General features: G+C 39.2%; 5 protein-coding genes and 1 long non-coding RNA gene across 25 annotated transcripts; 3 read left to right on the forward strand and 3 right to left on the reverse strand.

Moving 5' to 3' along the window:
* Positions 1-43,761: 43,761 nt before the first annotated feature.
* Positions 43,762-274,864, reverse strand: FARS2 (phenylalanyl-tRNA synthetase 2, mitochondrial). Of its 15 annotated transcripts, XM_053969947.1 has the most exons (10): positions 274,528-274,864; positions 271,633-271,671; positions 266,607-266,684; positions 258,638-258,695; positions 218,885-219,519; positions 209,325-209,484; positions 201,823-201,954; positions 138,404-138,564; positions 119,952-120,103; positions 43,762-44,116 (listed from the first exon to the last, which is right to left on the reverse strand). In XM_053969947.1, the coding sequence occupies exons 5-10, from the start codon at positions 219,500-219,502 to the stop codon at positions 43,978-43,980; spliced, it is 1,362 nt and encodes a 453-aa protein (XP_053825922.1). In that variant the 5' UTR covers positions 219,503-219,519; positions 258,638-258,695; positions 266,607-266,684; positions 271,633-271,671; positions 274,528-274,864; the 3' UTR covers positions 43,762-43,977. The 15 variants fall into 15 exon arrangements, with proteins under 15 accessions (XP_053825922.1, XP_053825885.1, XP_053825903.1 ...); XM_053969910.1 differs by lacking the exon at positions 271,633-271,671; XM_053969928.1 differs by lacking the exon at positions 271,633-271,671 and having other exon boundaries at positions 274,423-274,864.
* Positions 273,048-360,536, forward strand: LYRM4 (LYR motif containing 4). 4 transcript variants are annotated; one of them, XM_053970052.1, is made up of 5 exons: positions 274,963-275,281; positions 283,260-283,344; positions 283,561-283,591; positions 294,825-294,945; positions 360,172-360,536. In XM_053970052.1, exons 2-5 carry the CDS (start codon positions 283,299-283,301, stop codon positions 360,232-360,234), a joined length of 261 nt encoding a protein of 86 aa, XP_053826027.1. In that variant the 5' UTR covers positions 274,963-275,281; positions 283,260-283,298; the 3' UTR covers positions 360,235-360,536. The 4 variants fall into 4 exon arrangements, with proteins under 4 accessions (XP_053826010.1, XP_053826001.1, XP_053826017.1 ...); XM_053970042.1 differs by lacking the exon at positions 283,260-283,344 and having other exon boundaries at positions 274,962-275,281; XM_053970035.1 differs by lacking the exons at positions 274,963-275,281; positions 283,260-283,344; positions 283,561-283,591; positions 360,172-360,536 and adding exons at positions 273,048-273,245; positions 313,451-313,533.
* An 870-nt stretch (positions 360,537-361,406) lies between these two features.
* On the reverse strand, positions 361,407-369,712 carry PPP1R3G (protein phosphatase 1 regulatory subunit 3G). Of its 2 annotated transcripts, none has more exons than XM_053970074.1 (4): positions 368,684-369,712; positions 367,268-367,470; positions 363,682-363,710; positions 361,407-361,492 (listed from the first exon to the last, which is right to left on the reverse strand). In XM_053970074.1, exon 1 carries the CDS (start codon positions 369,710-369,712, stop codon positions 368,870-368,872), a length of 843 nt encoding a protein of 280 aa, XP_053826049.1. In that variant the 3' UTR covers positions 361,407-361,492; positions 363,682-363,710; positions 367,268-367,470; positions 368,684-368,869. The 2 variants fall into 2 exon arrangements, with proteins under 2 accessions (XP_053826049.1, XP_053826040.1); XM_053970065.1 differs by having other exon boundaries at positions 367,560-369,712.
* A 14,676-nt stretch (positions 369,713-384,388) lies between these two features.
* On the forward strand, positions 384,389-396,444 carry RPP40 (ribonuclease P/MRP subunit p40). Of its 2 annotated transcripts, none has more exons than XM_053994192.1 (8): positions 384,389-384,516; positions 386,467-386,611; positions 387,483-387,551; positions 389,555-389,650; positions 390,797-390,922; positions 394,157-394,355; positions 395,268-395,402; positions 396,154-396,444. In XM_053994192.1, exons 1-8 carry the CDS (start codon positions 384,397-384,399, stop codon positions 396,350-396,352), a joined length of 1,089 nt encoding a protein of 362 aa, XP_053850167.1. In that variant the 5' UTR covers positions 384,389-384,396; the 3' UTR covers positions 396,353-396,444. The 2 variants fall into 2 exon arrangements, with proteins under 2 accessions (XP_053850167.1, XP_053850176.1); XM_053994201.1 differs by lacking the exon at positions 384,389-384,516 and adding an exon at positions 384,875-386,139.
* A 15,678-nt stretch (positions 396,445-412,122) lies between these two features.
* LOC128807200 (uncharacterized) lies at positions 412,123-422,310 on the forward strand. The gene is made up of 3 exons (XR_008437080.1): positions 412,123-412,706; positions 412,919-413,007; positions 421,928-422,310. It is a non-coding gene; the product is annotated as an uncharacterized LOC128807200 (long non-coding RNA).
* CDYL (chromodomain Y like) lies at positions 416,697-520,988 on the reverse strand. Its single transcript, XM_053977375.1, has 7 exons — positions 520,789-520,988; positions 473,736-474,402; positions 427,073-427,329; positions 426,319-426,491; positions 423,102-423,312; positions 418,909-419,052; positions 416,697-417,884 (listed from the first exon to the last, which is right to left on the reverse strand). The coding sequence occupies exons 1-7, from the start codon at positions 520,810-520,812 to the stop codon at positions 417,726-417,728; spliced, it is 1,635 nt and encodes a 544-aa protein (XP_053833350.1). The 5' UTR covers positions 520,813-520,988; the 3' UTR covers positions 416,697-417,725.
* Between the last annotated feature and the right edge of the window lie 55,728 nt (positions 520,989-576,716).

Below are 576,716 nucleotides of genomic sequence, written 5' to 3' on the forward strand. Positions count from 1 at the left end.
AGGGGTGCTTTAGACCTGTGTTTGTTTTGTACAATTTTCCAGTAAAATATGGATGAAATCAGATCAAGAAAGTGGTACCAAGAAAAAGCCTAATTAACTCTTGCAAGTAAGCTCTCCACCTCTGTGTTGCTGCAGCAGGGATGGAAAACATTTCAGTGCTGCCATCTGTGCAGGATGCCTGCTAACCTGTGGTAGAAGCCTGGGTGTGGAGGATGGGCAAGATGTGCTCATGCATATTTTATCCAAAAGGCCTTGACAAACCCACCAAAAAGTGAATCACAGTCCAGAAGGATAATTGTTATCACTGGGAGATTGTCACATCATCTAACCTGAGACACGAAGTAGGTAATTAAGGCAGTAGCTGCCTAATGTGTCTGCACCGGCAAATCAGGTCACTCCTTTTTTTACCCAGCTCCAGTGATTACACATCCTGTATTCATGTTAGCTCCCTCTGGGAGTGAACATTCAAGAGGAAACTCAGGCACCTCGAGGGAACAGCATCTCCCCAGTCTGCAAAGAGAGGGCACTTGGAAAGAAAAAATGTTTTGCTGCTTCCAAAAGAGATGCTCCTTCAACTCTAACTCAGCAGATTTTGCTCTCTGAACCTTTCTTTTTAGGGACAAGGTGTGGCATACCTTTTCTTTTTCTTTTACAAAAAGAGCTCAGACCACTTCTCTGAAGGCTGGAAAAAAAGGCTGTGTCAGTAATATATGCATTTTGAACAGAGAAAACACCATGTATATGTACATATGTATGCATATATGTGTATGCACACCATGTATATGTATATATGTATGCACATTGCAGCTGCTATGAAGGGATTCTGGGGTCAATCTAGAGCTTGATAGGTTTGAGTGATAAGGAATTACCTGCTTGCCCCAGGATCTCTCCCTGGTGCCATCCACAAAGAGCATACCTAGCAACAGCTTTAAGAAGCCAATTAACTGTGGAGAGCATCAGAACCCACAGCTTTAGGAAGGAGAATAATGTTTGTGGGTGTCACATTCTCTTTCACTGAGGTCATTAGCTCTTGAGGTACAAGGAAGACAGAGGTGGGATTTGTGTTTATGATAAATATATATTCTAATGTTCAACTTCCTTCAGAATTCTACAGAGCACCTAAAAGCAGGCAGAGAGATTGTATCAGCGACCAATTCCTTATTTTCATTTTTATTGTGGTACTCTTGCCATTTGGGATTGGAATCAGGATGAGGTCAGTGACACTTTCGAAGGGCCAGTTGAATTCTAGAGGACACAAAATCCCAGGAAAAGAACTGGCGGTGCTGTGATCAAGGCCATAGGTTGTCTTTTCCCATAGGGAATGATACTTAGGCTATTGGCAGGCATAGAGGATGGGGTGGGCTCAGATCCTGTAGTTTATTTTAATGAGGCATTCATCATTGTAGAGCTTTCAATAATGTAAGGACAGCTGGTGTTAGCAGAGGTAAAATTACATGCTCCTTTAGGGGGGGAGGTTACCTCCTCTATGTGAATAGCATTAGCGTTTGTGTTGGGATTATAGTTACAGTTCGGAGAGTATAAAATACCAGGCACAACTCCTTCTTGCAATATGCAAAGCCTAAAGACATAGTGAGAAGATTTGTGTTGAGAAGAGAAAATTCTCTTCGAGCTCTTTTCCAACACAGATTGGTTCCCCGACATACAGCTGTGATCAGGGTTTGAAGGTCTGGGAAATCTTCGTGAGCCCAGCATTCTGCTGAATGCTACAGCAGTTATACAACTACAGAGAAGACAAAGGCTGGCAAGGGCCCTTATTCATTTACATGCTCTTTTACTGCAAGGATTAGTGCCCCAGTATCAGGGATAGGGTGTGCAAATGACAGCCCCCATGCCCCATATTACCCCATCCCCCACAGTCCAGAGGCAGAATACAGCAGATTCCTGCAATGATCCATACCCTTTCAGAGTAGAAAAAAGTGTAAGGCCTAAAGAATCAATAGACAAGCCTGTTCCACCTGTGGTGAGATGAGGGAAATAAACGCTGGCATTGGCATGACTGGACAGGGCCCTTAGGCTTGACTCTCTCCTTCTGCAGGGACCCATCACTTGGGGTAGCAATCAGAGGAGACAATTTATATTTTAAGAGCTGTCTGTGTGTCCAGAGTCAGAGCAAGTGTAGAGACCAATGCTCTGTTTTATTATGGGGATTGCTGCCCAGGATACAATTAAAGTAAAGATTTGAGCTGGGATTATCTTTACTCTCCCCTCAGCTTGTTTCCCTTGCTTTCTGCAGTGTCTGTGTGGTAGTTCATTCCTTCTGGAGTAAATCAATCATCTCCCTCCCAGAGGAAATCTGAGCACGAGTGATGGGGGAACAGCACAGACAGACTTTGTGGCCACAGATGTCATCATATTCAGCTCTTCTCTCCCAGGACAAGCCAAGCAGTGTCCTTAGCAGGCACTGAAGCCTCCTGCCTTGTCCTGGGGGACCAATCTCATGCCCATCACACAGACACCACTGAGGTGTACGTGACACAACCACCTCTGGCACTTAAAGCACTTTGGATTAACCCTCACCCCCACACATAACAGTGATCTTTATGTCTCTGAGTCACTGGGGCTGCCTAATGAGAAGACTGGCCTAGAAGTGTCCTGGCCACTCCATGACAGGGGCGCAGCCCTGAGCACTGCAGGCACGTGTTGTCCCAAGCAGTGACACATCAGTCCTGTGCACCTTGCAGAGACAACAGTGAGAAAGGAATTTGAACTGCTTGGAAAAGAAGCTCCAGAGATCTTCCTCCTTGCATCGATGACTGAGGTGACATTTGATGCTCAGTCAGGTGTTATAGATCTCTTTCTTCCCACAACATTTCCTTCCTTCACACACTTCTGATTTTACTTTCTGGTCCATGGTTGGTTTTGCTACACAGTGACACAAAACCATAGGGCAGTCTATATAACAGCAGGATAACTTGGTTCAGAAAAGAGGGTAATCATATTACTATCCCAAACAAAAAGAAGGAAAAGAAAGTGATTAAAATTGTGACTACATAATTGTAATTGATTTCAAATTAAAACAAAGCATTTCTGTGCACTGAAAAAGAAAATCTCAATTTTTGTGGTAATTTTCTGCCTCAAGTCTTCTGCAGGCTTAACACATATGAGCAAATATCAACTCTTAACAGCACTTCATCTCTAACACTGCATGACTACTACTACTACAGTCAAGCATTTTTATGCTTTTCCTCAGGTGAGCACCGTCTTCTAATTCTTTAGAAACAATCACTTGTGAGCAGAAAAGTAAAGATGGCTTGGGGTAAAATTCCAGCCATGGGTCAGTATCTCCTGCTAACTGTAGCTGCTTCAGAATTTCACCACATACCACAGATATAAAACCATGATGCAATAAGCAATTCTGAGTCCAGCAGGTACAGAGGAGTTTAGGGTCTGTTTAGACAAAGAAATAAGGTTACTTACCAAAGCTGACAAAGGAAGTTTGTGGCTCAGCTGGTGATGCACCTCTGGCACTTGTGTTTTGTGCTTCTAGTCCCCAGGCTGTATTTCCTTTTGCTTCTAAATAGCTGTCTTCATCCACATGGAAAAAGAATGTATGAGGTAAGATTTATTCTGGTTGTAAGCCAGTTCAGTCATTTGTGGTATTGGTGACACTGGTGAAGAGAAGTCGTCTTTGAACACTAAGGTAGCTTTGTGCATACAAATGTTCATGATAGTGAGCATCAGTTGAAGAAGAGAAAAAGCTTACATTCCTGACTAAAAGAGCTATCTTTCCACCCTACAAAATAAATCAACATTCCTGCTAAACCAGCTATCTTTCCATCCTGCAACATAAAGCAACATTCAGGAGAAGACAGAACATTTGCTGAGTTTTTCATTCAACCAGCCTTTGTGATATGGGTAGGTCCAGTCTTTTGGACTATGCAGAGCTTTCTTGAATACTGTTGGGCAGGAGGGCTTGGTGTAAAAATCCAGCAATGGTATGGCTGAAGCAAGAACCTTTTATCTCTTCCTCTTCAGGGGCAAGTGTTGGTTGGATATGCAGTTATGTATCTCTCACATTCAGCTGCATTCAAAGCCCTTTAAAAAGAGCAGTGGTAAATAAGGCTGGACTCACTCTGGAGGAAGCTTTCTGATCACAAATTCAAGGAGCACAGATATATTTTTATTTATCTTTTAAACACTGATTACCAGGAAGCACAAGCATTTTTAAACACTTTAGTTCCAGTGTCCTGAGGTTTTTAATGAAAAGGGTAAATTATGAAGGTCATGTATTAATATTTCATGAGTGAAGACTGGTTGGCTGGCAAATGTTTTATGCCTTCCCACCTGTACAGAATTGCCATTGTCCTCCATTAAGGAGCTGATTCCCATTAGCTTCTTGCGACGGATGGGGGGAAGGGGAACATGTTGTGTGCAGTACTGGAATAGGGAATGAGATTTTTTGCAACCTTTCATTTAAAAAAGAAATCCTTGGGGGTCTGTGAATGGCAGGCCGTACTAGAGATCTCTCAGAGGCGTTCAGACCTAATGGCACGATGACACCAGAGCTAACCTTTCTTCACCAACCTCCTTTGTGTCAAGGGCTGACATGGCTGATTTCAGAAAGCAATGATTGCTTCTCCCCTTGCTTTAGTCTGTTGTGGAAAAGGCTGGTTGGAAATCACTGTTTGCTGTTTTGATTGAATGCATCAGGACTCAGGGTATTTCTTCTTTCTTTAAAGGCATACATTAGTATGCTGTTTATCTGGAGCTCACTATGGAAAATATTCTAGTTGGGGTAGACTGCCTGCCAGGAAAGACTGATGGTTTTGGTTCAGTAAAGAAAATTAAACTAAAATAAGATCTGAATCTGAAGCTCTGGTCCCAGCCTGAGCTGAGATGTATTTCTATTTCTAAAGGAGTCCTAAAAAAATTTAATTCTAAAACAAAAAAAAAACCATTTTGTATTTGAGCTTATTTTTTTTCTGATGCTGGCTGAGGTCAAAACAAGCATTATCCACAGAATAACAGTCAAAGATTTTTGCCTTAAAGAAAACTTGGGAAAAAAATCCTATCTCTTTTTGAAACAATTGTTCTTATGAGGCTGTTTGGCTAATTTTGCAGAAATGAGAACTGCAACTAATCACACTAAAATCAGACTGCCTGATGCTACCTCAGACACATATTGAGTCCTTGAAACCATAAGGGCTCTTATCCAGCCAGCAATGTTCTTAAGAAGAGTCAAGCAGCCATATGAAAATCACATGTTTTTCTGGATCTCAGCTGCTGAAGTTTGCCCAAGGTTTGTTCCACTCAACCTTTTCACAGCACTCTCTGGGTACTGTCCCCTCTCCTTGCAGTCTTGCTTGTGTTCTTGCAACCTTTCAGTATTTTCCAGGAGTTCATCATTTTGCTGTGACTCCACTTCTTCTGTCCAGCTTGTCCATATGGACTACTTAGCAGCTTTTCCTCCTGTGAACACCCCAGGCAGAGATCAGCATGCATGGAAATCCTGCTTTCTGCAACAATAACTTGTAGGGATCATCTGCACCGTAAAGGGTTGGATGATGGCAAATGACAGATAGGAAGCTGCCTTTACATGGCTCCTGAGGAGGCTGGGACAGAGAGAAAAGATGTGCTACAGAGAGATACATTTTCCTAAAGATGTGCCCAAAGTCACCACATACTGTGTTACGAATCTTCACAACTGGATGTCCCTGCCACCTCCACGTTGTAAACAAACAGGATTTGAAGTGAGTGCAGGCAGAGGATATTTTGCCTTTACATTGTCCCACAGGTTTTCTAGAACAGGGGTTTGGAAAAGAAACAGAAAACATCTTTCACTTGAAAGGCAAGAACATACACAGATAAAAATGGAGGTCAGAAAAGGATGTGTATTTACTCCAGAATGCATTAACATCAGAACTGATTGTATTATTAATTAAAAAAATAGACTAATAATTGGGTAGAAGAGAGAAAAAAATGACAGCTTCTCAAACGTCTTTTACAGTAGAAAATGAGGAAGGTAGCAAGGGATACATCCATCTAACTGTTACAAAAAGAGGAATGGTGAAAAAAAAATCTATAAAAGCTTCCCCTTTATTGTTTTTCTAACTTCATTTTCAGTAGTTTTCCCATTACCTGCTCTGTTCAGGGAATCGTTCTGCTTTTCTTTAAGGTGTTTTTCCTCATGTTATTTTGCATCATATATTTTTATTAAAACAATTGCCATGAAATTTACATCATACAGCTTAATTAAAGAGAAATTATTTTGCTGAGGAGCCTGATGGTGGAAGAATGGAATCAAGCAACTTCACTATAATACTAGCTTCTTCATGAAGCCATTAATTTCCAAGTTTAGTCTTTGGGAAACAATAAATGGAATGCTATTATACTGCCTAGAAAATATGACACTTTGGCACATCTTAAATATTTATGACAAGTCCACCACACTATGCTGACATGATTTTTTTTTTTATAACTCTGGTTAAAAAAAAAAAAAGGCGCCTATTTTAACAAGGGCTGGGATGCTAATAGGGCAATTAATTGTCCACAGATGATTAGGGGAAAAATGAAGCAGAAGAAAAATTTTCCAGGCCATCACTTCTGCTGAGAACATCAGGATTCCAAACACTAGTAAGAGTTTAAAAAGTGTACTGGTGAAATAAAAAGATATTTTACTCATTTGCCTCCATTAAGATGTCAACTCTGCTATATTTACTGCATACAGCAGTCATGCTGGAAAACTGATAATTGTACTTCCACCACTTCTCATAATTTTATGGATACTGGGTATAATTAGTTTCTGTGGCACCATGCCATGCTAGACCCTGGTATATAAATGCATTGAATGCTGCAGACCCTTTGTGCTTGTTTTCTGCATTCTGGGGATATCCTGATGACAATTGCTTCCGGAAGATGTATCATGCCTAATACTGCTAACTTTCAAAGTGATGAAATAGCAACTCTAAACCTGTTTTGGACAGGAAGCTCCAAAAACCTTTTCATATTCCTCCCTCGCTTCTTCCAAAATTCCTACGTTCTCCTCTCTCCCCCTTTCTACCATGTACCCTATAACAAAATCCTCAACAAGACCATTCCTTCTTACATTTAAAGACACAGAGAATAAAAAGGATGTTTCTCTATTACCTTCTTCCAGCCTCTACTCTGAAAGCTTAAGAGAGAAAACAGTTTTGATATCTACTTTGGCTCTACCACGTCCCTGTGTATGAATTTTCTTGGTGCTGCTGGAAATGAAATTCATGATAAAACAGCACAATACCATGGCCCTCTGTTTTTCTTGAGGCAAAGGAGAGTGACACCACACATGGCTAAAGGAAGCTGCGTGCCATCTTTGGTGTGGGCAGGTGTCCAGGTCAGTGCATGGGTGTTGGGCCTGGGACACTGACTCAGGAACAGCCTTTCTCACCATCCCTCATGCCCCTCTTTTCTGTTAGTGGTTTCACTTTCCCTGAAAAACCTTTCCTATAGGTTGCTTTCTTTCTTAGTTTTTTTTTTTTTTTCTTTCTTCCTTTTCTTCTTCTTTTGCACCCTCTCTCACCTTCAAGGCATTTATATGCTGGGCTAGTGAGAGAATTTGCTTAATGTCATAGAAAACAAGATTATTTTTTTGCCTGTTGACAAACAGGAATTGGTCTTCTTTATGCAGGCAATAAAAAGAAAGAAAGGGAAAGTGAGTGAAGCTGCAGTAGCTGCTAATATCTCATAACCATTTTTTTATTGTGATGAATTAGCTTCAACAGACACTTAAACAGCCTGAAATCTGATTTTTTTAACTTTGGCCTGGTATTTTGAGAAAGCACTGACAGCAGAACAATGTACAGGCTACACTGAAACCAGGCACACCTGAATTAATCTCAGCTGTGTATTGACAGAAACAGTACATTATAAGTAATGTGGAGTTTGGTTTTACTTCCAGTTTGCTTGATAACATTAACTCTCTAGGGCTTTATTTCTGAAAAGGAGACATTCCTGATTTTCTATCAGGAATGTTTTGTGTTTCAGTTGTCTTTTTTTTTTTTTTTTTTTTTTTTTTTTTTTTTTTTTTTTTTGCAAAAGCAAAATGGGAATAGACAGAATTTTCCTTGCCTTAACTAAACACCTCAATTTCAGCACCTTGATCAGTTCTGGACACATCTTTTAATTTTTATTAATCATAAATAACTATTCTATTCTCATGGAATAAGGTTCACCTGTGGATCTCATTGCCTTTAGTGCCGGCAGGATGAGTGGATTGAGATAAGGACTAGACAAAGTCACATGAAAACACATGAAGCAGGGTCACTCCATTGTGAGAGAGACATAGAATACAGAAAGAGTTGGGCAGATGGTGTAAATGCTATGTTAGCTCTGAGTTTCTGGGTTTCCCAGCTTAGAGGGATTGGATTGAGCTGACCTGTGCCTGTAGATGACACTTTCTCTAGCCAGTGCTTCAGCTGGGAAGTGCAGTCACTTCCCCAGCTGACCTGTCAGGTGCTGCCTGACAAGATATATAGGGTGGTGAAATGTTCTCTTTTAAACCCTTATAATGATCCTGCAGCAATGCCAGATTCCACATTTTTGATGAGTGTTCTCTGCCTGGTGATGGATGAATTCAGAGGGAAAGCAAAGGCTTTCCCCTCTGGGGAAATATCTAAGTGAGCTGTTGGAACACACCACGATACCAGAGCAAGTCTGCCCAAATCTAACACTGCACTGAGCCAGGGGCAGCAGCACCTCCCTGCTCCCACAGTAAGGATGTCTCTTTTTAATGTCTCCTTTTCTTTCCAACAGGTGTTTAGGCAGGGAAGAGGAAGAAAAAGAAAGGGGAGAAAAGGAAGAAAAACTCCCAATGCTGAGCAACTCAGAATGCACTAGTGTAAAACAAATAAAATAGCAGTGAGGGTGTCATGTTTCTGGCAGGTAGAAAAATTTGAGGAAACATCTATCCAGTCAAAATGGGCAAATATTGAGGAGATTTTAATGTGCTTATGGGTGAGAGAAGAGGAGGTGAAGGCAGGAAGGGCTTTTGTATCACAATGAAAAGGGCAGTAGAAACGGAGTTATTTGGGACTTTCCCAGCTTTTACCTCCAGGCATGTAAATTCCTTCCCCTTGCCATTACCGTTCCAGGGCTTTTCTAAAGGGCCTGAGTTCCCAAATTCCTTTAAACTGGACAGGATAGGCAAGGCATAAATTTGGACACCTGTCCTAATCCTGAAAATCTATATCAAGAAAATTTCGGGTCAGCTACAATTATTTCCTACTGTCAATAGGTGCTGGGAAGCTGTGTGTTGGTGTGCCAGCAGTTGTTTAGATGTTGGTCCCATGAAACTGCTGCTCAAAGCAGAGTAGGCTTTGCAAAGGCTAAATCTGCTTCTAAAGACATAACACCTTCTTCTCATCAAGGTAATCAGATTAGGCTCCAAATTTACAAAGGCTGAGGTTCACAGTAGCAGAATTGGACAGTAACTCAGGTAGAAAGGGATCTCTGGTTGTCCTCTGGCCCAACCTCCCTGCTCACAGCTCAGACAGCTTTAAAGTCAGGTCAGGCTACTCAGAGCTTCAGTAAGCTGAATTTTTAACATCTTTGAGGATGGAGAGCCTGCTGGATCCCTGGGCACCTGTTCCAGTGTTTGACCAACTTTGTTGTGAAGTTTGTTCCCTTAAGATCCATCTGGAGTTTTCCGAGTCCCAGATGGCATCTTGTGGCCTCTTGTCCTATCACTTTGTGCCTCTGGGAAGAGCCTGGCTCCATCTTCTCTACACCCTCTCATCAGATAGCTGCAAACAGCAATGAAGTTCTCCTGCCTCTTCTGAATAAGGCTGAATAAATCCCATCCCCTCAGAGCAACAGCTGGAAGAGGCTGAAAAGGATCTGCCAAAGGCAAGGCAGAAGTTCCAGTTAACAGTAGGGGGGCTGCATTAGGAGGAGTGCTTCCATCGGGTCAAGGAACATGACCCTTCTTTGCTTAGCACTGGTGAGGCCACACCTGGAATGCTGTTTCCAGGAATGCAGGGATGCTCCCTAAAGGACAGGAGAAGTGAAAGCCCAGAGCTATGGTTAGATGGGGGCTGGGAGGAGCACACTAAAAGAGAATGCAAGCTGCAAAAAGCAACTTCTGCTGGGGAATGCTTAGTCTGTGGGAGGGCTGGATGCTCTTAGGGGTCAAACTAGGATGAGGGCTGATGTAAAGGAAAAGCTGAAACCTCCAGCCCACTGGACATGTGGCAGTGGGGCTGAAAGAAACTGCCCAAGGAAACTGAAAGCTAATAGCAGAATCCATCTCTGAGGAATACTCAGTATCTGTGCAGTGGGGATGCTGTCTCAGGAGTAAGTCACTGGCCAAGATTGAGAAGTCAATGGTTAGGGTTGAGGGAGAGAAGGAAAAAGCTCAGAGCTAGCTTTGGTGTGGGGATGGACAAGGACTGCCACAGCATCCTGAGGGTGGCAAAAATAGTCATGCATAGAGAGCCTTTTATTGTTGAGAGGGTGAGTTGTTTACTTGGAGGTCCAGAATAGGGTTAGCGTAATTGTTGAGGGGTTGAGGAAAGGGAAAAATTTACTCTGAGTGGGGCTGGAAAATTATTCCCCGAGTAAAGCATGGGGCTGGTGCCTGTTTTCATTGAGACTTACCACTGATGTTTTTGCTGTATGCCTCAGACCCTTGTCAGTGCAGCCTTGCTTGAGACTTCTTGCTGAAAATACAGAATACTCATGCTTTTCTCCACACAAAATTCACCTTCTCAGCCACCTGCTGCTGCAGGGAGAGTTGTGTCATGGTGATGCTGGGACCATTCCATCTTCCCCGCATCTGCATTAGGCTCTCAGCTGCTCAGTTTGACATACAGAATGAAAAGAAACAACATAAAGGAATCAAAACACTCTGAAATATCCCCTTAGGGCAGAGGTAGAGCATTTATGCAATAATGTCTTAAGTCAGAACAAAAACATTAAATTGTATATTAGAGGTGGGAACTGGAGGCTCAAACCAAGTTTTTTTCCTACCACTTGCAGTGGCTGCTGCTGTCGCCAAGTGTGTGCCTGGATGAACACAGGTCCCTGACACCCCAAAACAGGCGGGCCTCAGCATCAAGGGACTGAAGCATCAGTGCCCTGCAGGTGAATGATAATTTTGAAGAGGCCAAAATTTTGTAATATTGATCCCTCTGTCCAGCACCTGAATTCAAACTGGGTGCTAGATCCTGCAAATTCTCTGCACACAAATGTAGCTTTGGGTTCACCAAACTCAGCAGGAAGGCCCTGAAGGATCTGGCACCAGATAACTCACAGAATAGAGTTGGAAGAGACTCACAAGGATCATCAAGTGCAGCTGTTTAGTGAGTGGCCTGTACAGGGATCAAACACACAACCAGCATCATGCTCCAATTAACTGACCTAACCCCAGGCTCTGGGCTCAGGGATGTGGTGTCATGAGATGTGAGTGGCCCATGGATGCTTGACAGCACTCCAAGGACTCTGCTGCTGTGCAACAGTGTCTGTGGCATTGCAGGGTTTTAGGTTTTTGTGTTTTCTTGTCATGCAGGTCATTCAGTGGCTGGGTTTCCAGCCTGGCTGGAGAGAAGTGCTGGGGCACTGGGAACTGCAGGACAGGTGCCAGCAGGAAGGAATTTCCTGAACTGTTTTTCCCTAAGGGAAAACCTATCCTGTCACTGCCACCTGAGCTCTCACCTCTTCCACTGGAGGATGTTTTTCCTTATCTTACCTTCTTCTGCCTCTTGTTTAAGCTCTTTGGATGCCATCCAGTGACAAGGGACATTCCAATGACTTCTTTTGGAATTTAATTACTCCTAACCCACCCAGATGGGTCAAATCCACACGTAGTATTAATATTTAGTACACAATAGCTCTATGTCACACTGACTGAGCAATACTGTACTGTCAGTAGATGTACCTTACTAACTAGCCTGTGGTCCTTGGGATGGAAACAGGAGTGATGCCTAGGCAGAGAACAGCATTTCTGTGGGAGATCCTAGAGCTATAAGTGCTCCCCCCTCTACTGCAGAGGGGTTGCATTGGTCTATCCCTGCTCCCAGCCACAACAGTGAGGAGAAGCTCCTAGCTCAGCTAAAAAAACCTCTGCTGGGAAGCTCCTTCCTATCTGAGATGACCTTGGGGAAATTTGGCTCCAGATGAGGACTTTCCTAAGTGCATAAATCAGAGGAGAGCAAATGTCCAACTAGTGTTCAATAGGACCAGCAGCCCTGTGTGGGCTGGTTTAGAGTCCCACTCTCTCCCTTGTGTTTCTTCCATCTCCTTGCATTGGACCCAGAGACCGTGCAATTGCATAGGGATAACACCACTGGAAAATTAATTTTTCCAGGGGCATGGGGGTGTGTTTGCAATCACTCCATCTCATTAGAGGTTGCATCATGGATCAATCAATGTGAGGGAGCTGGCAGAAAAGCAGCATTGGGCCCAAGGGGAAGGACCAGGATACAACTGTCCTTTCCACAGCAGTGAGACATGTGGCCAGATTAGGAATGCCAGCAAACAGGAGAACCTAATTCTGCTGGGAGTTTCTGCTATGCCTTCACAGTCATTGAAGTTTCATGCAGCTGGTCTTCAAAGGAAAAGGCACTGTGGTAGAAGGAAAGCCAGGGCTGGGGAGACTTCTTGGTCTCCTAGATGTGAAGGAACAATGTCTGGCTGAGATTTCATGTGACAGGTCAGGGGTTGAGTGCACTGGGCTGAGATCTGGGGTTCCGGCAGGGCTAAGCCTCGAGCTGCTGGTTAAGCTGCACTGGCGAAGAGGGATAGGGAGCACAGGGACCAAATGGGCTTCCCCAGAATTGCCCCAGGGGTACAGCATAGCCCTGGGCCACCCACCTTCCCAAGGACATCTAGTACAATTTATCTGGGGCCAAGTACCAGGACTGGAATACAGGTAAAGTGGATTATCTGAACTGGTAAAGTCATGCCATGCAGACTATCCCTTCAGAAGTGGCATCAGGAGAATAAAAGGTAGTTTCATTTTTCACTGCACTACAGAGTATTAAGCTCTAAGTTTGCCAAATACATCTGAGCTAACAAAACAGGAAATTTCTTGAGAGACAGAACTTCCTCAGAGCTCCAAAGACAGAACCAAAATGACTGACATTTTCTCATACTCTCTGTCATGTGTTTGACAAAAGCAGCATAACGTAACCCCCTTCACCTGCTATCAGGAGAGAGGAATGGCCTGTATAATGAGAAGATTAAAAAAAATTGAAGGACTTGTAAAGGACATTGGTGAATCCTGAAAGCCAGGAGGTGTTTGTTATCAGTTATCAGTGCATCGAGACACTCTTGAGATGCTCATCTTTGGAGGAGGCCTGTTATGAATGCTGTTGGGAACTATGAAATTCAGAGCTCTAACTCGCTCTGATTTAAAAATACTTTGCAAGGGTTTGAGAAGGTTGTGTCTTTTATTTTGTCTTTATTTGCAAGAAGAGACCAATGAAGTTATGAATCAAAAGTCGCAAGGCTTACCTTGATGAAGTGATATTGAGTAGTTGTGTGTTCTGATATACTCAGCTGATGCTTTCAGCTCTCTCAGCTGTGACAGCTCCAGTCCCAGAAAATTCACATCTCTACAGGACTGTGTGAATTTGTCTGAAGGAACATGGCAATGACTGCATAAGTCTCTTTCAGCTATGAACAAATAAAGATGCTATGTGCTGTCTGTGCCTTTGTGGATGGAACATGGTAGCTAAAGATACCTCTTGCAAACTAATTTTGCCATCCAGGATTTTTGTCCATTGTATGACACTGCCTGAATGAAATAGTGAAAACCCCTCTTTCAATGTGAGTTAGCCACCTGCTTGCTTTCCAAGGAAAATTCCAGCATGCCTTAAAACTAACCATTTCATACTGTCAAAAATTAAATTAAATAAAAATAAAATAATTCATCCAGGCTGAACACTGGTACAGATAAATATATACCAGATTAGGAAAAATACAGATTAGGAAATTTTACCTACAGGAACAAAGTTATTTTTATTTGATAACTGAGGAAATCCTACTGGACCCACTTCCTGAACCAGTCCTGGCTGAGGTCAGTGGGGATTTTTCTGTGTCATTTAAAAAGCCTTTAATTACTCTTCCTTTGCATAGGACTTCCCTGTAAGCATAAGGGGAAGCATAATTATTTCCTGAGTAGTATCTGCTTCTTCTTATTATTAATTATTTAGCAATTAATTTTGAGGCATTGCCTCTCAGGGATGTGTGTGAGCTATAATAGACAGACTCTGCTCTGAGGAGTTTCCAATCTCTTCTTTTTGTTGTATGACCAACGAGATGTAGCTTCATTTATGCAATAACTCGATCAAAACAAATGGAAAGGACACCCATCTCTCTAAGGCTGAGGGAGCAGAGGTTTATGGGATGGGTAACACACCCATGCACCTTGTACATCTGTGTGCCATGTTCGCATGCCAAAGACCAGGATTAACTACAAATGCTCAACCTCTGATGGCTATTCTGTGAGAAATACACACCTGGCCCTTGTTCACAAAATCTGCATCCCCAGGTGGCTGCCCTTAAGGGAATGCCCAGACAGCACAAGTGGGATTGAACACAGGGCTCAGAAACCAGCCCTGTCCAGACTGAGACCACAAGATGCTAGCGGGGAAAATTGCTGTCCATCCTACATCCCTGCTCCAGCTCTGGATGTGAGCTCTGACTGCTGAAAAGCTGTTAAACACACACCCCGCTCAGAGGAGATATACCAGAAATAGCATCCAGCTATTCCTCAGCTCCTGCCAGACTGTGCCGCAGTCACACGGGGAGCTTCCAAGGAGGAGCCCTGCTCCACTGCCCACAGACGCCTCTCCTCTGCCCACACCCTGAGAAATGCAGAGGGTGGGCAGTGTTCCCACTGCCAGGCCACGCCCTGAATTACAGAGAAGAGGCATCCCAAGGGCTGCTCTTCTGCCTCTGGAGCTGGTAGCGAGGGGAGTTCAGATGCATCAGAGCAAGACAGTGTGCAGCAGGCTGTCAGACTTGACACCAGCTAGGGATTTCACTGTTTAAATCCTGACTTCAGATTCAATCTGTGCAGCAACAGGCAGAGAAGGAAGCAGCAGGCAGTTTTTTCCAGTACTTCCAAAGTCCAGGTACCCAGCTGTTACACCCACTTGCTGGTCCTTGCTATTTTTTTATTCAGACAAGCAATTGAAAACAGTTTCACAGCTTAGCAGTTTCTGTGTAAAAACAAATCTGCTCTTCTACACAATTAGGAATTCACTAAATCAAAGTCACACCATCATGAGTCTGGTGCCCTTTTGGAGGGTCTAGTGATGCTGCTCTGTGGTTCAGTGCTTCTGTGAACCAGAGACTTTTCCTTGGCATCCCGAGGTATGGAAAGCAGCAAGCAGCCTCCTGTGCAAATGAGGCTACCCTAGTTTCTGTAAATGACTGCCCCTCAACCATCCTCACCAGACAGTCTGATTATATTTCTCATATTGCAACACAGATGTTCATAACTTGTCATCTGCACCAGGAACACCAGCCAAGTATTCCAGCTGTATAATAGCTTTTTATTGCTGATTGAAGAGTCTCAGTATAAATTATTTCCCCTCATATCCCTGGAAATCACACAAACATCACACAAGGCAGAGAGTGTTGCATTTAGAACCACCTCTGCAAAGTGCCACAGCAATGTTTTAAGGGGGATTGTCTTAGTCCAAGCGCTGAGTAACTCCAATTTGCAGAGCTCCTTCTGCTGAGAAGATATGAGAGAAGTGTCATTGCTGGGCACACTTGCATTTGGAGGATCCTGCTCTGCTGTTTGGGAATCCATGATAAAAGGCAAGTTATCTTGTGATGACTTGTTGCCTTTAATTTTAAAATCAGCAATGCTGGAGATTGGTAGGAAAACAGAAAAACCTGGAAGACCAACAAGGGAACAAACAAATGCCTTTGTAAGAAGTAGGGGTTGATTAGTTCCTCACAGGATAAGAAGCAAAGGATATAAAGCAAAGCTTGCCAGTTCAAAACAACCACATGGAAATAGCTTTTACCACATGCCTAAGGAGGCTGTCGATGTTAGTTTTTACATGGCTCAAAAAGGACTGGATGGCTAAAATCCATTGAGGGGTGTTAAATATACACATCTGACAACACATCTGAGCTAGGAAATATCTGACCTGCAATTTTTTTGTTGCACCCCTGTACATTTTCCGTGTTCATCCACTATTTTCACATTATCCTCTGTAGGCCCTCTCAGGAATGGGATATCAGACTAGATGTACCTTTTTTTTTAATCCTAGAAGGCAATAGTTTTTGTTCTTAATGTGGATACATCTGATGAACATTAAAAAAAAAAGCACTCTCAGTTCATCCAAGTCTGTGGTGCTTACCATGATAAGATGATCCAAAGAACCATTTCTTCTTGCAAAGTACACCACAAAGAATAAAGTCCAGTAGCTGGGGCTGGCGCTGATGCTCCTGGCAGATCACACTACCAGCAATGTGATTATGTACATCACCAGGGACTCAAGAGTTTGCTTTGCAATTCTGTGCTGTGAAAATGATTCCTGTGGAAATACAGGAGCTTGCCCAGAAATATCTGCAATGCAGGTGGTCACAATTTTTCACCAAAACCTCTTTGGGATTGGAACACTTCCTAGGAATATGCCAGATAGCCTCTTGGGCACAGGCATTTAAAATATTTTGTTTGACATAGTTCACAAAGATTCTGCAAAATGTATTGCTGTCCCATTTTTTTCTGTTTTTTTTTTTTTTTTTTTTTTTTTTTTGTGTTTTTTTTTGTGTGTGTGTGTGTGTTTGGTTTTGTTTTTGTTTTTGTTTATTGTCAGACCAAGGTGGGATGGAGGAAACCAATATTTGTTCCACTTTGCTCTTCTTCAGTAGCTTTACCACCAGGAAAAGCTGCAGGTTTATTTCTCAAGCCAGGATGAGACAGGAGTATAAACTGTTACCCGGTGCACTAATAATTAGCATCTTGTGTGTCCTGCTACCTACCCTATTTGAGCAAGCCAAAAAGCACACTTTTACTGCAAATTTTTACTTACTTCCTGAGGAAACTAGGTTCACTACTAAGTTTTCTGATAGTATGTCTGTGTTTCTGCCACAACCAGTCACTTCAACAATCCCACTTGAGGCTAATGTCCAGTTATAAGGGTGGGAAAGATTTGGGAAATCTGAAGTTCCTGTATAATTAACAGATAAAAGTCACTGAGTAATGAAAACAAGCATTATTGATCACCTCACTGTGGGGACAACAGCAGTGCCAATACAGTCTTTACTAAACAGCAGAGTTCAATCTCTAGACAGGTCCTTAGGAAACCACATCTCATTGCATCTGCTGCTTATGGCCATATTTTAGAAGACTTAAAGACAGTGCATTTTCACCAACTGCAATCCAAATGATTACATGTTTTGACAAATATTCCCCACTGGTTGTATGATGAAATGAGAAAGTGGCAGCAAGGCTAGATCAGGAAATAAGCATGGAGAGCAGTTTTCACTGCTGTACAGAAGGCAGAAAAGGATTTTGCCCTAAAAAGCAGAAAAACATCTTGAGTGAAACACTGGAGGGGCATCTCACAAGAAAGAAGTCTGACAAAGTGGGACTGATTGAAAAAGTCCTTTTTGCTGGGGAAGAGGAGAACAACTGGGGTAAGATAAGACTTAAAATACATCCTGGTTTATCTGCAGTTAAAAAAAAAAAAAAAAAAAAAAAAAAAGGTAGTTCAAGTAATAGGTTTAGGTGCTACCCACTTCACTCCTGAGAGACTAAGAATTTTTTCTCCAATAAAATTTCTTCTTCCTCAGGCTGCTACTACTGGGATAAGGACTCAACAAAACTATTCCACAATCTCCCACCCACCAGCTATAATATGCTCTCCACTTGAAATGTACAGTTTTAAGTTGCTTTAACTTCTTCATGGATATAAAAAATAAACTTTGTCATGATGAAAGTAGGAACATATGGCTGCATCATAGTTAGTTTTACAGGAATGACCAGATTCTAATTATATTGCTGGAAGACCAACCTGAGAACACCCTGAGATGGAAGTGATCCACAAAGATCATCAAGTCTAACTCCTTGCCATGCACAGCACCATCCCCAAGACTCACACCATGTGCCTGAGAGCACTGTCCAAATGCTTCTTGAACTCTGTCAGGCTTGGTGTTGTGACCACTTCCCTGGGGAGCCTGTTCCAGTGTCCTCTGGGGGAAGAAAGTTCTAATACTCAACCTAATCCTCCCCTGACACAGCTTCATGCTATGAACCGAAGTCTTTTCCCTTGCATACTTCAATGCAGAAAATATGAACACCTCTAACTTCCTCATTTATGCAGTAAGGTGCAGTCCAGAGATTCCTTTACCCATGTCAACCCCAAGCCTCAGCTGGTAAGACTTGCCTCTCAGATGAACTACTTTGGTCTTAGCTGCCACAAACACAAAATTTTCAATTGTTGGGGTGTCTTGAGGGTTTTTTCTCCCGACTCTGTTGACTCGGGATTTTATTGGCTGTGTAAGGAGTCCCTGACAATTCTATGGACACCATGTATTCATGGCTGGATGTTTCAATGATTAAGTCATCCAGGTGTGAGAGAGGAAAATGAAGCTGAAACTTGAAAGAATTCCTGGGCAGACAAAACAGATGGATGGGAGGAGAAAAAGGGTACATCCAGGGCCATTTACCCCAGGGAACAGAATTGATGATCAGGGCTGAAATAATGGAAAAAAATATTTGGAAGTCAGCCAATTGAGTCTTTTGAAAAGGTGCTTCTGTCAGAGGAAAACAGAGGACTTCAGGTGCAGGTGAACTTATTTGCACAGAATCCATGAGTCTGAAGCTCAGTCAAGCTTTAGAAGGGGTGTCATGAAGACATCAGGGAGTCTCCTCAAACAATAATCCATCTCTCTGCTTTCCCTCTCTCCATGTGCTTTGGGCACACATTTATTACCTTTCACTGACAAGTATTTTCTCTTAATCTCCTGTCACATTTGTACTTGCAATCCTGTCCTGAATTCAGTATTTAGTCCACATCCCCTATCTGCTTCATGAAAAACTTAATTTCATGGTCCCTGGCAGTACCTCTTTTATGATCAAATCAGATCCTTTGCACAGAAGATGGTGTGTGGCTACCTCTGTGCATTTGTAGTCCCAAGCTTTGACTGGTTGGCATAAAGTCATCTGTTAAAGGACAATAACAAGCATGATGAATTCTAATGCTCTGTGTGTCATGGTACTTAAGTATCTCACAGAAAACTACATCACCATTATTTCACATTGCTGCAGCAACTCAACTCTCTTAAAAAAAAACCTCACAAAACCAACACTTTATCATAATATTCGTAGACAGGTACCAAAAGAAATCAATGGCTAAGGATCTACATCTATCACAGCTTGCAGAAAACCCTTTGCTAATATTCGGTCAAGGGAAACTGCTCTAATTTTCTGGTTTCCTGTGTCAGCTCATATTCACCTGACACCACTCACTGGCATTAAAATAGATTTTCAGCCCCCTGCTTCATGCATCATATACAGCAGAGAAAATAAATCAGCTCTTTCAGAGATAGTGTTCATGACAATGAAGCTGGTGCCACAGAGAGGTTCCCTCATTAGTTGTATCTCTTGCCCCCATTGCATTTCAAGTCTTTCAAGGATCACTGAAATCCCTTAAGGACTGAGGCACTCTAGGGGTTGGGCGGGACTTGGAAACACATCCTGGTATCACTGACACCTGGATATTCACTCATTCATTCCCATCCAGCCCAGGAAGGTAGTGTGTCCTACAAGGTTTTGAGGTATTAAACTGTGCTGTAACTTTGTTGATGGATGTCAGTCAACCTCAGCAACCTCAGGAAAGTCACTGAGCATTACAGAAAACCAAGACTTAAACAAGAAATTCTATAAACATTGTTATAACTAAAGCTTAATAGCAATATAGTCATAGAACAAATCCTCTGCTAAGGCACATGGAGGACAGGGAGGTGATTCAGGATCGCCAGCATGGCCTCACCAAGGACAAGTTCTGCCTGACCAACCTCTTGGACTCCTCTGATGAGGTAACTACATCAGTGGACAAGGGAAGAGATACAGATGCCATTTATCTTGACTTCTGTAAAGCCTGTGACACAGTCCCCCACAACATCCTTCTCTCTGAATTGGGGAGAAATGGATTCAATGGATGGACTGTTAGGAGGATAAGGAAGTAATTAGATGGTTTCTTCCACAGGGGAGTGATCAGCAGCTCAGAGTCCTGATGGACATCAATGACAAGTTGTGTCACTCAGGGGTCTGTAGTGGGCCTGGTGTTATACCTTCATTAATGACATAGATGAAGGGATTGAGTGCCCCTCAGCAAGTTTGCAGATATATGCAGTTTGCATACCAAGCTGAGTGGTATGGTTGACACACCTGAAGGATGGGATGCCATGCAGAGAAAGCTGGAAGGGAGCTGGACAAGCTTGAAAAGCAGGACCATGGGAACTCCGTGTGGTTTAACAAGACCAGGTGCAAGGTGCTGCACCTGGGTCGGGGCAACCCCTGGTATCAACACAGGCTGGAGGATGAACAGATTGGGTGCGCCTTGCTGAGGATTTGGGGGTGCTGGGGGAGGAGAGGCTGGACATGACCCAGCTATGGGCAGTCACAGTCCAGAAAGCCAAATGTGTACTGGGCTGGATCCAGTGTGGGCTACAGGCTGAGGGAGGGGATTCTGCCCCTCTGCTCTGGTGAGACCCCCACCTGGAGTTGTGCATCCAGCTCTGGGTTCCCAGCATAGAGGACATCAATCTGTTGGAGTCGGTCCAGAGAAGTAGTTTGCAGTCCACTTGCAGCTCAGGGACTGCTGGCACCCAAGGCAAAGCCTTTGTATGCAATAACCATTGATGGATTTATCTTCTCTGAACATGCTTCTTGATCCCTTGATCCCACAGAAACTTTCAGCACTTCTACATTCCTGTGGCAAGGATTTCCTACAGCCTGATTCTGTGTGGGCTAGAAGCCTGCTTAATGTTGGCTCATGGTGTACTGTCTGTAGTAGAAAGGAACGAGCGGGGAACTGTCTGAAGTGGTTGCAACTTTTTCCTCCATTCAGGCTCCAACAAACCTCCATCTCCTCCCAGGCTGAGGACCACCAATCTATTTATTTGCTGATATTGAGAGAGCTGGTTCATATCTCTGATCATCCTTGTCATTTGTTTTCAGTGTCTGAAGTGAGGACATGTCCTCTGGAAAGGAAAATGGAGAGGAAAATGAGCTAGGACGCACTCTGATAAAGCACTGGTGCACTGTCAGAGACAAGCTCACACTGAAGGCAAAAACATAACAAAGACCATGGCAAATACAGCCTTCATCCTCTGGGATGGACATAGGGGGAAAATCCATAACTGAATTTGAAAGAATGTGCAGGAGACTGATGGAGGAGAATTAAAAAGTGCATTAGGACTCTCAAATGTGTCACCACAAGTGCTCCATTGACAAGTGCTGTCACACTCTGCTCAAACAATGCTTCAGGGAAGCCAGGACACAGTTCTGAGGGAGGGCATGAGAGCCCTACAGAGATCCCTCTTTTTAATGCATTATAATGAACAGTTAATGACAGGGCGTTTGCAATAAATGGCAATATCCACGCCATTGTGAAGCATCCCACAGAGCAGAGGGAATCCATTGTCTGCCCAGCAATCTCACCTGGCTCCCTGCTTTGTTCCTCCTGTGGAGAGAGACACCTGATGCTGCAGAAGGTGCTGCTGGAAGATGCACTCATTTCATAGTCACAGAAAGGAAATTTCTCATTAAACATCTCGTTTGCCTATTGAAGAGCAGCAAGGCTCCAGTCTCAGGTGGTTCCAATTCTTCAACCTGAAAGCTAATTTTAACCAAAAAAATGTTTTTATTTTTCCTCTCAGAAAATCTAGGCACTTGCTTCTGTCTCGAGGCTCTCTGCACTTAATAAATAGCTCTTTGAAGAAAATGCTTAACATCTCAGCACATACTCTGGGTAAAGACTGTTTTAGCAGTGGATTGAAGGGATGATGTACTAGCAGCACCAAACTCTGCTGCCTCCCCAATGTAGTTGGTCTGGCTAATCTTTCCCTAAAAGATATGGCATTAAGCATGAGTGACTTCTACTAGGGCATAGAAAAGGGAGAAAGGATTGAAATTCCAGAACTTTCTAACTGATAATGTGTCCATAAATAAACATGTGCAAAGCTAATGGTATTTGATAGTTCAATAAAATCCCTACCATTTTTTTAACCCTCCAGGTGCTGCAGCTCACTTACAACTCTGCTGTTGGTGAATCACAGGATAATTTCTGGCCCACTTTTGTGTCACACCTTTCAGGTTTTTTAAATCACCATCAGACACATCTCATAAGATTGCTGGTACATTAAGAGTGCTCACAGTCTGCTACTGGACTGGAGCTGCTGGTTTAAGGTCTAGCTGGGTACACACAGCCACTGGTATGGGGTGCTACAGCTCTCAACCACAGTCACTGGTACACTCATGTCTGCAGAGAAGTAGCCCAAAGGTCTAGGCTTTTCCAGCTGACTTGCCAGTAATTACAGGAGTCTTATCAGATCTTCCTCTAACTACTGGACACTGAATAGGCCACCCTCACTCATTTTACCTCACCTGCATCTGACAGTCAAGAGCAGCAGGTAGGCAAGGCTTTGGCAGACCCTTACACCAGGAAAAACTGGTAGCAACAGTAGAAAACTGTGAGTAGCTTTAGAGGCAAAGCCATCAAACATAGGGTTCTTTTTCTTCCCTCTCTTCTTTGATGCTCAGTGTTGATTACTCTTCTGTCACCATGAATTTTCCTAGGCAGGAAAACTGCTCTGCAGCTCCTCTTTGTCTTGTAGCAGTAAGTGTGTTAAATAGAAGTGCAAAGAGCTGAGCCAAGCCCTTGTTCAGCCAGGCCCTGAGTTAGAGAGTTGCCTAGAGTTGCCTGGAGTCAGTCCTGAAGTTGCTGCAGTGAAACTTTGAAGGATGGCACCACAGGGCTTTGTAAGTGTCCCTGAGTTATGTGATGCTCCTTGCACATGAATCAGAGGATCATAAAGGACATTGCTCCAAAGTACTCAGATGATGACTTGTAGCCTCTCTCACTTAGCAGGCTATGCTCCAGGTACCAGCAGCTCCCATCACTCATCCAAGCAGACTTTTCACAGCACATGTGAATTGGCTCAGCCTGGATGCTGGGTCTTAAATTAAGCTCATGCTCTTTAAGAAAAGTCTGATATCACTCATCCAAATGTTTGCTTAGCAATGCAGAGTCCTCTTGGCTTAGCAAGTGCTTCTCTCTCTCTAATGTTCATCCACAAGCACACACTCCATTGGCAGCTGCAGGGAGCAGCAAAAGTGCAAGAGGGCCAAGGATGAGCCAAGGGAAAAACAAACTGGCTTTCCTTCCTTCCTTAATGGTCAAAGACACCTTAGGCACTGTAGCTTTACAGTATTTTTTGACAGAGGGGTACAGTACTCTCTGACATATTGCCCCTGATTGTCACTTGTAGAACTACACCAAAACCCATGCCTTAGCTCCATCTTCACTTCATATTCAGACGTCGGGTCTTACCTGCTTCTGGAAGAAGGAAAAAATGAACTTTCAGAGGCAGAACTGCAGCCTTAGCTTTATACCTCCTCCCACTGGAGTTGATATAAAATTATTCCAGGTTTGTTGAAAGCAGGGCACAGCATGCCTGGTTGGCTTGGGGCTGTGGAGGGAGGGTGTCACAGCTGCTTTGCTCATTTGGAAGCAGGGGAAATGCCGGTACTACCAGCACCTCTGCCCTCTTCTCACCCACAGCCACTGAGTGGGAAGGATTTATCAGAAAGGATTTGCAATGAAGTGGATGTAAACCGTTAGTGTAAATCCCCCTGCAGCCTGGTGAGAATAAATCCTTCCCTCCTCCCCTCCTCTTTCACAGCCAGGAATGATATTAAGACTGTGGGACTGAGGATTTCCAGATTTCAAACATTAAAGTATTTTAATTGCACTTCAGGGTAATTCAGAATGGAGCAAATGAAACATTGCAGACAGAAAAAAATAGCTGCTCTGGAAAATGCCTATAATTTTCAGGGATTCCTTTTCTTGTTGACTGCATCCAAATATTTCTGCCCTTGACTAAACGCTCTCTGTTCCCCTGTGTCTCTTAGCAGTCCCTGCAGTGACCATACAGAATAGCACTAGAAAGAATAAACAGCCAAAGCCGGAACATAAAACCCTTCTCCTATGGCTGGCTTAGTACAGACCGGGCTCCTGCTGCAGGCTCGGGCAGGGCTGGGCCCCTGCGTGTGCTGAATTGCAACAGGGACCTGGTGCTTGGGGGAGAGAGGCCACCAAGGCAACTTAGGGCATCCTGCTCCAGAATTCCTCCCTAATGGCTTTCACCCTCTGAGAGAAGCCCCTGCTCCGTCTGACTGCTGATAATCATTATTTATGGAGTGATGCAAACATGTCTAATGCAAGGATTATTTTTTTTTTCTCCCTAGCACCTTAGGGGCTGTCAGAAGCAGAAGCAACCAGAAACTAATCCCCCTTCTGGTTTCCCTCCCTCCTCCTACACACTGGGCAGGCACAGGCACAGTTCCTTCACTTGCTGAGGCTCATATCCTGCTTTTCCTAGTGCTGTTCAGAGGTTGCTTTCCCAAGCTTGGTGACAGGGCTCTCACTTCAACAGGATAAAATGTCCGTAAACACTCGTCTGTGCTCTTTCTAAATGTTTGTGTTATAGACACTTGACATTTATTTTAGCCTGACCCCAAGGTTTAGTGCAAATCTTTGTAGCATGGTAGCTTTCAACTCTGTCCTCCTTGAGACAACAAGGATGACTTTTGACACAGATTGGCTCATGGGTTAATCCTTGTGTAGATGGGGTAATTTATACTGTAGCTGGCAGCAGCTGGATAAACCAAACCCAGAGGGTCAGACAAGGTTTACCTCAGATGGCTGATCCATCTTAGGGACAGAGTTTGTCTTTTCCACACAGAGGTGTACAAATCTGATAATGATACCTTCTATCCCAGAGAAGACAGAGTTTATGTGGCCACCAGATTATTCCTGCAAAAACACTCTGGTGACCTGATGACCTGAGTCACATGTGACAATTAATGAACTAAAGTCTACACACACACGCAAGCACACACACATGCATGTGCACACTCTCAAGATTGACAACCCATAACCATTTAGAAGAGAAAAAGGGAACATCTCAGCTCAGCCTTTTCCCATTGTGGGCCCACACACATCATCAAATGCACAAAGGTGGAGGTAGTGCCCTCTAGGTTGCAGTGGAAATTATTTGTGGCGTTATTTTCTCTACACTAAAATTAGTCCTGAGACTAATGATTTTCCTGCAGCACACAAGGCCTTCCCCATCCTCTGTCCCAAAAGACATGGCTCTGAATGCTGGCACTGGGTGTCTCTGAAGCCCATCCATGTCCCTTTCCAGCAGTCATCCTTTTGCAATGCTTCTAAACACAGAGCTCATGATATGGGGGAGAGCTAAGGGGAATGCCCAGCCATTCCTGTGTTCTGGGGCAGGATTAATACATCAGACCTGTCTCTGGCAGATATTGTATTTGAGGAATATTATTACATTTCCCATGCCCACAGCTACTTGTTGCCTTTTCCACACTAAGCAAAGAGTAACCAGAACCTTTTCTTATCTGTCAAATTTCTGAAACTGTTAAACCAATACGACCTGCTTTCCTTTCCCACACCTAACAGGCTTGTCCTTCCCCACATTGTTTGTAAGTAAGTGAGTTGTAGTCTGAGCTATTTATTGGATTCCTCTAGCCTTGGAGCCAAGGAGAGGAAAGCTCACATCCATATTGGTCCTTTGGGGCAGTTCTCATCACAGTGAAAACGGAGCCCTTGCTGTCCCTGCTGGCTTCCCGAAGCTGTTCATTGCCTGGATTACGTTACTCCATTGTTTATGGCTCACAGTGTGCACATCATTCTCATGGTGCTGTGTTTTGGTTTGTGGGTTTGTTTTTTTTTTTTTAAAAAAAAGGGAATACAGGCTACTAAAGGGCATGGAGTATTCCCAGCTCATGTCTTCAGCCATGTCAAGGCAGGTGATTTCTGCAAGCAGAAATCAGGATGGCAGTAAAGCACCCAAACAAAGAGGAGCTGAGGGCTCTAAACTGCAAGGAGGGGATGATGGTGTTTTTTGCAGTAATAAACAAATAAAAAATGGATTCCTCCTCCATATTCATATAACAAGCATGAACAAAATCAGGCAAAATCCTTCCTCTCTGAGCTAATATTTCACACAGTGTACAGTCCATTGCATTCTGTTTGTATAAAACCTATGTTTATGGATGCATGAGTGTATGCACACATATGTGCATACACCCACACATTAGAAATTACAACCTCCATGGCACTTCCTATATTAAGTAGTGATACAGAAATCCTCTTGCTGCAACCATGTTTGACTTGCTGTTCATCCAGTCACATTTGCACCTGATCAGGTGCATAGGGCTAAGATGCCTGCCTCCAACTTGTTTCATCGTGTAAGATTAGGAAATGTGCACCAGGAAATGTGCACCAAGAAATACTGCACCCAGCTACTTGCAAGAGAGCACTCACGCTGCAAGATTCCAACCATTTCCCTTCCCGCCTTTGCAATGCTTTCCCTCCTAGAAGAGCTGAATATCAGGAGTTTCTTCTATGCTGTGGAAGGTCCTGAAGCTGAATAAGAGATTTGGCTTGGTGTTCTTCCCTCTGCTACTGGTAACCTGAATCACTTTGGGCCAGGCATTTAATAGATCTGAAGAACCCTTTGCCCCCTGGAAGGGAGCTACACTAAGATCATCTGTAGAGCCCTTAGATAACATTGATGAAATGCACTGCAAAGCCTAAAATGAGAAGATGGAAATGTAAGCAATGTCTGACTGACCCGGAGCAATGCTCCGTGCAGGAGTGCTCTGCCTCCTACAGCCACAGTAGCAAGTGCTGCCTAGCGAGAGCCAGCCAGCCTGGGTGGGCCACAATCCATGGCCCATTATCCCCAACCATTCCCAGCACCCACAGTCGTCAGAGCAGAGGTGTTGGAGGGCACTCCTCTGCCTATTCCATTTAGTAACTCTTTATAGATACATTGCTCACAAATGTGCTGCTTTGATGGGGCATGTTGACAGGGTCCTCAGGAGTGTTTCACCCAATGTCCTGCTTCCTCATCACAGTCTATACCTTGCTTTCCTCCTACCTGGCAGAGGCAGGGGCAGAAAAACCCTTGTCTGTGCTGAGGATAAGTGGAAATCTCAAAGACAGTCATGGGTTTAAGAAATCAAATAAGTAGTAATTAAAAATAAGTGGGCAGAGGTTGTACATTCCCTTGCCCCATCTGGAAATGCAGTGGTGGATTTAGTATGCCAATATTGACACTTTAATTAATCACTGCTTCTAAAATGCTCTGTGAGTGGAAGCCTAACACAGTCAAAATTATGATTAATAATCATACTTCTAGTATCATTTATCTTTTTATTATTACATTATCATGCATTAATATTATATAAGAATATTAATAATTCTGATAGTATGTCCCTTAATATGGAAAGAGTAAAAAGATCAGTACCACTTATTAAAGACTTTCCCTGTATTTTAGCCAATAGTCACGTTATAATTTTATCATTGAAATTAACTGCACAGTCACAGGCTGGACTAGTCCTAATTAACAACAACAACAGAAAAAGAAATACAATGCACTTCAGTAAATAGAAGCAGCCCTCTCTTTCTCCCACCTCTCCCCCCTCAGCCTGCCCAATAGTGCAAAATACATTGGGGACCCTGTTGTCATAGTAACTGGCATTACAGCTTGCTTTCGATAATTAATGGAGGGCTTTGCTATTACAGTATTCTTGAAATTTCACTTTCCCCTGTGCTGCACTGCAGAATGCAGTATCATTTCCCCATTCATAAATATTTCATTACCACAGTCTGCTGTGTTTCATCATCACTGATAACACTCAGACTAATCCACCCATTGCTGAATTCATGTCGCCCTGTCGGTAGAGCAACTTTCATTTCCTCCTTCCACTTCTGCAGTCTTCATTTTTCTTGTTCAGTGTTCTCCTGCTGCAAAACTGTCATCATAGGCTAAGTACAGAGACCTTCATTTTTCTTACTCTGAAAAATAAGCGAGCAGTGAAAGTTCTGCCTGAGCAAATCCCATACAGACACATGCAGGTGCAGTGTTTGCATCACAGATGTAATTTGTATGTTTCAGAAAAGGGAGATATTTAGGTCAGCAAGGGAAAGGAGAATTGTAAAATGTTGCTGTAGCAGGAAACTTGGAGTCTGATTCAGCAAATTCCAGGGGTACCTTCAGACGCATGCACTGTCCCTTCGATGACAGCTGTGAGGAACAGAAGTGATATTCCCATCCAGAGGACCTGTTGGAGCACAATGTGTTTGGTAACTAACATACTAGTAGAGAACATTGGGGCAAACAGCTTGGAAATACACATAGCAAGAAGGAAGTAATAAAGAAATGGTTTCATTTTTTTCCCTTAGTATCAAAAGCCTCAAACAATTTAATTCTGATGTGCTTATGTACATAGCTGTTACTGATATCCATGCAGAAGGAACTGGATTTTCCTTGTTGAGGCTGCCTTGACTTATTTGTCTTCTCTTTTTAAATGCTTTTCTCTTTTATGTTGCTATCCCTTTGAAACAAGCTGGTGGTGAAAGACTGCAAGACCTGAAAGAGTCAATTGCAAGGTGTCCTCCTGTAACTCTGTGATAGACTTGCCTTAGCTTGCCTTTCCAGAGGAGACTAGGGAGGCTAAAGGGAAGGAAAATGCCGTTTGTAACCTGTTTGTCAGAATGCTGCACAGAATCTGGCTTGTTTTGTAATAGGTATCACAGATGGGATGTAGTTTTCCTCTGGGAGGGGTTAAATCCCGGATAAGGAATCATGGCGCAAATAAGCATTAGTGGAGACCACGGCATGAAACTCTTGACAGGCAATATATAAATGTACAAATGTATATATAAATGTGCAAGGAAAATTTGTTTCATCTATTCTGCATGTGGCAGAAATAGCTAGGTAAAAAATTGCACAGCCCATGCAATAAATAGCAGTTATTTTCCTATGCCATGCAATCTGCAAGACCTGCTAGGATGTCATTTATGTTGACACATTTAAAGAGAGAAGCTCTGCAAATCCATTTTCTTCCAAGCATCATAAAAAAGCCCTACATTTTTTTTGCATATTTCCAATTCAGATTTGGCAGTTTCATGTAGTAAGAAGAGAACACTGGAGGTGGATTGAGGGATTTTTGGGTATTATTATTTACCTTTCGCAAAATAAAATCAAATAAAACAATACAGTTTTTTAAAAAACCTTTAAAATTATTTTAAAAATTAAATCTGCTTTTACAAATTCTATTCCTTGCCAAGAGCCATAATAATCTTCTCTTCCATAGTATCATTTCCCAACCATCAACCATGAATGAATATATAGAATAGAGGAATCCACATCAGCCCAGGGAATTTTTTCCTCTCTGCATGGGACATGACTCTGATGAACAAACTTAATTTCTAAATGAGCTGGTGGAGTCTTTCAGCACACTCAGAGTGTGCTGGGATGGAGAGTCTCATGGAGTCAGACAAACACCAGTCAAAGCCAAGAGGGCGTATGCCAGAAGGGAAGTTTACAGCACTCAGAAGGGAAGTTTACAGTGTCAGTTAAATACAGGACAAAGATCCAAACTGCTTTCTGTCCTCTGAGTGAATCTCCAAGTGTCTCCTCTGTCTGAATCCCTGTTGAAAGATCATCCCTGGAAAGGGAGAGTCTGAGCACACTTAGGGTGGGCTCAAGCTTTTGTTCCTGTAATTCAGGCAGGTGATGACGACCTTGTGTGAGCACATGATGGTCCAATCTCCCCAGAGACATCCAGAGCTCTAGCCCTTCTGAGGCCTAGAGGCATGAGTTTAAACCCAGCTGGCAGCCACCCATCTTCATCCTGCTGCGTAAAACCACTGTGCAGCCTGTGCAACCAAAAGGCTTCATCTTGAGGGCATCCTACTCCCAAGCAGGAGCAGCCAGCCAGCTGGTGGTTTTTCAGCAAAGCTGGACATGACATGTGGGAAACCCCCAGTTTGCCAAGCATTTTGAGAGTGAAAGCTCAGAGGAGCTGCAGCTATATTCCCTGACATCCCCAAATGCAAAGCCATTCCTGTCAGGAAAAGTGAGCCCTGGTTCCCCATGCAATCACCTGGCTGCCTCCCATGGTACTACTGGCACACAAATACTTGTGTTTGGCCTTCAGCCATCCAAGAGCTGTCAACATGTAGCTCTTCAACTCCACAGCTCACAGGGGCTTTCTTCCTTGTTTTTTTTTCAGGTTTAGAAAGGGAGAAAAAGCAGGCAGATGAGTTTTGTGAAGTATCTATCTCCTTGCTCTGAGAATTTGTTGTTAGCGACATGTGAAGAGAAATTACTCCTGACAATAAAGTCTACGATATCTTTTCCCTACTATTTCGGACAGAAAGATGTGCTTGAGTGCGTGGGTGTAAGAGAGAAAGCAAGAGAGTAAGTGCCTGCGTGGGCTTATATGCAATTGCCATTTTATCTTGTTTTTCTTTCAAGTTTCCCGATGCTTTCCCTAGCTTTTAAAGACATTTCCTAGGCCCCTGTCTGCTTCCTCTCATCTTCAGAAACTCAGTCAAATTTTCACCAGTAAGTGTGGCTCACAAGGTACTTTCCATGATTTCCTTTGTAAAATCTATGATCCCTACACTACAGCCATGTCCATTTGTATGTTGCTTAATCAGCAAGAAAGTTCTTACCAGTTTTTCCTCCTAACTCTCAAATACTGCCAGCAGAGAGCAAGGAAGTTCATGTCACTTTACATGTCACCCTCTAACCCCTTGGTCCTTTCCCCATTTCCAAAATGACCTTTCTGACACCTTCCAATTTCTCTTGAAGCAATTTTTAGCATCTGCCTCCCACCAGCTCTCACGCTGCCAGCAGACCATTCAGTACTCTCAAGATCCCAGTCACACAACCTGAATGATGAGGGTATCCTTCCCTGCTCCTGCTCTAGGCTCTGAGGGGGACTGGTGCCTCTGGGGCTGGCTGGAGGAAAAGTCCTTGTGCTAGGAACATCGCTGACCCAGGGACTAAGGGAGTACCTGGCAGCAGCACATATGAAAAGATGAGTACAAAGCAAGCCAGCACATGCTATTCATCAGCTTTCAACACCAAGTCCTTGCAGAAGGGCTTCAGAGATGCAGATTCCTCTCCCACCCACCCCATCAACAAAAGACCAAGGAAAAGCTATCCTGAAGCTCTCATTGTGGTTCTCCACATTTTGGCCCATATTGTTCATTGTAGGTGAGCTGGAGAAGAGGAAATCCCGGAGCTCAGCAATGTCTCCTGCAAGCCCAGACCCAGAAAACCAGAGCTATTTCCAAGTGCAGCCGTGATGCTATAAGTTATCCTTAACAGAATTTATCACTCTCCCCTTGCCTTGCTGCACTAAGCGGTTCTGCCACCATGGCAACCAGCTGAAGTTCAGGGATGGTTTCGGAGTAGCCCATCTCACCATACCACATCAGGTACTGTGGATGGTGCCTGCATGCCTGGGATGTCCCCTGATGTCAGCACAAACATTGTCTTGTTAAATATCCACACCAATGAGGTGGACTATGCAGTGTTACCTCTGGAAGTCTCAAAACACATGGCAAAGGAAAGCTGGCATTATCATTCCCACTTTACAGGCTGGAGAACTGAGGGGACGTGAATTCTTCATGGTCTCTCTGGTCAGTGGCCCTGCAGGAAATAAAAAGGAGATTCCCAACTCCCTTTTCAGTCAATGACACAATTTATTACGGTACTTATACTTTCCTGACCAGTCAACATCTGTCCTCTGTTCTGCACCTGGATTTTGGAATTAGATCCCTTCTGTATCTAATAGGAATTTAGCATTTAAGTAGGAAGCAATGTTCTCTGATTCATTCATGCCATGGCTTTTCTGTGAGATCCCTTGCATCCCTTTCCATCCTTTTCCAGCCTCCTCATACCAGCAGCCAACAAGCAAACAGAGGGATGGGACTGACAGCCTCTTGCCAGAAGCCATCCCTTTCCTAGAGCAAGACAGTGTACCCAGACTGAGGGTTGCATCAGGTAACTGCAGCTGAACCACCCACAGTTTAAGAGATTTTCTGTGGCATCACTAAGACAGGTAGGATTTCTAAAGTGCCTAAATGGAAAAGGAATAGAAGTCATTCTTTCATAAAATGAAGAAGTCGAGAAACAAACGTCCTACTGAGAATCAAATACTAATCTACAGTCTAAGACCTAGGACTAGTTGAAAGGTTTTAGAGAGAAAAAATTTGCATAAGAAGGTTCAGGAAAAAAAAAAAAAAGAGCCACTTCAGAGGAATGTTGCAATTTTGAATTTTGGCAGCTCAAATGGTGGAAGCTGCTGGTGTTATAATTTTTTCAGCTGCCATAACACTAAGAACCTACAAGCCCTGGGAAACCCAGATCATGAAGGTTTACAGTAGCTGTAAGCTGAAGACTGTCACATCAGTTGTTTATAAATAAATATTTTTTTTGGCTGTGTTATTTTGGAAGCAGGAGAGTAGCAGGATTTTATCTCAGGCCAGAAGTTATGGGTTTTTTTGATGAAACACTAAAATTTCTGATGGATAAAGTGAGAACTGTAGCTCCAAAGAACCCCTATGAATAATATAAACATTAAAAGGAAAATTTTTACTGATTTTTGCATGACTTGCTAATAGACAAAAGAGCTAAATCTGTAGTGACTGTTGAAAAAAACCCCTTAAATATTGGTAAATCTATCTAAAATACAGAGGTAGTCAAACTGTACAGTACCTGAGCTACTCAGTAGCCAATGGCATTTTATACAGGAATGTTTTCCCCCTTCATTAACAAATGGGTAGCATTTGACTAATTGTGCAGCTAACACATATTACATTAAATACAGTCTTGCAGATCATGGAAATGAGAACAAACAATTTTTAATGCCATGTGAGTCAGTTCCATGGTAAGCATGTGGCTCCAGAGGGATGACATATTCAACATTCAAGTTCTTGTCTGGCTCATTTCCTTCCCCTTTCAACTGACTCCTCATGGCTGTTGTCTCAGAAAGTCTAATTTCATGAACGATAAACAATGCAGAACATCTGTATTTTGGCCACTTTCTTTCAGATTTGTGACTGCTTATTAAAAAAAAAAAAAAAAAGGAAAAATAGTTGTTCCCTATGTGAATGACAACCAACACATTTCAGTTTAAAATGACAATATCAAAAGCAGTTAATAATATATATTCAGCTTTTCCAATCTGCCTGTTCTGGTTCCATACAAAAACCATACTATTTCACATTTGCATATTTTTCCAAAAGGGCTTCCTTCTTGTCTTTGCTAAAAGAAACTAGATTGCCCTTATTCTCCAGGAATTCAGAGGCTGAAGTCAGGACTCTCAAGAGGGAGATAAAAACTACACAAGGAGGCCAGTCCAAAGGGTCTCAGCTCAGGGTCATGCTAGTTTGGCACACTTCTCCCTGCCCACCCAAAAGGAACCAGGGAACCCTGGTCAGTATTGCCAGATCCTGCTGCTTTAAAAGCAAAGACATGGGGAAAGGCAGTGGCAAAAGAAACTCCTGCCTAGACAATTCATCAGTTAATGAAATTCTGCCAAACCAAGACAATTCTTCTACAGTTTCAGTTACAGAAGTTATACTTTATACCCCATCTTAAACTGCTGCCATTAAAACAGGTTGTTTCAGTGCTGTGATTGCTGCATTTCAATGTCAGCTACAGCAATTTCCCATTACATGAATCACATGTGCACACCCCCAAATTTGAGATGTGCTCTTGGATACTTGGGACTACCAGGACTCTTTAAAAATATGTCATTACCATAATCATTACCTATGTAACAATTTTCACTTTCCCATTGGCAAAGCTATTTTTTAATAAGTGCCATTAACCTAAGGAACTCTCAATCTGGCACTTTCTGTGACTATTAGACAAACTCTACAGTTTGGTTTTTTTTAGTTCTAATTGTTAATATTTTTGATCAGTTTTATCTCCATGTTACCCCCTAAGCTCAAAACCAGTCAAAAATTTATTACAGAGAGCATTATATCCTAGGAGCTAGAAATGGAAAGGATCTCTTAGATCACCACTCCATCCTCCAGCCAATTTACACTTGCTCCCTAAATTACCTTTCCTAATGCTTTGTCCAGTTTGGCTTTAAAAAAGACAAAGCAGTTGGGCTCCTGCCCTTTCCCCTGGGAGGCTTTTTCACAGTAGAATACATCTCACTGTCAGGAAATTTTACCTTACTTTCAGTCTGACTGTCACACTATTAGCCCTTGCTATATCCCTGCATGTCACACCAAGAATTCTACTCTTATGCTCAGGAGAGTGGGAGGGTGTTCGTGCTCATCAGAGCGCTACATGTCTCACAAACCACACATTTGTTAGTCATTCCTGAGCTGGGCTCTGCATCAGTTTATATTTGAACTCATCTACCTGTGCTTCCACCTCTCTTGATCAACTCTGTCACTCTCCTCCAAAAACTACCCAGATTTGTCAGTACCTCTCTGGTTACCAGGGGCCTGGTTTTGACTGTGCTGGATATTTTGGGATGTGGGACAGCAGGCAAAGCTAGATGACAGGTTCAAACCGACCCAAAGCATACGTTCTTTTTAACACAGCTTAGCTAAACTCAGCTTCTTCCCACAGGACATGAATGACAGAAATTCACATGGGCACAAGGGGAAACAGATTAAGTTAATGCAAGAAAAATAATGAATTGAGAGCTCCTGCATCTATAATCTTGTATGTAAGAGCCTGGATTGCCAAGCTATGCTCATGTGGAGACAAGAACAAAATGTTATTTGATAACTTGATGAAATGCTTTCACATACACTTGCCAGACTTTCACAAGAGGAAATGTGTTTCAGACACCACCATGTGAATCTCAACTCTTGTGGCACCTCAATGTGAGCACTGGGGGTGTGCACTGGCCTTGGTGTAGGCAAGGACCAGAGGAAGCAGGAGCACTGCTGTTCTCTGCCCTCTCATGTCCAGAGAGATGCCCTGCAGGGCTAAGCCTTACCACTAAGCATTTCATCCCCTTCCTTACAGCAGATCCAAGGTGCCCAAGAGTTCTTGATAGGGGAAATGAAATCTTCTGGCAGACCAGGCATGCTAAATCCCCAGGCAGAAACTGTGTAGCTCCTGACACAATTTCAGTACACACACCAGACTGAGATCCTTGTAGAAGACACATACACAGAGGACCATGCTGCTGTGAATGTGCTGCCAATTGCTTCCTCAGCCTCACTCAACCTGTGCTTTGAAAAGAAAAGAGTGGAAGTATTGGGAAAATTAGACGCCTGGTGACCCTCGTTGCATCACAGTTTCCTTCTTTCATCCTTTGTCTTTCAGTCACTGTAACACTTCCGGTTGGATTTTGGTGGAGAAAGCTTCCAGTGTAATGCATTAAATGCCACTGCAATGCAAAGAAGCAGAGAAGTGGGGCCTAATTCTAATTCAGTGCTGTAAGGATCAGGTAAAGCACCAAGGTCCTTCTCCCTTCCCTCACTCCTGAGGGCACATGCCACCTACAGAATGGGACTCAGGTACTGCATCAGGAACCTGTGAGACAAGGCTAACCCCTTCAGTCTCTCCAGCCTTCAGTTCATGTGTCTGATAAAGGTGTATCACTTGATCTCCATTGGAAAAATGTTTCAAGAACCGTTAGATCTTGTAGGAAAAGCCAGGGTTACAGTCACTATTAAGAAAACGTCCTCCATTTATGGAGAGATTTGTCCCACCTTTTTAGGTTTGCCGCTGAGTGGGAGGGTTTAATAACAAGGCTACTCTACCCAATTTACAGGGTGTGCTTTTCCAGAGAGTTTTCTGGACAGTCCCATACATGATACTCTGGTTTTACGTACAAAGTAACTCAATGGCCATGTAGGAAAGCTGCTAGGATCACCATGGCCTACCATGGTGATCCCAGTGTTTAGCTCAGCATTTGGACTGTACAGGTGGAGATGGCCATGTATGATGCCACCTGCATTCTACACTGAAAAAAATGACCTTTTCCCTGGCAGCATGGAACAGTTGCTGTCTGAATGCAAGTCCAATTCTCCCACATGGATCATCTCACATCTACTTTCCTCTGGGAAATGTCACTACTTTTCTTCCTGTTAACCATGTCTCCACTGGAACATCAGTGCTAGGGGAAGCAGTCTTCCAGCTGACTTCCCTCAAAGCCCAGAAAAAGTGATAACAATCAACAGACCCTGTAAGTTAAGAGCCACTTTCCTCTCTTTGCCCCATCCTATGAAGAGCCAGAGCACCAGGCATAGAAGTTGTTAGGGAACAAGCAGAGAAGGCACAGCCAATGACCTCAGATGTGTGTCCAAACAGAAAGGAAGACATAAAACTACCAAGCAATTTCCAAACAAGAATGAAAGAGCCTTCAGTGGAAAAGCTGTCCTCTGTTGGAGCCTCACAAGCTGCACTGATGTGGAAATGCTACCACTGCACAAACCTGCTCTCTAGTAAAGACCAAAACTGACTTCTGTGCATAATTTTTAAGAGGCTAGATTTTTTTTTTTTTTGTCATTATGGCAGGACATTTAAGTAATTCAAATGTCTTTTATAAAGTTGGCCTTTCTGTTAAGTCACCTTTCTTCCCTGGAGGCAGAAAAAGACCTGCATTGTCACCAGCAGCAGGTGTTTCACAGGAGCCTAAAACAGATGCCAGGAAGTCTTTCAGGCTGAAAAAAAAGTCTCAAGTGGGAAAGGGAGTTCTCTGCCCAAAATTTGATTGATCTTTGAAGGGAGAGTGCTCAGAAGAGTGTTGGCTCTCTGACAGCATGAGGCACCAGAAAGTATTGAATTTTTCTAGGAAAACGGTGATTTTGGTGTATTGGGGCAAAGCAGCAGAGAGAAAAATCTCTAACCAGACAGAATATAGGGAACAACAACCCTGCTTGTGTGTCCACAGCACAGAAATGAGACTCACATAACCCACTCTGATATCAGATGTGTGTGACATACAAATAACATAATATGGTAAGGTACTGAAAATCTTCTTAGCAAAGCTGGGATGACCTCCTTGTTCAAACACATAAGAAGTAATGCTGCAAGACCAGGAATATCAGGAAATAATTTAATTCTTAATCAAATTCAAATTTTTCTGTTTCTAACAAGCGGAAAGGAAAATTACGCAGGCTATAACAGCAGCTTATAAACACAAAGAAGGCTGCTTTTATTATTTATCAGAGTATATTTGTAATAATTTTCTGGAAGTACATGCAAGGGACCATGCTGGGCATCATGTTCTTACTAATGCACCTGAACTTTCAGTCAGGATACACTTAATTATGCCTTCCTTGCAGGCTTGCTATTTCTCTGTCTCCTTGCTTAAGGAAACAAGGCTGTGTGCAAATGGACACAAATCTTGTGTTTGGGCTTCCACTGCCAGTGACCTACACTGACTGTTGAATCCAAAAACATCCATGCTGGACTTCAAGTGAGGGTGTCTGAGGCATGATGTTCTGGCAGACTTTGGGAAAAACAGCAGCTGAGAGGAGGCACACAAGCATTAATACACACACTCAAGGAGCATCTATCTGTTTTTCTTGGCCCCAGCGTGAAAACCTTCTGAGCAAGCTTCTGGCGAGCCAGCAGGCATTGACTGGGGCATTGTGGTAGAAAGGGGAGAAGAGCTGAGGTCTGGAGTCATGGGAAGGAGATTAACTAGAATTTAGGAGATTGCCAAAGGGCAGGGCCCAGGGAGGTAACTCATGTGTACTGTGAGCATAGGACAGGAGTTTTAAGGCAATCAGGCTCCAACCATGTTGCTCTGCAAGGCACAATGTGTGCTCAGAGTCTCCAATGTCCAGGCAAGAGCTTCCTGTAGACATTGAGCAGACATCTCTGGAGAGCTGTTTGGTGATCCCAGATGGCCTTGTTCCTCCTGTAAACACCACCAAGTATCTGAACACCCAATAAGACGGGCTTTGGTGTGGGTACAAGTTAGACTTTTGACTTGAGTTTATCAATCACTCCCCTCATGATCTGGAAGACACAAACAAACCTAGAGACCTATACTTCCATTCTCACATGTTTTATTCACTTCCTATACTGAGATCTGTCAGTAATGACCCTGTGAATGATTATTAGTTTCTCTACCACCAATGAGTAAAGATTTGGCATGAGAATCAATAATTCCTTGAATTAATCATCAGTTTCAGCAATAACTGATGACCAAAAAGCCTGGCTGTGCATGTTAATTACTTACTGTGTGCCTATGCAAAGGCAGGCAGACAAAGTCACATCCATGCCTCCCTGGAGCATGGTGGTAGGGAATATAGTTCAGCCCTTTGAGCCCAGGACATGAGTGCCTTGCTTCTCAGTTACCCTGTGATCACTCCCTAAACCGGCTCCCCTCCCCCAGAATGACACCGGTGTCACCACGGCCACTGGGTGCTGGGTTACAAAATCTTCCAAGTGACTAAACATTTGGACAGATGACTCAAGTCTGGACTTTCCATCTTGTGCAGACATTGTTGAAATCCCACAAGAAGTTAATCATACCTCTTGGGGTCTAGTAAGTTTTCAGTCCTGACCCCTGGCCTTGATGTGCCTCCCATCTGTGGATGGAGATGGGAACAAGCATTTACATGCACGCAGGGATTCTGCTGAAAATTGGCTGCACAGGCAGCACATTGTGAGATGCAGCTAATTGATGCTTTGCTGCAGCAAACACCAACACAGCACGTCTGGCTGTGGCACACAGTGAAGCTGCAGGCACTAAAATAAAAAGAGAACAATCTACTGCCCATTTAAGTGGCAGCTGCTCCAGATGACTGCAGTGCTGCCCAGCAAATTACTGAGCAGGCAGAGGCGCAATTCCCTGGACCATGTGGTAATCACCTGCATCCAGAGGGTGAGAACGGAGAGACCCTACAGTAATGTGGTGCAGGAGCATAGGCTTTAGGCTGTGGCATAATAAATCTCCCTGCCTGCAGCCTGGCACTGTTTCTTCACCAAAGTTGTACCAAATTTCAACAGCAAGAACTATATGAGAAAGTAAGCAAAGCTGAACTGAGAAAGCATGGTCGTGTCAGAAGTCCAAGTAAAAAAGGAAGAATAAACCAGACTCTACTTAGTTAACAGCGGGCATAAATAGAATAACAGAGACCATCTGACAAAAGCACAAAAGCACAAAAACTGCCAAACATTTGCATGCATCAGATGTTAATGATGATCAAACCTTATACAACACATTCTGGAGAAGTCAGTGCCTTCACCCAGCATATGTCCATGCTCTGTGTTGAACTGCAATTGTCTCCTCTGAGATACTCAGCTTAAAATTCTGATGTGGTTGTACCAACATTTAAAAGCAGGTAGCAAGCACCTATCACTGGTTTCTTGTGTCCCCTACAAATTTGTTCAAGGTCATCACAAGACTGCTTTAGTTTTGGTGGCCCTTCAGAGACAATGCGTGCATATCTTAAAATTTGATCAGGATGTGTGCAATTAGTCAATATGGTCTGTTCTACACAGAAAGCAAATCTGTTTTACAGAAACAGTCATCTCTGAGAAAAGACACACAGTAGACATTAGCTGAAGAGAGCTCTGAGCTTTAAAAAGATGGCTACTTATTTCAGAGCTGAAGTACAAAGCCATTTTCTCTCCCAGATAAGAAGTCAGATGGAGATAGTTCACCAACTAGCAAGCCTGAAATACCCAGCACAATCATTCTATCCACTCACACTGAATCGGACAGAATGTCCTTGTGCATAAAACTGCTTCTGTGTGTGTTTGGGGTGGCGGTGGCAACACAGAGTGCTTTCTGACCCTGGCTTAACTAATGAGCACCCAGTAAAATTAATGTCAACTGATGAGCATTCAGTCAACACACAATGAAGACAAGGTTCTTTAGTTTTGCCCAAATACGAACTCAATGAGATGGACATAATTCTGTTTTTCAGGGCAAGACTCCCTGTGTTTACTTCAATGAACCACCAAAGAGTCCTGTCTTGAATGTGAGTTTTGCTGAGACAATTGAAATGCACCAATCACTGCAGATAAAAATTACCAAACACATAAAAAGCCCGCAACTTTTTTTTTGCTTCCATTAAAAAAAAAAAAAAGTTAATCCCTACATAAAATTATTCAAGGGCTGAGACCAATATTTCAGTAGTTGAGAAACTCAATACAGGTGCAGAGTAAGAAGTAAGAAGTCAGTAAATTCAATGCTGCAGTGCAGCCACCAGCTGCAGAAGGGACAGCAGTAACACTTTCAGTGGAAGGGCAATAATGACCACCAGTGGTTTACTAAATATAATTTGGATTCCCAGTAGAAAACTGATTTCAGAGTTGTGCAACTGTTTGATCAAATCTGGCAATACCGTGGCAGAGGTGACTGCAGTCTCAAGGGTAAAAATACAGAGCCATTTTCTGCCTATGTAGATCACACCACCTTTCCATTGCAGCACCTTTAAAAAGAACATCAGAACCAGGCAAGACTTAGTGCATCGTAAATCTGCTGCCTTTTACTGGGAAGATCCCAAACTGGGTGTTAAAACTAAATCTTTGGTCTTTCAGGAATCACAGTTAGCTTGAAAACCAATGGCAACTAGGAAGAAAACCAGCACCCAGAACATTCAAACAGTACATACTGTTCAGTCACACAGATGCCCAGCCAGTACTCCTGTAGCTTCTTTTGCTACAATTGACTTTCCCCTCTTTTATTAAAGGATGCTGATATAAAACCCAGAGGCACACAAAAACATACACAAGGAGCTGTTAAAAACAAGAAGCAATATACTGAGCCCCTCACTCAGTCAGTCAGCATGCCCATTAATTACTTAAATGCTGCTTCCCTTAATATTTCCACATGTCATGGTATCACTTTGGTATTTGGGAACTCATCCCCACTCATCCCCCTTCACTAGACTTGGAGCTCATCCAAGGCTGGGAGATATTAATGAGAAAGATTATAGGGTAGCAGAGACCAGCAAGAGATCTTACCTTGGCAGCAATGTTACTCTTGGTCTTCAACCAGTTCACCTACATTTGTGCTAAGTATGTCTTGCAAAAAGCCAAGTGACAGCAAAGGGCAGCCCTTTCTTTACAGAGTTGGTTAGTGACTGTCCCAAGGACCTTCCTCAGTCATATTCCCAACAGGATCAGTCCAGTCTCTGAGGTCCTGTAGGCATTCTGTGTCTCTGACCAGCAGTAAAATAAATCATGGCTTTTACAACCTTGGGATTATGGGCACTCTGTCAGCACCCACAAGGGATCACATGGTTTGAGAGTTTACTACTATCCATACCAAATTTCCCAGTAAAATTAAGGTCAAGCTTTGAAGGGAAGATCATATTTTCCAGAGGACAGGAGCATAAAAGTGCGACACTGATGCCTTTTGATCTGAGGTCTGCTTTGCTACTTGTGGTGAATCCTTGCCAGAACAATAGGTCTTCAGAGTAGATTAGTCCTAGAACATCTATGGCAAAGGCTTATCTAAGCTAAACATACCCAAGTATTTATATTATGCTCACAGCCAGCCCATATGATTTTACAGGTCTTCATATGATTGAATCACGCTTGCTCCTGAAGCGGCTGTTTGATTTTTTAATGTTAATGGTTCATGTTTTTGCCCGAAAGTTGCTCCTATGAAAACATGTACTCCAGAAGATTATCCCATGGTGTCAGGTCACCTTCTGGGAAAGTTTTCAATTTCCCCCTTATCCTATTAGCTTGTGAGATTAACTTTTCAGGTTTCAAAGGATAACACTACTCCACCAAAACGTGGCTGTTGCAGGAAGCCTGTGCTCACTGGAGTGCAATCCAGACACAGAGAATCACAGAATTGTTTAGCTTGGAAAAGAGCTCTAACATCATTGAGTCAAACACAGCTAATGTTAGTGACTGGATATGGGCCGATCCTAGAACACCCAAACTGCTTTGCAAAGCCAGCCATGAAGTCCTGTGGCTGCAGTGAAAAAGGTTCAATGTCCAATTTTCTCCTTCTTGTTTTCCCCGGATTTCTACGCCCTCAAGACTGACTAATTAGAATCAAAGAAAAACTGAAAGATTTGGGGAGTAGAAAAGGGATACCTCACTAATCAATAAATTAAAAGGGAAATCTTGTGACCTACTTCACCACAGATATTCTCCTATTTTCCCAAGAGACTTAGTTCTTTCATACAACCCACAGGTTATGGTACTCTCTCCACTGACAATTTCATCAATTAAAATCCACATTTTCTGCTGCCCTGTGTGACAGCATCAATCAGGCCCTGTCTTGGAACAAGTACTGCTCAGTGCAGTTCAGGGAAGTCCTCCTTCTCTCCTCCTCCTCATGTCATCACTGAGAATTCTGAAAAGGTAGAGGACTAAGGAGACTGAGAAATATCAAATGAGCTAGGCTGTATTTATGGATCTTAGTAGATGATGGTTTAAAAATAACCACATAGGTTTTTCTGATGCCTAAATGGCACCCATTCCTTTTGCCTTGTAGAAAGTCTAGCATACTGTTTTCATAATCAAGTTATTTGGATAACACAACAGCGATTTAGATTAGGATTTGTTTACACAGCTAAATATGTTGAGTAATGTAATTAAAATGAGCTCTCTGACTCTGTCACATCTGCAATAGTAACTGGCTTCGTATGGTTGAGTACAAGCCTGCTGCACAGATGTTTCTTGATAAGGTATAAATCAGTGTTAGATGCTGTTTATTGCAGCATTTTTACGACCTTCTTCCCTGAAAGAGGGAATGTTGTCTGCACAGCAACCAGATGTGACCTGCAAGACTGTATGAAATGCTACCACAAGCCAAAACAGGTCCCACATTCCATATCAGCATCTGCAATGGCTCATCAAGTATTTATCAGGTCATTAGAACATTTCTACAGGCCCTAGCACCATACCACCACCAGAATTTACTTACTATAACCTGCAATGAAAAAGGCAAGCATCCTATAAAGCAACTGGAGCTCAAACAGCAGAAGATCCTGTTTTAGTTTGTTTCCTGCCTTTAAGGTCAAATTTCTGAGCAGACACTGCTGCTAGATAGCAAGATACTGTGAGAGATCAAGGCAGCTGCTTTTCAGGGCATTGTAGGGAAGAGTTTCTATTTACTGCCATCCTGCCATAGGTGATATCAACACTTCGATGGTGACAGGGGAGGAAACTTATCTTGCACTGGTGTCTATGCAAAGAGAAGTGAGACAAGAGAGCTTCTCCCCTGGTGAAGGTGGCACAGCTTGGAGCACCTCACTAAGCTCTGCTCAGCCCTGTAGGAGCAAGAGGATCTAACAGGGAAAACTTACCTATGACCCAGCATTTGTAGACAGCCAAGCCTGGCCCAAGCCACACTGGCTCCTTCTTTGTAGCTGATGAAAGCAACACCCATGGGCTCTGAAGGTAAGAGAGTCTAACTTCACAAGATGTAGTTCTTGGAAGGTTTCTTGAAGCAAAATCTGACACCTCTTATTAAAAAAAAAAAAAAAAAAAAAAAAAAAAAGCTGGGATTGGGGGTGGGGTGGGGCAGGATGGGTTTTTCTTCCCTGAACTAATCTGTGTCTCTGATTTGCTTCACTTGTTACATGGACAGAAGATCCTGTCAACACAGAAATAATGCCAAGTATTTACAGTTTAATGGAACCCAGGGACCAATTAACAACACAGAAAACCACCAGGCAGTGTATTTCTCATCGTAACAGGAGGGAAATCTTACATTACTGCTGTTTCCCTATTCCTTAAAATAAAGCACCAGCGTTTCATCAATGATTTCTCAGTAGTAATGTTTATTACCTGCCAGTTTTACCATTGGACATTCATCAATTGCTTTCTGTGTTCAGTCACAAAACCCATCTCTCTACTTGTGACCAAAAACTACCCCCAAGAAAAGAAGAAAGAAGAAAAAAAAAGAAAGAAAAAAAAGGGAAAAAAAAAAAAAGAAAGGAAAAAAGTAACTGTCCTTGGGGCTCCAGAGCAACATTGCTAGAACCTGCCCTCCACCCCAAGCTCCCGAACTGCTGACTCCTCAATAGCCTGATGGATGTGATGCACCTCGTCCTGCGTTAGCGTCCTCTCCGGGTGCCGGTAAATGATACGGTAGCAGTGGCTGACCTTCTTCGTCCTACAAAACACAAACCAAAAGAGGACTCATAAATACGTCTGCCTGCAAATGCAAATACATGAGGCCAAACACTTACCCTCTGGATCATTTTTATTTGCGGTCTAATTTTGCCCTTGTTGCTTGAAAATCACCTTAATGCTAAGATACACAGTTCGGAGAGGCGGGACTGAGCTGAATTTTAATTTTGGCAGAGGACTTTGCTGAAGTCCACCTCATACCTCAACTTGTATTGTGGTGTGGTAGCTTCTTACCAGAGCAAACACCCCCTGGAGAAGGGATTCTTACCCTGTGCTATGGAAAGTAGGAGACAAAGGAGAACAGGGAACTGGAACAGAGAAAAGGGAGTGATGGGGGAAAGAAAAGTATTTAAGAGTTGCTGGCTAGGCAAAGACAAGTTAATGAAAAATCAGGACAAACCATTAAGTTGAGTAAGAGTGAAAAAAATCTCCTTGCTCTCTATCAAAAGCAGGCAAGAGCACCTAGTTTTGCAAGGGCATCTCTGTAATTGCAGTGATTGTGTTACTGAATTTAAATGGCAGTTTTGGCACCCTTTTTTTGTCTCAAATGGAGCCCACACAGCTGCTTCTTTCAAAGGTGAACACTCACTTCAATGAAAGAGAGAAAATCTGAGGAGAAAAATTATGGGAAACCAGACAGTACCAGGCAGAAAAAGCTTCCAGACTGGCAGAACTCTGCATTTAATGGCACACAAATGCAGTCAGCAAGCTTTGGATCATCTCTCTCCTGAAAATTGCTTCATGTTAGAACCACATTTATGCTTAAGATGATTTGATTAAATCTACAGTTAAATGTGTTCATCCACCGAGACAACTCTCAAGATATTCATTTCAACCTCAAATCCTACTAGGAACAGGCACAGGTAATTTTTACTTCAGAATTGTTGTTTGATACCAATTTTGTCCCACCCAACAAATGTGGGAAGTTTGCCCTGGTCCCACTGGCAGTTTACAACCAAAAAACTACTTCTAATTAAAGCATTCCCCTTTTTTTGTGTGCTCTGAAGATAAAGCAAGTTAAATATGGCTAGCAGCTGAAAGGGCAAACTGCATTTCATAAAGTGTTGAGCTGACTGCAGTTAACTGCTAAAAGCCAACCAAGAGCATTCCCTGGGTGCAGGTTAAATGCTGCAGAAAAGTAATCTTTGAGGAAAGAGGGGGAGGTGTAACTGTGGGGAAGGTGTTGCTCTGCTCTGCTCCACCTCTTCAAAGCAGCCAAGAGGACAAACCTCAGGGAAGCAAGTAAATGGAATAACAAGGATTTGGTCAGATGCTACACTGCCAGTGAAAAATTTGAGTAAGAGAGAGGGATAATGCATTGGAGCTCAACAGAAATGATTTTCAAAATCAGGCTAGCAAATATCCTTAGAGCTGGTAGTATTTCAATTTTTAAAGGTGCTACAGGAATACACCTGATCAAAAACATTTGCAAATTGCTTTGGCTGAAAATCGATGTAGAAGATGTACAGCACAGGCTTAGTCCTGAAGTTTTGCAAATATTGGGAATATATCCCATGACTGAAAATTCATTATCATTATTTAATGATAATGTGACGTAAACACAAATTTGCTTAATGTAGATGTAAGCTGTGGTAGGTGTAGCTACAGCAATGGCCTTGGTCAAATGGAAGTGACAATTACTCCTGACTCAGGTGTTTCTGTGTCCCCCTCCCTCCATGCTAGAGAGCAGTTCATTCCATAACAAATAATATATGGCAGACTAGGACACAATAGTTTCTTGTGGGTGTTATGGAAAAAGAGTAGCTTTAGGATGTATTTAAATCAGGAAAGGGTAGAGGTTGTAGAGAACAGCACTGGACTAGAGTTCTGCTAGCTGCAGCTGAAGTTAAGCATTGGTGTGAAAGAACTAAAACGGGGATTGCATTAAATGTAATTAATCTAGATTTAATTATGGGCAAAAAAATGAAATTGTAACTACTAATGCACATAACTCCACATAACATGGATGCTACATCGTATGCTACATTTTCCTCCCACCTTTTAGCTAGGTTTATTTGCATCTCTGTTACTAATTAGAAAGAAGGAGTATAAGGGTTCAAAGACACACTGCAAAATTCAAAACCTTAAGCATTGTTTCCAGAGTACTATTTACTAACTTTTCAAGGGAGATTTGGAAGAGCACTTCTCAGCTCTTCCCTCCCTTAATATTTCCCCTGCTCCCAAATAAAGAATTAAGACACTGTGATTAATCCCTGCCATCAGCTGCAACTGGAAACAATTATTGTCAGCAAATAATACCTTTGCTCATTCTGTTTCTCACTTCCCTTTAGTGCCACAGAGCCACAGAATGTTTGCCTACCTTAGCGATGGCTCTGCTTATGCATAATGAAGTCTCTGCTGCATGTCATGCTGCAGCCTGACGATACAGAAGCAGTGGCTCTCTATCCTGAGAAACAAAATTTTGAGGCCAAAATCTGCAGCAGCAGCTTCATGGGATAAAAAATAAAGAAGAAAAAAAAAGAGGAAAAAAAGGTAGAAGCTTAACAGTGAGCACACTGGGCTTCATTTACCTAAAGTGCACCGCCAGACAAGTCCGTGCGGTCGCAGTCACGCGGACTCCTCTCCCATTAGGCTTCAGCTGATCTCAGTGTCACAAGTCTCTGCACCAGCCTGCGGCTTTCAGGTAATGAAGCGCAGTGAACACAGTGAAACACTGCTCAAAAGGAGAAGGAAGACAGGGGTTTATTCTGATGCCACAGGAGGAAACAGGATACAGACTGTGGACAAACACTGGAGCGAAATAATGCCTAATGCTCTTTCATATGATTTTTGGAGGAAAGAGCTTTGCCTCATGATTTTCAGGAATTGGCACTCAGCTGCCTTCATGTGCTAGGGAGCTGGTCCCTGCCAGGTCAGAGTCACTGTGTGGGGTCCATCTGAAGGTCAGTGTATATGTATGGATATTTCAGCCTGATACCTAAGCAGAACAAGAAATTAAGGGGTCTTAGTCTGCTCCTAGTTTAATAAAATCAATATGAAAGCAACCTCACCCTGGTACCTGGGCTAGAATAAAAGGGCGTGGTAGGCAACAAAAATTAATACATGTGTGTTAGCTTTCCCTGCATGGAGGATCACTGAAGGATGCTTTAAATGCAACTTGGCTGGAAAGCTGATCCCAGAGGCTACCAACAGCAAAATACTTCAGTGTTCCAGGGAATCCGTCTCAGGCATTACATAAGACTAAGCACAGGGTCATTTGGTAACCAAAATGTTGCATAAAGAATAAATGCCTGGCGTTGGCACTTATCTCTTCTACATGCAATACCATAACAAGAATGAAAATCTCTCCATCCTGTACTGGAAGAGGGAGATAAAAGGGGCAGCACTGAGTAGGAAACCCCTTACCTTTTAACTGTGTTCTACTTTCCATCTGCCTTAAATAAAGCACAGAAGCATAGAGAGTTCTGTATGGAGGTTACCCCTTTTCTTAAGTGCTGAGGACAACACAAAACCAGGTATTTTTCTAGAGAGCTGGGTTTACTCTGAGGAACAGAAAACTAGAGTGACAATTGGCCACAGCATGAAAGAGCAAAAAAGAGTACCATCCCTTTTGTATCCCGAGCAGTTCACTAAGCAGTACTACTCACCATGATATCTATACTGCACCTTTGCCTACAGAATACTTTTTAAAACGTAAGATCTACAGACATGGTAGTGCAATCATTTAAATTTTTTTTCTCTCTGTTAAGTGATTCATGTTAATGAGGTTCCTTGAGGATATCCCTGCCACGGAAATGTGTATCCTATCTGCCTTCATAAGATTCATCATGTAATTCCCTTATATAAACCTTCACACAGTACTCAGTGGCTGCTACACCCTTCACAGAGATCACATGCATGGAATGACCTTAGGGAAGAGAAAGGCTTGTTTTGTTTGCCACAATGTCCCGAAAGCAGTGATGATGGGAAAAAAGGAATAAACTGTTTCATGTTACCAGCATCCTAATTGACAAAGCCATGCAGAGAGCACAGCTTTGGTTTTGCTTTGTGGCTCCAGCAGTTCCAGAATGGTTCATATTTTAAGTGGAAATGTGGAAGAATATTAAACTGCAAGAAGAAGATGTCATTACCTGTTCCTTTTTGTTTCATGCTTTCAAACCACATCCATCTCTATGACAGTAGGCGCAACTGCTAAATATCCTACCATAAATTTTAAAGTGACAAATAGCACTCTTTGCTAGAAACCACATCATGGAGAATGGCAAAAGGCTTGTGCTGTATATCTTCTCATCAGTGGCAAATATTTAAATTACCATGGTGATATGCACATAGAATATAGCAGTAATTCTCTGAACAAAGGTCTTTCCAAAATACGCATTCTCATCCATCCTTTCAAATGCTAATACTTTGCCTCTCTGGAAGAGCACAGCATATTCTTAAAAAGGGACATGTTTTTGTTTAAGGTGATTTTGATGCCAGCGAAAGGCATTAGATCACCTCCAGATGAAAGAATTGTTTTAAACCCACAAAAAGCAGGAAATGGTCATTTCTCTTGCATACCTTCTCCAGCTGACACCTGGCAAAAAGGTGGTTCAGCTTAAAAATAGTTCAGGCCAATATATGCATGTTGAGAGTGTCAGTTTTATTGGATTTTTTTTGGTGGTTACTTCAAAAGAGATGCATGTTCACTGAGTGATGATTGGACTGAAATATTGTTTTTCTGTTTCATAAAACTGAGACAGTAATGGACTTTTTGCTCTTTTCTAATTGGACTTAGTGAAATCTGTATCTGAATACCAAACCTGAAATCTGCTTGACCTTTTCATTCTTTCTTTAGTATTAATTCCATTTTAAGCTTCTCTCTTCATGTAGGGAAAAAAAAAAAGTCAAAATTCTGTTAATAGCCAGATTATTGAGAGATAAAGAGCACAGTAGAGCACAGTATGGGATACAATGGCAAAAGACATAAATAACACCTTCTAGTTTAGATAGTGAAAAGTGGACTAAAGATGAAAGCACTTTCAGCTTCTCAGTCACTGGACACTGTTAGATAGCCACAAGTACACTCTAAGACATTGTCCAGTATTCAAAAACATTGGATTAATTCAAAAGCTTTGATGATTACTTTCCTTTTCTACCTCAAGCTATCAACTAATTTCTTGCATGCAGGAACAGATACAAATAGATAAATATGAAAAAAAAAATCTTTCACAGGCTTCACTTGAAAGTTTCCTCGCTGTTAAGGTACTCACTAAATGTTTAATGGAACAGTTGAAGCAATTAGTTGTGCTTTGGCTGAGCACTTTGGCCCATAAAGATCTTTTCTTATTTCAACAGATCACCTTGGTTTGTTGACAGAGGCCAACAAAAGAACTACCATGAGCAGTGCAGGGCTCTCTTTTGCCAGCTCCCAAGCAGAGGGAACTCTTGTAAATAGTTATACAAGAAACTGAGAGAGTATTTCCCTTGTGCATCCTCTCAGTAACCAGCCAAGGATACAGATAACCCATTTCAGATCCAAGCACTTCCTATTAAAAAGCTCTTAAGTCTCACAGCATCAGAAGTAATGAAATCCATTACATGCAGGCAGCAATGAAATATCACTAGGGTGAAGAAGAAAAGTACCATTCTCCATTATACTAAAAAAAAAATCTAGAGTACCCACAGGATCATAAGGTAACTGAGACAGACTTCTGCTGCCACCAAAGGGAAGAAAAAACCTACAAAGCCTTGGGATTTGGGATTGTGTTTTTTCTTTTCATTTTAAAGACAGTAACTCATTGATTCCTTGGAGAAGGTGATGATCAATGGTTGTAACACAGGTATGAAACCATTTTTCAAGGGGATGGATTCCAGCATGGGTGATGACTGCTTGTCCTCCAACCTCAATCTCTTTTGGAAAATCATCTATCAAACTCAGGGGACAGAACTCCCATCATACTTGATCAATGCCAATACTGACGAATCAATTTCATGTGGATTTAAAGCTGGATGTGACTGAGCGTTGTCCCTCTTGCAAGGTGAACTTTGTGCATTCACTTCACACTGGGCCTCTTCTGTTTTTAGGGGCTCACCAGTCCATGGAGTGATTCAGTTCAAAATCCTGCTCTAAATCCAGGAAGATTCAAGAGTAGGCTAGAGGCTGAATATCTTCAAGACTTGCTTAACTTAGAGCAGAGTAACCTGAGAGCACTCACATGACACAAAAATTCAACACTATGCATGGAATGAGTCTCTCAACTTCCCAAGGCCGAGCCTTTGAGCAGTGGCAGAAAGCCGTGCACACAAAGATCAGAACATGAGCAAAAACCTCTGAGACTCAGAATAGGGTACAAACCCCTATTTTTTATTCAGAGTTATCACTGTGACAGGATACAAGGACTGCACAGGTGAAATAAAGATGGGAGAAAGAAAAATTTCTGATACATATATACAAAATCCAGTGAAATATCTTCTACCCATTGCGGTGGCAAATTAGAGAAGGTTGATTGGTAAAGTACTTGAGACTTATTTTTATGTACTAAACATAGAAAAATAATTGGATGCTGAAAGTAAGAGAGAAAAAACGATAGCCTCAGCATGAGACAGGACCGAATACCTGTTCTCTGAACAGCATGGAGTTTTATTTTGCTTCACTTTCCGTAGGTTTGACTGAAAAAGGTTTATGTCAAAGGCTTTTCAAAGTCTAATCTTGTTTTCACCAAAATAGAATGCAAGGAGTAATACTTTTCATTATTTGTTTAAAAACTGACCACTGGAGACTTAAACACTCTCTCTAACTGAGCAAACAAAAGGACAAAATAACTCCATTTGGATATTCTGTCTTGGGGGAATTGCCATCTAAGCTTCCTGACTCTTTCCTTCTCTGTTTAGTTCAGAAACCATGGCAGGACTGCATTTCCCATGAGAGGCCAAGGCAAAAAGTTCCTATGATGGATCACTCCCTCTCTCTGGAAAAGAAACTTGGCTGGCATAGCTGATATTGACATACTGAGGAGAACAGAAGCACACATTACCTAGAAGTCCTGGTACTGCTGGCAGCTGAAGCATTTTGGCGACCAACCAGGAAATTCTTAGAAAAAATTAACATTTTCAGTGAGCAAACCCATAATAAATCAACATATTTTCTGCCATTGCTGGCTCTCCTGCTTTCTCCACATTTTTCTTGATCTCCTAAATCCCTGGTAATTTAGCAGTGGAAGAAGATATCTCCGGCAGCAAGAGGCTCTGTGGTTCTGGCAGAACTTTGTGACTTGGGTACCTCATTCACAACCCTGTTGTGCCCTTCCAGGGCAACTGTCTGTACTGGAGAGGATGAGGGACACAACCTGTTTGCAAAGAGCAGCTCTGGAAGACACACTTTGTAGAGTTGTGCTTCTTGTGCAAAGACCTTATATTCTTCTCCCTCTGAGCCATCGCGTGCGAGTAAGAGGATGCAAGAAGCTTTGGTCCTCCTCCTATCAAAGTGTGATGTTAATAATTCCATTCCTGGTCCTTAGCCACAGCTGGATCACTCTAAACTTTCCAACCATTGGCAACTACCTGTACTTAAAGAGTGACAACCCATCCCAATATTCCGAATAAATCCAACATGAGAGGTGAATTTGGACCCTTTAAAATGCTTTCTAAAATATTTATAATAAAAATGTTAAGAGTGATACCTTTTCAGTTCTTCTGAGTGAAAGATCAAAGATGAGAAGTATAAATATTTAGCAGTTTTTTCTGCCAACTAGATGTTAATACTAAAGGCTACAAAAAGTATTACTAAAAATAACATTGCTGTCAAATTAAACCATATTTCATAATCAAGTAAAAAGAGAATTTATATGAGAAGTTAAAACAATTAATTCTCCTAAGAAAAGAAGATGGATGGTAGTGACAGCTGGTTTAGATATATCTCCACTGAGCACTAGCAGAAATCAGGGTCTAGATGATAGACAAGTGCATGGGAAGGCCTGAATGCTGTTTTAGACTCTTGTATAGATTTCTTCACTGAGATTACTAGTTTCATCCTCACCAGGCCCAGGAGGTAGGTGTTTAAGGTCCTTTTACAGCTCTTGTGAGTTAAAGTAAAGGTGGACACAGCTCTGGACTCAGACATGAACCTAAATGACTTGTCCAAGGTCCCACAGAAAACTGATGAGAGAGAGGGAGCTTGGACAAGTGCAGGCAGAGACCCTTTGAATTACCTTTCTTTCAAGTTACTCTTCCTATTCACCCACACTTCCAGTCAGCCTTCTTTACTGCAATATTGTACAGCAGTCCTGGAAACCAAAACAGGCTATGGCAGGAAAAAGCAACTCATCCAATACAGAGAGGACAAGGCAGGGGAGAGACAACATCAGGGTAACCAAATATGCTGTTTCCTAACTGATAAACTAAGCCCAAACCAGGAGAAAACAGGATGGGGACAAGAAGTTAGCAGGAACTGCTGAGTTAACCTGAGACTAGAAGACAAGAGGGGCTTTAAACTTTAAAACAGAAAGCAGAAGTTAAAAGAAATCACTTGCCCCCCCCCCCTTTTTTTTTTTGAGGAAAAGCAGTACATTAAAAGCACCTGCTCCACTGGTCAGCCTGTAGCACCTGAAGGCAACTTAAAACCCTCTGTGTGTGCAAATAGAGGGGGTTTCTCAATGGGGCTGCTCACAGGATCTGTCAAAGCTGGTGAAAACCCTGCAGCCACTTGCACAATTAAGTGTTGCTTCCTGTGTCCTTACAGTTCGTAAGTTATTTTTCCTCTCAGAATTGTCAGGTTTTACGAGCCTTAATCTGGCTAACTGAATTTGTTTTGGAGATGCAGAAATCCACCACTTTCCCTCCCTGAGGATAGAGTGGCTCCACACAGACAGCCACAAGAAACCTGTTCTCACCGTTTTTCTGACAGCTGCTGCCTTGGAAAGACAACTCAGAGAAAGTCCTCAGAGTAAGGAGCACTATTGGCCAGCAGATTAAAGTACTGTTAACACAGTGGAAAACCGTCAGGCTGTTAAACTTTTCTCTTGCCAGATCCCCTTTGAACAGGTAATACATTTGGACCATGATGAGAGACAAAGAGTCTGGATCTTGTAGGTGAGGTTTTCCTGGCTATTTTGAATGGAACAATGGGGAAAATATTGCAGCACTATTGAAACTAGCCAAAAGATGACAACATATGCCAATGAGGTGCACTGGCCAGAACTTTAACAGCTATCAAAATGAGCATTCATTTGGAAAACTCTAGCTGTTGTGTTTGGCATGTTGCCCCTTAATATTATGGTTGCTCTTTATGAAAATAAATGTGTTTATGCTAGGAAGTATGCACAGTGCACACCTCCTACAGTGAGAAAATATATGAGCATCATGCAATAAAACATCCTGTGGGCATGAAGATTAAAAAGTCAGGGCACAAAATGAAATGCATAATTCTGTGAGTAAAACAAAATTATTTGTCTGCCACTCAAGAAAGGAAAGCAAGCCACTGAGGCATTACACTAGGAAGATCAAAATACCATTTTTGCTATGACTTTACTAAAAAAGGCCAAGCAATCCTCCCACTAGCAGGAATTAGTATCAACAAAGAAGGAATAAGATCTCAGCCCAAAATAGGGAATTCACAGGGAGTGTCAGAGTAAACCAATGTTCTCAAATTGTCCAAGACATGAACTTTGCCCTAAAGCACTTCAGGAATGAGCAGAAGGAATTAAAAGGCTGTTATCAGTTGTCTTTGAGAGTTCATGGAGGACAAGTAAGGTACCGAATGTTTCAAAAAGGTCAGAGTGCTTATTTTTGGAAATAGAGAAAAAACCCCAAAGCTAGGAAGCCACAGAAACTATGAACCATTAGCTTTTACTTTAATTTCCCAGAAAAACTCTGATGTAGCTAATTAGCTCAGTTAGTTGAGGCATGGTGTTAATAATACCAAGGTTGTGGATTTGATCACTGTACAGGCCATTTACTTAAGAGTTGAGCTTAGTGCTCCTTGTGGGTCCCTTCCAACTCAGATTATTCTGTTAATTTGTGAAAAAGTTTGTAAGCACACAATGGAAATTTTTTTTAAAAGTAAAAAAAAATAGAAAACATGGATATACTGATTAAATCTAGTCAAAACAACCTGTATTTCTATCTATGAAGGCTAATAAATCAATAATCAATAAGTGAAATGATAAATTGCAGGAAGTAGTATGGAGAGTAGGTCCATGTGTAGGTACGTGCATCTTCACAGTGAGTTAAACCAGGTAAGAAAAAATGGTCTAAGATCAATATGTCACAAAATATGGTCCCAGTGGCAGCTGCAAGTAGTTTCAGACAAAGCCTCAAAATTTTAGGAAAAAAATTTAAGCATTATAATGAAAAGTGAAAAAAACAAGAAATACACTAAATCCAATTCATAAAATGAGGCATTAAAAATCTGTCTTCCTAAACATTTCACCATAGAGCAAACTGCACATAGGTGGATGAGCAAACTGGTGATCAGTACTGGTGATTACTACAAAAAGGTGATCTTGCAAGTAGCTGTAGTACTTGTCAAGAATTTGTTGTTTCCGGGACCTGTTATCCCCAGTTCAGCCAAATCTGAAGGATCAATCTTGTGGGGTTCTTCAACCTGACTCCTGGATGATGGAGTACTTTTGCTAATGGAAGAGGAGACGCAGCAGAAGTGTTTGTTAACTGGCATATTACATTAAGTTGGGTAAAATACTAAGTATAACTGAAGACAAGGTTAGAATAATCCTGACAAACTGAACAAGCTGGAGGATACAGTTCAACCAGAACAATGAATGCTGGGCAAAAAGCAGCACTGCACAAAGCATCTAAGGACCACACAGAGCCATGAGCTGCAGGTGAACCTGTGACGTTGCTGGACAACACAAGTTACAAGGCAAGACTGAGAGAATATAGGTGGCTCAGCCTAATCAGAAAGCATGAAAACATCCTTTAAATACCTAAAATGCTGCACAGAGTTAGGTACTAATCTTTTATCAACATTCACAAGCAGCTGGAGACAAAAGTAATGAGCTCATATTGCAGAAATGTTCAGCTTCAAAATTCACTTGGAAAGGCAGTTGGAGTCCCCTTTGCTGGAAGTCCTAAAGCACTGGTTATACAAGTGTCTGTCAGGAATGCTATAAGTAGAGCTGATCCTGTTTTGGAGTAGGAGGAGGAACTAGGTGGCAGTACTCTTCAATTCTTTAGCATAACGTAATGTAACAGTCTTTAAAATGCAAAAAGTTACTTGAGTAGCAAAGATAGCTCCCTATAGCTCCAACTTAACACACATCCTGTATTTTTTTATCCCCTGAAAGTGATGTAATCTCTATAGACCAGCACCCCTATCATTAGCCTTATAGGGCAATGTTGAAAGAGAGCACATAGGAAAGCAAAGTGCTGCTCAGTTACCTTTCACTGCCTAAGTCAACAAAACAAACAAACAAACAAACAAACAAGCAAAGACACAGAAAAGTCCACTCTATAAGACAGCAACCCAAAGGGAGAATGTCACTCAACTGCTTGTCCCATTTGCTTCAGAGACGAGAGATGCCTTAGGAAAGCTCTAAGGAACAGCCACAGAAGATGCTGCGTATCTTTTATAGGCTAAACTGCATTCTTTCTTTTAAACATTTCTAAGTTTATATCAAAAATTTGCTTTCAGCTTTCCACGTTCACATTAAACCATAAACAATCTTAAAATAAGGGCAAAGTCTTTCTTCTAACAAAGCAATGTTGCAAACAAGCCTGTTGAGATTCTTCACCCCAAAGCAATTTTGGAAGTCCAGGAACTCGGAGACATCTGAGACACCAATCCTTAAATCAAGATTGCCTGGTTGGCCCCACTCTGGGGACTGCGGCCTTCTGACATAGAAGCTGATCAACTTTATGCCCTGTTGCAGGTGGTGAGACTAAAAAAAATACAGAGGAAATTGTATGTCCTAGGATATACTGCAAATCAGCTAATCTCTTAATAGAAACACATAGAAATCTCAACTTGTGGAGCCCAAATACAGTGCTCTGAGTAAGCACCCATGTTTCCCTCATATTCCTACATGTTATCCTGGCCTCCCTGATCTCACTCACTCGCTGTTCTGTATTCACTCACTGAGTCTGTTCCTTATGTAGACAGATGCTGTGAGGAAGGAGCCACCTCTTATTTTACCTACCTATGCTGCCTTCCACAGCACAGAATGAGAAGCCACCATCTACTTGTATAAAAATATGTGTATGTAAGTGTGTATATCCAACTCAGAATATTTTGTGATTTTGTGATACATTCCTAGCCATTGCTGGAAAGGCTAAGTTTTTTATTAACCTTCACAAGTTTGCTTGGACTGATAAGACCACTAGTTTTTGGGAAACCTTGATGTTCACTAAATCATTTTCAGGGATTAAATGTTGATCTCATAAAAGTGCCCTTGTATATGTGTATTTCTGTTCTTACATGAAATATGAAGTTGCCAAGGAACAAATAAACTATTTATGACTTATCCTGTACAGTAACAAAGAATGGCTTAATGGGGGCACATACTACTTTTGAATGTACTGCAGTCTGTTCTTCCCTGAACTGGAGAGTCTCTTAACCGAGTTTAAGCTGTACATTTGCCTTTCGCCTCAAAAAGAGATCTCATTCTTGACACGACTGAATCACGGGATGCAACACAGCAGAAAGACCTACATGCCACAGGTTCCTGCACCACAGTCCCACAAACCTCCCTTACTTGTAGATGATTCAGTGTAGGTCACACACAGCCACCATCAACTCAGATTGCTAACTGAAAAGAACTCAAGTTATTTTTACATTACTGACTTTAGAGTTATAGAAGACATGACTGGTATTATACATTTGATGCAACAATTTGGTGGCATGACCTTAGAAACCATCATCTCTGCTTGTAGACCTTCTTAATTTGAACTACAGTAACATATAAGGAAGGATACATTCCTTCGAGATTATAGGGAGTTACACCTGAACAGCTGCCTTACCAAGTGTCCCTGGAGGTTCACTCCATTAAGATCAGCAGTCTGTTCTCTACTTTGCCTAATTTGACACGCCTAGCCAGGCTGGCTGGTGTTTTAACATTATGTTTGAAAACATACTCAGTACAAAAGAATATGAAAATTATTGGACATTCAATGCTGAGAGGGTTACAGAGCTATTCATGCTCCCTTCTGCATCCACTGTGTCTCTCCACTGCACTCACATGGACAAACTCCCCAGCCAGTGACACCTTCTCTCTGCAGAGACGGCTGAACTAACACAGGTGCCATGTGTGTTCACTCAGTGAGAGAATGTACTTCCCTAAAATGGAAGAGATGTCAGAAATTACGCTGTAGCCCTTATTGAGAAGAAGATGGAGACTAGAATAACCCTGTGACATTTTGCACTGTAGTCTCTACCAAAAGGTGAAGACACAGAGACAGTTTGGACAACTCAGTAAAATCAGAGCACTGAGCAGCATGAAGTAGAGAAAGAGAGAGAGGCATCTGCAGAACTTGTTCCTGAAACCCACAGAGTTTTCATCCACAGTATATCATGATACTTGACGTTATTGTAATTTTACTTTAGCATCCACTTGGGAAAAAGTTAAAAGGATCTTGCCCCTGACTGCAATAAACCCATCACAGAAGTTGAAGCACCTGTCTAAAGCACAGGTTGCAAGGGCTTGGACAGTCAAAACATTTATAAGCACTTCTAAGCTGGATGAAAGCTTTCTTATATTACTGGCACATCTGCACTGGCAGGGACAAACTTAGTCTCCTGTATCTCAACAGATCTCAGTTCTGATTCTGTATATCTCACAACACATTACAGAAACTCCACAGGGAAGCATGGAAAGAATCTGGATGAGGCTCAGCATCCACCTACACAGCCCATGGTTAGACCCATACTGTGTTGGATCAATGTTTCAAGTTTTGTTGTTGTTTTTATTTTTCAAGGTTGAGTCTGTATCTACTTTCTTTTCCACAAACTGGAAGCATTTCAGTAGCACCTGGCTGAGGCAATAAAACCAAGCAGCAGTGCTGTTTGCACAAATCCTTTTCCAATCCCATCTCCAGGTGCTTCTCAGATTTGCCCTACTGCACCTAAGCCAGCACATCTGCCTGAGTGGCCGCACACGTGATGAACCACAGTATCAAGCTGATGGGGTTGAAAAATGACCACATTCTCAATCTGAGTCACTGAATGGCCTCCCCAGACACTCTGCCAGCACGGTGCAGGGGTGAGAATAGCACAAAGCAAGACTTAGCCTGCCAGGAAAAACACATGTGGAAACAGGGGCTAAAATCACAAGCTGCTAATTCACTGAATCCATGTAAACAGTAATGCACATCCTCCTTTATTCCCCCAAGTTCATGTAAATCCGTGCTATACATCTAAATGAGATTCATTAGATTATAAGGGAGAGGAAAAACCCCGCCTGGCTGTCCCCAAAAGTTGCTGAGTCAAAGCTCTTGACCTATTCCCACTGAAGGCAATGGGATGACATCTCTTTCTGCCAACTGAGGATTCAGCTGATGTTTCACAAAACAAGAGGGACAGGTCCCTTGGTAGCAATGTTTTTAAAACTGATGAGCAGAAGCAGCCAGTCAGATCCTCGTCTTAAAAATGATGATACACCAGTTTAGTTAGGAAATGAATGAATGTGAACAGGACAGCAAGAGAAGAGGTAAGCAAAAACTGCTATGACAGCTGAACTTTGCAACACTGCAAAGTCTTTTGCCATCAGATAAGCCTGAGGTCAGTGGTCTGAGCCAATCTGAGGTATATAGGGTCCTTCACAGGGCCTCTGTTCTAGCACAGATTTCATTCTGTGCAAGTGAAATTGCCCCTTCTGACAAACATAATGCACATCCTCAGAAAGGAGGACTGTGTTTGTAAGCTCATTCTCAGTACTTCATCAAATATAGCCAAAATGCTTAAGAAGTTACTGCCATTAAAGACTAATCGGTTCAAAATCATTGCCTTTAACTATTCCCCTGTATGGTGGGACATCAGCCCAAGCTGACTGGTGGCTTTTGGACACTGAAAAGCAAGGCTGGAAAAAAGTAGGGTGTGGGGATCAAGACTTAGAAATATTGATGGTGAATCACTCATTTGCTGAGAGAAGGCATGACTGCCTTTAATGAACAGTTACGTGGAGGATGTGAGATAATCTAAGTGGGACTGTTACGAAATTTAACTATGAGATACTTTGAGTCATGATCTATAAAGCTGCTAACTGGGTTCAGTAAGTTGTTGAGTCACTACCATGTAAGACTGGGCTGCTCTGAAATCCATCTGGCTAAAGGCATTGAGTGGTTTGCTTTTCGTTAGAGAAGATGGAAATGAGCACACTTGGACATGAATTTTCAAGAATAAAAAATTATTAATAAAAAACATTAGCCACAATTACACACCATCCACACTAAAAATATTGTGTCATTTATATTTTAATTAAAGTCGTCCTGAGACTTAGAATTAGCAGGAATGAAATTAGCATGGATTTTAAATGTTCTGAGAGAAAAATACAGTACATTCTCTGACTTAAGTATCTCTTATGACATCAACTCAAAATAAAATGAGGACTGGGCAGAAGGATGCTGGATACTACATATAAATGACTGTTATTCCACATTTTAGAGTATTTTCACACTCAAACTGAGATGCTAAACCAACTTAGCACTTAACAGAAAGAAAAGAAAAATAAAATAATTTTAAAAACCACCACTATAGATCTAATTAATTCTGGAGAACTACTTCAGCAAAGACCCAGGGCTGAGCTAGTCAGACAACTCTATTATCTTTCGTCTGAAGAAAGTGTGATTAGTGGAGGAAATGTCACATTTACACTTAAAAATTGTTTCAAAGGCAACTTGTATCTTCTGGCACAACTCAGCCATTTAAAAAATACTGCAAGAGAAAGAGGCAGATATAGCAAAGAGCACTCCTTTTTATGATTTCTCACCCTTGTATTAAGCCACGGGTTCAGCCTGAATATTCAGTGTCTCAGCAGTTGGCATGTCCCAGGCAGAAGGGCAGAACTGCTCTCTGTTGGACCTCAGGGATGCAGTGCCAGGGCTCTCGGAGATGAAGGCTCCCCGCACAGAGCCTGTCCCATGGAGCACCAGCCTGTGATGCAGCACAGAGCAGCAGGACATGGAGCAAGGGGGAACTGCACTCTCTTCACTCCCTCTTCTGTGAAAGGGGAGAGCTGGTCTCTGCAGCTGCTCTACAGCAGTGGGAAGGGGACAAACATGGTCAAACTGGATGGAGGAAGAACATTTGCTAACAAACACAAATCTTCCGAGATTTCCCTCAAAGGTCACATTGACAGTGTTACATAATATAAATTGAGTTTCTTCTGAACATGTCTGTGCACACTCACCACCAAGAGATCCACAGTGTTAGTCCCAACTGCAGTTATGTCTTGAACAGTGCAACATTTATGACCATTACACACAAACACTCTACAGCCCTTATGGGTTTTGTGGTTGGGTTTAGTTTGGTTTTTGGACTTTTTTTCTTTAAATGGCAGCTACACTCAGACTTCTTTTTCTGGCTTTTCACTTTTTTTTCCCCTTCTATTTTCATTTTAGCTTGGCATTTGCTAGCATTTAGCTGTGAAGCCTGTATGGGGAGCCAACTAAAGTTTTGCGGGAAATTCAAAGGAAATGAGATCTAAATCTAACCAAGAAGTACTTTCAGCACAGAGGCACCAACTTCATGGTCATCCTCACTTGTAACCCCCTGGAAATATCACACAAACCAAGAAGTACAAGAGCTTGGAGAGGATTCACAACTCCATCTCTTTTGGCACCTCTCTTTCAGCTTTATGTTACTAGGACCTTTGACGTCCCTTTTTGGTTTTTTTTTTACTTTTCAACTCATTTAACGAGCTTTGATAAATTGAGGACCCTCCACCACTACATATTTCAAACAGAATACCACAAAAGATCAAGTTGATCTAGATAAATTTGAACCATCCATACTGAAATTCAGATAGTAAATGGCCACAGCAGCTAAATTTGGCTTATGGCATAAAGCCTCCTATGCCTTCCATTCACTGGGCTGCAGACATTCCAGCTGAGGCATTGTGTGGCTTCCAAAGGTTACCACTGTAAGAGTGAATGGATTGGGATGAAACTGTAGAGATTTGTTTCCATCAGGAAATTAACAAAACCCATACCTTCCTTAAAATTTACCCTCTCTTGTGTTACAGACATACCAATGCACACACAGTAACCATGATGTTCACTGGGTTTGCCATTCCATTCAGGACAAGCATACCTGCCTCCTCTCTGCCTTCTCAAGTGAGCAGAAACCAGGCATGCTTGGTTTCAAAAGCAGCACTGAAAGCAGGTTCAAGGAAGTGAAGGACCAATAGAAAAACCAGCTGGTCATTTGCTAGGAACCAAGAAGAGTATCTCGAGAGTTGCAGACAAAGCCAAAAAATGAAATTTAAGTGTATTCATATACTGTGATGCTTGAGCTACAGAGAATTATTGAGTTACCATTCATCAGCTGAACTGCTGAAAGCAACCATGTTCATGTTTCTACCCATTCCCCCAATACAATAAAATACATTAGCATTACATGGCTCCTGGAAAAATATTTAAGAATGTGAAAACGTCCAAGTTATGCAGATGAGCAGAGAGGTGGCAATTCAATCAGCTACAAAAATGGGATCAATTCCAATTACAAGTTCATACCTTATTTATAGCAGCATTGCCTGACTAAACTAACATATTCATCTCTGATAAACACCAGACATCTCTGACCATGGCAGGATATCAGAAGGGGAAGTGGAGCTGAATAGGACAGTGAGTGACAAGGACTTGCTGAATGTCATTCAATTAATCATTTAACCTCTTTGTAAGTGAAGAGAAATGCAGACACCTCACTCAGCCTTCCTAAGAAGCTCAATTCAATAGAAACTCCCATCCAAATAAAGGGCTCTGAAACCCCTGCAGAATGAAATAGAAGTATTTGCCATACCTGGATTCCATGTGCAGAACCATCTCTGTCAATACCTGTAGTCCTGCTGCAGGACTGCTCAACTCTTACATGTTAGACAACATGGCTTCTGAAAGGTAATCTGGCAGTGTGGCAACACAGGCTGAGACAAAACTCTCTATGAACCTCAGAAAATAAAGAGCGTAAAACTGTACATAAATGCTTTTCAATAAATTAATTGAAGTAATATATTGTGTGTTTAAATTTCCTCTTTGTCAGATATTTCGATACAGAATAAAAGCAGTCTATTGTGAAACAACAGGGCAGACTGGATGGGTGGTTTATCAGACCTGAGAGCAGTGACTAGCAGCTGATCTGTCACCCTCAAGCTTAACAGGCAAAAAAAGTCTGTCCCCCCTGATCCGTCATGGTGTAAAGAGTGATAGGTCTAAACACAGATATGATTAATCTAAACTGCAATCTCTGATATAGCAATGCCTGCAAAGGTTACCTGCAAAACTGAAAGGCAGCAGCCAACTGTTTTTGCATGAAAAGGGCAATCTCCAAGAGAAGATAAAGGGTATCTGTGTGACTTTCCTGCTAGACATCCTCCAAAGCCACAGACTATTCTTCTTCCCACAGCAAATACCACAGCCTTTTCATCTGGAAAGAACAGGTAGCAAGCTCTGCAAGAGCAGCAGCCCTGCCCTGCTCACTTCTGTGGCAGCACCAGGCCTGATTTTTGGCCACACAGCTGGTTGTGCAGGCAAATGATACCCCCTCAGCTGAAGCACAACCCTCCCACCCTACTGTGTTTTTTGGAGGACAGGTTCTCAGCTAAATCAGTCCCCTGATTTGGATGCCATAACACCGCGGATGGCATGAATGAAGGAGTGAAGACTGGTGATAGTTAATCAAAACACAAAACCACAAGTTTTTGGCATGGTCTAAGATCATGGTTCCAAGGCCAATCTCAGAGAATCTGTCAGCTCAGCTCCTACCTGCCTTGGGTGCTCCAAAGCAACTGCTAACACAAGATGTGATGTCTTTGGTGGGTACCACCTGGGGCCGATGCTTGAACATCTCAACCTCTCCTAAGTTTGACTGAAAACTTCCGTGTGAGTTACTGCAATGTGAATGATAGTGCTAGCCTGTGACCCGTAAGAGAACCAAGAGAACACTGAGCTGGATTCACCTTGCAGCACATTTATTTTGTAAGCAATTCTTCTTCGGTTCCTCATAGTTACAGAGACTCATGGGAGACCAAGTAGAAGTTTGTGGGATTTGGGATATTTGTCTGGCTGGAAGCATAACAGAATCTGATTCATTTGTGTTTTCTTTCCAAAATGCAACAGCCATCAAGCAATCACAAAATAGTGTCATGATTAAACAACTGATCACAGGCGAGCGTGGGGTTGCCTACACACAGTAATCTGCCCTGCTGCTTCCTGGGAAAGTTTGCAGCCTGTGCCAGGTTTCTGTACTGCTGTGTTAGACTGCTCCCTATTCTCAAACTAGCTCATGCACAGGCTTTCTAAAAGCAAGGCAAGCCCTTTATTTAGATCTTCCATTTGCATTTTCATTTTTAAAGAGACAATTGTAATTTTCCAAATAAATAACAGAGCCCAAAGAACACATACAAATATTGAAACTGAATTTGGTGGAAACAACTATGTATCTTGGTTTAACTTCCACATTGGAAGAATTCAGAAAGAAAAAAACCCAAGTACTTCCAATAGTTTTGTGTTTGGTGAAAATTGCCAATAATTTTTGTTGCAAAAACATTTTCCTTCCACTTTCAACATTCATCTGAGACAAGAGCAAAAATAGTTTAACTGTGAAAATGATCCATTTTACAGGCATCAAACTATTTTTAAATCCTACTCCTCAGTCTGCTCCTCTATGCCTAGATCATCAGTAATTTATTTATGAAATTCTCTGAGGAAGGGAGTGTGCAAAGGAAAGGTAGGTGGGAAGCAAAAAAAGCCCTACATATATATATATATATATATATATATATATATATATTCATTCCCTAGAGGAGAAGTTACTAGGTGCCAAATTCTGACCTCTGACACAACACAAGCATCACCTCACTAGTAGCATGTTTTTGTCGAAGTCAATGAGATGCCCAGTACCACCATGACAAGCAGAGCCCGACTCTAATGCTGAACATGCAGCATTATGGAGAAAGCAGCAGACCTAAGTGCCACATCCATCTATTCCATAACATAAATCATTGTCAGGTGACAGGAAAATCAGACAAGGGTTAAGTACACAAGGGAGGGCACACTCACTGACTGCACTCAAGAGGAAAAGGAGTAACACCACAAAGTTGGCAGGTGGAAGTAGGTAAACCGGTAAGGGAGATGTGTGATGGCATTGAGGACCACTTGAAGCACTCCCTGAAGCTGGTAACCATAACCAATATGCACTTAAGTCTTAAAATGGGAGCAAATCCAAGGGGAATATGATTGGAAGACTGGACTAGGCTTCTCCTCTGTTCAACAGAGGAAAATCAGGTGATACTGAGATTAGCTCACCACCAGGCCTTGGTCCTTCCATGAGCCTTTCTTTCTTTCTGGTACACTAAGAGAGTGGGCGGCTGTACGGCTTTCCTCCTGCTCCTTTGCAGGGACAGTGCTGCAGGAAGTATTCTTTGTGAGGGGGAATTACACAGGTACTCCTTCAAAAGACACAAAACTACTACAGGATCAGCAGCTTAAAGACAGTTAATAAATCTTTAACTTCAGTACTTTCCTTTAGTGGGAGCCTTGCGAAGCCATGATCCTATATCCAGGTTGAAAAGAAGCAAACTTCACTTCTGAACATCTGAATGACTCCAGGCACACTTGTCAAATGTGGGTGTTGCAGGACTTTTAAGAATTCTTGCCTGCATAAGGTATTTCCCGAAATCCAGAATGAAAATATTCTGTTAGTGGAATACAAGTCCAACCTCATGTTTAAAGCAAGAACTGTTGATCCCAAATCAACGAAGCAGAAGATTTTCATTACGTGGAGCACAGAAGGAAATGCTTGTCAGATATGTCTCTGGAAAATTTCCTTACAGGAACATGTCTGTGTGTCCATAGAGGAATGGCCTACTTTTGGGAAAAGAGCCTGAAGATTTCATACATTTGTTTTGATGAACTTCCCTGGAGATTTTCTGTATTGGTTTTTCCAGAGGAGGAGGTTGTACAAAGAACTGTTCTGAAAAGGGTGCTACCTCTACTAGAAAAAGATGAGCACTGAATTCATTTTAATGTCACACAGGACACAGTTTAGACTATGGCAGCAAGAAAGGCAGAGAGAGAGGCATTTCAGAGCCTGTGCACCCCTTTACAAAGGCAAAAACCAGACAAAAAGAATTGAATTTCCTGCAATGTGAATTTTGTCTCTACTCTCAGTTCTAACAGAAAAAGGCGTGAAAGCACAAAATCAAACCAAACAGACCTGTTGAGAAAAGACATGGTCACGTAGCCAGCTCTCCAACTCCAAAGAGAGGCATAAATCATCTTCCTTCCACCCGTGAAATTCTCAAAATCCCAATCCAGGGTTTAAAGTCTGGCCTTTGGGGAAGGCCAAGCCCAGAGTCCTGCACCCACATGGTATTTAGAGAACCCTAATCTCAAAATGTGAGAAAAACCAACCTCCAGTCATTCTCTCTTCACATGAAATTCACTCCACCCCCATTACAGTACTGGCAGTAAGAGCCCTTTCACAAGTGTTTGCTTCCTTCCTGCAAGTAGCTCTCTAACAGGCTCCTGACTTAAAATGCTCTCTTTGTCAAGACAGCAATTTTTTCTTTTAGAAGACCACCAGAAAGACTTTTCCACAGTTTATTGTGGAGACAGAGGGGAAATGGACACTTAATGTGGGAATATAATCTGCTGTTTGGATGAGTTTAGTGTGTGTGCATTGAGATAAAACATCTAAACACAAACTTGTGGAGGCTGCTTCCTGCACTTCAGCCCCCAGGTATAAGAATATATTTTACATGGATGTTCAACATGCTTTTCTTGCTGCTTCCCATCTATCCCAAAGCTGTTTTATTGGCTGTAATGACATAACCTTCCTACTCAGCTATGCAAGGAAGCACATGGCCTATGAAATTGACTTCTACTGCTGGTTTGGATTCTTCTGCTAATTCATATGGGTTTTAATTCCATGCCCTTTAGGCTTATAATAAATATCACCCTTGATAAGCCAGAGCAAGAATTAAGCTAATATTGAAAGAATCTGTCAGACCACTTATTTATTGTTTTAATTTTATGACTGTCTTGATGTAAATTGTAACAGACATTGGCTAGGTCCAAACAGAAATCACTAAATCACCCAACATACTAATTCAATGGGAAAGCAGAAAAAAGTAGCATATTAAGCACATTACAAATGAAGTTGTTAAATGATTCATTACTGGTTTTGAAATGTATTTTGTGGAGTTACAAATAAAACTAAAAACCTACCCAAAAAAGCAATATCTATTTTTCAGGACACTTACTATGTCATATGTTGGACTTACCTTCTGCACAATGGAGGCATTTCTTTATTAGCATTTAGATAAAGCTTATCTAACATATTTCATGCTGTTAAAAAGTGTCTTTGTTAAATACTTAGGTGAAGAAATATAACTGAATTCCTATTCATATTCAGGAAGAATTTACTTTGTGTGAATGTGGAATTTACTTTCATTGTGCACACTCTGCGTAAGAATCTGATCTGCAACTTGCCATCACCTTCCTCTCCCTCCCTCTAGGTTCACTAAGAGCTGAATGCATGTATCAGCTCACAGGATCAGACCCAGAGCTGGACATGAAAAACTCTTAATTAAGTGTTCATATTTTCTTTGTAAAACAAAAGTATCACTCACCCAGGGGAGAATTTTGTTTGCAGTGGTACCAATTCAAGTGGATTTGTTGAACTCAATTACAGATTACCTCTGATTAGCCAGTTTGCTTTTCTATGAACAAGGAACAAAGGGCTAAGGAAAGAAAATAGAACAGGATTCTGGTTGCATTTTAAATGCTCAGCTCAGGAACAATATCAATATTATTACTGATATTAAGAATGTCCTTTGAACAAGGTCAGCATTTATGAAAACTGTGTAGTCACATTTACACGCTAGTCAAAGCAAAAATGCATTGGTAACATCTATTCTCTAGAGGAAGAGTCTTTTCAACACTTCTATAACTGTGTAAAAAAACCCCAAACATGTTAATGGACAAAGGAAAGAAAGAGAAATTAAAACAAATAAATTAATTAATTAATTTAGAAGAAAAGAAAGAAACGAAAGAAAGAGCCTTCAAAATGCCAAGAGCTATTTTAATAAGTCTCTCTTTGTCACCAAAACCAGAAGAAATGGCCAAACCCTTTCCCTGTTAGGCTAAGGGAACTCCCCAACAGGAGACTTACTTTTCATCTTTAAAGAATAACCAAAAGAGAGAGAAAAAAGTCACCTAGAAACTTTATCTTTCCAATCAGATGAGGAAAACTATTCTGTGATCTCTTAATGTCTCTGTGCTCCTGAAGTGAGGATAAAAAGTTGTAGAAGATGTTTTAAAATTTCTCTTTTACTGTTGCACTGGGGATCACGTTCTCCAACTTCACTGTCAGTCTGTTCAGGGAAAAAAGGAAAGCTCATCCTATCATGCCCCTGATGGCATACTGTTCTCTAAGGAAAGGGACAACACAGGATTTTCTGTGCTAAAGTCTAAAAATACAGATCTAGATTTTCCACTTTAGACATAATACCTGGACACATGCCTTCATAAATGGACCTAATTGTGGAGAATCCTTTCACCGGGAAGCACCCTACAGTCAAAGTATTTTTTAGAACTCTGGGACACAACATGCCAGCGGTTAAAAGGCACAGACAATCTCTGCTGTATTAATGGCCTTCACAGAGCCCAGTGATGGCTGGAGCAAACAGCATTTCTCAGTGCAGCTGTCTCTGTTGGCCTCTCTAACCTCACAGCAATGCCAGAGGAGAGGAGGTAACACTGGAGAAGAGTCAGCTGCAGCAGTGGTGCTGAGAACTCCCCCTTTAAAACACTCTCGAGGCCATTCTGGTTTATGTCAGCTCTCTTCCTCTGCCTGATGAGTGGTTTGTTTGAGACCCCTGACCATCTCAGCAGCCTTTTGTGGAGTTTGCTTTGTTATTGTCTTCCTTGTACTGTTAAAATCAAAGCATTTGATTGAGTCAGCCTTTCTGTGAAAAGGTATTTTTGAGCTGGAAAGAAACTCCAAATTCTATTTGTTTCCATACAGCAGATGCTTCAGTCAGTATTTGAAAGGCCTATTTGCCCTTTCTGAGGGATTCCATTCTCTCCTGCAGCAGTGAGATGCCTTTAGGCTCTGACTCTAAATTCAGAATAATGTGGAAGCTGTAACCATGCTTCCTTCAGTTTGTATCCTTGCACTGTCCAGTATTTTCACATCACATTAATCTTTGGTTCCATATCACCTTAACTATGCAACAAAATGCCAACACTTTCATTTTGCTACTTCAGCAACTGCCATTCAACCAACAGATTTTAATTTATTGCAAATAGCTTTTTTCTGAATATCCTCAACCTAGCTAGTGACTCTAGTAATGGTATTGACTACTGAAAAGTTACCCTAAGATTAATCTAGCTCTCTGAGTTGAATTTCAAAAAAGAACTGCATATGTCTTTAATGATGAAGCTGTCACCTGCAGGTGAGTTTAAAATTTAGTGTTTTGCTAGGACAAAGAAAATAACCCTCAAATAGCAGCAGGTGAAATATGGGGACTTAGCTTTAAACAACTTATAGCAACAGGCAGCTGAGTGCTGTAAAATGGATCAAGAGCCTTCTGGTCCTTTCAAGCATCAAATATTGGTTTATTGAGAAAGCTGTTCCAAGCCCAATAAAGAATATTTCCCTGATAGCAAGCCAATGGTGGAAGATTTTTCCTATCCATTAATGACTGGGCTTATGTATCAAAGCAGAAAGATTTCATTCACACATTAGTCTAAACTGCTTACAAACCCACTGGAACTCTTTTGCTCAAGAGATTCTTGTGTCAGCATTATTTATGCACTTCTGTCATAAAAGATTTCATTTTAAATGTTTTGAATGTGGTGCCTTCTAATTGCATTGGATGCCTTATATGTGCAAATCAGTAAGTACAAGAATGCAACAAGCCTTCTCTGCACTATTCATTATTTTTACATTCTGCTATCATGTCACCTGTTGTCTGTTTTCTCCCTTACCTGAGCAGTTCTAAAACATTTCATTCATCCTCATGTCTCATGCATTTTCACATCTCTGACAACTGCTGCTGTCTGGATGTTTTTTCCTGATGTTCCCTAAGATGCAAGGACCAGCTATGAACACAGCTTCTCATAAGGGGGACAAGACCACTATTTATAAAATAGAACCATAATAGCTACAGGCACATGTAACCATGAAGGAAAAACCAAACAGATTGGAAATTAAATCAAAGTGCAGGACATGTGACTTCATCTTCAGCAGAGAAATAGTTCTCCTTAAGGACTGACAGTGAGTCGAAAAGACAACTCCTACACCAGCAGAACTACCTACACATACAAGCATTTACTGTGTTATGTAGCATCCTTTTTCATGTCAAAGTCATAAATTACAGCAATCCTACCTCCTAGGCCATCGACAACAATTTGTTCCTAAAGTATGTTTAAAATTCATTGACATCTACAAAATATTCCTTTTCTACCAGGCATTCATCCCTCTTAAGCCGTGTTCCTCAATAGATTTTATTGCTGTCATTGCTCTTCTTTCCCGCAATGAGTTTAGCTCGTTCTAAAATAAGGTTTAAGGGCTTGTAGGTTGCACAGGAGCTGAATTTCACAAGGGATTATATATTTTCGTTATCAGCACAGTCACTTTATTCAGTCTGAGATTCCTTCAAAAATCCTGGCATCTTGCTGCAATTTACAGGTTCGTATTGCTCCAACCTTCTTCTTTCTCCAATACATTTAAGCTTTATTATCCCTCCCAGAGCTGCTGTTTGCAGGTATCTGTCTGATAGATGGCACATCCACAGTACAGAGAGCAGAACACTGCAGAGGTGCCTAAGATTGCAATATTAGATCTAGGTATGGAGCAGAAGTAATTCCACTGCAACAGGCACAGGGCAATTCACACTACTTCTTCACAGGGAGGTGAATTAACAAATACACAGTCTTCTGTGGCCAGTGACAGGGTAACAAACCTGGCTGAGGTGCTCTAGGGACTCAGAAGCCAATTGAAACAGATCTCCCATGGGCAAATCAGTTAGGTGTTCTGAAATATCCCAGTCATCCTTAATGTCTCCCTGCTTTGATGGCTTACAGAATTTCAGTAGCATTTTGCATTTTCATCAGTCTTACTAACACTGCATGTACATATTCAGATGCTCGCCCTTCAAAGGCCCACGCTCTCTCTGCTGTCAGCAGACATCACAGGTGAAACGTCAATCTTGGCAAAGTCAAGAGTGAAATCCTGCTGACTTCTCTGGGGCCCACATTTCATCCCATAAGGTCAGGAAATGTTCATGCCTGAATCATATTCAGACTCATGATTGTACCAGCTCTCACAGCTCTTTCCCCAGAGACTAACTGGGGAAATGAAGACATAAAGTTGAACCAGGTTTGAAAATTAAGGCATCCAAGAGACCTCCAACTCCTTGTGACAGGCTGATATCAGAGGTGAAACTGGAAACAAACAGTGATGCTTCTGCAACACCGTGCCCTCAACAGCATGGCTGAAGTTCCAGCTGGGTTGTCTTGGAGGAACAAGCCAGCTCTACAGGCCCTTGCCCAGCATGCTCAGAGTCCATAACATGCAAGAGACGGTCGTGGGGCTGATGCTCATTAATGCAGAGGCCTTAGTTTCCATTGGCCCTACAGGAATTTTATCCAGGAAATTTTTATTGCTATTTGTGGTAGCCAGCTTGGCTCTGCCTATTCTATAAGAGCAAGACAGACGGTGCTTTTGAAGACAGCACATGCTGCCTCTTCTTAAGTGTCCTTTTCAGGTTAATTCTAAAAATAGACCAAGCTGGCACCTACAGGTCAAACTCTGCAGTTCCTTCAAAATCCAGAAAAACTAAAGCATGCCTCACACACAGCTACTGTAATTCCCCAGGCTGGCACTTAGTCATCAGTCAAAGCTACTCTCACAGCACAGAAGTAGATTTCTTTCCCCTCCATTGCTCTCTAATGTTATTGAAATAAAAAATAGGTGGAACTGTGATTTTTCCCGTCTTGTCTAAGCACCAAACTTTGTTTTCTTTCAGAAAATGTGTCTTCTATAAAAATACACTATATTTGTGGTGGGGCTTTCTTCATAATTCAAGCAAAAGTTAGCAGCTGTTACAGTCTGCTGCACACACACTGACCTACTTCATGCCACTTACCACAATGAGAGGTTCATTCACACTTCTTTTTTCCTTTATGCAATAGCCTCCAATTCTTTTGTCAACAGCAACACTAGATTTCAACAAGTCAGGCTTTCTTCCACAGTCAGATGTTTTATCTTGAGTGCCCACACTTCAAAACTAACAGTGCAGGGGAGAGACCAGTGAACACAGAGAGCTGCAACCTCTCTGATTCTTTTTACCATTACCTGTTCTGCAAGGCATCCAAGTTTCATTATATACAACATGGAACATGGCAAGTTTGATGGGAAATATGTATAATAGGGCTTGACTCTGGACTTACTGAAAATGGGTGCATTTTCAGAAGGCTCTTTGAGAGCATAGGAACATCAGTTCTGCTTCCTAGGAGTCTAAGGTCCAGATGCACAAGAATATACAAATGCATACATCCAGATGACTTCAGAAGCAGGAATACCATCGCTGAACTAAGCTGATGGTGAAGTCACTTTGGAAACTTCTACTCACTATATCAAACATAATTATTCCTTCACAACAACACCTGCTTCCAAGCAAACAAAATACACAATTCAGCTACTTGCAACCAAAATTGTTCAAAACAAACATATCAAACAGAAAAATCCCTTTGCTTAGATGCTATTACTAATGCAACAGCTTCATGTACTCTGCAGTGGGAAAAAAAAAGTTTTTGCAACTTTTTCATAAATTTAAATAACTTTATGAGGAAATGTGGTGTTATAATCATATGGGAATCATAAAAACAAAAAGATAAATAAAGCTTTGACTTATAAATAAATTACACTTAAATAAAAAAATAATATTTAGGGATCATAAATAAATAGATAAATAAATAAAACCCTAATGTTGAAGTTTCAGCTGAAATTTTCTCTAAACTTTTTCGGGTTTCTTTCTCTTTGCACAAGACCCAGGAGATATGGACCCATGCAAATGGGAATAAGCTTTACCTGACTCTCTATGATCCAAAAACACCAGAGTAATAACTTTTATTCAGAGTAATAAATACTGGTAATATTAATGTTTTGCCTATCAGACATATTTACAATACTACAAGGATTTTATGAAATCATATCACTTTTCCCTAACTGATGACACTTAACATTCTGTTTCAAAAATGCATTACTTTATATTCTTTGAGTTTCCCTCATAGCCAATAAGTTTTCCTCTTCATTGCTTCCAGTTCCATCTGTGAATTTAACTTGCAGTAGCTACTAAACCAACACGCTTCATTTAAATTTTACAGGTATGTGTAAAGAGTTATTGGTTGAAGGTAGTTTATTATACAAGCATATGAAAGAAAGCATTCAGTGGAAAGGTGTAGGCATTCAGGAGGAAAACACAGCCAAATACAGTGGCTTTTCCTCTGCATGACTTGAAGGATCACAATTCAGCCAGATCTCTGAGAAGGACATTTTGAAAGATTACATTGAAAATAGAGACACGATATTCTGACACAGCAGTTCCCGTAGTAAGATAAAGGAGCACCTCTGTATGTTGTAGAAAACCAAACCACTCCTGCCTTGTACACAGTTAATTTAGTTTCTTAATTTTAACATCTGCTGTCTGTTCCTTTTATCAGGGATGCACCAAGCTAGTCTGGCTTTGTCCTTGTGAGTATATTCACAAACTTCTCATTATTATGTTCCTGTTTCTCATACTGTAGGCTTTACACCTCAGTTTTTATCTGAACCATCTGCCTACAGCTGCAAAGCCGATTTCTGCATCAGGAGGCTGCCATGGCAGACACCTTTACAGGTGGTAACACTGGCTTGCCAAGTAAAATCTTACCCTCAGTTACTTCAAGTGCACCTCTTTGGCTCAACCTTTGCTCATTTGCTCATTAACAGGAGCATTTTAATTAACATGTGAGGAAAAAAATGGGCAAGACCAAAGCTATGTGCATTGAAAACACTAACTGCAGTTTCCAGGCTGGGAAATCTGGAAATTTCCAAGGCTTCTGATACCATATGTTGCTAATGTGAAAGAAACAAAGATCATTAATTATGCTGAGCTCCTGGCAGCCAGGTCCTTAATATGCCATGGGTCCAGAATTATCCAGTCTCCTATTTTTCTCTCACTGATAGGATTGCTGATGGTACAGCTCATTCTGGAGGCCATCTCAAGGTATGTGAAAGACAAGAGGGTGAGCAAGAGTAGTCAGCATCAATTTGCAAAAGGGAAATCATGCTAAAAACCTGATTGCCTTCTATGATGGGACAGCTGGCTGGAGGAGATGAGGAAAGAGCAAAGGATGTGTCTACCTGTATTTCAGCAAGGCTTTTGACACTGTCTCCCACAATGCCCTCACAGGTGAACCCAGGGAGTGCGGGCTGGATGAGCGGATGGTGAGATGGCTCTGAGAACTGGCTGAATGGCAGCTCTCAGAGGGTTGTGATCAGTGGCACAGGGCTAGCTGGAGGCCTGTAACTAGTGGTGTCCCTCCAAGGATCAATAATGGGCCCAGTATTGTTTAACTTATTAATCAATGACTTGGATGAAGGAAAGGAGTGCCTCCTCAGCAGGTTCGCTGCTGGTAAAAAACTGGGTCCCTTCCAACCTTAACACTTTGGTGATTTTGTGGTTCTGTGACTGAATTAAGTCCAGTATTAAGTCCAGTTTACCCTCTGTATATTATTACCTAAAACCAGAATTTCCTTTCATCTTCTTTACTCCTTTTTGTCCATGTGACCTCTGTCCAATTATTTGTACAATTTATCTCCCAATGAAGACCTGCTCTCCAACACCATCTGTAGAAGTTATACAACAATGTTTATCTACACAGCCTGGACAAGAGAAACAAAATCTCCCTCTGTGGAGAACTTGATGCAGGGAGGGATCACCCTTCTACTGAGCTGCCAACCTAAGACTGATCAAAGCCTTCCTCACAGAAGAGCAAACGCTCAGTAAAAGCTGGGCAGAATCAATATGTGACAGCGGATGGTGCGATATCAAGTCTTAGTCCACGTGGGGTTGATACACAGAGACTGGCGTTTTCCCACAGGAACACAGGGAGAACATTCAAATCCCTGAGAATGAGTAGCTCAACAAATGAGTTATTAAGAATTTAACTACACAGGTCCCAAGAGAAAACCATTGAAGCCTAATAAAATGAATTTGAAATTGCTTCTTTATATGGAAAATACACTCAGTGCCAATGTTGCAGGACCTCCCTGGATTAGGAGAATGTGTTTATGGGCCAAGGGGAAGTTTCTACTACAGGAATCCTGAGACACCACTACTGAAAGAATCCACTCTGCTTTGAGGGGAAAGTGCCAGACTTGGAGTAACACCCCTTGAAGTAATCCACTTGAGAAAAGTTCTTCTATGTTTAAACCGGGCTTACTAACATCAAAATCTGGTCCTTAATAAAGTTAAGCAGCTCAGGAGCCAGATCAACTTCTCTGATTTGGTAATAACTTCCCGCTTGGCCAGTTCAATACCCTTGTGGTTACTGCTGCATGTCAGCCCTGGGAGACACCAAACTTTTTGGGGCTGAACAAGTTGATAATGCCAAGTGCATCGTGTACTGTCTGGTCACCAGCACGCTGCTTGGCATGTAGGCAATGGCAGATGTACACAGAAGTCAAGCCCACGCCTTCAAAGACAGCTTTTCTGTAGGAATATAATGAAAACACCTACACTTACATGGTGCATTTCTCCAGCTACTGTTTTCAGGGAGAATTTGTTATTTACATCTAGACACTCTACTTCTTCAACCCCTCCTTTTCTGCTTGACAGTGGTCTGATTCTGCTTGAAAATGGTCTGATTACAGGAACACCTAATTTCATTCTGCCATTACAGTGAAGAACAAGATGAGCTCTCTGTGTAGTAGACTTCATGCTCTCTGTGTCACTGCTAATGCCCTTCTCTCTTGAACAACCTGCCTCTAGGATTCAAGGGTCACCTGGGGGTTTGCTTTGCCTTTCGAGTGGCTCAAGCTGTGATGGACTTCTTTATCTTGCAACGGCTTCTAGAACAAGACACATAGGTCCCCTGACAAAGTTCTTTGTACATTTTAAAGAATGCAATTTGAAGAGTGCAGAGTTCTGAAGCGTATTTTTCAGGAACACTGTGGAGACATTTCCAGCAAGTGCTTTTAATGGAAACTTCTTTGCCAAGTATTGCTTCCTTTCCTAGCTGTGGTTTTGAGAAAACACATTTGTTCACAACAAAAAAAGGCAGAGCAAAACCTTCAGTACTGTATAGTCAATCACTCTATCCCCTGGTAGATGAAGTAGCCAGGCCCTTAATTCTCTTTTTTTCCCATACAGTTTACACATGTAAGCATTTAGTACTGAGCTCATACCTATCAGGATGGTAAGATGCAGTGAAATTCAAATCAAAATCAATGAAAGTGATAGCATTAAACCCAGAAATTCAAAATCAAGGGTCAAAGAGATTTAAGCGCAGCAGAATCACTTTTAGGAAAGCACAGGAAAAATAAGACAGAGGAGCTAAAATAATGAGATGATCAGAATACAGAAAGCAGAAAAGAGGAAAGCTCCCAGCCATATTCCAGAGCACACTTTGAAATGGCTTGTGCTGCTAAACAAAAGACAGGCCATTTATTTATTTACCAAACTCATATTGATCTGGAAAACTAGCAAGAGTATTGCAAAATAAAAACCAGCATTAGAACAGCCTACATTTTGATTAGCTTGTGCTGCCATAATTTGCAGAAGCGCATTGACATTATGTGTGATGGGACTCAATAAACAAAATTAATATAACATGGCTACCACTCAACATTTCCATAACATTTTATGCCTTCACATCACTTTGCAATATAAACTTAATAAATTAATCTCCATAAGGTAGGCAAATCTGATTATCTTGATCTTACAGATGAGTTAACTGAAGCTTAGCCGAAGTGATGCCACCCAAAGTAGCACAGAGAGTTGAGGGGAAAGAGTAGCAATCAGCAGCCAGTTTGGGGCTGCAGAGATTCTGCCATTCCTTCTGGCCAATTATTATGCAGGACTCCCTCACTGCCACCACAGTGTAAAATTTAGAGATCTGTGCATTGGTCTGTTAGCATTTCCATGTTCCCTCAAAGCATTATTAATGAACACACACAGAGTCTGACTGAGGGATCTGTTTCTGCTACACAAACCCATGCCAGACCCTGTAGACCTCTAGCTTAGTTTGCAAAATTAACCCAGACAGAGGAAGAGGTTTCATGACCTCCTCCATCCAGTAGAAATCTGGGCAGTCACAAAGGCAAATAAAAAATAATTATTCCCAGGGAAGAAGCACCCCATCTCCTTCTCACCTTCCTCTCATCAGACATCACTGTGGGCCATCCTCAGCTTCACTGGAGGCACTTACACACGTTCCCCTCTCACTGCTTGGCTCTCCCACTGAAAACCCTGTTTGAAACAATGACAGCTGCCCTGCCAGTCTTCCACCCCAACCACTGTGGAGCCACCGCTTTCCAGATTCATGAAGGTGTTTCAGTTCCTGAAAGATTTATTTTGCCATTGGCATTTATTTTGACTGACTATCATGTCACATCAATTCAGTGGAAAGGAGAAGAGAGGATTCCTCTTAGCAATGGTATTTTCTATTATGGTAGAACAGCTGCCGAGGAGGAGCTACACCCAAAAGGAAAAAGGGGGTCTTTCTAACAGGCATTCAAAACACTTAAATCAGGGATGACAGAGAATGACTTACTCCCACCTAAATATACATTCCCAGATTTGCAACTTTTCCTACAGGTACTAAAATTCTCTGCAGGCCTTTAGGATATAAAAATGTCAACCACTATTATACTAGTTCAAAAATGTGACAGAAGTGCCACTCAGAAAGCAGAAGTAAAAAATCTGCAAAGAATAGGGTTTGTGAACAAGCACAACATAGACAAATATAACCTAAATATTTGCACTTCACAAAATGGTCTTGCCTGATGGCTGTACCATGTGTGGGTAATCAAGTAAGCACTGAACTACCCTTAGTACTGTTATTCAGAAGAGCAAAGAAGAAGTATTAATATGGTCCTTAATTTTGCTTTTCTTTCTATTTTCCACTCCTAAAATTTATTGCTTTGTGTTATAGCAACACTTCTCCCAATTGTTTTATTGGATACAGGGAAAGTGTTTGTTGTACACTAGAGCATCAAAGGTGACTTCTAAGAGCACAAGAACGCTAAAAAACTTGTTTTGCCTAGATTTTCCTCTACTCATATCCCAGGTCACCTGATTTTGTGACATTTTAATGGTAGTAACATCAGACTGGAGCTTTACCTATGCCCCAAAAATACCCCTGCTTTAGGTAGAGAAGATGATTTACTGGAGAGTTGAAAGAACTTGTGGAGAGAGGAATGGAGTTTTTACACAAGCAACAGGGATAAAATACCACTGTAAATAAAACCTAAGCTTACTTCTACCTGATCTCTCCTCTCTTTAGATTTGGCTACTGGCATTAATACAGAACAGTATTTATTTGACAAGGACCACGTATTTGGTCACAGAGTCTCACTGGAATGATTCTAAATGGAGAAAAACAAAGATGCCAGCGGAATGTTGCAACTGTTGATACACTTCATACATACACCCAGACATACATACATAAGCCTAGAGCAGACACCACTGTTACTTTCTGAGCATCTTAAAATCTAAAGTAGGAGCCTAGGTGTAGTCTGAAATCTTCATTTACTATATGTATTAAGAAATTCCCTTCTAGTATCTTTAATATGAAAAAGATGGAATGGAAAAGTTGTCTCATGCCTAGAGGGGAAGATGATCAGACTAGGCCATTTCCTGCACACTTGAAGCAAAGGTCACTGCAGAGACAATTTACTTCATCAGAGCCCAAAGTGAACAAATATAAATGGCTGGGACTAACCAAGAGATAGGAAAAAGAACAGATTGGATCAACTAGCCCCATGGGAAAAGATTACCTTAAAATATCTCATTTACTGGAAACTCTCTCATTTGGAAAATAATGCTCCACTCAAACCTAGGAGACCAGACCACCACTCACATGACTGAGTGCTGGAAAGAACTTATCCATTGACCTTAGGTCAATCATCTCAATAAAGAAACAAAGGCAGTCTCTCAGTGTACTGCTGGTATTCAGCTACATGAGTTACTGTCAGCAAAGTTTAGGGAGACGCTTTGCTTGCTCATTGTGGGTTTTTGTAATTTCATAAAGAGATTGAGCCAATTCAGAAGAGCATGAGCTGATTATTAAGTGTCAGGCCAGTGTTTTACCCTTCTGCAAATTCTGAAATCTGTACTCCCTTTTTTTTTTTTTTTTTTTTTCCCCAGAGTTTGGTTCATGTTAATCTTTAGGACAGATTCTATAGCCCCCATAACATTCAGGGCCCTACTTGCTTTGATTCTTCTCTGTCCCTGGAAGCCAACAGCAGCTCCCAGATAATCAGCTGAGAGGCATGACTGCCCCTCAAAATGCTGGGAGGAATAGTTGGGTTTTTCTACCAAATTACGGAACGCAAAAAAAAGTATAAAGGTTTGAAGTTTGCATGTTAAGATAATCTTTTCTTGAGGAGTTCTTGGCATTAAGGACACAGTCAAAGAGCATACTTAAAGAGCATTTCAAATGTCCATTCACAAACTTAATATGTATTAACATATTCTAAATAAATTTATGACTTAAAGCTATAGGAAACTAAAACGGCTTGAGTGAACTGAAAACATCTCAAAACAGCCTGCTCTTCCTTTCAGCCTGAAATAAACTTATCTTGTTAGACATTGGAAGATTTTAAAGGTGCTGCCAGACAACTTAAAAAGAAAACAAACTCAAACCAGTGCTTAGAGCTTTCTTGAATCATTTAATGCAGACCTTATGAGACATGAGATGTGCTTTATGTCTTCAAACTGGCAGTGCAAACTAAGTAATTAATCCTCACAAGACGGGGCAGGTCAGTAATATCATACTGAGACAGACAGGCTGACATTAAAACTCAGGACTACCTTAGGGCCTCAACTGGCATCCTGGGCCCTTCTGGCTATGTCTTAAAGGCTTCAAAATCAAATGCTCTCATTTTGCATGTAATACAATTATTTGGTATTTTGCTTCAAAAGCAGCTCTAAATATTTTTGAGTGGGCTTTCAAAGACAGAGGACTGTGTTCTTTTTGTACATTCATTTTCACGACATCTCTCCTGCTACTTTGTTTCACATTATGTTCTCAACACAGCTTGACCCACAAAACTTTTGGTACTTAGCAGTCTTGAACACTGGGCCACTTATGTCTGAAGGCTGTTTACAGTTTACTGGAAATAAGAAATTTGCACCAGGCAATTATGACCTGAACATTTCTCATTTAACTCATGACAGGCTTTTTTTCACTCGCTTCAGGCAAAGTGTTAAAGTGCTGCTCTGCTCCTGCCACCAACTCTGAAGTTACACGGCAGGATTCCAGTTTTGATTCCATCATTTATTAATTTGTCAGTCTTCAAAGAAAGACATTTTGCTAAATGTCAGTCTCCTCCTGGAGCCTCTTCAACATTTGTATTATTTTTTCAGGTATCTTTCTCAACAATCTTGCTACTAGAGGATGGTACCACTGACTGCACAACAGAGACTACAGCTCACCTTCCCACAGCTGTGCCAGCCCTGCAGCATTCATCACATTCAAACTAAATTCACTGCAACTGGCAGCTCAGAGGGGCAGCTGTGTCTGAGGGTGCATCAGGCACAGCACTGCAGCTGGGCAAGGGAGGGGATTGCCCTGCTCTGCTCCGCTCTGCACTGGGGCATCCTCACCTCCAGTGCTGGGGGCAGTTTTGGGTGCCACAATATAAAAATGTCATTAAGCTTTTAGAGACCATCCAAAAGAGGGCTACAAGGATGGTGAAGGGCATTGAGGGGAAGCTGTATGAGAAGCTGAGGACACTTTATCTGTTCAGACTGCAGATGAGGAGATTGAGGGGAGACCTCATCACAGCCTGCAATTTCCTTGTGAGGGGAAGAGGAGGGGCAGGCACTGTAGTGCTGTGGTGATCATTTCTCTGTGGTGACCAGTGACAGGACCCAAGGGAATGGCCTGAAGTTGTGTCAGGGAAGTTTTAGGTTGGCTATCAGGAAAAGATTTTTCACCTAGAGAGTGGCTGATCACTGGAATGGACTTCCCAGGGAAATGGTGACAACACCAGGCCTGACAGACTTCAAGAAGTGTTTGGACAATACCCTTGAGCACATGGTGTGACTCTTGGGATGTCCTGAGCAGGGTTGGGAGTTGGATTCAATCCGGACGGGTACCTTTGAACTCAGAATATTCTGTTTTATTATGATTCTAATTCTGGGCCAATCCACTGGCGAGGAAAGTGCTGCTGTTTTCAGACAGCTCAGTATCAAGCTGGGCCAGGGGAAAGAGTTGAAAAGTAGCTGAGTGAGTGCATACTGCACTGTAAGAGACAGTATAAAATCCTATAGCAGTAAATTCTGCAGAAAGCTAAGACTGATGTATGATATATCCAGATTCGCTGCAGGGAAAGGAGAATGGAGCCAAGGACCGGATCCAAGAGAAACTGCTGCAGAAGATGCTAAACCAAGGCCCTTGGGGAATTCAGAAGATTTCCTACAGTTCTGCCTGGACCATCTTTCCTTGAACTTGCTGCCTCCTGGCTCTTCACTCTGCTCACTTCACCTCAGCTTCCTTCTGCCTCAGAGTGTTTTAAATAATTTTAGAATTTGTCTACTTCTCAGTTGCCTGGTCTTTAGACTACTTTTTCAAGTGCACTTTCTTTTTTTCAGCAACTACTATCACAAATAGGGCCCTGCTGTTGGTTGCTCTTCAGGCAGCATTGTATTATGTGTAGTCAGTCACTCCTCAGCAAGGGTACTGGTAACATAATCCTTACAAATGGATTTTTAAGTGTTAAGAACAGAAGGAAAGGTATACACTAAAGGATGCTGGAACAAGCATCCTAGCATGTCAGCTAGGGCATTGTGCAAGACGTTCCTGGATTGCACCTTCTCTGGATATTGCTTGTGAAACCATACATTTCCTGAAACAAACAGGAGCATCATGGAATGAATCTCCTTGGAAAAACAGCGTTCAGTCACTGTCTGCCTGCCTGCTGGGAAGAACTGCCCAGCCATTTTGGGAGGCCTGCTCATCATGGGGGACAGCATCCTATTTGTTGCTTTAAGTTAATGACTGTTAGCTGGTGTTCCAGGCAACGGCTCACTCTACTGCAGAGTGAGGGAAAGGGTCATGCCAAATACCACAAATTCACTTTTTTAAAGCATTGATCATACAACAGAAATAGGAAAAGATATGTCAGTCAAGAGCTTGACAGTGGGACTATGACTTTTTTGGTTTGTCCGTGTACCGACCCAGTCTTCAGCAAGAGTGCTGAACCAGCTCGGTTACCCGTGGTTCCCTAGGCCAGCAGAACTGCTTCCAGGCTGAGTTCTGGATGGAGTTTGTGAGAAAGGGGGAAATTGGCATTTCTGAGGAAAGAGGAAATTTGTGCTGGCTGAGTTTAATATGGCATTTTGACTGCCTCCTAAACTGTCTTGCCTGAAGAGAGGCTGATTCCCAAGGAATCCTTCACATTCCACTATACTGACCCACTGACAGTGTGTCACAGAGCCTCTTTCATAGCTATTGCTACCTGTCTGTTTTGATGTGGTTCATCAAATCTTTGAGCCTATTGATTCAGACCTGCTGACGTGCACAGTTTACTTATTCTCTGTTCAGCCCATTTGTTGGCCTAAAAAGACATCTCTTTTGAAAAGTAATGCAAATTAGAATGTTCTTATTGATCTTTTGCATTAAAAAGCCTAAATTTCCAGCTAAATTGCAGGTGGTCATTTTATTTCAGCAGGAATTTTTCACATGATACAAAACAGAGCTGAATGGTTCAATGTAGACAGTGATTATTAAAAAATAGCAACCACATTAATTCCTATATAGAATAATAGAAAATAATAGAATTGTTTAGGTTGGAAAAGATCTCTAAGATCATTTAGTTCAACCCCTAAGCTACTTCTGTCAAGTCCACCACTAACCATACCCCATGGCTACGGCTAAGTGCCATATCTACATGGCTTTGGAACACTTCCAGGGATGGTGTGACTCCAGCACTTTCCTGGGCAGTCTGTTCCAATGCTTTACAAACCTGCCTATGAAGAATTTTTCCTAATATCCAATCTAAAGCGTGGTGCAATTTGAGGTTATTTCCTGTCATGCTGTCACTTATTACCTGGGAGAAGAGCCTGACATGCAACTCACTATAACCTCCTTTCAGCTAACTGTAGGAAGCAAGGCGTCCCCTCAGGCTCCTTTTCTCCAGACTAAACACCCCCAGCTCCCTCAGCTGCTCCTCACAGGATTTGTGGTCCAGACCCTTCACCAGCTCTGCTGCCTTTCTCTGAACACACTCTGGCACCTCAATGTCCTTCTTGCAGTGAGGGGCCCAAAACTGGACACAGCACTCAAGGTGTGGCCTCATCAGTGCCAACCACAGGGGGACAATCCCTGCCCTGGAACTGCTGGCCACACAATTGCTGATAGAGACCAGGATGTCACTGGCCTTCTTGGCCACCTGGGCACATGCTGGCTTCTATTCAGCTGGCTGTCAATGAATACCCTCAGGTCCTTTTCCATTGGGCAGTCTTCCAGCCACTCTGCCCCAAGCCTCTGGGCTTGTATGGAGTTGTTGTGACCCAAGTGCAGGACCCTGCACTCAGCCTTGTTGAACTTCATACTGTTGGCCTTGGCCCATCAATCCAGCCTGCCCAGGTCCCTCTGTAGAGTCTTCTTACCCTCCAGAAGATCAATGCTCCTGCCCAACTTGGTGTCATAAAAACAACCAGCAAGACTTATGTGGATCCACATTTGTAGATGAATGTGCATTATCCTCTTTGGCTTCTGTCCTCTCACATGCCCTATTTACTGAATCTCTGCTTTCCATATCTTGGTGAAAGCAGAACTGATAAAACTCTCAATGAAGCTATTCCCAAGGTAACATTCACCATTTTCACACTACAGCTGTGCAGTGATTTACATTAACTGATTAGACAAACATGTTCATTTCCTTAGTGCTTGTCATTGCCATTTAAGTATCTGTTCTTAGGACACATTACCTTACAAACAATGCTACCACCTCATCCTGTAGATTAATTCAAGTCTATTTTAAATTCCTGTTACAGGAATACATTTCTGCAAACTGGTACAGATAGCCACTCAACAGTTGTTACATAATCAGTCTCCTCAAACCACTACCCTCTCTGACACTATCAGTAATACACCAGGCAATGTAAACTCCTAATGAGAATGAAGAAACAGGTCAGAAAAAAGTAATGATACTGACAACCCTCTGTGGGGATCCTTGTACATATGGGTACAGCACTACATTGGAAATATTAGTGCCATATTAGTTGTTTTATATATTAATGCTAAAAAATAAAAAGTGGGGTTGAAAAAACACAGAAAATCAGAGAATTAATTCTGAATGTGAATAATTTTATGCTCCACAGAAATCTGAAGTTATAAACTCTATACATAGACTGAAACTGTGGCTTCAAAGAATTGCTACATATTCTGCTTCTGATAGCACACTTGGTTTCCAAATCTGGGTAATGCCAGCGTGTGGTTCATTCTTCAACAGATAATGAAAAGAGTGGGTTTCTATCAGCAAAAGCTGCATCATCCTACAGTGCTGGAGCTAGACACATGCTGCTAACTCAAGACAGGGTATTGACAGGAAACTGCTGTGACAGATTTGTTTCCCCAAGCAAATGTGACAACAAGGTGATGATCCCAAACACTGCCTGATGCAGGGGAGTAAGGAAAACAGAAGAAGGAAAAAAGCCACCAACCCAAGAACAAGTCCAAAGAATTGGGAACTGTTCATAGGCTCCACTACCTTTTCTATTTTTGGCATGATTGTGTTTGTTTTGGGGTTTTTTTAGTCACATCTAAGATTGCTTTACTCAGAACTCATTAAATTACATCTTTTTCATCCGTTGATGAAAAACTCTGCAGCAAATGTATTGAAGGATTTAACTCTAATGCAGCTTCTCCCATTACTGCTTCAAACTGTTCTGAAATGCTGGCTTGTCGTTTTTTCTGCTGATCATCTCAACTATTGATCAGAGGAATTGTCCCTACCACTTTCCAGTTTCTGATGCTGGATTTTCCCCTTCCACTCAGTCAGGATCTTTCTCCTCATCCTTACCCTACTTAAAAAGTTTCAGATTGAGGTCTGAGGGCCTAGAGATAGGATACTGCTGTTCTGCCACAGAAAATAAAGACCATCTCTACTAAATGTGCCAAATAAGTCAGAACCAAAAGGCACAAACAAATACAGGACATTTGTGCATTAAACAAGATCATGACCCATGAGATCAACTAATCTGGGCTGCAGAGATGTCCAAACTGGGCTACAGAAGCAAATACAGTCATTATCAGTTTGCTCAGTCCCAAAACTGAGGAGGCAGATGGTACAGTTGAAATCAAGGGATCCCAGGAAGAGTGGGGCCATAAGAAACTGTGCCACAGATGGAGAGACATCAGAGCTGGCCTCATGTCAGCTTTTCAGGCCCAGATGGATTTATTCACTCAGAAACAACACTGCTGAATGCAACTTCCCTGCTTCCAGGGCCAACTCGTCTGTCCCAGGTGGTGCTGGGTGTTAACAAGCCCTTGGAGACCTGAGCTGTCACTGCTTTGCACAGCAGTCCCTGGCAAGTGCTGGCATTAGCCCCAGCCACCCACAGGGTGGTCAGAAATTGTCCTCTGTTTGAAGTGCTTCTGTCTCCAGTGCCACAAGTCACAGAGAGGTGGTTGTATACTCAGTTCATTGCATTGCTCCCACTCCTAAACAGCTTGACTGGGGAACAGAAATGCTGCTGACCACAGGGAAGGTTACTGTTCCTCTAATAACCTTCTTCAAGGTTCTTTCAGTATTTTTAAAACACCATTTAAAAATTAAAAGTCTACAAAGCAATATAACTTTAACAAACAGTCAAGACATGATGACAAGCACATTCACTCATTGCTTTGAAAGCACCAGTATGATAAACACACTTGCACCGTGTCTTCAGCAAACGAGCAACTGGGAGAAGTGCACTTATTCAACAGCAGAGCCCAAACCCTACAGGTCTTAATGCTTTTTGAAGGCCTCCTGTAGAACAGGTCCAAGGGTGAAATCAGCCTAGCTGAAAAGCCATCTGTGCCATAAAGCTGAGCCTTTTGTGCCTGGGGCTAATAAGTTGAGTAGTAAGCAATGGTTCTGCAAGGCAGGAGAGATTCCTGACTAGAAATTTTGGGCTTATTATACATGGAACCTGCCTTCTCTCATTGTCCACATGGTTTACAATGCACCTTGGAGAAGGGAGGTCTTCTTCCTTCCTGAGAAACAACTACACCTTCCTACACCTTTGAAAGACTCACATTAATCAGGCAGCATAGGATTTTCTGATGGTAACCTGAAACTTAATTACATGTTCACACACCAGGTGAAAATAAAAGGAATTAATGGGCATTATTTGCCCCTTGGGCTGTGTATTTACTTTCACATCTCTGCCCAAACAAAACACGCAATCTCTCAGCTTCATGCATGTGAAAGCTAAGCAACTTCATAAACTTCATAAGTTTTTCATAAACACAAAAAGGTGCCATTACTGTAATGTAGAAAATATTGAACATACACCAATTACCCATTTACTCTAATTTAACCATTTAGGGTTTTTACTGACCTGACTTCCAAGTTCAACTTCACTATGGTTTAACCACAAAGATTTCAAGTGCAGAAGCACTTACAGGCCTTATACTGGAAACGCTTGGGTTAACTGAAAACAAAGCTTGCCATCCTCTGGAGAAAATAAATCACTCCTTTCTGTGTCTTCAGACCTAGAGACCTAGATTAAAGCCTATCTTTCCTTGCTCAAACTACTAGAATACATGTTAGTAAACTGAAAGAAAAACATTTTGAAAATGAAAGTAAATGAAAACTACCGAGGGACAGATCTATTTTACACTGGCAATTTTCCTGAGGTTTTACTTTTAATGTTTATTGTTTAACTTCATAAAATTGAGTAACTAGCATAATACCACCTCAAATGCCTGAGAGAAACAGCCCATTAAAATATGAAGCATCTTGTTAATAAAATACACTCATCAGAACACACCACAATTCCCCATAAGCTCGTGCAGTTTTAAGGCTAGTAAACATTTCTAGTGATCATCAGCAACCCAAGTTTTCTTCAATGGTTTGTTATATCACTTCTTTCAAAAGAGGGCTTGACAACAAATATAGTCAAGCTGTTTCCTAATCTTCCAGGGATATGTAGAGTACAGATGCAAGAAAATCTTGGCTGTAACAATAGTTTTCCTCCACTCACTAGTTTCTGATATGCCTGCCTGGAAAGGAGAAGAGAAAGGAGAAAAGAGGGAAGGAGAAAGAGGAAGAGAGAAAGAGAAAGAGAGAGAGAGAGAGAAAGAGAAAGAGAAAGAGAAAGAGAAAGAGAAAGAGAAAGAGAAAGAGAAAAAGAGGAGAAGAGCTTCACCAAGTCCAAAGCAGAATGGGAGAAATGCAGAGTTTAAAAGGGAAAACAAGCATCTCAGTTTTAGGTAATGTTGTGCTCCAGATACCAGTAAACATTTTGAGGAAAAAAGGGAACGAATAGACCAAAAAGCACTTTTACTCTGCAGATCTAATGTGCAGCATTAATGAGATGAGAAAAGTTCTTACCTGTACCAAATCTGTGAAGAATCAAAAAGACCTGGATAGATGCTGTTAGTTTCTTTTCCCCAGGTTGTCATCACAGATTGATCCAGCAAACTGAAAGCATTGTCTCCAATGAAAACACTCTACCAAACATTTTATTTTTGTTGGTGTACAGCAAATGTCTGTTAAAGCTCAGGAATTGACCACATTTCCCATTTTCAGGACACCACATCTTCACAGTCTTTTCCTTCTCACAGGTTTTTTCCAAGGAACAATGTTGCACAGGGCACTCAAAGAACAGAAAAATGAATCACATATGCTCAAAGGGAGTTTAAGATACTAGACCCAGAGAAGGGGAAATGTATTCTCTTCAGTTGACCAAAGGCATAGACTTAAATTTCTCTAACATCAAGGCCCAGAAGTGAAGGATTTCATCACAGGATTTTCCAGACTAAGTAATAGTTTTCCTGCATATCTTTGGTTTGGATGTTTGGATGTCAAAACTGACATTTTTTTTAAAGGTCTTAATTGTCAGAGGTCTGCTACCCTTCAGCCTTCTGGGGAAAAAAGAAATCAGTCTTTTTAGTGTCAGCAGCATTTAACAAGTTAGGTTATGGGCTGGTTCCCAAGGTCTTTAGAAAACATGAGTCCTGCTCATTATTGATCTCCCTGTAGAAAGTTATTTCTTTTTCTTCTTTCTGGTTTATTTTATATAGAGACTGCTACAATTGCTTTTACCATTCCCCCTGGAGTCATTTCAGGTTAACTCACTTTACTGGTTACACTTGCTTAAATACAGCTCACATTTGAAGGTTCTCTTTGAACAGGGGCTTGACAGAGAAATTCACGATGAAAAGAGCAAAGTTTTGGATTCAGAATAGGTTGTCTTAATGACAGGGTAATTGCTTTTCTGAAAAGGACAATCTTGAGTTGTGGAATCTATAGTTAATTGCAAGAGCAACCTCAACTAAGCCTCATTTGTTTTATGAATCACTCTATTTTTTTCTATAATATACTATTTCTCCATCTAAAAGTCACTTTTTAGTAAAATGACCTTGACTTGAAATCTGGTTTTCAAATTAAGAAAACTTCTATTTTAAAAAGTCACTCATAAAAGTGTAAACAGCCAGTAAATTTCCCCACAGAAAACTAAGTAACTTCTGAAGACTAATCTCTAACTCAGTATAGTTTTTCCATAACCCATTTGTGTAGGAATCTTTTTGTGATTCACAAGATTTGTTTAAGCATTGAGGATAATAGTTTTAGCTCCATTTCTGAACAAGTATTAAATGTGAAAATGAATTATGCATTCCAGAGACATATAATCTCCCTTGTAGAATTCACCCTAAAATTAGCCAGGAAGTTTATATTCGAAGGTTGCAAGTTGTTGTGGTTTAACCCCAGCCAGAAACTAAGCTCCACACAGCCACTCCCTCACTCCCCTGATGGAATGGGGGAAGGAATTGGAAAGGTAAAAATGAGAAAACTCACAGGTTGAGATAAAGACAGTTTAATAGGTAAAGCAAAAGCCACATGCACAAGCAGAGCAAACCGAGGAATTCAGTCACATGTTGCTAGCTGTGTTTCCTCACTAGAAAAGCTTCTTGGATTGGGTCAGGAGGCTAAAGAGCACTGTCCATCTTGCACACAGCTGCTCAGAAGGGTGTATTTCATGTCTTATACCCAAACCATCTTGTGATCCTTGTCTGATCTCCATCTACAGCCCAGACAACCATTTCACCTAGTGGGGACTTGTTTTGAAACCACTGACTTAACAGGCTATACCAAAACATCTTTCAGATAATACTCAAATTTGGGTAAGAGATATTTTCCCTCTGTAAAGCTATTTAAAAAATACATAGTTGCTCCTTTCCTTTTTCCTTGCCCAGTGGCTTGATATAGGATGCAGGAACTTCAGAGATTTGCCTCTGCCTGTAACAGCTTTTAAGAAATATGGGCCATATAAGATTTGTTTTTATTAAAAAAGAAGAAAACCTGTAGGCCTCTTTTGGATCGTTTTCTTACAGGGAGGTGTGCTACCCCAGTTCTTCACGGAGTCTGTGCAAGTAAGAGAAGCACACTTGAGCTGCAGGTTTTTTCCACCTCTGCTACATTTTCAGAAGTACATGCTGTTCAAGGAACCACCCAGAATCCTGAGTTGTACAGCCACATGTGCAAAGGGTGATTCTAGCATGTGTCCTCTGCTCACTAACTGATCACATAACAAGAGGCCATGAGAGCTCCCTGAGCTGTGGGGTTGAGTGTTCACACACAGCTACATCATGCATAATGCCAGAACATCATGTAATTTGTCCAATTCTTACAGGTACTGGAGCAGAATACTAAAAGGAAGTCAAGGAATCACCTGCTTTTGTTTGTTTGCAATTTACGCAGACACCTATGCACACACAATCAGGATATACAAGCCAACAGCCAATTACGTAAACACAACAGATAGCAATGCTAAGTGCAGAGCTAGCCATGTGAGTCAAATTATTGTAATTTAAAATGTTCCCATCCTCCAAAGGATCTGAAAAAAACAGAATGCAGCAAGACTTTACTATCGGGATACATTCCCTCACACAGGTGGCTTTTTTTTTTCATGCCCCAGGTTCTTTCCTTATTAGTGCTGTAGCATCCAAGCATTTGGTCAGCTGTATTATATTTTTTGGTTGCAAAGTGCAACATCACCAACTGCCAATAAGCTGCCTGACCAGATGTGCATTGTCAGTCCCTCTTTATTCCCCAGTTCCCTGCTCCAATTCTTCTGCAAAGGTTACCTAAGCAGCAGAAAACATATAAGCAGGGCACTGTCTGCAGTTCAAATAATCACTGTCTAGTTCCTGCAATGCCAAGACAGTAGAGTAACATAATACTCATTAGTAAATGAAAATTGCTCTATACTGCAATTATACAGCCCTTCTAGCACAGAATAATGGCAGTCTTGGTGCTTTTTCCAGCTGGACTGTGTGACACAAGCAGATCAAAACACTGGTCACCTAGAAGAGAATTTCAATGGGATAGGGCAGAACAAGCAAACAATTGCTGTTGAGAAGATTAATACAAAGTAACATGTCACCCATATTTATTCATCTCACTATCTACCCATAAAGGCATTCACAAACCTTACTGAAAATATAGCATGTGGAATTTACAATTCTGGTCTACTTTACAAGAAGCTTGTGAAAAAATATTTTTGAAGTATTTTTAAAACAGTTGATTATTTCAACTGCAGGATTTTGTACGGAACCTCAAGTATTTTTCTTTTTGACAAACTACTTTATTCTTCCACAGCAAATTACTTCAGCTGTATTTCAGTAGAGGCTGTTTCACAAATGCAAAGATTAAATGAATCTCAAAACCATTACAAAACTTCCGCTGTAAAAATGTAAATGGATTATCTCTCCATTAATATCTCACTAAAAAGCAACACTCTAGAAGCAATCATTCTTCTGTTGCTCACAACATAAAAGCCAAATTATATTTTCTACATAAATCATTTGGCTATTACAAGATTAGAGTAAAAAGGGGTGGTTCTAAGAAAATAATGTCTTTAGATTATCATGAAAGCAGGTTTACAAATGCTACACTGGTACTTCCATATCTTCTGTGGTGGAAGTAACACCCAGCACTTGTTCACATGACTGTTTTAGACAAGAGAAGACTTCTGCTCTAGATTTTAAGTGCTGTCATCTGCTTGTGTCTAGTCCATTTTCATATAACAGCAAATGAAAGTATAAAAAAGCTTCTTATATTACAGCTGTCCTGTAGCACATCTTTATGGAAGTGCTGGGACTACTGCTAGAGTGGGGCCAGTAGAAAGAGGATGAAGAATAACAGTGTTTTAAAACATCTTTGTGACTCTTTGAGGCCAGCACCAAGAGAAATTTCTTTATAGAAGCATCAGTTCCAGAAAGCAATAGGTTTCTTAAACACAAACATCCCACACTGGACAAGCAGATCCTTACTTCTAGGATGACACCAATTTACATTCCCCTCCAATGTTAAGGTTTTTCTACCCACAGTGAAATGAGAAGGGCACTCTCTTTTTCCAATAAAATTGATCCAGTTAATTTATGATCACCCACTTTCCACTTCTGTAGTATTTTTCCATACCTATATCCAAAATGAAGAGACATGTTTTGTGTTTACTTCCAATTGCATTAACCATCTGAATTGCACACACAATTCTCTTCTCCCGTTATTCTGCAGTAACGCATTGGTCTTCACATCCATGTTGTACTGACAGCCTCAAAATTAACCTCACTCATAACAAAGGCATAAAACTGTGACTGCATTAACCATCTGAATTGCACACACAATTCTCTTCTCCCGTTATTCTGCAGTAACGCATTGGTCTTCACATCCATGTTGTACTGACAGCCTCAAAATTAACCTCACTCATAACAAAGGCATAAAACTGTGACTGACATGACAGTGTTTAAGCACGCATCACTTCACTGGCATTTGTGTATGTACAAACACCCAACTAATACAGAGACACAAGCATGCAGAATCTTCTCTCCCCACTGGGAGCTGTCACCTTTCTTCTCTTTTCTAGATTTTCACAATCCTCAGCTCTACCTTCCCTTTCAGCAATTAAAAGAGGTGAAGTATTTCAGGATCTAGCTACTTGAAGCAAAGCCATAACGCTTATTAATTACATCAGTATCCAGTTGATGTGTCAGCGCACCCAGATTCACAGAAGTATCAACACAATCACCTCGATTTCAGTACCAAAGATACAGGTCCTCTGCTGTAATTACTGCAAAGCAACTCAGAGTCACTGTCAAGGGGTGAGGAATCAATGCTGGCCCTTGGCCACCTGTGCACCCATTCAGTAATGGCCTGATTGTGCCTGGATGCAGTCTCCCAATATATGTTGGAGTACCATGGATACTGCTCTGACTTGCACCAACAGGCAGGAATCAGCAGAACTAAGGAAACCTATGCTGTGCTCTCTCTGTCCTTAGTCACCCTATTAACAGAGGCCACAGAAAGAGGAATGTGTCCCAGATATGATGACAGAGCTATTGGGGAAGTTGCATAAAAGAAACTCAATGGAGCAACTTCCTAGGAGTTGGCAATGCTATAACATTTGTTATTTGATTCTTGCATATCCATAGCAGCACCTTTAAAATACCAAACACTTTAAGCTTCCCATCTCTCTTGTTTATAATTTCTTTATAGCCAGGAAATAAAGACTCTCAACTCAACTCTTTCTGTTGAGTTTTGCTCAACAGAAAGAGTACCTTGCTGTGTAATATCAAACTGCTGATCAAATATATTTGCTGTGTGAAGAAAGCTAAGTTACTCTGCTACAAATGCAGCAGTAATCAGCCATACAGAATTATAGCTGTGTTTTCACCCACTTTTATGTATCAGTCAAAAAACCTTTTGCAAAGTTCTGAGTTAAATATATTTGCTGGTAGTGATGGTCAAAAAGGAGAAGAAAGCACATATGTTCATTTTAGACCACAGGTGGTGCAGCACAGGGTGTTAGAAATTGTCTCTTCCTGTAACATATAAAGTGAGGTAATTTGGTATGCAAGTCATTAAGAGAGAATTTACCATGTCATTTTTACAGACATTTCTTGATTGACTTTAACTGGACAACTACAATTTTCTTTATATCATGTGATCTTTCTGATCAAGGTTGTGTATCTGGAACTCTCTTCTCCTCGGAAACTTACATTTTAGATTCTCAAAGCACTGCAACTTTTCCTCTTTTTGCTAATATTTCAGGACCATCTTCTCAAAGCCAAGCCCTTACAGAGATGCATTCTAATGCTCTTCCACATGTGGAATATTTCTTCACCCATCAGTGCTCTAGTGCATTCACTCAGTGGGGAAAGTTAAGGCATCAGTGTCTGACCTTCAGCTGCCCCTACGACTTCAACTGGCCACCACATATTTACATTACAAGGTCCATGTAATGAAGCAAGAGAGATTTTTATTTTGAGCACCAATTTTTAATGATGCAGCTTCAAAACAGATAAATGCTTTCAAAATTTGACTGCTTTCTAATGGATAAAGAAAATTGCACCTCCTCACCCTCCCAGAGCCCTCATCTAGCACTGGATCTGAACTGGTTATCTCAAAATGCATGTTTTTATGCAAGTTCACCAACTGATTGGTGTGTTCCCTGCAAGCCAGCTGGAATATGTAATTTTAAAAGGCATCTTTGGGTTAATAACAGTTTTCCAAACAGTTGTCACTGAAGACTACGTGCACAGACTAAATAAGATTAAACCTTAGAATAAGATCATAATCAGAAGTGAAATTCCAGCTAGAATATGTCTATATATTTTAAAATGTTTCCTGTAAAATTAGGGAGTAAATCATCAAATGGAAATAAGGCTTACAACAAACAGGTCATTCTGCCACACAGGCCTATGCTGGCAGCCTGATATTACCAGCTACCTACCCTTGAGCTGTCTGATTTATAGATTTCTGAAATTAGAGAAACCGAAGAATGTTGAACTATGCGAAACTACTCACGAATGCAGCCTGCACACACAATTTTTGGAGGACTGGACGGAAAGGTGATAACTGCGTATCAACTAACATGTGCAGAGGTCTGCAGGCTGGAGCCACTGCATGGATTTGCTACATGCTTTTGCATGTAGCAAGTTTGATATGAGCAGAGCTTGGCTTCATTCAGGCATCACTCCTCACCCCCCTGGGATTCAGAGTTGGCAGCTGGGAAGGAGGCTCTGCAGCCCCCGGCAAAGGCTTCACTGGAGCTCCCCTCAGAGTCCTTTAGAGACTGACTGCCAAGCAAGGGCTGCGGATATAAATCTCAGCTCGGCAGTAGGTGAGTCAAGTTCTGGTAAGATGGAAAATAACAGACGATGATACTGTCACATGTCGTGGTCTGGTTTATTTTTTTTTCCCCTCCAATCCTATGTAATCTAAAATTCTTAATTGGTGATTTGGTAAAGAAAACAGATTGAAATTATCCGATGAGGCATTTTCAAGTAAGAAGCAGATATAAAATGAAAAGCATATTATATAGTTTGTCAAAGGAAGGCACACATAATTCTTACTAGAATGTCTACTGCAAATTTTATTAAGAAACTCACCAAAGTAATTGGTATCATTTTAAATGGAAGTTTAAATTTGTCATAATGAAAGACAGGTGAAGTTTGAAATAAGAAAGGAGTGCATTTAACACTTGCTGAAGGAAGTTAAGCAGCTGTAGCATAATAAGCTCTCATTTAGCAGAATCGGTAAAGCATGTGGCAGTATTAACCAAATTTTGATTATGTCTTTATCATCAAAGATCCTCTCTTAAGTTCTGAAGAAAATACTTGCAGTCTAACACCTCAAGAAAAAAAAAAAAAAAGGCTGAACTAAGAGCCTTCATATTCAGTTATTTTTAAGGAACACAAGTCAGACAAACAGCAAGCCAAGATTCTAGAAAATTGAATCTGTACTTTCACACTTGGAATTTTAAAGTTGTCAAGACTCTCAAAAAACACATGCTAAGTTTGGAGGGCCGTGGTAAAAGAGTTCTGGGAAAAAAAAAAAAATCTGTTGATAAAACTGGCTGGCAAATCATACCACATAGGAAATCTCCTCTGAAAATGGAGATTAAACTTTCAGAGTAAAGACACAACCTTCTTTGAACATGCCTTGATTTAGTCTAATGCCTACCACTGTCTACAGAACAAAGGAAAGTGAAATTTCAAAGTCAGAATCTCATGAGTGCCTCATGGATGAGCAGCAGAAACAGAATCTTATTTTAGGACATATATGTACAAATAAAAAGAACAGAAAGGCAAGTAAAAGGTGAAGGAGCACCAAGACTTCTGCCTTTTGCCTACTTTTTTTTTAATTAGCTATAAATTAAATTTGCAACTGAGGCAGACCAAAATGGTTTTGAAAATCATACAGTATTATGGATTTAAACAGCTTGTCAGGACTGAATCTTGCTGCCTGAGTAACTATGATCTGTCTTAGGCCATGAACAGGGAAATACACGTCCAAAAAAAGATTCAAGAAACAGACATTGATGCCATCCACAGTACTGAAAAAAGTCCTAGAGGCACAAACCATGGCAGAAGACTATCAAGTGTATAAACCTTTTTTCCTTTTCTCCTGTAACAGGGAGATTCACTGCATAGGAAACATGGGGAATAAATCTACTGCTGCCTTGGCCATCTCCCCAGAAAAGGGAGGCTTTGCAGGTTGAGCACAGGACTAGCAATCCCATCCCTGGAAAGTCTGCAGTACAGACTATCCCCAGCAGTGCATGTTCTGCAGTAAAACAGTTTCCAAATTTGTGATCTGACTTGGACAGAGTGGATTAATATAAAAATGACTCATTGCATCATTATTCAACTATTAAAGGAGCCCAAGTGAGAAGAGAAGCATGTTTCTTAATAAAATTAAACACAGAACTAAAGTCTCACTCAAAGTAGTAATAGTAATCACAGAATCACACCTGAGAGTCTAATTGGCCCCGAATTAATAAATAAAATCATTATTTTTTCATTTAGCAGTAATCTTTATTAAATACCACCATTTACAATTAAAAGCACCATTGTAACTGAAGAAAACAAGAATTTTAAAATAAGATCTAGAGATGAAGTGTTATTCAAAGGCTGTGAGGGGGAAGAAGTCATAAGAGAGAATTTTTGATAGCTGAAGAGCCTCGGTAAACAAACCCACTTTTGCAGTGAGGAAGGGGGAGCCAAGAGGAGAAAGGACAGTGTGAGCTGGTAGTGGAGTAGGGGCATGCTGGGTCAGCAATACAGAGAGAAAAATGCATAAAGAATTTTTAAAATAATCTTATTTTTTCTATACAAGTTACGTGTACTTGCTAGAAATTGATTAAAATAAGGTAATATATAATGAAAAGAGTATATTTCAATAGCTTGATAGGTTGTTGAGTAGGCAGTATAGCCATTAATTATTTGAGCCCTTTAAATCAAAGCTTTTATGCATGAAATAGCATAGTTTACATGGTTCACAGAAACAAACATACCCAGGCAGATGCAGAATACAAAAAAGCACCAGAGAAACCTCAGCATTGTGAGTCACCAATTAACATTTCATAACTTTAAAGGTACTGTAAGCTTCTTCCTTCCCCATGCCACTAAAGGATTTTGCACAGTGCTTCTGCAGTAGTTCAGCTGAATTTCTTGCAAGATCGAGACCTTTGTCAATAAGGTGTATCTATAACAGTACTAAGTCAATAGCCATTCTTCTTACTAGAGCAGTAAATATATTTTCATCTTCTGCTTAACTAAACTGCCTACATAACCAAGCTACACTGCCTACATAACCAAACCCCCATTTGATCATGTGGATTGGTGCTAAATGAAATCAAGAACTTGACAAAAATGCAGTAGCTTTTCCTAAGTTTGAGATTCAAGTTCAGGAATATGGCTGGGTATGGTCAGAAGCCTGAAAGGAGAGAACAACCAAAATGCAAGCTGCAAGCCAGAAAACCTGTGGACAGCAAGTGCACAGTGGTTTCTGTCTCCCTTCATCACATGGGAAGACAGATGGACTCATACACATACATTTCTCTTATGCAGCCATCTACTGTATAACCATTTATGGGCCATCTGAAGTACATTTTGATCTCCTATCAAGATCATTCACTTTGATATGAGAAAGCATTTTTACATTGAGAACAACCATTTACTGGAATAATTTCCCCAGAGGCATGGTAAAGCCATCTCATCACTGTAGGTTTCCAAGACATGACTGGACAGGGTGCTAGACAACCTCATCTAGGCTTCCTTTTCCACAAAACATTGAACCCAACATGGGCCATTCTATAATTTTCAGCAAAATAGGAAATTTGCAAATTAGAATGATAAGAGGTGTTTTTGCAAAAGTAAAGTATAACAACTGGCTTGAGAAAGATGTATGGGATGATCAACAAAACCTGCTACAGGACTTTTAGTAGGAAACATGCTGGTGTTCCTCTTGTTGAGCTCTCCATTTGAAACAGTTTTTATTCTCATTTAATACACGATGAGAATTAGAATAATGTTGATAGTTATCTCTCTCACAGGATGTTGTGAAGACTGATATGCTTACATAGATTATTTTAAAAATGCAATACAGAAGAATAATTTTATGCATTATTAGCACTGGTAGAATAGTAATACAGCTTTATATTAACTCAGCATTCCACAAACAGCTAGTAAATTGCTCCTCAAAAGGTCTCTTCTCCTTCCAGCATTCCTCACAGATTTCTTCCAACTCCCAAGCTGGTTATTAAGCAACTTATAATGTCATTTTAAAAGACTAACAGGCTTCCCTTGAGGAAGAAAAATCTGAAGACAAAACATCACAAGCAAGTTCTCCCATTAAAACACTTACACGCAGAGATACTTAAAAAAAGCTGAAATAAAATGACAGTAGAGATAATGCTGCTGGTAGATTCTCAACTGTGCTTAAAATGACCAAGAAATCTGACCCTGGATAATATAAGAGCCCAGCTTTACAAGAGTGTCTCTTGATTCCATTTTAAAATAGATTGCTAGTGAAAATCGAAAAAATAGCAAAAGTTTTTTTTTTTTTCTCGCACATGTAACATATTTTTCAAGTAGAAAACACAATAAATCACGTGCCATTAAATTCATCACTTTGGTAAGGAATTACCTGAGCATCATAATCAATAGATTTCTCTGTGTTGTTAAAATAAATAAAAGACAAAATTAAACCTATCATCCTTCCATAATTTAGTGTTTCATGATTAAATTTATTGAGCCCTTTTTCACACTTGATTGATACACTTTGACTGCACGATTAAAGACAATTAAATTACTTGAAATGCTAAGCTATTCTCTCCAAAAGACTAAACTGGTATTGTCACTCTGTTTATTGTCACTCTGTTCAGGATGGTAGAGGATTTGTATTATGGATTGCCCGATCCAACTGCATCCGTCTAGTCCTTGAATAAAACTTCAGCCTTACTGAGAAATTAAACATGTGCCTTTGTCTCTCATACCCCTCATTTTTATACCATTTGGGCTCCTGTTTCATTTTCGTCACCATCACCTTCTCCACCTACAGTGAAACCAGGACACAGATGATCCCATGCCCAAACAAAACAAACTCTTCCAAAGAAAGGACACTCTGGTCAAGTATTTCATTTTCATCTCATTAAACTAACAGGCATTTCAATTTCCATTCAGCTCTTTCTAGGTTTAAGATGTGCACTGTAATGATGGACTGATCTAATTGATTAAAAATATTGACTGCAGAGAAAATTCCACAGATAACTGGACACAGAGATCAGCATGAAAGGCAAATAAATTAATATAGAAACAAACTGGATAGTGATGGAGAATGCAAGGAAGATGGAGACTGGATTAAATTAACTGAGGTTCAGGTCAGGTATCTGGAAAGACTTTTTCACCATGAGGACAGGCAAGGAGTAGAGCAGTTTGCCCAGAGAGGCTGTATGATCTCGATCCTCAGCGGTTTCTGAGAGCAGACAGGATAAAAACCTGAGAGATCAGGCCTGAAATCAGTGTCAACTCTGCTTTTAGAAGGTAGGACAACAGAGCCAAAATGAGAACAGGTCTGTAGCCTCTGGGCAGGGGAAAGGCTGGCAAATGAGTCAGGCAGGGACAGAAGTATATGCCTTCTGCAACAACAGGTTTTCTGGAAAGAGGGAATTTATCTAGGTTTGAAGAAGAGTGAAGAGAAGAAACTTGCATAAAGAGTTTGAATAGTTTAAACAACTTACTTTAATGGCAATACTGGGCAATACAATTCTAAGCACTAAGAAATAACATCAAATTCTTCAGAATTTTATTAGGTACAAAAATGATCAAGTTATAGAAAAGTATAAATGTTCAAAGATAATCACTTTAAAGAGTCCGCAATTTAATAAAAAATGTAATACAGAAGTTTACTGTAAAATGTAAATTCATGGTGTATAAATCTGGGGGTTTCTTTGCTGTGTACATTTTGCTCTGCCTGGAAAGATTATTTTGTCTAGACAATTTCATGGGAATGTTACAGAAAAAACTTATTCAGCCTTGTTTTCTCCCAGTTCCATGATTTTCACTCACACATAGTCTCTGTTTCAAAATCACACCTACCCAAGTTTCCAGGCATCAGAGGTGGCTCTGTAGTTTTCTATGCAATAGTGTTGCACAGGAAATTGTGAAAAAGCATCCTCACACCTGGACTGCACCTAAGGTGATGTCAGAAACAGATTTCCTTCAGATTGAGAGCACCAAGCAGTGGATCACTCATCTGTGAAGCAGTGGTTAAAATAGCAAGCCCAAAGTGAAGCACAAAGTGAAGTCAAGCTATAGACTATGGGCCTCCCTTTGGGTTGATTCTAGTGGGATGGAGGGCTTGCAGATCTTTGGATCTTGTATAAGAAATGTTATCAGAAAGCCAGCAGCTTTTGAAACCATAATGAATAAGGAGCTGAGCGACCACATGGACAACAGTCAGGGGAACAGAGGTCCCTGGGAGAGAGGTCCAGAAATCACAAGGAACAAAACTACCTCTGTATCCACCCCTACTGTGCTTCCAGACACTGAATTCTGCAGACCACTGCAGGGAAAAGCAGTCTGGCACAAATCCTGCGGCACCTTTCTAGGACAAACAATTCAGCAAGGTCCCCAAAGTACCCCTCTTTCAGATCAAAAAGAGGCAATATAGAAAGTGACCCAATTCTAAAAGGCTCATCTTATAAATTCTGAAAGCTGTGGGTTTATTCAATGTTTGAAGAAGCCAGTAAGCCTCTTCCTGGAGTTTTTTTTTTTTTTTCCAATGCCAGTACCAATATTCCCAGTTCCTCAGGAATGTTTGGATATGAATCACTAATACTTTAAAGGAGAAGAAGGAATTTCATCAGATAAAGCAGCAGGAAAAAACCTCACTGATTCAGTAATGTTATTATTTTCAAGAAATGCACAAGCCCATTTGGATGTTTAGAGAGAAACTGAAATGAAAAGTGATTCTTAGAAAAAACAACCAACTAAAACACAGCAAAAATCAAAAGGATTTCCAGTTATGTTTTAAATGCAATCTCTGCCATTTCATCTTTTTTCATAGTTACTACTGCATCACTGAGCAACAGGAGTGCAATGGGAAGCGAAGTGTTGGGGAGGAAAAAGGGACAGTGTAGGGATAACTACACACTGTTATAACAGCTGTTCATCCTGAGGACACAGCCATGACAGCTGTATAGTGTTTTTTGGGTGATGCAGTTCATCCATCATTTACTCCCCCATCTAATCTCAAACGCTGCCATCACCCCATTCCCATCAAGCTGTGCTAAATGGCTCCTTCCTCAGAAGCTTGCAAGGCATGACATGCTCCTCCTCTGCCACCACCACAGACAAGTCTCTGTTTGTAGCCTTGACAGCTTTCTACACCCATTTTTAGCATCCTTTCAAACCAAAGTCTTTCTGCCTCCTTTGACATTGCAGGACAGGCAGACAACAGGGAAGTGGGAAGATGCTGATTGCAAATGAGCTGTGCTGCAGGTCTTCCCCACCTCACATTTATCTCATCAGTACCTTCTCATCTCTTGCTTTTTCTGGCTTGCACTAGACTGTATTTGACTGAATTCACAAAAACACTTGGAACCATTGCTGGTGTGACAGACAAACAGCAACCATGTGCTTGGCTTGAAAAAACAATTTCAAGTCTCTGCGTTGTAGGCATTTCTCAATTAAAGAAGTACAAAGTGGATTTAAACACTGCTTTTACACACCATACTTTAATGCAACCAGGTTTCAGGAGATCTTATTTTTTTTTAATCAAAACCAAATATGAGGATACAGGGAAAAGATGGGCAGCAGCCTGCAGCAAAAATGCCCAGATTTCAAAGCCCTGGAAAAAAACAATTTCAAGTTACTGAATCACACCATACAAGAGGATATGAACAGCTTTTTTGGGCCAGACCAAAGTGTACATAGCCTTGCCCTGTCTGCAACGAAGAATATCAGCAGCCTGTCCTTGGAGGACTGCACCCCGTGGAAGAGGCGCCCATGCCACAGCAGTTTTGGGAGGGAATCGTGGGACAGATTCATATTGCAGTGAGGGAGTTTTGGGAGGACTGCTGCTCATGAGATGGAGCCACGTCAGAGAAGCTCACAGAGCACTGTCTCCTGTGGGAGGGACTCCACGGTGCAGCAGAGGAAGGACTCCTCTCCCTGAGCAGTGAGAGAAATCACAGGTGATGAACTGACCAAACTCCCACGCCCCTGTACCCCTGTGCTGCGGGTGGGAAGGAGGGAGGGGTTGGAGGGAAAAAAGGTGGGTTTTTTCAAGGGCATATTTTACTTCCCATTATCCTGCTCTGATTCTGTTAGCAATAAATTCACTTTATATCTCTAATTTGAGCCCTTGGAGTGTTTTCTCCTGGTCCTTATCTCAACTCATGAACCCTTTGTTAAATCTTCTCTCCTCTGTCCACCTGCAGCAGGGGAGGATGAGTGAGCAGCTTTAGTGGGTGGCTGGCATCTGGCCAGTGCCAAATCATGACACTCCATCAGACCATGCCCTTTTAAACAGTCTTGAGGACTGGATATCTGAAGCTAGAAATGGAACCAATGTCCATGTGTATTAGCACACGCCTCTCTGAGCTCCAAACCATTCTCAACACAATTTCTGAGATCCTTATGTGTGTCTTTCATGTGTCAATATATTCCTCTACATTAACTCAGTCTCCCACATGAGCCTTTGGCATCTCTATCACCCTCCTGCAAAGAGTTCCTCCTTGCTGTGGAGCTGGTTCCTAGCAGTTTCACTTGAAGCACGCTGCCTTCTGTACTAAAAGCCATGAAACCATCCTTCTCTACCCATGCTCTCTAACCAACCCACAATTTTCTAAATCTCTATTTACCTACCAAACTGTCTCTACCAGAAGTGGTTTTCTCAGTCATACCCTTGCTCTGACTATTCCTGTCAATTTTCTCTGAATTTCCTCCATATCCTTGTTGAAATGGAAATCCTAGACTGTGCAGAGTGATCAGCCTACACACAAGAGGGAACCATGAAAGCCCACAGCCTCATCTCCCTTCCTACATGCCATCCAAGGACTGGTAAAGCATCAGTAGCATGGTGGATCAACAGACTCCTATTTTTGCTTGAGTATTACCTTTCCAAATAAGAGAATGGAAACAACACGAGGCTTATGGCCACATTCATGTCAAGAGCAGCACTGAAGCAAACATTTCTTTTGACAGACCTCAAGATGGCCCAATGGGGATTTGGGGCTACCCTCCAGCACTAACTTGCCCCAAGGCATCAGAAGTGCCATGCATGCTTTGCAAATGCATCTCTCTTCCAGAGAGAGGGCTGTATGCACACATCCCTCTCTCACTGACTGCACATCCAGATCTGTCTATAGATCTGACATGATGTTTATTTACTTCAAATGAGAATTCCAATTATAGCACCAAACTATTCTGAGGGGGTAACAACAAAGATGCTGCTTTTGGTCCAACATGGATTTATTTCAAAGTGATTTCCAACATGCTGCTCAGCAGCAGAAGTTGTAGGATTGCACACCACAAGGCGGGCTGCCAAAACTGAGCTCTGCTGCAGCTGAGCAGGCAGAAGTTCAACATAAACAAAAATAATTGAAAATGAAAACTGGGGGGAGAGGAAGGGGAGGGGAATAGACAGACAAACAGGCAAAGGCTAATGCTGAGAAAGAAAACCTTAAAATACACAAAAACATTCTCAGTAAGGAGGGAGTACACCCTCATCTTAAAAAGCAGTGCAAAGAAGAATCCCAAAATGGGTTTATCTCAGCACTGCTAGGAATTGTGAGAGCCAGTAGAAGAGTTTAGATTCAGCTGCAACTCAGTTGAGCTTCTTCACATGCTCAGAAAGTGGCCACACATTTTCAAAACATAGGAGCTCAAACACCAGTGTACCTTAAACTAAAGCCCCCTGGAAAGCAGGAGCAGAATTTGTATAGTATTTTCTAACTCTTATTAAAAGAACAGCATTTAGCTCACCGAGCTAATTACTTAAAAATTAAAAGGAACTATTAAGCTGCCTTTGCAACTTTGGCTGCTCAGGTGTTTGTGCCACTCACTGGGAAAAGCCACAGAATGGTAATTTCAGAGAGACTTTGGAGCTATAGATAAAGTAAGACTAAAGTAACTTGTGTGGAACAGGTTGGGCTTTGCAGACAATTTACTGAGGTTATTTTATTTACTTTGACAACATCTGCTATGTTGATACTGTAGTCAAACCTAACAAAAAAGTGTTTGGTAGAGACTCCTCCTTGATGGGATCTGCAGCCACAGCCTGGTGAGCAGCATGGGAGGATCAGCTGCTAGAAACTCTGTAGCAAAATACGGAGAGACAGACTCCATACTGGGACAAAGGGATAATCTGAGGTGGTCAGAAAACTGAATTCTCTTAAATGTTTCTAGGCCAGAAGAAAAATTGCTTTGGTATGTTAAGCACTGTTTTTACTGAGCTCTTATCATTAGTTGCTATTTTGGGGCATTAAAACATTGCACCTCAGCAGAAATTCAGTGGAATTTCAGGGGAAAAAGCACCCGAATAGGCACTACTGCAACTGAGGAGCCAGTCTGAGCTCAGGAAGCACTGGGATAAAAGGTCTTAGGTTGTCTTAAAGAAGTACCAGGAATTTCTCTGAAAAAGTGTCAGGTTAATAAATTTTATTATTTGCTACCAGATTTAAATAGTGCTTCTCAGCCTGTTGCAAACACACCACTGAAATGATCAGAGAAAAAAAAATCCCATGTGATTACTTCTACATACACAGGAACAAAGTCTGAAAGAAAAATGACCTCACAACAGAGCACTCCAAGTATAGCACAATCATTTGTTGACAATAAATGAAAAACTCCCAAATACTTGAGGCAATGATACCTCTGTTACAGAACAGAGGCAATTACCCAAGATGAGTGGTGGCTTTTTCTTTACTCCTATCTCTTGATCCCAACATCTAGTCCAGCTTTTGACTTAGACTAGAAACACTGGTAAAAAAAACAGTGTTGTTGTGAGTTGATGCTGGCTGGATGCCAGGCACCCACAAGAGCTGCTCATTCACTCCCCTCTGCAGCAGGACAGAGGAGAGCAAATTTAACAAAGGGTTCGTGAGTTGAGATAAGGCCCAGGAGAGATCGCTCACTAAACACCACCATGGGCAAATCAGGCTCAGCTGGAGAAATAAAGTGAATTTATTACAATCAAAATCAGAGCAGGATTATGAGAAGTAAAAATATCCCTTAAACACCTTTCCTCCACCCCTCCCTCCCTCCCAGCTGTACCTCCTACCCAAGCAGCACAATGAGACAGGGAATGGGGGTTATGGTCAGTTCATCACCCAAGGCTTCTACCACTGCCCAGGGAGATGAGTCCTTCCCCTGCTGCACTGTGGGGTCTCTCCCACGGGAGACAGTTCTCTGTGAACTTCTCCTATGTGTCTCCATCTCATGAGCAACAGCTCCCTGCAAACTGCTGCAGTGTGAGTCCATCCCACAGGCAACAGCCCTCCCAGAATTGCTGCACTGTGGGTCTCTCTTTCCACACAGTGCAGTTCTCCAAGGACAGGTTTCTCCAGCCTGGAAGTAGGGCCCCCTCTCTCCACTGGGTCTCCTGCAGGATCACAGCCTCCTCCAGGCATTCACCTGCTCCAGCACGGATTCCTCCATGGGCTATGGATGGATCTCTACATCGCCTGTGGATCCTCACAGGCTGCAGGGGCACAGCTGCTTCACCGCGGTCTGCACCACAGGCTGCAGAGGGATCTCCGCTCTGGCACCTGAGCACCTCCTCCCCTCCTTCTGCACTGCCCTTGGTACCTGCATGTTGCTCCCCAACTTTGTTTTGATTTTCTTCTTAAATATGTATCTCTAATTGGCCCAGCCTTGGCCAGCAGTACGTTCATCTTTGGAGCCATCAGGAATGACTCTGCTGGACATGGTGGAAGCTTCTGGCAGGTTCTCACAGAAGCCACTTCTGTGCCCTCCCACTACCAAAAAACAGGCCATGCAAAACCAACACAAGTGTAAATTACCATATTACAAAACTTATTGTCAAAAAATAGATAGAAATAAAATCCAGCAACATAATAAGAGAGTTCAATGCAGGAAAGCCTGTCACACCATCTTCCAACAGATCAAGAATTTTGTTCAGCACAAATACAGTAAGCAAAAGTTGGAATCTTCCCAAAAAGAACAAGAAAAATGAAATACTTTAAATATTATAATATAAAAGCATAAAAGCCAGCATAAAAGTCAATACCATGGATACCAGCTCACTCTGACCTCCACATCTAAAAAATATATGGAGATAGTAAAGGGTCCTTGAGTCAGACACCAAAAGTTATTAGTCAAGAAGGATGACTGAATTAGGAAGGACTGACAAGATCAGGGCTGTTTATCTGAAAGAACAACAGGACTAAATAAATAGACACAGTATGATGAAAGTTAATTAAGAAGCATTTTTTTCCTTGCCCTCCTACTACAAAGTCAAACAGAACTAAATCACTTTTCAAATTGATACTTTAAAAAGAACAGGTAGATAACTTTTAGGACTTAATGCCAGTGATACTAATACTAGTGATGACAAGAACCAAGAGGATTAAACTGCAATTGGATTTGTATATGAGCAGTCCCTGCCATTCCACTATAAGCAATCACTAACAGATGGGGATTAGGGAGATGTTCTGTAACAGAGGTTACAGACATTCTGGATCATTCCCTAACAGTTTAGGGAAGGATTTCATACACCACCCTCTGTAGCAACCTAGCTGAGCTACTGCTGGCTACATGACACCCAGCTAGAGGGACACTCATCAGATCACTCTAGCACTCCATGTTCTGCTACCAGAACTGTCTGGTGGCAACAGGTGTGAGCTTCATGACACATCTTCCACCTGGAAAGCATGTGTGTATTCTTTAAGGCATGCCTGTTACCAAATAGCCTTGATTAGAGCATCAAACTTCTGCAGTGAAGGTAATTTTTTTGTAATCTCAGTTGCAGCGCTTAGTAATGCTTAGACAAACTGGCCTTCCCTTTTTTGTTTTTTTTTTTAGTAATCTGAGAGTTTATTTTCCATTCTGTCATCACATCTTTTAGTTTAATGTAAAAGTTATTCATCTTAGAATTTACTTTTCTTTTTTGAGACACAGGAAAAAACTACAGGTAAGAGCAAACCCAAGAACACCCTGATTGCATCTTTCTGACACTACTCAAGGAAACTCACAGATCCTCTTCCAAAGCAATTACGTTTCTTTTAAAGACAGGCTCCACACAATGTAATATGATTCTTTGTGAAGAGGGCATTCTTTATCCTTCAGTAACGGAAAAGCTGAGAGTCCTCCCAGCACCCCAAATGCCTGTCCATGGTGAACAGCAAACCAAACAACATGATGAAGGGATATTTCCTAGCCAGATAAACCAGGGTGTGCTTGCAATACAAAGTCAAAGTCCAACTTGGCAAAGGCAAGGTCAGCAGTGGCTGATTACATCCTCCATCCTTTCCTTCCTAGCCCCCTGCTTGCAAGTGTTGATGTTACCATATGTAAGGAATACCCCACATTCTTAGTTACAGCTTCAGCTGCTCTTTCATCTTCTATGCTTGACTGGCCTGATGTTGCAGTATGAGAATATTTCATAATAAATCCATATTTTCATTTGTCCTTAGTAAAGTTGGGGATGATTGATGTTTCAGTCAGAGTTGAGAGTTTTCACAATGCATAAAAATGTGGCTAGGCACAGTATAAGTGTATTCCTACAACATCTAGGTGCCTCCTGTAGTTCCAAAATACCAGAAAACTGGAAGGACTTCTGAATGCAACTGTAATGCAAATCTCATTATTAACTACCACTTTACTGAGCAAATATCAACATCTCCCTCCTGAATAACAAGAGCATTTCTAACAACAGTCATTGTATTTCTTAATGTAGAACCAAATTCACTGGCAATAAAGTCCAGGTTCCCGGAAGAAAAATTACTCTGTGCTCTCTGTAGACAGACTGGGTTTTAATGAGCAAGGAAACCACAAAGAGCCTGATCCTAACTCCACATAAGTCAATGGGATGGCTTCTACTGACTTCAGTGGGCTTTGGAAGGAGATCTGAGGTCCTGATTTTGCATCTGTCGCACTGTCAGCTTCACTGAAAGCCACAGGGAGTTTCAGTGTCATTCAAAGAAGAAAAGTTCTTCAAGAACTAATATTATCCCTTTCCTCAATATGGAAAATTCCCCATCATAAGCAGGAAAAAGAAAAATAAATTGTTGAGAATTTCAGATTGCATTTTCAAAAAAAATAATTATTTGGGATGACATTCAAGAGGCTCATCTTGTGCCAACCCTGATTGTGAAGGAAGTTAAGTGCTCTAAATGTATTATATAATCTTTGCCAATATCACTTACAGGTGGCTTGTGGACAGCGTAGTTTTCTTTCAAGTCTACTTTTTTTTAGTAAGCGGATTTTCCAGCACCAAAATGGCCTGTTTACGTGGAACTGGTGGAACTGTGTCAGAACAAACTAATACACTGGAATAGTAATTTACCATGGATGACAGGCTCTATGGGCCTTTTTCATTTACAATCTATAATACAGAGCTTAAAATATGTAATGTTTTCACCCTGTATGGTATTTTCCTTTCTGCTGTTGTACTCTGCAAGACTTTACTTCAGTGTACACCTTCTTTAATGACCTTAATAAATTACCTGTAAGCTTTGAGTTAAGGACACAGTTCTTCAATTAAAACTAATAGCCATAATTGCAGCATCTCTCTAGGGTGCTGCTGCTCTCTGTTGGCTGTACACTATGGGAACACAGCTGGGGTCACAAACAAGCACTCTTCAGGACCAAGCATAGCATTTCCTCCATTTTAGAGTCTGACCAGTCACAGATTTTAGTTCTTGCCCATCAAACTTGCAGCACCTTTGGCTACTTGGCTATCACAGAATGTGTGCACATACATTATTTCCCTGTGGATGCTTCTTTTTATTCCTAATTACAATGAAAATGAATTCCCACAGTACCCAGTGATTTCAGTGGGAGCTGCTAACACTTAAAAGCTCTGAAAATAAGGACTCGTTTTATAAAGCCAAACCCAAGAATATCTGCATTAGCAGACCCTAAGAAAAATGTCTGCCTACGTGACACAATTAAATGCTTGGCTTTGTGTAATTGAGCCTAGCCATTGACTTCAAGAATAACTTGTATCTGCTGCACCATCCTAGTTGAGCTCCACTTTCCCAATGCACATCCCATCTCCCCAACACAACTGAAAGCAATGTTCTGACCTAAACTGTTAAAATTCCATTGTGGCTTGTCAGATGCATCACTTAATATTTCAGTCTTTGTCACTGGCCCAGAAGATGAGGGTGGCAATATCTCAGTTGAGAACCATGAATCCTTCATATATCAAAGTAATTAAAAAAAACCCCACAAGAACTACATTAAATCAGTCTTAATCTATCTCCTTTCTGGTGTTCATTCACAAAGAATGAAGAGTAATTAATTTCCTTACTATTCGTCTGTCCCACATATGTACTAATAGGCATGAAAATACTAAACAGAAATCTTTTCTTCATCCTCAGAATGATTTTTAAAAGGCACCCTTCCCTTGCATTTCTGTGTGATGCTTGATAAATAATAGATCAGTTGCATGGTGTTCGTTTTAATATTAATGTTATCAGACAGCATTGGAGAGAACTGGGGCAGAAACTCGAATTCTGGAAGAATTTGGTATGGCAGCAGTCACCATCCAGAAGTATATTTTTCAGCTCAGGTCCACCTCTATAATATACAGACCTTATGGGATGTGCAGGACCATGAATTTCCCTTCAATTTACCCAGAGACAAGGATGTTGGCTGCAATTTTTTAAAATTAATTATTTAAAATTAACTGGTAGGTTAAAATAAAATATCCACCAAACACAAAAACAACGGGAAGATATTGTGATCTTCTTCAGAAATCCTGACATTTTTTCTGTTCTGAAATTAAAGAAAACTTTGTTTCCTCAGCCTAAATGTTGACATTTCCCAGTATGGAGATAAGCAACCTTTGAGCTACATAATGGTTTGATTCAGGTTAAGAAAATTCTTCCTAGCTGTAGGGCTTTATTTATCCCTACAAAAAATATGTTCTGGATCCATAAAATATAAAAACTAGGATTAATTATTTAGTGCTATATCCATCACTCTTCTGTGTAGTACTAGGAAGCATATAAGGACTTTTTCCTCCCATCTCCTATCCTGGCAGCTTTATAGTATGCATGTTTAGCTGAATCTAGTCCAAGAAATAGGGGCCAGACCACCTTGTTATCCCACTCTACAGTTCTGAGAAAGGCTTTGTGGTGACTGCAAATATGTGCAGGCATCACACACATGCAATTCCCAACACACAGAGGACAGCGATGTCCTTCATCATCCCAAGGAAAGTGTGCTGTGGCTGCTTTGGTACTGTGGCTACAAAGATAGTTGTAAGCCATGAGCAAACTGAGCCATCTCTACCTTCCCATGCAGATCTCTAGTCAAGAATTCAAGAGAATCTGAGAGAGCTCAGGATGTGCTACAGATGTGTTGTTTCTCCACACAGCTCGGACAGTGCAGAAAACAAATATGCCATATTTGCACACTAACATTCATTTAAAAGTTGATTTAGGAGGAGAGAGACAAAAGTTACATGAAGGATACATCTACAGTATTAAAGAAAAACTACTTTCAGGTACAGACATGATACCCAGCCAGAACACATTTCTGTCCCTCACCCACACTCCTTTACAGGGATTCTCAGCCTGAAGTGTTGTCATCCATCACCAGTGGCCTTGACAGGACTGCTCCACCTTGAGTTCCACCCTGACTGCTCCACCCTGACTGTATTGTTATTGTGGGAGAATGAATGATAGAGACCAAGACAAGAGGGGAAGGGTATGGAATCCCACCCTCAGACAGACAGCAGAGCAGAGCCATCCCAGGCAGCAGCAGACAGTCAAAGCACTAGCACAGGCAGAGAAAACAATTTTAGTGAGTAGAGAGAGATAATACTCACCATCTAACAAATGTGATTACAAAAGCTTTCCCTCTCCAACAACTCACATCTATCGCAATGCTTCTCAAACTCTAGCATGCTCGCAGACTAGGAAAAACAGTTCTGCACAGAAGTAGCCTCCACCTCTGTTCTACATGGTCAGCAATTCACTAGGATTTCTCTGAACTCAGAGGCACTCATGAGCCTATTGCTATCCCTTGTGCATCCTGTGGCAGCTGACTCCTTTAGCCATTTTTCACCGTCCTACTGCTTGTCAATAAATCACCGTGCTAATTCCTGTGACACCTGCTGTGAAGTGCTCTGGGAATTGTGGCAAAGATTTCTGGGCTGCATCTGAGAACTGGTGGTGAATGGCTGACTTCAGGTTGACATGATGAAGAAAAGTTAAGCTCTTCAGCTGAGCAGCCTCTTAGAAATGATTCATTGTGACTCCAGTGATCCCTTTTCTATACAGCAAGTCTACCCTCTGCATCTGCCTGAACACATAAGGGCTTTGACGCTTGTCTTCTGTGTTGCTCACGTACTTAAGTTCACCTCTCTTATTACCTGTGAAGGGTGATTACATTTCCTATGGAGTATCACCAGTGATGCATCACACTTCAAGGGCTGTGTTTCCCCCATCCTCTAATGGGAACCTGTGGCTACTTCATCCTTTTCCTTTCTTGAATACCAATCCTCCCACAAGCCTGTGCGTTAGCCACCAGCCTCCCACCAAAGAATAATGGGACTCCTACTGACACTCATTTGTAGTAAATTATTTTCAGTTAGTAAAGACAATTCTCTTGGTGAAGACTCTAGAGAGCCAGGGATGGCACAGCAGAACACTGTCTGCCCCACAATTGATTTGAATACAGTGGTTTGAAAGAAACTTCAGACTTCAATAAGAACCCATTAAGGACAGCGATTTGCATGGTGCCTGTCTCAACACTGAGGACAGCAAAGAAAGTAGAATCTGTCTATCATGGTCAACTGATTATTCCTTTTTTTTTTTTCTTCCACAATTAGATGGTGTTCAAATAAACACTGGCATCAGAGATCTGAACTAGCAGTCACAAGCTGTGTAAAATGACATAAGTCACAAAACTCACTAGATTTTTGTATAAAACAAGAAATTTTGGAGTGTTTTTTGTTGGTTTGGTTTGGTTTGGTTTTTTGTAGAACAGTTCCAAGTGCTTGCCTTATCTACAGGAAAGACTTTCCTGCTCCTCTTCTCATTCCTCTCATAGCTCTTCATGACACTTGGATTTGGATAGGTAACTGCTGTTTGGGGGACTCTTAAAGCAACCCAAAGGAATTAAGTATCTGAATCTACACTGGAATTCAAAAGCTGTAGGCTTTAAAAGCAGTTAAAAATCTTTGAAAAGGGTACTTAACAAAAGTATGCAGACAGATTCCAAGTCTACACATATATCGATAACAAATATAGCACTGCAAAGGTCTGCTTCCATATCAAACAATACTTTCTAGCTTGTGCTATAGAAGTGCATGCTCATTTTTGCTGTCTCTGACTTCACCCTATTTTTTCCTACAAAAAAGCTGGAACAAGGGTGTTTAAATTCAGAATTTCTAAAATATCTGAAAGTCTTTTCTAAACAAATATATGTGCATATTTACTCAATTGATTCTCTACATTCATTTCAATCAGGAATGTTTTTGCTGGGAAGGAAAAGGAAGAATTAAAAGCTTTTCAGTCCCATTTCCTCAAAAAAAAAACAAACAACCAAAAAAAAAAAAAAAAAAAAACAAAAAAAAAAAAACAAAAAAAAAAAAAAAAATCCAACAAACCCTAGCAGATGGGTACTCTGGGCTCCGTGAATGTCCTTGCCACTGTGCAGGATATCTGGGAAAGCTAAACTCCAACAGTTTCAGTCCTGGTGGGGAACAGCAGGGCATCATGACTGTTATAAAGCAGGGAGTGCAAGATCTGCTGAAGCCATGTATCAATCAGCATGGCAGGGTTACCTTGGAGTTACTGACATGGAGTGCAACTCCTGGCTCCTTTAAATTTCCTTTAGGCAGTCAGGATGAAAATCTTATCACCTGAGAGCTTATCTCAGCTGTGCTGGGACATGAACACAACCCATATGTCTTCATAAAGCATCTCTTTCTGGGCAGCCTAGTGTTTACTCTAAATTAATTTGGCCAGAAAGTCCCTGACCACCTCCAAGGAGGGGCTGCTGTGAGAATGGAGCCGCTATTGTTACACAGCTGCTGTTCTAAGGAGAAAAAGGCAATGAAGAGGAAGAGCCCGAAGAGCAGCTGGGGCCACTCTGACTGTGAATCAATCAAACAGCACTGGCTGGTGGGTTGGTCTGGGGCACAGGGAATGCCTGATACACACATTTACCAGGAGTGAAATGCACCCAAACTCCATTACACACACATCTCCTAAGCTGAAGCCCACAAGGCAAAAGAATCATAAAACTATCACTGAATGGTTTGGGTTGGAAGGAATTTTAATATTATCTAGTTCTCAACCACCTGCCATGGGCAGGGACACCTTCCACTAGACTAGACTATTCAAAGCCCCATACAACCTGGGCTTGAATATTTCCAGGAATGGTGTTAAGATGTGGTTGTTAAAATTATTAGAGACATGTTTCTGCCTGAATTAAGGAGCAAACAACACAATATGCTATAGTCAATAGTACAGATTTTTATTTAACAGTAACTGTGAGGGAGAGAGGGAGAGACAAATAAATAGGAAAGGGTGTGGGGAGAGGAGGGAGAAAGAGCTTAACAGTAAAAAAAAATCACCACTGTGGATGCTGATGGCATCCCATTGGTCCTCTTCTGATCTTCCCAGTGGGGATGGTCACCTCCACCAGAGGTGGGGAAGCTCACAAAACAGAGTCCAATGGCTTTATATTCACTCAGGTTCAGGTGAGAACACCCAGGTACCTCCCCTGGAGTAGGGAGTTTTACACTGGATCATGCAATACTTTGGATCAGAGGACACTTCAGGAGTGTCTGATGGTTTATGACACCTTCCAAGACATTATAGCAATTATGGCACATCAGCAGGGATGAATACCTTCAAGCTATTTGTGAATGTCCTGATACTACTCCAGAAGGGATTTTTCACAGCTGAGCCACTTGTAAGAACTTTGGCATGACAAACAGCATTTTCCCCGCTTCCAAGGATTTGCCTCTTACCAGCCTCTTCCTTTATCTTGTTCAACACCCAGCTGTAGCCTCCTGTGATGGGTATACACAGCCCCTCTGCACCTGGGGGAAACGGTTGATTGTTTGAGTTAACCATTAACAGTCCAGTCTCTCCGAATGGGGCATCCACAACTTCTCTGGACAACCTCTGTTCCAGTGCCTCACCATCCTCATAGCAAAGAATTTCCTTCTAATGTAAACCTAGCCTCTCTCAGTTTAAAGCCATTACCCCATGTTCTGTTACTACATGCCCTTGTATGAAGTCCCTCTCCAGCTCTCCTGCAGGCCCCCTTTAGGTACTGAAAGGTGCTCTAAGATCTCCCTGGAGTCTTCACTTCTCCAGGCTGAACAACCCCAACTCTCTTGGCCTGTCTTCATAGGAGAGGTGCTCCAGCCCTCTGAGCATCTTTGTGGCCCTGCTCTGGACTTGCTTCAGCAGGTCCACATCTTTCTTATGTTGGGACCCAGAGCTGGATGCAGCACTCCAGGTGGAGTCCCACAAGGGCAGAACAGAGGGGCAGAATCCCCTCCCTCCCTGCCAGCCATGCTGCTTTGGATGCAGCCCAGGATACAATTGGCTTTCTGGGCTGCAAGTGCACGGTGCTCTGTCATGTGGAGCTCATCAACCAACACCCAAAATCTTCTCATCAACCAACACCCTTTCTCTGCAGGGCTGCTCTCAAGCCATTCTCTGCCCAGCCTGTATTTGTGCTTGGCATTGCTCTGACACATGTAGACAGCCTTGCCATCAGCATGACTACAGCAGGAAGGACAGAAAAGGTTCTTATTCTCAAGAAAAACCAGGTGGCATTGATCCTGGTCAGGACAAGAGAGGGAAAAGAGAGAAGATGGACTGGGGGTACTACTGTAGTGTTTTAACCAGCCACTATGTGACTATGCTGTACTGTGACAGCTGAAGAAAGGCTCTGTCCTCTGACAGATCCTTTTCCATGAACAGTTAATCTGTTTCAAAAATGTTACAGTCTTACATTCATGTGACCAAATGCAGGGCCGGGAAAAAACCCAGAGCTGGAGAACATGTTTCATTAATTGAAAACCAATCTTCTGCTAGCTACTGTCAAAAGCAGCTTCTGGGTTGTTTTTCTCTGCAGAGAAGATGCTGCTGGGACTTTGCCAGTTCAGCAGTTAAAGGTAATCTCAAAGAATCCCTCAGCAAATTGTAAAGTGCTCAGGCTGAAGAACAAGGTGTTTGGGGACTGACTTGATTGTTTTAATTTGCGTAATACTAGCAGCGAGCAGCACTTAAGAATTATTCTGCTTAATTCACCTATTCCAGAAGCAAGACAAAACCAAGCCAGCTTTAATGAATAAACCAGACCTAAAAGTATTTGATTTTATCCCCATGTAGATAAGGAAAAGTGCAAAATCTGGCATCTGGAAAGTGATGTTCTTACACATTGTATTTTCTATATACTAACAAGGAGCTAGGGCATGCTTTGACACAACACAGCAATCAATAGGATCTGACTCTTTGCTGTCAGATCTCTTCCTTTTACTGTTTGGAAAAGAAGAGACACAGGTCATCTGAGTACTCCCAAAATCTCTAAAGATGGTGCCACAGTGCACCTACCTTCCTCCTTCACAGCAGCCAATACATTTCCTCTCACTTCATTCAACAGACTGTGACAAATGTGCAGATCTCACTCCAGAAGTGTGCAAGTAATTGACTCAAAGGGAAGAATAAATCCTTTCTTACCTATTCCCCACTTATATTTTTAACAGCATAGCCGTCAAAACACAGCAAATCAATTTTTCCCCCTTACTGTCTCCACTCTGCCTTTTCAGAATATTTTTAGTTGCTCTGATTAAAAATTTACCTCTTAAGTACACTGAGGACAGAGTGTATGTCTTGATTACAATTTTGTATAACTTTTTCAGTCTACCTATGTATCTTCCTTGCAAAGAAAGATGTGGAGCCATGTCTTTCCTTACTTCCCTTATCTTTCTAACAAAACAGAAATATTAGTAACTAACTTTGAAAGACCAGTAGAAAAATAACCTCACAGCAAAACGCAGATAATACATTTTCAGAATGAACATGTGAGGCTGCCACATGTGATGGGATCACACAAGATATTTTACACAAGAGAAACACGGCATGCTAAACTGAAAAACTTACAGGTCTTGCCCAAAGCAAAGATAGACAACCTCAGCATTTCTGTATTCTGTCTTTGGTGCTGCATTGTAGGGGACAAGCTCTCACCCTTGAACTCTTATCTCTCTCTGTCTTCATCAGGGACAATGTGGGTCACAAATGTCTTGTGCCACTTCTATCACATATCCTACCATGTGTGATTAACCAGTACTTCCTCTATTACTTTGCCCAGATATGCATTAATCCATCCCTGAAATTCTGCATGTGTGCAGCCACAGTACTTATCTGAATGTCACCAAAACGTAAAACTGTATGAATGAAGGAATATAAATCCCTCTTCCTGGGATTCTCTGCATTGATCTGCTTATTCATAGCAGGCAGAGATCTTTCCACCTTTTGACTGCCATTCAGCCACACTTTCTTTTTTCCTGTGAAATCTGTTTCCTATCCAAAACTGGAGAAGTCTTGACTACTGAAAGAGATTACTTTCTGATTTAATTTCTGAAGGTCATTCATATTGATTAGACAGCTAGACAAGTTGAGTAGTAGAAGGCCTAAACTTAAAGATATGAAGGATAAAAAAATGCAAAAAAAGTAAGGGAAACACCCCTTTCTTCCTTTCTTTTCTTCTTTTAGTATCAATATAGTCCAAAACATTACTTTTTTTTTTTTTTTTTTTTTTTTTTTTTTTTTTTTTTTGCAAATGTTTGTTCACTAAAATGTTCCAAGGGGGAAAATGTCAGCTACAAATCCTCACTCATTGTGTATTTGCACAGCAATGCTTAAAGGTCCTTAAAGATCTCCAAGGATTTGAAAGAAATAATTCAGTCAGGTAGCAAAAACAGTGCCATTGCCTTCCAGTGTCTGGTTACATGGCTCATGCGGCATCTGAGAATTCCAGGCAAGTCACAGTGAACTCACTTCACACATCATGCATGGAGAAATATATTCCACCATCCAAATGTACGAGAGTCTAACTGTTTTAAGCTAATGCATCAAGCAAAAATAGCCGCAATACACAGGATGGACTGGGGAAAACATTTTGCTCACTGCAAAGAGACGCTTCTTCTCTGCTTGTCTTACAGATGGCCTGCTCCTGTTCTTACAAAACCACCACAGTTTCACTCAGTTTCCTTGGCACTTAGAAAAGTCACAACTTTTCCCTCACATATGCTGGCTGATTCTTTATATACCTGACTAACAGGTGTGTTACAGCCGTGTTTTGCATTATTCATCTTAGATGAAGTTAAACCCTGACAGTGTGACACATCACACATTACTCAGTTTACCTCAATGCCATGTTTTGATTTTGCTCAGTTAAGTTTACCTAAGATGCGTTTAGGCTGGAACAGTTCTTAATTACCCCGGCACAGAAACTTGGCATTCTCCTAAATTTGTGCTTTTCAGCAATAAGACTCCTTTCTGCTGTATCTTTAAATTGCTTGCGCTTCCCTAGAAGTTCTCTCAATATTATTACCTTACAAAGCAGGTAATTGAGATTGACTTGGTTTCAGGCATCTCTTCCTTGCTTAAACAATTGCTTGCCCCATGCTTTTTCCTGCCCTTACTTTCCTTTTCCCTGTAGAGAAATACATTTTCACTGCTATTACACACCATAACTGCAATATACTGCAGAATGGGTATCAGCCCAAAGCCCAGTGAAATCTTGAAATGTTTCTGAACCACAGAAAAGGCAACTACACAGTATTACACAGGCAGCCTCTATAAGGGATCTTAATTTAAAGACCTCTTTTTGTGTTATAAATTAGTTTTATTTGTATAACATTTTCTATCTTCAGATCTTTATAGTCCAATAACTAAGAAAAGCAGTTTGAGAAGGAAAATAAGACTACTAATGTCCTAATTCCTCATGAAACTGGTATTTTAAAGTATTAAAAAAATCTGAATTTTAAATTCTAGAAGTGTTTAAATACAAGCATGAACTTAATAAGCTGCTTGTAAGTAATTAACATTGAAAACAGCAGCACTGCAGTTTTTCCAGTCCTAGACACTTTTCTCCCATCCTCCACAGCAGATTCACTAAAAATTCAAGATAATGATTACAAGTACCTAGATCTGTAACATACAGATCCATAGCAACGCTGAAGATCTCTTATGCTAATTTCCGTGCCCAGAGGCTTTTCTGCAACACTGAATTAAAGAAGCCACTGTATCATTCCCATAACAAGATGATTATCTAGGAGTTAAGACTAAGCAGAAAACTCTTTTCAAAATGTCAATCTTCCAAGGCCTTTAAAAATCAAACAAAATTACTTATGTGGCTTACATCATCAGTTATCAAAAGTTACATATCTGCACACATCCTGTTCTAAAAAGAAAGGTAAAGTAACCATTATGTTTTAGTCTTCATTTATTATTCCTTGTTAATGCAGTAGATAATCTCCTTGGAATTACTGATTTTTAATGGGACATTAGAAAATATTTCTTTTACTGTTGTTGCAGGTGAAAAAACCAAGAGGACTACAACATCACTTATCAACAATCCATTAGTGTCACCTCTCAAATTCTTCAGATGTAAAGGTGAGAAATTTTTCCTCCTTATAGTGTCAAAACATATTTGGATATCTGCTGAGTGAGGTTTAAATGGTTTAGAGAACAAAACTAGTAAAGGTACTAAATCTGTGTGACAATTCTCTGTGAGCAATCAACCTTCCCATCTACTTGCAGAAGTCACAGAGGGAACGAGAAGTGTATTCCTTGAGGAGGAACAACTGTCATCCCTGGAATATGTTCTGCATGCGTCGAAGTGTATCAAAGGAGAAAACACACAGAGTAGAAAACTAGAGTAGTGAATCCTGTCCCTACCTCACCACTCTACTAGTATGGAAGACAATATTCCCAGCAAAGAAGAGAAGCATAACCTGTGAGTTGAGCCATGACTGATGCAGTGTTGCTGGCAGGCTGTCACAGTGTGTGTGAATTTCCCCAGTAAGATGCCGAGAGTAATCACAGAATAATACTGCCACTGTTTGAAGAAGCAGGGAACAAGATTTCTCCAAACTTTCAGACTTGGAAGAGCTGCTTGCACTACACATAGGATTTTCCCCTAGGAGATGATGTAACAATGAAGATAATTGCTGGTTTGGTATCACTAAGGAGAATGTAGACAAAAAGTGGCAATGTGCACTGAGGTGTTACACATACAATAAATTTTTGGCATGAATGAATGAAAGGACCAGTTCGAGAAAGGGGTTCAACAACCCAGTTTTTACCAAAAAATGTTGATTGTGCTGTATCAGAACCATCATGATAGAAGACAGCAGGATCCGTGTGCAGAGCCTTCAATGTCTACCTACTTGTGCTGATACTGCAGTGCACTCCAAGTGACAATAAGAAGTTATCCATACCTGCAATAAACTTGTTTTGCAATTTTCCTGAAAGATATAGTCTGTTCTTTACAATGAAAAGTACTCATTATTTTACCCTAACCTGTATTCCTCTTCTGCACACACCATCTTGAGTAAAGGGTTAAGATCCTTTTGCATGGTTTGCATGTGAGAAAGACTCAAGAATTAATGACTCCAAGCTTTAAGATGCCCACACAAATTTCATTTCCATTTCTGTTTCTTCACACAACACAGTCTCATATAACACTACACAAAAAGGGTAAAAAGGAAAAAACCCTCAAAAAATAAAAATCCACTGAAATGCCATGAAAACTAGGCCACAGAAGAATCTATTCATCTGGCTTGCATCACATATCAAATTGAAAAGAACAACAGTGTTAAATACTTGGATGTAGAAAGCAGAAAATAAAAAATATATAGGTGTTGGAGAACAATATGAAGTATTTTCCTGTTATCTTCAAAAAAGGTTTATCTGCCTTCCTACAGTACTTTAAAAAGTCTCAAGACAAATTATTTTAAACCTCAGTTTTAGAAAGCTAGATAGCCAGCAGCTTTTCTACTTCTTGATTTGGAAATAGCAAATTGAAAAACAGTACATATGTAATAGCTGATACTTGTCTGGCTTCGAGGCAACTGTTATTACCAGTTGGACAAATACCCTGTGCACTCCCTGGTCATGTCAGTGCTGCTATACCCATATGGTGTTCTGAAACCTGAGAGATTGTTCAACAGCATAGAAATAAGTGTCAGAAAGAAATGAACAAGGTCTTTTTTTTTTTTTTTCCTCCCAGTTGAACACCAACAATAGCATTCTGCAACAAACCATTATTAGTACTGACATTATAGTAAAGGTCTACTAGTGTGTCAGGGCTAGAAGAAGAAAGGAAGAGAACAAGGAGGCAAACTTCATTCACTTAACAAAGAGCAGGACTTCAATGTCAGACACGCTACGGACAGGAGTGTCACGCACTGCCAGATGTACTGAGGAAGGCAGTTGTTCACTGTTGCTGTCAAAACCTGAGCACAAAGCATTGGGGTAGTCTGAATACCAGAAGCTCAGTACTAGTGGAAAACTGAAAAATAGGTAATATTTCTTTTAAGTAAAAAGTTGGGGTTTTTTTGCTGCAGGACAGTTTTGGAGCTAAAAAATAATATGTGCAAATATGGTAAGAATCAAGAACTTCTTGGTATACAAAACTAAAATAGCCACAAAATATTTATACTATGACCACAGGAAAAAGGTGTTAAAATTTTCACTTACTTTGGATGGGCAAATTCATCCAGTAGGACAACCTTTTCTATCAAGTCTCCACCAATGGTTCGAACCAAATCATAGAAATCATTCTGAGAGTATGTCTCAGAGGGCAGCCAGAAGGAAATGTCATTGATCAAAGGCGGATATCGGCTGAGTGGCTGAAATAAAATTAAAACCATACCTTTATACATGGTTGGACTTGATAACTATATCTACAACTGTTCTGAACTTACGTAACACAGAAAGTACACAATTTAGAGGCTTTTTGAAATGGTTTTTGAAGGGCAAACTGACCTCATAAACAACTGAGACAGAAGATTTTATACTAGGAAATGTCTTTTAAAGATCCCCTCATAACAACTTTGGTTTATTCATTCACAAGAAAAATCTTGGTTTTGTTTGCTAAAATCAGTGTTTATGACCCTGAACACACTTTTGCAACAGAGCTGCTCAGAAGGAAGAGATAATGTCAGGTGATTTTTCACTGGGTAGATAGAATTGCAATTTTGAAAGCATTTTCCAGACTTTTTGCAGATTCAAAACTTCTTGTCACATTCAGGTATAAAATTTATATGCATTTTATAGGATTCTTATATTACACAACATATTTATTATTTTTACTGTCGAATTTTTAATAAAGTCTTATAAATAGGCACCTTCCTATTAAAATGTTTTAATAAGAAACACACTTTGGCTTAAAAAGAGGGATCAGTTCACTTTCTGGTGGTTTTTGTAGACATCCAAACATCTACAACAACAACACAAAAGGTATGGCTGTTAATATAGTTATTAATTCCACAAGTACCATAACAGGCTTTTAAACACAAAGGGGAACCTTTGCTGCACACATAGAGTGGGCAGACAATGTAACTTGTTATTAGTAAAAACAGGAAGAGAAATGAAACCAGATAATTAACTTTTCAGTTTTGATGAAACTTCCCAGGACTCTGTGGGTTTCAGATCTCACCTTTGGTGAGAAGTTTCACCCTTTGACAAACAGAAAACAGTAACATTCTCCTTTCATGACCTCTAGGTTATACAGTATCTTACTTCTGCTTTGCATTAATTCCCTGCAGTTGAAAAAAGTACTTTTGCACAAGATTGTTGGAGTCTGCAGGAGAAAACATCTATTTTATTATTTTCTTTATATGTACAAGAGATTCCATGTGTACACCTTGTTCTATACAATATAATATCTCACTCAAAATGTATTCCATGGCTGGGAATGTTTTATGATGGAACAGTGGAAACTTAAGTGAGTACCTGCTAAAGCAATAAAGCCGTTAATAAGGCAAGTTTACAGCATTCTGATTTACTCAAATACTGTTCTGTAGAGTGAAACTAGTCAATAAATGTCTGATAAGGAATACAGTGCAAGTTTTAAATGAATAACACCCCCAGCAAATAATATTGTGAATCGCAAATGATTATTGAACTTGTTAAAGGAATAAACTTGTCAAATGAATTAATATCTTGTATATCAAATTAAAAAAAGGAAACTTGCACAACAAATCCATTGCAAAAGAGCTTTTGATAAAACACTAATGAATGAGATGCAAATGTCTCTGCTATACAAAAGTCGCAGCTGCAAATGCTGGAGATTCTCCTTGGACAACAACCTGATATATGTGTTAGTGTAAATAAAGTTATAATCCTGCAGTAGATCCCTATATTCTCACCTCATTCCTATCTACCACTTTATTTACCACTGCTATAGTAGTTCAGGAATCTACTGAACACCCTTCAGAGCTGGGACTAATACAAAACTCACTGAACTCGCAGTTCAAGACATTTAATCATTCAACCAAAAGATGTGGCTCATGAGCCTTAGCATGATGAAGGCACCTACTTTCATTCACACAGGTACAAGGACAATAAAGAAAACCAATTATATGTTCAGGTAACTCAGAAATGTCCTGTGCTGGTTTTGGCAAGAATTCATTGTCTTCACAGGGGCTAGCATGGGGCTGTGTTTTGGATTTGTGCTGAACACAGGGTTGGTAACATAGAGATACTTTTGTTATTGCTGGGTGGTATTTGCACAGAGCCAAAACCTTTTCTGTTTTCTGTACTGCCACACTGGCAAGAAAGATGGGGAATTTGGGAGGAGACACAGCTGGGACAAGTGACCCCAAGAGACCAAAGGGATACTCTAGACCATATGACATCCTGCTCAATATAAAAAGTGGGAAGAAGAAGAGTGAAGGGGGGAAATGTGGAGTGATGATGTTTGTTGTCCCAGGTAGCAATCACATGTGATGGGGCCCTGCTCCCTTGGAGATGGCCTGCCCATGGGAAGCAGGGAATTAATTTCTTGTGTGTGCAGCTTTTTCTCTCCAGTGTCACTAGCATGGATACAGAATTTTTGTAATTTTGTGTGTGTATGCTTGTGTGTGAAAGGACAAATGCGTAAAACATAACATAAGCATAACTTTTTATTATTAGCTACTAACCTTTTCTCAGAGCCTTGTAATACAGAAAAATCTTTTATGGTAAAAGGCAAGGCAATAATCCCATATTATATTGTCCCTTCACCACCTGGCTGCAGTCAATATCATTGCAGTAAGTCTTATATCAACACTAAAGTTATTATAAGGATAAAACTCCTAGTTCTCAAATGTATTGATCTGTTTGTTGTAGAGCTCCATGAGTCACATAATAGTTTATTAGCTACACCTAAAATGTGAACAGGCTACTAAAGAGTCTCCAATTGGCAAGCCAAAATGAAGTTCCTAAATTTGTATTCAGGCACTCTAGCAAAGACATACTGTAGTACAACAGATCACTTTGCCATTCTTTGATCCTTTCTAAACTCTCCTACTCTTTAACATCAGACAGGTCCAAAGTCCATTGGCTGATCCTTTTTCAGGGCAAATGCCAACCCTAAAGACCATTTCCTTATGAATTTACAGACATTTCAAAGGCTCCCCTTGAGAGAGTGTTCTTCCCATTAAATCCTCTAATCTGCCATTGCCTCCAGCCACCACTTCCAGCTACATTCTCTTCATGGCTCAGAAGTCCTCCAGCACCATGCTTGGAGAAGCTACCAGGACACATCTGGCTCTGCAGGCTGTTTGTTGGCTGAACCCAAATCTGGAAGCCCTGCCGTTCCTGCTTCCACACCCTGATCACCCCCTTAGGTTTTTGAGGAACTGAAAAGATGTTTAGGAAATGGCAGAACTGATCCTACCTGTGGAGTGCTGCTGCAGGGCACTGGCCAAGTGAGTCAGTAAGCACTGCTGATGCACAGCACCCCTCTTTTTGGCTCCATCAGAGCTTTGCCACCACAGTGCTACTTTAAATGTTCTGTTCACTTTCTGTTTCAAACACTTCAGTGTACTACCATTGACATTTTTCAATAGCCTCAGAAAACAAATGCTTTCCTAGAAATTACACTATCTATAGGACTCCACTGAACCCATCTTGCAGGAAATATTGGAATTAATGACATCACATTTTTCAGTCAGCCAAAGTGAAAGTATTTAGAAGTGCTGAATCACTATAATTTCTTTAAATAATAAAATAGAAGTTTATGGTGATCCACCCTCAGTGATATATGTTTACTAGTCATTAGTCAAAGTTCTTTCTCTGGTTAATAAATAAGCCAAGTATTTCCTAAAACTGCAAGCTTTTCCCTCATAGGAAAATTTTAGTATATAAATGTGTAGTTGGACACCAGTACTATAACCTGCTCTTCCAGCCTGCCTTGCCTATGCCTACATCTATCTGAGGAGTGCACCACTAAAAACACAGGGCTGTTAGTCTTTCATATGGGTTGGTGATAAGTTTAGGGCATTCCTCATCTCTACCTCTCTGCTCTGCCTTTCTGTCTGAGATTACTGCCCCTGCAGCAGCTGATAAAACAAACATGTGCCTGTTCTTTCACCACTGCAGCTCACAGCCTGCTGTAGCCAGCTGAAAATTTCCCTCTCACTGGTTTATGTTAATATGGACTGGATGAAAAACTGCAGCAACTCGAGTCATTGGGGGACAGCTGTCTTAAGCAGCAACAGGATCCACCAGAACTCATCTGTCAGCATAAAATAGCAAACACTTGGACTCTGTGTATGTTGTCACACCGGGGCACTACTCTGGATGATTTGGCAGCAGGAATCAAGTGGTTACCATAAGAGTGGTATCTGTTCATCCACACATGACAAAGGATCATAAGCTAGGCTGGATCCAGATACCTCACAGGTGTAACGGAGAGAAACCTTTCTGAGGGCAGAACCTCCTGAGCCGCAGTAAAAACTGCTGGTGATAATGCACAGCCAGTGCCAGTGAATAACCCACACAAGGCCATGAAGTGTCTTTAGCCTGGAGTCCCAAAAAACAGGATGAACACCAGAACTTTCCACAAATATTTGCCATTAGGAAAAAAGCCACTTTCCCCCAGATGCAGTAACCACGGGTGCAACGTGGCAAGGGGGCAGGAGAAGTTTTGTGCTGTGGCTGCTCACTCCATTCCTTCCCTGCTGCCAGCTGCAGATGGGACAAAGCAAACGAGTGACACAACACAGCAGAGGAAAAAGCTGTACTTGTATTTTGACAGTGGCGACACAAATGCAATGTTAACGACGACACGTACCAGAAACTGGGTTAGCAATTCCACAGCAGCCAAGCTATTAAAAAGTCAGCCATGCTTTACTGCCATCACCAGTCTAAGTCAGAAAAATATGAGACTTAGCAGCACCATGGCTGCTAAGCTTTAACAGTCCTGCCTTTCTCATGTTTTGGAGAAATATCTACATAAACTACACAGTTTTAATGCAACATCATATTCTCATCAAAATGAAAATTACAGTCCTGTAATAACTGAGCCTTTCTTAATATATTCCATGGTGAAAGTACATTAATTTAGTGTTATCATAGGAAATGCAAACACGTAACAGGCATGAAATTAAAAGTTGCAAATTTACAGCAGTAACTTAACCCCCATGCACATGATGAAGTTTCCTGTATTAGTGTGTATGCTTCTAGATTTACATTTCCGTATTTATGACCAGTGTAGACAAATTACAGTTCCTGCAGGGAACATATCTTTGAATTTCTTGGCTGCCATGGCTTAAAATTTAGTCACAATGTTCCCCATTATTAAAAGTTTTCTACCCTCCTAACCAAATTGATTTTTCCCTTAGATATATATAGAAAGTTCTATATATTCATACATGTACACACACACATACATATATACATTTTTATGTGTATGCACACACACACATCTTCAAAGGAGGAAATGTAAATTTCAACAGACAACTACCGATAAGCAAATATAAAATATGTTCTGGGATTAAGCTCTTAAAACCAAAGCAAATGGACTAGTTTGGGACTAGTCTGGGATCAATGCACTACTCTGTGCTCCTGCAGGGAGTGGCAGAAACATGTTATCCTCCACTGATGCTCTGAGGTTTTCGGTGAATGAACACAGAATTATGATCAGCCCTTTTTAGGCACCAATCTGCTCACCCCAACAGAGTTCTTAACTTTGAAAAGCTCACATACAGGTACAGGGAACACCATATGTTCATGGGAACATCAAGTGCTCCATGGATTTCAGGCACTCTACTTGTACATGGACCATCCTGAGTGGAGGAGGTTTTCTTTGTACATGGAGATATTCAAGAACAATCCGGATGCAATCCTGTCCCATGTGCTCTGGGACAACACTGTTTGAGCAGGGAGGTTGGACCAGACAATCAGGGTGCCTTCCAACCTGACTCATCCTGTGGTTCTGACATTCTACATCCAGGTTGAACAGGGAGGTGCCCCGGGGCTACAGATTTGTCTTCCTAGCTAAGTCTCAGCCTTCAACGTGAGATGACACAAATCTGTGGACCACGTCCCTCTCTGCTGTGCCGTGCATGTCACCATGACAGCTCTGTCCCCTTCCCACCTAAACTACACCCTATGGGGTCATGTTGGAGATAACAATCTCTTTCTTGAGCCCCATTCCAGGTTCCCTGAAGGTGCAAAGCAAAGAAGAGTTTAAATGCTTATATTCTGCCTAAGCAGTCACCAGGTAGCTCTCCATATCATCCCACTTAGTCACCTTTTTCAATGCTTGTCAAGCATCTTTCCTCAGGTAAACCCCCTTAGGACACAAAATAAATGCACACAGATGTGGACATGCACAGGAGCAAGTGCAACCCTTCTTGCACGCTAAAGTTACAGCTCGTATGGAGGAACCTGCCTGACAAGGGAAGGCCAATATCTAATATGACACTGAAAAAATTAAGATCTGTAACAGTCAGTGAAGAGATTAAACTTTGTTGATAAGCTCCACCTTTTCCAAGCAGCAGAAAAAATGCACAAGAGGACTGGTGCTGGGGCAGAATGAGTGAGTAGAATGCTTCCTTTATACATATTCACCCAAAAGTAATGCTGATTACTAAGCCTCTATGGCCCCACTGGAAAGGGACACTGTGTTCTTACAACATTTTATTAAAATTCAGTAACTTTAAAGTCAAGCTTGTTTAAATTTGTAATGAAAAATGTGTCAAGTTTAAAGTCACAATATACTTCTCTGAGTGCAATATGCATTTTAAACTGACCTGTGGTCAGAAAGGCAAGAAATAAGGTATGGCTTTTGAGAAGATTTCCAGACACAAAAGAGCACTTGTATTGCCACTGAGTTATGATTCTAAATTATTAGTAAGGAATTGAAGAAAAAGTTAGGAAAGACATAAAAAAGATGAAAGTATTGACCTAATCCTATTAAAAGCAAAGATGTTACAGTGTATACAGCAGAGATATTCCCAGATACCTGTTCTCTAGGGCATTTGGATATACCTTGTGTTTTGTGGTCTGATTATAAAAACCACCAAAGGATAAGTATAAATTATTCCTAAATACCAGTGATGGACTCCATGCTCTGTGTTTAATGAGGCAAAAACGACTTCTCATTTCCATAGAACAAAGTAGGACTCACAGGGAGAATCACCAAAAGGGATGGCTCTCTACTATTCACTCCCACATCACAGCTCCTTACAAACTCCTTTTGAAAGTATCAGGATGAAGAAGCAATTAGTCTGATGTTTTCCTGCAGCAGTTCTATGTCCACTGTGGAAAAAAATGCATTTTCCTCATGCTTCTTTTCCAGGCTCCTAGCTGATGGCCTACCAAGCTAGTTGGTTTCACAGCGCTCATCTTCCCCCATTTCAATCACAGATGTATCACTGCAAAACAACTAAAAACCAAGAAATGCTTTTTCTGTTATTGCTTTTCCATTTGAGCAGTTGCTACCACAGAACTCATGTGATACCAAGTGGAGCTGATGGGACAATCCTTACTCTGTTGTGATGTCTTTGATAGAAAACAAGCAAACTGCTATCCTGAGAAAGGAACCCAGTGATGTGGAATGACCAAAATGGTACAGTGGATTCTCACACCAAACCTAGTAATTAACACTGATGACTGCCTTTGGCACAGGCTGTCCATATTCTGCCTGTCTTTCCTACCCAAATATCCCATGCCACAGGCAAAATCACAGGAAGGATAAAAAGAAAACACACACCTCAGAAAACAAACTCTCAACGAATAAAAAAACATATGTGTCCTGCACTTCCCTAAAAGTACCTGCCATGCCTGCAAGGAACAGGTAACAAGCTGGTGTAAGTCAGCAGAAACTCAACTTCTCAGAAGATACTAGGAATTTTCTCTTCAGCAGTGCTGAGCACCTGCAATTCCTGCAGAAGGTTTTGGTTGCTGCAGGCATTTGGTGTTTGCCACACTCAGAAGTCAGGTTTCCTTCTTTCTGATGATTTGACTTGTATATTTTTTCTCATTATGCTTAATAATAATGCTGAGATAAATAGCTCAGTGGAATAAAATACTGTACCCATCAACAATTCATATGAAAGAATTGTTTAGATATAACAATATCTTTAGATATAACAAAGACTTATATCTAAATAAACAATGCAAGTATTTGGAAAGAGTCTGCAGCAATATGAAGATGTATTTCTCCCAAATACATAGCATAACAATGGAAACAAAGTGCACCCAGTATTTTATTTTGGCTTAGATGAAAAACCTCATATAAAACTCTGTTGATTGTATTTCCTTTTCTCTCATTAAATGCACCATTCCAGAGAGTTACTGTTTAAATTGCAGAATCTCCAGAACACTTGAATCTGACTTACACCAAAATAAGCTAGCATTGTGACTCTTACAGGCACATGCAACACCTGAAGAAGTCCTTCTTCCCACCAATCAACCTATACTTCTTTTTTCTCTCTCCTTCCTAAAAAACATAGAGATTTCCAATACATCAGCAATGACACTTCATATCTCTTGGCTATAACTTCACATAACGCCCTGGACATTGCTATGCTACAAAGGAATTATTTTTCCACACTTCCCAGAGCTAATCTGTACCATCTCATCATGTACAGAAATTTACTCAGGCAGGTTACTGGTGGTTTTGAAATATTCTTATGACTTCCAGTATCACTGATATAGCTGGGTTTCCTTCTTGTCTTGGGAAAACTGCCCAAGTGGCAGAGGAAGAGGCTGCCCAGGGAAGTGGTGAAATCACTGTCCCCAGAAGTGTTCAAAAGGTGAGTGCATGTGGCACCTGGTGACATGGCTTAGTAGTGAATATGGTGATGACAGCATAACAGTGGGCTTGGTGATTTAAGAGGTCTTTTCCAACCCTAAGGATTATTATATGATTCTATGACTCTTGGCAAAATCCAGTATTTTTAGTTTCCAGAGTAGCCAACTTCACTTCCTCCAACCACCCTCCCCCCCGCACCTCCCAACTTAAATTCTAAATTCATACAGATTACAACCTCTAAAGTTAAAAACCATAATAAAACACCAAGGTAGTGTAGCATGCTAAAACTTTAAAGTACAGTAAGTAAGCTAGAGAAAAACTGAAATAAATGGCTCTACTTACTTGTCCATTATCAGAAGAGGGACAAAAGCCTTTAGTTTTTTTTCTCTTTATTTTTTTTCTCTGAGTGTTCCTAAAGCTATACTCTTGTTAAAGAGTAACAACACTTAGAAAGAGAAAACTACAGAGAAGCCCTAAGCTGAGAACAGACCAAACAAAAAAAGGTACAAAAAGTACACTAAGTGTTTCAGTATGCAATGACAAAATGTAAAAAACATTTAAATCTCTACAAGCAGAATCTTGGTGCAGAACAGATATTGCTTTAATGCCTTTCCTTATTTTACAAGAATCAGAAAATGGGTTCACTCCTGCTGATTTAGGAGAACAGGTTACATGTGGGAATAATTATGCAAATTGGATTATTGGATTGCATATGCACTTCTGCACAGGCAGGAGGATGCAATCAATCCTCAAAAGAGGGGATTTCTTCCCATTATTAATTTTTCTAAAACCACATAGCCAAATCCTCTGCAGCACATGCACCCCAAAGCATTACTTACTTGTCACATTTTGTTTTAGGCTGTCACTGCAGTAGTTCATGTGTCTCCCACACTAGCAAGATGAAGGAAATTGAGGATTGGTATGATAAGAAAAATACAGTTCTTCCCAACTGTGCCTTCTGTTGTTTGGCTATTCTCTGTAGCCTAATTCATATTCTGATCAGAGAAGTGGTAGCTGAAAATCAGGGTTTTTTTATTAACACCATGTACTTCAAAAGGTGCTTCTGTTCATGCATACACACATACAGAGATTGTTCTTCCCAGCCCTCATTTCCTAGGGACACTCCACAGCTCAGCTGCAATGTCTAGTCATGCTACAGATGATGACTGTAGAGGCTTAGGCATGATTTTAAAGATCACTTAAAAGCTCTTTGCAAGGTGTATCTTTTACATGTAAAGCATTGGCACCAGTGTTAAAAGAACTATCAAATAAACTCAGGTATGACAACTCCCATCTTTTTAGCTAACTCTGGAAAAATTAATAAGAGCTTATTTCCTAATAGTTTTGAGATTTCTTCTTTTTTTTTTTTTTTCCCTTTATATTTCTGTGCTTGTGTGTGCACACCAGCACTTACCTGTATCTCTGAAGACACAAACACAGTGTGCTTGGACACATTTTAAAGGCAAGTTTATTCTTACATCAAATGCATAATGTATACTCACAAAGATGTATTTAACCCTGGTACAGGCATGCACATATTTAGATTGTGGTAATTACCTAGGACTGCCAGCCAGAAACCAGGGTCCCATTAGGTAGACAGAGCACAAAATGCTAATTCCTGTCCTGAAGAACTTTCCACCCTAAGGTAGTTTGGTGAAGAGATGCCGAGGCAGGAGGTACAAGATAACTACAATTGAAACAGCATGGAAAACAGAATTATTGAGTCACTTCTCGGGTCAGGGCGAAAGACAAGTCAAGACATTTTCTGTGCCATCCTCCTAACCAGAATTCTATTACTCACAATATTAAACCAATATTGGAAAACCATTGGAAATGTGTAAGGGTTACCCTCCTGACTAGCTACATACTTTTGTAGACAATAAACTGAAAGCTCTGAACATATGTGGACTCCTGTCAAAATCATTAGCAGCTGGTTCTCATAGCTTCACACAACCTACGCAAAATCTATTGTTCCTTCAGATTTCCAGGTTTACTCCTTCACCTAATATTAATTTAATGTGGGTTTCAGCATATATATCACTGATTGAAATTGCTCCATGGCTTATTTAAGCACTTTGTATAACCATTATACTTCATCATTTGGGACGCAATAAAGATCAGTTGATATATTCAGCAGTGGAATTACTCATTTGTGAGCTATTTGTTTCAAAGAGCCTCAGCCAGTCAAATTGCAAATATATGAGGTTTAGAGATCAGAGCAAACTACTGTAACATATGCTTTTTGAAGCTTATTGCAGTTTTTGCTAAGCAATAATTTAGATAGTATCAGGTGTACTTTCACTAGGGTGCATTGGCTTCTGCCTAGGAAAAAAAGACAGCAGTAAAATGGTTCTAATGACAGTGCAGCAGCATTCATAACTGCAAAATCATTTTTTATCTACATCACATAGAAGTGGTGCAGACAAAATGCAATCAAGGATACAGTAGCTTTTTTTCTGTTTAAAAACAAATTGGAAAGAAGTCCCTGGTGGTCTGTTCTCAGTTGCTGGGAATGTCTTTCACTAGTACTGAGGACACACCTGCTGGGTATGTTCACCCCTCACCTTCTCTACTGCCTCCAAAAACAAAAGTGCTGTCTCATCAGTTGCGCTGATGGCATGAAGCAACACTGAGAAATGGATCGGGAACTGATACAGCTTTAAGGAACTGCAGAGGAAAAAGCTCCTTGATTCATCTCACAGCATAGCCACAAAAGAAGCTTCTGCAGTACATGTGGAGCAGCAAAGCAGAACAGCACATGGGAACATGAGTACTCGGGAAACAAACAAAAAAAAGAAAACCAACTGTGCTTCTCATCCTAACACTGAGAAACAAGGCTCTAGGGAGGAGTGGTAAAGAACAGCCCAAACCCACCAAAACCCTTCAAATGAAGAAAAGTCTCAACTGCTGTCTCTGGACCTGCAGTCAAAAGAGGGGACATCTGTCAGGTGGATACATTGGTTTCTCACATAGCTAGACTCCAAAATCCCCTGTGGCACTTGCTAGGTTTATTAGGAAAGCCCTGGACCTCTCACATAACTGAAAATCTATAGGAAACACTAAATTACATACAGGTTTTGGAATTACCTGCCATGACATTAAAAATTTACTGGCAATTAAAGTGTGTGTTAGCACAGACAACTGAAAGTAAGAATGAAATATTTTTGCTCTCTAAACATATATATACGTATACACACATACTCCACCCACTCAAAACAAATTCCAGCTGTGACAGTTGTGTACAAAACAGAAAACATTAAAAAAAGAACAGTTCAAATCAGCTATTTTGCTTCAAGTCACAACCAGCTAAATCTAAACTAAATGTGCTATTGGGATGAGACAAGTTAACAGAGGTGAACAGTAGTTTTCAACTATTCTAGGACTGTGAAAATAACATAGAAATACTTAAAGTATTTTCAAGGAACATAAGTGAAAGAGAGTGGTGTTTTTGCTAATGAATATCATAGGCTTGTCTGTACATCCAGCTGTTACGAAGATGGCTGCTAAATGGATTAAATGGATTTACTTTGCCCTTTGGTACTTCAGCAGACAACACAGTACGTAAGATAAATACCACTAACTAATCTAGGCAGAAAGGGCTATTGACGTTTTTTATTTATTCATTTTATTTACTTAGAAAAGTACAAGCAGAGAGGAATTAAACTATTGCTGATTTGTTCAGGTTCAATGGGAGGCTATCAGTGAGACTAGATTGCAGTGGGTGGGTGGAGGGATGGAAATTGGGTATGTGAGAAAATCTGCATCATGGGTATTAGTTCAGAGGGCAGCAGCTAGATTGTTGGGAATCACATCCCTTGTCAGCGCTTATTTTTACCAAGAGTTTCAGTAATGTGCTCTCAGGCACATGGTGTAATTCTTGGGTGGCCATGTGGAGGGCCAGGAGCTGCACTGTGATGATCTTGTGGGTCCCTTCTGGCTCTCTGATTCTGTGTATATCATCTCAGTACAGCCTTTGTCATGGGCTGAGGTTCTGACACACTAAGAGTTTCACAAATCTAGAAGCAGAATTGGAAGTCCCCCACACTCATCTCAAAACTGATGATAGCACTTTAAAGACTTGCTTTGATGGCTAGTGGTCGTAATTTTTGTGGTCCCTCATACTTCTAGATCTTTCAAAAGGAGATCAGAAGTACATGTGTACAGTACAAAACCTAAGAAAACTTTCTGAATATTTAGAAAAATACTTTTGCATCAGCCTCAACAGTTTTTGCCATAAACGTACTTTTTCATATTGCCCACAATGCTCAAAGTACAGCACTTCTCTGTTCTACGTTACTTTCACTTTGTCTAATATGAGTGTATCAGTGCTTTGTATTCAGGCCATTGTGACTGTCCATCCCATTTGCTCATTCTGAGCCCCTACTTTCTTCTTTCCTTACTGTGTTTTCAGCTGATTTTCTTTAGTTGAGAATGGGAATTCAAGTGTTGTTTACTCTCCAGAAATTTGCTTGTTGACTTTTTTTACCCAAGCGTTGATCAGTAAAACTATCTTAGAACAAAGATTTTGCAAATTGAGTTTGTGTTTTGTCAGATTGAACTCTTCTTGCTTATAACAGTAATTTTGAAAGTTTCCACTGCTACAGCCCTGCAAGGTGCTGATCACTCTCAGTTGGATCCCAGGAAATGTGGAGATCTCTGACCTGAAGCTATTTAGGCATTTGGGTTATGTTTGACTGAGCATAGGAACTACTGCATTGATTTAAATGGGACTGCTTGCAAGTTTAAAGCTCAGCATGTGCTTCAGTACTTTGCCTGGCTGGGGCCAGAGGGCTCAGGTTCCCAGAGCTTCAATACCAGCACTACCTACAAATGATACAAGACAGAACATCCTGATGAGAAGACTTGATGATCAAGCGATTTCTAACCCAATCGTGCAGCTTAGTGCAACATCTCTGCAATGAAGAAGGTATTTTTGCTCGTTTTCCATGCATATCCTACAATAAAAAAGGAATTTCACCGTGTTCTGCAGAGCACAAAGACAAACCTGAGATGATATACAGCACTGTAAGGTTTTATTGACCTTTGCTTAAGATGATCTATGTAAGTCACTCTTAGATATTCAACCTTCCCAAAGTCATGCCAGTAAAATGTTTACGCTACAACATCATCATCTATTCTCTATTGTACCTCCACATGCAGACACACACATTATATATCTTCAATTACATTAAAACTATTTATACAGTAAGTCACAGTTGAAGCTATACCTTATTTGTTCAAACATCCAAGTTAAATTTACATACTAATGGTTGCATATTTGACTTTAATAGATGCACTATTAGAAAATAAACATAATAAAATGAATAACCATTTTAGCATGGAGTCACCTAATCTTGATGAAAAATATCTGAAAATGCAATAACCAGGGAATCTATTTAATTTTTATTTGAAAATAATGCTAATCATAGACTAAGAAGATAAATATAAATTATATGGAGTAGCATACTAATGATGGATCAGACAGACCCACCCTGTGCAGTGAATGCAATAAGATCATACTGGTTGAAATGGATGGTATATACTCTAGATGCTCTCCTTCTCAAGCATGGAATAAAGGATATAGACTAGGATGGTTTAATTTGCTGAAGTTTCCCCTTACACTTGACGGTGCATTTTATTTTCAGCATCTTCTAAAGCTTCAGGACAAGCTCTGTGTCTCCCACCAACAATCAGGCTTGTGCACAGGAAAGATGCCCAGGGATGATTACCGTCCCTGAAAACTGAGAAATGCACAGTAAGGTAGAAAAGTTGGACTGTCTATTGGTGTGAACATGAGGGCTCACATACACAGCAAACAGTGCAAACTGGGCTACTGTGTAAATCCTTTGTCATCAGAGCAGGAGCTTAATTCCTAAAGCACACTGAGCAAAGACAAATGGGAGCAAGCAGGCCCAGCCTTTGCTATCTTGCACAGGAGGGAGAGGAGCCTGCTTTGATTTCCTTTTCAGTACAATGTATCGCTTCTTTCCACACAACTACGTATTTTTGATTATGTACTTTTCCTCATCTCTGCTATCCTCAACTATTAAATTTTCAAAGCAGAATGAGTGTCGTGGATTAGGGCTACATACACCATTCTGGGTACAGCTGTGCAGGAGGTGAACAGTGTCAAGTTGTTTGTCAAATCCCCTCATGCCACTTCCAAAGGCTACTATCCCCTCAGGTCTCCCAGCAGTGCTGCTCCAGGAGTTTTTTCTCTTCTGGAGCCATTGAAATGATCCTGCTTAGAAAGTCTATTATTTTGAGTTTTGAAGCTACCAGATAATTATAAAGTAATTTAATTTTGAGAGACTGTGTGTGCCGGCAGACACTAGGAAGGAGCAGCCCCTGGAGATGATGGAAGGGGGTGATAAAAAATAGGTGGTGCCAGGCTTATTGCAGATATTGAAGAATGTTACAGATAATGCAGAAATTAGGAATTCCAGAAGACTGCAATTCCCATAATCTCACAGAGGGAGTCTGTACTTTTGCTAGAAATCTGATCCAGTTTCCTTCTGTACCAGTGCAAGAACAGCCATAATCATGCTTCCACTGGACCAATTGAAATAAATAACTATTTAAAATAACAGCAGCAAGAGACACCAGCAGCATTGAATGAAAGTGACTTTGTGAAGGGAGAACATACCGGGAGTCACTTGACATGATGTGCCACTTGCTTGCCTTGGCAGCAAAATTATGGAGGCTCCAGGATCTGCCCTGCTGCCAGAGCCCTTTCATCTTAATCAAAACCTCTGGGCCCACCACACTACTCTGAACTGTGAGTGCTTTTTTTTTTTTTTTGGTAAGAATGCTGGCTCAGCATAAACCATAAAGCAATTACATGGAACTGTGCTCAGGGCCCTGACAAACAGAGACATAACACAGCGGACTAGATCGGAATGGAGCTGTTTGTTTTATTACATTGTGCCTTGCAGGTTCTTGGTCCTTCCTGCCCTGCCCATCCTCAGCCTTTCATTTCACAGCCTGAGCAGAAGGTCTACACAAACAATTGAAAGCAAGTTACCAGACCCTGATCCCCACACTGCTGTCACTTGTGTCAAATTATAGCTGAAGTGATTTGCTAATCCAAATCCAGGCAATAATCTGATCTGTGGGGAGAAGCACTCTAACTCCGCTGTGCTGAGCAGCCACAGTGGTACAAGTACTGTCAGCTTTTCCTAGCAGCTTTTTGACCTACTGAAGCCTGCACACATGTACTGAGCAACTGATGACAAAGGGAAAAGTCTGACACATTCAGGCTGTTAAAATGCATAAGACATATACTCTAAGTCCCAAGAAAATGCTCCAGTTAAATGCAGTTTTGGAACAAGAGTATATTTAGCCCAGCTAAAGGTTACTGCTATGTCGTGTGGACTTCATGTATTTGAAGAACATTTTAAAGAAGAGAAAGAAAAATATTTATGTTGGTGGATCATATTCTGATTATAAGAAAGGATTTGGGGAAGCACCCAAAGGTTGAGAGGTCTCTCCCAGTTAATCACATAAAGGATGGACATTTACATGGACCTTATGAGCCGCAGGATTCAATTTCTGTCGTGAAAGGCTCTCAAAACACTTGGTCTGTCTTTGTTCAGTTCAGTCAGGCTGAAAAGTACTGCATGGCCTTGCATGCAGAAAATCTGACACTTTTAAAATATCCATTGAGATTTCTTACAACATCAACACTGGAAGACAGGCTAAAAGTTTTCTTTCAAATGTCATATGAATAAACCATGTGATTCATTAATTATGACTCTTTAGCAAGCAGACAGGAACAGAAGGTCTGCTAACTTGGTTTTACAGCATACCTGAAAAATAACATAGAACAGAAGAAAAAAATGGAGATCTTATGGTAGCACTGAAGAGTATTTCATAGTATTTTCATTTGAAGGGTCATTAACCCTTTAAAAAGCAATGCCAAACTAGAAGTATGCACAGCACAGAGCTCGAGAAAGCTCAATGTAAGATACCAGATGAAAGCTGGATATAGCCTTGCTTTCAAACAAAAACCCAAGCTTGCCTCTATTCTCTTATATTCAGATACAGATTTGAAAAATGTAAACTAAGAGTTGAGCAGAATTACCAAAACTGAAGATGGAACACCCAAGTCAAGTAGGTGTATGTATGTATTAAAAGGGAAAGGGGGGGAAATGAAAAAAAAGAAAAAATAATAATAAAAATAAAACAAATAACAATTAAAAAGTCCCTAAGCAGTATTTGATATCAGAGAAAAAAATCTGTTTCTAAAACATTGACCATACCCTTTCTTTAGAAGAGAGAAAGGACCAAAACTAATTAAAAAAAAAAAAATCACATTTAGCTTCCTAGAAACCACATACTTTCCTCTGAGCTTATCCACAGTAACCAGTGCCTTTGCCATCTTCAGATTGCTTCACTACACCTGCCTTACCTAAAACTGAACATGAAAACTACATGCAACTTAGAGAAGTCAGACACCCAGTCCTCTTTGACTCACCTTCAACATCAGTCCGCAGCATTCCAACAATCTGGGCCTTTCCCCAAAAGCCCAATCTACCACTAAGATCAGTTGGAAGCTTGGATCCACAGTTTTAAAGCAAGCAAGAAATCTCATCTTACCTCCATTAGATTGCAGTCTATAAAGCAAGCCACAAGCTCAGGAGCAAAGCAAATCAGAAAGATAGGAGACTTGAGCATTTTTTATTGAAAAGAACAACAAACATTCTGTAGGAGATCAGGGAAATCCACAAGCAGACTAAACCTTCAGGAACAGTGGCAAAAACCTGTCTTTCTGTAAGAAAACTAACTACAAGCTGAATGCTTATATGTCAGTTATCACCAAACAAATTAAAAAAACCCAACCAACCAAAACAAAATTCCCCAAATCCCTACCCAAACCAAAAAAGCCAAAACTATTCCCTAAACTTACCTCAAACAATATTTTGATACTACCAAACAAGATATGGGGGAATTGCCATGAATTAAAAACAAATGGATGGATGCTACTACTGATGTGGAAACTACTCAAATGTCATCTATCACTGTTCATTTCCCCTTTAATAATTACAATTCTTAAAAAAAATAATCAAACTGTACACAAAGAAACCAAACTAAATAGTAAAAGGCAGCTGCACAAATTATTTTACTGCTTTAGTGTTTCAGACTTTGTCAAGCATCTATGTCAGCTCAACTCCCCCAAAGACCAGCTGACACCACCTAACTTGAACCTCCCCATGCTCCTGCTGAAGAGTATTATGGAAGTAGCATTTCCACTCAATCCAGTCATGCCTGATTGCTTTGTAAGTACAAAAAGCAAGATGAGGTTGCTAACTACGAAAATCACCACAGCAGAGGAGTTACAAAACAAATACAAGCCGAGCCTGCACTCTCCCCTGCAATGCCAGGATAAAGGAGCTGACAGTGAAGATGGCAAGGCACATCCACAAAGAATTTGCCAAAGGTTAACATTGCAACTCACATTGACATCAATGATTGTAGAGTGAAAACAATGGGAAATATTGAGAATGTGTTATGATCTTTGAATGCTTTGCATCAAACAAATATTTATAATGAAACAGAATCATGGACACAACTCAAGGACATAACCAAACCATAACAAAACCAAACTACAGGCCTAAATCAATCCCTATTCTGGATATATTTAAAAGTTAAATATGTGCTTAAGCATTACACAGAACAGGGATGTTGACTGGGTATCAGCAGGAACTTACAACATTATCTGGCTGGAAAAAAAATATTATCAAAAGCTGGATTTTACTGCAGTACATCAGAGAATCATGGTACCTGTAAAGCTGTTGCTTTAAAACCTAATCTTTCAATGACACAGAATTTTAATCGTATGATATTCACTAGGGATGCACATACATTACAGTAAATTATTATCATATATATGTTATTTTACCTGGAACTTTATTTTTTGCCAAATGTGAGGCCCAATAAATTGTTTCAAGAAGCGTTCATCTTCACTCCAGAACAGTCGGATGTCAGGGATATCGTACAAGATCATGGCCAGCCTCTCCAAACCCAAGCCAAATGCCCAGCCAATTTTATCCTGAGCACCAGCTGCAACACACAAGATAAAAATTCAAATCTTAAGTTCACAACATGGAAAATTACTGATAAAACATTCACCTATTTATTAAGAGGGAATAAAGAAAAAGGTGAAATGGCAAACCAGAAAATCTTACAAGTAACTGCCAAATGAATGATCTAAAGGCTACAGGACAGATCCTACTTAAATCAAAAACCGCTGCAAGACTGAGCACATCACTGAGTCCTGGAACCAAAACTGGCAATAAAACAAAGCCACAGCCTTGACAATTTGTGTCCAAAGTTTCAGACAGGCTTGAGAAATGCTGCATAATGCTATACATCACTACCCTTCACTATGCTTAGAGCTGAGCATTTCCTCACTTGACTCCGTTGTGTTTCATAAGACACATAAACATGAATTCCCTGTTCAGAGTATTTTCCTTGGTCTGACAGATCAAGTCAAGCCTACAGAGCATTAACATCATTACCAACATTTCAAAAGACCATAATTGCCTCTTTTGAGGCTTCTGGAAGAAACAGAGCAATGGGATGTGAGGCACCGTTGCATTAGCATCACACCTCCAACCAGGGAAATCCTGAGCTGCTGTTCCTGGGAAAAGCCACTGCTCTCACATTAACAAGTCTCTTTTATGCAGCACTAAATATAAAGGGACAAGAATATTTAATAAAGAAAAGCTGTTCAGATATTAATGATGCAACATTTCTGTCAGGAAAGTAAATATTCATACCTTCCTTCATTTATAGGGCTGGAGCACTGATTCGTGCAAACAGGGATCTTTTCAACACAAGAAACTAAGTCTATGTTTAGCCATCAGCCTTCTGATTTTGAAATAAGCTGAGAGCCCAGAAGCCCTGGCAAAGGCTCAGAGCTTTTAAGAACTTAAACAAATGCCTAAACAAACACACATGCTGATGTGTGCATATCTGGCAGACTTGACTTCACACCATCAGCACTTGCAGTGTGCTCCTGAGTCACACAACATCACTGCACATCTCACAGCTATGCACCAGGGCCACAGCAGCCCCTCCAGCATCAATTTAAACTAATTTTTTGGAAACTTTGAACTCAGCAGCTTTCCCATCTTCATGCAGGAGGCTGGAAGCACAAGTCTTCTTTCTGATTCTTGTCTCTGCTATCAAAAAGGAGACAGCTCCCATTATTTGGGCACTGATGGCAGACATGCTGAGTTATCCTGTTGTGTTCAATGCTGAGACTAAACAGGCCTGAGTTCTGCTGAAATAGAGGGAGGCATACCAGGCTTGGGAAAAGAGACACTAACAACTTCAATTCCATTAATTCACCTGACCTTGTCTATTTTTCTGGAATAACAGGTCCTCAGCAGAGCCTATGTCTCACCTGCTGTGTCAGCAGTGCTGCGCTCCCACAGGAGTTACATCAGCTTTTAACAGTACTTCATAGAGGAGTCAAGATATTCTGCCTGTCCCTTCTTGTGTGCTCAAGGGCAAGATGTTGCATTTTCTGACATTTGAAAGCAGACAGTTCAACAACTGAACTGTGGAAGTCCTAGGAAACAGAGGACCAGGTGTGAACTCAAAAGGTACCTCATGGCAGAAATGCTCAAAACAGTGTGTAGACCAACCAGCAGGCTATGAGCTAATCTGGCTCTGGAGACCTACAATCCATGCTACATTACATGAAGAACAGCACAACTTGCTTCTGCTGATTTTTAGAGAAAGCAGAATGACTACAAATAATGTATTGAAATTTGTATTTGGGAGGGATTGTGAGCTTTGACTTTAAATATAAACCATAAACTGTTTCTCTTCCATGCTGAAAGTACTGCTTCTCTCCTTACATCAGTATAGTAATTATATTTGTATGGCTGTGAAAAAGGGTATATAATTCATTGCAATGGTGTTGCTTCTTCAAATTTCCAGCTTGCCTTTCCTAGATCACCAACTCCTGCCTCAGGGACAGAGCTCCTATTCATTCCAGAAGTAACAGATTTTCATATACATATGGGCATTTCTGTAGACCAACCCCCTCCTCCAGATGTAAAGTAAGGCACCAGGAGCAATATCCATGAGGGTTCTGAATGGTCACTGCTCACTCTCAACAAAGGCATTAAACCTGAAACCTAAAGATGCCAGATTAAGCATAAGCATTATTAATTCACAGATGCTCAATAAAGTATACATGATGGGGGTGATGATCCTCCTTCCCCATACTAGTGATGATTAGTGGTAGATCAGACAGGAAAAAAAAAGATATGACAGAAGATAAGAACAGGTGTATATTCTGATTAGCAGAGCTTTACATTTTAAAACTTGGGCTTTTTTAGTATTTTGATATGAGAATGGTTTTCACTGTAACACTTTTTTCCTCATTGACTTCCTATGAACTTGAACTCTGCAATAAATGTCTTGATTTTACATCAGCAACTTCTTTTCTTTCTGATTTTCTTGCTTGGTTTGTTGGGGTGTTTTTTAGGAGGACTAGGACACATCACAGGTTTTTTACTCGTAGCAGACAAAGAAATTCGGCTATCTGCCTAGCACCTCAGAGCATTGTCATCTGAGCAACAATTAAACACCTATTCACCAAACTGAACTTGTCTTTTGGATGATCCTTGTACAATTATCAACCTTCAAACCACAAACTTCTCAAATGTCCCCAGTGAAAGCTGTATCAGTGAAGAATTACCTCTACTCAGACAAAATAAATGAAAGAAAAAGGAAAATTCAGATTATTAAAATTCCTCCTCAAATCAGCACTAGCAGATCTCTGCACTCTGAATCTTCAGTTATTTTGTCTCTGACCTCTTCTCCAACTTTCTATTTGTAAAGTTCCAAGTCAATGCAGCATTCGCTTAAGTCATTTGAACAACTACCTTGGGTGACTCAACAAGATTAATGCATGCTTCTAAACATATTTCTGACTGGAAATTATCAGGTGACTTAGAAATTAAATGAGCCAGTAATCATCCTGATGAGTGAGGGAGCAACCCATAGCTTTCCCAACACAAATACATGTTTAAATGCACCAAATTTTGGTAAGTATTATGCAAAGAAGTCAAGTGAATGTGAGTCAACAAGACAGGAAAAGTGAACACAGAACAGCACTAAATATGGTAAAAAGCAAGTTGAGGTTCTGATGAAGAGACCTGGCCAAAGCAGCAGATTCCAGGGACCTGGTGGGGCAATCATAGCATCACTGCTTGAAATAACACAGCCCAACAGATAAAGCTTTCCTGACACACGAGCTTTCCCCAACTGGCTATCAAAGGTTTTTATGCTGCCAGGCTCCTGTTGCCTCACATGAAAAATTTGACTCCCCACCAGAAGAAAATTGCTGGAAGCTTTGCTTGTCGGGTAGCCAAAGATGGAGGAGGAAAGGATAAAACAGTTTGACTGGCTTCCCACACTGGGAGCCAGGACAGCCCAAATCTAATGTCAGAAGGTTGCATGATTGCAGCTCTGTCTTACAGAGGAGCTAAAGAATCCTTATCTTCCTTGATAAGTCATATCTATTTATCCTGGACTTCAGCTCCGAGGCCAGGTGAATCAGTTTATACATAATGTAGACCAAGCAACTCATTCTCCAAAAAGCAATGTTAAATGAAAATTAAATTTGCTCAGTCAGGATGGGAATCTTCCCAATTATTCACTAAGGCATAAATAATGGCCTGCCAGAATCAATGGATTATATTGCCCTGAATCCTCAGAAAAAACCACAGACAGAAACACTCACCCGCTCAAGGAGTGTGAGGCAAGACATTCTGCTCTATACAACAATTTTAAGACATAATTTGCAACATAGTATTAGTAACAGGTTGACAAAGCTTTTTTGGTTTTCATTCCAGTCATACGTATTTTCATATTGATATTGGCTTTTATTTAAGAATTTTTGCTACTTCTGTAAAACTGCCAATAAAAAAAAATCTTTCTTTCAATAGACCCTAAATTGGGTCTTCAAATGGTCATACTCAGCAGTTACTGAGAAGTGAAATAAATTAAATTTTGATCTTGGATTGAAACAAAATCATGAATACACAGCAGCCTGCATAGAAGGTGTTCTTCACAAAATGCACAAAAATTAATACACCCAAAGTATTAGTAGCTGAAATCTGGGATGAGTTCCAGAAGCAAAGACCTGAATTTGATCTCCTTCTTTCAGTCCAAAATATGACTGTTAATGGAGCCAGTTCTAGAACTAAAATGGTGGGAAGAGGGGTGAACAGATTCTCAAGGGCACATGGATTACACATCATGTTTTACAAAACAAATCAGCTTTAAACTGTATAGAAAGTAAGTTATAGATATAATAAACATGTGATTTGACACAAAACACCACAAATTCTGGAAACAAATGCCAAGGCCCAGATTTGAGTTCTATGTGATTAATGGACAGCTTATGAATCAGGCTTTGAAAAACAGGTTCAGCAAAATAAATATTTACTTATTTCTAGAGACTAGGAATGCATAGTCTACATAATGGCCACAGTAATGAGGCAAACATGTTTACTTCTGTTAAAAATAAGCCATTTAAAATTATTTCCTTATTATTTCCATAAATTATTTTACATAAAACTCCCATATGTTGGGAGTAAAAGGTTTTACACGGAAAAAAAGTAATACTAAGGCATCAGTCTAATAGAGAAGAGTTTCTCAAACTGCAAGGTCATGTGGCTGGGATGTTAAGCAACTGAGGCCAAAAAGCTTACCCAAGTGTTCTCTGAACTCCCCTCCTGTGAAAGCAAAAATCAAACCCATCACAATGTTCTCCTGTAACTCAGTTAAACTGATGCATTCAGGCTCCTGAAGTGCAAGTCAGCTTAAATTACACCCTAAAATGAGGATTTGGCATTCAGACTAGGCATGCTAAGAAAGCCACTCTTCAAGAACTCAAGAAAAGAAGTAAACATTCAATTATGCCCATTCTATTGAAAGAGAACTTATCTTTCTAAATCTCATGTGTGGAATAATTTTCTAACAGTAATAGTCACTTTGAGACCATAGCTATGTCTCCTGGGTTAGAATGATCTGTTCTGTTCTAAAAACTAAGCAAAAGAACTTTAAAGGTTTTGAATAAGTTTTAATAAGTATGTTTATTTTTGTTCTATAACTGAAAGAGGTATGCATATATTAAAAGAACAGCCTGCTTAAAAAATCTACCCAGGGAAGCCATCTACCAGATTCTACTTTCTTCTAATATGTGACTAACATTCATTCTACCATTTTACCAATATTTCAACAGGTTAAGTAGCTGGGAAGAAAGTATTTCTGATAGGGAGAAATTAATGACCAGAGCAGAAGAGGACAAAAAAACTAGATTGGCAAGAAGAGGAAAGAGTGAACGAAAGCAACAACAAGAAGGAGCTCTCTCTATTTTTTCCTACCTCCAATTGATACTTTTATCTTCATTTTTTAATCTTTCTACTTCTGAAGTTATGAATTCCTCAGTCCTCCTTCCTTGCTCCTTTCCATCTTCCTACTTTTGCCCAAGTCCATCTCTCTGATTCCTGCAAGCCCTCCTAAGCATTCCCAACATAATCAATGACAAATCCACCATTAAACAGAATCTTACTTACACCCTAGGATATCTTTTCTGAGTTCATAACCATACACTGCAATAACATTCTACCTTTCAAATTATGCACAATAAAGTATCCACTTAACTCCCAAGAGCAATACGAGACATTAGTCATTAACTATAAATACTTTAATGGTATATGGTTTTCTTTTTCTCTGTATTTCAGCCTGCATAGCTGAACAAATGGCTTGCTTAGTTTTTGAGGTTTTTTTCCTTACCCCTGTCTCAAGTGTGAACATTTTCAATGGATGACAGTGCAATTTGCTGTCCTAATTTATGCCACAGAGCAAAAAATTAATTGACTCATTTGCTCTTTTCCTCCTGGCTCTGCCTGTAGGCTACAGTATTGCTCTTTTTGTTCCTTGTATGTAAAAGCAAACTCCAATTCCTTTCTTTATGTTTTGTTCATTCAGGAAAAGCTGGATTTTGAGGATTAGGACCTTTTAATATCTTCTAAAACTGTTAAATCTCCCTAGACACCAGGGCCATGGAGATTTGAAAAAAAATAAAGGCTATAAACAAATACATGAGTGGCTCCCACTTGAGAGAAAAACCAAGCCTACAATACAGTTCAGAAATTCAGTTATTAATCTAATTTTTTCAGAGTGTAAGTACAGCTGGACAAATTCCCTTCACATGTATTCATTGCCCCAGATGCAACTTTCTTGGTAAAATTTCATCAAAGTTGACTGCTTAGTATCTTACAAAATGGCCTTTTCTTGCAGAACAACAGACAGAGCAAGGAACAAGTACACAAAGATCATCACAATGTGGGACAGTTTAAGACATCCTCAAAGGATACAGAGGTAGCAGTTTTATCTATCATAGCACAGGACACTGTTTAGCATGTTCAATATTCCTGTTCAAGAATCAGAACAGCCAGAACACCTGTATGTATATAAAAAGGATAAAAAGTATGTTCAGCTGACAGCAGCACATTGTCGTGATTACTCTGAAAGCTTGACACTGCACAGTAAATTCAACTTCCACAGGCAGGGATTGATACCACATTTTGTTTTTGTACAGCATGTACCATAAAGAAGCCTCGAGTTATTTGACTGGGGTTCCTTGGCTTTATAATATATAAAAATAATAGACAGATAAGGTTTACGCTTTAGCTTCTCTGCCACAAACTCATTCTTGGGAAGAAAGTAATGAAAAGCCTTATGATCACTTAGGCATCACTTTTCTTATAACTGGAGTTGGGATAATAGTCCTTCCTTTCCAGAATGACTTAGGTAAGACACACAATAAACGTAAAATATTGAATTTCAAAATCTTTCCGTCAGTAGTTCCTCAGTATTCTGATGGTAAAGCTGAGAACAGATTTCATAAGGAAGTACAGCATTCATAGTCCAACTTCAGTGAACTCCAATGAATTCCACTACATGTGCTTTGTATCAGCTCTGACATGGTTCTGGGTACATACAATTTATTTATTCTTAAGAAAGCACAACATAAAAAGTCTTGGTGTATTTAAATGTATTGTCACACAGCACAGGATCAAAAAATTTTGTTCAGAAGCACTACTCGCTATTTTCTTCTTACTAGAGAACTACTCCATCAGCTCTATAACAGCTTGAAGGACATTTCACACTTTTGCTCACAAAGGGCTCCTCAAAAAGTGGCTTCCCAACCCACGCCTACTCATTGATCTCCCATCTTAAAAAATTTGACCATTGCATGTTGCTGGACTAAATATTTTCTGTCAATAGGTCTCATGCTATTAAGGACATAGATGTGATTTAAACAAGTAATTACAGACATTAGCAAATGGGATTTGAAGTCAATGTCACAAAAGACCCTCTTGCCTTTCTCTCTATATTGCTCCTGAGTTCAGTGTTTCCAGCTGGCATTTGTCAAACCTGAACACCTGAAAATACCTTTATCTGCACCTGTAACACAGCTATGGATGCTTAACTAGTCTTCTGGTATATTTTGTACACAGACATGCATAAAATGGAAAGTATATAGCTGTAGCACAGACACCTCAGGAGACTCAATTCTGAGCCCTAGAAAGAGACATAGTGTGAACCATGACCTGCTTTTCCTCCTGGGCCTAAAATCTCCTGTTTCCTCTCTCACCTTAATGGTCCCAGGAGCACTCAGATGGAGCAAAACCTGAACTTACAAATTAGGTTCTTCAGCTTGTAGTGCACTGCTTGACTTCCGTGAAGCAACAACTCTTTGAAATGCATCACCAGGTAAAGGACTTCAGCTGTGCCTAATCCGACACCTGTTCAGTGGCACTGTGGAATGGCGTTGCCATGTCCAGAGCTCTTCTGGGGCAGAAACTGAAGGGTTTCACTCAAGGCAAAAGAATTTTCCCTCCTACTCAGTTCATGTTTTGAAGTTGTACGTGGTCATTTAAAATTTGATGGCTATTAATATATTCACTTGGGATCTGAGAAGGCTTCCAAGCAGATGCAGAGGTATCTGCAAGATGCTGAGAAGCAGTATAACTCTGGGCAACATTGGTGGCTACTTAACCACTACACACTGCAAAGTATCTGATCTAAACCAGATCCTCCAGTCCTACTGCAAATAGGGAGAGAATACCACAAATAATTATTCACTCTATCATAAGAAATGCAGAAATAAACACTTAACTTTTAGATATGTAAATCAGATTAGATGAATTTGATCCTATGTACCCATTTCAGCTTCAAGTTTTACTATGAAACTAGCATCACTGTATAATTACAGGGAAAAGAACAAAAATATTTCATCTCGGAGCGATCACCTCATGTTAATAACTCTTTTAGGTTTCTCTCTCAAATTTCTTTTAATTAGTTTCCTCATTTCTAGCAACTTCTTTCATCATTTCAGTACTCATATGACACAAATGCAATGGAAATTATGTTTCAAGTACTCCCTGTCCTTATTTCCCTCTTCCTGAGCTGCACAAAGTATCTATAGCCACTTAAAAAAAAATTATAACATATGTAATTTATTTCAAGTCATCTTATTCATCAGTAATACTACAGAATTACAGCCAGACCTCCATGCTTTTCTTGCTTATAAGTAGAACATTTAAGTTAGTGATTATCTTTAAAATTAAGCCACCATCTCTATATGAAATAGGTGACAAAAAATGTTTAAGATGAAGCAATTGATCCTTAAAGTTCAAAGTAACTCTTTTTCATTTACTTAGATTTGTACAAAATTCATGAGTTCTGGCAGCAGTACTTTTTTTCTCTGAGGTACAATGATTTTGTTAAAAGGTGACATAAATTGTATCAAAATTTGGCATAAAGTGGTTGAAGGAGCATCACACAATACAGTATTACCAGCTATTGGAGATGAAAGAAATGTTACATCATAAAGTCCCACCTAAACTAGGTTTAGGAAAAGACAGAAGAAAAGGTTTTGCTTGAAGTCCTTGAAATAATTTGTGGAAGCACTTTAGCTGTTTTTTGCAGAGGCTTCTTGCTTACTCTTGCCATGCAGTTGACAAGGCATGTAAAAGATGATGGGAACAGATACACAAGCAAGTGAGGGACGGGTTGCAGGATGACCATGCATCTACCCTCTGCCTAGGTATATATACATATACATCTAGGTATATGTACTCTATACTGTTTACACCATTACACAATGGCCAACAGCACTAAACAAACCAGCTTTATTTACCTGTGAACAAGGAAGGATATTCCTCAGGAAAGATTCAAAGAAGACAAAGACTGCCACAAAAAGCACTCAATCTTTCACAGCTATTTGAAAAAAGCCCCATGTTTCTCCCACTCTGTTCATATAAATTCTCAATTTTGTCTAATATTTTGTATATGTAATAGAGGTATGTACACATGGAATTACTCTACAAAACTTGTAATTATATTACACTGATGATTCATAAGAATGTGATGATATACAACAGAATACTTCAATTTTTCAGTTTTCAATTTAAAACATCCAGAAAATGGCCCACAAAAGTGAGCCTTAATACAACACTTGGTATTTCAATGAAACATTCAGATATTCTGAAAAAGTAGAATTAAGGTTGCCTGAGGAACACTAAAATGCTCTCATCTTAGCAATACATTACGATGCTGTCTGCAGTGAGACAAACAAGTATCAATCTTTCCATGAGAGTTTGCTCTGTTCAGCACAGAGAAGAGACAACAGTTAATGGTCCCTGCTTGCATTCCTTGCATTGCTGAACACGTACCCCAAGTGCTTCGTGCACTGAGCAATACTCAAGCCAAGCCCTGAAGACACATTCTTTCTTTTATGAGCTTCCCAATGAAGCATTCGGTTCCACAATATTTAAATGTTTGCAAAATACTAGACCTCTTTTTTCTTCTTCTTCTGCATGTCTTTGTAAGTTGGGCAAGTATTTGTGCCTCCTGTATTGAAGCTGGAACTTGGGCACTTTAAGATCAAAAGCATCTATTAATTTTGCTTCCAATCTGACATACCTGGGGCCTGGTGTTTCTGAGCACCAAGGATGTCATGGGGTTTAAAGTGTTCAAAGTACAGCTCCCTATTACTACAGCTGCTGCTGTGAGCACTTGACACTTCTGCAAATCAGACCCCATGGTCTCAAGTCAGGCACTGGGACAACAAAAAGCACACAGTAAGTGGCCACATGCGAAAAATTTAAGTTCAAAGATGTTGCTACACTCAACTAGGAACTTTTTTCCTTGGGAAGGAAGAGATGGCAGAGCAGCATTCAAGGGCACAGACTGCTCTTTCCTGCTGTCATTAAAGGCACCCATTTCATGCTTTCCAACTACTGCCTTAGTGAGGCAGAAGCTTGTTAGAGCAGTATTCTCCACCAAAGTAGTTCAAATTCATCCACAGAGGAATGATTATCCTGGAAACTGAATCAGATAATGGTCCTTCATAGGAGAAGCAGCAAACTCAGCAATGTTCTTTGCTTTCTAAACACTCCTAACCTCTCTTGCCCTGTTCTGCCCAGGATGCTGTAGGATGATGAATATTTGTCTTGTTGGGACACAGCACAAAAGTTTCAAGGGAGCAAGTCTCCTGTGTCCTGGAAAAGTGCCAATGGATGCCTACAGCCCTGGACTGAACTGCGGAGAGCCTGATTCAGCCATATCCACCCCACAGTGAACACTGGATGAGTTGACAGCAAGTCATGGACCAGAGAGCCTACACTGGAAGTCTGCAGAGGAAACCAGAGCTAAACTAACTCCTGGGGGTGAATGTGTCCAAACCCTCCAGCCCAGCAGAGCCCTGCTTTACCCAGAGGCCCAGCCTCTCAGAAAGACAGTACTATTTACTGAACACAGACACACACTTCTTCTTTGCCTTTTTTTGCCTCCTCCTTCAATGAGCACACAAACCTGCAAATAAGGTGGGCTAAAGATATACTTAGACTTGACTAGAAGTTGACTCAAAACTACAGCAGTGTATAATCAGAAGCCCACTGAAGTCAACAGAAAAAAAACCCAAACATGCAGACCTGAGTGCAGTTCCTTCCTCACCAAACATCACCTCATTCCATGCACAGAGCAGGGGCACGGAGGACAGACTGCTGACTCTATCCTACAGCCTCAGCAGGGATGGAGAGATGTGCCCAAGTGCGTTCTCTGTCTGTGTCACTATCACAGCAACTAAATGGGAAAGATTTGACCTTCACTCAGTGAGTTTTGTGTCCTCCTTGTGGATTATATGAATGGAAATATTCTTATAAGCATACAACATAAATGAAAGGATACTGCTTTGATTAGATGGCATTTTAATTCACTGCTAAAATATTTAAATGAATTATCGAGAAGGCTATTTGTCTGCTTTTCTTTCTGGAATATAAGAAGAATAATTTCTCTTGCTCATTTGAAGAACTGCAATTTAAGGCCCCTTATTAAAGAGATCCCTTTCTCTAAAAAAGTCACTAGCTCTCTAGATAATATTCCCTTTTCACGGTTGGTAATTAATCTCTTGTTATGCACTGAAGTTAATTTCGTAGTGTGCCACTGACACCTAAAGAAATGAATAATAAAGGAAATGTTAGACCCCCTAAATCTCTAATTCCTATATAATAACAATTAATGAAATAGTATTCTCTATTGGAAACTTTTTTTAAGCACTAGACAAAGGGGATGCTGTGCTTTTGAGATTAACTTGCATTACCAAATTGTATCTTTTATAGCTATGAGAAGTATAATTAAAAGAATAATCTTTAAACAAAATAAACATACCGTTAGTATTTAATTATATCTTTTTTTCTTTACAGTTTGAATTGACAGCAATTGCTATAGAAACTCATATCCAGTCTGGTAATTTTTGCCCTGCACTCATGTAGAGAAGTCCATCTTGAATATCAGTCCCACTTGTCAATAGAAGAGAATCTGAAATAAATTAACATTTAGTTTTACAGGACAGATACTAATTGGGTTGTTATTTTGTCACTGTGTAAATTTTCAGTGACCTTTCCAAAAAAGAAAGAACAAGTCAATAGAAACTGTTTCTTCTTGACTTTCTCCACCCCCATTTTCATTTTTTTTTTTCAACAGCCATCTGGAGTTTCTTAATCCCTTTACAGAAACACATAGTTTCTCTTTTTTCAATTTTTTTTAAGGTAGGAAGAATACGCAAGGCAGTTTTGTTCTTTTTTTTTTTTTGTGCATTTTACTTTAATGGAGGTTTTCTAAGTTTTTTATCACAACTACCATATTTACAGCAAATAACATTAAGTTTTCCAGCACAAAGCTGCCTTAGATCTCGCTTCCCTCCTCACTCTCTCCCTTGCTCAGGAAATGGAAAAAGAAAAAGCAAAAAACCAAAAACACAGAGGGGTCACCTTTCAACAGTTGATGCACACTTGTACATCTTGTAAAGAAATAGCTGAACACATAATCATTTTATCTACATATACCCACTGAAACTTACTGAATAACAACATTTCTAAATGTAAGTTATATCAGCACAGCTGTGGATAAAGACTGAATCAGCTCAAATCCCATTACTCACTCTGTACCACCACAGCCTCTGAACCCTTCCCTCTGCTGGGCAAGGGATCTTGCTAATGTTAAAGGCAATGGAAATGTTAATGTTAAAGGCTGCTTCAAAAAGTGGCATGGCCAGCTCTAGGAATCTTCTGCCTCTCTCCTGAAAGCAAAATTGCATGCACACAGCACAGCACAGGAAGCAAACAGGAGGAATTAAAAGTCTGAGCGCAGATCTAAAGCCATGACCTCACCAGAATTACAGACATGACGGCACAGCTCACTTCACTGCAGGGATAGAAAGGTACAGGCTCTGCTGGGAGCAATTTAAAACATGGCTGAACACAGCACAGGGCAAACTGTTCTGTCTGGACTTGTGCTGAGCAGGGGGTTGGACCACAGAGCTCAGGAGGTCCCCTCAGACACACATGATTCTGTGAGGATGGCTTTGTGTGTGTGCTCATAATTCTTTACAGGAAAATCATGCTCAATCTTGGCTTGGGAGGAGTTTTCAAGTAGGAGAAAGCCCAAAATACTAACCTCAACAGAAAATACACAGAAATTACACAGGATTCCAGTAGGCTTCAAAATAAAAGGGGCCTGGAAGACTGTATCATAACACTGCCAAACAAAAAACAAAACAAAACAAAAAAAAAAAAAACAAACAAACAAAAAAAAAAAAAAGGAGGCTAAACATGGCAGTGTGATTTTCTTCCTCAACAGATTACATTTTAAACTAACACCCTCTGAGATCATTTACATGCAAACCCCCTGTCAGATCTTTCTGCAGTGAATGGTTAAGCATGCCATTTGGGGTTTTTATATGGCAACATCCTTCAAGCAGCACCTTTGGCTTACCTTCCCCATGAAACCACAATCAGAAGAACTTCTATAAATGTCACTTGTTATTTATGGAGCACTTCATCATTTCATGGCAAAGTGGACAAACAAGTTAATATTTAACACGGCTCTTGGGATTATGGCACCATTTCACAGATGAGAGAGAGAAGGGCTGCAAAATCTCATTCAAGAAAAGCTGGTTTTGGGTGCCCATTTCTGGGCTTCTGGGAATTGGGAGACCTAACAAGTTCCTGCCATACAGGTTATGCAAACTGTCTAATAATTTATGATACATTTGAAGAACTCTTAGTCTTAGTGCCAGAACCCACTACTTAATTGGTTTTTTTTTTTCTTTAAATGAAAACAAAATTTCACACATGGATTCACACACTCCTTTATTGTAGAATATTTTACAGTCAACAAGATTTTAAGGGTTCCCACAAGTTTCTAAAGATACCATATGTCCAATTACACAAGACACTGAATTCTGCGAAGGATAATATAGTAAACTGCTGAGCTTTACATCCTGTAAAATCTATGCAGATCCTGAAAACAATGTTAAACAGTATTTTTTGCCTTCTTTCCTCAGATCTTTAGAAATAATTATTTCGATTTTACTTTAATATTTTGGAAAGCAGAAACCTGTACCAGGAATACAACACTTCCTATCATAATCATAATATAAATCACTCAAATCAAGTAGATCGTGATGAAAACACACAACAATTTAATTGAAATTAAATATATAAAATAACAGAAATTACCAAATCAACACACAGGTACATAAAGCCATCTAGACCAAAGGGGATTACATGCTGCAACTCCTCCATTACTAGTAAGGGTGAAAAATTGATAATGCAAAGCAGAAAACTCTCCTGGAAGACAACCTCACCATCTGGCTTATCTCAAACCCAAAGGGAATTAAACAATAAAAGATAATAATTTTCCAGCAATGATGGAGCAGTGCAGCATGGGGGACAAGAACCAAGCACAGCTGAGAGACTAATGTTTATGAAGCATTTTTGTAACACAGTTCTCTATGTCTTTTAGCAAACATCAAGCCTTAGGGAAGTGCTACAATTAACCTTGTCTTATAAATGATGAAATTTGAAGTATATTAGTCATTTGCTCAAAGGAACCACATTATCAATTAACTAAGTGAACAACACAGTTCAGAATTATTCATTTCTAGAATTGATGTCAGAATCACAAAAATACACTTCAACAGAAGTTTCTGTATTCTGTCCCAACTTTGTGAAGCTTTTGAACTTCCAAATGTATTAAATTCCACAAGGTGATGCTGCGTTAACAGAATCTTAATTATACAGTTTTAAATTAGTTCATCTAATCAATAACCAACTAATACTGTTTTTGAGGAATTTGCTATGACAAACTGAAAACAAGCAAGAATCCAGGATTTGCATTTAAAATTCTTCAACAGTCTATTTTACCAGAAGAGACTATAAACCTCCTTACTAATCTCAAGATTAGGCATATATTGAAAAGCTATACCTAATAAAATTTATGATTTCAAGTGTGCAGTGTACTGTCTGTGGGACAATAAGCATCATCAGGTTTTGCTTTATCAGCAAACTGGGAACCATTCCCGGCTAGAAAGAATAATATGGAATATTTGGTTACCACATTTCTCTACTGTAAGTTTTACCCTTGTTTGTCTCTGATACAAATATTACTGGTCATGAGACAGAACAATGAGATCTAGCACTCCTCACCTGGAGCACAGACCTTAATAACCTTCATAATTTCTTTTTCATTAACATACTTTAAAAATATGCATACCTCTAAGAATGCAAACCACGAAATCCTATAAAGTTCTTACAGTTGCACAGGTATGACTTAAGATTAAATTATTATAAACACAACAGAATGACCACAATTTAATTTTACTTGTCAGCATCTAAGATGTATTGCACACAACTTGTAGGTAACTGTAAGAGGTTTTTAGCTTCTGAGCAGTTTCCATTATGACTGCCTACTTTCCTGAACAATTTAAAATGCCATCAGCCTTTAGGATACAACCAGATTAATCGAAGTGTCCTTGGATAATTATCACATGAAGTTTGCATATATGTTAACATAAGCTTTCTTTCTACAAAATATATGTAATTGCCCCAAGCCAGGTAAGATGGGATAGGCTCTAAGACATAGCGATCCTTAGATGAATATAAATCCTTCCTACTTTTTGTTGTCACAATAGAAATATAAGCTCTTCTGTCAAACTCCAAGAAAGAATCACCACTAGCAGCAGATTTTGGTACATATTCATTTTGACTTCTCAAAAATCAAATTAAATAAATAGAGCTTGCCTATGCAGAAATCCATTCAGATATTAAAACTAGTATGTGTATTTCATAGGTAAAAAAAAAAAACTATAGAAATTTATAAATCCTCATTTTGGATTTAAAATAAATCCTCTACATATCTATGCAACCTAGAATCAAAACTTAACCTTATGGATTTATATCAAGAAGCTCTACTCTGAAACAGGCTTGCAGTTTATGTGCTATTGGTCAGAACTGGAACAAGCATGAAGGGCAGAACAAAAGATCCCCAAGCACAAGACGGAAAGCAGAAAAAGAGGTAAAAAGGAGAAAAAAAACCACCAACCCACATTTGCACAGACTGGACTGCATAACAAGCTCAGCTGGTGTGAATTAGTATAAAAGCTCCTCCAACATCAGTGAAAGCTGTGCCAATTCACACCAGATGAGATCTAAGCTGTCACTAGCCAAATGGCAAAGAAAAAAAAAATCAGCCCAGTTCTTATTTATTTCAAAATATACCACTGGCTTCACTGCTACTGTTCCTAGTTTCCTGCAGCATAAGTAGGAGAAGAATCAGAAATATTGTATTTCCACAGGTCTGCATATAATCATCTACTGACTGCACAACCAGTTGAGTTATCCAACAGCATCCTGTGACAACACTTCAGATCAGATGAAATTCACCTTATTTCAGATTCACAAAACACACCAGAAAGACAGGACAGAGAAAGAGCTGCAACTTTTATTAGAAGCCCTATGAATGACTTTGGAAAATTTCACTCTTAAAGAAATCAAAAAAATTCAAAGGTTGTAAACAAATAGAGGAAACCAAGAAGAGCAAAACCAGGCCAGCATTAATGCCTTCCCCAGTATGAGGAGATGAAATGAAGTTTGGACCAGTATCTGCACTTTGTTCCTCTCCAGCTTCTCAACAGAGTCCAGCCATGATGCAGTTCTGCACAGCTGACATTAACCTAATCAGCACAGAAGGCAAGCAGAACTCAGTAAAATCACTGGTCCCATTGTTCATGCCTTGTTTTAGCTTTAGCCAAAATTTAGAGTACATTCAGACAATCCTTTCAGATGAGGAAAATTGCCCTTTCCTCTCCTTGCCTTGCTGCTAGAGACTGCAAGGTTGTCTCTGATGCACACAGGCTAAAGGTACCCAGGCCACCTCCTGAACAAGCTAATTCTGCTTCCTAGTCAGGTCAACCAGAAGCTCCAGAAAGAATAATTTATCCCACTTCTTTCTTGCTGAAGTAAACTAGGCAGCTCTGCTGCAGCTAGTCTGTGGCTAATATATACTGAGGATTTACAAGATTGCAGAACACACCTGCCTCTTCCAGTGACCCAAAACCTGGTGTGCCATTCCCCAGTCTTCTGCTCCTACCACTAATCTGAAGATAAACTAATCACTACATCAGCTTTAGTGAACCAACTTAAACTGGCAAACCTACCAGCTATTATCACAGAATCACAATTGTGTACTGATCCTGACAGATTTTTAACCTCAAAATTCAAAGTCACACAGATATGCTATGATAGGAAAGTTGCAGTGTCTGCCTTTATCAATCTCTCCTCCCTTTGAATCCACACAGTTAAAGTAAGAAAGGAAGGTGAATTTCCACAACAACGCTTCAAACAATGCACACAAATAGTTATGAATATGTACTGTTGTTTGCCCCTAAATTGCTCCGCATTTTATGATCATGAAGACCACCAGAAAAACCAAAAGACTACCAGAGTAAAATGTCAACAAAAACCTAGATGCAAAACATCTCCCACTCCTTGCAGCCACCTCTGAAAAGAACAAGTGATTTCACCTGCAGGGTAAAGTTACTCTGGTTTGTCCACATGTGACAAAATCGAACACAGTACTGGGAGGTGATTAGAGGAAAAAAGCATCGTATTGCAAGAATACTGTCGATAATACCAACTTTGATACTCTTTGAGCCAAGAAACACACTTGGGTCCTCAATACCACTATGGGGCTCTTCTAAGTATTTGCCATGGTTGATACACTTGCTTTTTAACACCTCAATAAATTCGATTCAATAATAAAAAGTAAGACAAGTGTAAATCTTCAATGAAGATTTAAAAGGATCCCAAAAGCTTATACTGATCTCTTAAGATGGCATAAGTGTACGTTTCACTGGTGAAATAAAGGCACAAGGCCATCAGTCACATTGTTAAATGGTGCTTGTCAAAAAAAAGCCAGGTCTGATTATTTCAACAATAGCAGCCAAATCCATCTGGTGCTCAGTCACCATTCAGGAATCACTTACAAGCTTCAAAGGACTGAGTTACTATTGCACATCCTCCAAATATATATTCAAAATCATTACTAATTAATTTGTATTTTGCAAGAACTTTTCTTTGGCCTTCTAACCTTAAAGATCAGCTGAGTGACAACAAGGGTTAGTGGATGAATTCAGAGCAAAATGATGCTAGGGTATACTCCTGAAGCAAACAGTAAACACTCTGCACCAACAGGTACATTAATTCTAATTTTGTGAGATTTGATTCTACTGTTCAATACAGTGTTTACACCAGGTGTGCTTTTGGGGGAGTACAGACAGAATAAAAAGCAGCTGCACATCATAGAAGCTCTGGTTTCATAAGCCTGATGGTTTCAAAATTCAGCGAATGTTTACTTTTGCACATAACCTCAGCTTCAGTCCTGCAAGTAGAAGTGCCCAGCAACTGGGCATCACTGAAACTAATGATGGTCTGAGAATGGTGTAACTGCAGAGACCTTCCAGAAGTAGCACCATGATGATTTATAACTATCATACTCAACAGCAGAGCTGATCACAGTGGAACATACAAATATCAAGCACCAAAGAAAAGAATTATCTGAAAAACCTCTTGAGATAATCTAGTTCAATGGCCCTGGTTCAAGGTGGCCTTGGCCACCTAGAGCTGCCTGCCCAGAATTGGGTCCAACTGGGTTTTGAGTATCTTTATGGGTATCTTTATGAAAGACCTCAACAGCAGTCAAAAGCAAAGTACTACTCTACACAACTCTCAACTGCTCTTCCATACCATCACAAAGAAGAGACAAAAATATTTTTAATCCATTTCTCCTTACAAAATAGGCACAAACTAACGTTTCAAAAGAATAAACATCACCTGTTTTGGATGGGGTAGATGGAGAAAAAAACAAGCGCAAACCTGCAGGTAACCTAAGTCCATGGATTTATAAGAGACCATGATAAATGTCTGTTTTATTATTTGCTTAATACATCTGGAATCTATTTCCCCATTTATGCAAGAGGATGGTATTGGGTTTTTCCGCACAAATAAAGATCCTCCGCTGGGACTCATAAAAGCAGTAATATTTTAGGAAGCTACTATTACACTAAGAATAGTTGAGATTGTCTTGCATTTTCTTGTTCACAGCTTTATAATTAACAAAGTAAAAATGTAGGCTGTTATGTTTGATGGAAGTTTCCCCAGAGAGATCAAATAATGTGCAGCAGCACCAGCTTTCTATAATTCCGAATATAATTATAGGAGTGAATTTCTTTTTATGGTGTAAACAGTCATAGTTAAGTAGATGAATCTTAGTGATTGGCACTTGCATTTCTAGGGACACCTGCACAAAAGTTACATTGTTCTTTGCCACATCTTAGGACACTTACTGAAGTCATAATGTTAATAATACTGCGGTTCCATCCTTGCTCAGTCCTGGGTGCAAGACTTGAAGGAATATGAAGCAAGTTTGACAACAATACTAAATTGGGAAGAGCTGTCAACTCCCTTTAGGGCAGAGCGGACCTTCGGAGAGACCTCAACAAACCAGAGAGATGGGCAATCACCAATCATATGAAGATTAACAAGGGGAAGAGCTGGATTCTGCACCTGGGATGGGGCAATCCTGGTTCTGTGTATAGGCTGGGGAATGAGAGGCTGGAGAGCAGAGCTGTGGAAAGGGATTTTGGAGGCCTGGTCCGTGGAAAATGTAATATGAGTCATCATGCCCTGACAGCCAGGAGGGCCAAATATGTCCTAGGGGGCATCAGGCGCAGCATTGCAGCTGGGCAAGGGAGAGGATTGTTCCAGTCTGCTCTGCACTGGGGCAGCCTCACCTCCAGTGCTAGGGGCAGTTTTGGGCACCACAGTACAAAAAAGACATGGAGCTATTAGAAAGTGACCAAAGGAGAGCCACAAGGATGGTGAAGGGTTTGGATGGGAAGCTGTACAAGGAGCAGCTGAGGTCACTTGGGCTGCTCATCCTGGAGAAGATTGAAGTGAGACCTCATCGCAGTTGCAACTTCCTCATGAGGGGAAGAGGAGAGCCAGGCACTGAGCTCTTCATTCTTGTGACCAGTGACAGGACCTGAGGGAATGGCCTGAAGCTGAACTGGGGGAGGTTTAGGTTGGATATCAGGAAAAGGTTTTTCACCCAGAGGATGGTTGGGCACTGGAACAGGCTCCTCAGGGAAGTGGTCACAGGACCAAACCTGACAGAGTTTAAGAAGCATTTGGACAGTGCTCTCAGGCACATGGTGTGATTCTTGGGGTATATCTTGTGCTAGGAGTTGGACTTGATGACCCTCGTGGGTCCCTTTCAACTCAGCATATTCTATGTTTCTATGAATAATTCATGCTATATTAACAAATGCATGTTTATAGTTAGGGGTTCTTTATATCAACATTACAGTGCTGTATCTGGCACCAGCACTGAAAATTTTAGGGTTGTTAATCAGAAAAATGAGGACTGAACAAACCTGCACTCAGAAATAGGTTTTTCCAAAGTTTGATTAAAAAAAAAAATAAATCTCTGCTATGCTTAGTGGAGCTGTGTGATCACATACACAAAAGTGCATATTCACAGATAGATAGACAGACAGATGTCTATACACCACACAGACACACAATCTTTCTGAACTAGTATTTTTGGAGTTTTGAAGAAAAAGCTTTTTCAGCCAAAATGGCTGATAAAAATAAGCATGCTGAGGAAACACACTTGGAATCAAGGCTTAGGAAGGGTGCTTTAGAAAATAACAGTACAGTACAATAGCTGAAGGGAGCAGTCTGAAGAATAGTGCCAAGGACAGACAATACTCATCTCCTGATGGCCTAAAATAACTCTAAACATCAGTCCATGCCCCAGGCCTTCAAGGTATGAATTGAGGCTACTACAGAGCAAGAAAGTAGTGCAAGCACTTCTCCCTCAGTGCTGCAGGGGCATATGCTCCTACAACATCAAAGGCACCCAATATCTACTATGGTTGCAGATACCAAAGAAACTACTCTCAGCCTGTACTTCTTCAAGATTAAATCTTCTGTCTTAGCCACACACAGCTGAAAAGCTCTTTCACCACTACAGCTCTTCTTCACAGAGAAAAATCTTCCTATACAATAAGATTCTATGCCCTGAACATCCTTCCACCTTGAAGTTGTACCACCTCCCATTTTCCTGATGCCTGCACTTTCTCTGTCATGATTCACCTCAACTAAACCCAAATTGCTTTCTGCAGAGAGGTGTTGGCACAAGATGAAAGCACAGACTGTTAACTGCATATTAACAATTTTCATTTTGCTTGATCCCTCTACTCTTTGACAAACAGGTACAATAATGAAATTGGGTAACACGACAGCTATCAAGACCCCCCAGATTTTCAAGCATATAAAAACACATACAGCTTGGCAGTACACTCTTTAAAATGTAATACAAAATCTAGATACATGACCATATTTCAAAAGAAATACAAATCACCTCTTGTTGGCATTATTTTCAAAGGAAGTTTTGGATTTTGGCCTGTTAGAAAGAAGAATCTTTTCATTATGGGCATCAGTAGTAGGAATCAAAGAGTAGAAAGTATGGCCCTCTGACCTCTACCTCTTTTAAGTACTAACAGCTAAAAAATCAAGAGCACATAAGTATGAGATTGTACTGCAGGATTCAAGTTACATGTGTCCAGCAATGTCCAATGTAGTTGGCACTGCCATTACCACTAAAACAGTTACTCATTTTCACTACTCAGGTTTATCACCACACAACAGACACAAAATGCAAGACTTTCTTGCATGAGTTTCTTCAGCTGGAAATGAAGGAAGCATGTATGGTTCCGTTCATCTTTCCTGTCCTGATTCTCATTTGGGAAGCAGCTACCAAAACATGACAGCTTCGAGGATCCCTTATGTTTTAATCAGCTTCTGGTGCAAAATTTGATGACATGACTAAATATAAACATTTCTGAGAGGGCCAGCTATGGAACAATCCAGACCAGAAGAGAGATGGGGGATAACCCTGTAAAACAATAATGCAGGGAAGATAGTAAAGCAAGACAGACAGATTCTACCCTGATTTTACTCTTGGGACCAAATACCATGGGTAAAGAAGAGCTACACTCCCATAAGCATCACCTTACTTGCTCTATTCTTCTATAACATAAACCCTCTCTTTTCCCTGAGCTCCATTTAGGACAGTGGCCACAGAGGAGGACACAGCTGTCAGGCAGTATTGCATCTGCAAACAGATCCTAAAGATCACATATTCAAAGGTTTGTTCTCCCCAAGTATCCTAGAAGAAATACACTGATATTTCAGATACTACTTTGTTTTGCTTAAGAATAAACTTGTAGGAGGAAAAAAATTCACCAAAGGTAAACAACCATCAGATTCCCCCTTCTATTTCATTGGGAGTATCTGTGAGCAAAACTTATGATGCAATGTTCTTGCATCATGTGGGAATGTTTGACTGCATGCAGTTATACTTCTGAAACAGGGTGAATAAAGAATGTGAATAAAGAACACTAGAGGAGAACAGAGTATTCAGCAAACACCTAAGGAAACCATAATATCAAATTGTGATTCATCTGTAAAGGAACTGATATGATGTACTGAAAAGTATAATTATACATTTTGCCTTAATTAAAAATGCTCTTAATAGTATAACAAAGTGTGTGCGCTCTTCTGTTGACAGCATCTGTGCACATTACAAAGAGACTAGAACTGAGGTGCGCAATCTGCACAGTTCAGTACATTTTGGTCTTTTTGTTAACCTGCTATTCAAAATAATGCTGGGTTTGAAGTATTATCATGTAATAAAACCAGCAACTGAACAGTATCCAGGATCAGTGGTCATTCATTGATCCAATAATTTGAGCATGTTCAGCACAATACATGAAAGCACAGATATATTTAATAAGAACATTCACCACAAGTTTTGTATATAAAAAATGGTTAAGCAAAGGACCTAAATCTTTCTGAAACCCTCAGGGCTTTTTTTTTTTTTTTTTTGCCTTTTTTTTTTCTTTCTTTTTTTTTTTTGCCTCTGAGACTGCAATTTATTATACACAGTTTGGTCAATATTTACATGATAAATGGAAAAATGCCATCTTGGTAGGATTCAAAAAACAATTTTGCTATTCCACAATCCTTACAAAACTGTCACACAGCATCAATACTGTCAATCAAAGGTGTCAAATTTTGAAAGCATCTGGGTTTTTTCTGATTGGTTAGTACTACTGCATTTGACAGAAAAAGGTTAGCCAGGTCAGATTTCAAAGATGACCAGCTCTTAAGATAATCTGAAACTTCAAGTAGCAGAGAACAGAGACTGTTAGAGTGTAGTCTGCAAAATAAAATCCTTTGTTGAGAATACAAAGCCTTTTTTTTATAGGAAGAAGTACAAAAGCATATATTCTTTAAATATACATTTTGTCTCTTAGCTTTACTCCACAAAGCTGCTCTTCAGCACCAAGAGCATGGCCAATAATTTGTTGCTACAACCTGACTTTCCCAATATGGTCTTGCTTTTGAACTTATAAAAGTGTTCTAAATTCCCAGATATTCTTGTCCCACTTCATGCAGTCTGTTCCATTTTTGGAACATAATTACTAAAAATAGCCTTAATTAGCATTATATAACAGGAAAGAAAAAAACATCAAAAATTCAAAATCGCTGTAAATTTTGGGCATTGACTGCAAAACACTATAGCTGATCCATCAACAATCTCTAAAGCAAACTGCCTGACAAGCAACATTAATCTCAGAATCAATGAGAAACTGTTTTTTTAAATTAAGCATATTTAGCTAACAACACTGAATACTGAGGTATGGCAAGCTTTGGAATAGGAAGATAAGGGGGAAAAAAAGAATTAACCATCTAGCATCAATATATAACATGCCTTTCTCTCTTTTCCACCAAAATATCCATACTGTGCTGCCCTCACCAACAGTAAAGAACAATGTATCCAAAGTATTTTCATGCTGACTTAATTAACATGCCTAAGTGCTGTATTTCTAGCCCTGACAAAGTAGTGTTTAAATTATTTACTGACTGGATAGAAATTATGAGACCTATCATTTGAAGGTCCAAATCTGCTTCCACTCCCTCTGACAGCTATGTACTAATACTACAATAGGTTTGCCTAAGCATTCCTCAGTACATAATGAAAAAAACATCTTCCTGATGTCAGGAACTATAATTTTGGAGCAAAAGAATTGCTAACCCTTAGAATGTATTCTATTTGTTGAATTTATGACTATCATTTTTACTAATGTAGATAAAACTGTGCTGGAGTGATTGGCTATTTTGAACAACTGTCCTTATCCCTATTAAAATCTTAAACCCTAATAGTTGCTACAAATTAATTACCACAATGGGGGCCATCCTTCCACTAAGGTCCTTCTTTCAAGGAATGGTAGAGAAGTAGGTCATCCTTCATTTTTCTTGTCCTTTTTTTCCCCTCCTCGACATTACCGACTTTCCTCCTGCTAGTATCACCCATCTTTATCTCCAGAAATACATCTTGCACAATTGAAGATGGTGGTCAAACATCTTCCAGTCAATCCACTCCCAATCCTGAAACTAAGACTGGATGCAATCTGACTCAGAATGCAAAAAATGTCAGAGTTCAAGTCCTAAAGAGCACCTCCATGAGCAGACACATCATACGTGGAGTATTGTAGATAGATCCCTTCTTATTTCAGACATTCCTGAGTGAAAAGTATTAGGTTTCCTCTATTACCTGATACCACCTCCTTCACAGAATGGCTACAGTGGGAAGAGACCTCTGGAGATTGTCTGGTTAAACACTTCCTGCTCAAACCAGAGTCAGTTTAGAGCAGATTACTCAGAACAACGTCATGCAGTTCGGTTTTTAATATCTCCAAAGAGAAAGGTGGAGTTTTTTCTCCCTAAATGTGTCATCAGGTATTAACATACTGAATTACCCCCAGCAGTGTGACCAAAGCCCACCAAGTCATGAAATTACCACAACTTGAGCTGGACCAAGGAAGTGCCCCAAAAGCATGCTAGCTCACTAGGAAGAATAAGCTGCTTGGAACTGCTACTTGATCAACTCATGTAGTAATCAGGAGAGATAAAAATATAAGGATCAATAAAGAGAACAATCTATTCTTGTTAGGTAAACATGGAAACACTGGAATAGGAAGAAGCAGAACTGTAAATAAGTGAAACAATAAACTCAATTCTGGCTGACAACTCTACTTATTTTTTGGTGTCAGAACAAGATTTCTCCCATACTCCTAAGGCTGATGGTTTGTTGTGGCAAGTTTTCTTACTGATGGAACACTGCTTCAGAAAACTATGCCTTGTTCTGGTTATAGCAAACAATTCATACCTTTACTGAAGGACCTATGCAAAACAAACAGAAGATCAAAGGAAATCTTTGACGTCTTTTATGATTGTCTTCAGAGTTTCAGATCATGCCTCTCTTAATTCCCTACTAACTTTGGAAACCCCTTAAAGTAATGATTTTGCTGATGGCAGCATGTGTGAAACTATACCAAGCTTGAAAATACATCTCTTTGATGAATGAAAAGAGACCCTGAAGTGCTAATTCCTCCAGCATTCTTTTCTGCTCATTTACCATTTCTCAAGAAGCTGACTGAAGAGCAGCTAGGAAACACTGAGTTGTATCACTCTGTGATTCACATTCAAGAAGATCTTCTGGGACAGTTTGCTTTACATGTTCTGATTATTTTATTAACGTAAACCTTTTAAAAATTAGGCATGGCCATTAGAATCCAGTTTCCCTTCTCATAATTTCCTGAATTTAGTTATGATTTATAAATACTGTATATGGGCTCTCTTCAGTAGAGAGGTTCCTTTGCAACTCCAGTTCTTTGGCAGTACAAAGTTAACTTTTTTTGCCTGTGGTAATGCTTTATGGAACACACAATCTGGAAAACTGAAACTTGCACCTACTACACTGTCTCATTATTACACTCTGGAGTTGCGTAATGGGAGTGAAATCCCACTAATCACAAAAATGGGAGTGAAGTGCATAGGGTCAGTCCTAAACTCTATTTCACTCGTCATCACTTTTGTCCCAGAAAGCTAAAAGAAGCCTGCTTATTAAATCCTCCCGAACAACATATTTATTCTCCTTTTATTACTATAACTATAGCCCAGTATGACAATTTTAAATGCAGGATTAATGTTAAAACACATCTTGAAGAGTGTACAGGCAGTTTCATGTATACACCTCTGGTTTTATTCCTTCACAGCTTTTATTTTGGGGCTTGAGTTTTGCTTTTAAGAAGTAAAAGGTCTAGGATGAATAGATCCCAGATCTAGAAACACTTTGGCAGGGTAAGGATTAAGTTGTTTCAAATTTCTAAACCAGAGATAAAGAAAATGTGTTTCCATGCTGCCGGCTCACTTAGTTTCACCAAGTCTTTCCATATTTAGCTGACTTGTTTTTATCTCCCAGATTCTGACATGAGAATCTACAGCTTTCAGAGGTTTAAAAAATGAGGTTTAACTCCTGTCACAGTCTGAAGATATGGCATAGAAGCAGAACCAAAGAAAACTAACCCATGCCTAATATTTTCAAGCATGTTTTTTAATTGGCATCATCTATGATGTCATTAACTACAACTTGCAATGCTTCTAGAGGGCAAGTGGAGCTGGAAGCAGCTGTCTGACCCGGGCAGTAAGCTTGAATTGACTAACTTCCTCCAAACACTAAAAATTAAAACCAAAAGTTTTTAGTACCAGGCTGCAGTACTGAGCAAATTCTGAAAAACTGACATACATTAAAAATGAACAATGTGGAATCTATATGAAATGTAGTATTAAATACACACTCAGCTTTTTAGGTTTTGAAATAAGGAACCAATAGTGCCACAGTTTTCTGCACTGATCTGAGGTTCTGAAAACAGAGCTGGCTAAATTGCACACCTGGCAAACGGAGAGTGGTGCAAAGAGCAAAACACAGAAACACACAAGAGCTGTGAAGCTACTCCAGATCACATCACAGACAGTATTTCCATGCAGTGGCTGAAACAATAGCCTCTTCCCTCTTTCCAAAGGCCTGTCACTGGAATACTTTCCCAAGAAAAGGGACTTAAAGTACACATGTGGGACAGTGCAAGTTAATTGCTTGAGGAAGCTTTAAAAAAAAATGTTAAATGGCTCTCAAGTGAGTCTAGACATTGCATTCTCTGCTGCTCCAACACTCAGATCATATAAAGCAAATATCACATATGCTTTGCTAAAAACTGTTCAAGAAAATCCAGATTCTGCAGGCAGTTCTGATTGTCTTTATGACTGCAATGGCCTGGTGGAAAAGGATGTCTCATATGTGACTGCAGACCCATCTTCCTGAATACTCCATAAAAAAACTCTAAGCACTCCAATGAGGTTACAGCCTACATAGATGAGAGGAAAGAAGCATTCTTAGTCCCATTCTTCAGATGAAGAATTGAGTCATAAAGTGATACAACGCGTGCTCCGTAAGGGTGGTGAGGCCCTTCTATGTGCTACTTGACAGTCCACCAAGGGCCATTTCTCTCTTGGTGCTCTGTCATCCTTCACTTTTTAGAAGTGCCTAGGAAGCAAATTGCCCTCCCTTTACAGGAGCAAAACAGCTCCTGCAGCACCAGGGAACCAGCTCCCATTAGACACAGAGCATCACGACACTCAAATACCTCAGGACAACTTGCCCTAAATGACCTAAAATCACATTAAAAAGCCACAGACTTTCTGACTCTTCACCCACAATGGTTTTTGTGCTCTTTCATGAATAATGATCTTCACTCTTGTGAAAGTTAACCTAACTCTTGTGTATAAACTAAAAATTACTGAGTAAGTTGTGAGGAGACAAGAGGATATGGAAGATGCCTTCACTTAGGTAAGCGGCAAATCAAAGTACTCTTTGTGTCCTTTAAAGATAGTGCATTTCAGAAAAGGTCTGTATAGTACAAAGAAAATGTAATTTTTGCAGCATTACCTTCTACTTATTCTTTTGCCATTTTGCATTTGTTCCATGTCATTGACATACTCTGTTTAAAAGTTTCAACACTGCCAAAACATAGCCAAAATCAGCAACTCAAGACAAAAACAAGCAAAACTTTTACTTAGAGAGAGTTAAAGATCTGAAAGGATTATACAAACAATCTCTTTGCTTGTTTCTGTAGCCTTGATGATTTGTCTGCCTGGAAAGGTAGAAAAAAGTTCTAAAATAAATATTTCAAAAACAAGTCAAATTAAAAAGCTAAGCATTCAATGATTTACATTCAGCTTGTTGCTTTGGAACTGCTTCTGCTGAGGATTAAAATCCATAAATTTCAGGAGAACTACTCGATTTTCAAGCATGCAAATTAAATAGCTGCATCCAAGATCATCTTTGATCCCTCTGTTACTAACTATGACTATCTTCTTCATCAAGAACACAAGAATTAAAGAATTAACCCCATTAAAAAATACCAGAAAAATGGCAAATTGGCTTTTTTAAAAAGAGACTGCAGTAATAGGGCATATTATTTCTAAACTGGAGTCAACTTCAGCAGGATATGGGGAAATAGAAAGAAGAAATGCAATGATTCCAAATGAAGCAATGTCAAACAAATTATTGGGTGGACAGATTTCTAAATACTCCATTCAAATACTCAGATTCTCTATTCTTGAGAAATGCAAAATGTAGTGACAAAAAAAAAAGTTTTCTGAATTTTTTTAAGGACATATAATTTCTCAGATCCCTAACTGAGACAGATTGGTACGTTATACTGAGCATTTAAGAGATATTAGGGGAATTGAAAGAATTTTCAATTATGCTGGTGACATTAATTTTCAATGTTAATGACCTATGTACTATGATAGCAGCTTAATAAGTTTTGAACTGGCAGAAGTGGAATTACACTGCAATATGGCATATTAACATTATGAAGAAAAAATCCCAGAGTTCCTTGCGCACATCATTCAAATATTTTTAATTTTTATTTTAGGGAGATAATTAGGAGATATTTTCTCTCTTCTTTCTACCTACACAGGAAAATTCCAATCCCATTCATTAGGATTCAAAATCTTGGGCACTGCAATAGGTGCAACCTGACTGTTATCTTTGCAAACTTACAATCCAGAGTAGCCTTTTCTGTCTGGTTTTCCCTCTGCAAAAAACCCAGAAATACCAAATATCACTGTTATGGGACATATAGGAAGTTCAAGCTATACAAAATAGCAAGTCTGTCCCTCTCCACTACAATTTAAGTGTTCAATTCTTGCCAAGCAAAATGTTTACCTATCTTGGAAATCCTGATGTATGTAACATGGCTGGATTGAGTCTCCCACTTTTCTTAAGTGACTCGCTCTTATTGTTTTACAAATCTTGCTGCAAAAGTTGAAAGTACAAGTAGCATCTCTGTAAGACACTACCACCATCAACTTCACCAACACAGACTGAACAGTCCATTTTACTGTAGGCAGCCTATCACCTCTGCCAATTGTCTAAAATATGTCTGCCACAAAGAGAAACCACTGTACAGAAACCACTACATAAACTGCTTTATTCATGGGAAATGATTCCTTTCTTGGGGTAATCAGAAATAACATTTTTCCCTACTTGCTTCCCAGGTGCAACACAGCACACATACCACATAGGGAATGCTTAGAAACATGTATGCCAAATACTTCTTCTTAAACTGAAAAAGAAAAATCTTTCTTTCTCCTGGAAATGCAATCACCTAATTTCACAAAGATTTTCAGAAAGTATTTCAAGAGAGAACTAACATGAATTCATTCAAACTGGCGTTTGAGTAGCTGTATCTTAAAATGAAAAATATAAATCCAGGAAACTTTAAAATGTTTGAGCATTAGACACTTGTATACCCTACCCACCTGTACATTGTATTAGTTTAATACTAGCTTAGAGTATTTCTGAATTTTTTTCCATTAAATTTTAGAGCATATTACCGAAGTAAGTAAGGTCATGATGAAAGTTCCCTACCTCCTCAGTGAGGCTTGATGTGGGATGGTTTCTAATTGATCTGCATCACAGATTGTTTCTGAACGCATTTTATACGTACCAATATTATGAACAAAAGGTACTTGGCTGACAAACTCCCTTTACCAGGACCCCCTGCATATTGCAGAGAGTCCACGCATCTGAGAGAGGCATGAGGACAGCTTCCAGCATCCCTCTGGTTTTGGGGCAAGAAAAATCCTCATTTGGTTTTGGCAACCCTGAGGAAAACACAAAGGGTATCAATCACTGCCAATTGTTCCCAGGGGACTGGTGATATGCCCAGCCTGAAAATATGAATGCATTTCACACAGGTCACTAAGTAGCACCCATACAGTTATTTTTGGTCACTACCTACCTGGGCCACATGCAGACTGGCAACCTGAGGGTGGGAGGCTCTGGACTGAATTATTAATCCCCCTGAACCACTGACTCCCCTAGCTCCTTATCTGTCAAAACCCTGGTATTTATCAGAAGATTGAGAGGAATCAGTACAACAAACAGGAAAGGTGTTGATAGTACCAATTTCATTTTTAATTACAGAAAATCTCTGGCAGGATTACAAGTCCTTTTTGCACCACAACAAAATGTTACTCCTCTAGTGCTTGAATTTGCACTGAGGAAAGAAAACAAACATCATCAAGTTTTGATTACACAGACAATGAAAAAGACAAATGCCACAGCACAGGTGACTGGACACTACAGCTTTGTGCCTTGCACAAACACATTGCACTGGTTCCAAAGTATTAATGGAAATTCTCCAGGGCATGTTCTCCAGAACATGCTTGACAGTCCTTCAAGTCCTTCGCTCCCACTGCCTATCTTTGTCCAGCCAGAAGTCAGGTTTTCTCAGTTTCCCAGTGGAAGAAGGTTGACAGTATATTTTAGAGTAATCTACATTATTCCACCAAGTCATAGGTCTATAAAACTCTGAAAGCTACTATTGAAGATATCAAAATAGGCACTGAGTTGACCTGTGATTTAAATCCTTTCTAACTCCATTATAATTATTCCAAGAGTTATATATCCTAAACAAGACAGTTAAACTACTGCAAAGCCATTATTAGAGATGCTGAAACAATGACAGGCAGAGGAAAAGGAGCCATTACATTTTTAGGACTAAATCTACAGCAAGAGTTTGCTCAAGGGTTGAAAGAACTTCTTAAGTTGCCTCATGGTGAGCCAGCATCAGTTTCAGGCCTTTTAACCCAAGAGGTAATTGATCCCCTGTGGCTCCTGGGTGGTGGGGAGACCCTTGGACCTCCTTGGGGAAGGACTCGCCAATCTCCATTTCATTTCCCTCCCACTCAGAAAAGGTAGATGCCAAAGCTATGTTCTTGAGAAGACACAGGCACTGCCTGCACCCTGCCAGCACCCCAAAGGAGGTAAGCCATGCATTAGTCCTCTTGCTTCCCCGTCCGCTCAGAGAGCACGTGTGACTCACACGAGGCCAAACAGAAAAAGCTTGCTGTGCTTCTCAGAGCAAGCAAGCTGAGCAAGACACCAAGGTGAGCCACACAGGAGGAGCATCAAGAGTTCCAATAATTTGTTTTTATGGAGAGGTACATCTGAAGCTCTCCTTTCTGCCACTAGAAGCCTTCCCCCAGTACCATGGGAAAACAATTCTGTTTCACAGCAGTAATGAAAGATGAGGAGAAAAAGAAATGCAACAGAAAAGGCTAGGAAAGTTGTGGCACAGACAGGAATTAGGAAATTATCACAGCACCTGAGACAAAATGAACTAGCTGTAATGGGAAAGGACAGAGATACGAGATATTACATGAGAGGCTAGCACAGCAGGGGGTGTTGATGCAAATGAATGGATGGGGTCAGTCCAAAAAGATTGTTAGCCTCCTATGACAGAGATGAGATACACTACATAAGACCCTAAACATAGACTGTTTAAAACCTTCAGACAGAAAGAGATCTATTAGAGAGATATGCCACAGTTTCAGGCACTCTGGGTAAAAAACAAGCAAAAAAAATATTTCACCACTAAGCAAATTACATAAGCGCAAAGTTGCAAAAAGAAAAAAGTATTAACACAAATTGGTTTAGCTGTACAAGATTTATCAAGTTAAAATAAACTATACTTTCAGGCTACATTCATTCGAGCTTCAATTATATCAAGAAAGGCACTGAAATAATCAAATTACAGAGCCCCAAAAGCATTTAATAATCAGAAAAGTGAAGCAGATGCACTAATAAAATTAACATTAATAAACTAGGTCAACACTGAGAAAAGAAAAGAGTGATGGAGGAGGAAGAGAGCTCCACCCAGAGCTACTCCTCCAGGGTGCCAGCTCTGGCGCTGCGCTCCCCGCACAGCGCTGTGCAGTAATGACTACAGATGATGCAGCTCTTTGACCTCTTTAACACACACATTGCTCACACTGTCTCCATAGAATCTCTGCTTGCTGCAGCGAGCATCCAAATGGGTCCTTAATATAGAAACCTGTGAGGAAATGCTCCCTCTATCAGTAGTTTATCAACCCTCAGATTAGAAAAGAGGGCCTTTAAGCCTCACAGGCTTATCTGCAGTGCAGTAGGAGTCTGAAGAGGCGAGCAGAGGACAGTCAGGCTCTCAAGGCATCCCATGATCTATGGCTCAGGAGGTAATTTCAGCTTTCCTCACCACGGGTATAAACACCACCTGCTCACCTTGCCTAAAATGATTAGAGAGAACAAACTTGAATCCAGCTGTGTCACCCCTACTCTGTTGCCCCTTCCCAAAACTGGGCAACCTTTTGTGTGAAAACAACTCCACAAAAATCAAAAGAATGAAAGGCAGTCCTCAAGGCTTTGGCTCCTGGTGTTTTAACACATAAAACACTACATACAATAAACACTGCAGTGTGATGATGAGTACTAGCTGAACCACTAAATGCAGTGGAGAGACAGAACTGCTCTGTTCCATCTCAGAATCTGACCCACCCATGTTACAAAACAGACGCATAAATGATTACAGTGATTATGCAGAGGAGCAAGATTATGCAAGTGCTAAGCACTGCTGTTATAATACAGATACACAAACGAGTATAAAGGGGCCTAGGGATGTAACATTTCTCTTTAGCTTTCTTAGGAAGGTAAAGAAAGAATGAGAAAGAGGGGTTTGATAAACGCAGTCAGAGGGAATTATTTAGGCAGGAAAGACAGAACTCCTGTCTTTCTGCCAAGTACTCCCCTGCTCACCTAAGGAAAGATCCAGCACAGCAGCAAAACTGCAGAGGTAGAAGCACAAAGGCAAAAAACTAAACTGTTCATTAAAACCCAGGATTGGAAAGAGCAGACAAGCAGTACAGTGCCGCAGAAGATGATTCTTCTCAACTTTCTGGCACAGAAAAATCAGGAACAACTGCCATCAGAAAAAAAGGAGAGGAAAAAACCTCAAGGACAGAGAAACAAAGTCACAGGCCAGTTCTGAAGAGCAGGGTGTGGTAGTGGAGATGCACAAAAGCTGTACATACAAGCGTGGAAGCTTTCTTAAAAGACACTCCAACCGTTATTACAAATACTAACATTACAACCACTGCTTTTAAATCCCCCTCATCAAAATGAAGGTCAATGCAAGACTGCAAAGACTCCAAGATGCCTTTGGATGCAAAAGCAGAACATTTAGTGATGTGCACAGAGGATAAACCACTGGCAGAAGCTCTAGCAAACCAGGCTGGCTGCAGGCAGTCTGTCATGTCATACTATTATGTGCCAGCACAGAGAGGAAAGGTCAGGACAATCATACAATAACCTGAAAAAAAAAAAAAAAAAAAAGGTCGAGAACATTGAGAACATTTGAGCTCATGAATACAAACCTTTAGCCTCAGAAGTGACAGCAAGCTCCCCAGGGGTCCAGGGGCCATTCCCACCTCATGCACCCCAGCCTGTGCCCAGACCCTCCTCAGCTACCACCCTGGCCCTAGGAAGTGCCAAAGAAGCCCATACACACTCATTCACCAGCCTTCACCTCCTCACTGCGAGCAGCCGGGCAGCGAGCCTCAGGCTCTGGGCCTGAGTGTCCCTTCTGCTCTGTGGCTGGGGCAGGAGGTCACTGCTCCTCAGTCACTCATCCCTGACTCTCCCCTGCAGGTGCCTCAAGCTTAGGTAAAGCACCTCCTGCTTTTCCCCCTAGGTCTGCCAGCACAGCTTTTGTGGGTGACTGGCCATTAACCAAGCTCCACCAGCCTGGTCCCATTAACAGAATGTTTACCTACTGCCTCCCAGGCAGGCCAGGGACCAGCCTGAAGGAAAAGGAAAACCTGTCATGGAAAGAAAACAAACAGTTGAGGTCAGGGAGCTTTTCAACCAGCAGAACTAGGCTATGCCACTGGAGCCTCCAGCTGAAATGTGCCTGAAGCCCTCAGGGCAGGAATCAGCTCGGTCCTATTCCAAAATGGCATGAGGGGTCTTTTAGCGACAGAAGAAAATCCCCTGTCCCTTCTCTCTTTTCATTAAGAGTATCAACAGGTTTTAAGAGAAAGAAATCACTAAGACGCTACCCAAAGATTACACAGTATTTACTGGAATTACAGCACATTGCCTCAAAGGGATATGACCTTATTCAGGCAACATAATAGAAGATCAGAAAGATATATTTTAATACTCACCCAACATTTTCAGTGCTGCTGCTCTTGAAAGCACATATTCCTTACCTCTTACAGAATGTGTAGTCTGTATGCCGATATTACAAATCCACATTTTCAGCTCATTTCTCCCCTACTTTGATGAATAGTTTTAAATCATGCTTAAAATAGCACATGTTTAATATTATACTGTGTGAAAATTCCAATTAAGACATTTGCAGGTGACTTTGGTAAATTAGAAAAAGTGGTATCCCTATGCTACAAAAATTGCCGAAATCTCCCAGTACTTCCTATCTTGAATTCCTCTTGTCCCCTATAGCCTGAGCCTCCAGCCCAGCTAACTACTGCTGTCACAAAAAACCTCCTCTGTAGAAATTTTCTCTATTAAAGGAAAAGCTCACAGAAAAATTAAGAATCAAAGGCAACAGATTTAACAGAAACTCCTACAGTACTGCTTTTACCCAAGCTTTTGAAGATTTCTTTCCCATTCCTCAAATTGCCCTAACAAATAAAAGGTTTGAAAGATTAATGTGACCAAAGACTATTTCTTACTGATGTTGAATGCCAGAAGCAAAGCCTAAGGTGAAATACAGAGATATGGAAAGAGTAGTTTGGACAGGCTTTATTATGGCCAGTTTGTTATATCTCAATTTACTGCTCATATCCTTCTTGCTTGTTTCCTTATAATGATGGCTTAAATACCTTGGCTTCAAAAGCTACCAAAGATGCACTGTCAATACATATAAATATGACTGTAAGCCACTAAGAGCCAGTTTTCTGGATTTTTTTAGAGGATGGCATACTGCCAGTAGGTAATTTATAGATCTGTTTTACTGCAAGGTCTTCAGAGAATGTAACTATCACTTGAGACTGTGGTGAGCACCTAGCAAAGAGTAGGTGCACTATAAGTTTATTAATGTGGCATTGTTTATTGTCCTAGCTTCTAGGAGTTCAAATAACATCCTGTGTGTAGGACAATGCATTTAGTTCAATTAAAAATCACTATATCCTTTTTTATTAAGTTTTCAGCTGCCAGAAGTATCAATGGATTTTAGAATATCCCCTCCTCTTAAAAGGACATCTCAAGGATGAACCTAGAAAGGCTATACCAATTTTCCTTCATCTGAAACATCTGGAGATAAACTTCACACATTTCTTTGCCAGGAGAAAACAAACAAACAATATTTTCCTCACCTTCCCCCAGTTAAATGCAGCTTCTACAAATATTTTTGGTCTACAGGAGCAGACAGATTGCCAATGCAGTATCCTTGCAGATCACCTAAAAGAATGGGTGATCAATAAACCCTCCCAAATGTAACAAAATATAGAAATCATTTAACCCAAAGGGAGGAAGAGTTACTAGTGGTTTACATGACAGCGTACAAGCCACGACTGATCTCTGGATGTTTTTCACTAATACTATCATATCAATACAAACAGTGCAGGGTTTTGTGCTCCTTAAGAGCCCAACAGCCTCAAACTCCTATTAGTTTGGAACCTGAGGGATTTTATATTACATATGTCAGTGAAAGTAAAAGCCTCATATGAACTTTTCAAAACTTAGGAAAGCAAAACTAAAGATTATTTTCAGTGTGCTGGTGCAGCAAGCAGGGGAAGACCCTTGGGCAATTCCTGTATATATGATTCTATGGCATAGTCAATGGCAAAGCCAGTCAGAATACAGGACAGCACTGCTGTATTTTTTAAGTAAGGGCAATTCAGTCATGTCAAAAAAGTATGCGATGGAGGTAAAACCTGAAGACTACTTATCTATCAATTAACTGATCTGCAAATTACAACTACAATCCTGTACTTTGTTTTTAATTGAAGTTACTATTCTTTTCCATCTTTAAAGAGATTAGATGCAGCTTTTGTTTCATTCGCATCTTACAAAAGGCTCAGCTGCAGAGCTTCATCATCTGTGATACCTGCACCTCACCTTTTTTATCTAGCAACTTCAACCTCCAAGCAGATGGATGTGAATCTTCCTAAAATCATGTATACTCAACGCACCTGAAGTCTCAAAGTCTCACATTCTCATTCAAGTTTGACAGAATTCTCCTTTTTGCTGCCCAGCTCTTTTCATTGCTTTTTTTTTTTTTTTTTTTACATTGACGTATCCAATGCTTTGGTATGATGTTAGAGTACTCTGGGTCAGATTGTGGTATTTTACAGCACCTCCTTGAGACTATCCAAGTAAGAGCAAAGAATGCAGGAGTGGAAAAGAAATTCTGTCCTCATATACAGATGAGGATCTCATCCTCACACAGGATGATAAAATCATTCAGAACCTCAAGGTGTCATCCAATACAACCATGCGAGCATTTACATACCCCTAAACTCCCCTGTTTCTCTTGGGCTGATCCACCAAATAGTGGCATAAAATCTGTCCTTAATAAAGCAAGCTTTTAAAAGCTTTCTTGTTTTCAGGATGTTTTAGAAACAACCTCCAGGAAATGTGATCTTTCAACCTTCATTATAGCTTACAATAAAAAAAAAAGTCAAAACATTTCATAACAAGAAGTGATTCAATAATTCAGAAATATCTCTGTTATCACAAAAAAATTCTCACAAATCAACCATATTCTTTTAGAGGTTAGAGTTTGAATAAAAATAACATTTTCAGCTCAAAACAACATTTTAATGAGAAAATCCATCAGCAGTCCTAAACCTTGCCCTGACAACTAGTGGAAGTTGGGCATGTTTGGATGCATAGATGTTTCTGCAGATGTTTTGTAGCAGCAAAGCCCTTTGGGGGCTACTTATTCTCCTGTCTGTGGGCCTTCCAGCATCATTACACCTGCCAATCCAAAAATCCATGCCAAGCCTGGCTGCCAAGCAATCAAAAGCACGTGCACACAGACACAGACTAATCGATACAGTTGTGACTGTAATTCCTTTATGAACAAAAGTAAAATACTAATTTACTCAAAAACTCAGGCTGCAGAATATCCTCCCTCATGATCTGAACTTTTTGCTCTTACACCTGCCTGGCCTGCTTAGGATAAACAAATATTTGTAGCTGATAGCTCAATGAATTATCACAGGGCAAGTAATGTTGTAACAGCTACCAGAATATGATGTTAAAAGGGGTGAGAGGCAAAACAGACAGACCTATAATCTTCAAAGCAGTTCTACATGGGAACAAACAAAAGCGTCCAGGCCACTCATGACTTGTCAGTTAATAATACAATCACTTCTTGTTCTAATACTGCACTGTAGCACAAGCCAAACATTTATTCTGTGAGTCTTCTGGCAAAACCGTATAAACAACAATACCCCTCCTCCAAACATGACATTTTTATTTCATGCTGTACGTGAATTAATTGAAATTCAAATTCAAATGCTTTCTGCATGCAGAGCTGGAAGCTTGTCCTGTCTCCTAGCAAAGCATGAGCTCTAGCAACCAAACACTACCATGCAAAGTTGTCAGATAAGCTAGGAAGGAAATTCCAAATAAATTATTTTCAAGGCACTGTCTTTATTTTAGGCAAGGAAGAAGAATTTATGCAGTGTGTTCTTAGCTACAGACAAGCCTCCTTATGAAGGAAGAACTCACGCCAACATAAAGCTTCATTTACTTCTAGATATGAAAAAAAGAAAAAATGCATAATGGAAAGAATGTCTTCCACCTGAAGCAGCTCTTAGGCCATATGATACAGAGGCTGTAGTGTGACATTACCACTAAACTGAGCCAGAAGTTTATTTCAATATGTTCTACCTGTCTCTACCCTAAATGCCAACAAAGCTGGAGGGGAAGCCAAAGTGGCTGCTCGTGTGGGAGGTGAATCTGCTGCACCAGCAGGGGGAAAGCTGAGCTGGGGCTGGTAGAGGAGGTCCTTGTGCCTGCTGAGAAGCATGAAGGGATAGAGGGGGAAATGCTGAAGTGTAGACTAGATTTCTCTTTTCTATGTTGCAAGCACAAATCAGGACTGCAGAAAACAATCATGATGAGGAGAGAGGGCTGCAAACCTACTCTCCCCTGCATGTGATCAGAACACATACTGCACTTACTGGTCATAATGAGGATGAGATACTCATCCCCTTCTTACCTCCCCCTGCTCCCCATGAATCTGTCCTTCAGCAACAAGGACTCTAGTTTTAGAGCAAATGTTTGCTAACCCGGTACAACCAATCTGCACAAGCAGACAGGCCTGAAAAGGAAATAAACTACCTACTCATTTAAAATAAGAGTGGAATCTTACTGGTTAACACCTGTTAAAAAACTGCATTGACTGCTGCATAGAAGAAACACCAGACATTGCCCTTACTATTTTGAACCGATTTATTTGAGAGGATGTTTTCCAATAATAAGTAGTCAAATAAAAGAGTTATCCATTTAATCTCCTGTTTAACGATGCAGTTGCTTTTACCCTTAGCCTGTAAGGCATAGAGTAAATGGGAGTACCACTGAGAAAGTGTCTGGACAAAGAATCCACAGTTTGAAAAAACTGGATAACTGAAGAGGACCAAACTACAAAACCATAATGCTAAAATTGAAGCTCTCAGAGAAAAAATAAAGAGTTTAATAAGATTAAGATTATAGAAGTCAATTACCAGTCAACTGAAAATTACCCATCTTCAATAAAAGTCACAAACGCTGATTACCTTGCAGTGTGTGTCCAGCAAGTTGACTTTAAAGAACTTTGTTGTAGAATTATTTTTAAAACACTAACATATTACACAGAACTTGTGTTTCCTGACAAACATTTAATCATTAAAGGTGTCAAATTCAGACAGGGACCTTCTTGCAGTCTGATAGCAAAAATATTTTTCTCTTTCTTAAACAAAAAATAATAGAAATATTTAAAACACAACATGATTTTTTAGCAGATGAAAACAGTCTCAGCTTTGGTCCCTCCTGGGATATTTTCTTCCTTTGTAGAGAAGAAAGTAAGCTAGTAATTACAACCTGCAGCTCTAAGACCAATTAACAATCTGCAACATGCCCCACTTCTTTTATCCTCCACTGGTAACGCTACAGGCAGCATTAGCTGTCTAATAAATAGGTGAGCACTGCTTAACACTTTGCAAGGTTTCAGCATTTCTCTTCACCCCTGGCATCAATTCTCCCTCTCCCTTGGCTATTAGGGGATCAGTCTGGCAGTATGCAGATGCTGTTCTGTTGTGTGCTCCAAGACACACACTGCCTTTAGGCTCCCTTGGGCTATGAAAGGCAGGTGGCTTATTCATGTTCTGAAGAGAAAGCTTCACTAATGACCTCGCAAAGGTCTCCAAGAGATATTTTTTTCCTAGTTAATCAGCCAGACAAAGAATTTGCTTCTGCTTAGGAAGGGTGGATATTTGTAAGGCAGCTATGAGTAAGAAAGGGCAAACGTTAAAAGTATTTTTAATATACTTGCATTTCCTGAGAGCTAAATAGTTTAATGCCCAGCACAATGCACTGTGAGGAAATATTAAACCTGAATGCACTCTGTGTATCAGGCTATACAGGGACTAAGTATATAAGCATTGATCTATACAAATCCCTGCATTAGCAACTGCAATTTTTTATGCTTCAAATATACATGCCAAGCACCTTTTTCAAGGCTGTAGTATTTGGGTTCATTCTTCTTGAAGTAATTATGGAGGTGTACAGCTAATACAAAAGCACGCAGGTCAATTGCCTAGTGCTCACTAGTACCACATGATGCTGCTGCTACCAGGAAAATCTGTACAGGCAGATCTGTTTCTTCTAAGATTCCTGCTAGGAACTATATGAACAAGCACAAGATAAATGCTTTCTTTGCCTGTAATAACAAATTCATACCCACACAAAATTGACTAGCTTGTCATGGTGTGACAGAATGCACAGAGGGTGTCTATCAAAGAGCATATCACCTGAAAATCTGCATCCTACTTATCACTTTCTTCAGATAGTTGTAGCATATACACCTTGAGGATCTAAAGGATATACTGACTTTTATATTATATGCTCCTTGCAAGTTTAATAACAGCAGTTTTTCTGTAATAAAACCAGATATGAATAAGCCAGTCTTTTCAAATACATTAATTAGTTATGTCTATTAACATAAATAAAAACAAACAGACCGCTTACAACCAATCATTTATCTTTCCTCTCCATTTTTTCAGTCATCCAATTCCACATACATATTTTAAGAAAGGCTAATATTAACACCCACAGTCTTTATCTGGACGTTATGTGTTTAATACATTTTTGGCATTTCAAAAAAAATTGGAAGACCTTGTGTGTGCATGTACTCAAATATATAAACACATATAGACATATAAATAAACACATATTTACATACTTTTGATATATTGTTTGCTTTTTTACAACTGCTTCAAATACCAAATGATAACTTTGTGTCAATTTACCTTAATAGAAACACTATTGAAAAAAGATCAGATTTTGGCTGTTATGTCTACAATCTGCTCTCTTTCTCTGTTGGCTAGAGAAAAAGAGAACTTTATGAAAGCCAATAGCTGGGAACCTGGTCCTTTACATTACCTGGTCCTTGCTTCCCAAAAGTATCATAACTGCACCATGCAACCCTTGAGTAAAATATGATCTCTGCCTTTTCATTCACCCCATCTCCCCCCTTGTAGATCATATTCTACACTTGTAGATACAACAGTGTCCACAGACCATGAAATCTGTCCAAGGGATGGTCTAAATGCTTACAAATATAACTATTCAATAGACCATATGGAATTGTTCTGCACTACCACAAGGAATAGCAGTTTTATTCTTTAGTGCTTGTTCCACATGGCAAAATTTTGCTTTAGTTACCACCAATGCGATGCCCAAAAGAAGATAAGAAATCTTCTCCAAATAGAGAACCATCAAGGTGGCAGATGGAGAGAAAGGTGATCCTGCCCCTCTACTGCACTCTAGTGAGATCCCACCTGGAGCGCTGCATCCAGTTCTAGGGTGCCCACCATAGGAAAGGCATGGACCTGTTGGGGAGAGTCTAGAGGAGACCACAAGGATGATTAGAGGGATGGAGCCCCTCTCCTATGAGAAAAGGCTGAGAGAATTGGGATTGTTCAGCCTGAAAAGGAGAAGGCTTTGCAGTGACCTAATTGCATCCTTCCAGTCCACGAAGGGAGGCCACAGGAAAGATGGAGAGAGACCAACCCCTTCTTAAAATGAGTTGTAGTGACAGAACAAGAGGGAATGGATTCAAACTGAGAGTAGGTTTAGATAGCTATTAGGAAGAAATTCTTTACTGTGAAAGACACTGGAACAGATTGTTCAGAGAAGTTCTGTCTCTAGTGTTCAAGGCCAGGCTGGATGGGGCCTTGACTAACCTGGTCTAGTGGGAGGTGTCCCTGCCCATGGCAGGGGTGTTGGAACTAGATGATCCTTAAGGTCCCTTCCAACCCAAACCATTTTCTGGTTCTGTGATTCTATGTCTCCTTACTTCCTACCCAGTTCAAATTCTTCTTGAACTAATAGCAATAGTCCAGCAACCCAAAGTCCAGAAAGACAGAACTTACTGGCAAAGGCACTGGCAAATGCTGTTATGTCTTTATTGGCTTCCAGACTGGAGTTGGTTTGCAACTATCAGTGAGTGCACAGCCTAAGATAACACACCACTGTTTCTACATAGACACTCGTATTTGAGTCAACAAATATACTCCTCTCCACTGCTCTTCATAAGATGGCAAAGCTACAGGTACATTAACAATGCCATGAGCCTTTGGAATCCACATCCATGTATTTCATCAAAGAACTATTAACACTGCACCCACAGAAGCATGGTGTTTTCTCCACACATTCAATCCAGCATGTATTCTTGTCACTCTACTAGTCACTTCTTTCTCTGAGAAGAATATGTAACATTCAGGTGGGGACTCAGTGTCTTGCAGCCAAAACTCAAAGAGAAAAAAAAATAAAACGTAAAATTTACGATCAGTTAGGAGGGGAGAGGGGAAAGAAGAATGTGAACGCTTTATCAACTGTTTTAATTCCAAAGTTCTGGGGCTTTTTCCTTGTGCACTTCTTCCCCTTGTGCTGACTCAGAAGGATGCTTGGATTATTATATTCTTTTTGACACTGAATAACCGTAAGTAATTTTATTCTCACAACCACACTGAGATAATTTTCAGTACTTGGAGCATTGCACTGGTCCTATCCAGTTCCATGTATGCAAAGGGAAATGAAAAACACATATTGGGGCAGGAGGGGAAGATGATGAAAAAAAAATTCTCTTTACAGATCATGACTTGAAAATCATCTAGGGAGGAAATACTCTCATTGAAAAGGTCAGAAAAATCCCCCCAGTGCTTCAGGTTCAGGTACCAGGGAGTTCACCATCTCACCCTCTAGTTCTGTGCACTCAGAACACTCCCTCTCCTGTTGACAAGCCTCTTACCTCATTTCCATTCCAAACTCATCTCTTCTGCCACTGAGCAAACATGGGTTTGATTTGTACATTGATCCAAGCAATCACCACGTGCACACACTCCACCGTGCTCCTTGACCCCGCACCCACATGCACAAAATGCTTAACAATGCTCTCGCCCAGGGCTCTGACATGGATCACAAGCACCACCGCTTGCGGAACACTCACTTGTGACTTCAAGTGTGCCAACAGCACTTACTGAGGTTGTAACTGCACAAGGCAGCTCAATTCTTGTCAACCAAACTTAAGCCAGTCTCATTCTATTTATAAAGCAGGCATAGCAAATCAGTCTGATGAATCTTAATTAAGTTTAAATAAACTTTGGTTGGTGTAAAATGTAATGTACATTTGGCCAATGGACCACCTAGCGTAAGAAGTTTGAAGCAGTGATGTTTTAATGCATCATACCCCTGTGATTTGAAGCCTCAGAGTAAACAAAACAAAGTTTGCTTCAAAAGTGCACCTCAAATCACCTCATACTTTTGTCCTACCAATGTACTCAACCACTGGTGTTATGTTAATAGAGTCTACAGAAATGGTCTCCTAATCACTTGATAAATTGCTTAATAAAGAAGTAACTTCCATAGTTATCAATTAGTTACATAATCAGCAAGTATTTGCTATCCATCAAGCAGCAGCAGCAAATTCAACTGCAAAACATCAGACTATACTAGGGGAATGGGGGAGCAGGGAAAAGACAAGAGAAGAAATTAAATTAATATTGTTAGCATTTCATGTCACCTGCACACACAGTATTTTGATACTGATGTAAAGTCAGTTTTATTCCTGCTGTCCAGCAGAGTGACCAATCCCCTGCTACAAGTTTGTAATATACTCAGCTCCTCTTCTGAGCTGCCAGAAAATACGAGCAGATCAGAACCTAAAACTGATCCTACCACATGACAAAAGAAATTTTAAAAACTCCAAATCACCATCATGAAAAACAACCCTGAAAGAAACCCTTCTCCTATTGTTTTGAACAACTGAGCTATTTCCAGACCAGACCTAATGTCCACTACTTACTACATGTCTTTCCAGCACCAGCATTTAGTGATAAATTATTTCAAACCCTCTGCATTCAAAATACTTTTGGTTGTTATTTTCCTGGAAATTTGAAACAAATGACCAAAAAAAAAAGTAACTGCAACCAAATCCAGACACACACCCCAGATGCAGAAGAGTATAAAGTGGAAGAAATGACTGGAAGACTGAAAGACACAATAAAAGATAAAGTTCTGACTTTGAAATCTCAAATTTGGCTTTATTTCAGCTACAATGTCCAATACTTCCGCTGAGGGTAAGGCTGAGATTCTAACTAGAACATACTGCAACTCTTCTGGTGTGCTAGAAGTATGGGATCTAGTTTCTTCTGACCTTCACTTAGTTCATTACTATCAGTGAATAAGACATCTATTCTGTCCACATTGCAGTGTGCTACCTTTGCACAGAAACAGACGCAGGAAGCAAAATTCACATCCTTCAGTTTCATGGAGCTATCCCTGAACAATCTTTTGAAAGCTACATTGTCAGCAGAAAGACAAGGCTCCCTAGGGCAGTGAATTACACATGAAGGCCATTGATATGCCCACTGACTTCACAGGACCTGCTCATTTCTTTGTGGTTAAGCCCACAGGTCAGAATAGGAGTACAGGTTGTGTTCTGTGGCAACAACAGGACAAGAACCATTAGTCTAAAAGATGGTTCAGCTATACTTCATTTTGTGTTTTCCTGTTACTGATAATAGAGGAGTCTGGAAAAAAACCTTGACAGTATAAACAAGCAGGGGTTTTATTTATTTTCAATGGGCCTTTAAATCCCATTGTTTAAGAACAGTCATGTATGCCACATGTTTTCACTGGGATTTTAGAAGTCAGGAAAGGTCCAACACTTAGAGTAGTAATCCGAACTCTTAAAATAATGTTAAACTGAATCTTTACAGTATGACTAGATACATCTCCAGTCAACTTGAGTTCAACATTACAATTAATTCTTTAGACATTACAACATAAAGACAAGAAATGGCTGATGATGAGAAAAGAGAGGTCTGCAGCAGCTACAGGCAAAATTAAGGTGTGGCTAGTTCAATCCATTAAGTGGCATTTGCCATTTTGTTAACAAGAGCCTTGCAAGGGAGCAGGCACAGAAACAATTCAGTCAGCAAACTACCTTTCCTGTGCTAGAAGGGGCACACAGTTGGCTAACCTCAGCAGACTGTCTACTGGTACACTCTGTTTCTCCTTCAAGGCTTCAGCAGCATATGGCAAACATTGATCCTTCTTTTCCTTTGAAAGTCTAAATCTTTCAAAAATTCTATGCCAGATCTTCTATACCTGCCCTCTCAGGTTTGTGTACCAGGTCTTCTTCCATTTCCAGTCTGGAAAGTAACATAATATGAAAACACTACAGAAGTGTTGCTTTTGCTCCCACAAAATAAAATCATGAGCACAAGAACCACCAATGAGTGTGCACAAAATTTCACTCAATGGCAACATAAATACACAAGCAAAGCATTACTTGTGCGTCTGCATGTCTGGCTGGATGGACAGACAGGCAGGATGAGATCTACCCAGTGAGAATACTGTGTGAACAAATATTTATTGAGAATTACTCAGCTGTGATACAGAAGGGGATTCATGGCATGGTGCATCTGGACTCTGCTCATTTTTTATGAGATAATTGCGCCACGGACTACCTCAAACACGGCATGACTGAAGGATTTGCCTTTTAAATTTAAGAACATGGAACGGACAGGAATTAAATCCGTCATGCCTCTGTGTAGCACACAATGGAGGAAGAATATAAATAAACAGGCAACCAGAATGGTGCAATAAGAACAGAATTAATCCAAGTGTGATTAATTCAGTGTCAGATTAAAATTGATAGTGCCAGCTGTATCGGGTCCATTCTGCCACATTATTCTCGCCTGTCACTTTTTTTATGTCCATCTTCTTCCCATTTCCTTGGTGGATAAACCTGCAGGAGAGTTAATTGTCACATACACGGATTTAATCACATTGTCCACACTGTTTGGGGGCCTTGCCTTCAGCGATCCGTGACTAATTGTTGTGGTAATTTTTCAATCATTAACAGCACCGCATATGCTGCGGACAAATCCCACGGCACCCACTAAAGCCCCGGCGGCCAGCGGCGCACACGCCTCCATCAAAGCCCCGCGCCCCGGCCGCCGCCCCCCTCGCCCATCGCCGGCTGCATCCCGCCCTCGGGGCGAGCTCGGCGCTGGTACTGCTGCCTTTAAGGAAGCAGCGCTGCCAAAGGGAAGGAGGGGAGGAGCGGGGGCGAAGAAGGACATTGAAACTCCATCTGGGAGGGCTGGCGGGGCTCTCGCTGCCCGCCCGGCGCCCGCAGCTGCCGCCCCGCTCCCCCCACAGAGCCGCCGCGGGTGCGCCCGTGCGACGGGAGCGGCCCCGGGGGAGCCCTTGGGCGGATGGAGGCACGGCTCTAATCACCTCGTCAACCCGGCGAACCCACTCCCCTTTCCCCTCTCCGGTAATTACACGCGTTTCATAAGGCACAGAAAGGCGAGCCAAAAGCTCCCCTCCTGCTTCAAAGCCAAGTAACAACCAGAAGGTAACAAATCGCTGCACCAGCAGCCCTGCAGCAGCGGGAAGGATCAGTGCCATCAGTGCCGCGGCGCTTCGGAGGGAGCTGCGAGGATTATACGAGTGCCACTGCCTGTCCAAGCTACGCGAAACAAGTGACCCCAGCTCAGCTGGCAAAGAGCTCGTCCGGGGAATGAGGCGGCCGGCATTCCCAGTCACCTTCTGACTTCTTGTTCCCGGAGCAATTTATTCACTGACGGAGGCGTACGACACCCTCCAATGGTGTACGCCTGGGTCCCTGCAAAAGCCAGTATTGGGTTTGCAGCTTGGAATGGACCGATTGGACAATGTCATGTTCTCCTCTCGCTCACCACCCCGTTTCCAAACACATTAACATATTAAGTTGGCTTATGCACCTGGGATATCAGCAGCCCCAAAGAAGGCTTGAATGGGGAAGGAAAAAAATCAGATGAGATTTTGCAGCACCTCTGCCTTGAAGAGACCACTTTAAAACAAGGTAGCATTTCAGCAATCACCCAGGTGGCTTTAGAAAACGCTGATAAAACATTTAGTTATTGAAAGCTATGGTAGCAGCAATAGTGACTATCAAAATATAAATGCAGGCAAAAGAGAAAAAAAAAGGAGAAAAATAAGAATTAAGATCAAAAACAAGACAGGATTAAACAAAGGCAGGACCCTCTTTGCTCCCTCAGAGTGGGGGAGAGAAACCCCAGCTACAAAGGGGAGTAAACAACACCATCCTAGACTTGGCTTCTGATTGAAGCCATAAAGAAGAAGAGGGAGGGAAAAATCCTGTCCTTCCCACAAGTTTCTGACAGTCACAGCACCGGGACTCTTATGCAATCGTTACATAAGTTGTGACAGGACCGGCGCCTTCCCCACTCCCTGCCCAGGCGCAGGGCAGGCAGGGCACCCCCGCCTCCCCACCACTGCATCACGCTCTGCTCGCCCCGGGGCTGCAGATGCGGGGTGACACACCAATACAGAATAATCCTCTGCACTTTTTATTCTTTTTGACATCTTTCTCCCACCATCCATGAGTTGCTCTCTTTAAGGGTGGGGGAACACTTAGTGGCACACAACTGGAATAACCTCTCTTGCTTTTTTTTCTCCCCTCTCATATTGCCCTCTCAAACCAAAGGGAAGGGTGACAACATGTAAAGAGCTTCTTAATTAATTTCTGCACGTAGCAGTGTTGCTGATATTACTACACTGCATTGAGCCGGTGTCACTGACAGAAGAACCACATGAAGTTTATGGAACTGCCTATAGCCTACCAGAGATGACAAAAGATCCCAGCAATGGCAGATGGCATGTGAATCACTGCACAGGCAATTAGCAGCTAGCTGACGGATTTTGACATGCTGGGGAGGACAGAGGGGGTTTTCTCTGCTCCTAGCAGTTCTCACCAGAGGGGATGGAAATAGGCATTAGTCTCACTTTTCCCCCACAGTCTTTGCAACCATGCTTGCTGGGTTTGAGGCTGCTGTATTGCTAGGCACTTATAAGCACCCAGTGCAGAAAGATTTGCAGCAGCAATAAAAATGCTGTCTTTTTACCTTGATGAGATCAAGTCACAGCTGCTGCAACGCAGAGTGTTTCAGGCAGAGGAAAAAAAAAAAAACAACAAAAACAACAAAAAAAATCACCACCAAATACCCACCTATGCAGCAAAGGACCACAGCCACCAAGCCAAGTGCTGTGAAAACATTACAGTGCTGTAAAAAGTGATTGAAAATGCATCAAAAACACTGAATGCTTCTAAGCTACAATGACAAATGTATTCTGCAACTGTTCAAGTTGGATACCTCTCAAAATGAATTTTTACGGTAGATAATGGTACTAAATTTTGATCAGAGAGCTAATGCAGAATGCTTCAGCATGAGCCTAGTCAGCACTTATCTTCAGGTCAGTAAAAAGAATAATATAAAAATGTTCTAGTAAAATAATGCCCAGCAAAGGTCTCCTCTGTGTGGCTGCAGTGCAGACCTTGGATAACACTGAAGCAGGGATATTACTCTGAGCAGTCTGACTGGCAGTGTTGTGAGCAGTAACACTCAGAAGGCTACTACCTTAAAAATCCAAGGTGACAACTTACATTACTTTTCCTAACATTTTTTAGTTTGTTTGCTCATTAGTTGCCAGGTCAATGCTAGTTTTTGTGAGTTCTGCAGTGGGGATTCTTTCTATACTTTTTACTTGCTCAGTGCATGCTCAGGAACAGTAATCCCTTTTGGGGGGGATCCTTGCACTGATGCAATTAATAGCATTAAAAACCCCTCCAGCCTGACACCACAGGTGCTCTGCCTCTGGAAGCACAGCATCTAAGTAATCCTTTTTGCTGGAGGAAAAGCTCTACCAGCCATCATTGATACCTAGACTAAGCAAGGTTATCCACATAAGGGCAGCATACCAGCCTGTATTTTTCCATCCCAAACTGGGCATGCTGGTAGGGATTTAGAAGAGGCCAGATGATGATCCCTTGCAAAGAGACAAGATGCTGACAAGTAAGACTTTCATCAACATCTTGCTTCCACATCAGACAGCTCTTCTATGACCTGCTCAGATTTACATTTCCCAGAAACCAGAGGCTGTGTCTGTTTTCCAAAGCCTGTGCTTCAAACGTTGTGCCAGGCCTACAGCACGTCAGTCAGCACCTGCTTACAAGTTATTCCATGTGTTGCCCACTCCTCACTAAAAGCCAAGGCTGGGCCATTCTACTTCTACCAGCTAGAGACTTACTGAATGTACTTGATGACTTCCCAGGCTAGTTTGCAATTGCTGACTGACTTCCATTGCTAGGAGTTTCATTTTGGAAGTCCTGATCAAGCCTGAAGCAACAGTGAAGAGTCAATAGGTTATTACGTCCATTTCATACACAAGTAAATTGAAGACCATGACTGCAAAAGAGATGTTAAGTTCAAGCAAATGCTACTGAGTATCTGTACCTTTTAATACAGATATCATGCCTTCCATGCAGTTAACTATGCAAGTTTCGTAAAGAAAGCAAATACCAAATCAAATAAATCAATTTTCAGCTGTAAGCATGACTGTGATCTAATCTCATTCAGTGCAGAAAAAGTGCTGTATACTTCATGTACATGATTACTAATCACTAGGACAGAGACAAATGGTATATCACTGAATGAAACTGCATACCATTCTGCAGATGGAACCAAGACTACAAATATATTTAGAATGTTTGAGAATTGATTTGAAAACCTAGTAATTTTATCATACATCAGAACTTTCCAAAACAGGAACAGATCTAAGGATATGGTGGTTTAGGCATTTTGCCAGCCACTGAGACCAGAAGCTGTAATTATGCAATAATATGACTACAGGTGATATTTCAGCAGCTATAACTCAGGTAGTCAATGATCATCTTGACAAACATGGGATGACACCCCATGTACATTTTAATCTTGCCTAGTTTGACAGCACTTAATCATATGAACTATGGAATGAACACATGGAATCTGAGAGCCATTGAATTCCAAATAAATTGTTAGCATGCAGTTGCAGAGGATTTTCCAAACCTTTTCTAAAGCATCAGTCCAGGTGCACCAAGCCAATCACATGTTACAGGAAAGGAAAACAAGCCCTATATGTTGTCATTAAAAAAAATCTTATGAACCTCAGGGAACTTTTACATTACACTGGGACATATTTTACTGAATGTTTGTTTTGCTTCCCCCAGCTCAGAAGTTCTCAAGTAAAAAAGAAAAAAAATAATAAAAAAAAAGCAAACAAACAAAAAAAACCCAAGCATAGCAAGCTTTCTAAGCCAAAGATAAATGTTCAAAATTAATTGAAATGTTCAGAAAAGGATGCTGTAATGAAAAAGTACCAAAAAAAAAAAACCACAATGCAAAGAGTTACCTTCTAAGTGGAATGTGACAAGGTAGCAATAATGCTGCCCTTACTGAGGACAAACAACTGAGGAGGGCCAGCCTCTGAGTAAGGTGACCTGGGACAAGTCACTAAAATGAGTAGTGTCACACTTTCCCCTTCCATAAAATGTGCCTGATAATACAGCTTTTATAAAATGGCATGCTGCTGAGAATTGCTAGATAGGAGCACCATTCTTATTATTGTCCAACAGAGGGCATCTAAGCAGAACAACAAAGATTGGCCACATTTCTGTCACTGAGAATAGTCAGAAGCAGTGTTCCTCTCCATTATGTTTCCCCACATGCCTTAAAAAGCAAACAGAATCCAAACAAAACAACCAACCCCCACCAAAAAATCCCAATGAGTTAATCAAACACAGGTTTCAGATGGATGCAGCTGAAGAAAACACACTGCTAGCAGATCTATACATTACTGCTTTCTTAAACCTATGGCACCTACAGGTATTCCAAATCTGGCTTGGAAATGAAGTATCATGTTGTAAGGGTATTTGCATGACGATCAACAATAAGGTTTGAGGAGTTTTCAGTAAGGCAGGACTCCACTGCAGGAAGACTGAAGTCTAATAAGTCTAAGGGATTGTGGAAGAGGCATGCAAGGTCCTGGGAAAATATATCCCTTCTAAGTCATTAGATTTTACAGCTTTAGCTCTAGGTTTTTCAGATGACATGTCTGTATTAGAACAAAACCAAACCCCCCTAAATTTAATTTAGGAAAAAAACCACCCAAACAGACTGTGATTCCTCAAACATTTCCTCAGTTCCAGTTGCTACTGTGTATTAAACTTCAGCTTTCAAGAAACAGCTACTCCGTATTTCTTATTCCCCACTTTCACCAGTGCTCAGTTTCTCATACTTACTCCTAACACAGCATTTTATTCCAATCCCACCCTTACCCTCAGAATGACTTCTCATGCTTTTTGCCTGTCCCAGAGCAAGGTTTCAGCTTCCACTTCACAGCTCTGCAGACAAGGAAAGCATGTTTGTACACTGGATTACCCAAACTAAAACTGTCATTCTACAAGAACAGTTGAGCAAGAAAATCAAAGTCAATGGACCAGGTCACAGACGATCAACAGAGGCCTTCAATCACCTGTCAAACACTTTTGACTGTTCAAGACGTAAGTCCAGAACCAGGAGCAATGCCTGAAACAAATCCTAGCCCTCAAAATTCAGTGTCTGGCATAAGACTTCTACAGAACAGAGCTGATGAGCTCATGCAGGCACCTCCCCTGCTGTCAAACTTCCTTGACACAGTTTCCTCAGCTGTGGTTTGAAAATCTTCTTGGGGTTGTCCTTCAGATGGCAGCACACTTGCTGCAATTACTCTCTTCTGCTATGTAGCCTTTTGGGTGTCTCCAGGGAGCCTGGGAAGGCCCTTCCAGCTCTGTATTGCACAAATGTGTGGAATACATGAAATAGATTACAGATTCAGTCCCTTAGTTCACCTTCCTTAAACTCTACCTGTGAATTGTACCGTCACAGAGCTTCTTCCCTAACTTCAGGTGTATGCATTTTTCTTCAAGCCCCAGGAGAACAGAAATAATGAAAGGGAGATGGGAGTAAAGCAGTAAAAAGGTCACTGTAGGAGAACTCCAGCTTTTCAAATTTGAGCCTTTCAATGAAAAAGTTGCTGATTTTCTCTTCCTGCAGAGTATCATAAGGCAGCAAGAAGGTCATTGTAGGGGAACACTAGGTTTTTCAAAATTGAGCCTTTCAAGGAAAGAATTAATGATCTTCTCTTACTGCTGAGTATCACACCTGCAGGTGTCATACAAAGAAGACAGGAGGCTGTCTGTTGAAAATAAGTGAAGGATGTGCTTTTTTTTTTTTTATGATTGCAACTGTGTTTCCTACCTCTAAGAATTATCATATTAATTTAATCTACATAAACAATGCCATCATGATCTCAAGCTCTGGGCATGCCTGCTGTAAGTGGCTGCTGTTCCTTCCCTTCCATTGAAAAGCACAATGGTCAATTTAATGAAGAACACCAGAATAGGACAAGGCTCTGAGGGTTGTTAATTTTTTTTAAATTTAATTATTGCTCCATGAAGAGGAGGAAAGAATGAGAGAGCATTTTCTGTTCAACATCAGAGCAGCCACAGAGCTCTATAGGAAATGACTGGTTGTACTACTGCAAGTGGTCTTATGCATGGTGTAAGATGACCCAAATTTCCACCCATCTTATCTTCTAATTGCACTCCCTCTTGTTTTTAAATAATATTTCCTTCAAAATATCTGGTCAAAACTCCAGGGCAGCACCAGTGTTTATAAAAGTTGTATAATGTAACAATTATTAAAAAAAATATCAGCCGTCAGTCACGTGAATGTCCACTGATGATCTTGCACACTTTCCTACTCTTCCCTCTCCTGTTTTTAAAACTTAGTGCTTCTGTGACAGCCACAAAGATGGCATACAGAACTACTGATGGGGCACCACAAAAATCACTATTTTCTAGTCACTGAATTAGAGTCATACATGTTAAGGGCTTCTTTCTCTCCACCCCAGGATATACAGGCTTGCTTCTACTAAGATCATTTTGTATTGACTAACTGCATAGAAACAGAAAAAGCACAAATTATACTTTTTTTGAGCTAGAAACCAGCCTGCTCAGGATCACATGCTGCCAAAACAAAAGAACAGTTTTCTCCGTGTCCCACTAGGACAGCAGCTCATAGGGTCACATTTCAAGCAATACAGAGAGTCACCAGGGCATCATTCTCATCACCTGGATACTATTATAAAACCACATATATATGGCACAGAACCACCTTCGGTATCCATTTAAGATGCTACAACATTTTTCTAATGTTTGCTAACAGCTCCTCCAATCAGCCATATGCAGAATATAGCAAGTGCTTATGCACAGTCTGCTCCACTTCACTAGTGATGTATGAAAGCTGAGAGCAATGTAGCCACAGTAACTTTTGTTTAAAACTAGTGCACAATTAAGTGCATCTTCATATGGCTTAAGTGAGCTCCAGCTACCTGTTCTGGAGTTCACATTTTCTTTGTTCCTATTGCTCACATGCCTATGATGTGCAAAACCTGCAATTCAGTTATACCTCCTCTGAACATGGCCAGAACTTCACACAAATAAACAAATAATCATGAGAGGGGCACAGGACAATCTTGCAAGCAAGAGCCCTAGAGAAAATAAAGTCCTGTATAACAGGAACTGCCACCTCTTATGAAATAAATAAAAATAGTAGCAGCAAGTGGCATTACAGGTAACGTACAGTTTTTCTTCTTAAGAACACCTGCTTTTATTCAATAAGACTATAAAGCAATTTAGCACTTGGAAAAGTGAGTAATTCTGCTTCTGTCTTGATTGTGATATGATAAGTTCCAATACAATAGCAGAGATATCCTGGCAATTACAGTTTTTGCTGTGCACAATACAGTAGTATTGTATTAAGACTATATTTCCCCTAGATGAAAAAAAGGAGTCCCAGTCAGGAGTTTATCTTTGACTGTCACTTTTGAAACATGCTAAGCAAGTCTGAACTAATATGAAAAAATCATTCTTCTCATTGTACTTTTTCTTTTGGAATAATTCATTAGCTAAATACTTTTTAGCCAGTATAGTCAGAGCCCTAGCTGGAGTCTCTTGCCTTATTTAAATAGATCCTAGTAACTTTTCTTCTGTTGTAATCCCGACTGCTATTTCATGTCAATCACTGTTCTAAAAGAAACTCAATAAATCCTTTTTTTTAAAAAAACCCCAAAAAATCAGAAAAAGCTCTGAATTACCATGTCGGTGACAATCTCCGTCATTAGAATAAAGAAGACTGGTACTTTTGAATGAGAAACTTCAGGACTGTAAAACACGTTCTTTTGTTATTTTTTTCCTGTCTCCCCACAATTTTAAGATAAAGTAGAAATAAAAGTCATTGCAGAGTGAGGAGTTGAACTTCTCTAAAACTGCAGCCACCAGTTTATGGACTTTTTATCAGGAGCTTCTTTTTTTCACTTTTTTTCCTTGATAAAGCTAACATTTTCAGAGAATATAGTATTTGCCTAGATTATCAAATATTCAGCTAAAGTTTTTGAATAATCCCAATGACCTTAAAAGTAAGAAAACAAACAAGCACTTTCCCCCCTCCACTCTCCATCTGGCCAAAAAAGAAAATTAAGCACAAGATGACTTCCATGATTACCTAATAAATTCCATTTGTTGTTACATACAAAAGTTTCCTTGGACTCTGCAGTGGTATTTAGGATCAAACTTATTACTGATGCTCACTTCAGAGTCATCAGAATACATAATTTATGACATCCATTCTGTTCAGGAAAAAAGACATTGCTCTAATATCTATTAGTAATCTGTCACATTATTCACATGGGAGAAAAGTGTTAATAATGGCTGAGATTTTTCTCTGATTCCTTTCAGGTACACCAGCAAATCCTGCCCAAACCAGCTGGTACAATGCTTGGAACAGGCTGTCTCCTCTCTGTAGCTGTGCTGCAGTTGCCTTCCAGCAGCATGGAAGTGTCAAACCTGATCTAGATTCTTTCCTTCCTTCTGGAAAAATGTTTATCCATTGCAGCATTATCACCTTCTGGACACCTTTTATTCACGTGTTGTAGATTTTATCCTCTCTACTATTTGTAGACACTTTCTTTTTATGAATGCTGAACAGGAAAGTAAATCTGGGTGTCTGAAGATGAAGCCCAAGCAAAACTGAAGCTAAGGCAGTGTTTGCAATACAAGCAGAAATTACACCAGTGGGGCTGACAAATATTCCTACAAAGGTAGAGCTTATAACAGCATGCAAGGTTCTTCTGTTGGCAGGCAGTAATGACAGAGAAGCAGTGCCCCAATCCTGGCTCTTGAGCTGTTCTGTGTTTGCACGCACACGATTCAAACAGTGGTCCCCAGCCAAGGCTCGCCTGCATGGTCAGCAGTGGATCAGTATGCACTGGCACACAGACAGCTGGGCTATCCAGTCTTCTCAGACTCCAGCCAGAATGAGCCATGAGATTCTGGTGCCACTGGCTCAGCCTGGACTGCTGCCACAGCCAGGCTGTCAGCACTAGAAAGCTGCCACACTCTCTCAACTATGTGACATTGGTTGGCTTGGGTTTTCCCTTCCCCACCCTTTGTCCTCTAAAGACGTGAGCCTCACTCATCACTCTGATAAATGGCATGGAATTCTGAAGGCTGAACACCCACACACACTGCCACTGGTTTGCTATTTTCTTAGTACACCTGCAGAGCAGACAGGGGAAAGAGGTGCACGTTCAGCTCCAGCAGGAGAACTGCATTCACCCATTCCTCTCACCAACTACCAGCCTCAAAGACAAGAAATGAGGCACAACAGAAGTATCCTATCCAAAGCCTCCCCTACCAGAAATGAGAAATCAAGATTGCATTTGTGATCTACAGAAGAAAAATACTTCCTCAAATGCTTGATCTAATCTCAGCTGAACTGAATCTGTCTCAACTGAGCTTCATGTATCAGAGTCAGAAACAGAGACATGCCTGTAAAATCTCTTTTCCAGCCTCAGCTGGGTAGTCCTGGTAAATGTCCTGGGAACAGCAAAGATGAATATTGCAACGCAACAAAAACAGCCGGAGGGTATCCTAGCCTGATGAGGAATTATATTAGGCTCATTGAATCAACTCCTGGCTGATTAAAAACATTCAGCATTCACCATATAACAGTGTAGTAATTCAATAGTATTATTTAGATGTATTTTCATTTGCATAAATAAAGCCAAGAGAAACACCATTTCTGTGCCATAAATTGTCACTCTTCAAGGTTTCTGAGAGTACCACTTTCTTTTACTTGGGAGCTGCTTAATAAACTATATTCATCATTATTTAGCCTTCTCTTGTGTGTGGTGCTCTAATCCTCCTGCATGATCCCAAGGAGACAAATAATAGTAAATTACTAAGCCTTTTATTTACTTTTGATTAAAAAACTTAAGGGAAGGAGAAGCAACACATACACATGGGTAAACTGCTTCAAAGGCAAAAGAAACTTTGAATGGTGGAACTCCTTATCTCTTTTTCTTTTCTAGATTTCAAATGGACTAAAACAGGCCTCACATATGTTAAGGGGAGCTCTTAAGCTCTTATTCACTTAATGGAAAGATGTGCCCATCAGTCAAATAAACACTCCTGCTGATTTCAAAGTTTTAGACTGAGTTAACCCTTTGTCACATAGATTTTTGTGCAGGAGAAAATGAAGCATGAAGACAACACAATTTCTTAAATTACAAAGATAAGGAACTTATATTCCAACTGAAAATGCAATCTGGCACCATGAAAGGGCAATTACCCTCTAAATCTACCAGCATTACTACTCTTAACACTAAGCTAGAAAAATCATATAAAACCACAAACTCAAATGGCCATACAAGTTTTATAATAACTACTTACTTACAAGAATCAGTCCTATACTTTTTCTTCCACAAGATATCCCTGTAAACAAATAACACATTTCCCAGGAGTAGGTATAAAAGAATTGTCATAAAATGGAATACTGTATTTGTTCAATATATACAAACACTACAGATTGGAAGCAAGCTTATATTAATTCTTTTGAAGAATCCCAACTTTAACACAGATAATGATTCTGTCGAAGGTAATAGAATAAGAGAAAGCAAAATTTCAAAAATGTTAATGGGTCCCTTCTGTATGAAAAACTTGATTAAAAACAGTTTAAAAAATAGAGTTGTAAATTAAGTAGAAAAGAACAGGCAAATTATCTTGACAAGGAAAAGGAAGGCCAGAGTCAAGATTTAACTTTGTAACACAACACACACATCAGACCAGGCAGTGTAGCCAGAGATAACAGAACAAAAGAAACAAATAACAAATAAAACAATGCACTCTTTGACTGACATGAGCATCACCTCTGTACAACTCATTTCTGTGTTTTGGATTATTTATCAAGGCGAGACTTGGACTTCCTTCCAGTCAGTTCAAAAGAAACCAAAATAAAATCAACCCCAAAAAGCAATCTTCATACAAACACAAGAAATAAACTCTCTTCAATTTCTTCTTTCAGTAGAAAGGAGTTAAAAGAAATAACTTTTCTATATAAGAGTCATCTCAATTTTAAAATACGTAATCTTTAGAAACTTGAGCCTTTAAAGTCCTAAGAGTCCAGATCTAATCCTGCCAAAATTTAAATCCCAAGCTACAGCTCAGCCCATGTATAAATACGTAACTACTCCCTTTGCAGGACTGGGATGCTTAGTGAACCATCATTAACATTTGCAGTCACAAAGGAGGGTGGCACTAATTGTTAGTCTGAAGATGCTAAGAAAATGGCCAGTATTTCTGCTGTCATTTTCTATAGATGATTCCTTTACAGTCAAGAGATGTGGTAGTCAACTAAGAACATCTAATTGCTACTCCACACTCCTCAACTTACATGACATGGCCTTTATATAAACTTTCTAAAAGTCAAGTACATGTTTTGCTGTAGCCACCCAGGTGACTACAATAATTTGCACAGCTCCTCTCCTCATACAGACAGGGGGGAATACCACAGACTTTTAGGGAAAATCATGTCCTCTGTCTTATTACTTATTCCCTTATAAACTAATCAGCATTTTCTTAGGTACAGACATCTCTGGATGTGCCACATCCATACATTTGTGGGTATCTGTATGACGTCTGAAGAACAGAGACAAAAATTCAATCACATCTTTCCCTAAAAGCCCACAACTCCACAGCAGCTCCATGTCTGAGCAATGCAAAATTTCAGTGGCTGCCAACTCAACAGGCCTTTCAACTTAGCCAGATGTGACAATCAGTTTTTCTGATTTACACTGGGTGGGTGTGGGCATGCATGTGTGGAAAACCACACACCAAAATTAAAATAGGCCAAATATCCCTCACTCTGTATTTAATTGATCATCAATTTGTTTTATTTGTCTCATTCTGTATTTATTTTTATACATATACACACATATGTATGTATGTCTGTGCAAATGTAAATCACTAGGATTGAGGGAGACAAAGGTGACACAGGAGCTGAGGTAAAAAGCTTGGGTTCAACCTCAGTTTCTTCAACAGGCAACCATTGGGAAGTCAGTAAAACTCAGATGCTTCCTAATTTCTCACTAATATTATTTCATCTGAGACACTGTACCTTCATTAGATACTAACTTTAACCTTCAGGTACCTGCTAAACTGGGCAACTCTGCTCCCCCTGCAGTCAGACATAGAAAGAGACTGCCCAGCACATTGATCCAAAAAGCTCCACACATTCTGAAGGAAGCATCCATCTGACTGGAAGACTTTCATTCTCTACTGAGTTTAAAAGATCAGTAGGAAAGCTCCCTTTAACTAAGGCAGCTCACTCTGCTTGCAGTGTGCATGCATGTCAGCCTCTGGTGTACTTCAGCTCCAGCCCACAAGTGAGGCATGGTGACACCACTATCTCAGCATGGTCTCAGGGGAGTAAGCACAGGAAGGGCTGGGAGAGTCAAGATACTACAGTAGTGTGGTTGTACGGGAGACAGACAGTGACCTAAATTGACCCCTGAGAGATTTAGGATGCAGAGCTGTGAAGCTTATACAGCAGATTTAAAACGCTTTGGGTGCTCCTGTGGGAAGAACTAGTCCATCCAACAGTTTCATCTCATGTTCTTGGGAGGCCCCAGATGCTTGATACACCAATACATCTGTAACTTTAATTTCACCTTGCTGGGTTTCAGGCATGTATTTTAAAATCATTGTATTTACCCTTCTACACTACATCCATACAAACACATACAGCATTAACTATTTCAAGGTCCCCACAGAGAGCTGTTAGCAGAGACAGAACATGGGCCAGCACATGACTGAAGCCACATGCACCATCTGCTCAAACATTTTAATGTAATTTACCAGGCAAGAGCCAAGCAGGAAAAAAAAAAAAAGATAGATGAAAGAGATTAGATTTCCCCTTGTCCAAAATATGTCCTGCTGCTTGATATATGAACCTAACTCAGTCATAACTAATATTTCATTTAAGAATTTCATTTAAGAACGTATCCAAAATTTTTTTAAAAAAGTCCTGTGCCTGCAAGGTAACATTGACATAAACAACAAAAAAGGAGCAGACTAGTTAAGAACTTTAAAGTTGTTACTTCCACTCAAATTGCAATTTTGATGAACTTCAATAAATGAGTAAAGAAAGAGAAAGATTTATTTACTGCAGCATTGAAGCCAAACAAGTTCTACATGTTAAGACTTGTATTTGGCTGAAGGTGGCAGCCCTGGGACTAGTACTATTTGAATTTTGGGAATAAGTCCTGCAACTGATCCGTAAAAGGGATTCCAAATGGCAAAGACTTACACTTCAAGAAACAGGTTTCATAGACAACAACACTCCACCTTTTAAAATAAAAACAATGATTTGAAGAACTCGTGAGAAACTCCTTTGCTCATGTTCAACAGCATTAACAAAGATGTTTAGACAGGGCTAGCAATTTTTCCTCTATTAGAAATACTCACAAAATTAACAAGAATCTAGGACAAGTACCTTTGCTATAAATTCAGCTGACATTTCTTCTTCCAAATCCCTACACCATTTCCTACTCCTTTTAAGCAGACAATAAAAAATAAAATTTAAAAAAGCCCACAAATTAATAAAATCAGTTTCATAAGACTGTAAATATCACTGTTAATTTCTGATGTGAAAGGTAGAAAAATCTGCATACAGCAGGAAAGTTCTACCAATTCCTCTTACTGCTACCCTAAATACAGCAGCCCTCATGATTCGTAATTTTAGGAAATGAGACCTCGACCTGAGCTGCCCCCAGAGCTGACTGTCTGGCTGTGTGCCAGGATGCTTCAACCATCCACTAGCAATCAAAAGCCATCATCTGCAGTAGTCATCATCCCAAAACCTCCCCTTTTTTTTTTCAACTCAAGGCTCATTAAAGCTCAACACAGCAAAATGAATATTAAGAATTACAAGAAAAGGAAAAAAAGAAGCCTGGAGAAGATGCAGGCAGGAGTGATCATGACTGAACATATGGATAGGCTCCCACGTAGGGAAGGACTGTCTGACCAGCACTCTTTGGCTTGGAAAGAAGTCAATGACAAGACCTACAACTGAAATCTAAACAAATACTGAGTGGCTTAAAAAAGGAAAAAGAGAGAGAGACTCACTAATTCTTCTCACATGACAAAGAGCTCTAACTGTATCTCTAAGTTGTTGGTCAGAACTACTAAGAAGCGATTCCTCATGTAAGTTAGGCAATTTAAGACATTGCAGAGAGTAGAGGTTTACTGGGACACAAACATTTCAACAAACGAATGGAAGAAAATTCCACAATGACTATTGAAAGTGAACATACCATTTTCAGCTCAGGAAAGATGCAGCTGCAGGAGCTCATCAGGGAAGGATCAGTATAACCATGCCTGTTCTACTCACCTGTAGGCACTGGCTTGGGAAGTCATCATGATACAGCAAATGCCTTGGACTTGAGGTTGGATCTGGTGTGCCACCTTAACATTATTTTATAGTATACCTCAGGAGTTATAAACATCATGAGAAGTCTTACCAAAAAAAATTATGGAATTCTCTTCTTTTTGTTGTTTGTGGGTTTGGGTTTGTTTTGGGGTGGGGGGGAGAATGTTTGGGTTTGGTTTTATTTTTAAATTATTTGGCTTATAGTTTCACCGGTTTTATGTAAACTTCAGTTCAATTTCTTTGCGTCCATCCTCAGCTAACATATTCTGCAACACTGAGCACTGAGAACATTGCCATTGATTTCCATCAGCAAAGGATCACACCCTAACTGCTTCCAATTTCACAGTTACTAAGCAACACTAAGTGATCAAAGCCTCTGAGCAGGCAATGTCCTGTACTCAAATGTTTGAATTGTAGAACTCCATAAAAACTTGGAACTTGGGCACCTACCAATGAACACCAGCTTCGCAAATCTTAGATAAACTCTGGAAGTACAGAAATATATACCCTGGGTGCTGTTAATTGAAATTAGCTCCAGTGAACCACAAAATTTCCTTGTATACTCATCATGGACCTAAAACTGGGAGTACTTTCTAATATACTGCAAAGTTTCTGTATTTTCCCAGGATTAACCAGAACAAAACCTCTTTTCTTTATATTGAAATTCATACACAGCACTCCTATTAAAGTTATGTATTCAAGAATAAAGATGAAAAAGAAAGCACACGAAACCAGGAAGTTAAACACCATCAGCCTTAGGGGAACATGTAACATCATCCCTTACAATTCAGTGCATCTTTGCAGTAGTGCACATTTTTTTTAATGATTCATAAAAACACTGTAATCGGATTTCTGTTTTTCTTTTAAAATAGTGTCACTGTTAGAAATACTATAACTATTAGAAAATAGTAAATAACACCATACTCTTCTTCTTTTGTTGTTGTAGGAGACTTTCCTGAATGCAGACAACTCTTAAGAAATAGTCAATAGCTAAATTTGCTTTAATGAAGATTATACTTGCAGCCTTTACTAAATTATACTTACTCATCTACACACCAAGACAACAGAAACCTTGCTTGCTGCTAACATGGAAAATCTGAATGGTCCAGAAGACTCGATCCATTACACAGTGAATGACTGAAAATGAGACTGGCTGTTCTCCCTTGGAAAATCCTGATCTGGTTTAACATTTAAAAAATGTGAAATTTCAAGGGTGAGAAAGTGCTATGGAAGCCCACGCATGAGAACATGAGAAAAAAAAAAACAAGCACTACAGAAACCTCTGGTGTTTCATGTATATCCATTCACACACACACAAATATATACAGTAATTATTTAGGGACACAGTTTAGCTCTTTTCACACCCATTAGAGGATCCTAATCATAAGAGTTGAGCAACATAAAAGCTTTTGAAGCAAAAACCTGGACATTGGTGTGTTACATCTAATGGAAACAATATTACACAGCAGTCTTTCACTTTTGAGACTGATTAGAAGCTGTATTGTATTTACCACATTATGAAGATAATAACCTGAGAGAACATTAGCATAAATCATTAATTCATTGTGGGGAAACTCCGGAAGAGGATATCTTTCTAAAAGGAAAACGATCACATTAAAATGCAAGCAAACTTTGAAGAAAACAAGCTGTGCCAAGCAAATGGTGCCAAAATTAAGTAATTCATAGTTATCATAGGTCTTCAATAGGAAGAATTTAGAGTACATGAAAACACAACAGCCTAGCAAACCAATGGGAAAAAGTCAACTGAATGTTACGTTGGTTATTGGAAAGCCCACTTGCTGAAATTACACAAATCATATTCCAAAAGGCTCACATACCTAATAAATAGCATTGGAAGACACTGAACAACACTGAGTACATGTACACTGTCCTGTGCTTCCTAAGAATTGCCTACCCTCAGTAAATGAAAGAGCAAACATGCAAAATTCTCCAGATAAAAAATAATTAGAAAAAAATCCACCAATTTCATCTCTCCTTCCTTAATACTTATGTGTCAGTTTTAGAAAGCAAAATGGTCAGGTGACATTGCTCTATAATAATTTCAATTAAAATAAATGATATTGCTTTGAATGCAATTTACAACCTCATAAATAACCAACCTGAGGATAAAAGCAATAAAAGAAAAAAGTTACCCACTATTTACCCAGCGACCAAACAGCAATATGAAAGATATCACATTCCTCTTTCTATGCTTTGGATACAGAGGAGCATTTTGATATTCCAAATATTTAGGGATGTTATTTGCTATTGATACTTCTTGGGAAAGAAGAAAAACGCAGCACACCCTAACTTGCAGGTTCTCTTCTAAAGCTGACATCCCTCTGTCTCCTTAGTGCACACAATAAAAGGCAAGCCTTCTGTTTGCAGGCTTCAGGTCACTTGCTCAGTTGCTACCCTCAAATCACAGCATGCAAGGGCTGCATTCCACCTGAGGAGTATTTGTGGTGGCTGCCAGGCAGAGGTGTCTGTGCTCACCAGGGCAGAAGGGGAATTCCAGGCTGTGAAGCTGATTGTGCTGGAAGTGCTTGCTAACAGAGATGTCAATGAAGTAAAGGAGTTTCAGTACCTGAGTTAACAAGCTGCTGCTCCATGACCCCACAGCCCAGGACCTCCATCCATTCTCCTTGGAAGTTGATCTCCATCTCAAAGGAAGGGTGAGTAAATGGGAAGTAGCAATCTACCCATCTGACTTGCAGTCCTGTAGCAGTGTTTAAAAAATAAATAAATATGAAAGGGTGTATGCTTAAAAGGCCATCCCTCCAACCATCTGTAAAATTTGCCCTTCAACTAATGACATGAATTACAGCAATCCAGAGAAAATAAATAGCAAACAAACTAATTTACAACACTTGTGCAAGGCAATAAATCTTAAAACCTGTGGAAAAAAACGACCATGTCTTTTCTAATATGAAAAATGCTTTGTGCAATTCAAGCACCCTTTGAAACCAAATCAATCATTTGTCAAAAACTAGCAACCACCTGGCAGCGAACAAAAATGAGCCAGGATAATGGGAAAGTCAGTAGTTTTGTTATTCTTTGCACTAGGAAATGACTAACTGCTTCTTACAGGAAAAGCTAGCTAAGTCTTTAATTTTTACTTAATATTTTATGGATCATCTAGGCAAGTAATTTTTTTTCATCAAAACTTAATTAAAATACAGAGCTATTCTCTCTGCATATGTTTAAAAATGGAAGTTAAAAATAGATATTAATATACACAAATAGAAATATATTTTCACAGAGTTGTACATTATTAAGATATGCAACAAACACACAGAGCATTCTGGACCTGGTAGATAACTGTAAGGGAAAAGCCCCACTTGATAATTCCCCACCATCCTCCCCAGCTCAGCACCTCTGCAGATACCACTGAGCAGAGCAAGGAAAGTCCTGGCATCTCAGAGCAGTGCAGCCAAAAGAGGACAAGATCTTCCTTCCCAAGGTCTTCAGTGCTGCCAAAAGTGCTTGTCAAAACACTCGTTATATTTGAGGAGTTTTATTTCTTCTAATGATTTACAGATGCTTTGTTTCACTATTTTTTTTTTTTTTCTAACCATTAGGTGTCAGGAAAGAAGTCTTAGAAACATGAACCATAAAAACTTGATAGAGAACTGAAATGCAAATACTGTAAACTAAGCTAATGCCTTAAACCCCAAATACATCTTTTCAGTTAAACTAAATGCTAATCAGAGTTAGGATCATTAAGAACCAGGCAGGTCCAGCTTCAAAAATAAGGAGCTGAACCTTGTTTTTGAAAGGCAAAGGTAGCATGAGTGACAGCAACTGTTAACATTCGTGGTTTGATCTTCAGGATTTTGGGGTTGTTTCATAAGAGGAATGTAAAATATGAAATTGTATGATTCATACTAAAAGTTTTTCAAATAAAAATATTTAAAGTAGCCTCAAGAATTAGATCTTCATTGATTACTTCTGAAACGTGAAATGTGGCTACAGAAACTGAAACAATAAATTATGACAAAGCTGTACATCCATGGCCAAAACATAAAATATCTCCTAACAGTCACACGGAACTTTTCTAGATGCTATGAAATTTCAAATGGCAAGGCAGGTTTCAAAACAAACAGACTGGCACTTCTAGATTTTCTGTTTTCTTAAAAACCAGTCTCAGGAAAGTATATGAGTAATGGAAAAGCTTTTTGATAATTGTATATACAGAACTCAGAAAACTAGAAATATTTACAATAGTTTCATTCACAATTGTAGTGTGACTTCAAGCAATCACTTTATTGCTCCTTTTTGCCTGCATGACAATAAAAAATACATAGATGAAAAGAGTTATGTGTATACAATAATATAGTGTGCCGAAAACATTTTTTTAATTTCCTGATCTTGGCATTTTTAATCCTTGGGCTGTGCACATATAAAATATTCTCATTTAGCTTGCAAAATTTGCAACTGTAGCAAGTACATTGAATATTCAACTAGTTTGCGTTCAGTAACAACATTCAGATAATGGTTTTTTATTAATCTTCTGATTACTTAAAAAATGAAGCTCTGTGTAAAAAAGGATTTCTCAGCTGTTTGTTCTTAATTAAAATAAATTTTTTAAAGGTAAAAAAATAATTTAAAGCTCTTTTTATTTTTTAATTTTAATGCATTTTATACTTATGAGGCTTCTGGTTTAAATGCAAATAAGGAAACAACCAACATTCTGAATAAACCAAAACAAATTCACAATGAAGAAACAACTGTCACCTTCATTCTGTTCTCTAAATTAATAGTTAATCTCACATACCACAATAATTTTATTCATACAGTGTCCAGGCCATTTGGGAATACCTCTTTTGTATTTGTGTAGTTTATATTCAAGTGTTCTTTCAGACTTTTGGCTCTAGAAGACTTTACTGAAAAGCAGAGGGTGCTCAGCCTTTGGCAAAATTAACTGCATTCCTATAGAGTGTCACAGAAGAAATGGGTACATTTATTATTTAGATACAAAATATTGTCTTGGTGCTCAATATATTTCCAAGGAGTAAAGGGCATTGCTTACACTCAGCAAATTAAACCACTAAGGACTTTAAAGGATTATGATGAGTAGACTTCCTGTAGTACTATATAATTTTCCTGATTCAGCCTAATTTATTTCTTCACATATAGCCTATGAAATACTGGCAAAATTGATCTTCTCTAGAAGTTTTAGGAGGCCAAGAGACACATATATGTCCTGAAACAGGCACTTACCAGAGCACAATGCTGAATCTAATCAAGGCCTGACCACTAGACAAACTCCGTAACTCTTCCGGTTCAAAGAAATTATTTGTGTTATCAGACACAAACACACCTGTTCGATTCAGAGCCTCACAGTGTTCATGGGAGTCCTTCAAGTGGGTAGAGGTCCATTCATAATTGTGCTGGACTGATGCTGGCTGAACACCAGGCTCCCACCAAAGCTGCTCTACCACTCCCCTCCTCAACTGGACCGGGGGTAGAAAATTTAATGAAAGGCTCATGGGTCCAGATAAGGGCAGGAAGAGATCACTCAGTAATTACAGTCATAAGCAAAACAGACTTGACTTGGGGAAAGTCGTTTAATTTATTACCAATCAAATCAGAGTAGAATAATGGGAAATAAAAACTAAATCTTGAAAACAACTTCCCCCTTTCCCTCCCTTCCAGGCTCAACTCCACTCCCAAAATCTCTACCTCCTCCTCACCAGCAGCAGCGATGGGGAATGGGGACTGTGGTCAGCACATCCCTCATTTTCCTGGCCACTCTTCCCCTGCTCCAGGGTGGAATCATGCCCACCAAAGACAATCCTTCATTAATTGCACCAGCATGAGTCCCTTCCACAGCATGCAGTCCTTCAGGAATCTCCTGCTCCAGCACGGATCTCTCCACAGGGCCACAGGTCCTGCCAGAAGCCTGCTCCAGCGCAGGTTTCCAACAGGGACACAGCCTTCTTTGGGAATATACCTGCTCCAGCATGGGGGTCCTCCATGGGCTGCAGGTGGACCTCTTTATTTCCATGGACCTCCATGGGCTGGAGGGGCACAGCTGCTTCACCATGGTCTGCATCCAGGGCTGCAAGGCAATCTCAGCTCAGGCACCTGGAGCACCTCCTCTCCCTCCTTCTCCACTGACCTTGTGACTCAGCAAAAGTATCTGAAGGGCTGTTTCTCACACATGTTCTCATTCTTCTCCCTGGCTGCAAACTGTGCAGGATTTTTTCTTCTCCCTTTTCAAGTGTGTTATCCCAGAGATGCTACTACCATCACTGATGGGCTCAGCTTTGGCCAGCAGTGGGTCCATCTTGGAGCTGGCTGGCACTGGCTCTGTCAGACATGGAGCAAACATCTGGCAGCTCCTCACAGAAGGCACCCCTGGCAGTCTCCCTGCTACCAAAACCTTGCCATGCAAATCCAATACAGTAACACATATGTCAGATCAGTATGGAAATAGTGAATAATTACTGTTATTTCTGAACACTGAATCCAGGTAAGGAATTGGTTGTAGCCTGCACTCAAAAGTAACGGTGCTATTATATATTAAGCTAAACAAGTGCTAGCCTAAATTGAGTCTCATAATGAAAAAGGCTTGACCAAAGGCACTGAAAAAGAAAGAAAAAAAGAACAAAGCAAACATATTAAAGCAGCCTTTTACTACACTAGAGCACAGAAGCAACAAAGCCTGAGACCCAGATGGTCTTCACTGACCAGAAATTCTCTTTGTTGCTGTGAGGATTATTTTTAGAGACAAGGTTATGGAAGAAAAAAGGAGAGGGGTGCAAGGAGGGTGCTGGGAAGCACAGAAGGTATTGAACTGTGGCCTCTGGAGGTGTGTGTCGATTTGTAAGTACTCTGCACCTCATTGTTTCAGATAATTCATCATACTTGCAGCAGACAGGAGCTGGCTGTCCATATAAACCTGCATTAGCTCACATTTTTCAGAAGTTATTAGCCAGGCCATTATGTCCTTTATAATTTTTTTAACTCATTACACTTCTAGATCTCCATGCACTCAAAGGAGGTATCAGTACAACAGAATTAAGAAGGAGAATGAGCAGAACATGTTTGATTTAAAAGATATCCAGTGGCAGTTCAGTGAGAACCAGCAGTGGCAAAGCCATCAGTCAAAGCATTACTCACTCTCCCGCCTTCCATTACCAGTGTCTAGAAACTGGGTAGATAAACATGGGATAGCAGTGAATATTGAGCAACATGTAAAGCAACAAATCACAGAACCAGCATACAGTTATTATTTTCTATTTGCTATAGTAGGATTACTTCTGAATCTCTCAGGGTGCAGAAAGCTTTTTGCAAACTACAGAGGGGTTAGAGAAAGAATCATAGTTGAAAAAGAGGAAATCTTGGACAGCCTTGTTACTAGGTAACTGAAATTAGAACTAACAGACTACCTACACTGGCAGAACTGTATGGGGAGATGGATGTGTAACTTAAATTAGTGGACTTTAAGTGTGCATCTTATGGAAGTAACAGAGGAAAACTAAGAAAGGTGATGTCTAGGTGTAGTATTTGAAATAGCTTCCTGACAGAAAAATTGAAGAAACTGAAAGACAGTTACTTGTAGAATGCAAAAATCAGGCATGTCATACCATCAGAAAATGCCATACTTTACATTGTCAAGTTTTTAAGACAACTGACTGGATACTCTAGAACTTTCTCCCTCCTCTGATATCTGTCATTCCTTTGCCTATTGGCAAAGCCAGAAAGACATAAAAAGACAAACTTTTGTAATAAGGGTAAGTGCAGATTCTATGAAGTCTTCAACCTTCCTCAGGACTACACAGTGATTTCTAAACAACTTTGTTTTGTCAACACTGTGTTGTTCAAATAGTGTGGTAGGAACCACTAGAGCCCAACCGTCTCATTAAATGTTATGAAAACTAACCTAAAACAGTGGAAAAAAAAACCACCAAAAATAACAACAACAGGCAAGACAGTGGTATAACCTTTCTGCAGAGATCCTCAATCTATCATCAACCTGAGCTAGTAAATTCTCAGATAAGCACTGCAGAAGCACAGCTTCCAAGTCCAGGAGTTCAGGTACAAGCTAGTTTATGCAAAACTAACATATACAGCAGACTTAATCTACAATCCAAACAATCTGCCTATAAAAAACAGTTGACTGCATGACAATGCAACATTTCAGTCACTCACTGCAGCTGTGGTCATGCTATCCTGCTAGAAAAGATGTGCAACTTCACTACAATATTGCTGACAGCATAAGTTGTAAGGAATACAACTGATGTTAAGGATAAAGGAATGAAATTTTTGATTTTAACAGAACATGGTGCCTTATGAAATATCTACATATAGGAAAAACAGAAATTTTTCAAGAGCAACACATATAAACACATTTTAGATATTAAGTTAAAATTTAAAGGAGTCGAGATACAAAAAGTAATCAAGAGTACCATGTAAAGAGTAAAATGCTAGTTAAAAGATGACAGCTACCAAAAGACAAATTTATTTATATGTGCCCCAAGACAGTTGCAGTGCACCAATCTCATATACCTTGTGCCTAACATGAGCTTTGAATAGTTTGAATTCCTGTTTTTCCATGAATGGGGCAGGGGGGGAAATACACATGCATAAGATAAATTTAAATTTATGTATGTGTGTATGTAAAATCATAATAAATTTAATTCAATAACTATATCTTGTGTTTGTATTCCAGGAAAAATGGGGGTATAGAAATAGAAAACCCCAACAGTAAGAAGGTGGCATCTACTTTTAGTTGTACATTTAAAATAATTTATTAATATATTTTAAGGTCTTTTTAGCTACTGGGTGGACTGTATAAGAACTAGTAATAGCCAGCATGCTGAGGCCTAAAGTGCATTATCTGTCAACACTTAGAGAAGGATGTCACTGCAGTCTGAGATACTACTACTAACTCCAAGAAATTGCTCACTTTAAACATCCTCAGCATATGAGGTTGATCTAAATGTATCATTCTTACTGTTACTCGCTTTCATCCCAATTTTGTATGTTTCAAAAGGTCACTGTTAAGTAAAATAACCTAAAAGAAGCTCTGAGCTGAGGAACTTTAAAATTTTTGTTCAGGTGGAATAGAACAATAACTGGTAAAAGTTTTGCATGCTGTAAGTCAACTTGAGAAATTCAGAAAAATATTCAAGCAGGCATATATAGAACCCGGTATCATTATCAATCCACTCTTGGAACTACTGCTCTAAGTGCAGTAAACATCTTAAAAGACCTTAGAAAGTAGGCAAGATACCTCATGCATTCTAATACCATCCAGTATTTCCTCAACAGAAAAATTAATCAGCTCAGAAGAGAAGAAATAGCATTAATGTAGCAATTTTGACTCAGTCCATTTATAAATTCAGTTCCTGAAACTGAAAGCAGGTACTCCTGAGGAGAGAATACTCCATTCATATACACATCCATTACTGTTCCTCATTCCACTGTAAGTACCAGAAAACAATTACTGTTCAGCTTGATGTGAACTTAGCAAACATGGTCTGCCCTCAGCTATAAGGTTTAATTTATCTGCACGAGGGATGCAGCACATGGACACACGCACCCCTTCCCTGCTCCTGCCCATCCCCATGCTGCAGGTGCGGGATCTGAACACTGCCCAGCTGCACTCAAGCAACCCAGATACAATGTTGCACCCATGCTCCATCCCTCCAGGGACACAGGAGGCCCAGGAGGATGAAGCAGAGGGGGTCCTGCAGAGCTTTGTGCTGGAGCTGGAGTTGCCTCTCCTCGCAGGACCCACACTGACAGCCTTTAGCACACAGCTTCTGCCAGACCACTGCTTGCAGCTGGGTCTCCACACATCCCCACCTGCATTCGTGCCCACTATGTTACTCTGACACGCTGCACACCTAAGCATTTTCACAAAAACCTGCTGAGTCAACACAGTGTTGTGTGCACCAGTATTTAGGAAAACCCAGAGAGGAATATGTGGCCTCTTGGAAAAACCCATCTGGCTGTTTCTATATTACCAGCTGCCAGCACAACCTCTTCCTGTCTGTGTTATGCAGCAAAATGTTTCTCCAAAGCCCCAATGACTATAGCCGTGAGCAATCTGGAGGAAAAGGTGCAAGAACCTACCGTCACCAAAGATGTGAGTCATGAGCTTCGTGAGCACTTGCTTCAGGTTGAACTCCACCAGCCTCACGGCCTCCATGGTGTGACACTCCTGCTTGTGTGCAGTGCGATGGCCTTGCTCAAACAGCTGTAAACCTTCACCATCTTTAATGCTGGAGAACAACTAGAACGAAACCACAAAAACACAGTGTTTTTCATCAGTGACCTCCAGAATGAAAAAATAGAAAATAAAGTTTCATTGATTTAAGTGGCAATCTTACCTGCTAAGTATGCACTGTGAAAAACAAACAAAGACTGACTTTATACAAATTCTGTTCACTAAATGCAGAGATGAATCTCTGTAAGAACAAAAATGCTCAAATAATTAAATCTGGTTTATTTCTATCATCAAATAATATAATTAGCTATGGGAAGACAATAATTTACAAAATAAGCATATCTCCTTTTCTGATTCAGTTACTTTGAAAGTTATCATGCAGAACAAAGTACTCTGTACAGTGTATGTAAATTACACCCCAAAAACTACAAAACACAATGAACACAATGGCATTTATGAGAACTTCAACTCTTAATACTTGAATGATGTAAAAGAAATACCAAAACAACAAAAAGAACCAAAAACAGAAACACAAAACCAAAAAAAAAAAAACCCAAACCAACCCCAAACAAAAAAAACCACCCAAAACCCAAAAAAAATCCAAACCAACAAACAAACAAAAACAGATGTGGCAGACTTGCTCTTCATTCAGACACTGCTCCCCACCACATCTGCTGCAAGTTGAAGATTTCTGTTTTCTGCATATCCCCATATGTTTCTGGCCAGGTACATACTAGCAAATATATATATATCCTTTCAGAGAGACCTATAAAACACATTCATTAAACAACATTGTTGGAGACTCTGTGTCTTAGGGAGACAAGCAGGCCATTTTACAATCTAAAGAGTATTTTTGTTGGAAATCCTTACAGCTGTACAAAACTCCCATATCTGGTGAAGTCTTGAGGGTTCTTTCCTACTCCTCCTCCTCTATCTTCCCCTAGTCAATCCAGCACACACAGAGGGAAAAAACATGCACTGAGATTTTCTTTCCATTAAGCCTCCCAACATAAATAGTTCTTACTCAGGAGTTGCCACAGATAGTGTGTTAACAACTCATGGATGCCCACAGAAGTAGTTTTAACTGCAGTTTGATGCCTTCAGAGCACTAAATGCTCTAAACAAAAATTCAAGTGAGTCTCTGGTATTCCACCAATGCTAGATACAATTAATTAGGACTAGTTTCTAGCACATTTCCTTCAGACACAATGAATGAAGAGTCTGAGTTTAGACAGGAGGCAAACTAGCGCCATAGTGGATTGAAGAAATAAAAAAAAAAAAAAAAGAAAAAACTCCAGTAGCATTTAACTTTTTATTGCTAACCACAAGAAGATTACTGGCAGATTTAGAAAACATTTCTTCTCTTAATCTCCTTATTGTGCTGCAGAAAATACTAAATTAAAGAGAATGTATAAATACCAAATAAAATTATTCTCCACCAGTCTAACAAAAATGGCTTTACTAACCAAAAGGCAGCAGCTTGACAAACAAAGTATCACACTTTTAAATAACAGATTCTTTATTCAAGTGCTCATCTGAAAGATTAACCCCATTCTTCTTACTGACATTAATCTTACCTTGACTGGAACAAGAAGATAATACCCACCCTACAACTAACTTGCTGTCAGCAAGGCAGATCGGTCACCCAGCATGGGTTTTGAAAGCCAAGGGAATTCAGAGAGGCCAGCATAAGCCTAGGGAGGATAATTGTCTTAGGCTCACTGGGTGGCCAGTGGAGAGACACAGGCTCCCTCACAGAGGAACACAGAGTGGCTAAATTAGGTTTCTGCTCTGAACAACCCTACACAGGTAGCTATTTTTGCTATTGACTGACTCACTCGCTAAACCAGAAACACCCTTCAGGCAACAGAGGTGTTCCCTCTTTTGACCAGAATACACTGTATTTTCAAACTATAAGGTACATTTGTTATTTTACCTATCAGCAGTATTTTAGGACATGAATCTCTCTTCCTCCTCTTCCCCTTCACTCCTCCCTTTCACTTAAGACTGGCTCCTCAGACCACTGCAAAGAACAGACAGTCTGGACACTGGCCTTCAAAACACAGCATACGTATCAACAAGTACATAGAAATACTTTTCCTTACTGTTGTATTATTTCTGAAATGTTGATAACACAATTACAGTCTAAAGCAAAATTCTATTTCAGTGGTTTATATCAGATGTGGAAACAAAATACATGCAAAAACCATTAAATACATTGAGTCATAATGCAGCCCTGTCACCTGTCTGAGCCCTAATCCTGCCAAACCAGTCATAGGCACCATCTCCAAGTGCCTCCAAGTCATAGGCTCCTTCTCCAAGCCAGGGCAAGGGTCCATGCAGCAGTGTACTGAGCCAGGCTGGGAGATGGCTCCAGATGGGCAGTAACTCAGGAGAGGGAAGAAACTGAGGGATGTGAAAATGGTGTTAGTAATCAAATATCAGCACACTAGTAGCTCCAAGAGATGAGCTAGCACATGAACAGGGCTGGGTCACTTTGGGCACAGATATGACTATAGTCCAGTTCAGACAGGCTCTGAAAGCACAGCCATAGGGAAGTCCCTGAAACAGGCAAGACAACAGCTCCCCCTTACAGTCAGGCACCGAGAGGTATTCTCGTATATACCGTATGGTATTCTCCATAGAGACTCCATCAGCTGCAGATGGGATTATACCAAGAAAAAAGTAGAGACACCTTAACGTTGTATTAATATTTATTCCTGACTTCCCATTCACTGACATCGCTATGTCAATACGAGCAGCTTTAAACCGATACACCAATTTCACTACAATGATTGAACTGTGCTAAGTACATGTCTTGCATTAGAAACAGTTCAACATTTCTGTATACGTAAAGCCAGGAAAGTCAAAGCTTGAATAAAATGAAGAATCACCTACAGTCACTCCTTTTTGATGTCAATTTTTCTCAAGCACATATCTGAACAAATGGAGAAAAAGAATACCTAACATCTTGCATAAAACAGTGACACATCCAAGACGACATTTTCACGTACATTCATTCCTTCAGCGCAGACTAAAACAGTATGCACTATCTTTTGTATTGAATACAATCAGTCACTACTACAAGCAGGAAAAATTTCCTGTAGCCATAAATAGAGTACCTACATGTCTGTCTAGTGTAAGGACAAGAAGATTTTTCTTTGAGTGAAGGTGTGCAAAACATTGAATATTGGATCACTATGAAGAAGTCAAAATAACTAACACTTACCAAGATTTATCAGGATATCTGACTGATGCTACATTACAAAGGAGAAGGCAGAATGGAATTGAAGTGACCTAACCATGTGACATGAAGTTTACTCACAGTTTAGCTCATAATAAAATTAAAAATAAACTAAAATTTGATAACATGTAATGGCAAGAAGACAGAGTTTTAACTGGACAAGTACAAATAGAGCTATGGTCCTTCAAAAGCACATTCCAGCATTTCTCATCCTGGTAGAAGAAGTCACATTTGTGATTTAAACAAAGACCCCAACATTTCCTCAATCACTTGACAGACTTTTTAGTCTCACATCCCTTCATTATCCATACATTTAGTATTCAAAATTAAGTGCCTCTTTGCAGGATGGCATTCATAGTAGGTTTCAGATCAGAGAGATCTGCAACTGTATCCTGTCTTTCCACAATGCAGTTGTGTATTCCTCCTGCCACTCACGCATACACCAGTGATTTAGATAATGAATAAATTATGCTCATGCACTTATATTCTCAGACAAACCAGCATTTAAAATTATCTCTGTATGAGGATCTGCACGTGACTACACTCAACCTTGCCACACCAAATGCATTTTGTCTCACTGCCCTAAATAAATCTCTAAAAATGAACCAACAGCTGCATTCTGAATCCACTTACAAATAGCAAAACCTTTCCACAACATTTTAATGTGCTCTGGAACTCAAGACTCAACCAGTGGATCAGGAATGATGAAGATGATGCCACCAACAGATAGCTCAAAGAGAAAACCTAATTTCAGCAGCAGTCAGCCCCCAAGGTGTAACTATACACCCCGATGCAGCCAGTTTCAGGTACAAAAGAGATACACAGCCCATGATCCACATGACAGAAGGCTCTTCACTGCACATCAATAAGGATCTTTGGGGGCAGAAAATGGCAAAAATTACTTCAACCTATAAGCTTGGAGGTGGTTACCCTAATGTCTACATCCTTCCATTCTAGTTCTCCAATTACAGCAAAGAAAGGTAACCTCTGTTGTTTTTTGGGGGTGGAGGGCTGGCTTTTTGGGGGTTTTTTAAACCTAATTGAAGTGTTTCTCTAAGAAAAGGGAAAACAAAGATGTTTTCAAACCAGAAAAAAAATAACACTGCTACACAGATACCTGAAATAATGAGACATCTACCATAGACTTCTGTTTCTGTAGCAGTAGAAATTCCTTGACTTTTAAGTACCTTAGACTTCCCAAATACACTCTTGGACACTTTGCTCTTTTTTCCTTTTCCTGCACAATTTAAATATTGCATTGAATAGATGTAACAGCTTTATTCTAAAAAGCTTTGTTGGTTTGTTTGTTTTTTTAGCTGGACAACAAAAAGACAAAGTCTGAAAAATAAATGAAGTCTTTGCAGTAAAAGATGCACCATCAGTTTTCAAACTTCCTAGACCATGGATCACTATGAAAATCTAACAGACCTTCTGATGCCCTCCACTGTCAAATTTTTGACTAAAAATAACAAAGAATACAATCTGGACCCTCAGATCAGTGAAGATCTATTTATTATGACATGATTTATACACCTCAACTTGGAAAATACTGAATAATACAATGTTCACCACTTGGATTAATACCAGAGAAAGTGAAATCAGTTCCACCTAAACTAGCCAGGCTCTTCATTGTGACCACTCAGTTCAACTGCAGTTTCAGGAATAAATTCACCTCAGAATACTCTAGCAAAGTAATGCTGCCGCTCCTTTTTTTAACCAAGGTGGATCTAGTTCAAGTGCCTCTGCTCCTGTACCAGCCTCGCCGCTCCCTGTGAGAAGGAGGGACAGCTCTCAGGCTCCTTGGGACCCATGCTTTGCTCACAACCCTATCCATAAGTTGTAGAAGGCTAAGAAGGGTTCCTTTCCTTGGTCATTTAAGCCTTTTAAAATATTTGTTCCTTGGTGCCCAGCTAAATACTGCTATTATGATTCCCTCTCACACTCAAAAGCACTCCCAGACAAACTGTAAAAGCTCCAAATCACTCCATAAAACAGGTTGATCCCTGGAGCACTATAAATTGATTTAAATTCCTTTACATATGAGGATTAAAAAAAAGGGACTGAAGACAGGAAGGAGCTTTTCTATGATACAATGTCAGAGCAAAAGCACAGTGTCCAAAGCTGCAGTAACATATAAGACTTTTGAGAAGTCAAACCTAAAGACACAAGTTTTCCAAGGGGAAACCCTGCATGGCACTTGATTTAAAAAAACCCCAAAACTGCAGATGAGTGGTCAATCAGGAGTTCACATCATCCCAAACCACAAGAGAAAGGATAAAAGTAACATCTTTTTCTTTTTAACAATACACCAGGAATCTTGCCAAGGTACTGAAGTAAGGGAAGATGAGGAAAGGAGTATGTATTTAGATGAAAAAGATTAAAAAATCTACTAATCTTCTATTACCTAGAACAAGAGTCTTTACATTTCAGGATATAAACACTAGAATTTACAATATTGACTTTTTTTAAAATTATATATAGTGCTTTGGAGGAGCAATCCTTTACCTGTAACTATTTACCCTTTTTCCATTGCATCCTAACAAAAAAGTCCCTATTTCCACCATAAGCATTCCAATGGAGAATAAAGATGTATCCCTACCACATCTAGCACAAACAAGCCTGATGAGAGAATCATTTTTTCATCTAAACAACCTTGTACTGGCCTCCACTAGAACAAGGTTACTAAATTAGAGGAGCAATTCCTGTGTTTTAGCATCTGTTCCCCTTAAAATTTATGTGTAATTCAGTGCAGGCTATAAAATACCGTATGAAGTCTCCTTCAAATGTGTAAATATTTTTTGTTATCAACTGAAAGCTGTTCATTGACTGCCATTGGGTTTATATTGGCTCCCTCTTCTGGCTGACATGCACAAAGTGCAATATAGTTGAGATTTTTTTTCTCTTTTCCATAAATTATGGAACTGCACCGAAGGCAATGGCATAGCATGGAAATAATTTCTCTTCTAATCCACCCAGGAAAACTGGCTAGTTCAAATCTGACTACAGCAGTATCAAAATTGCCACTCCAAAGTACTAACCAAAAGAAAAAAGCCATACACCATAGAAGAAAAAATAAAAAATTTCAAACACCAATTAGAAGAAAAACAGGAATGTTAGAGGAAGTGAATACAAAAGGATATCATTTGGTGGTACTGTTTAAGAAGAACGGCTCATTTTATGTTCAGAATTCTGAAGTAGATTTGGGAAGCTATTTTCTGTTTTAACTATTTATATTAGTCAGTTTCTAACTGTTCTTCTATTATATTCAGAAAATAATCATCTAAAATACTTTTAAATATATTGAAAACATGTCTAAATGTATTTTCAGATGTTCTTTGATAGCAGTCCAAAGACATTTTTAAAAGTTTATGAGAAATTTAAGCATGAATTAGTCTAACTTTTAGCAATGAGTTAGTTTGGGATACAGGAATTTCTTTAGTACTTTAATATTTACACTCATACTAAGCTGCAGAAATGCATCAGTTACCTGCCCATCTTTGAATTATAGATTACTTCTCTCTTTAAAAAGTAATCAACCAACCATCATGAAAAAACATACAGCCGAAACAGCAAATGGCTCACAAATATATCAGAAAAAATACAATAAAATTGCCAGATTTAGTTTGTTTTTCCAGATCTTACTTCAACAGACTGATTTTAACTTTGATATAAAGAATGATGCTGAAGGTTTCCACCACAGGACAGGATTTTTAACCTAGTCATGACTACAGAATTCGGTATTTGTAAAGGAAACACCTTTGTACATCTACATCTTTTGTATCCTGCCTAAAATTTCAGCTGAAGACAAATTGACTTTTCCCCCACACCTCCTAAACCAAAATTAAACATCAAATTCCTCTAAGTTCAAGTTCTTATAAAATCACTCTAGGCTTTTGTTTTTCTCCTCACATCTTCTTAGGTCTGTGGTCATTTACACTGAGAAGACAGTGAACGATAAATGTAAAAAGCAAAGGAACAAATTAGAGCAGCCAACTGACAACAGCACATAAAATTACTGCATTGGCCATAACATGAAATGTACCCAGGGTTTGTAGCTAAGAGCTAACAGTTTTTCCCTTGGTTCCAAAGACTCTGATCCTTGGAACTTGTGCACATTTCCTCTCACCAGAGACTGAAGCCTGGTAAGGAATGAAAGTCTGAGACAAGGGTAACAGGCCCTGACAGTCACACGTTTCTGCTCAGTGGGTTACAGCTTAAACTTGAGTATAAATAAATTACTATCAGAGTATTTCTCTCATGTAATATTACCTCTATTTAGTCTTTGTTCCACTCAGACAGTTCCTTCTGGAATTACAAATGTGGATTCTGAACAGGCAACCAGAATACAAAACACAGAAACAGTCCCCAGTGAAATTTGAGAATTACACATTCATTTTTTTTCCACAAGGCTCTTGTGATTATGACTGTAAAAGGGGGTATATATTGAAACACAAACTGAAGCAAAAAAGGACGCATCAGATCATGCTCAGGTTTATAATTTTTTATGTTGCCAATAAACAACACTACACATCATACACCACACCACTATTCTTTCTTCATCACTATAGAAAGCTCTCCAATAACATCTCAGTAATTTTCTTGGGGAAAAAGAAAGGAGAGAAAGTAAAGAATCTCCAGTGCAATGAATTAGATTGTTAAACACTGTATGTTTCTAGATAGAACATGTCAGTGAAAACATTTCTGTAACTCTGTTCCCAGTTATTCAAATCCTATTATTCCTATTATTAAATTTGTAGAGTAGGAAGAAATAGTCTACCATTAGGACCAAAATTTCTGAAGGGGTATATTCATAAACAAATAGTTCAGTTATTAGATCAATTACACCCAAGGTTGCAGAAATTTCATCCTGCAATAATGTTGATGTTATAATTTTGTAGCAAGTAAAATATTTCCATCTGAATGACTGAACTTCTGTGCAAGTAAAAAAAGAAGTTGTGATGAACAAAAATGGTTAAGAAATGGTATTTTCTTAATATAGTATTGTATACCATATACCTGACTATATTCATAAATAGGCCTATGGGAAAAGAGCAGCAAACAGACAAGGCTGGGTAAGTCTGCAATATTTCCATTTTGTGGTTACCAAAGAAGCAGCTGCAGGCTGTGTTCAGCACCACACAGCTTCAGGACACCTGCAGAGGCAGGCATGAGTTCGCAGTGGAACAAGGAGCAGCCACATGGGGTGGCTAAGTGCAGTGCAGGCAGCACAAGCCCCTCCCATCACAGAGAAAAGCAGTGCTCTGTGATTACCTTAGTTTTCCCTCAGGCATCCAAAGGCATCAGGCTTCTCTGCCAAGCTCCTGTCACCCGTTGGCAAGCACGTTAAGAATGGTCTACATCTCAGTATTATTAGAATAAGCTAGTTTTAGTTATAGAACTGTGAATTTGGCAGTATTGCTACAACAATACACAAATTATACAAATCAATTACTATTTGGAAAACAAACTGGCTTATATTTACCACTGATCAATGATGCAGCAGAGTACTTAATGACACCCAGGCATTTGCAGAACATGCAAGCTGTGCCAACAAAACATATAAACTTAAAAGTCCTGGACATCAACCTAGAGCTCTTCAGCTGATGCCTCTGGACTCCGATGGGTTCGCTGTGTATGCACCACACACACAACTATTGGCTGCAACAGATGAATCGTTCAGTGCAGCTTTAGGATGAGATGAAGAATGGAAGAATTCCCTAGAAAATGACATGCATTTATAGCCAGTTGGCTCTATTAAAAAAAAAAAGAAAAGACAACAGTGAGAACTGCACTTTGGAAGTAGCTGTAACAACTCGCATCCAAGGAGTCCTTCAAGAATTAATTTGATAGAGTTTTTGGTAAAGTGATCTCACCAGAAGAGAGTTGTGACAGAAAAGAATTGAGTTGTGCAGATCATTAACTGAACAAGTCGTTTCGTTTCAAATTATGTTTCACTTTGCTAGCTTTCAATAATATTGTCTTTCCATTTTTTCACATTTTCCTGGGGAATTTTATAGTTGTTTTCAAATTCAACACTTTCACAAATTAAAAATATTGCTATATGATAAATCACTTATCTTTATCAATGTGCAGCATAACACTGTCGCTGTAACATGCTTACGGTGCACGCACCTCGTTTATGTGGATGAAGTTTGCTTGCAGCAAACACAAGACCAAGCAACTTACCCAAAATGTCTTTCACCCCAGCTAGAGAATTCGTACCTCATGGCAGGAGAAGAGGCGCACTCCCTCCATCTGATGGAAGACAGGGTAGTGGGTGTTATCAATCGTGTCTCGGCGGTAGACATCTCCCACTGCCAGAAAGGCATCTAGGCCAGAGTGTATCAAGTCCCACTGATGAGCTGATGTATGTGCTCGTAGCATATGGTCTCGATTCAAGTAATAGTTATCCTCTTTCCTTCTGCTGGCATGGTTTTGTGGGATAAGTAAACTATCAAAATTCTGCTGGACTGTAACCACTGGAGAAAGACCATCATACACAGAAAAGAGTGGAGTCCCACGGCGTCCTAGGTAATGTTTGTAGAAGTGCTCCTTCACCTGCTCCTTGATTAGCCACAAAGGGTGATGTTTTCTGTTGTGCAAGTTCTTCCCCACCTTGGAAAGAATCTTGTCTGTGACATTGCTGTAGTCATCTTGAGGATAAGATTTACCAAGCAGTTCCACAGTATTTGAGCAGGGTGACGTGGCAGCAAAATCTGAAGTTACAGACTTGGATGAAGAATGTCTTGAATGGGTGGGAATTCCTCTTACCTTTACTTTTGATGATAAAGCTGTTTTAGAATACTTAGCTACTCTCATGAATTTCCAGAGCATTGCCATTGCAAACTTTTTATGATCTAGAGAAAGAAAAGGAATTAAAAATATTTGTGTTAGGAACTGCAATGCTGCTACAAGAATTGCTATTATCTTAGGGATAGATAAATCCAAATGTCTGCTTGATTAGCATGACAAAGTTCCCATTATAAACCACTCTTTTGACTTCAGAGGACAGAAAATACCCTTGTGGCCAAATTTCAGCTACGATATTTTATTCGGTTTTCAGGTTTCTGCATGACTGTACCATTATTAATGAATCTAAACCTAGCCTGAACCCCATTCCAGATGATGCTCTTTAAAGATGAATAAACACCAGGCCTTCTTTGAAACAATATTTTTCATCCAATTAAAACACGTGGCAGTAATGTAATAGTATTTAAGAGAAACTCGGAAACTTAACAGTGCCCTTCAGCAGTCAGAACTCGCTTATAATAAGCAATTAACTTATTGCTGTATCATCTCCTCCATTAGTAGAAGCTGCAGAATATGTTCCACATCTACCTGATGCATGTGGCATGCACTATGCAATCATCACTAATTCTTATTTAATGCCAGACAAGGTTAAGCCAGTTTAACCTTTCAAACTACTGAACCACTATGAAAAAACAGATGGCCAGACAAGTCATATATTTATATATAAACAGCTTATTAAATTCACATATGAATATTGCACAAGATTCACCATAAAGACTCCATAAAGTCAGAACCAATGTTAGAATTTTGCAGTGATCACAAAACCCCTTTTTCCATATGTTCCCCAGGATGGCTATTTGCACAGCTTCCCCGGTTGTACAGGGGAGGCAGGCTTGTCAGATACCAGGAAGGCAAAGTGATGAGATTCTTCAAGTTGCCTGAACCGAAGAACTCATTTCCCATCAAAGGGCCATCTTTACACATCCTCCCTGTTCACAGACAGGCTTTGTGCTTCATGTGTACACAGCTGCATTCTCTGTAGAGTTCAAAAATAATTCCAAAACCAAAGAGTTTTGACAGTGATGAACCTTTCAGTCATTCCATATGCATAAGCCCATTCTGAGATGAAAAATTATTTGAAAATCTATGGTTGGGCTTCAGAAATATTACCAAATGTCCCAGTAAAATAATCAAGCATTAAAATTTGCTTATTATGGAATGGGAAAACAGAGGCATTAGAAGTTAAGTGACCAGGGAAATGCATCTACTACAAACTGGCTTGTATTTCTCTATGAACCAAGAATTACAGGGCCACAGGTTTTCTGAGTGAAAGAATTTTCTGTGAAAGTCATCTTAAAAAACTGGGGGAAGACAGAACATAAGCAATAATAAATGCACCACAGTCTTCAAGGGATACAGTCTTAAGGATTACAGTACCTGGCTAGCTTTCCACAGAACATAAGGAAAACAAGTGTAAGTAACAAAATAAACAAGGTGAGACTATTTTTCATAGTCTCACACTTCAAAATATGCATGCAAATGAACAGACATACTAGACTAGAGAGTCCCAGAAAAAACAAATCTGTAAAAGGTGATGAGTATGGTCGCATTTGGCTTTCTTTCTTCTGGCGTATATCTAGAAGTTTTCCATTGGTCTATTTCCTCAAGTCATTGTATCTCAATCAATCAAAATAAAGGCAAGTTGGGTAGACAGAAATTAAATCTGGTGGGGAAGTGTAAGATTACTGAATATTTTGTTTAATCCTTTTCCTGGAAGAATACCTTTAGAAATAAATGACAGCTATAAATTTTATCTAGTTTTGAAACTTTTAAGAATGACTGCCTTTGGCAGGGGGGCAGTTAAGAGTTTACAAAACTATTTCATCAAATTAGCTCTTGAGAATGTTCTTCAATAAATGAATTCATACAGAGATCTGAAAACACTCTGACAGAGGCTAAGCAAGGGATCGTCCTTACATTTTGAAAAGAGACCCCATTTTCCTGAAACATACGTTCTCCTTCATGGAAAGCGAGTTCTCATTTTCAAACAACTGCTTGAAATATCCAGTCCTAGTCAGATAATGAATTCAGCTTCCCTTAAGTAAATATCACCATCTGCCCATACATTTATTTTTCTAAAAACTTCAATTCAAAACTTACACATAACCGTAATGCACAAAAAAACTCCCATACTTTATCATGATTCTTGTGATGTTTGCTGCTTTCTTAAATATCATTCCTCTGAGAATCAGACAACCATATGAGAAGCTTAACATAAACAGTTCTGATTATTTTAAATGTATGGAAAAATAAATAACATGTACCACAAGTATTGGAGGGGGGCACTCTTCTTTGTTTAAGACTCATTTTTAAGGGAGATTCTAGTATACACTTCTTCAAGGGCTTACCTGATTATATTTCAGTATTTGTGATGAGGAAGCCTGCTATCATTTTCTGAACTATCTTTTTTCTAAGCAATGATATATACTCACAAACTTGCACAGGAGAAAATCCTCCAGAACTTGTATCAGAGTTTTCATTCTAACATTATGCCTGTGCCTTAAATAGTTGAATGGCATTATTACCTGCATTATTATTCTAATTAAAAGCAAAATTTGAGCAGCAAATAATGTGAGAAGAAAAAAATTTAGTTTTTAGATGAGTTATCCAATGTCCAAGTACCGCAAACAACAGCAAGCAAGAACTAAATGTGCCCCCTAACATGGTGTCACACAGAGTTCCAGAAACACTGAAGTCCTATACCAACACTTTGCTGCTTCCCTCTCTCACCAGAGTCATGTATTCCTCTTTCAGAATCATTACAGAAAAATGGTATTGGACTTAGTTCAACTCAACTGGTGATAAGTTACTTTTGGGCAGAGAAACCACAGAGAAGAAAGTAAAATATGTTTACACTCTGCAGACTGTACACAGAATCTTCAAACCAAAGTAATGTTTACCACAGCAGAGAGCAACACTGGAAAATAAAGACATTCCTCACCTTTCTTCTAGCAATAAATACCTGGTGTTAAGAACACACTAATTACTTATGTTCTCTTATAATAAACAGAAATTTATGCATTTATGTTTATTTATTTCTGTCTATGTTTATCTAAATGTCTGGAAAAGCAGTTTAAATGTATCATTTTCTTCCTTTATTTCCACCATGCTTTTCATTTGGCAGGGAAACAAAACCGTTTTCTGTGCACACTGACAAAACCTGAATCCCACAGCAAGGCCTGCCAGTCAGCTAACAAGAACAGCGAGCCAAACAGCAGCAGCAGGTCCTGTAGCTGAAAACAAATACATAAATGGGAAATAGACATTGAACAACCACCACTGGCATCTACAATCCAAAGATAGCAAAGCCCTCCACCAGCATCACCAGCGAGTGCTGCACTCTGGGTTTGACAGTGGCTCTGGCTCCCAGCTGGGAGCCAACCCAGGGCTTTGGATGCAGACACAGGGCTTTGGAAGCAGGCTGCTCTGATGGCAGCTCTCCGTGGTGTTTCTCAAAACTCTGTAGGCGGACATGCAAGCACCAGGCCCAACACCTCCTATTACACATGCCCTCAGCCAGCACCACTGATACATTCCAGGGCACCTCAGCAGCTCCCCTGAAGCTCCATGGGCTCAGGTTGCTGGACCTCAATCGCCACACTGAGATGTCTACTACAACTCTAGTCTTGGATAGGAATGACATCATACATTACATTATGCCAGTACACTTGGAACCATGCTTGCACCTAGCTCATGCTTTTGAGCAACTCCAAGGCAGACCAGAGGACAGGAAGTGGCATCCACGCCACCCAGGGTAAAGGCATAAGAACAGCCCTGTCCATGCTGTGCATAGACCACACACCAGTATGACCACACCTGCCAACATCAGACCCTGTGACACTTCTACAGCAGTTTCAGCGGATGGGCAAGGCTCCTTCCTCCTCCACAGAAAACCAACCATTCCCCATGCAGCAGCCCAGCAGACATTACACATGTTGAAATACACCACAGTCAGGAGCCTGACAACAGTGAAATAGCAGACAGAATACATCAGAAAAGAAATACCATGGTTTTGGAGCACACATGCAAAAGGCAGTTTGATTCGCTAAGGGATCATACTGCTGTACGGTTAAGGAATGTCCTTTCATGTCTAAATCCAGGTTTCCATGTCATAGTGCAGCAAGGATTAAGACGGTATTATCACAGCTGCAATGCTATTTGTCACAATTCTTCACTACCCAGCTGAGGCTTAGGAAAGAATCGTAGACTCAGTGAAATTCCTCCTTACACCTGCTTTGAAAAAGGAGGAGAAAAGAGGGGCAGTTTAGCACAATGAAAGAAGACAGCGCTGTGCACCAACATGGTTTTATTCACTCACCTCTCCTGTAAAAGTGGAAGAGGGAGAATGCTCCTTTTGAGCAAACTGGAACCCAAACGGGCCAGCTCGTGGGGCCATTTGCTCATTATTTGCCTCTGTGAGCCAAGGGCACCCTCACTCCTGCTGACCGCTTTTCTCTCTGCCCTGTGCTTTTTACAGCTTATGGCTGCAGAAACACAGATGGGCTACTGCATACATAAACCCAAGTACATGATGGGTTTGAAACCAAAATTCTACAAAGATGAGAGTCTGTCTCCTATCCAAGAATAGCTAATTAATGCAAGACTCTGAAGTGCCATGGAAAATGTTAGAAAAGTTGGGCTGCCACCATTTTGTGATGTGACAGCTTTTATCTACCGTATGTGTGGGGAGGGGAGTTCAACCAACATAGCATATGTTAAAACAAAAATTATAAACATATGTTAGGCTGCTAAAATTGGACATTTACCAGTCTGCTTAGCAATTTAGCTAAGCATTGAATTTTAGTTTTGAAAACTATGTAGGCATACAGCAGCAAATATCATTGTATTGCCATGGCCATATCTGCCTTGCACAGGATAAATTATTTTGCATGCAAAACTAATAACAAGCTTGGATTTTTTAATGCTCATTTTAAAATGATGATACATTGTTGCACACCAGAACAGACTTCTACTGAGCATGCTGAATTTATATAATACACACAGACTTCTGAAATAGCCCTACAGATAAATTAGAATGGATCCATTTTAGAACCTGACCTTCCAAGGGCAGAATATTATCAGATATCCCTGATGTTGGCTAAACACCATTAAAGTCTTCATGAACTACAAAGCACTGGCAAGATAATACAGCTTTCAAGTATTTGGCTCCTAATTTTTTCATGTACTTGGAGTTCATCTAGTTAATAATCTGTCAGTAAGTTCCAGAAACACGCAGAATAACTTTTTATTATTGTTATTTTGTTATTTTTCTTGACTGAAGCAAAAATATGTCATAAGCTGGCTGGCTGTCTGCTCTGTAATGGTGATACATTAATCACGATGCCACCTTCGGCAACATTCGGAGGCTTGCAAGATTGAGAGAGAAAACTAAAATACCCTTTCTGGGATAAGGCACGATCCTGCTTTCTCTCAGTGCTACATTTAAGACCGTCTTAAATATGAAAGGTATTAACAACCATTAACAACCTTTAATAACCTTTTCCACTAATGCAGAAGATGCTGATTGTCTGAACAAAGGCCAGCATCTCATGGCCTGTCTTACACACATGAGCACCTGGAGGCAAGCACAGAAAATTTGGTCCACACTGCTGAGGCACATCTTCAACTACCTGCACCACTCCCTCAGGACTGCAAGATGGGCCAAGATAACCACAGTGAGCAGCAAGTCTGTGGACAAGGGAATGTACCTCTGGGCAAGCACCCATTTCAAAATGTCATGCATCATCCCTTGAGTCCACTCACCATCCAGCTGCAGGCTGGATGCAATGCAAATGATGACAAAATGCTATCTCACTGCAACAAGTTTCAGTGCCCCATGCAGGCTTCCAAAGGCTGCTGCAGGCTCTGGTTTCCCTGCTAAACAGTGTCACTCCAGGATTGTTCAGGTATATCTGTAAGTCTCCCACTTACTGAAAACATAATGCTTCCAGATACATGATTCAAGGCAAGTAAAATGTGTTTCAGTAGCCAAAAGACTTGTGAACTCTAGTTGTACTGCCACACTGTATGAGACCATTTCAAAGACTCATATAATCAGATTTCAAGACAAGTTATAGCAAATTTGTTTTAAGCAATTCAGTAGAGTATCCACCCACTGGAATTTGTGATCAGCAAGCTAATCAGGTACATGAAATTATTGAATTATTGAGATAGTATATAAATTTTCAAAAGAAATGTATACAACCTAAATGACATTAGGAGTTAAAGACCAAAAGCAAACAAATTCAGACTTCTGGGTAGGTGGAAAGGCACCAAACTCTCTAACATGCAAAATTCAGAAGTATAAGGTGAAAAGCCTGATTACACTATTTTCATTTGGACTTAAAAAACAAACTAATAAAAACAAAAAAAGCAAATTCTGGGGAAAGAAACTATGGTTTAAAAAAACAATTATATATATGCATGACAGAAGACTAAACTAAGGAACATCATCAGAAAAAAATCTGGTTTTCTTTCATTTATACCCTATTTTTTTTTTCCACAAACTAAAACAGAGTTTGTTATTTACTGAAGAAATGTCAATAAAGCCCTTTAGTGGTAACTTTCAATAGTGCATGATGATTAAGGCACACAGAACTATTAAAAATTAAACAGCTGTGAACCAATCTCCTGCCAGCATTCCTGTGTTCTGCCTTACCTCCACAATGAGACAAAACAGCTAACAGTCAATTCCATATTTTAAGGGAAAATCCTCATTACCCAAACATATTTTGAATATATTACATTACAAATTATATACTGTGAAAAAGCAATGCAGAAATTATTCTTCAGTATTGTCAAATGTGTCTACTGCCTTTAAATGTATCCATTTTTCAAGGAATGCAATCTGAAAAAACATTACCTTTGGCTGCTGAGGGAATGTTCTTTTTCCAGTGTCTTGAAAATGTTGCCAAACAGCTTTCTGCATTTGTAAATAACTGTCAGGTGAAAGGGACAGAGACACTTAAATACCTATAAAATCCTCACTGCAAGATTATCACTATTTCTTCTGCCTTCTTTTTTCCTTCAGTATGTGCAACTCATTATCTGTATTTTTTACAGATGCATACACCACCAAGAATTTTACACCTATAGAGTTTCATATGAGTAAATATAAATTTGTTTTGAAATTAAATATTAGCAGTTTTTACATGTAGTAGGGTACTTAGTTCTCACCAATTAGCTACACTGTTTGGGCATCATAAGACTTTAGAGACCTCACCCTGCCTTAACAGGATGAGGGAGTAATACCTTTTCTAAAAAAAGAAGGGGACACATGCAGACTTGGTAACAGTGCAAAGGACAGCATGGGAAACCAAATTATTTAGATGGAACATACCAGAGGAGGCAGCTAACATGAATCACTAAGTTAATCCACAAATGAAAAAGTCTTCAGCTTTACCTGCTGTATCCCCATTGTACTGATTCTAATTCCATTCTTCTGGAGAACTGGGGAAATCTATGACTTAGCACAGATCCCCAGATGCTCTCCTTAGTAATACCCTAGCCAACATGGTACAGTTAGAATAATTTAAGCATTATTATAAAACAGCAAGCATAATTAGTATTTTAGGCCAGGTGTAATTTCATGGTTGTAATAGGCATGTAATCAACATTTAAATCAAACAAGCCTTTCTTAGGATGTTTCAACCCTAAGTAGCAGCAGGAATATTATAAGTTTTGTGTCATATCAATTTTCTGTCACATCAAGCTTTAAAGGATCAGTTTCACAAATTTGCTATCATCTTATGCCAAAATATCACCAGAGATCCGCACCTCAGACCTAGCCTTGATATGAACTTGGTTTCAATTCAAACTCTAACTCAGCTGTGGTATCATTCCTTGGTCTGTCTCTGTTACAGAAATAATGAAAGTGTGAACAGACAGAGCCTTTATCAGGACTATGTATATTTCAACAGCCAATCAAAAAAAGAAAGAGGCAAATATCTCTACAGATTTCCCTTCAGAATCAGTAAGTCTCACAGACTTCAGGATGGATAAAGAGGAGAAGATGTGGATGTCAGTGGTGGAGACTCCACTGCAGTACAGCACCTCCCAGTTGGAAAATGCATGGTCACATGTGTACAAATAAGTCATCTCCAGTTTGAACTGCACCATGTTCATTTATCTGTCATGGGCTCTGACAAAGCATTTAAGAATAAGATTAGAAGGCTCCTAAGGAAAGAACTACATTTCCCTGCCTGGGGCATACCACTTGTCTGAGGTTGGTAGGAACAGGCCTGAAATATTAATGAGTAAGCCATTTGTCAAGAAAATTATGCAAGAAAACTTGGCAGCCATACAAATGGGTTTGCAAGAAGATACCAAGCTAGGGCAGTGCACACTAAGCACTTGAAAGAGAAAACAGGAAGGAAAATCTTTGTAATCACTTTAACCTATCCACATCCATAAGCTTTGGAAAAAAACAGTAAATTAATGAGTAGGTAAAACATCACACTCAGTAATAACAGGTACTAACTTCTAAAAGGGAGAATGAGCTGCTCTAGATCTAGAATTCATGTTTTCAGGCATTGAATCCTTCAAGACATTTCTCCTAGTGACATTCTTTGCAAATAAACTTGCTTACCAGGTAGCATGTGTGCTAAAAGGTGTTGTCATGACAGAAGCCACTTAATTATTGAAAATTCACATAAGTAAATGGGGAAAAAAAAACCAATTCCCACAAGGGAAAGACACAGAAAACTGAAAAAGCACACTCATCTTGAGGTTTCCTCACAAATCATAGTGAGGAAAAGCAAAGACAAAATTGTAACCACTCTGTCAAATCAGATGTTAAAATCTACACTCTCTCAACAGACTGAAGACCTAAATCACTTCCAGGAGTCTCCAAGTATCATTTCTCCTTAAGAGGAACTTGCAAAAGAAAAATATTTAAAGTGCTTCAGTCAGACTCCATGTTTTATATTTATTTTTAATTTTTATCTAATGATAACATAAGTATGTTTTAGAGACAGGTACACTATAATTTTATATAGCACTCTTTATATAATAAATTTGAAGGCTTAGTTTTTAAGTAGACAGTGCTAGTTTTTACTGTAAGCAAACCTGAGAAGCATCCAAAGCATCACAGTATATTAAAAAATAATCTAAAATTTGCATTAAATAAGATGACTGTCAAATAAAGCAAATTAATAATTTATTTTGGTTTACCAAAACATAGCCATAACCAACATTGCCAAATGTTAAACATATCCAACACTGTGATCCATAGGTTTAATCACTATTGACACCAATTGGACTCACTGACATAGCAGTGTGATGCAGCAGCATTTAGAGTTCCATTAAGGAACACTCCACTTTTCCAAAGCATATCTCTACATAGGATCTCAAAGTGCTTTTCAGCCATTAACCAGTTAAGCTGTACACTATGCCCATGGGAAAAGTATTGCATTATTTATACCCATTAGTGCAGCAGCTCCCAAGTCAAAAGCACTGTCTTTCAACATCCTGGCTTTCACTTTTTTTTTCCCAAATTGTTTTGACTATATTGCCATTTTTCTCTACGTTCAGAATTTTCTGTTGTTTGCAATATCATTTTATCAACAGCTTAACAAGTATAACTACTACTGTGAACAGAATCAAAATGTTTTGAGAGGAGCTTGCCAGAGCTGCCCATTAGGAACCATTCTGAACAGCTCAGAAATAGTGAGATATTCCCATTGAAACTATCTTCTCCTTGAATGTGCAGATTTTTAAGGCTCAAGCCTACATTCCTTGAGCAAGAATTACAGTCATTGCTCTGCTTGTATTGTGGCTCAAACTTCAGTGTTATTGTAATTACAATTATGTACTTAGTTTAATCAGGAGAGATCACCTGTAGAGGTAGAAGACATTCAGGGAAGATGATATAGGGGAGGTATATAAATGAAGCTTTATTGAGGCAAACAGGGAAATGCAAAACTGGGTGGACTGACCAATGCTGCTGTGCCTGTTCCATGGCAGGGTTGGCCTAAAACACAGCATGGCATTCACAAATTGCCATCTTCTAAACAGGATTTCACCTTTGGTCACTATGTTTACCAAAACCAAGGACAGCATTTACTTCAAAGAAGAAATTATATCACAGAAGCGCAGAATTACTAAGGTTGGCAGCCTGTTCCAGTGCTCTGCCACCTGAAACGTAAAGAAGCCCTTCCTCATGTTGAGATGGAACTTCTTGTGTTTTATTTTATGGCCACTGCTCCTCATCCTGTCACTGGGCAACACTGAAAAGAGTCTGGTGCCATCCTCTTTGCACCTGCCTTTTTGATATTTATATGCATATACCCTCTCAGTCTTCTCTTCTCTGGACTATACAGGCCCAGCTCCCACCATCTGTCCTCATGAGATGCTCCAGGCCCCAAATCATCTTTGTGGAACTCCACTGGAATCTCTCCAGGAGCTCCTTGTCTTTCCTGTACTGAGGAGCCCAGAAATGTACACAGCACACCAAGTGTAGCCTCACCAGGGCTGAGCAGAGGGGCAGAATCACTTCCCTCGACCTGCTGGCCACATTCTTCCCAATGCACCCCAGGATGCCATTGGCTCTCCTAGGATGGAGGAGGGCACCGGTGAGGGCACTGTTGGCTCATGGTGAACTTGTCATCTACCAAACTGTTTGTTGGTGACCTCTTCTGGGGAAGTTTCACACTGTACCTAACCCCGCTGCTGCTTTTGCCTCAGATTTTGCAGAGCAAATCATGTCAGCCTCCCAGTCCAGCCAAGGAAAAGAGTATTATATAGGAGGCTGTCTCTCCTGTATCACATGTGAGAACTAACAGAGTCATCTGAGATTCAAACACAACACATTACAAGATCCAAGGCAAGCAATTAAGAGTCTTTTAGTCATATTTACCAGTGAAAACCTAGCCAAAAGCCACAGCACACAATCAGCCTTATGATTTGGCTTTGAAGGGGCCAAAACACTTGGTGCCAGCCTGGCACAGCAGCCAGCATTTGCTGAACCAGCTCAGCAGAGCTCACACGAGGCCCACAACAACTTTACTCTAAAGGAAAAAGAAAGCAAATCTCACCAATGTCATAAAACAGCCAGAGGACATCTACTACACCATACATTGTTATCACTACAGTATCCCTTGAATCCAGAAAACTAAAGACAAAATATGAAGATACAGCACATGGAAGGGGAATTGTCGTGCCTGGTGCTGCCAGCATAGGCAATCGGAAAGAAATGTGAGGTCAGTAGTGACAGATACCACATATAAGTGCTAAATAATCCTACATTATAATCTTTACAATGACCAGTAGGCCGAGAAAAAGCAAATCCACAGTGTAAAAAGCACTATAATATGCTTAGAAACCAAATCATTACTGAACAGAGATGTAGGTCTCAATGTGCAATAAGGCAGGAAAGAATGACTTGCTGAGACCAGAATCAACTACATGGGACATGAGAAGGCCACTATGAATTAGCTTTATGGTAAAAAAGGTATGGCCACAACCCCTCTCCCCCACATAAATAAAAAACCAAAAGGCTACTACTACAATAAGCTGCAGGTAAGGAAAATCAGGTTTTATTTAGCAAAGAAAAACATAACCAGCATCTACGCAACACCTAACTCAGCCACAGATTTATGATATGTGCCAGTATTTTTTCACTACAAAACTTCCATATTACGTTCCTGGAATTCCAGGGACCACTGCCAGAGCTAATAAATAAAAATGATGGTTCAGAATTGTTTTCTTCTCAGTACCTGCTAGCTCAAAGGTACAATTTCCCAAGTATAGGCTATCATGTAAGCAACATAGGGATTGACTCTGTTTTTATTTTGGCGGTATTTTTCTCTGTAGTTATTATCTTATTTGGCCTTAAAAAAATATTAACTTTATTTTCATGCTACTACTCTAGGTATACTCAAAGAATCAAAAGATTTACAGGAAATTTGTCCAGCTTACAATATGATATAACAAAATCTGGCCTAGCATGGCACATCATCTCATTTTCTATGCAGCATTAAAATATGAATATTGGATGCTACTTTTGAGGCTGAGTAGACAAAAACATATTCATCACATCTGATGAACCTGATTCATCTACAAATCTGCCGAATACCCAAATGTGAACTTCCAATTTATTCAAAAACATGTAAGCAAAATTGCAATGATTTCTATGCATAATTGCACAAACATCTAACTTCAGTACCTCTAAATTAAATTTGCATGTGGCACTTCCATATTCGTAAATTACAACTAAACATTTCCAGTTGTTTACATGTTTCTATCCCATCAGCCAAGGATGAAAAGTCTCAGGATGAAGGGTTTTTTAATTCTGAAAGTAAAAGCTGCTATCCTGGACCTTTCTGGCATTTATTTTCTGCCATTCCAATGCACTTACTGGCATCTGGGCTAGAAACTCTCCTTTACCACTTCTTCTCTGTCATCTACTGGGACGCAGAGAAATAATTAGATTGACTCAAGCAGTTCTGATTGCTTTCAGTGTGTGGTTCACTTCTTGACACCAGAGAGAGGAGTTGTGATAAATAAGGATCAATAGACTGGATAGGAATGTTTAAATTTTCTTCAAAGCTGAAGAGCAATGCCACAAAAAAATGAACTTTTTGTTTAGGGCAAGTTATTTGGCAAAAAAACTTGAGTGAGTTTACTGTGTAGCAAAGTTTACCGAAGAGTTGTGAAGACTAGAATTTAAACAAAATGAAACTGAAGTCAGTCTTTTCAGTTCTCATTTACTTCTTACTAGAAGCACAACTCAAAGGAAAGGAAAGCAATCAAGGCATGATGTTAACATTTCAACATCCGTTAAAGAAGAATTACATCTAGTGGAGGGGTCTTCAATCACAGACTGCTGCAAAATCTTACATAAAATACACCATTACAATCAGCACCTCTGTTCATAATTACAGGAGAAGATCAAATACTGTGTACAGGCAGACAGAAAAAAAAAAAAAAATCACCACCTCTTGCTTCCAGGCTGATGCTATTTAATTAAGATAGAAGTAGAGGAAAGCTAGTTTCCTGCATTATCATTGCTATCATAGACCTGTTGTGGCCATTCAGTCTTCTTTAGCACTACATGAATTTAAGATAAAATAACTATAAAGCACTCAATAAGATTTTTTTCCTTAAAGTCTTCAAGCCAGCTTCTTCTCATAGCAGAGTAGCAAACTAAGGAAAGCTTTTCTAATGTCTCTTTCATACTTTCAAATTACTTCTCTGCTATTATGATTAATTGGATACCATGCAAAGTGGGCAAATCATAATGTTTCATCAGATAAACAGGAGGTAAATTTCAGCCATCTTTTAATTTCATGTGCTTTTTGTAGCACTGTTTACAAGTTTGCTGTAAATTATAAAATAAATAATAGAACTATATCTTTTGGTGTGCCCAATGATGACATCTATTCACACTTAAGGCTGAAATTCACCACTTTGCAGAAGGCTGGCACCCAACTCATTGCCAGGTTCAGCCTTATAAAGATAACTACAAAATCATGCACAGTTCTGACACCTGAATCCTGCACTAGATGTATCTCCCACAGTAGGAATATGCAGCCTAACGCCTGAACTCGAATCTGTTTACTGAGAACTTTAGAACACAGCCTTTTGACATACCAGGTACTCTCAAAAATACCTTGTGTAAATAAAATTACATCTTCATAAGAATGTCCTGCATTCAACAATTCAAATAATTACCATGTTCATCTCCATCCTAAAGGTATCAACACTTTGCTCAATTTAAGTTCCACGTGCATCAAATTTAGTGCAGTCAGTACAACTGTCATGCCAATTTCAATTATTTCACTCAAAAACAACAAGTTTATTATTAGCACTCTGTGGGCAATTACTGTAAATATCAGCAGACTTGGATTTATCTTAATTAGTGTTTGTTTCAATTCCACAGGCAAACAAGAAATCATCTGCAGTAAGGATAGCAATGACTTTATGTCTAGCTGTAGTCATGCTGCTGTGTTTGGCCCTCTCAGGGAAAAAAAAAAAGAAATCTTACATTGAATTTTGCATATTTTTCAGTATGTCACATAATGCCTTCAGGACATACAATTTACTCCATGACATGCTTGTTCCTATAGATACAAATGACACAAAACACACACCAGTGAAGAAGTGAAATATAAGTTCTGAAACAAAATGCTTTGATATTTGAAAGGATACTTTCATATTTGTCTCTTCTACAGCAACTGTGATCTGCACTGTTATAAGCATCCAATAATTACAGGAGTCCAACAGAACCCTGATTATTAAAGCTACTAAAACAGTCACAGAATATCCTTATCTGACCATTTAACTATTGGCAAATAGGTAGCTACTAATGTGCAAACAAGCACCTCCAACTTTTTGTGCTATGAGATCATTTAGCAAAACCAAAGTCCTGTTCTGCTTTTACTACTCCTACTTATTCCTTATGCATCATCAGATCATTAAAAAATTCAGCTTTTATTCTATCCCACTGAGAAACAGTGGGGAAAAGACAGCATAGGCCAGAAACCACAAGATTCCTAATTTCCCTTTTATGCTTTCCAGCTTGTATTACCAAAGAAAAGGGAGCATGCTTTCTCATAAGCAGGTGTTTTCTACAGAAAACTACTAGTGAATGAAGCCAAAATTTGATTTTATGACCAAAAAATCATTAACAGGTCTCTGTCAAACACAAGATGGTTTGCTGAGTGCATTTTTGCAAGGATCTGAACTTGGTCCAGTTTCAGGGAGCGTTTCCATTAGCAACCTACAGAACTCAACAGAGGACATGCTTAAATCTGCAGATCATCAAGAGCCAGCACTGCAGGTATACTGGATAACAGGGCTGGAACCCAAAATCATTCTGTCAAACTAGAGAAATGGTCATAAAAATAACAGAACAGTTCGTCAGGGGCAAGCGCAACATTCCGTACTTTGTCAAAACCAGCTGCACACCGACAGCAGAGCAAATAAACTGCTAGACAACACCTTCCTCAGAGGGGAATCAGGGTTTGTAATAGACCATGAGCTCAATAAATGTTCAAAATGGGATTCAAAAAACAGAAAGAGCCATCATATGGTTACATAAACAGGAATATATACCACATAAAATAGGAAGCGTTCCTGTCCTGTTTAGCAGGAAGAATAAGACATGTTTTTGGCATAACCTTTACAAAAAAATACAAAACCATTTGAAGTGTCCAAAGACAGTAGCAGAAATTACGAGTCTCAACAAAAAAATTATGCAGAAAGACTGAATATACTAGGACTATATAGCCAGAGAGGAAACAAAGACATTTTCATCATCATCATCAGATCCCAAAGAAGTAGAACACTTTGGATTAAGCTTGTCTCCACTGCATCCTGGCTAGGACATGCAGCAATTCACCTACCAAAACCAAAGTTCAAAAAATTTATCTAAGTTATAAGGAGAAGTATTTGTACAAATATAGTGACATGTTGTAAGAGAGGGCTTGTGCAGACACTATTGTAGTTTATTATTTCATGCAGATTTCTAAATACTTGGGCTAAAAAGAAACAGGTATAAAATTCAACCTGCTTTGGGGGCCAGACTAGTCAGTATCTCAAGGTCTTTCCAGTTTTATTGTGGTTTGTTATAATTTCTGTGATCATTATCACAATTTTTTTTTTAATGAAGCACATATTAAGGGCTTATTCATTAGAGGTCAAGCCAAGTCTTTCTTTCAGTAGCAGTTTTAATGGTGCACATGGCTTTATGCCAGTTATATTGCTGAAAGCTTAGCAGGTGATGTATTTGCTTATAGGCACTGTCATATTTTATCCATCTCAGCATCTATTTAGTAAGTGCTTTAACATTCTAGTATATGGCAGGTGCTATATAAAACACAGCATTATTTTCCATATTTTATTCTCCTCATTGGCATTCCTACTCTCAGATTAACTGGCAAAAGTACAAACATTCACAGCAATCTTCAAAAAGTAAGTTTGACAGCCACAGTTAGCTCCGTACTATCAGTAAACACAACACAACACTGTTCCTTCTCTATTACAACAAAATTTCCCATTTTTTTGTATAGATGGAAATATGATGGCAGACAAGCTGCAGTGGCCATTTGGACACCAGCTGCTAGTTGTGTGTTGGAACAATGCTACCTGGTTTACCTAAAATGCATTATGGTGGTATTTCAATTATTCCCTTCATCTTGTTTCATGGCAGAGGATAGGCAGAAAAATCCACATGGATTAGGCTTTTCCATTCATAATTTCATGCTACTCTTGTAAGATTTCTAGGTGGTCTAGGTAAAAATTTCCACTGAAATTAGTAGATTATACCAGAAACATCCATGGAAATCACACTGAGCTGACAAGATACTATTTTTATTCCATTCTTCAAACTGCAGTCATACATATTGTGATGTTTTAATTTCCTTTCTCAGTATTCCTTCATACAGAAGTCATCATTTCCATTACTTGGGATCTTGATAAACTTCTGATTTCTTTTCAGTCTTGTTTTAGAGAAAAGGGGGACTGAAACTGAATACAATACTCAAGAGTAAATATTTCAACTGATATTACCGAAACATAAAATAACTTCGGGAAGGTCATCTCCTCCTTCTATCCCAATGCTTTTCTTTACTTACATTTCATCTTGGCCCCACTCCTCACTACAGTGAGATTAAACATAAAGCACAACACAAACCTGTATGATGCCTGTGACTTTACTGCTTGAAGGACTTCAAAATAAAATATTTCTCCTTTTCTTAAAGCAACAAGGTTTTTAATTTGTAATTTGTTATTCCAACACCTCTAAGCAGATTCACATAGAAGTGCAAGGAACATATCTGAATCTATTCACAATGCTTTCAGTTTTGTCCATCACTATAAGATATAAACAGAAATGTCTCCTAACTAATTACAGCTGATGTTCACACCCAAGCAATTCAGAAATGCTTTGCTTTCAATACTACTTTATTTCAGGGCAAAATAAAAAAAAAAAAGAAGGTAATAGAGGTGAACACTGGCAGAAGCAGAGAAAAAAGTTGTTTTCCTTTACCTATCCTATGTTATTAGACAAAGACCTTTTTTAACAATGTGTCACTTGAGTAGCAGCTGTGTTCTATTGAAAAATGCTCAAAATCATGGAAAAGTCATGCAAGATATCAGATACATGGTACAGGCCAATGCATTTAGTATTTTTATGTGTTTCAAATACCTATAAGCCATCTGAAGACAAATTTTAGGAACAACTGAAAAATATAAAAATGTAATTCTTAAGGTGGAATTCTTCTCACTGCACATCACAGAGTACTCCTCCCAGTGAGGAGGACATTTCACAGTGCACTTCTGTATAATCACAGAACCTACTACACTAGGTAATACAGCATCTTACCAATAACAGTAGAGACAGTCAAAGCAAGACAAAAAATAGGATAATAGGCCCTCTTATAAAGCAGCTTGGAATCAACTCTCCTTTTTTTTCAGTAAAGAAACCAAGTACAGAAAAATGTGTCAACCATCAAGCATGAAAAATCCCACATGACTATTTAACGCATTTTGTAGGACAGAGGGCTCCATGACAAACTTAATAAAATACATATGTTAGCACACATAACCTTTCCTTGAATGAAGACAAGTGAGTGGAAACTAACAATGCAATCAACAGCATCAAAAGCATTTCTAAAATGCTCTCCAATATGGTTTTGTCTCTTCTGCTGGCAGACTTACCACTGATCTTTCCATCAGAAACACAAATAGAACGTGAAGGGTATCCACCGCAAACATACCCAGAAGAGAAAACAATCCCTTTCTCTCCTCCACTCTATCAGTTCTGTGAAGTAGATTAGTCCTTTTTTAAATTGCATATACCAGCGATAGAAAAGCAGTCACTTGGCAAGCAGATTACTTCTTGACTGCTAAAGCAAATGCCTCAGGAATGTTTTGGGTTTTTTTTTTTAATTTATAACCACAAAAGCTAAGGCTTTCCTCTTCCAGAATTATTCTAACTTTGGGAGCAGAACAAGCAACATACCAAAGCAACATAACATTATAATGATGTTTACAATGCTTTAAATCATGAATCTGTTTTTAAAATCCCATATTTTTCATATGGGAAAAGTTATCAGCTTTCATCCACTGCAGAGCACATGTTTTTTATTTCCTGTAAAGTTTCCTATAAACTGCAAAGTTTCAAGGCACTAAATCTTTGGTGCACTTTGTTTAGATACTGAATTTTACTACAAGTAATTCTTACAGACTTTTTGTATGTGTATTAAAATATCTTCCTTTTTTGACTATACACAGCAATGAAATAACTGAAGAGTAGATTTACAGATGCAGAAAATGAAAACTACCTACAATAAAAATGCAAAACCCTCTGAACTGTTGGTAAATAAACTTTTCTGTAGAACATTTTTGGTGTACCATATATCAAACTCAATGTTGAGTGCATAGCATAAAGTTTTACTGATAAGAACTTAAGATTACTACTTATGACTCACAAGTAACAACGGTTGCCATACAAAATGCTGTATAGAAGCGATGGTAAAACTTTCAGACTTTATGACATAAATCATCATCATTCTGCTGACTAAAATCTTAATTACATATGTCATGGTGGGGGCACTTGTTCACAGGTCACACAGGGTGTCATATCTCCCTGAATTTCCATTTGATAATCAACCATTCCCTTTTTCCCCCACCAAGTCTGTCTTGGCATCATCTTAGACTCTGCTTGTTTTTCACTCTTTCTATTACAATCTAACTGTCTCAGCTCTGCTCAGCATGTCAATGCACAAAGCTTCCAGGGGCTACCAACACAGGGTGAAAATGAAGCTAAAAGAAAAATGGAGCTCTGAGCAATACAATTTCTAAACCTTCTGAAACCCCAAAGAAGGTAAAACTCACCCTAAAAATCTTGGTGTATCAATCTTTTGACCATATTTTAATTATTACAGTTTCAATTAGATTCATGTTTGATTCTACTGAAATACAAGCTCAAGACAAACCTGAAGCTGGTCAAGTGCTGTCTGATGCACCACACTTCTTCATGCCCTTTTCTGGAACTATAGGCATGTGCACAACCCAGGAAAAAGTTAAGAATTCACACCCTTATATTCCACAGTGCACAACAACTTAAACCATATGATTTGTCTGCAAAGGAAGAGTTTCATGTCAATAACAAAATGTGAGGGGGGAGGAATAATCCACAGATTTTAACCTAAAATATTTCTTTTTCTTACAATTTTAAATCTTGAAACCATTTCTTCTGCACATTAAGATAACATCAGCTTGCACAATAATTGTCCCTGCTTAAAGCACCTACAATAGCGTTTGCAGAAAATGGAAAAAGCTTTTTTCACCTGTGAATACCAGTCAATGACTACAGCAATCTAAACTGAAAAGGACTTTTCACAGATCTCCTAACGCATTTCCCCTTCCAATAGTGGACTTCATGGAACAATGAATATTCCCAGATGAAACTTGCCACTTTATGGAATGATTGTACTATCACAGAGAGATCTTCTCTTTTTAAAGAAGAAATCATCCTCCTACAATTTTTCACCTTAAGTGATGTACAGATTCTTTTAGGTTTTTTGGTCTCTGCCTGGTGAAGTCATGTAAAAATTACGTAACAGTTCAAAGTTTTATGCAAAACCTTGTTTTGTCAAATCCTTAAGTAAATTTTGGAACAATAAGGACAAGAACCTGGAGGGAAAGAAAGGAAGGGGATCTGCCTTCATTTGACAAAATTGTCATATACATACACCTTCTCCCCCTCTTGCATCTTCCCATTTATTTGTATGAATGAACTGCACATAGCAGCCACACTTATTTTAGCAGTACTTAAGAGGTCTAGGCCCCAAAAGACCTACTGACAGATGATGAAGCAGCATTAGTGCTGCAGAATAATAACAATTTACATTAAAAGCTGACAAACTACTTGTCCAATAAAACTGTTCATTTCCTTTTTCATGCACTTGTTGAAAAGTGCCAGCGCAGAGTCTAGAACAGTCTTCTACCATCTGAATAGCATCTGTTAATTTAATCAGCTCAGTTCTTCTTGCATGTGAGATTTGGCTGCACCAGTACCATCAGTATTGAACATGTCTGTAGAAAATGTATCTGTTTAAAAACGTATCAGTTAATGGCTAAATAAAAGTAGTCAGCAAAGCCAAAGGCCTTGTGTTTGTAGAGGAAACAATCATCAGGTCCTACATAAAGCTCTAAGCCATGTGTCCAGAAATTCCTAAGAATCACTTCCCAAAATTAGGCCTCATTCCCTTCAGTATCTCTATTATCCAAATGCATAAAGGTGTGAATGCGTGTATAGGAACACACCAGTTGACAGGGTCATTCAGAAGGCATTTCAAGAGGATAACCATGTTACTGGTTTGCAAAACAATTTGTTTGTTCCGTCAAAAAGAATCTTAAACAAAAACTACAGCTCAAAAAAAAATTACAGACTTCACAGGTTTGGGTAAAGGATGTGCCTTCAGACAGAAGTGGAAAGCTTAGTAACTGCAAAATCATCTTGCCTTCTCCAGCAATTAGCTTTGCACTGGCTGTTTCATTTCATTGTGAATAAAAGTATTAAATGTCAATGGTGCAAAACATTTTCAATATTAAAGTTGAAATGTTCAGAGTAGACATTAATCTATTTTCAAACCACAGCAAGCTACTTCAAAGCAGATAAGAAATACTACCAAGGTAACAAAAACATTCTACCTGCACATGTGTAACATAAACATGTAATATACCTGCTTTAGTAAACAATACTGGTTACCACTATTAAACTAAAGGCTACAGGGCTTCCATAACAAACCCCAAATATCACAGATTTTACCTCTTCAAATGATTTAATTTAAATTGCACATTATATTCATGAAAATAAAGCAATCTGATTTTTTGGTTAGCAACAGAACTAAGTCTGCAGATAGCTATTAGAAGCTATTTTACTATGTGAGCTGTCAGCACTTCCATCAACTATTACATATATTAACCTTCCAGACACCACACATTCTGAGGTAGATTTACAGAGCCATATATTTACACTTTACTAGTCTTCATTTACCCCTAAGCATCTTTGGCCTAATTCATCATTAGAATAACAGCACATGCCACAGTTGAGACAGCCACAATACAGAGCACATCATCATACAACATCAGAAAGCATCCACCCATACACAGTAACACCATACCACATCAGACTGCTTCAAGAATCCACCCTTCTTAGTCTTGAGCCCAACCTTTTATACCCCTCATCTCACATGCCTTACACCTGTGTGCCCTCGGTTCCCTGTTGTGATAGGTCAGTACACCTTGGCACTCCGTGCCTCCTTACCTTCAATGCTGGTCACCTCTCCTGCACAGCTGTAGCCCATTAGGGATGAGGCTTGGGCACAGCCCCACTCCCAATTACCACATAGTGTGTGCCTACAGAATAAGGCAGTAAAACAGCACAGAAAGCAATCATGTTGCAACAGTCATAGCAACCAATTGCTTCAGACATTATTGATTCCTCCTGACAGCTGCATCATCTTGAGGTTTGACTGCATGCAGTGTGACCCAGGAAACAGATCTACTGCACTGGTCTGAATTTCAGATGGTATGAAGTCTGAGGTAGCCTGTGCTTTCTCCTAATGTAACTAGAAGAGATGATCTTGCAGCCGCTCTCCTGCCATCTGTCCAGGTACGTTGGGCGGTGAGCACCGCAGATGTGAAAGGAGAGACCTGCTGGCCCAGACATCAGAGAACCAAACAACAAAAAAGGTGTCTCCTTACTTGCAAACAGCAGACAAGGTGGAACTTAAATAAAAAATTCTCTGAATCTGCCTGAGGCAGGCTAAGAATCTGCTCCTCCCTTCACTTAAAGCAAAGTATTATTATCAGAGGAAACCTAAATCAAATTCTGTGTTGAAAGCTGAACTACGTTCTAAGCTCTGCACATACGTGCACAGTCCTTATCCCATACAATCCACAAAAAAGGAGCAACACCAATATAGTCCTTACAAAGTTTCTTTGTATTTTTCTTTTGTCAAAATAAGTAAGAGCTAAAAGAAAAAAAATATATATATACTCAATACTTAAATCCATCAACAAAACAGAGTTGTATAAAGAACAAAGCTGGGGAACACTAATTTCCTACATAGTAAAATAAGCACCTGCTTAGATCTGGAAATACAATTTATTGATTATTACAATAAACCATAGATCAAAATTACTCTAAAAAACATGGAAGATAATATAAACACCTTTTTGCCACTTCACAGTTCATATTTTATGCCTAACTTTTCCAGAAGAAAAAAAATAATTATCTTGTAAGACTGAAACCACCTGTACCTTTCCTGCTCAAGATGATATTCATTAATTATAAAAACTAGAAGAACATAATATCCAGAAACATTCTGCTTCATTCAATAAAGATACCGCCTTTGTTTTGCCTATTCAGTAGTTTTCCATGTGAATTATGGTTTTGAGGGAAAGTGTCTACTGTTTGGTTTCTGTGTTTTTAATTGAATTCAAATTTCCATCAAAATGTCCCAAATTAAAATTAATTATTAGCTGGTAAGCAGGAAATGCATCAATCATTATCTTATAAAATTAGAATGTGTAAATATTAAGAAACCAGCTATATTTGTGTTAGGCTGTATAATTGCTTAAAAATGCAAAAAAAAATTGCTTCCTTTAGCATAAAGCACTAACATTACTTACCAAGCAACTAATTTCACTTTTTTTCCAGATGGCGAAAATCAAGCATTTTCAAGGAAAACAACATATAATGCACAAAAGCTTCTCTATTCCTTTAAAGAATTCATTTTTAATTATGATTTAAATCAATTCAGCTTGGCTGATGTCCTGGTTTGCTCACACCAATCTTCAAGCTCCCCCTCCCGTGACCAGAATAAAGGTTGCTAAGTTTCATACTGATGGGGAGTAGGGAGCTACTAGCTCACATAAATGATTTCTGGCATGCATCAAAGGAAGGCCTTTGCAAGGGTCCTCCCTAACAATCTTCAAGTGATTCTCTCAGGAAAACTGATTACCCTCTAAAGATGGTAGTCTGGAATAGAGTTCCCAGTCTCAATTAACCTGGGTTGGTTTCAGCTAATGAAGTGGAAGTGAGGAAAAAAGTTAACAAGATATAGTACACTACTTCTAGCATACGGCCTTATTTATATTTAGAGCTGCTTCAAGCCCTAAAACGAAGATTTGATCAACATATAGTAAAGTTTAAATCAGCAAAACATATTATTTTATTTGCAGTGTCTAAATTAAGTATCTTTATAAAAATAACAAGCAAGGCACATCATAAAAAGGAAACTGCACTCTAAAGGTCTTCCCTAAGTAAGTTTAGCTGAAAACAGAGATGGGAGAAAACATGTCAGTCCTATTTTCAAGAAGGTCAAGAAGGAGTATCTAGGGAACTACAAGCCAGTCAGGCTCACCTCAATCCCTGAGAAGGTGTCCGAGCAACTAATCTTGGAAATAGCTTCCAAAACATGTGAAGGTGATTAGGAGCCTTCAGCCTGAATTTATGAAGGGGAAATCATGTCTGATACACCTGTTAGCCTTCCATAAAGAGATTTTTGTCTTGGCAGATGAAAGAAGTGGACATATGTTAGTCCTGATTTTCATAGGGCTTTTGACAGTGTCTCCCAGGACATATTCATAAAGAAAATGACAAAGTGGTGAGCATGCAGTGAGTGGCGGCCGGTGAGGTGGATTGGACACAGGCTGAACTGTCAGCCTTGGGAGATTGTTATGAGCTGCAAACAGTCCATCTACAGGCTGGTCACCAGCAGTGTGCCCCAGGGGTCATACAGGGTCCAATACTATTTTAACATCTCCATTCATGACCGAGTAGAAATTTACAGATGACACAAAACTGGGAAGCCTTGTTAATAAACCAGATGAATGTGGTGCCATTCAGAGGGAGCACTACATACTGAGAAAATGGGCCAACAGGAACATGAGCAAGTTCAACAAAGAGAAGAGCAAAATCCTGCTCCTGGGGAGGATTAACCTCAAGCACTGGTATATACTGGGGTCTGGCTAGCAGAGCAGCAGTTTTGCAGGAAAAGAGCTGATGGTCCAGATGGATAACAAGATGACTGTGAGCCAGTCACACAAAGAAAGGCCTAGAGCATCCTAAGCTGCATTAGGAAGACCACTGCCAGCAGGCCAAGGGAGCTGATCCTTCCCCTCTGCTTAGTACCAGTAAGGCCACACCTGGATTGCTGAGTCCAGCTTTGGGCTTCCCAGTGAAGCCCAGGGAAGGGCAACAGAGATAATAAAGGGATTGTAGCATCACAAAAACACTGGAATGATAATTCAATAATCAGGTTTCCATCCCTTTTTGTTGGCCACTATTTCCTCTAAAGCATGGTTAACATTAAGCCTGAGCAAGAATACCATCTTTAACATACTCCACAAAAAAAAAACAAAGCAACATGTCCCTGCCACCAAAAAAAAAAAAAAAAAAAAAAAGATAAAGAGATAATGCCATATGCTTTGTGTCCAGTGGAATGTTTCAAAATACCTTGGTATTTTCAAGAGGAAGGATGACTACTCAACTTCTTTCAGTATTTTTAAAAATAATCAATATTTCAGTTTTCAAAAAGAAAAGAAAAAACCACAAACAAACAATTACATGCTGACTTCCATTCTTACATATGACAAGCCAAAAATACTCTTTAAATGGCAATCTACTTTTCCTAGCAGGTATGTGGGGGTGATGGGTTGTTTTGTTTTTTCCAAACAGAGCAGCTGCAATTACTTGCAAATCAAAGAAATCCTAGCGCTCTCTGGTGTAAGGACTGAATTTTTTTTCACTTTACCAGAGAGCTCAAGTAGTGGCTCTTAGCTGTGCTAAGAAAAGGAAACTGTGGAGATGGAAACAGTATCCTGCTATTGAGAAACACAGGCATACAACCCAAAGAAAAGGCAAGTCAAAACTTACATAATCCCTACCAGGAATGAGTTCCATAGAAATATTCTGCTGTATGCTCATAACTTCTTATGAAATAAAGGCTCCAGTATCCATGCCACTGTTTTAAGTAAAGGGTAACAGGCCATTTTCTTCATGACTGTCTTTGATTTTATCATCTAAATGTTTAAATCTATACTGGCTCAAACACCACCTACAATTATGCCAACACTTCATCGAAAATAACTTTATATATATTTAAAAAAAAAACAAACCCACACCAGATATCTATTCTAAGTCATGGAGTCAGGAGAAATTCAGTGTGCTGGAATCCCCCATCACCATCTAGAGGGTGTTATCAGACAGCACAGTGAGTTGCAAATAGGCAGAGACAGAGACAACACCATCTGAAAACAAGAGAAACTTTTCACTTCCTCCTTTCAGAATTCAGAGTGATATAAAACAATTTCTGGTTTACCTTCTTTCTAACCCACTCCATCTTCCTTATATATTTATTATACATGTTCAATGCCTTATTTAAATCTGTTTGGATTGCATATTCTTTTCCCCTAGAGCATTATGCCAATATTAAAAAAAAAAATAGCATCAATGACATACTTTTCTCGTGTGTCATTATTTATTTTCAAATTGAGTTATGCTTTATATTCTATTTTCTTCTCTCCCAGTACAAGAAACTCATACACAGGCATAGGAATGAGCAAGGACACTTCCCTACATAACCACATCCTTCTTCTGTTTATAAACATCTTACCATCTCTGGCCACAGCCTTTCATCATTTATTTACAATAAATGTTTTTCAATCCTCTGATTTTCCTTTAGTCTCTAGTTCCCCACCTAAGTTGCTGTGTGACCTGACACCAACCCAGCAAAGCATTTATACTGTTCAATATCTTTGTAATACTTTAAATGTCTCCTCAATGGCTTTAGCAGATTGGAGCAAAACACTCAGTGTCCTGATGAACACGTTCCTTCTATCAGTTGATGAGAAGATTTTTTTAATTTGTGGCATCACCTCTGAATCACTTCCTGAAGAAGCTTCCAGAACAAAACCACAGGGCTGCTCTTGCCCTGTCATCCCATAGCACCTGAATTTTTAATCCTTCTGGGTTTTTGCCTCGATTAACCTGCTATGCATACCACATGCATGGTCAACCAGAAGAAATATTATTTTGGTACATCTATTTTCCAGTGTCATGATATTTATTCATTCCAGTATCCTTCATGCAGGCCCTGGCTAAGTATTGTTCTTTATTTTGGCATCTATCAAAATCTCACAGGTAACTAGTAATTTCATTCCCAAAGTCGTGAGAAAACAGAATTATTCTCCTGCTTAAATACTACCCATATCTGATGAACAGGTTACCATTTCTTCACCTCTCACAAAGCAGGAACAATAGCTGCTATGCTTTAATCCTTCAGGTTAATTGAAAATCTTACAAGCCTTCATCTACCCACCATAAAGTTTAATAGAAATTTCTCCCATCATAATGCACAGGTTTAAGTGGCTACGCATGTGACCCCTAAACTCATAGTGATTACTTCAAAGAGCCTGTAAAGTTTTAGAAGGAACAAACAGTGATAACGTACTATCATAAATTGGAATAATTGTAGAGATTAAAAGGATAGGAGAGAGAGAAACTCAGCAGAATTTTGTTCTTGATTTGTTTTTTTACACTTTGGGAAGGAAGGTTACTTGTTTGGGATATTTGAAGGAGAAAAAAAAATCACATTTTCTTCATCAGAGGTATTTTTTCTGGTCACATCTAAAACGCCCAAAATCATTCAAAAACAGACATGTAAAACTAAGTTTGTCTCTTCCTGTTATTTGAGACTATTTTATTGAGGCATATATAGGAAAACTGCTCAGCTCTAAAGGCCCTCCTCCCAATTCTGAAAACAAAGTCAAAAAATAAAGCAGAGCTCTCCATCCATGCCTGTTCTTTAATTATCACATTTTTATAGAGCATCTCATATCACTGGGCATTGTACTTAACACCTCCAACTTCTGAATGGGAGATGAGAGCAGAAACCAAGCTTTCAGTATATAAACATACCTTCCTTATGGAATAAGCTTAGAAATATAAACTTGTAATTTTCCAAGCATAGAACAACAATGGTGGCTGGCAAATGCAGCCACCAACAAAATCACTTTGTTTATAAACACACAGAAAAAAAAAAAAATCATGTTTTGAAACTGTCAGTGTATCATTTTATTGGCTTTACCGCACATGAATAAAAGAGCAAGCTCTGACAATAGGAAACAATTAAATTCTGTTTGTTCCTTGCAAATGAAGCATATATGGTTTGTAATCTTGGTTTGAATATATGAGAACCCTCTGATCCCTTTCAACATCTGTGAGGAAAGAAGGCAAGAAAAACCCAAAGCACACCTACAATGGAAAGGGACGCATGGAACACCTACAAAGGAAAGGGAAAAGAAAATCACTTATTAGGGTAAAGTCGGGCTATAAAACAAGGCTGAAATGGAATTTTTCTCCTGTCTATCAACAGGCTTTGATTTTGGAAAAATACTATCCAGAAGCCAGTAAAACATTTGCTGCACCTCATAATTATTTATGTCTGTGCTATTTACATATGTGTATACATGTCCATACACACACACATTATATATATATATATAAATATATATATATCTGTATTTGATTACAAGCTGTTGCTCATTTATGCTTTTCTCTAGTTAACTAAGGAACGCTACTCTCCAATCTCTCTTTTTCTGTTAAATTACCTGCAAACACATGTAACATTATTTCCACTAACTGAAGTATTTACACACAGACTGAACACACCTCTGCAAGTTATGCCCCGCCCTAGACAGAAGTTACTGGAAAGAATAGATTAAATCTCTCTGATCATCCCACTCATTCTGTCAATCTAGATAATATAAATCTCCCTCCTACTTTCACATCAGTAATAGCTGAACTTTGTTATTTCATATTAAAAACAACAAGGAGGAGAAAGACTTGTATTTTAAGGGCCTGGAGAGCTGAAGGTTCACATGCATTTTCCCTCTACTTATCTCTAAATGACTTTCTTTAAGGTGAATTCCCAAGAAGGATGAAGTTCTAAAATATTTTGTAGACATTTATTTATATATTTATTTATTTATTTAATGTTTCATCTTTCCTTTTCAAAAAGACATGAGTCTGACGCAAAGGTTTCCCATGCTAGTATGCCATCCCCCCTCCACCACAAGTTCTTTAATTGATGGGGGTATCTGCGTTCTTTGTGAGAGCACTTACCTATGGGTCAGGAGCTTCATGTAGCTGCACTGGTCTAACTGACAGTAGGATGCTTTAAAAAGCACAAAGCAGAAGATGTGTAGTAAAGGAGAACACTTTATACATAAATAAAGATACACAACATCACTGGGGGAAATCTAGAACTGACAATCTCTCTTTTTCAAATTTTCCTCAATTTGATGGGCTCCTTTGCCTCAAACAAGGCACAGGAGCAAGTTTCGTCACAAAACCTATTAAAAATGTGCACTCACAAAGCATTTGGGTCAACACCTCCACTTTGACTATATTGTTTTATTACTCCCTTAAAACATTTTATTTCTACATTATTAAATAAACGAATGTAGGAGTGCCTCAGTGTAATTAGATACAATGTATGTCATCCTGGTTCAGGGAAATAATTCCTTATATACACCTTCCTTTAGATAATGGCCCATTTGTATTTTGATTTAAAGTGGAAGGGATATACTTGCTACCAATGATTACTTTGGGGTTTTTTGATCTTCTTCCAAAAAGATGGCCTTTTTATACCCACTAGGCAGGTTTCTCTAAAATTGGAACAGAGAATGAATTGTGAGAAATTAAGTGAGAAGAAAGACACAAGGTCCTCAGTTGTCACATTCATTAAGAGTTTTTTTGCATTAAAACCAAATTGTTCATTACCAAGACATTCTGGGACTCAGTTCAGAAGTTAGCGGAGAGCCAGAGAAAGTGACTCCAAACCTTTCCATATCATACTTCAAAATTGTGATGGGTGACTTACACTGAAATAAAAACAATACAGAGTCCAGTAACAAAAATATATGTAAGTTCTCCCTCAAGCAGATCTGGCTGACACGAGTGAAATATTCTGTTCACTGGTCCAGATCATCAGTGCTAAAATCCACATACCTGGGATGATTCCCTTCTGTACAGAAATTCTTCTTGAAAACATAAAAGATAATTTTTTTGGACTGAAATTTAAAGTGGGGAGGGCAATCATTGAGGTCAAACTAAATTCAACTATGTTGACATGGTTCTCCATCCCAAATGACAAACTACTGCTATCATCACTTCAGTCTGTTTACTGTAGTTTAAAGGTCAGTATTACAGAAATGCAAAGTAATCAACCAGAATAATCATGTAGAGAAAAAGTTCAGTTGCCAACAGTTCAAAGCCATGGATAAAATATGCAATTCCCCAGAGACAAACTGGGATGCAGAAAGTTGCAAAAATCCAGTAATACTCTGTAACTATGTAAATATTCTATATTTCACTCTTGATTATATAGTAGCTTTATCCTTTTTGGTTACATCTGTTCTCAGGGACCTCAAATCACTGCTGATTGAACAGACTACTATAATCTATTAATAGAATAAATCCCAGAATAGATATTACACTACCACTCAGAAAAAATAAACTATAAAACTTCACACCACAACCACCAAAAAAGAAACTAATATATAGAACATAGCTCTTTAGCTCCTCAAATCTGTCATTTGTCATTTATCTCTGTCCTTTCTATATGAGTGACAATGGCTATTTTTTAACACAGGAGAGCAAGAATGGATATAAGGATAGGTAATGAAAAAAGAATGTATTAACCATAATGAGGTTAATGGGGTATTCAAGCATTTCCTTAATTAAATGGCTGGTGGCAAGAAAAACTCTTTCAACAGCTACATAGAACAAACTACATTACAACCAGTAGTAGGAGGAGAAAGAGTAGGGGCAAGTCAAGAGAAAGATCGGGTAGTATTCAATATTCATTATAAAATTCAATATTCAGTATAAAATTCAGCTGAGAGCAAGAGCTGCAAAAGGATGTGCTTGCAGAACAATGCCTGGAGGGGAAAAGAAGAAGGCATCCCAGATGTCTACAAGGAAAAACATTTCTATTGTTTTCTAGTAAAAATATTCAAGAAAACCAAATTGGAACTGAAACTCAAATCTATATACTATGTAACATATAGTGTATATACTACTGTATCAGTGCAATTTAAAAGCAACATAATACAATAATCTTAATAACTGGCAAATAAATAAGTAATTCTGAGTTAAAGATGATCAGATTTCTCAGCTTTTCCTATATATGTGGCCACACACTGTATGTGCTTAAACATTTAAGGTTTAGGTGTATGTTCATCTGTGTTCACCTTTCTTCCAGTATTGCCTGGATCAGTTTTAATATCATATCAGACAATAAAATTCGTGACCACAACTAGAAACCTGGTAACACAGTCCAATAGCATAGTACTGGCTCTCCAAAGGGATGGGAAAGCTGAGCTCTCTTGGAAGCAAGGATGAGGTTGCAAGAAAGATGGAAAGAAGAGTAGGAAAGGGCAGGGAAGCAGAGCTGTGAAACTGTGACCTGGCCCTTCAGCCACAGATGTTTCATGTGGAGTCAAGTACAGGTTTTTCAAAGCCATTTCACCCATTTTCAAATCCAGTCAGGTGAAACATTTCAAATGCATGCTGATGATAGGCGCAGGTTAGTCCCACACAGTTAGGTCCAAACACAGTCTAGACAACCTCCCATACTCACAATAAAAGATTTTCTATTTTAGAAGCACATTGCCTATCTTGCCTCTTCACAAAGGAAATAAATTCTTGATTTAAAATTTTTAAATGCAGTTTTATGTTGATAAAGTTTTTCTTTCAATAACTTCAATCATGGAGTCTGCTGAGTTGGAAGGGACCCATCAGGACCATTGAGTCCAACTCCTATGTGCCAGATTTATGTCCTTGTGTTCTCCCATGATAACAAATACAACAGAGGACAGATTCTCAATAGTTCTTCATTCTTTTAATATTTCAACAGAAAAAAAGTAAGACAACCCTTATATTAATCATCAAAGTGGTAAAACAGTCTACTAATAACTCAGTGTTGTATGGATTACTTCATAAGGACCAGCTGGGGAAAATAAAACTTGCAAACTGGCTACAGAGAAGATGACAAAAAGAAAATATCTGTGAGTCCCATACTCAGCAAGCAAACAAAGTCTTTGCATCAACCCCTATTGGAGATCCCCTGGTGACTTTAGAATGGAGAACAATCAAAAAAACAGAAACAAAAAATCCAGCAGATGGCTCTAAATGAGAAGAACAGAGACAGGTGACTAACTGGCCTGAGAGAAATAAAAATAAAATGGGAGCAGTGCCACAGTATTATCATTTTTGTAGAGCCACCTGGAGAGGTAGCAGGCTTATCAATGAATGCCAGAATTGAATAGTACCCATCTGCTCACCCTAATAAATAACCCTTACTAGAAAAAATACAAAGGAATATAATTCCCTTGGCACTACTCACGTTTTCAGCAGACTTGTTTGTTTAAAATATTTATTTGAGTCTTACATGGCTTAACAACTATTTGCTGAGAACACAATAATGCTTTAAGATGACCCTTGGAAGCATGGAGCAAGTCAGCAGCTGTAAGAATTCATGAAAACAGAAAGCTCCAATAACTTCCTTTTAAACAAGCAAAAGCTCTGCAATTACCTCTGCTTTTAAAATGTCTTTAGAAAGATATTTCTGAGCAATTGAATGCACTGATAGCAACACCATGAATGAGAGGCACTTCAAAGTCTGGAAAGTTAGTACTCCTCTGGCAGTAACAGCAGCAGAAAGTATCTCTGTTCAAAAAGAACTTCAAGAACCACAGTGTAAGATCAGTTTACCTCCTCTACTGTCCACCACAAATGGCAAAGTGTAACCATTCTGGTGATTCTAAGTGTGGACTGAGAAAGGAGGTCAGACATGGCTGGAGGTAAAATGAGAAATGCTCAGGTCTCCTGACATACTGTTACAAAAAGAACGGCATGGAAGAGAAGACTAAAGCAGGCAGATGGGTCTGCCTTCACAAGTTTGAAAGCAAAATGCCTCTTCTTTAGCACTACCTTTATCAACTCCAACCACTGCTTATGTAATGAAGGCGTAGGAGTATGGAACAGAAATCTGAACTTGCTAAAACTGAGACACTTCCAAGCTGGACTTTTGATTCAATGGTGCATTTATTTTTCATAGAAGACATACACAACTGGAAAATACCCTGGTCTGTTTAATATCTTCAATTCTACCACCTCCATATAAACAATGTAAGTCTAGATTCACACAAAATTATCCAGAACGGGACAGGCCACTGTAGACAGACTGTATACAGCTACTACCATCTTTGCAAATGTTTCGCATAAATGTTTTTGCATTAAATTTTGGCTTTCATATGACAAAAATATGACAGAATTAAACTTAAAATATGCATATACAAACATGTATGAAGGGAAAGAAGAACACAACAGAAAACAATTCTGAGGAGACAGAAATCACAAGATGTGAGAAGCATGCATCCACACAGGCCAGTGTTCTGTAAATGTCTGTACACATGGAGTCAGAGCTCCTTCATAGTTCCTACAACAGATTTTTAAAAACTCCCAAACAGCACTTCACCAAAACAAAGCCAGCAGGTACTGCACTGCTCCCTACAGACTCAAGCACCTTTACCAAGTACCAGTTGGCTCTTCCAGCTGAATCACAAAAGACAACACTACAGCATAACCATGCACACTATTTCTGCTGCTTTGTCTTAGCATGAACACACAGTTAAGTAATAAAAACCCACCAACACAATTTTGTTCACCTGTCCACTGGCCCATGCTTTTTGAAATAATAAGCAGGAATTCTCTGATACAAAACCAAACAGAAGGCTCAGTTTAAATCCAAACAAACACAGCCTTCCACCAAGGATTTTAACTGTAGCATTTTCCACATGACATTCCCTTTCTAGTCCAACTAAAACAGCTGGGTTTTTAGGTTTTTTAAATAAGCATTTTTATTAAACACTTGCAGCAAAGCCTGAATCATTGAAAATTTGAATGCGAAACAGACAGCCTTACGTTTTAATTTCTATTATAAAAATTAGCCAGGATAAAATTTAAAGCTTTTATAATGTTAATCATTCAATGTTAGCAGAAAAATATTCCTTCTATTCCCTCCTTCTGTTGACTGCATCTTATATTTAAAACATGTGTGTTTCAGTACGAGTAAGGTCCATTGCTATGGCAGACAGGTTTTGCCCAGGTTACAGGAATGAACATAGGCAGCTGGTGCCACAGCCTTCTCCTGACGTCTTTGAGAATGGTACAAAATAAATTCTTTAAAGATACAATATAGGTTCTCATTTTAGCAAGCATTAAACTGTTCTCATTGTGATAAGAAAAAAGCATGCCTGTAAGTGGTATCACTCCACTGACACCATTTAATTATCCTTTTTATAATGGTCTTCTGAGGACCTCCCAGAGGAGAGCATCCTGCCTCTAGCACGCACAGCACTGAAATATATTTTAAAAGAAATTGTAATCACCTAACCAGACATATTCCTAAACTTTAATCTTTGAAAACCTTTCACGTTAAGGCTAAAAGCCTGCATTAAAAAAAAAAAAAAAAAATAAAAAACACACAACAAAACCCCACTAAGTTTAATAATTTTCTTTTAAAATTGGCTAGTTAGTAAGGATTACTCTACCCAGACCTGAAAATATTTCAGGATTGTAGAATTTAGGCTCAAAAGTCTCCCTAGGAACAAACATTTATATTTGTCTCAGTGGAAGCAGGTTCAGCTTTTGATCTTTTACAACTCCTCTTTGACATGTAATTTTATCACACATGGGACCTTAAATTGTTCCAGCTTTGTTTAACAGATCTTTTTTTCCTTGAACACATCCAGAATGATTTGGTTCCCGCTCATTACATTGTAAAAGCAGAGTTTTTCTTCCCTTGCCCCTCCACCCAAGTTACCAGACGGAGTAGTGGTCACCTAAAATAAAACTTGCTGACTTGCCCACCCATGAAAATGACACTTCTGGAAACTGTAACTTATAGAAGTACAAGCAGCAGACGGATCCATTCCAATTTAAGTATCTGAATCAGAGCTAAAGGGCCAGTAGTTATAAAATTGTCTTAATTTTATATAAACAGAGCAATCAATGGGTAATCAACAACACAGTAAGTACAAAATCTCAGTTTTGTCATGTACCATTGAATCTTTTTAATAAATTCATTTTGGCTTCTTTCTGCTGACAAATACAGGTAGTTGGGAAACATTGGCTTTAAAAGTATGATATCTACCTGCTTAAAAAGATTCCTTCCTAAGGAAGTGGACCTATGAAGCGGAATTATTTTAGCCACACTGGAAGAACAAATTAAATGCATGAAATCTTTGCTGATGCTGGCACCAGGTTACTTCAGTTCCCACTCTAAGTCAGGAACATCAGAGTTTTTCCAGGACATCAGACCTAATGTTGGCAAAATCCAACCAGCCTGCTATCAGACAGGTGAAACAGACTGTTCTCTGCCATATTATACCAGAAATCAACTTGTGACAACTGAATCAAGGGTGTTTGGTTTTGCTTTTGAGCTGTGTATCTACTCTAAGGGTGTGAATCTAATTATTTGACCTTATTGTAGTATGCTATGGGGAGTTTTGCTTAAATAATTCTGCTGGTTCTCCTGGCTGGCTTGAAAAATCAAGACACTTCTGTGAGCAAAGCAAACAAATGCACAAACCAAACCAGATGCTCTTGGTGCACAGTAGATGAGGGTTTTCAGCAACCTATACATCCTTAATTATTTTCAGCAAATAAGTCATCTGGGTAAAGCTGTTTGTTGTAGTAAAGGTTGTGCATTCCTCTCTTGAGGTAATCTCATCTTGGAGCACTCAGCGTTTCATTGGCAAAATAAATAGACCATTTTTCTTCCAAATAGTAAAAAGAAAGTGAAGTCATAAAGAGAACCCAAAACCATCTTTTTCTGTAGCACCTAGAGAAGGCACTAAAAGGGGTTTTCAGGTTTTTCATGTCACTTGTAAGATATTCTGTTACTACTAAACAATGGCAGAGAGCTCTCTTGTTGCAGGAAGCAGCAGACCCTTGGTCAGCCAAGACCCTTTAGCCCTGAATATTCAAGAATCAGCTTTTTTAAAGTACTTATGTTTATTTATTATCTTATATAAGAAGGGATTATGATGCCTGTAAGGCAAGGCTACTTGTGTTACACAGGAGTCATCAGTGCCTGGTGCACATTCATTCCTCAGGCTGTGGTATATTTATATCTAGGAATTTATTTTCAGACCACCAGAGAACTCTCAAGAATTACCACAAAAAACTTTCTACAGAAATGCTGCTTCAAATCTTGCTTTGTTTATGCTCTGTCTTGCTGTGAGGGTGAAAGCTTAGTTCCAAATGCAAATCACAGATTGTAAGTATCAGAAGGTGCTAGATGTGTCATCAGAAGGGAACCTCTAATAGCAACCATCAGCAGGAAGTACAACCACAGTTTGCTAAAAATTCTGTATTCACATCTGATGATGACATCTTTATACAGTATCATCAGTGATGCTCTGAATGGGTACAGTTTGACAGGTGCATATCTTTTGTTCTAGTGATACTACGTTTTAAGAGTGATGTATAGTAAGACGTGATTTCACAATATAAATATATTACCTATATATGCTTTGCCTCAAAAAAACTCTACTAGCTTTTTATTTTATTTTTTTATACAGCACCTCATATTTCAAGGAATGGAAAACAATTCAATATGAAATCACGAGAATTATTTTTAAAATCAAAGTACTTTTAATACTTTCAGGAACAGAACAATGTTACCTAAGTGCAGGTTCTGGCTTGACCATGCTCACCTGAGGCAGGAACTCCGAAAGGCAGATGGTTTGGCTGCAGTGGTGTGGTGGGGAGGCCATGTGTTTGTGTGTTTTCTGCAGGTGTGCACATGGGGAATGTGGACTGCAAAAAAAAAATCCTATTCTGTCAAATAACTTCAAGTTGCATAGAGCATTTTTCCATGTGCTCTAATGCTTGAGCAATCAAATTTGCATCAGATGGCCCACTCTACTAATTGTTGAAGCATAGATTGGAATATTTCCACAGCTCAAAAAATCTTTGACACATACAGAAAATACAGTGAGAGCTACATTTCTCCACCGTATTTTGGAATTGCAGTAATTTCCCCTGGAATGGGAAAAGCAGATACCCAGTTCTCAAACTGGGTAATTAACTACTGCTCACCTCTTGCTGGTGACAGTTACCACAAAGGAGCAGCTTTATCAGTACTAATGGAAGATTAGAAAAATGAAATTTTAAACACCCTCACAAAATTGCAGGGCTGAACAAATTAACAGTACAAATAAAGAGTTTGTGCTGAATCTTGCTGTCAGGATGCATAACCCCTCTCTTTCGGTTCAGAAATTCCAACTTAGTAATCTCAGAAAGAAGTATGAGCTCCAGGATAATATGATCCTGATACAAAGAACTCAGTGGCTTAACAACTAGAATTCTCTTCCCCATCAAAGACACTCACAACATGCACAACCTTGCCTAAAATCTCAGTTACAAGTCCTGCAGAGAATTAAAGCATCAGTTACAGTGAAGGTCTATCTCCCATTTTCTAACTTCTCATGGCAAATATAGTGTAGTAAAGAGCAAAACTCCCACAAGGAAAGCAAAGTCTAATGACAGTAAGAGAGGGACACTCCCAGAACTAAGCTTAGGGATGACTCTTGAAGATAACCCCCGGACCAATCTCCTTTAGAAATTAATACAAGCTTTACATCTGTACTTCACAGAACTACAGGATCATATAATAATTTCTGTTCAAAGAGACCACTGGAGGTGGCCTAGTTCAAAACCCTGTCCAAAGAAGGTCACACAGGGACTTCCCCTAGTTGGGTTGGAAAGTCTCCAGCAAAAGAGTTTCAAGAATTTCTCTGGGCACCCTAATTATGGCTCATTTGGATTTAGTGCTCTCCCCACCATGAGTTCTTCATACAGAGAGATCCACACAAAATGACTGCTTGCTAACATACAAAAGCAAACCTAGAGTTGGCCTAATTGATGTTTTCAAAAAGGGAAAATGGGCAGATATTATATGTGCAAAAGCTGGGAAAGATTAAAGGTTCACAAGTCACACAAAAAGAAATCTCACACTTATACATCCACTTCTCAAGTCTTAGAAACTGCACTTAGAAACTGCACTATTTACTTCTATCTACTTTGTCTACGCCTGACCTGTAGTACATGATGCACTGTAAATGTCCTATCTCTCCTTTTCTTTTTGCATCTGGCTACCAACACTACAAAAGTTAAATACTAACTGATTTCGAGCTCTTTTTAAAAATTATTTTTCACAGTTATGGATTTACATTCCAAACATCCAGAATATTTGTAATTCAGAATTTAGTTGTGGAAAGGATGGTGTTATACCACAAAATCAGGAGATTTTTCATTTTAAAACAATTCATTTCATATGTCCTATATCACAAAAGGAGATGTTAATTACTGCAGAAAAGTTGATAGTTTTATGATGAGCTATTGTGTATACTTTTCCAGATGATGGCAACGTTGACCGTTTTAAATAAGCAGATGCGTTACTGTAAGGTTTATTGTCTAAGCAGCCTCCTCCCACTGCAGCAATCAAACAGTTTACATTTACAGTTGATTATAACTTCTATTATGTTCCAATATTTGCTAATCATCTCAGAGACTGTGAAAAACAGCATCATTTGTCTCAAGCTCTCTCCTATAGACACCCTATTCTTCTAAAAGTCTAAAAGACAACATGTGCAACGTTTTCTCTTAAAGCATGAGTTCTCAGTTCTTTTAAAATATTTCAGACAGCATTATTCTATCTTCCTCTTCTGTAAGATGTGTCAGCCAACAGAACATAATTCATTCTCAGGTTTACAGTAAGCTTTCTTTTGCAAGCAGCAGAACTAGCAGAAGTTTATTTCCTCTGTGTTTGGAGGCAAAGTTAGTTTGCAGATTCAGTGGTAAGGGACAAATTCATCCTACTAACTCTCCTTTGGCTATGGAATTTATAGGGTTTATCTCCTTCATAAAGCCCTTTATTCTCGCACACCACCTGTACCTTGCTGTCTCTGGCAACCCAGATATTCTGTGTGAAATTTAACTGAAGTGGAAAAAAGAGGGCTGATAGCAGATGCACAAATGCCATCTTGGAGACATAATTTCCTTAGGCCTTTATGCTTAAAATCTGGAATTTTTAAGAAAAGTATTAAACTCAACCTAACAGTGTCTTCAAAAAGTGACGGCAAAACATCACACCCAGCAACAGCTTAAGTGGAAGTAGCACTCTGGTTCTCAAAAATGATACAACTTTAGTCTATTCTCACTGATAAAGGTCATTGCTAAAGCAATCTGCCACTCTGGGGGCAGATTACACTTACATAGATCCACTTCACTTGTTCCATATCATTCATCCAGGATAGTCCCTGCTTTCACTGGGCTGCAACACATTTAAGTGTGAACAGATTGATTAACAACCAGAAATCTGAAACAAGCTGCCACTGCATTTCACTATAGATGAGCAGGGATTGCTGGAGAGACTTTGTAGAGTCAAACCATACGTGCACAGGGGGGCTGTGCAACACAAACTGCACATTTCAGTATGGGTGATCCTGGGCAGAAGACACAGTCATTGCTTTTTTAGGGTTTGCTTTTTCAAAAGTGTTGGGAGGTATGACAGCAAAGACAACAGGTTTTTTTGAAACTAGAAACACACAGAAAACAATACACACAGAAAAACACACAGAAACAATAAGCTATTTCAGAGCCAGAGAAGTTGATGAATTGACATATTCAAGCACAAGAAACCAAATCCCAACTCCTAATCAGCAGAGGTCAGACAACTGTTTTTCAATTATATCCTAGAAATTCTTGTGGCAGTCATCAAACAGAAGGTTTGTGACAGAATAAGAAAAGTTTTCCCAACTTGTACAATAATATCTTGATTTTTTAACTATGCTGTCTCAAAATACATAAGCAAGATAGGATATCATGCTTCACAATACATTAAGAAATACATTATTTTTCTGCTTTTAATTCTGACACCAAGAAAGTAGACTGTGTATACATTTTATTTGCCTGTTTCTCAGATTTGTACCTTAAAAATACTGCTCTGCTTCTAAAAGGAGTTACTTATTTTTTAGTGAAACAAAGGCAAATGAGAAAAAACATAAGCTTACCAACATCCTTTCTCAATTGTAAATGCAGAAGTAGCAATATAAGCTCATCAATCAGCAGCTAGAAACATATAAAACAAATAAATACTTAGATCACCTACTTATTTCTTTTTCTGTTGTCTGGATCACTCCCTCAAGCATATAAATAATTTTATAGTACACTCCAAAATCATTGTAGATGCTAAAAAATAACACATCAGCACGGCCTAAGCGTATGTCATGCTTATTTGAGAAGGTAATGTTTGCCACAAAAGGTTCTGCCTATGCTCTGTGTTATGTTGCAGTTGCTGCAAAACATTTTCCTGTAAAGCAGTAGAGAAAATACCACTTAAAACCTCAGCATCTTGTTGGTATAATATTTAATGCTGCTTCAGTAACTCTTAAATGCCCTTAAAAAAAAAATCAAGGTTCCTTTTAATATTTTTTGACACAGACCTTATTTTTTCAGGTTAGTTTTCATTGACAGGTATGTAACTGACACCTTAGAGAATTCTTATTTATTGTGCTACAAACTGGGTGCAAACTACCAAAAGTATAAGCAAACCCAAGTGGCAGATTTATGGCTAGTTACACAACTGCTAAATTGAGAAAGTGTGGTGTTAGTTTATAAGCCTTTCTCCCTTGATTTTTATACCAACTATTCTTATTTATGCTACTAATCCATAAGAAGTCTGGTAGATTTCATAAACATTTAGACTGTAAATCATTCAGACTCCCATCAGGGTCTGCCAAAGCAAATAGGACACACCTACATGGAATCTCTGTGTCCAGGGTCAACACCCACAGCCAGCTCCCACAACCCCTCCTCTCTGCCCCAAGCAGGACCTTAACTTCACCAACTGCCCCAGGAAAGGCACTGGGGCAGCTCACCTAATAAAGAACAATACAGCAAGGAATAAGGTGATAGAAATCTCGTTCAGGGTAAAAACATTTCAAATGCTTCAGATAAGAAATTTAGCCATTCTGAACTATGACTGTCCAACAGTTTTGCCTACAAACCTGCCCTTAGCAGAGGAGTTTTCTCTGGTTGCTTCTCAAACTTGCATAAATGTAAAGGTATCCCAACATGAAGCTGCACTGTTTTACATAATTTTTGAAAAAATTAAATGACAGCATTAATAGAGATTCCATCAATGTGATCCATGATAAAAATATACTCTATTGGATAATTAAACATTTGCTATTAGAGAACCTCATTGCTCTGAGGCAAAGAGAACCTACCAAAACTGCATTTTTAACCCTTAATGTTTGATATAACATCTGGGGGAGGAAAGGAATTAATGTATTACAAAATAGACACAGAATAAAGCTACAGTTTGCTCCCTTTTCCAGAATACAAAATTTTCAATGACATAGAAATAGATCTGTTTGATGAGCAGATTGGATCTTAGGATTAGAAAGAAAGGAAGAAAAAGAGATTTAGCATAAAATGTCTCTTTAAAATGGAGGTCCACCAATAGGAAAGGCAATTGTGGGTACTTCTGCACTTGCCATAGACACACAAATATATTGGTTTATGTAATTTCCATCTCAGTAGGTAAGGAACTAGAAAAGCCAACATCCCAGCATTTCCCAAGCTTGCTACTAATTAAATCATATGCATACTGGTTCAATCCAAGGATGATCAAAGTTAATGAAAAAAAATTTCAATTTAATTCAATGAACTGTGGATCAGTTCCAGACATCTAGCTGCTACTCCATCCTCTTTCTTCTTTATCAAAAAGCACTCCAACAGTGTGAAAGTGAAGAGGACTCCATATGAGTCTACAGATTTTGTGATTTTGTATTTCCCCTCAGATCTAAATTTTAAATTAATTATTTGACAGTTGACTACATTGCATAAAATGAAGTAATATTTTTTCCATGAAGGTGGATTAGAGGCTCCTCCATGTTCAGAAGGAAAACTGACTACTAATATTACTGTTACATCAATAGCTTTAAAAGATATCAACTGTCTCACACACATACACATTCATTATAAATTTATTTATGTGTCCCACTGTTCACCCCTGCAACAATATATTGCCATACCTGAGCATGTAAAATTTTATTTCAGTGTACTGGAAATAGGGCACTAAATTTATAAGGCTTTCTAAGATTAACAGAAAGACAAGCTAATGTCATTTAAAGAAAAATAAAAAAAGAATCAGTGCTCAGATCAAATACTTATTTCTAGTTACATTTGAAATGCTATGTCACAACTGCCAAATAACTTCAGTAAACTGGACATAACATTTATGAAACCTATCTAAATAGCCTTTGCTTCAATTCTTATTAACAATGTTTTTTCATATTCTCTCTTTCACTAAATATTTGTATTAAAAATGATAATTTAATTTTAGCATCTCAAAACTCATCTCTCAGTGCTGTCCAGGTGCTTTGTAGCCATGGTTTCAGCAAATGTCCTTTCAGATCAGCCTAAAGGCTCTCATTTCTTTAAAACAGCGGTGGGCAGGAGTTGCTCTAAATTCTTTATTTGGGAATTTAATATATGCATCACTTTTAATAGCCACTGCATGATGTCTCAAATGCAATGAGTATCACACAGGAAATTAAATTTTAAAAAATAATCTTTCCTGTTCAAGAATCAACAGTCAATTAAATGAAAACTGAAGCTGTCAGCTTTCAACAGGAAGAATGGTGTCTATGCTTGAAACTTCACTTTCCATCTATACAGGGATGCAAGCTTAAATGAAAAATGGTGTTTTGACATAGTTCAAATAACATTTATGTATGCAGCTCTGCCTAGTTGTCCACCTCACATCTTTTGTATTCTAAGACAGATTTCAAGCATTTCCTGTTGGAAAAGGCTTTTTTTTTTAATCATCAGCTCCTTCTACTTCATGTTGGAGAAACACACTAATACCAATGGGAAGGGAATGGTGCTACTACTACAACTTTTATTACCGCATCTCAGGTCTCCTTCACTGTACCTACTCAGAAGCCCTGGACAACTCTGCTGTGCCACTGGGAACTTCATGTGCAGGGAGTCAGAGCTGCAGGATTTTATTTTCATGCAAGGCAAAATTATCTCTCATGGAGCCCTAAAATCCTGAATCAGAATGTGAAATGGTATCCCAGTACACTTGCCCCTTCTCTCTCAACGACTGTGTGAGATGAAAGAGATGTAAAGAGAGTGATGTCAGAAAATTACTGAAATGCCTACCATTTTTCTTCTGTTTCTCTTTGACAGGGAAGTTTTCTGCAGAGCCACTTTTAGGCATCCAATTAAAACCAATGTTAGCAGGGCTTTTTTACTGGGTCCAGACATGTAAGACATAGTTCTTAAACTCAGCCCTTGCCTGAGTACAGCATAGTTACAGGATAACAGATTTACGGTTTAAGGTACAATGAGTGAAAACTGAGTCCTATAAACTTACCCACCTGGGTAAGTTTAATACTGTTCTTGAGGGAAAAAAGAGATACTTTCTTATACTTTCTTATACTTTAAAACACTGCTGTCAGCTCATTCTCCTTAATAAGAGCCCACTGTCTTTGAAATGTTAAATGGGACCTACTAAGAAGAAAATTCTATTTGCGGCAACACTTTTTCTTACATGATGTGAAAACCTTTACTATTTTTGTACAATTTCCTATCACTGCAGCCCTTTTCTACTGAGTGAGTGAAACAGAAATCAACCACCAGATGTTTTTTTATTCTCACATTTATGTGTTAGAGACTTAGGCTGTTGTGTTCCCTTACTGTTGCTGTGGTCTAGAAGCAGAAGACCCCTTCACCTCTCAAGAACTATTAACCCAAAGTCTTAAGCTAGAATTGCAAATATATGCTATGTTACAGCTAACAAAATTTGTTTAGAAACTCTGTATCATCATTTACATTTGATCCCAAATCACATGGGCTGCAAACAAGAGCAAAGCATGAAAAAAAGAAATAAAACAAAAGTATAGGGAAAAGCAGCTAGCCTACACAGAGTGCGGTATTGACCTGCATCCAAAACAACTCACCACATCAGTTTGTAAATGACACAGTTCATTCCAACCCATTTAACCTACACAAAATGCTGGACTCTCATGAACAGCAAAATTTGAAAACAATACAGACAGCTCTGCCAGCAAGTCCCACACAGTCACAGTATCTGTTTCAATATAGCTGGTCTCACAGCAAAATGAATTTCAGAAGGTAAAACAAAAATGAAGTAAGATTGCACTGCTAAACATTTTCAGTTTGCTTTCCTTTACCCTGGTCTTTTTAGCAAACTTGTTTACTCTATTTACATATTTCTTTTTCAACTACTTTGCTATTATTTCCTTGATTCCAGCACTAAAATTTACTACAGGTGAATGGATAATGTACCACTTCTAAATCCCACATGACTGTCAAGCCTGTGTACTGCCTCCTCAGTCTTCCAATACACTGCTGAGCTGGAAGGTGAAAGACTTACTTGCTCCTTTAAGGACAAGCGTACCCAAGAAGACACTCAAGAATTAACTACCAAGCCAACCTCCATCAACCAGCTTAAAAATTTTACCTTGCATAGTCTACAATTATGAATGTATATGGGTCACCAAAAGACAGAAAACCTGATATTCAAAATTCTACTTATATTATGAAACATCTTCTGTAACTGTAGCTAAATAAATACATTAATTATGTTTAAAGCCTAAGGGTAAAAAAGTAGTATTTTCCTTACAAATACTTCAACTGCAACAACTGACACTGAATTATAAACAATGCTGATGATAAATATTCATGATAAATATAAGCCCCATCAATTTAAAGTTCTGCCTATTCAAATAAATGTAAGTCAAACTTTAAAATGCATTTTCTCAATCCTGTTATAATTTCCTGATACAACTGTACTATGGTTTTGTTAAAAGTTTAGAGCCAGGATTAATTCATATGTATTCAGGCAAACCTAGCTCGTAACACTGTATTTGATTACATCTGAACATGACTGCCTTTACAGCATTCCAGAGGTGCTGACATCTCCAATAACTTGTTAAAGAAGAACTAGTTCCAAAATATTCTGTAGCAAGCAAAGCAAGGCAAGCATGACTTAAAACACAGATTTAAATTGTGTCTCCATGCAGTCCCGCAACCACCAGATTAAAAACAAAGGCTTTTAAGTATCACACTAAAAAGAACAAGACTAGTATTGCTAACGTCTTTCTTTGTCATTAATGCTAGAAAATGGGAAACACTTGAGTCTCACAGCTCCCTAGAATAATGGGCTCCCAAGTAGCTTCATGTTTTAACATCTGTAATGTTCCTGGGCAACATCTCCTGTAAGGCTTGCTAATGTTGATACACTTACTCTAGACAAAGCCCAGCTCAAAGAACAAAAGAAAATCTTTGTTTGAAAGGCCTTGAGAAAGCCACTTATTTTAATTATGTCAGAGAACTCTTCTGTGACACCAGACATTTGCAAGTCACACTCCCCTCCACAAGCCTCAGTGAAAGAAAACTTAAGACAGAACTCAAAATCCACATCTCAGACTATGGCACAGAAGTGTATATCTATCTATCTATCTATCTATCTATCTATCTATCTATCTATCTATCTATCTATCTATCTATGTATTTAAGACTATACACAGAAGTATTTCTCCATCACAGAAATTTGGTCATTAGATACCAAAGGCAACATCCTCTCATCTTTCATTCTGAGCCAAGACATACACATGGACTAGGTGAAAGATGATATGAAAGTCAGGGAAGTAAAGAAAATAACATGAAAGAATCAAGTTTTTATTATTAATGAAGAATAAGATGTTATTATAGCTTAAGGTCACATATGACAAAACAATCTTCAGTTAATGTCACATCTGTTACTGAGAGAATCAAAATTAAAACATAATAATTGTTTTGTTTTCTTTAAAACCATCTGTAGAATTGCAATTTGCCACATGCTGAAATATTGTGTTCCACACAGGCCCAGCAGGGTCTGCCACTCAGGGTCAGGACTGAGACCCCAGGGGATACTGGGGTCAAATGAACTCCTAATATCAGGTGACAAAATAGGATTTGGTAGAATCTGCAATATCTCTTAAATTTAGTTTATTAAAAAAGGAATCCTTTAAATAACAACTCAGGAAGTCTGACAAAGTAACTGGAATAAACGTGGTGTTCCCACATACTCAGTTCAAGTCTATCCAGCAGAGTTTCTGTTTGTAGAATGAATACTATATTAAGAATATAACCTACCACAACAGATCAGCAATACAATGGCAGTATAAAAATAAGAGACATAGCAAGTGGAAGTGGAGGGTGGAACAAGAACCACAATCTGTGCAGGGAGGAAGAGGGACGGAAGGGAAACAGAAAAAGTTAACCTCTTTCAAGCCACATCTATCTGTTTAGAACAACATTCTTTCATAAAACTTGACAAAGTTATGGTGCCAACACAAAAAGCAAGCAGCTGTTCTAAGTTCAACAAACCTATATAGAGCCAATATTTAATTACCTCTTCAATATGTGATAATTTTACATGTGCACTACCACATCTGTCCATTTGCCTTCCCATGGGAAGAGCTGGTGTAATGCACTATGCAATTTTCACACTGTAAGTAATTAATATAATAAAATCAAAGTTAAAACAAATGTTGAAAAAAAGCTGTGTTCATAGTCAAAGTAAGTAAGAAAGCAATTTTAAAAATTATGCAAATTCTCTCAAAAGTAAGAACACTCTCAGTCAAGGTCTTGAAAACTTTCTTGGAAGTCAAATCAATTTTGAAATCCTACATACACATACAAAAAAAAGTACTATTAAATCTGTGTGAGGACCTGATAATTTGCTCTGTTTATCTGTCTTCTCCATTTTAGACATCTACTTCACCAGGAATCATTTCCAAAAAAGGAAAAAGTTAAACAATAATTAAAATCAAGTGCATAAACATTAATTAAAGGAAACAAAGCATGTGTACCACCAGGTTAAAACAAATACGCAAACAAACAAAATAAAACAACAGCAACAACAACAACAAAAATCTCGACAACCTGACATTGGTCAAAACCAATACTAGGCTACAAAACATACCTGAAAAAGTTAATCAAAGAAATTGTAGAACAATTTAATTCAAGTCTCCAGACAGATGAACTCTCACTAATGTTCCCAGAATAGTATTTCAAACTATTTCTTTCCCCATTCCTCTTTCCCATCTTTCAGCAGAATGTAAACCCACCCCTACTGGAAAGTTGGCAGTTCCACTTCATAGGTCTGCATCCCCATCTAAATCAACATTCATTCCCAGTTGGAGGGAAGACACAAACCTTATTAGGAGCCTTTGACACACACTGCCTTTCCCTGATGCTGCCACGTAGGTAAGACGCTGGGTCACATGGGCAAGAGACTGGAAGGTTAATGCTGGGGATGTTAAAGTCCTAACTATCGCCTCTCCATAGCTCCCTGAGTTCATTCACCAGAGCATCCTATCCTATCCTATCCTATCCTATCCTATCCTATCCTATCCTATCCTATCCTATCCTATCCTGTCCTGTCCTGTCCTATCCTATCCTGCATCAATTATAACTGGCATGTAAAATGAGAACTTAACTTGCCACCTCTTCTCACACTGAACAGCAACTTACTGCCTAGGTAGTTAGACAGATTTCAAAGGGATTATTTTCAAGAATCTGGACATAATCCAATATAAATATGATAAAATTTGTCTTTATGAATTTCTTCTTGAGAAGATTATCTTCTACCTCTCCCTCTTTCTCTCTCTCTTATTATTGTTACACACCTATCTTTATGTCTCAAGTCTCATAATTTTCTTTGTATTAAGAGTAAGGAAATGCATGAGTTCTATATGGAAAGCAAATTTATATAGCTATCATACACGTCCTTAGCAGTTGGTGAAAATGAAGAAAGATTTTTTTAATTACTAAATAAATTAAAATTTAATTATTAATTAAAATGGAGAGGGACTGAAAACTTGTTACTAACTAAAAAGGCTGGCAGTACTGGTGTCAAAGATTCAGAAAGCTAAATTTTTTTTTTTACTTATTTACCTGCAAGCAGAGATAATCTTTCTTCAGCTCTTCTTCTTTTGCCTGTAAGCTTCAGTCAGTGCTTTGCTCCTTCTCAGGCTGAAAGAAAAATTTTGACAGAGTCACTCCAGATATAAAAAACAGAAGCAGAAATAAAATAAAAAGAGAGTTCTATCTAGAACTGTGAAGGCATATAAGTAAGTATTGACAATTCAGCTGATTTTACAAATACATCAGAAGCATGACATATACAGAAACATGTCCCTAATGCACTATCACTCATTGCCAGAGCTCTGAGGACATAAAACCAATAGTGACACAAGATGAAAGACCAAAAATGTCAAGGATCATGCAAAAGTAAGTATCTTAAACTCTATCATTACTACAATCCCTAATATGGCTATGTTTTTCCCTCATTTCAATTAAAGCATTGTTTCACAGTCTTCTTTCATCTCTAGAAACAATCTGTTTCAGCTTCCGATTCAAACTGTTGATTTTTTTTCCTGGATCAAAAGTCCAAGCTACTAGAACAAAAAGACATACATGGATACAAAGCATCATATAAAATGAAAATGTGTTACAAGTAGAAAATCATATTCCCCCTCCCCTCATCCCACAGTCAGAAAAATAAACAGATTGCCTACTTAAAATCCACTCAATCCTTGATAATCTACCCATCCATTGTAAACAACAATTTTGCTTAATTTTCCTCTTACTAAAAGAAAGATATGTCCTTGGATAACAAGTTTTCTTACATCAGATCCACACTACCTCATAGCAACATGATACTTCTACACCTACTGATTCTTTGATCTAGGAATTGTTTCCAACATATAATTACACAAGAATTATTTATAAGAAAACAGCTACTTGAAGCAGATTTTCAGGGAAGGACTTAAGCAGTAGTCCTTGAGTGGAGCTAGCCCCTAGTGTCATCTGACAAGAAAGGCCATGCCCACAATCCAGAGAGCAGAACAACTGGGATGCACACAAGCAGCAGGATGTCTTTGATTTCACATACTTGAGACATGGGACTGGGTAAGCAGTAAAAACCCCCACAGCACTGTGTTAGCTGTGCACCAATCCCCAAGTCTGAAACATGGAGAATCAGAGATGAAGGGCATGACCTTTACCACCACAGCATGACCATGTGCATGCCTGAATACATATTTACCTGTTTTTCTGCACACTCACATAAACATTTATACATGACAAAAAATAAACTCAAGAGAAAAAAGAACTTTGCTCTAGCAAAGCATCTTAAGTGCAATCATGATCTTTAACTCAAAAGATTGGCAGTACCATTTGTAACTAACCTGCCACACTGGAAATCCCAAGTCAGCAAAAAATATACAGGGGTGGTTATAACGAGAATCTCAGTTGCTCTTAAACAAAATATCAATCCTTGCTTTACTGTTAAGTTTGCTTCCTAAGCTAAAATTTTCAATATCCTCTGAAAGAGGGCAGAAAAAAAATCAAAGTAACTACATAATTTAGCCTGTCTGGCTGACAGCTACTGAGAAATACGATGATAGTGTAAATCACAGAGGAGGGAGAGGGATTACACTCTAAAGGGGCATAAATGAAAAAGTGGGATGAACTCAGGGAAGAGGGTGGCACAGGATGAGCATCAGAAAACATTTCTTAACAGCAATACAATATAAAGTAGAATATATTTTCCCACAGAAAGAGAAGTTATTTAAGGCTAAATTTGATAAAACACTGGAAAGCACAGCAAAGGAAGTATTTCAGAATTTATGAGGTCATGGTAGAGAACACTTCATTAATCCTGTCCTTTATGCTTCTCATGATTAGATTTCTGAGCAAGATTTCAGTGTAACAAAAAAACACACAGGAAAAATATGATAATTTTTTGTTGGGTTCTTGTCTTCATCAGTATTAAGGCTAGAAATGTTTACAAGTGTCATTTGTGTTTGATGCAACTATTACATGCTGAGCAATTTAAGCATTACTGGTAATTTTAATCCCCTATTAGTTATTCTTTTGCCTATAACACAAACTTATCCTTTTAATTCTGGACTTTTATAGTATTTTTTATTTCAAGCATTTCAAAGGATTTTACCAACATATGTCCACTAAGAACATCTTTCAAAATCCATACAGTGTATAACACTGCTTTTCATTGATCCAGAAGTTATCCTGTGACTGCTGAACTGTCCAGCTCCTTAATTGTCATGTAACACAATGCCCATGAAGTCCTCTGGAGGACTTAAGCGCCACAGGAAATTAGAAAGTGGCCAAGAAGGAAAACAAATAAAACTGTGGCCAAGAGCAAAAACAAAATTCAGTGTTTCTTTTAGTCTGATGCTACAGCACAAGAGATCAAGTACCAGAAAAGGTTTAGGAGCAGTGGTAAAATAGGTGTTTCCTTAGAAGACCAAGTATTGAAACAGGAAATGGTTGCGTTTTGGTTTTCCTATAATTATTGTTCTTAAAATCTTACTTTAAACAATACACAACATTCTGCAATTCAGTTTGGAAAGAGATGGAGTAACTCACAAAAAGCTGGCTGAGAGAAGAGTTTTGTCACCATTTTTTTCTTCCCTCTGAACTTCCAGGTAGAATTTTTTTAAATGCACAAAGAATTTAGGAGTATAGCTGAATTTGAAATATGGAAGTTTCTCCTTTTAAATAAAAATGTTCTTTTCTACTGGGCAATCAACGAAATACAATTTATTTAAATAGCAGAGTCGGTCAAGGCCTCCTGTTGATACTGTGGAAATCTTAATTCACCATACAGAACAGTTAAATTACAGTTTGTTACATTTGTCACTGAAATCCCAAAATTCTTGTGATTTATAATCCTTTTTTTATAGGATCTACTCTACACTGTGTAGGACCTCACTGTGCACAACTCTATCAACCAACAAGTAAGACATGAAAAGAAACACCACACCACTGCAGCACAGAAAAATTAGCATGTTTTCACAAATTGAAAAACAATTACTAAAAGAGATTATAATATCATAACTATCAATTATCGTTCTGACCCCCAAAGAAAAATAATGGAAACCAACAGCAGCATACCAGGAAAGCAGTGAAAATGTTCAGTGCCGTGTCATGAAGCTGAAATAATGCACCACAGGGAACAATTCAGCAACAGACGACAAGACATCGAATATGTCCCAGAGAGTAGAACAGATCTTTCTTTCCACTCCGGCCGGCAGCCCCTGCAGGTACTTCATCCAAATTCTTTCCCCTCCCTCCCCTCTTTCAGCAGCTACATACTTAAATATTCCAGGTACTGATACCATTATATTCTCTGAAAGCGCTTATTTATCCCAAGAGTCGCAGAAAGGCAAGGCACATACCACCTTCCTTCCCAGACCAAAGGCTGAAAGCAAAGACTTCTGTACAAATGAACACCCACCAACCCTAAATCCAGGTGTAGTTTTCCCCTCGGGAGTGAGGAGGCAGTTAATGAAGTGGTTATTGCTGCTTCCGCAAACACAGGCTCCAGTGTCCCAGGACACACAGTGGTCATTTGGGCTGTGTCTGTCCTTTGAATGCTCTGCAGGCTTGCAGTGGTGCACATAAACAAAGGCCAGCAGAACCGCCTGTATCCCAGCCACAGCAATGTCCACTTCCTGCAGAATGACACGACTTCTAGGACCATAACCCATCGTTTCCAAGAAAATGCAATAACAAATGCAGAAGGAAGTCATTAATTTTTCCAGTTAACAGTGCCAATCCAACTGCACAAAGGTGACTCCTTTCTGACAAAAATTGATCTTTCCTCCTTGAGTGTATTAAAGGTTAAGTTAAAAAAAGGCAACAAGAGGAAAGACTTTTCTCCTTTGATAAATTTACTTTGCATTTGATCATGCACTGTATGGGCTTACTGCTTATTCTAAACATAGGATGTTTCTAGGTTTTTTCAAGAGAAAAACATGGTTACCTTAAAAAAAATTAAAAATAAAACTCACAAAAACTGTCAGGGAGTTTCAGGAACAGGATTAGCATCTGAGGCTATCTAAAAATAATTTTATATTAAATTAATACTGTTCTTGTAAACAAAATTTGCTGAATGCTTTCATCCCAATTACTCCCTCATCTTTTAGAGCTGAGGATTGTACCAAGAAAACTTTATTTGCAACAATACCTGAGGGCTGTTGTAAAATTAGATGGAACAACTGCCACACATCCACAAAATGGTATCACATGAATTTGCTAAACTCTCAAACCTACGTTTGGCTCTGTACATGACAGCCCCATATCGTTTTAAGCTGTCTGAAGCCCACCCTCATAAAAAAGGGGCAGGGTGGCCACTGCTGCTTTCAGAGAAGATAAGTCTGTAGACACAAAGCCAGAGTTCTGCTATAACATGTATTATGGCTGGTGCTGCCCAGCCACCAACAGCTGCAAAGATGGAGAGCACCAGCACCCCAGACGGGCTCTGCTTCTGGCATGGCAATCTGCTTTAACAACATGGCTTGGGCTACAAGGAGAATTTGGTTGGTCCCACTGGCAAACGAAAGGCATGCTTGCTTTGTATTTCTCCATGTGGGTGTTCTGAATTCCAAGACCTAACCCAAAACACACTGGTTTGTAACTTACAAGGGAAGGCCTCAGAAGCATGATGCTTATCCCAGTACTTCAGCTGTGTATGTTTTTCAACATTTCCTGTAACATTTCTAGTTTGGGATAAACTAGAAAAAAGAGATAAAGAGAATATCCAGGAAATTTTCTACATACAGAAAATCTCCATTTCCGAAAGCCTAAAAGGGTTGCTAAAACACAGCATACCTGTAAAGGTAGATTTTAAATAAATTCATGTGTCTACACTAATTACATCCAAAAGCACAGAACAATTTTAGACCTTTGCAATGAACTGTAAATTGCATCAGATGTATTGTACAACTGACGATAATACTCAAATGCATATGCAATAAAACATGAGTTAAATTAGAAGTGGCAATTGAAGCACTTTTTCCAGAGACATGTAGAATATCTACACGGTAGTTGTTTTAAACACCTACTATATAAATAACAAGCTGTGAAAAAAGTAGGAACCCTATCATGATACCTGAAAGGAGGTAGTGGGGACTGATTTCTTCTGCCATGCCTGCAGTGAGAGGACCAGAGGAAAGGGTCTTAAACTGAGACAGAGGAGATTCAGATTAGATATTAGGGGAAAAAAAATACATTGTTAGGGTGGTCAAGCATTGGAATAGGTCACCCAGAGAGATGGTGGAGTTACCATCCTTGGAAGTGGGCAAGAGGCTCCTGGATGTGCCACTGGGTGAGGTGGTTTAGGGGTTAAAGTAGACTGGAGACTAAAGGTCTCTTCCAACTTTGATGATTCTATGACTAAAGAAATTGCTGATAAACTTCAAAAAACAGTATTAAATACAGCTGCAGCATAATACCTGCACGTTACAAAGTTAAGTTTATTCTGCAGTGGCAAAATTTTCAGCAAAGGAGGATGCTTGATGTGTGGTTTAAATAACAGATTTCATCTTAAAAACAGGTATTGAGAGAGGAACAATTCAAACATCACTATAATACAATGGGGCCTGGTATACTAGAGGTACAATGACTGCAATTGTCTACAGTGATTTCAGAGAATCACAGAATGTTGGGGTTGGAAGGCACCTCTGAAGATCATGTAGTACAACCCTCCTGGTTGTGACACAGGAACGTATCCAGGTGGGTTTTCATTGTCTCCAGAGAGTGAGACTCCATAAGCTGCCTGCACAGCATGTTCCACTTTTCTGCTATCCTTAATGTAAAGTTGTTTCTCACATTGAGGTGAAACTTTTGGTTTCTAGTTTATGGCCACTGCTCCTCGTCCTTTTGCTGGGCATCACTGAACAGGCTAGCCTCCTGTAATCCACCTGTGATATATGCATTAATGAGATTCCCTCTCAGTCCTCTGCTCTCCAGAATGAACAGGCCCAGCACCCGCAGTCTCTCCTCATGAAGACAGATGCTCCGGACTCTGAATTATCTTCGTGGCCTCTGCTGGATCCTCTCCAGTACATTAATTCTGATTGCAAACGTATACAGCGATTCCGAGGCAACCCCCTGCACACACCACTTGTTGCTCCTTTCCAGCCCCGGATCCATTCCCCCCCGCCAGCATCCACCTCCCCGTGTGGCACACCAAGTACTACGGGGCGCGCACACCGCGCTGCTGCCCTCGCCGAGCAGAGCATCTGAGAGCTGGTTTCGCTTTCCCTGTCGCTCGGGCCTTCCCTCCCCGCCCTCGGGCCCTCCACAGCCCGACAGGCTCCCCCGGGCAGTCGCGCCTTGGGATCCCCGCCGGAGCTGCCGCGCAGGCCCGACCCGGCGGGACCCGGGAACCGACCCCGAGTCCCCCGAGCCCACCGCCCCCGGGGCTGCGCCGGCCGGGGTCCCGCTCTTCCCCGCCCCGCCCAGCCCCGCCCGCGCCTTGCGCTGGGCCCGGGCCGAGCCGTGGCCGCTGCCGCTCCGCGCCGCCACTCACCGCCGGCCCTGCGGCTCCGCTCCGCCGCGGCTGCGCCCGGCGCGGGCGGCGGGAGGGCGGGGAAAAGGGGCCTCGCCGCGGGAGGAGCGGCTCGGTGTCGGCAACATGGCAGCGTCCAGCCGTGCCCAGGTGCTGCGGCTGTACCGCGCCCTGCTGCGGGAGAGCCAGCGCTTCAGCAGCTACAACTACAGGTGCGGGGAAGGGCTCCGGGGGGCGGCGGACGCGGGGTACCCCGCCGAGACGTGGGGTCCCGGCGGTGCTTGGGGCAGGGGCGCGGGGAGCTGCGGCCTCGGGAGGAGTCGAGCCGTGCCCTGGAGCGACAGCGGGACCTGCACCGGGCCTGGGCCCGGCACCGGCGCCGGGCCCGGCTCGGAGCGCAGGGAATGGGCAGCCCCCGGACCCTCTGCCAGGCTCCGGACTGCCGCAAAAGCACCACTGTATGGGTATTAGGGAGAAGAGACAGGACAGAGGTTGTCCCAACCTGAAGTCAGAAGTACTTGTGCTGGGAGTGGACTCCTCAATACAAGAAGGACGAGGAGCTGCTGGAGAGGGTCCAGTGGAGGGCCACAAAGATGAGGAAGGGTCTAGAGCATCTCTCTTCTGAGGAGACATTGTGGGAGCTGGGCCTGTTTAGTCTGGAGAAGGGAAGACTGAGAGGAGAGCTCATTAATACGTGTGACTATCTCGGGGGTTGGTGTCATGGGGATAGTGCCCGACTCTTCGGTGGTGCCTGGCAACGGGATGAGGAGCAAAGGCCATAAGCTAAAACACAAGAAGTTTCACTTCAACATGACGAAGGACTTCTTTACAATGAGGGTGGCAGAGCACTGGAACAGTCTGCCCATGGAGGTCGTGGAGTCTCTCTCTCTGGAGACATTGAAAATCCACGTGGATGTGTTCCTGTGTCACCTGTTCAAGGTGACCCTCCCTTGTCAGGGGGTTGGCCGAGATGATCTCCAGAGATCCGTTCCAGTCCTAATGATTTTGTGATTTTGTAATTTTGTGAACTTGATATTCCTCATGTCTGGTCTGTGTGTTGCCCATTTCCTGGAAGAGGAGAGCTGGGGTCAGGCTGCCACCAAAGCTTGGCACCGTGTGCTATGTCCACGCTCAGGGTGCAGTGAGGAATCAGAGTTCACTCTTCCCACCAGACAGGATACCAGGCTGTCTGTCTGCCTGCCTTCTTTGGCTGTGGGTGAAAGGTATGCACATTTTTTTTGGCAAAAGTTAGGTGTAGGCCTGGTCACCTTTAGCTATCTGCTGTGTTCACAGCGGGTGCTGCTCACCCACACTGGCAGAATTGCATTGCCCAATGGTAGTTCATTTACTTTACCACTCAGTTGGACCACGGGAAGAGATGTGAGCTACCTGTGCTGTGAATCATCTCTCAGGCAAGAACTGGGAACAGAGGCCTTTAAACTTGCATAACTGTGGTGAGCTCTGTGCTCTGCAAGGTACAACTATTCCACAAACCTCAGGTGTGAGCGAGTGCCCTGGAAAGGACTGCAGGGCTGAAAATGAGCTGGTGTTAATAAACCTTCATTGCTGACTCCATGGAGCAGTGTGTGTTTGCATCACATTCTGTTGCTGTCAAGGCTTTCTCCTATTCATTGGCTGTCCTGAGTGTCCGTGGTTACCCTAGTTCTGGCTAACAAAGACAGGATTGTACATCATGGAGATGGCTTGAGATGCGAAGTTGGTGAAAAGCTGAACGAAGCTCATGTCTGGGCCACGGTGTGTTTTCAGCAATGGGTTTGTACTTCGGGGTGAGCAGTGAGGAAGTGAAGTCCACAGCAAATTTTAAAGGATAGAAATTATATGGTGCGTTTACCATGAAGATCTGTTTTTTTGACACGATGTCACAGTGCAAGTTGCGCCTTTCCTTAAAGGATAGATCTCTGGTTCTGACGGGGCTGTCCTTAGATACTATAAAATCAGAAACTGTCTAAAACCTTGTGCTGTATACACATTTGTGAGCATGAAAAGCCATAGCAGTTTCCAGCAAGAAATGATCTGCAGCTGTTACATTTAGAGGTCTGCTGTGACTACAACAGTTCTTCCTCAGTGTTTACACCACACCCATAGGTAAAAGGGACACCCCATTGGCTTCTTGCCTGCCAAGATAAGCAGCCCTGCCTGTCCTCAGGGCTGCTGTAATGTGATATGGCAGTTTATGGAGTTAACCCAAGGACTTTGTGTAAAGAACCAACTTGCAGCAAAGTAGAAGGTATTACAGGTTATTACTATTGATTAGTGACTTTAGCTAGACAGTATCTGAATACTTTATTACTGTAAATTGTGTATTTGTAAGAGTATGTCTGAAGTACGATCAGCTAATTAGTGTCTCTTTATTTGCTTACTGTGCTTTTTCTCCTAATTCGGTTGCTCTGGTTTAACTTAGCAGGCAGCTAAACACCACGCAAGTGCTTGCTTGCTCCCCCCTACCCAGTGGGATGGGGGGGAGAGAACTGGGGGGGGAAAAAAGTAAATTTGTGGGTTGAGATGAAGACTTTTTAATAGAACAGAAAAGAAATGGATAATAATAATAATTAGAATATACAAAACAAGTGATGTACAGTACAGTTGCTGTCAACTGATGCCCAGCCGGTTCCTGAGCAGCAGCCCCCAGCCTACTTGCAGGTGGGTTGATGTGAGAAGCTGAAAACTTCCTGACTTAGTGTAAACCCTGCTTGCTAAGAGATCAGCATGTTGTCAACATCACTCTCATCCTAAATCCAAAACACAGCACTGTACCAGCTACTAGAAAGAAAATTAATTTTACTTCCCAGACAAAACCAGGACACGTGTACATGTAGATGGTGATAGAAAATTCAACTTTTTTTGTGTCTCTCTGAGTAAATATATTCTTTATGTCGCCTCATAGCCCCAGATTTTCTTCTGCCACCCAACAGAACTTGTGTGGTAACTGTGAAGAATATAATTCATGTCTTAAAGTAACTGAGGTCACTGCTGGCAGCCTTCAGAATAACACAGGAGCATCTCCAGTGTCCTGAAGTAAATGTCACAGAGTGTTTGGACACCCAGAAGTGTAGGCCAGCTGTAGGCCAGGTTTTAACAGCAGGGAGAGGGAATTCGGTAGACTGTAAGTAATTTCATGTCTGCCCTTCTGCCCTATTACCCAAGCAGACAGTCTGAGCATGGGTGAGTGATTTGTACTAGAGGAAAATCAATATGCAGAGAGGCAAGATGTTAGGTTTTGAATCAAAGAGGTGGTTTTTAACAAATGTACTATTTTCTTCTGCTTGGTTGACAAAAAGTAGAACCTCTGATGGTTTATAATATGTTGGATTATAGTCTCAACTAGATGATTTAAGTGATGTTTCTAAATATCGTTAGTGATTTAAATAATGGCATGTTGTGAGTTATTTGGGTACAGAATACAAAAGAATTTATAAATTTATGAAAGCCATTAAAACACATCTGGTTGCAAATGAAGATAATCAAAACTTTAAAATTTCTTGTTTGTTTAACGTGACTGAAGCTCAGTGGTCTTAACACACGGGAATCTATTGGAAGGGAGGTCTCTCCAGGGCAGTGCAGGACTGGAGCAGGTCTTCCCTGAGAGAGTTTGTCAACTCCATTTTTGAAGGTTTTCATAACAGGTTTAGCCAAAGAGCATCATGGCTGACCTCACCTTGTTGCATGCAGGCCTATTTCAAGTATGACATTGACCTGGAAAAGCTCCAGAGTCTAGCTAACCAACTTAGTATGATTTTTAGATCCCTAGCCTTCCTGACCCTATAAAAGTACTAACAATGGGTAATAAGTTCAGGGTAACATCATATGACATGCTTCCAGCTCATCTGCTTTCTATTTATTTAATTTCTTGTAGTTATGTGCAGTATCAGAAGGTTTGAGCCTCTCTGTTGGAATTTTTCTGCAAATAATTTTTTAATGTTTTTTAATGTCTTGATTTATTGCAATTTTTTTCAGTTATCCATTATGTTCTCTTTTAAGTGGTGGAAGTTGTATTTTTATTTATAGATACATTTCTTTCTCGTCTCTCTAAATTGCATTTTAATGGAATTTGATTTTTCTTTTAGAGTGTGCACTATTATTTGACTAATAAAGCTACCCAGAATATAAAAGAATCGGGGAAGAAAATTTGTCAAAACAAATTTGTTGATTTGTTTTGCATTGGAAACAAGTTAATTGAATGCATGCAGTTTCATCTGAGACATGTCCTTCAAGATTTTAAAACTGGTAAATCTGATTTTTGTAAATGACTGCTAACCTAGGAACAAAACTGAGCAAAATAATTTGCACTGGTCTTTTTCAGTGCCAGTTGCTTTTCCTACTTTGACTGACACAGTTGTTGATCTGATTTTAGGGAGTCATGGAACATAGAACCATAAAACAGTCTCAAGATTGCTGCCCCTTTTTCTTGTGGGGACTTCAATTTACCAGATGTCTTCTGGGAATATAATACCACAGAGAGAAAGGAGTCTAAGAGGTTCCTGGAGTGTGTGGAAGATAAATTCCTAATGCAGCTGGTGAGGGAACCAAATAGGCAAGGCACCCCACTGGACCTGTGGTTTGCCAAGAAAAAAGGTCTGTTGTGTGATGAGAAAATTGGAGGATGCCTTGGGCACAGTGGTCCTGAAATGATAGAGTTATCAATTCTCACAGAAGTAAGGAGGGGGATCAGCAGAACTGCCACCTTGAACTTCCAGAGGGCAGATTTTGGCCTGTTTAGGAGGCCCATTGGGAGAGTTGCTAGGGAGACAGTCCTGGAGGATAGTGGTGTCTAGGAAGGCTGGACATTCTTCAGGACAGAAATTTTCAAGGCACAGGAGCAGGCTGTCCCCATGTGCTGGAAGAGCCAGCAGGGAAGAAAACCAGCCTGCCTGAACAGAGAGCTTTGGAAGGAACTCAGGAAAAAAAAAAAAAAAGAAAAAGAGTTTACAGAGTTCTTGACCTGTAGAGGTAAGGGCACACTATGCCAGAGAACTCCATGGATGTCATGAGGTTATGCAGAGAGAAAATTAGAAGAGCCAAACCTCAGCTGGAGCTTTATCTGGCTACTGCCATAAAAGAAAATTAAAAATGTTTCTATAGATATATCAGCAACAAAAGAAGGGCTAAGGAGAATCTCTGTCCTTTGTTGGTTGCAGAAGTAAACATAGCGACAAAGGATAAGGGAAAGGCCAAGGTGTTTACTACCCACTTTGCCTCGGTCTTGATAGTGAGACTTCTCTGGGTACCCAGTTCCAGAATAGAAAGTTCTGTGTACCCAGTTTCTTCCATGAGAGCACCTGGATTCTTGCACACGTATAGGTTAAGTTGACCCACATTTGCATGTTGACCTGTTCTTCAAAGGGACATAAAGCTGTTAAGAACTCTTTTGAGAACATAACTCGCACCAAGTAAAATTTTCTAAAAAAACACTCTTCTAGAGAAACGAGTTTCTTTCTCTTACTCCCAGAACACCTTATTTGGTCGCATTAATGGAAAAATCTCCCTTTGCTTTTAGTCCCTGGTCTGTGGAATCCTGTCAGTGTTTCTTTTTGCACTTTCATCACTTAGGTATTTTAACAGTTGTGTTAAAATTTTACATGTGACAGTTATCCAAGCTGAATAAGACTTTTTTCTCACCGGATAACCTAATGAAGCTTGTGATTGACAAGATCTGCCAGCAGATTGTTTATGTGTGTTAGGGAGGAAAAATGTCTAAATGTGATTAAACAAAAAAGAAAGTCCAAGACAATAATGAGAAAAGAGATGCATGGTTTTCTGAACAAAATGATAGTTTGTAGCTGAGATAAGAAATGCAGGAAAAAACCAAAATTGTCAGTTCTGTCCAACAGAGATGTCTTACTTCTTTGTAGGTGTATGGCGAGAGAATTGCAGTTTACAGAATCTGTTTTTCCTCAGCTGTGCAAAGAAGGCAGATACCTTATTTTTTCTTCTCTGTATGAAATTGCTGACTCTATTCTGAGTGGTAACAAACTTTAGGATTTTTTTAGTTAATTTCCCATTTTCTGAGTGTGTGGTGTTCTCTGTCATCTACTTGGAAAGTATGGAAAAGTCAGGGCTGCAAGCAGCTATGGTTCTCCAGAGTCCAGGGTGGTTTCCATTGTACACTGGTGCAGACATTTGTTTTGGCCTGGAACTGCATGACCCAGAGTCACAGGCACTGCATGTTTTCACATCACTTTGTGGAGCAGTCACACAGATTTGTGACTGGCCTTACTAATACCTCTTTTTGGGGAGAGTTCAATTTTGGCTATTATTTCAGTGACCACATGCCATTTTGCCATTGTATTATTTTAAGCTCTTTTTTATGTATTGCCTTATTCTGTCAGAATCATGTATGCTTGAATAGAGATGTCAGTATTTTAAGAGCATTATAAGAGTATTTTAATGGAAGTTATATGCCATTTTTGGAAAATCTAGAGGTATAAGTACATGGTTTTGGATTTGGGTCTGATGGAATTGAAGTATTTCCATTTGACTTCAGTATTGTATATGTATAAAATATTTTGGAAAGACAACCAAAAAAATGTCAAAATATAGCCATTAGTTACCCTCAGAACATATTTCTCTGAAATTTTAAAATTAATGGAAACAGTTCTATCAAATACTTTGATTTCTTAATAGTAACATTACCCAACTGAAAATCATAGCATCAAAATTCTGTTGCTCTTGTTCATTAGGAGTTGTTATCGTTGGTTTAATAGTTCAACGGTGATTGTCATTTTCCAAATACCTTCACTTTACCCTTGTAAAGTTACACTCTTCCTAAACAATTAATGATATCTGTGCATCAAATCTGGTGTAATTTTCCTGTTTTTTTGGTTTTTTGGTTTTTTGTGGGTTTTTTTTTGGTGGTTTTTTTTGGGTTTTTTTTTGTTTTTTTTGTTTTGGTTTGGTTTGGTTTTTTTTGGTTTTTTTTGCAGAGCAGAATTTTGAACAGTAGTAACTTGGAGGGAGGGTTTGGAGACCATACAGAGTTCTGGAAAAATTTAATATTTGGCAGGCAAATGGATGGGGGCTTCCTCAAAAGACTGATCTACTCTTTTGGTTATTTTATTTTAGTAAAGGCACCCAAAATGAGTAAATCTGCTGTGGATGCTTGTTATTCTTTGTATAGCACAGAAGAACAGGGATATATTTCTTTTTACATAAGACTTAATTACCAGTGGTGTTTGTTTGAGAACTAATGAGAGTAACAGAAAAAATACTGCCTCTAGCAGTGACTCATACCCATACACATATGCTTATGATTTCTGGTAAATGAAAAGCACTTTGTAATGTAGCTGTAGTATTAAAATGGATTTAAATGCTGTCCCAGCTAACCTCCTCCTTTCCTTACTCTTGGATGTGGCTTTAACACTTAGTTCCTCTGTCTTCATCGCTATGGTGCCCATGATGAAAAGATGCTGACCTCCTAACATCCAGATGATTCAAGATACAGTAGACACAGGCTATTATAATTTCAAGCGGTCTTTAGAAGTTCAGCATTCTGGATTAAAAAAAAAAAATTAAACTAATTTAAAAAATAAAAGAGGAAAGTGCGGTTGACAAGGCAATATTTAGAACCACTTGTTGCAGTAATGGATGGCAAGGATGCTCTCTGAACTACCTCTTCAATAAAGCTCTTCCCATGAGTTTTTGGGTTCACTGACCAACAGAGTACAGTCCTAGATTATACATAGTTCTCTGCTTTTCAAAAAAAAAAGTGGAGATCAAAGGAGACTTTCTTGGTGGTTTTCTTGTGTTTGTGAATACTTAAGCCAGCTGTTCCAAGACTGTTGTGCACAAAACTCAGTACAAAAATGTCCTTAGTGAGAAATATTCTTGGGGATTCTTCTTGATACAGTTTTTTCTCAAGAATGAAGATGCCATGAGTCATCTAGACAATATTCTGGCTAGGTGGCATTATGGTATATGGCCCTTTTCCCTTACCTTTTTTTCTACATTCTATTCTATTCCTTTTTACCTGCTCTCCATATAAAATTCTAACATTCTTCTCAGGATACAATGCAACTGAACATTTAATATAATAAGAGAATTCAGTTGAGTTCAGATGCTTTCTTCCTGAACAGAATGTGCCTGAAATAAAATCTTTAAAGCATTCTTCAGGAAAATTTGAAGGTCCTGTGTTGGGAATGATATTCAGCAACTCAGGACTCAGTCCAATACTTACACTTTCTTTAGCATCATGTTTGTTACAAAGTCTTGGGAGAAGATGTTAGATACTTTTTTTTTTTTAACTTTTTAAATAAATAGCAGTTGGTTGATCTCATTATCGTTTCTAAAGAAGCCTATGCACTAAGTAAATATTATGTGTATGGATGCATATATGAATGTATTGGTATCAAGAAGTCTAGAATTCACTTCTGCTCAATCCCAGTAACCCTTTTGCAAAATCCCTGTTTAAAGCAAGCTGTGAATCCACTGTGGAGACTAGAGAGTATATGATAGGTGTGTTAGTCTTATTAGAAAATAAAGTCCATCAAGAGGTCTTGACAGTCCTTCTCATTCTGCTTGTCTGGCATATCCTGGTCTGGAACCATTAAAGACCTGTTTCTAAATCATTAGCTTGTTTAAAAGTAATATTGTCTTATTTTTACTGCCAGAGAAAGTGTGTGTTTGAAAAAAAAATATTTCCCTGAGACTGTAATTCATTCTAGTATATTCTTAGTAATCACTAGTCCTTTATGGTAGCAAAGCTTTTATAATTAAACTTCTGTGACTTTTGGTGCCTATGAAACTTTCACATCCCAAAAGTTTAGTCTTTACAGAGTTGTCTCTGTCTTGCACAGGATGTGATTTTTGCTAACTAGGATTTGCTTGCAGGATACACATGACATTGTTGCTTGGTAGTGTTTATTTACAGGCATTATATGTTTCCCCAACAAACATACAGATTATCACAATACTCTCTTGTAGGCACACACAGATGCAAACATCCATTTATTGTTTGCTTAAGCAGGAGGGAGAAATGTGTGCGCAGATTTCCACAGAGCCTTGGTGTTGGAGTAAATTGCTTTATCTTGTGAGGGTTACATGTTGTGTGAATGGTTAATTTCTGCAGACTATGTTAGAATAACAATGAAAGAGCCAAATGTGGCTGGAGTGGGTGGTTGGGGGTGTGGTTCAGAGCCATCATTTATTTGTATTGTTGCTCACAGTTAAAAACGGGGGAACTAAAAGTGGAGGGGGCCAGGTACAAGCCATCACATTTCATAAAGTTTCAGATTGAATCACTAGTGGAATTCTTTGTGAGACAGTAATTCATCCATCCATCCATCCATCCATCCATCCCTCCATCCAAATATATTCAGTGTTTTTATTTATTTAAGTAACATCAGACTGCCTCCTTCTCAGGAAAATGTTTTAAAGTTCAATGCAGCTCAAATGAAATGCATAACACAGTCCTTGAAGCTTATAGCTTGAATTGTACTGACAGTGTCAAATTGAACTGTATTGTGTTGCCATGAAACTAACCTGCTACTAAGTTTCAGAAAACATCTTTGACTCATCTAAAATATCACAGCATTTTTGTAGTACAATAAGTTAGCAAATAGGTTTTCAAATTAATGGTCTTCATATGTAAACTAGTTCTGAAGGGGGAAACATTGATTGATTGATCTAAATAGTTTATCACTGGCCAAAATAAATTAGATGTCTCACTCATAATGTTTTTTTCCCTGATCTGACTAATTTACAGTATGAAAATAAATGTTCAAGTGTTTTGTTTACACAACAATAATAAGCAATGCATTTCATGTAGAACGCTAAATAGACTTCTTGATTTCCAGAGCTGTTAAGCACATTTTTTACTACATTTAATTTATTATTTTCCGTTCATCATTTATACCCAAAATTGCTGCCCATTATTTGCAGATTTTGCATGGAAATACAGATATTTATCAAACTGCTGGTGGCACTCTCACAGTCATTTCCAAAACCAAGAGTAGCTTGGGATGAAGATAGTCCTATAAGCTGCAGGAATACAGGGTTGGACATACAAGTGTACTGTACATATATCTGTACAAAACTCCTTGTTCTGTGAACTAGTGGCAGTGCTTACTAACCTGCATGGACTTTGAGGCTTGGTTCTGGGCTTTTATTTCCCAACAATTTGTTGAAACCCTTGAAGGAGAAATTCTCTATCAGTGCAAGTTATTGCTGGAAACCTTGTGCTTCTGCAACTTGTGTTGGTAATTTGTTCCTAGATTGGAAACTTTTTCTGCTACTCTGTGGAGTGGAAGGTCATGTCTCATTTGAAAGGGAAGGTCATAAAATGTTATGCTAAAAATGGTAAGTAGATCACTGCTAGTACCTCTTTTCCTCTCCTAATATCTCCTGCAGTAACCGTAGCCAGAACTTGTCTGAGTTACTGAGTTTTAAGCCAGATGTTAATTCCACATTTAGAGTAAATGTTATCTGAGAAGAAATTCTTGCAGCCAGCAGCCATGTGCTTATGGGAGGAAAAGAAGCTGGTGTTTACTTTGTTTTCTTTTTCCTTGCTTACAGACAGAGGACAGAAAGTGCTACCATCACTCATGTGAGTGACTATTTTTCTGTAACTTTTAATTAGCTATTGAGTATTATCTGGAAGTTTTTGTAGCTTATTCTTGGCTTGAAATGCAGAATATTTTTTTATATTTAAATGTACCAATCTGAACCTAGTCTTATTAAATAGAATGTGTAAGATATAGAAATATAATATGTTAATCCTTTTTCATTCATAGTGTAAGACTCATAGAGAGAGTGTTAAGAGGTTGACTGGAAGACGCTTTAAAAATTATTGACCTTAGCATAGCTTCACCTCTAAATTGTAATGTCTATATTTAACGTATTTGGGCTTGCCTAGATTAAAAGGTGTTTGTCAATGCTTCTCTTCTTTAAAAGGACAATTGACTGCTCTCTTTGTCTTCCTAAATACTTCTGATCTCCTTTTCTGTTATAGTAGTTAAACTGTTTAAGTGCACTAAAGATCTGTCAGCAAGTTTATTGAATGACTTCTGTTTACTGGACTAGAATACCTTGAGTTTTAAATTTAATCTAATTTTTCTGTCTGATATTAAAGTATAACTTGTCAGATCAAAGTATTGCATCATATGCTGGGATCTACAGTTTGGACAGTAGGAGTGTATGCACCACAGTCTTAGAGGTAGAGCTCATACACAGCCCAAAACAAACATTTTGGCTAGTAGCTTCTCTTTGTTTCATGTTTGGCAGATAGATAATCTATTCTATGGTTTTTTTTTTAGAGTAACTGTAGGAAAAATAGTAGGAAAAAAAATGTAACCCTTTTTTTTTTTCTTTGTTTCTTTAATGTGAAGTAGCTTTGAACAATGTTGCGTTACTTCACTTAGGTTTTAGTATTGCTTTGATTCCTGTTTTACTTCAGGACTTCAGAGAAATGCATAGGATCTATGGGTCCTGAGAAGCTGAATTTACTTTACTGGAGCTAGTGGAGGCCTTGGGTATGTCTTATCTGATCACCATCATGCCCCAAAGATAAAGAGCTTTGGACATATTTTTTCATAACTTGCCTGCCAACGGTCTGGCTTTTTAAGTGCTCCCTTGTGCTGGTAGCACCTGGGAGGTGAGAGCTGTGGAGTGCAGAAAGTCAGGGTGGGCAGCTCTGCCACGTTATGCCTGGTGCACAGGGGTGCTGCGTTATTTATGGGGATGAAGATCAGCTGTGCCTACCTGAAAACCTCAAATGTGCCTCACTGCATGGTACATCAGTCATTCAGCTTTACCAAGCAGAATATTCTTTTTCTTTCAGTCCTTGCCTCTGTTCACCATGGGTCCTACTGCTCTTTTTTCATGTGAGAAGCTGCATCTAGTTTCCTGTGGGGGATGAAGTGACACCCAGAGTTTGCTTCCTTTGCATTTCTGGGTTACTGTTCAACTCAGGATGGGGATTTTAGCCTCTCTTTCTTTAGTCCTGACATAATCATCTCTAAAGTCTGTGAAGACTTCCATATCCTGTAACTAGTTAAATAGAAAGGATACAGAAGGAAATATCTAGTTCACTTGACTTTCTCTACCTTAAGGAGTATTCATAGTGTACAAATTAACCCGCATTTCTTTCTTTCTGATCCTTTGCTAATAATTATATAGTAGTCTGGATCTGAGCTTCCTGAAACATTACATCCATTGTCCAAAGGCATATACTTACAATCCCAAATGTCTGAAAACAATATTCAGCACTCTGTTGTATGCACAAAGTAGGATGCTGATTTTATTACAAATTCCAAATTGACTTTTTTAGGCCTCTAGATTTGACTAATAGGCTTTGCACATATTAGAATTTTATGTGCTGCTAAGTAAGTTCAAGTATCCACCCTTGCTGTCAAAATTGATGTTGTAAATTTGCTAAACTAAACATGCAGTGCTTTCCTATAAATGAGGGAAGTTCACTAAGCCAGATAGTGGTAGGAAGTTCAGTGGGGGATGTTTGTCATTACTGACTGAGTTATAAGGAATAAAGATTTTTGGATAAGCTGTAAAGCTGATAGAAATGGATGAGAGAATAAATTTTGGATAGTAACTTCAATATTCTAAATCCTGTAACTTTTGGTATGTTGTATATAAACAGAGCAGGTGGTATGTTACTTCATGTGGATTGTTTAATAAAATTTATTTGTGGTTTATTGTTGCCTTTGTCATGAGATAACTGGACCTTATATAATTTTAATACAAATTCTTCCATTTGGACCTATGATGTTTACATCCTTCTGTCTCAGAAATCTCATGTTTACTTGAGCAAAAATCAAGGGGTAAAATTAACTGTCTTTATTGCTAGAATCCAGAGATCACTTCTGCAAAGTAAAACTTTTTTAGGAGTCTGTTTGGTATACTGAAAATTACTAGTCTGTCTGAATAGCCAACAAACCTTCACCTCAGACAACCTTCAGAGAACTATTTCTCTAAGTCTTTTGTAAGTCAAAATATCTCATTTATTTTAAAACTGTATACTGTTAACATATATCTGATACTTGATCCTTTTTTTCTTCTAAGGAACTGGCATAATTTCCATATTAAAATAATATGTGTCCTGTAACTGGGTATTTACTATACTTTCAGAAATAATGCCATGCTTCAGAAACATCCTATCAAAATCTTATCACCATCCAGACCAACCATACTGCAGTCCAAGTAGTTAGAATATCCAAAGCTTTATGTCCTGCTGCTTAATTAAAATAACCTTAGCAACTATTGCTTCATCAAAGGCAAATAATTTTCCACTGTCAAGTGTGAAATACTTGCATCCAGAAAGACTGATTAGCACCCAGTGCTTCCCTAAATGAAATCACCAAGAGGTGCAATCTGTTTAGCCCTCTTCAGCGTACCCAAGTCACAGGATCACAGAAACTGGAGAAATGGCAGGGGCCCACAAGGATCATTGAGTCCATCTACTGGCTCTGCACAGGTCCATCCCCAAGACTCACACCATGTGCTGAAGAGCATTGTCCAAACCCTTCTTGAGCTCTTTCAGGCTTGGTGCTGTGACCACTGCCCTGGGGAACCTGTTCCAGTGCCCAACCACCCTCTAGGGGAAAAACATTTTTCTAATATCCAACCAAATCTCCCCTGACAACTCCAGGCCATTCCCTCGGGTCCTGTCACTGGTCACCACTGGGAAGAGCTCAGTGCCTCCCCCTCCTCTTCCCCTCTTGAGGAAGCTGTAACTGCAATGAGGTCTCACCTCAGTCTCCTCTTCTCCAGGCTGAACAGACCAAGTGACCTCAGGCACTCCTCATATGGTTTCCCCTTAAGGCCCTTCACCATCTTTGTCGGCCTCCTTTGGATGCTCTCTAATAGCTTAATACCTTTCTTATCTGGTGGTGACTAAAACTGCATGTGATATTCAAGGTGAGGCCATACCAGTGCAGGGAGATCCTCTAGCCATGCTGAAAAGAGAAATGTTGGTCACAGCATTGGACTAAAACTAATCTTTCCAGAAAAATACTGTAGTGGCTATACACAGCAGGCCAGGCCTTTTTTATGAACTGTTCCGAAACAGCAGCACAGCAAATGGAGTGATATATATCTGTCTCAAAAGGAAGAAGAGAGAAACCAACCTTGTCAGGTTTTGAACTTCATTTCAAGGCATTCCCTGCCTGGTAATTGGACTGCTGAGCTACCCCAGTTGTAGAGCAGCTGGCAAGGGCTTGGCAGTGAAAGCTCAGCAGAGAGCTATTACTCATTTCAGGCCATCAGGACCCTTTTCATCTGTAGCAAATTCAGGTTATAGTTCCTGCAGCACATCCTTGCCTGGTGCCTCATTAACTGAACAACTTGTGCAGTTGGGTCCTTCACTGATAACCCTCTTGTTTTAGCCTCTTCTGCGATATAACATTGAAATTGGAACTCCAATTAAGATTAAAAGAATGCTTTCATTTGGACATCTTTACTTTTTTCTTTTAACCCTGACCTCCTGAAAAGCACTCCCTTCTGTGGAGATTTCTTACACTTAGAATTAAGCCAATAACTGTTTTTATTTTAGAAATATAGCCACAAAAATGTATTTTTCAATGAATTGCAAAAATAATCATAGTTAACTATGAATAGAACCAATAGTGTTCTGGGAAGAAGAACGTCTTTGGGAACAGAGCTGTGTGCCCTGGTAGCAAGGAAGGCCAAGAGCATCTTGAGATGAATCAAGAGTTGCTCAGACAGCAAATTGAAAGGAGGGAGATCACATCTGGACTTCTGCATCCAGTCTTGCCCTCCTCAGTCCTCCAACAGGAAAGACAAACCTGTAGGCAGTTCAGCAGGAGCTAGCAAGGGGGCTGAAGCGCTGGTCCTGTGAGCAAAGGCTGAGGAAGCTGGTTCAGCCTGGAGAAGAAACAACACTGAGGGACTCTGAAAGCAGCCAGTACCTCAAGGTATCTAGAGGGGCCTGGTAGGAGAAAAACTGACAGCTGATGTAAAGTGCTGGAAGAGTGGTTCTTCAGACTGACTTTAAGGAAAGTGTTTTCCCTACAAGGGCAATCAAGCAGTTGAGCTCGTTTTCTGAGCAAGGTGGTCTGGTCAACATCCTGTTTCCAAGACTTAAACAGGACAAAACTGTGATTAATCTGATCTGATGCCATCACTGACCCTCCTTTCAGCAGAAGGTGGGACTAGAGACCTCCTAGACTCATTTCCAATGTGAATGATTCTGTGATCCTGTTGATCAGGTGGTCATCCATGCTCTCTGCTTTGAAGTGGGTACAGACACAAACTGATGAAAAGATATAGTCAGAAAAAAGAAGTTCTCCTTTTCTGAAAACATTTTTGAGTTTAGGTTGAAAAAAGGAAATGAAAGGAAACTTAGGGAAAAGGTTCAAGTTTTTGTTAGACATTTTGAGGTCTAGGATGCAAAATAGCAATATTTGCTTTAGAAATAAGCTACAAATGCTTGTATCTGATCATACAGCATGTATTATATGCACGGGGTTACAGTCACCCTCTCTCAAATATTATTTTCTAATGTTCATAAGTCTTTATTCCTATTCTCTGTTCTTTTGGGTTAATCCTCTCTAATAAATTATCTCTAGTACTATTCTATTCTGGACATATTTCTTAGCAATTGCATTGGAATTCATGTTTTGTATGTTAGAAAAACCAAGTAGTGACTGGTAGGTTTCTTTCTGTAGGCTTTTTGTGAAGACTGTCTAGTGACTGTGCTTCGTTAGAAAATCAAGGAAATAATATTCTTTTTTATCAGTTTACCAACAGTCTAATCTTTATTCTTCTTTACTCTTCTTTCCTCCTTTCCCAGCATCCAGCCACCACCCTGACTGCCCCAAAGAAATCGTGGTTGCAAGAATAGGCTTTGCTTTGAATTTTAGAAAACAGGCAGATGTAATTGTTATTGTGCTGTAACTTGAAGTGGCAGTGCTGAAAGTGTGTCTAGTGATGGAGTTTGAGGAACAACTTGTTGATAAAAAGTTGTGTTCACATCCCTCTGTTGGTCTTGGGTTTAATTAGACCAGTCACAACTGCTTCCTGGGGAGGTACTTACCTCTCAGTCTCAACCACACACCTGTTTTTAAGTGTTTATATTTTTTTGCATTAGATGGTAATTACATGCAGGTTTTTTTTCACCGTAATTGGTGTCTTTTGATGAGACATTTATAGAGGAAAGAATATTGTAAATACATACATACACATATATATGGAAATACACATGTGTACATATATATACATCCAAATAAGCATTCCCTCAGACGTTATTCTGTACATGAAGACATCTTCACTAATGCTAATAAAACTTTACTGTGAGCTAAAATTATTTTTCTGCAGATGATTAAGAAACTTTCCCTTTTTAAATGAAATGCTGAAAATTTAGTTGGGCAGATCTCATCTAGTGCACATTTTGCTGGTAATAATGGGAAAATCTGAAAATTCATCGTGTTGCTACCATAAGTTAATAGATGTTATTTGGAAGGCAGTGGTGGTAAGAAAATATAGTTCAGTTAAAGGAAACAGACCTTTTATGAAAAGGGTCCCTCACTATATTGTAAATGAGCATCTCACTTTTACACACTGTGCCCTTAAATAAAAGCATAATATACTTCATTCCAGAGCTATTAACCCCAGTTGGTGTCCTAGAGCTTGGCTACTTCTCACTCGCCTTAATTTATTGAATATAACTGAAGCTAATAAGAAAAAATGAATTTTACTCTAGACCTTTTTTGAAAGCCTTGAATATGAACATTCTAACCTGGTGGCCCCTTCCCTTTTGATGTGTTTTGCTTGCACAGATTGCGTACCACAGATTGTCTGTCCTCTTCTGTGTTCATGTGCGTGCTCAATGGCCAGCAACTTGTAATAGCCATTGTGTTCCGCAGTGTGATGCCTGTGACTATGATGTGGCCTATTAATATATTGCACATGTTGACAGGCACAAAGCCAAGATGTCAACATGTTTGTAAAGATGTCTTGGAAAGATGATTAAACCTTTAGTGTGTTGTGATACTGGTGAATGCAAAGTGGTGCTGAGAAAAACATTGCTTGGCTTATTATTGAAAGGTTTATTTTGAAAGCTCGGAACTGTGTACTTAAGCAAGTATGTTTGTGCGACGTTTCAGCTTCTTTTCATTTAGCAGAGCATAAAGATTTTTTATTTTTTTTTTTGGTCAGGTGTGACATAAGTAAGCATTTTGAAATAAAATGTATAAGTCCCCAAGCAGTTATTATTTTCTGAAGTACCTGGATTGTGATTTCATTTTTCATTAATAGTTGTTGTTTCAGACTTTGCTTCTCGTAGACTTCATTTTCATGAGGACACAATAGGCTTTTGATTGTGCTTCAGGGAAGAAAAGAGAGGAACTCTTTGAAGGTAGATTATTGGGCCAAAGACTGCTTTCTCTTTAGTTTTTACTATTATTTGGCAGCACTGTAGTCTCATAACATTAGCAGGCAGTGCCCAGTGCCTGAGAGTCTGTGGTAATGTTCCGGCTCTGGCCTTGTTCTTGTGTTAACACCCAACCACTCATGCTTTCTGCTGAGGTGCATCTGTTGCCTTGTGTCGCCATCCACCTGCGGTGGCTTTGGTCTGCAGCCATCACACTGAGTCTACTGCCCATTGAGGACATTATTTTGATTTAATTGGGAATCAATTGTGTGACAGATGCACGTAAGTAGGAATCACAAGAGGTGTTTTGAGTGTGCATATGTATGAGAGCGCTGAGTGAATATATTCAACTGTACACTCTTGCTTGGATCCTGCTGTCACTAGTCACTGGAGAAGTCTTTGCAGAAGATAAAGTTAAAGGTGTTCTCTATTCAAATTTCAGTACACTTGGATGATAAAAGCAAAATACCTTGTTGCATCTTTCAGCCATTGTTCAACATCTGTTTTCAAAAAATAGGTGAGAAAAATAATGAATTGTGAAATGTAGTTTAAGGCTTAATTTAAATGATGTTTCCTAATGAGTACTGCTGCATTAGGAACTAGGCTTTTTCCACAGGCCTATAGGAGCTGTACTGTATCCAAAACTGCTTTTTTATTCTGTTTCTCTGGAGGGTTAGCTTGGTACCTTCTCACTGAAAGGTCCCCTTTCTTTGTGTCACTTGCTTGGCCTTTCTAATGGGATCAATTGCAAACTCTATCCATCAAAATCAGTACTGCTGTATTCCCCCCTCCTCAGTGATGTTGCTCATCCAATTCCATGGAGAGCTGATGAAGCTCACTAATCTGCAAAAAGAGCCCAAAACAACTAAAAATGAAGTTAACTCTTGTAATAGGTTAATTTCTGTCAATTTCCCAAGTTAGACTGGCTCAGCTGGGGCCAAATATCAGACTGACTGTGCTGGGCTAAAGGAGACAGAGGGAGGGTTTGTATCTGCCAGGGTGGTGAAATTGCAGTAGCTCCTCTTCACATTGGCTTAAACTTGTTGCAGTTCCTTTATGCCCCTCTGTGTAAATAATCATCCATAAGGTACAGCCATCACTTCACTTGCCAGTCGTCTTTTCAGCTCTGACGCTGTCTGCAGATAGTGCTTCTTTTAGAATAATGTAAAGTTTTATGAAGACAACCATGTATTTGCTGCTACTGGCATTTCTAGGTGTGTCTTCAAATGTCACAGGTTTGGGTTTGGTGTGTTATACTCATTGAACTGAAAATACACTCCATTAGAGCAGCTGATCAGCAAACTAGTCTGTTCATCAGCCAGATCTCTGGAGCAGTGCTCTGTTAAAAAACCCCAACAGATACATGTCTGAATGATCAGGTTATTCTCAAACATGTGTTGCTTACACACACCACTGTACTTTCAGAAGGGCTTAGTTTTTCATAGACTTGAAGCAATATTGCATTTCTTATGGTAGTTCTAGCTTTTAATGCATTCTCAGTTCAAAAACTGTTGAAATATAGAGAGTGTTGAGGTGCTGAATTGACACTGTTCACAACTGTTATTGCATATAAAAAGAAAAAAACCACACACACATAAAAAAAAAAAACCAAAAAAAAAGCCTTCCAGTTTGTTTATATCTTGACTTAACACTTTTTGCATAATTTTAGAGAATTTGAATGTTGGTAAAATATTTCCCTGACACCTCTCAACAGGGAAGAAAGGATATTTTACAGTCATTATAGTATTGGGTTTGAGCTTTGAATTGAGCTCATCCTTGTTTGAAGTGATGCATTAAATCTCAGTGTAACTTTGGTAAAGAGTAGTGCCAGGCTACAGAGCTAGTCTTTGAAATGTGTTTAGAGATACATGGATTTAGCTGTAGAATTAAGATTGTGTTAACGCCTATGTAAAGTAACTTTCTTTGGATGTTAAAACTCATGAAGTTTAAAAAATTAGAAGGTAAAAAAATAGAAGGTAAAAACAGTGCAACTTTGTGATTATATTTAAAAACTGGTCTGTTTTCTTTCTCAACAATTGTTGGGTGTAATTAGAGGAAGAGAGAAAAAATGGAACAATTAAGACATCATACATACAAAACAAAACAAAAACGCCACCTCCAGTCTGTAGGTGTTATACTGAACAAGAATTTGGTTTTGTCCCATCTATCTTTTTTTATGTAGATAGCATTTACTCATTTATATTGCATTTTTAGCTCTAAACTGCGATTAGAGCTAAGCAGTAGACATAAGATTTGTCAGCAGAAAAATTATTCAAGAAGTAGAAAATAAGGACAAATAGAACAATGGTCAGTGTATTAACACTTGGCTAGAATAACTCCCTAAGTTATAGAAAAGTATATCTAGCAAGATACTAGGAAGTTCTAAGGTTAATAATGGAGCTCTGTGCATTGTATCTTAAGGCTTACAAGCAGGTATTGTATTCGAAATAAGTGAGCATTGTTTCAACCAAAGGTACGTGTGCTTATAGTGGTTGGATAGAACTACTGGCTATATGCTTATACTTTGTGTGATTAGTCAAAAAGCTTTTAAAGTAAGTTGTAACATTAAATTCTTTGTCTGCTGCCTAAGATGTGAGCTGTTGGCATGTTCCCATTGTCATAACCATGGAGACTAATGCTAAAAAATAAACATGTTCCTCAGCAGTCCTATCCCGTACATTTGTACATAGTCCCCCAGCCAACAATAGAAAGACTTGTACCCAGTAATAGATACTGGGTTGTTGTTGTTTCTTTTAAGCTGAATATATACATGTTTGTTGTTGTATCTCTTGGAAACCTGTCCTTTCTTTCAGAAAATATTATATGTTTTGCACAGTTTAACGCTACATACGTATATGGGGTTATTTGCAATCTCTCCATTATCAAGCAAGAGAATTATACTATATATTGATGATTTGGGCTTGTTTCTTTTCTACAAGAAATAATCAGCTTCCCCTTCATGTCTTGCTAGGACAACAGCTGCAGATGAGATTGAGCTTCCATATTTAATACATTCTATTAACTTCACACATCCAAACACACATTGGCTCACTCCCTCACGCACCCCAGTGTCACATTAGAGGTGAGCAGGCCCTAATTAAAAGCACGCACCATCTGCCGGAGTGCGATGGCAGAGTGGCACTCCACAGCCATCCTGATTCCTGTGATTGAAATGTATTATTTATGAGCTCAAAGACAAAATACGCTACTTGGCTGGTGAAAGCTGCATTGGGAGCTGGATAGCACCATCTAATGGAATAGAGTGCCACTGGCTATTCATCTTTCCTTTTCTTCCACTCTCCTCAGTCTCCTCCCCCAATAATTTTATTTTTCAGTCTTGTCCTTGGGTTTTCTGTGATTGCATTTCAGACAATTTTGTCTCTCATGTTCCACTTTTATACAAGATTGGAAAGGGTTGTTGAAATATTAAACTAATTGTGGGGGAGTTTTGCAGCCTTTTGTTTCCTTCCAGTGCCACACATAGGGTTTTATTTTCTGTAGCAAAAGCGATACTGATGTGATGTGGTGGTACAGAGGAACATGAGGAAGACAGATGAGCAAGATCAGGTTACTGCATTTCTCCAGTTCCTCTCAAGGACCCGTGTAATGGATGTATCCACTGCTCCATCTGAAAATTTTATTTTCATCTGGAAATTGGCCTTGATTGGGATGGAGGGAAGGCAGGATGACAGCACACTACAGACTGTGTGAAAGTTCTTTACTGTGTTGGAAAGAAAGGGCAAGATTTGGGAAAAGCTGCAGCTTTGGACCTTCCTGTCTGGAAGCAGAGATCATAACCTCTTCCAGCTTGCAGAAATCATGTTCTGTTGTTGCTTCTTAGTGGGGAAATGAATGAGGAGGTGTTGGACTGAGGGGTGAAATACACCTTGTCAGGAGAGGAAAAGGGTGACAGGGAAGAAGCCCTTTTTGTGTTAATTGGTCCATCAATCTACCTTTGTTGACTACTAGATTACAACACTGCATCTAGTAGAAATGTATATTGAGACAATGACCTTTAGGATATGCAGGTTAAGAATAGTCACGCTGGTTCAAAATAATCTGGGGAATTATTTTCTGGTCCTTAGCCTTTTTGTGATATTCTTGAGTTTTGCAGTATCCCATGCTGGACATCCAACAGTATGGCTTCAGCACAAGCAAGCAGTTAGGATTGGACTGATACTTGAAAAACAACATTTTTCTGCAGTAGCATCCAATAGAAGCACTTTTTTTTAAATTATAGGATCTGGTCACTACTTCAACTCAGGCAAGACAAAACCTTGAGTAAAATGATATGTGTCTAAAACTGAGCAAAATAAGTACATATATATGGGAGGTGTGCATTTTATCCTTTGTATCAGCATGTTTTAAAGAATGTTGAAATGACATAAATCATGGCATATCTGTGAATACATGTCCTCTTATTGTTTGTGTTTAGAACATATGCCATCAAAAGGATAAGAGATGCCTTTAGAGAAAACAAGAACATAGCAGATTCTGAAAAAATAGAAGAACTACTGAATAAAGCCAAAGCAAACCTAGAGGTTATTCAACGGCAGGTATGTTAATTTCTCTGATTTTTTTATGGGAGTTGTTCACTACTCATTTAACTGTCTTATGCCACTGGAGATGGAAAAAAAAATTTCCTTGCTCGAAACATCTCTAGATGAACATCAGTTTTTGTCTGAATTTGCTCATCCTTTCATCATAGGTTCAGAGAGGTGCCTTTGACACTCACTCCAAACAGTCTCACTTTCTTCTGTGTTTGTTTTTTCCCATCTCCAGATACAGTGTTAAAATAGTAACAGAACAAGAAAATTCTGAGGTGAATTAAGTAAATGCTGGCTAAATGTGTCCAAACAGGGTGATAGGTTCTTCTTTGGAAAATTTGAGTCACTGGCAATATTTTTCTTCAGCCTTGTCTGAGTAGCTTTTATAGCATCTCTGTTCCTTCCACTAGGTACCATGTTACTAAGAAATGAAGTAGACTTGGTTGAACTTCAGATACTTTTTTAACTTCTCATTCATACCCACTGTCTATCTAAAGTGACTACTAAAAATTGGAAAGCAAGTTTCTATGCCTGACCTCTCCGTGAGAACTTACAGTGCTTAAGCTGCTCCTCCTTGCAAAATCTGTGTTTGCTGACACCAGTACACCAGTCAGAGCTCAGTAGTACTTTTATTAAACACTGAACGAACATGTGCACCTACTCCTCCATGGTTTGCTTTAATATGGCTCTTTAAACAACCAGCAGGTCAGTTGGATGGGTTCTTATTTTAGTAGGGAGCTGGGCCCTTTGATTTGACAATTAAGTATGGATGCTTCAGTGCAAGTTATTTTTTTTTTACTTTCATCTCCCAGAAACAGGTGGGTTTTTTTGTGCTACCATAGTTTTGCTATCTTTTTTTTTAACTCAAACACTGCTATGTTTTTATTTGTTTCTCAGAGAAGCAATCTGGATTGGATTGTTCCAATGCAATTACATTTGAATGTTGGGGTGTTTTTTCTCAGATCTGTAGGTGATAATTGGCATTTTCAGCTCTTCTAATTCTTGCTTAAGATAAAGTCTTGCTAAATAAAAACTTTGCCATTTTTTTTCTCAGCAAAACATGATTCTACTGATCTGAGTCCTAATAGGTCTGGGACAGATTTTAAAATAAAACTCCTCTTTCCTTTCTAAGTCCTGTGTAAACCCAGATTACTTTGTTTCTGTAGATTCTAAAAAAAAAATACTATTTCTCTAAAACAGACTCTTGACAGGCTGGACTTTTGTCTAGGATAGGGGTCTTCTTGCCTTGCACCTTTTTTCAAGTTTTCTTTTAGACTAAAGACTCTCCCTTAGCATCAGTCAGCATCTTTTTGTTATGCATTTATTACTGTATCAGTGGGACATACCAGAATAATTCAGAATGGCCTCAGTTATTGCTAAGCCTGAAGGGTTTTGCATGTTTGTTTCAAACATCAGCTATTTGAGGGCCTTCTCCAACATTAAAAGCCAAATTGCTGAACTTGGTTTTAAATCAGATCACTATCATTCCATGTAAGAATTTCAGGAGAAAAATACTTGAAAAGAGGGAATATTAAAGACAGTGACACAACTTTCCATTTTTAACACTGCTAAGACAGTGAAACTTATGTTCAAATATCTCTTTAATGTTGCACTTCTAGACATTTTCCAGAGAAAGTACAAGCACGCTGCATTCACTTTTGGAAGGGTTTATCTTACCTGTTTTCAAGAGTAATAGATAATAAATGTTATTATACAGTAACATAATGGGCAATGGAACTTTCAAACAAAAAATAATCAGAAGAAAATTATTTTATCAAGATAATTTTTTGACATGCATTCCTGCAAGAGTTGATTGTTTGGATATTAAAGACTTCTTTTTCCTAAAAAATTGCAAACTGTTGTGCTTTGCAGAATCTCTTTTATGTTTCAGCGTTGTCTCAGTCCCATCTGTAAAGCAAGAGATAAATGTTGTAAAAATAGCAACACTGTTTTAAAAGCTTTTCATCAGGACTATTAAAAACCTGAGCATCTAAATTCATATTAATATTTACTTGCTGTCAAATTTCATCATGCTCTGTTGAAAAAGTTCATTCTCCCTATCTATTTAATTGAAGACCTAAGTAATGAAGTCATCTGACATTATTAAGACTTTATATTTAAAACTAACCAAGCATAATATAAAGTGCTTTTATTTTGAAATGCAGAAGCACTGAAGTAAACATGAGATCTAGCATACAAATTTTTGCTAAGTTTGGGGTTTATTATGATGTGGTTCATCTTGGTATTGCTGACGTTATTCTAGTATGTCAGTAGAAATTAAATAATATCCCTATTTGCTGACAATTTGCTGTTACTCTAAAATCAAATTTATATTCACTTTACATTCTAATTTATGGTTTAGTCATCAAAGTGACCATTGAAGTGTAAGATTCATAAATAACTATTTGAATCAGCCTAGTGGGAAATGTGCAGTAGTGACAGATTACTGTCATTTTGTTCATGTCAGTCACTGTACAATTTACTGGAGTGTTATAAAAGTAGCTCTATAGTGCTGAAAAGCATGGAGGAACATTAATCCTCCTGTGCTTACTATTGGTTTTGATTTTATAATAGCCTGGCTAACGGAAGGAACAACTCATTTTCAACACTGTTAGCAAAGATTTTTGTGCATGTGTGTTTACTGCGTAAACAACAAAATTTTGTGATGTCTTTCCTGTAGAGAAGGATGTTGTGAGAAATGCGTTGTCACAAATAAGTGTGAAGTAGAAAGTTTTAAAATGTTTTGAGGTGAAGTCTTGAAGGTGTTTAAGGATTGCCATAACAGCCATTCCCCAGCTACGCTAATATGATTTCATTTGTGAGTTTCTATTACTATTAGTAATGTTTGTATGTTATTGGTAGGGGAATTTGCACTGAAATTTACTGCTGCTGCTGAAATTTAAGATTTATGAAAGCCACTTTAAAGATTGGCTAATATTGAGTGTTTTGAAGTTTTCTTTATGCCATTCTGTCTATTGGGTTTTGAACTGAAAACATAACAGTGAAGTTCAAAAGCTATAGTAGACATGTGTGCTCTGATTCATCAAAGCCTTGTTTTAATTTATAGGATGTCTCATTCTTACATATTCCTCTGTAGTGCTTTCTTCTCAGTTTTGTATTGTAGCTAGAAACTGCCAGTCATCTTGTTGTCCAGTGAAGAGGGATTATTCTGTTTTTCTTGGCAGCTCTGAGCCTTTGTCATCAATTTTACTGGTTTTAACATCACACACCTACAGTACTTTTCAATAAAAGGGTTTTAGTATTTCACAGCTTTGTTTGTCTCTTTAAATAATCCAAACTGATGAGAATCCTGGTTTGCAAAACCTTGGTCAGGGAGACAAGAGATGGCACCGTGAGTGCTCAGACAGTTGGGACTTGTGGATATGCCTCCTTTACAGCTGGCTGGTGATCTGTGTTTTTTAAGGGAACAGATAAACTTTTCATTTGAGTTTGAGTTTTCCTTAGGCTTGACCTCTCTTACTGTTCCTTTCAGATGTGTAGAATGAAGGAATGTGGTGTTGATGCATGAAACAGTTAGAAAGGTTCCGCTGATAGTGATAAATACTGAGTACTTGCAGCATTTTTCATGTTGGCAGCATGTTGTAAAGTATATTCTAATCCTTGAAATATCCATTGCTTGTAGTAACTTTAGTTCCATTTCTCTTAATGAAATGCTTCATGACTACTCCTTGATAAAAGCCCACATCATACTTAGTGTGAGATTTTGGTCTCATATTCTTATGTTTTTCCATAGTCAAAATTATTAGTATGGTCTGTGCTGAAACTTCTGCAAAATAAGAACAGTTCTGCTGGATCTTTTATTTTTCAGCAAGCCGAGTTGCCAGTGCAGCTGTGTATAGCCAAGTACTCTGCCTTCTTGAGGTGTTCATTAGCAGTATCTTATCTTGGCAATATTGTGAATTTGAATAACACTTGAATGGAAGGGGAAATTAAACTGAATCAGTATACTAATACAGCACTCATATTATTATGAATTAATGACCATAAAGCCATAAGGAAACTTTCTGTTAATCAAAATAACATAAATATTAAAACATGTTTAATAAATATTAGCAAGACAAGCAGCTTCAATTATAGTTGCTATAAAAAATGAAAGGTAGAAGTACTACCCTAGTTTACTGCACCTGGTTTGAATTGACTGCTCATCCTTTGAGCAGCAAATTTTCCTATATTACTAATTGTCAAGGTGTATGTACTTCTGGACTGAAAGCATTTTGTCAAGTATTTGTAGGAGTGGTACCAATTTACACAGTTGTGAGTTTGTGACGTTGGAATTGACTGAAGGAATTTACCAAAATTTAAGAAATGTTCTGGGTATCTGAACAAGTTGTTTTTATACTGCAGAGCACTGTAGGCTGGATGCCCTTTGCAGGAGAAGATTCATTTTGAAAAGTCTTGTTAGTATTAGATTTGGGCTATTTATGTCTAAATTTGATGAATATGTAAGAAAGTTGCAAAATGCTGTGTAATGTGTTTCATTATGTTGGCAGCAGTTCTGAGGCAAAGAGGAAAGAATAGCTGGAAAAGCCCTTTGAACACAAGGGGCAGCACCACGCTACTGTTCAGCAGTGTGTGTAGTATTGACAAGTCATGTCTTCCTGCTGGCAGACAATTCTGTTGGGGTTCTAATATGGTTCATTCTTATCAAGCTTGTCACTGCAAGGAAGTTTTAAAATCACAGATTATTTTGCTGCTTTTCTTGAGAAGCTCTTTGAATTTTATCTATTTTCTTTCCAGCTTTACAATGGCAAATACCCATTTCTCTACAAAAATACAGATTTTTCTTCCATAAAATTGTAGACTTACAGTTCTTAGATAAGAACTGGAAGTTTGCTGGGGCTTTCACTTGTGCCATGTATTTTTATTTATTACAGTTGGACATCATTTTCCAGCCAGGATAGAGCTGATATTACACCACCTCTATGGTCATTTAGCTATACTTAAAGCAAGCGTAGAAACAGTAAATTTTTCAAATGCTTCATTCACAGTAGAAGAGTGGGAGTGAGTGGCATAATCAAAAATGGACAAATATCCTGGTAAAACAGTTTTATCAAATCACTGTACGATATCCATGAATTACCTATACACTTCTAAATCCTTGGATTGGCAGCTAGAATGTAGAGAATATGTGGCATGAGCCTCTTGCATTTCTCTTGCTCCTAGCCTGTTGCAGTACTGGTAGTCAGTTTTTAATTGCTTTACCACATCATGAGTTCTAGCTTGTTTGGTTCCTTACCTGCAATTACCAAAATTTTGCTGGAAGCTTGTGGCAAAGCCACAAACTGAATTCAAATCAGCTGACTCAGGGTTTAGAAGCCACTGGGGGCATTTTCTGTGTTTGTTGATGGTTTTCATTTTAATTTTTTAAAATTTCAAAGCTCTTTGGGGTGATATTTTTAGGTATTTTCTTTTCCTTGAGGTAATTTAAACCCTTTTGTTATGTTCATGTTGCCTTTATCTCACAAGTGGTTTGAAAACTTCAAATACTTAATAAGAGTAACCTACCGGGAAGCATATGATTAAGGAAGACAACGGAAATCCTTAACATATATTAAAATTCAGAGCTCTTGACTTAGAAAGAGACACAGGTGCAGGTGAAGGAATGTAAAACATTTTGTTTACTGTCTTGCAGTAAACAAAAGAAAGCTTCAAATTGAAATTGGGAAACAGTACATTAAGAGCTATTTTTCAGAGTTTTTTATTTCAGTAGGAGAGTAAATATATTTTACATGCAGTAAATATCCATAAGGTTTTGGGGGTTGAAAAGGAGAAGGAACAAAGAAAAAGGTGTCATAGGAGTGACTTTGAAAAAGGTTTGGTAAATTTAAACAGAAACCTAGCTGAATCAGAGCTTGTCCCTTCACAGAACTTGTTTGCAGTGAGGTCTGCTTTGGCCAGCTTTTCCAAATACCTTTTTCATCTTGGCATGTAGGCTAGCTTTGGAGATGTGCAACATTGGAACAGATGCCAAAAGCCAGAGCTGTCATTTCAGCTTAATTTCTGGCATCTGAGGGTGCAGGAAGTGTAATAGACATTTTACTCGTCTTCAGGTGGCATGGCTCTCCAGGTTACACCTGTGTGAGTCTCCAGAGCAGTGTTACTCCTTAGGCTTTCATTTAACTCTCCTGATGGAGAACAAGATTGTGTTTTCACAAGTGATTTGCTGCTGTTCATTCTGCTGACTAAACTACAAGTGGCAGGTTCTGTCTGCAGTATTAAATTCCAAAGTAGACTGTGCATTGAAAATAACCTTTAGGCTGCCAGCAGAGGCGATTCAGAGGTAGAATGAGGCTTTGTCTAAGAGCTTAGGGTAAAACACAGCATTTGATGTATGCAGTAACCTTTCCTAAAAATAAAGACTGCTGAGTGTTGGCCAATGCATTTAAAATACTGTAATTATCTGTCATAAAGAACTGTCATTATTTTTGTTGCATGTATTTAATGGCTAATCCAGTGAGGTTGGGGCCTTATCATAAATAGTAACAGTAGTTATATAATACATCCAGAGCTGTGAGCACCTGATGTTCTGCACAGATGAAGGCTGTCTGAAGGACAGGAGAAGGACTTACTTTCTAGTGAGCAACTCGGCGTGGCAATATGTCACATCCAATAAAGCATATGCTAAGTGTAAACTTCCACATGGAAAAGAGTAAGTTTTACCAGCCTGGCTGGTCAGTAGCTCCTTGAAATGGTTAGGAGCATTAACCATTCTGTGCTGAAGAAAGCTTCAGAAACAAGAAAAGATCATATTTTCAGGCAGATGTGTCCGTCTGCCATTTGCCCCTTTGTGCTTTCTGCTTAGCTGTGTTTGGTGGCCCAAGGGTTTCAGCCCAGGGTGTAAATGGATATGGTTCTTAGGGGTGGCTGTTGCAACAAAACTTCAAGGAGGCTTTTCTAAATGAGGTAACAGGAAATGTGTGTGTGTGGCTTAGTACAAATAAAAAATACTGTCAAGAGAGGGAAGGTAGAAATAAGTGCTTTAGTTTTGATCACAGAGGAAATTACTTCTGCTGTGTTTTTAATCTGACTGTGTCATCTTGCTTTGATGCCTGTCAATCTGATTTGCAATGGTGCCCAATGAGGGATGGTTTGAAAATTGAGTTTCTTGCATTGAAGTGTATTAACCTTTGAGCAACTTCTTGTCTTCCTTGCTGTGTGATGTCTCCTGCAGAGCAGAACATTTGTGGAGGTTCTCTTTTTTACTGAATAGGAAAAGGAGAAGTATGGCAATCTTGCATATTATTTATGAACTGTATAACCTTGTAAAAGCCTTGTGTCTGTATTGTGACTTACATTCACATCAGAATATTGATCTCTCGTGAGAGTCCCTTCTCAGGGGTAAACAAGTTTTAAATACAGTTAGACCTTAAGGAAATTAGAGGGATTGCTGTTTTAAGGACTTCTAAAAAAGGGAGAGAGACAAAAGTGCTGTTACTGAAACAGTGATCTCTTGATCTCTCACTGTTTGTTGGTTGCTTTTTAATCTGTTGTAGTTTTATTTCTTTTTTCCTTGGTGTGAAAACTTTCCATCCTGATTTTCTACTGCTCATTGGAAGGAGACACTGTCAGATTCATTGGCACTGCAACTGAGCAGGCACACTTCCCTCTGGGAGGAGCTTTAGCACATTTGTCTGGTGCCTCTGATCCCCAGGACTGTGTTCTGCTGCCCTTGAACTGCAGTCTGTAATTCAGGATGACAATGTTGGTATTGGTACCCTTGCTGTCTGACAAGTCACCTGGTCCCATAGCTGTGGTAAAATGGGTTTTTTAATGACATTTCCCCCCCAACCCCATGCTCAATCATTAGTCTCAGCATATTATAATTTCTGCTTTTCCATTTACAGAGGAAAATTCCAGAGTTTTTCCATTTCCAGCTTACAGAGGGAAGAGGAGGCATTTTAGCTCCTCCTTTTCTGGCCTTTCAGATGAACATTGCTTCTCCCCACAGCACACTGAAAATATGTTTTAAAATTTTCCCCTACCACTCTAAATCAGATGCTTTTTTTATTTGTTTATTTCACAGATGGCTTTTCAGGTCTAAAGAATTTATTCTTTTCTTCATTCTCAAGATAAGGGCAGTCTGCAAAGACCTCCATTTGCCTTATTTGCTCTAAGAATCATGGCTTCATGACTGATTCATATTTGCCCATCTTATTATCTTTGTGCTTCTGTTGGTTGTCACTAAAACTCTTCCAGTTTCAAAGGTGACACTTGCTTTCTTACTTTAAAATTGCTTGTCAAAATGAAAGCTGTTTATTCAATCCACCAACATTAAGTGTCATTTTACAAAACTCTGAAAAAAACAATTACTTAAAAAAAAACCAACCCTATTAATATTCCTTTGTGTCTGGTATGTCTGCATATATTGTAATCTTCTGGGCACCCACTGAATACCCCTGTGGGTTATCATAGACCAAACATGGTCTCTGTCACCAATACCATTTGACTGAATTTGCAACCAGGTAAATTCACAGTGATCTACTTTTATTTTGACAATAAACATATATGTGACCTTCACATAAAAGCTGTTTCAGGCAAAGAAGCTTTATCATTGATGTGTTATTTTACAATTTTGTCTTTTTTATACTCAGCAGTAATTCAGATTCTGTCTAGTGTCTCTGTAGTAAGCTGCTTGTATTTGAGGGAAATGCATTTGATCCATGAAGTTGTGATGAAGGCCAGGCTTAGGGAGGAAAGTTGCTAGACTCTAATAGCAGTGTGTCTGATCAGGCCCTTGGAAGTTTAGGTAGGGAAAGCTGTTTTCTAGACAAGAGTGTAGAGTGAAGTTTAATTAGTGTTTACGCAGTCTCCTTGGTACTTGGTGCATTGCTGCTGTCTTTAGCTTTGGGCTTTCTGAGGTGAGCCTGGGTTTTTTTTTGGCCATTAAGAGCTACAACTGCAGTGCCCTTCATCTTTGTGACAGGCATTATGCCAGTACATTAATTCTGAAAGCAAGTAAAAAGAAGAAAGAAGGAGCCCAAACTCTTACAGTCACAGTTAAATCACAGTTTGACTGATTCCTGTTGCTTTCTGAGGTATGTCAGATACATGTTTCCCCTCTGAGGTATGTGCTGCCTGAATGTCCTTCCTTGGCTGTTGGCTTGGCAGGAAGTGAAGCATTACTAAGCAGAGTTTTGAACTCATCTTTATAATTTTGTCACCAGTAGAAAATGCATAAATGCATAGTTTAAAAAAAAATCTGCTATTTATGTTGTAAAAATAAGGTCCTGCCCCTCATCAAGGCATATATTAATATTGCAGTGTAGTGGCTAAGTAATACATTCATAGTTTTTCTTCAGTGAGCATAATTGACTTGCTGAGCAGTAGCTTTGATAATTCTTAACCATATTTTCACCCAAGTGTGTGGTTAATGAGAGCATTATATGACCTAATCATGTAGCCTTTCACATTAATACAGATCTTGTTTATAATTCTCTTGATTTTGTTGTTGACCCAGTACTTTGGTTCTGTGTTCAAATTATCTTAATTTTAAATGAAAATATTTCTTGTCTCACAGAAGTCTAAATTCTATGCACATTTGCCAGTAGTAAATACTTAGTGGGAGTGATTACTCTCTAACTGCTCATGCCAGTATACCTCTGGGAGGTTAATCAATCTTGTGCTTTTTAATTGACATCAATAATGTGTTTATATTTATCAATATTTCTTAATTGTCAAGTTATAACTGTGGAACTTCAATAATAAATCATAGCAATGGTTAACTTCATACATTAGATTTTTAAGAGTCTCCTTAAGCACTTTGACAAGTTGTAAATTGCTTTTAAAATGATGTATGTATACTCATGGGGGAAGAGGTGAAAAAAAATGGTATGCAAAGTCATGCTGTCAACTAATACTGCAGAACTGGCCCGTTGACAGTAACATACCTTTATCACATGTAGGATATGTTTTATGGGAAGAAAAGGGGAGTAAGTCTTTTCAAACTGCTTGTTTTATTACTAATAATTTTGTGACTGTGACAGTGCTCATAGATTTGTTGTGTCATCCCCAGGGAATTGTCAGGGCTGGGACTTTTTCCATTCTCTCAGCTGTAGAGGCAAGACAGAGGACAGAAAGAATTACCAGTTCTACTGCTGCTCTGCAGAAGTAGCAGTGAGCTGTGGGAGATCAAGGCATCCTGATTTTGATGGTGCATTTTGTCAATGTTCTTAAGATATTGAGGTGGAAATGAAGGAGCGGAGGGTAGCTCTGTTTAAATATAAGCATATGTTTAAAGACTTGGGTGCACAGGAAAACAAATTATTTGCCCAAGTTCACAAAATATGCTTACAGCAGGAATTAAGGCATGATAGTCCAAGTCTTACAACATATACCTCCATCATCTGCCTCGCTCTGTTCCCTGTCTCCTTTAAACCCAAGGAGCAGTATTCTGAAGAAGGAAATCTGCACAGACAGAAAGCTGGCAGGATGCTGACCCCATTGTGTCAGTCGTACCATGTTTTATGGGCTACATCCAAGACAGTATAGGAACTAAAAACTTTGCCTAATGAGAGGTGAAGAAAGAAGATGATGCTGTTTTCTAGGTAAGTGAAAACCAGTGTGAACACCAGGAACATCAAGGCTGGACTTTATTTGAAAAGACTAAGTATTAAATATTCCAATTTAGTCTGGCAATCATTTTGTTGACTTCTTGCAAATGTCATAGGTCATAAATTAAACTGCTCCCACCTTTTTTGAATGAGACAAGACTGATCAGAAACAGCTATTCAACAAAATTACAGTAGTTACCAAATCCAATTGCATTTAAAGCAAGTGTGTGTAATCAATCTCTTTTGAAGGGTAAAGCAATTCACGAGAGTAATCCATTGGCACTTTCTTTAGCGTGGCAGATTAAGTACCTTCACGTTGCATGTAGAGGGCTTTGCAGTAGGTTGCTTGTGTGAATAAGTGATATGTAGGTTCAAAAGCAGACATCCCATAATGCAGCTGGTCTGCCACATCAGTCCAGACTCTGCTGCGCAGGTTCTGAGCTAGAGGTCATTCACATCCATGTCTAGAAAGGTTAACTTGTGTCAGTGTATGAATGTGTGAACAAACACAAGTCTTTAAGAAATTGTGACCTTTCAGCAGTATTCAAATTCTATTTGTGCTTTTGGTCTCAAACCTACTAAGGTTCTTGAGATATGTAAGAAACTAAGTTTCGTGTGGCTGTGTGGTTGTTTGACCTTGACTGGACCCCAGGTGCCCACCAAAGCTGCTCTATCTCCTCAGCTAGACAGGGGAGAGAAAATACAATGAAAGGTTCATGAGTTAAGATAAGTCAGGGAGAAATCACTCACCAATTACCCTCATGGGCAAACCAGACTCATATTGGAGAAATTAGTATAATTTATTACCAATCAAATCAGAGAAGGCTAATGAAAAATTAAACTAAACCTTAAAAATTGTTTACTTCCACTCCTCACTTCTTCTGAGGCTTAAAATTACTCCCAATTTTCTCTACCTCCTCTGTGCAGAGGCTGGGAAATGCAGGCTGCAGTCAGTTCATCATACATCATCTCTGCTGCTCCCTTGTCCTCAAAGGGAGCTCCTCACACTCTTGCCCTGCTTCACCTGAGGCCCCTCCTGCAGGAGACAGTCTTTTATGAACTTCTCCAGTGTGAGTCTTTCCCATGGGGTGTAGTCCATCAGGAACAGACTGCTCCAGCTTGTGTTCCTCACGAGGTCACAAATCCTGCCAGCAAACATGTTCCTCTCCACCAGTCCAGAGGTCCTGATGGGAGCCTGCTTCTCCTAGGGTTCCAGCCTCCTTCAGGCATCCACCTGCTCCAGTGTGGGGTCCTCCACAGGCTGCAGGAGGATCTGTGCTCCACCACGGACCCCCTGGGCTGCAGGGGCACAGCTGCATCACCATGGTCTGCATCCCAGGCTGTGAGAGCGTCTCGGCTCCAGCACCTGTAGCACTTCCTGTCCCTCCTTCTACACTGACCTGGGTGTCTGCAGAGCTGTTCACCTCACATACTCTTATTCCTCTCTCCTAGATGCAATTGTGAAGGTTTTCTTTTTTTTCTCCTCCTGCTTAAATATCCCAGAGGCACTACCACTGCTGCTGACCTTGACCAGTGTCAGGTCTCTCTTGGAGCCAGCTGGCATTGGCTCGCTCAGACACGGTGGGAAGCTTCTGGCACCTTCTTAAAGAAGCTACTCCTTTAGTCTCTCCTCTACCAAAACCTTGGCACAGGCTATTAGCATGAAGAACATAAAATCTTGTATGAATTGAGTTCTGAAAAAATTATTTTTATTCACTGTTCTCCACAAATATATTTAATGCCATCATAGCCTGAAGTGTAAGTAAAACTAGTTCAGGTTTTCCGGTACTTTGGAGGAAGACTGAAATAGTTGCTACCAGGTCATCAGGTGGGATGTGTTTTCAAATATAAGTGGGCCTGGTACAGGAAACTTGTGTTTCAACCTTCTTCCTTTTCTCAAACATCCTACATTGAGTGGGGCTACTGAGAAAGTAAGGAGTGTAATTAATATCCATAATGTATAGTCTCATAGGCTAAAAAGAGATGATGACTCTTTTGTTCAGAGGGTAGCTGAGCAGATTGAAAGCAAGTATCTGGACTTGTGTTCACACATTTATGCTGACTAATATAGGTGCTAGAGAACTCAAGGTACTCTGGAAGTCACAGGAATGAAAGCTACAAAATTATTTAAGGATTCAAGAGCATGAGCTTTTTCCCTCAGTTCATATTTGAATAAGATCAATACAGTGTAAAAGTAGAACTTGTGGTCTTTTTCATCTTTTGGTAAAGTACAGACCATCTGTGATTCTATTCTTTCCTATATCTTCATCTAAAAGGAGAGTAACTTTATGCTGCAAATCTTTCTTCAGGGAATAGTTCCTTCCAGGAAGCTGAAGAGCACTGTGGAGCTTCACAGTGCACTTTATATTTTTCTTAGGTGCTTAGCATATGCATCTCATGTTGTAAAGCAGAAAGCTTTGGGCAGAGTAGTGATGTGGCTTAAGAAGTGCCAAGTAACTATCGCCACAGACAAACAAGGAGCTTTTCATAGAATAACAGAATGGTTTGGGTTTGAAGGGACCTTAAAGACCATCTAGTTCCAATCCAAGCCCCCTGCCATGGTCAGGGACACCTTCCACTAGAACAGTGAAGCTCAGCTGATGAGAATTCAGTGATGGTACTTCTAATTTCAAAAGTTTGTAACAGTCTACAGTTAGGAATTTATTTTTAATTACACTATTATGTGCAAGTCAGCAGTCAGTTCATACCTGGCACCCTGACAGGAGGACCATTGATCTGGAAGTAGCGACAGATAATTCAATCTAGATCAGGTCACATATTTTTATATCCTTGTAAGGTAGTTAAATCCAGTTGCATAGCTCATAAGTTTCATCAGTGCTGCTTGATTTTGGTTTTTCGTTTTTCACTTTTTTTTTTTTTAAAGTTCTTTATTTGACTTGCTGGCTAAAGCTTTTTAAAATGTAAATAGCAATCTTGTACCTGTAATACAGAGTGCTGTGAGGCTGAGAGGAGAGCCTGACCTACTCTTACGAAAGAAAACAAAACTGAGAAAGAGTAGAACATAAGAACAGAGAGATCCAAGGTTTCCCACAGTATAGTAATGGATATGACCTTTAATATTGAGGCCTTTGGATCAAATTTAAGTTGGTATTAAAATTTTCTAATAAATTCCCTGCTGAATCTCACAGTTTTTTTCCTCAGACTTAATTCGGTAAGGTCACAATAAAGCAAGTGCTGTCTGTGCTATTGTAATTGCTCTCAGCAGGCTGATAATGTTATAGCTGAGAAGTACCAGCTACTGTGCTTTTATTCTTTTCTTCAAGCACTCTTCTTCCTCCATGCTTGCTCCTCCTGCTCTCAGGTCTGCCCTAAGTAGGAAGTGAAACAGTTTTAAATGCCATTTCCTTCTCATTGTAACATATTTTTATAGTGATGCTTTCCTGAGTCTCTTCAATAAAGGGAATAAATTTATAGCCTGTCTTATTGCAGAATTGTTGGAAACTTGTATTTCCTTTCTTAATTTTCATCCAAACATAGTTTAAATTCAGCCTCTTCAGTTCTTAAAGACTGTTACTTCTAAACATGCAATGCTTAGCTCATTTTAGCATAGTGATTTTAGGATTGTAGCTGTAGTACAGCTAAATGAGTTTCTCTTAGACATAGGGAGAAACATTGAATACCCACAGTACTGTGTTTTATTTTTAAAAATGACAAATCACAGCTCACCACAGTGAGGCAGTTGTAGTTTGGGTCCTACACATCTTTTGCAGCTTTCAGAAGAGTGTTGTTTGTTTCTTGTATGAGTGCAAATTTATGCTTAGCATGCTACTGGTAGATCTGCTGTATTGGAGGTAAATAAAGCCCAGCAGAGTGTTGTCATCATGATTCTTCCTGAAATGTGACTGAGAGAGACTCAGGGCAATTCTGCATGAGCTTCCAGATGCAACATCCTCCTTTTCAAAATCACACAGTCTGTCTAAAATGTCAGCTTTCTGTCTGTAGTGGTGCAGCTGTGTGTATCATATCTACTCTTTTTTAAGAAATAAAGATGTATCTTAAGACTCTGTAACTGGATCACATGATAGGGTCATGATGGGCCAGACTTTTAGGTGTGGGGCTAGATATGGTTTTCTTGACTGTGGGCACAAAGTAATAGTTAATGTTCCTCAGCATAACTGGTAGCTCAGGCCTCTGCTGTTTCAAAGGCCCAGCTGGACCAACCATTCTTATTTGGTTTCCAACACCTTAGCTGGCTTCAGATTTCCCCATCTCCACCCTCCTGGTCCATCATCTTCTTGCACTGTCTTTCCCTGATGCCCAAAATTTCTTACCTAAAGTGTCATGCACAGACAGGTGTGCATGTCTCCAGCTACATGCAGGCATTTACTGCTCAGTGCCCGTGGCATTCATTGCTGCTAAAGAAACCAGTCTCGATAGAGAAGAAAATTACTGGCATGGATATTCCACTACTTACGAGTGTAGTCAGCTAACATATGTTCAGTGGGATACATCCTCTTGCCCACATGCAGTTGATTGGAAATTAGGAGCAACAAAAGATGTTTTACAAAGGTAGTTCCAGCTCTGAAATGCATGCAGCTGTATTCTGCCGACCTTCAAACGCCATGGCAAGCAGAATTGATAGGACATGTGGACGGTTTTGATATTACCTAGTGTTGCATACCTGCGCTAAGTCTACTTCAGTAATTGAAAACAACAGACGATGATCTTCAGCCATAACATTTCACCTGCTTGGTTATTGCTTGTAGTTTCTTTTTTTTTTAACTGCTCTTGATGTCTGCTCTCAGCCATGGATCATATGGTGCTGGTAGGATGCATACCACAGTGCCAGCATGTTTGATGAACTTAAGTGAGAAAAGCCATCACTTCTGCAGTGTGTGGAGTTTCTCCCAGCTACCATGCAGGCATGTGACAGGAGATCATTCCTGATCAATAACTGTCCATGGCTTTTTACGTAGGACATACACATTTTAGTTTATATATCCTGCTGCTGCCACAAGAAACTAATTTCCAGCACGAGGAATGCAACACAGCTACTTAAAAGCAGAATGGTCCTGAGCTGGAATGATGTTACTGACCTGAAACACTTCAAAAAGCTTGATTCTGAAGCCTGCTGTGGTTTGAGCTTGCAGTTTCTGAGATAGGTTAGCACTGCTGTGAATCATTGTGAGACATGATCAGACTGTTGCTTTGTAAATTACATAATGAAGTGTTTGTGTGTGAGTTTCTACTGTAATGGGTAGTTAGACTGTGCTTTGAAAAGATCAGAGTCTACATCACATGATGGTAGGATCTGGAATTTGTTTTGCAAACTTGACTTTCACACATAGAGACATGAAGTCTTCCAAAGTCCAGCTTTGATTCATAATACTTCATGTATTAACTGTCGCAACAGGAGTGAATAGTCAAATAACCCTTTGGGTAGCATGATTTTTTTCAACTAAATTAATAATTGGACTTGAGTTATTTAGATAAAAGCTCCTGTGGTTGAGAGAGAATTTCCCTTAGTTTTCCCGTAGATCTCAACTGTGAAGAAGTGGTAAGCTACTTTGAAGGATTTTAATAAAGGAGCAAAAGTAAAACCTATCATCCTTGCCAGTTCTTGGCAATTTACATGAGTTGCCATTACCCCAGGATTTCTGAAGTGCTGTATGAATTGTAATAGCATTTGTGAATCAGTCCTCTTTCAGATGCCAAATGGCATGTATTTAACACTTATTAGCCTCGATGTAACATTTTAAAATCCTGCTACTCTTGCAAAAATTTCCAATTCCATATACCAATTTTACCCTGACTATTACAATCATACCTCAAAATGCGCAATGTGGGATATCCCAGCATGAGATATGAATTCAGTGATTTAAAAAAATCACTGCAGCAAACATCTTGGATTTTTTTAAATCAGTGTTTTTTAAAAATTTCTAGGTAGAATGTGTCTTATTGTGGTAAATAATAGAAGGTTTCATCTCCCTTGCTCAGAAAGTAAGACTTGACTAGATTTGACTGTGATAATCTGTCTTGAATTTTAACCTATGATATTATTACATTATTTATAAATGCTCCTCTCTTTACTACTCTCAGTCTCTAAAGACTGGTATTCACAGCTGTCAGAACACTTCTGTAGTAAAAACCATTAATTATTTCCCAGTCCCATGTAAAATTTTTAAAGAACTGACAACTTCATATCATGATTCAACACAATGAGTCTTTCAGTGCCATTTGATTGGAGTGAAAATAGGGGCATTTCAGATTGCTATTTGTCTTCTTTTTTTTTATAGTGTTGGATAAGCAGGACAGTTGGTAGAAGTCACGTTGAGGGGGGAAATGGAAATTCTGGGTCACTGAGGTCCATTTAAGCAGTATCTGTTCTTGAAATAATTCTATATTAAAAGAACCATTTGCATGTATTTCTGATGTGGAGATGCTAGCGATTTGAACAGATAAGGCAGGTTATCAAGTCCTGCATTATATGGTCCACTGGAATTTTATGTTTGGTTTCATGGCATGACTGTTAATCCTGGGATCAATGGAAATGAAAAGCAAATAAAGCTGTATACATTCACATATTTTTTGTATATTTAATCCTCATAATAAAGAAGACTGCATACAGAGATTTTATCTCTGCTGGAATTGCTCGTGCAATTCTTCTCATGTCTTTAATGGCTATGAGTAATCTGTCCTTATTTGGATGCTCTGCTCTCCTTTCTTTCCGGTGCTCTATGTATGTGCTCATCCGCCTCCAGATGATTTTAAACCTAATCTTGAACCTTATTTTTCTTCAATCCGTGTTTAAAAAGAAGAACTATTAAAAAAAAAAAAAAAAAAAAAAAAAAAAAAAAAAAAAAAGCCAACAACAACAAACAGTCAGAAGAGCAACTTAGGGTCAAAAGAATATTTCTGTAAGAGGCAAGACTGTAAATCCAAAATAGGAAACCATGTCTGCTCTGATCCAAGTGGCTGTTCTGCCAGTCTCTGGGTCACATTTGTATTGGTTTTGGATCAAGTAACACAGCAAGTGCCAAAAAACCCAAGAAGAGGAGAAGGAGCTCATGGCATTTCTTGCATTAGTTTCCCTTTTTTTGTTATCACATTCAGGAGATTGTGACCCAAATCATAATAAAATGCTGCTTCCAATATCCCATTGAGATAAAAATCACACCCTTAATAAGAATCTGTGCTATACTGTGTTGATATACTAGGCCACTTTTAGAAACAAGATTTTTTTCATTTTTAGGTGTTTTAGATGTGATTCACACTTAGGAGGTATTTGCCTGTTTTAAAAGCCATTATTGTTGTTCATCTGCTTGTGAAAGCAACAGGCAATTTTGGGAGGCAGGAATGGAAATACCACTTTTCGAAGATTTGTTTGGATTGTGATGCTATATATTTAGAATTAAGCGTTTCGTTGCCTCGTAGCAAGTACAAAAATGCACTAAACTTGTGGTTTCTAGAAATACTTAGTCTGTCCTTGTTAGCAGACTGTCCTCTTGTGCTGTAGATCAATATATGCATTTTGGCTTGTTTCTACCATTTGTTACTAACTGAAATAAAATGCTGGAAGCTTCCAGTTATGGATCAGGTGGTACAAGATAGGCAGCAAAGCAATTCCAACTGCATGTGACAATGAATGATACCAAAAGTACAAAGCAGTGACTACACAATTCAGGGGACTGCTCCCTCCACCTTGGCAATTTTCCTTCTTCCCTGCCCTGCAGAAGGCTGCAATCCTCGCATGGTCCCACTTCTCCTCTCTCCAGCACTTCTCTGGAGGGAATAGGGAGCAAGTTGTTAGTCTACAGTTAGAGCCAGTGAGTGTGTCTGTATCCCAGGGCTCAGGCATGGGATGCTGAAGCCTGTACCATGCACAGGTGAGAAGGATGAAGAGGATGTCAGTACCACATTGTATTTTGCACGTGGAGTGTCCTTTCTTGGCTCCCTGTGTGATGAACTTCTTGTTCCCACAGGGACCACAACAGAGGAATGAAGGACATGACAGTTCTACATTACAGCCTTTTTGAGACCTCGAACCATAAGTCCAAACTATGTAACAGTCCTACCGTGTTTAGTGATTTCATTATTTTTGTAGGGATATTGTGCAAGATTCAGATATTTTTTCTATCTAAAATATGTATTAGGGGGTTTTGATTGTTTTCAGTATTTTGTGGCTTTGGTATCTTTACGAATTACTAGTGCTAGTATTTGATTGCATTAACCATCAGCTAAACTCAGACATTAATTTCATCAAAAATATTTTAGAAAACAATGGCTAAGGCATGTCATGCATTCTTCTCCCCAGAATTTTCAAAATCATTGTAAGATAGTAATGTGTTTGCTTCGGAGCCCTTTCTCATGGGAACACATTTCTTTCGAAGCTGTTTTTGAGCACTTAACTACAAGGCACAAAGATGTGTTGTTGTAACATTCCTCTTAATAAACAGTTTGAGGATTTTTTTACTCATGGTACAAATACTTGCTGGCATAGTCTTTTCATTTGAAAGATTGAAACACACGTGTAAGGACAGTGCTTCTGTGACACAAGATCAACTGTAGATATTTTTGCAGTAATTCATACTAAGTGGTAGTCACCATTTAGTGAAAAAAAAGGGTGCAAGGAGAGCAATGTCATGGCTAGAAGAACATGACAGCAGAATAAAGGTCTGTCCTGAAATTAAAGAGAACATTTAAGTAGTGTTAATGAAACTTAGCAAGGGTAAAATGGTATAGTCCTTTTGCCCTGTAACCGAGTGTTAAAGCAATGTATATTTATGCTTATTCTTTTTCGGATAGCCAAGAAACTTGCAAAGGTTATGAGATAGTCAAGACAAGAATTTTTGAAAATTTACCTCTTAATTCTGGTTCTGCCACTTACTTCAGTCACACAGAACATCTTTTTTGCTTTTTATCTTTACCTGTTGTCTTGGATTCTCCCTTTTTTAAAATAGGTAATTCTACAGTTGTACATAAAACAAAGTTGGTTTACTGCACACTTAATATGAAAATGCTTTTTGGTGTGGGGTGTCATGAATATATCTTAGAGTTAGGAAGTGCCTTTTAGATTTTCTGCTTTGCTTTAGAGAGTTTGCATCATTTGGACTCAAAGTTCATTTGAGATACTGTGAATAAGGAAATTGAAGCATTGTAAACTGTACTGGTGGAAGAATGAACAGTATCTTATAATTACCACTGCACACATAGTGTCATGCTGGAAATGTTAATCATTCTCCAACTGACCTCATGTGAAAAGATGGTTTTCACTTGACCTCAGTCAGAAGGGGCCTGAATTTTGCCTCCATACAATGTTGTGTCCCTGAGGTTTCTGTACTCCTTATCAAAGGGTGTGCAATTGGGCATTAGATATCTGTCTAGCCTGATTATTGAGTACAAGTAAAGTATATTATGCCTCTGCAGAAAATTGAACCTACCTTTTTTTCCGCCAATTTAGTTTTCCTTGCACTAAGAGGATCTTAAAGTGTTTGCTGTTATTTTATATATCAGTTTGTCAGCATATCTCTTTATACTATGTGTATGTAAGGAGCAAGTGATATTTTGTAAACAAAATTTGATGTGTTAATTTTATTGATGGCACATTGCAGTTAATTCTTATGGAATTTGATAGAGTTTTTCAGGTTTTTCTGCTTTTGCTAGAGCTGGATTGTTTGTGGGGTTTGGATGGGTTTTGTTGTAGTTTTGGTTTTTGGGAGTTTCTTTCTGTGATGCCCTTTATAAGTCATGCTCTCATTAATTTTACTTATCTTGCTGTGTCAAGACACTTGCAGGACTGGAGCATTCTTTGAATCCAAGAGCTTTTTATTCTTACTATTTGAGCTTCATTGAACACTTCAACAGTGTTCTAAAGCTGCAGCAAATTTTCTGTAGTTTTAGAAAAAAATTATTTTGGTTATTGACAGTAATTTTCTCTGTCTGGCTATGAAATTCCTCCAAGTTTCTGCCCCTAACGTGGTTTAAATAGATTTGCGAAGTGGTGTATGTATTAGAGGTATCTTTATTTATCAACAGAGAAATCACATTTTGAAAAAACATCTAGGAAAACTAGGGGATCTTTTTTGAAGGAATATAGAAATGGTATGTAAGTGACAGAAAGTGGCAGAAACACTTTCTGTTTCATTGGAATGCAAGCCTAAATGATTGGCTTAACAGAAAAATTAATATAGTCTGTTTTTTTTCCTTTAGAGAAGCAAAAGCCGTCAGTAATCTTTTTTAGGCCACATGACATTCTTTGTTCTCAAAAAACTGACTCTTTGGTGTCCTGTGACATCCTGATATGTAGCATAGTATGAATTTTGTAGACCCAATTATGGAAAGTCAGGTAAGTGGCATTTTTCTTTATTATATTGCACAGCTTTTAAGTTACACACTGTTGCTCTACATATACACTGGAAAACTGATGTAGGAGAAAAGCACAATATAATAATATTAAAAAGTCACTTACCCACCTTCCTGTTTGTGCATGGCACATTCCATGCATTGTGTGGTGGGCATGAAGTCGCTGGAGAGTGTACAGTGGGACACACAGCTGGTTGAGAACTGGGTCAGTCTGTCCTCTGTGTGTGTCTGAGACACAAAAGGACAAACACAAGGGCAGCTGTTACTCTGCTTCTGAGCTCTGACAGCACTGCTTGTTCGCTTTGGTGCTGTTTGACCACTGATGTTCAAACTCGGGTTTTCTTAAGGCTGAAGGCCAGGAAGGCCAGGTGACATAGGCTGGAAATTACTGCAAAGCTATCCTGGTTTGCTAGTGCCAATACCCTTTTCCCCTACCATATCAACAAGCATCACCAGTGACTTACTTAGCTTACAGAACTAAAAGCTGCTCTAAGCAGTAGTATGTTGTGGACTTCGTTTTTGTTCTGTATCTGTGCTCCAGTAACAAAGAAACTTTACAACAAGGGCTGTGACAAACTCAGGATAACATTATTGTATAGCTACACAAGGAGCTAGGGAACTGGAGCAGAAATAATGTTACATAGTTTTATTGTTCTATAAACAATTTCCAAATACCAGTATTGTTTACAAAGCAAATTCTATGTCTGTAAATCATGCAGAGCAGAAAAGCAGTGTTTAATTTGATCATGGTATGTCAAACCTGTAATTTCATTTCTTCTCTCTTGAAAGTAATCATGTGACTGTTTTGCGGTATATGTATTACAGATTATTTTTCATGCTGAAAGTGACACATAAGTAGTACTTAGGATAGATTTCTATCCATAGCACCTTTCAGATTTTAGGCATATTTGTTCTAGCATTAGTTTTTAAGACCAATGTATTTTAAATCTTTTTTAAAACAAAAGGTGTTTTAATTTATGGGTGTCCACTGTATGCCCTACTGGATCTAGGAAGAATCTTGCTCATACTTCATGGGAGAAAATACATCTTTGGGAATAAATAAACACTGGGATTTCAATCAATATCCCAATATCATTATTCTTCCTGAAAACCTTATTTTTCTTACCTTCTGTAAGAACAGAAATTTGACTAAAGCAACTCCATAGTCTTAGCTGTTGTAGCATCATAACTTGCCATAAGAAATTAAAAATAAAGTTGTGGGTATAAAACCACAGTGTATCCATAAGGTTGCACCAGAGGCAGAAGTTGTAACTCCTAAGTTGTTTCTACAAAATTCTGCCTTTTTTCTTCTTCCCAGTGGAAGTAGAAGTTAAGGAGTACTCTTGAACTTCAGTTTGTGGAAAGCTGTGCATGTTTCATCCCAGTTGCAGAGGAGCTTTGACAAGGCAAGAAAAGTGTTTTAATATCACCTTCAATGCCACCCTTGCCTGTCATAATGAGAAAGATGCCTGTTTAGTGACTGCTTTCTCCCAGCTCAAGCCAGCTGCCTCCAGCTAGACCTTTCTTTGGGTAGATCAATCACCAAATTGCATATATATCTCTTGGGAAATTCAGTGTGTGTGAGCAGTAAGTACAAACATCAGTGAAAATTCCCTATTTCAAATTTTTCACTGACTTTGAAAGATTTGCTAGTCATCCTCGTAATATTTAACAACCATAAATAAAGAACACTCTTTATGACTTAAATAAACAGCAAAGCATTTTTATTAATTATTAGGCTAGAAAACAAATCTTTTTTCTCATATCTAGGATTGGTCCTCCAAATAAGTTTATAAGTATGTTCTCCTGGCAATGTAGGTAATTTATGATACAGCCAGAGGTGTAATAGTTCTGTGAATAAAGAGAAGCTTTTAGCTTCCAGGGATACAAAGTGTTTTTCATGAATATTAAGTAAACTTTAATGATTGAAGAAAAGAGTGAAGTGGAGGACAGTCGTTCATACCCTGTCTAAACTGGCCTACAGCCACATTAATGTTTATAACAGATTTAGAGAATAGCTAAAATAACAGTAAGGATTTCCTTCTCTTTTTCCATACCTTTTTCACCATTATTTAAACATACATGTAACTAAAAGGGTGAAGGCTTATTTACTGCAATTTAACTTATCTGCTTATTTACTGCAATTTACAGGACTCATTAAAGGAAAATGGAAAGTAACTGTAATCACTGCTCTTTGAGAAGTAGTGATAGATGGCAATTGAATGGTTTGAAGCTATTAATTGCAATGAGATTATACTAGTTGTGATACCTCTGATGTCAGGTGCTTGAAATATTAGTTATTTCAAAGACAAAGTGGATTATAAATTATTAGTAAATCTGTACTGAGGTGATTAAACCCACTTATTAACTGTCAAACATGGGTACTAGCTTATGTTGCAACTCTGTCATTTGTATACTGGAAAGGGAGTTAAGATGTAAATTTAGGGGTTGTATGGGAATATTTGAAATAACTAGTTACTTTTGAGACTGAGCATTTCCTGTGCTTTCTACTGCCATAATGAATTTTTGTTCAGCCTTCAAGTTTTCACAGACCACCACTGGCCTTTTCAGCTGACTGGAAGATGTTCTTGAGAGGAAGGAAGCCACTTCTCTGAGGTGGACTTACTAACTTGCTTAACCACATGGGGGAGATAAAAAACAGCAGATCTGAGCAGCCTTCCTGCAGGTCACAAATACAGTTATGGCATCCTTGAATTTCCTCTGCGGGGTCTGCCATTGCCTGACAGTACTGCCCTCAGTAAAGCAATATTTTTTTCCCAGTACAATGAAGAAAATATATTGCACTGCATAGGTCTTCTTTGTAATACCACCCCGTGCCATTCTTCTTATCATTAATCAAATGTTGCTTACTGAAACAGATACAGGATTGCTTAATGGTTTGGTACCGGATTTATTGAACTTTAAGGAATGACAAATGGAAACAGTAGAAGCTGAGGAATAGTTCAGTAGTTTGAAAAAATTCCTATCAACTTGTTTGTGTAGCTACTAAATTTCACCGTGTGTTTGCACTCTCAGATGCACATACAGACACTTAAAGGATTCCAATCCCCTGCACAATATAATAAAAAAAAAGCTGAAAGGCTAAAGTGTGTACATTCAAAGTGGTGAAGGAAAAAAGCAAGAGGATATCTTTTTCTATTTATCGTCTCCCATCAATGTTGTTTTGTTCCAAGCTTGAGGCTTTCTCATCGGTATGTTGTATGTGGCATGTGGATATTTTTAGGAGGATGTTAGCAGAGCAACAGGCATGTTGGATAACTTTTTTACTCTTCATTTTTTACATAAAAGGTTTGGTTTGGTCATTGAAAAACTTGGCATTCTGGTCTTTTATATGCGCTATTAAAAGTGCAGTCAACCATGGGAAATATTCCCCAAAAATGTTCTGCTGGTAACTAAAATAATAAATAGCTGTAGTTGATACAAAATAAAACCTCTGTAATGGGCATTGCAGTTCCTCTTACATGCCCTGAGCTGGAGCTAGGATTCAGGGCAGGAGGGCTCCTGTTTACATTCTGCTTTCATTTTTGTCCTGTGATATTTCCACTTTTATTTTGTTTTAGCCATTTCTTTTAGTTGAGAAACAATTCTCCTCCTCACTCCTGCTGAGTATCTGACATTTGGACTCTGCTCAATTGCTGAAGCAGTTTGCTCCATTTTTTTTTCGTTTTGCTTCTCTGTCAATGCTCAAAAAGTGTTCCTCTTTTGGTGTTGTGACTTGTGGCATACAGTGACTTCTTCCCTTCCTCCCTGGGGCCCAGCATGAATCTTTCCTCTGCTGCTTGTAAAAGGCAAGGTCACCTGGCTGTTGCTGGGAATATCCCAAGCATGCACAGGATGTGTTGGCTCCTTGTCCAGAGATCCCAGGCATCAAACCACTTCACAGAGCTGTCTGTAGGTGATGCCATATTTAGAAAACTTCTAGAGATGCTGATTGCCTGGAAGCTCCCAGATCCCCCCCTCCACATAAGCTCCTTCCTCAGGCTGCCCACTGCAAATGGATGTATGGCAAGTTATTAAAAGAGGAAGATTGTTTATCAGTCTTTGATGTTTAAAGAGATGTGATAGTCATTAAAAAATCCATAGCCCACCATCATTCCTCTATTCATTAGAGAACCTGTAGCATGCATTTCAGTCATCCTTAAACAAGTTGTCTCTTAAAGGACTAAACTTTCCGGTTATTTCAGATAGTTTTCTCAACTAAGAAAGTAAATCTATTTCAGTATCACTTATACTTCCATGCCTACCTCCAGAGGGTACATGTGGTTGTTGCTTGTCTTTTTTGCCAGAGGGACTTACAGCATTTTATGTCACTTTTACTTACTGCATCACAGAAACCCCTGTTTGCATCCTCCATGCACGCTCTGGAATCTTTTAAGCTGCTGAAGAAGCATGAATCATCAGTAATTCCTTTACAATTTGGTGTGGAAATGGAGGTCCAATGTCCCTGGAAGTTGCAGCATTTTACCAGTGTTCAGCTCAGGAAGGAGTGTCAGAATTTCATCCCTTCTTTTTTAACCTTGCTCACATTTTCCATAAAGCTGTATAATTGTTAACACTCAGTTATGAAGTGTGTTGTATAAATGACATTGCAGTTAGGGTAGGACATGTTGGAGCATTATGGTTGATTCAAGTGAGTGATAACACTACATATGATTTGAATGTCTTTTCTTGTGGGGGAGGGAAGAGCTTTCAGCTTTTTAATGTCTCGTCTTTTAAGTTAAAGCAAAAGTTAATTGCCAAAGCCATAACAAGAATTGTAACAGAGGTTTGCTGCTACCCTGCTCTCTCACATGGCCACCTCCCCCTGTTGAACGTGGGTGTAGCAGGCTGCCTCACTGCAGGTGAGGAGCTCTGAATCAGCATTTTGTGCTTGCTCAAGGCTCAGTAATGTAAGGTGTGGCTGTAAATACAACCCAGCAGGGAAGGGCAAAGCCGGCTGAGAATTTTGGTCTTAACATAAAGCTCCTTTCCCTGTAGCGCATCATTTGTCACTTAGGAAGCAGTTGTAGGCTAAACTGAAAATGAAATGTCATCTTCTAACATAAACACATACAGGGCAAAGTGAAGAAAAGCATATGTCATTCCATGAGAGGAAAGTAATCACAGCAATGCTTTTGTTTTCTAAAAATGGGTTTGAAGCGTGCCTCCTTCACATTAGGCAGTTCCCTGAATGATCATTTTTAGTCTATTTTTGCATGTCTGGGATTAAGAAAAATATTGTTACTCATATGTAACTGTTTGTTCCAGTACACAAAGGTAGCAACCTCTTCAAAAAGCTTTTATGTAGAATAAGGCAGATAGTACAGGTTATATATAGTTCTTTCTGTGAATACTGATGAATGATTGCTGACTTTGTGATAATGCGTATAAAAGAGATTTTTTTTTGTTGTTGTACTTATTATCTCCTGTGCTGTCACACAGGTAACATCCACACAGGCAGATATTCCTATTGATGCTCAGGCTGTTGCATCACTTTTTGGGTGGCAAATGCTTTGAAGAATGGGAAGAACTGTGGGTTCTTTCACCAGCCTCTTGTTCCTTACTGCTATCTTGCATCCATCAAAACTGTTGCCAACACTGAGCTATAGCTAGTGAAGTTTTTAATAGATGTGCAAGGCACCTACAGTTATTACACCACAGGTATTAATGTTGCATTACCTTCTGCTACCACCTCGTATATGCCCAGTGACCCTTATAGAAGTAGGGTCAGTTTCTTCACAAAAATACATTAATCTTTTGCAGTTGGTTATTGTTTGTGTGTACATTTGGTTTTGGGGTACTGCAAAAACTTTTGTGTTTCACTTCACAGATTGTTAGGGCTACATCTACTATGTTTGGATCTCAGTTTCACTCTACATGTAGTAACAGTGGTGTTCTGCTATGTAGAGTATGCCCAGAAGTAAACAGGAGTTTCCAATTAAGCCTTCTGGTTTACCCCATTCTTTTTTATTATTATGAATAATACTAGAATGCATCATAGCCAAACTAAAACATACATGCTGTTCTAAGTCAGCTTTACTTTTGGCAATAGAGTTGTACCTTTGCTATCTGAGAAAACACCTGGAATGGAGCTGTAATGTGAAGCAAAATATGCTTCATATTTAACAGGCAACAAGTTCAGAGATCTGGTGTAGCATTTTAAGTTGCTAGAGTGAAACCTGTGATCATTTCTGATTGTAAATTGATGGAGAATTCTTCACAGTAATCATCATTGTGTTGGCATCGCAGAACTGCTATGGCAGTGAATTGTGATTTTTTTAGAACCACATTGTTACATCAAGGAGACCATTACAGCTGAACAATCCTACCAAAACACCGTGAACAAATGAAACTGCTTGTTTAACAGCACTCTGCCAATCAGTGCTGTATAACATGTTTCAGTCTGTAAAGGCATCTCTGAGGACTGAGGTATTCGGCAGAGAAGTAGAGTGAGAGAAGGACACAATCTGATAGTTGCTGGACAATGTGGGTGAGGTAAAACTCATCCCGATGCAGTTATTCTGTTTTCTGCATGACAACAAATAAATTGGAAATGTCTGTTTAGGTAAAGTGAGAAACCAGTAAAGTTTCATTTAATGGGATTATACCCATACTAACTGGGCCAGTATTCAGTAATTATCTGTACTTTTTAAAAAAATTCTCAAGCATAGCAATTTATTTTCTTAAAAAGACATGCCAGTGTATAAAAATACTTTTCTTCTTTTTTTAATAGTGTATGTTTGCTGCTAAAGAAAAGCTCACTCAAAAAACAATTTATTTATAAGAACTTGACTTACTCTTCTTTATCTTTACTATGAGATTTTTTGAATTAGATGATGTTACCTTGATGCTAGCAAAAATAATAGCTTGAAAATTATAAATAAAAGAAAAGAGGTACCACCTGTAAGTTTGGTGCTACACCAAACATTACTCATAATGGTAAAGAAATTCAGTTACTACAAAATTATTTAATAATGTATAAGTTTATAGTTGCCCTAATTAATATTCACTTTCTATATTTTTTAGGTGACTTCTGGCTTTTTTTTAATTAAGCAATAGAAAAAAGGCTGGGCAGGGTATTTTCTTTTCCAAATACATAGGTAAACAACAGAAATACAGAAATAACTAATATACCTGTTGCAGTGGATTATTTTCCTTTATTCCACTAAAAGTATATTGGTGAAGCTTGCCTTTTGTGCCTGGGTCTCCCTTGATCCGTTGTTGTTTAAACTTTTCATCAATGCCTGCAGGTCTGTGATCAGTCACTGATTAAACTTTCTGGGGCAATTATGATGTGTTCAAGCTTCGGTCATAGCAGAGAGTAGCCTAGTCGGCATTTTCATGCTGTGTTGTAAGATAATGAATTGAATATACAGGAGAAGGAAAATAGAGGAAATCTTAAAATTCTTTCTTTTGCAAATATTTGAACATTATCACATTTCTATCATTTTCTCCTGCAAATCATTTTGATGGAGTTGAGAATGGGACGTAGCCAGTCTACAATATGAATAGCATAAATCTGTATATGTGTGTTTTGCAGGCAGAGCTTCACTGAGTGGAACAAGGGGTCTCATACAAAGACAGAAAATGGCAGAAAATCCTTCATAGAATGCAGCAAAATTCTGGGGGAAATAGTCTGGTATATTTAATTCTTGCTGTAATTAAAGGGTCTTTCAGAGCAATGATTAGTGTGGAATCCAGAGGTTCACTGTGGGAACTGTTTCTTTCACATTTATACAGACAAGATTGATTGGAACTAAAATGTATTTATATGACAGAGGGTCTAAAAATACCAAATGTGCTGTAAACCCTGTGTCATTCAGCATAACAATGTCAAGTCATCTTTTGTGGCTTTGGTTTTGCATTTTTAACATTGCTTTAACATGTTAGCAATTTTGTATTTTATTCTGTAGGGGGGAAAAAAGAAAAGAGGCACTTTCTGGTCTTGTGAATTATATTCTGCTAGAATCAGAATTCTCTCCTGAATCTGACTTCCATAACAGATTAGAATAGTGGTCGCTCTGATCTCTTGGGGCTTCCAATTATTATTTTTTCTTAAGTTTACTGAGCTAGTGTTTGAGGCACTACAGAATTCAGAAATGCAGCCCATCAGCAGTTTGCTGAATTCGAGTTTCTGCCTGCAGAATATTAAGGACGTATGAATGAAGTTTAGTAAAATACATTGAGCCATTCTGCAGCTATATATTGCTGCTGCAAAAATATTACAAGTATTTTGTAGAAAATAAAAGGCTATCATCCTATTAACATGAAATAAAATCTGTCCTAAAATTCATAAACAAAATCAAATTATGAATGCCAATATATGAAATTAAGGGAAGGAAGTAGTAGGATGCAGTTTTTCGGTGCATCCTTTTTACTGATTTTGCCATACGGGAAGTACAAAGGGAGAGGCAGCATTAGAAGATTCAAGGCAGAGTCTTCCCTGGCTTTCCTTTGTTCTACAGCACCTCTCCAAGGCTCTTACATATTCTGCTGAGACAGACTGTTGTGTGCCTGCTTCACAGAGGGAAGTTCGTTTTGGAAATGAGACGTTAAAAGGAAGTAGTTCACAGCTGCTGCTTTTGGAGAGGAGGAAGCCCTGTTAATAGGAGAAATGATGAAAGGAAGGGAAGACTTAAGGGCACAAGGGTAAAGGATGAAATAATGGCTAGAATGAAGCAGAGTGGGAAAGGAAAAATACTTGCTGCTGCATTCCCTCAATTTTTCAAGATTTTCAGCTCTCTGGTATTATTTATATGGGTCTGACCAATATTATGTAGAAAGAAAATACAGAGAGATGCCAGTCTTTGCCAATTAGTGTCTGCATAAGAAGTAACCTACTTTTTAATTATGTTTCTCTTTCTTCTATGCTGCTGTCCTGAATATGTCAGCTTTTACCACCTCCTTTTATATGCCCTGATATCAGGCAAAAAAAGATGTACCCTGTTTTATAGTTGATGTTTTGACATAGATACAAAATCACATCAGTGTTACAGAGACAATTTTCAGCCTGTGGTAGTTGTACCTATTCTGCCTATCCTACCATTGTACAAGATGTGTTAAATCAGAGCAGGTTCTGTAGAATCAGTTTTGTGTCTCTGCTTGAAAGATGTATGTTGATTTGGTATATAAGTGAAACATAGAAAGAAAGACTTCACCGGGGGTTTTGTGTGCTTTTCCCCTGTGTAATTAAGGTCTTGTGTTGATTTCACAGTTCTGCATATTGGTGTTAGTCAATGTCAGTAGCTCTCTCAGAAACCAAGGGAAATTGAAATTACTTTTTTTTGTTTTATTAAATTAAATTGTTTGGCTGAAGTGTCCAATTAGCACCAGTCCAATTACCAGATACCCTGGTGCAGGAAACCAGGAAGCAATATATCTTGCTTCCTAGGAAGAAACTTCATTGTATTTTTAATAAGTGCTATTAAGGAAGACTTCTTTGGGAGCAGGTTTCACTGAGGGTTTGTTCATTATCAGCTCAAGGTGAAGCCAAGGGGAACCTTTCTTATTTCATAGCAGAATTGATTTTTAAAAAAGAATAAATAACAAGTGTATGCACAGGGGGTTGGTGCATGTATTAAAAAGTGGAGTTGCCACTGGTAACACAGCTGATTTCCTTTGTAGGAAAAGTTCTTGTTCATTACTTACCTGAAGTGAAAGGTTAATGGCCTGTAGCAATCTGAAGGAACCCCTACAAAAATGCACAGCAAGGATCTAATGTGGTACAATAGTGCTTTCCATGTGCTTTTCCTCAAGTAAGACAGACACAGAAGATAGTGCTTGCTGTTCTAATAAATATACTTAATGAAAAGAAGTACCCAGTAAACTGGAAAATGAAAAGGTCCCTGCCACTGTCAAACAGACAGCTGTCACCACAGGCACAAATTTTGATTTCTTTACTGAGGTTTGCAAAACGTGCTGGTTATGCTTTGTAGAGAACTGCTGAACTCTTCCTTAAGAAGCATCTTCGGTGTAGTAGAAATGTAGTAGAAGTAACTTACTTTGTAGTTGTATCTTTTGCTTTAATTGCTTTCTCAATAGCTTAAAACTATTACTTTGGCACACTTCTTTTTTTTTTTCTTGCAGTTTGAACACAATTAAAATTGAGATCTTTGTTTGGTATATTTGATACTGGGGTATTACGAAGAATTTTGTTGGCTCTTGAGCACAAACTCAAGCACTTCAGGGACATCAATTAGGCACCTCACTGAGACGCCTGTGATGTTGGATGAAGCCAAATCACTCAACAGCTCAGGGAGAAAATGCAGCGTATGTGTTTCAAACCAAAGAAGAATTTAATGGGTATACACTGCAACCATCAATCTGTCATTGAAGGAAAACCTTAAGTTGGCAGTGCCTCTGGAAATGACAGTGCTGCCTGGTCCGTTATCTATGTGCAAGTAAGTGGTGTGGTACTTGGGAAAGGGAATCAGGCTGGCTAGGAAGCAGTTTTTCCCAGGCAGGTACTAGACTGATGGTGGGTAGCTTAGCCACTTTCCACGTCACTTCACCAAAAAGCTGTACAGATTTTGATGTCAGCAGGAGCAGAAAGGGGAAGAGAAAATGCAGAAAAAGGCATGACTGCTTATTTTGAGTGACAGGCATAGCCAGTAACAGGATAAAATGTGCTTCAAATGAAAGCAGCTGATTTTTACAGCTGTGAAATATCATCCCTCATCTTCTAAAAGATGCAACTTAGCTTAGTCAAAGGTATCCAAAGAGCAGTAGTGCTGATACGAGCAGTTCCAACTTGGAGTTGGTTTCCCAATGAAGGCATCCAGGCAGCCCCCAGATAAGAGGAACAGTCCCTTACAAGGGACTCATGGCAGAGGGGGAGCCCATGGTGGGCTGCACTGCTACAGAGAGAAACCTCAACCAAAGCAGGTGGGTGGGGACTCCTCAGGGCCGTGACTTCTCAGGCTATAAAGATAACAAGGAAGTAGTCCCCAGTGCTTCTGAATAAGAATTCTGCCAGGGCTAACTTGAAGTGAAGCCACATATTAAATCATCAGAACTTTTTTTGCAGCACTCAGATTTTCCTCCCATGCTGACCAGTCTCAGCTGGACCATAGCTTGAGTTGGGTATTAAATATGTATCAGCAGTTTCAATTTATTTAGTGCCAGGTGCTGCCAAAATGTCTTTTTTGTCAATGATTTTAGCATAGCATTGGAATACTGTATGAAATTACTTTTTAATCTGCCCTACAAGCCGATAGCTGAGTGTTACATAGATCACAGTCTGTTTGAACCTAAAAGTATTGCTATAGTCTTACTTTTTCCATATTGAGTAAAAACTTCTATAAGGCACAGATCTTTATCTTGATTTCCTGGAGCAATATTTGATGAATCTACAAATTTTGACCATGTCACTTAGTAGACATATATGCTTTCCTGACATAATTGAAAAATTTTTAACCCAGTTTTCTACCTGCTTTTGAAAGCACATACCTTTCTCCCCAGTCTTCTTCCTTCTCCAGCATCATCATTTCACTTACTGTAACTGTTCCTTACTTCCTGTTTGGTAGTTTTTGCTTAATTAGTTACAGAACTCACTCTACAGACGTTTAAACTTGTTGCTGTAGAGAGATGGGGCTGGAAAGAGCTTTGGGAGCACAGACCACGGAGAGCAGCTGAGCTAAGTATGATAAAACAGAACTTTCTGGTGAAAGTTGCTTCTGCCTTGGCTGAGGTGCATCAACCAGCTGCAGGGATATCCCCATCCTGCTGCAGTGCAAATAAAAGCTACTGGCACTTAAGTAAGCCTTTTTCGTTTTGCGTCATTGTAGACTAGGAGTGCAGCTGCAGGCGGGTGCTGTACGTCAGCTGAAAGGTTAGAACTTATACTCCACTTCGACGTGTACTTACAGTTGTCAGGCCATGTGTCGTGCTGGAAATGCTTCTTGGAATTGGCTGAGTGAAAAAGCAGCTTGTAAATTACCTTTGGGGAAAGCCCTCAGTGACAAAGGTTGTGTGGTGAAACTGATTGTCATAAGGCATGGAAAAAAAATACACTAATTACACAGGGAATAATGAAGAAAACTGCAGGCTTGCTCAGCAGCACTGCAGCTCACAAATACATCCCTACCAAAGCAATGAAACACACCATTTCTGTGTGATGGTTGCATTTTACGGAATTGCCCTTCAGCTGTGTGTAATGTATGTATTAGTTTTGGTTTTAGCTGCCATTCTTAAAAGGAACAGCATAAAAAGGAAGAACGAATCACTTTATTTTCCATATCTGAGTCTTTTCCTTCTGCATAATCCTTCTCTACTTCAGTGAATGGTTTGTAAATCCCATTGCTCCTACCTGGGAGTTAGATTTCTTTTGACTTGTCAGTTTGTAGCAGCTTTCCCTAATGATGTATGCAAATAAATCTGGGTGCACTACTTCAGATAATCCTCCTTATCTGCATAAAGATGTTTGCTTTCTACATTTTCCCTTATTTATTTTACGTGCTATTCATTTAGCTCAGCTGAGGAGGAATGCAGGGAAGGGAGAGAAAAGAGTAGCATATGACGAAGTTAAACAAGAGTGGGCAGGCAGTTACATATTAATAGAGAATAATAAATTTCAACTACAAGCTTCCAAAGAGAAACCTCTACAAGGTTTTGCAAATATTTTTGAAATCATTACTGGTGGAAGTGTTGCTTTTCATTCTGAACTTGCAGATTGCATATTGTGCCCTTGCTTTTTATCCTAGTAGCTAAAGTAGTCTCTACTGTGAATAGATGAAATATAGTAAATATTATAAATGTAAATTTTCTATTTGTTCTGGGGGGCTTTGTTGCACTTCTCTGTGTTTGCTTCAGCTTGTTTGGTTAAGATGTTTTCAGTGTCAAAATAAACAGCTTCTCCCTTTTTCTTTGTGATGCTGTCTCAATTTGTAAAGCCAAAACAGTGATCTAGATCAAGAAAGCTGATCCAGCTGAAAAATGTTTTACCCATGTTTTATCCTTGTAGAAGGTAAGAGGTCCTGAGTTTCACCTTCTCGCCTCATGGCAATGAAAGTATACACTGTAATAATCAAGGAATAAGGGTGGTTAGAGAAAGAACTGCTGGAGCTGGTGCAAGCAGCACCACCAAATAGGTATGGGCTCAAACCTCACCACCCCCAAAAGATGCAGCCCTTCTCAGGAGCTGAAAAAGTTGAAGTAATGTCTGCATTAATCATTGAGTAGACCTCTTCAAACATATCAGGAAGGCAAAATAGTTTGTGTCAAGGACCTGATGTCTGCATTTTATATGCTTTGTGTTTTGGTTTTTTACTGTGGACTACCTCTTGTCTAGACTTGATGGCTTAATGCCCAGTTACTGCTGTAGCACAGTCAGCATGGTTCTGGAGGTCTCCCAGGCAGCTTAGAGCAGAATCCAGCCCATGTGCCCCAAGATGCTGGGCCACAATGTGAAACCAAGTATGGGGAGTGAAGAAATTCACTTTGCAAGTGCATTCCATGTACAAACCTCAGTGTAGGTGCGTGACTTACTTGTCCATAGTGACAAAAGTGTGTGGTCAAACAACGATTTAGCAATGGCCTTTCTAGTTGTACCAGCATGTTACAACTTCCAGGCAAGCTTCCTTCTTGGTTCCCTCTATTAAGGTTAAGAGAAACCTTAAGTTAGAATAGGAGGATGGTTTAATAACTAGCAGGCTGTAACTGCATACACAACTGAGTTGTGCTTCTGCCCATGTGAGAGTTCAGCAGCTCCTACCTGTGACACCAGTGATATGTTTAATTGGTGTATTGATACCAGGAAGTATATGGTGGTGTAAAGGATAGGGACTTGCATTACAGTTTTGGCAAACCTGAGCTGAAAGAAAAAGCAGCATAGATGGCTGAAAGTAGTCATAAGATATTCCATTTCATGTCTGCAGAAATCATTAGACAGTGGTTAAAGGGTTGTTATTACTGCATCAGATTCACTTGGGGAGTTAGTTTCCGTAATGTCCACTAAAACAATGATTCTTCTGTTTTTAAGTGGAGCCCATGCCAAGTGCAGATATGTTTTTGTGCAGCCATGAAATGGATTTGTCAACAGTAAAGATGTAGATTCTCTCAGTGTCTTCTGTTTCCCTTCTGCCAGCTCAGCACAGTAAGCAAACAGCAGCATGGCTGTCATTTGCTTTCCATCATTGCCAAAATTCAGTCTTATCACAAATGTAGAATGCTGGTTTCATGCTGGCAGTAAACAAACATGACAAATTTTTATATGGTAAATCAGAAGATCAAAATATGGCTGTCATGGTTTGACACTGGCGCAATGCCAGCGCCCCCATGAAAATGCACCTTCCCCAAATAAATGCTGTGAGATGTTATCAGGAACAGAGCAGAGCAGGCCCAAGCTTAATAACAAAGGAAAAAACTTTATTAAACTACTACTACTAATACACATAAACTAAATCCAGGATGAAGACCTTTTAAAACACCCCCTCATCCTCCCAATTTCCAAAAACACCCACCATAAAACATCACCCGGGATTCCTGATCAAATTACCACCCTGCAGATAATCAATACTCAAACTATCAAGGGAGAGAGAAGTCTCTCTTGCGCCACAGACCCCCCAGGAAACACAGCTGCCACCTCCTGTGTTTCCCTGTCACACATGGCAACCGCCCGGAAAAAATCTGCCAGTGTGACACTCCCCATTCCATGTCACAGTGCTCTCACCACCGTGCATGGACAGACTGCTCATAGGGCTCCTTTAAGGATGCTTTGCCACGGACCCAAAGATACAACAGTTCAGCTCCTCATCTTGGGACTACCGTCCCCCCCATTTTCCCCTGGGGCCGAGGGTCCAAGAACAGAAAATCATCTTCTTTCCTGAAGACAGAGGGCATCACCATTCCCTCCTCAACTTTCTTCTGTTCTTGCCATTCCGGTGCTTTTAGAAGCTGAAGCAGGTCTCCTTGGGTCACCACTGCATCCCCCTAAAATGCAGTCTCTATTGCAGGAGATTTTGGTTCAGTCCATGGCTAACAAGAAAAGTCCAGCCAAAAGCTACTTCATCATCTCCTCCCACCTAAATATTTCTTCTTCTAACATCTCAGGTCCCGGACTATCTCTCTTCCACTACAAATCAAGGAGGAGTAATATTTTACAAAGCCCTCATTTCCTGGAAAGAGTTAAAAGTTCAGACTCCCTGGACGGCTGATATCTCGGTCCGGCGTTCCGTCTCCCACGCTGGGCACCATCCACCCCCCCCGCTTCTCCTTCTCCTCTGCCGGCAAATCTCCAGGTGCTGCCAGGCTCTCTGTCACTTTCCCTCTGTGGGGGGGGGAACAAAGGCATCTCCGCTTCTCTCCACCCTTCCGTCCGCAGGAGCTGGCTCGGTTCCAGACCCTCAGCCCCTCGGCCTACATGGACAAGGCCATGTGGCTTCCCCTCCCCCACCCAGCCCATGGCCGGGCAGGGGAGGTCTGCACTCTCTGACGACCGGAACCAAAAGAGAGAGTTCTCCTGGGAGTTCTTGCTTTTAACCCCCTGTGTTCTCAGAGGCGTGTCCATACTTTCAGTGATCACTCCAGGTGCCAATATCCAAACTTGACCACTGATTGGTTTGACCCAACTTCCTGGAAAAAATTCACTTCCATGTCAAACCACAACAATGACCTATGACACGTTGCAACACACAAGCAGCTTAAATGCAGCACTTCATAATAAGTGAACCTTTGAAATGTTTTGCAGAGCTTAGGAGGGCGCTGGGCTGTACAACTCTTTGATCAAGGCTGGGTTTTAGATTACAGTTCATGTGATTAGCCAGTGTTTCCTCGTGGGTGCTTTCTTATATTACTGCAAGAAATGAGGCAAAAGTCTCTCAACTTTTTTTTGTCTGCTTAAAAAGCACAGTTTTATCATGATGTACAATGAAGTTCCACAGCACCAATCAGCCCTGTAATCACATTTGTTCTGGAATGCTAACAGAATCCTTTACAGGCATCACTAGACTATTACAGGGTCATTTATTGATCTTTGTTCTCCTTGAAGAACCACAGTTTTATTGATTCATCTACCATTTACAAGTCTCTATCTTGGTCTTAAAACCTTTCTTTATTGGTGCAATTTCATAGTTTCTGTTTGGTTTATAGGTGTATTTTCTCATTCTTCAGTGGCAGAGAGGTAAACAGATGTGAATAGGTAAATCTGAATATTTCCAAAAGAATTCAGTCTCTCCAAGCAATTTTTTTTTTCTATACATGGATATTTTTGAGTTTACTGAGGCAAGCAGTTTGTCTTGAGCCTGAAGCAGCCTCTCTGTTTCTAGAAAATCTAAGATAGAACAGCTTTAAAATTCTTTAAAGTCTCAAATTTAATTAAAAAAAATAAAAACAAATTTAAAATATTATCTCCTAAACAACATTTTATCCCACATAAAGCAAGTGGATTCAGCAAGAACAACATCGAACTTCCACCATTTCCTCCACTAAGTCTGCAGAAAAAGGCTCTTCCCGACAAGTACATCCTTTATAGTAACAATTGATCCATGTATTCAGAGTTTAGCAGGGCTAAACCACCACTGTTAACTTCTTATTTGTCCTGTAAAATGTGCTTTTCCTGCTGAGCTGCACTGCTGTTATTTTTGCCCATGATGAGCATGGTGGAAGTTTGGCCGTGCAGCTGCAGCTCCATTTATATATTGTATCTGGCAGGTTCCACTGCCAAAGGCTGCGATGAGGCCTCGGTAACTAGAAATAGAATGAGCTAATGCTGCGCCTTGTACCTCCCAGGACAGAAATGCCATGGTGTGCCCAGTTTGAATGAATGCATTGTTTGTTGTTTTATGAGGAGTGTGCTGAGAAAAACAAGAGCTTCTGGAAAGATTGTTAGTGCCTCTGTAGAGAGGTCCTGAGTTTCAGTCAGTGGCTTACTTGGATTGGGTGTGAATTTTCAGTCTGTTTCTATTGGATCCAAATGTGAGTAGGTGGTTTTCTGGGGCGGTCTCAGGAGTTTCAGAGTGTTTACAATATTAAAGGCAGACTGCACCTGAAATTCAGTTTTTTAATTTTTGCATTGGTCCAGGACACTTGGATGTTCAGTCTTAGGATTTCTAAATAAGCAATGTATTGACAGAAGAGCATCTGAATTTCAAAGTGACTGTACCTAAAAACTGTGTAATTTCTTTCACTTACTGTCATTTATCTCAGCAGGTGGCAAACTTAACAACATTTTTAGATGTTTTGAAAAGTATTGTCACTGGCTTACCCTGGACGACTTACACACACTCTTTGGAAAGCATCAGTATCACTGCTGAGAAGTGCACTTTCTTAAAACAAGACTGGTTTACAGTTTCTCATTCTTCAGAAAAGTGTATGTTAATCCTCTGGGATTAAATAATTTTCTACTATGGTTATGTTGCCCTTGGAAAAATTATGTACATTCAAATCATCCTAGGGGTTTAGATTTCTGTTTGCTTATGAGTACAAACTTTAAACAAGACTTAACTTTCTTCCCCACAGTTAAAACAACCTGTGTTGCTTTTGCAAATCAGTGGCTTTAAATCTTTTCAAAGAGCAGATCCATGAGAGATGCTTCAATGTTTTGTTTATTTGCTGCCTTTTGTGAAATACTGAAGCTGATGCTTTACATGTATGCACTCGCAATCCCTATCTGCAATGTTGCTTTTCTGGGAATGTCAAATTCTAGCAGAATTCTGTGCTTTATTGTCCAGCACCTCTTTTTTTGCTTAAACTTGTTGTAGATAAGAGATTTACATCGTAAGTGAAGAGCTTAAAATGGTACTTGTGTTTTTTATATTGATTCAGTTGTCAATTTGCCAAGTATCTTCCTCTCCACTACCTCCTCCTCAGTATCTGCTTTTCAGTGTTCATAAGTGAAAGTATTACACATTGGTCCACTTGTAAATCAATAGCTTATCATTTCGTTTCACTAGTAGTGTCTACATTTTATGGTTACTCAAAGTAAACAAAACAACCAATTCCCACTGACTAAGCTGTGGAGGAGCAGACGTGGAGAACCCATCTTTCTGAGCTCCATAGCAGTTGCAAGTGGTTCTGGCATGACTCATCTCCTACACCCAGCAGCACATCTTGTCAAAAGTAGGGATGCTGAGTGGGTCAGTAAACTCTCAGGAAGCTTGTGAAGCTTCTTCAGGAATACAGTTGAACTCCCAGCTCTGTCTCTGTCATTCTCTGTTCAGCACACTGTGCAGTGTATGCATCTACCAGCTCTTTAGCTGGAGTTTGATAGGACTGAGCAGACTGGCTACCATGCCTGTAGCAATTATCCAGCTTTCTGAAGCTGCTTGGATTTCACAATACTCTCCAGTCTTCATCACTGGAGCTGGAGAGATGTGTAAGCAAGAACATAAGCAATGATAGCTGGTAACATCCTGCTTCAGATAATCTGTGATTCTCTGTACCACTTTCAGTAATGTGTTTTTCAGTTTTTCTATGCATATGCTTCCAGTTTTTCACAGTTCACAAGTGGATATTTACATAATTAAGGGGGAAGTTTCCAGTGTGCATTTGAAAAATATTTCAAGTGACATAGAAATGGTGAAAAAAACCCAACCCACTTCTTTCCCCGTTGACCCCAGAAAATTGCTTCTTAAAGATGAAGTAGTCAGTACCTTCAGATGGACCAGATACAATATCAGAGTTCCCAGTATTTCATCCTGGTAATGGTAAAGATACTATTTTTCTACTCCCATTGTTCTAGCTTCATCTTTCTAAATATCTTCTGCTAGCTTACAGCTGTGAATACAGTCTAATATGAAGGCCTGTTCTGCATATTCTATATCAGATTCAACCTGTATCACTTAGGCCTTATTTTCCAAAGCTCACCTGATCAATTCCCAGCTATTACTCAATTTCTAATTTCTGCTGTGAAACACAAAAATGGACAAGCTATTTCTGTGTTTTACATACAGATGTGTACAGAAATTGGCTGGTAGGAAAGTACAATAGTGAATTCCCTTCTCCTCCAGGACAGTTTCAGTCCAAAAGGCAGTAAAAACCACTGTGAAAAGCGTTTACAGGATTTATGAACTGATAGTTGGATCCTGTCATAAAAGAAGGTGAAAAACAAAGCAGAGAATGGGCATCTGTGGGGACTGGTTGCTTGGTTAGTGGTTTTAGAGGTTTATGGAAAAGCTTTTCAAACGATAAGGTGACCACAGACTCCACTGGATCATTTTTTAAAAGGTAAAGTACTTGATCTTTCTGACTTCAACGTTTCTTCTTTTGAAGTTTTAAGACACTACATGTACTTCTTGGTCAAAGATATCAAGTGTTCAGAGGCTGGTCTGTCTGTGTGCATTTCTTGTGTAATTTTTTTCAGGGACAAGAATGAAATTCCAGCAATTTTGTCGAGATGGGTTTCCACTGAGAATGTGGATCAAAGCTCAGTAAATAACAATCCACATAAACAAACTTTGTGTTTGTAAGAACTAGGCTTTAAGCATGAAGACAGTAATAGCCATTTTGCTATTAATGTTGTGTATGAAAGAAAGGCTCAGCACCAAAAATCGTACAAATAGGCATCCAAAAGGACATGCTTTATGTTGTCTTCCATGTTTATGCTAATAAGTCTTGCTTCTAGATTTGTATATGGTAGAACTCTTTCTATTTTGTCTACATACCTCTCTAGAAAGGGTAAAATTCACTACCAAAAAACTAAAGCAACAGCAGTCATTATAAATGCAGTTCATTTCAGAAGGGTATTTCTTGCTTAAATAAATACCATTTAGCATTACATTCATCTGTCTTGTGAAACTGGATTATTATTCTTGATTCAGTCAGAAAAAAAGTTCCTGGTTCCTTTTACTTAACAGAACAGGGTCAGCCAGAGAGTCAGAGAAGATGAGGATGTGATCTTCATGGAAATGAAAGAATCATAACTTATGCAAGGACACTTTTGTTTTTGTTGTTATTCTTGCTATTGTTGACTAGGTATTCCAAAGTAGTGAGACCTGGGAAGGCAATGGTGTTATTATATAAGCTGTTCTACATATGACCACAGCAACAAATCCTCTTCCACACTAGCACACCAGCATTTCTATTATTTAGAGGCTGCAGTGGTAGGTAAACATATATCCTGATTTTTGATGGTGCACATGGAAAGATGTAGTCATTTAGGCCTGCACAATATTAGGTATATCAGAGAGAAAAGTACAGAATTACAACTTATGTCCTGATACGCCCTTTTTTTTCTCATAAGAAAATACTTTATAATGCTTGTAAGTCCTGTTGCTAATTGTACTGTAGAGCAGTGGAACATAGTGCAGTGTGCATCCAAAAAGTTGGAAATCAAGTGTGCTAATTTTAGTGATATCTCAAAGGGTCAAATCTTAGTAATAATGTAAAGAAGAGCACCCACTCACCACCACCTCCTCTTCTCCTACATGAAAACCTGTTTTAGATTCAATTCTGTTCTGCTGTTTAATACACAGAATGGAGTTCATGGTTTGAATATGTGTGGAATTAAGAGTTTGTTTTCATGGATTGCAAATATTTTTAGTAAATATTCCAGGCTTGATATTACTGTAGAGTTGTACCATACACTTAATGCTGGGGAGTTGCCTAGCAAGGTCAGTGAAATTAAAATATTTGCTCTGGCATGCAAGCAAGTTCTAAAAGAGCTTAGGCAGTATTTCTGCTGCAAAAAAATGTCAATTTAAAACTGCCCAAGTTCTGCTCTAACTTGTGAATTTTATTTTTCTAAAATAAAATAAAGTTGTTTGGTTGTTCTTGATCTTTCTTCCATATGGAATTATTTTAGCAGATATGCTGCATGACTCTGTATTATATTACTTTGTTATGTTGGTGAGATTTTTTTATTTATTTCATGGCCACTTTATGCTGTCTCAGAAAACACAGCAGGAAGACAACTTAGGGAATTTGAGCTATGTGTTAAAAGTCATCTATTAAATGTAACCTGATTTAAGTTACTCAGTCAATGAACATATACAAGAAATAGATTGGTGATTCTACTTTATGTCTTAATTATTGTGGGGAGAAAAGAGCCTGTACAAGTATTTGCACTCTCTGCTGCCACAGTCTCATGACCATTGAAGGTCAGTGAGGTGAGGGGACCTCCTGGAGTCAGAACCCCTGCATTTCCTTTACAAAGGTGAAAAGATGAGTCTATTTATCAGTATGTCATTTTTCTTAATGTATTTGGCATGAGACACTAGTATTTTGCTGGGTGAATTTGGCTCTGTTTTGCATAATAAAATGCTCCTACGTTTCAGGGCACCAACATTTATCATGAGTTTGACACACAATATAGAAGTTACAAGTTAATCTATTAAGTTATGCTTTGCTGAAGACAGAGAGATTGGGTACTGTTCGTTGCACAGGGATGGAGTGAGTGGATGTGTTCCCAGTCATGAACCAGCTGTGAAAATTAAAGTAGTTTATCAGGAAGGGAGGACATGGGCAAAGGCTGGAAACCTGCCTTGTAAGGAAAGGAAAAGGTGAAGTATCTTTGATGTAACCTACCTCCACGGAGATACTTGTATACTTGTGGGTTTTTGTTAATTTCCACACCTTTAATGAATGTTTGAATTTGTCAGTTCTAAATTTTATGAATGAGTAACTTACGTCCACTTTATTTTAATTTGAATTCATGTTGGATAACAGCAAAGCATAAAGTGAATCTGTAGACTAGGAGCAATAGAACACTTCAGACATCCTTGTCCTCCAGCATATTTTTCATGACACACAAAGAATAACAACAGGGAATCCATTTGAGCTACTTGAGCCATGCAGTGAATTGGCACTCACTGCAAAAGAACAAGAACTAGCCAAGGCGGCAGTTTCTTCTACCTCCTGTTGGTTACATTCCTGAAGTGGATCCATGTATCAAAGACTGTGGGAAAAGTAACACTATAAAAATGTTTTCACTTTTTTTGTCCCCCATAGCCTGAGAAACTGCTGTAAGGTTGTATTGATACATTACAACTGAGAGAAATCTATTTCTTTTTTTATAACAAATTATGGCAGTAGTTCCACTTGCTTTGTAGTTGTGTTTTTGAACCATCAGTCTAATGCTTAAGACCTTGAGCTTGCAAGAAAATCTAGTCATTAGATATCTACCTGCTCACCTGGAATAATACCATATGGAACAACGCCTGCTTGGAGGCAATAGATTTCTAGGAAAAAATGCAGTCATTTCCGTATTTCCTTTCCACAATATGTCATTGTAAGAGCTTCACCAGCTTGGAGAAATTGATGAAGTGTATAGTTGCCTCATGCATGCCATTCTCTGGCATTATCCACAGCCTCATCTTCTGTAGCTACTGGAAGTTTTCAAAATTAGGGAAGTCTTCAATTGTTCAGTCATAAATCAATTATCAGTCTTCTTCTTTTTGGATCAGGAACTTATATCAACAGAAAAAAATAAGGACAAAAGTTATAATCGGTGAAGAATATTTTAGACAAAATAGTAACATTTCAGCTTCATTCATGCACTGCTTGGTCCTCTGATTCACTTCCTAAAAATTTATCAGTTTACTTTGCGTATCCTGACTCAGAGACAGCAGCATGGATCTTATTGGCAGGAACTAAAAGTAGCTTGTGAGTGCTGACGTCATTCTTCTCAAATCCAAGTGGGTCTAATGGCTGAAAAATGATATTTTGTTTACATGCAAATGCGTAAATTCTCTACCAGAAGGTTCAACCAGATACGGGTTAAAAAAGTTGGTCTCGTTGCATTGCTTCACAGCAAACTTGTGGAATTAGCTGATCCACCCAGAAAAATGTTTTGAACTGCCTATAATGAAATGTGGTGTCACAGAACTGAGTGTATGTTTTCCAAATTACTGATTTAAGAAAGAAGTTTGCAGTGCTGAAAACACTACAAAATGTTTAGTGCAAAGCACTAAAAAAAGTCAGAATTGGGAGCTGTTGTAACAGGTATAAATCAGTACCTGTTCTATTTCAGTTGTTGCAGTGGTATGGGTTATGACCTGGGAAGTGCCTTCTCTAGAGGAATCTATTTACCTAATTATTTTTAAGTAGATAATAGTTTATTTCTGTTTGCATTATTTGCCTTATTAAGTCCATGCATCTGCCTGTCCTGTGCATTAAATTCTCAGTAAATTCTACTAATTAAGGAACATAAGTCAAGTTTTTTTCTGGTAAAGAGCTAAAGATCAGTACAAACAACATGCTGCATTTATGAGTTTTATTAGGAGCCTTAAGGACTCATTTTCCAGGTCCTAGATGACCTTTGAAGGTGCCATTTATATACAGAAGCAAGTTCTGATCTAGTTTCCATCAGTAATCTTCTCAATAAAATCAATGGAAGGCAAACAAAAACACAGCTGAAGCGAAAATAGAAGGAAAACTTCTAAACTTTTGGAAGCCAGGGGTGACTGTAGTTGTGTACTTGGTCTAACCTGGAGCCATCACCAAGAAACTCACAAAACTGGCTGCCCTCTGGCTGCCTTTCTCTCAGTCTGTTGTTGACAACAGGGAGAGGCACCGTGTGTCAGCTCGTTACTGATGCTGACAGTCCATACATCTCTTCATTAAATGTTTTTTAGGATTGTGCTTACATTGGCAGTGCCCCCAGTTTATTCCATTGAACTAAGAACAGTTGCTCTGATGTAAGTGGGACTGAAAGGGAGTGGCAGGCACAGGAAAACTTCCCTTGGCCATCTCTCGCATATACGCTGTCATAGGAGGGTTTTAATACTTACCGTAGCTTGCCCCACTATTTGTTTTTGCCTGTGCTTGGGATGCATTTTTCTGGAGAAGGAAAGGAGTCACAGCCCAGAGTCTTAGTTCTGGCAAGTGGGAAGGAAATGTGTCAGTGTTTGCTCTGCCTGAGGTAGCATTTCAGAGCCCTGGCTGTGTTGCACTGTGTGTATGACTCATAGCAAGCCTTATGGACGTGTCAGTGCCCCTACAGCACCACCTGATAACCCTTATTTTGGGGAGCAGCAGGTGTGGAGCTGCTCTGCATGGCTCCCTCCCGGCAGGTGCCTGGGCCCCAGGGCTGCTCCTGTCTGGCAGTAGGGAGGGGTTGTGCTCTGGCAACCCTCAGAACATTCAGAACCATCCACTAACACCAGCAGTTCCAGAAATCTCTCTGAAAAGAAAAGAAGGGGGAAAAAAGACAAGCTGATGTTTAGACAAAAGTGATTTGTCAAATGGGCTGCATCTCAGTAGGTCTCTCTGCCTTCCACATCTTGGGTCGCTTGAGAATTAAAGGTACTGGCTTTGATGCTGAAATAGTAACTGAAGCCTCTTTTACACACATGTTTCTGGTAATGCTGATGCCACCACATGCTGTTGTCCTGTTGATCTTTTTTGTTGTTACTGTTACACAGGCTGTTGGTTTTTAATCTCTTCAACAGCTGACATAGTGGTTTACCATTTAATCATTCTGCCACTGTCCTTGCAGACCTCAGTGTTTCCATAAGGCAGCAACTGTCAAATATTAGCCAGGATTTAGTTATTTGCTTTAGTTCTTCACATAAGGACTTACTTACAGCTAAGACATGCTTTTTACCTTTTCCGAAAGATACATTTGCTCTCAAGGAGGAATGGATTAAAATGTGGTTTTTTTACATAAAATTGTTTGCTTCTTCCTTCTCTGTAAGTGCTGGCGATGTAGGTTGATCCTTTATAGAAATGAGGAAAAGGGATAGTATTGAATGGGTGTCCTCCTTTTACTAGAATTTAAGCAGGGAAAAGTGTCTTCCCCTAAGTGATCATTCTGGGCACTTAATGAGAATGCTTAGTCTGTTATTATAGAAGGCTGGTAACATTTTGTTTCAAAAAGTAGATATGTGCAAATACAGAATTTTAAAAGAAATGAAGGCTCTATAGCTTAAATAGTTACAGCTTGATCTCAGAAATTACTGGCAATGTTATGTCTGCTTTAAAAAGACCGTAACGTTGACATGTCAGGCTTGTCCCTTCAGACTTAAGAACGTATCTGTTAATGTTAGACTTATGTCCAGAATTTCCTATTCTTATAAAAGAAAAGGAGAATTTTCATTATTATGAGATAGAAATCTGGAAACATTTTGTATGCTGAATGAAAAAGCACTAACTTTCTGCCATTCTTTTAAAAAAACCTAAATTTGGACAAGGTTATTTTTTCCTTGATAGGAAAAGCTTGTCAGCTACACCTTTGGCACCATTTGCTTTGTGCTATGACTCTGTTATACTTTGGGGAGAATATTTTGAACCAGACAGTATGTTGTGGCAACAGTACAATCACATCCTCTCAAGGAGCTCTTGGTGACTTGCTTGGCAAGGCAGCATTCCATAAATGATTGTCTCAACAGGATTCAAACTAAAATTTTTAAATGTAATCTACTGTAACTCAATTTATGTCCAGGAGGGCATTTTCCCTTTGTTACAATTTTATTACTATATCAGTTTAATTTTTTTGTTATTCAGTACTAGATTTATCAGCTCATATTTCTTAAGCTTGTAGGAATTAAGCATTGTAAAATCAATATTTCCGCTAATTAAGGTGGGTTTGGGGAGTGGATAATCAAACAGTGTAGTGAATCATTAAAAACTTACATGCTAATATTGACTAGCATTATTGGCAAAAGGAGACCAATTCTCTATGCCAGGCACTTCTTTCTTTCTTACATTTTTAAAGCAGAAGCAAAACACGTTCAGTAAAAATTGATGTTCTCAGCATTTAATAGTGTAGCGGTGGTCCTTTTTGGATATAAAAGCAATGTGTTAAAATTCTGGGCACTCATATGTAGCATTTTCTTTCCCATCATTTAACTTAACAGTAATTAGTATCTGCCTTCAAAGAGTCTTATTGTGTTTCCACCAAATAGGTGGAAAGCTATGTTCATGCCTCTTACGAACATAATAGATCATTTCTAATTTTTGCCAGTACCTTTTTACCCTCACAGTGATGTTTTTTTTTTTTCTTGTCTGACATTGGCTAATACTGGTTTTGCTTTTGGTACTCGTGTTTGCATCTGGTCTTCTCAGAGTGTGATAGAGGACAAACCAGTAAGTGATGATTTGCTGCCACATCAGGAAATAGCTTCCCTCCCCTCAGTTCCCTTACCATGGAACTAGTGGCTGCCAGTGGGACACTGGATATTGTTAAACACCATTGTTTTATTCTGTGGCAGTTGACTGACTTTCACCTTACAAGCATATTCTAAAAAACCTCAGGTCTGCAGTCTGATTCAGAGTGACCTAACTATGCTTCCCTCTTGGGTCAGATTCTTGCATGAACAAACTCCTCAAGATCCTTTCTACAAGAGCAATATCTCTTTGGCAGGGTTACTTCATGGCTGTATCATGTGCAGGGGCTGTACCTCTTTTTTGAAGGAAAGTACAGTAGGAGAAAGACTGAAAATACATTCTGAAAATATATTCATATACTCTTCGGGTATAAAAACATAAAGTAGAAAACGCAATCTAACATGAGCCAAGCCTCACATTGCATCTCCTCAGACTGTTTTTCTCTGTGCTTTTTAAACTAGATCACAACTTAGGAGTTACTCTATGGTTCTTCATAACCTTCCTAATTAAAGGAAACTTGCGATCACTGTGGAATGAAGGCATGAGAGTTTAGCTGGCTGGAGGGAAGGAGGGTCCTAAGGAGAAATTATGTCAAATGCCATCTGAGTCACAGAAAATTATAAATGTGTTATCACTGTATTTCCTAAGGAAGTTTCTCCCTAAAATGCTTAATACATTTTTATTGCCTAATTAGAAGTCCAAAGGAGAAGCTTTTTTTTTATGAAAGAGCAGCATTTATCATTCTTATTTCTAAGATTAACTTCAGTTTGCATGGGAAGCTTTGTAACACTTGCATATTGATTCAAGCAGGCTGTAGTAATTAGGGCAAGTTTTACTCCGTCTCTTACAATATCCTTTAACAATTCAACATGTCCCTCTGTGACTGAAAGAAATTGAATTTGTGTCCCTTAACTTCAACTGGGAGAAAGTAACAGTGAGATACAAGCTCCTGTGGCAGGTGCTAGAGGGTTTGTATCTAAACTAGAGAGAGATAGGCAGGTGTTTGTCACCCCCCTGGGACAAGCTACAGTGTGACTTTGCAGGGAAGAAGTGACCTCAGTTAGCAGCCATCACGTTGAGCAACTTTTGCCCTGTGCTCATTAAAAGGTAGTTCAAACTGGGACTGGAAGTGAGGGCCAGTAAAGAGCAGTGGGTGGTGAGGTCTGTAGCCAGTGCAAGGGCAAGGAACACCAGGGAATTGGCAGCGACTCTGAATATCCCTTCCCTTATATCGTGGTAGCTTGCTGGTCTGCCCTGCCTGAACTTTAAAGTGGCAGTTTGTGGACATGTGAATTTAGGAAATCACCTTTTCTATATTGCTGGGCCCCATGGCTTAACGATTGTGGTTACCTCATCACTCAAAAGATCTTGTGTAAGCTTACCCTGTAGCTGAAACATGTGCAGCTCCCCTCTCCTGAATGGATTCTCGGTGAGTAAACAGAAGGACTTTCTGTTTACTAGCCTTTCTTCCAGAGAAGCCGTTAACTGGGTGTTCTTTTGTAGGTGATTGCCAGGTGTGCTTAGGAACTTGTGAGAACATAATATCTTTATTCTGTTGTAAAAGTTAGGTGGCAGCTTCAGAAGTTACTACCAGCACAAATGCAGACAAAATAATTGTAAAATCCTAATAGGTTTAGAAAAATTATTTAAATGTAATTTAGAAGAATTTCTCTATAATTAACAATGCTGTTAAAACTGAGTTTATGGAAGGAAGAATGCCCAAAAATCAAGATTAAACTTTTTAATTTATTAGTTCAATTTTATTTGCATGCTTGCACCTTAAAGAAATTCCTAATTGGCTAGCTCTACTTTGTATTTTTTCCGTGCTGGTGTATTTTAATGTAATTATTGATTGCATAGTGAGCTTGAAACAAAGTGAGGAATACTAGTCTGTAAATGCTGATTTGTACAGAAAAACATAAGCACCAGTTAGTAAGATGTTTTGAATTTTTTTTTAAGAAACACAATTCTTGCTGAGTTGAGAGCTTTTTCTTTTACTTGTGAGCAGTAGATATTATTGTACCTCATATAGCTTTGCTGTAGGCAGTGGTGAAGTGCCTGGAAAAATCTGTCAAACTGCTTTCAGAAATGGCAAGACGTTGTCAATTAACCCTGCAATTGTACAGCAAATTAGCAAATGTAGTATCTTGAGGATAATACTTTTTCTGTCAGTCTGCTTTTTTTAGTGAGTGCATAGAGAGCCCCAGTGATTTAGCCCAATATTTAGGACTGAGAAGTACTGTCACATAATTAACTCTTTAATTTACCCAGGGGGTTTAATTAGCCTTATTAATTTTATTTATTATTATCTATCTGCCCAAGTGACTGGTGTAAAGGACATCAGGTCAGGCAGGCAGAAAAGTCTGGAGAAGTTGGCCATCTGTTTCTCCTTCTGGACAGATGTTGTAATTGGGATGCCTCCAGCCTAAGGGAATGGTAAGCCTGAGCTCCCTGCCTGGTCCAGATGCTGCATGGCTGTATGTGTGTGCATGGTTTAGAAAGTTGCTCTTTCACAAATAGTTACCAGTACTACAAGCAGTGGAGCACTTCAGAGACCATGTTAACGGGAGGTCTAGCACAGATCTTCCTTATGCAAGTAAGAGCAGGCTTCTTTTAAGGTTTTTTTTCCGACTGTAATTTTGGTCTGGAAGAGCAATGAAAGCCTGTGACACAGCCACAAGTGTCACCTTTTCTTTAGCAGCTGAGAAAATTCCCTTTGACTCATGCTGGGTTAAACAGTGGCCTCTGCTCTGGTGAATCAGCACCAAGCCCATTTTAAAGTTTCAAAATTTGTACCACTTGTTTATAACATGAACTTTTGAAACAATAGTCACCTTCAAAAAAAAATCTCATGTCTTTGGGATTAGCTGTTTTTGCCATTGTCTAAAACAAACAGATACTAGATACAGCATGATGTGTTTAGATGTAGCTGAGCACAACATTGGGAGCCACTGAATGGGTTGAGAAGATACCACCTGGTGTGATGAGAGTATGAATCCTTTTGCATATATGCTCCAGCTCTGATTCTGTTGAAGCACTGGCTGCATGAGAAGAACCAATATTTATGAGTATGTCAAAGGACAAAAGTTCAATCACTTGGATGGGTTTGGAAGGAACACTTGGATGGGTTTGCTCAGACTCTGTGGATTCAGCTACAAGAAAATTTTTCCACAAAAAGTGTCTGTCCTTGGTCAGGCTGCTTTCCTCATCAAGGATTCTCATGATAGCAAAGGGTAGCCGATGAACACAAGAAAATTACAAAGGGTTTTTCTCTCTGACATGGAAGTGATGTCCCCTGCAAATCACAGTTCAATGCAGGCAAGAGTGGCCTCTAACAATTATAAGGTAGGTTTCCCTGAAGGCACAACTATGGGATGACCCATATCATCTTGCTGGTTCTGTGTCAGCCCGCACCACCAAGCCTCACAGGATACAAGACCAAGCACACATCATATATAAGATGGTGAAGGATGCTTTTCTTTTCCTGTGAGCCACCACACTCTTGAGGTCAACACACAAGGTCACACTGTATTTACTCCAAGGGTCCAATCCAATACAATGGGCTTTGTGACCTAGAGTGTGGTCAGTGGATGCAGTTGGGCACTCTGAATGACTCTGCTTTAACTATAACAAGAGCAGTCAGTCAGGTCACCTTTTTCTACTTCTGCTGTCAAGTGGATTGCAGGGTGTCATGGTGCATTTCCAGCCTGTTCAGAAATGGTGTCTGTTATTGTCCTGTTTCATCTACTCCTGACCACGTGGATGTTAGCTGGTTGAGTACTTACTCTGAGTTACCCTCCTTCCTGGTACCTGGGTATGAGGAATATGCTACTTGAAAACTCCCACAGAAGAAAAACATTTCTGAGGAAAATAGAAGCAGAGTGACATTTTCTTTACTCTTTTGAACGTTTTACAAGGTGAAAGCAAAAAGAAGCTCAAGATTTCAAAAGAAGTGCAAAGTACACATTTACATGGTAGAACTCACTGCCACATGCCTCAGCATGCTGGGGAGGCCAGCAGGTGGATGGGTTCAAATGGGGATTAGACAAATTAGTCACGTCTGTTAAAATGGTGTTACGGTTACATGGCCATGAAGTTGCCAGAATGTTGTTGTCACTGGAAGTAGAGGAGGCATTTCAGCAAAAGATGTATGCATGTGTGTCATATCCATGCTCCCTTTCCCTGAAGAACTGCTTGTGGACTACAGTGGGCACAAAATACTGGAAAAGGTGGATCCTTAAATTGATCCAATTATCAGTGCTTATGTTCTCCCCCTTACACCATTCTATTTTCTTTAAAATGCTCTTGGGTTTGTGACACTAGTCACCTACCTCTAAGGATGGGATCATGTTGAAAGAAGTGACGATTAGAGGAAGGAACTATTTATTTTCCCTCTTCTCCTGGGTGCTCCAGCCCAACCTGACCACCTCTGTTCCAAAAAGGAGACACCCATTTTTAATACCTAAACATTCACAGTAATGCTTGTAGCTTCACAGGGGATGAAAGAAACATCTTTCTTGTATCATTCTGTGTTTTTAAAACCTATTTATAATTGGAAAAGGAAATTTTCACATATAAATCCTAGCATTGTTCAAGTGAGGATGATCTTTTTGTAGATATTAAATTTGCAAAAATATTTGATCTGTTAATTTGTGGATGAAGTTTTAGTTGCTCCTTTGTTTCTTAATCAAACTATTACACTATCAGGCAGTGGAGACCTGAAGTTGAATTTTTTGCATTAGGAAAACTAAACTGCTTCAGTTTACTCTAGAAGTGGCATGAAATAAAAGGACTATATACAACTGGACACTTAGAGTATGCTATTGAATTTAATTAGGGTCCTTAAGGTAGTCAGATTGATTTACAATATCCTGAAAGTTTTTCCTTCTGAGATGAGGATTTTTAGAAGTTCCTAAGAAAATGAATACCACAGTGAAACTAGATGTTTTCATAAAGACTAATGTCATGAGGGGCATTGATATGTAAGCCTCACAGAATACCTGGGACTGGAAGAGACCTCCAGAAATCTCTGCTTCAGTCCCCTGTTCAGAGATGATCAAGGTAAAATAGGTTTATCTGTAAAGTAGTTTGCAGATAAAGTACTGATAATTCCAAGTCTAGTTTCAGTTTAAATAAGTTTGTTGGTGTATGGAATATAATTCTTAAACTCACAAGGTCTTTTGTATGTTGAGTTCTGCAAAATTATTTCAAATTTGTGTGGTTTGAACAGTAGAGAACTGCTGTGTTGCACAAGAAACTGGTGGGTTGCTACAGTCTTCTCATCTCTAGCTGTGAGGGCGTATCAGCAGCCTAATTGAAACTAAGTGCAATATTCAGAAAATATTTAATAAATTTACTTTTAAGGGGTATCTAATTCACAGAATTTGCCATATGGCGGGAAATAGTATTATCTGCATTGATTGTAAGATCTTGAATATGGTTCCATTTTAGTAAATATTTTTCCACTCATCATATCTATTCTGTTATATCTATGATGGCCATGGCTCGTGGGACATTAATCATCAAATAAGGATCATCTTTTCAAGACTGGGATTGTAAATCTAGCATATGGAGCTAATTGGATTTGAGAACCAGAGCAGACAAGATTTGTTTCAGGGCTAGTGTGACAGTGGAGTTACATCATGCAGTTTTGTTTGTTCAGTTGTGCATGTGGAGCACTGAGCAGGAGTAAAATACTGCATTGGTTAAGCAGTAAGTGGTTAAACACAGCACTTAGGCTTGCATGTTTTTTAAGTGGAATTTTCTGGAATGTCTTTTGAAGTGCCACAATGCCATCTACTGGCTCACTTTTCTGTGGTTTTTCCCAGAGGGGGATTTCTTCTCTACACAGGTTTATATGTAAGATTTTTACACAATATTTTTGAATAGCAAAATAAACAAACTGAGATAGCATGAGCAAAATAATTTTTGGATGTGTATGTTTGTTAAAGACATAATGCATCATATAGATCAAAGAATCATTTGGAATCTCTTACCAGTTAGTCTCGCTCTCCTTTTGTTAAAACTCTGGGATGATTAATATTGAAAGATTAAGGACAGATCTCTGCTTTACATAATAGCTTGTGTGTAGTAGCTTCACTGTTTTCTGTTTATAGTCAGTCAGTTTCCCTTCTTTTTCCAGTGTTTATATACAGAAAAATTGAAAGAAAATTATGAAATACTTAAGGTGTCAAGCCCCAGAAAGAGCAAAGGGCTGTATTAGAATTTTTTTCAGACAGGATTCCTCACTGACAAATTCCTAGATTCAGTCTATTCCCCATAACTGTCTCCTGTCTCTGCCTTCCCCCCAACATGTTTAGTCTTTTCAAGATTCATCAACAACCTTCCATCAACCAAAAACTCCATAGACTTTTCTAACAACCATTTTGGAGAAGTGTGTATTAGAAAATATTATTCTCAGTATCAGACTGTTCAAACTGTAAATGAGCAGCAGGCAATTCTAAGAAGTTTTATTAATTATTTTTTTTTCCATCAGACTGACTAATAGAGGAGTAGCCCTCTGTCTTCCATTTGCTGCCAACAGAAACAAATGGGCAAATAAAAAAATAATTAAAAAAAAAAAAAAAAAGACAGGAACTGTAGGTACAGGTAAACACTGTTTTTTTCTAGTTTCATTGCTGAGTTTTTCTTTAAGCCATCTGGAGAGTTTCCCTATTAGTTGGTCATTCTGTTTGTCTTCATAAAATACTCTTCACTTTTAATTTGTTTTTCCCCTTCACATTCAATTTTTTCCTAACAGAAGTTTTTTATAATCCTGCCTTTATTCAGTCTAGTTAGGAGAAAAAGAAACATTGGTAATGGCTTGTAACAATTTGAATTGTTTTTGTAATAGATTTGTAACTCACTCAAGCACAGCTCCAGAATCATTATTCAAAACAACAGAGCTAGAAAAAAATTCCAGCAGTTTCCTAGATGGCCTATAATGAAGGTAAATTAAAACATCTGTGCCCTTCCTGGCCTTTTATCCTTTATCTCACTGACATTCAGAAGGTCAAGTGGATCTTGCCAAGCCCAGTTTTTATCTGGTAGGAGCTGTATCTTGCTGACAGCTGCAGAGCGTCTGCACGTCAGTGTGTGCACTGGTGGAAGAGCCTGAGTGCTTTTGGCCAGCTCATATGGAAAGGAAGGTGTCTGTGTGCTCAAGTTAGTGCCTCTTTGGGGTAGTGGGTTATTGCCCTGCAGCTGGTGGGCTGTATGTTGGGAGCAGTGAAGCTGAAATGATCCTACTTGGCGCCCGCGTTGTCTTTTGTCACATAAGTGATCCGTGTCAGAAAGGGTGCGCTGGGGAGTGCAGCTCATTGGCAGCTCGGGCTTCCCAGTCTGTGCTAAACAAGCCACCCAGAACGGGAGCTCTGCCGAGGGGAAAGCCCTCAGTGGTGCATCCATCACTCTGCGGCTTGGGTTTGGCCACAGTGTTTTGGGTGAGGAATGCTGTTCTCTGATATGTGCAGAGGAACAGACGTTGCTCCCTGCCTGTGTTTGGAATAAGTGCTAACCTCCCACTCCTAATTATTATCTGTGCTGCAAAATACTAGGGCAAGCCTCTGCTTAGTGTGACATTAAATAAGGGAGGACTGGCAAAACCAGAAGAGCAAACAGGATGATTTTATACCACATCTTCCATTACAATCTCTTTTTTTTTTCTTTCTTGAACTGTCCTATGCTATTGCAAAGAAGGGAGAACTAATTAGGCCAGTTGCTGAAAGTGTTTTGCCACCCACACTAGTGAAAAGAACTCTTTGTACAGAATTAGCTCTTACCAGCTGTGCTAAATCCAGTAATTTATCTTTGCCAAAAAAAAAAAAATACTGCTTTAGTTTAGTCCAATTAAACAAGTTAATATAAGCTATACCCTATATCCACACAAACACGGATATTGCCTGCTCAAAAGCTGCAGGGTTTGCAAATAATTATTTTCTCCCTCGTTAATTTTTCTTACTGTTCGTACAAAGGGGTGGGTGGAGGAGCGCTGGGAAGCTAACCCATTTGCGTATGGAACTGGCAGTGTGTGAGCTGTCCCCCTGAAGAGCAGTGTGATGGCAGGACACCCACCTCAACTTGGGCAGGCTGGAGCACGAGGGCTTGGCTTTGGCTTGGTGTGGTGCTGCAGGGGATGTTTGCCTTGGCACTGAGAGGCAAGGGGAGCACTTCCTGCCCCAGGGGAGAGGCTGTAGGAAGTCAGAAGCCTACCTGCCATCACCTGGAGTAACTTCAAGAGGAACAGAATAATTCACTATGTTTTGCAGTTATGGCTCCACAGACGTTGCTTAATCAAGGAGATCAAAGTCATGTTTTTTGACTGGGGTGTTGGTTTGGAAACTGAGCTGGACCTGAGAAATTATTTCAAGGTGACCCTAGCACCTTGGATAGCAAGTGAGAACTCACAGGCCCAAACATTGACTGAAATTCAACAAATCTATTCTCAGTCCTAAAACATTAATGTCCTTTCTTCTCATTGGCTTCCTACTCAGGTTTTTAAAGAGTATAGACAGTCTAGGCAATGAAGTTTTTTGTAGCTTTCACTGGAACTCTTCCAAAAGAGGGGAGGAAAAGAAAAATGCTCTTTTAAGCTTGGAGGTTTGGAGATAGTAAACCAAGAAGGCTTAGCAAGAAAAAAGAAATCTTTAGATATCCTTCATCACAGAAAGTAAGATAAACAAGGAAATTATTTTTATGATTTTGTCAGGAACAGATGACTGTAGTTTAGTAATCTGTAAAAAATTTGCCAAAAAAAGGAAGTCTTTTTAATGCAGAAAAATAAAAATTTATTTCTGTCCTGATATACTTTGAGATCTCCTAAACACTGCAGTAGGGGCTTGATATGTAAGTATTTGCCTCGATGGGGTGCTCCTTTTTGGGCAAAGATGCAGATTGAATTAAAAACATCCAATACAAAATTTATCTTTGTAAATACAGCTATATTTTCTGAAGATAAATTCAATATGTTATTTCTTCTCTTTCAAATTTAATTTTGTAATTTGAATGGGCACAGAGAAAAGCCCAGCCTGTAATCACATCTGAGGTGTATGTAAGGTAACATCAGTGCAGAGGAAAAGACATATTGGAACCTTAAAGTAAATTGTTCCTCATATAAAATTAAGTTTAATCCTTGGTTATAGCCTTCTTGGAGGACAGGGGAAATTCATTTTCTCTATCTTTTATGTCTTGGAAAATTGTCTGTGTTACAAATTGACTTTTTTTTTCCTGAAACACAAAAGGCCTTGTTACTTTAAAATGCTAGTAAAGCACCTGTCAGTTTTACAAAACACAGTGTACCTGCTGCCATCCTCTAACCAGCACCAGGAATTTGGTATGGACAGTTTAGAGTCTTGAAGAAGACACATCACCATGAAATAAGTAAACTATGGCCAACATCCATTCAAATCCAAAATTCAGCAGGTCACTATGTCTTTCACGTCCCTAAACACAGCTTCAGTAGCAGATTAAAAGGCATTTTTTTAAAACATTCTTCTGGCTCAAAGGACATTAACAACACAGAAAATTTAAATTTCCACGTTAAGCAATATTACAGTTCTGAGTTACCTGAATTTTTCCCCTTTATGTTTGGTGGTTCAGATAAGATCAGAATAAATAAAGAATACAAATCCAAGTTTATTTAGTTAATATGATATTCTCTTGCCAAATGTACACAGTGTGTTACACTTGAAAGGAAGAATATTCGATGCATGTTTCTGTAATAGGTGATTGTGCCAACCTGTCTTAATTGATGCAGTTTTCCTACTAGCTGCAGATAATTCTCTTGTTTAAGCGAGTAATCGAAGATCTGGGTTGTGAGAGTAATTATACATCTCTGTACTTCTGCTACCTATACGTACTTCCTATAAAATATTGGGCAGGATGCTGCAGAGAGAGGTAGCTCCCACAGGAGAGTCCTCAAGCATAATACATGTTGTGTACTTGTTATCCATTTGTCTCGTGAAATTATTACTGCAGGTGTTTGTGCAGCCTCACACTTCGGTACTGCAGATACTGAGAAAACTTCTTGTTCAGAAAAATCAAAGTGAAAGTGTAGCAAATGTGCACAGGTGACAACTGTGCTGTGTAAGATACTACAGGGATGAACTCTGAAGGGACATGAGCGCAGGCCCAGCTAGGATCAGAACAGCTGCTGGCTTCAACAGCAGGGGTGACCAACATTTTCCATACTGCCAAACCAAATGCATTTTCTGGAGCCATCAGCATTGGCATATGCCACAGCATTTTCTTCACTGAAGAATCAGTGGCTTTAGCTGTTCCCACCACTCTGGGCTTGCTCATTTCTGGGCTGCTTTTGATCTGTGTCAGCTTCGACATACTCTCTGGCACGTTTCTTGTATGCATCTTCCCAGAACTACATCCTGCCAGTCCTGCTTTTCAGTCCTTGGTATCTTGGTACTTGCTGTCTTAAAATGTCTTAACTCCTGAAGTTCAGCATTCCCCAAGGAACATACTTTATGTACTTTTCCCCTTGCACTTACTTTATGTACTGTTCACTTAAAAATGTGGTGAAGACAAAGATTTTCAAGGCTTTAAACAATCATCATTTAGACAAGCAAATCTCAGTTAAAGACAGAAAAAGTCCATGTATCATTTGCTGCTCTGGAACTTTCTCTGAGTTTGAGTGGTATGGGACAAAATCAGGTATTTTCAGGGACTGGAAGAGACAATCAATGTAGAAGGTGATGAGCATTATAAAAAAAAAGGCAGGGAGGTACAGGTGGATAAGTAATTTTCTGAAAGACATTAATTTACAAACATGCCGTATACCTCTTTGTGTGACTGTTTAGCGGCTCTCCCCAGCAGCCAAGTTCCCCAGTTTACATGAGAAATAAGACTAAAGATGATTCTTTTAGTACATTGCATTTCTGGCATCTGACTTTAAATACAATTGTAAAAGGTGGTTTTTAAATTATGATTGTTGTCATAATGTTGTGGAAGCTCATTTTAGTACCACAGTAGTTCACAGTATGAAAATTTATTAGGGCTGCAGAATTACTTGATCATGCTACTCAGTAAGCATATTTAATATCTGCTTATAGCTGTCCATAATGACTACATTTTCTTCACTGTTTCATTCCAAAAGTCCCTTGGAAGTAGTGATCCAAGAAAATACTGAAGAGTAAAATATTTTCCTTTTATAATGACAATTTAGTTTTTGTATGTATTGTGTAGTTAGTGTATCTGCAATACACAAACATTATAGTACTTTCATGGACCTGGTGCAGAATGTGTGTTTTGTGACAGTGGCTGTTGTATTATACTAGTGACAAAAGTAAGGCAGGCACTCACATTGGCATTGATGAATTCTGCTTATGTAGTTGCTACAAAACATAGGGTCCTCTGTGAATGGTCTGGGTATTCACATACCAAATGTCTCAGCATTACTAGACTACCTGTTACACCACACTCAGCACAATGTTATCCACATCTTTGTCTCTATATTTTCAAACACTAATGTTTTATATTCCTTTCCTTGCTACCCTCAGCATCTTAACTGAGTGATTTTTCTCTTCATGCTATATTGAAAAAAGATCAGGCTATTTTAGGTTTTTCCCCTTTAGCCACATGGGATTGACTCTTTAGAAGACCTGCTTTTTCTGTGTTTAGCTTTTTGAGCAGTTGGAGCTGCTCTCTGAAGGTTGAGGCTTTCTATGCAAATATGAGAGAAAAAGCAAGATGCTGAAATAACACCAGCAGGTAAAAAATAGGGAGGGAAGAGAGGTGGGAGCCTGGAGATTGCCAGGATCCTGAAAGCATGAAAAGATCATGCTCAGAGCATTACGTCTGCACACCTGCTCCTTCCTTGGATGAGTGTTGTATCAAACCTTCACCTGGCTGTTTAAGCCCAAAATCAGTCACTGCTTGCTTTCCTGTGGCCCACTCTCTAACATTTTTGTATGGTAACCTTTGCAATAGCAGAGGGTTGATTCTTCCCCTTTGCAGCCATCTGCTGTTGGGCCCTGCCTGCTTTTGAGATGGCATTTTTCTTGTCCACACTCCTTTTTATCTGCAGGCTGAGTAGCGTGCAGGAAACGAGAGAATTAAAACTGTGACTTTACTGAAGGCCTATATAATCTGGTCCACTTGGCTTTCATAGAATCATAGAACAATCCAGGCTGGAAGGGGCTTGAAAGACTCCTGTTTTGCTTTCTGTTATGAAGGCCCTTGTTACTTCAAGCTACATCAAGTGTAGCTATTTGGAGTAAAGGCCGTGTCTGTCATGCCCATATTGTTTCTAAGGACAATAGCATTTTTGTGTAATTTTAAGAAAAAGGGGCTCTCTTAACTGAGAGATAGTAAGTGTTTAAAAATAGTAATCCCTTGCTATTTTAGATCACCATCTACAAAATACACATGAATATATATGCTTACAGTATTTTATGTGTACATCATTGCTGGAATAGGTAAGATTCTCTGCTCTTTTTGCTGAAGAGTATCTCTTCAGGGAGACCCACAGAATAAATTAATGAGAGTGTTAAATAAATACATCATCCTGCTTCTGGTAGGCCGAATGAAGGTGTTCAAGATAAAGTGCATATGGTTGTAACAAAATTACATAATTTATCATTATTAAGAGAAATAACTTTCAGATACATTCTCGCCTGTTAGCTATCTTACTTTACTTCACACCTTTGTGAAAGCCAGACAAATGGTAGCAATAAATTAATATTTCCTGCCTTTTCAAAAGCTTCATGTAGCAGCAGTTGTAGGATATGTTATGGGATAAAGAAACAAAGAAAACAGCATTTGCACAGCTCAGGCTTACCAAAGTAAAATACACTATAGTTCTAACTTCTCAGCTCTGTGCTTTCCTTCACTTCCTTTCCCATTCTCTGTAGACAAATGGAATCAATTAAAATAAGGGAAATGTCTCCAAAATATTTTTTTCCACATTGAGTCCAGCTCTGGAGAGCTGGAATAACCTGTGTGTTTAAGAAGCCAAATGCAGTTTTTCAACATTCTTTCCTGAGTGAAAATAAATAAGGCTGCTGCTGTAGCATTTAATACCAACACAAAGAATTGGCAAGCAACTGAATTTATTGATGAGGTTTTGGTTCCATTTGAGTTGTACTAATTACTCTGTAACACACTGGTGTGTTTATTATTGCAGTAAAAGATAATCTAAAAAATGTCTGTCCATATTCATTTAAAAATAAACAAAAAACATTAAACTGACCTTAGTAAATATGAAAAAAATACTATCATTTTTGTGCTGTGTATAGCATATCAAATTTTGGGTGTGGGGGAGAAAAGGTAATGCTTCTTAAGAACAATAACCACTTCACTTAAATTGGAAATAGGATTGCAAATTGGTTGGCATCATCTAATAGGAAAGACTCTAGATAAACAGCTTATAAGACTGTTGCCAGCTCTTAAAATAACCTATATTCTTGAACATTTCTATTCTTGTCAGCATTCACTTAAGATGCATTTTATAGTTGCCGTGACAGAAAATATGAATGTGGAACTTCTTCATGTAGTGTTAGAGGCCCAGATTAGCAGCCGTAAATGCAATATGACTGTGGTGTCATCAGGGATTTTTCTTCCTAGTTAAGATTCAGCAGTGTGCCCATGAGATACACCTGTCAACTTCCCCAGTGCAACAGGAAAAAAAAAAACAACTTGATTTTATATATCTCTGTGTGTGTGTGTATAAATATATTAATACACATGACCTTTTCCTTTTTCTCCATAATAAAGAACAATGAAAGTGTATATGTTTATATGTGATCCCTGGCTGTAATAAGGTGACAATTTCTTGCCTGCAAATTTGTAAAAAAAGAAAGAAGATGGCGATGTTTATTATCTAGAAATTGGTATTTTTCATATATTTATGCAGGTGTATATAACAACCTGTATGTATATTAGATATGTAAATGTGTTTAATATGTAAAGCTATCTGTTGTACATCAGCTTTAGTTATAAGCAGCATTTCTTCAAGAAAAACAGGAAACCATTGTTACTTCTCCAGTGATTATCCTCTTGGGAGATCAGTTTTTTTAAAAAACTGACCCCTAGAGAAATTGCTGTCTTGCAGTGTTTCTGTATTACTGTGCTGTAGTGGCACTTTTATGTGTTTAGGACTTGCATTGTCCAGTAAGTTGATTCTGCATAAGGTGAGAGTGTTGCACCCTCTCGTGTTAGGCCACTCCTGCTTTTGTCTGCCATCAAAAAATAAACAGTGGCATGAAAAAAAAAAAAATTTAAAAAAAAAGAGTTAGTTTGCTTTTGAGGGCAGAAAGGCTGTTGCCTAGCTACTTACCTGAGTAATTGTAGGGCAGTCACCCTGAAATTTATCAGTGAGACCTCACACAAGCAGGTAGCTGGTTATTTGGAGATTGGCAAGTTTGGCAGGATGATAAGGATGAGTAATTCAGTGACAGTGAGAAAAAGTATCTTCATCTGGGCTCAGCAGGATTTGTTAGAGCTCATGGGTTATATGCCACACAATTATAATTGTGTAAAGTACATGGGGAAAAGAGATGTCTGGCCATCTTTGTGCTGCAGAGCCTAAGGAAGGAAAAATGTGGTGATTAATTAAGTAGACAGACATTTATACAGAGCTGCCAAGGAAAGATGCCATCATACTTTTCAGAGCAGAACTATGTACTCTGAGTGAGGCAAATTCAAAAAAAAAATTTTAAAACCCAGTCACCTTATTATCAGCCTTGCAGAAATATGAGCAGTCACTTCTACCTCAACTCTGAGCTGCAAAGTAAAATCTTAGTGTGGATAAAATACACAAGACATGCCACATACCTTCAGAAACTGGAGATTATAATCTAGTAGTATTTTGCAAGTAGTAGCAGTAGGTCTGCAGGACCTACTCCACCAGCTGTGTCAAGATGGGAAGGCAGCCCCTAGGATTCAGGTTAGCCCCTTGGATTCAGGCTGCCTCCCAGGCCAGCACCGTCCCGCTGCAATTGCATCTGTCACATGGCTTGGCATGGAAGCCACACACAACCTGCTCACCAGCCACAGGTGTCCCTGAGAGTCAGACACTGGCAGCCAGACACCTTTAGAGAGGACAGAGTTCAGAGTTCTGTCAATTTGGCTGGATTTGTTGAATTTTTAGGGTAATATCATGTTCTTTCAGTGTCTGCAGGACATTCAGATTTTGCTTCTATAATTCTTCTTAATTCTACAATTTAATTCTTACTGCACCTCCCCATACACATCTTTGATGCACTGTTATATAGGAAAAACCTTTCCTACATTATTTTTTCCCTCAATAGCAGTGAAAGATTCCATGAAGTGGCTAATTCCTGTGGTTGCTTCCTGCCAGCCATGACAAAGGACTAGTACTTGCTTCCATATGAACACACAAAGACCTAATAATCAGAGAATGGTTGGGTTACAAGATGAACAAGTGCTTACTCTTCAGTGATTTCTTTTTCACCATTTGTTGTCTCACGTCTGCTGATAAATCCCATTCTGAAGCCCTAAGCCTTCTCCTGGATTCAGACAGAAGGCAACAGTAAGGTTTCAAGAACAAGTCTTCTTGTTCACAAAAAACAGCTGACTATATAGACTTGTACTAAATCTTTGAACAAAGACAAATTGTCAGGTTTTGAGGGCTGGACCTGTCAGAACCAAAGTACATACTTTTTCAGGCAGAATTTAAACAGCAAATAATTCAAAAGGAGCTGCGAAGCAACATTTGTATTTTTATTTATTTTCTTCTCCTGATGACAGTGCGGTTCTTTATTGCGCATTCTTTCCTGGAGAATTTAATTGTAATGTGTTACCTAAAGAGGTAAATAAACTTTTGGGTCACCAAGTTGCTGAGCAAATCATAGAGCCTTTTTCCCCAAAAGTTTCCTGTGGTCAATGGAACTCCCCTGGCTCTGACCTATGCACTGGTTTCCAGCCACCTACCAGAATGTGGTGTACAAGCTACAAACATGCATGATGAAAAAACAGCACACTAGGTAGCCACTTAAGTCTCTAATTTGGGAGAATGATCCACAGTGAGTGCATGCTGCTGAAGTGCTTTCTTTAGACTCGGGGTGGTGAGGACACTGTAAGAAGGCTGTTGTGGTTCGTAGGGTTAATGAGTGTCAGTGTGTAAATATTGGTGCAATCCTTCTGCTGAGGCAGGGGATGTTTATGGATGGGATTTTTTCAGCAGCTATAAATGGAAGGTTTGTTTGTTTTGTCTAAGGCACATGGGAAAGGCTTGATCATAACTTTAAAAATTCAATGCTAATTACTTAAAAGAATCCCTAGGTTTCAAAGTTCAGCTTACAGTGCCATGGCAGAGGTTCTGGAAGGGAGGCAGCAGAGCAGGCAGGCTGCAGCAGCCCAGCAAAGGCTGACAGCTCAGCACTAGTGGCTCTGCACTTGCTGAAATGCCTGCACGCCTGTGGTTTGCTAAGGAAGCAGCTCACACATAAATCTGTGCTTTTATTGCATTCAAGTCAAGAGGTGCAGCAGTAGATAACATCACCTGTTGGCACAGGGACAGCAAACAGCAGCTCATACCTTTCTCCTACAAAGCCATCTGCCCCAGCTGAATATGATTGACTGAGAAGTCACGTACTCAGTCTCATGTATCTCCCCAGCTGGGGGAGAAAAAAAAAAAATGCAATTCAGGTTTCAGCATTTTTGTAATCCCTCTGAGCCTCCCATTAAATTTGCTCTACTGTGTGGGAAAGGATTAAAGATTCTTTGGGCTCCAAAACACAGTATACAAAAATTAAGTACTTCAGCATGGTTTGTGGTAAGGCAGCAACTAAAGTGTATAGCCTGCCACATAACCCAGAGCAGTGAGTTCTCTTTGACAAGTAACACTTGTTGACAGCTTAAAATTTCTGTTGGTAACACATGCCACAGTTGTGTATGGCCTTTGTATTAAATATTCTGTATGCAACATATTTCATAAGTAACTTCAGAAATAATCAGTTGTTCATATGCTGTTACTAACTTAGCTCGGAGTGCCAAAAGAAGGAAATATTTGTTGGCAAGGAAAACTTCTATTCCTTTATGAACAGCTTCATAAATGCTCCCTTGTAATAAATATTTCAAGATTAAAATCAATGTGTTACAAGTTTCAGACAAGGCTGTTTATCAAGATTAAATAGTTCATTTCCTAAAAGGCAATATTATTCACATTTTATGTGAGTGTGAGCACAGATGAGAAATTTTTATTCAAGAGAGGCCAGGATTTTTTCCCCACAAAAAATGGTAAATGGAAAATGCCAAAAACATTCTTTCCCTGACTTTTTACTACTTTGAGAGCTTGACTTGCTGTTAGGCTTAATTTGCACAGTATTAAATTCTACTAAATATACCATGCTTAGTGTAATTCAGCATCTAGCCTTTTTTGTCCTAGTTAAGACACATAAATGTATGAACCTTTTTTTTTTTTTTTAAGGACACAGAACTACTGTGTACCCAGGCCTGAAGGAGAAAGAAAGTATGGGCAAGAAAGGGCATAACAGATATTAAAAAGTAGACTCCAAAATCCATACTTTTAAAAATAAACATTGTCTTCTGCTTTCATTACCCTACTTGCATGAAACTTCTTCTTTCCCCATCTCAGCTGCTAAGCCAAGAGCTGTGTGTGACAGCTGCCAGCTGCTCATCCAACCACAATTTACCAATGTTATGGGGAGACTAGAAAGTGCTAAAGAACAAGAGGAGTCAAAGCATCAGTGTTGCATTTTTGTCATAATTCATTTCCTCATTGCACTAGAAAGACAAATATAGGAGGTCTGAACACCACCTCGTGAACAAGAGGTAGCTCCAGTGTGTCTAAAATGCTACTGCTGAACTAACAACTGTTGAACTGTTTTACCATTTGTAAGGCAAATTAAATTAGGATTCCAAAGGAGCTGGAAAATAATACCATACCATGCCATTTATATCTAGGCTCTCCACCTAAAGAGCATAAGAAATACCTGCTGATTAGATCCATATTTTTGGTTTTCATTATATTTGTCTTTTCATTTTTCTCATCATAGAGCCTGCTTCCTTTTTCTCTGTTGTAACTTCAAATGGTTTGTTTTTGAGACCTTAAATGGTATTCCTCAATTTCATTATTTCAAGATTTTATATGTGCAGGTATTTTATGTGTTGGTTATTTTTCTTAAGATCTAGACAAGTGTATTGTTTACAAAAAGAAATGTTTATAGAAAGAGAAATGTAATTATGAAAAAGCTTAATATCTGGGCTATTCAGTTCTTGGTGGTGTTTTTGTGGGTGTTTTTTTTTTTGGTGGTATTTTGTTGGTGGTGTTTTTTTTTTTGTTTGGTTGGTTGTGTTTTTGTTTGTTTGTTTTTTTTTCCTGTGGAGCCTAAATTATAACCTGTTTACTGATATTTTGGTTTGATTTCAGGTTACCATTGACCAGCTGTACGCCACAGAAAAACTGGTCATTGAGAGTCCAGGAAACACATAGCCAAGAAAAGCCTCTGATCCTGAAACAACACTGGACCATCTTCAGCATCCTACAGTGCCACATACAGAAACTGCACATGCACATCTGAGCTTGTCTGTTCAGCATAACAAATGCCTGAGAGACTGTTTTTGGCAACCAAAGTTCTATTTTCTAAAGGGTCACATGTTCTAAGATAAATGGCTGTGATTTATAATAGTATGTAAGGTAGTCTTGGAATCTGTTTGCTTGTGTGTCCTATGTCATGGAATAGTTCCTGCCCTATTTCGACAATAAAACTCCATTATACTACCTGCAACCAGCTACATTATTCTGCTGCTGACCTTGTCTCTCACTGACCACAAAAAACATGTTAGATGTAAAACCCCTCAAGATTTAAAACCCTTCACCCAGTTACTAAGTTTGTGTTAATCCCGTTGCACTTAAAAATATCCAGCATCTGAACTAAATGAGTAAGTACATACTTTATTTAAAGTATTAAAACCAGAGATGGCCAGAATTTTCATCTCCTGGACTTTGATACTTAAAAGTATCATAGGCTGCATTGTGTGGTTTCCTTGAAGAGCATCCCTTGACATTTCAGGAGGTAACATAAAAAATTCACTAGTTCTTTCTTTAGTTTCCAAGAGTTAATAACCAGTCTTGTCCTACTTTTAACATAATTAATTGATCAGAATAGCAGAATGTAAGACTTGAATTACTGAGGCCTGGGAGCTTTCAAATGTTTTTTCACTACCCAGTCCTTTAATTTGTTGAGGTGCAGCCATTAGCAGAAAGCTCCACATCACTTTATGAAAGATTTCACTTTCTCACAAACATCATGAATTTTGGCAGAAGAAAAAGAACCTAACTGGAACAGTAACTCAAGTGCTATAAGTCATGAAGTGGCAACAAGCTTTGCCTAGAAAAAGTGTTCAGCATAGCATTTTATTGATTATTCTTAAATCCCCAGAATGCTCAACACTTTTGAGACCATAGATTAATAAAAAACAAGCAAAAATTTGATTAGGTTCTGCTCAAGTCCTTACTGTGCTTGAATTTGTTTTCTCTTAGAAATCTGCAGAAAAATTAAGCAGTGCAAACCTGGCATACAGGAAAAAAAGTTTCCTTTTATTTCAGTGAATTGTTGTGGGTTTTTTTAAGTAGAGAAACAGAAGCTCAAAACCAGTTCCATGGCACTGTGGCCTTTGAAATCTACCCCTTATTTTTCCTGCTTCACAAAATTCATCTTCTGTTTATGTTCTTCTGTGTTGTTCATGCTCTGTGAAAACGTTATTAAAGCAGAGTGTTTAATTAAAGTGTCTAATTTAGAACAAACTCCCATTCCTCACTGCCCCTTAAAGTGTATTTTACCATTTTGTACAGTTAGATTGAGATCTATAGTAATCGATTTCATACGGACAGAATAAAATAGTGTGTACCTGAGGCTGCCAATGTAACCGCCTTTCAATTTCAGATAAAAAGCAAATACAATAATAATTCTCACTTTATTAGGTGTATAAGTATTGCAACGTAAATTGCTTTTAGTGAACATTTTATTTAAATGGAATTTAACTATTCTAATAGGTAATATACATTAGATTATGTATTTGAAATCTCCATATTCACAATTGGATAATTAAGTGCACTTAAGTTAATGGTGAAAGTGCAGGAGAAGAAAGGTTGATTGCTCTTTAAGCTTCCAGTGAGCTCACAGAAATGCAGCATCTTACACTCTTGGATGACACAGGCTTGGAAAGGCTGCCAGTTTTATACCAGATAGAAACTTGGTCGCTAAAGCAGTACATGTAAGATCCTTGTCTAAAACAACTTAATTACTAGAACAAGCACTGCATACCATTTCAAGATCTGAGAATGTATGCTAGAAAGCAAAATAAACATATTTATAAATAGCATAGCCCTGATTTATAAAGAGGGACAACTCCATTGGTAACATTTTTGCTATTTAAATCTATGTTTTCACCTATTTACAAAAAAATAAGGGGACTCTTTCAGTGCATAAACAGTTCTTCAAAAATACCTTTCCAGTAAAGTTCTTCAGCATTGTTTCCAACAAGAATACAGCTGTAGATGGTATGTGCTGTCATGCAGACAGGCAGTCATGGGAATGGGAAATGTCTTATTAATGCCTTCCAAACTATAAAGGAGATTACTTCTTCATTAATGCCTAAAAACTCTGTTGTTAAGTTTTTGTGGTAGATAGAAAACTACTACAGTCCCAGTTCATAGCATCTGCTCCAACCTTCTTTCTCAAGGTTACCACTCAGATTCTCTCTCCCTTACTTACTTCTACCTTCAGAGGAGCAGTAGCAACCTTCAGCTACAGAGTCTACAGAGAGAACCATCCAGGCACGGGGCAGGGAAAAGTAGTGGTGCTCTGTCATTTCCCTCTGTCCCCAGTCCATACTGCAGAGGGTAAGACAGCTGACCTCAGTAAAGGACAAATTAGTTCTTACTTGAAATTACTGATCAGCTTATCATACAGTATTTATACTGTACTTATACAGTATTTATACATTACTTATTAGAAGCAAGATAAGAACTCCTCTGCTGCTACAGTCCAAAAGACTGCGTAACACTATCTAGCTTGTTAACAGGAGTGCAAAGCTAGCAAAGATATTATTACTTACTCCTCAAACCCAACAGCATTTTAGATGCTTGTTCCCTGTTTTGGACAGGCTTGTATGTTTCCTTTGCTTGTAACATACATGTAAGTGCATGGTTATTTAGTGTTAATTATGTGCATATCAGCTATACATGATTGAAAGATACCTACAAATATATTTTTCCCATGCCTTATGTCCATTTTAAGGTATTTTGCCAAAACATGCCCAGTTATGTACAAAAACATAGCTTGACAAATGCTTTATCACTGAAATCCTACAAGCTATGGAAGGAAAATACTTGCTAACCACACCTGGCTTAGGAAGTCGAGCCCAGTTGTAGGCTGGGATGACTTTAGTGTTGTGTTGGTGTCCACTTGCCCCGTTCTTGCTCTTGGCTAGGGCTGTGCTCAGGGCTGCCAATGGAGAGAGCAGCCTGGAGAGCTGGCACTGTGCTCCAGCCTCGGAGCTGCTGTGCTCTTACAGCTGCACCTTCTGTGCTTCACCAGTTCCGTTTACGTTGCAATACTCATTAAATCTCCCTTGGCACACTGTCAGAAGCTTTGTTGGATTTTGTCAAAGCAGTGTAAACAACAGGAATAGTTAAAACACAAAGGAATGATCCCATGACTTATGTACAATGTCCACTATTATAAAAAGTATATATTTTTCCTTAGAACAGAGCTCAATAAATATCTTTACTAAAGCTGCAATGTCTTAGCAAAACAATTTTGCTTTTTTATTATAATAAATATGTTTTTTCCCTGATCTTGACACTTTAGCAAACTATTAACCTCAGCAGTATGAACCGAAATTTGAGTGTGGCTATACTAAAGTTTGTCCTTACTTTTACAGGATGAGCTTGGAAACAGCACTCTGAAAAGAAAAAAGTAATCATTTTATTAATCTTAGTAACTGTTCAAAGGACAGGCATTTCTGTTGTGTGTTACAACCTCTCAAGAACTTTTTCTGCAATTGAAAGCATGGTTTCAAATGCCCAGATATATCAGAGGTACAGATTTTCAGGAGAGCAACCCGAGTGAGAAGCATGTGATTTACATTCCATGTTGAAATAGGCTAAGAAGGATTTTAACTCAGTACTCACTTTTCTCAAAAGGTATTTCTATTAAAAAAAAAAAAAACTTCCAAGTTTCCAGGCATAAAAAGCAAAACTTTTACCCTCTAACACCAGCAGACAGAATAACTTTATGGAGAAGCACCAGCCCCTCAACTTTACTTCCTGTAGTACAACATAAATGCATCTCTCCCGATTCCCAGCACAGACCATACATATGCGTAAACAGAGCCATGAAAGAGCTGTGCTCTGACTGTTTTCCTGAGTTTTCCATAATGATCTACAGTGAAATCCTGGCATTATTCAAGTCAGGACTATACTGTTTGCTTTATTCCACCATTCTTAACACAGGCATAGTTATTTCATACTCTTGGGAATATTTTGCTTGACGACCTTTATAAAAAAAGAACTGAGCTGTGCAGCTCTTTAACCGAGTGTTTACATTCCTACTTTTTTCACTATTTCAGAATATAAGAACAGTGCATGAGGCCTTAATGTGAAAGCAGGAAAAAAAAAACAGAGAAGCCAGTAATTCTTCCAAAACCGCGTATTTTCTACAACTGTAAAAGGAAAAAATATGGAACTCTCAAATCTGTTTCATAAACATATGCACCTTCAAAAAGATTCCACAGCTTACAGAAGTAATTAAATATGTTTTGCAAGAGATGCTTCTTTCTAAACTACTTACCTTTTTTTGTTGTTAAACCAGTATCTACTGAAGCTTTGCAAGAGGGGGAGATGATGGTAATTAGTGCATTCAAGTAACTACTCTTCTGTGTTCGGGAAAAAGAACTTTGGAGACCTGTGAAGAATGTACAGGCTTTCTATTGAAAGAGTGCACCCCATAAATATTTATAACAGTCTTTGGCAATATGCTAATCCAAGGCAAGTAATTTTCCCTCTCTCAGAAAGAATCATGAAAAAACAATTAAGGTGATTTAATTACTGCCATGCATAGACAGCAGATTTTGAACTCTTGACAGATGAACATTCATCACAGTGCCATGTTATCCTAACCCCATAACACAAGATTCTGAACAGAATGGACAAATAAACCTACATCATTTCCCTTACCTTCCTGCAGTACTTTGGGCTGGATCCAAATCCCAGGGAAGCCAATGGGAGCAGAAGCCAGACTTTCCAAGTACTGACTGAAAGCTCCAATTTTAAATAAAACAGAAGTAGTTTTCATGCAAGCTTACAGATCTTCATGACACCAAAGTAAATTTAGCTTCACAGCCCTTTCCTGAATCATTTAAATCTGAATTTAAAAGTAAATGTACATGGCAAAAAATTTCTTAAGGAAGATTTACCTTTTATGTCCTTCACAGTTACCCCTACAGAGTTTGAACTATATTAAACTTTCTTCATTTATACACACCTATAAAACCATTTGGCAGCTATTCCTACCCTAAGTCCTTAATCCATGATGGTGGAACAGAAATCTGCATACAATAAAAATCTTTGGAGCTGGAGTTTTCCCAAAAGTGCAATAAATCTTAAATTTCTTATTTAGGTTAGGGGAGGGAGCCTGTTTATGAGAACATATTCCAAAAGTTATGCTTTGAATCTTTATGAAATACATTAACAGTAATGCAACCGAATGGAAAGAATTATTCACTTAACATTTTACTCTACTGGCCTTCAGATTTTAATGGAATTAAAAAAACTTCATTTTGATTATATTCCTTTGAGAATAATGTTGCAATTATGCCATGTGTCTCAACCTATGGCCAGGAGCAGGAGCCCTGGGGTTTGCTGATGTGGGCTGGCTAGCCTTTGGTACACACATGGTCCAGTTGGATTTTTACAACTGCTGCCCAGTGTAATCTTTGATAAAGCCTTGCATTTTCATAGCCCTCAGGAACCTCAGCTATGAAAATACAGACAACTGTGAGTAGGCTGTCTTTGAACCCTGCTTTGGAAATCTATGCTTCTGTAAAATCCCAAGAGCACAGAAATGTACTGTCTATCAAAAAGTGAGTATGTTTGACTCCCATCTAGAGGTTTTCCCCTTCCTTTCACAAAAAGAAATTCTTAATAACAAATAAAAGCACCTCACCAGGTATCAAAGCACAAAAATGTTGTGCTTTAATTAACACAATTGGCAGGATTTTCAGATGGCACCAAATTTCTGAAGCACTTAGAAGATTTTACTGTCTAGCCTCAGCAAGTACTTTCTTGCATTTCGAATTTAAATTCACACATCTGAAAAGCAGGCAGAAATGTCACATGTTCTGGATGTTGATGTTTACAGTGGACCAGAGAACATTTCCAGGCCCCTATCACTAGGCACAGCTAGCCAGGATTCTTCATGGTACCACCTCTGCCCAGACATAGCCATCAGAATATGGCTGCTCCTTTAAATTCTGTTAAGGAGAGATTGCTCCCTTTCTTTTTCTGGCGATGATTCCTTCTTCTCTGAAGCAACTAATAAACAAAGCACAGAATGAAGGAATGGGCTCCAGAAATCCCAAATATTACATTGTACTTAAATGAAGGATCAATCTTGACACTGCACTAAGAGCACACTATTTCATTGATGCAGCCATCTGAAGAAAACCTGGTATGAATTAGCCTATCTCCATGTAAAATCCTGTAATCCTGTAATGCATGATAGACTTAAAACAAACTTGTGTAGGGAAACAGCAGAGTTCACTATTCTCCCTAAAAACCTTTTTGGTGAGAGTTCACATGTAACTTGAAGGACAACAGTACAAACTTGTGTTTGCCTGCGCAGAGCTCTCCCTCTGTGCGTTGTCAGAGCAACTGATACAGTCTAACAACAGAATGGTTTCTGAAGGAATTAAACACCTCCTTGTCTCTGGCTGTATTCTCACACTGTGGTGTATGCACAGGCTTTTTTGGGAGGAGGGAGGAAAGGCTGTGTTTCAGCAGCAGTGCACATGTGAGCAGAACTGCAGCACCTTTAGTCTGAAGCTCCCCCTCTGCTTCACGTCTTTTCCCCCAACAGACTTCATGCTTTTAGCTCTGGGTCTGTTCCAGCCATCTCAAAAGGCAGGCTAGCTGCAGGCTTGAAAATATTCTCAAGTATGGGGAATCTTATCAAAAAGCTATTTTTTCTTATGTTGTCAGGATAGCCTTTAAGATGTTTTACATCTTCAGAGGAAATGAAGACCTGAGAAATCTTGCACTATGCTCTGTTTCAAAAAAGGAAAATGCCATTCCATGGTTTTACGGAAGAGCATACATTCACATCAGAGCATTTTCTGCATTCTGGCAATTGCTCTTCATTAACCAAAAATAACCCATATTCTGAGATACTGTATCAAAAGAAAAGAAAACAAGAAGAGTCAAAGTTGCAGAAGAACCCCAACAAAACTTGACCGTAACCCACCTAGTTTCCACCCATGTTTCCTCACACCACAGCTCTGCTCAAGATGCCCGTCACAGACTTGGAAGGTGATTTGCCTTATGGCTTTGGCAGGACAACTGTCATTTTCAGCTACAGCCCTAAACACTGCTTACGGACGGGATCATCCCCGGTCAGGACACACAAGCCACAGGTTGCAAAACTGTGATGCCTGCTGTTACATTTTGCTAAATAGGAAAAAAAAAAAAAAAAAAAAAAAGGGTAATGGTGAGCTTTATGGCTTTTTTTTAAACTTTTTTTTTTTATTCTTACAAACCCATTAGCATTGGTAGTTTTTGCTTAATTTCAAGAGTTGGGACACCAGTAGTAGTCAACCTCTAGGCTTGCAGTGCAAGAGTGAAGACTATAAAATCAATTCAAGTGTCCAGCGCCATAAAGTCCAGCTGTGTGCACAACAAAGTTCTTTCCCAGCAACATACAAATACAGAAAAATATGTAGCAAAAAAGCTGAATAAATTATAAATACTCGAGAAATGTTGTGGAAAATGTAACATCAAGAGAACTGAACTAAGGCACTTGTTTCCATTTGTTACTGAGGACACCCTCTCTGTATGGCAGTGTCACTCCTCAGTGAGAAGGATCATCCAAACCAGACCCAAAACTGAAAATACAGAGCCGTGTACGAGACGGACACCATCTTTCACTTCACAATGCATAACTCAAAGGTGTTACCAAAGTTCTCCTGATAAACACAGCATCAGCAAGTATTTTAACTCCTCCTTCGTCCTGGTTTTAGACTCATCAGTTGTGTGAAAAGAAGTCACCAGTCTATTTTAAGCAAAAACATTTCTGCACAAGTCCCTGTTGGCTGCTATTAGCCAGACGGGACCAACATGCGAGCCTGGGAGCGGTATCGAAGTGTGTTGAGTGACAAAAACCAGGGCAGCCCAGTCCAGCCCCAGATCCAGCCCCAAAACAGAGTGCCTGCTGTTCAGAGCTGCCGCAGCCATGGCAAAGGTGGGACGGGCACGCAAGCCTGTCACGGGTTTGACAGGTGCTCACAACAGTGAATCCTATTGTTACGGAGTCCATTGAACTAAAAGAAAATAACAAAAAAAGGACAAAGCACACCATTGCTGTCTCAGTACTGTGTCTTTCAAATGGATCTGAGAACGGGAAAACTGGGATCCTAAGTTAAATCTTTAGCAAACACGCCACCAAGTTTTCACACGAGCGCTCTTGACTAATCAGGTAAGTGGAGTCAAGCCCAAATCAAGACCTCAAAAATTCACTTCAAGAGGGGAAAAGCAAAGCCCACGCTATTCAGTCTCCTTGCTCTCTCAAAACAAAAAAAAAAAACAACCAAAAAAAAAAAAAAAAAAGACAAAAAACCAATAAGGAGAACAATTCCACAAGCCACAGCAATGCGAGCCTACGCACATCCATGTTTCGCTGGCAGAAACTGAAACTCCTGCTTAAAAACCACCAGATTTGGGGCAGTCTCCGGGACGGGGCCTTCGGCGCGCTGGCTGTCTCCCTCCCGAGCCGGGCCCCACTCTGGGCGGGGGGTGCGGCCGCCTGCCCCTGCCCGGCTGGGTCCCCTCGGCTCCCCTCGCCCGGCCGGCGTCAGTAGCGAGGTGCGGCGGGGGCCGGCGGGGCGGCGGCGGGGCCGCCCCCGGGGCAGCCGCAGCAGCGCAGCGTGTAGTTGCGGCCGCCGTTGTTGTCCCAGAACTCGCCCTGCGGGCTGCGGTAGCGGATGGCGAAGTGCAGGGCCGAGCCCTCCCGCAGGCTCGGCGGGACGCACAGTGTGAAGCCGTAGCGCTCGGCCGGCGGCTCGGGGGGAAGGGGCGCGGCCGGGACGTCCACGAAGGAGAGCCACTCGTTGAAGGTGTAGCGCACCGTCACCTCCCTGGGGCCGGGGCCGCCCAGCACTTGCACGGTGCCCCGCACGTCGGTGGGCGCCGCGGGCCGCCCCAGGCGCTCCAGGCAGACGCGCTGCCGCCGCAGCCGCTCGGCGCTGGGCTCCCCGCCGTCGGGGAAGTCGGGCACCAGGAGCAGCGCGGGCGGTGGGGGGTCGGCGCCGGGCGGCGGGGGCTCCCGCTCCTCGCCGGGCGGGCTCTGCAGGTGCGACAGCGCGGCGGGCGGCACCTGCGGCTCCTCGGCATCGCTGAAGTGCTTGACGCTGGCGAGGCTCAGCCCCAGCGAGTCGGCGAACTGCACCCGCTTCTTGCACTTGCCGCAACAATCTTCGCCCGCCGCCGCCTCCCCCTCCTCTTCCTCCTCCTCCCCCTCCTCCTGCCGCTCGCCGGGGCCGGGGGACGGCGGCCGCCCGCAGCGGCGCAGCTCCAGCAGCACCAGCCGCTCCCCCGCCGCCTCCCGCTTGGCGTCGCGGGGCACCGTCGGGGCCGCGCCGCGGAGCCGCCGCTCCTCGGCCGCCAGCTCCTGCCGCGGGCGTGCGGGGCTCGCCATGGCGGGGCGCCCCGCTGGGCCCGTCCCGGCCGCCCCTGTGCCGGCAGGCGGACGGGCCGGCACCGCTTTATCCGGCGCCCCCGCCGCAGGCCCCGGGCTGGGGGCGCGCCCCCCCGCCGGCCCCGGAGCCTCCCCGCGGGTCTGGGGCGGCCGCGGGCGGGGGCGGGACCTCCCTGGATGGGCAACGCGGAAACAGCCGCGACGGGCGGCCCCGCACGTCCTCCCGCCCGCCGGTGGCCGCCGTTACCAGGGCGCGGAGCAGCGAGCAGCGAGCAACGCTCCCAGTTTTACGGGCTTGGAGGAGACACGGGCAGCGGCAAGAGGCGTCCCGCGGGGCCCCCCGGGGTCCCCCCGCCGCCGCGCCCCGCACACCCAGGCTGGGGGGCTGCTTCGTTATTCCTTTAATTGATTTTTTGTTACTATTATCATCATCACCGTCGTCGTTATTTAGGCTTCCACTGGTCGGAGGTTCACCGAAGAAAGAGCCCGGGGGGTCAGGATTAAGCAGGAGCCCCCCCCAGGCTGGCATCACCGAAGAGCTCCATCCATTCAGGGAACGGGAGGCGGTGGGCGGGCGTTGAGCGGCCCCTCGGGACCGGGGCTGAGCCGCCGCCCTCTCCGCCGGCCTGGGCGTAAGATAGGCTGGGTGCTGCCCGTGAGCCGCGCTCGTCTGCTGCTGGGAGTTTGTGAGACCCCCGGCTTTTGTGTGTAAACCACTTTCCACCCATCCTAACTGCAGAGAAAATCTTTGAGACCAGAGCTCGAGGACAAAACCCCAAAGGTAAAACAAATGCCACAGGCATTAACTTTTTAAAGTACGATGTGTTTTGTAAGCAAATCTCTCTTTTCTACCCACACCGGTACTAACTGTACTGTTACTTGTATCAAGTAATCAAGTCCAAAGGCTCAGGAGGCATACACGTGTGCACAAACACCCTTTTAGAAGGCTAGGCTATCTCCAAAGTCTTCAATTAAAAACAGAAAATCAAGAAGGGAAAACAAAATACAGGCATTGCCCCTAAATAAAGATAAGTAGTATACCTCTCCATTTTATTTTATAGGCATATTTATTTTATAGCATAGTAAACAGCATCCTTATAACAACATGTTTTTATAAGTAGGATGAGGGCCGTATCTGAGAAGTTTCCAAACTTGGTTCTATACTTTGTGCATGCCACAGCTATTGTCTGGGGTGATTTGCATGGATGATTGCAAAAATACTACATTTTTAAACTTCCCTCCATTCTTTTTCTCATGGAAGAGACACCAAAAAGCATATGCAGACAACCCAGTGCTTTTTGAAGCAACATACTCCCACTATGGATTTAGCAAGGAGGTTTTTTGTTTGTTTTGCATAGGTTGTTTTATTTTTAGCATCAGTCTGGTTGCCAAAAAAGCAGCCTCCCAGTGTGAGTGAATACACTGCAGTTCAACTGCGTGTGCACTCTGGGTCTCGCAGAGGAATGAATGTCAAAGCAGCAGAAACATCACCAAACAGTTTTCTTAGCAGACACTGCTGTGAGGATGTTCTTGCTACACCTTGACGGAAGTGCTGCACAGCAAGCAGTTTCTTAGGAGTGCCAGATAATCTGACTACTCGACATTAGTTTGGCGTTTGGTTTAGGGCATTGTCAGAAGAGGAACAAAGGACAAACATCCTGGCTGGTGCCCGCTGTGCTGATGGAAAACATGATGAACACCAGTTTGCCATCAGCTGCTGATCACCAGCTGTGCTGGGAGCTACCACGTTCAGCAGGCTGTTGGCTAAACCCTTAATGGGAGCGTTCCTTTGCCTTGTCCACTCCAAGGGAGTTGGTGTGCCATCATTTCAGCTCTTTGAACCATCCAGCCTCAACTTAATGGTGCTAAACCATAGACCATGGTCCTGAGTTGCTCAGCTGAGCTCTGTGGTGCAGCACAGGAAGGAGGAACACAATTGTCCTCTTCCTGGACATGGCAGCAAAAGTGCTGGTGTCACCTGCTTGCATCATCACTCCTAACCTGCTGGTGTCTCTAGCAGAAATTTTGGGTCTCTACCAAACACTCTCCTGTTAAGTAACATTCACTGTGGTGAAAACAGGTTGCAAGCACTTTCTTCCTCGTGCCTGGAAGTGAGACCTCCTCACCTGCCTGTCTAAGGCTCGTGGCACCTCAAATTACCAAGCTGGAAAGAAGAAAAATGAATAGATGGTGTGTAGGATAAGGGTGCTTAGTACTTAAAATATGTTCAAGAACTGGTACCTAAAATACAACACTGGTACTTTAATTTCTTGAAGTGCTATCTATTATATGGTGAGGAAAGCAGAAATGAAGAAACCAGCCCTTACTTCCTCATGTGGAAGCTATCCCAGCTTGCCAAATCATTAACAAATGTTTTAAGCAAAGGGGAAAAATTGTGCCATTTGCTCATAAGGCAAAACCATTTGGACTACTAGAAATTTCAGAGTAATGTGAAAGGTTAAAGCAAAATAAGGCACAGCAAAAAGAGGAAACAACTGTAAATATTGGTAAGAGTTAAGTAATATGGTAGCAATTAATACACATTTCTTATATGTTCCATAATTGGGAGACAGGCCTGCAAAAATAACTACAATTCATAGAAAATAAGCAAAAACAGTTATGCCAATATAAATCCATATTGCAGGAAAATAATTAAAATCAGGCAATTAGTGGCACACATTCATATTTTAGTGGCAATCAATTGCTACCATTTTGAAAGGAGTAATTTAAAATCAGATAAACCTTTAGAACAGATGTTCAACTACACAGCAAACCCTGCCAGAGGACATTAGTTAAGGAGGCATCTAGTGTTCTCTTATGTGTTTTTAAATGGTTTCTCCTAAAAGAATGGTGCAACCCAGGTCTTGGGTTTCTAAGTACTATTTTCCACATTTGCTGTTAAAGAAAATGTTGTGATAAAATCTGAGGGATTTCCTAGTAAAAGAGAAATAGCATTATTAGCAGCCATGAGGCTTTTTGCATTCCCTGAGCTTGGACCAGATATGTTTAGGGTTATTAACTACACACAGGATCAACATAGCACTTTCTTTCTTTTCCCTACTTCTCATTTCACAACAGCCCACCTTGACCTGATCCTGCAGTCAGCACACACATTTTGCAGAATCATTTGCATCCTAAGATGATTACTGAAAATGACATTAAAAAAAAGAATGTGAAAATTACTGGTAAACAATCCATGGTATTGCTTTTCAATTCTCACTAGGATTGCATGGGAATGTATTTCTCAGGAGTCATTACATTAGGGATTTTGTGCTGGAGCTGTATTTGATATGGAGCTTGATAATTTGGTCAAGCTGTTTGGACTGATAGTTGTTGTCATTTGAACAGAAAATTAACATGAAAATGCTTGTTTGCAGACACCCAGAGTCAAGTAACTGGAGGAATCTGTGGATTCAACTCAACCACACAATGTAAAACAGAAACCTATTCAAATATGGTTCATAATTTCTTTTAATGCACTTTTAATATTACCTTCAACTTTCAAACCTAAATCTAGCAGATTTTACAGTTAGCCCAAGGTAAAGTATTCAATTTTTGGATGTACCTAGTTCAAATATGCCAGATCTCTCCAATTTCCTACTTATGTGTTAGATCTCCCATGACAATAGCTTGTCAGAAAATGTGAATGAGTCATAACTCCTAAGCCCTATGAAACAATTTACAGGGATTTAGAAATAGGCAGGGATTATCACAGTTCACACACAAAATTAATACCACCTTTTTAAAATGCTAGCAGCATTCTTTCAAATAGTATTCTTGCTTTGCTTTGAAAATTATGTAGCCCTTCATCCTGGTTTTAGTAGTCATGGTTTTTGTACAAAAAAAATCAGCAAGGATATTATTAGCCTCTTCAATGATAAAAAAAAAAAAAAAAAAAAAAGCTTCCAAACCCATATGAAATTCCAGCTTCTCTGTATTTCTAATAAGGATGGGATTTTACTATATCTATGAGGATGGTCAAACACTGAATAAAAAACTCAGTAAGTTTATACAATATGAATAGAAATTATTCAGAACTTAGATTATTAGACCTAATTTTCTTCTTTATGCAGGAAAACCAAGCAGCTGTACTTCAAAAAGGCATGCATTAGGTCCATAATGGGAAAAGTACTGAAATGGAAGCAAACAGATGGAAGCGATTACTTTAACTTCCAAATCTTAAATACAAATATTTAAATGTAATTTCTGCACAATGCCCAGCAAGCAAAACCCTTTAGACCTTTGAGTCTCTCAGACAGCACTTTTAGAGATCTCTGCTGTATAGGTTTTTTGGTGTCTCAGCAGACTTTCATCTGATGTTCCTAATGAGATTAAATGCATGAAAATACACTTATTCAGTTTTTCTGAACTACAGCAATGGCTGTGTTTCCTATAATGATATATTGAATATCTTTTATTATGTTGAATCTTATATCTTATGTTGAATATCTTTTTCAATTACTTTGAATTACTTGAATATCCTTTTCAATTAATACCAAGTCTTTGGCAGTAAGGCAAGGAATGTCTCTTCATTTGGATGAAATGCTGACCTCCTTGAAAGTGGAATTTTGTCACTGATTCAATAGGTCCAAGATTTCCCTTCATCTGGTATAAAATCACGGCCATTCTTCATGACAAGTAAATATATAGTAATGTCACAAAGGATTCTAAATTCAGAATGAAATTAGCATTAACTGTGACAAAACCATGTTGCACAAAAGCTTCCCATTCACTAAGATTTCAGAAGTATTGCTTTGGTCTTGTGGTTCATAAGGGTGTCAAGATTGGTTTTAATACCTTTTGTATTTATAAGGTATTTATCTAAACTTTTTATGTCATATTGTACATGGAAAATCTTAGGCCATTTGTCAATCTTTTAATCAGTCAATTTTATGGTGATAAAAACTCCCTCCCATGTACAAGTTGTCATCCTGCCTTCCTCATAGACTGTTATTGCATTTCAACAATTTAACTCAAATAAACAGTCTCTGAAAAGGAAAAGTTTCGATTACCAGTGAGAAAAAATGGTTTCAGCTTCCAAAGGGTATTCACAGCATAGGAGTTGAAAAGGGTTTTGTTTTATGGGTTTTGTTTGTTTTAATGTGGATCTCCAGAAAGTTGCAGAACCGCATCTCTTTCAAAAGTTTCTGATGAACACTAGGATCCAGGTTCTCACATGTAAAACCTCTATGTTTATGTGGGGTTTTGTTTGGCTGTTTTGGATTTTTTTTTTTTCAATCTCAGAAAAGTATAATTTGATCAAATTCTTGCCCTACATTATGCTAGTATACTGCTTTGAACTTCAGTGAGGAAGAAGCTCAATCTTACCCAGAGTAGGTAGGTTGATATAAAGGTCAGTCTACCCCAAAAACTATTGCTAAAGTATTAAAATAATTAACTTTTTTGCTTGCCTTATTTCTTAAGTTGCTGAATTTTGCTCCTACCCTGCCACCTAGCAGCCTGCCTTTGGAAAACATAACCCAATGTCTTCTTAAAATTCTGTAAGGAAACTTACTCAGACAGAAGATATTTACCTCTTGTCTAAGGACACTCAGAAATTCCAAATGCTTGACATACCCTCCAAAATTAACTACTGGAAAGGATATAAAACATGACAAAACAACACATCTCTAGATCACCTTTTTGAGTTGTTAGCACATGAACATTACATGTCTGAGTCATTAGATTCCCCCCTCCCCCACCTACAGCATTAGATTTTTTTATTCATTGGAAATGCAACATGAAAATGGAAAAAAACATGAACTTGTACCCACATTAATTCTGTTATGTCATTTTGTGTTTGCCTTTGTTACAAGCAGCAAGGCGCATAGCTCGCTCAAAATCAATAGTGGCATGAACTCACTTGGCCTCTCCCAGGACAACAGAATTTGCCAGCTGGTCCTTCCAGAATTTGCAAGAAGGACCTTCATGACGTCGGCTGGCAAAACCTTGCTGGTCTTTAGAGTTGTGTTTGACGTGGCACAAAGGAACGCTAACCTGACCTCATCAGCTCAGATACCTCCCCGTCCTTTGGGAAAACAGAGTTGGGCAATCTAGCCTGTTCTAGTAACTCCTGGCTAATGCAGGCCAACCTTTCCAGTCCAGCAGTCACAGCTGGGTACGTTGTACATCAGTCCCATTTCTTGGGTTAAAACGGCAACAGGCTTCCAAGCAATCTTGCAGTATAAATACTGCATTAAAATTTGTTGGCTTGAATGTGTGTTTTTTCACACTGTCAAAAGAGGAATAAATTCAACCCTGTCACTCTGCATTTTCCCAGACTGCCTCAGTTAGTCAGTTCTCAATAGCTCAGCTAGGATACCAGATAGCAAAACAGGTATTTGAGAGAGTATATCCTGTAAAGAGAGAGAATGTTTATCACAGTCATTTATATTGATTCTCATGACTTATGAACATCACAACTTCATTTGATGTATATATAAACCGTGACTAGTAATCTGTAACACAATACAGTACTGCTAAAAGCACACAAGGAGACTTCAGAGTTGAATTTCGGTGAATAAAATAGATTATGTAGTGGGCTGGATACAGAGAGATTTGCTTTTCTGAAGAATGTTAATAGTTTTTTACAGTAAGAAAGAAAAAAAAGCAGAAATATGTGCTGCTTTGATAGTAGTGTGCCATTCTAATAAGCGAGCCTGTACTTGAAAACTCTCAAGTGCATGAACAAGAAACAGGACTGCATGAGAGCCTAACCCTGTAAAAGCAAAGGACTGGCACAATAGCTGTCATTAACAGTACACAAATAAAAATTGACAAAGTACCCATCTATGAATGCAGGGATGCTTAGTCCTGCATCACCAGAAATAAAAATAGAAACAGAGTTTTCTATTTAATTGATTATAAAAACAGGTCAAGTCCCACAATCCCAGTGAGTTCAGTTCCACAGCTTCAGCACCTTCAGCAGGAAAGGCAGAAAAGAAGCTCCATCTGGTGGTGTGGCTGATTGTCACTGCTTTTCAGTTTTGTCTGATTGCAAATACATTCCTCTCCAGCAACAAAATGAAAAATTGAAATAACATGTAGAAGATCACCTGTCCCGCAAATGGAAAGAGCATTATCAAACACTTTAAAATCAGAAAACATTCTAAAACCAGGACTTTCTATTTGAAGCAAATCAGAGTTGAAGCTTTTCAATACAAAGCACACATGATCCTGTCATGGTAGTAATCTAATAAACATAAAAGGGTGCATTGGCACACTGCAAGAGGTGACATGCTGTGATCTGGGGTAGGGAGGAAAAAAGGCAGGAATCACTGGTTAAAGGATGAAGGAGGAGATGTGTGAACATGAAGTCAGGGTTGCTGTTGCATCTGTATCATATAGAAGTTATTATTATTATTACTATTTGCAAAGAATTGCTGAACAAACTGCAGTGATGCTGGTGGTCAGGATTTGACCTAAGCTTCCAAGCAATTTCAGCAAGTATTTAATTCCAAGTGTCTGTGTACATGATTTCAGCAAAGTTACTGCTTTGTGGGATTGGGAAACATGTTCCCCCAAGCTGATGTGATAAAATGTTATAAGCATTGTAAAGTATAAACCTAATTGGGTAGATGATACTGTGTGGAGCCACTGAAGGTCTATGCTTACTTTCACACACAAATTAATGTCTGCTGCTTGTCCTTCAAGAACCTATGGCAATTTCTCTCAAGACATGCTCCTAGTCCAAGTTTGTGTTAAACAACAATTTTAAACATAGATACACATAAACCTTATCCTGCAAACTCAGGTGAATAAAATACACTTTGTCACTTTGTCTGCTCTTTTGTAGTGCCCACATTTCAATGGGCAATATGCTGCATTTCATCAAGTCAATGTATCATTACTTCTTTTCCTAAATAGTAGAACAGAGCCTAGTATTAATTACCCACAAAAAAATCCATGTTAAAAGAATGATGGGAATACAGATTCAAGCATCAATACACGGGAAATTGCCTGAAGTCACATTGCCTTTATAACCTTAATGCAGCCTTTTTTTTTTTTTTTTTTTTTTTTAGCCCATCATTAATGTTACAGCCTTTAATTATGCATTTTTAGGCCATTTTTCTTTCAGGACTGTCTCGTTAAGCACATAAGATAGGCAGCTACTTAATGATGTTGTTACTGCTTTCCTCCATGTTGCTCAATGTGTAGCTGCAGGCCTGACTTATTGAACAGTATTCCAGTCCTGCTCTGGAGATGTGATTGGATTTCCTCATGGGATCCTCCATTGTGCTCAGCATCACAGTATCTTCAATTGCTTCAGAAACAGTAGACTACTGTGAGATAAAGTATTCCTGATTTTCAGCATTAGAGAGTTGAGTTGCAGAGATGTCAAGGTAAAAAGTGTCCCTTTATTCTAAGTGCTCATTTCGGAAGTGTGCAGCTTGACTTTCAAAATTGCTTATGAGAATAGAAGACTTTCATGGACTCAGCACATCACTCCTTTTGATTTCAGCTAGAGCGCAGTACCTCTGAAATCTGACTGCTTGGGTTGTTGGGGTAGGAAATTATCAGTATGCATTAGGTAGCCAAGTTAGTTTGAGCAATTTGCATAGCACAGCCAGGTACTTAATGTCTGGAGTAGCAATAAAATTTAGTCCTTTTGGCTAGAAAATCACTTGCCTCTGCGGCAAGACCATCCTTTCCCTTCCTGTATTCTTTGTAATTTGAAGGAAATTAAGTCCAAGTCCTCCAGCCATGGAGGTAGTATGTGATCATGACATTAAAACATTACCAAAGGATGTTACCATGATTCATATCACCATGAATTGAAATTGCAACCTTAATAAAATTCTTTTAGACTTTTTGTTACTACTGGCTTGGCACAATTCAGGGCAGTTCCTCTTACAAGCCATCTGCAGATAATACATAGTTCAATACATTTTCATACAGTAAATATTTAAAAATAAGTTTAGCCGGTATCTGGACTACTAATCTGTTGTAACTCTGTTTCTGTCTCCGTTTTCATATCTAACTAAAACAAAAAGACAAATCCCATGTCTCCCATTTGTTTTCACTCCCAAACTGAGGAGACATTTAAAGGCTGCTACTTCTGTGATTCAGTACATCTTTTCTAATGTCTCTGTAATACGATAGACTGTGAATGCAACCTGATGGTGCCAAAACTGAGTTGTTTATATTTTCACTCTGTGAAGCAGAAGGACTCACTTCAGTTTGAAAATACTTCAAGAAGTCACACTGTAAGGAGTTCAAAAATAATTCAGTTGAAAGAAGACACTTTGTTTTCAAAATAAAGATGTTCTTGAAGAAGAAGTGGTAACTGCACCGTGCTCCTTCTCCCATCCAAGAAACGGAAGTGCCTGAGAACAGTTAAAGTGAACAGAAAGTTTTCACTGCTCTGTGTTACCCTCTTCCCAACAGCAGTAAGTAGATCACTGCCCACTCATCTTACTGGACTCATTGCTTTGATTTCTGGTAGTTAATGTCCCTCCCCTGTACATACCACTATTTCCTAATCACATAAGCAGTATTGCCCAGACCCTTTCCATCCAAGCATTTAACTTGCAAATCTAAGGATAACTCAACAGGATCAAGAGTAGCTAGACTAGTCTTAGGGAACCAATCTTTTGAGCCCTTAGATATCTTTTGAATTATTAATCAGGCTAGAGACACAAGGAGGAGCAAGGTAAAAACCAAGGGGGATTAATGAATTGATTAACTGAGCAAAACTTCTAAGACCAATGGATTAATTTTCGTTATGAAAATTAAATGGATTCAGTGAGTAAAAAAAGCTAAATTACCTCAAAGACCTATTTCAGGAGTAATTTTCTCTCCTTTGCAGTTTTCCCTTTTTTTTACCTGTTGTCCTTGAAGATTGCATTTAATTTCACTTAATTTTATTAGTTATCCTGGCAAATGAAGAAAAAATGGCATTTCTTATTTCTCCCACAAGAAGGATGCATTCATTCCCCAACAGAAATCACTTCCTTTGCATTCCAAGAGCAAAAGATTTATCTTGGCCAAAGGCAGAGTGTTTTTATTTAACTGTGATGCCTGTCTTACTTTGAAATTTGAAGATTAATGACTCTGTGCAAAATTCTATATCTCTTTCCTGCCATAGGTCAGGGGGGTGTCTTATCACTATGGTTTACAAATGAGTCCATGTAGTCATCATTTCTTGATTCATGTTACAGAACAGGAAGACCCATAACGTTTTGTCACTCAGCTGCAACAAGATGCAAATTGCCTTCTTTATTTTTCATATTTAAATGCAGTGGATAAAAGCAGTGAGGTGGTCACCTTTCAGTATGTTCTGCCAAGAGCTCTAATTCTCCAGGCAACCAGTGAAGTCTAAAAGTTTATTTGAGAAGCCATGTCTTCACACTGATCCAATTTTTGCTGTTTGCTTGATTTAATGGATGATGCAATTTCTTGTCTGGATTTTTTGCCTAAAACAAAAATCCAGGCATGTACAAAGGTTTGCCTGTTCCTTAATGTGTTCCCAAACAAAGCAGCAACTACAGGAAGAAGTTAATCTGAATGCAACCTGCTAGAAGGCAGAATACAAAGGCACAAGTACCAAAGATGAAATTAATTTTCCTTCTCATCATTGCAATCAGCAGCAGATTTTGTGTGAATGAATTGTACAGGCAAAGAGTCAACTTGCAGTGGCAGAGCTTTTATTCAATTTTTTTTTTTCAAGCACTTTGGCATGAAAAAAATAATGGAGGAAATTTCACACTTTCCCTAGTTGTTTGGATGCACCCTACTTTTAACTTTCTGTGCCACCATTTTTCTTTTCTTTTTTTTTTTTAAGATATGGACAGGAAGGAATGATTAGTTATATTTTCACTTTGCTTTGCATTCTGTATCTTCATGATGGTGCATTAAAGTTACTGTGTGATCTGCAGCAATCCCAGGAGCAGCACTAATGTTACTAGAAATAAAATGTTTTAAGGATATTATCAAGACAATTTCTGCAGGGTCAATTAATATCTTTTATCACATCAGCTCATATAATGGCAAAAATTATGTACAGATTGAGAACAAAACTGCTACGATGAGTTTAACACCATTGTGTTAATTGGTTATTCAGTTTGAGGGGAAATGGTGCCTGTTATCTGTCACACCAGGAGAGGAGACCTTAGCAATGGAAGTGCAGCATTTTCCCCATTTGTTATGGGACAAGGAGAAGGACATCTTTATTGCCCATGGAAGGTCAAGGTGGATGTGGAAGTGTTCCCTAGCATGTTTCCCAGCAGACGAAGGGGCAACCAGAGGAACATGGCCACAGTTTGTTACCTACTGCAAGGAAGTGTGAAAAAACACAGTTTTTTCCTACACAGTTTTTTCCTACACAGTTTGTTACCTACACAAGGAAGTGTAGAAAACAGAGTACATGTGCCTCATATTAGCCATAATGTGAAGGACAATTAATCTGCTTAGGAGGAGAGAGAAACTGTGTGAAAATTCCCCAGTATCATGCAGGGCCCTGACAAAATCTGATCCTTGGGAGGCAAGTGGAAGTGATGACCCTGCTTGAATATAGATGAAACACACTCCTGCTCCCCAGAACCTTGTTGGAGGAATTATCCCTCTCATTTTTTCTACCATTGTAATACCACAAAACTGAGTGAGTAGGAGGTTTCCCAGATGACTGAGGGTTTAACTCCAAGAAAAATAGATCAGATGGTTGGTTGGTTGGTTGGTTGGTTGGTTGGTTGGTTGGTTGGTTGGGGGTTTTTAATGGCATTTTAAACCAAATCCAACAACTTGGTCTTCCTGGCTTGAATGGCTGCTTTGGGGAGTAGCTCGGCAGAGCTTTGTCTGTAAGCCCCTTAAAGAACAAGTCTGAGTGGGACCTTTTTTACAGTCCATCACTGCTCTGAATATATGGACTAAAGTTTGTAAAAAACAGGCTATAAAGCTAACTGTCCACATCTGCACCATCTTTCCACTTTCCTCCACGGAAAAAAAACAGTTGGCGCTGATCAAGTAAATTGCTCTTTTTCAGTCTTATGTATTTTATTATTTTTAGATGAACACAGCACCAGAGGTACCTGTTTGCTTCTGTTTTGACAAGTACTCATTATAATAGCCAAGGTTAAAATATTTAGACAACTTGCTTCCTTCTCTTCTGCAGTCAAAACTATTCAAGAAAGAAAAAGTGACTGAAAGGAAAAATATTTTGATTCATCTTAAAGACACAAACCAATATCAAAAGTCTATGACAAATACTTGTTTAGCTTTGATTTAATGAAACTCTTATTAGTATTTTAACTCTTAAGTATTTTAATGTTGTTTTTAAATCAGAAAATCCAGTGTTTAAGATTGTTCTTCCATAGTGAAAAAAAGTATATACAAGAAGCAGCTGGGCTTCACAAAAAGAGATACTGTACATAATGTGAAGATTCGACTTTTCTTTCCCAACTCAGTCATTTATACAAAATCAGAATCAAATTTCACCAGTCCCAGGAAGTATTTGAGAGATCCTTCTGTATTCCAACTTATTACCACAAGTTGCCTCAAGGCAATGCTTTCATCTTTACTATATCCTGTAACTGTCTTGAAGCATGCAGAAACTGAATTGCTGTAAAACTGCATTACCCTGTCATGGGTTTGAAATCCTTAAGAAAATTGTGATAGCTTTACGCCTTAAATTATTTAAAATATTTAAAGTTTAAAAGGTTGGGGTTTTTTGTTGGTTTTTTTTTTTTTTTTTACAATATAAAGAAATCCCATACCAAATTACTCATAAAACTGTAACAATGACTATAAAAAAGTCAGCATTAACCAACAATTAGTATATACACATGATTTATGTCTCATTTAAAGATAGGGAAAGTCAGTATGTTACAACACAGACTACTGGACTTCTAAGTGGGTTTTTTAATGTTGTTCAGTGCCTTCAGGGAGTTCTCTAAAACACACATACTCTATAATAGGACAGCCAATATCTATAACTAAGGGTGGGTTAAAATTAATTGCCTGACATATGAACCAAACTGACTGAACAGTGATGCAAATCCTTCAGTGCTCCACTGTGCTGCAGTGAGCTACACTCCTGCCAGAATACATAAAATACTGACCTAACATTGAATATGCAACCATGCAACTTGACTCTTTTGACCCTTCCCCAACATATTTTTTCCTCAATTCTCTTCCCATCCATTTGTATCCCCAGCCGAAAGCATAAATTGCATTAGCATAGAGAAGCTCATAAAAAGCCCCAGCACGCCTCACAAAAACAGCCCCCACCCCGCCAAAAAAAAAAAAAAAAAAAAAAAAATCAAGTCAAACAAACAATAAAAAACCCTCCACATGCTGCTTTGAGTATAGCTGAATTTTCCTGCCTGGCTCTCTGGGATTATTGATTAGAGGCTTGAACTTTTCACCCCTTAGCAGCACAGGCTTTCTGATCGCCGCAGTGCGAGTCTCATCTGCCCACAGAGGGTGTGATAACCACTGACATTAATCACGTCGCTCCTTCCCCATTAACGCTTGCATGCTTAGAAGGCTACTGTGATTTTACACAGCCTTTATTTGATTCGTAATAATCCAATCAATCTGATTTATACGTGCAGTGCAGAATTCAGCCCTCCTCCACGGCGTTAACGAGCCAGGGACCTCCCGAGGTGCGGCTTCATCTCGGTGCGGGGCACAAACCTCCGAGCTCGGAGCAGCAGCAGTGTCCCGGTGTCCCTCCAGCACACGGGCACTCGGAAAGTTCATGCCCTGCAACACCGGGGGCTGAGTCAGCCTAACGAGCCAGAAGCGCTGCACTTAGCGACTCTGCTGGTACAGAAACGGCAGCTACCCAGGAAGTTGCTCGGTGCCATTTTAAATTGAATTGGAAGCCACGAAGCCAGGGGACCGGCAAAAGAAACACTGTAGGAAGGCTGAAAAGCCGCAGTTTTTGTGTATGCTTTCTGTGAAATATACAACGTACAGAAGGAGCGGTGAGACAACACAACACATCCGAGGCAGGGTCGCACTCCATGGCTCTTGTGCGGTGCCTGCTGACCCGAGCAGACCGTCAGGAGAGGCGCCCCGGGGCCCGGTGCCTGCGGGGCCTGGCTCAGCCTGCAGGGCTACTCGGGAGTCAGAGAACGGCTTGGGTTGGAAGGGACAGCAAAGCTCATCCAGCTCCATCTCCTCTACCATGGGCAGACACACCTTCCAGTACACCAGGTTGCTCAAAGCTCTGTCCAACCTGGCCTTGAACACTTCCAGGGATGAGGCATCCACAGCTTCTCTGGGCAACCTATTCCAGTGCCTCACCACCCTCACAGTAAAGAATTTAACCTTAATATAGAATCTAACCCTACGCTCTTTCAGTTTGAAGCCATTGCCCCTGTCCTGTCACTTCAGGCTGTTGGAAGAGGCACCTCTCCAGCTCCCTCCGGGCACTGAACCACCGCCGTGCTTAAACCACCGCACACCCAGCAGATGCACACCCAGCCCCTGCTGGGTCGGTGTCCGATCCGTGCCGGGGCTGCTCAGAGCCCGCAGGGACCGAGAGCCCCGAGCGGCCACCGGCAGGACACCGGCGACAGCGGCCAACCCGCCACAGCGGAAGCGCCTGCGCCGCCGGAGCCGGCGGACGTGACCTCACGGCACGGCCCCTTCCCGGCCCTCCTCGCCGCATCTGGCAGCTCCCGGTCGGCGGCGGAGGAGGAGGAGGAGGAGGAGGAGGAGGAAGGCGAGCGGGATCCGGGATGCAGCCGGCACAGCTCGGGCGCGCGCCGCGGCACCTGCTGGTGTGCGAGCGCGGCCACGCGCGCCACCCGCGCTCGCGGCACGCGGCGCACGTGCGGGACCACGCCTACAGCTGCCGCGTGAGTGGCGCGAGCGCCGGCCCCGGGCCTCGGCGGGATCCCCTCAGGGAGGCGGGGAAGGGAAGGGAAGGGAAGGGAAGGGAAGGATCGGAGCTGCCCACGCCGCTCGTCAGCCGTTCCAGGGCGCGTTGTCGGTGGCCCGCTCGCTCCAGGCTCGGTGTTCTGTTGGGGCTCCTCTGCCCTTGCCAGAGGTGGCCCGCGCGCCTCGTTTTTGGGGAGAGGGGGGGAAAAAAAAGGCAAATTCGCCCCCCCTTTGTGTTTGTGGTCTCGCGCAGCATGGGAGAAACAAACTCCTTCCTTCCTCCAGAAGCGAAAGAGCGGGCGGGCAGGAGGAGCAGAGGAGTGAGCCAGTGGGAGAGGTGATGGTGCCGATTTTAGGAGCTCTCTAAACACAGGCGCAGGGTCCAGTTTAGAAAAGAGACATCGTTTATTCCGCGCAGGGCGCAAGGCAGAGGTTTCCACAAGTCAAGCACACCACCTATCAAAGCTTTTCACTATTTATACATTTTAGCAAACAAGGGAATGAGTGGTCATTGGCTACAAGTTACATAGTTCTCTTATTAATTAGTATTCTGTCTTCTGTTGGTTAATGAGTCTCCCATGCTAATTAATCCGCATGCTCAGTCTTTCTCAGCTTAGGAGTCAGGGGGTTTCTGGGGTCGGTGGCCATCATCTCCAGCTGCCGGAATTGCCTTTTGTCCACTCAGAGCTGATTCAGCAGAGTTGCTGGGTTTATTAAGTTTCTTACTTACTTTGGGAGTTCTGCCAAACGTCTTTGTGGCCCATAAATTCTGCGTTCTTTATGCCCGCTATCAGTGGTACATCCTTCTCCCCAGGCTTTGTTAACCTCACCCTAGGTCTGAAATCACTGGAACATGTCCAGCCCTAAACGTTAACAAAGAGACCTGGACTTCACTTGGGGCTTGTTAGCTGTGCTCTCGTTTCATGGATTAAATTTCCCTTCTTGTTGATTAGACTTGAAAGTGTACAAAGGCCAAACATCAAAGAACATTCTTCCTTAAGAAAATTTGTAGGTATTCCACATTTTGCAGCAATCAGGCAGGACCCTGTATCATAACTCCCTTCTCATACCCTGTAGCTCTCTGGGCTAATTGTTAACTGTTTCTGACTTCCGAGACCTTTTTTAGCAGCTAATCAGAAAGCTTTCTACTGGCGTGGAAGGCAGCTCGTTTGTCAGTCCTTACTTCTCTTGGACACGTGTGCCAAGGGAGATACACGCCTGTTCTCCAAGAGCTTTGGGAAAGAAGTTTTTTGAGGGATGGAGGGGGGGAGCAAGGAGGCATACCTTTATGCTGCCTGGGAAGCTTCGTACTTGCCCATGTATTACTTGCCAGATATTACCTTGTTTTCCCTGCTCTGCCAGACTTCAGGGTCCTCTTGGTCTATGGAAAATGTGTAGGGAAGGTTTTCAGCAAAAGGCAAATTGAAGATTCTACTTTGGTCTTTGCTTTTCCACTGAGATTACAGAAATGCTTAGCCTACATCTTTAGTTGCAACTCCTTTAACAAGTACTCCAGAAAGGGCTGAAGGAGGTGTCCCAGTGCGACATCAAGCTAAAATGTGTAATGATGTGAAACAAGATCTTCTGTTAACTCATGCTGTGTAAGATCATGTCTTTACATAATACATCAAATGCTATTGTAGAGCGAAAAAAAAAGAAGGAAAAAAACCCCAAAAAAAAAAAAAAAAAAAAAACCAAAACCCAAACCACCAAATAATGTATTTAGTGTACCTAGAGACTATGAAAATTGATACATTTTGAAGACAGTAGCCTGATACTACTTTTTCCATTTCATTATGATATAATATACTGATACATCTTTGAAAATTAGAGGTTTTCTTTTGTATTTCATGGTGTTTTGTTTGGTTGGGGTTTTTTTCAGAACAGGTTTTAGGATAGGACTTACATTACAAATATGTTCCTAACAGGTGTCTTTCTTGATCCCGGAATGTGGCATGCTACCTGAAGTGCTGAAAAGCACAATTGCAGATATTGGAGAGTACTACCTGGTGAGGAGTTTACCCATTCATGAATTGGTCACTCATGAATTCATTGATGCTTTCGTGAAAAAAGGTAAGGAGGAAATCAGAACAGAGCAAATACAGTCATCATGTACATTTTTGTAGCACAGCAAAATTTTTAATAGTCTTATTCTTATTTATTCTGAAAAGTATTTTAAAGGAAGGAAAGGAAAAGTACTAAGCAAATTCTGTATGAATTTGTTTATACGCGTTTTTCTGCTTTGTCATGTGTGACAATATCTGTTTACACCCACAGGGTCCAAAACTCCTGTGATTCTTCCTTATAAATTTCTCTCTATGCCACCTCAATTCTGAAAGCCAGCTATCAAGAGGGCTTCCACACCTGCTTCTTCTACACCTCACTTGTATACAGATTCTTATAGAAAACTTCTTTCTCCCTTTTTTGTTCCTTTATACCTCAACACAGAGCTGTGCTGAGCTGTGTTCCACAGCAGGCAAGAGAAAAATATGCTTGTTTTTTTTATATATTTCTCTAAGAGAGCTGTGACAGCTCATCCTTACCCAGTAAGAGCAAAGAGGATGTAAAGAAAGTTACAGCCTCTGCCCAGCCACCTTGCCTTTGTGTGAACTGGTAATAAAAATAGGTCTGGGGAAAAAATTGGGTTTTCCATTTGATGGCTGGGGAGAGTCACAGGTCACAGAAGGAAAGAAAATGTTTTCATATCAGGGCATATTATTAATGTTATCCCTATTATAGGTCCTTTAAAATATTACCAGAACAGGGTTTATAAAAATAATAACAATGCCATTTTGCTTGAGAAGGTGGAAGAAAGCTGATGAAAACATGAGAGTGATTCAGATGGTGTTTGTCATGTTTGGTTGTCTTGAAGTGAATTGTTTATCTTGTCATGTCTGTCTTTACAGACTGTCTAATCTCATGTTTTTCTGCTTTACTGTTAAAGGTTCATGCTATGCACTTACCTATAAGACAAAAATTGATCAAGATAATACTGCAGCTCTGCTACCAAATGGTATGAGGGATTTGTTTTGTTTTTAGTAATACATGTCAATTGTGATCTGGGTTGTTTATTTGTTTTTTAGGTTTTTTTTTTAATTTGGAATGATGTAAACTGGAAAATAATACTTACAGTACTTGACAACTTTGTTAGAAATACATGTGAATTGGAAAAATACTAATTTTAGCTCTCTTTTTTCATTCATTCTGTTAAATTTTTTATCTCATCTAAAGGAAATTAAAAAGAAAAATCAGCTTCATTTATGTATAATCATATTGTCAATGCTTCAACCATAATGGCAATTGCTACAGGGAATTATCTTTGTGAAAACATTAAATTCCAACTTCTTGTTTCCTACTGGTCTTTAAGACAGAATTTGTACCAAAAATGAAAGTTATCAGCACTGCTTAGGAACACTTTTAAAATATTGTTTATTCTCATGAGACACCACCTTGGGTACTTCATTCAGCTGTGGGTCCCCAGCACAGGAAGGACACGGACCTGCTGGAACAAGTCCAGAGGAGGTCACAAAGATGTTCACAGAGCTGGATAAGCTCTCCTATGAGGACAGGCTGGGAGAGCTGGGGTTGTTTAGCCTGGAGAAGAGATGGCTCTGGGGAGAATCAGAGCACCTGCCTGTGCCTAAAGGGGTCCTGAAAGCAAACCACAGAGGAAATTTTTAAGAGGTCATGTAGTAGTAGGATGTGGGGGAGTGGATTCAGACTGGAAGGTTTAGATTGGATATTAGAAAAAAAGTCCTTACTGTGAGGGTGGTGAGGCCCTGGAACAGGTTGCCCATAGAAGTTGTGGTGTCCCATCCCTGGAAGTGCTCAAGGCCAGGTTGGATGGGGTTTTGAACAGCCTGCTCCTGAGCAACCTGGGAGGTGTGTCTGCCCATGGTAGAGGGGATGGAACTGGATGATCTTTACTGTCCCTTCCAACCCAAACCATTTGATCATTCTGTGAGGATTCTGTGATTCCCTGAGAACTATGTAACATGTTAAAAGTCTATTTCAATTGCATCACAGTTTTGTGATAAGACATCATAAAATGTCCTACATCTCAGGTGAGAAAATGAAGTTATTTTGAGCTTCAATTACATTGTCTTATTTCTGTTTAACAGTATATAAGATATAATAGAAATACAAACTGGTCTATCTGCCCTCCAGCGTGAGAAGCTGTAATATGACGGGTGCCCATGAGGGCATGAGTAAATTCAGATTGTTCAGAAGAATTCTTTTATATGGCTGTTAGCACAGTCCTGGCAAAATGGATGCTTGATAGGGATGGAATTTGTGTGATACAAGTGTTACAAGCTGTGCACAATTGTTGCAGAGGCAGTGTTACAATTCCTGGTGATGTCACTCTCTGAACTCTTCCTCTGCAGTCTTTCTTGTTTGTGCTTGGTGCTGTGCTGTTACTTGTGCAGTAGAACCCAAGGACTGTGTTAGAGAGGGAGCTGTTGTGTGAAGCTCTGTACCAAGCAGCAGCAGCCAGTTCTGGTTTATGAGAACAGAAGCAGGGTTGTTGCAGCACGTATCAGCTCATCGCTAACAGGCGTAGTTTACTCAGTGTGAGTAGTCCCACTGGACTTGGAGGAACTGCTTTTGTTTATTTAGTTGAGCAGTGCATGTTGAGCATGAATGTTTACTAAATCAGGCCCTTGTGCAATGTAGTGCTCAGCTAATGATACAACAAGTGCTAGAGGATGAGCAGAGGAAAAATGGAGACAATGAACTGAGTAGTACAGTAAAAAAGCTATGATTATCTTAGGAATAATATTATGCTTTTCTTACTCTAGTTCACAAGACCTCTTTGATAAAAAGAGAATAATTGAGTTATAACCTTTTTTTTTAAGGATTAATGTGGTAATCCATTTAACTGAAACTAAGGAGTCTGCATTACATTAGTGATACCATTGATCCAAAGCTAACATTGAAAAAGGTATACAGTTCTTTAAAGACTTCCAAGAGAACCAAGTAGAAGATTATTTCTATTAAAATTTGATTTGTTTATAGGTAAACTAATTCTGTCAGTGGATAAGGATACTTATGAGGAACTTGGACTGCAAGGTCGCCCTTCTCGGTATTCAGGCAAAAAAGTAATGCGATATAGTAAGTATTTATATAAACAGGGCTTATTTAAGAAGCACCTTGTTGGCTGTTGAAACTTTCCTTTCACAACAATTAGTTGTTGTCTAGGTTATATTTTTCCAGATGCAAATACAAGGACTGCCTGAAGAGAGAAAGTACTTTATCTCCAAGTAGTAAAGCAGCTTTAAGGACACAAATACATCACCTTTTCAGTACTCTATAAAATTTTTAATTTCAAGGGTTCTCATTGTGTAGTTTCTACTGGAGTGATGTAGTACTTAAGAATTTTTGCAGACTCTGCATGGTCTATACCTTCTGATTTAAGTCAGAAAATTTTAAACTGATTAAGGAGGTGTTTAAAATGTGTGCACTGTACAAAATCAGTGAAGAGCCTCACCCAAGACTGCATGCTTGAAAGGCAGATTTTTAGTGTGTTTTACACATCTAAAATGTTAATCTCTGTGTAGCAAGTACTTGAAGAACATACTTTTTTAACAGCTGCAGAGGAGACATCTTAAGTGTGAATTTTATTAATTTGTCTTTTTAGTTAATAAAAAAACCCAAACATGAACACTGTGCCATCTCAAATGTATTGGAACTTGTAGCAGTTGATAGGTATAGTTACATAAAAACTTTAGGAGGGGAAAGTTGTTATCTGTAGTAAGTAGTTTGGCAAAATGGGACATCATTTTACCATTCTGATCATCAAAATGTATCATCATGTTTCCATTTGAAAAATAAATATAACTTATGCATTAACAATTCACCTAGGAAAAAACCAACCTACTGAAAAAGTATCATTGCTGTATACATGACTTTTGTTGTTAGAAATTCTAGGGTTTTTCTTTTTTTTTTACTGTGAATAGCTTGCCTAATTACCAAGATAATTTTAAGGCACTGTTAAGGGACTTCTGTCAGTGCCATTTCAAGAGGAATCTGTCCCTCTAGTCATGAGGAAGGAGTTCCAGATTATATCAAAATGAGGACAGCAGGAGGTGAATATTTATTTACATAATGGGGAGTCATATTTGCATAATCAAATACTTTGTAAAGATTCTGTAGATTTAAAGAGAAAGTTTAATGTTCTTTGGTTTCTTTGTGGTCTTCTAATTTAATAATAAATTTTATTTTGATTGGGTACCAATAGGTATTGTGTATTTTCTGCAGTTATCACTATTGACTTGACTGATGCTGGCTTTTACCCTGAGAGCAAGAAACATAACAGAGTGCTTTGGGCCTTGAAAGAAAAGAAACCTTTAGAATTTGACTTCCTACTGGCTTGGTATAATTCAGGTAAATAAGAACTAAAAGTCCAACTAAAATGCAACTGACATGAAGTCCGAATATTTTTAGTTTACTGTTTTTTTTCTAGTGATTGTCCAAATGCATTTTCAGTGGAGGGAAAAGTTAGATTAAAATGTGTATGGACGGGATTTTTTGTTTGTTTTGTTTATTTGTTTGGGGTGTGGAGGGTGTTACTTCCTGTGCACAGAACATCTCAGTTCAGGAGCACAACAGTGATTCATAGGAGATAAATTAGTTGCTTCATTTCCTTTCTCTGTGTTGCCCAGGCTTTCTGGCAAAACTTTGCCTGTTTGATGGTGCTGCCTCTACTTTATAAATTTGTGACATAGGTAACCATTATCAATACAAGCCTTTTTTGGTTTGTGGTTTTTTTTTTTTTATTAATACACATAAGTTATGTATCTAGTTACATACTTAGGATGGGCAACTCTGATTTCCTCAGTAGTTACAGGACGTGTACAGATTCCCTGTTTACATTGTATGCCATGTGCCCGCTTACACAGAGTGCTGTTTGATCACTTTATTCTCAAGCACTTGTTTGAGGTTGGAGCCAAGTAAAAGGTTGCTATTAGAAATTGTACTGTTTCAAGTAATCTTCTAGTATTTGTTTATCTGCTGTTTTCTAATTACACTATTTTTTCTTCTGGGCTCAAATATTTTTCCTCCTCTGAGGGCAATTTTTTAAGTCCCCAGTTGTTTGTATTACCTCAGAACAGGCTGTATGTAGGGACATGTAGCATTTGCATGGAATTGACAAAAACTGCAAGTGTCTGTACTGAAAAACATGGTTTTCTTCATCACAGATGTGTGGCTTTTGGTGTTGTTTTGTTTTGAGTCTCCACACTAGGGAGAAGGGATATTAGAAAGGTCCCTGAGAATGCTTTCCCATCTCCTCTTTATACTGTTCATTTTTCCTGGCTCTTTAAGGCCAAGTCTGAGAAGGAGTTAACTGATCTGAGAAACTGAAGCTGCTTACAAGCTCCTTTAGGAGTGTCCCATGTTTTACTTTATTCCTTCATGTTTCCCCACCCCCCTTCTAAGTACTAATCATATGACAAGGATGCTTCTTTGTTTGTCATAGAGAAATTGTTTAAAGGCTTGCAATTCCCGTCCTTGTAATCTTCAGGAAAGAGTCACAGTGAAGGCTGTTGCTACCATAAATGGTGACATAAATCCAACTGAGGTGGCAGATCTTCACGCTCAGCTTGCTTGGATTTATTGACCCTGGACAGAGAGCAAAATGCCTCTAGGGCCACTATTTTTCATATGTTTGCTGCTGCCCATGCTAACAGCATTCAGGAAGAATAGCATTTTTTTCCCTCGCTTTCTTACATCCCCAAAGCAGGTCAAGTCAATAATTTCCTGAACATGGAGTTAAATCTGAATGCCATTCTGTGCAAGAATTTTGTGCTCATAACACACAAAATACTATTAATTCCTTAGTACTGACAAAAATAAAACTTTTACACGTTTTTATTAATAGATATGAGACATTGTGTAGATTCTGCTGGAAGGGAAAAAGTGGGCTGTGTTTTGTCAAGAGAATCTGTGTCCTCTGTGAACATTCTGCTTTCAGCCTTCCTGCTGATAAGTGGTGTTTCTTGCTGTGGCCGCACTGCAGGATTTTTGGTTTTGATACCCAGTTTTCCCACATTGTGGTTTTGGCACCAAGAAGAACAGGAAAAAGGAATATGGAGCATCTCATGTCTTTAATGACAGAGGCAATACAATCTTTTTTCTATTGCTGTAATTTCTATCACAAATGTATTTGTTTATTGGATGAAATTCAGTGGTCTCTGAAAAGCTTTGATGATGTGCCTGGTTGCTGTTAACATAGAAAGCTATGCTGTAGCTAAAGGAATAGTTCTGTTAGGGTCTGACTGTAGTATTTGAGATTTCCTGCATTTAGGGCTATAGCTGAGGCTCCCACATGCAGCAGAAATGTAAAATGCATGATTTTCTATATTTTACTAGGAATTCTAGGGCAATATTGTACATTATTTGAACCTGTTAGGCTAACAAATGCCAATAGAATGTAAAGAAGATCATCTCTTCTGGCACTTTTCAGACTTAAATATATCTATCTAAAAATACTAAGTTAAGAAGAATTCAATGACCGCCTGTCTTTGTCATTGTTCCCCCCAAAAAAGCAAACTTTTTTTGAAGAATGACTAAAAAAAAAGAGCTTAACTCTCCTTTTTCTATTCCCCCAAATGATTGTCCTTGATGGCATAAATATGGCCATAGGCAGTCTATATTTTCTCATAGGAAATTTTAGATACAATATTCTAGAGTGAACTCTACCCTATTCTTGAATTTCTGCTGTTTACACATGCCTTTTATGTGGTATTTAGATGTTGCTCTGCACTTTAGACTTTTCATGAGTAAGGCATTATTTCTTGGTCTCCTAGACACTCACTGTTACTTTTTGAAAATAGCACATATTATCTGGGATTTGAAATTTAGGAGAATTTATTCCATGTCTATTACCTTCCTGCTTCAAAATCAAGTTGGTACTATCTCTGAATTTAAAATATGCCTGCTTCAGTGCGTTTTCTAGTCTAAGTACCTGCTGGTTTGGGTCTCTTACTAGTGTTTTCCCACAAGTCCATCAAGGGACGTTTAATTCTTACAGCCATACTGCATTGAAGAGTTATCAGGGAGAGGAGAGCAGGAGTGAATTTATTCTTCTAGTAAAGCGACGTTTGGTGATGTATTTTGATTTCTCTACCCTCTCCTCTTTCTTCTCTCTTCAGTCCTTATGCTCCAGATTATTCTGGAATTTCTCTTGACATCACTGATAAATCTGTTCTTAAACCTCTAACCACATGTTCACTTTTCCATTATTCAGGAAAAATGCTGTTCTGAGATGACATTCCTGCTCCATTTTATCTGTTCCTTTTCAGGAACACTCTGAGTTCATCTTTTTAACAAGCTCATTTTATTACTCATGCAGTTAATTCTGCTTGAATTTTCTATTGGCAAATCTACAGTTTTTGGTTAGATAACAAATTTACTAAGCTGTATTAGTTGCTGAATCTTGCACTAACTTTTATTTCCAGGAAGATAAGGAAGCTGAAGATTCTAAGGTTCTGCCGTGGATTAAAAGCACACAAGCAGTTTCACACTGTATTTTTTGTTTATATACAAATGTTTAATGTATTCACTGCTTCTTTTGTTTAGTAGTTTCATAACAGCTGTTTGTGGTACTGTGTTGTTAAGGTGCAGAGGGATCAACATTGATGTCATACTTTTCAAAAAACCAAATACAGGCCCTGAAGCCAAAAATAACATTCAGCACCTTAAGGGACTTGCAGTGTCCAGTGTTACAAAGTAATGATCTACAAGGAAAACCAGAGGAGTCCTGCAGTACAGAGGAGCTCTTGGAATGGCTGGGTGCTGTCTTGAATCAAGTTAGCTTGTAAGTACTTGAATTTGTTTGATCTTTGAAAATGTTTTAAGTAAGCAAAGCCACAATTTATTTTAAGAAATAGTTGAATAAAAGACAGACACTGTTTTGTAAGTGAGAGTCTTTTATGCAGTTAAATGTTTGTTGTAAGTCTTGAATGACTTTATCGGTGTTTTTAGGGGTACCCATATGTGCTGGATTGGGCTGGGATAGAGTCAATTTTCTTTGCAGTAACTGGTGTGGTGCTGTGCTTTGGATGTGTGACCAAGAGTGTTGATAACAGGGGATGTTTTAGCTATTGATGGGTAGGGCTTGCACAGTCTGAAGGCCTCTTTCTGTCTCTGCTACGGCCCTGCCAATGAGGAGGCTGGGGCTGGGCAGGAGGCTGGGAGAGAACCCAGCCAGGACAGCAGACCCCAGCTGAGCAGAGGGATGTCCCACATCATGGGATATGCTGACATGCTCAGCAGCAAAAGCTGGGGCAAGGATGGGTGGGAAATGTTCCGAGTTCCAGCGTTTGTCTTCCCAAGTCAGTTAGAAGTCCTGCTTTCCTGGAGATGGCTGCACATCTGCCTGCCCATGGGCAGTAGTAAATTCATTCCTTTGTGTGCTTTGCTTTCATGTGGAACTTTTCCTCTGCTTATTAAATTGTCTTTATCTCAACCCATGAATTTTCTCCCATTACCCTTTCAGTTCCAGGTGGGAGTGAGTGAGGGAGCAGCTCTGTGGTGTTTGGGTGCTTACAGGGTTAACCCACAGCACCATGCGATCTTTTGTATTGCTTGCTTGGTCATTAGTTACTTGGCATTAATTTAGATTATATACATAGATCGTACTTGTTTGGTACAATTTCTGATTACTAAGACATCCTATAGAATATTTAAAGCATATTTATTTCAGTTACTTCATTGTTTTTTCTTCCAGAGACAACAAATCCTCCAGCTTCTTATCAACCTATTGCTGCCCTGAGCCCAACACAGTCGTGGAAAAAGCTTTTTTGTGCACAATCACAGGCTTTATAATTCCTGAGAAAATTATTCAGTTATTGGAGCAGCTGTGGTAAGGACTGACAGGAGCACATTACTATAGCACTTGTACTCAAACACTTCTTCATTGAAATCACTTTTAAATACTTTTCAGTTGGAAATAAATAGCAAAATATATAATTGTAGACTTTTGTTTTAATTAGGAAATGAGCTGGAAGCTTGACATCAGTATAAAAAAAACAAAATAAAAAATTTTGAATGCCTCGAATTTGAAAAAGCCCGCTCTGTATTCTAGTCAGGACTTTGTTTTTTATCTGAATTTCTAAGAAACTGGCTGTATGGTACTCCTACATTTTTAAAATGCGGAGTGGATAGTATCTGGCTTTGATTATTCATAATTTATTTCCTCTCTGGTGGTAAAAGTATTTGTGTCAAGCATAGCCTTAGACTACGTTACTTCCTCCAGTGTCTTTTTTCTTCCCCGATAGCAATTGTTCTCATTAAATGTTCAATTTTCTGAAAGACAGTGCATGCTGTAGGGAAGTCAAAACTGCTACTTTACAACTTGGAACTTACTCTAATTGCTACAACTTGCAGATTTGCCATGCATGAAACTATGGTAGGAATAATAGATAGTCAACTTACTTTGTTCCCTAATGTATTCTGAATATTTTCTTTCGAGTTTATTTATTATGGACTAAATTTTTTAACTGTTAATAAATTTTCACTGAAGTGTGTCTTTCATTGTTTTACTTTGTACTGTAGACTTGAATGTGCTGCCTATTCCATTATAATCACTGATTATCTTGTCTTCTTGCTCGCAGTTGCTATTTTGGTGAACCAAAACTGGCACATTGGCTGACCTTAACTGTGCATGGCTTTGCAGACAGCCCTGTTTCCTGGAGAGAAAATGAGCATGGTTTTCACAAAGGAGGAGAGAACTTGTACAACTTCGTCATTTTTAGAAATCTGGACTACTGGCTTCAGATGGCTGTAGGAGCTCATGATGATTGTCCTCCATAAAGCTGTGTCCACAGAAGAAGTTCTCTAATAATCCCCTGTTACTGACAGAAAACTAATAAATTATTTTTTTATACAAGTAGTTATGGAACAGATTAAGTACTAAGAGTCTGATCGTATTTTTTTATTTGTAGCCAATGGAAGGAATGGATTTTTGTTTCTTCACTGTTAAACAATGCCTTCTGAAAAACTTCACAAAACTTCACAGCTTTTAGGAAAAGTTCAGTTTTTGAGAGTTTTTCTCAGGAATCCTCTTTTCCAGGAGCAAATTTGGAATTTGAAAGTTAGCTTTACAGATTGCTAGCTAAAATATTTGTCAGGAAAGCTCATTTTGGGATTAAGTGTTTTATTTCTTTATATTAAAGATCTGCAAAACCTTCATATCCCTGTTAAAGATATTTCAGCCTACATGCTATTAAAAAAAACGAAGGAGGGGATGTGTTCTCCCTGATTTGGTAGGGGGTAGGAGAATAAAGGTGAGGAGAAGGTGTATGGCCCTGGGAGCAGCACCCATTAAACGTGGAAAAAGTGAAGGCTTACTGACCTGCCCCCCTGATTTTGCAGAACACAGCTGATTATCAGAAGTATGTTTCTGACAGTGATGCAAAAGTCTGCTGCTTCCTTTCTTATTTGACCTACACACACACGCACCCACACAGGAAATCTCTACTTTCAAAGGGAGGGTGTGGTTCTTGCTTCCAGTGCAACTCATGGAACTGAGTCCTGCTGTGATGTTATTGCAGACATGTTTCTCCGATGGAAGCTGTGGACATGCCCTCACACAATGCACTTGGTGTGAAACAGGTTTCATTAAGTAGTAATGCTGAGAGCAATGGCAACTATAAAGAATCCATGCTACTCCTGTTGAAATCCATGGGAAGGTGGATGGTGGTTTGGGGAAGGTGGGATTTGGGGTTTGTTTTAAGGAGTGGGTACGCGTCATTAAAGTACCAATGCAGTGCTAAAATCAAAGTTGTTCACTTGATGGAGTGAGAGATTGGTACTGGAAACTGGGGGAAAACTAGTGGAAATGTCAGGGTGAGTGGCACAGAAAAGCAGAAGGACCACGGGAAGCAGCTAAGCTCTACTTTTATCTCTTTATTGTTTCTCTTCAGTGAGGAGAATCATGCTGAATGATTTAACAGGTGGTATTTGTCTACCACAACCCTCCACTACCCATAACCCCTTTTGCTCAAGTTCTGCTACATGTCCTACAAATACAACTCTGATGAATCAGCAAACAGTTTTCTAAATCATGATGATGTTTCTCAAAATTGTGCTGCCATGAGATGTTTCTAGTAGGCTGCCAAGAGCAGAAGTTACATGTACAGACACAGATGCACACGATCACAAACCGAATAGACAATGGTATAAGAGTCTGGGAAAATTCTTGCCTTGGCACATGACTAGGGAATACTTAACATGGTTGTGTTTCATTACTGTGCATCAGTGTGAAGGGCTTGAATTACTGACTGAAGTCTGCTTTTTAAAGAGTCTGTTGAGGCATTATGGACTTACATAAAAGAAACTGGTAACAAGAAGTATCTTCCTTTTTCCTCTTGACCAGAAGGTCAAGTTTTTACTTGAGCCTTCCTGGAAGCTTCACCTGTAGCAAAAATTCTAATACAAAGTTTAAAATCCTAAGTTTTTATGAAAAATTGAAGTTTGTAGCTTCAGAGCTACTAACTGTAGGCCCTGCAAATGTGATCATCTTTCTACCAGATTCTAGTAAAACATTTTCTCAACAGTGTGTGCGGGTATAAAACAAAGTGTAATATATTCTGCTTGAGGGGGGAAAAAAGCCACTCAGAAGTAAGAATCTTGTATGGGTGGGTTTGCTTCCCATAGTGGTTCCAGAAGCGGCTGTGGGACTTGACTTTGAAGAGGCAGCAGTAGGACCAGGTGAAGTGATTTTTCTAATGAAAATCAGGTGAAGTGATTTTTCTAATGGTTGCAAGAGCACGTTGGGCTCCTTAGTGGAGAAGGAGCTGCAGAAGTGCTGGTGGGTGCACAACGATTGCCTCAGTGACACCATTCTGGAAGGCAAGCTGAGAAAAAGGATTTCAGCTTTTCAGCTCCCAGTTCTTTTCATCTCTTCAGCATGTGAGTATTAAGGTTAATTTTTTTTTTTTTTTTTTGTGGATGTCCAGGGAAATCTCAGCAGATTGGTCAGTAGTTACCCTCACCTCCTGTGTACATAGGCAATGGAAGCATTCCTCAAAGCTCAGTGTTGTAGTGGCTGTGCTGCATCCTACAGGCCATAGTTGTCTGCTGATGGTGGCTTCAAATGGCTTTTCCAGCTAGGGAAGGGATTAAAATACTGTCTGTGAATGCTGTAACTTGAGATGCTGGGCTGGTTTCTAGCTTTCTCCTGTTTTCTTTAAACCCATGTAAAGTAAAATTGAGAAACCTGGTGCTGTTAATAGACACTGCAGTTGGTCCAATCTTCGATTCTGTGAGGTGATAGTGTGCTAACCAGATCTGTGCTTCCTAGCAAGGTCCAATGTTGCACTCACCTCTAAGGAGAGAGGCTTTCCTGTGCTTGCTGTAGTTGCAGAGAAGAAAAATTGGGGTAGAATTTACTCCTCTCTTACCTCCTGAAAAAAAAAAAAAAAACCACAAAAAAAACCAAAAAACCCCAAGGGAATATTTTTTTCCTGGGATGAGGTACAGCAGCCTGTCCTTTACCATCCTGAATGGAGTACTGTGTCTCTCCAGGAGATTCCCAAGCATGGAGGAGACCCTTGCTGAGAAGAGGAATAGGAAGGCATTGCTCACATGTTTGGGGATCCCGTTAGGAGGGAAGATCTGAGACCGAGCCAGGTGGGCAGTAGTTCAAGGAGGAATTGGGCAGGACACATGAGGTGGAAGTAAAAGTTTTTGCCTGAGAATGAAAGATGGCTGCTGGTGATGTTCTTGCCCTTTGTGCCTGCCTGTAAGGGAGGACAGGAAAATGCAAAAGGTTCCTGAGAGCTGCAAAAGTAATGGGGAGCAGCTGTGCACCAGCTGCTTCTGAGATCAAAGGCGACTAAGTGCTTACTAAAAAATTTTGCCTCAGGGGAGTGTTTTATCTAGCGTGGGGAAGGAGAGCCAAATATCTGACTGCAGAGACAAGCCTGGGGCAAGCTGGTTGTGTGAGAAGTAGAGGTTTTGTTGTCCTGGAATGCGAACAGACCGTGATAAGCCACTCCTTGAGAGCTAGGGAATTGCTCTGCTTTAACCTCAGCCGCTCTAGTGAGCTGTGCAGTCCTGCCTCTCTGCTGGTAGATGGAGAGGGAATTTTATTGAGAAGTTACTGGGGGGTAGCAGGACCCTCTGGAAATGGGCCACAAAGACCTTGTGCTTTTCCAGGCACGCTATCTTTGACTAAGTGTTTATGGGTGATCATAGATTGGTGGGTGTAGAACAAATAGAGGACAAACTTTCATGCTGACAGAGGAAGATGAAAGCTGAGGTAGTTGGATAACATGAGTTGCACAGAATCATTCTAAATAGAACATATCTGCCTTTTTGGTTTGCAAATGCTGCCTGAATCAGAAACCTGTCTGGAGAAATAAAGGTATGTATCCCATAAAGGTCTACATCCCTTTAGGAAGAGTGGGAGACTAATGATGATAGTACCACCATTGATGGTTGTGTCAGAAAAGGAATTTTAGCATGAGGGGACTCTGGGGAAAGTTAGAGATAAGGATGTGGAAGAGAAATTTCTTTCTTAGATTCCTGACATCCTGTGGTTCCAGGGGGAAAACAGCACTATTTGGCACAGGCAGAGTTTGGGGAAAGCAGGAGAGACAAGAACCTGTGCTAATCTAAGGCAGCTTGAAAGGGAGGTAACAGAGCTTAATGAAAGAGAAACAGCAGCTCTCTTCTGGTTGCATCATGCTCTCATTTACTGGGAAATATCCATTTTGGAGAGGCTAGTCAATATGTGAAGTTGGATGACTGGGAAAAAGGCAAGTTCGTATCTCATCAGTTTGTATATCAATTCTGGGAGTAAGGAAGCTTTCACAGAGATAGACCATATTATTCTTGATGGAAGTAATTTGTGTGCTTTTATTATTTCTTGCTACAGGTTGCCTCTCTTTGGTTTATAGAGAAGTTATAGAAATGCCAAAAATTGACAACCTTCTTGAGATAGGTCAGATTCTGTTGATGTTGCTGTTAATTGCAATTAGCACCTGGGCTGCTCACCCAATGCTGCAGAGTTTTGCTCATGCAGGGAGTGCCCCTGCTACAGCTACTACAAAAAGAAATGGTAAGGCAGACAAAAGACATAAAGGAAAAGGAGAACTTCGGGGTTGTTTCTCTACCCCCTCTCATGGGAGGTGCATAGCAAATCTGTGGCTCATCTGGGATTAGAATGAAGGCTTTTTGTAGCTAGTCCAGTACTCTAGCTGCTAGATTATAGTTCCTCTGGTGCTGTTAATTAAAGATTAATGCATGAAATTGACTCTGTCTTAATGTGGCAGCTATGCTGGAACATGCTTGAACTGTTTCTCTTTATCATTTTTATTCACAGAGCGGAGCTTAAAGACCAAAACTGGAGACTAATTCAATTAGTGGGCTATTAAATAACCACCACCTTCTGAATAGTAACAAGAACTTCAGAAATATCTACTATAAACTAAGGCAACTTCTTATAAAGCAGTGGCCTCCGTTTCACCCTTGGAAGTAGCTTCCAGCACTACTGAACAGAACTTATTTTAATGCAGCTGTATGCAGAAGCAAAAAGGGAGAGCTAAGGTGACTTTGAGCAGTTTTCAGCTTTCCGGAAAGCAAAGAGCAGGGAGCCTTGGCTAAGACAAATTTCTTTTAGTTGGCTTTCTCAGAACAATTTAGTTATTAGAATATGGATGTGTTTGACTTGGGTAGTTAAAGAATATCCTAAGCACTGGAATAGGTTCTTCTGCACCCTCCCCACCCCACTGTAAAATATAGATAAATATTGTTATTAATATTATTGCTGTTAATGCCTAAGGCAGGTGTCCAGGTTCTAGAGATGCTGACAGCCTTTCTCATCATCTAAAATGTAGGGGTACAGAGAATGCAAAGGGACTAAGTTTTATTGTGTGGTTACAGTTGAATCACATTTATTGATTTATCATGAAGACAAGTATTTCTAGTTTTGTCACTGTTGAAATTTTTAGCCCTATTCAGTGCTGCCAGAAGGAGTATGCATTTTTAAAAGGCTTTATCTTGAGACTCTACAGGAAGCTAGTGCTATTACATGACAATTTTCAAAAGTTTTTGTAATTTGGCATGGAATATAATCCTTAACAAACGGGGCACTACTCCGTGATTGGACAATGCCAATTCCTATTTATGAAGAGAGTTTTCTTCTTTGTTATTGATGGGAATGGAGAATTTAAATGGTCAGCCTTTGCAGAGCAGGTGCAAAATCCAGCAGTGATACATTGGTCTTTGTGCCTGTTTTTTGGTCAGATATTAAAACCATCTTTAGCTCTCTTGGTGTCAGAACAAGGTGTTGTAGCCCCATAAAATTATTTAAATTATTATTTAAATAATATAATTATTATACTTTTGAGCTTTGTGATCATTTGGTATAATTTGCTTTCCTGTAATTGACTTAAATGCCATATCATGTACCTGTGACTGATCTGATAGGAAGGTGATGGTGTGTGTTCCTGGTGTCACTGACATCTGTGCTACTGTTCAGGATGGCATGACTTGCATCTCTCATGTTAAATACTTCAGAATCACAGTCTGAGACTCGTGGAACCTCTGTGCCTGCACTGATTTTAAAGGTCAGTAGGAATAGCTGGCATTTAGCAATTCAGTGTATGGGTTTGCAAGCTCCATGAATTAAGTATTTAAAATTATATAAGCACCCTCAGATTATATCTGTAAAAAGCAGCAGTCCCTACAGAGTTTTGAAGACATTAAAAAAGCAGACCAACGTGGTGTTTATTTGTGACAATTATTTCCCCAATGGCATTGCTTTTTTGGGTTCTACTGCAGCCTGCACTGGTGGAACTGGAAATTTGGTGGAGGTGTTTTGGTTTGGTTCTTTGGGGTTATTTTTTGAGGGGGCGGGACAGAACATGAGGACAGACAGTTTGAGATAGAAGGTGAAGGGTGCCTGGTGTGCAGTGATAAAGACCTCTGGGTTTTACTTGTAGCCCTGGTAACAAATTGCCGGCTGACCTCCTACAAACAGCTCGGCAGTTCTGAGCTGCTCTGACACTTTCCCATTCAATGCAACAGCCTCAGAGATGCTTCTTGCTTTGCAAAGCACTCTGAGAGACCCATAGGTTACCGTTTAGTGTTCACAGAATTTACCTCAGAACCTGGAACTGGTGCTTGCCACATCCATTTTCCTCTGAAGACTGCTAATCAGAGCCGGAGTGATTTTGGCCAGGGCTTCAGGCCAAAACAAGTCCTATCTTTCCTCTACCTGCCTGGAGGGTGATGTAAGTGAAGAAAGTGGGATGGGATTTGCTCTGCTTAAGGTAAGTCTGTAATGTGCTGGAAAAACATGGCTCCATTTAATCAGCAGCACTGCAGAGAACAGAGGGATGAAGGGTAACTAAGGGTAACATGGAGCATATGGGATATTTATAAAAACGTGAAATGGCTTTTCTTAATAAAAGAATGGTTGTGCATCATTAAAGGCATCAAAAGCAAAGTGGGAACATGCTTTGTGAATCAGGAGGAAGAGCAGTCCTTAGCAGTTGCTAATCTATTTATGTTCCAGTCATGCTCAGAGTGTGGCTTTGAGGTCTGCAGCTCTTGTAATTGCCTGGAATATGTCACTCTGCAGCAAGATTCATTGTTCTGCTCTCCCTGAGAGGAAGGCTGGGATTTTTAGCTGTAGGACTTTGCTTTCAGTCGAGCAGAGAGACATTCCCGTGCATTGTTTTGCTGAAACACTTTTAATTATGGCTCCCATTATAAGCATGTCAGTTCTATGTGATCTAGGCAAAAATTGATGCATTTGGTGGGAAGCAGCCAGACCTTTATTTTGGGGATTATACATGAGGTTTAGGAGCCAAGTTTTGATCCCTGTTGATAGAAGTCCCTTAAACTTTGCAGAATCAGTAGGATGCTTTTTTGGTTCTCTGATTTCTCAAAGGGTCAGAGACTTAATTTTTTTCTTTCCTTTTTCTCTGCTTCTTGCTGCCAGGCTTTCTTTGCGATTTCCCCAAGCAACGCTCAAAACATTTAGACTTTAAGCTTCTCATTAAATTAGAGTGAAATCAGAGCTCCATGCCTTGCAACAAAGATTTAGAGGGGCAAGATTCAGCAGGGATTGAACACGTTTTCGGGAAGCGATATAAGATGTGGCTTCAAAAGGGCTTCCAGCCCAACCTCACCCCTGTTACTTTGCATGGGAACCTCTCTTCTCTCTGCCTTCCCTTGAAGAGAAGGGAGTGCTTTTTTAAATAATGAAGAATTCCTGTAGCTTTCTTTCAAGTCCCCAAGGTATTGTTGGCCGTGGGAACCTCTTGTATAGCTCCTATGGAAGTGGGAGCTTGGAGCGTAGCCATGACACTTCCATGTAAGAAAGCACACAAGCTCTAGGCAAAGCTCTTCACTGTTGTTGGCAGACCAGGTGGAAAAGCTAATGTTTTATTCTACAGATTTGTTTCTTTTGTGAATGACAAGCTATGCTGACTTTTCCTCTCTGGGGGCTCAGAGTGGAGTTGCTGCTCAGTTTCAAATAAACGTGAGATTTTTTTAGATCCAGATGCTACTCCCTCTGCTTCTTCTCTAATGCATGGCTGGATCAAATGAATTATATGCTGAAGGACCTCTTGAGGGGTGAGCTGTGAAGAAAATCTTTAATATGACTGTCAGAAGGTAGGCTTGCCCCATGCAGGGCTGCTTTGGTGCTTCATAATCTGGAACAGTTCTTTCTTTCTTGTTTTACTCCAGTATGCCCTGGTAAGTTGGTTCAGGAAGTTCAAGTCCTCCTGGATTCACCGACATCTGTTTCTAAAAGTTGAAAACTGCAGTGGTAACATACAATGGATGTTTGGCTGAAGCTTTTTCAATAACACAGAAATGGCTTCATGAACCAGACTTTGTCTGAAATGTCATAGGTGCTTGTCCCTGTAATTTGTGAGGACATGGTAGAAGCACCATGGGTTTTTAAGGTATGCAGCAGCTCATACAGCTACTACTCTAAAAGGGTTGTGGTTGGCCCCCTTTTTCCCCTCCAAATTCAATTTCAGCAAAAAAAAAATTAGAGTATAAAGATGTAAATGGATTTAGAAATTGGTCTTGGACATAGATTAAATATGAAAAATTTTGCCTTGAATCTTTTTGATAATAATCTAGAAAGATATACAGTATTTTCCAGACATAAGATGAGGTTCTGATGTGTTTCTCTCCAAACTCATCTTCAAACAATCTGAGAGTCTCATGGTCACAAGAGAACAGAATGTTTAGATACTTGATTGCAGTGTGCATAAGGAACTCTCAGGCTCTCGCACAGTACTTGGTAAGAACCTGTTTTTTTTTTCTTCCTAATGAACAGATAGGTTACAATGCCAGCTACCTCTGAGCATGTTAAGTTTATTCCATTCACAATCAAATGAGATGAGATACTGCCCTGTTCTAAGAGAAAATTGACAAATGCAATAATGTGTGAAAATAAAAAATCAAGAAGCTGATCAGTGTTGTGCAAACGTTTTTGGTTTTTTGACCTTGTAAAACTATGGCAAGAAAGAAAGCTGCTTGATAATTGCCCATGAAAGGCATTTAAATGTTTTTGTTAATCCACCTGCAAGCATGCAGGCTTATAAATAAATACTGCTGTGGGTGACATCATCTGGTGACAGCAGGCCCTAGAGCTGAGTCCTCATCAGCTCTGAGTTCTTCTGTGTGATCCTGAGTTGGGGCATATTTTTCTGGAATCAGTTTTGTCAAAGAATCTTGTTTCCATTCAGAAGTAGAAATAAGTAGCCACTTCTTGTGGACTTCAGTTTCTCTTGACTTCACTCATCTTCAGTCTGCCTTTTTTTTGTTGTTGTTTTTTGCCCTCCACAGATTTTTCCCTGTGATTACTACAGTCGGTTTTATTGCAGAGGATATAAACTTTATTCCTGCTGTCTAAACCCTTCCTGCATGAACTTTCTGGATGTTGTCAATGAAGGATTCACTATGGGTAGCAGCATATTAAGAGCAAAATGGTGCAACTTCTGAGCACTTTGCCCAATTTCTAATCAGTTCTCATACTGAACATGAAATACCATAGCCTGCTAGCAGCATCATGTCAAGTCAATACTAATGTGTAAAAACAGATAATCTTTGCCTTCTGGTACTTCCTTTAAAAAAAAAAAAGTCATGGAGAAGAGTAGAAAAGCTGCACAAAAGATTTTGCTCTTACTACAAAAGGGAGGCTGAAGAAGAGGGAAATGCACTGCAGAGAGTTTCACCCAATCCAATGCTTTTAAACCTGATTGGTCTTTTTAAAGAAATATCAGAAATGTCCTTGCCTCATGGTGCTGCAGTTAGACCTGGTGCTGCTGTTGAGTTGGGTCCCTGTAACTGCTCTGAGGGTGTTGCTGCCAGCAGGAAAATGCCCTCTTTACCAGGTACTGGGGAATTACTGAGGGGATCCATCACTCCTGGTTTTCCTTCTCTTTCAATGGCATCTGGCTTGCCTTGGTGATGGAAAAGGTTAGTACATGGGAAAATCCTGAAACAAACTGTCAAGAGCAGTAACAGTGTGAGACAGTGAAAACCAGTTTCAAGATACTGTCAAGAGCCTGGGGAAGTTTTCTGGGAAAGGAATTGAAGCTGACCCAAGAGAAGTCTGGACTATTAAGTTAATTATCCTGTCATGAGGTTTTTGAAAGCAAAGATGGAGCTCTATTAGCATGTTGGCTTCATGGCAAGTGAGAGCTGGCTGGAACCTGTTCATCTGAATGTATTTTTGGGATGAATTAGAGTCTAAAAGCCTGTGGCTTTTGCTGAAAAATGACATTTTGAAAGAAGCAAGTTGGCTGCTATGATTCAGAATCACAACAGAGCCAAAATAAGCTTCATATTTCTTAACCTCCATGTCACTGTGAGGTCCAGATTATCCCAGGTGATATGCAAATGCACAAGGATGGAGTACCGTGAGCTGCCAGGTTTTCATGAGAAGAGGAAAAAGGAAAATAAACCACAGTTGTCCATTAAGTAAATGTATGGCAGGTATGAAAAAGACTGAGCTATTCAAACCTGATAATGTTTGTGAGGAAAGGCAATAAGAATAGGAAAAGGAGGTAGGGATATGAGTTAACTGAAAACTCAGACTGTGACTTCAGCATTTGGCACAAGTCAGCAGAGTAAATAAAGCACAGAGATGCTGGGGGGCAGGGAAAGAGACGTGTCCAGAGCAGCATAAACAGCGAGTCTTGAGCCAGTGTACTGTGCATTGTGTTAGCAGGCATCAAGTTGGGTTTGTGGGAAAGCTGGATAACAGCAAAACAGACTAAAGGATTTGAATAAAGGCAACCAAAAGATTGTGCTCCAGTCATTTTTGTACTCTGGTAGGAATCGCATGCAGCTCCAGGGGACTTTGAGGATGAATACTGACATAATGCTAGGAGAGAAATGGGCTTTCTTTTTATTAGAAAAGATGCAGATTAGATGAAATTGTGATTTATGTCCTTCTGAGCATGTGGGGAGCTGGCATCAAGGGTTGAGAAACCAGTGTCTTACAAAGGCTCAAGCAAAAAGGAACTGGATCCTAAGGGACTACTTATTCTCTCCTGATACAAAATGATCATTAGGGAAGATAAACTTATTAAAATTAGTTAGTAAATATAATTTTGGGCCAATTGTAGCCGACAGTGCTCAAGGCCTACTTTATGTCAGTGTGAATGGGCAATTAAGAGCCTAAATGTCTGTTTCTCTAATGTTGTACAGTAGCAGCTGCGGGTTGCTGAAACCAGAAAAGTGCCAGGCTTCCTCCAGTACCCATGTTCCTTTTCCAGCTATTGTTGGCCTCTTCAGCTGGGAAAGGTTGCTCTGAGTGTTGCTGACATTCTGCTTCAAGGGTGGTTGAACAAAGGCAAGGCAGCAGAGAGGGATGAAGGGGGTTAAACACACGGACAGGTTCCCAACTGATCCAAAAGATGAGGGAGAATACAGTGCACAGCCTTATGGGGTTCCTCTTTCATGTAGCTCCTGCCTCTTCCCTCAGTAAACGTGACGGACACCACTTCTTATGATTCTGTATTTTGTATGATTCAATCAGGGGATGTGTAGTTCCTGCTAAAGAAAAAAACTACTGTATGCATTAACTCTTTCTAGGCAGGAAAACCTCGTGCAGATCAAATAACAGCCCAAAATCATTTCACTGTTCCACTTTCTGCTTAAAAAAGAATTTAAGTTTTTTGTTTACCACAGAGGACATCAAGGAGGATGCCTGATATCCACCTCTAGAGTGCCTGGAATTCCTTGTGAAAGTTTCCCCATCCTATATAATCTTGCACCGAGAACCTTTAAAGTAAAGCTTCTGAAGCTGTGCCAGGATGCCTCCATCTGCAGTTTTGTGAACATTTCTTATTTTCATAAGTGTTGAATTCAGAAATTGTACTGCTACAATTGTAGGTCATTGTGGCAGGGGGATGAACCTGTTTGAAGTTGTCATGATGCAAAAGTAATTGGGTGACTTCTTAGTGAAACCTTTAAAAAAAGAACATTAGAAACAAAAATGTAGCTAAAATTCTTATGATGGGCTGTGCAAATGGTTATATGCTTGTCAGTTAAAACTGGTTTGGTGTTTTTTTACCCATTCTGGGCACCCAGCCAGCCTAACTTACAAAACTGCAATTATCATGATTGTTAGGAACAGTTCCACTTCTTCCCTTAGATTTCTTTTGCCTTGCTTCTTTTCTTTTTTGAGGAAGTCTTAAATTTTCCTGTCAGTTCTGAGGAGACCCTGATTTTCCCCTTAGGGGTTCCCACAGAGACACAGAGTCGCAGAGGCCCTCCAGCTCCCTGATAAATGTAATCCTATCAGAGGCAGCAACAAGCCAGAGTGTCACTCCACAGGATCAAATCCCCAACCTACAGAGCCAGGTCTTGCTGCTGGGAAACCCACAGCACTCTGCGTTTTTAAATTTTACTGTTCAAAACAGATTTTCTAAATATATTTTGAATTTGAAGGCTGAGAGGCGTTGGCATTTGCATCATTCCTCATTTACAACCGCTCTGTTTCTGTGGCAGTTGGTCAGTGAACACTTCTGAGGTATTTTGATGCCCCTCCACAGAACACGAATCAAAAAGAAAGAGCTGGCAGCAGATGTTGGCCACCCAGCAGCCTCTGGGCTGCAAGTGCCATGGTCTGAGGGCACCTGAGGTAGGGCAGCACTTTTTGCACTCTTACCCCTGGCCCCACATTCTCCAGAAGGAATAAGCCACTTCTGTCAGGCTCCTGGATAACTCCTTTCCATATCTATGGTGTAGGTGTGGATGGCTTTAGTTATCAGGGAGAGCACACTGGAAGGGGCAGTTTCGTGCTGCTGGTATGAGCTGGGATCAAGCCTGTGAGGTGCTGATAGTGCCTTGGTCTGGTGGGGAAAGTGGGCAAGTCTGCAGCTTGAGCAGTGCTGCACTCTGCTCTTTTACCATCAGTGATTTGCAGGGTCAAGCGTGGCAGCAGTCCAGGCACGGGCGCCTCTGCAGCTCCTCAAACAGAGCTCCTGCTGTGCCCGATAGGAACAACGGATGTCGAGGATCTTTAATCTTGGCTGTCATCCCCGTGGAGGGGCTGTGCCTCTTTCCTGCGGTACCCGTGGATTTGGGGTGGGATGCTCTGATTCTCCTTTGTCCTCTGTGCCAGTGGTTTCAGTTTGAGGCAGGGGCCTGGAGGGAAAATCCAGTGCTTATCTCACTCGTGCCTTGTCCTGCCGGGCTGCTGTGCCTCGGTGATAATGCACCTCTGGTGCTGCAGCTCTTCTCAGATTACAGCTGCTCTCCTACATCAGGATGAGCTTACAGGAGATCTAAGAATGTCAGAGATGGGGAAATAGTGATGGTGTGTGAGGTTGTTGTATAGTGCTGGCCAGATACTGTCCATCAGGGAACTTCCCACATTCAAAACACCTTCCTGGGATACAAAACTGTGCTGAGGATTTCTGAAGTCTCATTTATTTTTAGCCAACCAAACCCTGTCAGGAACTTCTGAGAAATTTTTATATGACTCATTTAATTGTTTTATATATATTAGCACTATGGACTGCTGTATTGCTTAGAATCACAGAGCATCCTGAGTTGGAAGGATGCACAAAGTCCATTCTACAAGGATCACAGCCTCCAACCTGGTCCCACACTGGACATCCCAAGAGTCACCCCATGTGCTTGAGAGCAATGTCCAAATGCTTCTTGAGCTCTGTCAGGCTTGGTGCTGTGACCACTGCCCCGGGGATCCTGTTTCAGTGTCCAATCACCCTCTGGGGAAAGAACATTTTTCTAATATCCAACCTAAACCCACCCTGACACAACTGCAGGCTGTTCCCTCAGGTCCTGTCCCAGCTCAGTGGCAGAACTGTGGTTTTAATGCCTGTGTGTCCAGAACTGTGTAGAAGGAGATGTGCCACATCTCCTGCTCAGTGAGTTTCGTTCCCAAAGCATTAATTTACCATGTGAGCATTGGGTGCAAGCATCCTGCTGTTAGGAAGTGCAGTGAGGGAGCTGAATGGCATTTTAAATGTAGGCTAACCACAGATATCTGGGAATGCCTCACTTATTTTCAGGTTTTGAGGTACCTCATTAATATCATTCTTGTACACCTAGTGCTTTTTCTTTTCCTCATTGAAAACTGTTTTCAACCAATCATGTTTAAAATGTTTAATGTCTATGAAAAGTCTCTTTGCTGATCTAACCTGCTAAACCTGTAACAGAATGTAAAAGAATTAAATGAATGTGAAAAGTAGATTTGCCCTCACCTGAATGTGACCACGGTGTGACCATAGGGGTATCCATTGTAGGGGAACCTGAACTGCAGACCTTGGGGCTGTATTTTTTCAAGTATTAAATGCAGTAGCCTATCTTCCTGTGCCAGCAGCTTTCAGAATGTTCAGGGATCTGAATTATTTTTAAGTTTATTCTGAGAGTGGATTGTGAGAGATTTTCAAATTTCCTGCTTTACATCATTAGGATTAACAATTTGCAAGGATCTTTTGAAGGCATTGGAATCAATTCTGCTGCCCCACAGACTAATATAAATCACTTTAGATGTTTATGATTCTATGGCAAACTAAACCTGTTCTTATGAGCTGAAAGAGGTTATCCAAAACATCCAAAAGATTATAGAATTGTTGCACCTGGTTCCTCCACCAGAATGGCTGCTGTGTTTTATTTTTCTTCAAGAAAATTGATGTCAAGACCTGACCTTTTTCTTTCTCTTCCCCTGGATGCGTGGACTTGTTTCATCTCCATCCAGAATGCAATTTTTTGCCAACATGTAATTCCTTCAGAAACATTAACAAACAAAACTGGGACTTCAATTATTCTTAGATATGGCATAATACTGTGCTCAGAAATCCTTCTCTGGGTGTTACAGCCCAGCTCTTGAGATAACAAAGTTAAAATTGCAGAGCCTTAATTTGACATGATTGGCCCTGAGAAGCCAAACAAAACCCAAGTAGAACAACTTCTAGTGACCAAGGTCGCTTCCCTTTGTTTTCTTATTTTGATCCCCTTGATACAAGGAAGGGGTCATTCAGTTTAAGAACTCCCAGCTTTGCACTGTTTTAATTTTGTTAACTGTTATTCAGCATCCAAAAGAATGCTTCCAGCATGTATGTTCTGGGTTTATCAAGTTTCCAGCTTAAATCCCCTCCCATCTTTCTGAGCATAAGGGCAGGAGAGGTGGGTGGGTGTGAGGGGTGGGTGTGAGTGTGTACAGCAGAGAGAAGAAAAGAAATATGGGGCCATCACATTTTTTGACGTTTGAACATGGAAAGAAAACTATATCATTTTGTAATTTTTACTTTACATCACATAGTGCAAGCATGATTTCTGTAGAAGTGTTTGTTTTGGTTATTCCTGGCATAGCACGTTTTAGGTTTGTTTTGGGTTTTTTAGTAATATTGTTTGGTTAAAGATCTCAGCCGACCTTGGCAAGCTCAGTGAATTCCAAGAACTTTGTATTTGTAAGAAGCAGCATCTTACTTCACAGAAGTTGCTACTGTCAGCAGCCAGTTTACTTAGCACGTGACTTTGGGGTGGCCTCAGTGAGTGCCTTTTTCTACTGAAACAAATCATACAGTTTTGTCCATCAGCCAGAATATTTTGCTGGAGAGGGTCATGAATCTTGGAGAGCAGCATATAGGAAATACTGGTTTATTAGAGCATTATGAGTTGACTTCTCACCCTGCAGAGCCGCACAGTTGCTGTTCTATAGTGAGTGTTTAGTTAGTTGTACCTAGACCACATGGTACAGACGAGTTACAGTGGCTCTAAAGGCTCACACTACCCACTTCTTGGGAAGTCCATGTGGCTCTGGTTTAGCATGACTGCCATGGCTGGGTTCACCTTCATTGATTGAGACAGAATTTGGAAGAGAATGCAAAATTTCAAGGAGTTGCTGAGGCTAAAGCAATGTTTCAGGCGTAAGGCATGGATTTGTTTGGGTTAAGTATTGCAATCCTGTTTATCCTAGAGGAAATAAATTTCTTTTTCTTTGAATTAATAACTTTTCTTTATGTTTTTGCAAGGCAGGGTAGAAGAGGACCCCTGTTTTACTGAAATGAGTTGAGCTCACTCCTGTGAGTTGAGCTGTACTTATGTGTGCTCTGGGTGATCTGGTATCATCCAGCAGAAGTTGGGTTCTCAAAGACTAAAGCCTGCAGTGATCAAGAGCTTGAGGACTCTGCAGTCCAAGCCAGAGAGGATGTTTGTGATCATGACTGGAGAGTTGGAAAATGAATGCAAGTTGGCGTTTGTTTCTCCTTGCAGCATGGCAGAAGCTGAAAGGAACCTCTGGCCATCATCTGGTCCCACCCACCCTTGATCAAGCTGGACCACCATGAGCTGCGTATCCAGGACTGTGCTCAGAAGTTTGAGTACCTCCAACACTGGAGACTCCACAGCCTCTCCAGGCAACCTATGCCAGTGCTCAAACCAGCTTGACGTAAAGAAAGTGTTCCCTGCTTTTCAGAGGGAGCCTCCTGTGCTTCAGTGTGTGCCCACTGCTCCAGTGCTGCCACCAGGCACCACTGGAAAGAGCCTGGCTCCATCCTCTTTGCATCCTGCCCGCTGGATGTTTATCTACATTGATGAGATCCTGCCTGAGCCTTCCCTTCTCTGCGTTGTCCTTCCAGGAGATGTCAGGGTGGTTGAAGTCTCCGATGAGGACCAGAGCCTGGGACTCAAAATCTGAGTTTAGACACAGGTACTGATAATGTCCTCCAGACTGTGTGGGACAGGTATACATCCACCTGGTGCTCCTGTCGACTGCAGCTCTTCCAGAATTGAGCACAGTAAGAATGAGGACTTCAGGGAGATTAGCTGCCATTCCTCTTTCTGTAGCTCCTTTTACTTCCTACATGCTGTTTTTTTGGTGGTTTCTAATTCTGCTTATTTGCTTTATTTTTCCCTGTGCAGGAGGGATGAGGAGGACCAGAATTTTATCACCATCTTCTCATTTTGCATCACACTTCAGTATCTTCACCCATCAAACCACTTTTCATTCTGTGAGTACCTCAAGAGATAATTATATTTAGGGTTTGTTTGTTAGGAATGCATGACTTGATGCATGACTTCAGTCATATCCCCCTGAGTAAGGAAAGAAAATGCAGAGGGCTGTGAGTGAAGTATTTTCTAGAAATATCTGAGGGGCAGTACAAGGCAGGACCATGGTAATCTTGTACTATACAGGCACTCTCCTTCTAGATACTTTTTTCCTTGGAAAGGCAAACTCCTGCGCTGCATGACTGAAGGTTGCCAACTCCGACTCAGCTGCAAGCTCTGTAAAAGTCTGTGTTGACAGCTAGTGGCAGTTCCTTAGGGTGGAAAATCATGTGGCAAGCCGTAATTGAGTTGAGGCATTTCCTCCCTCCTACTCTCCTCATACTCTCAGAAGCACACTTGTCATGTCCCAGACGAATGTGAAAGTGCCTTAACTTCCAGCAGCAAACCTAGGTGGAGCATTGGCTCAATTTATTGAAGTAAGTTTTACCTGTCCATTTGGCCAGAAATGTTTTGTTTGCTACTTCATTCCCTAACTGGTTGAAGTCCTATTTTATCCACTGTTTGGGTAAAGTTAAGCAATTTATAGCTCAGTATTATGTGGGGTTTTTTTCCTATTCTTTCCAAGTACCCCTGACTTTAGGAAATGAATCCCTGAACATTTTTTCCACAATAATAATGGTGCAGCTTCTGAATTACAGGGAAGTATCTCTTAGCAATGTTGTCAATCCAGTAGAGGACTTACTCAGAGGAACAGTTTCAAATCCCAGATCCGTGCAAATAGGGAGCATGAACATGGAAAAAAATCTCCAGGCAGGTTTAGATCTGCAGATTACCCCAAAATGTGGAAGGTTAGCTTACCCAGAGTTAAGACCTTGCTCTGATTTTTCTCAAAGTAATGCATCAGCAGAAGGTGGGATTAAGTGCACACAATTGGCCTTCAAACAGCTCCAAGTACCTTCAGCGCCTGGGTCTCTGCTACTATTTGCTCATCAGGAGAAAAGTTCTCTTATTTACTTCCAAAAATAAATTTGAATGTGATAGAACTTCTGTGGGAAACTGGTTAGTGCAGTCCAGTGGCCAATGCTGGTCAGTTTGCTGTTTTGGGTAGTGCCTGGGCTGTTGCTTATTTCAGAAAGAGAACTCAAACTCCTACACTGCAGTATCAAGGCTCCTGTGCTACTTTTAATTTTCAGCACCAACACAGCCAGTTGCCTCACAGATTGTCTCTATGTTTCATAACTAATTAAGCAAATCGTGTAGTAGTGATTACAATCAGGGTAATGGATGGACTTAACAGCAGATGCAGGGGTCAGGAATGAGCAAGGCTATAAAACTAGCTTAATTTTATATTCCAATACCATTATTCCTAATTCTGCTAGCCATTGACTAGACACTGGCACCCAAACAGATTTGCCTTCATGCCTGAAGGAGAAAAACAAGAAAACTTTTTTTTTTTTTGGCAGTCATTTAGAAAGATACTGTTTCTAAGTTCTTGCATTACATAATTACAAATTTAACAATTTGTGCTGCTCCAAAAGCCTCCAAATTCACACTAGAATTAACACAGAAGATTGATTTTTAAATACCACTACATCTGGGAGGCTGTGACCCCAAATCTGGAGTTTTAGAAGAAATGCTGGCTGCAGAGTTTGCACATGCCTGGGAGAACATCTGTGATTATGGCTGGATTCAGTCACCAAAGCCTAAATCTGATGCTTCAGGTTAGGTAATCTACACAGTGCTGCAAATCTATGTAAAACAGTACAAGCATCACCAATGAATCAGAATTGACAAAGACCTGTCTCTTCTGTGAATAAAAGCCTTGAAAACTCACATTAAAAAATGTCTTAAGTCAGTTTTTATGATCTCTCAGGTTTTCTTGCTTGTTATTAGAGGTCTATAATGTTCCTGTCTTTGTTCTATTATGGCTTTGCAGAGACTGAATTGACTTGACTGTAACCTTCCCACACATCAAAAGATACTTATTGACCCATACTGAAAAGAATGGGACAGTATTTTCCTGACGAAACATTATTCCCGTAGTCCAGTGTATGGACAAAAGGTGTGTACTATTTATGCACGAGAACATAATTTGTTAATAGTATCAAGTTAGTTACTAACAGTGCATATGAAGTGGCCTGAATGACTTTTTCCAGTCAGAGAGCAATTTAAAAGAGTAAATAAATTATTCCCATTTTATCATGCAAACTGTAGGCAGCATAAAAGCCTGACTGATAGCAAGGCAAAAAAATGAATTAAGTAGAATTATTTTTTCAGGTGAATTGCCTGTACCTTCAACTGATTTAATTCTAAATGTCTTTACTGTAACAGTTTTTTATGCTTAAAGAAGGCATAAATAATCCCCCAGCTGATACATATAGATATGAATATATATATTATATATATTCATATCTATATGTATCTGTATATCTATTTCTATGACACTAAGGTCTTAGAAAAAAGCAATCTTCATACAAATTGGAGTTGAACTCCAAAAGCTTTGACATTATGGAACTCGTAGGTAAAGGTATCTTTTCTTCTCCTTTTCACTAAAATCAAATTCAACCAAGAAATTCTAACTTAACCCCCACTATTGTAAGGAAAACAGTCTTTTTTTAAGAGATTGCAAAAAAACATTTACTGAACATTAGTCTGAACTCTAACAAAATAAAAGTAGAATGACTCCCTATGTCTTCTTTCCCCATCTACCTCCTGTAAGAGAAAAAGTCTATAAAATTTACATCAATGAATTAATGTTTCAGTTCTAATTTGAAGGAATTGAAGAGCTTTTTAAATAAAATAAAACAAACATTAAAGCCTCTAAGTTACAAGATTTGTTTCAGCAACTGATTTGTTTCAGCAACTTCAAAATTAGAATGGAAGTGTCTTTGAAAAAGACAACTCTGTGAGAGAACCACATTTAAAATGTGTTAAGAAATATTAGTTTTATTTAACCAGTTTTCACAGCTGAATATTTATTCTATAAAAACTTTACAGATTGTACAGTTTATATATAGTTCAAACTACTAGAACAAAGAAGTAGGTCCCACAGATGCAAAAATACTGTACCAATCCAAGGTAAAGGCAGATTTACACACTGTACAGCTCTCCACTGGGAAGGGGAGGTGGGTCAGTTCCAAGTAAAAAGTTCAAAACTGTACAAAAATAAGGTTTGATTTAATTTTCATTCTTCATAATACATTCAATAAGATTGCAAGCACAGATACCCAAGTAATAATAGATATCTGCAGTCAGGAATCAATAACCACTCCTGAAAGGAATGCAAAATAGGTCTATTTACACAGGGCACTCTTTTACACCATACTGCATATAGTGTAGATTTCAAATAATAAAAAAGCATAGACAAAGAACATTAAACATCTAATATAAGGTAGTTTTTTTTAAGAGTTTTTTTTTTTACTTAATAGTGTGCCAAAAGAATTTTAACTTATTAAATAATATATTCTAAGTGAACCTAAAATTTATGAACATAAAATTCATTTTTGGTGTAATACATCAATTAAACCAGCAAATAGGAAAAAAGAACCAAAAACAAAATCCAAACTGTATATAAAGTAGTATTTTCACCCAGCAACAGGAGCACTTATGTAGTTATTTAAAAAAAAAACCCAAACAAATAAACAAACAAAAAACCCCCAAACAACAACCAAAAAAAAAAAAAAAAACAAAAACAAAAACAAAAAAAAAAAAACAACAAAAAAAACAAAAAAACAAAACCAACCCAGAGAGGCTTTTTAAAAAGCCACTAAAACTAACTTATAACTTAGGATATTCATATATAAGATATTCAGTGATTCACTAATACTGCAAAACAAGCTTTTTTTGTGTTGGTTTTTTTTTCTTCCTTCCCCCTTCCATTTCCCTCTGGCTCTCCCTCTTCCCTTTCCCTAAGAGACAGTGGTTTCTTCATGCTGTCTGGCTAAGAATCAGACATACTCCGGCCCCCTCCTCCCACCCCCCTATACCTCCCCCCAAAAATAACAGAGTGTTTCCTTAGCATTAATCCTGAGCACACTCTCTTTTTGGGGATATGTGTGATTTAAGCATAATAGGGTTTAGTTACCCCAACGTTTTAGAATGTTTCATTACTTGAGGTATTTCAACCTTCTTCTGAGACAATGCCTTTTCTCTAAGCTGACTCACTGGGCAGAGAAAGCAAGGGCTGGCTAATACCCGTTTCAATTCTGTATTCTCATGAAAAAGAAAAGCATTACTCCAGACTTCCCTGCCACACAGAAAATAATGCAACACCATTCACTTTTTAATTCATTCTCTATTTGATACAGTACTAGCCAAAGATAACAAAAACTAGAGCTTTTAAAGAGATGTTTGGTAGTGCACTCTATCATTTTTTACTTTGTGTGTGTCTACATACACACTCTCACACATATTACATTTATATCTATATCTATATAAATATATAGATATATATATATAAAAGACACATATAGATATATGCACACACATACACTTGTGTGTGTATACATCTGCATGTAACAATCAGGGAGAAAGGAGTTTTGTTCAAATTTAAGAGATACAGTACTTTTAAACCCCTTGACAATAAAAGGGGAGGGGGGTGTGTGTCCACTCCTGTTCCCAAGCTGAGCAAGGGGTTAGTTTAGATAAGGGTTTTTTAAATGGGCATATTTTGCTTGCCCTGATGTCCAAGAAATACAATTCCAGTGTCATGGGCATCTCATCAGAATTCATCAATTCTGTTCTGCAGATATTTTAACATTGAGTCCATCCCTTGTGCTGAGCCCCAGATTTTCTTCAAAACTTCACATTCCTTTTCATTTGCTTGTTCCAAGTCCACCTTCATGATGTTACGTACTAAAGCTTTGGATTCTTCAAGTACCTGGGCCAAAATTAAAAAAGGGGGCGTTAGGTTAGTATTGCCTGAGAACTGAGCACCCCATGTACTTCTATGGGCATATAACAGGTTTATATAGACAAATGCTGGAGCTGATTATCAACTTAAGCTTATCAATTCATTACTGTGACTGTAAGAAATGTTTCTCATAGTCATCTTCCTTGTGGCATCCCACAAAATTTCCTTTACCTTACACCAGCACAATTTAAAAGTGCATAGAAGTGTGAAAATAATGAAAATCATAAAATAACTATGAAAACATATATATATATGGTTCTGTAACTACAGGGAAGTACAAGTCCATAGTAGTGAAGGCTAATCATGACACACTTTCCCCAAACTGCTCTAATAACTGGCCAGATCTTGATTTCTTAAGCTCTTAAAATGCATTGAAAAAAATCTCATTTGTTTTTTCTGTTTAGAAAATGAATAATTTGCTTTTAAAATCCAAAATTTCTAATGTACAGAACAGTTAATTTGTACTGCACCTTTCCTTGTAAGAAAGTTAAAATTACCACTACTTGATGCTATCTTGTACAACTGCCAGTAGCACACACAACCACTATGTGTTATTCATAAAACAAAGTCCAGCATAATGTCAAAGACTGTATTTATTTCCTTGGTAATTTAAATTAGAACTCAAGCTAACTCAAGATTTCTGTGCAGATGTTAGGGCAACTGTTTATACTGTTTATTAGACTAAGTTGGACTTCAGCAACTATGCTAATACCAGATTATATTATAAAAATCCAGTGCTGGTTTATGTTCCTTACCAAATGTCACAGTACACTGTAGTTAAGAACAATCAGATAGAAACTTAAAAAAGAATCCTAAAAAACCCCAAACCAGAAAGATACATAAAAATCTGTCAAAAAATATTGCTGTACTATAATGCAGTGCTTGTTTCATGAAAAGACTTTTTTCAGGACAAAAAGATGTAGTCTAGTACTATTTAGATTAATTCTTATTCATCTAATCATAAAAATACAAGAAGATAAAGGAAACTTACAACTGAATTACATGTGACAAGTTCTTTAATTCGAACCATTACTTCCTGTGTGAACGTTCCTGGCCAAAACACTTGGGAGACGAGTCCTTTGGCACAAGCTTCCTGCGCCGTCAACTTCCTTCCACTGAACAACATTTCGTTGGCCTGAAGGGATAAAAAGTTACTTCTGGTATGAAATGTAATGAGACAAAACTCATCAAAGGAAAAATGTTCAAAACAAATAAGAAAGAAAAATGCCTGCACTGTTTGAAATAGTTTCATTACAGCTCTTCCAAGTTTTAATTAAAAAAAGAAAAACATTGGCCTACAGCTGGCTGGTCCGTATTGTTGACCAGTACTAGGTCAGTAGTTATTGAAATGTGGATGTCTATGATTAATGGTTAAATGTGAAAATGTCTTCTGTCATCTCCTGACTGTGAATGTTTGTTAGCTCTGGCTTTCTTGCAGTATTGCTGACTTGGTTATTGGTGTATGTGGGAATAGGTTATAATGCCTGGCAAACCTGTAAATCAGCAAAGAATACATCAGCTTGCCCATTATAATGATGTATTCCAATTTCTGACCAAATTAATAGAAAATGAACATTCGCATTTTCTTCAAGAGTCCAATACTGAACTGATAAATCCTCTCAGAATCTGATATAGCAGTCTTATTAAAAACCCCCAGTATTTAAAAGATCTTGCACATGGTTTAAGGTACAGAATCAAGTATTATCTTCTATGCAACAAGATGCTCTCTCTAGTTCTGTAGATTTTTTGATTTGTAATTATCATGCACTTTACTATTTACCAATTTCCCCATTAAAGTTTTGTCCTACAGCCACTTTAATTCTAGCTATAGTGAAGCTTTTTATGCAGTTTGCAGTGACATTTACAGGGAAACAGGCAGTGGAAATTAAAAAAAAAAAAATCAGTGTTATTATTTCATAATGACTTATTTCCACTGAAAAATATGACAAACCCATTACTGGATTCTTGAAATATAGGAAATAAGGCTGTTCTAAAACACAAACCTGACAGGTGTAACATTCCTGAGGGGAAAATGAAGTTTTTAATGTCCAATACTGGAAATTTTCATAATTATTTCAGCAACTTTCAGTTAAGAATTTAAATAATTACTACCTTAATAAATAATTATTTATTTGCTGTGCTACCATGTTCCTGGTATTGCATTTTACACATGAAGTAATTTGGAAACTCTGCAATCTCCTATTTGTTCCTTTGTAATGAAATACAAAGTCTGGATTCTACTGGCAGTTTACTTCCTGACTGCCAGTCCATTAGGAATGCAAGGAAAAAACCCAGCCACTTTCCTAGCATATTTTACTTTGATTTTACCATCAACACATCTCTCACAGTTACTATGGAAAGCTGTGATTCACATATATTAACTGATAAAAACCCAAATCTCTTGCACTATGATTAAGTTCTATACCCTATAGTTCTACCTTCTGAGAACACAGTATCAAATATACAAGGTTCATTAACCATTCCTTCTCATTTTCCACAATGTATGTGAATAATAATAAGCTGAAATACTAGATAAAAACCAGAGATGTATACATGGTTGTCTAAAAACGGAATCATTTTTCCTACACAGTTGGGGGAAAATTAGTCTTCCAAAATAATTTAAAAAACACTTAATATTTCTATGAAAGATCAAAATGTGAAGTCAATCTAACTAATAGTTAGGACAGGCAAGCATTTAAGCCAGGTGGTCAGGTCTACATATTCTTGACATGTATCTTTGCAAGGATAAAAATGAATGCTAGCCTTTTTTTCACCCTAAAACTTAGTTGCAACTTCTGAGTTCTCCTGAACATTAAATATTGTAAGTGAGAATGGTGCAGTTATCTTATTTCTGCCAGCTGTAACACATTATTAGCATAAAATCTCACAAAAAATGAGCATTCCCATTGATGTTCTCACTTGACAGGTTTTGAAGGGAAATGTCTTGCTCTGGCATCTTCACTTTTGATCTATACACAACATCTGCTGGAGACCAACTGCTAAACAAGCTTTAATCATAATCATGCTTTGTACCTGCTGTAAAAATTCATTCACTTGGTGGTTACTTTCCAAGAAATATACTACAGCAATAGAAATGAGTGTGACAAAAATATTTCACTAAGATTCTTATTAGCAACCTTCATTTTCTACTCCGATAGAAAATGTCTCGTTCCACAGAGGAACTTCACTTGGTCCTCTGGACTCTCTTCCAGCGAGGGCTTTGATGCTCACCAGGGTTCTTTTGTGCAAAGCCACAGGCACCAGGGGCCATGGAGCACCTCAGCTCTCTTGCACCATGATAAGGAGGCAGCTAGCTAGCCTCTGAACCACCCCAGATCCTGGCTGTGATGGGACTCCAGGCACTATGGAACCATGTTTTCCTTATGACTGACGGAAAAGCGAAAACATCCTGCCAAGCGTGCTGGGGACTTGCAGGGACACCCAGTGTGTAATGTGTGATCACACAGATCCTGGGCTTCATATCTAGGACCTGAAAACCAGAGCAGGAGCTCCATGGCAGACAGATAACAACATCTCCCCATACAGACATCATCTTCCTGTCTAGTACAGATTACTTTCAAAACTCAAAAGCCAAGTCTAGGGACACTTCTAAAATTCTTGATAATTCCAAGATGGTATCAGTTTTGAATCCTAAGGTTTGGGCCTCAAATTTCCTGGAACAAACTCACGGTTGAAAATGTTTGGGAAAAAAAATCCCCATCCATAACAGACCTGCTGACCCACAGAAGGTGACTGACCCCACATGGAAGATATTTCCAGGAATCTTGCAATTGAACATTTTTACACAGCTGCAGCTAAGAACATTGCATTTTAAGACTAACTTACAAGAGTTAGGGGTGGCACTGCTCCTGCTGAATTGATATATTTGTAGAAAATGTTATGATGCATACAGAGGCCTTAATTCTTTGCTTTGTATATTTTTTTCCCCTGGATACTTTGCATTTCACTCATAACATCTTCCTGCTGACTTCTCTCTCTCTCTCTTACAGACAACAACATGCTTCTTTATCAAAGTCTTCAGTATGGATTCTGAACATATTTCATGAAATGTGCTGAGTAAAGTTCAGCTTTGCTCCAGAGAGACACTGCTTTGCTGCAGAGAGTCAAGGATAGTACAAAAACAGTGGATCTTTTCCCCCTTTTTGCACCAATCATTTTGGAATTGTTACCATTGGAAGCTTTCAATTTAAATCTTTATATTTAAGAATGAGAGCATTCACAAACACACAGGGAAGAGCTTGTGTTTTTTGTACAACTTATAAAGAAATGGAAAGTAACAACCACAAGTCTTTAAAGGAAGAGGATGGATGGAATGGATGGATGAATGGATGGATGGCCAAATAAAAAGGGAAAGGAACAATCAGTACTTGAAACATGCTAAGATATTAAAGATACTCTTATAACTGTTAATCTATTTCAGTTACCTTTTCTGTTCTCTTCTAATAACTAAATCCAAATATGACACAATTAGCTATTAGATCTTTTAGAACTGGTGTTGTAATATATATTTTTAAAATAAATAAATACCTACAGGGAGAAAAAAGGCTTTTATAAAGAACAGCAATTCTGGAAAACAGGTGTAGCCACAAGCACTTGTTTCATACTGTCCAAATTGGAATAGGATGTAGGTCTAGGTTTTCAAACAACACAGCATGAAAAAACACTAAGCAACATGAAAATAACATAGGTAGGAGATTCTTAAATAGTTTTTTGTTAGGAGTACATGGAAGCTGAAATAGTTATTTTGAATAGTGGCATAAGACTGCTCCTGGCTGGTGTCATAGTGCTCTGCTGTGCAGTGACACTGAGTGCCACACTGGTGCTGTGCTGAATGCAAGACACCCATGGCTGGTCCCCACAAGGCAGCAGCAGGGGAAGTGTGTCTTGGTACACAGGACATGACCCTTCTGACACCATCAGGGCCAAAGGTGGGATTAAATCCCGTGCCTGCTTTCTGTTTTGTGCATGCAGGTGAAGAATAAATTGTAAGAGCCTGGAGCAGAAAAGCTATAAAGGGTGGCTTCTCATGAAAGGTTTTCATGAGAGAAAGTAAAAAATTAAGAAAAAGACAACACAGGAAGGCAGAAAGTCTTGAAATCACACTGGATAAATCATCCCAACTGAATTGTGAAGCTGCCAGCCCCTACCCTGCAAGCTACTTACAGAAGCCAGGCCCATTATCCGAGGGAATGTAAGGGATGAACATCCATCTGGACTTTGTCCAAAAGTAGTGTATGGTGTCTGAAACCAGGCCTTCTCGTTGGCCCAAACCACGTCACACAGAGGCAATATAGATGCTCCAAGTCCAATGGCTGGGCCATTTACTGCTACAATGATAGGCTTCTTAAACTGAATAAAAGTATTCACAAAATTCCTGAAGAGAAACAGAAACATGCACTCACTACATATATTGAGAGTGTAAAATATACCAGCCCTTGAAAACTCCGTAATAATTCATCTTCACGGTAACATCACTTTCAAACCCAACCTGATAACCTTCCACAATGAGGTGGTTATTTGGTGGATGAGTGGAGAGAGGTGGATATTGTCTACAGAGTTCAGAGTGAGGATTTCAGCACTGTCTCTCATAAGAGTTTCATAGTCACGCTGTTGATGTATGAGCTGGATGAGCAGACATTGAGGTGGACTGAAAAATGTCAGAATGGCTGGCCCAGAGGGTGGTGACTTATGGCACAGGCCAGGGATTTAAGTGTTGCACCCCATGGGGTCAGTGATGGGTCCAGCACTGTTCAACAGCTTCGCTGATGATTTGGTTGATGGGGAAGAGCTTATCCTGAGCAAGTCTGCTCAGGATACAAAACCAGGCTGATACACCAGAGGATTCTGCTACCATCCAGAGGGACCTCAACAGGCTGGAGAAATGAGCTGACAGAAACCTCCTAAAGTTCCAGAAGGGAAGTGCAAAGCATTGTGCCTGTGGAGGAATAGCCCCAGGCATCAAACTATGCTGGAAGACAACCTGGAAAGCAGCTTGGGAGAAATTCAGCTAGGGTTCCCAGTGGATACCAAGTTGAACTTGACCCAGCAGTGTGCCAGTGCTATCTATCCTGCACTGCTTTAGGAGAAATGTTGTCTGGAGTTTGTGGGAGTTGATCATGCCCCTCTGCTCAGTGCTAGTGTCATTATGAACTTCTCAGTGAAGGGGAAACTGCAGATGGTCTAGCAAAAGGAGATCAAGGTGACTCAGGGACTCAGTGAGCTGGGCCTGTTCAGCCTGGAGAAGAGAAGGCTCAGGGGTTGTCATCAAAGTGTAAAAATACCTGAAAGGGGATGCAAAGAGGACAGAGCCAGCCTCCTTTCAGTGGTGCCCATTGAGGCAGTGGGCACAAACTAAAACATAGGAGGTTCCCTCTCAATAGCAGGAAACACTTAACTGCAAGGGTAACCAAACAGGCAGCCAACAAGGTTGTGGACTCTCAGTCTCATGAGATTAAAAAAACCCCAGGAAATTGTCCTGGCCAACCTGCTCTAGGTGACCTTCCCTGAGCAGGTTGAACAAGATGACCTTCAAATGTCCCTTCTAACCGCAACTGTTTTCTGATTCTGTAAAAGCCTACCATTGTGCCCAGCCCAACCCATCACAGTAGTTGGGCAGGCGCAGAGTTAACACCCCTCTACAAGCATCAGCTGATACAGCACTTTAGTACATTCATGTGTCCTACAGCTCTCAGATAAGGCTGCACCCATTCCACACCTCCGGCACAGCTGTGGGACAGCCCTCCTTGGTCCTCACTGCATTCATGTATGGCATCAGCATAAGGTATTTACCTGTGTTTTTAAGTGACAGTAATAAGGTATAAATGAAGATGGCCAAAGCATTATTGATCTTCCTTGAGGAGCTTTTCTTAACAAATAAATCTGCTTTTTAAAACTATGAACATAAACAGTAGAGCTCTATTATCCCATATCACACCGGTAAACTTCCCCATCTCATCTCCCTTCTTTTGGTTGGTAATAACACTCTGGGTACTATGCTATTAGGTGCTAATATATGCATATTCTCATCCTCATTGACAACAAAAAGGACAATTCAATCCAGTACCCACAAAATATGGATGCTTCTCTGTTCTCAAACAGTAATGCCCTCCAAGAGCTTCTTAGGAAAAAACAGTCATGTGTGTATGAATACATACAGGCGTGACTGTATGGTATGGTATGGTATTGCGAAGATAATTTTAAAATTTGCTCCCTATCTGTGTTACATATTTTTGTATTTCTGCAAAACAGGACAATTTTACTATATTGCATTCAGCACTAAAGGTTATCAACACTCCTTCTTAACTCATTCTAGTGAACTGAAATAGCTAAATGCAAAAAAAAAACCAAATCCAAATCTGGAACCATCTCATGCAAGTCATCATACAAACATCCCATCCAGAGACTTAAGATAATTTTAATAATGTCTGAATATCCCAGAGAGGATATACATGCAAAAAGAATATACATGCAAAATACCTTATTTGAAAGGGAGGGTGTGTGACCGTAAGTCTTTTAAGTCACCTTTACCCATTTTATTAACAATGAGTATTGGGTGAAAAAACAGGTTTCTAGAAGGGCCCAAGTTAAAATAGTGATAGAAGATCAGTGCTAAAAGCTTCTGGCCATATCTGAAGTCACTGCATAAGCAACTTTTACATGAAATGACTGAAGAATTTCGATAAAAATAACTATAATCATCTTTACGAACCAACTGTGCCTCCAGTGAAACAGGCTTTACATGTCCATAGCCTTTTTTTAGAAACATGACCATTGATAACAACAGAAGAAGGGCCCTGAAAGAATATAGATACTCTGGAAGAATGCAAGAGACCAGGATCTCAAAACCAGTGCTCAAATGTACTTGTTTGTATTGTTAAAACATGTCTCCAAGATGCATACATTTCTCCCATATATTTTCTTCTACTTGGTAGTAGTTCAGATTAATTTGTTTAAATGTTAGGTTTGGTACCTAGCATTGGGATGATGATCACCAGTATTAATCTACTCCTCTGAAATATCCATCATTCCACTTCTCTGAACGTACTATATCAATTTACTCATTCAATACATGTCTTGAATTTTTGTGTATTAAATTTGTTTTCTGGAAACCCTATGACTACTGAAGTCTTTTAATATTGGTTTTAACTGGAGGAGTATTACAATGCTCCCAGTTTTCACAGTTAAAATTTAAAATTAAAAATGCATGAAATGACAGCCCAAATAGAAAAGGACAGGAAGCATAAAGAAGTGCTGCATGCTATAATGTAACAGGTGAATGTCTGAGATCTTTTTGAATAAGAGGCTTTTGAAATAAAGATAGAACAAGCCAGGCCATATTATGAATAATACCCATCAGATGACTGAAGATAATCATACATACCTAATAGCTTCTGCCATCTTAGTGCTTTCCTTCTTTCTATCATCCGTTAAACGTCGTATAAAATAAATAAAATCAAGACCACAGCAGAAAATGCTACCAACTGCACTGAACAGCACAAGTTTACTGTCATCTGCAGCTGCTGTGTTCAGTGCACTTTGCACTTCCTTCATTACCTGAAAAATGTCATAAGAATAATTTTAATCCATCATTAAAAAGTAGCATGTTGTTCTCTTCCCTTCCTCCCCCATGAAACCCTTCAACATCTTTAATTTTTCCTTAGGATCCACTCAACCATCTTATTAGAAAAGTTAACTTTCTTCATTATCCAAAAAAAATAAAATTTAATATATTAGATGCTTTGCATTTCAAAACTGTAATTAGACAAAGATAATGAAATCATTAAGGAAAGATCTATTAGGTGTAATCTATAACTAAAGCACTCATTCAGCATTTCTGTAATTTGGACAGCAGATGGCACATGCAACCAGTACAGAAAAAAAAAGAACCTTAATTGAGGCTAAAGCTTTTTTCAAGTAGCACTTTGCAAATCACTGCATATCTTATAAAAGACAGCACACATCAACAGGGTCAGATAACAGAGTTTTCAAATGCAAGTGAGTTACACATAAAGGCAACTGTACATATAACATCTTGCAAGTCAGAACCTGTGTTTTGTGTGTGTTTGTGCCTGAATAACAAGCAGAAATGAGGCAAGGATTTCAAATTCCCCTCCCAAAATCAGAATTGTTCTGACCTCTGGATTTAATGAATTATTTTCAGACGATTTTGTTGATAGTAAAATGTGTGTGAATCCGTCTTGTTTCCTGACAACAATGTCTCTGTACCGGTACGCGCTCTCTGTTTGTCTCACGCTGAAACGTAGCCTTTTATCAAAGGGTTGATCTCTCCTGTCATCAATAAACCTTCGTTTGCTGGCTGTCACTCCTGTTACAGATGTCTGGATGTTGGTTGTACCATTGGCTGCTAATGCTTCCATAAAGGTGGGTGTACCTGGAAATAGTTTAAACAAGTACAATTACATTTGATTAGCTCACCCATCTCAAAATCCCTATTAGCATGAAAACATGCAATTCATACAAAGAGCACATAGTAAATATGAAAGTCAGTGTCCTGGAAGTTATTGAAAGAGAAACTGTGCACAGAGCAAAACTGAAGTGACAAAGGGATTAAAGAAATTAACTTTACTGTTTAGAAAATATACAATTAGCGTAAGCCAAACAGACCAATTGTCATACACTTATTTTTAGAAGAGGAGAAATGTGTATTTAACATTCCTAATACCAATGCACGTCAGTAAGCTAATGGTCTGCTTTCTCCCTTTCTAACATTTTTAAATCATTTAACAGCATCAACATTGCTAAGAGAAAGCAAAAGCCTTTTGTTTCAATCAGAAGTTATCATAAAGAAAAATACACTTAGAATAAACCAAATAAAGAATTTGATTGACAAGATCATAAAAAAAGTAATAGTCTTTAAAGAAAAATGGAAATGAAGAAATGCAGACTATACTTCTCTGAGAGAAGCACAAGACCCATGAAGTGATGGATATTTTAACGGAGTCATAGACAATGAGATCTTTCTCATGTTAAACATTTTTTGCTATTGGAATTGGCAAATAGACAATTAAGTTTGCTGGTCTTGTTCCCAATCCCTTACACAGAGGGAGTTTGAAGGCATGCAAGTAAACAGCCCATTCCTCATGTCACAGAAGGGACAGGTTTTTCTGTAATGCCCATTAGAAACATAATACCAAATAATTACGATTCATTAGAGAAAATAAGAGAACATACTGGATCTACAATGCTTCTGTATGTTTAGGTCTCCATGCAAAATCTCCCCCAAATTTGTCATACTAAAGTAATGGAGTGTGCATAGAACAGTGGGGTTAAAAATATTGGGAAAGTGTGTTAGAGTCCAAGATAGTAAAGTTTTGAAAGATTTTTCCTGAGAATTGAGCTCTGAGACTAAAATCTTCTGGAAAGCTACTGCCCTTATCTCACTAACAGGTAGATGATGTTCAGAACATCATGCATATAATGTCTTAAGAAGTAGAGCTACACCATGTACAAGTAAATTATTAATTAAATGATATTGTAATTTCTCACTATCTTTCTGAAGTTATATTTTAAAATTAAATTATTTCAAATTTTAACTGCAACGTACTTCAAACACTTGTGGGTCCAATGAAGATATTAAAGAGGCTCACTTAAGTAACTGGAATGTCCATTATCTCAATATTTCCACTGTATTCAAGTGTTGCTTACCTTGACTCATACAAAGTATGAGAGAGACAATATGAAAAGAGACTAAATTTAATTAAAAATTAGACCATTATACATTTTCCTACTTATATTGCAGAAACTGTCTCTAGATATAAATGAAATTTTTATATCAAATATTTTAAAATAAATATTTTATTATAAATACCTTATGATTAATTAAGCAAATTGCCTGTTTAAGGATCTATACAATAAGATTCTACTCTACTTAAGGTCTTTCTTGTTGTATTAGTGATTTAATCCTCTTACCATCTCACTTTCTGTGAAAAAGTTAAAGACAACTCAAAATTTTTAAATTGTTTAAAGTAAGAGTAAGAAGAGTAAGAAACTGGATTCATTTTGTGATCAGTTTCATAGACAGAGGTGAACAAAATGAAATATTAGTATTTTGTATTGACACAAAAATTTCACATTTATTCCCAAATTTTCCATGGCTTATAAAATTCCTTTCTATTTCATTTCAGGAGAATAAATAAAAATTTGGTGTATACTAAATATGAATTTGATGAGGAAGGCTTTCAACTTTTTTTGAAACCATATTATGGCAATTACGTTCCTTTAAAAGAATTCTCCTGAAAGGGAGTTTGCAGGAACACCAATGTTGCCCCATATTTCATTATGAACACAAGACAAAATTGTCCTTTTGTCCTAGCCATAGTGAAAAAAGTGGAGAATTGGGAGAGCAGGATAGACTAGACTAAGCCAAAACAAGGAGTCAGTAAACTTGTGCAAGAACTTTGAGCCTGTATTTTCCCACGACTCATTCTTCCAAAGATATACTCAAATACCAGAAAATTACTTTTGAGATGCAAGAGGCAATGATTATATACTTTGAGAGACAAAACTTCTGGCAAGAAAGATCAAGATGTAAACATCACAGGCCAATTTTCATGCTTATTGAACTGGAAAGAGACCTGATTTTTATATAAACCCTGTCTACACTTATCAATAGTTGGGAGTTTCAAACCACAAGCAAGGGACAGCTGCAATTCTGGAAGAGGAAGAAGTCTCCTCTTTCCAGTCATGTAAACACACTTCCAGGATACTTGGACTGGACTAAAAAAATCTGTCAGCTTTAGAAACTGTAATTCTGCACATGGAGACTTGGCCAGCCAGTATAGATCAGAACCAAAAGGTTTAAAATATGTTTGTTAATGTTTGTCATTACCGACAGACCTTTGGGACCCTGTATACCTGACAGCACAGGGGGCTTTCTCTTGGCATTTGGTCCTTGGAAGCAAAGGGACAACTCTGAGACATAAAGCAGTATTTCATTTTGTAAGTACACAGGCAAAGGTGGTTTTGCTGCTCAGTCTTGAGCACATGGTACAGCAAATAGGGATGAAAAAGAGTTCAATTGAGAGTTAAATGTATTGCCAGAGATTTCCTTACATGAAAACTTTACATTAAGGTGACTTATCTTCAGGATAATTACAGCTGTATTTTAGTATTTTAAAACAGAGTTTTGTAACAAACCAAAAGGAGTTCTGCATTTTAAGACATTAATGGAGATAGCATAACAAAGATAAACCTCTCCTTTCAAAATGAGCTTCCAAAAATAAGTAAGGACTGGGAAAAAGAGGCAGTTTACCCTGGGTATTGTCAACTAATGAAGAACTGTTTGTTTACAGCGTAAACAAACAGCTTATAGTTATATAAAAACCTTTCCACCTGCAAATTGTAAACAGTGTGATCTCAGAGCTGAAGACAGTAGTACTACTGGACAAAGCCAAAGCTTCACTATACAGATGCAAAAGGAAGTTAAGACAACTACTTTGTTCTGCAGCTGTTGACCAAAATCTGATAACAGTCAGCAATTTCATGCAACTGCCCTTGGAGGGAAAAAAATTAAAGCTATGAGCAAGAGATAAGAAAGGAACTAGTCTTATCCAAAGGAAGACAAACAAGAACTAGTCTTATCCAAAGGAAGACAAGACAAAACAGTTTTGGGAAAGGGGCAGAACAAAGGTGTTTTTGTTAAAAACACAAGTTATGCTCAGTTCACAACAATCCAAAATTAAAATCCCAAGCAACTCTCTAAGATATTCATGCCTCACTGCTACTAAGTTCAGTTTAGCTTACATATCAAACCTTGAATACAAATACTCCCCTCCCTGCAACAATACTGGGGATGCATCCAAAGAGACGGTTTAAACCCAGCCAAGCTTCTTTTGCACACTTCTTTTTGGGTACATATGTGTTGGTGCTCTTAATTCAAGGTTTGACTGACAGAGTATGCTGTCTCTGAAAGCTTAGCATAGATGCCTAAGGAACAAGCACAAAAACATGAGAGGTGTGAACAATACTGTCTGAGTATTTTCTTTAACTCCAGCCACCAGAAACTTAGCAATTACTAAAATGTGCATGCCCAGAATCATAGGCTGCACCAAACCCCATGTAATTAAATTCTTCTTCTCCACGGGATTGTCCAATTTACTTTTGAAACCACTATGGGTTGTCTTCCAAAGTATCTCTTGGCAGCAAGTTCTGGAACATACATGTTAAATTTCTTCATTCCTTTCATCAGAGCCCTTCTCCAGATTGACTAGCCCCAGTCTTATTTTCCTTTTCTTCTTCCAGAAGCCAGTCCAAGCCTGCCATTCTTCTCCATGCTTCTTCCTCCTCTATTAACTCTTGGAACAGGGCCCAAAATGGGACACAATATTCAATATGGGTTTTGTTTTAAACTACCATCAAACAAATGCCTGCAGAAAACTATCCAAAACAAACCCAATGTCCTTTTCCTGAGCAGCAACAAATAGCCAGGAACCAGTCACTATTTTATGTTTTGCTATAGGCACAGTTTGGTATGTAAGCCTGTTTTGTCCCCTCCTCAATGCCTGGCATTCATCTGCACTGAAAAGTCAGCTCTCAGTTTACTCATGAAATCACTCAGTACTTTCAGAGAAGCCTGACGTGTTCACAAGAAGCTTTCAGAATTCCCATGTCTTTCCTGTACCCTCCTGGCACCACTTACATCCTTTTCTACACTAAGTGATGAAGGGGTTAATGAGAAACATCCCACTTGAATAAGCAAATGAACAAACACCACCAGCAGCAATGTCTTGAAGTGTTAACTGCAGAAATAAAACTGCAACTGTAACTGATTATAACTCAAGTACCAGACAGGGAACAGTATGATCTGGAAAACTGATTGGTAAAAACAACTTGAATTTTCAATGAAAAAAAAAGAAATTAAAATCTGGTGCTAGAAGTAAGTTCCATTTTTTCATTAAGTCCTTTCTGTACTTTTACTTCTTCATTGTACCCTGTATATATAATCCACAAGAGTTCAAAATTAGTTGTCCAGTGCAGGTTGCCCCACATTTAATTTTTTGCCTACAAACAGAGGTGTTTTGTTACATGTTCATATATATTAGCAATCTCTAACTGTAAACACAGTTAAGCTTTTCCAGTCTTAACTCTGCACTACATCAAATTTTTCACAGAAGACAGAAATTCCAGGCAGCGATACCACAATGCAAACATAATACAGAAGAGTTTCCAGTATTATTTCCACTTCTTCAGTGATTACACAGAACAGCTCTTAGAATTGCAGTATATTAGCACAGACTAGAGAAACTAAAAATGAGGGTTCTAAACCTCCTATGCATTTGCCTATTTTTTTGTCTGAGTATGCATATTAATAGCACTTACATTTTTTAATCAAACAGAAGTTCCACTTACTTCAAAATGTCACAATTAATATTTGCAAGAAAAAGAAGTCTCAATTTATTGTACACTTCACCTAAAATGTTGATTTGCTTTGTGTTTCATAAAGAGCATTCAAAATGTGCCAGTCACTTATGTAAGAAAGATGCAACTTCAGTTAATTCCTTCCAGAAAATGTTGTTCCATTGATAAACAGCACAAACCAACAGTGAAACAAGCAATAAGTTGTGCACACACCAGCATCAAAACGGGGATCTCAAAAGATGCCATGGAGGAGAGGGAGTGGGAAAAGGACAATATTCCTTCAAATTATAGGCTGATGATCACTGCAATGCCCTGCTGCTGATACCCTCCTCAAAACTCTTACATTATCCTTGCTAAATAAAGTTAACCACTTCTGATTCTGTTTCAAGGAAACAGTTACACAGGCAACCATTAGATGTTCTTCTGCTGTTTTTGTAAATATGCCACATTTCAATACAAGGACTATAGGTTTTAAGAACAGATTAACTCCCAAATTATGATAGAACTTGGTGGAACATCAGCAACAGAAAACTACAACTCAGCAGCAAGGAGTCATGCAGTGGCTGGCAGGCTTGCCTGCCAATGTCGACCTTCAACTCCTAAGCAGTCCTTTTCTCATGCTGTTTAATTACGACTCTTTCCTCATATATTTTGCATGGGTGTTAATCCTATTAAACTTACATTTCTTACAGAACACTGCTGTTGTGGACAAAATCAATATGAAAAGAGAAAAACACACATGTCCCAGTAATATTTCTCTACTCAACTTTTGAAGTTTTTCTATCTTACACTAGCTTTTAATCTTGGCTGCCATGTCACATTTACAGTAATATTGTCTACAGCAGCTTTCCCCCCCCCCTTGTGTAACTATTTTTCTCTTAGATTTCTCTTAGATTACTCAGAGCATCAAATATCTTTATATATTATTTTAATATTTTTAGGAATAGGGCACTATTATTATTATCCAATAAAGTCATATTGGACTTTAGTAGGTTATAGGCTATTAATTATTTTTGCTTTTGGATGTCCTTCCTTTTCAGAACATAAGCATCCATGTGAAGATAAACTCATAATGCCAACCAAAAATGCAACTAATCAAAACAAAATTCTATTACCGGAAGTGGGCAACCAATACAACAGAAAATTGCTTTTTCTTCACCCTTGACTTAAATAGATTTCCATTAGCCTGACTGCTTTATAGTGTATAAGTAGAAATAAAAAAAAAACTACGTATGTTTAAAAATGGGAATAACAAAACACTAGACCTAAGATTTGCTAAGACCACGCTCACAAAACCAACAAGGATAACAATAATAGATAAATTTGCAACATATCTTTTAAGTAGTATGATTAAATTTTACTGTCTTTGAAGAGGAAATGTGCATTTTTATGCATAATGTTTAAAGTAAACTTTCCAGTCTCACAGTAGAAAGAACATGTCCTGCTCCTAACAACTCCAAAAAGTTTTCCAAACACATCTCCATTCTTATTATTTCACCAAAAATAGAGAAACAAACACTCCTCAGGTAGTAAAATCTTTTTCTCCTTTATCATGGATCAAGATAAATTAGAACTATTCTCCTTTTCCCTTCCACTGCACTTTTAGCCTGTTTTTGGAGTGATTTGTCTTCCACTGAATCTATAGTCAAGATGCTACTGACAAATCAAAAACAGTGCATGTGACTGTTCTCACCATTTTAGATGGCTGTAAGGAAAAAAAAAATATATAAAAATTCCTAAGTGCCTCCAGTATTACTCCAGTCAAGAAATTCCAGCCATATTTCACAGTAGTATGCACAAAACAATTTGATTTGGGAAGCAAAGAGTTAGTTTCATTTCTTTTTTCCGTGAATACATCAAATAAGAAAAGCCTTTCCCAGGTTACAGACTCCTTTTTGAGGTATTTTAATAGTGGGAACATTTCATAAGGGAAAACTCTTCTATATTTTTGGAGCTGCGGGTTATGATACCACAGCATTCATTCAAAATGCTCTAAAATTTGAGAGTTAAGCAAGGACATCTCTCGGGGCTCATCTACAGAGGGAAGCTATTGCAAAATAGGCTAAGGTTTAAGCTTGAAGTATACCCAGCTATTTCACACTAACTGCTAAGGTGAAGACATTCTATATTGAGAGCACTTCACCGCAATTTAATCCAATCCCCTGAGTGATGTGAAAAATGGCTCTCTTTTTGTGGGATATCAGTCCTAATGTAAGGCTTATCTAGAACAGATACTGCCAAAAGACATCCCAGTAGTTTCACCTAGAGACACAAATATATGTGTGCCATAGTACACATTGTATAATGCTTGTAAGAGCATTAAAACATGCTAAAATATCTTAGCCAGATTACAAATGAAATTTAAATAGATGGCTATAATACTATATTGGCAGAACACTTATATTTACCATCTTTTTGAAAACAAATGTGAATACTAATTGATAGGCTCATTCTTATCACATAGAGGAGGCTCTCAACACCAGAGTTTGCAAGAGCTCCATTCACAACTGCCCCCAAAACCATCTGGCATTTCAACACAGAAAAGTAGTAGACAGGGAAGGCTTGGGACTTTCAGAGGTTCAAGACACTGATGTGCATGTGTTAAACTTTCCAGGGAACCCCGAGATCAGAGTGTTGGAGTGAGCATCCCTGCTGGAAACAGGCACCTCTATTTTTATGTATCTACCTCAAAAATGTACAAATGTCTTTCCAGCCACTATCTGATGTCTGCTATTCATAGAAGCTGTCTCAACCTCCTGTGGGATATTCAACAAGAGGTTAAGAGGTGGCAAATGAACCTGAAGCCATCTTCCAGTACACCAAGGGCACACAGGTGTGTGCCCTAACACCACCAGCTACACTTTATACTTGAGTAACCTGCAATATTTAATGTACACACAGGCAAACTGTTCTGCAGAAGCACCCTCTTATCAGAAATTACTGACCTTGGAAGAAATAACTGGCTGGGGTGGGAAGGGGAAGAACTAAAGTGGAGTCTCTGACTTTTCTAAGAGGTCCCCAAAACCCTCAAGTGAAAAACTAAACTATGCAGTGCTGGGTATTTAGTCCTGATCCTTGCACTTATGCAAGAGAGATGCCAGCTCCTTGACCACTTCTGCTGCCTGAAAGGGTGTGGAGCGAAAATCAAGACCTGGGCATTGGCACCAGTGGGAGACAATAGGGTGAAAAGAAGATTACACGTCTTGGGAAAGCATGAACATGGGGACCTCTGAGGAATGAGTGATGAAAAGTATCTTTGGGTATCCCATGCAACAGGTGCTGGATAGTCAGATGCTCTGAACTGAAAAATTAATTCAGAACAGTATCACTTTCACCTTGCCCAATCTGCCCTGTTGCAGAGGATACGATCTACTGGCAACAGTAGAAAGGAGGCATGATGGAAAGGAGTGACAACCTGTGCTTTCAAACTGAATCTTGTCTCTCCTGTTTTTTGGCTATAGTTGCTAGGATCAGCACATATATGAGGACCCACTTCAACCGGAGAGCTTGTGAAACATGTCCAATAATACCCTAATAATAATAATCATCATCATCAAAAAAATAACCCACCAAAACTATGAAATAAAGAAACCTTCAGAGAAAATCCTTAAGTCAACAATAGAAGACTACCAAGAGTAAGACTCAGATCAGATGCTTTGCATGAAGAAAAAACATGACATCCTCCCTCAATTAGGCTTTTTCCTGTATCACTGCAGGAAATTACTAGAAAGCACAGGAGGCATTTGTCTTCACACCATTTTGCCCTGACTGCAGTACAAGTGGTATAGTTCTTTACACCTGGAATTTGCAGAGACAGCAAAGATCCTGAACATGGAGTACAGCATAAGAAGGACACAGATCTGCTGGAACAAATCTAGAGGCACAGGAAGAGGTTTCCCAGAGAAATTGCAGATGTTCCGCCCCTGAAAGTGTTCACGGCCAGGCTGGATGGGGCTTTGAACAATGTGGCCAAATGGAAGGTATCTCTGCCCCTGGCAGAGGGGTGGGAACTGGATGATCTCTAAGGTCCCTTCCACCCCAAACCATTCTATGATGATGTCCACAAGTCTCGGGAAAATGCCCATCATAAGAAAAAGTTCTCATCAAATTTTCCAACAAAGAGGTAAATAAATAAATAACCCCCCCCCCCCCCCCAAATGCCCATGATACATCACAGGGAAATAACCACAGCTGCAAGCAGTGAACAGAGAAGACATCTCAGCCAGCAGCTGGAAGGGCTGGAGGCAGTGAGCTGCCCTTACACAGCAGGATGGAACATGTGCACAGGCTCTATTTGGGTGCGTGCTCTTCATACTGCTGAGGAAAGCAATAGGCATCTGTGGAAGACCTTAGGCTTTCTACTGCATTGACTGTTCTCATATTTATGAACAAATTATCAAAGGAAAAATCTCACAGACAAAAACCTGAACTGATAAGTCCATAAAGCACTAATTAAGTAGTTAACACATGCTGCCATACATAGAAAATGGTTCAGAGCTGCCAAAGTGGCTTCCCTCAGGCTACAAAGCAAGGAATATAGAAGCCAGGATTATTAGTTACAGGTGGTCCCTATCCCCAAAAGCTATTTTTTCCTGTAAGAATCTGCTTTTATGAAGTACTGGATTTTTTATTCTTTACAGAAATTATTAGTATCTAGATTAAAATGCAAGTATCAACAAAGATACCATTGCTTACAGAAGAGACAACTAAAGAAACAACAGAACTAGCATGGTGATATTTAAGTGGGACATATTATTTCAGCAGCACCAATGTATAAATATGAAACTACAGCCTCTGAACTATTACAAAGACCAATACTAGGAGGCTGACATTTTGAAGGGGAAGAAAAAAGAAAAAAATCAAGAAATTAGGAAGCTACATCTGTGGCAGAGAAAACAACTAACCAACAGAAAAACATGTGGTTTAAGGCAAATTTCCAAACAAGTTTCATAGAAGACAAACCAGTTAAGGTCTGTCTCAGAGAGCAGGACTTAGCAACTACCATCAACTCTACCAAAACCAAGGGAAGTTTAGTTAGGTACCATAACGGCTGTTGCTACACAAACACCAAGAACAAAGTGTATCGTGTCTGATCCTTTAAACCAAAGTGTGCAGTGCAAGAGAATTTTATAGTTTGTGTAGCTGGCAATAGGAAAGTAAGGTTTATTTGACTATTTAGTGATGTGGGCAGGAGCACATCTTTCCATGGGAGTCATACTGATGTGTTCACAGCTCAAGAGCAAATTCATAGATTTTAAAATATATTATCACTGCAAATTCATGGAAGGACATAGATCCACAACCTGTTAATTTGAAAAAGCTGGGGAAAGGAAAAAAAAAAGAAATCTCCATTTGAAGTTTGGGCTAGCAAGTTGTTACAACTCCCACTGCCGCAATTCCAAAATCCAGTACTGAAGCTTCGTGTTCAGCAGAAGTTCATAAAGCTGTGCTCAGACTTATATTACTTATATTAAGAGGTGGTTCATGGGTGACAGGGTCTGAACATTTTTAGGTGCAGTAGATGCTTACAATGCTAAATCTTGCCTTAGGAAACAATCTATTAAGAACACACAGAGAAACCAAAAATATCAAGGAGATTCACTACACAAATGACAGAAGAATTCTATTGAGTAAAGCAAAGATGGTGTACACAAAAATAATTGGACTAGTACATAAGCAGCAACAATTGTGAACTCAATTTCAACTTGGAAACCATTTAAACATGTCATAGATAAGACAGAATGATAGATGAATTACATGACTGGTTGCTTCCTGAAACCTGCCAAGGACCCACCTGTTCATGTCAGATTCCAAATACTGAACAAACAGAATGGAATTGAATTTTAATTTCTACTAAGATCAATGCTGTGCAATTTTAGATAGCTGTGTTATGTAAAAAGATATTGCATTGAATACTTTTCAGACAAATAACAAGATATCCCAGACATAAGGGGGGTGTAAAAATGAAACTGAACTTATACAGTAATTGAATTATTTTCTTCAGGAGTGAGATGTAGCTTCAATTAATGCCACATGGTTAAACAGGTCAATAGAAACTGAGGGGAAAAAGAGAATATGCTATACTTACAAGAAAATAGGAAGTAAAGAACACTGGGAAGAATACAGGGAGATGCTAAAACAGATAAAGAACGGGTATTAGAAATGCAAAGTAAAACTCTGAAGTTCTCATAGTTACAGATGCTAAACACAAATTATTTTTCCAGTGATAAAGAAAAAAAGAGAGAGGAGAATTACACCAAAATCAAAAGTGAAATGTAGTGAAAGTGAAATGTAAGCTACAAAAGTCAAAATACTAGTGGTGAAACCAGCATGCCATAAGAAATCAGAAAAATATTTATAATGGGTATGAATATATTGTACATACAACAAATGACAGACTAAGAGGATTGACCATAGCAAGACTGCTGACTGACACTAAATAAAGAGAAACAGACAAATGTGATAGTTTATACGGGAAATGTATCATAAGTGAAATACCTTCAAGACTTGCTTGCTTAAAGACTAGCAAATTTGGAAGGTACCTTGGTTAATAAATTTTTTTGTGACGGAGTTTCAGATATAAGTAGAAAAAAGACTTTTGTAAAAAGGCAGCCTTAAACCTCTTCAGTTTATTTCTGTTTATAAGCAAGACAGCTCTCAAAGACAAGTTTCAAAAGTGTTCGTTCATCCAGTTAAAACCTACTGGAGATCCAAAGTAATACTCAGGAGAGCCATACTGGGTATCATAGAAAAATTTCATCTTTTTACAAGAGGTCACTCATTATTTGGAATGTATTTTACCAATATTTTGCAGTTTCATACCATTACAAATTATGAATCAGAAGTTTCTCTATAATATATACTTACATGTGAATGTCAGGATTTAAAAATAATAACCTAATCACAGCAGCAACCCTATTTTGCTCAGCATTGAAACTGTATACATAGAATTATTCTCAGTTCTGCCAAGTGGGAAATCTGTTTAAAACTAAAAATTTTCTATCTAAAATTAATTTTGCTTCCTAAAAATACTAAAATGGGACACTCAAAAGTGGAAGCTTGTAGCAATAAAGATTTCAGGGTTATTGTATATGTTCTGTGGACATTCTCTGTCACTGGCAGTTTGATATACAGAGTTATAAGAAACTCTGCATCTCCATTTGATCTCCGAATGTCTCCACATCACTAATGTGTTGCCTAAGATTAACAGCTGACTAGAACAAAAGTTACTGCTTATAGTTTTCCATTTAGTTCTTATCTATACATCAACATATTTGTGTTTTGCAATCATAAACACCTTGTCTTTTCTTAGTTACGATACTTGATGACTTTTCCATGCCAGCTACATCACAAAAGGTACCACACCATTAGATATTTCCTCCTACAGCTCAGTTAAAATGCTATCAGTCTCAAGGTATTTTTAAGCTGTTCTTTTGAATCATCCACAGGTAAGAAAAATGTTGCAGTGGTATCATCCTTTTCATTAATTTTAAAACAAGATTATAAACTTATTGGAATTTCTAGAAGAATTAATGTGGGGTTTGTTTTTCAAAGAAGGATTACTCCCCTCCTGACCCCACATCTCACATCACAAAATCAGGTAAGAGACTACAAGCAAGAAGCGGCACGATCATATCCTTGCTCAGACCAACACTGCAAACAGAATAACCAAGTTCATTCCTGCTACAAGGAGGAAGTCTGCTGCATGTATGTCCTCGGGCTTGATTGCTCTTGCCACACACTGGCACTCTGTTGAGTTAGAAAATTCAGGAAGATCTCTCCTTCCCTAAGCCTCAGCATACTCCTATGACCTGGGCAAGCAGCATATACTGAATTACTTTGAGGTACTTAAGTATCAATCTAGTTTACATAACATCAAAATTAAGATTTGTTTCCTTTCACTGCTCTGTTTCTTCTTGTATAGCCTGCCACATCAGAAACAAGTCACACATAGCAGGTATTTCTGCCTGATCCAGACACGATGCAGCTGGGTTCCTTAACACCATCCCTGCATCCACTGATACATCTGCTGAACCTTTTGAGAGTTCAACCAAATTCCTGTTCAAAACTATCACCTGTACTTTCACCTCCTTTGTTTTTCCCTTTCCCAGTCTCAAGCAACACCAATGGAATCCTAAACCAAATTTACAAAACAACATTAAATACAGTTCAACTATCTCCAAGTATCTGGGCAAAAGCATTAGTGTTTTCCTTCTCTAGGTTCATTATTTGGACAGAAATATCAACTTCTGACTAAGTGTCAAGAAATGAGTAATAAACTGACATAAAAAAAATGAAGACATACATGCCAGAACCCCAATAAAAACTGACAAAAATAATGTAACACCAGGAACAAACCAAACATTTTTGTAGGGTGTGTTGGGTTAACTTTCAGCCTGATCAATTCCCATGTGTTACCAGTGACCAGGAACTCATCTGGAAGAGGTAGGGGGAAAGAGGACAGGGTAACAGAGTAAGGTGAAAAGCACCACGTTCTAAAGATAACATCAACACATTATTCTAAGTTTAATGACTAGCAAATAGCAATTAGCGTTTTAAAACCCACTTCCTGCTGTGAATCTATCTTCTAATATTTCAGTTCCATGGCTACAAAACACACTGTGATTGGGAACTACTTTTGCAAACACAACACAACTTCTACTTTAGACCACATCTGTGGACTAGTTTATTTTCATTGTAGAAAACAGCCTGTGATGTAAACTCCTTAAACGCTCCCAAAAAAATAATGAGATAAACTGTTGCAGGCATCTGCAAGAGAAATACAGTGTCATTTCTACCATTGCTGTCATCAATTTGTAGTTTATCATTGCCTGTGTAAAGAAAAAAAGGAACAAGAAAAGTTGTCCCAGGAAAGAAACTGCAAACAGGATGTCCTGCTGAGACATGAAGTACAGTGGGAGGTAAAGCCATGCATCTGCTGAGGCTGCCAGTCTGCAGTGAAGCATGAACAGGGACAGTCAGAGAAGTGTGACTATTCATCACCTCCTCTTCACAAAGAGAGACTTCCCTGTCTGCGAGGTCCAGGCAGCAAGAGTCTTGATTACAATAAATACTAGAGTAGACTACAAGGGAGAGGAAAAGGGACTAAAGTTCAAGCTGAGGCTTCACAAATCTACACAAATGCTCCAGTAAGCCCCTAGAAAACGTTGTTAGAGAGCACCCTGACATCTCTGAGAATTATATTAGTGCAATATGTACTCAAAAAGCCGATTTGGGATTATTTAGTTGCCAACTTTGTCAGTCTTCTGAAGGACACAGAAAACAATGCAAAGGATACAGACTCTAAAGCTGATAGGAAAGGTTTTATTCCTAAACTAATGGCTATTGTAAATAGTAGATTTCACTGCAAAACACGTTCCTTTCACATGCCATAACACATTGCCCATGCAGATGTGGTACTCCAGGACATGGCTTAACCCAGCACAGCCAAGTCCATCATTAAGATGAACCTAAGGCCCTTTCCAACCTAAATGATTATATGATTACCAGTTTTATGATTATATGATTACAATTTTGTTTCCAGAGAGACTCACACTGTTCCACCCTGGGTGGTTCTCTCACAACCGCTTCTCCCCAAGATAAGTCTTTCACTGTGCATACTAGCCAGGAAGAAAAGCCTTTCCCTTCCTTTTAGGATGGTTAAGGTTTAAAATTCAAAATTTCCCCTTCTTTTTCACCTAGCTTATATATCTTCTCTGTAAAATATGAAAACCCAGTATGATGGCCATGAAGCAGGAATTAATCAAATGCAGAAGTGGATAAATACTGGATTTTGGCTCAGAGGGTAAACCAGAAAGACAAGAAACCCAAACAGGTGATTCTTTTGTTTTGAGATTTACTTCTTTTATGTATCAGTTTTCAAACTGTTCTGAAGTAAAAATACTGCTTCAAAACAGGGTCAGAGGTGTATTTAATAAATTGCAGTAATTTGTAAATAGGATTCTATGGTTGCCTGTTCAAAGCTTTACTTCTGCTGCAATTTCTGTTGTTAAAAGGAATGTTACCTGTATCCATTCAGGAATAATACAATTTTAGCATTTATTACTGGAGTTACTGTAGTAGTTTTAATTCTTTTGGTGTATGAACATGAATCCACAGTCTTCATGTTACTTATAGTAAAAATAAATATGAAATAATAGAATTTGCAAACACAAATACAGCAGTTGAGGAAGGTTAAAATTAAAGCAGAATGAACCCAGCACTATATGCTACATTTAAAATTGATCATAACTTTAGTCCCACATGTACTTTGCTAAAAGACAGAAATTATTTAATTGAAAATATATTTTCTTTATGCAGTAAAGGGAAATCAGTGGCTTGAATTCAGTGCTGTTTCTAGATCACCCTCTGAAAGGGTCTGTCAGTGATTTTGCTCTGCTTTGGTAACTTAAAAAACTACATGTCAGTGGTCACAAAACAATTGGAAACAACAATTTATAACAATTATTTTCCTTCAAAAAACACCCCCTCTACCAGTAGGATTCCCCTACAAAAGCCAAAGCATTTATCCCACACGGGCTCTCTAGTGAGCTAGCACTAGAGAATGACTGCCCTGTACAGCCATACTACACAATGAAGCAAATAACCAGAACTCATAAGCAAAGAAAGTAAAGTACAGTCCATTTAAAATAATGTATAACCACTGCTGTATGTTGCATTTTACCTTATTATATGCCCAAGAGGTACCTTATAATGTCCTAATGCAACCAAACATTTCAACAAGTAAACTCAAGTCAAACACTGAAAACAAAAATTCCCCCCATTTTGTAATTCTCACAGACAAAAAACCATTCAACAGCAACCCAAGCATCTCCAGAGACATGCACATTACTTTCAATGAAAAATTTGCTCATAAAACTCTTTTCCATTACATCCTTGACCAGCTAGAGTTATCAACACTTCTGATGTCCTAAGGGCATCTACAAAAACAGATGGCATTCCGACTCCATCGCATTGCCTAAACCACCTTCTGTTCCACCAGATGACCCTCAGAGAAAACGTACCTCCATCGTGCAGTTCCTTGCTTTTATTTCTGCACACTGACACAACAGTTACTAGCTGGCACATTCTGTAACCCCAGAGCTACAAGTGTTTGGATGGATTCCTCTGCATGTGAAAACAGTTAGATTTGAATCAACAACAGCATCTGCAAAGCAGTGTGCGGCGAAGGAGGATGGATTAGATGACAAAGGTCTTTTCCAACCCTATTTCCGAGTATTCTGTGATCACACTGTGTAACACTTCCGCCTTTCTTTCCCGCTACCTAAAGGCAGTTGCCTTTCAACAAGCTGGAATACAAAGACAAGGTTCCTGGATCCATGGTATCAGGTGCAGATTGGCAAACTGTGGACAGTGACAATTGGATTCTCAGCTAACTGCTGCTTACAGTCATGATGGGGAGAGCTCTGCCTGTGTCCTTGAATCAACCCCGGAGAGAAAGAATCCTCTTCTGTGGAGAGGCCTGAATATTTGTCTGGGAAGCCACAACAACAGTTCCAATGTATGTATCTGTACCTCTGCCATAAAGCTTAGGGTCTTGTGCTACGCAAGGTCTTAGTAAAAATGTTCTATGGATTACAGTCTCCACTCTGAAATGATAATTTCTACAATGATCTCAGTGCTGTAAAAATTACTCTTGGTTTACACATTATTTGCAAAATACTTCCAAATCAGAAGACTGGATCTATGACTGGGTACAAGAAATGATAGTCTTCTAACAGTTTAAAAATAATGACAAGAAAGCCTGGGGTAAGAGGAAACTTCCAGATGATCAAATTAAAAACGACAATTCCATTTTTCTTCAAGGGTAAGGAACAAGAACAGCCATTCATCAAGGGAAACTGCTAATCTCCTTAGTTTCAGCACTACCAAAATACTGTCTAAATTAAACATGGGTGATGTTATTGGATAAACTTTGTGCAATACCTTTTGGACTGCCCAAGGGAGTTTATGGCTAACTCTAGGAATCATTCTCTGAGATGACCTTCTGCAATGCTTGGTGTTAAACTAGAATTTGTCAGGGTTACAGACAGAAAAGTAAAGCCCGTCTGATTCCCCAACTATACTGGCATTTAAGTGTGGACCATGATAAAAATCACCTTTTCCTTGACATTAGGGGAGTCTGGACTATCTGATAAAACAATAGCAAGAGTAGACATATAGATCAAGAGTGCCATGTCTCTCTGGCTTACTGCATTTATCAAGGTGAGATGACAGCAGTTAATTTTGTAGGGTATTTTTTCTGTTTTGTTTTGTTTTGGTTTTTTTTTTTTTTTTACTTATAGTGGTTCTGCTACTGCCTGTTTTGTCCAGCATTGCACAGTGTAACTAGCTACTCATGAATGCTGGAAGTTAACTAATAAACAAAGCATATGGGGGAGGGAAGGGGGAAATTAGTTTTCCATGAGTCTCAGCCAAAGCCGAGCCAGTTCTCTTTTGAGGGGCCTTCAGGTTCCTCCTTTTTTCCTGCACTAAATCAAGGAATACTTTGTCAGGGAAACATTCTCATGAGCCACAAGAGTGTTCAGTAGCTGCACAAGATTTGCAGGAGGGTGTTCCAGGCTGGCCCTGCTTCTGTCCCTCTGCCAGTTCGCAGTTGCTGTCCCAGGCTGGCAGGCAGGAGGTGATGGGCTCCCAGCAGGACAGGCATGGAAAGGACACAGAGACACCCCTGTACAGCAAAGCACAGGGTCACGTTAGAGGAAGATAAAAAAGGCTGATGAAACTAATCAAGGAGGAAGGAGGTGGACAGGAAAGGAGCTGAAGCAGAAAGAGCACTTAGCTGTCTGCCAGCAGAGGCAGCCACAGCTGGCTGCAATTTGGTGATCAGCCCCTTCCCCACCCGGTCTGCCCCATGGAGAGCCTCAGCTGCCCCAGGTCCAGCCATCCCATAGCAAAAGGAACTGATTACAAAACTCCATCACTTCAAAGCCAAACAAAACCCACCCACAAAACAAAATATCTTTTTTAGGACATATATTTCTATGCTGAGGAGATCTGTGCGCTGAAAATGAGACTGCTTCCTCTGCTCTTAGCATCATGTTAGTAGGAAACATCTGCAGGCATCGTTACATTCATTTCCAAGCCAGACTGTGCTCAGTGTAGGCGATCTTCAGGCAACGTAATGGATAAAAAACGAAGAGGGTTTTGCTGAGTGTGCACACAGCCAAACATTTTTAGAAAGACTTAAAAGGTGGCCAAGTCTGAATGGATTATAAATGATAATGATAGCAAAAGCACATCTCTGATACACAGGCCAAAGCTCTATTAAATTGCAAATCATTGCACAAAGGCTTGTGTGAGGAAGAGATTATCAGGTCCACCTCCTTTGACAGCAAAGATATTCAGAAAGCAAACTGCAGAGCAACACATGGCATTCTCATGATATGGGAATTCCTGACATCCCATACATTTCTACAATATAATTCCCTCTGATGCAAGCCCAGTACTCACTGCAGAACTATCTGCTATTGACATTTTCCTTTCCTTTATTCTCTAGTAATTTAAGTTTGGATAATAGGCAAAGACCCTGAGATTTTTGCCCCTCCTCTTCTTATAAGACTAAAATCTCAAGCCAATAAAGTTTCATCACTTCCACAAAGTTTAAATACTGCAAGTAAGATGGCTAAAACCAAATCCAGCCCCAAAAAATGTGACATATAGCAATGACTTGCCATTACACTTTCAGTGAAGAACTAACCATCAGGCATTGCACTGGAAGTTCACCTGTGTGAACATGCAAAGTTCTTTGTAAACTTTTTTTAATTTCTTCCTAGAAAACATATTCCTTCATCTATAATATTAAGAGAAATTAATTTGCAGTGAAAAGTGTTCCTTCTCATCTGCTTAGCAAAGCTACATTTATGATTCAAAAGAATCAATTATTGTTAAATTCAGTTTCTATAGAGGTTTTTTTTTTGCCAGTGTAATTGATTCTTTTACTATGTGGATTTTAGTATTAAACTTTATTAAAGTAATTTAATATTGCATCATCCCATTTATATTTATAACCTATATTTCAAAAATATCTCGTTATCTCTTTTTTAAATTAAGAAATGAGTCTTTAATAAAATACATCTTAAAGATGCATTTTCTTTCACAAAATATGACAAAGTACATATTAATATAATTATTACCATAAAAAGCAAAAGTGACATATCAATAAATACAAACAATCAGAAGCACACAGACATTTTTCAGAATATATATATGTTCATCCCAAACTTGATACATTTTGAAAATTAGTCATTCAAATTGAGTATTCACATCCCTATTGAAAGTTCCAAGTGCTGAAGTTTCATAAATAAATAAAACATTTAAGAGTAGCCCATGAGCATAGACACGGGATTTAGAGCAAAGAAGGCCAGTGGAACTTGAAACACGTGCCAGACCATAACCTAACCTCATGAGAGGGTAAGAATAGCAACATTATGGCAGCACTAAGGTTAGGAAAGTCCTAACCACTAAGGCATTGAAGAATAGAATATTACTTCTGCTGTGCTGGTAACAACTGCAATAAAATAAATGTAACAGAATCCTGGGTATTTCAGGCAAACCCATCTGGTAAAACAGAGTGTTTGTCTATGGAATTCCTTTGGTTTGTAACAATGTACAATGTTTTGAGAGAAAGATACACAGACAAAGAAAATAAATACCCTCCAAACTTTAAAATATTTGTATTTTAGCTGTTCATCTGTTTCTCAATTTAAAAAGTCTAACAATGATTGCAAGAGAAAAAAAAAAAAAAACAAAAAAAACCAAAAAAACCCCACCAAATATAGACCAACCACAAATACTGACATCCTACAGAAATCTAAATATTTTAAAGATGGAACCAAGACAAAACAAAGAACATCTTTCTGTAGGCCTTCACAATAAAACCGACTGGCAGAAAAAGGGGGCTGTGGAACAGTAAGCATCAGATGAAGCAGAGTGTCTTCTGCTCAGGAAACTTAGGCAGGTTTCAGGGAATAAGCTTTCAAAGTAGGAAATGTTTCACAAAAATCTGCACTCAGTGAAGCCTGTGGAGCTCTTATATAGCATTCCTCACTGTCTTACAGATTTTTACCACTAAATCCTCTCAAGTAATCTGGAAATCAAAGAGTAACTTACTCTAACCTCACAGCAAGGGAAAAACTGCTACACTGTAAGGGCCAAAAAAAAAAAAAAAAAACCAAAAAAAAAAAAAAAAATAGAGAGAGAAAACTACTAGTATCAATACCCAAACCCATGCTGCTATGGGGATTGTATTGAAAAGCTAAAACAGGTGGGTAGAAAAAGTGAAGATCATATCCAGAGAAATAAAAAGTATAAACCTGTACTTAGTTCTGAGGTATTTTTTTTTTATTGGGTATAAACAATCATAGAATAGTGTCATAGTATTTGCCTCTACTGTAAAAGAATAAACTCACTTTGAAGGAAGAAAGAGATGGAGGTGTTCCAAAAGCCCCCTAAAACACAACCACACCATCACAAGTAAAATCAACTTTTTATTAAAAATACAAAATAGAGATTTGAAGACATATTAGCTCTTTTATGGAAAGATCAGAATATGGTAAATTATTTCCACTATTATAAAGCAATTAACTATCAGAAGTATGAAACTATAATTATGAGAAAAATCACACATGCCAGTGACCCTAATGAAAATTCATACTGGAAATGAGCAAAGAATCTCTGTAAGAAAGAACATACCCATATGCTCCAGAACATAAGATAGGCTATCTGGTACTGAAAGAGTACTACATCCTTGGCACTTGCTTATTTCAAGCCAAAAACTGAAATCTCAGGAACGCTACAATTAATTACCCATTACACCAGGTTACCAGAAGACGTTTACAATATGTAAAGTAAAGAAGATGGCCTCTACCTCCTAGCTGCAGCCATCTATTTTATTTATATTATATACTGAAACAAGGATCAGAAAAGTAATTTCAGAAGCATAATGGGAAAGCACTGCTGAGATGCACTCAAAAAATAGTAAACAAAATCTCTTTTCTTCCTTTTTGAAACACTCTGTTTTGTCGGTCACAAATCATTAAATCATTTGCTATTGGGCCTTTCTCCCACCAGACTGAGTTTTTCAATAATCACCTGAGAAAACTCATGAGAAGACTAAAAGAAACAGAAGAGGCAGCAAATGTCCTTCATTTCCACAAATGAAATTAGTCTTTACAGTGTATTAACTGTCTTCATAAAACTTTGGGATTTAGATCAGTGATACTTTTGTAGCACTTACAACCAACCTAAAGAGATTTCTTAATGACTTCATGTTGATCTTAGATCTCTGGCATGACCAGGCAGCAGAATAGCTGAGAAGCAGGGATTTTCTATATACTTAACAGACACAGACTTAGGATATCTTATTATCCTGACCTTTAGTAACATGCCAAAAAAAAAAAAAAACAAACAAACAAAAAAAGTCTCAACCAAATAACAAAATACCTCACCAAATGTATCAAATTATATAGCCTTAAATTTACAGAAGAGATATGGAGATTATTCCCGTTTAGATTTACTCATGCTATTAGTTCAGAGCAGCAGACTCAGACAACGATATTTGAATTCTCCCCAAGTTAGGCAGAAAAATGCCAAACACTTGATTCTATAGTCTGTCCAGTAAATTTTGTGGGCAAAAGCCTATTATACTGACAATAAAAACCAAACAGTGTTGATTAAAGTGTATTTCATTTAACTGAGATATAATAAGACACACCCCCTTATTATTTATTCAGAGTCATTATACTTGGAAGGAACCTCTGGAGATCATCAAGTCCAACCCTCCTGCCAAAGCAGGGTGATCTGGAGCAGGTGATACAGGAACACATCAGGTGGGTTTGGAATGTCTCCAGAGAGGGAGACTCCACAACCTTCCTGGGCAACCTGTTCAGTGCTCTGCTATCCTCAATGTAAAGAAGTTCTTCCTCGTGTTGAGGTGGAACTCCTTGTGTTTTAGTTTATGGCCACCATTGAAACAAGTCTGGCACCATCCAGTTGACACCTATCCACTTTTGAGATATTTATATGCATTATTGAGAACTTTCAATCTTCCTTTCTCCAGACTAAACAGGCCCAGCTCCCACAGTCTGACCTCATAAGGGATGCTCCAGACCCCAAATCATCTTTGTGGTCCTCAGCTGGACCTCCTGCAGCAGCTCCTTGTCTTTCCTGTACTGAGGAGCCATTCACAGCACTCCAGATTTGGCCTCACCAGGGCTGAGCAGAGGGGGAGGATCACCTCCCGTTTCCTGCTGGCCACTTTCTACCTGATGCACTCCAGGATGAGGATAACATTGGCCCTCCTGGCCAAAGAACACACTGCTGGCTCATTGTCAACTTATCACCCACCAAGATTCTGAGGTCCTTCTCTACAGAGCTGCTCTCTAGGGGGTCAGCCCCCAGCCTACGCTGGTACTTGGAGTTATTCCTCCCCAGGTGCAGAACCTCACACTTACCCTTGCTGAACCTCAGTAGGTTCCTCTCTGCCCAACTCTCCAGCCTTTTAAGGTCCTGCTGAATGGTAGAACAGCCTTCAGGTGTGTCAGCCACTCCCCCCAGTTTTGTCAGGGAAGTTACTGAGGATACATTCCATCCCTTCATCCAGGTAAACAAGTTGGGTAAGACTGCAGGCAGTACTGCTCCCTGGGGAACACCACTGACTACACACCTCCTACTGGTTTCTACCTATATTATTACCTCTCGACCACAAAAGCTGCCAATTAGCTTGGATATGTATTACATCAGTAGCCATCCTCTTCTGTGAATTTACAAGGCAGGAGTCTCTGAAGCAGTCATTCCAGAACTGTGTATCAGTTTCTGGAATTTTATGGGGCAGGTAATATTAGACAAAGTGAATATTAGACACAAGTTAATTTTCCACGTCATTTCAAATATATTTCTACTGGTATGTGTACACATCACCACAAATTCCACTATCAAATAAATATACAAATATTTCACCTTAGAAAATCCATGTTTAAGAATTCTGTTGTGCTACTTCCCTCTCAGGTACACTAGAAGGAAGCTACCCCACTGCAGCTTTCACACAGCAGTAGTTACGATTTGCCACTGACAGAAGAAAAAGCAAACCTGCAATTGCATGAACCACAAGAGGCCCTAAATTAAGTATTTCTGCTCAGCCTGTAAATGAAGACAATTTTCTCATTTGCACAATGAGCCAGGATACCTTTTCTGTAACTGTCCAGTGACAAAAGTATCACTTTACACTCCAAACCTTCCGAACTACTACCTCTTAGGAAGTGTATTGTTCTTGAGGGCATTTTGCCTCTTTCTTCTAGCAAACTGTTACCTCTTACAGAACTATAAAGATCTTTGTAAACGTCCTGTGATAGCCCATGAACTGCAGACTATATTTAAATGTTGAGACATGCATTTTTATTTGTCAAACTCTTGCACAAACACTTGAAATTAAGTGGTCTTTACTGGTATCTTGAAAAGAAAATATAAAGGACAAAAACTACCAGTGTTTTTATTAAGCTCAGAGAATTTTCCTTTAAATTTAACAATGACGTATTCCAATCCATTGGACCCCATCCAATGGATTTCAATTCATGGTGACCCCATGAAGTTGGCTCTTTAAAAGCCTGAGGTCATATTTACCTTGCAAACAAGAAAAACCCAACACAGGCTAGATCTGTCAACTTTCTAGGATATGTTTAAAACCAGAGAGAGTCAAAGGTTTTCAGGAAAGTCTCAGGTAATGCTTCACTGCTTATGACATTAAATAGGTAAAAAAAACACCCCCATTTTAACAGTCTTAAAGTGAAAAGCACGCATGGCACAAGGACAAGTGGGTTATGAGAATACACATGCTGTTTCTTTAAGTGCAAGACAGGAAGCCAGAACCTGGACAGGAAAAGTTCTTAGCAGAATTCACTTAACTGAAGTTATGCCAGTTTATAATTAGTGACCTCACTCATTATGTTTTTTTTTTTTTTTTTTTTTTAATCTTAACCAGGCATTTGTTTGACCAAAACATTTTCCATAATTCTGTAGAGCTAGCAAACAAAGTGAAACTAGAAGATGACTTTCTTGTGTGATGTCAAGCCAGAAGTGATAAAATTAATGTGGTCAGTCATTATTTCAATACATATTCTAGTACTATATAAATCTGTGAGATATTCTGAGGATGTGTATTTCCCTCCACTCTCTGAATACCAGCCTTAATACAAATGAGCTCAGGCCCAGTAACAAGACTACTAGTTCACATACCTAGAGCCCAAGTGATCTATAAATCATTTACCTTCACATGGAAAAAGAGATTAAAATAACTATGGCACCATTTTAAAAGAAAGGATGAGGATCACTGGGAGATATGCGGAAAAAAAAAGTATTGTCACTGTGGAATGAGGAGGAACAAGCATGGAACTCAGATTATTCAAACATAGTGCATGATTTTTTGGAAATTCTGGAGGTAAAAATGAAACAGAAAGTGCAACTGATTCAGCAGTGTCATCTACTGAAACTGCAGGTCACTAATAAAATAGTCAGTACACTAAAAACACTGGGAATTGTATGTGTGGAGAAAAAAAAATGTAAAAGTAAGAAAGAAGTGAGTTTGCTGCATGCTGCAAATATCTGCAAACATCATCTGACCAGACTGAGCAAACAATCCATAGCAAAGACAGCTACAGATCTTGGGCTTCTGATCTTTAAAACTGGAGCAATCTTTAAAATCTGATAGGCAAAACATTTAGAATTTTCAACTGATTTAGGAACAGCAAACACTTCAATTTAAACTTGATCAAAATTTGAGGCACACATGAATTAAAGCAACCCAAGGTTGCCCTTGACAGTGGGATGGACAAACCTCATGTGGGGCAGTTCAGGGGGCTGCCATCACCCAGAGGTCATGCAGAGGGAGTGGAGAGTGGGTCACAAGGCTACTCCCTTCTGCAGAGGAGGAAGGCACAGTGAGCACAGCCCAGTCCTGCATGAAGAAAGCAAAATGCTGGGCCTTTCTGGTACCAGTCAAAAAAACCATAATCATAATCTAGGAAACTCACTGAGGGAAAAGAAAAAAGGGGAAAACCAAAAAGAAAAAAGAAATACATTTTCTACAAAAAGAAATAGTGGAATATATATTGGTGCAATGGAAGCAAATAAGGTATTAAGCTGTGCTGCAAACTATGTGAGTTGTCTATAGTACCTTTTTAGCTTTCCAAGGATAAAATTAGGAAGTCTTCAGACTCTCAAAAGTCTCACAGGTGCTAATGTCACCCCTAAGTTTGAGAAACAACAAAACAAGTTTAGGAAATCTCAGAAGGTCATGGCTGCTGGATTAGACAAGCCTGGCCAAAAAGCTGCGCTGTGACAGATCAGGAGGGTCACTGCAACACTGGTAACAGGAACTGGGCGGGGCAACACTGGTGCAACCCTGCCCAGTGGAAGTATTATGTTTCCCCCTGTAAATACACTTGGATCACTGCTGTTATTTTTTCAATAAAATTTTGGCTCCTACTCTTGGCCACCCAATTTTGAAAAGTCACAATCTCCAGCCTCCCAAAAAAACACAACACAAAGCCACCACCAGCACAACCACCCCACACACCTACAACCAACCTCTACAGGTTCCTTGAAATCAAGTAAAAAACCTACTGTTAAGAGGTAATGAGGAAAGAAAAAAGAACAGATATTTTTGACACTGGTGACAAAACAAGGAATTATTCACAAAGGGTAACAACCACTGGAAGACGAGAGAAGCAAAGTATATGAAAAATTGAAAAATACAGGAAGGAATTCACATACTATCAAACTAAAATTACTTTTCAAGTCAAATGTCTGCCTTGGGCCCAATTCTAGTCAGTACTTTTTTAATCAAGACTCAGATAATGGAAGATAAACTATACTCATGAAACGAACAGATTACATCAAATTGGAAGGGCTGCAAATGTTTAGAAGGGGAGTATCACATTTCTAAATTATATTGTTGAATTTGAAAGACAGCTTGAAAAGAGATTTTTTATTTCTATGGAAGAAAAAGAAAACATGCATTAAAAACATGGAATAACAGACTATGAAACAGAACATAGGAAAGTTTATTGAGATATATAATCAATCATGAAGTCTATACCCATCAACAATGTTAATATATAAAAGAAGGCAACACCCAATTCAGAGGCACATTGATAAGGAAACTTTACATGTGCAAATAGATTATACATTCTACTAATTATCTGCTGAAACACTCCAGTTTTGAGAAATGTAACTCAAAAGAGATACTTTGGACTGTTCATGACTGATCAACAAAGTTAAGAGATTTAAAAACAATATATAATAGGAAATATTAATAGATTAGGGTCTTTTTAGTCCATAAGGAGCAGGTGTCAAGATCTGACACTGTTCTACAGCATGTGCAAGTCAGACATTAATTGTTTGTTGGAAGAATCACTACTGAATGGCATTGGCTGGACCTGTACTGATTAGAATATTCTGAGGAAAGAAGAGAAGTGGATTTTTCAAATAAAAGCAGTATGAAAGGAGAGTTAGAGATAGTTTAATTCCCATTATGGATGTATTTTAGGAACCGATCAGGCAACCTCTGTCAGGGAGAAAAAATGCTCAATTCTACCTTAGTAAAAGAATGGACTAAGATGATCAGCATGTCCTCGAGTCCAAGCCATATTAAATGCCATACAAAATCCCTGAGGTTTAAAAATAAATTCTGCTTTCCACATGCATAGTTCCAGTTTCAATGCTATCGTATTTTGAACGAAGGCCAATATTTATTGCTTCAGTGACATGTTGTTCTACACAGCTCTTAAACTTAAGATGTTTGGTATTTCTAACTGGAGAAAATGTGTTGGAGTAACAGGCTTACTATAAACAGATACCATCTTGCTAGTTTGAAGCTATTGGTAGAAATCAGCACCACTAAAGACAGAGCCAATATGAGCATTAACTCCCTAAGAGATCTAAACCTACTTTAGAGCATATACCACAGAATTCTCATCTGGTAACAATACCTGCCTGAAAATTCCTAATTGACCTCTCCAATTCTCCAAATTTCTAACAAAGACTGGAAGGCTACATGTCCAAATAATAAATGATTCAAGCATGACTAATACTTAACAAGGTCTAAATACAGTTTACGAGCTCAATTTGACTATTTGCTGAGGTAGATGGGAGAGTCTCAGAACTAAGTCCCTCTTTTCCCTCTGAAATCAGATTTCCAATGCTGAAAATACTGGAAGTAAAAACTATTCCAATTTTGGTTCCTCCGGTTTATATAGGATGGCATGACACTTTAGAAAATGCACTTAATGAGAGCTGATGATCATACTGTATTTAACTACCAAATATACATCACTGCAGAAGCACAACCAGATTATTCTCGGAGGTGCACATTAAGGTATGTGGGGCAATGGAGAGTTGTTACCAGTGAAATTCTGACATCAGGTTTAAAAAAGAGTTCACAAAGAGGTAAGTCAAGGACTGGAAAAAGTGTCCTTGCAAATATTTTAAACAAGCCCTGAGCAACCTTCACAAGGACATCAAAATGTACGATGAAAAGCAAAACAGAAAACCCCAGAACTTTAGGCACAAGATTGAATCACATAATTTTTTTCAATAACCAAATACAACCCAATATATCCTGTTCATTGAACTAACTGCTAGATCTTGGTAATTATTCTTATTATAGAGCTGAGGAAAGAATAGTGACATATTAACCTGTTAAATACTGCCTTTCAAAACTTGTTTAGCCTCTATCTCTCTATGACCTTATTCAAAATTAAGTCAAAAGGCAACTTCCTTCATCAGTTCCAAAAAGTTACACAGACTAATGGCTCGGGCCAAATTTTGCTGGGTCTCAATTACAAACTTCTCATCTGAAGCAAGGTACCGTCGTTCTTATTATCCACAGGGACACAGCTGCCAATGCAAAGAATAAAAATGGCTAAACTAAATTGTCTGTAAGAGTTCAGAGGTTTCTATGTTCATATTACATATTGCCAGTATTTGAAGAAGCTGCTTAGTGACACTTACTTGCATCTATAGGGGGGGTAGCAGATTGGTCTACTGCATCAGGTTATGGGCAACTCAGAGATTTTTAATTAGAGGGCCTCAGAGTCATCTCTCAATCTCTACTCATTGTAATAAGGGCTTTTGCTCAATGAAGAAATCACCTTTGGTAACTCTCCCCAAAACTTTACCAGCTATTTTTAGGAGGAAAAAAAGAAAACTAAACCTTTTCAAAATACACCTAGGGCATGCTTCAGTAAGCAGCACTGCCAGTTTCAAGGTCCTGCTTTGCCCAGTTGCCTGCTAGTTTCAGCCTGTGCTCAGTCCCCTTAAATAGGCTGTCACAAATTAAAGGATATGGACAAGAATAAGCAGCCAAAACTATGGAGTGATAAGTGGGACAGATAGAAGGAAAAAAGACATTATGCAAGCAAGTGTAGGGAAGCACTTCTACTTAATGTTTAACCACCATACTTAATAGGAGGGAAAGTATGGCTTGGGCTAGGTTGCCTAATAGAAACCTGTGGCTGTATTTCTCCTTCTCTGCAAGAAAGCAGTACAGAACGAAGATTTTGAAGAGACTTAACTGAACTGAATTGATAGTTACTGAAGAAGATACTTAAAATTCTCCTTACTTTTGTAGAACTTCACAGCCTACACAATGCAAGGAAAAAAAAAAAGGAAGCAGTACGTTTGTAAGACCTTTTATCTTAAAATTTATTTGCACTGGATCTCCCTGCAGGTGTCTTTCCAGACTACAACTCTGCCTGACACATTTAAAATGAAAAAGTCTCTCCGGTGATATGCTAGTCTGTAGACAATTGCAACAAAAACAAATCACAGAAAGATCACAACAAAACAAAACAACTCCAATCCTTTTTTGTTTAAGGCCGGGGGGCGGGAAGAAACAGCAATTATAAAAATCCTCACTCTTTTCTTGTATTCATCAGGCCCCTTATGCCAAATGAGCTTTCACATCCAAAACAAAGTCCAGAGTTTGAGCTGCAGAGGTCTACCAAGGTATCATGTAAGTCCACCTCTACTCTGGCTCTCAGCTGAGATGGAGGCTAAAGGAAGAAATTACAAACGGCAAAGGCAAGCCCTTTATTAGGATGACCTCAGCCAAAGTTTTAATAACCAGCCTACACAGTTTTTCATTGTCAGCACACTCAGGCATTCAGGGAGGCGTAACAATCTGCACGGGTCTTGGTGGGAAGAGCAGAGGTTGCCAGAAGGAAGTGTTTGGAGGGCACATTACCAAAGCTGGGCTATGTGTACATGACTGAAACATAAGCTGCTTTTCTGCAAGCAAGCTCTTTTAATAGGAATCTAGTTTATTTATTTATTCAGAAGCAGATGGCATCCTCTCAAGATGTTATGCAGAACATGACACACAAAACAAGTATTTTTCATCTGAGCATATTTTTTCTAATCAACTCCCTGCTATTCATCATTAAGTGACAAACAAAAATTTAGTCTCCAGAGTCTGATAATACTCCCGCCTAACTGAAGCTAACTCAGGATACAGCAGTAAGTGATGAAATGTAATGACTTGTAATTCACTGGAGCACAGACTAGATGATGTCAGTGTCTTTGGACTTAAAATGTCCTATAAAAAAAAGCATTCCAACAGCAGGAAAAAAAATATTACAAATTGCAGCCTCCATGCTGATGAGCACATTTGGTAGACAAGCCCTATGACCTATGGTTACTCAGAAGTGCCTAACACAATGTTTTGTATTTATACAAAAGAGAACAAAAGGCAAGAAATCTTGTCAGAAAGTGCTAGTAATACTGTCATGCAATAACTGTATTGTAGGATTCTGTGTGACATTGCTGATAGCTTTCACACAAAGTTTTTATGTAATTCCTGCTGAATCATGACCTTTAAGCCTAAGCAACCACCACAAAGACTTGTAGAAGGATGTCATGTTAAAGAAAATGTTATTCCTTCATGCAGACAAAATGCAATTTAGAAGGCAGTCAAGTACTATCAAATACTCCCCTCTCTCCTAACCCTTCCTACTCCACACCTCAACTCAGAGACCCTGTGCCATCTTTGATAGATATACCATGTTTTCCTTTTAATAAGGAAGTCAGACATATCTAAGTGTATTGATGTATTGAGGTTAATTTGCCACACAATGGTACAGTGCAGTACACCAAAAGTGAGTCGTCCTCTCATTACGGCCTCATATAACACATAATTAAAATATAAGGGACTCCCACAAACGAAAGTAATTTTAGAATTTTCTGCATTAAGAATGTGCACAGTCCTAATATTTTCCCATAATTTAACAATTTACTGGTTTTATTTTTAAATAAGAGCACATTGAAAAAATACTAATATCAACTCAAGAAATTTTTTAAGTTAAGCACTTTACCAAGGTGGTTCAAATTCAGCAGCCATTGAAATCACATTAAACTTCTAAGGTCCCTTTCTTTTCCTGCCAGTGTTTTTCCAGTTTCTTTTCAACACTTCCCCTGCACTCCTACCTGAGATCATCAGCTTCCACTCTTTGTGAAAGGAGGTCCTTCCTACTCCTCTCCCCTATGCCTTTCATTTCTTCCACTGGCAAGGCAGGGGAAGGGAAGGACTTGAGGATCTGGACTGTACTTGGTCCCATCTCTTTGGGAAAGGGCAAAAGACTCCAAGAATGGATCCTCTGGGACCAACTCAGCCTGTAACATGACTGTTGGGATGACCTACTATATGGAGTTAAAGATGATAAGAAAAAAAAAAAAAAAGTTGCATCTGTTCTCAAACTTACTGCATCACAAGATAACTTGTACCCAAAGATCTCATGATCAAGAATGATAAAATTTACAAAATTGTAGTAGCATTATAAAGAAATTTTGCCACTCTCTTTCTATTATATTTGTAAGGGTAAATTGAGTAGGTAAATCTAAGCTAGTTTCACTGTGAACATTCCATTTCTTACTAATTACTAACTTTCACTTTACTTTGTTGTGCCTGAACATGGGTAAGAGAATAAAAGCTAGGTTTTATTTACATGTGTGGAATTCTTACTCTTAAGATTTTGGGCCATTGTTATTTGGATGATTTTGCCTAACTCAAGTGCCCTTCTGAAGATCAGCCTGCATCATTACTTTCCCCCTTTGCTATATCCAGAATGCTGAAGAGACTTAGCAGGTACCTAAATATCATTGGAGGTTGGAAAGGAACACTTAAAATTCAGTTTCGCATACTTGTACAGTTTTTCTTCTATAGTTTTTCATACTGAAGACTATTTCCAAGCATTTCCAGCTGGTCTGATTTTGTGTTCTCTGTCCCCTTTTGGGAAAGAGACAACTGTTGAGATGATAGGACTGAGCTCCAACGGCTCCATATGAAGGAGCTACCAAGCTTCAATTTCTCTCCATGGCCTGGCTCTCCCACAACTAATTCCACAGCAATGCAGCCAACTAGCAGCTGAACACTAGTGAAAACCTAGCAAACCAGCTGGTAAGAGCTATTCAAACATGTCTGCACTTCTTAACTTCTTCCAGAAAGAAAAAACAACACAACAAACCCACAACAAATTTTGAATGTGCATCTCATGAGATACTAAGATAAAAATAAAATGAAGACTGGGGGGTCTGGGTCTCTTGCCCTTAAGTTAGTAGTAAAACTCACTTGCTGGGCCAGAGATTTCCTGTGTTTTCAGAGGTGAACCTGGTTATTGTTTTTAAGTGCGAAAAAAGATACAGTTGGAGAAAGGAACGGTTACAGCAAATTTAGTAACTTATATATAAATATGTAATGAATGAGAAAATAATTCCTTCAGGGAACTGGAATAATGCTGCTGTTCTTTCTAATACTGTAACTGAAAAAGACAGTAACAAAAAGCATTTCCCCCCTCATGTATTATAACTGAGAAATACTGAAATCAAGGTAGTCACTTTTTGGCTTTAGTCTTTTATTTGATCCCTGATGAGAATAAAAACTAGTTGGGATCCCTGTTCTAACTAGGGATATTACAGTTTACTGTGGTTATAAAAATTCAGAAGTGAAGGAGAGCATTACATCCTCTATGAAGGGAAGACTAGAGTACAATCTCATTTTCATCTGTTCCTCTAATGGGCTTTATCCTAACTAGATATTTTTTCCATGAATGTAGATATTCTGTCAACAAAATTTCAATTGCTTATTTTTCTTCATAAATCTTCAGCTTCCTACACTACATTTTAAATACACAAATTAATTTTAAACAAATCAACTAAATGCCTAAGTATTAGAAACTTCATTGCTGAAACAGTACCACAGAGTCACAGAACACCAGGTTCTGTGAAAAGACCTCGAGGACCTTCTGGACCAACCTTTCTTGCAAAAGCATCGTCTAGACAAGAAGACCTAGCAGCCTGTCAGGCTGATTCTTCAAAGTGTCCAACTCTGGGGAATCCACCACTTGCCTGGGGAGATTATTTGAGTGGCTGATTGTTTGCATTGTGAAAAATTCTCCTCTTGTGACCCATCTCTCCAGCAGCAACTTGTATCCACCCATTACTCCTCATCTTTTCCGTATGACTCCTTGTTAAAAGGGAGTCTCCATCTTCTTTGTAGCCACCCTATAAATACTGGGACATGGTAATGAGGTCTTCTCTGAGCCTTCTTTTCCCAAGGCTGAACAAATCCTTTGCTCTCTCAGCCTTTCCTCATGCATCAGCCTGCCCAGGCCTTTGATAACGTTTGTGGCCCTTCTCTGGATCCTCCCCAGCCTGTCCACACCTTCTTGCATTGTGGGGACCAAAACTGAACCCAGTATTCCAGGTGCAGCCCAACAAGCAATGATTAGAGAGGGGCAATGACTTCTCCATCCCTGCTGGTGATGCCCTTGTTGATACAGCACAGCATCCTGCTGGCTTTCTCTGCTGCAGCAGCAGCACACTGCTCACTCAGACTGAGCTGTTTGTCTACCAGGAACGACCCCAAGTCCCTTTCCACAGAGCAGCCCCTCAGCTGGGTAGATTCCAGCCCATGACACACTCCTGGATTATATTTTCCTTACAGGGGATACCAGGCCAGACTGTCACACATTTGTTTCTTTAGGAAGAGGCTGTAGGACACAATTTTGGAAACCCTGGAAAGATCCAGGTAGATAATGTCACCACTCACCCCCCACATCCACCGAGCTGGTTTCTTTGTCACATAGAAGGTGGTCAGGTTTGTCCAGCAACATTTGCCCTTGGTGAATCTGGGCTGGCTCTTCCAAATTACATCCTTCATCCTGAGCTGTGATGGCTCCCAGCAGGACTCATTCCATCACTTTCCCAGGGACTGAAGTTAAACTGACAGACCTATAATTTCCTGGATTCTCCTCTAAGCCTTTCTCTTAGATGGGGGTGACATCAACCTCCTTCCAGTTTTCTGGGACATCCCTGATCTCCACAACTTCTTGACTCCTCTAAAAATATGGAGAGTGGCCTTGTGGTGATGTCAGCATTCTCCTAACACCTCTGGTGGATTGTGACAGGGCCCATCAGTGTGTACGGGTCTAATTCCTGTGACAGGTCACATACCAACTCTTCCTTCACTGATGGAGGATCTGTGTTTGCATCCACCTGGATTTTTGTTCCCAAGGCCAGGGACCCAGCAGCGCAAGTAAAGATGGTGGTGAAGGAAGTGTTGAGAACCTCTCTGCCTTTCCAGCACTGCTGGTGACTGCTCACTTCTCCTGTTTAACAGTGTGCCGGTATTTTCCTTCTTTTTCCGCTTGTTGTTTTCTTAGCTAAAGAACCCTTTCTTGTAGTTTTTCATGTCTCTGGCTAATTTCAATTTGAGCTTTTGCTTGTCAAACTGCATCTCTGCACACCCTGGCAATATTCTTGTAGTTCTCACTAGATATCTGTCTGCTTTTCCATCTATGGTGCACTTCTCCTGGCTTTGAGCAGACTCAAAAGCTTGCAGCTAAACCAAGGAGGTCTCTCCATACTTCCCTCACCTTTAAAGGGCATGAATGGTTTTTGAACTTCCAGGAGAGTGTTTTTGAAAACCTCCCAGCACAGCTCTGAGAAAGCTGAAGTTTTCTTTTCTAAAATGTAAAACAATTGTCTTAATATTAACCCTCAGAGTGTTCAGCAGAAACCCAAACTGCAATACTGTGACCAGTGCAGCCAAGGCTATCAGTAACAGAGATACTACAAAGCAGTACTGCATTTAATTTGTTGATTTGTTCAAAACAGTCATGTCACAGTATCTAACAGATGTAAATGAGACTGATCTAAGGTACAACAAACACTGGGCAGAGCAGTTCTAGGATTTCACAGCAATTTCTGAAAAATCTAAATTAAAAGAAACTTAAATAATATAAGCCTATATTTGCCAATATAAGCCTATAAGCCAATTTGCCTACCTAACTTCATCCTCTACAAAAACATTTTACTCATAAATGAAGTCACAATACAATTAGAGCAGAATTACAAGAGTATCTGTGAAAACTGGACACATACCAAGGAATTTACTGACCTATAAACAAGGTCTGTAAAAGCACACAAAGATCATATAACAGTTCATATCATCCTGCAACCAACAGAAATCCTCCTGATCTGCTGAGGATTGCCAGGGATGCTGGAGTATCTCAGTTTTCCAAAGGTTTCAACAGCCTCCCCAGGGGCCTTCCCTAACCCTGACACAGTGCTGCCCAACTCACTGCTGTGCAGGAGAACCTAAAATTGCCTTGGAATACTGAATTTTTCTTTTTAGTCTTCAAAGAGTATGTGGCCTGTCCAAAGAGTATACGTAGTAGTTACAGGAGAAAGACAGACTAATATTTAAGTCTATTTTAAAAACCCCAACACATAAAAGACTGAAATGTTTGAAAATGTAATCACAGAATTTGATTGAGTTGTTAGAAGATCACAGTATAGTTAATGATGACACTGGCTAAGTATGAAAACATTAGACAAAATTACAAAAGGAAAAGTATAGAGATGTTAATATCAGGCCAGCTACAGACACACTGACTTTTATACAGGTTTATCCTGAAATAAATGTTATTTATTATTATTCTCATCCTTTTTAACCTGAACATATGTATTTGTCGTATCTGTACTACAGTAGTCTGTAAGGTTTGTAATTCATAATACACAATAGTGTGGTGAAAATGTCTTCATATTACACTTTAATTGAAAAGACTCTAGAGTTTATTATTGTTTTTTAAAATTGTGTATTACTGACATGTCTAAAACATCTAATGGCGAATGGACTACTCCTTAATATGTCATGCACCAATCACTACTCTACTAATATACTTTATTAAACTACAAAATTACATTTCAAACTGGACTATGCCAACAAAACAGTAGCAGGGAACCCTCAACTACTACAAGATATAAGAGACGAACAATGATTCCTTGAAGATGATTGCCGTGCCAGAGGAAAATTTAATACTAGAAAAAGAAAGGACTTCAGAGCAAAATATCTTAACATATTGCTACAAGCCCATTTTCTTCCTCAAAGCTTCACGGGAAGCTGAAAAATAAGGATCAGTGGGCAATACTAATTGTTTTGGCTTGTATTACTTTATCAGAAGACTTAGTGCTCTTTAGTGCTTAACGCTACTTAGTGCTTTAATGATAGCTCGTTACATCTGTATTTGGAAATGCAAAAAGAAATCTAAATGCAAAGCATCAGCACTTTTCCATGAGGTCAATAAACGTAACAGGTACCTAAACCCTCAAATCTGAAGAATAAAAAAACCCACAGCATTTATTTTTTATGTGTCTTAAAGGTACTGACACCTGAACAATTTCACCCATTGCTTTCAAAGCTGATTAAACATAATACACCTGCTACTTTTTATTTTTTCTTTAGATTATCTAAAGGCTTGTGAAATCTAGCATTCCAGAAAGAGAAAGAAAATACTTGAAATAAACATTTCCTCTGATTCTTAAGAGCAGAAAATAAATCAAGTTCAGAAACACCTATTTTCAGAGTATTTCTTTCAGAAGAGGTCCTGGCTCCTGACCCATGGTCTGGGCAAGTCCTCCACTTCCTATCATTACTATTTGGTACTATATGACCATTTGAGAAAACCCATTCTCTCACTGTAGACTTATTACACAATACATATTCATATTATACATATTTATGGTAAGATTTCTAATTAAGTTTACTTTTTACTATTTTTTAAATGGGAAACTTTCCACTTCTGACATGAACATGGAATAAGATATGTATAAATTTTGGTTTCTTCTCCCTCTCCCCTTTTTTAAAATAAAAAGGTTTTTATCTGGAACAAAAAGCACTATCAATGTGAAAAGAAACAAGAAAACAAAATGCCCTACTAGCTTTCAATAACAGCAAAGATGTAACTTGTGTTTTGTATAAACTTTTAAATATTTAAAATAGGTTTTCAAGCTAATTGCCTACTCATGCACAGAAGGTAAAAATAGATGATTCTCTAAACTACGCAGAATAATCTGTCATCCTCTCTACTCAGAAACTGAAACAGAAAATCACAAACCACATAGTAAGTTGTTTGAAATACCCATGACCATATTGAGTTTGCCTGCTTGTACTAATGCAAGAAAAAACCCACTGTCTTTGAATTCTTTGGTGAAAGAGTGTTACCCTGCACTGCCACAAATACATCTTCACATACTTCATCAAATTTGAGAGAAGCCCTGGCAGGATATACTTTCTGTTTGCTGAAAATTTGTTTTTAAATTAGCTCTGTCAATAAAATGTTATGTCTGGTAAAATAAGTTTGCATTTACTGTTGCTTTTAACTCATTCATGTATTTCTCAAAAGTGCCCTCTGAATTTGAAATCCATCCAGAAAACCAAAGGATGAGCAGAGAATACAACACAGTAATTCTGTTTACACTGGATGGGATTTTGAGCTGACTACACCAAACCAAAAGAGGACAAATGACAATCAGTGTTCTTTACCTAAAGCATCTGTACTCTGAAGCACTTTTTTTCTAATATGATTGTTTTATACATTTCTATAAGCAAGTTTTGTAAAGTAAGAGTGCTTCACATAAGGACCTCAGCAAGAACCAGACCAGAGCTCTACCTTCTCACTGCTTTTCCAATGCCTATCCTGATGCCCTAACAGGGCAATGATTAGAATCTCTGAACATCTGCATAGTAAAAGCTAATTCTATGAATAATAGTTAAGAGAACAATGCCATAAATAATACTGGCTAACAATGTAGAAAAACATATAAAAAGAACTGAATTACAATTTTCAGATATGTCACAAAACCCTTACTTCTGAGGAAGGAGAACTTACATTGTTTGTAAAACGGTATCAGGCCTACAAATACAGTATATTCCCATTATCTCCATAAATACCTAATTTTTTTAAATGGCCATTACCTCCCTCTCTTGGACTCAAACATGTTTTAGCAAAGAGTTCTCAGGACTAAGTGGAAACATCAACTAAAGCTATAACTAATCTTTCTCTTTTGAATTTGACATCCTTTGATTTCTCTTGATGTCCCCTTGTCTTAGTAATTTAATTCCAGAATAGAAATTTCCAACTACATCAATCATTATTTCATCATGTCTATAATTTGTTTCTTCTCCAAAATATTTACTGTATTCCCTTTAGATACAGGATTTTTAAACGAATGACTTAATATCCTCTTTGTTCCCATTGTACCAGCTTTCATCAATGGCTTGGCCTAGATTCCCTAGCTGGGTAGGCACTGGAATTACATTGGGACACCTCTCATAGGGACCGTGCCAGCCACTTATTCTGTTCCCTCTCATTCTAGCCCATCTTTCAAACAACACAGGAAGTCAAGCTGAAATCCAAAGGACAGCAGTGCTGAGGCATGGAAGACATTGTACCAGCCAACGTGTTAGCTACAGATTCATTACACACCAGGTGAGACTGAAGAGTAACAACAAATGTGTGTGACAAACAGAGAAACCTTGAGAGCTTCTTTAGTCCAATATTAGGTCAAGTCTTCTTGGCGTTGCCCTTAGCAGTGCTCAGGCATTCCTATCTGCATCCCAAACTAAAAATTCTGTTCAGGAGCTAGCAAGAAAAATTATCAGCTTAAATTATCTTCCCGCTGTTCATCACTTCATTTAGCTCCTGCTTCAGGTATGTCCCTCTGAAATTTCTGTTTTCTTGTACTTTAAGTAATAAAGTGTTTCTCTGCAAGTTTTGTACTGTTGCTGCTCACTGCAACACTTACTTTAAAAAGAGATCACTAAATATAAATAAGCACAGATCCCACTGCCAACTTTGTGACATAACTACAATGAACCACTAAGCCTACTCTGTTTTCCTTCTTTCCAGTCAGTTTCAAAGCAGTCTTTTGAAGCACAACTTCTTTCTTTCTTTCGTTGCCTCTTTCAAGGAATATTTTCAAAGAAAACCGATGACAGTCTGTATTTCTTTATCCATGTTTCAATAAGATGTTTAAAGAACTCTTAATACGATAGTACGATCCTTTCCTCCTCTTCTTCCACATAAAATTTTAAGGCTTCCCAGTTTTCAAACGCATTTAAATTTAGGATATTACAGCTCAAAGTGCCAATGTTTATGATTTGACTTTGTTTCTTAAAGGTGTCTAAAACATAATAAACTTTAAAGCATTTTAAATTACACTTACTTACTAAAGACAAAAGCTTTTTTATGCGTTCAAAGATTGCAAAATTAAGAAAACCATTACTAAAGAAGAAAACAGTTACTAGAGAAGAATTAACTGTTTGATAATTTGTGGCCTAATGCATTTCAATGTGTGTTCTTAAATAAGTTTAAAATATAAATGGTATGTACAGAAGGCAATGTAGATATTTTTGTTTGGAAAAAAAATGCATACAGTATTACGAACATACAGCTTCTGTATTTATTTTCTTTTAAACAACAGTTCTTCATTGTATTATTATCAGTAACTCACAGCAGCAGCTCCGGACTATGGTTATGCCACCTTGAGTATTGAAATTTCTCTGGCTGAGTGGGAAGTGGAGTTATTCCAGGGCAATATAATATATACATGTATATGTAAAAATAAAAGGCATTTTTATGAACACCTATAACATTCAAGACTGTATCCAGCTGTTATCCCAACAGCTAGCCTTAAAAAATCTTGGTTTTAAATCTTAGTTTTGCATCTTCTTAAATTTAACTATATTCTCTCTTTCACAAGCATTGGTGCAAACAAATTATTTCGGAGTTTTGTCTTAATTGCATGATTATTTTATCCCACCTGTAACAGTCTCCCTGTGAGGATGTTCTGTTGACTTTATTTTACATAGACAACATGATCTAGGCAAATCTTCCACAAACCACATTACAGTTGTTTTAGTTGAGTTTTTTAATGGATTTTTGAATCAAAATATTAAGATTAATCTTCTTTTCAAGGGAACACTGATTCATAATGACAGTTGCTTTGGCAAACATGCATTCCATCCACTTTACAGCTTTAACACAGATGGGAGATGAAACTTTTTCAAAATTTGAAACAGTAAGAGACAAAAAAAGTGGGTGGTTACTCTACTAGGCACAACTGCAAAAGGCACCACGTGAGTGTTTCTGATTGCACTTCACATTTCAAAAGCTGCTCTGAAGTTCTACAATTTTGACAATGTTGGATTAAAAAAAAAAAGTATCTAGTGCAACATTTTTGTTCTATCATTCGGTCTGATCTTCAACACGCTTTCTCTGTGCAGATGTATGCAAAGTAGTCTGAAAGAGTGTCTTGTAAACAGAGGCTCTGCTTTACTGTGCTTCATCTTTCCTAAGTTTTGGCACAATAGGTGTGACAAACCCGTCCTCAGAATTTACTTTTGTCTCATGTTGGCACATATGCTGTAGGAGAATGTAATGGCAGATCATTACTGACCCCACCTGAGCAGTCAGTCAAGAGAGATGGAGACTCCAGATCCTCAGCTCATGTAAACTGATGTAACATCAGAGGAACTGCACACCTATGAGCTTTATGTTTACCAGGGGGCTACAGCTGTAATCCAAATTCCAGTGAGAACAACACAGGAGCTTTTCTAGCAACTTAGGCTGAGGTTTTTATGTCCAAACTGAGAATTTATTGGGAAATTTCTTACCCTTTTCTTAAAAAAAAAAAAAAAAAAAAAATATTCAGTAGTTCAATTCAGAGTTTCCTTTAATGGTTTTTCAGGGATGGAATTAAGAAAGGAAAAATTATGTGTCCACCTCCCTCCCAAGGGACACATCCTCTACCTCGCAGTCACTTCCAGAAGGCTGATAAAAATAAGCTTGCCCTTAAAGGAGGAGTTGGTTAGGCCATGTATGTATGATTAATCACATATATAAATATATCTCCCATACCTGGGACTGGGGAAAGGAAAGGGATCACTCTTTTCAAAGTAACTACATTTTACACCAGCTCAGTTGCATTAGAAGTCTACACCAATGTAGCATCCAACTGAGACATCTCCATTTTGAGTACTGAAGAATGACAGAAGACAGAAAAGGAAAGAAACCAGTCACTTATGCCTTATGTTTCTCAGGAATAAAGTCTTATAATGAAAGCAAACTGTGCACTTAGATCCTGATTACTATTATTATCATAATCTGTTGACATAAACCAATACAGTTCTAAAGATAAGAGATTTTCACAGCAAGTTCTCAACCCTGGAGCTCCATGTAAAGTAACAGTAATGTGTACTATAAACTGCAGAAGTAATAGGCAGAGGGAAGACAAAAAAACAGTAAAAAAAAGGCAGAGGGAAGACAAAAAAACAGTAACAGATCCATTTTCTACATGACACAGACCATGCACTCTACCACATTGCTTAAAACTTTTGCATTTATACTAAGCCAGAAAATATAGATAAACAAGAAATTGGCAACAATTCAGATTATTTTTAGTTAAAACAGCTGAAGAACATGAATTTGTAAGACAGAAGGAAAAATTGATGTTAGGTTAAAATGTTGCAATATGGTGCATAAGGGACATAATAATGTGAATTCTTAAGAAATAAAATCAAAAGTCAGCTTCTGGAGAAAAAAAATCTAAAGGAGTCTTTAAGCTTGATTAAATGAAAACTGCATTACTCTTTAATGATTTGCTAAACAGATACACAACCAAAGATAGAAAATTACACACCTGTGCATTTGAAAAAGATGTTCAACCAGTAATTTTACAAGTTAAGAGGGCTTTGCAAAGGACTGTAACCCGTTTGTTTCATAGGCTTTTGTTTGCACTAATAAAATATTTGGTTGCTTTCCAGATCACTCAGCAGAGATCAAGCCACCATCCAAGTGCAATGTACAAAACACACTGAAAAAAGAAGTTCTTCTCTTAGGACTTTTTTTAAAATCACATTTTACTACTTTACCAACAAAATCTCCCAACTAAGAAAAGGAGGGTTCAACCCTGCTTCTGTCCTTTCAGGATGCTAAAAAGAAATTAAAAAAAACCCTGTAACACATCATCCCCAACTTTCCTCTTGTACTCCAAATTCACAACAATGAACTTCTTCAACCCTTCTCTTAATTCTGCTTTACCAGAGGGTTTATATGCATGGCTTGTGGTTCATCTGGACAACTCTGTGGTTCACAGCTCTGTCAGCTGCTGTGCTCTTCCCATGGGACTCTTGAGCTTTGCCAGTTATGCTGGTGACAGCAGACCATTGCTCCATGCAGAGTCCAACACCCAGGCACAGTCAGGCAGAGGTAAAAAAGTAACCAGGAGAATTTGGGAGGGAAGTGTGTGAGCTTCCCTCACCCTAATGAACAGGGAGGGACTGAACACCTTTCAGCTGGGCTTGGACTGCATTGAGAACAGATGTTTCTCCTCAGTTCCAGTGGCCTCCATAATCCCTTCCACGCTTGTTTGATTCCTTTTGAGACTAAAGCTATCAGACACTTAACCAAACAGACATTATATTCCTTTGGTGTTTGAGTGGATTTTTATTTTTCCAAATCTGTGGGTTTTAATCCCATAAGCTGCTTTGGGGAAAGGAGAGAACAGGTAACAAACAAAACTTAAGTTCAGTCTTTTCTTCATGTTTATTTTTTTCTGATGCCTGCTTTTCTTTTGCTGACAATACCATTGTTTTGAGATAAAAACAGCACCATTATGCAACTAAAAAATCAGCAGAGACCCGTGCTCCTTGTAGGGTGCTACACTGCAAGCATCTTTATATTGTCGGCCTGCTGCTCTTGCAAGTTGTTCATCTGAACTAAGATGTGCAAGGAGGGAGATGCTAATGCTACCGTGCACACTGGTAGTGCTTATCTGACTAACAAGTGATGTAATTCACTGCATTTCTTGGATTTCTTCTCTTCCCGTACACTGGCACCAGCCTGCCTTATTCTAATTTTGACAGCATATGCAGCTAGATGTGCTTTTCTTCCTAATTTTAGACTTTGAGCTTTGCATGCCTTTCTGCCCAAAATTTCCCTTCTTGTGGCATTTATTCTCAACTACATCCACATGTTGGACATTGCTAGCTGAATAAAAACTGTAGCAACTATAGGGTTACCCAGAATAAAAAAAATACTAGAATTTGCCAAGAAATGGTGTTACCCTGACTTACAGTTCTTTCTAAAATTTCAAGACAACTCTCTAGCCCTGTATGAATGGCAGATCAGATTCCCTTTACAGGTTCTCTTCTTGTGTACTCTATGAAATAGAACTTCCCTGGTTATTATGACCATATTACACTGGAAAACATTTGCAATAAGATTTCAAAGCTACTTCTTAGTGCCACTTTGAAGAAGGAAACTTTCAGAAACTTTTAAGGTATCAGAACCTTTTCTTAGACACAAAGCCACTTTTTCTGTTGCCTTGTTTTGAGTAATATGCCTTACTTGTAGGTGCCACTAATATCTTTTCCACAACATTTCATTTCTTTGCTGTTGTCTTTCTATTTTGTTCCACCATTTCAGGATTGCTTTTATTAACTTTTAGTAACCGCTGATGATCACCACATATTTCAAAATACCAGAACCACAGCAATGTTCAATTAAGTGATCTGTCCTCACTTCTTCCATACATCACCCTAATTCTTAGCCTTGTATATATATTACTCCATTGACTCAGTTTTCAAGGCCAAGCCTTTAAAATATGAACATTCAACACAATGCTATTCTTCTTGATAGCAGCTTGATTTCAGTGTGCTGAGACCACCAGCTCCCAGAGTAAACACTACTGTTATTTTATTCCCCAGAACCCCTCTATATTTAAACATATATTTGCTGATTGCCTTTTCTGAGACGGTAAGATTTTGGAACATGAGCTGCACCACTGAAGTTTGTCTCAGGAAAAGCAGGATTAGGTGCTACAATAACACTAATATTTCCTAGAATTGCTGTCATGGCATTTTCATATGCATACACATTTCTGGGATTTTTGGTTTGCACTTCTCTTATAAATCAAACAAAAGAAATAGGGAAAAACAAGGCTGGGGAAAACAACAGACTAAACAGTGAGGAGTTTCACCATCCTGAGTGAGGACTTAGAGATCAACCTGAGTCACACTACTGAACAGTCATAGCAGCATATTCAAAATCAGGAACACTGTTTTCATATTAAAATTTGAATTATTTTTCCAGTATTACTTTTAAAAAATGTAATTCGGTTTTAATTTTAAAAGTATTCTAAAATTTTTTTGAAGTGTAATCTGTATTTTTCTAGAATCTTTCAAAATTATGCTTTATGACTAGTAATTTCTGTTTTGACTAATTCCATTTACCAAGAAAAACGTCCTGATAAAAAATTCCTAAACCAGCTCAAGTAAGAAGTTATTTTTCAAAACATGCTTTTGTCTTCCTGACAGCATCCTCCAAGTGGTAGTAGGAATTCTTAAAATTAACAGAAGGTGTATGCGGAGGAGGTGGGAAGTTTGGAAAGAGTGTTCCAAATGCCAGATCTATCATCTGTATTATTAATATGTCAGATCTAGTGCACATGAAGATGCATTTCTGTGCAATGAATACCCCTCCTGATATATGATTCCCAAGGTTGTGCTGAAAATGTGATGAGGTGTCCAATTTAAGACTGAAGGAATGTCCTGAGTAAGGAGCAAAACAGGATCCTGAACTGCAGCAGCCCCATGCAGAGGAGGGAAGCACCTATTTACTACACTTTTAATGAGTTGCAGTGTGAAGTTAAAAATAAAACCAGCAAGGAGAAGAATGCATCTTCAAGGAGTGAAAAGACAGCAAATGTGTCAGCTCAGGAAGCTCCAAGGCCAGGAGAACTCTAGAAGACAAGGCTGTCTCTCTTTGCTTCTCCCTAAATAAATCCACTCAGGCCACACGTAATGGCTGAGTTGGAGCCTGGGCTTCCATGAGGAAGATACATCAAAGAAATCCTGAAAAGTTAGGAAGAGAGACTGATGTCAGAAATAAGTGCAAAGTATTTTTCTTTTGCAACTTTTTTTTCCAAGTTTTATAATCACAGAAATACTGCATGATTGGAAGGTTACCCCCAAAATTGTTGCAGGTGAACAAAATAAAACCCCAATAAATATGGATATTTAGCATCCATTTCCCAGCAGATATGCACCGCTCAGCTTGGGGATTGGCAGTGGTGTACCAGGGCAGACAGGGAAAGCCTCATTTAATGCACTGATATGCCTCCAGCAGCAGACAGAAGGTGGAACATATTGTGTGTGTTTCATCAACCACGTATTGTGACTATCTCCTTGGCTCTTCTTTTTTGATCTATACCTTTAGGATCTCGTGAACACGTAAGTGTGAGAAAACTCTTGTATTGTCATCATCCCTAGAGCCCATCAACAGCTTTCCTTGTTAGCTGCCCAGACAGATGCCTGGAAGAGTTGAAGGAAGTCGTGGCAGTTGAGGAAATTTTTACACAGCTGTGAAATAGGAATGTATCGCACCTAACACCTTCTGTGTCACTCCCTTTCTTCTGCAGGCCTTTCTGCTTCCATCTGATGCCCTGTAACTGGGCTCTTGCCATACCACTATTACCAAAGTGAGAGGTTGGTGGGCATGATTTAATCTGATCTACCCAAAAAGGTACCCCAGGTATTTTTCCTGGATGCCATGAGGCAAAAAACCAGGACGCCAAAGGCAGAACTTATCAATCACTTCACTAGGAACCCCGCCATACTCCAAAACGCCTATTAACTATCATAAAACTATCCCATGTGAAAACACACTCCTCTACCTCACCTGCTCAGAGAACTCTCATCCTGGCATCTCTTGCATCTCCCCCTTCAGTTTTGTTTACATCCTCTGAGATTTGCATTCCTTCTTTAGCCCATGCAAAACAAGAGATATTCCTGGCATCTGTGTGTACATTGCCATGGTTACCTAGTTCATCTGCAGCAAAATGGGTTGGTCCATGACCTGACACAGCAGCTCCAGGCACACACTCCTCCCTTGTCCATCACTTCTCAACCTCTCCGGCTGCAGCTGTTCTTTTGGAAAATCTCAATGCAAGCAACAGTGGGGTACCCAACACAAACTCTCCCAAAGTCTTTAGCACGTTTTTTCCCTATATAGTGTCTCTAAGTGTGTTTTTTGGCAGGTCCAGTCCTTGAAAAATTCCAGACAATTTTTCCACCATGCCGTCATCAATAGCACACCTGCACATTTGACCTGCTGCATTTTATTTGAGGGCTCAGTCTTTACTTGAAAATTTAGACTTGGAAATTTAGCCTCAAAAGCGTGCTTATGAGAGCACTTGTGACCACACAGCCGAGTCTGTCAGGGAAGAACAAAGGTTTGAAGCACAACAGTAAGGACCAAGAAATCTTAAACAAGGGTCTCAGCTGGATGTGGAACAAACAGCTCCCTCCTAGAAGAGCAGTTTGGGTTACTTTGGTGTCACAAATTTTACAGTACAAATTGAATTAACTGTGACCTACTGAGATATTAGCAAGCCAGACATCACTCTTAAATAAGTACTCAATATCAAATGAGGTACAAACAACAAAATATTGATAAAATATAATGAAAACAAATTTCAATCCAGGCAGAAGGCATATGTATTTCCACAACTGGATCAAATTTTCACAGAAACAAAGCTTATTAACTTCGTTTTTTAAGCAACATCACTCTCACAGGTTTTTTCTCCAGGCAATGTTTATAACAAAATAGATAATGTTCTGAAGAATCCTTGCTCACACCATTCATCTTTTCCCATAATTAATGTTTCTAATATTCATACCAAATTTGACCTATTTAAATAAACTTAAAGCAATGACATAATATCTGGAAATGGTACACTAAATATGTGTACCACACAATGTCAAGGCAAACACAGGTGTATCTTATGATGATTTTGAAAACACAAATACCAATAAATTTCTGTAAGGAAACCAAAAACTGGTAAAATTCGAAATGGCTTTGTAGTTAAATAGTTATGTAAAATAAAGTGAAGTTCTCCAGACTTGATTTAGCATGGCTGAAACAGAGTGGGTAATTTGTCTGCATCTCAACTGCAAAAAACCCCAGTCAAATGAAAAATCACCACCAAAATGATGACTTGTACACCTACCTTTTCCATTTATTGTTAATGCTGATGGAATTGTGGCTGTTACTGGCACTGGCAATTGTGGCACTAATGGATGTATCCTTGGTCGGCTCCCCATCCTAGCACGCTCTGCACCAGGTCCTAACAAAGCTCCCACAGGTTTTTCTGCTGCTACTTCTGGTGCTACAGAGTCATCTTGATCTTGCTCTATATGGTCCATTTTATCTGGGCTTTCATTCTGGAAGCCATCAACTGTTGTCCGGCTCTTAATTGGACTTTTGGGCACGAGGATTTTAATACCTGATTTTGCAAGGTCCATATTTTTACGTCCAGAAAGCGATGGTGAATTGTTTTTCCGGAACTTCTGTGTGGCAGAAAAAAGTTGACTATTTTTTGACTCATGCTCTTTAGTCATAACTAAAGATTTAGAAGATGTCTTTGAAAAAGAACTATTGGTAGACCTAGAAATTTGTTTTCTGGCATTATTTGGAGAGGTCCTGTTTGTCCTGGTTAATGTGCTTTCTTTCTGCTTTTCATTGTGGCGTCTGTTAAATTCATGTATATATTCCTCACAATTGACAAGGTGCTGTTCTGGCTCCCAAGTATCATCTTCGCTGTCGTATCCTTTCCATCTCACCAAATACTCTGTTTTTCCTTTCTTGTTTTTCCTCTTGTCAACAATTCTCTCTACCTGTTAAAAAGCAAAAATAAGCATTATTTATGGGGAGATATACAACTCAAGAGAGTGATCTGCATGTAAATAATTTGTTAAGAGTAGACAGATTATAAAATAGTCTTGTAGTTTTGTAATCTGTACTGTAGCTCTATAGTACTAGTCTTTCACTGCTTTAAAGTTTAGATTATTACTTTTATCTCAAAAACATGTTCTAGAATGCCAAAATTGTTCTTCACTAAGTATTTTGCATGCATGAGAATCTGAATATGACATATTAAAATTGACAGTACTGGCCTCAGAGAAGCTCTTGCACCAACTTCAATGTGGACATGATTTCCCTCTCCCAATATAAAAGTCATGTTTAAATATGCTGTATAAATACAGGGTGTTTACTTTACCAAACTTATCAATTTGATATTGTTTGAATAATTTGCTTGTTTAGCATAAGGCATATGTGAGAATCTCTTACTTAGAGTGAGCTAACCTTTAGCTACCAGTGACAATATGGAACAGTTTAGGAACTGAGGCAAATTTGGACAATTTTTTTAGAGACTTCTTGTGGAAACAGAGAATTTGTTTTTGCCAGAGCCTTTGATACACATACTTGAAAAAATTACCATGCCGCACTTATCTGCAAACAGAGATGACATTTATGTCACAAGTATTAAGCATGCACATTCTTCAACTGCATGTGGAACCCATGGGTTGGAGGAATTCAAGCACTGGGGTAAAGCAGGCAGGGCAGACAGAAGACAGCAGCAGCTGCAGGGACAGAGGCTCATGCCTCAGACTAAAACTTATGCCAATCATGCTAATCCTGTGGAAAGGGAATTCTTTTACTGAAAAATATATAAGTGCAAAGCTAGTCTTAGGGTTTCCCCTTTTTATTACATTTTTTCTACCCAGCATGATTATTATGGTAAATCCTCCATCCTACTTCATTTCAGTTATGGGACTGATACAGCTTTCTTACTCAGCTCTCTCTTCTTTTTAGTAATTAAAAAAAAAAAGAAAAAACGGCAGGTGTTTGGGACTGCTATTTATTAATTTAACTCCCAGCCCTTCATGAAAAAAACATGCACAGAAGCCAAGATCACACCTACCTAGAAGAACCTCTGAAGAAAGAGTGACATTTATGGGAGTGGCATTAACCCAATGGAATGTCTACAGAACAGTTTAGAAGGATGGGAGGAAAATACAAGGATGTGTGATGCACATATAAACAATGTACATATATGGTATATGATTCCTTACCAAATCACATGACTACTGACAACAGATTTTCTTAAGAGTGCATCTCAATTTTACACGTGGTATGCTATCATAATGTACTCCCTGGTTTTCAACAGTAAGGTTAAATGATTACTATTATTATAATCTCAGCAGCACTATAAGGACATACCCTATGTGTTGTACTGTGTCATCAGGATGTTGCTCAGCTCTGTCTGCATAGGTCTTTAAAAAACTCAACCAAATCAACACCACAAAAATAAGAATCAAATACAAACAAGCTCCACCTTTGCCTTGTTAATCAGTTCAGTGCACTCTATAGAGAGACATGCAATATAAATTGTCCAAATTTTATTTAAAATTTTAAAATGCATTACAACTATTTTTACTCTGATTATTTAACTTTCTAGTAGTTACTGGGATTAAAAAACCATGCACCTAGAAAAATGAAACTTGTTTTTCCACAAAACTATTTAAAGACATCTTAAAAGAAAATGCAACTCCAAGAGTTGAAGAAAGTAATGGTGGAGACTGAGTAAAAAGACCTTCAAATATTAAGTCAGAAATGTTAAATTAAAAACTAGGAACAAAATCATGAATCAAATTTCCAATCTTGTCAAAAAAGCAGTTACTGCTAGTCTTGCTTATTCTTCTCTGCCTATCTTGACCTTCTAAAATAGACTTTAAGAGCACGATTCTCAGAGGAAGATCTCTACTACTACCAAGGTATTTTTATTCTCTAGTACAAAATCTTTCTAATGAACTGCATCAATTACTGAGCACAAAGTTCTACCACTGTCTTTCCGTACTGAAAGGCCACCCATTAAGGACATGCCCTTTTCAAGTAGGAAGCCATCCCTGTCATCCAAAAAACCAGATACCTTGCAGAGATAATAGATAAAACAGGAGACACAAAAATCCATTCTTAACCTGATGATTTATGGAGCAAGCAGAAACGCATAAAGAAAACAGTTATATTTAGCTGTATTGTTCAAGCCTGCAACAAAACCTTTTTCATTGCTCTTTTTTGATTAAAAGGATTTTTTCGTAAACCTTCATTTTTTTCTTGAATACATCTTTTATTTTATTTATAGCACAAAAATTACAACAATTAACCTGTGATACACAATTTATCATGCAGCCTCAGGGTTTTAGTGAGGGACATCTTCCTTTTTTGCATTGACTCAGTTTGGTTAGTCTGACTCCCCTAGAAGCACTTGAAAAACTGCTCAGGAATATTCTGCCTCAATACTTTTGCTGATGATAACAGCTACATAAGTGTTTCACACCCAGAGCTGGGAGTAAGATATATCCTTTACCATAATCACACTAGAAATGCTGACTAGTACTTTGTGACAACTACTATTTTTACAGTGTCCCATACCATGGGGTAGTACTTATTTTTAAGAGATTAAAAGGTTCTGTACAGCAGGATTTGCCATTAATGGTTAGTTTTTAAGTATTGTAGAAGAATCACAACAAAACACAAAATAACATAAAAAAGATAAAACAGGAGGGAAAGTTATCAGGCAAACTACCTGGGTGGCAAAAAATAAACATCTCCTAGTTTATTTTAGCATGCTAAGTTATCACTTTCCCCCCTGGGGGGTACTGATCAATGACACTCAAAAACACAGGCAGCAGAAGAACTGAGAGGAAAACAATGAGCTGCTCAGAGATATAATCCAACACTGAAATGCACAAATTATAATCCCACCCACCAAACTATACATGAGATTTTTCATCTGTAAAATGGTAAATTTCCCTTCCTTCCATAAATGTGGTAAAATTGGTTCATGCTTGATCTCACTCCCTGATGATTTTAATTCATTTTATTAGCAAATTATACAGAATTTACACTCAAAAAATTCCCAAAAACGAACAAACAAACAAACAAAAGTGAATCATGGTTGCAGGCTGAAGTGCTGTCTAGCTATAGTTGCCAGGTGAAAATGACAACACTGCAACTCCTCCCTGTCCTGTGCTCAAAGACAACAGCTCCTCCCCATCTGTCAGCACAACTTCAGTAATTATTCCCTAATGTAGTTCTGTCAAAGTGACCTGGTTTAGATATTAAGAATACCTGAGTTAATGTAGGCATCCTGAAATAACTGGTTTGGAGAGCAGCCACGCATGCGTTATTTTCTGACACATCTAAGAGGACCGCAACTTTCAGCAGAGGACAGCCAATACCTATAGGCTGGACTGGTCCAGTAACCTCATTGTCAGGAAAAGGACACGCATTCTTAATCCTTGGAGAAAGCTCCTCAGTTCAGGTCAATAAAAGTAAGTATGAAATTCAAAAGAATATTCTCAATCTAAAGCATTATAATTTGGGCACATTTGTAAACTCGATATAAAGCATGCTCTCAGTCATTGTACATGTATGTATATATATATATATATATAATATAAATAAAAAAGATCACACTTTGAACATTTGAAGAAATTAAACTAAAGGTACATCTGTTGTGGGGTGGGAAGGCAACAAAAACCAGAAAGACCAAAATAAACACATGTGGGCAGGTAAATATTCAATGAGTATTGCCTTGTTTATAATAAATCCATTCTACATTCCCATCACGTTCCTTTCTGTCCTCACACTCATGTCAGGCTAAGTTAGTTTAAAGTTTACAGAATAGAATCTATAGGACTTCATACTCTACCCGTTGTCTGTAAAATATAGGAGAAGGCCTTGTTCTGTTAGCTGAAGGCCATGTTTACATTACTGTTTTTGTTCAGAGCAGTAGTGCAATTTGGAAGCAAATCCTTCTCTCCTCTGCACTAATCCTGCTTACTATGGAATGGCTTTATTCATAGACCAGTTTTGGTATACAGGATGTGGATTCTTTATGGAGAAATATAAACTTGAAATGGAAATGTACCAATGCATCTGTCACGCTTCAACCCCTAAGGGGGCACACAGATCCAAGCAAATAACACCTCTGAACACTTTCAATACATGTAGTGGCATGGATATTTAATCCTGAGAGGCACCACTAAAACTAGTCCAAAATAAAAGTGCTGCACAGTAGAATATGTAGAGGTGGGGGCCACAGCACTTACTGCTTCACTCTACTGATTTTCTCCACTTGAGCCAAATTACTACTGGAGATATTCCCCAAGTCAGAGACAGAAAGCTGGAATAAATGCAAGTCTTACATGACATATGTATGCACTACAAGTGAACAGTCACCCTTTCTTAAATTGGAAACTAATTCATATACAAATGGGACATAAATTATCCCCCATAAGCAACCAGCAATTGGTTGTACCTTACAAGTGGTTGTATCATTTATTAAAATCTTGCAGAAGTCAACAATAAACAGTATTCAAATACTTCTTATTGCAAATAAAATAAATGCATTCTACATTAAAAAATCAACTAATAAATAGCAGCATACCACACAAAAACCATTAAGTGCCATGTTTTGCTTAAAGTAGTTTTGGGAAAAGAGTTATTCAAAAATATTTTTGATAAGGATGTCAAAACACACCTGAAGGTTGGTGAAATGTGAACTAAAATCCTGTATGTACATATTTTATTAGAAAATACATTATTTCCCATAGGATGACTTAAGGCCGACTCAGAGTATTGCTCACTGCAATTAGCACCAGCAGGGAAATTTGAAAAACAGCTTTAACACAGACACATAGGATATCAAAATCTTATCAAAAAGAATGTAAAAAAACAATATGGTATGGCTTAAGTTCAAATAGCATCATTAAGAAATTACACTAGAATATCATATAAATCCAAGAGTTCACCTTCACTGCAGCTCCATGCTGCTCCATGGATGCGAGCCTGGGAGAGCACACAGAAGCCGGCCGCCACATGCTGTGGAGCTGACTGATTTGATTAGTAGAACAGACTGATTGGATTAACAGCCGATGAATTGCTGTAAACTGAGCTGCTGCATCCTCACGGCATGACTGGCCAGAGTGTCTGTACAGTACAGGACTGGCCATGGTGAGGGCTGTCTTACATATATATTGCTCTGGAAGCCAGAGCTGTACAAAATAAATGTGGATCAAATGTGGGCAGATTACTGCCTTTCTGTCCAATTAGCTTCAGCAGATGATGCAGCTTTTGTGTTGCTTTTGTGACAGCTCTGCAATGAGGGATGATACCTGATCTGGCCCAAGGCCTGACAATACAGAGTCCACCAAGTCGACTGTCTTCAGGCAGTCGGTACCAGCAGGATGAGTTCATACAGGATCATCACTTCATAACCCACAGCCACTCCCAGCGTCCTTTGGAGGCAGCAGTGTGTGCAGTGAGGTTGGAATACATTCATGTCTATGAGCAGGAGTCCCATGAGGGACTAAAGCACTTCCTGTGGTCCTTCATGCTAGCAATGCAATAAAAAAAACCTGCATAGCTCAATCCTCCTTTCAAAATTTTAACAGCTGTGCTAAAACAAATATTAAGATTTCTCTTTTTTCCAACCTCTATTTCAATCAAAGGCCATCCATTCCTTTAGGATTCCTGGACACAAGTCATGCAAGAGCTAACTTTGAGGCTATCGGAAACATTCAATTAAAATAGTGGCCTGCAGGTTATAGTTCACATTTTAATTCACCCTCTATATATATTTCTAACCAAGCTGCCTATAAAATTACAATGTCCCAGTGAAGCTCATTGTTTATCATCAGCTTTAAGTTTTACATCCTTTCACGGTCTTAGCAAAGACAATAGACAAAATAGTTTAATTATTGCATTCTCATCAATGCCAGTGATTCCAGGGCATCACAGCTATGGTGCATACCATGCCTGGCTGAACAGCCACCTCCTGAAAAAGCATTTCAGGAAGTTTTATACCTTGTACCTACATTAAACAAACTAATCTCTCTATGTGCAACTCCTTTATGACGTATTCAAAAGTGCAGATCACAATCAGAAAGCACATCTTTGTAAGAAGCCTTTTCCATACAGGACATCAGGGAAATGGGTGTGGACGGAGGACCTGTGACAACTTTGCTTTAGAGAATTAACTCCCTGGATAAACAGTTTGCCTGAGACTTACTTCCTCACAAGTCACCACTGATGATTGATGCTAAACTGTCAGCATCACAGATCTTTCCAGATATAATTTACAGAGAAATAGTTACAACACTTGCAGTTACAGCCCACTGCAGAATTCATCAACTGCTTTACCCTAATTATAGTCACCTAGCTATTGCAAGAATGGTTAGAAAATCTTAATCTCATTTGATCAACTCACTGTTCACAACAGTTCTAACCTTTTATTTACACCAAGCTAAGACAGACATGCATTTTCTACTTTGCACAAAAGCAGAATGAAAACCCATGCAAAGCTGTTTATATCTGTACAAGCATAATATAAACAAACACCTGCAACAATGGATTCTTACCAAACCCGCCCTGTTTTTCTCCTTTAGAAATAAGAACAAGTAGCATCAAATAGGCTTATCATCTTAAATGGAAAAGGTCCTAATCAGAAGAAACTATTAAAAACCACTAGCATTGGATTTAGGATACACATTTTTGGCAGTCAAAGCTATTACGTAAGTATTACTATGTTTATTAAATTACTAAAAATTTTATCATTACTAGAAGATTTCAGCATCACCCACATATAGAACTCCAAAGGAAATTCTTCCCAGCTTCAATTCATTTGTAAAAACTACACGTCAGAAGGCAAATCCTGGATATTTTTTTCCAGAGGTAAATATTCTGCCAGCACTTGCCAAACTGTCTTTCATATATCTCTCTACTGCAGTACAAAAGGTGAAGGTACAAAACTTGGTGCTACCAATGTCTTGCTAAATAAAAAAGACAGAGAAAACTGAAATGCATACTTATTATCGGCAACTCTGGCAACGTGAAAGGAAAACATTTCATCTCAAAGATGCCCATATTTTGGGTGTGATAATTTGTGAAAATGTAGAAATAATCTAAAGCTACCTCACAGCTTCAACAGCTTGACAACTATTTACTTAAAGGATAAGGCCAATAGAAATATTGTCACTTTGTTCTTCAGCAAGAATAATAAAGATTTTGTCAATATTAAGCAACAGGACTACAGACTTGCTTTCAAAGCAGGAGAAACTGGACCTTCAACAGTGCTCAAGTACAAATGACTGATAAAGATTCAAAACATTTTATCTAAAAAGAGTATCTTAAGGAGAGAGCAGGTCACAGCAAAATTGCACTCTAAATATTAGAGAACACCTTGTCACAGCTAAGCAAACTTCAGAAATGGGAATTGTAACAAGAAAGAGGAGTAGAAAAAAGAAAATCATAGGACAATTGAAGAGTGAACTTGGTATGCTGTAGTCAATTTATCAAATTCCATTTAATTCTACAACAGTTTCATCTACCAACATCAAACAAGGCTTTTCAGCAGCCTACTGCTTACAGAAGCATCAGTGACAAGTCTGCTACTGTAGAGCTGACCAAATCTCAGTAAGAAGGGACACAGACCTCAGCTCTTAGAAACTTATTCAGTAGCAGTCTCTTCTTCCTTTTTCCTCTTAGAGGTCCTGGGATGCCAGTTCTAAATATGGTAGCAAGAACTTTCTCTGGAATTGTCTCTTCCAAGAAGGCATTATATACATACTTAGAACCTCCTACCTGTCTCCTCTCACTCTTGCATCAAAAGCTAATTTCCATAAGAAATAAAGCTCCTGGATACAAGACCATGACTGAATTTTTGCTTTCAAATACGAAGATGCTAAAAAATTCTAGATCAGTTAAGAACAACATTATTTGCTGGCTCTTTCTATATTCCCTACCTCAATGCCAACATGTCTTAGAGGAATGTGTGTCCCTGGTCACTCTGCCTGCAATAGGACTTCTCTCAATACTTGATCTAGAAAAGCTGTTGATATAGAACTTTCCCCTAATTAAGCAACCTCAGTGCTGGCACTGCTGCCTCTTAGTTGTGACATTCTATTTCTTGAAGAGATTTATTAGTATATTAACTATTTTTTTTTCCAGATGGAAAAAGGTATTTCTCTGTTTTGGGTCTCAAGTCTCTCCATCTTTAGTCTGAATCTAAACTAATTTCTTATTTAATATCACTGCAGCTTCCATGACTACACTCTCCCATTTGCTTTTGTAACCAGGCTGTGGGGTACAAATAGAGCTGTGGGATTGCTGGTAACTGTGCTTGGCAAAGATTCTTCCAAATTTCAAGGTTTTAAAGTTTATTCGGAAGAACAGGTTCTACAGTGTTTGTCCACTGTGTACCTTCCTAACAACAACAAAAAGAAAAGACTCAGAGTACATACAAATATGTTCATGATCTTCACACATAATTAGCTTTTTACTAGGCCTGCACATTGCACATGAGTAGTACAAGTTCTGCAGTAAGGTATGTATTCAAATTACTTTCTTGTTTCACCAGTATTTTTAACTTCCTAAGCTTTATTCTTCAAACATGTCAATCAGAAATAAAACCACCCTACACTACATCACTGGTTTTAACACACATATACCTCCTGCTGGTGTAATATGCATGAAGATACATTCCCAATAATTACCATTTTCCTGAAATGCATCTAATGCTTACATACATTTTAACATCAAATCACTAATTGCTCAACCTAACACATTACACTGATATTAAAATTCCTGAATCGAAGGGATTGATGAATAAGATTGGTTTTTGTTGTCTTTTGAAAATATGCACTGTCTTAAACTCTGTTACTTACTGATCCTATCCACCATCAGTTCATATATGCGAACTAAAGTAATAGACTCTAGGTATTAATCTGATTACTCTGATGTTGGTCAATAAAACATCTCCCATTTCAAAATCCCTCATGCTTTGGCAAGGAGAACAAAGCAGAAGCAGCAAAGCGTTTTAGGCTTGGAAAATGTCGGCTTCTTTAATAGCAACTTCTGTTGAGGTAATTAAATTCATCTTTCAATAATTCCGATTTTTTTTTAAAAAGCTGGGTAGCAGCAACTTCTCTATTACATGGTTAACATGAATTTCTGAAGCAATATACATATAAAAACCTTCTCTGTAAGCATCTTCAGTTTCCTGTAATCTGGAATGTAGTAGGATAAGGAAAAACACATGTACTTTCCTAGAACTGGGTATTAAAATATTTTAAAAGGTTATTTTTTACTCAAACTACTTCTTCTTGAACATTATTTTTCTCCAGAAAGCTTCACCTCAACAGTGGCAGTAGCATAAAGTAGCCACTGAGCTAAACAGAACATAGAACACCTAAAAATTATGCCCTTTAAGGTCACAACATAGATACTAAAGCAACCTGAACTATTTGTACTGCAGATTTTGCCACTGCTCTTTAAAGTCTGTGAATAGTCAGAACTTCTTCCTAAAAAAGGGCCACAACTGAAGTCTCCAGTTAGGCGGAAATGATACAGCACTACAACCTGCTAAAGTCCCTCCTCAAGAGCAAAGCAACCAAGAGTTACTTCTACAAGCACAAATGTCATTCTCTGTCTGCATTCCAGTCTTTCCCTCTGCACAGATGTCATATAAAATAATCTGCCAACTTTCTATTATAACTAAAAAATATGGTAAACAAACTATCACCTGCTTTTTGCAGAGGAAGAACATATTTTTCTGTATTTCCCTCCAGATATGGATACTATATTGGCTTTTGGTGTATCCTTACCCACCTGCTGGACTTCTTTTGTTCTTTGGAAAACAATAAAATCATCTCTCATGCTGTCTCCTTCACTTTTGGTTGCTTTTTATTCCTTTCCCTCTGTCCCTCTGTGAATCTGATATTGCTATTTGCAATGCTTTTCCTAATCCCACATTGCAGTTTGCTCTCCAAAATATGCCTTGAGGATTATTTTCCTCATAATTTTATATGGTAATGGTGTATTAAACCCTTACTCATTTCTCCAGATTCAACACTGAAGTAATTTGCAAAACAATCTGCAAAATAACACTTATTTAAAAAAAAATTAAAAATCATCATGTTCACTTCAAGCTAAGCAGCTGTTCATAGTACAACTGTTCACAAAAACCAGGTTTTATTATATAGAAGGTGTTTCAATTTAGACCCAGACTTTTCTTTTTGTCTTAGTTATTTCACTGATAAATCTAAAATTATTTCTATAGTAAAGAGTAAACAACTGCCTCACCTCCTTCTTTATAAAATAGACAAATTCACTAACTTGAGGTGTGCATGGAGAATCAAGACTTAGGCATGTAATATACCAGCATCTATCTTCCCCTCCACTATGTCTTTTCATATCTAAAGTCAGTTTAAATACGCACTGTGATCATGAACACTTTTTTACTTAAGAGCTCTTTTTCATATATAACACCCTAGCCATATTGCTCTTTCTCCATCCAAAAAACCCTGATATCCAAAGTAACACCACAAAGAGAACATGAGAATTTATATAACATTATCTTCAGTTTGCAAAATAAGCATTATTTACAGTTGCCTGCACTGAGAAACAGTCATCACAGGCCAGTGTCACCAGTGGAGAGCTACCCTTCAGAAACAGCTACTGCCTCACAAAACCTCTTTCCTACACAAGCAATGCCAGTCAGTTTCTTTGCATAAAGAAGTCCTCAAATTCAAAATAGCTAGTGATTAACTTGAATATATTTTAAAGAATAACTTTAAAAAACATGTTTGTATATAAGAGGTCTTCTGTGATCATTTTGGATAGCATTTTCAGTACTTAAGCACCATAGTATACTCAGCACAGGATTTCATCTTATCTCTATAGTTACAAAAAATTAAACTAAATTAATTCATATTGTTACTATTACAGGAGTGGTACAGAGAACAGAATTTAGTCTCTAAAACAAATGCACAAATTTAGATGCAATCCAAAGCACTAATGTGTGTAAACGGATTTCCTGAAAACTGTGTCCAAACTACTGTACCTCATCATGTAGCTCATGAGACTGCATCTTCCACACCCTGCTACTTGAGTAACCCAAAAATTCTGATTTTTCCTTGCTATTTTTATAATTACTAATCAGTGACCAAGATATAGATATATGGACAGACCATTCAGTGGATAAACCATTGGCAGGATGGCCACATGCTAAGAGTTTCAGTCAATGGCCAGATGTCCATGAGAAGACCAGTGACAAGTGGCATCCCTGAGGGGTCAGTCCTGGGGCCAATGCTGGTCAATACCTTTGTCAGTGACACAGACAGTGGGACCAAGGGCACCTTCAAAAAGTTTGCTGATGACACCCAGCTGTGAGGGGCGGTCAGCAAGCAGGAGAGGAAGGGATGGCATCCAGAGGGACTGGACAGGCTGGAGAGCTGGGCCTGTGCACACTTCATGAGGTTTAACAAAGGCAAGCGCAAGGTCCTACACATGGGTCAGGGCAATCCCAGGAACACCCAGAGGTCAGGCAGAGAAGTGATTGGGAGCAACTCTGAGGAGAAGAACTTGGTGGGGGGCTGACAAAAAACTCAACATGAGCCAGCAGTGTGTGGTCACAGCCCAGAAGGAAAGTGGTGCCCTGCACTGCATCCAAAGGAGACTGGCTAAAAGATTGATGGAGGTGATTCTTCCATTCCATGCTTCCCTCATGAGACACTGCCTGGAACACTGCATACAGTGCTGGGGCCCTCAAAACAAGGAGATGGAACTGTTGGAACAAATTCAGAGGAAGGCCACAAAGTTGGTAAGAGGACTAGAGAAGGTCAGAGAACAGGCTGAGGAGGTTATCATAGAATATCCTCAGTTGGAAGGGTGATCAACTCCAGTTCCTGGCTGTGCACAGCACCAACCCCAAGGCTCATACCATGTGCCTGAGAGCACTGTCAGTATTCTTCTTGAACTCTACCAAGCTTGGGGCTGTGACCACTTCCTTGGGGAGCCTGTTCCAGTGCCCAAACACCCTCTGGGTGAAGAAAATTTTTGTAATATCCAACCTAAACCTCCCCTGACAGAACTCCAGGGCATTCCTGTCACTGGGCGTCACAGGGAAGCGATCAGTGTCTGCCCCTTCTCTTCCACTTGTAAGGAAGCTATAGACTGCTGTGAGATCATGCCTCAGTTTCCTCTTCTCCAGGATGAACAGACCAAGTGGCCTCAGACACTCTTCATATGGCTTTCCCTCTAGATTCTTTAAAATCTTGATTGACAAGAGTTCAGCCTGGAGAAGAGAGAGTTGCATGAGATCTTGTAGCAGCCATCCAGTATCTGAAAAGGTCCTACAGAGAAGCTGGAGAGGGACTCCTCATCAGGAACTGTAGATAGGACAAGGAGTAATGGGCACAAACTGCAAGAAGAGAAATTTGGGTTAGATATACAGAAGAAATTCTTCACTATGAGGGTGGTGAGGCAATGAAACAAGTTGCCTAGAGAAGTTGCAGATCTCCTGTCCCTGGCTCATGACCAGGCTGGATAGGGCTTTGAGCAGCCTGGTCTAGTGAAAGGAAGGAAGGAAACCCCACAGTTACAGGGTTAGAACTAAATGATCTTTAAGGCTCCTCCGAAAGGAAACAATTCTATGATTCTACATATATCAATGACTAATTAGATTTTCATTTTAAAGCTATGCTTTTTGCAATACTGAGTGAGATTAGTCATGCCATCAATGGGAAATATATATTTTTTTTTAGCTCAAATAAAACAGTTAAGTGTTAGGTAAAGTTAAATACCCTTTAATAGCTCTTTCAACTTTTTTCTTTAAAAAAGTGTTTTTCTCTCCTTTTTTTCTTTCTTTTAAGCCTTGTAGTAATGTATGAACATAGTTTCTGGGGGAATGTAATATTTATTTAGGGATTTTTCCCCTGAACAGAGAAGATCTTTAAAAGCCCCACCTTCCTAATTTTTATAATTATAATCCATGAAAACAAGCATCTTTTTTTCATATTCTGTTGAATCCGGAACAACTTGGCTCTGTTACTGTGAGGAACATAGTGGACTCCTTCCTTTTCCAAAAAGTAGCAATGTTACAAATTAAACTGGTGAATGAATCTCCCTAAAGTTAAATACATCCAAATTGTTTTGTCTTTCAGCTGTTCTATTGTGTAATCATCCCCTTATGTGATGCAAGTGAGACAGAGCAGAGAAAAAAGGAAGTGGAGATACAGAAGTGATAAGTTTTTCTGGAATAATACAATGTGGAATTATGGTGAAAATTGATGCAGTTCCATAGCAGCATGGTTTATATGGGTTTGTTATTAAGAGAAAGGAAATTTAACCCCAGGTGCATTAACCTGAAAAAAATCCCAAAGGTGAGGGAATTATCTGAAGGAATGCATTCTTTTTGGAGATCGTTTTAAAGACTGAATACTGAGTTTATATGCATGAAAATAATTACAAATTGTATATAAGTATCATATATAATTAAATGCATAATCAAGAATTCTTAAAGACTAATTACATTTTTAAAGTACTGGGAATGTATGAATTAAAACCTCTTAATTTGTTGCCTGCATGTTTGTCTTTTACTCCTTGTTTTTAAAACGTCTTCAATTACATGAGGATATCAGAGTTTTGAAAAGTCACTCGCCTTCAAAAACCTTTCTACCCAAAGTCTTTAATTATTTGTTTTAGGACATTAATCTTTTCACAGTTACCAAGTACAATGTGGTGTCAAAACAAAGGATTAGAACTTTATTTCTTCTTCTATGTATTCATTATGCTGACTACTGCATGTTTAAATAAGCCTTGCTTTCTAACAATTAAAGCAGAGAATAAGTAAAAATGAAACCACTGCAATCCAGAAAACAAATAAACAAAAAATTGCAAGGATCTTACATTAGTTTTTGCCATAAGCACAAGAAGGGTTAATTAGAAGGTTTTATTTTTGGTCTATAGACACAATGTTATTTCAACTTGCCATCTCACATTTAGAAATAACTATTCAAGGGCCAAAGTGGAATATTCAGAGTTCTGTTTCACAAGGAAAAACAATCCATAACTGCTTCCAAACTAGAAAAGCATGTAAGCCAAGCTTTTAAAAAAATTTTAAATTGAGATAGTCAGGTGCCAATTTCTGAAATAAATTATTCTTCTGACAGTTCCATAAGTCTGTGACATCTCACAGAAGGCAGGAAAAAGCGACGTGAAACAGACACCTCTTTAATTCTAATGTTACTGATGGATGTGAAGTTTCATTTCAGTTTCCACTATACATAAACACTCAGTGTCACTTTGAAAAAGAAATACGGGGGTGTGGCAAGCACATCTCTCTCTCTCTCAGGATTTTTTATTGAGGTGCACAGAGAGAAATGAAAGAGAAAACAACAACTATTTCTGCTCCTTGTTTTTCTCTTGTGGAATGTGTTTGGAGAATTGTTTACCCAGAGTGAGTGCTTGGTTGGATCATGGTGGATTGTTTGGTCCTGACAGCCAGTCGGATCCACCTGTGTCTGGGCTCTGGAGAACAGGGTCACGAGCTGTGAGTTAGTTAGATATGATAGTTAGAGAAAGTAGCATGCAATATTTAGTATCCTCTTTTATATAGCATATTAATGTATTATAACATAATTATAATAAAGCAATCATTCAGCTTTCTGAAATGGAGTCAGACATCATCATTCTTCCCATTGGGTTCGCCGACATCTACAACACGGGGGGAAATGGCTTATTTCTGTAAAGGACTCTGTATGCATTGGTATGTAGCTTAGAGACATCCTGCTACCAGCACCTGAACTTAAAACGGGCTTTTTCTCCTGTACACCAGTCCTGTTCACAGGATATGAAAGAGATACAGTCGCAGACCAATGACTCCTAAAGCACATTTATTTTGCCTTTTTTTTTTTTTAGCTTAACATTTTGAGAGCAACAGTCCTTTTGCTGAGTAATGTGTGTATTAGAAGCAGTCTAAGCTTTCTTCTACCTCCAGCCATAAAGTTACTGTTTCAATCTGCCTCCTTACACCCAGAATCACTGCTGCATAGGTCATGCTGGTTCTCTCTTACACCTTTAGAGCTTTCCACACTGAAGTGCTCCGATTCTCTCTATCAAAGAATTTGGAGCTAGTTCTGAAGAATGAAAGTGGTGACATCCAGAATTAAAGTGAAAATCTTTAAGACTTTGCTAAACTGACAACTGAAATTAAGGTTCTGCTGACGGTATTTAAAATTTACATGTCTACGGGATGGAAATGCCTATGTTTTATACCAGTGGGACTGGACAGACATGACAACTTTACACTCTAACTTCCTAGAACAGAGGGTACTCTGAGGGGCTTCTTTTTGAAACTTCTGACACTTGCAAGGAATCGCAAGATGAACTACACTACCCTCTGAGTAAAACTGAATCCTCTGCCATAACAAGCTTGACATCTCAAAGCCTCTAAACACATCTTTATGAGGACCAGTGGCCTTCTGAGTGTGCTTTTCTCTTATGTTTTGTCCAAACTTATTTTAGTTCCCTCATCTTCTCCTCAAAGAAACCTAATGAACTATCTTTTTTTGTACTGCCTGTTTGCCATGGGGTTCATCTTGTTTAAACCACTCATCACAAATACGAAAATGTTGAACTCTGGGGATCAGACCTTTTTCCAACTTGGAAAACCCCAAAATACAATAAAGAAACTTTTGAAGTTTGCCTCAATTCTCAAGAACTGCATGGTGAAAACTCAAATATGATCCACATCCCATGTGCAATTGTCTTTCCATCTTTTTCTGAGAACAGATGATCTGAAGTAGCAAGAACAATCAGTTTCCAAAGAAGGAAAACCAAAACAGACTGACTCTTCAGTCAAGAGATGTATGATATGATGAACAGGACAATGAACAGGAAATGTTTCTTATACTTCCCATAACAACAACAACAAGAAAAGCAGGGAATACTTAGCAGAAAAAAATAACCAATTGAAAACACAGCCAAGTTGCAGAATTTATTGTCTCATTGCATAGTGGAGCGACTAGGCAAATTCAGGATCTACAGATCCCTTATAGATTAGTAAACACTAAGTGCAGACCATAACTCAGGAAGCTCTTAAATTACTGTTCCCCAGTGACAAGAAGGGTATACCAAAGGAAGACTCACTCTGTGCTGTCTTATTATTCTTTATCTGTTCATTACTACCTAGGTGGATTTTTGGGCTAGTCCAGTAGAGCATTTCTTATATCAAAAGCTACTTGGCATTTTTAAGAAGTATAAAGATAAGGATTAACATTTCATTGGCAGTAGGGTAAAGAAGCTTTATGGAAAAGCTAAGGCCACCAGCAGATTAATCAAGTGCTTGAACTGGAGTAGTAGCCCTTATTTTTGGTTTCATTCAGACCAGTGACGTTTCAGAGTCTGAGTTACAGAGGCAGACTGGAAACTGTAGACAACATAAAGACAACTAGTTATTAAATTTAATTGTTTCAGGAATTTTTCTAATGAAATGTTTTCTTATCAGTGAGGCTGTCTTCATTAAACCAATTTTACCATGAGGAATTTCACTTCTTCTGCAAATTTTATTTTCTCTGATCAATAAAATCATAAGACATTTTTCATTCTTTGATACAAGTTGTAACATCTCAACATGACACTTAAAGCAACTTAATGCACTCTGCCTTCATGTAATTCAAAACTAATTTAACTTCCTTTTCCTAGAAAAGTTGACATGATGGCCTCTCTTTGGAGCTCTTAAAGCCTCCACTCTTCATAAAATCACAAGTCCTTCCTCAGAAAATTATGCATTTCCTCACATTATGAAGGCAATAATCCCCACCAGCCCGCCCAGGAAGCACAAAAGAGACAAAACTCTCTGCACATTCTGGGAGAAGGAACTCCGCCGAAGCTCTTAATTCTTTTGGTAAATAATACACTAAGGTTCCTAAACAACAGCACCTTGAAGATGATAAGGCACAGAGGCAAATGCAGGTCGAAGGATCACAAGTCAGCTCGATGTCAACATTGCCAAAAAAGATGAGAATTTCTACTGTTAATTTCAACTGACTTCCACCCAGAAAAATGCCACAAACTGACCTCTATGGTTCCTCCCAAATCCTTCAAAAAAAACCAAATTGTGTTTGTCAGAATTTCCATGTTGAAAATTCTATTAGCTAGCTCTTCATAGAAATGCTTTCATGAGGACCCTGATGTTTGAAGGTTAATTAGCTTTCCATCAGACAAAGCAGAGGACCTGAAAACACAACACTTTTAGGAGCAGAAAGCCACCACACAGATCTAGATTACCCAACCCCAAAAGTGAGGTGTTCCACCCAGTCTCAGCAATTCACACCCTCAATGGAATTCAATCATACCCTAACACAAGGTGATATTCAGGCAATCACATACCTGGGATACCAATGCCAGAGACCTGTGGCAAGGCAAAAGCCTTGCCTTCTAAATTAAAACACAACCTCCCCTCTCCCCACACTTTCATAAGAATATGTTAAAAGTACCAGGATAACTGACATAATGTTATCTAATACAATTTTCCTTTTGGAATGGGTGCTGGTGCTCTTTATACCATCCCCCAACATTAGCACATGGTTTTTTAGCTACACAACAAACTAGCTGGGGAAGCAGGTCCGGGTTTAAAACATCACAACAAACAAAATAATATTTTAAACTTAACTTTTTTTCCAGTTGCATCGCTATCGATCAAAATCTCTGTCATGCAGAGGAGCAGGAAGGAGCAACCAGGTGCAGGAAAAGTGGCACCCGTGCTAACTTATGCTAACAAAACATTAATTTTAGCTTTTTCATTTAGGGCTGATGGAATAGAAAGAAGGTCTAAGATGCTTACCACTAACTGTTGTGTTGCAGGTAAATTATAAACAATAACTAAAACAGGCCGTCATAATCTCACTGTTACTTTTTCCCACCACTTATATCAATTATAAGAATATTACAGCTCCTGAAAAAAATCACTTTAATTTCTTTAATCAGTGGAAAGCTAGTCATTATGAGGAATAACTGGGTTATTTTCCTTTAATTATTTTTTTTCTGCCTGCTAATAGGCATCAAAGTTTTTTTGTTTTACTTTGAAACGAAAAACTTTGCCAGTAACTAGAAGATGAAACCAAAACAGAGAAAATGTCTTCAAAAAGGATAGCTGGGTGCAGCTCAGAGACCCTGTTGGCTTTTTGATGGCCTTTGCAGGCATCAGATATAGTTCCCACTGAAGACAGCTCTTCCCTGGAATTGCAATTTCTCCCTTCTCCTTGATGTCATTTCACAATGCTTATGACTCTTGAGAAACGGCAGCACTCAGTGATTAATTACAAATGTTCTTGTGCAAATACCTTCGGAACATTTTGTCCCACTGTCCAATATGTCTTACAGTCTGGTTTTATCTTTCCTATTCTCTTCTCCTCCCTTCCCACAATCAGCTGGCCCCTACTAACGGAGCCCATAGAATATGAAATACATTTTTAAGTGTTGCAATATTCCTCCCGATTCAGCAAATCAAGTCAAAGCCTTAAAGAAGGTCATTTCACCACACCCCATCACGATTTCTCTGGTTCTCCTATAAGGGAAGTTTCCTGACAAGTAAACTATTTCACAGTCATACTGCTCCCACCCCGAGGGTGTCCCAGACCCTTCCCTTAGGAGTAGCACTGGAGTTCATCTGTTCTCCGAGGTAGAACACAGGAATTTTTTATCCCCCCAAACTCGCATACTTCTTAAAAATGATATAAAACTCACCAGCTCTTCGAAGTGCTTCATGACTTCACAGCCGCTCTCATACAAGGCAGGAAACTGGAGCTTGGGATGGGTCAAAAGGGAAACCCCAAAAAGTCCCCATTCCGCTCAGACTAAAAGCTGCAGTTGAAAAGCACCTGGAAGCCACTCAGCTCCTCTATTGTTTGGATACCTGGGTCCAGCCCCCTGTAGTTGAGGACATTCTCAATCCAAGAGTCTCCTGACTCATGAGTCATCCTACACTTTGATGAGTAGTTAACACCACATTTGCTTTCTCAATTAAATTCGAATTGAGTTTGGTGGGCTTTTTTTAGTGTTGGTTATCAGAAAAAACCCACCCCTTAACCTAACAACTGCAGACAGAGAATTCAACTAAACCACACCAAATAGAAAGCCAACTTTAAACGAGAAAATAAAGTAGAATTCAGGTACTGCAAATGGGCTAGAACAAAGTTCAGCTAGCTCTTGCTCAACCAGCTTTTTAAATTTACTTTTCCCACTCTATCCTTTTCTTCATCTAGCCACTAATCAAATTTACTTTAACTGAATTTTGTTCCCACCTTCTTTCCTACTCCTTTTAAGTCCCCAGGACACACACATACAATGGGAATGAATCAAATCAATTTAGCGAGAGCTGCTTCTCTGGTTCAGTTCAATAATCTTTTTACTCCTCTTCAACCATATCTGCAGCTTCCAAAGATTCGAGATCCAGTTTTATTTCTCTTTCATTACATTTTGGGAACAAATCCTTTATGATTCACTTTGTTCAGTTCTTCTTTACAGGTATACCCTTCCCTGCTGCACCAGATAGGTGTTTTAATAAGAATGAATAAATTCAGAGACATGGGAGCAGCAGAATAGATTCACTGGAATTAAAACAAAACAAAACAAAACAAAAAAACCCAACACAAACAACCAAACCAATCTAAGACCACCACAGATGTAATCCTGGTTTCCATCAAGGTTTTCTGCTGGCTTGAATCATACGTTTTAGCAGCAGCTGCATCCTACATTTTAAGGAAAGGCCCACTTTTGATGGTTGGTATTGTATAATCAAAATGATAAATACCATCTTTTAAGCATAGTTGGCAGGTTTTTCTGAACAGGACAACACAGTGTGATGTTAAAGGTGCGGAAGGATTCAACTGCTTTTTTATTCAGGCAGGAAATGCATCATTTTTAGTCCTTAAAGAATTAAGGAAACTCAGAGTTTTATTTATATTTTATTTTTAAAAGGATATAAACTAAAATTTTGCTACAATGCATGAAGCTTACATTTCTGATTGCTTATTTTAGTATTATTTAACTAAATAAATAGGTTATTTAACTAAAAATAGTTAAATATACTTAAATACTTGATTTTTTTCTTTAATTAATATTATTTTATTATGAATCATTTTAAGAACACAATCGGTAGCAGGAAGCCAAACTTGGATTTGCAACTATGCTAAAAGATTTTGGAAGTAAAATATCTGAACTCATACCTATTCTTTTATTTAGATGGGAATATATAATACATTGATTTGCAATGAAAAATGTTTTCCAAGCTTTTAGTAAGTTACTCTATTGAGAGCTGAATAAGCTGGAAGATGTGCATGTAGAAAAGGTTTGCCACTACTGCTAAGAATGGATTAGGTACCTAAATTTACCTGACCACAACTCATTCAGTGATGTAGGTTTTATATTTTTCTGCTGTTTCCTGTACCTTGGTAAGTTATAGAGAGTTCAGACTTTAATGGATGTAACATATTTTAAGTAAGTTTTTCAATGAAGTTAAATACTTACTTAAAATACACCTAATAATATCATCACATATTCAGATTTTTGTATTAATCTGCATAGTTTTGCTTATTTAGCATAATATCCTTACTTTAACGTTCTGTCAAGAATAATTCTTTTTAATTCCTCAGGTTCAGTTTTCTTACAGCTACATAAGAGTTACTCTATCTGTTAAATGTTATTACTTCACTGCCTCAGCCTCTCTCCAGAGAAAGAGAAGTTATAGTAGTAAACATTGCCTAAATTAAACTCAGAACAAATTCTAAATTTAAAGAACAGTTTCAGCCAATTTTTTAGACTAGCAGTGAGGATCTCCTAATGCACAACAGCCGGGGACAGCTATATAAACCCAGGAAATGAACAGGGAAGTATGTCAAGGAACATCAGGAGTCCCAAACAGAGTATATGAGGATTTGTTCAGATAACCATTTTCAGATCCATGAATCAACGTATGCTTCTTTTACATATTCTTATAAAGTGTATCCAATACATGTACACCTTTGTAACTTCTCCTGGCCTAAGCATTATGTACAGGTTTCACACGTGAGAAAACAAAAGATTTTTTTAATATATCTTAAATTGTTTGGGAAAAAATAAATACCCAGTCTAAACAATGGTTAGTTTGCTTGAGTATGCATTTTCCACGTAAGTAAAAGTTGCAGGATTGGCTTTGTATTCTTTCAGAAAACAGAAACAGACATTCTACTAGTTAGCAAGACACCAGCATTTACTTTATTCGGAATTGTTTCAATTTTAAATACCTAGTTTTATACTCAGTGTTGTGGTTCAATCACACCAATGCAGTTTGAGAGAGATTTTGCTGACTACCAACAACACTAATGCATCAAACTCAGAAGAACCAGATCATACTGTGACACCAGAGGGAATCTAAAAAAATGCTCAGCTTGGCACCTGACAAACAACTTGAAATCCTGCTGGTAAACACTTAGTTACATCATTGATCCAAAAAGACTGAAAATACAGTAAGAGAAAGAAAAGAATGAAGAGTACAAGAGGGTCAACAGAAAGGAACAGTACTGTACACTCAGAAAAAGAGCATTAAAGACAACTCCAAATCTCTTGCTGTGTTCAGTTCTTAAGGTGGAAGAATAGATGGTATGTTTTTTTAATAAGGGCTTAAGGAAATATTGTTTGAGAATAAGGATTCAAGCAGAAGAGAAGAGGGAACAGTGTCTGTGAAAGAAGCCAAGAAAAAAGAAGGTGAGGATTAGGATAGCACAAAGGGTATGAAGGTTGCACATAGACAGTACTGTACAGCAGCAGTGTCATCAAAGAGACAAGCAGGTGACCTTTTAGCATTGCATGCAATAACAGATTTACAAGTGACTTGGAGTAGAAGGTGGGAGTAAACTGGCCAAATGGAAAAGCTGGAAAAACACTATGGATGAAGAAGTGGGCTACAGCCCTGTGAGCATAGCAGTTGCCTGGCTGATGCTCTACAGCACAGTGGTTTGAGACACGAGTTCCTGGCTATATTCAGTCAGTACTCACAAAGGATCAAATATGTACTTCAACTCCAGTGAAGATCATGGTCTAGCAAATGGGCTCAGACTACAAGTCATACTCAAATTTCACTGAAGTCTACACAAAACTCATCTGCTCAAGATGTGTGTAAAAATAATTTAAGCAATTCTGAAAAAAAATTAGGAAAAGTGACATTTTGAGAAACAGAAATGCCCCACTACTTAGTTTTTTTCTCAGGCTAAACAAGAATTATTGCTGCACAGTGAAACTGGACAGCATTGAAATTATCATCTTCTTTAGGTATTGCCTTCCAGAAAGGTGTTGTTTTTCCTCCAGAAAAGCTTTTGGATATTTTGAGGTATCTTTATGGTTGTGTAATATATCTGGAACACCTCCTTCCCCCCTAGCAGCCATTTAAGGTCTGAATTTGAATTCTCAACATAAAAGAATGGTCTTCATTATTTGTCTTGCAGTGTAATTCTTACAGTGATTCCAAGTTTAAGGACCTAGTGCAGGTATAAATAGGTAGATGGACAATTACATTTCATCAAACTTCTGGCACTGACATAGATTTGGGTACCTTCCATCAATCTTCTGTGCCTTCTTTATTTTATTAAGAAGTTTTTTTGAGTAATATTCCTTCACAGCACTGAGTGCATTTTGAGAACACGGTATTCTACAGAGGGTTTCTCTGATTCCAAGAATCAGAGAATCAAGCTTCCACTTTGGAAGCTTATAAACAAACAGATTCTTAAAGCAATTACTTGAAGAAATGAAGTTTTCTTGGGAAGGAAATGGAGGAATAAGGTTCAAAAGCCCTATAAATTGTCTGAGCTGCCAGGACAAAACAATTACTTACAATACTGGAAAACTGAGAGCTTTCCAGCCAGTCTTTTGCCACCTCTCCATGTACATCTGCTACCACTGGGACACAGATAGTATTTCTTCCAGAGGATGTTTAAACTCAAGGGAAGAATTTAAGGAGGTACTAAGTGCTAGCAGTGAGGATGTAATCTAGTTCTCTGATTTGCTCTTAGAGGAGGTCACTGACCTGCCTTGGAGAATAACATGATTGCAAAGCATTTTGAGGCCAATTTATTCCTTTTGAAAGCAGATGAGGAAAGTGTGAAAGACTTTCTTCAACACTTTGTTTTGTTTTCTATGAAAAAACTTTGAAAAATACATGACAAGAGGACAAGACAAGGACCACTTAGAGCCAATATTCAAGCTGAGAATGCATTCTACTGGGAATGAACATAAGCCCTTTAATGGCAACTTGCAGAAAAGCATTCCCACTGGGTGACCGGCTACCTGCTCTTCCTTGCTTCCCTCCTTTTTGGGACTTTTTTTTTTTAATTAAAAAAAAAAAAAAAGGACACTGGCATAGTGATTGAACAGATGCATACTGTACTTATTCATAAAACTAATTCTACTGAGAAGGATAATATTTATATTTTAGCTGAATTTCTGGACCTGATTCACATCCAGCCATAAAAACCGATTAGCCAGCACAGTGGAAGTAGCACTGGAATAAAATCCCCAAAAAACAAATGTTGTCTCCTCCCTCCATTCCCACTGGAATACTGACTTAATACATACAAAAACTATGGCCTAACAGTCAGGAGAAACATTAATTTTACTTTGCATCAAGGGAGTAGAGAAATACAGGGAGACCAAAGGCTGACATCACCACAGCCCCCATACAAACCCCAAAAGGACCTGATCATCATCATCCTCTGCAGATTTCCAAAGAGCAAGTCAAAAGATCACCTGGCTTCTTTCCAGAACTACTAGCTTGTCCCCCACATAGACAGCAATGAACATCCCAAGAAGACTGAACTCCCCACAATGAACTCCTGTTCCACATGGTTCCTTGTCCCTCTGCTTTAGGACTAAGCATCCTAAGCCCCAGCCAAGCAGGCTGTTGTGCTGGATGTTGTCTCCAGAGATACACCCAGGCAAGCTTCAAATGTAGGATTAGGCTGTGCTGTAAGACTGTATCAGACAGGTGACCTGATGGGGGGCTGCCTTCAGCTTATCATTTCTAAGTGTCAACCTGACTGCTCGTGCTGGGCAGTCCAAACTAGCTCTCTTATGTTTCTTTGTTTCTCACACCAGGGAAGGGTTTAAGCACAGGTTGGTTTATAACAAAGGATGAAAAAATTGTGTGTCTGAAACATTAACCAGAATTCTTCCAGAACTGTATTCCTAAAAAATAGTTTGAGGCATTTTTAGAGCAGGCTTGTATCAGGAAATAGCAACTTGCTGGACTAACTCATACACATCACTTGTATTTGTTTGAGAAACCCCTGCTGACAGCAGGTGTTGTCAAAGTATCCCCTGTGTCAGCAAGGTACAACTGAAAGGTACCAAGTCCAAATGGCACGGAGTTCTTTTGATGTATGGCATAACCAGGATCTTTCTGGGAAACATCTGTGCTGTGTGTTCTTGGGAATATGAATGGGAAAATTTACACACAGATAGCCCTGAGTGGTAGGGCTGATAGGGGCTGATGGTGGTTCTCTGAAAGGGGCAGAGGCCCTAAAGTGGAAAGTGATGTAAATGAAAAATTCCTCTCACTTTTTAGTATTTTGTTGGGGATGCGTGGTGGTGTGCTCCTCTCAATGTACTGATGTCTGAACCTTTCCAAAAGTGGGGTAAGTGTTTTAAATTAGATTAAAATCTATCAAAGCAGAAAATTCTGGTTGTATTAGAAAGCTCAATGTTTGTATGGTCAACTAATTTCCAAAAATGAACAGCTAAAAGGAACTGGCAAGAAAGTGAAAAAGGTTAGAAAGTGATGAAAATTTTCTGGTTTTATTTCCATATATGCACCTACATCCAGATATCCATTACCAATATATCCACATACTAACAAACACACCTCCCAAAAACAAGATTTTGCTGTTAGAAGAGGTGTAGAGGACGAGCACTGCTGCAACTGACAGTGACTATAGAGTTCTGAATGTATGTGCAGATTAGCACTATGTACCACAAGAAAAAAACCAGTCTACTGTCTAACGTTACTGTCAGCGCCCTCAGAACTGCTTTTACCAGGACAACAAAGAGACCTTTCTCTTTTCATACAGTTGGTTTTCAATTGCTCAGTCCAATCATAAAATCTTGTGCTTTTACAAAGTAGGCACCAGAGGGAGACCTGCACTTTAGTTCAACTACAAAATAATGCTGGCAGGAGTCATTCAAAAGTGGACAATCAAAGCCTCTTGGCCAATATGCTCTAGGTGGTTCTGGGTGAAATTGTGGCTAATGGGAGCACTCAGAGAGGAACCGGCACAGGCAGACTTCTCCTTTTTAATGGCACAAAAACTTCAGAGTGCTCCATGAAGAAAAGCCAGGTTCCCAAATTTCAGAGTACACAGCAACCAGTTCTGTAGATGAGTAGTACACAGCAACCAGTTCAAGCATAGCTGGGAGAGACCTGCTCTTTGCTACCCATTGCCCCAAATTATCATCACATCCTGCTGACGGTTACCACTTCTCAAATCTTTTGGCTGAGCTGCATATATAAGAACTCCCTAAACATGTCAGTCAAAATAAGCTAGATCAGCTTAAGTAATTTAAATAACAAATCTTTCCTAACATGGCTCAATTTGACTGAATTGGATTAAGGAGAGCTCCCATGATCAGCTCAGCCAGCAGACCAGAGAGGGCACTAACCCCAGGTAGAGGGCAGTGATGAATGCTCTGGGATGGACTTGCTCTTCCATTGACAAAGCTACTGCTGAAGAAGGAAGTAAATATATATATTGTAGGCAGGTTGCTGCTGTTTTGTAAGCCTGCAAGAGATATCAAGAGAAGCTGTATGGACAGGAACTATATTACTCTCTTAAAAACAGGTACTCTTAAGTTCAAGTGGCGAAAGGAAAGGAGAAATGGCTTCTAGGAAGCAGGTAAGAGCCCACAAAATTGATCCCATGAACATGAAGTTGAGCACACTAACTGGAATCCATGCAGACAAAGTGAAATAAAATCATTATTATGAATTACAAGCCTGATAGTATGGAAAAAAACTCACAACTCCTTACCAATACAGCTGATCACAACATAGTTGTTTGAAAAACAGGAATGCTACTTAGAAGTAGTCCCCCTAATGCATAATTTTTTTCACTATACAAAGGGAAAAAAAATTCAACAAACTCATCAGATCCTCATATGATATCCAATTTAAGAAAATTACTGAAAAACAAAGAGTAAAGAGCAAATCCTATAAGAGAAACAAACTTCGACTCTGCTGTCTTGTGATAAAACAACAGGCAATCTTAAATCAAATTTCTAGGAAGTTTTCTTAAAAATTGAGAACTTAGGCTTTGTATTTTTGTTTTAAGTAGATACAACTCCAGTTTTTAATTAACAAGCTCACTCTAGATGCTTGCAACCAATACAAAAAGTTGTTTTTTTCTACTACAGTTATTATACCTTTTATGCAGTTCTCATGCCACTTTAAAGATATTTCATTATAAGGGAGGTGGTAGTGAAATAATGTTAAATATTAAGTTTTTTTACAATGGCAGTCTTGTTTAGAAGCTTTATAACCTCTGAAGTTGTCAGCAGCTTCTGAAACTCAGCAGATTAACAGTCCAAGGATGTTTTTTTACAGCTGTTTAAAGTAATACCCATGGGATTGCCAAAATTTAAACTGAACCTGACTGTGGAAGAAAATCTGGCCTCAAACTAACTATTAAACAAAACAGGAGGGGAAAAAAAGAAAAAAAAAAATAATTGGGGGTTATGAGGGAGGCTTTTCAGCTGGATAAACTCCCTAAGATGTCTCTGTATGGAGTCCTGACTATACATGTTGGTAGAGGGAATACCCAATTGAGGAGATGAGGAAAGGGCAGGATATCAACACATATTGCCTCAGAAATATGTAGGAATCTCTAGTCCTTGAGAATAAGGACAAACAAGAGAACTTAAGCATGGCAGGTTTTTGCTCATGGCTTATGCTTCTTCTCTGGGAGCACCAAAGGGGAAGAACCCCTTCCCAGTGAATTCATCTGAAAGGGTAGATTAGCTGTGCACCTTCTAGCTCTGTCAGTTATGACTGAAAATGGTTTTCTTCCCTGACCATAAGACCTATGATCCAGTCTATGCATAAATTAGATATAAAGATAATTAAGAACACACAGGCAACCATTAATCTGGCATTTCCTCAATCGAAAATGTTTCAATTTGTGATATAAACAACAGTTTACAATGTGGTACAAAAATCTACAAAGAAAAAAAAAGATGCTTAGGCATAGTTCTTGAGTTTTATTAGATTTATCTAGTATATATGAACGAGGGGCTAACCTAAATTTGGTTTGTTTATATTGTCTTTATCAAGCAAGCAAGAATAATCATCTCATAATTTGGTGAAAGCTGAATTTGAAGATTCTTTTTTTATTTTGTTTTGTTGGGGTTTTTTTTTTGTGGTAACACTTACACATTGCCAATGAACTGTAGCACAGAGCAGACTCAGTATAATTTCAATTACATTGTATCACTTTTTTTTGGTCAGTCAAATGGTCTTTGTCAAAGTAGTTTAAAAAGTTATGGTAAACTATTAAAATGTGCACTAACATAGGGAACATTTGTGTGTGGTTACACTTTCTAGTTAATTTCCATGAATAATATTCAAAGGTACTCTGATCTATTCTCAGCTTGCCACCAAGTCATCAAGTTATCACAAAATGTAGTACATCGTACCTGCTTTCTGTTGTCCCACAAACATTAGCATTGTAGCGGGGACGTAGTGGAAAGATGAAGGAAAAGATTAAGCCTGACTCAATTTCACCATTTTGATAGATACAGTGAGTAAACTCACTAACTGCAAAAGCAAAAAGAAACAAAATTCATAGGACTTTGCATTCCATGCAATTCATAGTTGTTTCTCCTATTTGGGTCACATTTTCTTACATGTTTTCCACATTGCAAGAAATGATAATTAAAGAGGTAAGATGCTTGTTTTCTTCCCAAAAGAAGCAGTACACACTCATGTACATATACAGATTGACCATAAATCTGCAACATGTCCCAAAGAAATCCTATAGAATCTAATTACACAATACACAGTCTCAAGAGTTACATCACAAAAGAACATTCAGAGATTGCCACAAAAAACTATGTATATAGATGCATAAGCCTGTCAGTGATGCCCATTACTGAAGTTAAAATATATTTACCTTGATGTATCATTTTCCAGTCTAATGTCTTTGAAAAATGAGGTAACTTAAATCTAAGATACATGTACGTCTTGAAAACAGCATTTCATTACTTCAAATATTTCTCAATAAGATATTGATTATATTACAAACATATCTTGCGAAGAACCTTAACCTGCAGAACTAATTTAGGCAACAACTTTACTGCTGGAAAGCACTGAAGTAATTCAGAGACATTTATCATAGTAAAAAAAAAATTAAAATTCAGCATTTAAAACAGAAAAACCTAGAATTCAGGAAATCAAATTAAAGATTTTCTGATAAAGATTTTAGATGCTCAAGACAAGCATCCAAAAGACTCTAGGCAAACTCAAAAGTTACATATCAAACTCAAATTCTGCTGTACAACTGCCACAAAGCAAAAAAGCAAAATTGGAATAAAACTTTTTAAACCACAAAAGTGTTCAAGAACAAACTTTTGAAAAACTCAGTATCATTTGGAAGGAAGCAGGATTTTATACAGAGCCTCCACTTTTTTCCTCCTAGACCATAACAACCTTCATTTCACATGCAACTTCATCTTTTGCCTACAGTTACTCCAGTGCAATAGTTTTTCTGGAGTTCAACAAGACCGAATTTGGCAGGTAGTGACAACAAGTGACAAAAAATCTTCATCCAAACTGTTAAAACCAAAGTAGAAATTGCACAAAATAAACAAATACTACAAAAAAGGCAGATTCTGACATACTCACCTCTACATTCATCAAAAAGAAAGACCTACGTAGTCTTTTTTACACTGTTTATGAACTAAATTGAAGACTAAGCTCAATAGCTGTGACATGGTTAAAAATAGCTGTACGGCTTTTAGCATGGCAACTCATACTGCTCCACAGGAAGAATTATTCTCCTGGTCAAAATATTTGCCTTTTCAATGAGCTGAACTTTCAGGTCATCTGTTAACAATGTAGATTCTTTCCTGTCTAGAAGAACTTTATTGTCTCTCCTTTAACAAATAGCAGGGTATTGTTCCCAGCTGGTTGCTAATTCACACAATTAGCATGCAAAAATATTTCTAAATGCTATATGGAAGATGTATGTGTTGCCTGGATGATCACATATTTTCATTTAATAAATTTCATCCTTAGTTCCTCTTTAGGGGTAAAATAAAATTTAAACCCATCTTTATTATATCCTCTCATTACATCCCCAACCTTCTCTTTCTGCCTCTTTTTTAAGCCTTCCCAACAAAAACACAGGTGCACATTACAACTGTGTGCCCTTGATGCCAAAACCACTTTTCAGGTCAGATTTTGTAGATTATCTGTGTAAGTAATAATTACTTAATCTGCCTTCCTGTATAAGAGATAATTTCACTCCAAAATTCCTGCATCAGATCACCATATTGTGCAAGAACTAAAGGCATCTTTTTGGAAAAAAATCACAGTTTTGGTTTTTTTTTCCCCCTGACATAAGAACATCCTTTAAAATAAGCTGTTTTGATAGGTAACTGACTTCAACTTTAAATTTATTATATTTCTAGAAGTAATACACCTGAGTTCAGCTCTGAGCTCCTGCATTTTGTCATCCAAAATCTAGTGTACTTAAAGGACTACTTTGTCTGAAATCTTTGCCCCATGTAAGTACTTACAGGCCATCACCTTTGCTAAATACTACACAGAGTGAGCTTCTCCAGACTCCTGCATATGTCAGGGTTTACTGACTTATTTGCTTTTAAGGTTTGCAGTTGTCCTTGACATGTTTTCCTGAATCTTTGTAAGTTCACCTTGGTTTTGGGTTTTTTTTCACTTTAAGCTCAAATAAGATACAATTTTCTAACATCTCACTAAAAGCTCCATAGCAAGGTAACAGCACACCTAACTCCACTTGAGATCCCTAATATCCACACCAAGAGACTGCAATGTGCATTTTAGCTGCTGTATTGTATCATCAAATTACTCCTTCCCAAAGCACCACTCTCCATTCTGCAGGTATGACCCTGCTGTCAGGACAGGTATCTTCAGCTGCATTAACCTACGTTCATGAATGATCCCCATTAACTCAGCACAGACCATCCCTCACACTTATGAATCCATCCATTTTTTCACATATGCATTTTACCAAAGATTACATTCTATTTTCCACCAGATCATTATCCAAATCCTCAAAGCAATGGGCTGTGAAAAACTTCTATAAAATCCAACATGAATGTCCTTAATCTATCAGCTTTATGATCTGTCAGTCAACCAGTTTAAAATGGATTTGTTATGGACCGTGTTGACTTAGGAAAGAGACAGATTTCAGAAATTAGAACAACATGCAGTACTGCATCAGGTGCTTTACAGAAGATTATTATACCTATATGAGTATCTTTGTCAATGAGAACTTTCAGTCTCAGAGTAAAGAAGTACAGATCAGTTCAAATCATCATGAACACTTGGGCAAGCAGTGACTCTGCTTTCTTTAATTTTCTGCTAAGCAGTTCTCATTTCAACCTTTTACAGTTCTTTTTGCAATCAACATCAACCTGTCCAGTCTAGTACTTATGTTACATCTTGGCCTATCCTATCTAATTTAGACTTCTAAACAATTAAAACTAACACAAAACAAAATACAAATCACAATACCTTCGATATCTTCAGTTGGTTGGGGTTTTTTGTTTGTTTGTTTTAAATCCTGTCTCAGGTAGACTAAAGAAAAACTTAAATTTGTTTGCTTCTATCAGAATAAAGAAATATTTATTTGTAAGTCACAGTAAATTGAGAACAAAACACCCAGATTTTGACCACAAAACAGTAGTCTGACTCACAGCATGTTTTTTAAAAAAATCATAGAATAATATTTTTTTCAGTATTTCTGTCTCAACTATTAGTGTTCCTATCTAGTAGACACATATTGTTACTGGCATTTTTTTGCTCTCAATAGATAAGAGAATTCTCATATTGTTTTTAGCCCCATGGATAGAAGTTTCATGATTAAAGTCTATATAATCTACTATGAATGATCTTTTTGTTGTAACAGCTAATAGCCACTACTGTTCATGGCATTTTCTCTGAATCATCATACATTTGAATATTCACCTCTGCCTTACTGCACTATGACAGTTTCATATCTATCCCTAATGACTTTTCATTGTAGGAATTAAAAAACACCTAAGTAACTTTTATTTGAAAGTAATGTAACTTTGAGACAAAAATGCTTTCTTTATATTTTCAGTAAAATCTGTATGACATTATTTTTTATTAAATATTTACATTTATTTTATTACATTATTCCCATTAAGAGTGATTATGTATTATTGGCAAAGCCAGTATTGGTAGAACATTGAAATAAGCAATGGTAACTATCAGTGCTGATTATTTTCATGGAAGTGATCTTATATATCATGTCACTTTTGTCAGAAGAGTAAAACTGAAGAGAACACAACTGCTTTTTCCTCAGAAAAATATGATTAATGACCTACACATATTAGTAATTCCAAGAATCGGTTAATAATCATCAGCTAATGTAATCACTCTGAAATAACAGTGTATGGTTTCTTTGCATCTAGACATTTAGAGAAAGATTACTCTGTCACATAAATCTATGGAAAAAGTACCTTGCTTCTAAAAATAGAAAATGTAGACCTTACAGAACTTTCTGAGGCAACTTTCTATCCTTAAATGTATACTTTATTTATTTACTTTTATCTTGTGAAAAATCAAAACCAGAATGTTTTATTCCTTATTTTCTGTGTATAAAGAACCCAGTATCTAGGCCAGACCTAGTTAAAACTCTGTACTGAGGAAGAGTGGAAGAGCCAGTAATAATGGACAATTTTATAATTTGATTCTGCTCTTACCAAAGTGTGGCAATCAATAAAAATTGGCACACTGAAAGTTTGACTTAGTAATTTACACGTAAGCAGTCTAAAGTGTTCACTGTTTGTTTTCAATAATTTGTTGGCAAGCAAATAAATTTGAATATATTGGACTGAGTTTCTAGACAATGATCAACAGACTTTTTTCATGACCATAATCTTGTTTCCTACTTTTAAATTATTTATTTAATAATTTGTTGGTTTGGGTTTTTTTAAGTAAATGATGGACCAATGTCAATGGCTGGCAATACTATTAAATTATACTGGTTTAGAAGCTAAGTATAGCTGTAACACTTATTGCTACATGCACCTGTTAAAACAATGAGTCATCTGAATGTACATTCAGGCAATTTTAATTTTTGTGCGCTACACCCCTGGATAACCAATATTTTAAACTGTTTTATGTTTTCAAACTGCATACAAATGCAGAATTTGTAATAAGTATATTAAATCTTTTCAATAAAATTGTCTTTAAAATGCTGAATAAATAGTCTAGTATTTTATAATATTTACCACACAGAAATAATAAATTTCTTAATTATTACCTATACCTAAAAAATTGAGTGAATATTTTTACTTAATATAAGCAAAATAAGAGGCTTACACACACAAAGAACTGAGAACATTGGATTTGGGGCACTTAAAGCACTCAACTACTTTCTAAAGTCTCACTCAATTACTACCTCTATGTTCCCAAATACTTCCATAAAACAGCACTGGCCTTGTAGTCTTTTGTATTAATAGGTATTTTTCCTTCCTAATAATTTTTTATTTATATATTGTAAGGACTTAGTGAGCAACGCAGTTTACTTTCCTTATCAGTTTTCCCACTTTCACGTAAACACTCTCAAAACAAAAATAATTTGCTCCTGCCTGGGAAACTGAAACCAAAAGTAATTAAAGCCTAGGTTTTTCTACCCAAAAGATATAGACAGCACTTATACGCTGAACTTTAATTCCATTGGACGGGCTAAAAATAATCTTTATGAACATCAGTATTTTAAATGAAATGCAGCTTAAAGTGAGCTCAACTACAAGAAGACATCCTGTCTCATCCCACTCCCTGCCCACTGCCCACTCAGTGAATAACCAGAACACTTAGAAGTAAATTATACTTTTTAACTACACTTGTATGTCACCTGCATCTTCAAACTGGGTTTGCACAACAGCCTCAGAGCATGTTACAGTATAAATAAAGTGGACAAGGAAAATACAACCTTACAATGCGGCAGAATTTTCATTACTTGCATAGCACACGAAAGGTATTAAGTTCCACCAAGCTTTGCAACTGTTATGGTGAAAGTAAAATTCAGGGAACTGTAAAAGTTTTGCAGCACTGAGAAACAACTGGAATCCCTAATTCTTGCAAGCACGGGTTTGCCATTTTCACAAGAAATGGAAGGGTAACCAGCCACTAAAACATCCAGCACACCATCTTCTGCTGTGGCCGTGCTCGCCTGCCAGGGCTGCAGCCCTTTTCCCCCAGGAGCGCTGCTCCTCAGCCCATCCCGCACAGGCTGCGTGACCTCAAGGTGGAGTCCGGGGACACAGCTCTGAGTCAGCTCAAGCCATGGGCAAGAAGCTGTGCAGTCGCACTGCAAGTCTGTCCAGCAAGTTGATCCAGCTGAAAATTAAGCTTGCAGTTTGACAACTATTTTTTTTTTTTTTTAACAGAGCCAAGTCATTGCTGCAACCATCCCCCCACATCTAACCCATTTTCCCCTGTCTCTCTTCAAACATGCCATATATTCCTGTTCCCTCCCTTGAAGTAGCACCTCTTGGATTTCAACCTTGGCCAGTCAATAAATTGCCAGAAAACTATTTCTGTAAAAGCAGTGGACAACCTTCAGCTAGGCAAGCTTTCTTAATGAGTGTTCACCTCACTCAGACAGAAATCGGTGCGGGTGCAAAGGAAGGAGGAAGACAGTGATGGCAAGCAAGGCATGTGGCACTTAAATTTGTTTAAGCTGTAGAGAAAAGAGCCCTAGTAGTCGCAGTTGGAAGTGGACAGTCTCCTAAATGTTAAATATCACACCATTCAAATAAACATTATGGGAAAAACCCAACACAAACACTGTCGGGATATATAAAGTTTTTCCCTGGTCTCAGGGCTTGCTCACTGAGGCTGTTTTTTTGTGGCCATCACTCAGAAGCTCAACAGCTTCAATAACCTTCCACACCTGCTTTGTTATCCCGGCAAGTACATGTACAGCCACGCACAGAAACAGGCTGAGGAACTGCTTCAACCAAACAAACACTTCTGAGCCAGAGTTTTTTGTTTGGTTGTTTTTAATGAAGCCAGATCAATTCTCCAATCCTCTTAAAACATAGCCAAGCTGCTGTTGTAGCTCAAACAGAAGGAACATCTAAGCAATCCAACAAAAGACAACTGAAGTCAATCATAAAGCGTAGCCACCCAAACACCTTCTGAGATTTAATATAAAAGGAAGTAAAATATAAAAATTATTTAAAAACATAACTTGATCAGTTATTGTCAGTCAGATAACAAGCCTTAGCTTACACCATATGCCTAAACTCTTTATGCTTCAACAGCACAATCCGTTAGCAACATTCACCTACTAACACAGTTTACAGCCCCAAGGGAAAGCCTATAATGAATGAAAAGTTGGGTATTATCCTGCATTAGGATCAGAGACTGTAGAAAAAGGAAACAAAACCTTACTGCTTAGGAGGCCACATTTAAGTATATTTAACTTAACTGACTAAATTAACCTAAGTAGCTTTTCTGTATTTTTTCATAGAGGAAGGGGAAGAAGTCTGTGACCTTTTAGAGAAATTTCACTTAAATGGTCTAAAGGGCCTTCTGGCCTGAAGTCCTCACTGACTGCAGAGGACAGCAAAGATAACACTGCATGCAAGTTGAATACCTCTCTGCAATTAGCCCCATGAAAACCAAACCAAACACCAACATAAAAGGGGACAGGTCTGCCTGTAGCTTGTACTTGCAGCATAGCTTCTCTTTATCAGACTAAATTAGCCTGCTCTACTTTATTCTAAGATGTTCTGACAGTATTTACTTGAGGGGAAAAAGGAAAACAAAAAAGAAAAAGGCTTTATTCTGCTTGTACTTTGGCTCAGGGATTCAAACTTTGTCAGGGAGATGAGCAATCATCTCTGAAATACCGAGTCTGAGTGATACACTCAATGCTAGACTGTGACAGAGAAAAGAGAGAATTACATTTTTGGAGACAGCACTCAGGTGACCTAATGATGAGAGCCTCCATTTTCACTCAACAACCCCTGCCTACCTATTTTTCTACAAAAGATAAAGCAATTTTAATGCATAGGCCTTTCTTCTACCATATAACCAATTTCCAGATTCTTGCAGAAAAACAGGAAACATCCTTATTTTACAATCAATAGGCAACTAATTCCATACTGTAAGTGCCCTTTTCTGAACAAGTTGGATGGAAAAAGAATTTCCTGGTGGTTTGACTGAAAATGAGAGAAGCAGATATTGAAAAGACATTGGGTAGGAAGAACTCAAATATTGGACAAAAAGGACAAATGAATAGAAAGAGAGTATTAATTTAGTGACAAGCACAAGATAAAATTCCACTGGTTGGTTCTACAGTCAAGCACTATTTTCTTCTTCCCCTTCTCACAATTTACTGTCTCAGTACACTTTAAGTCTTTATTTAGTATACAGAGATATAAAATCCCTTTCTCCAAATTAATCACCTTTAGTCACACACTTTTAGTTCCAGCTTCATAAATATAAACAAGTGCGCCTAAAAAATAAAGGGCCAAATAAAGTATTATTCCACTAATAGAAATAATAAAACCATTTAATAGAGATGTATAGGCTAGAATGATGACTCTCATTAATTCCCATGATTTTTGCTTGACAGTAAGAATACCATAATAAAGAAATTACTTTGTGTGCATGCAAGGAATCAGTTTTGTTACATTTCTTAGCTTTGATTAGATATATATATGCGTTCAGGTGTGAAGGATTGAATTTTTTAGGATAAACTGGTTTGTAATTACTTTAAAAAGGAACTTCGAATTGGATATATTCAAATAACACACAACAACAAAGAACTTCACATTTCACAGACTAATATCAGCATTATGTTTAAGATGTTCACTTGTACTGAAAAAATACATCTCACACTCTTTAAGTATAACTTAACTGACAGCTGTCCATCAGTGCTTTATTTTCATAAGTATCTGAAGGTATGAAGAACAAAGCATAGCAAGTGATTTTATCTGGATAAATGTAGGAAAATAGTATGGGTATAGATATAAATGAATAACAGTAAAGTTTCATCTGTCACTATGAGTGGCTCAAAACCTAATGTTCATGAGGATAGAAACCATATCACGTGCCAGTGCTCATTCTATCTCCCCACTAAATCCATGTTTTGTGGCGTGCATAGATAACCCCCAAAACACCATCTTATTCAACATACTTGTTCTGCATTACACCAGCTTCAGGGCATAATTGAACTTAAAATCTAAATGGATTTTTGTAAAAAACTGATTTTAAAGATGAGGTGTTTTAATGATTTTCCTCAAAAAGCATTCAAAATAAAAATCCAATAAAAGACAAGCAACCATGTTATTAAATCTTAACTGTTAAGAAAGTAGAAAACCATGGTACAGGTTGCCTATACATGTGATGTGTATCCTGTTGATGAAAAAATGAACAAGATCCCATCATTGTATAGTTTAAAATTTTGTGAAGTTGTAACCTTTTATATCCATTGGGTTTCTGTAGTCATGGACATAAGCTGTCAAATCAACACCTGCTTGATGCCCAGCTTCCATGTTTTAACAGTCCTACGACATTTCATCAAATAACATTTCATCAAATAAGCATCCTCAAATACCGTGATTTTCATCTTCTCATTCAAACCTAATATTTTATTCTTGGATAGTTTAAGTAAATAAGCACAAACCTCAGGAGAGCTGAGAGTACAATGTGGGAGAGAGGAAAAACAAATCAATTAAGGAGCTGCCCTGACAGAAGAGAGATGCTTCCAACAGGAGTGAAATAAAATCTGAAACACTGATGGATCTTTTGAAACAGGAAGCTAACTTACTTGCCTTTGGCATCTGGAAAAAGTTCTTTTTTGTTATTGATCATTCCTTGATGACCTGGGTAAAAATGCAGCTCATGCCAATGTTAATTCTCTGGAAGCCAATGTCTTCAAAAGTCATATAATGATAAACTTGTCCTAGACTTCCATATCATATTGTCTTAGGGACCTTTTTTTTTCAGATTAAAACCAAATAGAGATGAAGTGTCCCTTTTTCTTCCCACTCAACACATTCCCTTTTGTACTATCAAATCAAAACCCAAAGCACATAACACCAAGCACATGAACCAGACAAAGAGGAGAAAAAATTTCAAAGCTGGGCTTTGACCATCTCTACATACGTATATTACAAAAAACCTGATGTGCACCAACAGTTTAAATTTTCTCTTTGAAACTTCTGACTTTGCTATATCACAAGTGAAAATTGATTGACTGCTCTAAATCTGCACTCCATTAAATCTTCTGTTCCACTTGGGAATGCTTGGACATCTAGTTAGTTACTCCTTCAGCTGCAAAAGAGGGTGGCAAGCTGAGGTTGAAGCATCATTTTCAGGAAACATTAGAAACTGTTTTGCTGGAAATGCTCACTCAACTGAAAAGTTGCTTTGAATGTATCTATTTAGCATAACTATATTTACAAACTAAATCCACAGAAAAACACACTAAGAACAAAAGCTCAAGATTCTGTCTGATGTAAACATCATTGCTCTTACTTTATGTTTCTTTGTTCTTTAAAAGCACTGCTAATCCAAGATCAAGTTTGGTCCTTATCTGTAACCTAAACAAGTGAGAAAAAATGTGCCAGTGTTGAAAACATGACTGGCCACCTAAGAGTTAAGTTATAAAGTAACTATATGGCAAAAAGCCTACAGAGGAGAAAAAAATGCTGTTTTTTCCTGTTTTCAAAAATGTTTTCCATCAGTCTTCTCAACTTTATATATTATACTTCAGTACAATCTACTATGGTTTATACTTACAAAACAGTCGTACCTTCAAATAATGAGATTAATTCCTAGAGTTATTATTACAACTGCTATTACAACTCATCTTATTTTGTGGGCACATTCCTCTCTCCAAATTTTCTAGGCTGAACGTACTTACACACAGCTGCCAGCTAGAACTTATTTTGAGATATAGTCCTTCAGCACATCAAGTCTGTGCTGAAGACTCCATAGGTATCTAGAACATATAACCTCAAGCTGATGACTTGAGGTTTTACACAGAGTTAGTGTTTGTTTTGTTTGATCACATACACTAACAACATCTTCTTGAAAATTCTGAATTCAACCTAAGACAGAATTCAGGAACAATAATGTATTTGTGGTCTGCAGCCACAACCCCCTGGCAGATGTGTGCAGGTAATGCATGTGGGCTCTGAACATCTGGGCAGCTCAGGTTATGCTGCCAGTATTTTATAACCAAGGCTGAAACCTGCCTTGTCACAACAAAGCCAGCCATGAAAGCTACCAATGACTATTATGCCACAATTCCCATTTTTTCTCTCTACAGTGAGACATTATGGACCTGTGATAGGAATCAGGGAGCTGAACTGGATGGATCTTTTGTGTCAGTACATAGAGCCTTACATTCCCATTATTTCTTACAGACAGAATCCTAGGTCTGTTGGTTTTAACTTTTTACGTGACCTTACCACTAAAGTAAAATGGAATTGTCACACTGTGCTATGACGAAATGTGCTTTATACATACATAGAACTGGGGAAAATCAGGTGCTGAAATCAAAACACAACAAATGAGCATGATTTAGCAACTAGCCAAACTATACTCCAGTTAACTATCACATATTTACTTTGAATTGTTTTCTACCCTTCATACATCTAGTTATTGGTAACAAAAATGCTGTCAATATCCTGATCATGCTTCATTGAAGAACTGCATTTAATGGAAAGAACTTCATAAATTACCGACTTTTGAATATCCACTTAATACAACATTCAAAACATCATCATAGTCTTGAAAGTATTCTGAGGTTAATATATATCCATTTCAGCACTCTTAAGAATGTACCTCAATGGTTCCCCTACATATGTATTTACAAAATGTACATGTAACATTTTTCTGTGATAAACACATCACAATATACTTCCCACAAGTTGCTTTAAACTGTGGCATCTCCAAAGTAAAGCCAAATTTCTTTCCCTAAATGAAGCAGATTTCCATAATCCAGTATTTTGCAGGAAGTGGAGGTGCTTTGAGAAGTATTTAAATGTCTCTGCAAAATGAAAATCACAAAGTCGAGAAGAGAAGAGAAGAGAAGAGAAGAGAAGAGAAGAGAAGAGAAGAGAAGAGAAGAGAAGAGAAGAGAAGCTCCTTCCCTTTCAATCCAGTATATTAAAAAACAACAGAGTTTTGATTTTTCATGTGCTACTATGACAATCAGCAAAGAACAAACATTAACAATTACCTTAAAAAGCATAAGACACTGCGGGGGCAGAAGAGTTAGAGAAGCACAACTACAAATGTGGTTAGGCCACTTGAATACATACTTTATCTTTCCCCACAAAAGAAATGAAACAAACCCTCAGACTTAACATGGCCAAGAAGAAAGATTTGATCTGAGCTTTACTAATTCATTGTATGTATTGTGATAGTAAAATGTGAAGCTTCACTGAAAAGAATCACAACAAAACTGAGTTACAGTAGTTCCACTATTCAATACAACTAATTTACAGTTAAAAGAGACTTAGAAAATAGTTGCTTTACTTTACAATTAATCCTACCAATGTGGCTTTAAAGTAACTTAAAAATGTAAACCTATGATTAAAATATGCTTTTTAATCAACATCCATCCTGTGTATTCATACATATTAATAGATGCCTTGAAAAATATCTGCCACAGGTCATCATTAAGGGACACATGCAAATCTTCTGAGGATGTTTATGAAAACAGTAAATATTTTTGCCTTTACAGTGTACTGAGCCAGTAACATGCCAGTTTTCCTTTCCTCTAAGTAATATGGAGAGAAGTGCAAAGAAATAATTTCCAAGAGCACAAAATTCTTGTGTGTAAATATTAAAAGCTCATCAGAAATCAGAAAAATAAAAGATCTTCTTAGAGAGATACCACAGCTCTGGAAAATACAATTGATAATATAAAATACTGAACTTTTAAGATATTTTCTGGACTAACAGCATACTGTCAGAGAAACCACATGGTAGGTTGATTTCGTGAATTATAAATATTTTATTCTAAGATTAAAAAAATAATAAACCCTGTTGATTATTATACTGACCCATAATATCTATCACGTGGCATCCAGCCATTCAAAACCTCAAAGGCACAGAAGAGAACAGAGAAAGACTTGTGCATCCACTTTTACCCTGCAAATACAGTTTGTGGAGCTTGTGCTTCCAACAGATACACAAAAATAATACACTGCCCAGTAACAACAGATTTTGAATTTATTACAGAAGAATAAGAGTGGCATTATAGGGCTGCCTATCTGTTATATCCAACAGATCTGCACATCCAGTTATCACACAGTCTGAATTAATCACATATGTTGAATAAGATGAAAGCATAACTGTTAGTAACTTGGTTTTTTCTACTGCTTTGGCACAGATCAGAAATGCTGCAGCAGTCGGGAAGAAATGAAGCTGCACCTACTGAGAAGTCTAAAAGGGACACAGCATCACCGATGCTGTTCCAGCTATGCCAACCTTCCTGAAGAACAAGGGGCTGTGGCATGTCTCAATAAGTTCTTTGTGTTTGATAATTTATCTTTATTCTAGAGGTACTGAACATCAGCATAGTGCAAGAAACCTTCTGTGATAGTACAGTCTTGCAAGTTGAAGTAATTGTTCTGTAACTCTAAACATGACTGGCACTGCAGTAATAAATCTCTGATTGACCAAAAAACTCAAGAAATTAAATCACAGTAAAAGACAGACTGTGAAGGTTAAGAATTATCAGAGCCACACAGGCTTTATGGATGAGGCATCTCTTCCCCACTTTCTCTCTCTTCCATCTTTTTTTTTTTTTTTCTGTGATGGACATGAGCAATTCAAAATAAGTAATACAGAAAATATAAAACCATTTTTTTTACTATACTGATTTTGTACATGTACATAGAAAGGAGTTTTGTGCATAAAACCTGCTAAGACATCTCCATATCTGTGAACCATTTGTGTTCTACACAGGACACAGACGGAGGTTCACTCCTCTGCTTGCATGTGTTTGAGCTCACCTTGGGAGCAGCCCAGAGCCTTGCCAGGCCAGTGGCACCATGAAGGGCAGGGCACACTGGAGAAAACCCCAGGGGCATCTCAGGCACTTTCCCTTCAGCAGCAGCAGCAGAAGACGGGGCACTAGTCCTCAATTTTGTCCAGAGTTCTGGGGCTAATCAAGGTGGTGAAAAGCAGCTTGGCAAGGGACATAGAAAAGTCAATTTTCTTACACTAAATGTGATGGCCCCATTCCTGCAGTGCTCTTGCTTTGGTTTAAAGAAGTGAAAGTCACCCATGGAGGATGAACAGCTAATCCTCAACTCTATTTAAAGTCAGATGTGTAGTTCCTAAGGGGTGGAAGCAACACACATATATCTGATATAAATTCCTAGTCTTATTTAGCTGGGTAGGGTCAAGCAAATTTGTGTCTTTTATCTCTCCTGAAACAAGCAGTAACATTTCCAACAGTAGTCAAAATAAACTAATAAAAACTCAGTCATTACACCTCAATGACTATAAGGCCCTCCTTACAAACAAGATCTTTAACCAAGGTCTTGGGAATCAGCACATCAGAAACAAGCAGCAGAAGACAGATCCCAAGACAATCTGGAATTCCTGCACAACAGGCTGAATGAAAACAACCCATTTCAATGAGGAAAAAAATGGCTATTGCCTGAACAGCCAATTCTAATTTGTTGCTAACAGTAATTTTTCATCAAATAGCCATTAAAAACTACAACTCTAAGCTGCATACTGTAGATAATGGATTTACCCTTTCAGTTAACTTAAGCAAAACAAATGTTTAAACTTTCCAGTAAATGCACAAAAAACACGATGAAGATTCCATTGCTGCAGTGTTACTGGGGCTGTGAGAGAAACTTCGGGTTTAAGTGAGTAATTCCTATGCAGCATCAAATTTTCAACAAAGTGACAGCATTTTCCAACAGTCTTCTACACTCTATCATTTAAAAAACTAGCACACTAGATGAAGAACAGCGCACAGGATCACTTTTTTTGACTTGTGGCAACTACTCTATATACAAAGTTTAAATTTTCTTGGAACAGTCTCTTTGGGCTTACTTAATAGGTGATTAAACCTGACACAGCTTAATGCCAGGCCATAGAACTTCAGCCAGTTGCTCCTGAAATTTGTTTCAGTTTGTAATTTCACTGTATCTGTATAATTTAATGTCAAAGGCTTTAGTTCTAAAAATAAAACCAAAAGTACTGAATCATCATTGGAAGTGAAGTATCACCTTGAGAACACTAGACACCAGTATGAAAAAATGTGTATGTTTTTTGCAGGCAATGGAAGAATAAAAAAAAAAAAATTCTATTCTATAAAAGATACAAAAATGTGTAATTTTGAAGTACAGGACTTTCAATATGTAATTTGTAATATTTTAATGGAAATTGGTTAAGACACCTTAAAACACTAGGTTTATGACCAATGCCAATGTGAACCGCAGAGTGAAGAAAAGGCATCAAGGCATAGGTGCACCAGCAAAATTCACACAAACTGTTTTGCTTACTTATCAGTAAAATCCAGTAAAAATGTTTTGACATGAGTAGCAATCATGGCCCAAGCCTAGCCAGAGGATCCAGTGGGCCATGTATATTATGGGTATCTGCTGTACCAGTAGTTCCCTGAGGAAAGGCAGAAATACTCAGTAATTTGACTAGATACGCTGTCCAACAGCAGAGAACTTCAATGCATTTCCAACTCACCTAATACAAAAACATATTACTAAATTTTTTGAGAAAGAGACTCTTCCAAACTCAGCACAGATTAGTAGTTGTCTACCGACCCCAACTTGGTACGTCTGACCTGCTGGCTAGCACACAGTTCTCCCACAGAGCACTTGTATGGAATCATTTCCATATTTCATCAAACAAACTTGTCATGCCAACCACAACTCGGGATGACTTCAATCCCAGACATCACTTGCAAGAGTTTGCCAAAGGAGGTCAAGGGATTTGACTGCAGAGAGAGCAAACATAGTTTTCTTCCAAAAGAACCTTGGAAATGAGGTCTACTTCTAATTACACCAGTGAAGATGATGAGAACAAGTAACAATGTTTAGTGGGAAACAGGTCAGTAAGCCAAAGGAAAGCTGTCGCATTGAAGAAGAAGGTAACCCTACCATTTGCCCAAAGGCTGGACAAAGGATTTTTCAAAAACCACACTAACAAATCGCAGCAGGCACATACAAAGAGAGATGCCACAAGATGTCAATGCCTGTTGAAGCAAACTTGGGGAAATAAAAACCCAGTGCACCTTTTCTTACATTTTCCTTCACCTGTCTTGTTCACCAGCTTCTCCATGTCTGTCCACCTCACTAACAAACACTTTTTCCCTTGAAGAAACAAACTTGCAAACAGAAAAAGTAGGCTTTCCACCTCATCTACAGAGTCTGGCAACATTACTGACTGCTACATTTTCTATCTAGAAAAAAGAGTCTCTTCAATGTTTCTACCCCAGGAAAAAAAAAAAAAAAAAGAAAAAAAAAAAAGAACAAGACAAAAAAGGCAAAAAAAATAGTGGGTAGCCATCACCACAACCTCTAAAATGCATGGGAATAAATGACATTGAGGATACACAGCCTGCCCCAGTCACACTGCCAATCCATTAGTAGATTTCAAGGTCTTGATCTTTGAATTCGAAATCACTGGCCTACATAGAGATCAGCTCTCTCTCTTAAGGGATGACATCCAGAATAAAAAGAATCCCACAAATAAGTGAATCCATTAAGATTAAAAAAAAAAAAAAAAAGAAAAATGTACTTACCTTCATTTTTTATAAGCGGATTTTTCATTTGTATTTTGGAAGAACCATGACACATATCAGCAGAAATAGTTGGCATTCATACTTAAGCTAACAATTGCAAATAGATTACACAACATTTTTTTGATCAAGACACTAGATCAAGATCCAAAAGGAAAAATGGAAGTATAACAAATGGCAGCAGATTTCAAACACCAGATTCAAACAATATTGAGCATGAGCTATAAATAAGACAACCACGAAACAGAAGTAAACCCACTGTCAATAGCACAGGCAGTTCACAAAACAGTTTAAATTCCTTAATAATTAACATTTCAGGTCAACTTGCAGCTTTGTCCTTCCCAAATTAGTGCTCACTATATTTAAATAATTTATTATTTTATGATTTTTCAGACACAGCTAGAAAATTCATTATAAGACAAAACGTGTCCAAAATGAGCAACAGTTTAGAAAAAAGAGACACCTTGACCACATGTCAGTCCAAAAGCATTAACAATTTTGGCATCTTAACTAAACTTTGCACTTGCACAATTAAAGAATGTGTCTGATTTTTACAATTTAGAAGTATCCCTTCAGTTGTTCTTCAAAAGCGGCACTTGCGCAATGGCCACTACGCGCCACCTGCCCAGAGGACGACCGTGCCCCACAGACTACTGAGCCAACAAGTCAACATTTTGAACACAATTTAAGACAGCCAAGAAGAGTCATGCACAATGGTCATTCTTAGCCTCAGTCCAATGCACAGCAAACAGAATTTTCCTGGTCATTTATTTGCATCCATCAAAACCGGTATCTCGTTGTCCATCTTTGATCTAACACAGCAACACACAAAGAGCAAGAATTGGCCGCAGCACAGTCTACAGGCCCAACTCCACAAACCCAACAGAACTTTTCCCAAAGTCGAAGCAAGTTTTTGGCAATCCCTCGAGACACAGAGTGGTTCCTAAATTTCTCTCCTACTTTCAGGGATGATCCCTTCAAGATTGGCTTGAGCTACATTGTGAGGATGGGGAAACTCGCCAGAGCAATTAACCATGATTTATCTGTCGTGGGAATACAGGCCTTTGGTCTTCTTTCTAGTCTATCAGTTCAGCACCTCTGCTTGACAGTCAACTTGCTTAAAATACAAGCCCACCCGGGGCACCTTCCACTGACTTCTACAGGGTCTGTTCACCGATGGCATCACAGATGTAACTCAATTAATGAGAGATACATGTGCACCAGCTGTACAGTAAGACATCTTCTGTCAAGTGTCCTGAAGGCTATCTGCCTCCTTTTAACCTTAAGAGTTCCAGCCTCTGGATATATTGTTTTAATAGATCACTGTCTGGATGCATATTAACTATCAGATAAGAGCATTTTTGGTTTTGGGAAGCCACTTCTCTACCCAAAAGGCAAGAACAGCTCGAAAATAACAATGGCTTTTCACTCCCGGTGATGACTTCTTGCAAAAATAAAAACAAGGAAGTTCAATCCAAGAGAACCATGATGCTTTTCAGTTAAGGGCAAGGATGTGAAATTGCCAGACATAAGATAGGAAACTCAAAGTTCGGCTGTCACCTTGTTCCCTTCTTCACCTCAAGACCTTCCTCTCCCGTCAGCACACGCTTTGACCACCTCCCGAGTGACGAGTGAAGGATGGCGTGTCAAAGCCTTAACTTTCAATCTTTTTGGCTTCTCTCGCAACCTCAACCCTATCGTTGGAGCACGAAGAGACGAGGAGTTTAAATTTTAGTCTTTTGCACCGCCGCAGCTTGCTGCACGGCCAAGGCACACGATGGTGGCACAGGACTTTGGTATGGACACAAATCCAAGAGGAAAGCCCCTCTGCCCTCCTCCTCCTCCCCCGCCAGCCCCCCCCTCCCCGGCCCGGACAGAGGCAATAACTCGGCTTCGCTCACATTTTTGCACAGCGCCGGGCTCGCACTTCGACGTGCTCGCTGCCGGGGCTGTCAGCGCTGCTCGCCCCATCCAGCACCCCCCCTTCTCCTCCCGGAGTCAAAGTGTTGTGTGAACGTGGGGAAAGGACTGGGGGGGAGCGCAGGCCACGGTAACACTTTGCCGTCTCCTCCGTTCAGTCACATTTCCGTCCTCCTCCAGCAAAACTGGGGAGGGAAGGGGGGGGCGGGGGGCCAGGCTGGGCACACACGCAGGCGCTGGGCCCAGCGGGAAGGGGCAGCAGCCGCGGCAAGTGTGGGTGACAAGCCCGGCGGCGCTCCCGGGGAGCAACAAAAACGCTCTCGGGTGCGGTGGGGTGGGGTGGGGTGGCCGGCGGGGCCGGGGGCAGGGCCGGTGGGGCTCGGGGGCTCTTACCTCGTAGAGTTCCTCGGAAGCCATGCTGTGGGAGCCTCACAAGGTGGAGTTGGGTGCTGGTTTGGAAATACTTTTGTTTCAGTTGGTGTCCGTTTGGCCTCCTCCTCCTCTTCTCCCTCCTCCTCCTCCTCTTCTTCTTCTTCTTCTTCTTCTTCTTCTTTTTCTTCTTCTTCTCCTCCTCCTCCTCTTCCCCTCCTCCTTCTCCTCTTCCCGTCCTCCTCCTCCTCCTCCTCCTCTTCTTCTTCCTCCTCCTCCCTGCGCGTCTCTCTCCAGCGCAACTAGCAGCTCCGCTCGTTAAATGCCAGTGAGGTGCTCCTGTTCCTGCCCCTGCTGCTGCTGCTGCTGGCGCTGGCGGCGGCGGCGGCGGCGGCGGCGGCGGGGGGGGGGTGCGCGCACGGCAGCTGCGCAACTCGCTCGCTCTCCCGGCTCGCCCTCGCACAGCCCGCCGCGCACGCACCCGCGCGCGCGCCCGAGCGCGCGCCCGCGGGAGCACGCAGCCGCGCGCACCCGCGCACACAGAACTCACACGCGTGCTCGCCCCCCCGCACCCCTCCGGCCGCCGCCGGCTACACTCGCTCGCTCCCTCCCCAGGAACACTAATCGAGCGCAGAGAGGCAGCGCCACACGCGAGCCACCGCTCTCCGCCCCGCCGGCTCCACCAGCCGCCCCCCCCCGCCGCCGCCCGGCACCATCCTTCTCCTCCTCCTGCTCCTTCTCCTCCTTCTCCTTCTCCTCCTCCCCCCACCCCATCCCGGCTTTGATCTCCCATTGTCTGCTCAGCTGAGCCCGGCGGCGCGCGGGGGGCGGCGGGGGCGCGCGCCCGGGGCCGCGCCCGGGAAACCGCGGGTGATGGGAGCGGGAGGAGAGGGAGGGTGCGGGGGTGTGGGATGCGCCCGCGGGACGGACGCGGAGTTTGGAGCGGGGCGGTGGTGGGAGGACACGGGACCCCACGCACGTGCAGGGCCCTCGTCACGCCCCCCGAGCCCCCGCCCGTCCCCGTCCGCAGCCCCCCGTGGCCGCCCCTCCGCGACCCTCCGAGCGCCGCTCCCCCGCGGGCTCCACCATCGCCCCGTCCATCGCCCTACGGTAGTGCCATATATAACGCGTCTGCACGCGCTTCTTCCCCGTCCAAACTTCCTTGGTTGGATGCCTTTGCCGTAAAAGAAACTAAACAGCCCTCGACGGTGGCTGCCAACACCGGATATGTGCCTTCCATCTCCCGGCTGACTGTGTTTGCCAAGCCGGGAAGGCCCCGCCAAGGCCTCCGCGGGATGATGGGCCAACAGAAAGTAGCTGAACTGTTGAACCTGCTTCTGAGTCCATCGCTAGTTACATGGCAGAACCTGTTCTTGTCACTCGGTGTGTCGTCTGGGGGTGCCTCACATGAGGTGCTGTGTAGCTAGCCATGAACCTGATGAATGGAAGGCTTCGTTATGCAAAGGTAGATGTAACGAGTTACTTCTTCGAGAGAAAATTCTTCAAGGCATAGTTTCTGATCTCAAAAGGGCTGAAGGGTGGGACAAAAACCAGTGTCAGGACAGGAATGCCAAACTGCGCTCTGTCATACCGCAGTGTTTGTTGCAGCAAGTGTTTCCTATTCCATGCCACACCAGGGAGCCGTTCTCTGCCACAGATCAGCACAGGTTGGCGCAGAGTTCCTCACATTTGTGTAATCAATCAATCTATTGAGTCAACTCATTTTTGACCAAAGTTTTTATTTTTTTCTTCAGACTCTTTCAAAGGTCTTTTAAAAAAAATGTTCTCAAATGTTCTACTTTGATGGACAAGTTTTGGACTGTCATCCAGCAGATAGTCATTCAGAAAATGTTGGTCCAATTATGAGCTTTGGATGATTTATGTAGAAAGGGCTGGAGATTCCTTTCTCAGACTTGATTAATCTGCCCATTCTTTATGACAAATATGTCAATGTCTCCAAGGTCAACCTCCTTCATTTGGACAACTGAAATTCTGTACTGGACTTTGAGATGGACATCATTTGTGCAGATAAAATATCTAAGAACTTTCATAGTTTTCATACTTTCCTGATCTTCTAACTAGTCTACAAAGATGTTTTTAATCCACTCCTTGATATCTTTAAGGGCTAGGGTTAATCTAAGGTGGTGAAAGAGTTCAGTGATAGGAGCAGGATCATTGGTGGAAGGATGTGACTGCCTTCTGGAGATGAACATGTAATTGCCATTCCTAAGGGATGGGCTGAATCCTTTTTGAGCTGTACACAGAGTAATGTCACTGTTATAGCCTCCCTTTGAAGGACAGTCCTTGAAGGTAATCAGTATTCACATGATAGCAAAGAGATGGCGGCAGTGGTTGCTGAAGATGTTACTTTGCTTTGCAAAGGAATAAAAATAGAGCATCTTAATCTGTACTAAGGGTCTCACCATTGCAGTAAACCAGGTCTTAAGCAGTTTCATTTTCTGGATGATTCAAAAGAAGTACTGTTGATCAGTACTTCTACATTTTTCATATTTCAAGGAAATAGCCAAAGCTCAGTTAACACTAGTTTTTAGTGTTCTGACCATGACTCACAATTCAGTGAAAGAATTTCTTCTTTTACAGATACTCATTGCTTGCATAGCCATTAATTCTTTTTTGCCTTCTATTCTAACCTTTTGTCCTTGTTGCTTGGTAAAACTTTTCAGGAGAATCAATCACACTATTCAAAAATACCATGTGATAGTGCTATGGTTCAAGTATCTGAGAAGTACCAGGTTTTTGTGATGGGTTTTTGCAGTTGTATTTTGGTACACAAGGTTCCATGTTAGCTTGCTGTCATCTTGCTTTCTCTAGAAAAAAAAATCAAGTTTTCCAAATATTGCATGATGAATTGTCGAAATCATTGTTTCTTTCTTATTTCTTAAGGTGTTTCATGTGTTCCTCGCTGAAGGCAGGACATATCAAATTTCAACAATATTTTGTTTGTTGAAGCCAGCCTTACTGCCAACTTCCTAAATGGCTTTCCTAACATTGCATATAAATATCTCCAGAAGAGAAGTTGTATGGAATGCAGTAATGGAGCAGTCTAGGAAGACTGGAAAGCCAGGCCAGTTTGAGTTCTGACAGTGGCAGCAAATGTTTTCAGAGGTGGTTGAACAGCCTCGGTTAATCCACCTTGGGAAAGAACCAGGCAATGTCAGCCAGGCAGGAAGTTTTGCAATGTGCATACAGAGCTTCCAGTTTGAAGTGGACAATTACCTTAGTGGCACTCCTGGTAAAGTGAGGAGGACGATTGTTTTGTTTAGCTGAATAAAGAATGTTCTAATTTGTGGGCAAAATACAGATCATGGAATCGAGTTCCTTTGAAAGGTCAACTCAATTTTGACCTCTTTGTGTGCCACTGTAATGTCTACAAAGGTCTTCATAGATGGTGGAACAGCTGAATTTGAAATAGTTGTGGTGGTAGGTCACAGCTAGCTGAAGCTTTACAATATTGAAAATATCATGGAGGTCTGTATTGGATGGGAATGGTTCTACATATCTAGAATTTGCTCTAGCTGAGGGATCACAGAAGTATTTCATATGCAGAGGTTTATCCACAAGATAGTAACTTTGATGATAAAGTGACTGTCAGTAACTTCTGTTTGGTTATTTAAGGTGATTATTTGCCTTTTAGTATTTGGGAGCAAGGCTTAGGAAAGAAGCATTTAGTCATTGAGATGCAGCCAGTGATTAGCTGAAGGATTTCAAAAGGTGGGATTGATAATGGCTAAATGGGATGGTCTGTTCTGTGCTGTAGGCATTAACACCTCACCCAATCATCCTATGCACTTTTTCACAGTCAAAGGAAAGATAATCAGCATCGGTGGAATTCCCAGCATGATTCATCTCATCCTAATGCAGATGCCTATGTCTGGTCAGATGAATCTAAGTCTAAATTTGATTTATTTTGTTGGCTTTTTTTTTTTTTACTGATCAGAATTATGTCACCTATTCTGCAACTGCTTAGAGAAAGTTGAGATTAATCCTACTCTTGTTTCTATAACCCAGTCTTTCTTGATCTAAGACAACTGGATGGTTTAAAACTCTGTAATGGCCAAGTTATGTTGACAGTTTAGGTCTGAAATGCATAATATCCCTTTTCACCTAATATTTTCTCTCTCTTATTTTGATCCTATGCTCATTTGCCCACATCTTCTGGGGTGTAGCTCATTCTTGTAATTTGTTATTTTCTGTAAATTCTGTCCCTCTGAGTTTCCTCACTTCTTCCTCATTTCCATCTCAGTCTGTTGTCTTCTATGTGGTCTGAGATGTTGAAGTTAAAGTGGAGAGAGAGAAATGATAGAAAAAATATTTATTGCAATGTGTACTTCTCACACTCCAGAGCTGAGAGTTATGTTTTCCATTTTGTAGTGCGTACAGTTTCAAGAGAGGTCATTTCAGGCAGATAAAAGTTTGATAGTTTTTGACACATGGAGGAAAGTGGGATCACTTGAAGGATCAACTGTTGAACAAGATTCTTTACATGAAAGTCTGGGAGAGAGGACCTTCTATTTCTCTAAACTACTGAGACATTCCTTCCATTGATCTGAAAAACATTGATTCTAAATTAGATTTAGACAGTAACACAATGCATGGAGAAAGGAATGGCAATATTTAGACTAATATATTCTTGGTAATTTTTTGGACTGAAAAAACCTGTCCTTTATTGATAAGGACAGTTTCCCCAAATTTTTCCTTTGAAAGAGTGTGATCAATACACTACTGTTTCCTTGTGGAGTTCAGTGATAGACTCAATGTAGCCATTTTTTTTTAAGAACCAATAATTTTTCTTTGCAATATGCCCATTAAATAAGGGGGGTTTTGTTATCCATTCTCTACTCATGTAGAACTAAGACATGAAATTACTGCAAATATTATCAGAGTTTTCCACTGACTTCTGCCATTCAATTAAAGGGGCCTAGATTTAAAAGCATAATAAAAGATAGTATATTTTATTTTTAGAGTAGCATTTTTATTGATTTTACAGGTGTAAATACTAGATGGTTTTGTACCTCTAGCTAGATACCCAATATCTTGAACTGGCTTTCCAAAGTTATATTCAGAATCCATGCTTGGCTATGTTTTAATGGCTTGCTTAGTATCAAACAGAAGTTTTACAACAGAATTAGGACTAAATTACATGGGACAGAATGCAAATTTTATCTACAGGGCCTGCTTTTCTCTTTGTGAATTCTCCTGACACTTTCACCACCTGCCTTTCTAGTTCTGCAACACCTGAAACTGGAATCTTACGTGCAGCAACTTCCATCCATAACAGACATAGATAGCCCTGACTATGGACGCCGTGAAGCCAATGCTAACAGAGATGAGATCAATATTTTTACATCCCTGGTTAGTCTACATATGTTCTACACATTTCTGATTTATTCCTAGAAGAGGATTTGTGCCTTGAATGAGGCGAAAGCACCATGGAAAAGGCAATTTGAACAGCTGATTGGAGAACAAACATAGAAAGTGAAGATGTACCAATACTATCTAACTTAAAATCTTAAAATGATTTTATGTTTAAAAGTTGCAAGCTGGAAATCTAAAATAAAAATAATCTTGTGCAATTGCATTGCTTGCCCTTTCAGCTCATCCTACTGGTCACCAGCAGTGTTTAGTTGTTTACATCCACATTAGAGATAAAAACTTTTAGCTACCTCCTTGAACTCCTTGGCTCTATTCAAAGTAGTACTGTCTTGCCGCTGGAATGTAGCTTCCCTTGCCTCAGTGAGGATTAGAACAGGTTTATAAAAGGACTAAGAAAACAAAATCCTAGCTTAATAGTTGGGTTAGGATGGGAGCATGGAGTAAAGACAAAGGATAATTTTATCCTTATAGAACACTTTAAATGTCTGATCAGCCATAACAATTTGTTCGTTCTCATAGTCAATGTAATGATCGTTATGAAGAGTGCATTACCTGAACATTAAATTAGGGAATGTCCTCTTCAGTTTTGAAAGGAGGTGTCATAATCTGAGAAAGCTGTAGGTTGAGGACTGATGCAAATGTAGGTACTGTATCTGAAAGACAGACATTCTTTGCTTTTCTTTTTGAATTTGTAATTTGTCTTCTCATGACTAAGTACGCTTTAGAATGAGTAAGTACGTGGAGAACAGGGACATCTGAAATTCTGTGGTTTTAAAGAGAATACAGAGAGCCTTACAGATTTTTAATGAAGTACATATTCCGCTACATCTCATGCAGGATATTTTTCATAGAGAACTTCGGGTTTTTTTTCTGGTTATGGGTATAGTATTTACGGGTTGACTTTTCAAGAGTGTAAATATCTCCAGCATTTTTTTTTTTCTCAACATGGCCTATCAATCTTTTCAAAATCCTATAACCAGTGTTTTCCAATGAAGAGAATGTTAATTTTGGTGGTAAACTGTTAGCTGTTTTCCTTTAGGAAAATAAGGACATTTATAAACATTGAGAAAGAATAGGGTGTTTTTTCTGATAATTAGAGAAAGACTAAAAAACATCTTTTTTTTTTCCCATTCAGATGAGAAAAAAAAAGCCTCACAATCTTTTCTTCTTAAAGAACTGAAAAAGGGAAAACTTAACAATGTAGAGGAAAGTTATCTTCTAAAGCAATAGAAATGCCTTTTTATGAATAAACAATATGAAATTAAGATCCATGGGTTTTTTCAGTTTGAAGATTCAACACCAATATATTGGAAACAGCCATGAGATAGGAAAACAAACACTATAATCAATAACACTAATGACAGGGGGTACAAAAACCAAACTATTCACACAGAAACTCCCTGACAATAGACAATAGCCAACCGCTCCCTCTGCCACGCTAAGCCGACTCGGAAGGGAGCCCTTCCCCATCCCTGGAAAATGATATGAGGTGGTACAGAATAACCTTTGGGTCCTAGCCATGCCCCTCCTGGCTACTGCAAAAATTACCCCTGTCCTGGCCGGAACCAGGACAATTTAGTTTTCCTGTAATCATCATAATGTAGATTTTTTCCGTACACTGCAATGCAGCCTAGTTCTACCAGTACTTCTTACCAGAAGCTTGACTCATATAAGAATATTATGCTAATGTTAGGCTTAGTGCTTGAAAAACTTCACAAAACTGAGCAAACTGCCTTTCAGCATAGAGAAGGGAAAGTAAAATGTATACTTGATTCATCATTAGCCTGCAGATTTCACTCTGGATTCAATGTAGCCTGAATAAAAATAATACTATATTCTGTAAAGGAAGAGATGCAAAAGGTAAGGAGTCTTTAGTGGGTCATCTTAGAGATGATTCACAAACAGTTTCTTTTTGGAGAAGCGTGTTCGTGTCGCTATATAGCTTAGTAAAATTGTGACAAAGTGGAAGAGGAAGTGGTCTGAATGCCTTCCATTTTGTTTCCTTTCTGTTGTCTAAAGAACTTTCTGATTTGACTGATGGTCCGTGGATGAATTAAAGACCTTTTGCAATAAATGTGGCAATATGAAAGATCAAAACTATGCTACAGCTTCTTGAGACTTATTTAGCACTAGCACTGGAAATTAATTTATTTCCTAGAGATAGACTATGACAGTATGACCCTTTAACATAGAAGCTTAAGTCAACAGTCTGCTCCTCCTGGGTCAGTTTACAGACGGAGGTTTTGCAGCTGAGAATTGATGGATCTGAAATTGCAGATTCATGCAATTTTAATCTTTTCAGGTAGCCCCCAGTAACAAAGGCTGGCACATGCAGTCAATAGTCTTGTTGTTTAGACTGGCGGCACTGGAACAAAAGGCCTTATTCCAGAAGTTTGCCTGTATTAGGATAGGCTGAATTCTACTGGATTTGCTCTGTTATATTTTAGCAGCTGCTCACTGGTGATCACTTGGTATCATAATACAAGTTTTGCTATCAATAGACAAGGGTAAGTTCACTAGTAAACACTTTACTAGGTTTTGCTCTCAAGCCTCTATTTCATCTTGGACTGTGTTCATTGTCCTCACATAAAGAGATCGTGTTTTAGAAGGGCATGGATATGTTTCTATCAGTCTTTCTACAGGAATGTAATGGGGAATGAGTTTTCATCTAGAAAGTCAGACACACAAAGTCACAATTACTATCTTTTATTTTGGTATTAATTATTTTGTATTGCAGCACATGCATTGTTTTTAAAAACAACAAAATAAAGTTAATAAATCAAAATTATCTCAACTCATGCCTAATCAAACAGAGAAATTAACTAAATGCCTGTGGCAGTTTTGTTTGATGTTACTGTGTTTTTGTCATCTTGGCTCACTGAAGTGAGCATAGTTTGAACAGAGTTTGTAAGGAACTCCTGTCTTTAAAAGTTCCTTACATCTACCTTTTGTAGTCTTACCTAAGATCACTAGGCAGCAATGAGGAAAAGAAGTGAGCAAAGGCGATACCAAGACACTCCAGCGAGTACTCTTTCAAGGAGTCAATCCACTCTCAGGTTGTATTGTTGGCACATCCCAATAATGAAAACTACTAAAGCTATTCAAAGAGTACCATTTTTTTTTTAACACTGTTCTGGGGCAAAAAGAAAGAAAGAAACAAACAAGCAAACAAAAAAACCCTCAAACCCAACCACCAGCTGAATCTTTTCAGATGAAGTATTCCTTCAAAGAATTCATCAAGGGTCATATATTGAAAAGTTGCAATCCAAGTGGTTTAAAGTCAGCAAAGATAGCAATGTAAAATGTCTTATACTAGAAAGCGTCAAGCAGTGTTAACTGTAGGCATTACTGTATGTAATGGCTATAATAAAACAGTGTAACAGTCCTCAAAGATACAATCTTAGATCATCACAGGCATGCATAAGCACTACATATTATAAAGTTCTTTAAAATAAATATGGGATGATGCCATTACTCACAAATAGCATAGTCATGAATTAGTCATGCAGGTCAGCCCTGAGTGCAGAAGATAGTATCTTTATATATAACATCATAGTGTTACGTTTTTTTTTTCCATATAATACATATATCAGAGATGAACAGTTTGAAAAGTATTTGAAAATTTGTAAAAACAGTATTGTAATTGTTGTCTGAATATTTTGAACCTGTAAAGGCTGCTGTAATTAATTTGACTGCAATAATTCAAGGTTCAGACAAGATGAAGCCTTGAAAGGAGTATCTGCAAAAGATCTCAGAACTACTTGAAATTGTTTCTGTATATGGAAATGAATCTAAAGTACAATAAAGGATTTTCTACACCTACAGTCTGGAACACTGGGATTTCCCAAAGGAATAGACTTTTTTGCTAAAAGTTCTGCAGAATGGCAAGAGAAAAAAAAAACCCTGTCAACTATTAAAAATGTATCAGAAATCATTTCTATTTCTTTAAAAATTGTCTAAGTCCAGAGCAGAGAACAGTAACTGTTCATCTTCCTGGCTCTATTCTGAGACTCTGTCATGTGGAACATGTCAAGGAAACTGGAGATGGCATCACAGAAGAAATTTCCCTGCTTCTGCACTAAACAGGAGAAGCCAAGGGCTCAGGACTTATTTCAAATTCTATTCTTTTCATTGTTTTTTCTCAAGTGTACTTGAAACATGCCAAAGAAAATCATCAGCAAGTGGAAGACAAAACAGATTTTTATGATTTATGGACCTACTCCATTAGTCTGGTGATAATGCTCTCATCGACTTCAAAGGTCAAAGTTTTATAAAGCAACTTCCAGAGTCAGCAAATATAATTTTGCTGAAGATAAGTATTCATTCATAGGCAGAGAATGTATATGTATTCAAGGGGTAATAAACTCAAAAGTGTTGTGGTTTTTTTTTTGGGGGTTTTTTTTTTTGGGTTTTTTTTTGTTTGTTTGTTTGTTTGTTTGTTTTTTGTTTCTTTTTTTTTTTAGAGAGTTGTAACTCTAGGAGTAGACAATGGAGTCAGTATCAGCCTTTTCCAGAGTCCTAACATGTCATTTCCAATGTTACAGGAGTGACTTCACCTCTGGCTCCTCTCTGATTTGTCTGATGCTGGGTTTGTGTTTGTGTGCCATCTTGCTCTTCTTTTATTTTCACTCAGAAGGCAAGCACTATCCTGTATATACCAATGTCTATCATGCTGCAGATCTGACTGGTTTCAGGCACCTTTTTATTTCGACATTGACAAGCAGCTCCTTGAAAGAAGACAACTTTATTTAGCAGTTTGAATAAAGCATGAGAGAAAAGGAGATTTTAGAAACACCAAAGTGCCTAAGCACATGTTTAGTTCAATTTTGGTTACGGTCCAGCTGGAACCAATCCGCTGCATAGGGATATGCAGAAATAACATAGTCATGCTGATAGCCATCAAATGGCTTCTCACAATTCCTTCACCACCAAGAACAGGCAACCTCTAACAACTGACACAGTCAGCTCTGAAAAGGTATATTGGCTCAGATAACCTGACTTACAGGAGTGAGTTTAAAAATCAGTGGGGATATTAATGATAGTACTGCTCCATCGCAGGATACTCTCAACCACAGAAGGTTAACCGAGGTGTTCACGTCTGTGTCTGTCACCTGGCTGGAAGTGAAAATTCACATCAAGATCTGAAAGTCATGCATCCAGTGCCTTATGCATTGTACAAAAACCTCATGTTAAAGACGGATCCAAATACAGCATGAAAAATTACTCAAAGACACACCCGCACTTGTCACTGTCACATTCCTATTACATTGTGTAAGAAGAAAACAATATCTGACAAAAATAAAATAAACACAGAGACATGAAAGACAGAACTGACTAAAATACTTTTGCATTTATCTGATATTCTAAGGTCAGTTAAAACATATGTTCAATGTTATCATGGAAAAGTCACATAAGGAAATATAATACTAGTTTTCTTAAAGAAAGCTGACAAGAAGAACAGCTGTAGGTATGTTCTCAACAGAGATGAAACAACACAGTAGTTATTGAAGAGAAATAAAAATATTTTCAAATTCCACTTTCTACCTTCCTGTTTATTCTGGCCACAGAAGTCATTGCCATCTTCCAACATGGGTACCTTCTCAGTAACATGAAACACAATTACATTGCTGCAGATGTAGCAGTGCACAAGCAAGTAGGTTCACTTTCTGTCCAACTGGTTAAGGAGAATTTTTGACCCTGTCAGCTAATTTAGAATCTCAGGGCGTGGGGAGAATTTATGAAGATGAAGATTAATAACCACACTCTATGCAATTCTTGACACACTGAAAAATATTTAAAACAGTGTTTGCATGTTAGGAACTTTGGGTTTTGAAGAACAGCCCAAGGTAAAAATTTGTTTTGCATTCTAGGATATAAAAAGAAGAATTTTTGGTTTCAGTAGAATATAAACCTTAAAGCAAGACACCTATGCACATACACAGATTTTCCCCTTCACTATAAATAGTCTTCAACATGTAGACTGATGTCCTGCTGATTCAGGCTTGCTGAAGAAATGCAATTTCTATTTAAATCTCGTTGGGGAATTAAAAATATTTTTTTGGAAAGTAATTGGCAAAAATTAAAAGTCTCCACATGGATATCAGTTCAGAAAACAATCATATGCCTGGAAAGAGGGAAAACATTTCCATTCCTTCGTGGAATTTCAAGTTCTGGTTGTTAAGAGTCTACTAAGGTAAAAGTTGATGAGAAATTTAAATTTTTGGATTATTGACAAATGGTAATAAAGCATCAACATAATTTATTTCTAAGTCTTCAACTAAATACAAAATCTGAGAGATCAGATCGTAATTTCTTGGTGTGTTTTGGTCTTTTTTTATTACTTTGTCTTCTGTGGTCATAATCTTGAAACAAATCCTGTAATGTAAACCCATGTGAGCTTTGCTTAAATTTGTTCTCATGTCTTCTCTCCTGCATGCAACAAAATCAACTGACTATATGTCTACAGTTTTTCTCTTAGTGACAGTAGTAATTAGAGATATGGAGTCATAGAATCATAGAGTATCCTGAGTTGAAAGGGACCCAGAAGGATCATCAAGTCCAACTCCTGGCCCTGTACAGGACCACTCCCAGGAGTCACACCATGTGCCTGACAGCATTTTCCAAACACTCCCTTGAACTCTGTCAGGCTTGGTGCTCTGACCAGTTCCCAGGACAACCTGTTCCAGTGCCCAGCCACCCTCTGGATGAAGAAACTTTCCCTGATATTGAACCTAAGCCTCCCCTGATAACTCCAGGCCATTCCCTTCGGTCCTGTCACTGGTCACCACAGAGAATAGCTCAGTGCCTGCCCCTCCTGTTCCCCTCACATGGAAGCTGTAACTGCAATGAGGTCTCCTCTCAGTCTCCTTTTCTCCAGGCTGAACAGACCAAGTGACCTCAGGCACTCCTCATATGGCTTCTCCTCAAGGCCCTTCACCATCTTTATAGCCCTCGTTTGGACTCTCTCTAACACCTCCATGTCTTTCTTAAATGGTAGAACCCAAAACTGCCCCCAGCACTCGAGGTGTGTGCCAGTGCCTCAGCCCCAGTGCAGAGAAGAGCAGGACAATCCCCTCCCTTGCCTGCCTGGCCATGCTGTGCCTGATGCCCCCCAGGACAGGGTTGGCCCTCCTGGCTGCCAAGGCACTGCTGATTCATGTTCAACTTGCCACTGACCAGGACTTCCAAGTCCCTTTTCATGGGGCTGCTTTCCAGCCTCACATTCCCCAGTCTATCTATATGTTCCGGGTTGCCCCATCCCAGGTGCAGAATCTGGCATTTTCCCTTGTTGAACTTCATACAACTGGGGGATTGCTCAGCTCTCTGATTTATCAAGTTCCCTGTGAAGGGCCTCTCTGCCTTCAAGGGAGTCAAAAGTCCCTCCCAATTTAGTGTCACTGGCAAACTTACTTAGTATTCCTTCAAGTCCTGCGCTCAAACATTTTATGAAGATATTGATGAGCAAAATGGATCCGTAAGAGGAACCTTGGTCTAAAAGACTAAGATTGATCAGCTTTAACTTTCATTCAGAGATGAACATTCTCAGTCAGATTTCATTGTGAATAGTTTTCAGGCACTTCTAAGTTTTGAGAACCTCATTGACTCTTTAAGACTCATTTTTCCCCCTGGATTTAGAAAGAGGCTGTTATTCTCCTTTAAATAACATGAAAGTCATTATTTTCAAGATCTTTTAAAAATCTTTTAAAGATCTTTTCAATCTGAAGAGAAAAAATATTATCATTTGTAATAGTGATTATCATTATTGTTATACACAAAAAAAAAAGTTAATCTTTTTTCAAAATGTGATTTGAGGAATAAAGTTTCGTATACTTTTTTCCTATTCTGCTTAGACTATGGCATCTTAAACAGTAAGTGATATATCTTCTGATGTCAGGAGCTTAGTCCATTAAACTCTAGAGCAGTACAGCTGCACTTCAGTAATCACTAACAATATTGTGAAAGCCCACACTGCCACCACTGTCAAAAAGCATATTTTAATTTAGTTTAATATATATAGTCACTTGAGTTAGAATACATAAGTTTCATTATTTTTGCAACCCTAACAAAGTAATTAATTGTAAGAAAAAAACCCGAAACCTTTCAAATTCAGATAATTTTTTACTAAGACTCTTCACGCTGGCTTTTTTATACTTTTGCTATGTATAGAATGAATTGAGAAATATGTAATAGAGATTTCCATCACTGTCCATACTACCAAACTGCTATACACTTGTGGCAAATAGCTTTGACATTTCTGGTTTTCAAAGTGTGAATAATGTGAAATTTGCTCTGTAGAGATTTTCTGTTGATCTTTTCAGACATAATCTTCAAGTGCAGGTGGGCATGACATACCTGGTGACACATTCAAACTATTTTACTGGATAATGCAATGCATTCATAGAAAATAATGACACTTGGCAAAAAAGCCTGTACAGTTTGTTCTGACACTTTCCCTGAAGCCTTTTCTAACTCATTCTGTGATACAGTAGTATCCACTGAATCTGCTTTCAAGTTACAGCTCAACAAACCTTTCAAATTTGTCAGTCTTGAGTTTTTTACTTCTAATTAAGTGGGCTTTTACTCACTTGGAGCAACTACTGTAGTGGTGGAACCATTTCCTAAAACTTATTAATATTCACAGGTATTTCAGAGAGCCTGCAGTATTGCTGACAACCCATGAAAATTGGTGTAAATATTTTCCTCCTCATCCCCGAGTGAGTCTACCTTTTGCTCAACTAATTTACAACTTCCACAAATTCATTTTGGTTGTATTTTTGTTGGAAGTTTCTGTAATAATGATTTAGAGGGGATTCTTTTGATCAATACACATTCAGTTGTGGTTATCCTCCAATGTGTCATCTGCTGCAAGATAAGCATATTAATTTCGTATCACATTAATCATATATATAACATGTAGCAGTTTCAAAACACAGAAAAATTAATATCTTCCACAATTAAATCACTAGGACAAGTCTCTGATGAAAAGAGCTGCTAACTCAGTCTCACTAAGTCCTACAATGTGTCTCTTCTGCTATGTCAGAGCTAGCAAAAAAGTCTGAAGTGAATTAATCCTATTGCTCTGTCTTAAAAACAAAATAACTAAACCCTAGAGCCTTCTACTTCCATTTCATGCAGTAAATATTTTGTTCTGAAAATTGAAATTAAACCTTTTTAGTTATCACTATAAACTACTTTTTCCCTTCTACAATATCCTTTGAGAACATGAATACAACTGTCCTTTATTTGGAGAAAAGTGGGAATAATTATTGTCTGAACAGCACAAAAACCTTCCATCATGCATATGCTCAACCTCACAAGTGCAAATAGAAGTCCTCCTACTCATCAATTTGCTTGGCTTTGGTGATATGAAGAGTAGCAAAGGGAAGGCCTCTTCTTTTCTGGTCCAGTCTAAAGAAAATCACTTCTATAGACACCAACTTATTTGAGCAACTAGCTGGTTCAGTATTCTGCTCTGAGCCAGGCTGTGACCAACATGACAGCCTGGCCATCATCTGTCACCCCCCTGGTGACAAGCCTGATGATTCTCTGAAGTCCACTCTGCAAATGCAGCTCCAGCCTGCTCCAGTCAAACTCATTTTATGCAGATACACAATCTCCCAGTAGATACGCCCGTACACAGGAAATGTTTCCTCCATGAGTTTGTTGATAATGAATTTAGTTACCATACCAAAGTCCACTTCCTATAAAGGCAGAGTGATTCTATTAACTTAGAGCCATCTTTTGCAAACTTCACTCATTTTCTCTCATCAACGATTAAAATTTTATTAAAATTAATATAATTCAATCAAATTCTAAGCACAGCAAAATGAATTCTGTAAATGGAACTTCAAGTAATTAATGTAATAGTTATTTTAAAAAGTTGACTGGTACAGACTATTCTCCTTCTCCGTCAGAGTGAAAAAGCAAGTACTTTTGCATTATTTGTAATGGTACAGAGACATTATAATTGATACAATACAAAGAGTTCTTTTTGCTTTGCAGGTGCCACTAAGCAACCTCAAGGGAATATTCAAGAATCCTTGGTGTGTTTAGAGTTTTACTGCAGGAAAGTTGTATGATGTAAGTGCTTTTCATTTCACTCTCTTTCAACTTTAGTGCCTTTTGTTGCTTGCTTATACCTATAAAACACACATGCCTCTTTCTTCTTTTTCCTCAGTCTTTCTAAAATACTTAATCAGAGATTCAAATGAGCTTGTATTCTACTACACATGCACAAGAAACTTTAAAAGAACATTATGAAAGTTGCAAAATCAAAAACTCTGGAGCTGCTTTGAGGGAGCTCTATTTTATAGCTGTTATGATATTGAGTTATACAATTATATTTTGGTTTTCCACTAGGCAACTTTAATTCCTTATCTCAGAATCCTTATCTTACAGGTTTCATAACCTGCTAATGGAACTCAAGATCTCCTTGTGTGGCACCATGCAGATTGCAGCATTACCATTCATTAGTAGGGTTAAAATTTTTAGTTACAGAAAGGAGGTTCCTACAATTCAATTAGTGAGAAAAAGTATCAGTAAGTTATCCCCTCCATAAAAAGTCCATAAATGGCAGGGAAAGACAGCATCATTTCAGGGCTGGTATAAGTGAATGTAGGGCCAGAGAGTCCAAAAACATCAAGACTGGAGATATTCCCTGCATTCACATCTGTCTCTGCTGCAGCTTCTGCCATTTTACCTTTTGTCAACATGAGCCCTTGAGTGGCAATACAGTAAATCAGATCAGCTTGTTGGTCTTACTGAAAACTATCTCTGCAAAATAGTGTCCCATGTCTGATTAGCTCTGTGAGCTGCATCACCTCTTCCTGTGGGTCCACACTCATTAATACTGAAGCACAGAAAGGGCAGCCAGAGACAAGAGAGTATGAATATTTATTATATTTATTATTTTCTGTGGGAGTGTGATCTCAAATCCACTGAAGACCAAATACTGACTAACTCAAACCTTAGTGACTTTCACAAGTGTTTGCTGACAGCAGAAGAATGTGAACAGTCAAGAAACCTGGGCTCAGGTCTGAGTGCTGCCAGGGTGTGATCTACTAGAGGACTTTGTCAAACGTAGGTAGTGGTTGACATAGGAGCACAGGAGTGTCCCCATCCACTCAGGTCTGTCTTGCTGGTCTTTTTTTTTTTTTTTTTTTTTTTTTCCCTTTAGAATCTGAGTATAGTCTCTCTGTCATTTGCTTACTGCCAAAGTGGTATGACTGCAGTTGCAGGATTCGTCTTGCAGCTCCAGACCTCCACCCCCCATTCCGTGTTTTTGGCTGTGGCTCACCCCCCGTTTCCTGCTCTGGTCAGAGTGCTTAGCCATTTGCAGCATTAGGAGCCTGGGCTCCCTGCTCCCTATTCTGTATAATTCACTTCAAACACACACACACACACACACACAAACACATACAAAAATGCAAGATCACAGCTGCTCCTCTCAGTCCTTCTACAGTTTTCCACGAGCATTGTTGTCCTTGCCGCTTCCAGCCTCTCTGTCTTTCATTCCTTCAACTCTTGCTCCAGTTTCTTTATTTAGTCTCAGGATTCCCTTCAACTTCCCATTCTGTTTCAGCCTGCTCATCTGCAAGCTATCTTAGTCCCAAACTTTCTTTCCTGAAGCTGATACCCTTTTCTTAATTTACCAAAAACAACAACCAGTTGTCTTGTCCCCAAAGTCCATCCAAACTCCCCCAGTCCAAGTGTTTGCTGCATTTTGGCACTTCAGACAGATAGATTTTCCTATTTTTTTTAATTGTATTTCATTCAGGTTTTTTCTCTGGTACTGACTTGTCAGTGCAAGTCTATCAAGACCACAGAGAGGAGTCTTCCTGTTTCCAGCTCTGATGCTGACTCCTGCAGTGCTCTACAGCAACCTGGAGCAGCAGCGACAGGGATTGTCCAGTTGAGCACCTCAGCACAGAAAGACTCTCAAGGGACTGTAGCTGTCAAATTGTGGTGAGGCACTTCTGGACATGAGCAAAGAGTGGTTGTCATAAAAGGCTTATTATTGTGGCAGTTCATCAGGGAGATTACAAAAGGCTCATCCCTGACACAGAAGCTATTTTGCTGCCATATTTTGAGTCACTCACCCACATAAGAAATACATAAGAGAATTTCGTATAAATAATTTTAGTACTTTAAGCAGGTGACAACAATTCAAAATAAATGCATTGAAAAGAAGGCATCACTTATCAACTGGTAATCTATTTATTCCTCAGAGAGAAGTTAAGAAAAGAATACATAATACATTATTTTCCAGTGAGGTTTGGAGAAAAGCTGCTTAGTAATCATCTAACATTTTTCAATATAATGTGAGAGGGAGACATTCCATTAGTCACTAATGAGTAGTTATTTTACAGTGGAAATATAGTATAAGTTTTTGTCACAACAGTTTTATTTCTATTTTAAAAGACTTACATGCTAACTTATTTTGTTTGCATTTTCATAGCAGAAAATACACAGACTATCAGCTACTGCATTTTATCTGAAAGCTGGTGTCCTAAGAAGCATCCTGGCTCTGTCCAGGTCTTTTCCACTGAAGTCTTGCTACCTGATTGAATCCTAACTGTATGTCTTTGTGGAAGAAAATTACTCTTTATGTTATTTATATAGCTGTGTATGATAAGGCACTCTGTCATAAGGAAATTCCTCATTTTGGAAATGAAAGAATGTTTCTATTTGGTAGCTTGATAAATTACAGCTTATGTGATATATTTTATGACACCTATAAATCTGTTAAATAATTTCAAATTAAATTAACAGAAGGCTAAAGATCTCAGAGTTCCCTAAAATGTAGTGAAAATCAGCAACAAGGTAGCTAATCCCGTCATGTTACCTCTGGGAGAAGGACTGTGGTGTGGATGTTTAGGGACAAAGGACTGAAGCAAATAGAAAAGCAAGCTTCCTGAGTATTCCCCCTGCCCACTAAAGAATTTATTTCTACATAGAATAACCCTCATCTCAAGGCAGGCAATTTAAGAAGTACTTTTTTGTTACAGAGAGCCTCAGTAGTTGCTCGACATATTCAATTAAGTGTTTATTTTCACTTTCCTGTTATTTTTTAAAAAACTTAAAAGCCATCTGGACTCAAAACCTTTTCTAGAAGGTTTGTTTGAGTTCGAGATTCTGGGGAAAGTTTCTTTTGAAACAAAATATAATACCTTTGCATATTTTTCTCCCTCTGTGTTAGAATAAAGCTAACTAACTAACTAGATGTTACATTCCAGTAATTGTGGACAAAGAATTGATTTTGGCAAAGTTATGACTCTCTGTGAATCGGAAAGATTCACTCAGTAATTATTAGGCTTTCTTTGGAAAAGCCCAGAGAGCATTTCTAGCTAAGTACCATAACACTCTTCTATTTCACATATTGCTGCTTCATACGACTTCCTCTCCCTCTTGTCTCATTCCTGCTGAAAGTTTTAGGAAATCGAAATACTAAATAAAGCTCCTACTCCTTGCTCTGTGTGTATTATATATGTCTACACACAGAAACACTGATAGGAGGGAAACAATCATTCCTTTGCTGTCACTGTTTCCCTAGCATTACTTCAATCCTCTATTTTTTGGTCCCTTCAAATCTAAGGTCTTTATTAGTGTTACAGATTTTCAGTGATTTTAAGTGTATGTACAGCTCACATTTGGGAATAATGTAAAGAGACCCTGTTTAAGCTGAACTTTAGTAGGTAAGTTTTGTGGCAATCAATTTCTCTTCTTTTCAGTGGAGTGCTGCCAATGAGAATGCACACCTGGGACTGAGACGTGGGATGCCACATGAAAGCTTCATGACAGACAGGGGATGGTTAGCTGAGTAAACTGACTGAGTTAACTTTTTATATGTGATAACTTTTCCATCTAGATAATTCCTAGAAAGTTGGCCAGATGACAATTGCTCCTGTGAAACCTGGATGTCACAACTGCTGTTATTTATACTGTTATGTATGCTATTATACTGCTGTTATTGACATGCAGCTTTCCTACAGCTTAAAATGTATACCCATTTAATCAAATTTCAAAACAAAACTGTAGAAGCATGGGGATGAGGAGTGGAGAAGAAGCATACAGACATGCATCTCATTGAGGAAAGGTGAAATGTATCACTCTCAAGGTGCAGAAGATGTATGTGCCAGCGCAACATTACTTCAGAACATAAATTCAGGTTCTGCTACTCAGATCTCCAATCATATTTCAGTTCTGCTTATTGCCAGAAACTTGGATTAGGGCAAAAAAGCACATTAATTTTTTACCTCAGATTAAGTTGCTGGTCCATGTTGTAACACAGCCTCACAGTCTTATTAGTACAACAAAACTGGGCAGTGAACTCCTATGAAAAATGCAGAAATTAATGGCTTGGGGTGGGGTAGGATAAAAACTCTTTGAACTGGTTTTGCCACCATGAGAAAGGCTTGTGTGCTGAAGTCTAAGATGCACTACAGCAAAGACTGTACATAGTAAACTGACAAGCCATGAGGCAAACATCCCTGATCATTACAGTAAGAATAATGAGTGTATGGGAGAGACCTAGATCCACTAGTTGATTTTTAATGGATAATATTTAAGAAAGGGACCTTAGGCCCCCTGTAGTAAATATGAAATAGCTCATATGTACCAGTAGGAGATGTATTGAGAGGAGTCAATAGAAATGAACAGAGATTTTCACATGAGTTCTTGAGGTTAAGACAACCTGTCAGCCTAATGTGTTCATCTATCTTTGTTCAAAGTCCGACCGTTTTCCAAAGAACTGCACCGTTAACATGGAATTTAAAGCACTCTTGATAATAAAATCAGCTATTTCCTGAGGAGGGCTACATCTGAGGAATGCTTGGACTAAATGTCTCAAGATTTTCTTGCAGAAGAAAATGATTCATTGTCTGGACACATCAGCATTTGGTTATTTATATAGACTTCAGAACACATTTAAAGTTGAAAGCTGTTGTACTGTGGGCATTGCATATTGGAAGTGCCTTTTTCAAAAGATCTTAAGTTTCTACCAGTACTTCTGCTTCAGCCAATACTATTGCAATTTTCAAGACAATGCGCTTACATATGGAAATCAAGGATCTTGTTTATGAAAATTAGTCCCTTTGAGCAGAAAGGCAACTGAAGCAAATTACCTTAAACTTCCACTTTTAGTTCTTTCCTAGGCACATAAATTTTCAGATTAATCTGGATATACACATTGGTTAGGAAGTGTTTTGAAATACTGGCTCTTACACATGAATTATTGTTTTCAATACAAATGTTCCTGAAAGTGCTCCTTCAGAATGCGAACTACATATATAAAAATTCTTAACAATGGCAAGACTTGAATTTGTACTATCCAAGTCCTGTTTGGATTTGATTACTTCGGCATGTTACCATAAGTCACCTATTTATTCTGTACTAGTCTGTCTTGCAAACAGGCTTGTAACTGGACTCGTACTCCTGTTGTATGAATTGTTTTATTTGTGTCATTTCCTAGACTTGACTCCCTTCTTATTTCTTCTCAGGATCTTTTAACATGCTGCTTTCCCTGTGGAATTTGACTAGATTTGAACCATAAAATTATTCTAAGAAGGATCAGCATTAAAATTTGGGCAAAAAATGTCTGAGAATATTAAAGTATCTATGCTGTTTGATGTTATATGAGTGTTTTAGAGGAACTGTGTTGTTAGGGAGTCTTGTTCAGGCTCAGGTTTTTATCATAAATTTTAGCTGGATCCTTTGTAGGTTAGAACGGTAGTACACCAACACAGAACACAACAGATACCAGATAATCACCAACATGCAAATTTGTAATGCTCATTGGATCCAACCACATTAGATACTTATGTAATTTATGATGACACATTACATACGTAGCATAAAACTTGATGTGACATGAGAATAAGGGTAGGGAGAACCTCATTAACTGTTGTCTGATAGGATAGTTTTCACTGACATGCCTCTTTACACTCTTCCTGGGGAATAATGTAATAGTCTACATTGTTTGTGGTACAATAATGAGGTGAGAGCTTGGGTCTCTCAGTGTAGTGCCGTTTTATTCCAATATTCCTTTAATACTATATATCTTTCAGTTAAGAATAAAATTATCTAACTTTGGATGTATTCTGGGTCCTAGAAGCCTTTAGCAGAGTCACCATCCTTCAGTTTTCAGCCTATCCCATATGCTGTCTTATGTCTAGAGAATATACCTGCATATCAGCAGCACCTTTGCAGTGTCTCACACCTTCCTGCAGTGGGCTTCCATTGCAGAAGTAGTGAAATGCTTCTGTCTCTGAATATACAGATAGCAGATTCTGCATATCTTTGTCCCTTGGATCCAGAACAATTTTGGAAAAGATAGATCAAGAGCCAATCAGAAAAAAAAATACTTTAGAGGCTTGAGTTGCCCAGCAGACTATGAAGAAGTGTGCATCTGGGAGGGGAACATGCATAGGAGCACACAAACAGGCTAGACCCTGCATACGACTCTTCAAGTGTGAGTTATAGCCAGCTGAGTGGGATGGATGGCTGTTTTTGCCTGTTTATGTCTCTGACCAGATGAGCACAAACACCAGTGCTAATGATTAGCCTTTTACCCTTGTCTAGCAATTTTCCCAGAGTAGCATCATAACACATGCAGCCTTCAGACCAGCCACATTATTTGTTTGGTGTGATTAGATTTACATTCTCTCCTGAACAGTATGTGACTAAAGCCAAGCACAAAGATAGCTACATTCTCTACACCACACACAGTTTTGGCAAAGCATCTGTTTCTGAACCAAATCATGTTTCTTTCCTGGTGTTTCTTCAGTGCCACAACTTCTAACCCATGTTTACTTCTCCTTCTGTATCGCTCAAAATTTAAAGGTATTTGAAAAGAGCCTGACATGGAATGATCTGTGTTTACAGTTAAACAGGATTATTTTGAACTAATATATAAGCAGATATGATGACATATCTGGGAGGATAAAGCAGAAGTTAAGGCATAAGCCTGGGATAGTTGCCAATGTATGCATCAGTATCGGGTATGTATCATAGATAGTTTCCATATTCACCGAGTCAGCTTCCATAGCCTTTGATGTAGGTTCCTACATCTCTTAGGTAAGTCATCCACACATTCCAGGGCTATGGGTAGCATGCAACTTAACGGGAAAATTCCTTATTCTTATACTAAAAACATTTCAATTGGAGCGTTGATAAAATTCATTGCATGTCACAGGAAGGCCTTGGAAACAAATACACAACATAACAAGCTGAAGTGTACTGGCTGTTTTCAGTGCAGTCATAACTCTAGAGGCACTGAGGAAGTATGGGTTCTTTATGTCATGGTCATGATGTCATCATAAAAAAAATACAAAGGGGGAAAAGAAGAAGAAAAGGGTTGAAGTCAAGCCAGGACTGATGGCCTTGAGCCCTGTGCTCAAATTTGCTCTGACATACTTAAAAATCTACTATAGAACTACATATGTAACCTTTGGGTTATGTTCCCTGACTACGTTTTCTTCCTGTCCCCTCCTATTTTGTGATCTCTTCTATCTTTCTCACCTTTTGAATCACAAACAGAATTTGTTTGTTTTCTTCCTCCCCAGTCTCTTCCTTTGCTGCCAATAAATATCCCCAACCTATCCTAACTACTTTACCTCCTCTGTCCCTCTTGTTTCCTATCCACACTTTTCCAATACTCTAATCTTTGAAGAATAATTGTTTAATTAGCACAGTCACTTTTCCTTGGCAAGTTAACCTAATGAATAACTTGTGTATCTATGTTTTTTCCTACCAGTGAATTACTTTAAAGGCTTAGCAGAGTTTTGGGTCAAAGAAAATGAAAGTGAATGAGGAATGTGAATGGGAATAAACACCTTTTGACTGCAATAGCAATTTCCTGATTTTATTTAGCAATGACATATTTAAATTTAAAAAATTTAAAATGGGGGTAGACATTCTCTGAATTGTCAATATTAGTGACCCAGTTATGTAGCTCCTTTGGCACCTAGTTGACCTAAGCAAAAAGCATTTTTTTTTCCTTCTTTCCCTTCTTCAGGAAAAAAAAAATCAGAAGCGGAAATGGAGCATGGAGAAGTGCACAAAAGTGAAGCTAACTCTGGGGGAGATCCTACCTACTTCATTAGTCCACAGGGCTCTTGGATAGAGATTAGGTAGTTCCTAACCTGTACAGTAGGGACTATGTCTGGAAGTTAATTAGGAGGATATTCTTGGTAGTGGTCAATATTCTATTCACTGCAGGGAGAAAAGGAAAGAAGCAGGGTAAGAACATGGCAGTAAGTAGACTTCATTGATTAAACAGAGCTTGTTTCTTAGGATCTACTTCTTCGGCAGTCTTGTCGAGGTCACAGGACTTTAAAAATGACTGCTTTAAAGTTCTAATTTTGTAAGCTCATCTGGTGGGTCGATTCTTGCCAACACATGAAGCCCTATTAACATCAATGGGATTTTGTGCCAGTGTAAGAGTCATCTCTAGAAAATCTGCCCAGTATTCATTGTTGAAACGAATTATTTTTTAGCAACCAAGTATGTAATTTTCCTATACATAATAAAATTTTCTTCATCCGTTGGAGAATTCCAATCCGTCCACTGGAACATGTTGATTCCTAATACCAGTTATACGAACTAAACCATTGATATCACAAACAATTATAGAGATGAACTGAAATAGAATCACAAACAATTATAGAGATGAACTGAAATAGAATACAAATACAATTGTAAAAAAAGCTAACGGGTCATGGGTGTGCCATTTCAGAAGTGCTGGGAGATAAAATATGTTTGTACTATTTCAACCTTTAATTAAGGGGAATATGACTTTCCTGAGAGCCAGATTCATTGTGAAGATTGAATTCTATTCTCAGACTTTCCACTTCCCACATGGAGGCTGTGCTTTTGAAAGTGGATAGGAGCTTCCTCCCCTCTCCCTGGCTTAATCATTATCTCTGACTTTGCAGAATTGTGACTTATGCAATGTCACAGAGAGCCAATGTCAGAGCTGCAAATAGTTCTTCCATCCTCCTGTCCTGACTATTAGATCATTGCTCTAACAGTGCACTGGATCAAAGGTAGGTGTGTTTTGAGGACCCTTCCTTATCATACCTTTTATTTCATGTTGCAACTAAATTGGCATGCTCCAAGAGCAAGACTCCTTTGAGAAAGCTCTAAACAAGCCAAGGGAAAGTTGCTTATTAAAAATGCACTAAATGATTCACAAGTGTTTCTCTTGTAATTCCCCAACATTTTAGATAAAATATCTCTAGCTAAAGATAGCAGGATATATTTCAGAAATATTTTTTCTTCTGAAAATAATATTTAAGATTCATGCATGATGATTATACTCTATTTTCTGCCTCAAACAAATGAACACAAGATACTCTATAGGTTGCTCAGTGAAATTTTTTCAACACTGTCTACAATAAGCGTGGTGAAATTATAAGTCTGTGGAGATTTCCCTAATATCCAGATGGCTGTTGTAGTTTGACTTTTTAAAATACTACTACATACTACCAAATTTTTTTCATTCTATTCATATTTGGCCAAAGGCTGGTAGCCATTGCAAGTTAACAGTTACTACACAAGTAAGATAAGATTTGATCCAGCTTAATTTATTGTCCCTCTAGTCATCTAAAAGTTATTTATTTACTCTGAGCCAGTCTGGTAGATCTTCTTTAATCAATGAATAGAGTTAGAAACTTCAAAAAGGACTCATCTAATCCCCTTTAGACATTTTATCTACTTTTCAGTTAATCATAGTTGGGAAGTGCCAGTCTCTCTCTCTGTTGACTATAGAGGGAGCCTTGACAACTCACTTAGATAGGAAGAGTCTAGGTTCTATATGATTAATATTAGTGGGCTGAATCCCACCCTTAGTGAGATCAGAAAAACAGCAGTCTGATGCTTTTTAATGCTTTCTCTTCTAATACTTTGATAAAAGTCATATGAGCATATTAGAACCATAGAATCGTAGAATGTTAAGGATTGGAAGGGACCTTAAGGATTATTTAGTTCCAACCTCCCTGCCATGGGCAGGGTCACCTTCCGCCAGACGAAGATGATCAAACTTTGAATACTGCCAGGGTTGGGGTATCCACAGCCTCCCTGGGAAACCTGCTGCAGTATCTCATCACCCTCACAGTAAAGAAATTCTTCCTAATTCAACCTAATTTTCCCCTCTTTCTGTTTGTACCCGTTACTCCTCGTCCTATCACTACAGTTCCTCATGCAGAGTCCCTCTCCGCCTTTCTGGCAAGCCCTCTTCAGAACCTGGGAAGCTGCTGTGAGGTCTCCATGCAGCCTTCTCTTCTCCAGGCTGAACAGCCCCAAAATTCTCAGATTGTCTTCATAGGGGAAATACATCAGTCCTCTTATCAATTTTGTGGTCCTCGGGATTTGCCCCAACAGTTCCATGTCCTTCTTATGTATTCCAAGTGTATAACTTTAAAAATAAATATAGCATTAAAATATACATAACCAGAAACCCTGCTGCTTTAACAGATGTGTTTTGTAAGACACATAACCAAAATTCTTAGTCTATTTGTTTTAGTCCTCAGTATTCTCATCAGCTCCAGGTAATTTTGAAGTCCTTAAAAAGAGCTTTTGTAAGGATATCAGATGACACAGATGATTCCAGTTTTGCCTTCAAGAGTTGTGTTGGAAGAATATTAACTCTACATGTGAACAATATGTAGAACAGACCACTTCATATCTCTCTGGATGTTTACTGGAATATCTATTTTTCTTAACCATTCTGTACATCTGAAAACTATCAAAACTATTAGCCCTATTAAGAAAGGCATTATTATTCCATATATTTAAATATATAAAGCATTGCAGAATAAGAATATCTAAAAGGTCCACCATGCCAATAAATTGTGCTTGGATCTTATATGTTAAAAGTGAAACTTTTGACTTTATCACTGATGTCTCTGTAAAAGTATAAATGGAAGAAGAGGTAGGATTTGTCTGACCAGAAGTAGATGCTAACAGTGTCTATCTTTTGAACTTCTTGTCTAGACTTCTTTTGTAATCAATGAGAGAGAAAATGACACTCCTAGACATTATTTGCTTAAGCATAAGGTAGACATCTAAAATAGGTTGAATGAATAATTCCCTATAAATTCTCTTTATTTTCTGACTTGAGTGATCTCAGTATGAGTAGCTCAAGTAGAAAGGCTTATAAGGTAGAATTAAGTGAGATTGATCATAAGCCTTGCTGAAGCATTACGATTTCATTATTAAAGGTGAGATTTTTAGAGAAGCTGATCAGCTTTAAGGCAATGGGAGAAACATTAAGTCTTGTTAGTCCCTGACAAGCAAATCAATCACTCAGCTCTGAAGTGGCAGCTCTCTGGAGCAGACAACTAATGTCAGAAGCTTTTAATGAAATGCTGACATGTAGAAAGGAAAGATTTCCGAATGGTAAAACACCTACCAAATTGTTTGCTCTATTCAGCTTCTGAGCAGACATTTGTACTTTATATGACTTTCATATTATCTATAGACCTCTCTACAGATCTCAAAAGAACTAGGAGGAGCCTGTCACAGATTGGAGGATGATAGTGAGTCATGAAACAGGGAATCGTGTGGGATTGAACAGATTTTGTTTTGTTTAAGCACAGACATGGAAGCATTGGTCAGTAGAAACAGATTAAACATATTTTATTCTGTGTCATTTTATCTTAAACTCAACGTGACAAAGAGTTTGCAAAGAGGATGAATTTGGTCTGTTTTGTCCAGTTGAAGAGGAGAAGTGATAGACCAACTTGGTGGGCACCTGGCATCTGGCCGAGGTTAATCCACCACAAGAAGTTAATGAAAGATATGGCTCTTTTTCATTTGCCTTCTTAACTAAGAAACCCTGAAAGTATAAATGTCCCTTTAAAAATTGTGTGGCAGTACCTCTGGTTTTGAGCTGAAGAACACTTCATATGAATTACCTGAAATTATATCTTATGTATCATACAGACTGAACAATTCCACTGTTGTAAAATCAGATGCCTGGAACAGGAATATTAGCATTGTAGCATTGTACATTCAGAAAAGTCTGTTGGCTTCAAGTCACCTCCTTTTTTCTTTCAATGTTAACGGACAAATATTATTTTAAAAAAAATTAACATTTCAGTGACCTAATATTTGAATTTGTATTTTGATTTTTTGATAATGTAAATCAAAAAATCTCATCTTGTAATTTCTTCACCAAGACCTCAATGTTTCTTTGAGACTCATAGAGAAAGACATTGAAATTTAACTTAGCTCACAAGTGACAAAGATCAAACATATCCTTCTAAATTGATGTTAATTTCCAATCAGTTAAAAATAAAAAAGAACCTGCCCTCTCCTACCTGAATATATCTTGTATTGACTTCAAACTCTAGATTTCTATTTACTCATTTGGCTTACAGTTTTATTTGTAAAAATAGAAGTTTGAACATAGTTTTGCTGTTTACAGATACCTGACTGGGGGGGTGTACAAAAGAGGTATCTATGCTCTTGGAGGGACACTGTAAAAGGGCAAGATACTATGAAAATGATCAGACACTGGAGTAGATGTCCAGAGGAGACAAGGTGGTCCATCCTCCCGCCTTGGAGGGATGCAAACCCCATCCAGACACAGTCCTGGGAATCCTGCTCCACTTAGGTCTGCTTTGAGCATGGGGCTGGACTAGAGATTATTGTTGGTTTGTTCCAGCCTATGTGATGTGCTGATTCACATATCACATATCTGATCTTGATTTAGTGGGTTAAAAATTCATGTTGTACACATTATTCATTACTATTTCCACTCTGGGAACACCAGGGACTCCTATACTTAGCACATTCACTAGAGCAGGAGGGCTGGTCATTTGCAGGGCTATCCTTTCAAACCCTAAACTCAAGAAAATTCCTATAGGTAATCAGTTGCAGACAAAAACTGACATACTGAGAATGAACAAGATAGCTTGAAAAGTGGAAATGTACCTGGAAGGCATTCTTTGTAGAACCCCAACAAAACCCACTTAATTCTTTATGTGAAAGCAAAAAAAAAAAAGGAGTTAGAGGAGACACTCAAAAAGTGAAGCCTAGAAAAATGGTCTTTGCAGTAACAGGATGAATGTTGTTTCTGTTAAGAGCAGCAGAAAAAGGTTGTAAGGTTTGAAGGCAAAGATTATAAAATTTTGGTAAAATTTTTTAACTTTTTAGCTCCAGAAACAAGTTGCAAAATGGAAACTTGATCTGATTTTTGGACCTAAAATCTTGTTTGCATCACCTGCCTGTCTGACAAGTCTGGTGTTCCCATCATTCACAGCAGTTGTAAATGAGGGAAGTTCTAAGGACTGACTAGGGAAGAGAGGAGAGTGTGACATGCTTGAGTCATACTGCATTTGAACTGATAGCTATCAGGAGAGGCTGAAGTTGAGAAACAAGCCAAGATATTTTGGATGAAGCAGAGGTACAAATCTGTGTCTCTCCGTGGAAATGGCAGTTGTCTTAGTGGATGGGACTACTGAGACACAGGCAGACGCAAAAGAGGGAAAGGAGCCAAAATCAGAATTCCATACAATCATGTGTGAACATGCATGGTTCTTGAAAGTACAGACTAACAGAAAGTACAGACTAAGAGAGTGATTGGCAAGTGAAACATGAAAGGACAAAGCTCCTGAAGTCACTGAAGCTAGGGAAAGAAAATAATTCAGAAGAGGAGTTTGGCTATTGTGATAAGGGCAAGTGTCAAGTGAGGATGGTAAGGAGAGGGGACTGATTTTGAGCCTCAAGCAGATGTGGATCAATATAGTAATACTGCAGGTTCAATTGAATAAAAAGGTGAACAGAACGGTTCTGAAACCTCAAATGAGCTGAAAAGAGGGTGGAATGACACACCTGACAGAAATTACAGTGTGATCTTTGAGAGTGGAAATAGGGGGGGGAAAGACTGGATATGATTTTATGGAAGAAAATAAAACAATCTTTATTGTGAAAGAAAGGACAAAGAAGGAAAAGTGATGAGAAAAGCAGGGAGAGACTATAAATGGATAAGAACACATCCTGATCTGTAAGGAGTCGCTAACAAGGTCAGAGAAGGTTACCAGATGAGAAATCTGATTATGAAGGAGATGTAACTGAAACAGAGGAAGAACAGACTAGCCAAAATGAGGGAAGAGTACCCCATCATTTGTAAATTTTCTCTTGGATTAAACCAGTGACTTCCATCTCAGCCAAACAAGGAAAAGCACCTGAAGAAAGGCTTATGAAGCAAGCTACAGGTAAAAAAAGTGTCTAGATTATGGGAGTGGAAGTCTGTTGAACTGAACAAGTAGGGTTGTTATGCTGAAGACAGCATAACTGAAAGGGAGAAAATACATTTTTACTACAGGAAATTGAGCTTTTCTCAGATCTTCACACTGAAGATACCATATAGCATGAACAGAGGAAGCAGGGAGAGTCTAGCCAGGGAGCTGGCATGCTGCAGCAGTTCGTGTCTTCTGTGACACTTCCAGAAAGATTTCATATTTTCTTCAAGTCTTTATGAAAAATAGTGGCTATTTTTGGGCTCAGTTTAGCTCCTTGGTGAACATACAAGTTACCCCCACAACAGGGTGGCAGCTTGTGATTTACCACAGATTGTAAGGAACCTGTTTTTAATCTTACTCATTGTAAGATTCTTTGATTTTTCTGTTTTGAACACAATTTGCTTCAATGAGAGTGCAATGCATGACTCAGTTGAATTCCCTGCAGAAATCTCAACATAGGATATTATCACTATACATTGTCAGCAAAGTCGGTAATCCCTAAAAAAAGTTACTTTTTAAAACCAGATGTATATTCTACAAGTTGTGTTCACTTTGTATTAATGAATATAGTGATTCTAAAATGGTTAGAACAGACTCTTCTGACAGTCTTGTTTCCACTGACTTGCCTATTTACCACAGGATTTTGAAGTACTTTCTGAAGACTGATAGGTCAAACACTTGATCTCCTTTGGAGTCTGGGTGTGAAACTGCAGATACCTGTATGTGATACTCCTTCTGGCTTTGTTGGAATGTGAAGTGGCTGGGTTTCTAATATGGGGGATGTTTTCTGCTTTTTTGTTAATCCACTGTTACCTCCTACATTAGGAACAGAAAAGGACAGCAGGTGGAAACATTGGAACATGCCTACTATTCTGCTGGGAAACTGGGCACTACCTAGCCACTCTGAAGACAAAAACAATAGTTTACATGTATACTAAAATAAGTAGTCAGATCCAATTAATAATCTGATCCAATTTTTTTTTTTTTTAGGACAGCAGGTAGACTGTGTCTTAATTACTGGTGCAGCTACAAGGCAGGCAGATAACAATGTTCTCCTGTTAGCTCTCTTTTCCATTTTTATATACATAAGCAGCCAATCATGTTTACAACGCGCCTTCAACTATAAGTGCTGATTATGAACCAACAGCAAGTCAAGGAAGGACGTCTAACACATTAATTGACAACCATGAACATTTTTTTTATAGTTGGAGAAACCACAGTGGAGGATTCTGCTCATTCAAAATCCTATTTTAAGATTTGCCCCTTCCATGAAAACTGCAGGAATTGAGTCAATATATTTTTTAAAAACCCACAGCTGTTAATTGAATTATCAAGTTCTCTAAATGCTTGAACAGAGTAACCACACAGCAGTATTGTTATAAATCTTGAACTGCATCCTCCTTGTTTTCACACAAAACATTTTTACATTTCCTTGATGTAGCCAGAAATTAACATATACAAGTGCAGCAGACTACTGCAAATGGCCATGAGACTGGCATAAGGTCTGGTCATGACAGAATGTAGACAAGGGTGGTTTCATGGGCTGCTATTTATGTTGCCTTCTTATCACAGTACTACATGCTGTGTCATCAGCCAGGTTTTGAAACCTTCCTGCAAAATTAGAAACCACTAAATGGCCATCAAGTGTTCCTTGTTGCCCTTTGTATTTACTCAGAGTTGTCAAGTCCCATAAATTTTCTATCACTGAGGACTTTTTCGTTTAAACTCTTGTGTTTGTTCCTCCATCTTCTCAGTGACAAGGTCATGGCATATGCTTTGGCTTCATTCTTAACCTGTACTCTAAATATTTCTGTTTTCCTTTCTGGATGACTTTGGAAAAATAGATCTGTCAAACTTTCTGATGAATGTAACCTAGCACTCTATTCAGGAATTTGATTTTTTAAGAGACTTAAATGTTTGGTTTTACCCATTTTGGCTTTCTAGCTTTCACATACATTTCTTGTGGTAGAATAAATTTTCAACTGGAAACTGTTAGGTAGCTCCTTAGGCTCTAGGTTCTTGATAACCAAATCTTGTTTAAGTTTGTAAATATAGATGATAACATTTCAAACCATCCTTTTTGATGTTCTCTTTTCTTGAATGGATATATTCCTTCAATGCTTAATAAAAGTAAAGAAAGTAAATCAAATGTTATGACTTATTAGGGAAACACCAGAGAATACAACAGAAAATATTGTATGACTCCATGATTCACTTGTTTCCAGGACACTGTGTGAAGACCTGCTGACCCCTTTGGCTGAAACCCCTCCCCTCAAAAAATGGAGAATAAAATTGGAAAAGGTTTAGAGAACAGCTAAAAGAACTTAAGAATAGCTTTAACAAAAGCAGCAAATAGGTAGATTAGTGCTTTTCAACCTGGAAAAGATGTTTGAAGAGGAAATGTCAAAGTCTGATAAAATCCTCAGCAGTATGGACAAGATAGGAAATTATTAATTACATTATCTCTTCATATATAAGAATTAGAAGGCAACAAAAGCAGGTGGAAGATTCAGTCTAAGGAAGAAGTGATTCTTCACTAAGCATGTCATTAATCTGCAGAGATGTGAGTGAGAATTACTCTTTACATTGAAACAGCCTCAGGCTCAGGGTGCCCCTAAGCTTCGAACTGGAAATATCACAGAAATATCACATAGGTTGGGAGCAACCCCTTCTACTCCAGCACCCTGCAGGCCCAGATAGAGGAAGTTGTCCAGGGCTGTGTCCAGATGGGTCTCACATTTCTCCAAGGAGGACATTTCACAGCTGCTTTGGGCACCTGCAGGCCCAGATAGAGGAAGTTGTCCAGGGCTGTGTCCAGATGGGTCTCACATTTCTCCAAGGAGGACATTTCACAGCTGCTTTGGGCACCTGCTTCACTGTCTGACCACCTTCATAGTAACCTGTACTGAGTGAGAGTTTCCCAGGTTTCATGCTGTGTGTTCCACTGTGCACCTCCAAGAAGAAAGTCCCTGCCTGATCTAGCTTGAAGGTGAGCTCATCTCCAGCTGTTAATCAGTCAGCTCCTTGTAGTGGTGCATGGGGTTATTCCATTCTTGTTGCAGGACTTTGCCTTTGTTGAACTTCATGAGGTTCCCGTCAGCCCATTTTTCTAGCTTGTATACCTATAAAATTACACAGGAGCCAGACACTTTATTCACTATCCCTAGTTTTCTATCATCTGCAAAATTGCTGAGAGTACACTCTAGACCATCATCCAGCTTGTTAATAAAGGTGTTGAATATTCTTGCTACTGGTATTTGCCTCTGAGGGGTAATCACTATTAACTGACAGTCTGTTCAGATTTCTTACTTCTGATCACTTTGCTTCAAGCCCCATGGTCCAGCTAAATTTTTACCCACCTTATCCAGTCCATATTTTACTCATTTGTCTAAATGTTGCTATGTCAATGATAAATGAATGCTATGTCAAAGATCTGCTAAAGTCAAAGTCTAGGACGTTTCCTGCTGTACCACTATGCACACAGCCTGCCACCTCACTGTAACAAATGAGTTGGTCAGACATGAATTGCCCTTGGTAAATTTATCCTGGCTGGCTAGCCACATTCTTCTTGTGGCTGTAAATAGTTTTAAAGAGGATTTGCTCCTTTACCTTCCCAGGGACTAAGGTGAGGCTGACCAGTCTGTAGTTCCTTGTACTTCCCTGTACTTCCTGCCCTCCTTAAAGATGAGTATGATGTTTGGCTTTTTGCAATATCCTTCCATGCAGCTGATCTGGTCCCATAGACTTATATGCGCCCAATTAGCTTAAGAGCTCCCTAATTGTACCTCCCTCTACACTCCCATTCTCTCAGTTATTAAGCAGTGGGAACTGGGCTGTCAGAGGGAAGATCTAATCAGTGAAAACTAGAGCAAAAGAACTATCTCAGCCTGTTCCATATACTTTTTCATTAAATATCCTCCCTCATTAAGTACCAGCCCTTCATTTTCTTTGGCCTTGCTTTTTCTGCCATCATGGTTGTGGAAGTACTTATTCCTTGCCTTTCATATGCCTTGTTACTTTCAACTCCAGTTGAGCTTTGGTTTTCCTAATTTTTTTCAACATTCTGCTCATTGGAGTAAGCCTGTCTTGCATTTGAGGGAGTTCTGCTAAAAGATGAACAGTTGACGTTCATCTACTCTCTAAGGTAGTCTCCTCTGGATTCTACTGAGCAGATCCCTGACTAACCCAAAACTTGCTCTTCTGAAGTCCAGGTTTGTGATGCTTTTATTTATCTATCTTCTCTCAGGATTTTTAGCTCTATGAGTCATGGCAGCTAAGTCAGCTCATCTTTATATGAGTGATTTGCTCAAGAGTATGAGGTCCAGAAGAACACTTTTTCTAAGCAGCTCCATTATAACCTGTGCCAAAAAATTGTCACTGATATGTTCCAGAAACATCCTGGGTTGCTTGGCCAGTCTTATTGGCCTTCCATCAGGCATTAGTGTGGCTGAGTACCTAGATATGCAATTCTTGAGGTTTCTGGATATCTAAAGAAAGCTTATTTTATTTCCTCTTCTTGATCAGGCAGTCTCTAGCATCACCTGTGTTGGTCTGTCTTCTGGTTCTTAGTCATAAGGTCTCAGCTGGTTCTTCACCTAGTCCAAGGCAAAGCTCCGTGCATTTTAGCCACTTCTTTGCATAGAGTACAACCCCTTCTCCTTGCTGTCTCAGCCTGTCTTTCCTGAAAAGCCTGTATCCATTTACTGCAGCATTCCCAACCCATGAGCTGTGCCACCATGTCTCTGTAATCCCAATGAGGTCACAGGTCTACAGCTGCATGAACTGCTTGTTTGCTCCCAGGCTCTGCATTTATGTACAGGCACAGAAATGGGCCCCTAGTCATGCTGCTTTCCCAGAGGAGTGTGATAGCCTCTCCACTCGTGTTGTCTCCCAGATGCTTCCTCAAATTACTGGCTGCTGGGAGAGTATTTGGAAAAGTATCATCATATGCTTGTTCCATTTTTGTACTCTTTCCCAGCCATCTGCTTTTGATCGCCGACCTTGGTGTGTACGTAAAGAACTGCCACCAGTAGGAGGGACTGTGTCTGTTAAATTCAGATGTCAAGAGCAGGGCATGAACCCAAGTCTCCACAAGAAAGCCACAAAATATGCTGCAGAAAAACTATCTTTGAGCCTCAGACCTCCACCCACTCTTGGCAACCATCCGATAGTGGATACTGGGTTACATAGACCCAGTACTACCATGCACATGCTCTTGCCCAGAGCAGATATAAAAACTGAATTACTTCTTTTGTTCCTTTGCCTTTTGAGATAATACTTGATTTGTAACTACTAAAATTATTGCTAGGTGTTTTTCATAATTGTTTCATAACTCAGTCTTTTTTATGCTGAGTAGTCCTCCTATCTTTGCTTGCATGCTAATTGAGCTGTCCTCTAGAAAAACTGTGTTGCCAGCAATATCCAAGTCTCCTAATGCACTGTGGTTGAGTTAGGCAATGTATGTGCTGCAGCAAATCCTGTCTTTTTTTTCATAATGAATGAATGACAAACCCAACAGAAAATGTGAAACAACAGTTTCCTATTAACAGAGTCTATGTTAAAGCTATACATGTGCTCACCTTGATTCTACCTTAGGCTGAACCTGTAATGATATTTTATTTCTACATACAGAGGATTTTTTTTTTAAATCACAATGCTCAATTTCATGACTGCTTTTCGGCTGAAAAAGTTTGGTTAACACATGACTTTCTGAATCAAGCCTTGCTTGATCATTGTTTTGCTTTATTTCTTTCATGTCAGGATGATACTTTTGGAGATTTGTTATATACATAATACACGTCAAATGCTGCAAAGGCATCGGTAATTTTTCGGTATTATTTTGATTGTGATGTTGTTTCCTTATTATTCTACAAACAAAATAAGATTGATGGGGCAAACCAAAAGTAAGTGTCAGAACCTCTCCAAACAAGTTTTGATCAAGAAATTACATGGTGAAAATGCTAACAATATGTCATAAAGCACAGACTTGTAAATGTTTACTAGGGCTAGTAAAAAGTAACAGACAATATCAAATGTATTTTTAAATACATTTACAGTTTAAAATTTATGGACTCTGGTTGTCAAAGTAATGACTTTTGGAGACAGTCCAAATGTCTTCATTATTAATAAAAGATGTCCTCAGGTCTGTCTCACTAGATCTTTCTCTTTCTTTCATTATTTTGGGCATGCAAACTGGGCTTCAACTCCATCCACTTCATCACTTTTGGATCCTCCCAAAACTTCTGCTCAGAATTTCAAAACAAAGGGTCTTTTTTCCCCTAAATTTCACACTGTTGAACTTATTCTAAGCACTCTCCAGAAAGGGTGGTGGAAGCACCTCATCTGATAATGAAGAAACTGCCCTCAGCACCTCTTGTACAGCATGCCTGGGCAGGTCTTTCTCGCAGTTGTACCTCATAAACAATAAGTGGAATGAAGAAGAGTGCAGAAATGGGTACAGAGTTACCAGAGCTGTGCTTGCCCTGCTTACACCATGATCCATAAACCCTGAAACCTGCAAGAGTGGTTACTGGCTTTTCAGCTCCAACTCTTCCACTCTACATGTCCACACTACTTGCTCATGAAGAAACAGCATTAGTTGTTGCCATTTACAGGTATACCTTTCTCACCTCCCACCTCTTTAAACTGGCAGCTCTATCAAATCTTCTGCAGTCTGTGCACAGAAAACATACACTGAACTTAAACAGATATTCTCTCATCTTCACTTGATCTGACACTTTCTTAAAACTCAAGCTCTCTACTTAGAATCACTTAAAGACAGTTAAAAATGTCTGAGTCTTACATGAATAGGATACACTTGGGAAAGGGAGAAAACAGCCACAACATTAAAGGATAGAGTAATATGAAACCAAAATAATTTTAATTAATAGAGACAATTGGAGGTACATTGTGAAAATTCAGTTGTCACTTGTTTTTGGAAGATATATAAATCAACACAAATGACCTAAATAAAAAGGTCATGGACCCCATAGAGCCAGTGGGTAATTTGTGCACAAAGTAGATGAGGAATACCTTGACTTAATAATTTTGCATCTCAATAGAAGACTGAGCCTCCTCTGGTGTGTCTTCCTGTGCTGCAGACTGTTTGTGCAACAGGAAGAATGTCTGAGAGGAGGTATTTCAGTTTCAGTTCTTTTCCCACAGTTTCCAGACTCCTGACAAATATAAATTGCAGACATTTTATGTGACACAGGGAATATTGTATAAAGTATCACAACCTGATTATTTACCTACTATTTATTTAACTTTTAATATTTTCATCTCTGAGAATCATTGGTATTCCTCAGAGTCTAGGAAATAGATTTTTAATTAGATACGTAGAAAATTATTGCGGATGATGGATGTGAAGGCAATTTTAGTATTCTGTGTGACTCCTGGCCAATGATTTTTGCACTATATTTTAAGCTAGGGATTAAACTCAGGTACAGCCAGTCCTCTAGAAAGCCACTGCTCTGTCTAATCTGGTTCTGATCACAGGAGAGAAGACAAGAGAGAGTGAGGTGAGTGGGGACAGTAATTTCCATGGTAGCTTGCTTGGAAAGTTCTATTTCTTCTTTCTGGAAGGCCAGCAGGACTGAAACAACAACTAGGCATTTCTACTCAACTAGCATTGAGGAATTTCTTCCACAACAGAGAGAGATGGAGGACTCTAGAGTTAAATTCAGTTTTCCTTAATTTCTGAAGTTTTCATTAATTTGTACTGAATATTTCCTATTACCTGGATGACACTGAGAAGAAGCACAGTGATAGGGAGAATTGTATTTGGGTCTCAAGAATTGTTTCTTCCCACCTTGCCTGGGAGGCAGAACCCTGGAATCAGCAGACAATTTTGCTCCTCAGGTGGTAGAAGAAGCTGGTATGGAGGCAAGAGATGTTTCTTTGGTTGCAATGACATTTTACTTCCATCCAAAAGATACATGCCATGTATAAGCCTGAACCCTAACTTGTCTCAAAGAACTGGGCTTTACAGATTAGCAGGATTGGGGGAATGATGTAGGGGACAGTCAAGCTTAGATTCAACAATGTGAATGTAAATTGAGTTATATTTGGGTTAGACAACTGAATCAAAAGTAAAATGTAATGAAAAATATGAAAAAAATTGATACCAAAGCTAAATGAAGAGGTTCCTCTTAACCCTGTTCAGATAAGTCTGCACAAGTGTTGCTTACAGTCTGAATTAACCAGCTATAGAGATTGCATGTTGAGTAGCTGTGGTTACTGCAGTCCTGTGCCTGATATAAAATGCTGTTGAACAGCAGGAAATAGCAAAGTGGGCTTACCATCAGGCTTAAAATGCTACATAGCATCTCCAGCATAAAGGATAGGCATAGGAGGCATGTGCATCTGGAAAATACTGTGTGGTATACCATTAGTTAAACATCCTTAAGGAGGTTGAAAGCAGCAACATGCAGGATTTCAAACAGATTAGAACTTGAATAAAACAAGTCCCAGAAAACCAAGACAGATGAAATCTATATTTACAAAAATAAAGCCAAGGACTATTGCCTCTCTTAGGTCATGTAACATCTACAGTGCTGTTTTGAAGAAGGAATGTCTAGTGCTGAGGTGGAAATTATGTGGAGGATGATCTAAATATGGCAAATAAATATTACAAATTAGCCATGTGGGAAGGAGTAAGGAAGAGGAAAGGAATCAGAAACCTTTCTTCATGTGATTGTATGAGAGCACACTTTAGTGAGGAAGGGACAGTCAATTAGTAAAGAGGTTGCAAAATACACTCCTGTGAAAAAGTTACAAGTGAGAAGAAACAATGGTACAAATTTGAAGTCTTTCCATTACTGTGTTTTAACTGCCAGGGTGCACACTGGCATTATTTTATAAATGTGAGGTAGTCTGTGCTTCAGTGAAAGAGGTAAATTACATTGCTTTATGCTATACAATGGATAAATGAAAAAATGATATATGAATCTGCCATTTTCACTGTTGTGAAACAAGTTATCACCCTTGCTTACCTTCTGGTAACTTATCGTTGTAACCAAACTCTGAAAAGGATTGAAGTAAACCATTGGAATTTGGGTTATGGTTATTCAGATGCTACTAAAATAGGTTATTAATGGATTTCCTCTAAAATTTTGTGAGGTTCTACTCTTGTTGCCAGTTGCCCTCAAAGCTCTTCATTCTAGGCTTTTCATTGTCAGAAAGGTGAAGACAAACAGAATCCTTAACTGTTGCTTAATATTTTAATGATTATATGGGGATTTTTTCCCCCTTACTTTTTTAATCCTCTCACCTGGAAAAGCAAGGACCTTGTTATGATTACCATCTGTCAGACTGTACAGAGGGGGAAAAGTCATTTTCATGACTGGGCCATTTTTTATATATATAGAGACAGACTGATCCTAGACTGATTTCAGTGGTATTATTTCTGTATTACACCAGCAAAAGCGAGATGAAATTTTATGACAGCGCATCTCTATACCACTAAAAAAGACCTAAACCCCCTTCCTGGATAAAGTCTGTATGTTACAGTCTTAAAAGAATGCCTGTCTTTACAGTTGACATTAGAGTGTCTTTTCAGTCTGAGTTGTCTATTCCTCCACAAGCTAGCTGGAAATATTTCTTTTCCAGAGAAGCATATGGTCTGGTTTTGAGATTGATAAACCTCATGGGGTAGCTCCTTTCTGGTTAAAAGGTTTTTAGAATATTAATCCTGAGAATCTGCATGTAAGGGAGACATATGGGAACTATAAACTGAGCTCTCATTCACTTTTTGAAGTTTCTATGTTCTTCCAGCTTAAGGGAGCCATGTTTTCAGTAAGCAGGAGGCATTGGGCATTTGAAAATTGGAATTGTTTTAAGGCAACACAAAAATGATAATTAAGTTTACTGGTCATTAAAACTATGCAAACAAACTGTTGCCAGGTATGCTTAAAAATATTTCTGAACCTCAGATGCATTTCAACTTACATGTTGTCCTTATTTTTAAAAGCTGAACATAATGCTGCACATTTTACTCTGGTACTATTGAATTACAAACAAATAGTTTTCAAACAGTAACGTATTAGGTCAGTTTATCTCTTTTTAGAGGTAGGAAGAACAGAAGAGATGATAAATAATTTTGTGAAACTTGACCTACTTATTGTATCTTCCTATGTTAGGATTATGAATGTTTGTTCTAAGAGATTCTAGCTTATTCTACCAACACAAAGTTGCAATTTTCCTCTGAATTGTGTGTCACATCCTGCATTCAAAATACCTTATACTGTCACAAAACTATGGTAAAACATCTGTTCCCTGTACTCTGTCAAGAAAAAATAACTGGGGGAAAAACACTGTGGGTTTGGATTTTTTAGCTTGCAGTTTTGTACATGTTGCCCACTTTGATCTGAAGTGCCCTTCATGTCTAACAGTGCTACAGTGAGCACAGCTGCATTCAGGGCTTACTCCAGTTCAAATTAAACCAATTCTAAAACTCCGAAAATTCTTTAAGCATAGGCATGGTTTGAATTTGAGATTCATCTAAATCAAAGGAGCATAAAATAACTGGTATTTGCTTAACTAACATGAGTGTTTAACAATATGCTAAAAATCATCTGTGGATCATCTATCCTTTTAAAGGACAACATAGTGTTGACTAGAACACATACACAGACATACCTATATCTTTAAATTTACTTAAGAAATTCGGGCACAGTCCTATGTCTTATGATTGTGAAATTAAAATGTATTTGCAAAGCTGGCAAAGAAAAACAGACCCCGGGTATGACTGATTATTGTGCTGCTTACCTTGATTTCTGTCTCAAACATTTATCCACTTGTTTTGTTAGTTTTCATTCAAAACTTTATCTCAAGGCCCTTGCTTAGTTTTTTCCCTATAACCCTGAATGCAAAAATGTGCACCTCCTGTTGCAGGGCTGCATCTTCTGCCCTGTGTCACCTGAGGGGTACAAGGACATAATCTTCTTCTTTCTGCAAAAGCAACTATATTAGCAGAGTCCTATCTTCCTATTGAAGGCCAATATCCACCTGAAAAAGGGTCTTGGGATTTTCAATAGTATTAATAGCATCAACACCAATAACAAAAATATTAATAGCAGCAATAGTTAGGAAGTATTTTTTATTTGACATCACTTGCAGATCAATGCTATGGGTATCAAAGCAATCCACAGAGTCAGTGCTGCCATAATATAAACATTGCCACAAAAGGTGCAGAAGCATCATTTGCTGTTACTCTTAAGTTCTTGTTACTCTTAAGTTCTGTACACTTAAGTGAACTCTGGTTCACTTTGCTGAACTCTGGTCACTTTGTAAGAGCTGATGAGATCTCACACCTAACTGGTGTGGCCACAGGCAAGTGAAAGAAAACACAAATATAAATCTGGGAGATTTCTCTTTGCAATGGTAAAGCTTTAAGCAGAAGCACTAAGCTGCACTTATCCCATTTGAATTTTCCTTTTCCTGTCTCTCCTAATAAGGATCACTCATATGAGCTAAGTGTTGCCGTCAGTAACCACCCTTGCATTATTAATAACCAACTCAATTTTGCTTGCAAGAACAAGAGTCTTCCTTTAATATGAAAAGTTAGGCTCAAGTAACAGTCCTTCATTAATGCATATATTATCAGCCTTTTCCACTAATTGGTCTCAAAGTATGTCATCAATCTCATCACCAAATCAACAGGATTTGCAGATTGCTCTCCTATTCAAATGCTAAAATTTAGGTAAAGGCCTGGACAGACAAGCAGGAGAAAAAGCTGAGACAACAGAATTTTGTATTAGCCATGGTACACAACACAAAGGGCAAGAACAAGGAGACACAGAGCTGTCTAATTCTCTTAGAAGAATAAACACCCTACAGAGAATCATAGAATTGTTAAGGTTGAAACAGCCCTCTAGAATCACCGACTCACACCATTAACCCAGCACCACTGTATTCACCTGCATGTAAAAGAACATCAGAAGCTGAAATCAGTGATGGATGCCCATAACGCTGGACATAATCCTTCAGGTCTTAACACATTTTGTGCAAACAGTTTATCCCCAGAGCTAATCTCTGAAGAATGTGTGTTCACCTTAAATTTTTCTGCTGATTTTTAGATTATCAGAAGTTAGACACACGTGGTATCGAAATAGGTATTTCCGATTATAAGAAGATCATTTTGGTAGCCAGCACTATGGTACATTTACTTTTTCTTCATTTAATATACCTAGAAAAATAGTCACTATCTCTAAAGGGAAACTCTATATAGATAGAGTTAGGATAGAGTTATATAGATAACTCTATATATATAGATAGATATACATCTATATAGATAGAGTTAGGATATCTATATAGATAGAGTTATAGGATAGAAAGAACAGGTTGCAGAAAGGCTGTGCTTACTTCAGACTGGTTTGTTTATGTGAGCTCTGAATCATTCTCAGCTTTATTACCTTTGTGGAAGATGTGACTAACTTAAAGTATTTTTTCCTACACAACAATTGGTTTTTTTAATGATATTAAAGTTGATCTCAGTTCTGATGAACAGTGTAACTGGAGACATGTGTCTGCCAAACTACGGTCACTCACTCGTGTTAGAGAAATTTCCTTCTCATGAAATTCACTTACCTCACTGCACAGAGCTAATTTTTCCTATGCCATGGAGAGATGTTTTATTGACACCCTTGGGACAGGGTTTTCTCTCAATAGCACAAACATTCTGTCAGTGGCTTTGACAGTTGTAATGTGTGTATATTTTCTAGAAGTAGCACAGTTATTGGCTACCACCTACTCATCAACAAGAGAAAAATCTTCCAGGGCTTAACACAAGAACAAGCAATATTTAACATTGTTAAATATCTACATCAAGCACTGCTTCCTGCTCCTTGGACACCACTGGAATTTTGGATATCCTCTGGCGTGCCCAGAGTGGGGCAACAGTTAGATCTCCTCCTACAGAGCTGAGTCAGGCTACTGACTTGTGAGCTATACACCTCCTGATCCTTCAGGGACCAGATCCCAATCTCTTTAGCAGCGAGCTGGAGCCTACAGGACAGATCCAGGTGCCCTGTTCCTTAGGTGTGTTGACTCTGCTGGGCAGTTGAACATGACATAACACACCGGCAGCTGTAGCATGCGAGGCTGAAAGCCTTGGGTCAGGCCAATCCTTCATCTCCCAGCCACGAGAAGGACTATCTGCCTGCTCAGCCACTCTGTGACCCCAGCCTGCCATGGTAGGGGAGGCAAGGCAGCGCCTGCAGGGTGCGTGAGAGTGGGACTGTGGGGCGCAGCCCTGGAGGGGGTGGCCAAGGACCTCTTCCGTCCCGAAGCCTCTGGCAGCTGTGACCGCAGGTGCTTGGGCTGCACAAGCAGAAACATGTGAGGGTGCAGCCTGGAGAGCTTCATTTTCAGCTGACTAACCTCTTTCCTTGGCAAGAAACAACGTTTCCTTGTATTTTTTTTTTTAAGAGGGTGAGAGAGTGCATGAGAGTGCAAACTATTTTCCTCCTCAGCATCTATTCTGAAGCCTGTAGAAGACTCTCAAACCTGTCTGCATGTGTAATAGCCTGTTAGGATGAGAGTATTTTGTTTTGTGGTAGAAACAAAGAGCTTGAGGTTTTTGATCAGGCATTTAAGCGGTGGGGTATCACCTTTTCTGGAGGAAATGCATAGGAAGAATGCCCAGTCTACTTCTTCCTCCCTGCTCCTCCCAGCTCATCTTTGGTCTCTGGGAAACACTTTAGTCAGCAGCGCCAGCAACTCCCTCGCTTTTTGCCTATCTAGGATGATCAGAGACAGCTTTTGTTTAAAATTTCAGGATTTAAGATCCTTTTCTTCAGCAAATGAGAGGTATTTTGTAATTTGTATCCTAACAAATCCTCAGTCTTCCAAGTCTTCTCTCCTAGTGTGAGAAGGATTTTCCTGGTTTTCCGCTCTCTCTTTTAACCAGGTGCATCGAACAAATTTAACACTGCTTGCTTCCCAGAGAGTTAAATTGGATTTGTCCAGATGGACACTGTAACAGGCCTTCTTTATAGGTGGGATTAATTTTATTAAAATATAATCCTCCCATGCTCACATTATCCCCTTCAGACATTCTCTTTTAATCTTTTGCAAAGTAGTATTAAAACAGTTCCTGGGATTCATTAGGAATTATATTAAAATACAGACACACCTTTTAGGCTACAACTGCTGAGTAAAAGCAAAACTGGGATTTCCTTTACTTGAAGGCCCTCTCTGAGCCAATTAGATGGGAATGGGCAAGATGCATTTGCCCCAGTTCCAGCAAAATGACAATTAGAAGACCACAAAGTAGTCCTATGACCACTCAGCTGTTTTCCTTCTGGGACAGGGGTGCAGTTTATTTTCTTCTTCCCAGTCCTGGAAATCAACTTGTGTTGCTCCACTGCCTTGATTTGAAGGAAGGTCTACAGATGCTTCTGTGATTTTCCATTTCACCCCCATGCAGCACAAGGCCTGTGCACCACTTAAATCCTCATCAAAATAGGGCTTAGGTAATACCCTTGGCAGAAGGGCAAGTTCCACCCACATTCCTCTGTGCTCATCTGGGCTGGAGAATCAGAACTAGAAAGCTGCATGTGTGTGGTTTTTTTACCACTTGGAACTAAATACTTACTGTGCACCTATTTCAGCTTTGCTTCTGGCTCTCGTCTTTCTGCAAAGCCAGAAACTACACCAGTGAAATCTGTTTATGTTATAAATTTAGAATTCCAAGTTAGTTTTGAAAGAACAAAAATGAGAAATCCTTGCCATTCACTAGTCCTTTACTGAGAGTTAGCTGAGAGACTTCTCAATTATATTATTCACCTCAAAAGAGATTCTGAAGTTCCCCAAACCCCGTCAGTCTGTTATGAAACATACAAATGCTGCAAAAAGGTAAGTTAATCTCTTTTGATTGGCTTCCAAATTCTTGGTATACCCCTACAATATATGTACTTTACTATTAATGGTGGCATATTAAAGTCCACTTGTAAGTGAGAAATAAAGAAGAATTAAATGTATAAAGTAAAAGGCAAAGGCCTGCTAAAAATTCAAAATAGAGAAGAACATAAGTGCAAAGAGAAAAGCAGTACGTTTGGAATTATTTCACCTTTTAACTAAAATATAAAACCTTGGCAATAATATTATATATTTCAGCATGTATATAATATTATAATAATATTATATATTTTAGCTCTGAAGAGAATAAGATACTTCATCTGGTTTTGCAAAAGTCATATTGCCTAATGTTGTAGTACCTCTGATACTGATACACCTCACATGATCTGTGGAAAACATATCATTTTCAGTACAAAAAGCAAGGTAGCCACAGGTACCTAGGAGATCTGAGGAAAATCTGAAAAAACAGACACTGGAAAAAGGCAGAGATAGAAGAGTTTATGGCATGGGTCCTTTTTTCTCTTTTTTTATCTTCTGCAACTGATAAAGGCCGATTTTCAAAATGCTTGTAATGTCGCATTATCAATGCAATTAAATCATAGTAAGTTCTCACTTAGTAATATTACTTTATACTTTGTAGTGGTTGCTTAAGAGATCAATTCTAAAACTGGAAAGCTCTTCAGTTACTTTCTTCAATCTGTCATTTTGATGGGAGTGAATTCATAAAGGTCTCTGAAATTATCCTATCTACCACTATTTGCTTACCTAAGTTTTCAGCTATCCCATGTGAGCTTGGACTCAGGCCTTAACATGCTATAAGCACTGTGTTAGCAGTTCTAGTCTTGGACAGGTCCATGCTAGTGTTGGAAATTAACATCTGTTCCATCTTCCTCCCATAATAAATATCACATCTGTAGAACAAGGCCAGGAATCTCTATGTTTCAATCTTGTTGATTGAAACATGAACCTACTCCTTGTGTCTAGTATCAGCTGGGGATCTGAAGAAATCATTCTTCACCGAGGAGATCATCCAGACCGAAACTACTGCTTCATTGGATCAGCCCATCCCGCTCTCCCTTGCATTGTGTAACAGGCTTGCAATCATGTAGCTGTGCAGCCTCCTTCAGACAAGGACCACAGAAATCTGGTAGGTGCCTTACACGACGTTATCTTGTCAGGATGGAACTGAAATTCCCAAGTCTGCCCAGCTCCTGGCATCTTTAGCCAAGAGTATCTTGGGTTGCCACAGCTACGCTCTTACCAGAATCTCAGCTAACTAATTTAAAATCAGTAGAAGAGATTCTCAGCTCCTTTGCTTCACCACTTCACATTCTAGAAATAATTGCATATCTGTAATACAGCATAAAAGATATTTTAGCTGCCTTAAGAATGTTCTCTCTTGCTGGTTGGGTTATATTTACACTGTTACCCTGAATTCCCTGTGCACTGTTATCATTAAAGCACGTTGTCACCATGTGACTCTACCTGGACATTTTTCTACAGCCCTGGAGATGGAGTCACAACTCTACACCACTGGTCTGGCTACTGAAGGGCAAGTATTTCCAGGTCAGATACTATGGCAAAGTTCTTGTAGGTAGGCTTTGCCAAATCTTCCATCAGTTTGAAAAGTTATGGTTTTTATTTGTCTACTCCCATCTTTCTCTTTAATGTTACTACACCTGTGCAAGCAGAAACAGAATGAGACAGGGCAGACCAACTGCATTTCAGCATTCTGGCAGAAATTTAACTTGGTATTCCTTTCTATACTTATGTTCTGCCTTGTTTTTGATGGATCAAGAATGCTAAACAGATTTCTTAAAATGCATGCTAGTCCCTATCATCAAAGGCTGCCAAAGAGGCTGCCTTTTTCTCCAGCAGCTGCTACTGCTGAAAAACTGTTTCATCCTGAGATCAAAAAGTCTACCTTACCTTATTGTCTATGGCAAAGATTTACCAGCTGGCTTTGTCACCTGCTTGCACTAGGAAATTACTGTCATTATTTGGAAAATGCATTTCCACTGAGATGCATATATATTATAGATACTCTTTTTTCCCCAATTGTGAGATATATGTGTGTATGTAAGTATATATTTCTATATTAAGATCTTTGCTGCAAAATATGTATCTAAATAATCCAACAACCTACAATAAAATTCCTGTATCTTTCTTTACACTCTCACTGCAAAACCACTACATCCCACAACAGCTAGCAGTAACAACAACACCCCTTTGTCTTGCACAGTTCCCTACACATAAAAATTTAAGGAGAACCAGCCTATCAGCTTGGGAGAGGATGAACACACTGTGGTAAGCTCTAAGCTGTGCAAATGCAGACTGTCAAAAATGATTGACTTTGGACAAGTTCTAAAGTTACTGGAGGGAGAAAGGGAGGAAGAAAGTAAGGATTGATAGATGGTGTAATCGCATACAGTTAGAAAATCTTAGAAAACAAAGCTAAATACAAGACATGGGGAATGAAATATAAGACATTCAATGAAAGCTGTAGGAGAGAGCTGAGGGAAGCTCCAACAGGCAGAGACATCAAGGTAAGTGATAAGATGTTAAACATTATCATAAATGGAGAACTTGCACTGCAGGTTAATCTGCTGGTGTTTAACTCTCAGCTATTAAGAGGATAAAGGATGAACAGATAAGGCTTTAGAAATAAAAACTGTATTTTCATATCTGCTGGTGAGGACATCAGTGATATTTCTGGGCTGCTGTTATGCTTTTAAAGGTAATCAAGTCATGATATTAAAGGTAGTGATTTCTAGCAATCCTATTCATCAGCATAACTAAAATAAGTTGGAAAAGAGGAACTCCCCAGAAGCAATGCCATTCACATTGCAATTGAGAAGAAGTTAGAGAAAAAAGTATATTAAATAATTAGATTTAAATACTCAATCTTATAAAACATTGTTAAACAAAAATAAACAGTAACACTAAATTAGCATTTCAAAGAACATATTTTTCTAATTTTTAATGATTCCCTCAACCAGCTTTAGATACTGTTTTCACTGACACTAAGTAAGAGATACACTGCATCTGCAAGAACAGAATGGGCCCAAACTATCTGGAGATGATTCTTTGCATCTGAATCTGGTGCAGGATGGTGATGATGCTAGGCCAGCCCTATGGACTTGAAGGGCACTCTGGAGGCATACTGCAAGAACATGTCATTGACCTTTGTCTCCTCTCCTCTCCTCTCCTCTCCTCTCCTCTCCTCTCCTCTCCTCTCCTCTCCTCTCCTCTCCTCTCCTCTCCTCTCCTCTCCTCTCCTCTCCTCTCCTCTCCTCTCCTCTCCTCTCCTCTCCTCTCCTCTCCTCTCCTCTCCTCTCCTCTCCTCTCCTCTCCTCTCCTCTCCTCTCCTCTCCTCTCCTCTCCTCTCCTCTCCTCTCCTCTCCTCTCCTCTCCTCTCCTCTCCTCTCCTCTCCTCTCCTCTCCTCTCCTCTCCTCTCCTCTCCTCTCCTCTCGTGAAGTGTGTAACATTTGCTCTAGGTCAATGGGAGGCAGCCAAATGCTGTGTTTTTCACTCCAGTGTGTTATTGGTGGATGGGTGAATGTTTTACTCCATGCTTCCCAGTCCCTTGATACAGTGGTAACATGGATTCACTGTGTTGACAGAACCAGCCTTCAGGAACAGAGATGTGTTTCCTGTGGGAGCAGAGACGGTCTGGGTAGAGGCAGCGAAAGAGATTGGCTCTTAATATCTGTGAGACAAAAATACGTCTTCCTCTGAGCTTCCCTATTGACTTGGAGCACCGGGCAGCAATCCTGATGGGACACATCAGGAAATACATGACTTTTCAGTGGGCTCAACTAAGAGTGTAGCAAACTGTCTAAGAGTAGGGGAATTATAGGATGTTTTGCTGGAAGCTTAGGTGTAGGATTGGAAGAACAGTTTTGCACTGGGGCATCTGTTTTACTAGAGGTGCAAACAATTTTTAAGAACAGGGAGTAGGTAGCATAGTGAAATCTTTCAAGATTTGACTGCAAAGAAAGATAATCCTGATCAGAAAAGATTGAGAGCTTCTGTTTTGAAGAGCCATTTTCTTGTTGGTTATAAGTTCTACTTACTTTGAGAGAGTGAACTACCATAAAGTAGTGTTATCTCATTTCATTAATGAAGAAACAGGTTCAGGAGAAGACAAAAGTGGTTTGGTTGATTCATCCTTGACATCAGAATCTGATTGCAGCAAGAAAAGAAGAAGAGTTTCTGAGGTAAGGGACTAGACTACAATGAGAATGATTTGGATTCAATTCTTCAACCTTCATTCACCAGTTTCAGCCATTCACCCTGTTCTCTCACAGCCTGTGGGTGACTTGAAGTGTTCAATTTCTCTATGTCTTCACTACTGATGGAACATAACCATGAGATTCAACATAATTTCTCTAGATCTTCATTCCTCAACATAATGAGGCTATTAGGAAAATAAATGCTTCATCCATGTTGTGAAGTGATGAGAGAAACCAATAAAACATGCAATGCAAATTCCAAGGGAAAAGATGACTGTTTAACACTAAACTACATAATCCTCTAAACAGCTTCATTTATGACTGTCCTGGTGCTGAATATACACTAGCTCACAAAAGCAAAATTTATTAAAAAATAATGCAATAGTTTTACCAGAATTTCTAAATTCAGTTACTATTACATTGTGTCACAACTTGGAACCCCTCTGTCAGAAAATATATTGAATGACTGACTGCCATAAGATAAAGATGTACTTGAAGTGTATCTCAAATGAAAATATTTTGCTTGTATTCCTGTTGAATTATAAAGAACTGGGCTCCTGTCTTGACATTGCTGGATTCTTTCCTCTGACCCTGGGGCCTTCTCTTGTCCAGGCTGAACAACCTCAATTCTCTCAGTTCGTCCTCATAGGAGAGTCCCCTGACCACCTTGGTAGCCCTGATTTAGACTTGCTCCAACAGATCCACAGGTCTTTCCTCTGCTGGGGCACCAGAGCTGGATGCAGCACTCAAGATGGGGTGTCACCAGAGCAGAGGGGAAGAATCACCTCCCTTGCCCTGCTGGCCACACTAGTTTGGATGCAGTCTAGGATAGTATTGGCTTTCTGGGCTGCAAGTGCACATTGCTGAGTCATGTGGAGCTTCTTATCAAACAACAACCCCAAAAATAATCTCCAACAGCCAGAGAGAGTACTTGTAAAATAACAAAATAAGGACAATAAGGACAATCAGAGGTATCACTACTAAAATAATGTCTTTCCAGAGGTACAACTATTTGTTTCATTACCATCAGAGCTCTTCTCTACCACATCTCTTGTTTAAAAGCTAGAAAATACCTTTTTTTGCAGTTCATTAGCTTTCCCTTTTCAAGGAGGGCAAGTTTAAACAAGGTACTTTTGTCCTTCTAGTTTAAATGCTAGAAAATACTCAGTATCTGCATACATTATCAAGCTTCACTGCTTAGATCAAGTCAGTTTAAAACCAATTTAATTGAGTGCAAACTACTGCAGGGACACTTTATTTCAGTCAGGTATATGCCAGTTTCAAGTGGTTTAAAATAAGCTGAAACAACAGGAGATTAAGCTAGCATTTACACAAATGTTGCATTACTTTAATATAAATTGGAGTCACTTTCTTGGCAGGTTGTCCCTAAAACATTGCTTTTTTTTTTGCAGGGTAAGCCTGACTATATTAATTAATAGAACTATGTAATGTAATGAACTGCCACCCTTCCGTTGGAGGTTACTGCCTGTTTAGTTGAAATGTGATAATTGGAGTGAAAACCCTACCACAAACATGACATAGAGAAGATTAAATGAAAACACATAATTGATAGGGACATGGCTTCTACCTGAAGGCTTCCATCTAGTCCTGCTATATAAGAGGGAGGGAAAGAGCAAGGGAAAGAGGAAGAAATTAAATTTTTGTTTGAAGCTATTGATAGTTCATGGGCAATTACTGGTAATAAGCTATTCCATAAGCAGAGGGACTAACAAAGCCGGCTTTCTTACGCGTTTGTGTCCTATGTGCCCTTTAATAATTATGGACAGAAATCCTAGCTGCCTTATTGAGTTCTGACTCTCCTAAGTTCTCCCCCTACATCCCACAGTATCCCTAGCTTTCTCCTGTATGAGAAGAAACAGCGTGTGCAATGGCTGAGATGCAGCTCCATATGTGTAGGTAGGTCAGATATGATGTACACAGCAGCTGCAGGATCAGGAGGACAAGCAGAACTGTAACTGTTGGGATCACACTGTACCATTTCCCTGAGGAGAGGGTGGGAGTGCCCATTTGGCCCTCTTTGTGCTTATCTGACAATTTTCAGGAAATTCTGGTAACTTGAAAGCTACAAGTATTCTTAGTCTCCTTCTAATTTAGTTTAAAGTTGCTGATTGACTAAAAAAAATAATCATGAAATGAAAGACATCTCAGCCATAGGCAAAGGAATACTTTGCACAAGTTTCACATATATGTTTAGGTGTTCCAGCCATTTTCGTACATATGTGGCTGTCATGATGTTTTGTAGGTGGGCACATTAAGGCATGGACACGTTTCTTGCCAGAGAGAGCTTAGCTAAGACAGGCCTGTGAGGATAAAATGTAGTTTCACTTCCAGTCTTGTACCATAACCACTGAATTATGTTGGTCTTTGGCATTCACTTCCATGGAGAGATCAATGAGCTCACTTGCACTGGGGAGACGGAAATAGTAGCTTGCTTGTATTTTTATTTTAGAAAGCAACTTAACATGACAAATGGGTTTCCAATTTCCAGTTGTCTGAACTGCAGCAACAAGGGAAGCACTGACCCAAGGATAAAATGTCAACAAAATTCCTAGTTACAGAACAAGGCCTTTCTGGGACACCAAACTTTACATCAATATGTGAATTTATCAGAACTTGAGAACCCATTTTTATAAAAATATCAAAACACTATTGTTCCTGGTTTAGAAATATTTGAAATTGAGTAATTTTGCAGTTTTCTAAGCATTTTTAATTAAAAATAATGGAAAGACATATCCAAAGTTGTCAAGTTTTGCAAACTCAAATGAATTAATGTTTCCAAAATGGTTTGGAAACTAAATTTAAAAATGTCTTCATGTGAAAATTATTTATTATTTCTTTATATAGTACTGATAAGTGATGTTTGCAAAGGTAAAATTTTTGATGAAACTTTCCATTATTCCATTAAAGGCTCTAATGAGCACTTGATGTAATGGAAACCACACAGGGAATTTCCTACTGCTGGCATTAATTCCATCAGAATTTCAGCAAGCAATACCCAAGATCTTTGCTGCTTTCAATGCCATTGATTAGGGAGGAGGTTTTGCAGACCTGGCAGTCATCCGCAAACCCTCCCCGGGATGAAGGGTTATACTTTGATATGGTTTTGATCATTCCTGGCAGAATGGCAGCTACTCCTTTGACTCATGATCTTTCACCATTCCTATTCAAAAACTCCAGCAAAATTTCTGGGAAAGAATGTGCAATGCCCTAAGCTACAATGCCAGCAATACCCTGACAGCACCCAGCTCTGTGCCTCAAGGCTGGCTTCCTCCCAGCTGTTCTACAGTTTGTAGGAAATTAGAAGCCTGCTGAATGAAAGGCAGATGGTGTGATGGACAACCTCTGATCCCTATCGGCAAGTTACACAATGTAGACTGGTAGATCTTTTCAGTACATGATAAAATGAATTGTGCTTTCGCTGTCACCAAATTAATTCTCAGTCTTAGTGCCTGCAGACCTTTGGAATTGAAGATGGTTTGCTAGTCCTGTCTAAAAAAATGGGAAGTAGTCATGCTGTCAGACTGATTCAACACCCTCTTGCTTCATTTTTGCATGAAAAAAATTGTCAGCCAAAGGAAAAAAGGCTCTGATAAGTATGGTGGAAAAAATATGCAGGCACTTATTTTCATAGTCTAATATTAGGTTAAAGATATATATACAAAAATAGCAAATGAAAAAGGAAAGTAACTTTGAAAATAAAGCCAAAATAAATTTCCTGAAAGTAAGAACACAGGAGTTGAGTTTATTAATCAGTAAACTAAATAAAAATAAATAGTTTCTTAAAGAAACCCAGAACCACTCTCCATGAAATGAGTAGAATTGTAGGCTAAGACACTAGTTATTCTTAATAGTGTAATTGAAATCTATTCCTATACACATAAAGTAGTTTATCTTCTCTTTACAGTACTAGTCTTGGTGAAGTGAGGCACCCTTAGCATAAAATCCATTGATTTATATTAATTGTCTGGAAAAGTACAGTTGCAACTTTAATCTGTATTTTAGTATAGTCTCTAGATGAGTCCAAGACTTTGTTTTTATTACCTGAAAAAAAAAAAAGGTCTTTCCCTTATATTTCCTCTGTGAGAATTTCTAGAAGCGCCACACTTGCAGTTTGAGAATAAATAAAGTGTTGGATGATTAGACCTCATACTTGACAGTACACTTGAGTAAACTCAGGCATTTTTAATAGGGAGTTGGGAGGCAACAAATACCTTCTCTTCCACCAAAACTGCCTAATGGCATGCCTCTTGCCTCATGTTCAATTACCAGTGCCAGAGTTTCATACAACCTTGATGTTTGACCCACCACAAATTGTGTGCATTTGTACAGATACGTGCTTGTAGTGGGCCAAGGTTGCAGCTGCCAGGCTTGGCCAGTGCTGTACCGGGAGTACACGGAGAGAGACCATGTTTCTCATCAGCAGGGAGACCTGATGTCATTTCTTGGAGCTGCAGGGGATGTGATGGCAATTGTTTACCTCATTGTCAGACAGAGTGTGGCAGGTGAGAACCAGGACAAAAGTGGGAAGAATCTCTTTCAAATTTTTACTCAAAGTCTAGTGCTGGGAGTCTCTGGTTTCTGAATGGGGTGTGTCTTCAGCTGCTGTTTCTCTTGTTGCCAGGAGGGTCAGAGAAGATAAATGAAACAGAAGAGCATTCCAAGCCCTTGTTCAGGCTATGGTTGTTAGGTGGCTTTGATTCACAAACTGGGTATCTACCTTGTTTCTGTGGCTCCCAGAAGGGACAATGAAGATGAATAACATGGCAAAGTGCTTTATAGCTTTCATTCAGGCTTTAATGTTGTCCCCATTCCAGTACAAGATTCCTCAACATCTGAGGAAAAGGAGGAAAGTCCATAGCGTGTCAAACTATGTATTAAAGAAGACATGAGGGTAAGATTTCTTATAAATGTTGGGTTTTTTCCATATGCAGAGGCATGTTTGGATGTCATCAGCCTTCAAGGCTTGGTCTCAAAATGTTGTTATTTAGATTAATGGTTTAAGGATCTATCATTGCTTCCTTTCCTGGACTAAAGAAGAAACGAATTAGCTTAGAAAGGAGTGCTTTAGAGGTGAAGAACATTCAGCTCTGCTACAGGCAGCTGAGGAGGGGATCAGGGGAGGTAGGCTGGGGTATAAGGAAGAAATCCTGCTGAGATGTGCCAGTGGGAGCAGCACGTTCTTTTTTCTTATTCCTGGTATGAGATATCCAAGGTCACTGGAAGCTGTAGAACTGGCTGTGAAGCTTCCTGGTATTTCAAGACCTTCAAAGGAATCAGTAGAGAACAGCTCATGGCTGAGAATCAGACTACTGCCTGTTCCAAGAAGAGAAGTATTTCTTCTTTCTTCATGTGGGTATATTGTCAAGTAGACTTACACACATGCACACATTGTGGTGTTACACCTGGATTGCTTCATCACAGCTTTATTCTTTATTTGTCTTATACTTGCAAAAATTGTCTCCTTTACTTGTCAACTTTAAATGAAAATATGGTGACTGAGGCATGGGGACTAGATATTCTGCTTTAATTATCAGAGAAATAGTTTTTTGGGATAATATCAGGGGACTTGACTTTCCTTCAGCCACAGCAATAGCCTAAGCATCCCCTGCTTCTGCCTGCTACGTTGCACTTTAGGCTCACTTGTGTCAATACCGCTTTTGATGGAGTAACATGATGCCACTTGGCAAAAACAATCCAACGAAAGCATTGGAGACGCAAGAATGCTGTTTTAAATTGGAATAAACTTAAAGTCTACCTTGCAAATCACCTTGTAGCTGCAGGAACAGCTACAGTGGCACAGCTGAGAAGCCAAGAAGGACTGCTCAGGATGGCTCCAGTGGCCAAAAGAAACATGTTGCTGTGCTGAAGTAGATGAGGACACTCAAATTGTTTTATTTTGGCATCTTAGTTAACAGACATTTATATGTCAATGATGGACCCAAAAGAAGACAAATGAATAGCTAGGAAGGAGGATTCCCCATTTTGGCAGTGGTAGTCACTGTACTAGTTCAAGGTGTACTGTGAAACGCACCCTTCAGTGAAAGCAATTTTTCTGCCAGGACAGTGATTATCTTTTTAATGCATTTGTAAAATGTAAAATACCTGACACAGGAAGGGTGGTGTCTTCCTCTGATAGAAATGGCATGAAGAATAGAGCACTTCAGGAAATCTCACGCTCAGCAAGAGGAGCTTAATCTCATTAAAGGGACATGAGGATGATACCCTGTGTAAGCTGATTAACATTTACGCAGAGAACACTACTACTTGTATGAGGTTTTGAAAAAGGATGCCTATTTATAGTATGAGGAAACAGAAAAAAAAATAGCATCTATTAAAAAAACCGCAACAAACCAAACCCAAACCAGACAATAAAAGGTTTAAGAAAAGCCATGTTTACACTATTGCAGAAGAGTTCTACAGTAATGCAAAACAGACCTCCCTCTTTGCCTTCACCATACTGAATTTTTCTTTCTGGGTATTTCTCATAGATTGAGTGGTTTAATAGAATAGAAAACAAAAAGATAAACAGTCAAATTACTTCAGACATACTTAATTGAAACTTAATTTAATGCTTCTGAAAGGCACTGGATTCACAACATCCGAAATTGAATTATTCATCTGCAGAACAAGAACTTTTTGTGCAGTATTGATGACATCTTTTCATCTAATCCTATGAACAGAACTCCACACAGAAGAGCAGAAAATGTTTAGATGAGAAATAGAGTTTTTTACTTCTCTAGTATAACAGCAGCTGGCACTTTTTATTTGGGGCTGGTTATAGTTGCTTACTAGGATCTGAACTGAAATGACAAGTTTATTTTTTATTTGGTTCTACAGCATCCTAAGATCAACTCAAGTTCTTAAGGGCTCCTGTTACTGAGTTATGGTGAGTTTCAGCTGGCGACCTATAGGATAAAGGACCTAGTTCCTATTACTGACTCAGTTAGCAGCTTGCAAACTAGTGTTTTGCCAAATTCGTGTTTGCTTCTGATATCAAAAATTATCCACAGTTGGGATATCCCTGTAATTTTATAGATGAGATCAGATATAATCTCACAGAAATGTGTAATCACATAATCAACCTGGCTTAGTTTTTAACAGTACCTTCAAAGACTTTTTAATGGGCAGCATTTCTTCTCAAGGTTAGTTGTGCACTTCAAAAAGGGGGAGTTAGGGCATGGTCAGACAAGCTCCGGC

Source organism: Vidua macroura, chromosome 1 (assembly GCF_024509145.1).
Source record: "Vidua macroura isolate BioBank_ID:100142 chromosome 1, ASM2450914v1, whole genome shotgun sequence".
In the NCBI taxonomy this organism is placed as follows: Eukaryota; Metazoa; Chordata; class Aves; order Passeriformes; family Viduidae; genus Vidua; species Vidua macroura.

What these genes read in the sequence shown, in the direction of transcription:
- LYRM4 (XM_053970042.1), top strand. Translation starts at nt 275,218, where the DNA reads ATGGCAGTTTATGGAGTTAACCCAAGGACTTTGTGTAAAGAACCAACT. An exon ending in AACTTGCAGCAAAGTAGAAG is followed by an intron (nt 275,282 to 283,560) that starts GTATTACAGGTT and finishes CCTTGCTTACAG; the next exon opens with ACAGAGGACAGAAAGTGCTA. An exon ending in TAGAGGTTATTCAACGGCAG is followed by an intron (nt 294,946 to 360,171) that starts GTATGTTAATTT and finishes GTTTGATTTCAG; the next exon opens with GTTACCATTGACCAGCTGTA.
- PPP1R3G (XM_053970074.1), bottom strand. Translation starts at nt 369,712, where the DNA reads ATGGCGAGCCCCGCACGCCCGCGGCAGGAGCTGGCGGCCGAGGAGCGG.
- RPP40 (XM_053994192.1), top strand. Translation starts at nt 384,397, where the DNA reads ATGCAGCCGGCACAGCTCGGGCGCGCGCCGCGGCACCTGCTGGTGTGC. An exon ending in ACTGGCTTGGTATAATTCAG is followed by an intron (nt 390,923 to 394,156) that starts GTAAATAAGAAC and finishes TGTGTTGTTAAG; the next exon opens with GTGCAGAGGGATCAACATTG. An exon ending in GTCTTGAATCAAGTTAGCTT is followed by an intron (nt 394,356 to 395,267) that starts GTAAGTACTTGA and finishes TTTTTCTTCCAG; the next exon opens with AGACAACAAATCCTCCAGCT.
- FARS2 (XM_053969886.1), bottom strand. An exon ending in ACAATTGAGAAAGGATGTTG is followed by an intron (nt 219,520 to 258,637) that starts GTAAGCTTATGT and finishes TTCTTTCTCTAG; the next exon opens with ATCATAAAAAGTTTGCAATG. An exon ending in GCCTCTTCTCCTGCCATGAG is followed by an intron (nt 209,485 to 218,884) that starts GTACGAATTCTC and finishes GTTTCGTTCTAG; the next exon opens with TTGTTCTCCAGCATTAAAGA.
- CDYL (XM_053977375.1), bottom strand. Translation starts at nt 520,812, where the DNA reads ATGGCTTCCGAGGAACTCTACGAG. An exon ending in ATAATTCATTAAATCCAGAG is followed by an intron (nt 426,492 to 427,072) that starts GTCAGAACAATT and finishes GACATTTTTCAG; the next exon opens with GTAATGAAGGAAGTGCAAAG. An exon ending in TTGTCACATGTAATTCAGTT is followed by an intron (nt 417,885 to 418,908) that starts GTAAGTTTCCTT and finishes ATTTTGGCCCAG; the next exon opens with GTACTTGAAGAATCCAAAGC.